Consider the following 434698-nt stretch of genomic DNA (forward strand, 5'->3'; position numbering starts at 1 on the left):
CGCTATCAGGGCAAATGGAGCCCATCAATGCTTGCAGACTATTGCTGGACAGTGACAAGAGATGCTCCATTTAATGAATACAAGAGACAAGCCAAGAAGCACCGAGTAGATACTGAATAGGACTAAACTATGTACATAATAGTTTTTTGCCTTTTGTTTCATAATAAATTTTATTTATATAACCCTTTTGCTGATTTTTAAAGTGTTACATAAACAGGACAGGTGAAATATTATCATGTAAAGCAACCATAAACACATGAAAAGACTTAGGTTTACAATTTATGATTAAAACTCTACTATCTACACAATATACATAGACATAAAATGTAAAAACTTAAATATCTTAGAAACAGTAGCCAGTCAGTTGTTTTAATTGTCATATTTGAATTCAGCACATCAAAATACATAATAAATATCACATTTTATCTCTGAAGCAGACAACTTCTCAAAAATTGTAGACCAGTGTAATAGAGGGCCCAAACCAGCTCCCCTTGAAGTTAATGAATGTTTTTCCATGAGGAAGTTGGATTAGATCATGAAGAATGATTTGAAACAAATGGGTTCCAAGGCTCCTATAAATTCTTTTCTTCCCATTCTTCTTCTGAATTAAGCAACAGATCAACAACATGGTAGGCATTACTTAGCTAGATGTACATAGCAATGTACATTATGTATTATTTACCTGCCTAAGAAGTCACTGTTTACATGATCCAATATGAGCATTAATATTAGTATAAAGAATTAGATCTAGTTAAAAAAAAGTCAAGGGAGTTACTCAGCAAATATTAACATTAGTCATCAAATGTTTTATTTGACTTGTAGTATTTGCTCATCTGGCTAAACACTGAGAAAACGAACCATCATCTAAATTATTTGATGGATAGTGAAAATATTTGTCTAACAGCACATTTAGTGAATAAAAATGGACCAGTTCTATAAAAAAAATGGGAAAAAATAAGCTACTGTTGCGTAAGACAGCAATGACATTTTGGGGTAGGGGACAGGTCTGATTTCTTTTTTGAGTTTTACTCAATCAAATCAATCTGTGACAGGCATTTAAAAGATTCAAACACCACTACTTCCATATGTTCTCATTAATATGGTGCATCTGTTTTGGCTGGCAACTATTACCAGGAATTCTGTGCTCACAATAAAAGAAACTCATTACCGCATTCCTTAATATATACAATGTGAGGCACATTACCAAAGCAAAATTAAAACACATACCCTGGGCCAGATTTCCAGTTAGGCACAGTAGGCATGTGCCTAGGGGCACCGGCGTTCTAGGGGTGCATTATCTCTCTAAAACTGTTTGCAACATGAAGGTCAGCAGTAGACAGGGGAGGTGCTGAAGATGCTGTGCCTAGGGGTATGTAAGGTGTAAATCCAGCCCTGCACATACCCAGAAGACTGTGGTCCTTATCTGGCAAAGCACTTTGTCATGTGCTTGACCTGAGAATTTCCACTGAATACTCACATGTTTAAAGCTAAAGCAGGGACTATCTGATGCAAAAGATATAATTTCTTCTGAACTTTTAAAAATTAGAAGTTCTTTTCCCCACTTTCATTTCTTAAAACAATGTGTACTGAAAAACATGGGTCAGCAATACATTACCAGTATTCTTCTGTTTGATTCATCTGTATAAGAACATAAACTATTCTTATACATTTCCTTCATGTCCCTCTTTACCAATGCTCTAGTTAGAAGCTCGTTGGCTGACCCACAAACTGAATTAGCTAGAGTTGAACAAAAATGGAGTGGAGTTTCTCTCTAACTGGATCGTTATTTTGCTACCTGCGGAACATGATGTGTAATAACTTCATTCACTCAACAAAGCATACGCAAAAAATTGTGCTAAGAACTGTATTTGCTGTCTCTTTTCCAAAGTAACTCGGTATATTAGAAATTGAAATGGCACAGGAAAATAATATTAATTCTTTTAGGTTCATCTCATGCTCTCAGTGACTATGACCATCATACCCTTAGTAACAATTCTGAAAATCACAAATCACTTTTATGTCACTCTGTGTCACATTATGTCTATTATTTTGTGGGCCGGTATGCTGTGACACAAAAATTAGGCAAATAGTCAAGGTAAGAGATGCATTTCCTGGGTATTAATGCAAAAAGTACAATAATCCCTTTAATCATAATCCAACTAATGTGCAGGGTTCATTATGAAACAGAAATCATACAGGAAAAATAGAAAGATTACTCACCTACAGAGAAGAATGCTTTTGTGGTGAAAGGAGGGGCGATCAGGACAACTCAAATCCATTCCTGGTGGTGACACAGACTTGTTTTGTGACCTTGGGCAAGTCACTTAAGACCCAATACTTAAACATGTCCTTAAGTGCTTTGCTGAATAGGAATCGATTTACGAATGTGCTTAAGTGCTTTGCTGAATTATGGCCCTAATCTCTCTTCTTATTGGCAAAAGTGTAAGAATTCCATATGCAGATGTAAGGACACACAGGATATGCAAATATCCTTATTAGATCCCTAAACCTTGAATAATGTATCCTTGTATGCATTATACATGAGCAATACTTGCACTTTTGCTGGCACTGGTCTGTACATCAGTCCCCCTACTTCCCTCCACCCCTTTCCCTCAGGGCTTTGCAAGTCTGTGGTTTGAGCATTGTCCTGCTAAACCCAGGGTAGTGAGTTCAATCCTTGAGGGGGCCATTTAAGGATCTGGGGCAAAAAAAAAATAGTTGGGGATTGGTCCAGCTTTGAGCAAGGGATTGGACTAGATGACCTCCTGAGGTCCCTCCCAACCCTAATATTCTATGATTCACTTAGTGTATGTAAAGCACTTGGACCTCTTGGATAGTAGGCACTATCACAGTGCAGACTCATAGTATTACTATTATTTCCTGGGTTTTAGCCATAGGGGCTAAGTGTGATACACAGTCATTGTTGGACAAAAATAACCATCATTTGAGGGATCTTATTCAAACTGAATTAAGATGAATTGAATCCTACCTAAAACAGAGATGAAAGTTACTCTCTGTATATGATCTGGGACACGAGTTTTTTCTACCTACCATATTCAAGTTCTATAAAACCAGGAAGTACTTATGCATACCTGGGGCATTAAGCAATGCTCCTACATTGGCTTTATGGATTTAAAAACCAATAAGCATAATACAGATATGGTTACTAGAGTTCAGCAATAAAAATAATTAAATATAACCCTTGTAGCAATAAAACCAGAAGAAAAATAATCATTCTATAAAAGATGATATCCCTTTGATTTCATAATAAAGGTAAATTACTCATGGAACTAAAACAGCTGAGGCATTAAACTCAATCATGAAACTTTTTTCTTTCATGCCCAGTCATCCTTATTCTAATTTTTACCCAAATAAAAGTATTTTTTGTAATAACTAAAATAATCTTCACTTTACCAAAAGGCATGTTCTAGTGCTCTGAACACTTGCTGGGGGACAGGAAATTTGACTTCTAATGCTAGCAAAGAATAACAACTGCTGTGGTTTTGAGTACTGGATAAGGCCCCAATTCAACACACCATCCCAATTCAGCATAGCACATGTTCAACTTTAAATATGTGCTTAAGTCCCATTAAATCAATAGGTTTTTAAATGCTTGGCTCTGGCATTTGCACTCTGACCACTAGGCCTGACTGCCTACGACCCGGTCTCCTGATGGTTTGAGCAGCCCAGGTAAACAGAGGGGAACTAAGCTGACAAGGGGTCCAGACCAGCAGCTTCTATGGATCCCTCCCTAGCCAGTATTCCCCTGCCAGAAACATGGGGTACTTTGCAGACCCTGCAGGCCAAGGTCACTATGGTGCATGCCAGGTTGCTGCCCTACAGGCATAGAACCCAGCACTGCACAGGCAGGCAGCACCACCCTCAACTCTACTCCCAACTCTGCATGAGCCAAAGATTCCCCTGCCTGATAAGTTTAATGGTGATCGGGGCAGATTTGGAGGGTTTCTTAATCAATGCCGGCACTTGCAGTCATTCCCCACTGACCAATACAGGGTGGAGCTATCAGCCTACTGACTAGGGAGGCTCTGGTCTGGGCATCCCCACTCCTAGAGAAAGCAAGCCTACTTCTGGGCATGAAAGAAGACGTCATTCAAACCATGGCTGTGATCTTCAACCACCCTAGTTGTGAGCGTACAGCAAAGGCCACCCTTCGGGTGTTGTGGCAGGGATGTCAGTCTGTTGCTAAATAAGCAGCAGAGTTCCACCGCTTGGTAGAAGATACTAAATGGAACACAGCCGCGCAGCATCGTTATTTTCACTTTGGCCTAAATGATGACCTCAAACACGAGCTGGCCCGAGTGAACTCCCCGCCCACTCTGGGCACCTTGATTGACCTCAGAATTAAGACTGACAACTACCTGATGGAACACCACCAAGAGCTTCCTGACTCCTGCCAGTAGTGGCATCTCCAGCCCACCAACCCTGGGCGCCTTCCCCATCACCCAAACTCACAGAGCTTGACCAAGTCCAGTCCCACCTCATCAATGCAGAGAGAAGGTGATGTCAGGCATCGGGGCTATGCCAATATTGTGGAAGACCAGAGCACTTTGTGTCGGGCTGCCCTGCTAAGCTACAATCTGCACCCTGGTCAGGGAAGGCCAAACCCCAGGCCCTGATAGGGGAGTCTGGGCTGGGTGGCATCCCTGCCTCTCATCAGTACCCAGCCTCAGTACCTCTCTGCAGACACCCTGGCCACGAACGAGTGGGTCCTGACACATCATAAGAACATAGGAGTGGGCCAGACCAAAGGTCCATCTAGCCCAGTATCCTGTCTTCCGACAGTGGCCAATGCCAGGTGCCCCAGAGGGAATGAACAGAACAGGTAATCATCAAGTGATCCATTCCCTGTCTCCCATTCCCAGCTTCTGGCAAGCAGAAGCTAGGAACACCATCCCTGCTCATCCTGTCTAATAGCCATTGACAGACTTATCCTTCATGAATGTATCTAGTTCTTTTTTGACCCCTGTTATAGTCTTGGCCTTCACAACATCCTCTGGCAAAGAATTTCACAGGCTGACTGTGAGTTGTATGAAGAAGTACTTCATTTTGTTTGTTTTAAACCTGCAGCCTATTAATTTCATTTGGTGACCCCTAGTTCTTGAGTTCAAACTCCCTCTGCAAATCCAACATCCCTCCATCTCAGAGGTCCACCTTGGGGCACTGGTGGATTCAGGTGCCTTAAGTAAATTCATAGATCAGGACTTTGCATGAGTACATCACATCCCCACTCAACGCAAGGACACTCCAGACTTGGTGGAGCTTATCAATGGTTTGCTTCTTTCTGGAGGCCTAGTACCCACCAGACTGAACCCCTGGAAACTGTGACTCTCCAGAGACACCAAGAGACTCTTCAGTTAGGGCTTATTATCCAAGCACTACACTTTCCAGTACTTCTCGGCATGACCTGGCTCACTATCCATGATCTGCATTCATTGGAGGGTAGCATGATACAGTTCTGATCCCCACATTACCAACAATTCTGTCTTCTGAAACCTGATTGTGGGGGCCATAGACTGGGAACCCTTCATGGTTCAACCTGTCTTCCTCAAGATTCTGAGTCTGAACCGGTTAACCCTCAGGAAGTCTTGTTACCCTCTGCAGTCCAGTCTATTCTCCCCATGCTACCACTTAAATATAAGGATTTTGCCAATATGTTTGACAAAAAGAACATGGACACTCTTCCATTCTACCACAGCTATGTCTGTCCCATCAACCTACAGCTGAGAGAAGAAGTCCCTTTTGGTCACATCTACTCCCTTTCGGATACAGAATTTCAGGCTCTCCATGACTACCTCCAGTAAAATCTACAAAAGGAGTTTATCCATCCTTCAACCTCTTCAGCTGGGGCTCCAATTTTCTCTGTAAAGAAAAAAAGATGGATTGCTAAAGCCCTGTATTGACTATCAGGCATTAAACAGTTACAATTTGAAATTGATACCCTCTCTTTCTCATTAATGAGCTTTTTGAAAGACTCTGCTTTGCAAAGGTTTTTACTAAGTTGGACCTTCATGGGACCTATACCTTGGTCCAGATTAGAGAGGGAGATGAGTGGAAGACAGCTTATACACAGTACAGAGACTTTGACCTGATCATACCATTTGGTCTGTGCAATGCTCCAGCAACATTCCAGCACTTCATGAATGATATCTTCAGAGATGTGTTATACTGCTACGTAGTCATTTATCTGGATGAGAGCCTCATCTTTTCTGATAGGCTTCTCACGATCAGTATGTCTGCAGCATCCTAGAAAGACTTTGCCAACATCATCTATTCGTAAAGCCCAAAAAATGTGAGTTTGACCAGGATACAATAGAATTCCTTGGTTACATTATCTCGTCCAAGGGATTAACTATGGACCCACACAATATGGTGGCCATATCTGACTGGGCTATCCCAAAGGATACCCACAGGATCCCATGGTTCCTAAATTTCACTAACTTCTACTGGCAATTCATTGAGGGCTTTTCCAGCCCAGCTGCTTCCCTGACCACACCTCTGTGAAAAGGAATCTGGTTCACTTGGTCCTTGGAAGACCTAACTGCCTTCAATCAGCTAAAAGAAAAATTCACCACAGCACCCATCTTAGTTCACCCAGACCCTGCTAAACCATTCACAATAGAAGCCAACACATCCAATTTCACCCTGGGTGCAGTACTGTCTCAAATGGTGGGTCCAGTCAGTTGACTTCATCCATGTGCCTATTACTCTCGCAAACTAGCCCCCGCAGAGAAGAATTATGATATATGAGATAAGGAATTCTTAGTTATCAAGACAGCATTTGAGGAATGGTGGCACCTACTGGGGAGGGGAAGGGGGGCAAGTACCCTGTCCAAGTGCTCACATTTCACAAGAACCCAGAATATCTTTGAACAGCCAGACACCTCAATCAATGACAGATCCGTTGGTCTCTTTTCTTCACCAGATTTGACCTCATAGTCACCTACTGCCCAGGAGCAAGAAATGGGAAGGCTGATGCCCTGTCCCGTAAGGTCAAGTATCTGGAACTGGACGAGAAAACTCCCTCTATGATTCTCAAGGCATCCAACTTCATCAATGGCAGAGTAGACAACAGCCTAATGGAGTCAATTTGTACCATGTTATCCAATGACTCCTTTCACTGCTTAGATCCACCAGACTCTGGAGAATACTGCTGCCCCACCAGCCCCAGGTTCATGTTCCAAGATGAGGACATCTACTGTAAGGATTGTATCTCTGTCCTGAAGGGGCAACCAAGGCTGTAGGTTCTTAAGTTATGTCACGATGCACTCCTTGCAGAGCACTTCAGCTGCCTGAAGCCTAATCACAGTTTCTGGTGGCCACGCTTGCACACCTCAATCAAGAGCTACATATGATCCTATGAACTGTGTGCCCGGACCAAGTGCCCCTGCTCAAAACCACTCTACCTTCTCCAGCCCATGCCCATTCCAACTCAACCATGGGCTACCATTTCTGTTGACTTTATTGTGGAGCTGCCACCTTCCCAGGGATATAGAATGATCCTAGCTGTGGTAGACCTCTTTACCAAAATGACACTTCACCCCCTGGCCAGGAAACTGCTTGCCTCTTCCTGGAAAAGATTTTTCAGCTCCATGGATTGCCATCAAGCCTCATGTCAGACCATGGTTCTCAGTTCATTTCCCAGTTCTGGCAGAAATTTCTAAAACTTCTGGAAATTAATCCCCTTCTCTCAACTGTCTACCATCCACACACTAGTGGACAAATAGAGCAGGTCAACCAGACTCTTGACCAATTCCTGTGCTGCTTCTTGAACTATCACCAGCTGGTTGTCTGTGCTCCTATGTGCGGAATTTGCTTACAATAATACACACACGTGTCTACCCAGCAAAGCCCATTTTCCCCCAACTACAGTTTTTACCCTGCTTTCTTCTAGACATCCCCACGAACTCTCCAGTACCAGGTGTCACAGAACTAGCTACCCATCTCCACCAGTTATACCAGGATCTCTAAGAGCACTTATAAGCATCCAAGGAAGCATATAAATGTCATTCTGACCAGGACCACCAGGCCACTCACAACCTTGCCATAGGAGACAAAGTTCAGCTGTCCACCTGCAATCTTAAAATCTACTCAACCCTCAGCCAAACTGGGCCACCAATATCTGGGCCCTTTCAAGATTGAAATACAGATCAACCCAGTAACATTCAGACTGTAATTACCCAAGTCCCTGAAGATCCATCCCATATTTCATGTCTTCCTTCTGAAGCTATACACGGAGGACCCCTTCCCACATCACTACAGCACTCCTCCACCTTCACCCCCATGTAACTGTCCAATGACATGATGTGTATATAGTTTGGTAAATCCTCAACCTCTGACAAGTCAGAATTCACTTCCAATACCCAGAGAAAGTAGGCCCAAGGGCACCTAGAGTGCACCCTCAAAGGTGAGGGAGGGGGAGTAAGGTGCTCAGATGTGCCTACTCAGTATTTCTGATGTTCTAACAAGCCAGAGAGTCTGCATGATGGACCGACCTGCCTGATTGGCTGAGGCAGCCAGCAGGCCAGTTCTTAAACCTAGCAGCAGCAGCTCCTCATTGGCTGCTCAATGCACACACCCATGGACTCACTGCCTCCCTGTGCTTGCCTCTCCAAGCCCTGCTCCTGCTCTGCTTCTCCATAGCTCCAGCTCAGATCCTGCCTTGCTCCCAGCCTTGTTCCCATACAGTTCCAGCCTTGCTCCTGCCTCAGAACAGCCCTGCTCCTGCCTTCCCTGACTCCTGGTAATCTGGTTCTGACCCTTGGCTCTGACTCATGAGTCCGATTGTCTCAACCGTTGGCGCTTGCATTCAGACTCCGGACACTAGGCATGACTGCCTATGACCTGGTCCGCTGACACCATGTTACTTTTATGTCTTTCTATTTTTTTAATCAAGATGTCATGCAGTATAAAATCAAATGTCTTACAGAAATCTAAGTATATTCCTTCAACAACCAAACTTGTAATCTCATAAAAAATATATCAAATTAGTTTGACAGGATCTATTTTCCATAAATCTATGTTGATTACCCTCCTTTAATTTTTTATTAATTGAGTCCTATATCGGCCACTGCATTATCTTGATGGAATTGATGTCAGACTGACAGGCCTATAGTTACTTGGTCATCCCATTTACCCTTTAAAAAATATTATGGTTAGCAAGGCCAGGGCAGTGCGCTGGATTAGTACAAAGGGACTTAACCTGGACCTAGGATTTGGCCCCATGTCTCTTGGCCTCATTTTTGTTGTACTGGCCCCCATGTAGGTTTTATAAGCACTGTTATTTGTTGGATACTTCCTACAACACATCGATTAAGGCATTTAATACAGTATATACAAATGCTGCATTTCAGTGGACTGAAATCCTGTACAAATTCTGCAAGAATGGTTTGGAAATGTTAAGAGCTTTGGAAAGTCATTAAATGAAATACCTTCTCTTGAACAAATAGAAGTTACAGCTGTCAAAAATGCTGTGGGATGAATGTTTGATCATCAATCATTAGGCTGTCTTATTTGTACTTTTTGGTCTACAAGTATTACAATACCTTTGGTGATAAAATATAAAAAAAAAATGCACATATTAAACTGCTTTTTCCAATCAGTGCTTTTTTCTAAGGCTCCTTGAAGCATTTGAAATCTCTGCCTAGCAGTCTGAAAAAGAAAATAAGTACTAAAATATATTCTTTTGTCTATTTAGTGACTGATGAGGCGAGTGTGTCAAAAGATCATATGTTTCTGTAGGTTCTTTTATGAGAGAACTGGACTTAACATAACCTGGACTTGACATAACCCCCTCAGCCATCTTGTGCACTTAGCCACCATAAACTGGAAGTGAGGACACCACGTAGTCAGAAGGAATGCAGCCTTGCTTAGGCAGACAAAAACAACTGCACAGCTGAAGTGTTACTAACAAGGACAGATAAAGTAAAGCGACAGATTCATGAGACTACAAATGGAGTGTGGATAGCTGACCTTGAGTGTAGGTATCTGCAATTGTAAGTTTCTTGTTAGAAGTTGTTTTACTGGTAAGTAGAAACTATGAGTTTCTTTGCTGTTGCTAGGGAAACGGTCAGCCCATTAGGGGTTACTTTGAGTTATGCTTTGTTTTGAGTTACTATAAAAGAGTATTAGTATTAAGAGTATTAGTGTGTGCACTTTGGAGAAGTTCTTTTGAGAAGATTTCTATGAGTTTGGAATCTGATAGCTACCTCCCCAGGAGTTAGGAGGAAGGCTGGACACCACAACCCAGCTGCTGAACACTTAACACCTTCTCAGACCTTGGGTAACTATATCTGGGGTGCTCCAGACTATTGCTATTTTTGATGTGTGCTTCATACTCAATAAAAACAAGGAGACCAACACAGCTACAACACTGCAAACATGGGTCTGCTTTAGGTTAGAGTAACTGGGCAAAATTCGGACTCTATTGAAATCAGTGGAAGTTTTGCCAGGATTTCACTCAGTGTGGTGTTACAGCACTTTTACCCCTACCTGGTGTAAATCCAGCTTTATCTAGCCTTTCAAGGCTGGCTGATCTGCCATTGCCACCCTTTCATTTTAGAGAAACTAACTTGGTGGAGATATGACTAATCTTCATTTTGATTCACAGCCTGTTAGGAAGAAGCATAGGGATCCGCAGACTAAATCTTTCCTACAATTTTCATTATGCTTATTGGGGCTTCTGGAAATTTGTTTACATCTGAAAGCACTGGTATACTCACAGGGGTGCTGAGAGCCATTGAACCAAACTGTAAACCCTATATAAAATGGAAACCACTTCAAGCCGGGGTGTAGCAGCACCCCTAGTTCCAGCACCTATGCTTGCCCATTTACAGGCTGATATGGACCAATATCAGCCTCAAAGCAGGCCTTCTAACCCACTTCAACTATGAAGAAACGTCACTGACTTCAGAGGAATTTTAGCTCAGGGCTGAATTTGGCCTTGTGAATGTTACAGTTTGTGATTTGGGACACAAGTTTTGAGGGCAACCAAGATCATCTTCTGTTTTAAACAATAACTAGTTGATGATGAACAGGCAATGGGTATGTTGGTTGAATATGGATTTCAGGATTGATCCCATTCTGTGTTGGAGCACTAAAGGAGATCACTGATACCTTTCTTGAGGCCATTTATTATCCTGAGCATTCTCTGAAAACGGTCTGACAAACTGTCTGAAATGTCTTCACACTGCAAGATCTCAGTCTCACTTTAATGGGTAATTCACATGGGACACCACAAACCAACAGACTTCCAGACTTGAAAATCCAGTGCAGACAGGGAAACAGGCACAGTTTGTTATTTTTAATGAATTGTGAAATAAAAGCTTATTGATACAGCCTCTCTGTCTCTAGCTCCAGTTCAAGCAAGGAGAGATTTTTGCCTAATAAACATGTCCTGTTATGGGCCTAGCATAAACAAATGGATAGTTTTATAACCTCCATAGAATCTTAGAATACCCTTAAGGTGTAGTAGCTATTTTGCTGTGACTTTCATTCATCCACAACCAAGTTTTGTGGTCCAAGGAAAGCCAGACCAAATTATTACTGTCTTTAATTACAACAATTACTTGTTCTTAAAACAATAGTTTAAAAGAAACCAAACAATACTTTTGTACTAAACACAAGTGCTCATTTCACTACCTGATTTTCCTCCAGTTACCATCCGTAAAATGCACAACAGTGGAAAGTCTGCCAGGCACAGTGATATAAGCTGGGGGTCCTGGAATCTGTGAGTGCAACCCCAAAACTCATCCTAGGATGAAGCAGTGGCAGGTGATGTGTTGAATTTTTGCCTTCCTAGGCAGCCTTTGATGCTCCCCTACAAAGGATGACCTCCCAGCAGACAGGCTGTGGGGGATCTTACTGGGGACAGCAGGGTTGCACTCCAGTTGGAAGGGCTAGGGTGGCAGTCCAGGGACAGAAGATTACGGACTGAGTCTAGTTGTAGTTGAAGGGTGCTGGGGTATGTTATGGAAGGACTCCCAGCAGAGACACGGGTGGGGTTGCTGACTGGGAAGAGGGGTTTTTTAAGGACTATATACACTTGTTGTGGGAAATGGACTATGTTTTAGACTATTTATGTATGCTTTTGATAATAAACTGGCCCAAGGGCATTATTGAAGTAAGAAAGCTTGAAGTGGATTTAGTGGGGATTCTAAAACGGGAAACTGAGGTGGGCATGCATGTCATGCTGCAGCCTGCTGCAGAGGGTACTCCAGTCAACGCTGCCATATGACAGTCTCCCAGTTACAAACATCTTCAACTGAAGGTGGCTCTCCTCATTAATAGATTGAGCTATCAGAAAAATCCAGACACTTCCTCAATAGGTCTATCCTATGTTGGTAGAGCTGCTACCAGTAACATTCCATGGGGGATGTGATAATCAGTGAACAGGACAGGGCTGAGATGGGATTGCTTAGGCTGGATGAGATGGTAATATAACATCTAGCTTTCAGAATACTGGTGATATTTCAAAACTATGCTGCTCCAAGTGGCTTCACACATATCGTATTTATCTATGCTGACATTCAGTACTTTATAGTCTACATAAACACAGTGGTTTCATGCATAAAGTGGTGACAAGATCAGTTCCTGCAGGGCTGAATACAAGAGAGCATTTGGGGTATCTGTACTCAAAATACATTAGTAGGACCACTCTAAAACAACTCCATACATTCAGTTAGTCCCTGAAATAATGTCAATAACATCCTGCAATTTATAGATTAAAAACCATTCAGAGACCTCCCTATTGCACAAACTAATGTCATCTTCACATTGTTCTAGGGCATGAAACAAGACTAGAAAGTATGAATCCCCATCCCTCCAGATGTCCTTGGGAATCATTCAGCCTCCACCTTCATTATTGATATCTCCCAAAAAGGCAGATGTTCTGGAAGTCGTTGATCATTTATTACTTTACTACTACTTTGAATTCTCTCCAGCTTTTCAATAACCATCTTCAGTTGAGCTGTTCAGAATTGTTATAGGTGTGCTCTCACCAGTGCTGCACGGAGAGGAACTTGCTTTGACATTTCCCTTTTCAATGTATCTTTTCCTCTCATTGAATATCTGTGTTCTGGGTTACTTTTCTCCAAGATAAGTATTAAATGCAATCAAATATACAGATGCTTATGCATACTAGCATGAGTCAATAAAAATGTAAAAAGTATAAGACAATAATATTCTCTGTAATAGATTTATTTATATCCAGTAGAGACCCCAGAGAGCACATAAATCAAGTTAACCTTGGTGCAGAAATGTATTATTGATAAAAATTGATCACATTTTATTGCTTTAATAACGAGTCCTTGAGTTACATTTTTTACCTTTGCTGATTCCTCTGACATAGCAGACAAAGTAATGTCATTGGCTCCTAGCAGATGCATGACAAACACTGGGTTCTGCATATTGGTGGCAATATCTGCAGAGCTAAAAAACTGTTACATTCCATAATTGATATCATTATATGTGGATCAAATTTACCCCTGTTGTCACTGTATTGGGTTCATGGGACTTGCGGCCATTCACACCAAGCAAGTTCATGGCTAAAGGGGGTTGGGGTTGTATGCATTATAATATATATTTATTTATGGCTTAGTTCAGTGATATTTAACCAGAGGCCCTACATGTTGTGCTTTTCCTGTTTGAGTGAGGAGTCATGCCACATCATGACTTCAATATGGCAGTTGCCCTAGGAAACATGGCTGGTTTCATCAGTGTGTGAATTGTTAGATTACAAACGTCTGTTTCAGGGTGAAGAATACTGTAATTGGGACCAGATGCCAGAGAATATTGTCCCATTTTCCTTTTCAAAATCAGGTATCCCTCAGCTTTTGGTGTCCTATTTAAGTCAGTGTCATATCAGTTTAAAGCTAGTATAACTCAGGAAGGAACAGGTATCCTGATTTTTTTCCCCCTCCTCTACTTGTCTACCCTATTTGTCTGCTTACCAGTGCAACTCAAGGAAGAATCAGGCACTCTGATCTTTCCAAACTATCTCGTTTCTCTAGCCATCTACCTATATGCATGTGTCCCATTACTGTAGTATCTTAGCTCCCAAACATTAAACTAGAAGTATCAGCGCTCATTGCCTCCCCTGCACACAGAAGTCAAAACTTAAATAGTGCAAAAAGTGGGGGGGGCATGGGATTTAAAGTAAAAACAAACAATCCCCCCCATACACATTTACATTTAGTAATGTAATGAGGTTAGGGGTCCCTTTCCAGAGACTACGGGCATGTCACTGACCACCAGGCATAGGCTCCTAGGAATCATGTATATTAACCTAATCAAACTCACTATATTTCAATCAATAATAAATACATTCCATGATTTTGTATTTCTGTCTTTGGATATGTTTACACTGCAGTCACTGGGGGTTGATTTCAGTTCATGTACATGTACCCAAGCTAGCTTTGATCCAGTGCAGAGCATGCTTCAGCACAGGCTAGCCCTGAGAGTAATTGTGTAGGGCTCCAGGTATGCTTACACAACCCACACTGTGAAGCCCTCGTTGCCATGGCTTCACCGCTCCAGTACCTGAGCTAGCTGGATTAAAGCGAGCTCATGGAGATGTGTTCAAGCTGCTATCACACCCTGAGATTTCAGTATAGAAATATCCTTTGTCTGATGACTAAGTGGCTCTTTGACAGTGAGAAGCAGTACTGCTGTGCTGGAGTTAAAGCAAGATTCTGAAGAAGAACATATCAAAGGCATTCTTCATAGTTTTTCTCATCACATTTTAGGACAAAGATACTGTACGGTGTTTAGCCCTGTTCCTGGAAACACAACATGATGCATACTCATTATACTAAATAAATACTACAGAACAGTAACAAATATCGTTCAGGTATTTCGTTTTTCACAAAAAAGAGGAAATTCACAGCTCATGACCAAGCATGTGGTTTTGCTTTTATAAATCCAGTGTCTTGCTATTGGAGCTAGTTGAATATTTCCTGAAGGAACACTTTTCTGTCAAAAAGTGGTGATTTGTCAAAATCTAAATGTTCCGTGGGAATGAATGAATTCCCTCAAGCATTCACGGGCTGCTGCAGAGCTGGGACCTAGGAAGCCCTGACTCAAGCCAAGTACTGAAGGTGCCTTGTCACAAAACCAGGAGCCTGGCAGCCCCAGGTCAAGCCAGGTCTGTCAGGGACTTCCAGGCTCTTGGTTTCCTGGCAGCTCATGAGGTGGGCAGCCACAGCGCCGGGCAGCTTAGGGACTAGGGTGACCAGGTGTCCCAATTTTATAGGGACAGTCCCAATAGTCAAGGCTTTGTCATATATAGGCTCCTATTAACCTACCTTCCCTGCCTGGATTTTTCACACTTGCTATCTGGTCATCCTGTTGGGGACCCTTATTCATTTTGTTTCAAAAGAGTTAAAACAAATGTCATTTCAATTTTTCTTACATGAAAATTTTGGACTTCCTTCATTCCATGGGAAATTCTGAAATAGAATTTTTTTTTAATTGAATTCTCAGCAGAACATGAATTCTGGGTTCTGACCATCCCTACTTGGAATTATTTTTTTAAAGAAGTAAATAGTACAATTCATTGCATACTTTTCTTATACAATTTTAGGCCTTATTTCAGTGCCAAATCTTGCTCCACTCTGATGCACAGCTATTGGGGAGCCCAACAATGTCCCAAGAAGACTCAGAAGAACCCAGACCAGGAAAGCACTTAAGCATATGCTTGGCTCTGAGCAGGTGAGTAGTCCCACTGAAAAGATGATTCAGTTTTGAAGGAACTGAAAGGCAGGATTCCAGGGCATGCAAAATCAAAATAAAAGATTAAAATAAGTTATGAACTAGAGGGGGGTTGGCATAAAAATACATTTTCTTCACTTCTAGTTACCTTAAAGTTAACAATGCATTGCCCAGATCTTGACAATTCTAGTATTACTCATCTCCTTACTAGAGCATCATGCTTAATGCTCCTATCTTGCAAGGTACTACTGAACACCCCCTATGAAATGCTGAGCCTACGCTACTGTTATGAAGTCAATAGGAAATGATGATACTCAGCAATTTTCAGATTCAGGGCAGCATTCATGATTCTGCTGATGAGCTCAGCCAAACAGAAAATGCAGCAGAGTCACCTTTTGGAACCGAACTGCACATAGGATACATGGATCTGGTAGAAGAAGCTTAATTAAGGCATAATAGACAGTTTTACAATAGAGAACTAAGACCCTGATCCCAACATCTGATTCACAAGAGTGGATCCCTGTATCTTTATAGAGCCACACTGACTTCAGTAGGACTCTGCGCGGTCATAAGAGTCTGTCCATGTGGATCAGATTGCAGGACTGGGCCAAATGTTACACCACCGCAACTGTTCACCCCTCATCCCCCTAAAAGGAAGAAACTACCATGGCATCACAAAAGCACTTGCTACTTTAAAATACAAACAGTTCTTAGAATATCCAGAATAATCATGGATCTAAGTTAATGTTCCTGGCCATTATATAAAAAATGTATGCACAGGTTGAAGGGAGAGAGGAGACTGCCCTGAAAAATAAAAGTAATTTCCTCAATTGGACTTTTTGGCTACAAAAATTTGGGTTCAGAGAATCTAATCTTGTCTGTGCTATCCTACTCCAAAGTTATGTGAAGATACTGGTATAACAAAAATGGATAAAACAGAATAAGCAACACTTATGATAAGCAAATGGTTGGCAACAAATGATTTACTTAATGTAATGAAGGAGGCAGGGGATTGCCAGAAGAGAAATAAGTCTTATGATTAATTTCAGAGTAGCAGCCGTGTTAGTCTGTATCCGCAAAAAAAAACCAGGAGTACTTGTGGCACCTTCTTTAAGGTGCCACAAGTACTCCTGTTTTTTTTTTTTCTTATGATTAAGGTGGTTGAATATTGCCCTGTAGAACGGTCTTCTATCCCTGTCTCTGCCATAAAGATCCTAGGCAATGCTGAGCAAATCACTTTTCACGGGTGGTCACTGTAGAGATATGTTTGTAGGTTATAATTTAGAGATTCTCTCACATAAGGAACAGTATTATGAAAATAGGAATTTGGAGATGTGCCCTGGAGGCAAGGGTTAGGAACACCACATGACAGCATGCAGCAGCTCACTACAGAAGCTCTCCAGTTTGTTTTATTAAAGTTGTAGACCTTTCTCATCCACTGGTTATTTAATGAACCCCAAGATCATTACATGGTGTGAGAAGTGCTGAATAAGAAGGAAACTGCAGAGAAGTTAACTCCTGTGTTTGCAAATGAAAGCAGAGACAAAGGGAGACACCAGAGAAGCATGTGGAGCACCAGGCACAGAGGCTTTTGCATGTATTTGGTGAGCACAATAGTAGCTTAACTAGCTTAAGAAAAGGGCGGCTGGGGGGGTGCGGTTGAACAAAAAATGGATGTGTTGCAACCTCCTTCCAGTCTGCAATTGTCAGGCAATGTTGCAGAGAACTGGGAAACAATTAGACAGATTTGAACTGTATTTAGCAGTCATGGGGCAGAGGGGGAAAATGATAAAGTGAAATCAATCTTTTTGCATGTTTTTGGGGAGGAAGCATTAGATATTTATAACAACTTTAAGTTTCAAGATGAAAGCATGAAGTTAAATAAAATACTAAATTTGAGGAACATTATCTGCCAAAAAGAAATGAGACCTTTGAGAGAGGCACATTTTTTTTTACATGCTTGCAAAAAACTGATGACACATAGAGCAAAATGTCTCAGAATTAAGGAAACTCAGTTAAACCTTGCATAATGACTGTTAGTCTGTATCCGCAAAAAAACAGGAGTACTTTGGCACTTAAGAGACTAAAATTTTTTTTTAGCATGAGAGCTTTCGTGAGCTAAAGCTCACTTCTTCCAAAAAGTGAGAGCTCATGGCTCACTCAAATTAAAAAAAATTTAATCTTCTCTCTGTTTTTTTTCTTTTTTTTTTTTTTTCTTTCGTTTGTTGACCGAGTCTCTGATCAGAGATAGAATCATTTGTGGCATTAAAGACCATGTGTTAAGAGAGAGACTGCTCTGTGAAGGAGACATAACTTTAGAAAAAGCTCTCCCAATATGCAGGGCAGCAGAAACTGTGAAAGCACAAGCCAAAGAGATGAATTCACCAGAAGGGGTTATCCATGTACTAACTACTGAAAAATATAGCCAGAATAGGTCAAATCAGAAAGTGGAACCACTCACTATGAAAACCACTGCTAGGGAGAAGACTGGGTAAGAGGATTATGTGAAAGTGGATCACTGCATGGCCACAAACAATGTGTTGCCTTTGGGAAACTGTCATAAATGTGGGGAAAATAATCATTTTGCAAAATGCTGCAGATCCCAAATGCAGAAAAGTCAGTTAAAGAAAATCTGATTGAGGTGTTTTTCATAGACATACTGGGATCTACCACGCCTGATGAAAGGGAGCGGATACTGCATCTGACAGTGAATGGAAGAATTATTCCACTGAAACTGGACACAAGAGCTCAGGTTTATATTCTGTCTGAACAAGATTATGAGAGACTAAAAATAAACCAAAACTGGGACCCACAAAATTAAAGTAACTGGTTATTCTGGAACAAATATACCAGCGAAGGGGAGGTGCATTGCTCGTATCAACCATAAATCACCATGAACAGGCTCCTCTTCATTGTAGTGCCAAAAGAGGTGATACCAATTTTAGGCCTGGCTGCATGTGAGAAACTCTATCGGGTAAAACGAGTGCTCTCTCTACAAGATCATATTGAACTTGGCTATGAGCCACTCTTCCGGAAATATCATAAATTGTTTCAAGGGTTGGGTTGCTTGCTGGGTGAACATAGAATCTGGATAAACAAGCAAGTCCCTCCAGTTATCCATCCATGTAGAACGGTGCATTTGTACTCCGTGATAAACTCAAGACTGAGCTTGCAAGGATGGAAGCAACACAAGTAATACAAAAAACTGATGAGCCAACAGAATGGGTGAGCTCCCTAGTCATGATGGAGAAAAGTAATGGCCAGCTACACATATGCTTAGATCCCCGGGACCTCAACAAGGCTGTAAAAAGAAAAAAATTCAAATTACCAACCAGAGAAAAGATTACGGCTCAATTTGCAAATGCTCAATATTTCAGTAAACTGGATGCATTCTCAGGCTTTTGGCAGCTAAAATTACCAGAAGAAAGCTCAACGCTATACACATTTAATACTGCAGATCAATCACGACATCACTAATGTGGTAGGAAACTGCTTTTCATGCCAGTTCCACAAAGGCCTTATGTGATGGTCGGCATTGACTTATTTACCTGGCAATCAAAGCATTATTTAATAGTTACAGATTATTATTCTCTGTATCAGAAATTTGCACACTGCCCAGTACTATTAGTAAGTCAGTGATAGCCAGCACGTAGGAAATCTTCTCCAGACATGAAATTCCACATGAAGTCTTTCATGATAAAGATCTGCAGTTTTCTAGTGAAGATTTTAGGCCATTTGCCAATCAAATGGACTTGTGGGAAGGTCTAAATGGACTGTAAAGAACAGTATGGAAGACTTTATACAGATCACCCTCACTGTCAAAAGCTTTATTGATTTACCAAAGTACACTCCTGGAGAATGGCTTTTCACCACCTCTGCTGTTAATGGGAAGAAGGATCAGATCTAATTTACCAGTTACTGAGAACTTGCTGAAATCTCATAACAATGAAACCATGCAGAAGATGAAAGAAAATCAGAAGTGGAAACAGAAATATTATTTTGACAAAAGGGCCTGCGATCTCCCATCTCTTAAACCAGGTGATCGTGTGCCTGAGGAATCACACCTCTAATACTTGAGGCCAAAGGGGTACCATTAAAGAACAGCTACATCAAAGGTTTTATGTAATCCAGACAGACCAAGGGACACATTTTGACGTAATGGAAGGGATTTATGTAATCAAAGGGATGTACGAGTAATCCCAGAAAGTTCCAACACATTGACAGCTGATGTGGACTCTGGCATTTCCCATCTGACTGATCCTTTATCATCAACTCACAAAGGAGAAACTGTTAAGGAACAAGAGAACAACTCGGATTCTAATGAAAGGATGATACTGAGAAGATCAGAGTGGGAGATTAAACGTCCTGAAAGACTCATCGAGACTTGCTAACCTGCCTGGAGAAGGGGTATTTGAGGAAAATAAGTGGTAAAGATTCACTTGAGAGTGATGTCCTGGTAACCTCTCCTCTCTAGGTAGTTGACACATTAGGTTTATGAAAATGCACTACATAGACTGAGAATGTAATGCATGTGTTATTAGATAGTTAACTCTTATATACATATATAAACAGCTAATTTGTTTTTATTTATGAGGAAAGAGGTAAAGATGTTTGTAGAAGATTATAATTTAAAGATGATCTCTCATAAGGGACAGTATTATGAACGTAGGAATTTGGAGATGTGTCCTGGAGGAGGGGGTTGGGACCACTGCATGGCTGGGTACAGCAGCTCACTACAGATGCTCTCCAGTTTGTTTTATTAAAATTTTAGTCCTTTCTCATCCACTGGTTTGTTGTTTAATGAACCCCAATATCGTTACAGTCACTAGTTGTGTGTTCCTCATTTTCCGTGTCCCTGACTTGAGAACCTTGGGGGCTGAACCTTGCAGAAGTGCTGAGCATTCTCAGCTGCAACTGAAGTCAATGAGAGCTGTGCTTTGAATATCTAGAGTGCTGTATAATGCTAAATACTCTGAAAAATCAGATCCTAGGTATCTCAAACTGGACACCCCAAATTAGTGGACACTAGGGTTGCCAACTTTCTAATCGCACAAAACTGAACACCCCTTCCCTAGCTGTTCTCTGATGCCCTCCCCCCTGCTTGCTCTATCTGCCTTCCGTCTGTTGCTTGTTCTTCCTGACCCTCACTCACTTTCACCAGGCTGAGGCAGGGGTTGGCGAGTGAGGTTTCTGGGGTGAGACCAGGGATGAGGAGTTTGGGGTGCAGGAGGGAGCTCTGGGCTGGGACAGGGGATTGGGGTGCAGGTGGGGTGAGGGCTCTGGCTGGGGATGTAGGGGCTGGGGATGAGGGGTTTGGGATGCAGGAGGGGGTTCAGGGCTGGGGCAGGGGGTTGGGGTGTGTGGGGTGTGGGTGCTGGGAGTTTGGGTGAAGGAGGGGACTCTGAGCTGGGGCAGAGGTTTGGGGTGCTGGAAGGGATTCAGGATCCCGGCATCACTCACCACAGGTCCCAGGAAGCAGCCACCAGGTCCCTATGGCCCCTAGTTGCATGGGCATCCAGGAAGGCTCCATGAGCTGCCTTCATGCCTGCAGGCATTGCCCATGCAGCTCCCATTGGTTGCGGTTCCTGGCCAATGGAAGCTGCGGAGCCAGCACTCGGGTGGGGGCAGCACACGGAGCCTCCCTGGCTGCCCATGCACCTAGGGGCCTCAGGAACCTGGTGGCTGCTTCCAGGAGCCATGTGGAGTCAGGGCAGGTTGCTTGCCTTAGCCCCAGGCCCCCACTGCACCACCGACTGGACTTTTAATGGCCCAGTCAGCAGTGTTAACCGGAGCTGCTAGGGTCCCTTTTTGACGGGTGTTCCAGTCAAAAACCAGACGCCTGACAACCCTAGTGGACACTTCTGACTTTAATCTCTGTGCCCATCTGTAAAATGAGGATAATATCATCCTGTCACTTCACAGGGGTATTGTGAAGATTAACTAATGTTTTGGAAGAATTTAGATACTATAGTGACAAGGACCATAGGAAAGCCTATGAGAAAATTAATAATTCTATCTTCAGCACAGGTTTTGAATAGTGTTTAGTGAATAAGGCCTGCAGTCGCACACTGAACAATATGGAAAAAACAAAATATTGAAAAGCTGCTCAGTAAATGAGCACCATCCATCCTTCACCCTGAAAGAGTTTCTGTGGAAAAAAGTATGCGATTGTGTAGTTAAAGACTGTATCATAATGCAAATGCACAAGGGGGCCAAATTATGATTGCACGGGCAACCTTCATACTGGCATTTCCTAACTTTTTGAGTGTTTGATTCCCAACCTTGCTAACGTTCTTTTAACATAGGTTTGTGTGTGTGTAATATATTACATATATATTTCACAATGGCAGACCTCATAATTCACCCTGGTCAGCAGCCAGATGAAGCTCTTCGTCTCACATTTCACTCTTGACAGCATCACTCTTCTCAGTTCTATTTTAGAGCAGATGCAAAGCTGCATGGGGATGTTTTGGGCTCAACATAATCTGCTACATTACTGTTTCTAGATATCTTTGCTAATTTTTTGAAAAACTTCACCCCCTGCCGTATCACAAGACAAAGAAGGAAAATACCTATTTCACATTCTAGTAGATCTCACTCTCAAGATGATTCCCCCCACCCCCGATGAAATCCTGACCCCACCAAAACTTCCATTAACTTCAGTAGTACTTCACCTCACCAGTTTTCCCTCTCTTAGCAACATGAACAAGGGGGTCAGAATCTAGCCCTTAGTATGCTGGTAATTTCCTGAATCTTAAGGTTTGATCATGCTAGGATGCACACTTGGAACTTGAGTTTCTTCACTTATAAAATCTCAGCATAAGTTATCATTTCATGTTATTATTTAGTACTTGCTACTCTATATTAAAAGCTAAGCTGTAGAATTTATTATGTGGGGAAAGGGAAGAACCATTGGATTTTCCAGTGTTTGCACTTAATTCCTCTCTTCATTTGCCTTATATGGAACCATAGAATATTTTCAAAAAATAGGTGCTACACATAGGGCCAGATTCCAGAAACATCTTGCTTGGCAAATAACCAGAAAAGGGTGTGAACAGCGATTCATTATGCCACTTTCCTGCTCCTCCACACCCAATCCTTGGCCAGCATGGTATAGGAATCTCTAGGTCGCTCTATGCCACCCATAGGTGCTGGAACTAAGGGTGCGAGGGTGCTGCCACACCCATGGCTTGAAGTGGTTTCCATCATATACAAGGTTTACAGTTTGGTTCAATGGCTCTCAGCACCCCCACTATACAAATTGTTCCAGCACCCCTGATAGCACCTGAAGATTCAGCTACTCAAGGGGGATTCACTTTATCCAGATAGTCCAGCTTTAGGGCTGCTTTACTCTAGAAGATTAGTGCCAAGCTGCCTTAAAGAACCAGTGGAGCTAACACCAATGCTCCTGGGTTGACTTGAGTATTCACTCAAAAAGTAATGCAAAGCACTCATGTCCCATTGTGTCTTCACTGTGTTGCCACAGCACTATGCACCAAGGTCAAGTGGTTAAAGAAGAGGAATGGTACTCAGGCATAGGATTTTATTCTGACTGTGACTGACTCTCAGTGTGGTCATAGGCACAAATGCAGAAAATATTATTTACCTACTTTTGTAAAGCCTTTTAACATTGTTGGATGAAAGATGCTATCGAAGTGCACAATGTTGTTAACATTATTCCCAGCCTCTGCTGGCACAGAAATGTGGAATGGAAGCCAATCCCAAATCCAGATCACCAGAGTACTCTGCTAATTATATTTAATGAGTACTTATATTCTTTATATAACATGCCCAGTTCTAGGTAACCATGATTTCACTGTTTGTTTGTGATAACACTATTTAAGCAGAGTACTTAATGGCATCAGGTCCTAAAAAGGATTTAGTCTCTGAGGCAACACGTTCGCACAATTTAAATGAGAGCTCTAAAGGTTATATTGTTGCATAAAAAGTCATACCATCTGTACTTATTACATAAGCTATATACATTTTACTTTTACAGACACTGTGATGGGGTTCACTCACCACGAGGGGTGCTTCCATGTGGACACATCTGGGGATTAGCTCCACTCAGGTTTGACACCCCCTTTCTCACACTGTGGCCCCTCTCTATCCAGGACTTGGGATGCTCTTTGTGACTCAGCCCCTCTGGGTACGTCACTACAGTCCTACCCTTCCAGGGTAACAAAGTCTCTTCAGATCACCTGTCTAGCTGGTGTCTCCAATGCTCCTGTGCCACTTCACAGTGGTTGGCAGGGGTGCAGGCCCACCCTCTACACTGGTTACAGCCCAGGGACCTTACAACAAGCAGCCAAGTTCTGTACAGTCCTGGCACTTGCTGTTGTTTCCTGAGCTTCTTCCTACCTACCCCCACCCCAGGCTTCATTTTCCCACAACTCCTCTGGTGTTGATCCTTCTTCTAGGGCAGGAGTGGGCAAACTTTTTGGCCCAAGGGCCACATCTGGGTATGCAAATTGTATGGCGGGCCATGAGTGCTCATGAAATTGAGGGTTGGGGTGCGGGAGGGGGTGAGGGCTCCAGCTGGGGGTGTGGGCTCATGGATGGGGCAGAAATGAGGAGTTCAGGGTGTGGGAGGGGGCTCCAGGCTTGGGTAGGGGGTTGGGGTGCAGGTGGGGGGCTGAGGGCTCCGGCTGGGGGTGCAGGCTCGGAGGGCAGAAATGAGGAGTTCAGGGTGTGGGAGGGGGCTCCAGGCTTGGGTAGGGGGTTGGGGTGCGGGTGGAGGGGTGAGGGCTCCAGCTGGGTGTGTGGGCTTGGGGGTGCAGGAGGGTGGGACCAAGGGGTTCGGAGGGCAGGAGGGGTTCAGAGGGCGGACAATGGGAGCTGCGGGGGTGGCGCTTGGGGCAGGGGCAGTGTGCGAATCCCCCTGAGTTTCCCTACACATAGGAGCCAGAGAGGGGATGTGCTGCTGCTTCCAGGAGCTGCGCAAAGCCACAGCATACGTGCAGCAGGGCAAGCCCTGGACCCCGCTCCCCGGCAGGAACTTGAGGGCCAGATTAAAGCATCTGAAGGGCCGGATGCAGCCTGTGGGCTGTAGTTTTCCCATTCCTGTTCTAGGGCTTATTTTTCCTCCTGGGTTTTCATCTCCCCTCATCTCTGCTCCCAGAGAATGACTGCAGACTCTCTCCCTGAAGCTTAATAGTGCTGGAACAATTTTTATAGTGGGATGCTGAAGGCAGAACCCGTGTATTTGGATTGTTACTACTTCAATTCAGGGGATGTGGCAGCATCCCCAGCACCCTAGTTCTAGCACCTATGCTGAAGCCTCCTTCTGCTACAAACTTCCTGGCTTTATAGTCTGGACAACTCTGGCCCAGCTGAGCCTCTTGTTCAGATAAGCCTGGGTCTGCCTCCAGGTGCAGCCAGGTTCCCTAATTGGCCCCTCAGGCCCACATTAACCCTTTCAGGGCCTGTGTGGGTTATGCACCCTATCACAGACACATTTTCCCTCCATTTACTAGTTTTTTGGACTCAAGTGTAAAAACAACATCTTAGATGAATTAAAAATGGAATCATTCTCTCTTCTCTCTGACTGGTCTGTAATAAAATTCTCAATTACTGGGCTAGAAATGGAATGTCATATACATAGTAACCAAGAAAAATGGAAGAGCACGAAAGGCATTTTGGAGACACTCCACAGCTACGGAGAGTCAAGAGTTCTGGACTCCTTTCCCAGCTCAGTCAGAGATTCCCTGCATGACTCGGGCAAGTCATTTAACATTTCTATCTATGACTCAGGTTTTCCAAATGTAAAACGTTGAATAATACTTAGCTATTATTTAAAATGAAAGCTGTGAGGCTTAATCCATTTGCATTTGTAAAGTATTTAGCAATCTTTGGAGCTATAGAAATGCAAAATATTTTTTCACAGTTTAAAAATCACTTTAAGCTATGCTTAACCATCTGCTGATGAACACAGACTCAAAAAAAACCTGGCTGTGGTCAAATCCAGCTTACATTTCATACAGCTAAGGCACGCTGACCCTTTTCTCTGTTTAGCATAAAAAATAGCATATTTAAAATGATGGAAAAAATGAGCATTATCCATTTACAAACTGGTAATTACATTATTATGAAGACCTTTAAGGGAGCATGATATCTTAAATTCAAAGTGAGTAGAAGTTATTTATTTTAATTTGGTGTCAAGCAGAAGCAGGGAAGATATTCCGATTGAAAACCTGGTTATCCCTTTTTAATGGGAAAAAATTCTGACTATGAATGTGAATAACCATATCTTGTCACTTGCCCTCAGAATCTTCATAGAAAGTAATCGCCAAACAAATAAGAAGGGCTTAGTGAGAAGATTCAGTCCCTGTTGTCTTACAAAAATACTGTTTTATTAACTGTTCTTCTCAGTTGCTCGGTCATGTACAATATATTTTATATTAACTGTCTCCTAGTGATCCACACAGCAAAAACAATCCTCTATTCCATTTCACCATTTCAGGTGAATAGGCCTGCCAGGTATAGAGAAAAGATTTTCATTATTGGCGTATAAAATCCCATAGATCATTTCTAATGAATAGAGCTCTTAGTCTGTATTTGTTTTGCATCATTTGTGTTATTTTGTCTACTGACTTGTAGTCAAAACAGACTTGCAGTTATAACTTAATAAATGCATAAAACCTGAATCATCTGGTGCAAAGAGGTAATGAAGATACAAGGGAATTTTGGCACAAAAGAGGAAGTTAGCCTGAGTTGCTCCCAACCCACAAATTTAGGTAACACTGAACTTTACTTGCATTGACAGGAATACACATGTTCTATGGCTGCAAGAGATAAACGTTACCCTAAATTGAACCTCCAAGCATTCTGTCATAGGTTGGCTCATTGCCCACTACAGCAAATGGATCATCATGATTGTGTTACCCACACACACACACTCCGGACAGCAGGATTCATACAGTCCAAGTGAAGTAAAATCTGTCTCTTGCATTCTTATAAAATGTAAAGGGCCTGATTCTCCTCTCTCATCAGTGTATGTCAGGGGTAATCCAGCTGGACTCTATTGGGTCACCCCTGCATACGAGAGAAGAATCTGGCCCATGGATTCCTATCTAATTTTATGTTGCTGTGTTTCTCTCTGGGGTGAAGACTGTCTTCCTCTCTTTGCAACATGCTTAGGACATTTTGGGCACTGCTGCAATATAAAATAATAAAAATTATCAATGCCAAAAATATGCCTACGAGCCCAATACATCAGTAAGGAGTTTGCAACTGTATGTTGAGCTTCTCTGATAAATTTGTTTGGCATTGAATATTATTGCAAGGCACTTCTACCTCTGCCACTTTGGGTATGTCTATACTGCAAAAAAGGTGTCCTTAATTCAGATTAGCTAACCTGCATTAGCTAGTTTGGGTTAAAATTTGCAGTGAAGTCACAGCAACTCTGCTTTTAATTCAGGTTAGCAGCTTGAATTCAACCCTAGATGCCCCTCGAGCTGCCAATTTCAGTTGCCACGTCTGCACTGCTATTTTAACCTGTATTAGCTAGTCAGGGAAAGGCAGTGGAGATGCATAGGCACAGATCTTGGGGGTCATAAAGAGGGACCATGCCCACCTCAATGCTTTCAAACCACATTTCCTGTCAATGTGGCTATAGGATTCAATGCATTTTCATCCCTGGTCCTTGCCCTTATCCTCTCTCTCCAAATTATTGTACGTGGCTGCACCCTTGGTGAGGGTGTGATTTTTCTCTGCCATAGGCCACTTCCTGACCTTTCCAAGGAGCATGAAGAATGGTAGAGGACTGTTGCTGTGCCCCCTCTATGTTTCTGAGGGGAAGCAGCAACATGCACGAACAGATGATTCTGGGCGGGGGGGAGAGGGCTTATGAGGAAGTTAGAAAGGCGATTTAGGCTACTCTCCTATTGAAAAATCTTATACAGTTTATTAGACATTAGGTAGTAGAGAAATTACTCAAAACAAGCAATGGGGTTTAATAAAGAGTGACATACCAATTGATATATTTGATAAAGAATTAAATTGTATAGCTACTATACTGGAGAACTGCACAGGTTTATAGCTAAGATACAATTCTTCATTAAATTCGGTAGGATTTTTCCATAAAAATGGGGATATATGAAGAACTCAGTCGTAAGATTCAGTCTCCCACTGTTTGGGGCTGTGTTTCATCATTTGTAAAAGAAGTGTGTTCCATAGCTTGCTCTTAATTAGCCAGCTAGATCAGTCTCCCCTTTGTGCTCAGGGGAATTCTCCTGAGCTGATCAGTATGAGGGAGGTAAATGCAAAAACTTGCCTGGGAGTGGAGCAGTGCACCAGGAATGCCATTATGCAATTGGTGTAGAGAGAATTATGTCTTCTGAATAAGAACTACACTGCACTGGTGTTGACATGTAGAAGATTGAAGACACTTGTTTTGTCACAATAGAGCTCTGAATTATATATTCCTATTACTTACAATTCATAAAATTAAGGTTATAGATACTTACTAAAGTCATCAATTTACAAAGAATTTTAAAAAGCCCCAAAACAATCTATCAGCTACCCAAGGCTATCAAGATGCTTGTGTAAACCACCCTAGAAGACTGTGGGTGTTTATTCCCTGAAGCAGTCCCGAACATGGGAGAGAAAGAGCCTACTACAGCTGCCACCTAAGGCAGCTGTAGCTCCTTTAGCTTAAGTTGACCTGTTGTAAAAGGGTCATGGGGGAAGCCCTAAAATGAACGTAATAAACACAGGTTACTTGACTCCTAGTTAAGATCTTAATGTCATCAACACAATATAGATTTGTTTCCCATTTCTACTCAGACTCCACCTCTGATTCAATTATTGCCAATCCCAAGCATTAAAAAAAATCATGAATCAGGATCCCGCAAAAATTGAGATTTGCTTAATAATCAATAAATAATAATAATAATAATAATAATATCTTTAAAAATAAATATAAATTTTGATTTCTTTTCATTTGCCTCTTATTTTTGAAACTTTAGGCTGCAATTGGATCACATTTTCAATATTTTTTAAGCAATCAGGAGGGCTAGACATTTACAAAAAAAAAAGAAAGAAATGAAAGGTGAGATTCTCACAAAATAACAAAACTCCAAGATCTGAGGCTTTAGAAAATATCATGATCCTCATAATAAAATCATGAAATGTGGCAACATTGTAGATTCTGTATTGCAACATTTGTATTTATAGGGCCTTTTGATTCGTGCTGTAAATTATGCCTTTTATTGATTTTACTGCAAAGATACAAACTATATACTAAGGAAGGGATTTTCAGAAGTACTAGGCACTGGTCTAACTCTACTTCTGTTGAAAGTCATAGGTAAAACTTCCATTGATTTCACTCAGAGAAGAGTTGGGCCAATCCTGAGTGCCTTTGAAAATCCCACCCTAGATAACCAAAAGCTATTCCACACAGACCAAAAATTCTTCCCCCAAACAAAATCCTAGACAGCTATATAACTCCCTTATCTCATTTCTCCCTAGCAATTTCATTCACATATTTATTTTTTGTTTGTTTTTTATGTCAAAATACTCTCAAATATTAATTCAATTCTCCAATGTTGTCACTAATCTTATAAACAAAATGCTCTTTTATAAATATATTCACTGTGTCATTAAGATTAAGAATGTTTGATCCTATCCTGGGGACATCAATCTAACAGAAGCTCATTATTTGGATCTTTGAGACCAACGACATTTCTCTATTAGAGAATGAGTTACTTCAATGTTTGAACCCCAATCCCAATATTTAATATTTGGATCCAAGATTTTTGTTCAGCCCATCTCCAAAATACTGGGTGGCTACTGAATTTACATCTGGAGCTGAACTTTTCCAGCATTTGGAAGTGTTCAGATGTTGGGTTAGCCCCATAACTGAGTTCTTAATTTTCTAAATGAGATAAAATTATGTTCAAGTTGCCTGGGTGAGGAAAAATACGAAGTTTTAAATCGGTAACTCTGAGTAGTATGGAAACATAAACTGAACATTAAGCTAGCAAATGTGCAATGAAATGACTGAATAAATGATGGAAGCCACAAAGTCTCAAAAAATAAAAATGAGCATAACATTCATAACCTCGTAAAACCCCCTTAGGAATATTACATTTTAATTGAAGCACAATAGTAATAAACTGCAAATTTTAAAGTACTTATTTCTTGACATTCTGGCTTTGCCAATAAGAATTAAGTGGCATGAACTCACCATGCTTACAGTAGATTTCCAGAGATGAAAAGACTATAGCAGTGCATAAAATTGCCCAAATTAATGCGATGACACTTCAAAAGCACAAGTTAAAAGATTCCCTGTTTCATCTTGATTTGTGAATAATTCATTTTAAAAACATATCCTTTAAACTTAAATGCCAACTTAGATACATGCTTATTAAATTTCCTTGGTCCATGTTGTTTGTTTAATCAAAATTACCCAACGTTAGGAAGTGTGTGTCATAATAATTGTAATCTAAACTAATGTACACAGTGGAAAAAGCCATGAATACAATGTTAATAGACTTTGAAACCATTAAATACTATTACAAGCTGAGTGAAAACTTGGTATGTTTGCATTGAAACCTCATTCAAATGGATGTGTGAATAATTGCCGAATTTAAGACTGTTGTAAGAGTCAGTTAAGGGGCCACACCTAAAACAAAGCCTAAGGCTATGTCTACAGTTATGTCAATACTACAGCTTATGTTGGCATAATTTATGTTACTCGGGGGTGTGAATAAACCACCCCACTGAGCGACATAACTGATGCAGACATAAGTGCGCATGTGCACAGTGCTATGTCAGTGGGAGAGCTTCTCCTGGTAACATAGCTACCGCCACTCCCAGAGGTGGTTTTATTATGCAGACGGGAGAGCTCTCTCCCGCCAGCATAGAGCATCTTCACCAGATGTGCTGCAGCAGCATGTAGATATTCAACTTCCCACTAGCACCAGGTGGGAGAAAACAGAGAGAAAACACGAAACCCAAACAATCAAAATTAAACCAAACTGTTACAGACCACAGAAGACTAGATATGTGCCACAAGCAGAGAATAGTAGGGACTAAGGTGCACCAGTGCCCAAGGCAACAAAATGATTAAGTGAGATATACCCAGATAACCCTGGAAAGTGAACACACATGCTGGAGAGGAAGGCAAACTACCCTCAAGGTCAGTGCCAATCTGACCTGGTGGAAATTTTCTTCCTGACCCCACATATAACCATAAAGTTTGACCCTTAGCATGCAAGCAGGAACCAGCCAGCCAAGCCCTTGAGAGAGAGAATTAAAATACTCTTTGAAGAAGGCAGCAGGAAAACTATTTGAGTGCACATGGCTGGAATACTAGTGGCAGTTGCAACACCTCTGTGGATAGTTTTATTAATAAAGAGCCTGTTTAGTTTTAGAAGCATGGAGTCCTTTCCTGTTATTACTCAGCATGTGGTACATGATGCAATGTGTAGTGCAGTCCTGCCTCCATCCCCTTGCTTGCTGTATAGGATCAAAGTTCTAGATGCAGGAAGAAAGGCAGGCATTGTGTGTCCAGTATTTCCCCTGTGCAAGAAAGTGGGTGGGGAGTAGGTGGGAATGGAGCCTGGTACCAAGCTCTTGGTAACTTTAGTCTTTGCGAGGCGGTGTCAGGAAATAAATCAATGGGGACACAGCATGTCCGTCTGATACACCGTTGGCACAAGCAGTAAAACACAAGAGTGCTTTCATTTAAAGCCTTTGCTTTATTAGTCATTATCTCCTCCCCCCCCCCAGGAGTGCTTTCACTTAAAGTTTCTACTTGATTTAGTTTTAAGCACACACAAACACAATAGGTTGCAGAGCACCCCCAAGGTCTGGCGTGGCCTCAAGTGGTCAACAATAGCCTTCCGGTGGCCAGTGTTCTGTCTCCTGCTGGGGACCTTAAGATGGGTTCACAGCAGAGTCCACTTGACCCAGAGCTCTTTCTCCTTTTTATGCTCAGTGTCACATAGCTTGTCACTCACTAATAACAGCTGAGCAAGCAATTTGTTAAGCAAGAAGTTTCAAGCCGTTGGTTATACAGAGGTGTTTTTGCAGAGTCTACAGTCTCATGGGCCTCAACAAAAGCACAGCAGAAGTCAAATATAGATAGACTTCCTGACTTTCAGCACTGTATGCTTCAGCAGTTCAAAGAAAGCCCAACGGGATGGCGCAGGGTCATGCTCAATTATCGTGGTTACTCCCACTCCCCACCTGGCTTGCCTAGTTATGCTAAGGCTGCTACAAAGGCCTTACAGCTTAGCTGCTTTTGGCAGTAAGTGTGGCAATCGATATTCCAGTTACTGTCAGTAACCTAGCCACTTTGCTCAGCTGCTAAAATCTCTCCTTACAGGATGGATCACAGCTCGAGCCATAACTGTGCCTCCTCTATGTACCAGGTTGTGGAACTGGCAAGGTGCACAAAGCAGACTCATGCTACACCCCACAAAAGGAGTGAAGCAAATGTTGCCCCCGCCCCAACCTTGCAGCAAGAGGAGAGCTCGAGGAGGAAATCTCTCTGCGGAGTTCCTCCTGGGATGGCATTGCTATGCCAACTTAGAAATAAATGGACACCTTCCCTCTGAGACAGTACTGAACCAGCATCCTATGTGCTGTTAGATGATGCTATGCTGCTGGAGGTGCTGTTTTTGAGGGACAGATTTAAGAGAGGGTCTGACCACTTTGAGCTATTAAAGATGCCATTGCACTTTATGTGAGCACAGAGGTATTCATCCTGGCACATATAAACTGGATGAGCCCTCACCAGAAGCTACTCACTTGTACAGTCAACATGTCTTCATGTCTGGCTCTGCTAATAAAAAATTAATTCCAAAACAACACCATAAGAATGCCAGTTCAAGCCTTCATGGGACTGGCTGCTCTTAGAGTTCCCTCCCCTTGCCCTCTGGCTATCCCAGACCCAAGCACCCTCTCCCACTTCTCTTCTGATAAGCCATACCTACTCCAGAGAGTCAGCAGCAATTAACCCTATAATGTCTGAAAGTTCCAATCACTCTCTAAAAGACTCTCTGGGGCAATCACTCTCTGGGGCAACCAGAGAACCAAGTTACAGTGGGCCACTACATTTTTCCAACCTAACGGACCACTGCAATTTCAGTGGATAATGTGTTCTGTACTTCCTTGCTAACTTGTTTAGGTGTCTCTGTGCACTGCTATACAGATGATATCCTTCATCCCAGAGGATGTCAGTGGTTCGTGATGTGATCCCTGAGTAAAGTTTAAGTTTGTAAAGCGTACTGGGATCGTACAAAATGAAAGGCTGTGTATGGGTGTATGATCCTTGACTAAAAATATAAAGAACAATTATAGCATTAGACCACTTATAGACACCTTCAGGGTGAGGGGTGAAGAGGACCAAGATACTTCTGTAAGATGACTAGGAGACTAAAGTAGATGCCATAGTTGAGAATGAAATTAAATCTGAAGATTTCTGGTCCAAAGTAAATCCCCAAATAAGACAAATTATGTCGGAAGAGGGGGATTGCATGAACTTAAAAGGTTGACTTCCATAAAAAAGAAATAATCTTATCTAGAGCTGGGTAAGAAAGTCAGACATATTGAGTGCCAAAGCATTAAATAAGGCTGTACAACATTTGAGAGATTCAGGAAGAATTTGAAAAGACTAGGATAGCATCAGAGTGGGGTCCAAATTTGGTAGTCAAGCCAAAACCAAAGATTGTCCATTAAGGGACCTTTACTCTGTAAAACAGGCCTATTTAAAATGTGTCAAGACAGACGTTCAAAATCATGCATGAAAATCTTGACCATTATGAAACAATGCTTTATCACATTTTATAAGAAGAAGATCAAGTTACAACAAAAGGACAGAGACTTTCTCACTGGCTTACAAGCAATTTGAAATAAACACCCAGAAATAAAACAAATAAACAAAACTCTTTTAGGTTATTTTGCTCTGTCCAGTTTTGAACACACTATACAATTTCTAAACTTTGTCTTTCCTATTGAATTGTGAGAAGCACATTCTCTTTTATTTCCTAGCATCTGTGCTAAAGTAATGACCACATATGATGCATCATGACTTGTAATTTAATATCAACAGATATACACAGCAGTTATATGAGAGACCTTCAGAACAAGACAAACATAAATTACAGTGTGAGGATAACACAAAATAATCTCAGTAACACAGCAACTGAAGTCAGATAAACAAGACCAGCCATCACAGTGTGATTTACAAGATGTTCATTGCTCATGGCTATAAACAATACCAGTATGTTTTGCATATTCATTAATTCTCATATTAGGATGCTGGCAATAAGTGCAAGTTTGTCATTACATGGCAGATATAAAGTAAGCAAGTGGAATAAATTGCCTCAATCTCAGTACCTGACTAGAAATTACATAGCTCCAATAAATAAATTAGCGCTTGAGGGATGTTATTGTATTTTCATGAACAATTGTCTTCTGTGTTTGTGCCACATTAATTCTTCATTTCAGGCAGGGGAGAGCTGGGACACTGAATGAAATGCATAAACAAAAATGTCACATGTACTAATGAGCAGATAAAATGTAAGTGAATGTGAATTTATTAAATAATGACAAAATATTTCTTTGGTATCAATGCTGGGATGATGTATGTGCATGGCTCTCCTATTTTTGAAGACATCTGATTTCACCCATCCAGACTTCCCCTCTAGCCCCATCTCACAGCGTGTTGCTACTGGTATTTTCATAATATTTAAGCATAGAGGCACACTAGGTGACAGCCAAACCGCAGCAGGATCAGCATTCAGGTTTGGTTCCAGTAAGCACCAAGAAGCTCGGATGTTTATTGGAAACTTTAGAGCCTTGACCTCAACAAAGTGACCTCCTCCACTTACATAAGCCCTTTCCTCTCTTCCACCCAAATGCTCCTATAATGCTGGAAGACCAGGTGCCAGTTCATGCCAAGGTTCCTAGGCCTCATGTGAACACTATCAGATGCATAGCTGGAAATCAGTCTGACTCACATGTGTATTAGTATTGCAAAAATAGGTATTAGACTTGTAACGATGTGTCTAGATTTTATGACATGCTTGTAAGCTGCTGTGTGCATTCATCTCACTTATAATATTTGTAACCCATGCTATAAGGTAACACTTAACTGTTTGTTCTGTAACTCTAAAAACATTTGCTATGGAACTGTAAATCCAGTCAGGAAAGAAACATCACCGAGTGTGAAATGCTGGTATGCGCCCATGAGGAGGGGTTATCTCCAGCCCATACGGAAGGCCTATTGAGTCCAAATGCGCCTTTGTAAACTATCAAAGAACACGGACTTATGAAGAGGGGGGAGTGCAGGAGCACTCATCTCATCAGCTTGCACTCTAGGGAGATGGGGATAAAAATCTCTGACCAAAAGGAATTAAGGTCTTTTTATGCTGTTTGGACTCTAAGGGGAAAACATTCCTAAACATAAGCAAAAGATCCAAGATTAACCTGGGTTAGCCCCAAAGGATTTATGAGCTGTCATATTTCAGAAGCTACATCACCATTTGAAACCTAAGTCTGCAACTCATTTGCATGTGTATGTTTACCTGTTTTAACCTTGTAAATAACTCATTTCTTTTTCTTAGTTAATAATGCCTCAGTTCATTTACTTGGCTACAAGTGTTGTCTTTGGCGTGAGAGCTAAGGTACACACTGGCGTAAGTGACTGGTCCTTTGGGACTAGGAGTAACCGGAATATTTTCTGATCTTTGGTGTAAAGCAGGGATCGGCAACCTTTGGCACACAGCCCACCAGGGTAAGCCCCGTGGCAGGCCGGGCCGGTTTGTTTACCTGCCGCGTCTGCAGGTTCACCCAATCACAGCTCCCACTGACCGCGGTTCGACGCTCCAAAACAATGGGGGCTACGGGAAGCAGCGGTCAGCACATCCCTCAGCCCGCGCTGCTTCCCGCAGCCCCCACTGGCCTGGAGCAGTGAACTGCAGCCTGTGGGAGCTGCGATCAGCCGAACCTGCGGACGCGGCAGGTAAACAAACCGTCCCGTCCCACCAGGGGGCTTACCCTGGCAGGCTGCGGGCCAAAGGTTGCTGATCCCTGGTGAAAAGTGACCATTTATCACAGAGTCAAGCTTGCCTGGGTGGCAAGATAGATCGCAGTGCCCAAGGGGACTGTCTATGATTCCATGTTAAGGCTGTTATAGTGCCTGAGGAGTTTACACTTGTTACTTGGTTGGTGAAATCTAAGTATAGATTAAACAACCAGATTAAGGTTTGTATCCTGCTTCTTAACAATCTGTGCTAAGGATGGTATTCTCGCTCGTGAGCCACTCCAGACAGTGTGACATTTGGCATAGTCAGCAGGATTCACATGCCACAGGTCAATTGGATGTATAGCTCATAACCCAGCACTGTTAAAAGTTTAAATGCGATATTGAGAGTTTTTAAGAGTTAAAGAATAGAATTTGGCCTACAATGAGTAGACTGCAGTCATATGATGGTCCTGAAACAAAAGACCTTGAACAGTTATGCAAGGAGAGAGAAATATCCTTTAAAAGGAAAGTCCCAGATCAGGAACTGAGAGCTTTGCTCAGAAGTTTTGACCAGGCATCCAAGGACCCTACTCAGCATGACACCTCCTTAACATCAAGAGACCTGCTCTCCCCACCACCTACCATGTACTCCTTCATGGTGGAGAAGGCCTGGTGCCCTTTTCTCCTCTTTCTACCATCTTCATCCAACAATCAGCTGCGCCCTGTTCCTCGCTCTTCATATGGTGACATAAGGGCCCATTCCCTCTTCCTGCTTCTCTGGGGCCAGACCAATAGACATCCTGCTTCCTAAGTCCTCAGATATAGCATTTTCTCACTGTTCCATTAATACTCTACAGCTAAGAAGCCATCACTGCTCCTGTGCAACCTGGTGGTTTAGAAGTCCACAGAATACAGCACACAATGAAGGAGGTGCACAAGCTTTTTTGAGGAGGAGTTCTCTGAAGAAGGTGGGAGAGTCATGTATCCTTGGGGAAAGAGAAAGATGAGGATTGTTAAATCTTTCCACCTTCTGCTAAGAGAAAGGAAGGTGGAGAGAGGGTCAAAGATAAAACAAACTTTCCCAAACCTTTGAAAACCATTTTATTTGAGTTTGGGTCCAAGAATGGGCAAGACTAATGGGTTGCTCATTTCGCCAGAGCCATGAATGTTGTGTGTATGCATGATTAATTAACAACCACATGGTCCCCTGCTCATGCATTCACATCCTACCTTATATCAGCTTCCAGTTACTGTAGGCTGGCACAGCATACTGAGCAGCCTGGCACAGCATGCAGCAACAAATGAAATTGCACATGGACATGTACATTGATAGTATATTATTTTTTTATTTTTGCTGTTTAAATTAGAAACAACATTTGATGAGTTTCGTGTCCATCCATTTTAGATATTTACTATTAACAGAACTCTTAATTTGCTCCATTCTAATATCAGTAATATAACAAAGAATAATTGGCAGCAAATTATTTATAAGGGATTTAACCCATGTTATGCAATGCCTAAACAGATTGCGATCCCAAATATATTTTTATTCCAACCCCTCTCTCCCTCCCTCCCCCAAAAATAGTGAGTTTTTGCTTTATCCTTTATGAATTAATCATGAACAGGTAAAACTCTAGATGGGAAAGTCAAAATGTGTTGGTTAGTGACTGGTCACTCAAGCCTGATGGTATTGTTTCTGCTCCTTGCTTAAATGAACATAAGCCACATGACCTTTCAGTCTCTAAGTATTAAGTAAGAAGGAATGGGACATTTTAAACTTTTTCATTTCTGGGGCACATGGATTTTCGCTGAGGCATCATTCCTAGAAAATTTAGGCAAATTTATTGGTTGAGTTCAGAGTTTTAAATTTACATTTTCTTTCAGCACAGGCACAGAAGTTAATTGTAAACACATGCAAAAGCCAGGTTGCAAAGCAGTCAGTAAGAGCTTGTCTGGTTCATTTAACTGCTTCAGCCGTCAGCAGGGCTTGTAACGTTTTCCCCTTGCTATGTTCCATCTCTTTTAAAATATGCCCCCTCCAGTGCAAAAACATGCCAAGGTGAGTTTAACATTTACTATCTGCTTAAAATTCACCATTCAGTTTCAAATTAACTCTCCGTGAGCAGTATAAGTAAAATTCAATCAAATATATTTTTATGTGCTGGCCAAATAAACACACCTTCAGGTTTGAGTGCATACCCATTGAATGAGCTTTTGTTGTATTTGCCCAGCTCTGATCAATATCTGTTAGGGACATACAGCGTCACATTGACTTGTTCACTCAACTTCTTTCCGTTATAATATGGTACTGTACTTCTAAGGAGTGAGCAATGCTAGAAATGATCTTAGAATTGGACCTTGTCTACATGGGTGATTTTTCCAGTTATGCTGGTGTAATTAAACCACTCTAGCTGTACTCACTTAGTTCCCTTGTATGGACACACTTATTCCAGAATAAAAAGTGGCTTTTTAGGTTTTGTTAAACTGTTTCCAAAGCAACATAAGCTTGTCATAGGGGTGTGGCTGCCCCATAGTACTACCTGTTGGCTGAGGTGTGGTGCTGCCAACGCTCCCTGCCTCCATTCCCTCCCGAAGGTGGTCTCCTTGGTTCTCCACACACTGGTCTGTCCTGAAGATTTGGCTTAGCATGCTGGACAAGTCGAAACAAACTTAAAAGTCGAAACCTGAACTTTTTCTCCAGAGCTACTGTCTTCTGGGGAAGGGCAGAAATCTGGTTCTCCAGATCCTTCCTTGCCTCCTGTTCTTGAGTCAGCACCTCCTTCAAGCGGCTCCTCTCTGCCTCCATCTACCTCAAGTAGGTTTCAAGGCTCCGCTTCTGCTCCTTATTCCTAGGCCCTCAGCGATCTCCTTGCTACAGTCCCCTTTCCCCAAAATTCAAGCTCTTAGTGGGACAGACCCTTTTAATATGGCCTGTCTTCACACATGAGAAGCATTCCATCCCAAGGGACTTGCCTCCTCTCCTCTTCAAGGGGAAGACCCTCTTCACGTGCCCCACCTTTCTGCACCTAAAGCAGACCAGGAGTTTCTCCCTGGCTGGAGCTGGGGTACTCCCTGACACTGATGGTTTTGTTGGTCCTGCAAGAGTTGCAGGAGGATTGCCTGTGTCTGCCTTTGGTGTGCCACCAGCAGGCAAAGAATGTCTTCCATTACTTTTGTTTTTTTCTAGAAGGGGTTCACCACATACATCCTTCCCCTTCATACACCAATCACGGAAAGTGGATGTTACCTAGCCAAAGAAAGCATCTGTACCCCTCTTCCCCATAAACCCATGGGGGTTTCATGATCCCACCCATTATACCAATTTATCATAGGGATATGGTTGCTCTGTAGTACCCCCTCTGACCGAGCATAGTTCTGCCAAAACTCCTTGCCTCAGTTTCCCTCCCTGAGGTGGGTCTCCATGGCTCTTTACACACCAGTCTGTGCTGGAGATGCAACTTAGCACTCCAGCCTTATCACAAACATACATAATCCCTTCCCATGTACCAAGAGTCCAAACTAAAAAGTCCTCAACAAACAAAAAGGTTCCCCTGTCTTTAGAGACTTCTATTCAACCCACCCTCTTGGTCCTGTTCCCAGCCTCTTTCTGGGCTCTGTGACACAGCTAAAACCAGAAAAAGACACAGGTATACTATGATAAAAGTGTATACATGGGGAGTTATACCAGCATAGCTACAGTACTTTAAATTCACGCCCTACCTTATACTGCTAAACCTTCCCCATGTAGACAAGTCCATAGAGGATGTTCATATCCAAAGTTTAGGTTAGGATTTTGGTTTCAGATTCATGACCAAATCAGATCCAGGGCCCATATTCCGATTAGATGATACTTACATCTTCAAGAGATTTTTGGCCCAGAATGGTGGAAATCTCACATGATTTCATAAACACAAGAGAGTTCCATCATTTTTGGCCAAGAATCTCACAGAAATGGCTCTTCTGAGATATCTAAAGTGGAGCAGGAGAACAGGACTCTTCCAGTTTTAGATTCAACCTGGACTCAAAATTGTAAGTATCAGAGAGGTAGCTGTATTAGTCTGGTTCTGTAAAAGCAGCAAAGAATCCTGTGGCACCTTATAGACTAACAGACGTTTTGCAGCATGAGCTTTCGTGTGTGAATGCCCACTTCGTCGGATGCAAGAGTGGAAATTTCCAGGGGCAGGTAAATATAAGCAAGCAAGAAGCAAGCTAGAGATAACGAGGTTAGATCAATCAGGGAGGATGAGGCCCTGTTCTAGCAGTTGAGGTGTGAAAACCAAGGGAGGAGAAACTGGTTCTGTAGTTGGCAAGCCATTCACAGTCTTTGTTTAATCCTAAACTGATGGTGTCAAATTTGCAAATGAACTGAAGCTCAGCAGTTTCTCTTAGAAGTCTGGTCCTAAAGTTTTTTTGCTGGAGGATGGCCACCTTAAGATCTGCTATTGTGTGGCCAGGGAGGTTGAAGTGTTCTCCTACAGGTTTATGTATATTATGTATATTTCAAAATTGTAAGGGCTTGTTCAGATCTGGGGAAATGAATCCATACCTTTCCCTCTTGATCTAAAAGCTGAAACAATATGGACTGGAGGTTCCAACCTTGTCCTATCTTTATCTGGATTATACTGAATTAAAAATTCAAAGCAGAGCTGAAATCAGAATAATGGAAAACTTTCCTTTAGGCTATTACCTCTTTTGTAAAGTCACTATTTAACTGGTAAAAACCCCAGAATGGATACTTATTACTTAAAGAAATCAGAAGATTTCTGCTTCTTACTTTTTTCTGCCAAAGGCAGAGAACAAATCATATTCTTGGTGCAATGTTACACTTCTGCATGTAGTTCTACAGGAGCTGGGCTACTTTTACACCAAGTTATCCTCAGCAGCCTGACGTATCGACTCTTAAATGCTTATAAATATATTCATATTTATATATGCCCCAGTGCATATGTTAATCATGCACCATACTGACCTTTTTCAGGAAAGTTTATAATCCCACTCCTTGGGCCACAGGTTTGAGAGTATATAAACAGAGAACCGGATGGCCAACCAATTAACATTCTGAATAGTGAAATCTAAAGGTCAAAGCAGAATATCAAACTACCATAGTTCCTTGAATATAAGACATTAAAATTAAAGGGGACATGTTCCTGCTGAAACTGTACAGTCACCCCAGGCCAAGCATATCCCTGGTGTAGCCCACTTTGAAATCAACTGGGCCCATTGTTTGGAATGGTTAAATTACCTGGGCTCCCCATGCAGAACTGTGTCTTGTTCAAATGAATCATTTACAAGAAGAAAATAAGTACAATGATGCAGGAAGAGAAAGGAGCAGCAATACTTACTGCAGTAAAGGTGAGGGTGAGTAGGGTAAAGGGGAGGCAGGTTTGTGAGCAGAGCACAGGACTGAAAGTCAGGAAGACATGGATTCTAAACAAAGATAGCTCTGACACAAATGCCCTCCGAGGCTTTGGAGAAATCACTTAATCTTCCTGCTTCCATTTTATTTCCCCATCTGTAAAATCAATATATTTACCTAGCTCACAGGAGTATAATAAAGATTAAATCAAATGTCTGTAAAGGGCTTTGAGGAGGAAATGTGCTGTGGAAATACTAACAGGCTTCCCGGCGACATTAGCTAAAGAGGACTATTTGGTTACAAACCACATCACATTTTGTAATCAGCCCTTTTTTCAACTTTCTTACCAGGTCCTGCATTTTTTAAAATGTATGTTGGTATGTGTCTGTGCTTAAGTTCTGTCTTCCTAAGGCAAGTGAGTTTTACCAAAACTATTGTTTCACAGAAAGGCAAAATAATACCCTATGGTAACCAAATTGTGGCCAAAGTGTCAGCCCTGCCCTCCGTAGTTCTAAAGTGAGACCCTTTCTATGTAACTGCCAGGCAAGGGTAAACCAGACCAACTAACAGCAGGTTTTTATTTCTGGCGAAGTCAAAACAACAAGAAATTTCTATTCTGTTGCTAAGGAAAATATAGTGAAGAGGCAAGGAAAATGCTGGGGTTGTGTGCAGTTACTCTGTTTTTAAAGAAATAAAATTATTCATATAAATATAGGAATTAGGTGCAATCCTCAAATTTCTGGAAAGTTACCAGTGTGGACCTCTGTGTTACAAATCATGCACTGTTCTGTGCTATTTATTATCCTTTTAAGCTCCCTACATTTAGATCCAGATTCTGAAACTCAACTGCATGGAAACCTGGAGCAATTTCACTGACTTCAGCCTGTCCCTTGATTTCTTAGCATTCAGCATAAATATTATCTAGATTAATATGAGACTGAAGGACGCGATCACTTGTAGACTTAGATTAACAACAACATAAACTCCTGCAAGGACCTTTACATTTGGGAACTGCTGCAGCTAGGGCCTCAGGCCATCAAGTCATATTTCACAATTGCTCTGAACCCAAGTGCAAATTTCTCAGCATATACATACTCATAACAAACACAGTATATGGAAAGAGAAAACCGAGAGACAAAAGCAACAGCTGCTACCAACACTCCAAACCTAGAAAAGCCATACGCTGTAAATCAATACTTGGCTACTTTTTTTTTTTTAATAAGAAGTCCATTACCACATTAAATTTTCTCCCAGACAGAATGCTCCTAACCCAGACATCTTCACCTTTCTAACTCGTTGTTGATTTAAGAACTCATATAGGCACAGCTGGCAGCGGGTGGCAGCAGGAGGCTGAATTAGCAATAAATGATCAGGCTGAGTGAGATTAAAAGCAATTAAAGACAGATTTCTGAAATTCGTGCTGAGTGTCCATTTCACAATTTCAGGGTGACTTCCCTTCCGTATTTGATGATTGAAAGGAATGCTGTAGTATAATAGTACTCAAATGAACTATTGATCACATCAGCCGTTCACCTTATCAACAGTAAAGGATAGCTTGGATCTGTTAAAATCAATTACACAAATAACCATGCTAGTAATATTACAAGAATTTCTTACCCTACAATAGTATTACAGGATGCAAAGCACTTAGTAAATTGTTGTCTGTGGATAGACTTCTCTGTATAGCCGTTTTAACTTCAGTGTTAGACCTTTTTCTATCGATTGATGTTTTCAACATACTGGCTTGGTGTTTTTATGATTAACAGTTACCGTAGGGTGTAAGTTAAACCTGTAATGGCGTCCAGCAGTAACTTACTATTTTAAATTTCTTATGTGACCATCTCATGGTTGCTACTTCAGGAGCTACTACTCTATACCTTAAATATCCACAGCTCAGCAGAGATTCAAACCTCTCTAATGAGTCAGCCCATTCTTAGTGAGAACTGGATATAGTCTTTTTTCTATTACCTGGTTTGCTCTTAAATAAAAATAGGACACCCGTGCACACATATGGCATTGCACTCTCCTGAAGTTATTTTTATGTAAATAGCATGAGAATGTAATTTTCACAAAATAGTTTAAACTGTATTTTCCAAATACATGTAATAGTTAGCTACACATAGACTATACTGTACTTATATAGAAGGATATATATTTTAACTGCATTGTATCTGTATATTTTTCTCTTATATTAATGTTATGCTGAACTAATGTACCTGCAGGAAAGTGATAGTTTAAACTAATTTAATTTCATATTATATAGCATATGCACAATGAATCTCATGTCAAAATAGTTTGCTTGGTTTTGGTTAAATTCCACAAATAGCAGTGAGAAAGGCACACACTTGGATACGTATTTCCATGCATTCACACACACAAAATATATAATGCCACTTTCAAATAAGCACTTCAATTGCTAGAGCTGTGTGCGCAAATGCAGGGTTCTCTTGGTAGCACCTGTTGTGCCCATGATAGAAAAACGTAGCTCACAGTTTCCATTAGCCCCACATATTATTAAGTAAGCATTACATTGATTTTCCAAAAAGCACTGGCACATTATAAGTGTGTGCACATGAAAGCTGATTAATATATTTAGTGTATTGTGGAGGGCACTTGAAAGGACCTACTATAATTATAATTTAAGAGGATGATAAAGAAGCACTGATTACACATAGTGCCTTGCTGATTCAAGTGAGGGAACGCATTCCTCACTATAGCAAGTTATATTGCCCACTGGGAGCTCTGCAGAGGACCTATGAGTCAGAACTAGATCTGATCAAAATGGATTTATGAACAAAAAGAGAATTTACATGGAAAATAATTATTTTGGTCAAACTTTTCTGAAAATTTAATGAAAAACTGGAAGCAGAATAAAAGTATTTTTGACTGACAATTTTCCATTTTTTTGAAAACTGAATATTTTGCCCCCCCATTCCCATATTTGCCTGTTACTTTGGGTATGCTCATTTATTAGGGTTACTCTTGGGGTGGGGGGGGAAGGCTCTTTAATTCTATCAATGTACTGCTTGTGTTTTCATATGGAGCTCTACTCCTCCCTTCTGCAAGTCCCCTCCCAATGGAGCTATCCTGCAGGACGTAGGTTCCCCAGGGCTGGCTTCCTCCAGCCACAGAACCGGATGAACACACACACACACACACACACACACACACATTAACAGAGCAAGTCCGAGTGGAACCAGGTCAATCAGCACTTTCAAGCTGACCCCCTATATGCCCTTGGACTCAATAGGCTGAGCCAAACAGCTCGTTCAAGCTGCCACCCTTATATGCCACAGGTTCAGCACATCCCTATCCTCACTCTCACATCACAATTGTACTGGTAGTAACCCACTTGATGAGCAAACCCCACAGTATTTAGGTAAAAGCAGGGGTGAAAGTAAGGTGGTATGGGCCGGTATGGCATACTGGTAAAAAGTAGCCGCCCGTACCACTGACTTTAAAGCGCTGCCCCTTTTGGCCGTCCCCCCAGGCTGCCGATGTGCGGGGCAAAAGGAGCAGCTATCCCAGGGCTAGTGATTTAAAAGGGCCCAGAGCTCCAGCCACGGTGGCTACTGCTGCCACGGCTGGAGCCCTGGGCCCTTTAAATCACTGCTGGAACCCCAGGCAGCACAGGCAGCCTGGCTGGGGAATGCTGACCCACAGCCTCACCCCTTCCACCAGAGGCCACGCCCCTTCAGGGGGCAAAGCTCCCCTCCTCCCCCCGTACCAGTAAGAGAGAAATTTTACTTTCACCCCTGGGTGAAAGAAGCGTTGCTGCAGAGTAAATGGGGGAAGCTAAAAACACAAAAGAGTAAAGTTCAGAGAGAGAGAGAAGCAACCAGATTAACCATAAAAGTTATTTATTGAATAACAGTGATAACTACACAAGGAGAGCCTAAACCAATATAACAGTTACATTATTAAAGGTTAATACCTGGGGTAGAAAAGAAAACAGAGAGAGAGAGAGAGAGAGAGAGAGAGAGAGAGATGGGGAAGGATCTCACCACTTCATGAAGCTTCAACTGGTCGGGGTTCCCAGGTGATAGTGGTAGCTCAGAGTCCTGAGCGCTGGAGACAGGCAGAGCCCCCAGCATGATCAGTCAGAAGAAGATGAAATCCCAGTGGAACTGATGCAGAGTTTGGATCCATGCATCAGAACACATACTGGAGCATGAGTAGGGTTTTTTTGTAGGGAAAATATAATGGTTCAAGGGAGAACACTAGATTTGTTTATGGGTAAACTGATGACTCAAGGGTTTTCTTTAGGCTAGACAATAGGAGCTGATCACTGCTAGCTATGGGTGATGTTCCTTCAGGGAGCTCACAATGCAGTTAGGCTGCTTCAGTATTTTGGGATATCAAGGATTTATTACTAGAATTGATCTGATAACTGCTGAGCTGGGTGTGTGCAGGGGTAGGTTCATTAACATCTGGAGCAGGGATCCCCCATGATGCAGTGTTTCCCTGGTTTTCTGGTCCCAGAGTTCAATGCGGTTCTTGCCTTGGAATCTCTGTTCTCTATTCTGTATGCTAATGGAGATGCCTCCCTGTCCCATCTTTGATGCAGATGAGGCTAGGGGAGTTGCCTTAATCTTGTCACCCTTGTCATGAGGGGTCTAGGTGTGTCTCCCACTGCCCTTCACTGCTCTCTGCAAGTCTTTTCTCTGATCAGTTTTGGTTCCAGGAGAGATGGGGCGAGTGTCCTTTCAGGAGTCAGACAGGCTGGATACTGCACTCTGATTCCACAAGAACACAGAGTTGACTGGTATCACCTCCCTCCCCCCTCCAATTTGCTTGTGAAAACTGATTTTTATTTTAGGATTGAGGTTTTTGACCAAAAAAAAAAATCATGAGAAATTTTGAAAAAAAAATATTTAAAAAGATTTCCCACCAAAAAAATTGGCATTTTTCAACCAGCTCCAGCAGGAGATCTGTCAGGCTATTTATTAGAAACACTTACTATTATTTATATTACAGCAGTGCCTAAAGGACTCAACCAAGAACAGGTGCAAGGTGCTGTACATATACATCAGAGGCAGCCCCTCATCCCAAAAACATGCAGTCAAAATAGACAAGATAGACAAAAGGTGGGAGGGGAAACAGAGGCTCAGAGAGGTGAAATGACTTGTCCATAGTCACCTATCAGGCCAGTGGCAGAGCCAAGAATAGATCCCAGGTATCCTGAGTCCCGGTCTACTACCCCTCTACACTGCATGAGATCCTTGTTGCTCCATCTCCCCTCCCCTCTACATACCCCATCAGGGCAGGCGGTAGGAAAAGAAGAGAAAAAAACAAACATACTTACTTCCCCTTACACACCCCTAGCCATCCCCTACAAAAGATACAACAGTATAGTGAAGTAGGGCAGTTCAGGGACCCCCGCATTGAGTCCATCTCCACACTGGGCACACTGACTGGGTTACTACTATCACAGGGCTTCAGTAACTTCTGTGGTGGATAAAATGAGTCTGGCTGAAGACTAATTGACGACCCTCTGAGCAGTTACCTGGTGCACAGCTTCAGTGCTGCTCTCTCTCGCTTCTTCACTGGACCGGCCTCAGAGGACTGCACAGATCCAGCTTATGCAACAAAGGCCTCATCCTGCACAACGGAAGTCAAAGGAAGCTTTGCTATGGACCCCAGAGCAGGGTGGAGCCTTAAATTGGTGGTAGAACTTGGAAATAGAACTGTGGTGTATGGAAAACTGTGTTACACTTAAAGTGATGGTTTGTAATTTTAAGGGGTTTCCTGGTCCTGCTTGCAGGCTAGGGACCTTCCTAGGGAAGCATGCAAATCTGAGTCAGTCTGCAATACCCTACTGATACGCCAGCCCTTACCTCCCATCCCAGTGTTTTTGGGTAAGGTGAGGGTGGAGAAAGAAGCATCCATTATAAATTATTTTAACCACACTATATTAGACAAGGAGAGAACAAAAACCATAAATGAATGAAACAGGAAACTCAATATGGACATATGGTTGTGTTGGCCTGTTCCTGGGTTAGAAAAGATATTAATTTATCATGTTATTGCTAGTTAACAGTATGCATGTTTTATAATCACAGTGCTCCATCTAACTTCTGGAACTCCATTGCACAATGGGACAAATGCATCCCAGGTTTGAAGTTGTGCCAAGGATGAATTTGGCCAAATATTACTACTGAACTTATTGCAAAAATCTGCAGAGAATTACTCTTCCAATACTATGGCTTTCCACACTAAAAGAAAAAAAAATCTTTATTTTTTCCATAGCTCCTGTTTCATTTGCATAAGGTGACAAAGTGTTTCCATAGAAACAACTGTGATATGTAATTTCTAAATAATGATTTCTCCACATAGTACTGAACAATCATTTTCATATAAGAACACAAAATCTCCAAAAACAGTTCACTGTCTTACATTACAGAGAAAAATTATATAATATCTTTTTGAAAACATTTCACTGTAAACTAAAATAAACTAAACAGATGTAAGGTAAGTGAAAGGTGGTGAACAGGTACTTGAATTTATTATAAACATCCATAAAAACATAGGGTAAAACATAGTCGCAACCAAGTTAAACAAGTTACAGTCAGGTAACTCCACTGAATTCAATGGACATACTTCTCACTTAGACTAGTGCTAGTAAGATCAGAATGCAGTTTTAGATCATAGACTTTTACCTGAAAAAATATTGCTACTATGGGTAACTGACACGGGTCATGTCCCAGAGTCCTTATTCAACCACTACTCAGGCAAAACTTCCACTGAAGCTAATGGTACTATTCACATGCTTAAGGGCTTTGCTGAATTGGGGCCTGAGCAAGGAGTACAGCTGAGCTCATTAGAGAACTTTTCTGAACTATTTTCCATTTAGCTGCAAAGTTCAGAAGCAGTGTCCAAATTCTTCTTCCAGCATTCCAGGTGCCCAGCCCTAGCATTTTGATTTGGCAGATTACAGAGAAGACGGCAACTGCAGTATTTGGATTTAGATCTAGTTCTGAACTTTCCCAAAGTTTGTGGGTGTATAATTGCAGGATTTGGGTTCAGGCCTGTTATACTGTGACCCTTTCTTAGAAAAGTTTGAAAAACCTGAACTACAACATGAGTGAAGGACATTTCTTTCATACGATGCATTATAGATTCAATTCAGACCACACACAGGGCTGGCACACAGTCAATGAACCACACAAATCCTCACAACAGGGCTTAAGAGGGACTTCCATGGTGCCTAGGGCTCACACAGGCCCTCTGCACAGGGGTGAATGTCACCTACAATGGACTCCAACCTCTCCTGCTGCTGCTATAAGTCTATCCACTTGGAACACTTGCTGCTATAAGTCTTGTGTTCCTGCATAGCTGAGAGCAGGACTGAGTTCTAAATACGTAATGCAAAACAATGACAAATTATCAGACAAAACTGAAACCATAGCATGCCAGCCAACAAGCTCTCTAGTTTATTTATTAATAATAAGGAATGCATTAATAAAAAGTGAAATAAAAAATATCAGAAACCACATTATTCAGCCTTTTAAAAAGCACGGAGGTTTGAACTATTACCGAAGAACTGGTTAGCAATAGCCATGAGGTCTTATTTTAACTCAGTCAGAATGTAGCAGGTCAGTAATGGTACAGCATGCTACTCCCACTCTAATGCACCAATTTCAATCAGATTGGACTGGCTAAATCTATATTAATCATCTCTGGTATTGTAAGGAATGAACTTGGGACCCAACCAAGCTACTATTAAAGTCAATGGAAAGCTTCCCTTGGTGAGTTAATGTCCTCTGTGTGTACCGCTACCTTCTACCAAATGCATTCACTGCTAAACTGTGGCAAAGATCTCAGACTGATGAAAGCTGATGGGAATTGGCTTTTAACTCAAGTAGCAGAGGGCATTTGCATTGAAAGCAGAACGATCTGATTTCCTATTTTGCTGATTTCCCATTTTCTTAGTGCTCATGGTGAAAAGCAGGATGACAAACATGGAGTTCTAAGGAGTCACAGTACTGTTATAGTATTATAGAAATAAAGTCTTTGTCATAGGACATTGACCTAGGAACAATATGTCCTGCTTAGGCATTTGTAGCAGCAGAAGACCCTTACTATGCTATTACTCCATCCTACAGTAGGATCTTCGAAATAGAAGAAATTATTCATTCATTTTATTCCTAGAATAGTAGTTCCAGTTTGTGTGACTGTAATTACTGTTGTGGCATATATCGTTTATCGTGTTGATGGTGGTGCCTTTTTCAGGCAACAGTCTTTAACTGGGCTCTGTCACCTCTGAATGTATTTTAAGTTATAAATGTACTTTTAAAAACTATTATTTCAATTAACAATATCAACACCTCACTGTTGATAAAATGACTAAAAGGAACAATGTGGAAATACTATTTGTCCCCACCTCCCTCAAATCCCCCTAAATCAATGCCAAGAGTTCTGGATGGAAGGACAGATTTATAAAGCCTCTCTCCCATTTTGCACAGCACTTGGCTGGCACAATAAATGGTGGTTCCCCTTTGGCTCATGCAAATGTTTTTGGCGTCATTCATGTCAGCTGAAGTTCTTACTACATGTTTGTGCCTGCAGATCAGCGAGTAAAATCTCCAATATGCCACAAGTTACACCCACCAAATTATATGCAGGAAAAAAAGGTGGACCTGGCCTGCAAATCAGGTCCAAACGTCAAAAAAAGTTTTCAAAATGCAGACATATCAAAGAAAAGCTCAGTGCATTGGAGAAGTGCCCTGTCTATAACTAACCAATTCCTGCTTTTTTATGACTACATTCTATGGGCCAGATTCTGCCCTCTGATGAGGTATATTTGCTATGCAAAGGGGCCTGAGAGCCCCTTTAATGAGCTAGTGGAGGATTCCCCTGCAGCTTCTAAGCCAGTGCCCTCTCCCCTAGCCCAAAGTTCCAGTGGTGTGACTAAAGCATTGTTATGATCCCTGGCTGCTGGAAATGTCCCTTTTGGCTACGGGCAGCTCATATAGATTAACTCCAGTTTACACTAGAGATCAGCCAAGGGGACTGAAAGTCCCTAGAGCAGGGAAACACAAAGGTGGTGTAAAGATACCTTTGCCATTCTGCTCTGAACTTGCACGGGACCCAGCCAGATCAGCTGGTTCCAGAGGAGATGAGCCTGTATTCCTTTGCAAGTGTAACACCGACAGACCTCTGTCGTCAGCGGGCACGATCAAACTGGGGACCTCTGGAACTTAGTGCATGAGCCTCTACTGCATGAGCTAAAAGCCAACTGGCTCTTAGCGAAGGCTGTAGAGCAGATTCATTTTATCTCTCTCTCTAAGTGGTCTTGGTGCCGCTAGATGGGACAGAACACAACCGCACCCAGATGGTGTGTGGGTTACACAAGCACAAGAGCATGGTTCACATACTGCCCACCCTTTCTCCATCTTTTCATAGTGAAAAAGGAATTCATTATCAGACAGCTTCATCATCACATGTCTGGACAGCTGGGATGTATGGTAACAGCCACCCAGCAAAATCTTATCAACGGTATCTAACTCAGACAAAAGAAACCCCAAATCACCATGTTTTTCCACGTAATATACAATAGCTTCTGTAATGTGATTAAATAAAATCACATTGTGGCACATGCTGAAAGAAAATTCAGTTAAGGCTGACGCTACTGGCTAATTCATGGTGGCATAAAAATAAATGGGCCAATGACATGAGTTTAATCAAGGAATGGCAGTCTACATTTGAATCTTCTTGGCATCTGTCAGTTTGCATCAGCATCCCATTCTCTTCACTATTCAAACATATGGGATTTTTATTCCATTTCCCAGATATGATTCTTGTAAAGGAGCAATCTTTCAGAAAAGATAAATTGAGAAAGCATATTTACCAGGCCCAGTGCATCACAGCATTGTTCCAGGCAGAGGTTCTGGAAGTAGGGATGCTGGGGGTGCTAAAAACAACCCAAATACATGGTTTCCACCTTCAGCACCCCCACTATAAAAATGGTTTCAGCACCACTTGTTCCACAATTCTTTTAAGATAATGAACACTGTGCCAACTTTCTGTAACACACCAGTGACTGCATGTTAGAGGTTCCCCTCTGTGCCGATCCGCAGAAAATATAAATTGTTACAGCTCCTGTTTACAGAGCATTGGCTCTTTAGCTTGAGCTGTAGCAACTCATGCTTTTAGCTCTCAGGTCCCCCACTCATTCCTCACTGCATCAGTCAAGAGGGCAACTGTTCCATTTGCACATTGCTTTTACTGATGGACCCCTCGGGGATGGATGCCCCTTCTGCCAACACAGGGCCCTGGTAAAGCCGTGTGCTGTTTAACTGATAGAGCAGACTTGCAAACAGAAACATGTAGTCAGACAGTGTTGTTCCTCTAGCTTTTTGCTACAAAAGCTCTGTGAAATGCATTAGACTATCACAGTGCAGTACAGCTAAGCACTGGCTCAAAAATAAAAATCAGTGAGGCATGCTTTACACAGCACATATATTCTGTCTAAAGATCAACCCTTGTGGAGAATATCCCTTCACGGTGTGTGGTTAGTAACCAGATGGAGGAGCCAAGAGTCTCTTCTTTATATGTGGCTCAAAAAGAGCCAATATTTCTACAGCTAAGAGAATGAAATAAGAACACTGAGTAATTTGAGAGTATTGTCCTTTTATGTGCATTTGCTATTCAAGTCCAAATTGATATTCCAGTCAGCTCATAAGCAGCTAAATCATTCTGCAATAGGGCATCAAGTGATTCCAAATATAAACCTCAAACTTAGCTACTGGAAACTGCCTTCCTTTGGACAACATTTCTCAGAAAGGGTTTATCTTAAAATGTGACTAAGAGCATAGGGGTGACAACGTTCCTGCCTCTCTTACTAAGATAGGCTACTGGCACTATATAAATATATTACACACAAAAAAACTATGTTAAAAACTTTACTAAGGTTGCAAAGCCAAGCATTCACAAATTTGGAAATGCCAGAATTAAGATTGCCCGTGTAACCTTAATTTTGCTCCTTGAGGGTACACATTATTGATACAGTCTTTAATTAAATGATCACATGGTATTTTTCCCTGTCCTCACCAGCTCCTTGTCCATCTCTCCCACTGCCACCCATAGACACAGCTCCCAGTTCCAGTTCTAGGGTGACCAGACAGCAAGTGTGAAAAACCAGGACAGGGGGTGGGGGTAATAGGAGCCCATATTAAAAAAAGCCCCAAATATCGGGACTGTCCCTATAAAATCGGGACATCTGGTCACCCTAGTTCCATCCTCCTTGCCCAACCAGTCCCAGTTTCCCTCTTCCAACTCCAAGTCACAGTTTCTCTTCCACCCCTGCAGCCCATCTCTGCAGACTCCCAAACTACTCCTTTTCCCGTCCCTCTGGTTTGGCTTTTGCCCCCTCTGCATTCAAATCAGATGGCTTCCTCTTCCATGCTGCCTGAGTGCCAACAGGGGGGTCACCGAAGGCACAGGAGAGACATGCTTCTAGTTCTTATTTCTGGTACCCGGCCCCACCTTCCCTGAGCACCGACAGGAAAAGTCCTTCTGATCCACTGTAGCCCTTGGTTAGAACATGTTATCATTCTATGGGGATAGTGCACGTGCAGTCTGGTTAGCACTAGGAGCAAGAGCACGCTCAGTGAGGATGGAATCTTTGGAGATATTAACTCCTAAGATCTAACAAGTCTTTACTGACCATGTGCAAACTGTGATTTTTCAACGGCTAATAACTTGGGCAAATTCAGGAAAATTTCATGGGGATGGAAAAAAGCACAACCCTGACACAAAGTCTCCCCTACTCCCAAATTTCAAGTTCCTGTTCCAAAGCATGGGGGCATTAAATCTTCCCAAAGGTCTTCAGATTTTTTTTTTTAACATGGGCAATACAATGTGTTTTTCCCTAAGCCTCATTTCTGGAAATGGCTGAACAGATTTAGCTGAAATTCCCCCCAGCCAAAAAAAAAAAAAAAAATCAGCCTGAGGCAGACACATTGAGGTAGACACATTTCAGCACAAATGGTTTAATTCTGGCAAAGTTATAAGCAACTGAAAACAGGGTTTCATAATGGGAAGTGTCTGGCTACCTTAATAATAGATGGAGCTACCAGCCCCACCTGTAATTGTAATGAAGTGAACTGAGTTAGGAGAGGGAGTCCATGTTTGACTGGCTGCTTGACACAATTTTCTGCAGGTTTGAGTTAATGGCGCAGCATACACTGGATTATATTTTGTTGGCAGCGGCCTGGTAACTAGAGATTGTTGGCATTTTTTGCATGAAAATTGTTTACTGTAAAAAAAAACGTGGTGTCATTTACATCAAAATACTACATGGGAAAATATTAATTTCAATTAAACTTTTCTCTTTTCTTATCAGAAAATTCAAAATGAACAGTTTTGCTTTAAATTGACATTTGGAAACAGGACAAAAAGTGTTGTCTCGACTTAAAATGTAATTTTGTTTCAGTTCTTGAAAACTGAAAACATTCAAGTGTCCCAGTTTTAATGGTTGGGCAATCCTCTCCCACCCCCATTCTTTAAAATGTTATTTATGGACATTTCCTTCCTCCCCCCCCCCCCACTGAAAAAGTTTAGAAAAGGTAAGGAAGTGGAGGGGGGAAAAGACCTTGCTTTTCATTCTTTTGCTGTTTTCCAAGTTTTCCTTCCAGTTAGAAGATAGTAAAAATGTGGACCTACACCAAAATGAGCACTGTTTAGAGATCAAGGTTTTAAATTTCAGAGTTCAGATGTGTTAAGGAGATCTGAATTAAAAATAAGTGTAGCAATATTTTAAAGATTAAGAAAAGTGTATTTCCTCCCCCCTCCCAGTTTCATACAACTCATACAACTGAATGATTTTGCTTTTAATTTTCTAAATAAAATTCACCTTCTGGTTGAGAGCAATCACGGAGTGAAGAGTAAAAGCAAACCTTTACTACAGCATATGCTACCATTGAATGATATTTGCTCCTGTGCAGAGAGCTCTAAGAAAGTCTATGGACTACTCTGGGCCCACTTAAAGATCTCAAAATAGAGCTGAGATGGAACTGAAGTAGTGTATAGAATGTGAACACAGGGGTTAATTTCACCCAAAGCTACTACCATAATGCAATCATATGCAATATGATAAATATTGAGGAACTGCTGCTCATCTTGCTCACACTAGTAGTACAACAGATATATGAATAAAGATTTCTGTAGCTCCTGTTTTGCTCTTCAAGATTCTCCTTATGATGCTTTTTTGTGTATGCTTCCACACTAGTAAAGGCTGGGACATACTACAGTAAATATACACTCTAGCAGATAATTATGAATGATAAATGCATAAACATTTGAGAGAAATTGGGCGTGGGAGACTAAAATTTGACGCTCTGCCAGCTGAGCTAAAGGAGCAGCTACCAAAATTACACAAAAGAATCTGGTAAGTATTATTCACATTTGCTGTAACAGTGGTTATGTGGCTAAATTAATCTGACTAATGCGCAAAGAATCTCTACTGGCCTGGTGAAATAAAATGACAATCATTGAATATCTGCTTTAACTCATAGCTCTTGTTAATAATCATAACATCAATTGTAGCAGACTGTAGTACAGCATGTTAATTTAAAAAAAAACAGCAAAAAAAGAAAGAGAGGAATAGAGGAAACCCATTTTTTAAAAATAATCAAATACATCAATAAATGCTGACATCACATTGAGTCAAATAGTTTTTGCAGCAGTGCACCACAGTACCCTGGCATTCTTAAGTTCTAAGGGCTCCCTTTGTGCATTCACAAATCCCGTTTCATCCTCTATGACATCTCTGTGGTGCAGCCCTGCCAAGGTGCCTTCTTATGCCATTAACTGGGGACCAATGAACGTGCCACTTGTTTTCTCTTCCTCCCTTAAACGTAGTATCTTTCTCAGACGCCGAATGATGAGCCAGCACATATTTGTTAGTATTAACAGCCTATCCTAAATTATGATTGTACTTAAATATAGGAAAGAAACGTAAAAATGCAGGAAAACATTATGGGCCTGATCCGAAGCCCGTTGAAGGTAATGTAAATCTTTCCAAGTGTTCAGTGAGCTTTGGATCAGGCCCTATCAAACACTTTTGTCTAGGTTGCCCAGGTTGCAAAAACCTTCACTAGCATGAGCTCTGAGACTCACTAACCAATGTTCAAGATCGGTAGCTACAGCTGTTACATGAGACGAAACTTGGATTTTTCTCAGCCTTCTTTTTAATATCCAGCTTCTCCTTTGAGGGAAACCACAATGATGGTAGCAAGTTTAGATTTCTATCAGCTGTTTCACCGAGAGTGTCGTTACACTGCAATTAAAAACTTGCAGCCAGCCCATGCCAGCTGATTCAGGCTTGCAGGACTCGGGCTAAGGAGCTGCTGAATTGTAGTATAGACATTCAAGCCCAGGCTGGAGCCCAGGGTCTAGGACCCTGAGACATGGTTGGGTCCCAGAGTTCAGGCTGCAGCCCGAGTCTGAACATCTACAATTACACAGCCCCTTAGCCCAAGCCCCTTAGCCCAAGTCAGCTGGAACAGACTGACCCAGGGTGTCTAATTGCAGTGTAGACATACCCTCAGATTGCAGTGTACACGTAACCCACTGTTACAAAGGTATCTTTATATTAGACCACCATTGGACAAGCTTTTAATTCACAAGTTGATCAGTTCCTTCAAGTATGTGCCAAGCATTTCAGAGTTATTTTGAACAGATGCTTTTATTACCTTTTGTTATTACGTCCAAAAGGTATATCTACCTCTGGATAGTGTTTAAGCCAAAATCCTTTGTTCTAGTGAGGTCTATTAGCATTTTAATTATTTCCCCACCCTAGGAATTTTCTCCATTTTTTTCCCCAGGATGGGATGTGTCATCCTGTTTCTAATAGATTCAAGCTTACATCAGACATAAATTGTATGCACAGATATGTTATATAAAGGGTGTGGCTGAAACTGTAAACTCCTTACTTAAAATGCTGCAGTGTAGACACTACCTACGCTGGTGGTAGGGGTTCTCCCATTGGCGAAGATAATCCACCTTCCTGAGAGGCGGTAACTAGGTCGCCAGAAGAATTCTTCCATTGAACTAGCACTGTCTACATGGGGATTTAGGTCATTTTAATGAAACTGCTCAGAGGTGTGTATTTTTCATACCCCTGGCCAAAGTCGTTAAATCAACCTAATTTTCTAATGTAGACCAGGTCTTACCCGAGTGATTCCAATGGGAGTACTTGGGTGGTAACTGCTCAGTTTTGTGAGAAAGAGACCGACAATGGTCCCAAGCCTAACAACATGGAGAAAATAATACAATGAAACTTAGCTGTCTTGTCATAGTCCTGCTGAAAATGTGCAAAACACCCTCAATGGAATATCAAGTCAGCGTGTAAAATTGTTTTTTAGATCACTGCAATTTAATCTTCAGTACAGCAAGATGCTACTGAAATCGATTGATTTAGCTAGAAATGGGCCTGTAAAGGTCAGATCTGGGTGCATGTACAGACAAATTTTGGGGACTTCTGATTTGGGGTTCTGGTTTGGCTTATTATGGACACGTTGGTCAAGTGTCCAGTCCAAATTATGTCCCTCTACCACGAGTTTTGGGCATGCTCAGGTGTGTGGTTTTGGTTCATACCCAAATTTAGATTTTGGTTATAATATATACACCTTGAAATAAAACCAATGGGACTGAATTTCCCCTCACTCTAGTTTTGCACTAGTGTAATTCCATGGCTATGACATGACTTAAACTGGTGTAAACGAAAGGATAATCAGTCATGAAAATTGCATATTGAACCTGTACAACTAGCAGCTTTTCAATTTGAAATGGGTGATGTTTCCATTTTTAGTTCATGAGAGGAAAAACAACAACAATCTTTAGTCCCCTTTAAGAAGTACTGGTAGGAAGTTTTTTCAGTCTGATGCAAGTGGAAATAATTAACAGCTTCAGCTATGTGATAGTAATGTGTAAGTGCTGACAGATCCTGGTGGAGGGTTTTCTAAAATGAGCAAATATATAATAAATTATGATTACCGACTACATACGATATAGACTGTATGCAATTTGGTCTGGCTCATGATTATGCAGTGCTTAAGGGGCTGCTGCATTTATATTCTGCATAGGCCTTTCAGGTTCATATGTTGCAATATAGATTATCATGTCGCAACTACATGATTAATTATATATAAAAAATTACAGGCCAGATACTCAGCAAAATCAATGTTGATGTAGCTTTGTTTTGACATGAACAAAGCTACATCAACTTACACTGATAAGGATCTGACTCTGTATTTCAGTGGTGTTAGGAGATTTTAAAATTGCAGAACTTACACAGATAAAATAGGCCTCTTAGAACATCAGTTATATAATTTATTTTTTATTTATTTTTGCTGCACTGGAGAACAAACGTGATCACATTTTGCTATGAAGCCAATATGGATCACCAGTATTGTAAATCTGCTCTTTCACCTGGAAAATGTTAAGTGTAGATTCAACAGAAGTGCCAGAAAGGTGGGATAAAATGTAACAAGTGTGAATGCAAGGGAAGAGTTTGTGCATTCCAAACTGTGATTTGATTGACTGCAGAAACTAATGACATGTACCATATTGTCTAGGACACCAATACTTTTTGAACATTTAGCTTATGGAGAATGAAATAACTGCTTGACCAGTGAAGTGACTATGTGAACAAAAAACTGTTTTTACTGACACAGTATTTGTGCAGAGAAAATCTTTGTCCTTTGATAAATTATTCAAGAGATATTGCTTATCAATTCAGGTTCCAAAATATATGTACCATAAAAAATGAACCTTTTCTTCTTAGTTGTTTTAGTACATCTATACTCCAAACTTTTAAGTTTGCATTCTTTCCAAAAGTGCTCTGTAACGTGCATGCAAAAACAAAATTGTAGTGAAACGAGATAACTATGCCAAAATAACTACACAAAATGATAAATCATTCACAATCTTGAGCTCTATCATAAATAGAAAGATATGGGTTTTCTTTCTTTGAAAAGACAGTATCCCTAGATCTATACTTGTGACTATTCAAAGAAAAATGCCCAAATTCTGTAAGTGCTGACACACTTGCTCAACTTTAAGCATGTGAAGGGCCCTACTGAACTCAGCGCTTAACAGTATTTATTGAATAATTTATCAGAGGACATGGATTTTCCCTGAAGAAGCTGTGACTGCAATGGGACTACTCATATGCTTAATAAGTGTTGCAGTACTGGAACCTAAATGAGCTACGGTGTAATTACATTTTTAATTATTTATAACACTTATTTTTTAAGTATTTTCCCAAGGTCTTTACAGTAGTTTTCTCCTTAGGAAAAATCAAACATTTCTATAACAATTGTGTAATTGGCAGGTACATATCATGTGTCTGTTTTATACTTTTCAATAATTTCCAAGATGGCTGAACCCAGAAGCAATTGCAAGTCTTTAGTACTTGAAACCAGAAACAATTAGATTTACTTTAGCATTAAGTGGAATAATATGTTTACTTGCAAAGATTATTTTATTTTACACCAAGAGGACAGCCTTATACCTTTATAATGTATTACGTAAATGGAACAGTATCTAAAATTCTCAGTTATACCTCTCCAGGATTTATTCTTTCTTTGGTTTTGGTTTTGACATATTCAGAGGATGTTAATTACCTCTTAAAGGCAGGTATAACCCAGTTCCATCATATTACAAAGATGAGAAATGTCATGTTTTATGAGCAAAATTGAAAACAGTACAAAACTTATGATTTACTATGTTAACAATATTTCAGTTAAATCCTGCAAACACTTAGACACCTGCTTAACTTTATGTACTATTAGTAATCCCATGCAAATCCATGGAATGACTCATGGTACATACAGTTAAAAAGTGTATACATTTTTCCAGGTTCAAGACCTTAACAATACGTTTTGGACAATTCAATATACTTGCTTACACCAGTAAGTGAGCTAATGCCAAGTATTATAAACGATAAAAATACAAAAGAGGGAATGTAAAAAATGTATATATTGCCCATTGAAGGCAATTTGTCAGTTCTGATTTCAATGGACTGTGCTTGGAGTCAAGTAATACTCAGTGTGAGTAAGAGGTATCACAGGGTGAGCCTAAATGGCTTCCTGGGAGAATATATCAGAAGTGAACTAAATCAAATAAAGTAAAAAATTCTCACCTGTTTATCAAAAGCAAGTGCACGTGACCTAAGTCACTGCATGGTCTTATTTATCTAACCCTGTCCAGCCTGTTCTCATTCCCCTCTTTGTTTGTTCGCACCCTCACTTCTTATGTCCTGGCCAAACTCTAGACTGTAAATTCTTCAGGCCATGCCTGACTGTTCAGTGCGGTGCCTATGTCACTTTCAGCAGGTTACAAATAAGAAAAGTCAAAATTCTATGGTAAGCTTGTGCTTACTTTAATAATAAACATTATGATTAGATAAACAGGAAAATACAGAGACAGATTGAGGTGCTCTTACTCATCCTGGTGAACATTTGCTCTTGTGAGTAGTGCTGTGGAAATCTGCCACTCAGTGGGACTACTATGAGGTTGAACTCCACAATCTGGCCCACAATAACTACATAATTCTGTGCATTTATGTAAACAGTTTTGATTCAGAGTTCTCTCAAGGGTGAGTTACAGACTATACAGATGGCTCACTTCACCCTACTGCTGAAATGGATTTGGTTCCAAAATAGTCTGCAGCAGCAGACTGCACAACATCTACAGCTTGTATGAGATGTATGCAGGAGTTAATTAATCCTAATGTTTTTCAAAGTTTAATCATCTAGGTCATCCGCTTCTAAATATTTGAATGTATGTGTTAGTGATTCCCAGGGAGCTGTGAATAGAAGCCAAATAGTAAAGTGAGTGTTCCTTTCCTTCCAAGTTGCATAAACTCTCTCCTCCAAAGAGTAGCACTGATAAGCTTCTTTAAGCCATTCCTCCATAGCTGGAGTGTTTGTCTCCAACCATTTTCTAATAATATATTTCTGAACTTTGGGCTTTAGCTGCTTCTCTTGAGGAGCATGAAATTATAACTTCTCTCCCTGGCCATGTATGGAAGGTAGCCCATGGAGACATCCGACTACTGCTGAATGGCGCCTATTCAAAGAACAGTCATGGTGAAATATAAGATGGGATCTTAGTCAGACAAACACCTACAAATTGTCAGTCTTACAGGGGGCCACATGTAGATCTGGATGGTGCATACCTGTGATCTACAGAGCAGCATTTCTTGGCTACGCCTCATGGTATTTTTATATAATTGTCAACCTACTGTCATTTTGCTCAAAGAAAGAATGTGGCTTGGGGCCAGATAGATATCTGCTTCTGTATTTACATCTCTGTGGTTATTTCTCATCTCAACTCTATTTTTCAGTTAACCCAGGGACCTTCAGCTGCCTCTTCTATATTGATGGCACCCAGTTACCTTTAAGTCTCTCATTACAGCCCCCCTCCTTTGACTCCTACTCCAGCTGTCTCATACACATCAACACCTGGCTCCATCTCCTCATCTGATTGTCATTGATACCTAGTTGGCAAAAGAAATACATCCAGTTAAGTCTCTAACTGTCTCAACTCTGATCTCCTCTGAGTTCCAATATCTTGGAGTCATCCTTGACTCTCTACGTCACATTAGCGCCTCACACTGCTATTCTGTACACATCAGCCTACTGTTACCTCCACAGGATAGCCCACTTCTGCTGCTACTTCAGCATATGTGCCGACTCACTTACCCATAGACTTGTCATTTATTTCCTTGATCACTGCAACTCCCTCCTCTGTACATCCCCAGAGCCAGCCATGTGCAAACACCAGTCTGCTTAGAACACAGACATGTCTTCTCACTCAGACATTCAAACACAAGCACATCACTCCTCCTTTCCTGAGCTTCCCCATCTATTTCCATATCCATTGTGAAACCACACCTTTCATATTCAAGGATCTCAGGGTTTGTCTACATTGCAACGTAAGCCTTGGCTCAGACTCAGGCTCAAGGCCAATCCCCCACCCCATCTCCATTTACACTCAAATCTCTCAGATTTGGGATTGGACCCAGAGTCCTAGGATCCTGCAGGGGTGGAGGGTTCAAGCCCAAGTCAAGTCGGGATCCAGGGTTAAAGCCCTATTGTTTTGCAATGTAGATGCAGCCCCCATCCCCAGCTGGGATCCTGGGAGTCTGCCAAACATGTTCCACAATCCCATGGGCCAACTGGGGTTCTGGGAGTCTGCTGAATGTATCCCACAATCCCATGAGCCAACTTCCTTTGTCCTCTGTATCACAAGAGTCGACAATCAACTTCAGGGAACTGGAAGAAACCCCTCTTAGAACATAAGAACGGCCATACTGGGTCAGACCAAAGGTCCAACTAGCCCAGTATCCTGTCTACCGACAGTGGCCAATGCCAGGTGCCCCAGGGGGAGTGAACCTAACAAGTAATGATCAAGTGATCTCTCTCCTGCCACCCATCTCCACCCTCTGACAAACAGAGGCTAGGGACACCATTCCTTACCCATCCTGGCTAATAGCCATTAATGGACTTAACCTCCATGAATTTACCCAGTTCTCTTTTAAATGCTGTTATAGTCCTAGCCTTCACAACCTCCTCAGGCAAGGAGTTCTCTTGTAGTAGTGCAGCAGCGTGGCAAGTCAGGGTTTAATCTTTCCATTGTTTTCTGACCTCAGAGCTGCAAACACATTTTTGGAAAACCTGTGCTTGCAATGGAGACTGGTGGGAAGAAGTCCTTTGCAAAGTGTGCTGCTTTATGGTCACAGGAGCACAGCCAGATTTTGGTTAATCTCTGGCATGAGGCCAGAAAGACAGTGGACTTTAGTAAGAGTACCAGGAATGACCACACAATGCCAGCAAATAGCAGAGAAGCTGGCAGCATTGGAAATTTACTGGACTGGTTACCAGGGTAGTGAACAGATTAAGCATCTCAAGACCACATACCAGAAAACCAGGAACCAGAACCGCACTGCATGTAAATCGCCAACATCATGCCCATTGTCTGAGGAGTTTGACCAGGTGCTGAGTAATGTGCCAAGCAGGGAGCCAGTGGTGGTGCACAATGACCAAGTGAGCTAGGATGGCTGCCTGCTGGCCCCACAATCCAGCATGGGGACTGCTGGGAACCAGCAGCAGGCTCCGAGTGATGCCAGTGAAGTGACTCCATTGCTGAAATTGGTCCCAGAGGAGGCTTTGCCACAGAAGCAGCAGCACATCCTGGGGCCATACTCAGAGGAGCTTTTTGATGCCCTGAGGAATGGCCTGCTGCAGAACTGGCAGCAGACATGCAAGGGACAGAAGCTGCCTGGAGCCTGCTAAGTTTCAGCTCCATTTCAAAGTTTATTAATATAGGAATGGGAACGATTTCTGTTCTATGAACCAATGTAAAAGTTATGAGAGGCCCCGACTAGCAGGGTGTATCCCCTAATAGCAGACTGTATGCCAGCGCCTTGGCATCCCCCTGCTCCCTTTCCCCACCATGTGGAGTTCAAAATAGGGACCAGGAAATGCAAACAGTAAAAATGCCTGAAAAGTGAATTTTTACTGGATTTATGCAGATTTTTGCTAGGGCCATCCCTGTTTCTTAAAAGTAACAAACTTACATTGCCAGACTTGTAAGTACACCAGCGTGTAACCACTCAAAAGTCTGATGAGTCACCTGGAAATGGTGAACTGTGTGGGAAAAGGAGGAAATGTGCTCCATTTACAAATCTAGTCCATTTCTGTTAAATGTAGTGCATGCAGCCAACGGGTGACAAAATCATTTGTCCCAAATATGACTGGGGTTTGAAATTTTGGCCAGAAATTTGCCAGTGGGCACGTTGAAAGGAGGAGAGCAATCAGGGATGCTGGAACAATGTTTATAGTGGGGGTGCTGTGATCCATTGAACCAAACTGTAAATCCTGTATATAATGGAAACCACTTCAAGTCAGGGGGTGCTGCAGCACCCCACCCCGCCCCCCGCACCTATAGTTCCAGCACCTATGATAGCAATGGAGTTATGGCTATATACAAAACAGGCTAACAAAGTAAATCTACACACAGACACAGACACACACACACGGTTATTGCTTTTTATTTGCAGATCTCTAGCAACCTGATCTACATTCTCATAGCTTGCTCACTGAACTATCTTCCAGCAGTTGGGGAGTTCTCAGGTTACAACAGAGTGGCCGGTAAATTCTGAGCACACAGTCAATTGCACATGCAAACTTGCGTGACATTTACAAAATCTGGCCAACAACAAACTGTATTTGAAAGGGTCTGATATACAACCAAGAACGAACTAGTGTCCTATATGATTTTATTTGCCAAAGTACCTCTTATAAAAGCTGTTTTCCTGAACACTTTACAGATTTAAACACCACAGTTGCAGTTATGAAGTTAAAAATAAAAACCGTGTCTGTGGGGGAAAATGTTAAGAGGTAAAAGACAGTAGTGGGGGAAAGAGAGATGTCTTTAGAGGAGGTTTGAAAATACATGAGAGTTAACAATCCACAGAAACTGAAACTCCTGTAATAGGAAAGGAAATGGAAACACTGCAGAAGGGGCTTGATCTATTGCTAACTGAAATGAGTGAACAGACTTGCCCTTGATTTAAATGGGTGTTAGATCAGGCCCAAAGGGAACACATCTTAACTGAGTTTAAAAACTTAGAAGATGTGCAAGAATCTAGAAAACAGGCCTGGCAAGAACTCTCCCAGAACTCTCCCAGTTCTGGGATAATTCTCTCCCAGAAGGATGTTAAAAAGAAGGAGGTACCTGTTATATTTTCAGAAAGAGGTTTCCTCCCAATACTCTGAAAACTGGAGGCCGAAAACACCAGGACAATGCAACTCACAGGAAGTAGCCATCTCAGGAGAATGTTAACAGGCTATTGGTATTTGTAACTCATTGTCATTGGTGCAAATCTAACTCTGATTGATGGTGACAAAAAGTTGTCACCTTCTGCTGGCTGTGATGTTGTCTGTGTTTTTTTTAATTAACTATTGGAATAGTCAATAATTGACATGCTCTCTAGCTGGAATAAGGCCTGTATACATATGGGTAACCCTTCCAAGTCAGGCCTGAGGCATGTTGGTGGGGAAGTTCGCTCTGATCCTGCTTATTCTGTACTTGTTTTGTAGATAAAAAGGAACTTTGTCTCCACAGCTATCAGTTCGGCACCATTCAAAAGCATTATAATTTATGTGATTTTTAAAGAGCATACCATATTGAATGAAGATTTTTTTTTGAGATCTGTAGAAGATCTAGCGTTATGTTTCAACTTCAAAAGGAAGCTAAAAATCAAGAGGCAACTATTATGGTTTCAGAAATGAGTTTCCCAATACTCTGAAAGAAATTATAGGTACCTCATCAAAAATCTGTCCATGGATGTAAATGTTGAGTAGATCCATTCACATCAGTGGAGTTACTCAAGATTTACACTAGAGGAACTGAGATCAGAATCTGGTTCATAGTCTCCTCCCCTAGTCAGACTTTGGTGCATTAAGTCCTGTTTAAGGAGTGGGACTAGATAAAGCTCCAGGTACTGGGTTAATGACGCCTCTTTCCTCTAGAGAATTGGTGTGAATAAAGCTTCACTATATACTGACTAGAGTTGATTTTAAAATGCCAGTTATGTTTCATGGGTTGCTTTCTTTCTGTCTGTCATTTTTTTTTACTTACTTGCAAACATTTTTCATTTTTAAATGAAAAACCTGAATCCTAAACATAATCTGTTTTCAAAAAACAGATCATTATTTATTTTTTTTAAAACAGAAAGCCAAAAAAAATTCTGTTTCTATTTTTTTTTAATTTCAACAAACGGTTCCATCCAGTGATAGGAGGAACCAAATATACTTAACACTTGATAGCTGTATTTTACCTATTTGAAGTGAACATGGGCTCATATAAAAACCATCATACTTTTGTTGACTGTCTCAAGGGCAGAAGGGACATGTAACATCTCTTGTCCATAGAGGTGGCTCCGCCAGACCCACCTGGAGGTACATTGATGTTATAGGGTGGGGTAGCTTTATTGCTGTTGTCTTGGCTACATCTGTTTTCTGGGTAAACAGAAGACATGAGTATCCATGTCTGTCAGTATGGCACCTGCAGACGTACATGCCCATTCACAATGTACACGTCCATTCACAAGCACTAATTTCACTTTGAAAATAGGGGGGGGGGAATTGGAGGGTAATTGATTAGCTTTCTTCTCAACTTCTAGTAGTCAAAGCAAGGTTTGCAAATTCCCAGAGAGAGCATTTCTATTCCCAAGAAAAGAGGGCCTGATGTTTTGAAGGGGGTACAATCACAATGTGAAATGCCTAAGGGACCATGTTGTTTCTTTTTCTTGATATTAATGGTTAACCATATGACTCTGCCCATGGAACACAGTGCTGGTATGCTATGCTCTGCAATGTCAGTTTTGTAAAAGCTAAGGTCTTTTGATCTGTGCAGCATAACTAAAAGTAGTTTCTGTATCTTTGTTGCTTATGACTAAGGGAAATATTTAAGTAAGAACATGTGCATTGTTGATCGTTTTTGCAATTTAACTTACAGGATTTTTTATAGTTTTACATATTCTTATCTCCTGTCTTTTACTTATTAAAGATGGTAAAATGAGGAGTGGAACAGACATGTTCCACAAGAAAAATTAATCAGCTTTTGAGTGGCCTTGACATTATGACAAGGGCAGGAGAACCTTTATTTTACTGGGAAGTTACTTTGGGCTTTGTAAAGTCATTGACACTAGACTAATGTTATTGTCATAGGACAAGATTTTTAAAGTTATTTATGTGCCTAGAGACACAGACAGGCACCTACTGGGATTTTCAAAACCACCTGTGAAGTTAACTCCCACTGATAATCATTCAGCAAATGAACAGGAATCTGTTCCTGTTCAGCTTCACAATGACTATAGCAGCTAAGATTCCCCCAAGACCAAGGAATCAAAAGAGGTTTCAGTATTTTAAACATACATTCTAGGTGGCAATCATCCATCTTGAAAGATTATGGTGTAAGTGACAAAGCAGTTCAGTTCCTCTGTGTCATGCTGCAGCATCACGAATGGCTACAAAGTCCAATTTTGGAGGAGCAGTACTTGCCACAGGTGATGCAGGCATACAGCACAGGACCGGTAGTTGAAACCAGCATACCATTGGCACCTGAGGCCTGTCAGATATATTACAAAGACACGTACAGTGCATTAGTACATTTTATGCATATTGTTATCGCCTGAGTTAAAACCATCGGTTTCAATGAGGTGGGATGTAAGTGCCACCCTTCATTTGGGAAACATGTAAGAAACAATTGATCGCCTTTCTGGAATCAGAGTGCTAAAACAATAGCAGCCTCCACCCAAAACACAGGCACATATCACACCATCCACAACAAAAGGCACATGCAAGGCCCATGTGGGTGGAGGATTTTTGATGGATATTGTTTTAGTAGAGGTATATGAGAGAGAGAAAGAGAAAGTGAGAAAACATCACAGAAAGACGTAGAGAAGGATCAGAAAGCCAAGGACAAAGCCTAAACAAGCACTGGGATTGTGGCCTTGAGAAAAGCTTAGACAGGGTGCTTTTGGGCTGAGTGCTGGCTGAAGGAGGCTTGGAACTATAAGCAATGGAGCTGTCTTCTGTCTGATTCCTACTGTGTTCAGGGAAACAGGACTTTGTCCATTCTTTGCAAATAAACAGGATTGCATCAGCCACACCTGGTTCCATCATCAATTTCTTCTGTTCATGGAAAAAACCTGAAGCACCCCAAATTTTGGCCAACTGTTCAGGTCAAAAAGGGATAACAATACCTATAATCCAAACATATATTTTCTATTTACCCCATGTGTAGTTTGAATAAAGATCCCCTTACAGTCATCTTCTTTCCTCAGGGATGGACTCAGCAAAGAATTTTGTCTAGGTGTGGAACCCCTAAAATAATCTTAATTTATATGGTTTTATGTATGATTTCTTGGTGACTAAGATAAAAGGAGTCGTAGTTATTCTGTTTTACTGTTGTGTACATTAAGATTTAGACAAACAATCCCACTATTAACCCCTTTGTAATCTTTCAAAATATTCTTCCTAGGAAAAAAAAATGAAGATTTTGCACTGAAGGGGAAGAAGACAATTTCACTATGCTGAAACCTGTGCATTACCTGTGCGTAACTAAAGATAAACTCATTTTTCTCTGATGGGTAGCAATAACTCAGGACTTTGTGGTAAGGCAAGAGATCCAGACTAAATGGAAATTGAATTTTATAGTACAATGTATTAAATAGGTGATTTGCTGGTGCCAAAGACTGATGCAGATTTGGCCTGAACCAATCATTGTTAGATTGAGAGGCCCCTCAATAATCTAATAATTAGGGTCAGGGAAAAGTGTCCTCAGAAATTATTTACATACTCTAGCTATTCATGATAGGTTATACGCTGTTCCAAAATACTGTGAAGCCACATTATCCAGGAGACTCCAATGCAACAAACCATCCCTATTCCACAAATCACTTAAGCACATGCTTAATTCCCAGTGGCTTTAATGTGATGTAAGCACATGACTAAAGTTAAGCACATGGCTGATTGTTTTGCTGAATAGGGATAAGATTAAGTTAATGCTTAAAATATTATGCTGAACTGTGGCCAGAATGACTGTGATCATTCTTTTCTTTCTGTGGATTGATTGCTCTATAAAAGGGGTGAGCAAACTTTTCAGCTCAAGGGCCACATCTCGGTGGGGAAATTGTCTGCAGCGCCATGAATGTAGGGCTGGGGCAGGGGATTGGGGTGTGGTGAGACTGTGGGGTGTGGGAGGGAGTGCAGTGTGCAGGAGGGGGCTCAGGGTGGGGGTTGGGGTGCATGAGGGGGTGTGGAGTGCAGGAGAGGGCTCAGGGCAGGGGGATTGGGGTGCAGGCGGAGTGTGGCAGGGGGCTCAAGGCAGGAGATTGGGGTTCGGGGTGTAGAAGGGGTTCAGGGTGCAGGCTCTGGCCCAGTGCCACTTACCTCAAGCAGCTCCAGGGTGGCAGCGGTGTGCAGCAGGGATAAGGCAGGCTCCCTGCCTGCCCCGGCCCCACACTGCTCTCAGAAGTGGCCAGCATGTCTGGCAGCTCCTGGGGATGGGGTGGGGCAAGTGGCTCCGCCACATGCGGCCCTCACCTGCGGGTACCACCCCCAAAGCTCCCATTGGCTGTGGTTCCCCATTCCTGGCCAATGGGAGCTGCGGGGGGGCAGAGCCTGCAGACAAGGGCAGTGCATGGAACCCTCTGCCCCTCCCTCCCCCAGGGGCCACAGGAATGTGGTGCCGGCCACTTCTGGGAACAGTGCAGGGCCAGGGCAGACAGGGAGCCTGCCTTAGCCCTGCTGCGCCACGTATTGAAAGCCCTGACGAGCCAGATCCAGCCCGCGGATCCAGCCCATAGTTTGCCCACCCATGCTCTATAACATTCCCAGGAGTGCAATTTATTTCAGCAATTCCAGTGTTCAAAGAAGAATGGGATTCCTTCAGTATTCCATTCTGCACAGCAGTATCAACAAGGTGATTCAAAAGTCATACTATGCTAAAGCAGAGGATCTCTCACATGATACTGAATCATTTCATACTGTGGTAGCATTAATTCACTGTATGTATTTGGGAAATTAAAGTGCCATCCAAATGAATGGTTCAAATCTTTGACATCATACAGTATTCAGGACTAGAGCTAATCAGAGGATGAAAGTGCCATTTTTTCAATGGATTTTGAGATTTCAAAATCTGGCTTTGTTCTGAATCAGAATGGAAACCAAAAATTTGAAAATTCCCTGAGATGTAAAATTCTGGGGGGAAAAAACTGATCTGGGGTCAATCATAACATTTTGTTTTGACAAAATCCAAATGTTTTGTTATAATATTGACCTTTTTAAAATGTTGTATTTTATCATAACTAGGGCTGGCCAGAAAAACAAGAACCCTTTTTCACCAAAAATGTTGAGGTTTTGATATTTGTTTTCATTTCACATTTGAATGAACCCAAGAATTTTCTTTCCCCCCTTCCCAAAAGAAAAGAAAGAGAGCCTAGATACTTGGCCCACAATAGCCAATTGTCCAAGTGATAGGGCCCTCACCTGGAATTTTAGGGACCCAGGTTCAATTCCCTGCTCTGCCTGGCCACCAGCCCATTGGCTATTCTAAAACAGGAACAGATAATTCCATATTCTGACAGAATATGGTTCCATCAAATTTTCTCCAACCAGCTCTACTCAGAGTCATGACTATTTATCAATAATTGTAAACACACATTGAAATGTGAAAAATAAAATGTAGATAGTAAATGCATTCAGATTAGTCACAATCAAACATTGTCTGGAGTGGGTTGGTTTTTTTTTAATTGAACCAAGTAAAATCAAACCCAGAGACTTTTTTTTTTAAAAAGTCTTAAACAGCAGAAGCTATTTTAAAGTGCTGATTTTAGCAACTACGCTCCTGTGCAATGGGTGACCCTGTGCTCTGAAACCATCATTCAAGTGTCATGTTTGACAGCAACACTTGTATTCAGTAGATCACTGGAATGGGAATTTTTCAAGTGTTGTTCTCACCAGGTGAGGGCAGTCATATTCCTTAATGAAAAGCAAGCAGCTGTCACCTTGGGAGAAAACCAGATTGGCCGCCCACACATATAGCAAGAGAGATTCTACTTGGACTGAGCTTTGTATGCGGGAGGGAGGCGGGGGGAAGGAAGTCAGAAAGGGAAGAAAGAGGAAGAGAATACTGCACAAGCATGATTCATCTGGGTTTTTGTCTCATATTGCATGCCTTATTTGAATATCAGTTGCTCTCATTTCAGGAGGGAGAGCAGGGGCACTAGGATAAGTAATATACATATTTATGTGTAAAACAAATAAACATGGAAATGCAGCCATTTTTCACTGCATCAGGATGAAAACTAACATCTGCATATCAATAGCCACAGATTTGATGCCATTCTCAGTGATGTCACTTCAGGAAATCTCAAGGAGGAATTTATACCTCTTCTTCCTGTGCTATTGGAGGAGCCTTTCCCTTCCTCTCCCATTTCAGCTGCGGGGGGATGAGGGGGGGCAAACTCAGCAAAACTGGTGCAGGAAGGTATAAAGTGAACACTGCTATGCCAACAAGTGACTGTGCTTTGAGGCTGAGGGAGAGGAAATTTACTTTTGGCTCTGCTAGAGACAGGTGACAGTTTTAACTTTCATGGTGGTTCCTTAGAACCCTAAGGAACCTCTAAAGGGAGGTGGCTGCAGCTGCTGATTTCCAGGCTATCCCCCTTCCCTGTTAGATTAGCCATTTTTCAGGCTGTACTGGACCCTGGAAGCTCCATCCTACCATATAACTGAAGTTGTGGTTGCTTTGCCTGCCTCAACCTGCCCAGAATGTCACTGGGGCTTTCTTCCACTGTTTTCATCAGCATGAGCTTGGGGTGAATTTGGCCCTGTGTCCAATAATTAAATTCTGAGGGAATGCTGGTCCCCAACATTTATGGAGCATGTGCAAGGTGAAGTGTCCTTTCAGAATTTTAAAGTGGAAAGCACATCAGGAGGACAGTATCAAGGGGATGAAAGGGATTATGAAGATGTGACATAGCATCCATGCCCAATCTCCAGTACCCCCAGTGCATGCTGTGAGTATCTAGGAAGAGTCCAGACACAACCATGCTGGGAGCATTAGATTAGAGTAGATAGGAAACAGACAGGGCCAAAGGATAAAGAGACACAACATTATTAAACAGAAGAAATCCGAGATGGAGACACTACACTGGCACAGTATAACCAACAATGCAGCTTCTAACAACAGTGATCCTAACGTGCCATTTATATTTATGTTTAGTAACTCGACAATATGTTGCACCAAGTATTGCTCCAGCTTTGCAATGCCTTGAATTGCCATATTGGATCACTCCAGCTGTTCTTCTAATCTGGTATTCTCTCTGAAACTGGCCAGGTTCAGATATTTCAAAGAAAGGTTTGAGAATTCCCCAAATAGACAAGTTTGAAATAGCCTGTTCATAAAGCAATTTTCTCTCTAAACACAGTGAACTGATGGTTGTTTTATGTCCTTAGGAAAAAGCAAGTTTATATCCTGTCTTATGTAACTATGGATGTTTTACTCTTACTTAATGAGTAGGGTTGGTTGTTTTTACATGCAGGAAGCTTTTTCCCCTCAATGATCATAGAATCATAGGACTGGAAGGGACCTTGACAGGCCATCTAGTCCAGTCCCCTGCACTCATGGCAGGACTAAGTATGGTAGAACTAAGTATTATCTAGACCAGGAATCAGCAACCTTTGGCCCGCGGCCCGCGCCGCTTTCTGCAGCCCCCATTGGCCTAGGACAGTGAACTGCGGCCAGTGGGAACTGCAATCGGCCAAACTTGCGGACACAGCAGGTAAACAAACCAGCCCAGCCTGCCAGCATGTTTACCCTGGCAAGCCGTGTGCCAGAGGTTGCCGATCCCCAATCTAGACCATCCCTGACAAGTGTCTAACTTACTCTTAAAAATCTCCAATGATGGAGATTCCATAACCTCTCTAGACAATTCATTCCAGTGCTTAGCTACCCTGACAGTTAGGAAGGTTTTCCTAATGTCCAACCTAAACCTATATATAAGTCCATTGCTTCTTGTCCTATCCTCAGAGGTTAAGGAGAACAATTTTTCTCCCTCCTCCTTGTAACAACCTTTTATGTACTTGAAAATTGTTATCATGTCCCCCCTCAGTCTTCTCTTCTCCAGACTAAACAAACCCATTTTTTTCATTCTTCCCTCATAGGTCATGTTTTCTAGACCTTTAATCATTTTTGTTGCTCTTCGCTGAACTTCCTCCAATTTGTCCACATCTTTCCTGAAATGTTGCACCCAGAACTGGACACAATACTCCAGCTGATGTCTAATCAGCATGGAGTAGAGCAGAAGAATTACTTCTCGTGTCTTCCTTACTACACTACTTCTAATGCATCCCAGAATGTTTGCTTTTTTTGCAGCAGTGTTACACTGTTCACTCATATTTAGCATTTGATCCATTGTGCCCTACAGATCTCTTTCTGCAGTACTCCTTCCTAGGCAGTCCGTTCCCCTTCCTAGGCAGTCCCGTATTCCTTCCTAAGTGGAGTACTTTGCATTTGTCCTTATTTGAATTTCATTCTATCTACTTCAGACTATTTCTCCAGTTTGTCCAGATCATTTTGAATTTTAAGCCTATCCTCCACAGCACTTGCAACCCCTCCCAGCTTGGTATCATCTGCAAACTTTATAAGTGTACTATCTTTCTAAATCATTGATGAAGATATTGAACAGAACCGGACCCAGAACAGATCCTTGTGGGATCCCACTTGCTATTCCCTTCCAGCTTGACTGTGAACCACTGATAACTACTCTCTGGGAACAGTTTTCCAACCAGTTATGCACCCATCTTATTGTAGCTCCATCTAGGTTGTATTTCCCTAGTTTGTTTATGAGGTCATGAGAGACAATATCAAAAGCCTTACTAAAGTCAAGATATACCACCTACCACCTCTCCCCCACCCCCATTCAGAAGGCTTGTTACCCTGTCACAGAAAGCTATTAGGTTGGGTTGACACAATTTGTTCATGACAAATCCATGCTGACTGTTATTTATTACCCTCTAGATGTCTGAAAATTGATTGCTTAATTATCTCCATTATCTTTCCAGGTACTGAAGTTAAGCGGACTGATCTGTAATTCTTTAGGTTGTCCTTATTTCCCTTTTTATAAATTGGCTCTATATTTGCCCTTTTCCAGTCCTCTGGAATCTCTCCCGTCTTCCATGACTTTTTAAAGATAATCACTAATGGCTCAGATATCTCCTCAGTCATCTCCTTGAGTATTCTAGGATGTATTTCATCCGGCCCAAGTGACTTGAAGACATCCAACATGTCTAAGTAATTTTTAACTTGTTCTTTCACTATTTTAGCCTATTTTCACCAGCATTCACTATATTAGACATCCAATTATTACTAACCCTTCTGGTGAAAACAAACAAAAAGTCATTTAGCATTTCTGCCATTTCCACATTTTCTGTGATTGTTCCTCTCCCCCCACCTCCATTAAGTAACAGGCCTACCCTGTCCTTGGTCTTCCTCTTGCTTCTAATGTATTTGTAGAATGTTTTGATACCATGTGGAAGTAAGTTTCACAGGTTAATTACAAATCATGGAAAGTAATATCTCCTCTTAGCACTTTTAAATCTATTGGTGTTCAGTTTCATGATCTGTCCCCTGCTCTTGCATTATACAAAAAGGTAAATTGGAGTGATTCTTTACTATTCTTTATTTTGTATACCTCTGTCATGTCAACTCTTACTTGTCTTCTCTACAAAATAAATTGTCCTAATCTTCTCTATATGGAAGTCATTCCATTCCTCTATCAAGCCAAAAATTGTGCTGGAACAAAATTTCAGGGACATTGCACAGTCATTTCACAGATTCCAAGGCTAGAAATGACCAAAGTGATCATCTAGTCTGACCTACTATATAACACAGATCCTAGAACTTCCCTAAACTAATCCCTAGAGTATAGCTTTTAGAAAAACATCCAATCTTGAGTTAAAAATGGTCAGTGATGGAGAATCCACCATGACCCTTGGTAAATTGTTCCAATGGTTAATTACAATCACTGCTAAAAAGGTATGCCTTATTTCCAGTCTGAATTTGTGTAGCTTCAACTTCCAGGCTTCCAACTTTTCTCTGCTAGATGGAAGAGTCCATTATTAAATATTTGCTCCCCATTTAGATACTTACAGACTAATCAAGTCACCCCTTAAGATTCTCTTTGTTAGGATTAAGGTTAAATTGACCTCTTTGGGTCTATCACTGTAAGGCATGGTTTCTAATTCCTTAATCATTCTTATGGCTCTTCTCTGAACCATCTCCAATTCATCAACATCCTTCTTGAACTGTGGGCACCAAAACTGGATACATTATTCCAGCAGTGGTCACACCAGTGACAAGTACAGAGATAAAATAACCTCTCTACTTCTACTCGAGAGTCCCCTGTTTATGTATCCCAGGATCACATTAGTTCTTTTGGCCATGGCATCACATTGGGAACTCATGTTCAGGTGAATATCGACCACAACCCCCACATCTTTTTCATAGTTACTGCTTTCCAGGATAGAGTCTCCCATTCTGTAAGAATGGCCTAAATTCTTTGGTCCTAGATATATACATTTACATTTAGCCATATTATTTTCCCCTAATACAGAACAGAAATATTTATAGGAAAAAACTCCGTGCACTTTCCAATGTATAATTACTGCTCATTTACACCTGAAACTTTTTATCTGAAGTCAATATTCTTTCACATTGCTAAAATATGCTAGAGCATGGTTGAAATGAAAAAAACACGGCTTCCACTATAATCATCAATATAACCACTTAGTTCTCAATCTAATGTACTGACCTCTATGGAAGCCTGTAAATTCCTCTAAATAACTACACCAAGCAAGTTGCATGATAGTGGCTTTTTAAATGAATACAAATGGGCCATTTAAGAACAGATGCCAAAAAAGAAAAAGGCGTCTTTTTCGATTAGATAAAGCATTGTGATGCAGTTTGCTTGCGCAGCTGTTTGTCAGTGTGATAAATGAAAAGCCCTACATTCTTCTTTACCATGAGCGCCTGTATTCCCTATGCTTATTTCACACAAAGTACTTGCTCCTGCAACTATCTGCATCTCTTGTTTTTAAAAGATAAATCTCATAATTATTGACTTTCTTATGGGTATAACTTCAACTGCCTTCCTACACCGCCGGCAACGTAGACATAAGGAGGGGGTAAATAAACAGTAGCTGTCTGTTAGCCTTAAAATTTCCATTTCGAACTCCTTTAGTGGGCTTGTATGTATTTATTTGAACTGTTCAGCTAAATCAAATGTAATGTCGCTCTCTTTTCTTTACTTTTCATTTGACAGGAAAACATAACAGGCTTATTATTTCTACTCTAAAGGTTAAATTTTCAAAGTGCTATATTATGTGATAGAAAGATACTAAACCTTATTAGCCACCAGTGTTTAAATTGCTGAATAGAAAACTTTTGGGGGAAATCATCATTTTAGAGATAAGTCCGCTTATGGATTATATGAGGTCTCTTTCCTTGTTTTTCTTTACTAGATAGTGGTGTTCTGGTATGACCTTTACTGCTTGGAAACATTTTTTTAAAATCTGATTTGTTATTTAACTGTTTTAGTTTCCTTTTCCATGTATCATAGTGTTTAATTATGAAAAATGTTCTGACTTTGCTTTCCATGTGCTGCATCTTGAAATCTCTTCTACTGTCTAGAAAGGCAGCCATTTTGTGTTCATATCAGAGTCACAGTAGAGATGCACACATCATGCTCTTTCCTAAAGACTTTACTTTTGTTCTATCTTGTAGGTCTCAAGGTAAAGTCATTCAGCTGAAATACCCATGTGCTCTCTACCTATGGATAAATATATATATTAATATGTTATATTTATAATTGGTAGAAGAAATATCTTTCTGGAGGGCAGGAGCATTGGAGAGAACGTCAGTGTTTGAGCATTAACTGAAAGAAGTGAGTCTTAAGGAGGAATCTGGAGGAGTCTTGATCTTCTACTACTTATTTTCTTTTGAAGACATAATGCTCTGTCTGCGACATCAATCATCTCTACAGCAACTAATCATCACTAAAGGTGGATTGACTTCAGCTGAGGAATATGCAATGAGAACAGATCAACTTTAAGTAAAAAATCTCCTGCTACCTTGCAACTGTCCCTAGTCATAAAGAACAGGAGAAGGAAAATAGAGAAAATGTGGTACATAAGCAGTATTATTTCTAACCAGGAAGATATTCATAAAATTTCCATGAGATGTTAGGGGGTGTTTAATGCGTGCTGCTTTCCTGTGCAATGCTTTGAACATCTCTTTGAAGTAATTTTAGCACATACACAATGACTCCCATTGAAGTTATTGGTAAGAATAGATCAGCTTCCATAAAAAGAGTTGAGAAGATTAGCAAATTAAAAACTCACCTACTACTATGAATTCTTTGTAGACTTCTAAATTTCAACTCTAATTTATTTTAGGTTAGATTGTGACTTTAGGTGTGTTAACTGTAGCACCCCAGGAAGCACTGTGACTCAGAAGGACCCCTGGATGCACAATTACACCCTGATTTCCCCTTGCTTCCAGGGAGATTTGTTTGCTGCTAGCCTGTATCAGCAGCAAATAATGTCACCTTAGGTGCTTGCTTCGGTATGCTGACCTGGTAGGAGGGGAGGGGAGAGAAGTATTCAAGTTTACTTCCACCATTACATAAGGTCTTAAATCTACCCACTCCCTGCCTATCTGTTCCAAAAAGAACAAACAGGCATGAAGCTCCCTCTTATTCCTGTGTGGCTGGACCCAAGTTGGAGATAGCCCATGGAGGCACCTAAAGGGAGAATTCTTACTCCTTTGCATGGGTGCACCTGTCCAAGATACAAGCCAGTCTTTTGTTTATATTGACATCACCTGTTGTTGAGATACCTCAGTAGCTGACATTAATGAAACAGTTAATGACTCTCTAACAGAGCCACCTCCTTGCAAAACTCAATGGAGCAAAAACTGTTATCCATGTTTTTGGTCTCTGAGTTTCAGGGGGATTCTGCAGTTTCCCTGCCTGGAGCTAGGCCCTAATTGAGCAGTTAAGAAGCTCTCTGTGCTTTCCTTTTTGAGTTTAGAGAAAGTTGTATTCTGGATTTGCTGATGGTTTCATGAAGTCATGATAGATAGTTCACTGGTGCTCTCCCCATCCTGCTCTTCCTGCATCTCTCAGGACCCATTAAGCCAGCTCCAGATAGAGTTCTTTAGGGCAGGCACTACCTATACTTACTGTGCCTAGTGAAATAAGATCTTAGTCATGACTGGAGCCCCTGGGCTTTACGGTAAGGCAAGTTATGAGCACCATCCATTGCTCTCTGCCTGAATTATCTGACCACCCCTATAGTATCCAAATTCCAATTTCCACGCACCTTCCCTCAGTTTCAGAGGGGCTAACCCTAGCTCTCCTTCTCTGACTGAACTTTCCTGGGACTGAAATTCTGGGGAATATAAATTCTGAAGGGAATATACCACTGGGAGTCTGCAGGGCAGAAGAGACAGCTGAACAGTTCCCAAGCAGAAGCTGAGGGAGGCTTGGCCGTCTCCATCACATGCCTAATTACAGTGATTGAGTTCTTGAAATACCAGTATGTTTAAGGCACATTAGCACAAAGAAGAGCTAAATCCATTAGATCCCATCACTACACATGAGTATGCTGCTTCTTATTGTGGAGTTAGCTGGGCATGCAGCACCGTCCATCACAGCATCAGAATAGAAGCTGGATTTTCCACCTGATGGTCTGAAAGGTACATTTTCCTTGAGCAGAACCACACTCATGTCTGGGAATGGGCTGGCTTCAGACCCTATCTTGGTTCTGATAGCTTTGTTGTCTACCCAGCCACGCACGGCTACAACATAAGTGTTGGCTTATGAAATATTCCACAGTTCACTGTCAGTTTCCATTTCTACTGCCACATGTTATGCCCTGCAGGCACCACAATCATCGCTAGAGCACCCTGTCGTAGAACAGAACCAGTAACATGTCAGCAAATCAAAACCTACATAGGCTAGCAGCTGACAGGACACAACACTTCTGCTGGGAAAATTCCCCTGGTCCCATGCCCTAGAATGGTTTTTCTGAGGGCACATGGTCTTTCAAAAGCAGCATCCTGCTTTCCAGAAGTATGTTCATTATGCATAAATTGTGTTCGCTTCTCTGGGTCCAGTTCTCACAGTGTGAACATAGCATGTTTGGGGGTATGAGAGTGCAAAGAGCCTTCTCCTGTCCCTGTGCTGAAGGAGCACGGGGATCGCGCCTCAAGGTCCAAGCCTGCCTCCACACCAGCCATTGAGCTGGACCAGCACATTAGAAGCATTAACTGAGTCTTTAGGATTTTAGCCATGAACGCACAACATGAGAAAGTGCAGGGTGCAGGCTGTGCATAAGCAGGATCCCTTTGAAGTTTGGCTCAGTCAGTCAGAACCCTGCTGAGGATCAACAAAAATCTAGGGGTGTGCAGCAGTCCTACAGAGTGTCCCTGAATTAAACCATCGGCTCAAGACAGTGCATTTTCTCTCTCTCCCCATCACACCCACACATTCAGAGAGAGGAAACCAATAAACATCACAGAGAAATTGTTCATGCAGATCTCTTTGCCACTGAACAAACTGTTCCAATTACACACAGCTCTTTTATACAGTATCATGGCAGTACAACACAATACCTCCTGCTAGTCTAGCTAGCATAGAAATGCTGGGGGTTAATAAAATATTGACAAGCTAATGTTTTATTTAATGAAATATTAAAGAGCTAGTGCTTTATTTAAAGAGCCACCACATATGAATGGCTGGATTTGGAATTTTATTACAAATTCCTAGAAGATTGGGAAAAATAAATGTTTCATGTCCTGCAGCACATGACACTGGAAAGGGGTTGAATGCCCATTACTCCTCAGTCAGAAAAGACACTTGAGAAACATCAGAATGCATTACATCAGAATACAACAACCTATGCATTACCTTATGCATTTCCTTGGCCAACTCAGCAGTTCCCAGTACTGCTATAAACTAACCTTATTGGGGCCTCTCCCCAATACCCTGCTTAGAATTTGATGCCAATATTTTGTCCAACAGATTTAATCAATTCTTCCTACATTATATTTTACATGGAGCAGTATTTGATCCTGTATTCATTGTGCAGAGAAGGATAACATTCCCACAGAACCTGGTGATCTTAGGTCAAGAGACAACCATGGATAGGGTCTGACTCCTGAACCTTTTCCCTGCTAAAAGGAAATTTGTATTTTACTCAAGCTTTCCCAGTGTTTTACGGCCCTTGAACTGCTCTTCAGCACGCTTTCTGTAACAGCCATCTGGTGGGTGGCACGCTTTAAACATAGATGGCAGTGGAGTTGTTCTCTTACCTTGCCAGATGCATTTATCTCAGTAGAACCACTCTTCTCTATTCCTTTCCCTGCGAACATGATTATTTGCCATGCTTAGAGAAACAATCATAAAAATACTTCACTTTCCATTTGGAGGGCAATGTTTTAGCTGCCACATAACAGACCACCAAACAGGTTAAATTATATACTACAAAGGCAGCATGAATGAGTCTCTGTGTTACATCCCAAACCAGCCTCCTATGCATGCTCCTCACAATCAATTCATACTGAGAGAAATAATCATCCTTTTGAGGGTTGATGGCTCAGTCCACACTCAGACCACGATCCATAAAGATGCTCCACAGTTCCTCTTGGCAGATGCCCATCAGAGCAACTTTTCCAACAGGACATAATTTAAGAGCCACTAAATGCCTGCCCCATGCAGCCTCCATTGACTTCCTGTGTTCTGAGCTGCACAATGTCCAGCTGGACAAGAATTCATAACCTTTCAGCAAATCATTTAAGACTTCATTTAAAAGAAAAAAAAAGTAAGAAACTTCATATATGAACTTCCACATATTCGCCCTGAAGTTCTGCAGCATTCAATACAGAGCTTTCAAGAGGGGCAGTGTTGATATATATTATTGATTGTGACAGAATCAATAATGCATAATATACATTGCAGAAATTATGTAAATACTATGTACACAGTCATGGTCATTCTCAACAGTGCTAACCCATATTCTCCACCTACCTTTGTAAATACTCCTGCCTAGCACCACAGTATCTTAAGATTCCCTTGCAGCTCAAATAAGAAGCTAACTGTGTTCTTAAAATTAAGGCATTGAATATGTTCTTGATATATATCCCATTGTATCAGGGATGATATTGGTAGACCATGAGTAAAACCTAATGTTAATCAATGGAGCCGAGGTTCTGTCACATAAAAATGTAAGTGCATTTTTTACTAATCAACTACTATAACAAAGGCTAGGCAAGGGCAACTGGAGCATGCTAATTATTACACCAAGACATGCTTGTTTTACCTTTACTCCATCCTCACTCTCTCTCCACCTACTTTTCTGTTTCATCCACCTTGTGTGTGTCTTGTCATAAACCTTGTAAACTCTCTGGGGTCAGGGCTGTGGGTGAAATCTTGACCCCATTGACTGAAGTGAGGCCATGATTTCACCCTTAAAAAAAATGTTTGCACAGAGCCCATTACAATGGGACTCTGACCCTTGATTGGGTGTCCCTAGGTGCCCCTCTATTATAAAGATCACTAATGCTCATGGTTCTATTTTTGCATTGCTTTATTGCTGTTACTCTGGGTTTAGTAATGTTTCAGAAAGCACTAAAATGTGGTCACATCTCAACATAGCACTTTGCCAATGGTGTTGGTTTACGCTTGCGGAAAGTGTTGTGTGAGTGGAGCTATAGACAATGCACCCCGCCTGCCCACAGCCTTAGAAGCTGGCTGGGGGCTTTGTCTGGGCCAGCAAGGGAAAGAAAACCCTTGGTCCCTTTTCAAGGAGTACATCCCACCCTCCATTGCATGGGGCATGCAGTCCCTTCATGGTCTTGACGAGGGAAATACTCTGGGCTAATTGGCAGGGCACAAGGGCACAACAAAAGCCGATTGGCTCCCATGCACTTAATGGGAGGAATTATAAAACATTCTCAGAGTAGGGTTTTGCCTTCCTCTCAGCAGTCCAGGGACCCAAAGGGTAGGTTAAGTTGCAAAATACAATTTTGTGGCAACTTGGCAGGTACCCAGCACAGATAATTGTTCAGGGCTTCTAGTTCCCTGATAAACCAGAGCTGGAAGCTGATTGGGAGAAGGCATCTCCTAAAGGAGGTAGGTAATGGCACTGGGGTTCCTAGCATCCGGTACAGCAAGGAGACAACCCCCTCAACCATGAGATGAAGGAGAGTGGAGGGGTCTCAGCAATGCTTCGCGGACCAGTTTAGCAGGCTGGGTGGCTGTTGGCAGCCCTCCAGCAGGTGGAATGGATTACAACGGAAGGGTGACCTGAACTATATGAGGTATTGACAGACAGTTCCCAGGTGTGCTACTTAATAAAGGTGCTGCCTAGTTAAACCACATTCCTGGTGCCTTGTCTTTCTTCCTGCAGCATCCAGGACAATATACAGTTGTTAGATACCACTGCAAATGAAGTCCTCATTCACTGAAGTGTTCCCCTCCCTCCCTCCCTCCCTCTCCCCCACCCTTTTTCAGTTCTAAGTGCCTATTCTGACATGGAGTTTTGCACAAAATACCAGCAGAATTAAGTAGACGCTCTGCATGTGGAACCATGGCAGGTGTATTTAGTCCAAAGGGTTAAACAGAGTGTATATGGTACACTAACCAGGAGAAAATATACTCCATGATAATCTATTCAGTACAAATCCTTATACCAGGCTCATCAACACAGCACCTGTACATCCAATACACACTTATAAATAAGGGTAATAGAGTCAAATATTGTTCTAGCTACGTCACACCTAGGTTGAATCATACATTTCTCTTCTTTTTCCACTTTAAATTTAAATGCTGGTGAAAGGTGCTGGACTGATGACCTTTGACTCTAAAGATCAGAGCTGACAACGGTCATGGTTTGGATGAGAGTTCCAGGCAGTGTCACCCTGTCCCAGGATACTGCTGGCCTGTGAGCAGCCCTGGAGGCCGCCCTGGAGGCCGCTGCAATGATGCTGGTCTCTAAGTCCATCGTCACCTCTCCCGCCTACCCTGATGGCAGCTTCTCTCAGCTTCAGGCAGTCAACTCCCATTGCCCTTGGCTCTGAAGCAATTCTGCCACTCAGTTGAAATTGTGAATATTACAATCAAGGCTAGATTCAAAATTCTCATTCAGTGAACATTCATTGCACTTTTTGTGAGGATTCCTGATAGAAAAGCTCACGATTTCAAACACCGGTGGAAAGCAATCACATAGATGTTGTCATGAATGCAGCTGAACCAATATTTATGTTTGAATTAAAATGACTATTCATAGCAATTATCCCTCCATGGTTTTTAAGGAGACACTGCAAAGCCTTCTTTTCCATAAAAACCTTTTCTACCATAACAAGGTTGACATTCACAACAATAGCTTCATCTGCTCAAACAGCTACCCCCAAAAATGAATGAAACCCTGTAAAACACAAAAACCAAAACCTCCAAAGCAGAGTTTTCACCCCAAAAAGAGAGAAGAGCAAGAGACTCCATGTACTACTATGGACTTTTCGTGTAAGGAGCTCAGATACTATGGTCATGGGCAGAAGCTAGCTCATTCTTTATTTAATGCCGCAAATATTTTTAAGAGTAACTTTATAGAATCCTGTCTGTTTTCCAGAAAACTATTTCTTACTAAAATTTGCTAACGGTAATACAAACATTGTAGTGATTCCAGTTCAAGAATATTCCACTCCTTACACAGCAGTATGGATATGTTATCCACCCAGTGAGATAACTCTGCCCAGAACAGATGACAAGACAGTTAAATTGCTGACAACCATCAGCAGCCTGTCTACATCAACACTCCCTCTATTGCTATCGGTGGTACTGGTGAGGCATGGTAATGCTTTGGTGGGAAATTTGAAGGAAAATACTAGCATAAATGAGGTCTAGGAGACCTGGGATCATATGGATTTGCTATGCTTTGATCTTTGTCCACTGTATGCCTTCACCCATCAAGTGTTTAATATGAAGAATCAAGCATTTGTTACCTCTTTGTTACCTCTTCCCTGTTTTAAAATGTTGTTGCCGCAGACAAGTTTATATGCCTGTGGCAGGTTGTTCATTTCTCAAGGGTGAGTTCTCAACTTAAGCTTTGAGTTCATCTTCCTGAATAAATCTGTGGATGAACTTATCCCCCTGTTTCTATTGTTTGCTTGAGGCTTCTCGTTTCATGCAATTTGTCTGTGTATAGTGCTCTCTTTGCTAAATGGATTTGCACAAACAAGGAACCAATAAGTGTGTGTGGAAGCATCAGGAAATGCAACCACCATCATCTATTCCCAGACTGTGCACTTAAGGGCAGAGCCATCCCTTAGATAGGGCAAATCGGGGTTGCCGACCCAGGCCCCACCCCGTGGGAGGCCCTGCACTTTGATAAAATTGGGACTGTCACGATATTTAGCCCTTTTTCCCGTGTCCCGACCGATGTACGATCAGGGCATCATTTGTCCTGATATTCAGGTGAAGCGGCGGACAGGGAGATGAGACAGGAGGTGGGCGGGCGAGTGGGGTGAGGAGGTGAACGGGCATGGGAGCAACAAGCAGAAGTGGGGTGAGGAGGCAGACGGGTGGCAAGGAGGAGAGTGAAAGTCAGGGGGGCACACTGGATGGACGGTGAGGAGACTAGTGGGGTTCCTGATTTGTCCCAGGTGCCGCACCCCTGTAGGGACGGCCCTGCTTATGGGGAAGGGTAAATGCACTCAGTCTCATTCTGCTTTGTATATACATGGGGCTGATTTTCCTCTTGCTGACTCTGGTGCATTTACCCTTCCCCATAAGCAGGGACGGCCCTGCTTATGGGGAAGGGTAAATGCACTCAGTCTCATTCTGCTTTGTATATACATGGGGCTGATTTTCCTCTTGCTGACTCTGGTGTAAACCAACAGAAACTCTTTTGAGGTCAGTGGAGTTACAACAACAGAAAACTTTCTAATGTGAAAGGAGAATCAGGTCCATTGCCTTCAAGGCAGGCACTCCTGATTTACCTCAGTGTCATGTAAAAATCAGGCCCTCAAAATGGAACAAAGCCCTCTCTCAAAATTAAAAACAACCTTTTTTTTTTAATACTAGAAAAATAAAACCAGCAGGCATTCAATCTGGCTAGGAGTATCGAATCATTATCAGATACTCACCAAGTCAGCTATGAAAGAACTGGTTGCTGGAGGAATTGAACAGAGAGCTACAGGGGACATACATCATGGTCACCTTTGCTAAGAAGGTAAGCAATCATCATCTGTGACTCCATATTAAGAAAAGTGGTCAGGGAATTCAGCAGGACACAAAGACAACAGAACAGTGTTCTGTCTCCTGGATCAAAAATACAAGATGTTACTACAAGATTGGCTGGGAATATGATGTTGCAGGCAAATCTCCAGTGGTGATGATATACATTGGAACCAATGACACAGCATCATGAGGAACTAAACAGATTATAGAAGACTTCAGGGATCTTGGAAGGGAAGCTAAAGAAGAGGAAAGTCCAAGTGATCATTTTGGAGATCCTTCTGGTCCTATGAGCAAAAGAAGGCAAAAGGCAGAAAATACTGGAGGTGAACCATTGGCTCTATGACTGTTAGGTTTGGGCTTTGTGGAACATTGGGTCACATTCCCGGGAGAGACATGGGTAGCACAAATGAGACAGCCGGATTCTTAAAATTAGTGGGGCTAATCTTCTCAGTAAGAGACTAATTGGAGTAGCCAGAGTGGGTTAAACTAAAAACACAAGGGAAGGATACTAGGAGATTGGGTAAGAAGTAGAAGGAATTGAAAATTCTCATTGATGCAAAAAACATCTGATAGAATTGGCATTACTGAAACCTGGTGAGATGATTTGCATCATTGGAACTACTGAATGAGTAAAACAGGCATGGGGGGCAGCCTTATTTTAGAGTTATTGCTAACCAGAGATTCTTAAATACATAGGGATTAATGTGCTAAATAAAAAACCCCAGAAGGCATCTGTTAAACCAGCAAATCAAACCAGATGACACAACAATGAGTTACTCCTTAAGCACCTATCTGTAATGTGTGGGAAGAAAGATTGTGTTATTGGGGGCTTCAATTTGGGAGACATATGCTGGTGGTCCCGTGCATCCAAGTAGTAAAATATCTTTATCCTCTAGAGTTTCTAAAAATTGTAATCTTCTATCACAAAAGGTATAACACCAAACATGAGGTAACTATTTTGGACCTCATTGTGTCAGATAAAGATTAATTAATCACTGAACTGGAAGTTGGTGGTTGTCCTGGGATCATGACCTGATTACAATCAATATGTGCAAACATAGGTCATTCCCAAACAGTGCTTCCAAAGGGCTAATTGCCAGAATGGAGGAGAACTATGAGCACAATTGATTAGGAGGAGCTCAATCTGTTTACGTTATCAAAAAGAAGATTGAGAGGTGGCTTCTTTACATAAGAGATGTCACAAGGAGAAAATTGAGTACTAAAGGGCTCTTTAATCCAGCAGAGAAAGACATAAGAACAAATGGCTGGAAGCTGAAACATGACAAATTAAAACTGGAAAGAAGGCACAATTTTTAACAGTGAGGGAGATTAACCATTGCAAGAACCTACCAGGGGAAGTGGATTTTCCATCTGTTGATGTCTTTGAATCAAGATGGAATGCCTTTGCCAAACACTGTCACGGACTCAATGCCAGTTTAACTGGGTAAATGTAATAGTCTGTTATACAAGAGATCAGATTACACAATCTAATTGTCCCTTCTGGCTTTAGCAATTTATAAATTTATGAAAAATTGCTTACTGTTTTTCCAGTGTTCCCAATTATTGAATAATCTAATCCACAGAGCCAGATTTACTCCCACCATTGCCTCTGAGGTAGAGAACACTTGGAATGAAAGAACATCTTTTTTTCAACCATCTTGGAGTGATTTCAAGGATTTAGTATGTTTCTTTCAGGTAGAATGTAGTTTCAAGTGAGAATGCCACCTGAAACTCAATGAAATAATAGGGAATGCAAGTTTAATTAAACTCCGTTTGGCCTTATTGATTATCAATCATGGTGGGTAACACAGGTTCATACGAACTACTGAAAAAAACTAAACAAAGAAGAATGAGGCTGAAAGTAGCACCACTGGTCACAGGGAAATATAATTAATCAGAATAGAACACAACTCTCTCTGTTTCACATCACCATGCTTTAACAACTTCATTTCCTTTGGATCCAAGGCAAGGAAACCCCTAAAGGTGCACCTCACATAATTATCTGCCAGGGGGTGGAGGGGCACAATGTTTTTTAAACTTGATTTGTTCCATATCTGAAGCCATTAGGTCACAGGTGGCATGTTTGGAACGCCTACTGCACAGGCATTAATGTAATAAAAGAATATACGAATGGCCATACTGGGTCAGACCAATGGTCCATTCAACCTAGCATCCTGTCCTCTGACAGTAGCCAGTGGCAGGTGCTTCAGAGGGAACAAAGAGGACCAGACAATTATTGAGTGATCCATCCTGTAGTCCAGTCCCAGCTTTCGGCAGTTGGAGATTTAGGGACACCCAATGTGTGGGGTTGTGTCCCTGCCCATCTTGGCTAATAGTCATTGATGGACCTATCCTCCATGAAGTTATCTAGTTCTTTCCTGAATCTAATTATACTGTTGGCCTTCATAACAAATGCTGACAAAGAGTTCCACACTTAGACTGTGCGCTGTGTGAAAAAATACTTCTTTATGTTGGTTTTAAGCCAAACGTCTGATTTTCAAAGATGGTAGCAATCAGCTGTGCACCCCTAATTTCAGTGTAAAAGCACCATGATTGTATGTATGAATCATGATTTTCAAATACAAAAGGCCAGTTAGACAACTGCATGCATATGTCAAAATATCATTTTTACTTCTTAGTTCATTTTACACCTGTGCGGATGCTTGCAAATATTCCTCTGTTGACAAGGCCTAACAAAATATCTTACTTCAGGCAATGAATTCAGGTATCAACTATCTTTCTAACTCCTGTCTGTCTTATTGCTTGTGTAGCCCCAGCACTGGAATGGTCTAAGAACCTCTATTTATGCAGAATATCAGTCTAAAACTTGTGAGTTGCCTGCTTGAAATAAGAGAGACTTAATGGGTCTGAGTGTGCCACAGGGTGCTGTAATCACAGACACCAGAAAATTGCCTTTTTATGTGATATGAGTAAATATGATTGGATAAAATAGGAGTCAACCCAACAAGTTGCATCCCCAGCCCAACAAATTCAGATAAGTTAAGAAAAGCTTCCAAAAAGCATCTAGATTTAATCTGGATGGTTTTACAAACCAGACCCAAATACTTCGGTGTTCACCTCTTACTACCATATGAGTCATGGTAATTATTTGCATCTGTATGAAATTTCATCCCAAAGGCTCCCAAAGTGTTTGTAAACCAGTGCAAAATGTTGCAAAACACCTTCTTTATCAATCCTTTGCCAAATGATGGAATGCTGCCACCATGAAGGTGAAACAGAGCAGCTGTTTAATAGTAACCTGCAACAAAAACATTACAAGAGTGCAATACAGAAAGTAAATCGTATCCTGAAGTTAATGCTTGAATAAGGAGTTCAGGACCAAGCCTCATGCAGGTGCCCAGCGATAAAAATAACTCCCAGGTGCAAGGTGTTGGGGCCAGATTTACAAAAGTATTTAGGAACCGAAAGATGCAGGTTGAAGCCTAATGGGATTTACAAAAATGCCCAAATTAGTTAAGCACCTAATTTGCTTAGTTGGTTTTGTAAATCCTATTAGGCACCAAGTTGCACCTTTAGGCACTTGCTACCTTTGTAAATAGGGCCCTTCATTCTCCAAAAGACCTTACATATACACAGCCTGGGGTTCAAGTTTTCGGAAGTAGCTAAGGGTGATCACTCTTGGGGGACCAGCACCTATGTCCTAGCAATGACAATGCAATTGGACCAGGAATTAGTTTGGCCCTCTTTCTCTAAACACCTCATCAACAGTTCTAGCTTTAATTAAGTCTTTTCCATTATCATTTTGCCTTATGGCTATTTCACCTCTTTAAAACATCACCTCCCTGTTTATTCTTTGTTATAGATGGAGACAGCTTGCCAGTCACCATTATGCTTCAACATACAAGTCACAACCTGGAAGAATTAGTGAGCTGAGTATTGGCCTTTTCAAAAGTTCCGACAACCACTGCTGTCAAACATGTAGAATTCTGTCTCACGTTCTGCTCTTCTGTCCTTGTCATCCACTAGTTCCAATCCACTGACCTTTCCTGCACAGTAAAAGTCTGACAACATATGGAAGACATTGTATAACTACACAGTGTCAAATATTATTAGATGTGTCCATGGGTCTGTTATTGCTGTCTCAGGTACATGACATTTTTAGATCCCAATACAAATAAAAACACTTCTAGGGATTATATTGACTTGTAGTCTAATTCAGCCAAGCCTTAGGAATATATTTAAAGAGGGTACAACTTCTTCTAAAGGAAGTACAATATATGTAAAGTGGATCGCTAACCTTTAGTCTCTGACTTGATCTTGGAAGGTCCATATGTGAATATAAATGTTAGAAATTAAACTGCTTAAGAAATGTTATAATATAAGCAGGGAAACAGAAATATAATAAGTAAATAAAATAGGTAATAAGCGTAATTAAGGTCTAGTAAGGTATAATGATTAGCATGAGGCCTAGCAAGGCCTGGCAAGTAGCATAATTATTTGATGTAGGGTTGCAAGGTTTATAGGAGCTTTGGCAATACGTATGTTGTGATAAACACATGACCATGAAAGAACAGTTTGAGTTTAAACTAATGGATTTCTAGGGGTTTTTTGGTACATGTAACCATGGAGAAACCACATTTACGCATAGAAACTACTGGAAAATGAAGTGACACAAATAGCTGTATGCTAGTAAGCTGGAAACCTAAACCCCAGAAAACCACACATGGGACCTAAATCAAATATGGTCCTGAAGGTGTGTGGGGATATAAGGGAAAAGAGTTATAAAAGACTGTCAGACCAACCCTTAGCTGGGACATGAATGATGACAGAAGGGAGGAAGCCTCATTAAGGTCAAATCCACTTATGTCGCTCTCAACTTATTCTTCTCTTCGTCTTTATTTTTAATGGTCTACGTAAGGTTGTAAATCAGCCCTGTATATGTATCTGTTTTTGTATTTTTACACTTATGCTTGGATTGGTGTGGATTTTAAGTAAAGTCTTCATGTTTCTATTTGTGTGATTCACCAATCTTACTGAATAATAATCTTACATAGCCACCTCAGTTAAAAAAAAAAGTTATTAGTGACCTGTGCAACCTAAACTTATCAAAGGCTACAGGGCACGTACATTACAGCTCATACGAGCATCGCATTCACTTCAGAATTTTAAGACAGATTTTCTAAAAGGAACTAAGGGAGTTAGCCATCCAACTTCCATTGACTTTTACTAGCAGTTGTGCACCTCTCTCTTTGGGAATCCCAGCCTTTAATGAGTCCTCAGAAGAAAGCACTGGGAGTTTTCAAATGTGAAGTTATGGTTTATTTTTTTTCTTATGACATGGCTGACATGAAAGACATCTAGAAAAAGAACAATGGTATCCTCTTGTGCATTCACATGCAATTTAGCAAAATTTCCTGAACCGTTTCCATTTCCAAAAAACTAAAAGATTAATCAATTTACAACTTCATTGTTTATGAAATCCTGCACTGGAAACTTGATCTCAATTGTATTACTGAGTAGTGTTGTGATAGGATTATTAACAAGAGTAGAGGCAGAATTAAACAAGCGATTAGTGTCCACTGTTGTAGTCATACACTGAATATTCTGACTGGAGCTGCATATTTTGCCATCGGTATGTTCTGAATTAATTAGGGTGACAGAATGTGTAAAAAATACTTGGACGCTTTCATTGCAAACCGTTAATGAAAAGTCTACAAATACTGCCAGGTTTTTTAAGTGTTCTCTTAGGCTACAGACTGTCAAAGGTTTGATGAGCACATTCCAGATTTTGAATGATGACAGGCCACCTACAGTTGATGCCATAAATCGAAAGTGAATTCTCTCTCTCTGAAAATAGCTAGCAAAGATATTGTGTGAAGCTAAGATTGTGACCAAAGAGCTTAATACAGAAATTCCAAATACTTGATCAAATCAATAGTTATTAGCAGTATCAAACACCAACACTGGGAATATAAAAAATATGTCTAAGATGTAAGGACCCAACAGAAACCGTGATGAAGAAATTCTGCTCTCAGTTACTCAGGTATAAATCTGGAGTAACTCAACTGACTTCTGTGACAATACTTTGGGTTCAATCAGTGTAACTAATAACAGAATTTGTCCTGATATATCCATAGTTACCAGGACAGAATTTGTCCTGATATATCCATAGTTACCAGGGGCGGCTCTAGACATTTCGCCGCCCCAAGCACGGTGGCATACCGCGGGAGGTTCTCTGCCGGTCGCCGGTCCCGCGGCTCCGGTGGACCTCCCGTAGGCGTGCCTGCGGAGGGTCCACTGGTCCCGCGGCTCCGGTGGAAGCTGCAGGACCAGCGGACCCTCCACAGGCATGCTGCCGAAGGCTGCCTGCCTGCCGCCCTCCTGGCGACTGGCAGAGCGCCCCCTGCGGCATGCCGCCCCAAGCACGCGCTTGGCGTGCTGGGGCCTGGAGCCGCCCCTGAGAGTTACCAGTCTAGACTAAAAACAAATGTACGTGTTGTCCTTGACAGAATTTCAGAGAACACCTACCTGCTGTCAGAATGACATTTACAACAAACATTTCCTTTTTTTTTTTTTATTAGGAAGCAGAGGCTGGAAGTCAGTAATCACATTAATTCCACAGAAGAACATTATTTGATGAGTATCTAACAAACATATAATGCATACTGAAACATGGACAGTTTACCACAGAGACATTAAGCAACATGAAAAATCTCACATGTGCTGTCTCCGATCTATGCTGAAGATCCACTTGCAAGACAGAGTCTCAAACGTTAACATCCTTGAAAGACCAAAACCAACTAGCATCAAGGTAATGATCATCAAAGCTCAGCTTTGCTGAACAGGTCATGTTATCAGAATGGGTGAGAATAGACTCCCTAAAAATGTTTTCTGTGATAAACTAGAACTTGGAAATCATAGGAGGTGCAGAAAACAAGATGTGTCTTGATTCCCTTAAGCAGAATTTCACCTCATGCTGCAGCAATATCAATAACTTTGAAGACACAGATAGATCTGAATAGAAAGCGGCTAACAATAAAGATTGAGGAAGACAGCCATGAAAACTTGATCGAAAAAAGGGCCAACCCTCATGCCAAGTCTTTAGTGGGGGCCTGCACGTCCCTGTGTGATATCTGTAGTGGAATGTTAAATTGTATTATACTGTTCAGGCACTAGGTGGCACTGTATGTAAAATACCTTATTTAAACTAACCTCAGCCATATCTGGCAGAGCATTAAACTTATTAAAAGATCTTATGATGAAAGCCTCTGGTGTGTATAAGCAAGCTCTGTGACCAGTCCATATCGGGTCCAGAAGAACATGACATGGTGGCATCAGTGGTATTAAGAACAGAGACAGAAGGAAAGTAGTGTAGCAACGAAGGTTGCAAACAGAAGGAACAAAGCAACAAAGATTGCATGATCTCATCAACATGCTACTCTTCAATGCCCCAGAAAACTTCAGCTTTGACAAACATTCAGACAGGACAGACTAGAAACAAGATTTTGCAAGATTTTGCATTGCTACCAAGCTCCACAAGGAAACTGATGATATACAGGTATATTCTTTAATTTATGCCATGGGAAAACAAGCAGGGCATATTTTTAAATCCTTTTACTTTTACTGAAGACAATCACAAAGATGATTCTGAAAGGCTTCCGACTATGTTGATGCATACTTTATACCTCAGATAAATGGGGTTTATAAAAGAGCATGTTTTCACAAGAGAATTCAAGTACCAGAGAAAATGTTAAATGTTTTATGAAAGCTCTGCACACTTTGGCTGAAAATTGTGATTCTGGGAATGCAAAATATAAAAATATCAGAGACAGGTTGTATATTGGGTTAACAGATAAAAACCTTTCACAGCAGCTACAACTGAAGAGAGATTTAACCCTAATTCATCTGTTCACAAGCTGTCGTTTGCAATCCCAAGTGGGGTCACACCATCAGCAGATGGGGTTTTAGTGATCCATATAGTGTGACCAGACAGCAAGTGTGAAAAATCAGGACAGGGGTTGGGGGGTAATAGGAGCCTATATAAGAAAAAGACCCAAAAATCGGGACTGTCCCTATAAAATTGGGACATCTGTTCACCTTAGATCCATAGTATGCAGAAGATGCCATTTTGTTCTGCAGAGTGACACGTTATGGCACTCTGTGCCTTATAGCAGAATCCTAGAACCCACATATTCACCACTGTCATATAATTATGATATGTTTTGTACAAAGTATGCCTTGTGAGGTAAAAATCTTGATCTGTTGAATATAAATATCCTGTTGGATTGTATGTGCTATCATTTATGGGAATTTACGAAACACAACGTATTACTGAAATACGTTGTGAGGCTGGGAACACTCACAACCAGCCTTTCAGGTACAACAATGGAGAAGCCAGACAGTGTGGATGGTCCATTAAGGGGAACCCACACTACCAAGGACTATCACAGAATCTGTACACAATGAAGACTTCTCAGAGGGAGCACGTAGACAATGGACACTGTTTGGCTCACGTCATAGCGAAAGCTCTTTCCAGCAAGCTGGAGGACCCTATAAAGGAGGGCAAGTGACATAATCATTTGGCTTCACTCCCCCAACAATTCAACACCTGGAGACATGTCTGGGGAACAAAGACTGAACTGGGGAGGTGGTCCCAGGCTGAAGGGGATTTCCAGCCTGTGTATGGAAGATCTGTGACCTGCTTGTCTTGTCTATCAGGGTAAGACACTGCTTGATTCAAATCCTGTCTAGTTTTTAGAACTCAGATTGCAATTTTACTTTTTATTTCTTGGGTAACCAACTTTGATCTGTCACTTACAATCTATCTTTCTGTAGTTAATAACTCCGTTTTCTATTTTACCTAAAACAGTGTGTTTTGCTCAGCGTGCAAAAGCTGGTGCACATCCACTTTCCTTTATAGAAGTGGCGGATTGGGTAATAAACTTACACTGGTCAATCTTCTGATCAGGGAAAGATGGTAGAGACCTGGGGTCCTAGGCTGGGGAGATGGGGGAATTGGCTGAAGCATCTCTATTGTTGGTTCATGAGTGGCTAGGAGAAACATTCATGTAACTCAGCTGGGTGTGTCCCTGCCTGTGGATGTCTGTGCAAGTGCAGAACCTGGAGGCACTTGTGGCAACTTGCCACAACATCACAGTGTGAGAGGGAGCCCAAGTTGGTAAGACAGAGGGCTCTGTGGTACCTCAGTTCCAGGTTGCGCTCCAGGGAACCCGTCACAGACATATGGTACATGCAAGGTCATGTTGTGTGGAGGACACCATTTTTCTCTTCAAAATGGCATCCTCCATCCTGTCTGGGTTCCCCAGGGGGAAATAACCTGACAAACTTGAAAAATCTGAAACTATCTTAGAAACTGAAAATAGACACTTCAGTGTTAAAAGTTATCATAAAACCACTGAGACAAGGAAATAGAACTCCCAGGCTAAGTGGGGCAAATTTCAGCCTACATGCACAAGGTGTGGAAAAAGTTGTACCCCAACAGATGGTGCATGTCCAGCCAGAGGCACACAGTGTGACAATTTCACAAAATATGGACATTTTGCAGATGTTTGCTGCATCAAAGTGATCAGGGAGTTGACTCATATTGCACACAATCAAGAGCCATTGTTTCTGGGATTTATCACTTGTGATGATATAGAGTCTGCCTGGAAAGTAAAACTGAATATTTATGGCAAGACACTTGCCTTTAAAATTGACTCAGGATCTGACATCACAGGGACTTGTAATCACCTTCAGCTCCTCCCAAACCTGACACAGCTCTGACCACCCTTGGAAGTCTTCTGAACTTCATGGGCCAAATCACCACAGAAACACCTCAAAGACAAAAACTCTGCTTTCAGAGAACCACAGACCAACAGCCTTTTCAGCCTCAGTTTAGCAGCCATGATGGGGCTAGAGAGAAAGATGGAAGAACTCGTAGGAATATTTGGTGACATTGGACTTTTGAAAGGAGATCCAGTACAAATCAGTTTAAGAGACAATGCTGAACCATATAGAGTATAAATACCTCTACCAGAGAGACCGTGGAAGAGACTAGCTGCAGATGTTTGCATATTCAGATGACATCATTTCTTGGTCATTGAGGAAAGACTCTACTCCAAAGTGGCCAGACATGATGAGAATAGCCAAATTGGGCACAAAGAGCTGTTGTAAAAGTGTTCATAAGATGACGCTCAGAGAACTGTCAGGACTAGAACCAGGTGACCATGTTCATCTCAAATTGTATGGAGTAAAAGAATGAATAACTCTAGCTGTCGTAAAGAAAAGAACTCAGCGATGTGATCAAGAACACTGACAGTGGGGAGTTCAACAGATATTGTCAACATCTACAGTTTCTTCTTCAGAAAGAACAATCAACACAGCAAACTCTACAGATGCCAGATGCAGAACAAGATGACAGACAAGGATTACAAACCAGCCATAGTCAGTCGCTGCAACTAATGAACAGCCAGATAACCAAACTGTTACATGTTTGGGTTGTGTAATTAGAAATCCAGTAGGTTTCAGAGACACTTAGACTGATACCTACTGAATTTCAAAGACAGTGTGATAGTGTAAATATTGTAAATGGTAGGAATGTATAACTTAAAGGGGGAGATTTAATAGAATGCTAACATGTATTGTACTGTATTTCAATTGTCCTTCTAGATTTATGTTGCGTTAAAGAGGGTGGCTACAACACTGCACAGGCAGCTCAGAGGCATCATATTTCCTTTCTGTAGTGACCCATCCAGCAGCGTTAATGGGCTCTGGAAGGTGAGGTAGTCAGCAGAGCTGGTTGGAAATTTTTTACCAAAATGTGGTTTTTTTGATCAAAAAAACTCCTTTTTCATTTAAATATAAACCTTTCAGAAGATGTGTGGATTTCAATAAAATTTTGGTTTTTTAAAAAAAGCATTTTGACTTGTATCAAAATTTTGACACATTTTCAGAACAAAATTTGATTTTTATTTCAAAATTAATTTTTGAAAGACATTCATTTTTTTTAAAAGTTTATGAAGGTTGAAATCAGAATAAAAAATGTTGATTGGCACCAAATGAATTTATTTATTTATTATTTTCATTTTGGTGGAAATTCCAAAATATTTTGGATTTGCTGCATTTCAGAATGGAACAAGTTTCAGAATAGTAGATTTTCCTGCCAAATGGAAAATCCAGTTCTTTCCCAGATGTAATAGCCAGCCCATTTCTGCGATAGGAAGAATTACTGTGAGGAAGTACTTTCAGGATAAGGGATAGAGCTGACTTATTAATATTCCAGAATAGTTTAATTTACAAAATATTTGTCATTTATGCAACTACGGATGCTTATGTGACCAGCTCCATAGGTGGTCAAATAATTGAAATCAAAGAAATAAGCTTCCAAGGAAGTTATTAGGAATTTTCTGTCAGCTGGTAAATGATTTGTCAACAGTACTTTTGTTATTTGACCAGCTCTACTGAGGAGAAATGAAGACAAATGGGATTCTGGATATCACACTATTAGCTCAGCAATCCTTGCTGTACTTGACTGAACCTGAAATGTTTCAGAGTTTGGCGTTCTATCCTCCTGAGGGGCTCTCACACCACTAAGCAAGCATAAAAACTGACTTTAGTGGGGCTGGAGGGAAATTTTTAGCTGTGGAATTCACAGGGTCCAGTATGCAACATACAAAACTGGCTCCCAAAAAGCGTTTAGCTACAGCACATCTTACCTTAAAGTTTGTTCTATATTAGTGCTTTCAATTTACTTGTTCAAAAACATTTATAGAAAAAAAAACAATCACATCAAATGAAACCCATCTTTAATGACTATTCAGGGACTGACAAAAACTAGGCCTTTTCGTAAAGGTTGAGCAGGATTGTATGCAGTACAATGGGGCTATATTGGGGAAGACTCAAGGCAGGTTACCACTTTATGTATGTGCTCTCTTCTAAGACAATGCATTTTCTTCATTCAAACTTTAGTTAAACTGTGTTCTCCATTTATTGTATCACTTTATGGGTCTCGCAAAGCTAACTGTGAGGTACAGGAAAGTCGTATCACATGGCTTTATGGTTGCTATCATTATTGTTTATTACATTTGTTGAATGCAGACAGTGGAGTTGCTGCTGTAAAAGGCAACCGATAACAGAGTTCCTCCTTTCCTGAGTGGGAGACATTGAATCCCCCTACACTAGGGCAATTCTCCTGGGACCAGCCAACCTGACTTTAGGGCAACCTCAACACAAAAATGTGCTTAAAATAGCACAATTGGGCACTCAACGCCAGATTTTTAATGGTATTTAGGTGTCTAGCAGGAGTTTAAAAAACACCTACATGTCTAACTTGATGATCACCAGAGGTGACATTTTGGCCCCACTGAAGTACGTGACAAAACTCCCATTGATTGCAATAGGGTCTGAATTGCATCCCTGAAGAGAAGTGAATTGTTGATCTGTAATAGTCAAAGCAGAATTACCCAAACGTTGAGTTCTATAATGACACTGCTGAGCATTTACAGCATCTAATTCAGAATCAGGATGCAGCCAAAATGACCCATTCAATTTCTCATTAATAAGAAGGGCTACATAGCAGCAAACCTTTACGTCTTAGTCTTTCTGCTGTTTCTAGTGATTTCTTCACCATCTTTTCAGGCTATGGCAAAAGAAGTTCTGAAGTTCTTGAGTCGTCCAGGGGTTCCCGAGGATAGTAAAGCACTGTACAAAATCTACAAATAAGCGTCCCAAGCAGTCTTCTTTCCTATTCATCAAATTTCACAATTCAATCTAAACAAAGAGTTATACGTTACGTTAGAGGGAATCATAATTGCATGACTTTCTTCTCACTGTAAAAATGCCATACTTTCATTCTGACTGCATATTTTAATGAAATGTTATTTTCTTATGTGTTGTACAATAATAAAAAGATAAGGAATACACCCAGTGGCTTATTCATGCAGTTAAATTTAATGACAGCATTTGTCCACAGTTGTTATAGTCACAATGTGTATCATGTTTATTAATTCAAAATTTTACAGTTTTAGCCTGTTTTTGGTTTAGATCTAATTTTAGATCTGAATCAACACATTGAGCTATGAGAGCTTATGTATCAAATAAGTTGATTTTAGCTGTAAATCTTAAGCATACTATTCACTGGAAGTACAGTAGGCAGTTTAAGTTAGAATGATACCAGTCTTCTGAAAAAGCCTTGGGGACAAAAACAGAAGAAAAAGAACTCTTCTATTATTTCATCCTTGTGAACACTGTGGGTTTTGTGTTATTAAAATTCTAATTTTTTTCCATTTTACAGGGAAAGATGCAAGTTTGTAACTATTTATGTTAGACATGTCTCTGCCAACTGGACCATATTCAATAATGCAAAGACAAGCCCTACCCCAGCAATGAACAGCTTGCACCCTCCCAGAACCCCATTGAAGTCATTGGAATCACCTTAATTATAGGTGCAGCTGGTAGCAAACCTGTTTCTACATTGCCTCATACTTTCCATAACAAGAGGATCCCTGAGAGCTTTTTTCTGACCTCCTTCACACCTCCATTGTTTGCAGCAGGCCTTTGATATTCAGCATAGGGAAATCCCCCTTTAACCCATGAAATGCCATTCAGCTTTAGCCAAGATATAAAGTATTTCCCATCTCTCACTTGAGTTCCTTGGGAAAATTTTAGCAGCCTGTTGAAAATTACTGCATATTCCAAGGCAATGCAATGCAAAGCAAACCCAAACCAGCAGCATCATTACTAAATACTGCACTGGGAACACCAGGTTGCTGCTGGAGTAGAGGGAGCTAGTGTCCACACTCCTGTAACATACAGATTCAGGATAAGTCTGTGCACACTTGGAGTAAGGGGTGTGACTCCCAGTTTGAGCAGACATACTTGCGTTAGCTCTCATTCAGCCAGTGGTGCTGGAATGGGGTGGGGGGCGTGGCACTCCCACCTTTTGAAAGTGGATGGGCCGGGCCTGGCCACTTTTCCCCATGGCGGATCCCCCTTTCCCCCCCAAGGCCTCACCCCTCAGCCAGTCCAGCAGCTGGTGGAACCTGGCCAGTGAGCCTGTGCATTTCTGGGAGCTGGGAGTGGCGGGGGGCCCGAAAGCAGCCCCCTTCTCGTATCCCCAAGCCCCGAGCTGCCTGCCCAGTCCAGGGCAAGCGGAGGTGCAGAGAATAACATGACAGGGAAAGGAGTCTAGGAAAGCTGGCTGTATTTTAAAGAATCCTTATTGAGGTTGCAGGAACAAACCATCCCGATGTGTAGGAAGAAAAGTAAATATGGCAGGCGACCAGCTTGGCTTAACAGTGAAATCCTTGCTCATCTTAAACACAAAAAAACAGCTTACAAGAAGTGGAAGATTGGACAAATAACCAGGGAGGAGTATAAAAGTATTGCTCAGGCATGCAGGAGTGAAATTAGGAAGGCCAAATCACACTTGGAGTTGCAGCTAGCCGGAGATGTTAGAAGTAACAAGAAGGGTTTCTTCAGGTATGTTAGCAACAAGAAGAAAGTCAAGGAAAGTGTGGGCCCCTTGCTGAATGAGGGAGGGAACCTAGTGACAGAGGATGTGGAGAAAGCTAGTGTACTCAATGCTTTTTTTGCCTCTGTCTTCACAGACAAGGTCAGCTCCCAGACAGCTGCACTCTGCAGCACGGTATGGGGAGGAGGTGACCAGCTCTCTGTGGAGAAAGAAGTAGTTCGGGACTATTTAGAAAAGCTGGACGAGCACAAGTCCATGGGGCCGGATGCACTGCATCCGAGGGTGCTAAAGGAGTTGGCCGATGAGATTGCAGAGCCATTGGCCATTATCGTTGAAAAATCATGGCAATCGGGGGAGGTCCCGGATGACTGGAAAAAAGCTAATGTAGTGCCCATCTTTAAAAAAGGGAAGAAGGAAGATCCAGGGAACTACAGGCCAGTCAGTCTCACCTCAGTCCCTGGAAAAATCATGGAACAGGTCCTCAAAGAATCAATTCTGAACCACTTAAAGGAGGGGAAAGTGATCAGGAACAGTCACCATGGATTCACCAAGGGCAAGTCATGCCTGACTAACCTAATTGCCTTCTATGAGGAGATAACTGGCTCTGTGGATGAGGGGAAAGCAGTGGATGTGCTATTTCTTGACTTTAGCAAAGCTTTTGATACAGTCTCCCACAGTATTCTTGCCAGCAAGTTAAAGAAGTATGGGCTGGATGAATGGACGGTAAGGTGGATAGAAAACTGGCTAGATGGTCGGGCTCAACGGGTAGTGATCAATGGCTCCATGTCTAGTTGGCAGCCGGTATCAAGTGGAGTGCCCCAAGGGTCAGTGCTGGGGCCGGTTTTGTTCAATATCTTCATTAACGATCTGGAGGATGGTGTGGACTGCACCCTTAGCAAGTTTGCAGATGACACTAAACTGGGAGGAGTGGTTGATATGCTGGAGGGTAGGGATAGGATACAGAGGGACCTAGACAAATTAGAGGATGGGGCCAAAAGAAATATGATGAGGTTCAACAAGGACAAGTGCAGAGTCCTGCACTTAGGACGGAAGAATCCCATGCACTGCTACAGACTAGGGACCGAATGGCTGGGCAGCAGTTCTGCAGAAAAGGACCTAGGGGTTATGGTGGACGAAAAGCTGAATATGAGTCAACAGTGTGCCCTTGTTGCCAAGAAGGCTAATGGCATTTTGGGTTGTATAAGTAGGGGCATTTCCAGCAGATCGAGGGACGTGATCATTCCCCTCTATTCAGCACTGGTGAGGCCAGTTTTGGGCCCCACACTACAAGAAGGATGTGGATAAATTGGAGAGAGTCCAGCGGAGGGCAACAAAAATGATTAGGGGGCTGGAGCACATGACTTATGAGGAGAGGCTGAGGGAACTGAAATTGTTTAGCCTGCAGAAGAGAAGAATGAGGAGGGATTTGATAGCTGCTTTCAACTACCTGAAAGGGGGTTCCAAAGAGGATGGATCTAGACTGTTCTCAGTGGTAGAAGATGACAGAACAAGGAGTAATGGTCTCAAGTTGCAGAGGGGGAGGTTTAGGTTGGACATTAGGAAAAACTTTTTCACTAGTAGGGTGGTGAAGAACTGGAATGGGTTACCTAGGGAGGTGGTGGAATCTCCTTGCTTAGAGGTTTTTAAGGTCAGGCTTGACAAAGCCCTGGCTGGGATGATTTAGTTGGGTTTGGTCCTGCTTTGAGCAGGGGGTTGGACTAGATGACCTCCTGAGGTCCCTTCCAACCCTGAGATTCTATGATTCTATGATTCAGAGTCCATGCCGCCTCCCCACAGCTGCCTGCGCAGCTCTTACCCCAATCCAACCTGGCTCTGGCCGAGGGGTAGAGTCTCAGAGCTGCAGCCCCAGGCATGGTTAGAGCCGCGCAGCCAGCTGTGGGGAACAGCAGCAGCCCCTCCACCTTCCTGTGGTTGGGGGGCCCCAAGGGCAGCCCCTAGGCCTGTGTCCTCATCCCCTGGGCCCCCAGGGCAGGTGGAGGGTCCACGCTGTGGCTCCCACCAGGGCCAGCTGTGGCTCTGAGGCCCTGCCTCTTGTCTGGAGCCATGTTGGGTGGGGGTAAGAGCCCCACAGGCAGCTGCGGGAGAGCCTGGTTCCCTCCACTTGTCCTGGGCAGGAGACCTGGGGGGCAGGGACACAAGCAGCGGGCTGCTTTTGGCCCCCCCACCATCCTGGGGCTCCCACAAATGTCCAGGCTGCCTCGGCTTCTGGCGTGGCCAGGGGTGAGGCCTCCTGGAGAAGAGGAGGGATGGGGACAGGGCCTCAGGGGAAGAGGCAGGGCCCTGGGGGGAAGGGCTTTGAGGGGAAGAAGAGGGGAACATGGCCTCGGGAAGGCAGGGGCCCATGGCCCCTCCAATTTTGGGAAGACTCTGCTGCCCCTGCACTGAGTTAGTGTACTCAAAATAGTAGTGTAGCCACAGTAGCATGGGCAGCTGCATGGGCTACTCCTGGGGAAATTGTGTGCCACTGCGCACAGGGCCATCCCTAGAGGGTGTGGGGCCCGGGGTATAGGCACCAAGTTTCTATCTGCCGGAGGGGTGCTCCTCTCTGCCTCTGCCCAGGCCCCGCCCCCACTGCACCTCTTCCCCCAATGCTCCACCCCACCTCTTCCTGCCCAGTTCCACCCCCTCCCCCAAGTGTGCTGCGCCCTCATTCCTCTCCCCTCCCCGCCCCCCCAGTGCCTCCAGATGCTATGAAACAGGCTATCGGCGGTAGGCACTGGGAGAGAGGGGGAGGCGCTGATCCATGGGGCCCATCAGTGGGCAGGAGGCGCTGGAGGGAGGGGGAGGTTGGTAGGGGGGCTCCTCCTTGCCCCTCCCCCACCTGCCCACCTCCCGTCTTACCTCCCCACCCGCCTCCTCATGAAGCACGGGGCCCCCAAAGCACGAGGCCCGGGATGGTTGCCCTGATTTGCTGTACCCTAGGGATGGCTCTGACTGCACATGCTCAGAATGTATGTCCCCTGCAAATTTCTTTGCTTCCCTGCAGAAAAATGACTTTCTGACAGGGAAGCCACAAAAGAGGTCATGCAACCATCCCCAGCAGTATGTTTTGGGTTCCCAGGGCAGCTGGCAAAGAGATAAATCACTGTGGGGCAGGGGGCCGGATGGGGAAGACCCAGCTGGTGGCTCCTACACAGAGCTGGGCTCAGCTGCTAGTCCTGGCTGGGCTGTGGAGGACGGGAATTCCTCTTCCCCTGCATGGCAGCTGGGACTGAGTCAGAGCCACCTCCAGATTTCTCCCCCGGCTTTAGGAAGGTTTGCAAACTCTCCCCCGCCTCTGCACTTCCTGTACACTCTTCAACTGCAGGGGAAGGGATCACTGTACAGAGAGCTGCTTCCTCATCCGCCCAATCCCCGTGCATCCAGACCCTCCCGCTGAGCCTCACCCTCCCATACTCAGAAACCCCTCCCTCGATGAGCCCCACTCCCTCTGCACCTGGACCACCCTGACAAGCCACCCGCACCCAGATCCCCACCCTACCAAGTCCCAACCAGCTGCACCTGGATCCCCACCCCACTGAACCCCACTCCCCCAGCATCTGCCCCCCCAGAGTCCCCAACACCCAGACCCCTGACAAGCTCTGTTCCCGCCAAACTCCTGCTGAGCCCCAACCACCTTCACCTGGATCCACGTGCAGAGTCCCCTTACCATTGCACCAAGAACCCCTCAACAAGCCCCTGTGCATCCAGATCCCCCCCGCACCCAGATCTGCCACTGTGCCACCCGCACCCAGATTGCCCCACACAGAACCCTCTCAACCCACACCTGAATCCCCCCACACTAAGCCCCTCCACCCTTGGATTCTGCCTTGCTGAGCCTGCCTGCCCGCACTGTGTCAGGGTTGGGTGCAGCCTCACTGTTGAGTCCATGTACTGGGAGGGGTGGGGGATCTCCCACCTCTGTGCAGCTGGTGGCCTGTGCTCCCCAATGCCTTGCTGGAGCCTCCACATGTATTTGACAAATAAAATTTGCAGAATTTTAAAAATATTGTGCACAAATATTCATTACACTCTTTAATTACAGTCTTTAATTGCATGATCACATACTATTTTTCCTTACAGGACCCCTGCCTCAGTGCACAGGATGGACGCAAAAGGGGGCTTAATTAAAGCTGCACTGGCAACCATATATAGCATTGTGTTTGGCTTTGCAACCTTAACGTTATTTAAGAGTAGGTTTTTGGGGGCATCACTTACTTTATTTTGATACTGCTGTATATGGTTATAAAATAGCTGAGGAGTCCTTATGGATCCTTTCTGGGACAATAAAGTTGTCTCTTTTCAGAAACTTGAGAAAATCTTGCTCTGGTGGTTTAAGCCCAGGAATGGGGACACTCTGCTGGGTGCTAGTCATATCATTGACATGGATTCCCTCTATGATCTCATTTAGGCTGAGGCTTTCAAAGAGGCCTAAGGGAATCAGCTCCCTTGGAATCAACACAAGTACCCAGCTCCCTTGAGTTCTTCTCCTCTTCTGTACAATGAGGCTGCTCGTTAGAGAGAGACCCCAGACAAAATCTTGGAGCTGTGGACCCTCACATTTGGGGAATTTGGGCTGCAGATCTTAACTCTGTGGTTTAGATCAATCCTCTGATTATTAAAGTTGGTCATAAACCAGAAAACTATTATTGTTTCCTGTCGAGTCTTTTTAATTTTTTGACCAACTTAGAAGCTAGATAAAAAAAAGAGGGGCATCATGAAACATTTTGCAGATTTCACGACCACCCCATTTTTTTAAATAGAGAATTTCAGAATATATGAAATTCGATGACTAGCTCAGCTTCTACAAATGAGCAAATACTGAAAAGGTACCACTAATATTCACATTTTAAAATGAGTTACCTTGGACTATGTTCACACTCCTTAGCGGGTCACTTTAGCAAATGAGTTTTCAGGCAGGAATGTTCACCAAAACAGTGAATGTTGTAGAATATTTCCAGAAAACTACCTTATCATTTGAAGATTTTTGCCAGACACTTGACTCAGAGTTACACTCATTCATCTATGGAACGGAAACATACTATGTGACCTCTTCATCCAGTCAAAACAGCTACAGTATTGATTACTCACAATAACAAAACATTAATATCTAGCACTTTCATCAATAAATTTCAAAGCTCTTTACAAAGAGAACCGCCCTCTCTCACACACACAACCCCAGAATAGCCCAGTGATTAGGGCACTTCTCTGGGATGTAAATCAGACAAAACAGGGACTTGACCGTGGATTGCCCATCTCAGTGCCCTAATCACTATGCTATTGGCTATTATTGGGTGTGTGGGGGGGGTCTAATTTTGGTGAACATTTTCAAAAGCTCTCTGTTTTGTCCTAAAGCAGAACTGTTGGGGGTTTTTTAAGTCTTGAAAAATTTGCCAGGATGGGAAAACCATTTCCCAACCAGCTCTCAAGGTAAGTACCATTATTCCCATTTTATAGCTGGGGAAATGGAAGCACAGAGAAGTGAAGTGACTTTTCCAGAGGGTCTGGCTGGAGAGTCTTGCCCGCATGCTCGGGGTTCAGCTGATCGCCATATTTGGGGTCGGGAAGGAATTTTCCTCCAGGGTAGAGGGGCAGGGGGCTTTCGCCTTTTCGCCTCTCTGAAGCATGGGGGGGGGGGGTCGTTGGTGGATTATCTGCTACTTTTTGAAGTCTTTAAAAATCATTTTTTGCACAGCAAAGCAGTGAATTAGTTCAGGTTTGGGAGTGGGTGTGGGGTGGCCTGCATCTGCAGGAGGGCAGACAGAGTCAGACTAGATATGAAGTGACTTGCCCAAAGAGAGAGAGCAGGCTAGCAGCAGAGGGGAGACTAGAACCCAGGCCTTGTATAGCCCAGCCCAGTGGATCACACACACTCTCCATTAACTGTTTGTTAACAAGATACAGACAAAGAACTATTTAATCATTTTGAACAATGAATACATTTGAAAAACGCTATCCATGGACATTGTGCAAAATTCATTGACTAAATGGTGTGGATAACTTGTAGCATCCAGCTATGCTTACGTACCTGACTTCAGTGAGAGCTTTGCCAAGTACAAGGTACAGGATGAGCCCGTTTTGGCATTCTGAACTGGGATTTTAATAGTGAACTAGCTATAGCTGTTTAGCACAGATGTTTCTTTAATTGTGATGCAGCACATTAACAAATTCCACAATCACCACTGGAACACAGTGAATTTTCCAAATGTATCACAATTATAGAAACACCTGTGCTATAGAATGGCTAAAATTCTAATCAGAGGACTAGAAAAGAAACTGCAAGCCCATATGTTTAGGTGACGTTTCCATGGATACTACTGTCTTCCATCTGCAGTTTGCACACTGAGTTTCAGCAAGTGGCAAAATAAATTCTATCTATCTAGGGTTTTGAATAGCAGGACAGAGACCTTAGATTGGACTTTGTGTTCATTCAAGATGGGGCCAAAGGCAGAAGGGGGAGCAGCAGGGTTATATGCCCTGTGTTGCTAAGCAGAGAGTTGCTGCATTTTGCGTCAGGTGGAGCTTTTTTCAGGGCGTGTGGCTTCATTCACAGAATAATAAGTTGCATCAATGAAGACTGGAGATCATGAATGCATGGATGACCTGGTTTGAGTACAAAATAACAGGACACAATCTTTTAGCCAGGCACCGATGGAAGTAGGAAAGCTTTGCCGCTATGGTTACCTGAGCATCCAATAAAATGGGGTCTGCTCATCATCCATCTATTGATTTTGGCAAAGGATTGAGAAAGCCGGGGGATGGTGCAGTTTACATTTTATGTAAAAGAGATTCAGAGATGCACATCCTCTGCACACTGCTTGCACTTCACCCCATGTTGTCTCCCCACTTCAGCCAACAACTTCATATAGATGTTGAATGATATGGAGGTGAAGACTGAGCCCGAGGAACTCTTTACGGAAGATTTGTAGAGGTGAAGGAACATCTACCACAATGATACTGTGTATTCAGCAAAAAGAGACCCGACCCATTCCTGAGTGTTTCCATTCAGGGCTCATGTTTCTTGGAGGTAGGAGAGGAGTATTTGGCAATCAGTGGCATCAACTACCACAGTGAGGCTCAGCAAGATGAATATGGTTATGTTTCCCTTGTCTATAGATAGGAAGAGGTTCTCCATCAGAGCAACAAGTATCTGCTATACCCAGGTCTGAAACCTGACCGAGGCAGTGACTATACTAGGGTGTGGGGAGGAAGGGTGTTCTTAGTTCAGATTAGATATCTTGAGTTAAAGATATCTTGAAGACAAGATAGTTTGCAGTTTTCACACAAGTTAGTAGGTTGTTAGTGAGTAGTTACTTTGATCTGCTGACTCACATGAAACCTGCAGACTTCCTTGTCCTCCCTGTGTTTGCAGTGAAGTTACCTAGTGTTAGTTAGCCCTGTGTTACCTAATGTTAGTTAGTAAAGAACAAACCTTTTTTCCTTTCCCCCTAGTGAAGACAAGGCCTGAAAGGAGCCCAGAATACAGACTTAGGTGGCATTGGAGACTAGTTTCTGCTAGTGTATGTATTAGGTTGGGGATTAGATTTCTCTCTAAAGAGGTGTTGAAAATCTTTTTATTGATAATCTCAGTGGTACTATCACTCTAACAGATGTTTAATTAAACAATGAAACAAACAGTGACATTTGGGCCCAAATATAAAGAACCCGGACTCACTCACACGGCCTACTCCTCATTCCATTTTTTTCCAGTACACTATAAATAGTTACTAGTATTTAAAACTGAATGAAATGTATTTTGAAGCCAATAGGAGTTTTGCCTGGATAAGGACAGTAGGATAGGGCTCTTAATATTATTGTTTATATAATATGGGTTATAGGAGCTGCCAATTAATCTGATCAGAAGATAATAAAGGTTCTTTTCCCAGAATCAGGCTACACAGAGTTTTGCAAGGACCCTTGGGATGTATGACAAGTACACTCACACTGAGAACAAAATACACCCTTAAAGACTTTTAGAGAATAAATGGAATAATAATCAAAAGGAAAAGTAACCAATAAGAATTACAAAGGAAATAAAATTGTTCTAGAGGTACATGGGTTATATACTATAAAACTTTCTAGATTAACATACTCACTCCCTTCCTTGATAACCTGGTGGAAGAGACAAAGGACCAGCCTGGCCTTTGGCATGCCAAAAGAGTCTGATGGTCCAGGTTCCTCCATTCTCGAGTGGGAGGTGCAGAACTTAGGAGAGCTAGAGAGCTAAAAGCTATAGAAAGATGATAGAGGCTAACTTAATGCCTGACTAAAACTAACTAACATGGTGGGTTGCCCCTCTTATAGACCCTGAGAATTATGTGCCCACCTTCCTTGTCCAAACAATTTCCTCACCCACAAAATATCAGGGCACACTTACTCTATAAGCTGGCATGTTTATATGTATTAATGACCATTGGCTCAGTCTCACATCTGTCATTTCTGGCCTAACCAGTTATTTCCGTGTTCTTTGTTGTGTACGTATTGAGTTTAAAGAAAGCATGAACTTAGGTAGCCATCTATCTATGCCAAAGGCCTAACTTGCTTTATCTCATCATCATTTCTCTAGGGTAAAAGTTGTGTGTGCTAACTTGCTTTAGCTCAACATACAGGATGTGGCCTGTAGGTTCCTTGCATTATGGCCAAAAATACTCTGATACCATTCTGTAAATCTATCATAATAAAACAATCAAACCAATAAAAAAAGGTATATTACCAAGCACGCAGGCTAGCCCATAGGGCTACACATTAGAGATCAGCCTTCTATTAAGAGTGAGAAACCAATGGGGAAAGGGTTCACGTAACACTTCGATAACTTGTCATAAAAGCACAAGGGAGGCAGATCCTCAACTAGGGTAAGTTGTCATTGCTCCAATGGAGCTATGATAGTTTGCACCAGATGAAGAGATGCACCTAGATGATGTCATATTTTCCTAGGCTCAAAGTGCCCAAAAATGCATGTGTGAGTGCACATGCAACCATCAAGTTAGAACAGTGACACAAATTCTGGTCAATATCATTCTTCAGTTGAAAGAAAGTCTCTTCGCTCAAATGATTTTTCTCCATACCCGTTTGTAAAAAGCCTATTTGAACTAGTTTACAGTCTGTAGGACTGACCTCCAATGCTGACAATGTCATAAATTAGGTTTACAAGCACCATAAGGATCAGAAATACTATGGGGACATAAAAAATTATTTTTTAAATATACTTTGCAGTTCATGCAGTTAGGTGCAACTTATTTTTTAAATTCCCTTTTCTATTCAGGATTCATTTTACTTGACATAAAAGTTCTTGTTTTATGCTTGTGGGAGTTGAGTCTTATAAATAATAGAATTTCACTTGTTTTGGCTTTCAGGAAAGGTGGAGATTGCAGTTTTATAAATTCCACTATGTATTCAGTTTTAAGCAAGATATACTTGGCCAAATTTAGCTCTGGTATAAACAGGTGTAGTGACACTGAGAATTCAGTAGGGTTTGCACCGCTTGACACCTGGGCTGAATTTGGCCTACTTTGCTTAAATTCATGTCAGTATCTCTGTATTAGCAGCCTAGGATTATGATTTCTCAAGAAAGTACAATGGAACACTATTGCATGCTTTGTTCCGAATTCTGTTTCTTCCCAGCTGCTGCTGGAACACTGGCACAATGATAACACTGGGCAGCCTTATCCTTTATTTTAAATTCCTTGCAGACATAATGATCCTTCAACAAGGAGAGAGGGATAGCTCAGTGGTTTGAGCATTGGCCTGCTAAACCCAGGGTTGTGAGTTCAATCCTTAAGGAGGCCACTTAGGGATCTGGGGCAAAAATTGGTCCTGCTAGTGAAGGCAGGGGGCCTTTCAAGGTCCCTTCCAGTTCTAGGAGATTGGTACATCTCCAATTATTACCTTTAAGTCTAGTCTGAAATCTGTGAACACAGAAAAAGTGAATGGAAAAGCAATTCAGAAGTTATTACATACAACTGCTGCAATGTTCATTTATGAACCTTGGGCCTGATCCCTGGCCAGTATAAATCAAGCCTAGCTCCAGTGAATCAATGGACAACAATATGAATGTATTATACAGACACTGTTTTGTGCCCATTGACAGATTGAGAACATTACGATGGTCTCACTTGCTCTTGTCTGTCCTTAGCAGCATCAGTATGGAAGCTGACTCTTTATTAGGACCCACTACTATGCCACCTCTAGTTGTTCTGGAATCAACGGAATGAGGCAAATTCAAGGGGTAAATAGACAAGAGGAACCAAGTTAGCTCTAAACCATACCCTAGATCTGAACACAGGGGTTTAGAGAAAGTTTGTATCTTAATCTGCATCTGAACTTTAATGTTGGCTCATTGTCTAATTGGAAAATCAAAGGGCTCTCTTTGGGTCTGGTCAGTAGACACACAAGGTCGCTGTTTTGTGCTGAATAAGTCTTCCGTTTGGGGATAAAATAGCCAAGAGAGGGCTAGAGAAAGGAAGCATTTGCCTGGAAGCATGAGAGGATTCTGGAGTTTTTCCAGTGAATGACATATAGAGTTCATTGACATGAGAAGTAAAATGCCATGAGTAAATGTTAGTCTTTTTTTTTTTTTTTTTTTTAAGTAGAATGCAAGCGGCAGAGAGTAGAAAACTCAATTATCTGTGGATTTGTTTTGGCCAGTTCTATGAATCTGCTAAGGCTCCCAGGCTGGAGGCCCAGGAGGGCAATCCAATATCTTTTGAAACACACGTTAAGATATTGTGCAGGACCAGCTAAAGGAAACATCTAAGTCTCTCCTAACAAAGTGATCTTAACCTAGGAGTAATCCAAAGCAGCAGACTTCCAAAGTATTAGCAGGGAGACAATTTACATATTAATGGTAGGGACCATCTAAAAGAAGACCATCTCCAAACAGAGGCCTACATTTTCATAAGTGACTGGTGATTTGGGGTTCCCTGACTGAGACAATTTAAAGTATCGATTTGATTTCCAAAAAGTGCATCCCCCCACCTAAAAATCAGGCCCCTTTTGAAACATCTCAAGTTGGATACAAAAAATTGGGCACTCCTGAAAATTTAGGCTCTAATGGGGTCAGGGTAGCATCTGAAAAATACATGTATAATGTTCTTGTTTAAAGTACATTTTAAAAGTCTTTCTATAATCCTCCAGGAATGTGTTTGATATTCTTGGAAATTCACTGTTCTTCTTAATTCCTCTGAGAAGCAAAAAGGGCAGATGACCGAAGGGTGAAAGTAACTCATTTTAGCAAGGCATATTTTCATTAAAAGAATACCACGCTGAGGAGAACATTAGAACAAAGAAAATAACATGTATTGTCATCACTACTTGACCTGTTCTGGCACCTCCTGTGCACACAGATGTACTCCTCTGTCAAGAGGTTTTTGGTGGCAATGTTGGAGCAGTGCTGGCACAAAGGGATGGCTTGACGTAGAAAATATGTCAGTTTCAAAGAAAAGTAGACCTCATTGGTTAGCATCAAAAACATCTAGTCATACCTCAGTAGGTACCATGCATTGTATACTGTGGGCCTGAGTGTAGGGAGGACAGAATGAACTGATCCTGAAATCACCTCAGGGAGATCTACTGTCCTTCGTATTGACATGACTCACAGCTGTCCTCTCATAGCTTCTGTAGCAGTTACTCTGTGCCAAGGGACCTTTAGAACCAAACAAACAAAAATGTTTTTATGGTCCCATAAGGATCATTCCCTGCCCTCAGGCCTACTGAGTCAGGTGGAGAACTGTACACCTATAGGGAAAGTCATAATGAAAACAAGGAACATCCTTAACTGTCTAATCTAGTAATTGAGCTAAATACTGGGGTTTACCTGGAAATATTCAAGCATGCATTTCAATTTTAAAGAACAACTGAAGGGAGCATTATAAAAAGAGAAAATGGCAGTGTACCTGGTCCTCTAACATATGCATCTCTGCTTAAAATTAATGGCATATTAACTTAATTAATCATTTAACCCAAAAGTTAGATACACTCCTGGGTATTTAACTCATGCAAATCCCATATTCTTGACCACACCAGGAGGGTCCAGATGTCAAGTCCCTTTTCAAAATTACTGGTTTGAAAAATATTGTTAACATTACTTTGATAGACTCAGGCTTTCAAGAGGATTGAAAACTGCTTTAGATTATATTGTTTTGCTTAGATTCTTCAACAGGTGCTACAGAAACAATTTATCTAACTAAATACATCACAAAGGGAGGGCCTGTCCATCTCTGTCCATGCACATGTATACTTTACTTCTTGGCCTGTACTATTAAGGTCTTGATGGTATGTGAGATTCCAGAATGCTAAGAATATTGTAGTAACCCAGGGCCTAATTGAGGGGCACAGTAATCTAAACTTCTTTTTTTTTTTTTTTGTGCTGGGATTTTCAAAGAAGCCTAAGGGAGTTAGTTGCCCAAGTCCCATTAAGATTAAATAGGAGCTGGGCGCCTGCTGGCTCCTTTGAATATTCCTGCTTTAAACATTTAATTAAATAAAGGCACTTTAACAGAGAGTAGGTGTGTCCCTGGAGCTCTGGCCCCAGAACTATAAGAATTTGGGAAAGTTATTTTTGGTGTACTGACTTTTCTGGGCTTTGGTTAGTCATTTGCTGGCTGTAAATTTGCCAGTCCAGAAGTGCTGTTGGATTGAGAAGTCTCAAAGAAATGAACTAAAGGCAATTAAATGCCGTGTGTGTGTGTTCTGGGCTTACAAATTTCCCTTTCATTCTCCCTCAGGGGGGAGATGTTAATCAGTCTCTGATAAATAAGACTAATAATACAGATTTCATTTTCCTTTCGCCCTACTTAATAAAAATAGAGCCTCCCCCAGTGCTTAACACCAAACACATAAATATCTGGCTATAAACATTGTGTAGCCCCAGGCAGGGGCGGCTCCAGGCCCCAGCACGCCAAGCGCGTGCTTGGGGCGGCATGCCGCGGGGGGTGCTCTGCCAGTCGCTGGGAGGGCGGCAGGCAGGCAGCCTTCGGCAGCATGCCTGCGGAGGGTCCACCGGAGCTGCGGGACCGGCGACCGGCAGAGCACCCCCCGCGGCATGCCGCCATGCTTGGGGCAGTGAAATGGCTAGAGCCGCCCCTGGCCCCAGGCAGAGTTTTCCACCCCAAGCCTGAAGGCCAGGCAGCATGTGTTGTCCCCCAGCAAGCCTCAAGAGCCTAAAACACTGGCGAGCAGGACCTTGTAACTCCCTTGATGCATCATTAAGTTGAGGACTGAATCTAGTCACACTGACAAATTCCACCTTCACCCTCAGGACAATAAACAACCTTTGTGATGATCCAAAATTCACACTCTGAGATCTAATCAGTCTGATTCTGATTCTCAAAACCATTCAAGCTTCATATCACCATCGTACCATGTCTGGGGAGGGGGCGAGGAATCTTTCTCCCTCTCACACACAGTTTTATTTTTGACCCATTTTGCTGGTTTGTGCCTACTAGCTATTCTGGTTTGTGTATCAAATACAGATTCTTCACAAACTGATTAATAAAAAGTACATTTTCTTCCTTACCCCCATCTAAGCCCACCCACACTTTCTTTTACAAAAAGCAGCCCGAGATCTTGTTTCTTCGCTCTGTGAGATTTTTTGCAGCCTATCTGCTGTCAGCACCCATCTGCCTCTTCCCCATGTTGATTCCAACATTTTTATAGCTATGAGCCAAAGAAATATTGCTTGGGAAACATCATCTGGCTTGGCAAAACTTAATTTATTTATTAAAGATCTAATCCAGATTCAATTTAGCTAATTTTTAACAAAAAAAAATGGAGGGAGAAACACCTGAAATAAAACAAAATCTGCCCCAATATAATTTGGGGGTGGGAGTCAAACAAAATATTGTGTTTAACCAGAAACAAAAATTGGCAATGGGGGAGGGGGGGAGGGGTGTCATTTTTTTTTTTTTAAGGAAAACCAAAAGAAAAAAATTCTTTTTCAGTTGATACCAAAACCCAGATTGTTGGGTTCGGCCCCCTGAACCGAAGTCACTTATTTGCTCAGCTCTGATTTCAAGTTCTTTCTGTGGCTGTAGTCTTACAGCCAGGGGCGGCTCTAGGATTTCCGCTGCCCCAAGCAGGGCGGCGCGCCGCGGGGGGCGCTCTAGCGGTCGCCGGTCCCACGGCTCCAGGGGACCTCCCGCAGACGTGCCTATGGAGGGTCCGCTGGCCCCGCGGCTCCGGTGGACCTCCCGCAGGCACGCCTGCGGATGCTCCACCAGAGCCGCGGGACCAGCGGCCCCTCCGCAGGCACGTCTGCGGGAGGTCTACCGGATCCGCGGTCCCAGCGGACCTTCCGTAGGCATGCCTGCGGGAGGTCCGCCGGAGCCGCCTGCCGCCCTCCCGCTGGGACGCCGCCCCAAGCGCGCGCTTGGCGCGCTGAGGTCTGGAGCCGGCCCTGCTTACAGCATGCATTTGCCTTCCACTTGGCTATTCACTGGCTTTTTCAGTTCTCCTGAGCTGAGATAAAGAACATTTGGTGGGTCATCATTTCTCCAATTTCCAGTGAAACCAGTAGATCCAAGCAGTATAGTTCATAGACATACTCAAGGTCATAGGGTTGGGAGCAGGGGTGCTGGAATAATTTATACAGTGGGGGTGCTGAGAGCCATTGAACCAAACTGTAAACAGGAACAGGCACCTAAGCCCATGAGTAGAGTCCCAGCTCCTAGGGTCACATGATGAGACCATAATCTTGGCTTTCATTTAAAAAAAAACCTTATGTTTCTAGTTCCCATAGTTGCAAAGAAAAAGTTGAAAGTGAGGCTTGAGTTGAACCAATGCAACAGGGTCTGACCAAATCTGCAGAGAACCTGCAAAAATCGCTCAGAGAGGTGAGCTGCCCCATGCATCTTACTGGGCTATCTATAAACCCCACCTCACCACCCAGCAAAGGGCTGCGGGTGTAGGTATAGGTATACTGCTGCCACTCCATCATAGATTTGCAGGGCACGCGCGCAAACACACACACACACACACTCACTCACTCCTGTGCTCAGCTGGGTGAAGGCTAAGTCCTCTCTTCCAGAACAGACAATATACCTCCTGAAGACAGAAAACGGAGGCCCTGGCCTGCCCGAGAGAGGCAACAGCAGGTTTTAAACCAGCCCATCAGACAGTTTGTGTAAGCAGTCCCTTCCGCTGCCACCCCAATGAAGGGCTGGCCATGGTGTGCAGGTGAGGATGCTAGGCTCCATGTGCAGCTCATATTACCTTAATCCAAATATTGGGCTCAAGAAGCCTTCTCCCATTCATACCCTGCACATGGCATCAAGCACTCATCACCCCATGCTTGCTTGAGAGAAAGCAGCTTCCCAAGAGCTGATGGAGCTAGCCAGGTGCTCAACAGAGCACCTGTGTTAGTGGAGTAGCAATGGATAGTGGTCGCCCTCTTTGCAGAGGAGCTCTGGAAGGGACTGTACTCACTGGAGGCACGACTTCTCTTTTACTTCCATTGGGTCAGTGCAGCTCAGCATTGTCCCTCATTCGGGGCTGCCCTTAGCAGGAACAACTGTGCTCTTAATTATTACATACCTACATTGCCTCTGGCTGCACTCGGAAGGATTTTACCATATATCATGTGTAAAATATATTCTGTTACTCAAATAGGTATATGCATATTCCCTGACACAATACTAGTTAGTTCTCTTTTTTACCATTGCAGTCAGCTTCTGCACTACACAGCCAGGGATCTGATACAGTCCATCTCCTGATTACCCGTGGTTCATGTCATTCATCGTTATTTTAAAATTACTTGCATAACTGTATAAGTTTTCATGGCACCCTCCAAATTGAAGTCAGTGAATCTGTACTGGCATTTCCTTCACATCTGCTGCACATGGTCACTAGACAGCACAATCTGGGCTGAATTCTGAGATTTCATTGACTTCACAGAGTGCGTTCCTGCATAAGTATAAGGAACAAATTACGTAAGGATCTCAGGATATGGCCCAAAGGTTTGGTTTATGAGTGTCATGTGTTAAAGATAGGATGTAGGAAAGAGATTGAAAGTGAACATCATTCTCCCTTCTAATTCTCCCTTTTCCAGCTGTATCCCCCAGTGCCCATCAGGGCTTTCTTCCTGCAGATCTATGAGTGGTGCACAAATGCAGTATTCCATGTGAAAGCTACGGTCTGTATCTTAATTTGATCTAACAAACCGCTGTCTCAGTGGGGTTTATGTGCTTGCTCTCTGTCTGAATGCCAGTTGGGACTAGAATCTATTTATGTCCTTAATTCACATGAAAATGTCATTATTAAAAAAAAACAAAACACACACACATACTTTTCTCCCAGGGCTTCTTCCAAGCTGATTTTGGCTTCTTTGTAATGATTTTAACTGACCGCTTTAGAACAGGACCAGAATAGAATGATCAGTGATAGTGGTCATTACACACTCACTGATTGCATGTAGGAACAGTCTTGTATTTGCTCATTTAATAAGTAAGCAATATATCGATACCAAAATTGGAAAAAAAACAAGTGTGATATGCAAAAATGGAAGTCACAATGAGCCACCTGGTAAAGGCTCTTTACCACTTCATAGTGCAGGTTTCTAGCATAGTGCAGGTTTCTCATTTTCCTGTGATTTAGAGCTCCAGAATTTGCTTTGCTATGTCAGTTTTGAAATCAATAACTCCTTTTACTGGGAAGAGATACAGGAAGATCTATTTTGGTAAAATATGGTATTGTTACTCGTTTTCACCTGAGCTGCTAGCCAAAAATTCATGGTCCAGTAGTTTCCCCCCGCCCCCATTAGAAGAAAGTGGTGAGTCTTTTGGGCGGGGAGAGGGAGTGTTAAATGCAGTTTTGTTTATTTACAAAGAATTTACAAAGTCCTGTGCCTCCAAACACAGAAGGAATCAAATAGCAGGAAACAGGTTATTTGTTCAGAGCCTCCAGAACACACTTTTCAGCCTGCACCCCGGACCCAAAAAAACCTCTCCTCAGGCTTCTTGCAGGGTCATACATCATGCTTTCATTTTGTTGCTCCTTCAAGCTATCTGTGTCTCTCTGGTTCTCTCTATTCTGCCTTCCCTCACCTGCACACTGGCCAGGTTTACACTACAGACCTATATTGGTATATCCATGTTGCTCAGGTGAATTCCACATCCCTAAGCAACATAATTATACCACCCTAGGCTCCCCTCCCCATGTAGGCAGTGCTATGTCAACTGGAGAGCTTCTACCACCTCTCAGTGAGGTGGAGTAACTATGCCAACAGGAGAAGCTCTCCTGGCGGTGTAGGGAGAGTCTTCCCTTAAGCGCTGCAACTGCATCCATGCAGCCTTTTAAGTGTAAAGCAGCCCACCCTTACCCGAACAATATACAACAAAGCCCATCCATGCACCCATTCCAAAACTCCTGGGTGAGGCTATCTTCACAGCTATTAAATTGATGGGTGTGTTCACACTTATCAATCTCAACAAAGTTTTAAACTCATCACATATGGTTTAACCAGCTGATAACAATATTGTTTAGAGTCAGATTTTCAAAAGAACTCAGCATGCTCTTTTGAAAATGTAGGCCATGAATGTCATAATGATTGCTATTGGGTACTTCACACTTTTGAAAAGAAAAAAAAAAAACCTAGCCCCAGCTGCGAATGAAAACAAAACAAAACAGATCTTGAGCTCTTTTGGAAATCTGGCTTTTCACATACTTTTGTCTCTAGAGCCTTGGTCTGAAATAGCCTCAAATCAGATGACCTTCAGGACATGCAAGGTTCCTTCCCTGTCCCCCTCTCCCCCCTGGCATTTGAAAATGGAGAATTATAACTTTAATTGTAAGGATGTAGAATTGTTTGAGAGGGTAGGTGGGGAATTTGTGGTAGGTCAGTTCGGAATGCTGTGTTTAGTATGCACTTTTAAGCTATGCACATTAAGGACACCTACAGCACATGAATAGGCACCCTTTTAAGCATGTTTATAATTTTAAATAAAATAAGTAGACTATATGGATGGGAACATTTTAAAAATACAGTTAAAATAAGTGGTTCACACTGAGTATTGAAGCTAAATGTTCTTATACAGCACTTCTGTCATGGAGTTTTAAACAGGGGGGGTTGAGAAAAAAATCAGCAAGAGAAATGGATGGCAGGTCATATTACTGATGCTTTTCACAAAGCTACAAGCTACACTCATATATAGATATAGACCTTTTTTGAATAACAAAAATGAGCAAATGCAAGAATGTATTTCCAGTTGGCTTCAGAAATAGTCTAATTTCAGAATTTCTCAAATTTTGCTATGCCACAGAACCCATCCAGAGTACTTTTTAAGATCATGATCTAAAGATTAAAAACACCCCTTAAGATTTAGTAAGGGTAATAGTAAATATAGGGAGGGTCAATTGACCTCCAGTTTTGCACACCCAGTTTTTCCCCTTACTAAACTGGACTTGCACCCATTTTGTAGACATATAATGCTATTTGTACACAGAAATGGACTAATCCTGCACAGGACTGAGCAAACACACCTCCCATTGAAGCCAACACACCCAATGTCTCTTTTACCAATTGAGGCCAATGGCCAAACTCCAGTTGTCTTGAACTGGGCCCTTTCCCAGTTTTCAGTGCTCAGCACCTTTCAGGATAAGGCGAAAAATGAGTAGCTGGGCTTGACGGATGGGCAGAAATGACTCTTTGCATCAGCAAAATGGGTATGTGCAGATGAATGCAAGAGCATAGAATTGGAGGTTGGGGCTGACCATTTGGCCTGGAAGATATTAATATTCTTTATTTCTGCAGAAGCAACACATGACTCTTGATAGTGGGGGGGGACCAATTAAAGGTTTGGGGGGGGCACGTGACTACCCCACGCATCACCTCTGGTCCCATTCCCCCCACACTTCCCAGACCTGCTCCAAGCTGGCACCACTTTGCCCCCACTCCTCTCACAGCTCCTTTCCCACTTCTCCCATCACTGTGGGAGTGGTGCAGGCCAGAGCAGGCTTCAGCCACCTACTGCCAAGCATCGGTAACTGCGACTGCAAGCAAGGAAGGGACAGGACTCAGCGGGCTTCCTTATTCCCACTCTGGTGAAGCTGCGCTGCCAGCCCAGTCTCTCTTCCCTGCTCCGGGCGCCTCCTAGTGGTGCTCAGCGGGAGCACTAGATGCTGGTGCCTTTCCCAGGCACATCCCCCTCAGCCACACTCAGCCTGACTCCCAACCTGGTAGAAATCAGGGTGGGGCACATGACCCCCATGTTCCCCCTCCCCCACATCACTTCTGATTGACTGTAAAAAAAAAATTGCCAAACTGTAGCTGAACAGACTGAGAAATGGTGACTCCAGTGCTAATTCTGGGATACCTGTTCCAAAAATACTTTAAAAGAAGTATTGTTTGGCATGTTCCTTGCCAATTCTGAGATGCATATTCTTCTAGCATCACTCAAAATAAAGTTCAGTTCATGTTACTAACCAGGGGAGAAAAACAAATGGGGACAGAATGACTACCGTGGCAAGATGCTCAGCTCATCCTGCTAATTTGATCTGTAAAAGAGCCTGGAGAGAGCTAGCGCAATTTCACTACTTTTATCTTATTTTTAGCAACAGTTCAAAGGACAAATGAGCCCCCTTGTCGGTGGCAGTGGAGTCAGTGTCTCAAGCGGCTCCCCACACTGCAGTGTGCAGCAGTCCCTGGGGGGATGGGGCAGAGGCAGAGCAACTGCCTCTTTGCAGATGCTTTGGTCTTCTTAATAAAAGTATGGGAGAGGAATAAACGAGAGCGCCATGGAGAAGAAGTGACCCCCTGATGCTTAACAAATCATCACCCCCATGTTTAGATTAAGTATTTCAATTGCAGCAGCATGCAACAATAGTGTGCGTTGATCAAGGAGTGTCGCTACGTGGATGGCAACACTACGGGCACTGAAAGCTTCAGTGGCATGATCTGATTTCCAATGATGGACATAGACTGACTGTCCAGCCCGACCATCTTAAGGACTGACCTGAAGATGGTTGCAGGGGGTGTGCTTGACCTGCAAAGAGGCTACATCCTTTTGGGATTTGCCATGATGATTATGAGCACCAGCTGAAGACGGTCTCTGCCCTGAACAGCACCCATCACATCAATGCTTGCACAGATTTATCCAGCTACTTACACTGCAATCTTCAGAGTTGGTTTAGCTCACAAGGATGCGTTTCAATGGTCCACTGCTATTACATCTTCACATTTCCCCTGTTCCCCCATTCACCTCCCAACACTGTTTCTTGCCCTATTGATGAGAAACTACGGCCTGCTTGTCCATCCTGGCTTACAGATGTGCTGCTAGAGTTGCCTAATTAGCATATTCAAATAACTGGTTTTGACCTCATTCCCATACAAGCAACCCGTTCACGATTTCTGTTTCTATAGATCCCTACTTACCTCTTTAAAAGAAACACACGCACACGTAGGTTTGGTTCCTTGCCAAATGGTTTCATGCAACATAAAAAGCATCTTTCAGCCTCCATCTCAGTGTTCTTCCATACCTCCTCCACCCCAAATATTACATCTGCTGCTATAAAAATCATTCTTTCTACATTTCTAAGCTAGTCCTCAGAATTGCTTCACCTCTTTGTGCCCACCCATCAATTATGTTTTACATCACAAATAAAGCATCCATTGGCTCCAAGCAATTATTTCAATGCCTCTTATTTCAATGCCTGACAGTCATGAGCCTTCTGCTGACGCAGGGGGCGGACACAGCTTCTAACATGCCCTGTGCCCCTAAGTATCTGATGCCCCACTCCCCACACACAAACCCTCACTCAATCCTCATTCAGGCAAAGTTCCAACTGACATCTGTCCATTCGTCTCTCTCAGCAGGAGTCAATGTAAAGACAAGCTCCCTAAGGCCTACTATGATGACAGTATTTGGTATACAGGGACCTCAATCTATTTAACACTATTTGGTATACGGGGACCTCAGTCTCAAAGCTGCTTAATCTGATTGCAAGTGTGGCAGCATGGCATGGGGAAGAGATCAACAGAAGCTCTTGAACTGTATCCCTCTCCTGATAAAACTGAAGGGGCTGCTGGCAGAGTGCTGTCTGTACAGACCCCTTCCCTTTGGAATGCTCTGCATCTCCAAGGGCTGAAATAACCCAAATTTGCAGACCTTCTGGGACATACTATAAAGCCAACTGGTTTGAATGGGCATTGGCAACATGGGGTAGCATGGCTGTACTCAGAGCCAGATGTTGATTTAGAACTTCTGGGCAAGATTTTTTCCTGTGCCTAAGCTCCACACTCTGCAGAAGGTGGAGGTGAGAGAGAAGCTGGTTATAGCTGTTTGAGTCTCAGTCCAGCTCCAACCTTGATTACACTTAGAGAAAGCTCCAGGCTGCTCTAAATTGCACCATTGGTATAGGCTTGGCACAGTGGAACTCTGGTCTGCCACATGACCCCCAACCCATTCACATAGCCTCTATGCTGGGCTGTGAGTGAAGATGCACGGGCACAGGGCGCAGCTGCAGCCCGCTTGCCTAGCAGAATTTGTTTTGGTCACAGGAGAGCTTCCTGCCGGTTTATTTACCAGCTAAGCAACACAAATAGGCTGTAAAGCAGAGATTCTGCCCTTATGATTCTTTCTTAGGGCTTGATTGTGCCTATTAAGCCAGACCCTGAGTAGGGGGCAGTGTCGAGTTACAATACCCCAGGAGCAACACTAGAAAGAGTGTACCTCAGCTAGCTTCAGTCTCTCCAGTGCTGCTCCTTGGTAATGGTGGTGGTGTGGGTCGTTGGGTGAGAATGGACACACTTGGGTCCAAGACACTCAGGTTATTAATTCAAACCTTTATTTTAACCAAAAGCATTCCTTTCCAATACAATTACTTTGAAAATAAGAACAATGGACATGCAGAAAACAGTAAGGAGCAGGAGCATCAGAGGGTCATGATGGATTTCTCCTATGAAACTCTGACTACCCCTTACATGCTACCACATTTTATTACACGTTCAAATTACATATTCGTCACTTCTCTTCCAATCACCATTCAGTATCATGAATATTAAGTATCTTTTAAAACTAGGAGTCCTAGTGGCACCTTAGAAACTAACAAATTTATTTATTAGAATGGAGCTAAATGCTTCCCACGGCCACCAGCATACTTCTCCTTTTCCACAGGCCAGTGCAAGAGGGCCTTCATTCTGTCTTGATTCCCCTTCCCACTGACCCCCCGTTTTTACCAGCTTGCTTCCTTCAGTGAGGGCAAGGACTCGTATAATAAAATGTCAATGTGCTGCTGAAAGTAAGGAAGAGGGGTAATGGGGCTTCTGACTCACAACTGTGTAGAGGAGCAAAGGCACCTCACGGTCTGTCCTGCACACCAACCTGCAAGCCCACAGCAGTCTGCAAAGATATCAACATGTGGATGTCATTTTGCACTAGGTATTGGAGTTAATTTTCCTATTCAATGACTCTGTCATTTTGTAAAATGTGCACAATATGCAACCTCATTTATTATAAAAAACAGAGTAGGCAGATTAAAAAGGCGGGGGGGAGCAGAGTCATATTAGCATTTAGTGGCAAAAGAAAACCTTCAAGTGTTTGTGAATCATTCCTTAGCTAATCATACTCTGCTAGATATCATAAAGAAAACAATTTAGATGTTTGTTCTTTGGAGCATCATGAATATTAATGGAAGAACAATATAATTTGCCCATTATTGGAACCGGACAGCTCTTTCCCATTGAAAAGCTTGTATAAAGCTAAAATATTGCTTTCAGAAGATTCAAGATACTATACTAATCTGGTCCAGATATGGACATAGGTGGTGCATTAACCTCCCGGCCCTGCCCCTTCCATCTGAGGCCCTGCCTCACCCCTTCTGCCACCCCGCATCATGGCCAGAGAAGCCCCAGTCAAAATGTCCCAACCCCCGGGCTACCAGCTGGCCCCGAGCACTGGCCCAACCCCTAAGCCACCCCTGGCTGCTCCTGGGCCGCTGGCCGGCCCAAGCCACCCCCCAGCCCAAGTCCCCCAATGGCCCAAGCCTCGAGCTCCAGGCTGCTGGCCCAAGCTGAGCCCCCACCGGCTTCTGGGGAGAGGGAGAGCAAGGGCGGGGCCTCAGACTGGAGTGTGTGCGAGGGCCACAGCTGGGTTAGGGGTGGGAATGATACTCACTGCCCATGGACATAGATACAGAGATAGACCATAACATTGGTTAATACTTTGGAGACCAAATTCAATTTTAAAAATAAAATGTCAGTGATCACTTCTGATGTCAGGAGACACTGACCAAGTCATGTAATAGGGGTAATTACATTTGGCACCCTGTCCCAGGCCATGAGAATGTGGCCAGGAAATAAAGTTTGGGTCCAAGATTTTCAAAAAATATGGCTAGTGATTTTGAGTGACCCAACCTGTGACACATTTAAAGGTGCCTGATTTCCAGATAGGTGAGAACAGAGAATATCGCAAAGTATGTGATAGCTGAGATGGGGAAAAGGAGAGTATCTTTCATCATATGTCACTTAGAAATGGAATTTAACCAGTCCTATGTCTTAACCACAAATAGACTGCATCTTCATGGAGGGATCAGAACAGCCCTGGGTGTTTTTTTTTTTTTTTTTTTTTTTTACCAGTCACATTTATCCCTTAGAATTGATTACTTGGGGTATACCTATCTCCACCACTGACTCATGTGTTACCTAGAGAAAGTCACTTAGTCTCTCAGTCCTGTGGTTTCCTAACATAAGCAGTGGGTATAATAATATACTTGTCTGCTTCACAGAGGTGTTATGAGACTAAGCTCATTAAACGTTGTCAAGCACTTGAGACACACAGATATGAAGGTGCTACTGTATACCATCTTTATCATTGCTGAAGATAACCAAACGTAAACCAAAGAAATGAAAAGAAAAGTGTCCAGACATCATGAATTATCTATATATAAACATCATATAACAGAAGTAGCAAAGAATCCTGTGGCACCTTATAGACTAACAGACGTTTTGCAGCATGAGCTTTCGTGGGTGAATACCCACTACTTCGGCTGCTTGCATCCGAAGAAGTGGGTATTCACCCACGAAAGCTCATGCTGCAAAACGTCTGTTAGTCTATAAGGTGCCACAGGATTCTTTGCTACTTCTACAGAACCAGACTAACATGGCTACCCCTCTGATACATCATATAACAGAAGATACTTTTCTGAAAGCCATGGGAAAGTGTAGAAACAAAATAGTTGGAGAATACTGACAGAAGTTACAGCAGCATATAGATCCAAGCAACTAGTAGGGCTTGAAGAGCTTCAAGATTAATACAAATGAAGAATAGACTGATTTCAGTCCTACAGGTAACAGAGGAACCATTTAGGTCTTAATTCTCTCAAAAGTTTCAAATAAGAACCTAGAGCAGATAAAAAAATAAACCAAGTCAGCCACGTTCCATGAAAAACAACACTGATGTATTGTGGTGATGGGAACCAGTGTTATCAGAGCAGCATCCCTGCATCCAAATAGGGACCATCATTTGAAGAACCCAATATTTACCTCTCCAGGTGCCTGTAGTAATTATGGTACCTTTCTATACTTAAAATAGGAGACACCATGGTAGTGCAGTTCCCATGGAGTGGTAAGTGCATGTGGCCAGATCCTCAACTGGTATAAATTAGCCAAGCCCCACTGGACTTCAGTGAAACTGTAGTAGTTTATCCCAGCTGAGGAACTGGTACTCACAGTGCTAGAATTAAAGTAGCCTATGCAACCCTAATTCATCCTCCATGTGTGTATGCAGTACAATACACTCTTTAATTGCATGATCACATACTATTATTTCCCCACAGAATCCTGCCTCATTCAGTGCACCTGCCTCTTTGGTCCCCCAGCATCAGGTAGATCCCCTGCAAAGGGAAAGTAGTGCACAGGAACCAGGGTTATGTAGTAAAAGAGGCTGTTGTTTGTAGGACCTCTGAAGCATTTGTTGCAGAAGTTGGACGGTGAATGAGGGCAGAGGATTGCAAGAAGGATGGCCTCAGATTTAAAGCAGACGAATGCTTCCCTGAACAACTGTCTTCTATTCCTGCCTCTGACAGAGAGTTGTAATGTGAGCCTGGATAATTCACTTAAACCAAACTTTTCACAGGTGTTCCTCATTTTCTGGGTGCCCAACATGATACCCTGGGGTCTGATTTGCAGAAGTGCTAAGTACTCTTAGCTGTAAATGAAGTCAACAGGGGCTGTGCTTGGACCACGTAGAGTGCTATATAACACTAAGTACTCTGAAAAAATCAAGTCTCAGGCTTCTCAAGTTGGGCACTCAAAACGAGTGAATACTTCTAGCCTTAGTCTCTCTGTGCCTCAGCTCCCATTTTACACATACTATAGTGATGAGCGCAATAGAAAAGCCTCTGAGGAAATTAATTCAGTCTTCAGAGCAGGGTTTGAATAAGGCCTGGGACCATGCATTCAACAATGGGGAAAAAAAAATATTGAATAGCTGTTCATTAAGTGAGCACCATCCATCTTGTGCACTGAATGAGGCAGGGTTCCTGTGGAAAAACATGATATGTGATCATATAATTAAAGACCATATCATTCTGCATACACACAAAGGGGCCAAATTAATTCTGCAATTTCCTAACTTTTGAGTCTTTGACTCAGCAACCTTAATAATGTTCTTTTAGACAGAGTATTAAACAAAACAAAAACCAGGAAGTTACACACAAACTGAAGACAAAAACAAAAGCAGAAATTCCATCATGTGGCACATATTGACAACCAAATGGTTCATCAGCAGTGTTGGAACCTTGAGATCCATCACACAGACCTCTGCCACTTAAGGAGATGAAGTAACTGATAGTAATAATAGGTTGTCAACCTCTTTGTGACCAGCACTAGAAGGTGATGGGACACTTTGCCAGTGAGTTTCACAGATCTTTGGGATTCCATTCCAGATTCTGGATGGAATGTGCTGACACAAAGGCCACTACCCTCCCAAATCTCTGCTACAAAGCATGGGAGTGCTCAAGCTGTTCAAAGAAAAAGGCCACCCGAAAGTTTTAATATAGGCAAAAATGGAACCTGTAACCGGAGGTTCTTCAAGATGTCTGACCCATATCCATTTTACACACATGGGCACACGTGCACATCATGTACCTGGGCTGGAGATTTTTAGCAAGCCGTGTCCATTGGTCCATACATATGTAGTAGATCTCCTCATGCTCTGAACTGAGGGGTAGTGCAGACCAGCACCTCTCCATTTCCTTCTCTTACTACAAACTGAGTTATAATCTGCAGCAGAGAGGAAGGAGGGAGGTTAGCGGAATACAGATAGGGACCACACATCTTGAAGAACCCCAGTTATGTAACCTCCATTTCTTCTTTCAGTGATGGTCCCTATGTGTATATCACACATGGGAGATTAGCAAGCAGCAGTCAAACTGGAGCAGGGTGCAAGGATGCAGAAGTGATGGCTGACTGCAATACTGCTGCTCCCACCGCTGTATGTGTAGAAGACTTGGCCAGACTCAAATGTCTTGTTAAGTTGTGTAAGTAGCTACAGGTAGCTGCTCTACATATCTGTAGTAGAGGTAAATCTCTCAGAGATGCAGCAGAGGTTGCCTGCGCTCTGGTGGAATGAGCCCTCTCCCCTTCCGGGGGAGGAATGCGGGCCAGTTGGTAGCAAAAGACAACGCAGCCAGACACCCATTTAGAAATTCTCTGCGCAGATATAGTTTGACCCATTGATCTCTCTTCAATGGAAACAAATAATTGAAGTGTCTAATTGCTTTTGTTCTTTGTAGATAAAAAGCCAGTGTTCTTCAGACATCTAGAGAACAAAGCTGTCTCTCCTCATCAGAGGCATGCAGTTTTGGAAAAAATATTGGTAAGTGGATGGTAAGTGGCATGAGAAATTCAAATTACTTTAGGGATGAATTTCAGGTGGGGGAAAGACATACCATTTCTCTATGGAAGGTAGTATATGACAGGTCTGATATGAGTGCTCCCACCTCACTGACTCTTCTTGCTGATGCTATAGTGACTAGGAAAGCATCTTTTATTGAGAGATGTGACAACAAATGAGACTAAAGATTCAAAGGGAGATTTGGTGAGAGACAAAATAAAACTGAGGTCCCATTGAGGTGTTGGCTTCACCAATGGTGGGAAGAATCTAATAAGTCCCATCAGGAATCTAGTCATCATGAGATGAATGAAGATAGTACTTTTTCATCCCCCTATCAATGACCAAGCTAAGTGCTGCTAAATGAACTCGTATGGAACTAATAGAAAGACCCAATGTCTTAAGGGTAAGCAGATATTCTAAAATGGCAGGGATCTCAGTGAACTCTGGAGATAACTGGTGTTGTGACCAAGAGGAGAAACGCTTCCACTTAGCTCAATAGCATCACCTGGTAGACTCCTTCCTGGTTTGGTTGCAGATGGATCAAATCATTCTGGAACATGAATGCTCTACATCTGATGCCCATCTAAATAACAGGCCTTGAGTTACAGTAGTCCCAGGTTGGGGTGCCTGAACATGCTATTGTGTTGCATTAGCAGGTCCAGAAATGTCAGATGATAATGGGTTGAAAATCTCAATAGGTCCATGAACCAGAACTCTCTCAGGCAGTTAGGCATGATGAGGATGACTCGAACCCTGTCATGACAGATTTTCCATGGGGCCTGTTGTATTAGTGGGATGGGAGGGAAGGCATACCTGAGGTGATCCCTCCATGGTAACAGAAAGGCATCTCCCTTTGAGCCCTGCCTAGATATCCTCTGAAGCAATACAGGAGACATTTTCACCTGCGAAGTGAAAAGGTACCAAATGAATGAAGACCTTGTTCTGGATGGAAGCTATGATTCTATGAATCTTGACTCTCCCATTCATGGTCCATGAAAAAAAAAAGTCTGCTGAGACAGTCTACTATGGAGTTCTGTACACCTGGTAAGTATGCTGTGGAAAGAGTTATGTGATAACTGATATAGCAGTTCAAGAGGTTGACTTGCTTGACACACAGAGAGAGGAATTTTGTTCCCCCTTGCTTGTTTATATAGAAGACAGACTGTCTGACATTATCTGGATATGTTGGGATCAGATAAGTGGGAGGAAGGCATTGCAGGCCCAACAGACAGCTCTTAATTTCCAGTAAATTGATATGCATCCTGGGCTCCCGAAGAGTCCAGATGCCTTGTGCAGTATGATCATCCATATGAACTCCCCAACCCAAGAGGGATGCCTCAGTAATGATAGTCACCTCAGGTGAAGGTGTGGGAAAAAGAGCTCCCACTCAAACTTTCTGTGCACCAGATGAAAGAGGCCATGGACAGAACTTCTATCTTGGCATTGATGTTGACTTTTTTCCTGGTGAGTAGATGGATGGAAGCCTGCCAAATGGCATCACATGTGTGCATGAGGCCATGTGGCTGAAGAAGGAAAGGCAAGTTCTGACTGAAGTCCGAGGTCTGAGGGTGACCTGTTTTATGAGATAGCCCATGTCATAGAATCCCTCAGTAGGTAGATAGGCTTTTGCTGTATTCAAGTCCAAGGTCACTTTTATGAAGTTTATGGACCTTGTGGGGGTAAAAGTGGCCTTTTTGTGGTTGATGCAAATTCCCAGACTAGGTAATAGATGTAGGAGAAATCAGGTTGCCAACTGGACTTTCTTGTATGACCTGCCGGTCAGAAGCAAGTTGTCGAGGTATGGGAAGACAATAAGCCTGCTCTTTCTCATTCAAGCTGCCGTCACTGAAAAAGACCGTTGTAAAGAGTGTGACAGTGCTCCTTACACTCATGAGAAGCCTTCCTGTTATACTTGGAAACTTAGCCTTGACTCCTGATCTCACACTCAGGAGGATCCTGCCTGTTGATTGAGGCTGACGAACAGGAGGTCTCCCCAACCCAGATTTGATCAAGGCCTCATGACTTTCTCCATTAGATGTTTTTTAAGTCTCAGCTCTTGACCCTCAAGTGCTCTGGGACGGAAGGAGGGGCAAATGCTTCACTTGGCCAAGATGTGAACCTCACCTAGGCAGTGAAGGCAGCACTGGGGTTTGTCACTCACTGAAAAGGAGTGGGGGCAGGAAAAGCCATTCTTGAACCCCAGGATTCTGGGCATAATCCTACCTTCCTGGGAAGATTTCATCAGGGCAGGGGTAAAAAACAAAAACTAACTGACTAACTACACTAGTATTTAAGACTAGGAGAGTAAAATACTAAAACTATGTACAATATATTTACAGATTGAATCAGTGGAAGAACAAAGTTGTGGATACAGAAGATTCCGATTCAGACCATGCAGTGGTAAAAAGGAACTGGAGAGGCTCTGGTCTATACCGCCCATTATACCCTCAGTTCAGAGCATGGGCGGAACAACCAAGCATACTGCTTACTAAAAATCTCCAGACTCAGGGGAATGCATACTCACATGGGGACCATGACTCAAAGAACAACATATCTCCCCCTAGTTTTGTTCTCAGAACCATTTTAGATTACATTTTCTAAAAAAGTTCAACATGACAGAGACACCTGAAGTGTGGCAGAGCTATAAGCAACTGAAACCAGAGTCTTATAATGGGAAGTGTCGATCAACCCTAATATTAATCGGTGGTGCTACCAGCTCTGCCTATATATTTGAGAACCAAGGAATTATTGCTGTTAAAGCAGGGATTACCTAGGCTACTGTATGTCAATTTAAATACAAAGCTTTAGGTGATAATTCTATTTTTGCTGCTGGTGGTTAGAGGTAAGACTGGGCATTGCAGTTTTTCTTTCTTAACTAATATTATCCATAAAGTAACATCAAAATGTTTCTTCAAACCAACTGCATGAAAACAAATATTTGCCTCCTGTTCTACATAATGCCTTCATCACCGCATAGCAATTACCGTCAAGTTAATTCAGCTCTAAGAATCCAAGTGTTAGGATCAAGGAATGTGTATAGTCCAATTTCTTTCTCCAATGATATTGTGAAAGGGCCAACATATCATTCTCTGCCAGTGTCAAAAAAAAAAAAGAAGTGATAAATGAATAACAAAACATAGGATCTTTAATTGGACACTAGAGTATTGAGCTTTTAATGACAGCCCATGTTACAGAGCCAACCAGGAATAACTGGAACCTTTAAGTAGCTGCTCAGGACAATGTTTGCATACCAATGATATTTAATGTAGTAGTTCAAGTGATACTATAATGACAGCATCAGAATTCAGGTTCCAGGGAATCCTCAATTTTGCTAGCATGTAAATAATACATCACACCTACATGTTCTATAATAGATTACAGAAAAAATTATAATTTCATATTTTCTGGATGTTTTCACCCACTGAGTTTTCTTGTGGTCATAGCACAAGCTTTCTCTGCCAACTCTGGGTTGAGGTGGAGCAGTCAGCCAGGCAAAACTAATGCCATTTGCGCCTGCCTGCATGGTGAATACCAGCAACAAATGGCAAAAACATCATAGAACCATGGGTTAGCAGGGAATGCAAGGGTCATCTAGTCTAACTAATCCTGCCAGGCTGCAGGATTTGTTGTGTCTAAACCATCCAAGACAGTTGGCTCTCCAGCCTCCTTTTGAAAACCTCCAATGAAGGAGCTTCCACAACTTCTCAGAGCAATCTGTTAGTCCTAATCCTATCACTTTTCAGTACCACCAGCATCTCCCAGCCAACCTAGAAGGGGAGCTAACAGCATTCTTCTTCAATCATCCCACAGTAAGAGTTTTACATGCAATAATCCTCTGCCATAACACCTAGCCCACTTTTCCTATATGTATTAAGGCAAACTGAGGCCTGAGGCACACTGCAGCACAGGCCCCTCATGCTACAGTTCCACCCTGAACTTTTGAGTGATGGTGGTTCAGGGGCCCTCTCACCCCAGAGAAGCAGGATAAGTGGCATGAGCTTTCTTTTCCCTCTTAAGAGTAGCAACAGGGCCCTCCTCCCCTCGAGGGAATCAGGACCAATAATGTTAGTCAGCAGCGGGGGCAAGGGGTCCCAGCACTCACCCAATCAGCCAGTACCTGCTTGGGTGGGTGGGTGGATGGATGGATAGATGGATGGACCAGCCTATTGCCCTCCTCTCCTCTCCTAAGCTGCCCTGAACAGTGGATCTAGAGTTAACATCAAATTGAGATGAATGAGAGTTTATATAAGAGCTGTCCACAGACTCAGATGGACATCACTGCATCCATTACATTAAAGTCATATCATTGAGCTTTTCAACCCCAAGAAAGTCCAGGTGTTGATAACTCCACTTTCATGAGAGCATGCACAGCCACTTTTGGTAAAGTTTTACAGCAAGAATACCAAACATAATCACCTCCTAAGTGTCCTAGGATAAAATCCCCCCCCACATCCTCCCGTTAGTTTTCAAACACTAGGGTTGCCAACTTTGTAATATATAAAAACTGGACACTCCAGCAGGAGTGCCAGAACCTTCCTTGCCCTGCCCCACCTTGTCCCCTCCCCCCCCGAGGGACTATCCCCCCGCTCAGTCCTCTTTCCCTCTCCACCCATCACTCGCTGCTCTTCCCCTCTCCCCGGAAAGAGCCGGAGCTGGAGCCGCCCAATGCAGGTAGGAGGTGGCCCCAGCTGAGTAGGGATTGGCACAGGTGATGACTCACTGCCTCCCCACCTCCCCCACCTCCAGTAAGCAGACTTTGAGTGTCCTATCAGTAGATATGATTGGACACCATCAAGTCCCCTTTTTGACTGGACTTTCCGGTCAAAAACTGGACACCTGGCCACCCTACCCAAGAAATCAAACATGCATTTTCAGTCTAGGTTACGTTGATCTTTAAATTACATAGAGCACAAATGTACAAAACCCTTCATCTTGAACTGAGTCATAGCACTGTGTCTGAACTGGCAAGAAGGGAAACAAAGTTTGTAAGTACAGCACACAGAAATTCAGTTATAATATCTTCCCCTACATTTGCAAAGCTCTGTCTAGCCACTTTCTTCTTTCTAGCCATAGTGGGAAGCATTTCCTCAAGCCAAAAAGAAAGTTTGAAAGTAATAGCTTAAAATAAAGCTAGATAACCATTTTCACTCTATAGCAGTATCATTGTTGCCTGGCCTTTTCTTCAAATCAAGGAAGGTGGAGTTTTAGGTGCTGCTCTTGTTCCAAGGAATTCATATTCTGAAGACTGAATTTCACCATATTGCAGCCTCTCATCATGAGCTGTCATTACCAAGCCATCATCATGATGTCAGATTTTCTGTCAGCATTTGTATCATCAACAGCACCGTCTGGATAAAAATTATCCATATTTGAAGCTATGTCTGTCAAATAATCTATTTTTTCAAATGTACAGCCAGCCTTGCTCATCAGTGAGTAACTGCTTTCCCAGCTGCACTGAAAATGCATCTTGAATAAACATTGGAAGGAAGACAGCTTGGATACCTGACAATGATTTTAATCATGGCAGGTCCCTTTTTCTCTTCCAAAGCCAGAGTATAAAGGAGATCTTCTCATATTGCTGGTATTTCATTGTCAGGTAAAAAGCCTGCTGAACCTTTGTTCTGTGCTGGAGGACATAACCAATCATGCTATAAAGGAGGATGCTAGAGTTTGTCCTCTTGCAGTTGCTTGCTTGGGGATCATACACTAAAAACAATGCACATGTATATGGCATATCTGATTCATAGATCTCAAAGCACTTTGCAGATTAAGAGCCCTCATCCCCATTTTACAGATGGGATAATTCATTAACCCTGGATCACACAGCTAGTCAGTGACAGAGTCAGGAAAAGGACCAGGGCTCTCTGCCAAGGTTTGTAATAGAATTTGTATGAATGAGAAGCCCAGCCCCAAACACTTCCAAACTTGGGGGAAGGGCACTATACAGGATGCAGATCCAGGCCTGAATTCTAGTCTGTGAAAGCAGTGTCAGACCAAGAGCAAACTACACATCTACTTGGGACCCTGTCTTGATCTCATTGAAATTAATGTAAGCAGAATTGGGCACTTGTCTAGGACCAAAGATTCAAGGATTCTGAACATCTCCAGCTCCCACTGACCTTAGTGGGAGTTAAGAATATTCAGCTCATTTTAGAATCAGAGCTTAAATTTGTTCCTGTGAGATGGATTCGGATACTCTAACTCACGTTTCACAGTACTGCCTTACACCACCGAATTAGCCCCAGTCATGTGTGAGTACATGTATTATAGTATTGGAATCTGACCCAGAATTAAATGAATGGCAATGAAATCGTTACTCTGACAACATTTTGGAAATGTAGTCTTGAGTGGAAATCACCAGTGCTGGATAGAGAGACTTTTGGGAGTGAGACCGGAGTGAGTTTTGACACTTTTGTGGTGGTTTTGTCCACTCCAAATGGGCTGTGAATACATTCACACTCTGGATCCAGGATGTTTTACTGGGTTGGATACAGCGCTGTAGAGATGCAGGATTGTGTGGGCAGCCAAGTGTTCAGAATATTTCCAGTCAGGGGTACATTTTCAAAATGTTGCGCAGTGTTTTTACCAACATGAATCCTATTAAAGTCAAAGAGTGCGTAGCAGCTAAAATCCCACACTGTGTTTAAAATTAATGATTTACACTGATTTTATCCCAGATCTTCCCTTTTATAATGTTAATATTATCTATATTTAGGCACATACTTACTACTGGTTGGCACACTAGAAATATATATGGGCAATATACAGACAGCATACATACATGCTCCTTAGGTTTCTTCCCTCTTACAATGAATAATAAATCAAGAGAACTTATAATAAAATAATAATAAATAATAATCCTCTGCTCCTTCCCACATCTCTAATCTCAGTCTGTCACACATTCTTCTACTCCGTGCTGAATACTCTACTATATTTATTGATCTTAGGTAGTTACATGATGCCCATCACCATGGTATTAGAGCCCCTCACAATCTTTAATGTATTTATCCTCTTCGCTCCTCTCTGAGGTAGAGAAGTGTGGTTACCCCCAGATGGGGAACTGAGGCATGGAGAGGCTAAGGCTCAGGTTTTTAAAAGGTATTTAGGTGTTGCTGTGCTCATCATTGCAATGCATAATAGATTTAAGAGCCTAAGTCACTCAACTGCCTAAATCCTTTTTGAAAATGAGATTTTGGCTCCTAAATCAGTTAGGCATTACAATGCTGAGTGCAGCAACACCAAGATACCTAAAATCTATGCCTAAGTGACTTGCCCTAGAGTCTCTGGCAGTCTCAGTCCTAGGCTAATGCCAGCTTAAGCAATAGACCACCCTTCATCTCCATTGCCAGCTGCTTCCTTAATTTTCTTCTCTTGATCTCAGCATCTCGTCCTCCTTCATGCTACCTTGAAGCCCGGAAGGCCTTATTACTTCCCATGTGTCACATTGTCTCCTTTTCCAAATCTCTCCAGTGTCGATCTCCTTGCCAGAGCTAAGAAATTGGGTTTGGTTACGTTACTGACCTTAGCTTTTCCCTATGAACCATTACAGACTTTTTGTAACTAATATAGTGGAATAAATTAAGTAACCACAAAGAGATACCGTATTTTGAGAAGCCTCTTTGGTACCGGCTATAAAACGAGAGCTCTTGATCAGTTATGATACTTTTATTCACAGATCGGTCTGTCTTCCTGACAGTAGTAATGGACGTCTTTTTATTCTGTACACTTCTAGTAAAAGCTTTATGGCATTGTATTATTTTTCATTTCCAGATGATGCTCACAATGATAAAAGTTATAAATCAAGGGAGGACAGGGAGATGGTTTGACAGAAGGGAAAAATATTTCCCTTGCAATAAGAGACCTTTCTGAAAAGTTCAGGAGCTACAGTGAGAAGCCATTCATTTTTGCATTTTATCAAATGACAAATAAGCACCTTTAACTTTGGCTGGTCAATAACAGCCCCATTCCTCCTTGGAGAAATAAGTAACTATGATGCACAAATCGCTGTACTAAACACTGTGAAACACATGCAATAACTACATTAATTAGCAAGAGGGGTCCAAATTAATTACTAGAGATGGACCCAAATCAAAACCTTGGATCCAGACACCCCCAAGCCTTCAGGATGTTCAGATCTGGATATGAACTTGATGGCCATCTCCTACTAAGCCAAACACTAAGTGATGGGAAGGTGGGCTAGGATAAAACTTCTCCTATGGACACATTATTCCATACTCATCCATTATCAAGCTTCCTGCACCTTTCCCTGAAACTCCGGGTGTATTGGTCACTGACAAATCAGGCTACTTGTCTCGGACCATTGTTCTGATTCATTATGGCAATTCCCATGTTCCTATTTCTATAGAAAGTGGATCCAAAACTTTGGATCCTAATGCCCTAAGTTGTGTAACTTTTCCTGCCTCATCTCCAAACGGAGACAATGTGCATTTCTGCCTTTCCCTGGCCCCTTCCCCAATATGGGTATCTAATTCCTTGGAAGGGATTCTAGAGGGTCAACAGGAGGGGGATGGGGGAGATGCCACTGATATATCTGAGTCACCGTCTCATGCAAGAAGGGGGTAGAGCCACATGCAAAGTAGGCATGAAACCTCTCCCTTCCCACACCCCTGCCTTCCCTCTTTTAAAAAAAGAGGGGGTAGGGAAGTTAAATTTCCCAGGACTATTCACGTTAGCATGCACTGAGCTGAAGTTTCCTCCTCACAAGAGGAAAATGGAATAGGGTAAGGGTGTGTTTACGCTTTTGCCATTGCTATTATATAGCTGGAGATATTTTTCTACAAGTCTGGGTTAACAGGACATTAGGCAAACACTATCTTGGCAACCAAAAAAGGAGAAGCATAATGATTAGTAAATGAAAGCATTGAATTTGCATAATACAGAATGCAGCTGAGGTTGTGGAGAGATCCTGCATTCCTGGGATCCATAGATTTTCTCCCCCACCTACAATGTTATCTTGTTCCTGATTTTTTGGAAGATTGGGCTGTGTGTAGCTCAGATCACAGACATGCTTTTTGTACCAATTTAACTATTTTGGTTGGGACATGATTTTTTACCAATTTAGTTCAAACAGCACAATCCCCAGTTACACCAATATACATAGCACTTTTATACTGGTAAAACTGTGTCCACACTAGGGGCATTGTATGTTTCAATGTCAGCAGTTTCAAACCCAGTTAAACTTGTACAAAAATGGCATGTAGACAAACTGCTTCAAATAGACATTTAAAATCTCTCTACATCAGAGCTGTGTGGAAACAGGATTTGCCAGTCCCCACACACACACACAAAGGGCTTTTAGAAAAAATTGTTCCAAATTGGAATGGAAAAAAAATGATTTCCAATTTTCAAAATCTATATTGTTATTAATTGGGGAGGGGAGGGGGAGGGCCAGGAAGGAAAGGCTAGAAACATTTCATTTGGCAAGAATCTAAATGGATTATTTTGGCTCCATGACAGCCCGCCTGACAAGCAAGAGGGCTGCCCGGTTGTGGCACCTCCTGGTTACCTGCCAGACAAGTAGCCCGTGGAGGCTGAGAGTCGAAGAAGATCTCCAGATGTGCCGCCGAAAATCCAGACTGCTGAAGAGTCAGGTCTCCTGGGGAGATGGGTGGCCAAACTGGCATGAAACCAAGCAGGCTACCAGCCAGCCAGCCAGCATCCAACAGGATCAACATGTTCCTGAAGAACATTTAGATTGTTCAATCAGCATTTTCTAACTGAAAACTGTTTTGTCAGAAAATTTTGAATCAGCTCTGCTAATAATCTTGGCTGGTACTCATCGGCCAGGTTGAAACACATTTTTAAATTGTTTTCATTATTAATCAGTGCTACCAACTTTCGCTGTTTTATGGAAAGCCTTGCAAAATCTGGTATTTTTCTTAAAGCTCTGTCCTCGGGAGTCTTGTGATTATGTGGAAAACTCAGCTTTCATTTGAAAATGAAAAGTAAGTGTTTAGCCCAAATGGTTGCAGAGGAAAGCTTGGAAATGTGAAGGCTAATGCCTCAAAAACCAGAAGGCAAATAAAAAGAGCCTGAAGTTGGAAAAGCTCCTGGTTTTTAAGCCAATCTCATGATTTTTCAATGTTTAGGGATGGTAATATTGTATTATCTACTAATATTTTGCAACCTTGCCCATGGATATAATCCAAAATGAGCACCATTTACAAACCAAGGCACCAGTCCTGGAAGTGGTTCCATGCAGCTGGACCCCTGTTCCCCCAGAGCACAACTGAAATCAATTAATCAGCTCCATAGCCAGCTGATGGATCAGGGACAGAATTTCAAAGTTCTGCCATTGTTGAGTTAGCTGTGTGAAATTACTGTAGGTGTGGCAATATTTTTTCCAGTAGAAAAGATATTACTTTCCATTTTATCTAACTTAAAACTAGGTTGATGGCTATTCATCAAATTTCAGCCCCAAGGGAGAATTTTTCATGAGTGACTGAAAATAGGATAATATTTGAAACTGTTTTTGTAACTTGAACTACAAAGCTCTCTACCATACACATGCTGTAACAGAAACAGATTTCCAGCTGAAACTGGTTCAGACGAGTATAATAGAGAGAGAAGTAAAACAGATGCCAACAACTTTCACTTTTCAGTGACCTCATGCACCCCTAGCAAATATAAGCAGAGCAGCTCCCATAGGCACCAATCCTGCAAACACCTCTGCAGTCACTTGGATCACCTGCATGCTTAAAATTAAGCGATGACACAAGTATTTGCAAGATAAGGGCAATGGACTACAGTTTATCCTACATGCATACATCTTAGAAATCATTCACCCTTAAATTGCAGTGTGAATATAACACACCGCATTTTTCTGGCTGAGAATGGAAGCAAGAAATCCTGAATATTTCATAAGGAGGCCAGTACTCTTGAGATGTCCAGCCTACTTTTTCAGTCCCATGAGGTTCATATAAACATCCAAACTGTAGAGTGATTTGTCAAGCCACTTATGAGGTTCCACTTATTACTGCTATAGAATACTATTCTGTATATCGAGGCATGATTTATACTACCTCGAGAGCCAAAATATTTAAGATATGCTTCCTAATCCATACTAAGGATCTTAAATAAAAGAGGTCTGATTTTAAATATAAGCCAAAATGAAAAACAAAATAGAACACAAAATGTGGGGGGGATTAAGTTATTCCTTCAAAAGCATTTAAGATACTTGAGGTAATGGTATTTACTGGGGGGGAGGGGAGGGATATTACATGTGAGGATAGGTCCATTCATGGAGGATAGGTCCATCAATGCTTAGGTTGGGCAGGGATGGTGTCCCTAACCTCTGCTTGCCAGAAGCTGGGAATGGGCGACAGGAGATGAACAGAACAGGTAATCATCAAGTGATCCATTTTCTGTAGGGCACCTGGCATTGGCCACTGTCGAAAGACAAGATACTGGGCTAGATGGACCTTTGGTCTGATGCAGTATGGGGATTCTTATATTCTTATGAGCTATTAAAGGCCACTCAGGGGAGAAATACTCAGAAAATCTTTTTCCTTCTTGGAGCTCAGGAAAACAACACTCACAGGGGCCTAATTTGTTGGAGCACTGGATTGTAGCTGAGCTAAATGAGGTCTGCAAAGAAGAGAAAAATGAAAACCAGCTTTTAATTTTGATTCTGTACAAAAGCCCACTGATTACTCAAGACTCAAGAATAATGAAAACAGGTTGCGATGGGATGTTTAATGAAAAAAAAAACATTTTATGATAACTACAAAGCTATTACTCCAGTCAGGTTTTGACAGCTGTACTGCCTCAAAGAGGAGACTGAAATGTGACAGAGTAGGATTCCTGTGACTTTTGGTATACATCAAGATGTAGTCATAACAAATGACCTTCTAAGAAGGTTTATCTGTCTTGTTTTGCTTATTACTTGAATGAAAGTAGGATCTGGACCTTTGTGTGTCTGAGACTTGGGGATGGCCTTGTAGAGGGTGATATAAAACAGATTTGTGAAGGAGCCATTTTTTGTGGTCAAGGGTTTACCTAGATGGGGTTGAGTAATGTGCCATAACTGCCTCATTAAAAGAAGCCTGAATCAGGATTTCAGTGAAGTAGGTTTTTGAGAGGGGTCCTGATTTCCTAGGAGTTTTAATAACTAAAGGTTGTGAGCTAGAAATATATAGAAGAGAGAGATTGGTTCCTCCATATGGTATAACATTTCAAGATGCAAACACCCCGAAAAGGGAAGGCCATGTTTTGTAATAAACTTACTTACAGTAGCTTAGTCAAGTGATAGCTAGTTAGTATAACAGCAATTCATCCTTTGCTTTGATCAAACCTGTCTTGATCTTATGCATACGCTGAGGGGAAAAGGGAATTTGTTTGGAGCACCATCGACAGGATTGCTGAAGTGTATCCAAGCAAGGCAGGAAGAAACTGTAAGCAGAGTCCACATACAGGAGCACCAAAAACCCAGAACTGGTGACAGCAGAGCCCATTTAACAAAACATGGTAAGTAAAGACATGCAGGAGAGTGTGATATAAATTATTGGCCAAAGATTATTCCCTGTAGGGAGCCGGGGTGTGCTGCCGAATGATAATGGAGGCCAGAGAGGGACTGGTGGAAGAACAGCGAAAGGTGTGGTTGGAGCCACTTATTAGCTCAAGACAGTAACAACAGCATGTTGGTTTTATATTAATGGCTTTCATTCCTTTGGAACAAAATGTATGTTTGTATTGTATTGAGCCAGTGATGGCACTCAAATAATTAATAAGGATCCCAAGCCAGTTTATGTAAAAAAAAGGTGTATTTTAGAGGGTAGAGATAATTTCATCCATCACTACAATACAGGCACCTCGGGGAAAGAAACAGCACTGCACTATCCAAGCAATTCCTTATTAAACTGAAATTAGAAAGGAAAAGTTTTACACGGGCAAAATGAACTGACCCTGGTTAGAATTTGATCATGACATCAGGATTAACCTAAATGATTCCTGGTCAGACTGAATGATGAACAAGCCTTCCTGCAATCATATTCTTCGTGTTCTGAATGTAGTATGTGGCTCCAATAATTAGTATTCTTGTTTTTCTGTCTGTCATGCTACTACTGAGGGCTTTTCTCCTGCTCGTAAGTGCATACACGAAATATTCTGCATTCGTGAAAAATTCAGGCTCTTCCCTCCTTCCCCATCTCCCTACCCCCTACGTTGTACTTACTTGGCACCCATTACATACAGAACCATTACCAGAATTCTTCTAGCATGACTACTACATAACATTCTGCTAACAGAATAATTCATATCTGGATTTATAAAAATTATAAGATTAGGTGCTGACCTGGTACAGCTTTATATAACCCCTCCCCATAAATTAAAAACAGGCTATGGTGTATGATAAGACAGACTGCATGGGCTCAGACAGACTAGAGAAACATATTGCATGAGGGACTATATCCTCTTCCTCACTCTGACGTATGGTCAGTAAGCACGGTGAGAGGGCTCACAGTTCCAAATCAAGAGGGTTGCAATCCTTCCTCTTCCTCCCAGCTTGTGGAATGGTGGTAGAGTGACTCCATGACCAGCATCATCCTCAGTGGTGCAGTAGTCTCCACGCTGTTATGCAGGGGTGAAACTAACTTGAAGGACTTACCGGTACTCCGAAGTCCTTAGGAGTGGGAAGGGCCTCAACCGGAAGAGGTGTGGCCTTTAAATCCCCAGACTCTTTAAATCACCCCGGGAGCTACCAGCTGCACAGGCGTCTGGGAGATTTAAAGGGCTTGGGGCTCCAGCTGCCCTACCGCAGCGCAGCCCCAGGCACTTTAAATCATCGGAGCCTGGGGGGCTCCCAGCTGCCACCCCAGGCTCTGGTGGAGCTTTAAAGGGCCCTGAGCTCCACTGCAGTAGCAGCAACTGGGAGCCCCATGCCCTTTAAATCACCACTGGAGCCCCGGTGCCACTACCCCAGGAGTCCAGCAGCCAGACTCCGGTGGTGATTTAAAGGGCCCTGGAGGTAGCAGCAGTAGGAGCCCTTTAAATCCTTCAAAAACCACCGACTGGGCAGGATTTTTGCAGTTCCTTCTCAATTGCATGAAACTAGTTCCTAGATTGTTTGGGGGGAGGACCCAAACACCTATGAAACATTTAAAGATTTTCACTCAAAAACCATCCCTATAGCTATTGAGAGCAAACACCTTCCACTTTCTGGATTGCTGAAATTTCCTATATTTCAAATTGCCCTGTGCTGCCCTGCCAACCGGTCCCCTTACCCCGCGCCTCCAGCAGCGCCCCACCAGCCGGTCCTCCGCCCCGCGCCCTCAACAGCGCCCCGCCAGTGGCCGGAGCCCCGGCCCTTTAAATCATCCCCAAGCCCTGCTGCCGGATCCCTGAGGAGGTGGCAGCAGGGCCTTGGCGGCTATTTAAAGGGCCGGGGCTCCGCCCGCTGGCGGGGCGCTGCTGGGGGCGCGGGGTAAGGGGACCGGTTGGCAGGGCAGCACAGGGCAATTTGAAATATAGGAAATTTCAGAACTCTAGAAAGTGGAAGGTGTTTGCTCTCAATAGCTATAGGGATGGTTTTTGAGTGAAAATCTTTAAATGTTTCATAGGTGTTTGGGTCCTCCCCTCCCCTCCACCCCTTCCCCCCCCCCCAGCAATCTAGGGACTAGTTTCATGCAGTTGAGAAGTGTTGGAATCACTGTGACATTGAACATTAAACCTGGCAGTAGAAGGAACTGCAAAAATCCTGCCCAGTCAGTGGTTTTTGAGCGATTTAAAGGGGCCCCAAGCCCTTTAAATGGCTGCCGGGGGAAGCCGATCTGCCCCGGTAGAGTGCACCGGCTCTTGCCGGTATGCCGTACCAGGGTGCACCGGTTTACTTTCATCTCTGCTGTTATGCCTCTCTCCTATGCATGCAGTGGTCTTTCACCAGTGGATGCAGAGAGTCATAGGGTGTGTCTGCACAGCAAAAGCAGTGCATGGGCTAGCCTACCCATGCAGTGCAGTGCACAGGTTAGATGACCTGAGCTAACTAGAATCTAGCCAGTGTGAGAACAGTAGCAGTGAAGACAGTGCAACACTGTCTGAGTGGGCTAGCAAGCCACGTACATATACAAGGCCCATGCCAGGCTTTACTGCCTGCTCTGAAAAGCCCATGCTACATGGTCTTCATGGTTGTGATTACCCACACTAGGATTCATGCTAGCTCATGTAAACTGACCCACGCCCAGCTTTTGCTGTTAACACGTATCCATATGGACCACACTCTCACACTCTCACACTCTCACCCGATTTTGGTAGTGCTGTCTATCTGACTTGTCTGGAGCCATAGGCTGTTTTCATTCAGGCTGGTATCCTGCCACTTTGCAATGAAGATGCTGATAGTCCTCCAATGGCATCCCACAATTCCCTCCCATGCGCCCAGAAGGACAGACTAGTCACTGGGAAAGGAGCAGAACAAAGAACTGTGGAATATGCTGCCAGCCGTCAAAGCGACACGCAGAAGGGAGTGCAGCACCAGTGAGGACACTGGTATGACTTTGCAGTGTGGCTGCTTATACTCAGGGTAGGCCAACCCAAACCTGTTCAGCCCTGAGTGCCAATTACTCAAGTTAACTCTGCAACTAAGATATACCATAGTATAGTTCCATTGTTTTGCCCCTCAGCCTTCTACTACTTCTGCTGGAATTCTGCACCACTGTGCAATGCAGAATTTGCACAGAATTAATGTTCCCCAACGATTTTTTCCATCTAGAATTCATGATTTCTGCATGAAAAAATAATGACAGCCCAGCCATGGGAGCTCCTGCTGCCATCCTCAGGCAGGACCCCCAGCCACCATGTGGCTGACATGATTATATTGTGTTATTTTGACAAATAAAATGTGCAGAATTTTAAAATATTGTGCACATTTTTTAATTTTTTGGCAGAGAAGTTTCCCAGGAATATTCTATGCATGAACAAATGACACACAGAGACAAACAGTATGCAGTCAGTACAGACCTCTTCTGGAGGATCTACATACCCTATCCACCCACATAATGGAGCAGAATTATACTGATTCCACTGCATTTTGAATCTTCCATGACCTTCAATTTGGCTATGAGAATTTGGCATAGTTGAACACAAAACTTAGAAAAAGAATATAAGCGTTGAAATGCAGAACCTTGCCAGTTTTAAAGGACTTGCCAATAGTTCACATGTCCAGTGGGGATCATTCTGGAATACTCTGTAGCATTTTCTGATTTTAGAAAAAGAAACAAATCAAAAATTCCTAAAAGTAGAGCTGGTCAAAATGTTTTTCAATGAAAAGCTTTGTCTGTGAATAGACAGTTTATTGAAACAGTACAGAAGTTTTCACATTTGATTTCCATATTATTCAGACATTTCAAAATTTTGGCAAAAATTTTCCATTTCAATTTGGATCAAAATGGAAATTATTGTTTGTTAATAATAATAATTCAAATATTGAAAAGTTTTCATTTCAATGTATGGAAAGATTTTAAATACACAATTTTCTCTTCATTTCCTTCAACAATTTAATGGAAAATACTCAGCATTTTCCAAACAGCCCTACACATAGGAAAATAAGGGAATGGTGCCAGTATCTAGAGAAAGCAGCCATTAGATAGACAAGGAAGGAAATGGAACAGACATTCCTACAATCCTTGCTGCCTGGAGCTCCAAATATCCCCTTGTCAAATCTAGCTGCAAACTCATATTTCCACCTGATCTCCAGAAAAATAACATACAAGGTGAGACTCTATGTTACACTTAGAGCTGCAGCACACAGTTTGCAGACTCGAGGTGGAGGGGAGGATTCCTAGGTTCAAACTTAGACAGCTCTGTCCCCAGTTTCTTGTAGGCAGCAATACGGCCTAGTATCTTTGCAACACTATGTGGTGTAGTGCCTGAGACTCTCTTATGCAAAGGCTTTTCAAGGGGTCCTTAGAAAAGAGCCTGTGTCTGTCTACCTCCATTCCTGCTCTGAGAGAATTCTCCCTGCTGTACAGTAGCCAGAGCTGTGCTCAGAACCTCATCCATAGTGTATCTGAGTACAGCAATGGGACATGGTATAATTGGTAACAAAGGCGTTATTAATATCAATTCTTTTACCCCTTCTGTGGCATGTTTTTTTTTAAAATAAATTCTGACCCAAACTTATTGGACACAGTTAACCCCGCATGGTCCCGCGGGAGTATGTTCTTATCTATATTATCTCTATGGCCCCTTCAATGTAGCATCCAAGCACCTCATAATCTTTAATACATTTATCTGCCTCAAAGGGGTGTTGTGAAGGAGAAGTTCTGTTATCCCCAATTTACAGATGAGGCACTGAGAGGCTAAGTGATTTGCCCAGAGTCAAACAGAGCAAGAATTGAAAAGGAGTTTCCCAAGGCCCCTAACCGCCGCCCCCCCCACACTGGATCATCCTTCCTCCAAAAGGAGTTTTTACTCTCTGTACAAAATGGGACAGCTGCCCCAATAGGGACATTTGCCCCTCCGTGAGGGCAAGTAGAACTCTCACCACTGACCTCCATATCTGTTTCTCCAGGGGAGGGGCAGGCTTTAATTTGTGAAGCCAGGGTGCCAGTGAAGTGCCAATCAGCACAATTTGGGTGTAAGTCTGGCATAGAGGGCTTGGGGGCGGGTGTCAGAGACTATGGTTTTTAGACTTGGAAGCATCAAATCAAACACTCCAGCTTATTTAAATTGCCACTGGTAGTCTGTAGGCTTATTATTATTAACTCCGCAAACAACCTTATGCTAGGTTAATCAAGACATCATGAGATTTCAGACCAGACAGTTAGAGTAGATGTGTTTGCAGAGCTCTATTTGCCTGAAGCATGAGGATTTGGTCTTTTTAACATTGACATTATTTCTGTACACAATGGTAACATATTGTGTAGTTTTTCCAGAAATATTACACTAAGATTTTTTAGCCTACCAGTCTGTAAATATGAAAGTGCAGGTTAATATTCTGATACACTGATTATACAGTGGTAGATAATTTGTGTACTGAGCATAAATAATACAGTTGTGCCAAGCTGAATTTAATAGCCTCACTTTCAGTAGAGTATCGAATTTAGTGAGCTCTTTCTACATTACCAACACATTCAAAATAACAGTGTAGTAGCATTTTTCTGGATTACATTTAAATACATTGCCCTCTAGTATGATGGATTCAAACCCCTTGATTTAGTGTAGGGCTGTCAAATTAAAAAATTAATCGTGATTAATCATGAGATTTAAAAAAAGTTGTCACTAATCACAGTTTTAATCACATTGTTCATAATAGAATACCATATATTTAAACATTTGTGGATGTTGGGTAGGAAGAGTGTGTGTGTGAGAGAGAGAGACAGAGTGAAAGTGAGTGTGTGTGTGCTGGGGGAGTGTGTGAGAGTGACCAGAGGCTCCAGGTCCTGAGCAGCATGGCCAGGGACCGCAGCATTGGTGGCGGGTATAATAGGACCTGGGCTGCGGTGGCCCCAGCCCTTCCCCAACACCCGTACTGTTTCCTCTACTCCACCCCCAGTTCCCCGCTGCTCCTCCTCAGGATGGGGGCGTGAGGAGGGACACAGAGGGCCAGCAGCCAGTGGACTGAGGAGTCTCGGCCGGGTGCTGGGGCTGAGCCTCCTCAACAGGGTGTTCAGGGGCAGGAGGAGCTGGAGCTGTGGGAGGCCGGCAGCTCGGTTCAGTGCTCGGGACCAGCCCAATGCTGGCGGTGGGGAGGTCGCGTTAGGGGCAGCGGGGGTGGCTACTCAGCCTAGCACTTGGGAGGAAGGCTGTCAGGGGTGGGGGGCCGGCGGCTTGGCCTGGCGCTTGGTGGGGTGCTGGGCCAGCGGCAGCGGGTCAGCTCAATGTGGCTGGGGCGGGCGGGCCAGGGCTCCTCCGGTCATGGGGGCCCTTCAGAGTCAGGGCTTCTCCCTTTACAGGGTGGGAGGGGGGGTTGGGGGCTCCAGCGTGTGGGGGGGCAGGGCCTGGCCTTGGGTGGAAGGGATGGGTTCACCTTCCTCAACCTTCCTTTTAACTATCAATTTCTTAAATTTATCTTGTAACAGATACCATTTTCTCTCTTTCTCCCTAGTAACTGCTAACTACATCCTTTATGGAGTAACTGAAATAATTGACTTTTGAATTAGTAGTTTACTTTATTAGCATTCTGAGTGTTCATTCCCCACTCTCCTAGAATCCATATACAGTATATGTCTCTTTAATAGAGCTGCAAGTTATGTAACCCAATACACAACAGTAATAATACCACCATCAACCAGTCTATATTGGTTGCACAGTACTGTGCAAAGGTTGTGTCTTGTCATAATTAAACATGTGTTTATAACAGTATATTACCGAGGGAAATAGAATGAAATCAAAACCAGAGACACTCTGCGAACATGACAATGCCTCTAGCTGGGTCATTTGTGAGGACTGTAATAGTGAACTCTGGATTTAAATACAGTACCTATGTCTCCACTGCTTGAACTAAATAGATAAATCAGCTTAAAGGCAGAAGCTGACTCAATCAGTACATGTCCTAGCCACTAGTCGGGGACAAAAAACCCACACTGACTAAAGGTAGGTTACAGTAAGTTCTCCTCTCCTCTCATTACATCATGGCTTTGGCTCATTGGGTTATTTAAAGCAAATGGAATTTTGAAGACAGTTAATCTGCAATATACAGACTTGTCAATATATTTCTTATTCTGTTCTCTAGGTTTCATACTGTGCCTGTCACCATAGCAGCTACATGATCTGGTAACTCTTGTCCTGTCATATGAAATGCTTAACTTTCCCTGCAAGAGTTGAAAGGACTACTTTTAAGATCATGGTCACACCATCATCCCTAAGCTTGCTCCCTCCCTCCCTCTGTCTCTTTTAAATAGATAAAGCATTGTGTACTGAAGAATCAAAGCTCCTACTGGGATTTCTTAACAAAATGTACTTAAAACATAGAAAGGAAATTCTACTGCAGGAGAGATCAAAATATCTCCTGTATCCTGTCTTCAATTCAATGCTAGGTAGATCTTTGTCTGCTCTCGCGGGGGAGTGGGGGGAAACAGATTAAACAGAGGTTCTAAACAGAATATTATTTGCAATGATATACTGCTTGGTCTGTGTTCTGGCACCTTTAGTCAATCATGATAGAAGTAGGTGTTTAATGATCACACTAGCAATGAATTCAGAGGTCATTAACCTTTTCTAGAGCAATACATTGAATTAAAGCACAGATCTAAATGTCTGCTATGAATATAATATTTCTTTTCTCTCTGAAGTTTTCTGATTGCCTCAGGATTTGGATGAGCAGGCGGTATAAATTGGGAGTCCTCACCAGGACTAAGTGGAGTGGGACAATTACCTCCCATACTTTACATACAACACTCCTGTTAATACACCCAGAATGACATTAGCCCATTTTGCAACTGCATCACATTGTTAATTCATATTCAATTTGTGATCCACTAGAACCCCAAGATCCTGTTCAGCAATACCACCACCTAGCCAGTTATTCACATTTTATAGTTGTGCATTTGACTTCTGCTTCCTGAGTGAAGTACTTTGCACTTGCCTTTACTGAATTTCTGTCCTTCAAAGTGCTTGCAACATCTCTCAGCTTGGTATCATCTGTAAATTTTATAAGCATACTCTCCACTCTGTTATCCATTAATAACACTATTGAATGGTACCAGATCCAGGACCAATCCCTGCAGGACCCCACTAGACACACACTTCCAGTTTGACAGCAAACCATTGATAACTAGTCTGAGTGCAGTCTTACAATCAGATGTGCACCCAATTTAATAGTAATTTATTCTACTAGACCACATTTCCCTAGTTTATGAGAATGTCATGCAGGACTATGTCAAAAGCCTTACCAAAAATCAAGATATATCACATCTACTGCATCCCCCATATCCACTAACTGAGTAACCCTGACAAAGAAGGAAATTAGGTTGGTTTAGCATAATTTGTTTTTGACAAATCCATGCTGGCTATTCCTTAAACCCTATTATGCTGTAGGTGCTTACAAACTGATTGTGAATTTGTTCCAGTATCATCCAGATATCAAAGTTAGGTTGACTGGTCTATAATTTCCCAGATCTTCTTTGTTATTGCACAGTAAAGCTTAATTTAAAAAAAAACCTAACAACTCACTACCTAGAATGTGATTTTTTAAAGCTGCTTAAAAAAAATAGCAAGACAAATAAAACCATTATTTGACCTGTCATCTACCACAAAATCATCATCGTTCACCTAGTTATATTTCCTGTTGGCTTTTCACATGCTACCAATTCCCTATCTTTGTATGACTCCTTATTTGCTATTGTTAAAATAAGCAGTAACAAAATGACCTCTCTGAAGGTGATTCATAGATTCTAGGACTGGAAGGGACCTCAAGAGGTCATCAAGTCCAGTCCCCTGCCCTCATGGCAGGACCAAATACTGTCTAGACCATCCCTGATAGACAGTTATCTAACCTACTCTTAAATATCTCCAGAGATGGAGATTCCACAACCTCTCTAGGTAATTTATTCCAGTATGGTATTATTCTAAACTGGAGAACTTCAGTAAAGCACTTCAACATGTAAAGCACCTCAGCAAACATACCATATTTGTGTAGTGTGAATAACTTTCATGGCATGGTCATGGTTGGACCAGTAGAGCAGTAACTACTCATCTACCCTTCCTACTTCATGACCATCAACATATTCCCCTACTTTTGCCACCCTGATTCTGAATTTCTGTTCTGTATCTTTTAGTGCAGTTAGCTGAATTATATCCCTTTGAGGATAGAGAATTAGATGGTTTTAATAGCCTCCAGAAAAAAAATATTTATTTTTTAAGAAAAATCCTCTCCAAATAATAGATTTCTAAAAGAAATTCAGCTAGGATGAGTAATACTCACTGTCCAGTAGCTGAGATCTGAAAAATATAGCTGTGAAAATATACTGTGAAGTGCAGCTTTATTAAGACCTGTATGGAAGTCTAAAATGGCAGCCTGTGTGGAGGAAGAGCCTATCCTGTAATATTCTAAAATGTCTTGAGAAAAATAGAATGTTAAAGTCATATTTGATGGGATATTTGTCAATAAATCCTAAGTACCTAAACATGGAATGCCCCAAATATGAACACCCTCCAACATTGGGGAAGGCTCAAATCCAAATCTGATAATCACAGCCTGCCTTTACTGCCAAGGTTCAGATCTGGATCCAAACTTTGGGTGGGATTTTCAGGACACCTAATTGCCTCAGGCCCCTTTGAAAATCCCAGTTTTTTTTGCTCAGGCCCATCTCCATTATGGATGACACAGAACTTGTGGAGGATGATTTGAATGATTTATTGCCAAAGACTCAATCTTTTTCCTTCAGTAGAACTAGTTAATAACTAGATCAATCATGACTAAGGTTGATTGGATGCAGCCCTGATTAGCTGCTTCCAAAGGACCAGATCTATATTTGGAGTCAGACCATATTGTCTCTTGCTAAATTGCAGCCAATTTCTTTATTTGATGTCCTGGAGAAGGTTAAGACTGTGACTTGGACATGGCTGCCCCTTACAGCTAGTGATAACCGTACTGTTATGAGTCAGACCCCAGAAAATCATGAGGTTTTAAAATACCTTTTGGATTTTTTTTATTTGCCATCTGCATTTTGAGCCTTTAGAGGGGGAGGGAGGAGGGCTTTAAGAAAAAAACATATATTATTAAACATTTATATTGTGGTAGCATTTATAGGCCACAGATTGGGCCCCATTATGCATACATCTGACAAAATTCCTAGCCCAAAGAGGAATTACCAGTTTCGAGGGACTTGATTTTATCATGAAAATTGGCAACAGCGTATCAAAGGATGAGGACTGTGTCCACTGCTGATTGAGATCATTTAACACTTCCTAAAGGAAAGCAGGATGCCAGTTTTCTTCAAATAAATAGCCCAGTGACTCAGCTTTTCTGCACACCAGAACCATCCTGCATCTCCCCTCTCATCTAGCCAGGATCTAGCAGACAACCCTTCCTACACAGTAATATGTTTGAGGCAGGATGACCCTCTGACAGAAGTTTGTGATCCCCTGAAGGGTGCAACTCTCAGGTTAAGAACCCTGAAACAGCATTTCAGCCTGTACTTTTGAAGCTGATGACTGTGCTTATGTTGCCCTGTTTCCAAGATAAAGTCACAGAGGAGATGGTAGCAAGGCAAGCACCAGGTTTCTTTAGATTCCCTTAATCTTTGTCAAGCACATTTGCATCCTGAAGGGTGTAGATACACATGCAGTGCTATTGCTGGATACGAAAGAGACTTTGTCCTATGGATGGACAAAGGAGATCATCCTGCCAATTCCTTTACAGAAGATCCATGTTAAATATTTTAGATCTGTCAGCAGATGGATACCACTGAGGTGGTGTGAAATGACTGTGGACCCTAGACATGATAAATGGTATTGCATATGATTACCCTCAACAAGAAGAGAATCGATGTTGGATGTCAGCAAATTCACCCTGGAGGACCCACTCATACTGGATTCTACTAAAAATGACTTAATTGCCTTTTCTAGACAAAAGATGAAAATATAGACCCTAATCCTAAATCTGTTAGCAGAGGAGCCTCAGAACCAGTGTCAGCATTTGGAAGCAGAGGTTCTCAATGCACCTAACCTCCTACCACAGCAAAAACCATAACATTCCCTCCCTTGCCCCCAATCACCACCAGAATAGCCTCAGGACCACAGAAGAAGAGATTGCAAGAGCATTCATCATTTATGTCTGAGGTTGTTTTGCTTTTGTCCTATTCTCTCTGTGGAATCTCAGTTGCAATAGCATCAAATTAAGAGGGGCACCTTGCATAGCATGCAGCACTTCACAGCCCAAATCCCACCTCAAGTCCCCTGTGTTTAAAAGAGGGTTTTTAATCACATATGGTGATAATCAGAAATAATTATCAAGCAAAGTATTTACTTGGACTGATACCAGCTTCCAAGATTGGTGAAATCTGGTTGGCAGCTCAAGAAAAAGATTCAGAAACATCCCAAAACTATTGATCCAATGCAGCACACAGGAGAGTTTGCAGAAGAGAACGACCCAGTTGGTACATCAGTCACTGTGCATATTGTCCTAGCGGATGACTTTAACAATGTAAAGTCACCTTCATGCATAGGTCCTCCAGTCTTAAGAGCACTCAGGAAAGCCTCTAATGAGCTTAATAAAGATTTTAAGCTAGTGGACACGCTGACATTTAAAAGAATTACCAATAACTAGAGCTGTCAAGCATGCAATTAATCTTTTTAAGCTTTTAATTGTGCTGTTAAACAATAATAGAATACAATTTATTTAAATATTTTTTGATGTTTTCTACATTTTCAAATATATTGATTTCAATTACAACACAGAATACATGTACAGTGCTCACTTTATATTATTTTTATTTCCAATATTTGCACTGTAAAAAACAAAATAAATAGTTTTTTCAATTCACCTAATACAAGTACTGTAGTGCAATCTCTATCATGAAAGTTGAACTTACAAATGTAGAATTATCTACAAGAAATAACTGCATTCAAAAATTAAACAGTGTAAAACTTTAGAGCCTACAAGTCAACTCAGCCCTACTTCAGCCAATCGCTTAGACAAACAAGTTTGGTTACAAGTTGTAAGAGATAATGCTGCCCACTTGTTGTTTACAAAGTCACCTGAAAGTGAGAACAGGTGTTTGCATGGCACTATTGTAGCCAGCGTCACAAGATATTTACGTGCCAGATGTGCTAAAGGTTCATATGTCCCTTCATGCTTCAATCACCATTCCACAGGACATGCGTCCATGCTGATGATGGGTTCTGCTGGATAATGATACAAAGCAGAGTGGACCGACGCATGTTCATTTTCATCATCTGAGTCAGATGCCACCAGCAGAAGGTTGATTTTCTTTTTTGGTGGCTTGGGTTCTGTAGTTTCCGCATCAGAGTGTTGCTCTTTTAAGACTTCTGAAAGCATGCTCCACGCCTCGTCCCTCTCAGATTTTGGATGGCACTTCAGATTCATAAACCTTGGGTCGACTGCTGTAGCTATTTTTAGAAATCTCACATTGGTACCTTCTTTGCGTTTTGTCAACTCTGCTGTGAAAGTGTTCTTAAAACGAACATGTGCTGCTATAACTGAGCCTGCTATAACATGAAATATATGACAGAATGCAGATAAAACAGAGCAGGGGACATACAATTCTCCCCCAAGAAGTTCAGTCACAAATTTAATTAATTCATTATTTTTTTAACAAGCATCATCTGAATGGAAGCATGTCCTCTGGAATTGTGGCTGAAGCATGAAGGGGCATACGAATGTTTAGCATATCTGGCATGTAAATACCTTGCAATGTCAGCTACAAAAGTGCCATGCGAACACCTGTTTTCATTTTCTCACATTATAAATAAGAAGCAAGCAACATTTCCCATAAATGTAAACAAACTTGTTTCTCTTAGCGATTGGCTGAATAAGTAGTAGGACTGAGTGGACTTGTAGTCTCTAAAGTTTTACATTGTTTTGTTTTTGAGTGCAGTTATGTAACAACAAGAAAAACAACAACAAAAATCTACATTTGTAAGTTACACTTTCACGATAAAGAGATTGTACTACAGTACTTGTATGAGGTGAATTGAAAACTACTATTCCTTTATCATTTTTACAGTGTAGATATTTGTAATAAAAAATAATAATATAAAGTAAGCACTGTACACATTGTACTCTGTGTTGTAATAAAAATCAATGTATTTGAAAATGTAGAAAAACATCCAAAAATATTTAATAAATTTCAATTGGCATTCTATTGTTTAACAGTGCGAATAATCACGATTAATTTTTTTGAGTTAATCGCTTGAGTTAACTGTGATTAATCAACAGCCCTACCAAAACCCTTTTGCCACCCTTCCACCGCCCATCACCTTGTCATTCTTTTTGGTTAATATATATATTTATTTATTTATGTCAATGGCTTTAGTTCACCAAGTGGCTGATTCGCATAATGGGCAGTTCAGACCAGGCTGCACTTTCAGTTACTTTATCTAAAATAAAAACTCAGGGGGAACAACCCACTCTGAAGGGAAAATGCTTCAGCTGAAGTTCCTCATTTCAAAGCTCATTTAGAAAAAGAAACACATGGTACAAAGTGCTTGCAGGGACAAACCCTGTTAGTGACAGCAACCTCCTGTATTTGGAAGACAAGACATTTCATAAAGGATCTATAATTTTGTATTCCTCTCCAAAACATGAACGAACCAAGAGTCTTTTAGGATTTGCAGATAAAAAGAACTTGTCTCAACTTACACATCAAAGACAATCTAGATGCCACTAGGCTGAGATTTAATGCTCTGATTGACAGAAGGAGCTCCAAATAGATTAGTTCCAGCTAGACATAGATTTTATTCCCACAAGGTAATACTCCAGGGAGATTGTTAGCAAAGCAGGCTCAGGGCTGTACTGCACCTACTTTAATCCCTACAGATAGCATAAAAGATCAGTGATCTAAAAATAATAATTAAAACCCAACAATGCTTCCTTTATAAAATCTTTATAAAAAATTATGTTCAGCGCAGATCATTCAAACTTCTATCCCAGTGAATGGATTTGTGAACTGTATCTGCATTCTGATTCTGGACCAGAGGGAAGAGATTAACAAGGTTGGGATTTTCAAAGGGATTTGGGGGCGTTAACACCCCTAGTAGAAGCAGTTTGCTCTTCATATTCCATTCTAGGCATTGAAAGACATGAGGTTGCTCAAAAGATGTCTTTAAAATGTTAGTGTGATGCTAGTTTTTATTTTAGAGTGGTAGCCATGTCAGTCTGTATCAGCAAAAAGAATGAGGAGTACTTGTGGCACCTTAGAGACTAACAAATTTATTTGGGTGTAAGCTTTCATGGGCTAAAACCCACTTCATCAGAGGCATGGAGTGGAAAATACAGTAGGAAGATATATATACACAGAGAACATGAAAAGATGGGGGTTGCCATACCAACTCTAACCCATTTCTGTGACCATCCTGATTATCACTACAAAAGTTTTTTCTCCTGCTGATAATAGCCGACTTTAATTGATTTGTCTCAGAGTTCGTATGGCAATCCCCATCTTTTCATGTTCTCTGTATATATACACATATCTTCCTAGTGTATTTTACACTCCATGCGTCTGATGAAGTGGGTTTTAGCCCATGAAAGCTTATGCCCAGATAAATGTGTTAGTCTCTAAGGTGCCACAAGTACTCCTTGTGCTTTTTGCTCGTTTTTATGCTTCTCCCGAAACTTCCATCTCAAATTTAATTTTCTCAAAAATCAACCAAATTGATCAACTTTCAGGTTTCAAAATTAGCTTGGATACCTAAGCATTAGCTGGCCAATCTCCAGGGAGCCCCTGACCCAGTGAGTCATTTTCTTCTTCTCATGATTCTAGGGAGTTGTTCTTCTATATTTGGGTCTACAGCCCAAGTAAACTTTCTGGTCTGCACTCTATTACAAATTTTACTGTTTAACAAAATCAAAGAGACGGCCTGTTGAGATGGTTCCTCCTCCTCTCTCTGAGTAGGATTAACATAATTAGAATGGCAATATTCCCTGAAATTCCGTATTTACTGCATATGCTTCCTCCCATTATAACCAAAATAGACAAGTATGGCTTTGACATCTTGTTCTCTCACTTCTTCTGACATGGTGTATACCCACACATGCACCTATCTAATCTCAAGATGTCTAGAAAAAGGGAGAGCTTGCTTTTCCTTGAGTCAAGCTTTTATAATATCATGTCAACTTGGCTTCCGAAGAGACTGACTGGGTAGAGGCAGGAAGGCATACCCCTTTGTGCAAACAGAGTTGGCATTGGTAGAGTCAATTATTCACTTGCTCACCTTACCAAATACCAGCTAACGTTCTGGGGAAGTAGTCTTAGACATGCCTAGCCTAGTCAGAATTTGATACACTTTATACAGGGGTGTAAAATTAAAGGAGATACGGTTACATTTCTGGAGAGAGAGCCAGAAAAGCTCACAACATATTGAGTAGAGAGTTCATTACAGATGGTGGAAGGAGTACAATCTGGTTGAATAGCCATAAAGTCTTAAAACAACAGATAAAAAAGACTGTATAAGATAAATAGTTCATAGATTATATACCGGTAATCATATCAGTTTCCTTAGCAGGTTTATTTCCAGCGTTAGCCTACTCTATTTAAAATGCAAGGTGGAGATAAGTAAGAGGGCACATGGCTGGCAGAACTGAACACAAGTCAAGTCCTTTTGGGTCCAAGTTATTTTCGAACCAATTGCTTTAGTGTAGTTTTTTCCATATCTCCCATTTTTCACAAGTTTCTGTAGATTTAGTTGGACACCAGTGAGCTCATTTTGTATTGCTTTTAATAAAATATGTATATCTTCAAAGCTGGAGGAGGAGGAGGAGGTGTGGTGGTGGCGGCAAATGCAAACCAACTTGGGGCCAAAACAACCCAGGACATTAACTAACATATACCAAAAGCCAGGCCCTAAACTTCTGGGGTAACGAATGATACTACCCCAACAAACCAAATGCCTCCTCACAACCACTTTCATTAATACCTTGTTTCTTGTGTACTCTGTAATGTTCACAGAGTTGTTTAGATGCTGGTACATATGTGAAATGAATGAAAGCTGTGGGAAGTTGTGTGTAGGTGTACAACAACCAAGCTGCTGAAAGTTAAGCGTGAGTGATGTGGAGATAGCAGGCTATGTGTGGAGAATGATAAATACAGGGAGGAAAGGATTAGTTCACATGTGAATGGTTGCTTGTTATACATTGTCTGCAGTATGCAGTAACTACCACACCCAGGAACTTGATTGGCATGCTGGGCTGTTCCCTGCATGGCTCCTTGGGAGGTGGTGGAGGATAGTTCTCAGCAGAAAGAAGGGCAGCCATTTTTGGACTCTCCTGGTAAAAGGACCTGAAACTGACCCAATCCCATTGGTCCTAGGATGGCAGGGAGGGTTCAGAGAGTCCCCGAGGAGGGAAGAACAAGGGACTCTGCCACCTTGGATGGGGTGAATCCTTAGCAATTAAGTTTGCAGGTTTGGAGAAAACCTACAGCTGAATGCTTGGTAAAAAGGTCAGTGAATTTCACACAGCTCTTGTTAAATGCAAGTGTCACACAGTGGAACCCATTCATTCTGATGATGCCAAAAAGGATTTATTTTTTTTTTTTACACAAAAAATGGATTTTTGTGATATAAAGGTAACATGAACTTAAGTGTAAAACAGCCAAGAACCAATGGAAAAAACGCTGCTTGCATTATAATTCTCCAAACACTGAGGGTTTTTTTCAAGTTTCTCCTCAGCAGGATCTACAATTTCTGAAGGTGCTCCAGTGCCTTCCACCCCCTACTTCTCTGCTGCCTTATTTGAGTCTTTCATAAACATGTTTAGCAATAGAAAACCCTTCCAGACCCACTGGCTGAGTCATCTTTCTCCTCCCAGCTTCTGCCATACCATAGGGAGAGAATAAGTGAAACCATGTGCAGAAGCCAAATCTTAGGTCTCCTGCATCAGTAATGGCTGAAACTCACCCAATCCACACATCTAGCATAAGGCTTTAAGCCTTGCATTAAGGGCATGAGCAGCGCCTCAGTGTGCAGACACCCTCATGCACTGAAGTGAGTTTCACTTTAAGATTTGGTGACTAGTCCTAAAGTTGGGAGTGTGGGGGGAATTAAATATAAATAACCTTTCATTTAAGACATGCTTACATGGCATAGGAAAAAAATGGCAAGAAAATTCAAGTGTACTAACCTGAGGTAACTGTTGCCTTGAGGACAAGCCTTAGGTCACAGTGGTCAGCAGTGACTGGAGATTGTCATGGTGACTTTGGTTTTAAAAAGGTGCCTAATCCCCTTGATGTCTAAACACTGAATCTTCTCCCTATTTTCATGAACAGGGCTTGGTAAGGAACATTACTGCACTCGAGTTAGCTTCTTGAGTGAGAGCAGCTACACAGCGAACCACCATTCAAGCTCCCAAGTGATTTGCTCAGAAGCACAGAGTGATTGGATTAGCAATTAATGAGATGCAACTCATGCTGCTGCATTGCAAGCTCCATCAGTGTCAGCAGCACGTGAGCTTCAACTCCCCATCCCAATGGGCCAGCTAGCTTGAGTTTAAAGCACCACTTAACTCAAGCTAATGATTTGTGCGTGTGGGCAGGAATCAGGTTGGGAGTAACAGTCATAGGTGCTGGAACTAAGGGTGCTGCTGCACCCCCCGGCTTGAAGTGGTTTCCATCATATGCAGGGTTTACAGGTTGGTTCAATGGCTCTCAGCACCTCCACTATACAAATTCTTCCAGCACCCCTGGCAACAATCAAGCAACACCTCAAGCTAACATTGTAGTGAAAACAAGCACCTAGTCTCAAAAAAGTAAGCATAGGTCAGAGGTAGGGGAGGAATTTTTCTCTTCAGTTACATCAATATAAAGTGAAGGCACTTCTGCAGACAAGCTAATAATTTTATACCAGTTGTCAGAAGCCATGATGGGGATGGTCAGAGCTAGTGGTTGGAGCCCTGGCAGACAGGCCTAGTGGTTGGAGCAAGGGGGTCAGAGCCAGAATCAGGAGTCTATAGCAAGGTTGGAGCAAGGCGGGAGCAAAAGCAGGGCTGGAGCAGGAGCAAGAGCAAGGCCTGAGGAGTTTGTAACCACTGTTAGGCAGGAGAGAGGTCCAAGCCCTGGAGTGTAATTGAGCAGACTGAGCAGCTGTTCCTCTCATGGGGCTTATATACCTGCCCTGAGAGTCACCAGACCAGTTCCTGGCTTGTGAATTGGCTGGAGCCTCACACAGCAGCTACTCATCACTTCACAACAGTGGTTCTTAAATCGAATTAATAGACTTCCAAGACCAGATGGCACCATTTTGATCATATAGTCTGATGTTCAGCACAACACAACCCAGTACTTCTTGCACAAGACCCAGTAATCTTGTGGCTGAACTAGATGAAATTTTTTGGAAAAATATCCAGTCTTAACTTGAAGACTCCAGGTGATGGAGAATTTACCACATCCTTTAGTCAATTCTCCCATGGTTAATCCATTCACTGTTAAAAAGTTGCAGCTCACGTTGAGTTGAATGTTTTCCTAACCTCAGCTTCTAGCCATTGGATCTTTATATGTCTACGTTTGGGTTTGAAGCCAACATTACTATAGTACAGACTTGAAATACCAAACACTAAAGAAAACTCTAATAATAAACATTAAAGATTCCCAAACTTCTATTATTTTTCTAAACAATATGACTGGAAGATTTAACAGGAGCATCACAAGACCAGACCAGTCACCACTAATGAGTGAGGTGCTCACTTCTTCACAAGGAATTGCACTAAGGTCTCTAACTAATTTCCTGCTCACAGTCTTTAAATGATAACTTTTGTTTATTAGCAGCAGCATGCTGAACTTGAACAATGATCCAACATTAGATCCTTCTCCCATTGGGATCAGTAAACATCACATTGCAATACTCTTATTCACATTTCGTAGTAAATTACTCCACCAGTAGTCCCAATAACTTCAATGGAACTTCACAACTACTCAGTGTGAATAAGAGATGGGCTTAAGGTTTGCCATTGACCTCAGTGAGAGCAGGATGGGGCCATTACAGATGAAATGCTCCATGAGATCAGTCCCCTGAATCATCCAGTCCCACCCACCTCCCTTTAAATGGGACATTTTAACTCATGCTAATACTAATTTTTTTGAGTGGACAAGAATAATGATTCTAGTTGCATTATTAGTGGGGAAAAAAGAGTGGGGCTCACCTATATTTTCACTTCCTACTGCTACTTGGGACTAGTGTTAGTGATTATTTGATTGAGAGAAGAGGAACATGTGGAGAGGGAAATGAGAAGCAATGAACGGTTAGATGGCTCTGTTCTGCAAGATATATTTAGAATCAATCATATTGCAGTTTGCTCAGCCAGGCTAGTGATCATAAATTGTACAGCTTTCCCCAGCTCACTGGCTGTGCAAACTATTCCCTTTTCACCCTTTGAATTGCTTCATGTTTCCTGCACAGGCATTTACAATGGAATGAATGTGTGCAGGGAGCGGCACAAAGTGAATGAATCCTTGTCTGGGTCCCAGCTGAACAGCCTTGGCTCCCTGCAAATGGGAAAACAGGGCAAGAAGAGAATGCGGAAGTATAAAGGCGGCAGAAGGAGGGAGTTAATTGCCATGCTTTTGATTCATTAGTCCCAGAGAAGTTTTGTTTGTTTTGCTTCACTTCGTTACATGTTAACGTTGCCCACAGAATTGTTCACTAAGAACAGAGTCTGGCTGCCCCCGGCATGGGAGCACAAGAAAGGAAGAGTATGCGTCCAGGGGACTGGCAACAGTTTCAGTCCATATTCCCACCGAGTTTGAGTATGGCTCCTGGCTAGAGCAAGCGCTCCAAAATGGCCCATGCTCACACTTCTTCCCCATCAGCTGACTGGAGAGGGGAGCCTGCACTCAAGACCCTTAAGAAGTGCAGCTGTGTCACCTCACACATGCCTCAGAAGCCACTGAAGCACAATGCCTGTCCACTTGTGATGGACCCACATCTCCCCCAGTCTGGCCAAGTGACTCTAAGGCACACTTGAGCCCTACATAAGAAATTGGCTTGTCAAAATCTTATGGAAATATTATTTCCATACATATCAGAAGTATGTTGGGGTCCACTTGGACTGAAGCCGCTAAGTCCAGAAAGAAATCTCAAGACAGATAAATGGTAACACTTTCTACACACAAGCTACAAAATTCTAATGATGTTGTCCGTGCATGCATGTGCGCACACACAGATGTATATGTGTATATATTTATGTGTATTCAAATACAGAGGTGAGGTAAATATTAGCGGTAAATGGGGGTTACTCACCTGTAACTGGAGGCTCTTTGAGCTGTGTGGTTCCTATCCATATTCCACATGGGTATGCATGCTCACCATGCTCCGGAGATTGGAGATTTCTACCAAGCAACATCCATTGGTCCACACCTGCACAGTTGTCCTCCAAACCGAAGGTATAAGGGGCAGTGCAGAATGATGACTCCCCACTTCCTTTTTACAATTAATCAAACAAGACCTGGGTGATTGGTAAGCAGTAGTCCAACAGGAGAGGGGTGTGAGGATGCAGTTGGTGTAGAGATCTGTAATATTGCTATCCCCACAGTTCCGTCTGCAGAAAAAGGTCTGGACTAATGCGTAATATATCATGAGTGCATGGATGGAGCTCCAGGTAGCCACATTATATATGTCCAGTATAGGTCTCTCTTGAAGAGATGCTGTTGAAGTTGCTTGTGATCTACTGCAGTAGGCTCTTACCCCATCTGGGGGAATAATACAAACCAACAGATAAAGAATGACACAACCAGAAATCCAGTTAGAGTCTGGGCAGATAATGTTTGTCCTTTTGATTGCTCTACTAAAGTGACAAATACTCTAGGCATTTTTCTAATTGGTTTCATTCTATGCAGATAAAGTGCCACAGCCTGCTGGACATCAAGAGAGGGAAGTCTCCTCCCCTCATTGGAAAATGTGAGGTTTTGGAAAAAATATTGGTAAGTGACTAGGTTGATTCATATGAAACTCTGAAATTAGGGTCACTCCTATATGGTCTCTGGGGAGTCAACGTGGATTTTTCTTTGTTGACAAAGATTCACAAGGAAGGTAGCAGACAGAGCAGGAACAGGGTCACTGACTGGATCTCCTTGCTGGTTCTGCCTATCAGGAGCCGGTCCTCCAGCTACAGAGAGACAGTATAGCCATCCTCCTGCAGAAAGTGGATTTATTGAGGCCAGTTTTTGAATAAAGAGATTCAGTGGGCACTGACTGAAAACTGGTCTCCATCCCCCATTTTTCCTAGGACTAAGAAACATGGGGAGTAAAACCCTTTCCACTTTGTTGCTGAGGTGGCACTTGCTCTATAGCCCCTTGCTCAAGTCTACCTCCTGACCGAGGATGCCCTCAGGAGAGTAGTCTCTGAAGAGGGACCAGAAAGGAGGTTTGTGATGGGGAGGTGAGAAAAACTTGACTGTGCAAAGTGAATGATCTCTAGCACCCTCTTGGCCATTGTTACTGCCCTCCAGTTGTGAGTGAAGTGGGTAAAGGTGGCCACCAAAATGTGGGGGAAGGGTAAGATGGCATCAGGATAGGAACATGGTTCTCAAACATCCCCATCAATAGTAACCCCCAGATGGTGGGTGGAGTTGAGCAGTGACAGCAGACGTGGAGGAGGACATGTACTTGGGTCTTTTTACCCTCTGCAATTTGCACGGCAGTTCATAACAGCACTTGTGAAACAATGATTGAGGGGACGGTCTTGGCCGCTACACCTGTTTGTGGTGTTTCCTCTATGGAGCCAGGGTAAAAATAACCAGGGAACGGGGGGTTGTTCTGGCATCTTTGAGTGAGTGAAGGGATGCAGCAGTTTTCCAATGAATAATTGAGCTCCTCAAAAGGTGTGGTACCTCCCTGGGGAACCCTGAGGACCAGAACGAGCACCTCCTTACAATTGCTATAGCTGTTCCTCTCGAGGCAGTGTCAGCAATATCCACTACAGCTTGAAGAGATGTTTTAGCTACCAGTGTGCACTCATCAATAAGGGCTTGGAATTGGGCCCAGTCCTCTCAAGGGACTTTGTCCTTAAAGTCTAAGAATTTGGTGTAGTTGGTGAAACTGTATTTTGTTAACAGGGCCTGGTAGTTAGCACTTCAAAACTGAAAGCTGGTGGAAGAAAACACTTTTCTCCCTAAGAGGTCAAGGCTTTTAGCACTGTCATCCATGGGTGTTACCTTGGCATGTTGTAGCTAGACCTCTCAGTGACTGCTTGCACCACCAGCGATTTGGGTGATGGGTATATAAACAGGAACTCCATTCCCTTGGTTGGTACAAAATAACTAAGACTTTTCTGGGGGCGGGGATGCAGGAAGCAGGAGTATGCTGAACTATCCTGGCTAGTTGCATAATGACCTTGTTCACTGGAAGGGCCATTCTGCTAGCACCAGAAGGCTGCAAAATGTCCAGTAGCCTATGCTGGGTATCCTGAATATCCTTAAGTTGGATCTGGAAGTGGGGTAGCCGTGTTAGTCTGGATCTGTAAAAGCAACAAAGAATCCTGTGGCACCTTATAGACTAACAAACGTTCTGCAGCATGAGCTTTCGTGGGTGAATACCCACTTCTTCAGATGCAAGTGGCATCTGAACTCAGATCTGGAACTCAGTCATCAGCCTCTGCAGGAGTTTGTGATACTGCCTGTGGTCATCAGGTGGGGATAGCAAAGATAGGCAATTGTCTCATCTAGCAAGGAGGAGGATACCCCTTTTGGAACTGTCGGTCTCAGTCAATGAATGAATGATCTGGCAGGATGGGACAGGGGAACATTCCCATCTCCTTAGGTTAGTTTCTTCTTCTGGTGTCACTCCAAGCAGGGTTGGACCCAAAAGAAAAGGAGATTGTGGGTAAGGTAGGGCAAAGAGTTTCCAGAGGTGTAGGTTTCATTGTGTCCAGGTAGTCAGGACCAACAGATCTGGTGCATCCCTGGTTATTGTGGATGGTGAATCCTTGTGGGGGCAGACTGGTCCAGATTATAGTCTAGCCTGGAACTCCTAAATGGTATCAACGGGTACCGATCCTTGGGTTTATGAGTTGGAACTGACTCATCAGTCAGATCCTTATTTATTTGCACCATACCTTCATGTTCAGGAAGTTTGAGAAGACCTAAGCCCTTAGGGACAACACATGAAGACTCATCTGACTTTGGTGGAATCAGAGTGGAATCTTTTAATCTCTGAGCAGTTTGGAAGATATGTCCTTGAGTTTGAGAAAGTGCCCTTTACTCTCGTGAAATACCCTCAGTAACAATTCTTTAGGCTTAGTAGTTCTGGCCTCAGCTCCTGAGTTTGTCCATGGAGAGGCACAGCCCACCGAGAGGCCATTTTACAGTTGGGTCTCCCCAGCCCAGGTCCAACTGAGGTCTACATGAGATGCTTCTTTAATCAGATATACTGTGGAGTTAAATGGAAATTAACAGGAACAGGCACACAAGTGAAATGCCTGCAAGCTGCATTGAAACTATTTTAAAACACTATAATAGAGGCTCAAACTAAATGTGTACTCCAAATGTGAAAAAAAAGGTGCTACCAGGGCTAAACAGAGTAAAAGAGGTGGTAAGAGACAAAAAGGGCACTCTTTAAATATTGCAAGTCAAATCCTAGTGAGGAAAATAGAAAGAAGAATAAAGTCTAGCAAGTCAAATATAATTAGGCAGGCCAAAAAAGAATGTGAAGAGCAGATAGCAAAAACCACAAAAGCTAATAGCAATTTTTAAAGTACATCAGAAGCAGGAAGCCTGGCAAACAAATCAGTGGGGTCAAGATGCTAAAAGAGCACTCAAGGAAGACAAGACCATTGCAGAGAAGTTAAATGAATTCTTTGCATCAGTCTTCACTGCAGAGGATACAGGGGAGATCCCCACACCTGATCAGTTTTTAAGGTGACAGATTTGAGGAACTGTCCCTGATTGAGGTGTCAGTAGAGGTGGTTTTGGAACAAATTGATAAATTAAACAGTAATAAGTCACCAGGCACAGATGGTATTCACCCAAGTTCTGAAGGAACTCAATTAGGAAATTGCAGAGCTACTAACTGTGGTATGTAGCCTATCACTTAAATCAGTTTCTGGACCAGATGACTGGAGGGTAGCTAATGTACACACTGATTTTTTTTTTAAAGGCTCCAGAGGCAATCCTGGCAATTACAAGCTGGTAAGCCTAACTTCAGTACCAGGTAAATTGGTTGAAACTATAGTCAAGAACAGAATGACCAGACACATAGAAGAACACAATATATTGGGGAAGAATCAACATAGCATTTGTAAAGGGAAATTATGCCTCAGTGATCTATTAGAATTCTTTGAGGGGGTCAAACAAACATGTGGACCAGGGTGATCCAGTGGATATAGTGTACTTAGACTTTCAGGAAGCCTTTCATAAGGTCCCACACCAAAGGCTCTTAAGCAGGGCCGGCTCCAGGGTTTTTGCCGCCCCAAGCAGCCAAAAAAAAAAAAAAGTCGTGATCACGATCTGCAGCAATTCAGCGGGAGGTCCTTCGCTCCGAGCGGGAGTGAGGGACCCTCCGCCAAATTGCCGCCGAATACCTGAAAGTGCCGCCCGCTCCAGAGTTGCCGCCCCAAGCACCTGCTTGATAAGCTGGTGCCTGGAGCCGGCCCTGCTCTTAAGCAAAGTAAACAGTCCTGGAAAAGAGTGAAGGTCCTCTTATGGATCACTTACTATTAAAAGATAGAAAACAAAGGGAAGGAATAAAGGGTCAGTTCTCACAATAGAGAGGAGTAAATAGCAGAGTCACCCAAGGATCTGTATTGGGACCTGTGCTGTTCAACATATTTTAAACGATGTAGAAAAAGGGATAAACAGTGAGTTAGAAAAGTTTGCAGATGATACAAAATTACTCAAGCTAGTTAAGTCCAAAGCTGACTGCGAAGAGTTTCAAAGGGGTCTCACTAAACTGGCTGACTGGGCAAGAAAATGGCAGAAGAAATTCAGTTGTTGATCAGTTCAAAGTAATGCACATTGGAAAATATACAAAATGATGGGGCCTAAATTAGCTGTTTCCACTCAAGGAAGGGATCTTGGAGACATTGCGGATAGTTCTCTGAAAACACCTGCTCAATGTGCAGCAGCAATAAGAAAAAAAGCTAACAAACTGTTAGGAATTGTTAGAAAAGGGGTAGCTAATCAGACAGAAAATATTATAATGCCACTATATAAATGTACCGTATGCCCGCACCTTGAGTGCTGCGTGCAGTTCTGGTCACCTTGTTTCAGAAAAGATAAACTAGAATTGAAAAAGCAGCAAAGAGTCTGTGGCACCTTATAGACTAACAGACGTTTTGGAGCATGAGCTTTCATGGGTGAATACCCATTTCGTCAGATGCATGTCATTGGAAAAGGTTCAGAGAAAGGCAACAAAATGATTAGAGGCATGGAACTACTTCTATACAAGTAGAGATTTAAAAAACACAGGACTATTCAGATTAGAAAAGAGACGACTGAGTGAGGAGATGATAGAAATCTATAAAATCATGAATGGTGTAGAGAAGTTTCATTTAGCCATTCACGTAACGCAAGAACCAGTGGTCACCCAGTGAAATTAATAGGCAACGGGTTTAAAAACAAACATAAGGAAGTACTCCTTCACACATCGCAGAGCCAACCCGTGGAACTCATTTTTCAAAGGATGATGTGAAGGCCAAAAATTATAACTGGGTTCAAACAAACAAAAGAATTAGATAAGTTTAGAGAGGATAACTCCATCGATGGCTATTAGCTAAGATGGTCAGGGACCCAACCCCATGCTGTAGGTGTCCCAAAACCTCTGACTGCTAGAAGCTGGAACTGGATGACAGGGGATGAATCACTCAATAAATCATGCTGTTCTTTCACTCCCTCTGAAGTCACTGGAGTGTGTTGTCCATTTTTGTGCACTTATGTGTCGGTAACAAATTACACAGGCAAATGTTATGTTGTGGGCACAATTGAAGCACAGCTGGGTTTGCATATGAACTGTTGTGTGTACCAGTGATTTATGCATGTACAAACAGAGGCTGGATTGAGGCCATTGAAAAATTTCACCACTGAAGATCAAAGATGCAGCAGGATGCTGTGTTTCTTAATTGTGCTCCATATGCTGTATACAGCAATATAATCTTGAGGGCAGTTCCTGTATTGTTTGCTCAAGGCCTGATCTGGATAAGTATCAAAGTGCCCAGCCAGAACCAGTTCCACTAAGAAACAGGATCTCAAAACTTATTCAATGGGCATTTTGACTATGTAAGGACTGAAAGATTAAACTTTATCCAATTAAAATCATATATAGCATTGACTCAGTGTCAGCCTCACTTGTATGTGATGAGCTAGTGATTTCCTTCATTGATGGTATGCTGTGACCCTGCTTGATGCCATTAAAGTTTGTGACAACATAGGAAAACCCCAACCAGTAAATTGTGAATGACTTAAGTTCTTCGGAGATTGCTGATTTGGCTCTGCAGCACTCACAGCAGCATGGACAGGAATTCATTCTCAGCTGGTTTCCTTAAAAGAAAGCGATCCTGTCTTTCAGTTTAAATAAATAAATAAAATAAAAAAGAGCTGCAACTGTTGAAGCAGCATGCACTTAATAAGCTACTTCTAAATCTAGCTTCATCATTTCAGTCTGTGGACTAGCAGAACAGAAGCTGCAGAATCCTTCTCAAGTAAGTATTTTCCTTTAATGTACAGCATGCATATTTCTTCATTTAAAATGTATAACAGGCAGCCAAACTCTTCAGCAGAAGACCCATCGTGCTGCAATCTGATACATGACTTGCCTATTTTAATGTGATTTAACGTGCTCTGTTGTTTAATTTGGCAGACATTACTGCCTTTAAAAAAGGAAACATTTAATATATTATGGTACTGTACAAGATGGCAAATTACATGGGTGCAGCTGCCCAGAGCTGCAATGCTAGAAAGCTAATTGAATGATTTATACTTGACTGTCATAATAGGTTTTTTGGGGAAAAAAAAGAATTCTTCACCTTTCATTTGCATAATGCATGTCATGGAACAAGCCTATTTGCTCTCATTATAAATGGAATGTGCATCAAGAATATGCTACTGGCCATTAAGTATGAAATTAGGGAAGTGATTTTTATCTGCAAAAGGGAAAAAAGTCATTCTGGCATTCTACCCAAATAATAATAAAGCTGATGCATACCTATTAAGCAATACTTAGTGATTTGTACTAAATATTGGAGGAGGATGTTTATAGTGGATGACTGTTGAATTATACAAGATATTAGTCAATTGTAGCTAAACCCTAACATTAGCTTTCATGTATTGATGAAATTATTTGTATGCGAGACAGCATAAATCCAGTTCCACTTGCCAGAACAAATGGCATGTATGGTAACCTGCCTTCCTCAAGAGTATTTTTACAGCTCACCAGACATGTTCATCAGGACCTGATGAAGTGAGGTGGGGTCAGGAAAGAAAGGGAAAAGGAACAGTTTTTACTGCATTTTTTTAATGTTTAAGTCACAACAGTTGTAGTGGGAAGTTAAGAAAGGAGGTCATTGCAGCACATAACGCAAGGGTCTCTACATACGATTGCTGTAACACACATCTTCATTTAGTAGCTGCTTTACTAGCTGCTTAGGTTCCGTTAACATATCACGTGATCCACCAACAGTGAATGAGCAATATGTGTAGTGTAGAAATTCATTGTAACTGCAGAAGCATACAACATGCTGCGTCTCTGCTACTAATGTCCAATTAAACTTTTAACACAACATTTTCTTCCACCATTCTTCAGCAACACAACATTTTATGTATGGAAAAATATATTACCTATATAAGTCACCTATTCAAATAACTCATTTGTCATAGGGAAAATATCCAGAACACTTTCCTCTGATTCCAGCCAGCCCCCTAGCCTACTGCAAGACCAATAGGAAAGAGGTACATTTACTTCTCTGGGTTATTTTCAGATTATTCATAACAATATCTGTTTAAGAGACACACATAACATCAGGCCAACTCATTTATATGCAGACATACTTTTGAGCACCTCTTTTCAGAATATGCTGAAGAATGGAACTAGAGCAGCCCTTTCCTTATTCATGGTTTAACAGAGATGGAAAATCTTTGGAGGATTATGCACACAGAGAGATAATGAATAAATGTGAAGAGGAGGAACAAAACCACCGTCAAAGGACTATGGTGAACAATACCTATTTCCTCTGGAAACAAGAACAAACATCCGGGGATCAGAAAATTGGGGTTTGTAGTGAATTCTTGGGATAAGAGAAATTTTGGCAGCGTTTGAGTTAACCCTAGGATAGCACAAATGGGCTGAACTCTGACAGCTGTGCCACAGGGGTTCTCTCAACTGGTGATAGTTCAACATAAGTTAGAAACAGGACATGCAATTTCAGTGTGATATGACAGCCAAGAGAAGGTATTACAATTTCAGGTGGCATATAGGCATTGCATTTCTGTTATTCATATTGCCATTCCTTTTCAATCAGAAGAAACAGCCTTTCTACACCTGGGAGGCTTGTAGGGAAACAACATGTTATCACCAACCCAAGTTGGTCAAAAATTATCACTCATTCTTCCAAAACATCTTGAGACTTTTAAAAATAAGAAAAACACTAGAATTTTTATTTTCCTTGTGATTTGTGTCTTTCAGGTGCAGTGGGGGTGGGGGACACATTTCCATGCTTTTCTCTGCAACGAGAGAGCTAGAAACTTTCTTTTAAAAAAGTAGTAAGTAGAGATTCTCACATAGGCAGCATGACTCCAGGAGCTGGAGCTTAAAGGAAAGCATGAATTATCATGAGGTTTTAGATGGCAACACAGAGTTTTGCTTCAGAACACCCAGCGTTCTAACCTCAGATGGGCTTGAGAATTGTGTCAATGTTAATTAGGGCATCAAGATTTTGAAAAAACCTTTGGTAGAGCCTTGAGATGGGTTTCAGCCTTTCTAGCTATTTATTGTTTTATGAGAGATGTTAACTGTGTGGTTTCACTGTAAGGCAGCTGCATAGGATGATGCCAGAAGACCCATTCTAGTTGTATTCATTATTAAAATTTATCCACGGAGCCAATTATAATGTATTTTAATCACCTAGCTATAGGAGACGAGCTCAAGTGTGTTGCAGTTTCTACCCCCAGCTTGGAACTGTTGTTATTCCTTTTGTTGGCATACAATTAATTCTGGGGTATTAGCAGTTATTGTACACACAGCCTCCTGTCCTACCCTCCATTTTCTTCAGGACAGGTAAATTAGAAGTGACATACCAGCTCGCTCTCTCTCTCACACACACACACACACACAGTTCTGAACATGCTCAACCGCTGCTTGGGTCATCACTGAACCTCAACAGATGCTCCCTGGAGTCAAGGACTTGTGAAAATTCTGGGTGGGAACAGTGGGTCCAGGAAGCAATGGACACTTGTGGCGTGTTCCCCACTACACTCAAATAGATATACAAACAGGAATTAAACACATTTAAAGCAGCATGTGCCCCCCACCCACCCACAGTCTTCTCCATGGCCTTTGCCAGTTAGCCACAGGGGAAAGCACCACATGGTAGCTTGGCTTCTGAAGTAACTGCTAAATGGTTGCGGGGTTGGCGTGGGGGAGGTATTTGAGAACAAGGTTGCTGGGGTGGAAGGACTCCCTCCACCCTAATGCACATGGAGGCTCCGGGATCAAGGGGTGGGGAGAAGAGTTCCCTATATTTTAAGGCCCAAGCCTTCTGCTTCCTTTGCAGCCCCCAAAAGCCAGCTCCTCTGATGGAAACAAGTAAATTAAACTCTGCAAGCTGTGTCTTACAGAATTTTCTGTCCCCATCCTATAGGCTAAATCACAGTGAGGCCCCACAGGTCAATTGTATTTTTTAGAGTTAATAGTTAAAATCCCATTTGAAGTAGAGCTCAAACAATGGACAACAGTTACAAAGCTTTAACACCTCATGGGCATTAGAGAAAATGATTGATGCAAAAAATTACACAAAAATCATCAAGAAGTTTTGGTTTCAAATTTTCATTTTTGAATATTTGTTTCCTTTTAAGTGTTTTTTGTCCCTCTCACCCACACCCATCCTCTTCCTTTTTTCCCTCCCAGCCCTCCAGCCAGCCACTTCCCTCCTCTTTTTTCCCCCCATTTCATTAATGAAAATAAGTGTTGGGCAGTAGGGGGAATAGAAGAGAAGATGGAGACAAAGGTATTGGAAAAATAAGGAAAAAAATGAATGCTGTACCAGATTTAAACAAAATATATTTTATATATATGTGTGCAATTTAAACAAAAAAGGACATTTTTCAATTAAACATTTTTTCATTCAACTTTTTTGACCAACTCTAAAGCCAAGCCCTGCAACATACAAGTGGCTTTCAATAGGTTTCCAGTGTAATTCAGAGTAGCTCTGCTGCAGCTCTAATATTTGCCAGAAAGCAGCCACCACACCATCCCAGCCTGGCTTCTGGGAATGAGCATACTGCCTGTGTCTAAGTGCTGTGTAAAGATATAGATAATAAATGAAATGAGGGAGATGGTTTTGGATGCACACGCAAGATGGCACTGAATTTGGTCTCCATGGAGTTGTGGTGAGGCACACAAATATTTGCCCAAGTGTCTTCTGGACCCATGTGAATGGAGTGAAGCTAGGAGGGGCCAGCAGTGGCTACAGAAAGTAGTACTTGATTGATTGAGATGTCTGGTCCAAGGAGTGGTGCCTGCAGCAGATGGTGCATCTGGGGAGTAGATAGGCCTGCCCCCTGCAGAGAGAAACTGGCTTCTTTACACCAGTATAATCTGCACACTGCAGAATCCCTGTAGCACAGGGAAAATCTTCAGACTACCTTTAAGGAGCCACTGCCCCATTGCTGGCGCTACCAAAGTCAGTATAATGTACAGTGAGCCTGATTCTATGCAGAGCATGAAGGTTGGGTTTTAGCGCAGAGCAGAGATAATATTGATTGTGCAGGTTACTAACTCTAAAGCAAACATTTCTAAAATTACTCTGCTCAGCTAGGCAGTACTGCAACTTTTTTAGGCCCCTACTTCATTCCACTGTAACATTTTCATTATTGTGGTTGGGCAGTGGGCTATACCTTTACCAAAGGCATTTAAGTTCAGAAGATACTGAAGCTAGTTTTAGTGTTCAGTACTAAAAATACTCAAAGTACATTCAGGAGGCAGACAAAAGAGTAACTCACCCCAGAAATTTTCTTTCCCAGCAAAATTATAATATAGTTCAAACAACATAACTGACTATCAGTTTATACAGATACTGACTGGGGTAGTCATATGAAACAGACCATGACTTGCACATCAGTGACTGCTTGAGACTGAGTGAACAGGCAAGTCAGCCGGGCCCCCTGCTTCTTCAAGACCTGCAATTTGTTCCATCATTACTATAATTAAAGCAGTGTGGAAAAGTCAGACTTAGATTGCTTTGCCCTGCTAGGATTTGTTTGTTTGAGCGGCGTGCTATTCGTGCACCAGTGAACAAATTGAAAAGTTAGGTCTGCGCAAAGCTTTTTCATAATTGAATTCCAAGTTTGTCGTTTACCTAGGATTATATAAAATTCTGTATAATGTTAGGCTCACAACATTTAGGGTATTCTGTGCTTCCAGAGACCATTGAGGCCAGTTTAACCTCTGTCAAATTCAGAATGACTAATATGAATGGAGAAAAATAGCTAAATGGATCAATTATTGACCAAACACTTAAGATGCTATGTTCTTATGCTGGATGGCTGTTGAGAGCCCCTACTCCCAGTCCCTTTTCATCTGCTAGGATGTAAGCAGGCTTGGCAGAATTTGGTTTTCATTTTTTTTCTAATTTTGACAATTGATACAGATTTTTATTTAAGAATTTTTTATTTTTAAGTGTTAGGATTTTTACAGTTGCTGGAAATTAAGAAGGAGGGGGTAGGATTGGAGTTTGGGCAGCATGGACAGCGGAGCTGTAGAGGGCTCCCAGCAGTGACAGCGGGGCCCTAAGACGCTAGGGCAGAAGGAGCAAGGGAGGCTGTGGTCCTGGCCCCATGGAGCAGAGATCCCCTACCAGGACTGCAAGGAGGAGGATGAGCCCCTGACTACAGGGTGCTGCTGAACAGTTCTTGCCCAGGCACGGTCCCACCTCCCTGGCTGGTGAGGGAGGGAGTAGGGCTGTGACAGCACAGCTGCAGAGGGCTCCCTGCATGGCTGTAGAGCTGAGGACACCTGAGCCTTGCAGATGCAAGGTGCAGGGAAGACTGCACTCCTGGTGGGGCACTGCAGAGACCCCAGCCAGGACTAAGACATGCCCTGCTGCAGATGCCAGTAACACCCAATCCCCACATGGGCAAGACAGGGGCGGGGAGGGAGAAAAGCTGTACTCCTGCCTGCTATTACCAAGTAATGTTTTTTCATTGATTTCAGCCTCACAACTGAAACTGACGTTTAGCAACGTGTATCAATCTAAATCTAATCCTGCCAAGCCTTGATGCAAGTGTGGAAAAGGTATATTACAACCCCTGGTTGAATGTCTTCTGTATATGGGGTCATTTAATTTGCATATCAGTAATTTTCAGAATCCAGGGTGGTGTCATTCACTCTCAATGACAATTTGCTATTTTTCATTTTAGCAAATACTATCAACAATTGATGTCTCTAAAGGAAATTCCATTTTAACATGTTAACTGGTTCTATCTGGCAGCCCAGTTTTGGAAGAGAGCAACAAGTCTACCATTATATTGGTTCTGAGTGCTACAGGACCCTGTAAAATAAGGAGAAAGTGACCAAGGTGTATTGGAGTTTTCACTTGAGATATATAAAAATAAATTAAAATGAAATTAATGAAAGATGAAAGACATTCAGTGAATTATGATGCCTTATGGTAGATGACCACAGGTGAAGTTCATTGCATATCCTGTCCATTATGAACACCTGCTCTATAAAAGAGAGTGATGTTAGATTTTAGTGGTGTGGCATTTATGCCATGTAATACCTAGCCTGCCTAGAAACAGGAGTTGTGTCTCATTAACAAGCAAATGGGAATACTTTCCAAAAAGATGCTAAAAGGAAACCAGGCTGATGAGTTTTTATGCCAACACTGAAAAGTTTAAGAAATTAGACAAAAAAAAAAACTTTGAATTAAATGCACATCAGTATTTTGGAAACAATTAGAGCAAGAAACCATCCTCAAACCTAGGGCAATAGAAGAGGAACATCTGTATTATTTGGTGATGGGAAGAACTGCATAGTTCTACTGACAGTTGCCTCGAAGAATGGTGCATTTAGGGTCTGATCCAGAGCCCAGAAGTCTATTTATGAAATTTCAGAGGATCCAGCCTTCAAACAGCCTTAGTGGGGAGTAGTGTGCAGTAGAGTAAATATTAAGAGAATTTGTTCAATGTAACCTTCATTTCATTGAATGCTAGCAGGGTGAAAGAGTAGACCTGGAAAAGCATGGGTGAGCAGGAGATAAGGACAAGGATGCAGAAGGATGGGAACAGAAAGAGATGTACAGATCATAAGAGCAGAGATGGGGAGAAAAGGAAAACTGAGACACCTGAAGGAGGGTAAAGGGTAGTTGGTGGCACTGGAGAAAGAGCAGAGAGTTTGGTGAGAGGCAAGAAGTATTGTGCTAATGCCACAGATGAAATAAAAAAGGAGAAAAGTGATGCTGATGGCACTGGACATACTAAAATTCTGAAGGCTACAGGCTCAGGTTGCAGTAACTGGAAGGAACCCCTAATAGTTTTATTTAAGTCCATGTCCTTTTGCCCTGGACCCTATTAGCAGGGATGAGTACTCTACAGAGATGAGATCATCAACATATGGTATAGTGCACTGAGTTATTTTATTTGGGGGAAAAAATCAGTTATAGTTTATAATCAGTTTAAAAAAAAAACGTAGTCACATGAATCAATGCAGTATTTATTAGCACCTTGTTACCAGAGAAACTTTTAGATTTGCTTAAACAAAAAAAAAAATTTTGTTGTTTGATAGAGAATATTTTTAAATCAGGCACTGAAAATGTATAATTTCAACCATGCAAAACCTTTGTGGTGCTTAAGAAGATAAAATAATAACCTAACAAGAGTTAATGGAAACAACATTTAACAGCCAAGACCCAAAAATGAAAACACATTTTCCCGAGCGCTACTCTAAGAAACTTCCAGTTGTCATAACAACCTGCTGCAGTTCTTTTAGTATTGCTACAAAGAACTTCCATTTGCTTTTGATACCATTAGCAGGAAAATAAAGCCTCCCAAAGGTTAAAAAACATTTGTGTTATTTAAAAAAAAAAACACAGAGAAAAAAAATCTCAAAGAAAAATGAGATTTCCATTTTCAGCTCTTTGAACTGTGGTCTGTAGAGATATTACTTTGAATCAATTAATCTTTGGAGATAGCTATTCCATCCTGCTCCACCTTCATCCAAACCTGCAGGTGTGCAAAGTGTCCGGGTAAAATGGCATTCGCCACATAAATAAGCATAAATTAACCTTTACCAAAAAATAAAATAAATAAATAAATAAATCTTAATATGCCCTGCTAAGCCCTTCTGATCGTAACAGGTTCACTAAATGTGCTCCAGAAGTCATTATTCTGGAGCATCTGAGATATCAGTCTAGTCCAATGGAATATCTATTTTTGAGAGGCTCATTTAAAATGTGAACTCAGATACTACAGTGAATGGTGCATTGGAAACCGGTATGAAAGAAAGATAGCTAAGTGTTGCCTTTTTTTTTTTTACCCCTTTTTGTTAATATAAAAGGGAAGAGGGGAAAGTTTAAACATCTCCATAGGTATGATACAAATTGAAATACTGAACTGTGCTCAGGTGTGTCCAGTTATCGGTACTATTTGCATTACAATAGTGCCTAGAGGCCACCACTGAGATTGGAGCCCTGTGCACAGAAGAGTGTCTGCCCCAGATACACTACGATCTAAATAGTCAAGACAAACAAAGGGTGGCAGGAGAAAGAGGTAAAGTGACATGCCCAGGGTCACACAGCAGATCAGTAGCAGAGCTGGGAGTAGAAAACGTGTGTTTTTATTCCTAGTGCATTCCTGTTCCACTTAGCCCACATGGCTTCCAACTGACTCAGTGATTCAACTGATGTCAACAGGGCTACACTGGCTTACAGCAACTGAGAATTTGGCTCCAGCATTTTAAAGTGTTTTAAAGAGTGATAACTTCAGTTCTCCCTTAAAATAATGTCTAAACTTATTAAGATCTCTATACAAGCTATTCTAAAGCTATTAGAATCCAGGCAATCATCCATCTAGCAAAGGAATATTAGAACAAGAAATAGTACATTTAAACTGTTAATATAGCTCTCTAATGTTATTTCTTTTGAAAATATTGCCTGGATTGCTACAATAACACATTACTATTCACAGATGTATCCACTTGCACAGGAGAAAAATCTTTACGAGCAAAGTCTTCAAAGATATTCAAATGCTTATGAAGATTTAACTGTATATGGCATTAAGAGCAGAACACTTTATAGAGTAGATCAGGTACCATATGGAAATTAAGTAACAAGTTATTCCATTATGATAGTGTTAAACAGTATAAGGGTTCAATCCTGCAGACACTTATTAAATTAGCATGTGCATATTGGGCTTCTCTATGTGGAGTGTCACTGGTTGCAATTTTTTTGTGACAAAATACTTGATTAGGAGGGACTTGACTGAGAAACTGATTTCACATGGAAAGTCATTGTATGGTATCACCCCTTTGGGTAAAAGCTGACTTAGCCAGAATTTTAGGAGGGTGGATGTGAAAAACAGGGCCGGCTCCAGCTTTTTTGCCACCCCAAGCACCGCTCCCCCACCCCAAAAAAAGAAGCCGCCACGATTGGCGGCAACTCTACCGCTGCCGCTTCATTCTTTGGCAGCAATTTGGCAGCAGGTCCTTCCCTCCAAGAGGGACTGAGGGACCTGCCGCTGAAGAGCCAGAAGTGCCGCCCCTTTCCATTGGCTGCCCCAAGCACCTGCTTCCTGCGCTGGTGCCTGGAGCCGGCCCTGGTGAAAAGATGTGTTATGAATTCCCAAGCCATTCCAGTGCCACTCAAGTAAAAAGTTGTCTGTCATTTCAAAGGAACTCTGTCATAGGTGCCAATTCCGGGGGTGCTCTGGGGCTAGAGCACCCACAGGGAAAGAATGGTGGGTGTGAAGCACCCACCGGCAGCCCCTCTATCAGCTCCTGCCCATTCCTCCAGCACCTCCTGCTGGCCAGGAGTCCCACAGATCAGTGCCTCCTGCCCCTCGCAAACAGCTGTTTTAGAGTGTGCAGGGAAGGAGGAGTGGGGATGCGGCATGCTCAGGAGAAAGCGCAGAACTGGGTGGGAAGAGGTGGGGCGGGGTGAGATTTGGGCCCGAGCAGCCCCCAGCAGTTTGAGAAGTCGGCACCTGTGAACTCTGTCCTGGTATGAAATGCTGAAGACCCATTCAACCCAATGCAGGTCAGGTCAAATTGTCAGAAGCAAAGTAGCAAACATTTTATTCTTTGTATTTGTCCCTTTTCCCTGTCTAGGGCTGTCCATCAATCAAGCATGAATATGTTATTTGTAACTGTTAAATACTACTAACAACATATTTGAATCTGTTGGATTTTAATGAACAGCTTGTAGTCTACAGAATATTTAAAACTGAGCATTTGTTTTGTGCAGTTGGCCACCAGGTCACATGATGTGGACCCCATTTCTTGATTGGGCAAGGTAACTTTTATAAAAGAAGCAGTGCCTGAAGAAGTCATTGGGATGTTCAATTTCTCAGGGACAAGATGAGGAGCAGTTTAGGGAAAGAATTCAGGCATTAAGCAGCACTACACACCTTTAGGAACCCCGACAACATCTTTTCCTGTTCTCTTTTGCACACCCAAAGAACATTATATCTAACTTCATACATGGACCACAGATTGCAAAGCAAATGGGCTCCTTTGTGACTGAGGAAGGGAGAAAGATCACTTAAGTTTGTTGGTTGTAACAGCCTTTTCCACATTCACACTATGAAATCACTTATATGTATTGGATAGCTGGATTAGTGCTTCTCATGCAGATACCCTTGCTCATCCATGACAGTGCTCAATCCCACAAATAACAGCTCCTCTCCAAACACATGTGAGCTTCTGTTAAAGAGTCCATCTTGAGTGAGAGTTTTGCTCCATTTCTGGAACTAATAGGCAAATAAATGTTTTAAATTGCAGCAGGCCAGAACTTCCATTTTGTCGGACACTAATGGAACCTGAGACTCAGAAGTGCTGGGATGCAGTAGGCCAGACCTTTGCATCTTTGGACACTCCCACTTGCTCTAGTGGACCACAATAAATATGTAGATATCTGTGTTAGTAGATAAATGAACTCTGGCCTAAATTCAGGTTGCACAGTGAGTTCTCTCATCTTTAATGGGAAATGCTGCTGAAAGTGTCATGAAAATGATTGTATTACTGTCAACAGTAAGAAATTCTTTAGCCTTTCCACCAAACCAGCACATTTCATCTTGAAATGTTAGGGGTCAGAAGGGCTTCTGAACTGACATCAAGATGAAGAATAGATCTGATCCATTTTCAGCCACTCTCTCTGTGTCTGGAGGGTTCTGAGTCACAGAAGGACCTTTCACCAAGTGTAACAAAGTGGCACGGTCCAAATGAAATAGTGGAAAGTATTTTATATAAAAGCAACAGATTTCTGGTGAGCGAATAGCAACAGTGCATCTCTGATTTGAAACCAATGCAAATCTTATCTGACACATCCAAGCCTCCATGTCTGCAAAACTTGGCTGTAAGTAGGAGAGTGTAAAGTTATGTAACAGCAACTTACTTACTTCCCTGACGCAGAGCCAGGAGGAAGAATTGTGGCTCAGTCACAGGTCATTCTCTGCACTGTGCAGCTACATGCTACCCCATACTTAGGGCAGATTATAAGGTTAGAACATAGCCCTTAACCTCAGTTTGCGCGTATGTAAAAATCAGCATCATGCTTCCCTTCTTCACAGGGCTATTCAGACTTGCATAAATCATGAACATCTATAAAAGAACTTGGAGAGTCTCAAATGAAAGGTGCTTTAAAAGTGCCAGTTCTTCTATTACCTCCTCTCCTGTTCACAACATGGAACCTTGCCTTTAATGTTTTTATTTTAAAATAAAGGGCCACTAAATTTTAATCTAGAGAGAAAGCAGGCAGAAAATTAAGAATACTTTTCTCTCTTTGCTGTTAGGGACCCTTATAGATCTGCGACTGGCTTTCTAATAGAAGAGACCACATTAATAGTATTAGGACAGGGGGAACTGTACCATGACCTTTTGTTATCTGATTTTAAAAAGCCCTCCAACAGAATCACCCCAGCTCTTACTTGGTAAGAATTGATTTACATCGTTGTAGATTGGTTCACAGTTCAACAAACAGGAATATATCATGTGCTACTCGGGATCAATGAGAGCCCATGCACTCAATACCCTGGAAAATTTACATGTGCTATAGATTTAGTTGATCAGTAGGACTAATTAAAACAATGCAAATGTGCTATTGATCACATTTTATCATACATCCTTCAAAACTGGGAGGCTGGATGCTTGTGTGGGTCACAGAGAGACGTCTGTTTTGTGCGGCTAGGCAAGGACTGTCACTTTACTGGTCACAGCTTACACGCCAATGCATAAAGAGAAATGGAGGCATCGCCAAAGTGTTCAGAAAGCGTTGTGCATGGCAGACCCACTAAGCAGGAGGGGCCTGAAGTGATGGCCGAAGAAAGAGCACGCTGTGCCTCTGCCTTTGCACATGCACCTGGAGCAGGAAGCGACCTTGAAGGGAGACTCTCGGGAGTTTTAACAGACAGTTACACTAAACCCCGCAGCTCCAGCGAGGAAAGCTTTGAGTTACAGAGCAGCACCAGGTCAGAAACCGAAAACTTTGTTAACAGCAAAAATAAGGATGAAGGCTATCGATCCCATCGATTAAAGCACCGTCAGAAGGGGGGTGAAAAAAACCCTGGTCGGGAGCACTCTTCTCTATATCCAGTGGGAAACACCAGCCAAAAGCACTACAGGCAAACCAAAAGCAGCTCGTCTGCATCTGACTTGAGTGTTGTGAGTCAAGGATCATCTAGCTCTGTCTCTATCGTGGAAGAAAAAATTGAAGCAAAGCTCAAGTTCTCTCAGTTTCTCAATGAAGTTACTCTCAGAGTGCTTGATCCCAGGAGCATGAGGGCATTTAGAGCTGCTAAGCTGAAAAACACCTGTGCGGCCGGTGGGAGAAGCCTGGAAGACTTACGTATTAAGAAGTCTCCTGAAAGCTGGAAAGAGAACACTCCGGTCAGGAAAGGCCTTCAGAAGACAGACCTAGAAAGATTAAGAAGCGATGACACTGTGGTTGGGCCACAAATACACAAGTTAGAGAAGTCTTTATCTCTGGATACAGGACCTTTTGGCAATGGTGTCTCATTTAGAGCAAGCCCTGTCCTGCCTGCAGAAACCATGATTTCTCAAATCAGTGAAATGCCAGCTGGAAAGTCTGCTTCTCTACCTCGAAGTACAAGCATGGTGAGCCACTCTCAAACCACTTCTTTTGGCTATGTAGATTTAGCAGTACTGAATGTATTGATAGGACTAAGGGAATTGCTGTTAAAGTCTCCCTTGAGTGGGCCCTAATTGTATGCAGAACCTTATCCCCCAAGTAGAGCAAGACACAGTATGTCTACACTGCAGCAGGGAGCAAACCTCAGCTTGAACTAGCACTCTCAAAACAGGAGTGTGGATGTTGCAACTCGGGCTAGCCGCTCCAGCTCTGACCCAGGGCTGCTTGCACAAGTCTGTCTACCCAGGACGGGAGGGTCACTCCCTGCTGTATTGGAAACATACCAGTAGAAGTTTCCTTTTCAGAAGCTGAAGGCACTACCTGTAGGAAATACGGGGTGTGGGGGGGAAAAAAGACAGTGAAGGCAATATGCATCCTACCACCCCTTTCCTCAGCCACTCTCTGAAAGCAGGACTGGGTGAAACAAAATTCAGTATGTTTATACATTTGTGGCAGATCCTATTGTCTGAAAAACTCCCTAGGGTTAAGTGTCTGGCATTAACAGGTCTAGCAGAAGAGATTCCTGTCTGGCTATTTTTAAAAGCTAGATTAAGAGCAGGGAAGGGGAACAGGGAGGGAAATTGCTCCAGGCTGAGGCTCTTGACACTGACTGGCAACAAATTAAATTGATATAATGTCTTATTTTTAAATCTTGGTTGCAGTAGCTTTTTAATTATTATTGTTATTATTGCATAGAGTTGTCAGGCATTCTATGTTGCAGAACTCTGAACTGATCCATAAAGTAGTTATGCTCCAGGATCATTAATTGTGGGCCTGCTAAAAACATTAGCCCAGAGACTGTACTTTTTAAACACATAGATCTCCAAGCTGTGACCTTACGTGAAGACAGCTATTAAAGCAATGTGCTCTCAAAAGATCACGTTCAGATCAAGTGTTGCTCACAAGAGGCTTGCATTTGACAAATACAGTAGGTCTGCCGATTCCATGCAGCGGACAACACCCCCGTGCTTCCCTGTGAGCTCATTCTAACTTTAGTAATTCAATGTAAGCATCAGAAACCCAGGCTAAAGATTTTATAGGGTGCCCTTGGATGTTATCTATCTACTGTCTATCAAAGAGGGCCTGAGGGGTGGGAGATAATGAAACAAAGAGAAGCTGCATGTTCTGTCGCAGGTCACAACCCCTGCACAGAAAATGCAAGAGCCTTCTCATAAAAAGAGGTAACCTCACCGGGCCTCAGATCCAGTTCTATGGCAGGAATCGTGTTTTCTCTGAAGGTTCAATTACCCACTTGTCACATCAGCTTTTCCACTGCACAAAACCACACTCTGTACAGACCTGAGAGGCTAGGAACGTTCAGCCAACCGAGCAGTATGACTGACTAAATGTTCGTTGAGTGCTTTATAATTCCAATCAGTTAATGTAAGCATCAGCCTACTTTAAAGTTTAATTATTCAATTTAAGCATCAGCCTGTTCTAAATCTAGTCATTGAAAGTTTAACGTGCATCTTATAGCAGCAAGCCATGCTCCAGCCTGAAGAGAGAAATATGTGAAAAGGAAGGAGTGGTGGGGGAGGAAAAAACCTTACCTACAGCCTCAGTCACGGGACTGGGACTCTTTCATGTGAGATAAAGTTACTGTATAACTATGGTGGGTTATTAGAATTTCTTAACTGAATATATTGCTCTAATTTAATATGGGGCTATTAGAAGAACGTGCAGGAAAGCTACACAATAAGTAAACCTTGCAAGACAATAGTATACTTCCAAGGCTGAAGTGACATCGCTGTTTTGCCAGGCTGGGAAATAACAGATCAGAGGGCTACAAACAATTAAAAAGCACTTCTCTGGACAGACGCGGGGGTGGAGAAGGAGATGCACAACTATCAGGGGCATAGGTTGCATGCAGTGTTGTGGCCACATTTGTCCCAGGAGACAAGGTGGGTGAGGTAGCATCTTCTATTGGACCAACTTTTGTTGGAGAGAGAGAGAGAGAGAGAGAGACAAGCTTTCGAGCTTACATAGAGCCCTTCTTCAGATCTGGGAAACTAACTCAGAATGGAAGAGGGGCATAGGTTAACACAGAGAGAGGGTCTGAGGAGGAGTCTGGAAGAGTTGGATCTTTTCCCAGATTCAGGAAATGGTAAGACTTAAGGAGAGGCAGGCAGGCATACGGACTCATTTGTTGTTTTTGTGATCTGTGTTCTCTGGGGTGCTTTTGTTTTAAATAAATACTTTGCTTTAAGAAGGCTATTTGGTTACTGATAACCACTATCACTGCTCTCGAGTGGATCAGAACTGCAGGAACTGTCTACCTCAGCAGTTTGAAATCACAAAAAACTGAAGCCCAAGACCTGGTCTGGGAGTTGGAGAATCACATGACACCAAGCTGAGAGGGGGTGGTAAGCGCGTTGGAGGATTAGAATTCAAAATGACCTTGACAAATTGGAGAATTGGTCTGTGTCCGACAAGATGAAATTCAATAAATACAAGTTCAAAGTACTACACTTAGGAAGGAAAACTCAAATGCACAGCTATACAATGGGGAATAACTGGTTAGGTGGTAGTATTGCTGAAAAGGATCTGGGGGTTATAGTGGATCACATATTGAATGTGAGGCAACAATGTGATGCAGTTGTTAAAAAGGCTAATATTCAGGAGTGTACTAACAGGAGTGTTGTATGTTAGATACGGGAAGTGAATGTCCTGCTCTACTCAGAACTGGGGCCTCGTCTGGAGCACTATGTCCAATTCTGGGTGCCATACTTTAAGAAAGCTTTGGACAAGTTGGGAAGAGTCCAGGGGAGAGCAACAAGAATGATAAGTGGTTTAGAAACACCTGACCTATGAGGTAAAAGGTTAAAAAACTGGGCATGTTTTGTCTTGTGAATAAAAAGACTGAGGGGGGACTTCATAACAGTCTTCACATCTATTAAAGGCTGTTATGAAGAGGGTGGTGATCAATTGTTCTCTATGTCCGTGGAAGGTAGGACAAGTAGTAATGGCATTAATATGCATCTAGTGTGATTTAAGTTAGATATCAGGAAAAACTTTCTAACTATAAGGGTAGTTAAGCACTGGAATAGGCTTTTTTATTAATGAAGATATATTAATCTCCTAGAACTGGAAGGGACCCCAAAGGGTCATTGAGTCCAGCCCCCTGCCTTCACTAGCAGGACCAAGTACTGATTTTGCCCAGATCCCTAAGTGGTCCCCTCAAGGATTGAACTCACAACCCTGGGTTTAGCAGGCCAATGCTCAAACCACTGAGCTATCCCTCCCCCCAAGGGAGGCTTCCAAGAGAGGTTATGAAATCCCCATCATTGAAGGTTTTTAAGAACAAGCTGGACAAACACTTGTCAGGGAGGGTGTAGGTTTACTTGGTCCTGCCTCAGCACAGGGGGCTACACTTCATGACTTCTCAAGGTCCCTTCCAGCCCTACATTTCTATCACTGCTCATACATAGATCAGAACTGCAGCTACTCAGGCCTGCTGAGGTAATCATGGTTGATCACAGGGGACTGCAGCCCAAAACCTGGTCTGAGAGTTGGAAGATAGAATGATTCCACCCAAGACAGGTGACAGCTAGAGGGCTGAGAGGGGATGCACATGAAGAAACCAGAAAGGCTAAGGGATTCAGTTCACCCAGTGACTGTGATATCCAGAGTTAACATCCTGACTCTTGCATAAAGTGTCATGGGATGTTTAATTTCTCCCCGCCAACTTGTATATCTTATTTTAAAACACATTTGTGGTACCACTGCATCCTAAACACCAAGGTGGGGCAATGGTTTTCCTTAGAGGTCCTCCCATCCAAGCACTAGGCCAGCATAACCTTGTTTACTTTGTAAGATGTGATAATGTCACAGCTGCAGGGAATATGGCAGAATGCCACAGGATGTAACTGCAAGCAATAATATAGATGATGAACCCAATAATAAAGGAAAGTGATATTGAAACCAACTATATTGGAATTGGAAAAGGTTCAGAAAAGGGCAACAAAAATGATTAGGGGTATGGAATGGCTACCATATGAGGAGAGATTAATAAGACTGGGACTTTTCAGCTTGGAAAAGAGATGACTAAGGGGAGGATATGATAGAAGTCTATAAAATCATGACTGGTGTGGAGAAAGTAAATAAGGAAGTGTTATTTACCCCTTCTCATAACACAAGAACTAGGGGTCACCAAATGAAATTAATAGGCAGAAGGTTTAAAACAAACATAAGGAAGTATTTTTTCCACACAACACACAGTCAACCTGTGGAACTCCTTGCAAGAGGATGTTGTGAAGGCCAAGACTATAAAAAGATTTTAAAAAGAACTAGATAAGTTCATGGAGGATAGGTCCATCAATGGCTTTTAGCCAGGATGGGCAGGAATGGTGTCCCTAGCCTCTGTTAGCCAGAAGCTGGGAATGGGCAACAGGGGATGGATAATTTGATCATTACCTGTTCTGTTCATTCCCTCTGGGGCACCTGGCATTGGCCACTGTTGGAAGACAGGATGCTGGGCAAGATGACCCTTGGTCTGACCCAGTATGGCCGTTCTGATGTTCTTAACACCATCCCAGAAATCACAGCCCTTGGCAGCATGTTTCTATTGCAGGGAAAGGAACAGTTCTCAGAAGGAAGAAGCCGGCGTGCTGCTCTCCACAAATGGGAAAGAGCGCGCCACAACATTATGTGGTGGATTTCCAAAATACACTTTGTGCATGCCACAGTGGGAGCATGCCTACTTTTGTACACAGAAATAGTTGTGGTTACAAGTGTGAATGCATGGAAGTGGGGTCTGAGATAAAAAGTCTATCCCTATAAAACTGAAATATTACATGGGTATAGACAAGGTTGGTTCAAAACACATTTTGGGCCTTTACCAATCAATTCTGTTGAGGGCCCTCTCCTATGTAGAGCGCTAAAATGCCCTCAACCCGCATTTATAGTAAGATTTTGAAAGGGGGTGCAGCCACACAAACAAAAAAGGACTGGGAGTTGGGGAAAGAAGAAAGGACCCAAAAATAGGGGCACAACCAACCAAACTGAAATTCAGCAAGTGGTGGGGCTTAGGGATGTGTGTGACATAGTGACACAGAATCTGGAGAGAGAGAAAAAAAAAAGAGCCTAGTGCCAGCTTTGTAGAGTGACAGCTCGAAAAAATGTCTCGTCTTCCTCCTCAGTCTGTACTGTACAGTGATCACCTCCTCAGTCATGGAAGAGAAGGGAATTCGACTTGGTGAGAAAACCAGTTAGTTAGAAAGCACACTTTGTAGGAAGAGCAGTGCGTGTTTAAATACAGTCTTGACCAAGACTTCAATTAGCGTGTACAATAGAACATTCATTTTCTGTTGTGATAGGTGAAGAAGCAATATCTGCAACTGTAAAAAAAAATGTACGCCTTAGTGAAGTATGAATTAGACTATCATGCCCATTCCACTCCCCCTAAAAAATGAAAGATTAACATGTTTTAAAAGCTGAAAGAATTATAACCAATAAGACATTTACATGGACAACATTTAAATTCTATAGCTGGGTATAGAGATTCATATGATTCTAATACCAGAAGGAACCATTGTAATCATCTAGTCTTACCTCCGGTAGAACACAGGCCACAGAACTTCTTCAAAACAAATTCCTAAAGCAGAATCTTTTAGAAAAAAAATCCAATCTTGATTTTAAAATTGTCAGTGACAGAGAATCCACCATGCGCCTTGGTGAATTGTACCAATGGTTAATTACCCTCATTGTTAAAAATGTGAGCCTTCTTTCCAGTCTGAATTGATCTAGCTTGAATTTCAAGCCATTGGATCACGTTATACCTTTCTCTGCTAGACTGAAGAGCCCATTATCAAATATTGGTTCCCCAACTAGATACCTATAGACTGTAATCAAGTCCGGCGTGCCATTACCCAGACAAAAAATAAATAAATCACAGAGCACCAGGCCTAGACGGCATCCCAGCCGAGGTTTTTAAAGCTGGTGGAACAATGCTCCAGCACAAACTTTACGAACTCTTCGACAAAATCTGGATCTGCCTGACTTTCTTCCACCTGACTTTAAGAATGCCAACACTTTTACAACATTCAAGAAAGGAGATAAATCTTTGTGTGGGAACTACAGCAGTTTTGCCATCCTCTCCATCGCAGGGAAGATCCTTGCCCGATCCTACTAAACCACCTCCTCCCCTTTGCTGAGGAACTCCTCCTCAAATCAATGTGGCTTCAGGCCATCCTGAGGCACAACTGACATGATCTTCATGGCACAACAGATTCAGAAGAAGTGCAGAGAGCAACACCAGGAACTGTTCATGGCATTCATCAATCTAACCAAGGCCTTTGACTCTATCAATCATGACGTCCTATGGAAGGTGCTGTACAAGTTTGGCTGTCCACAGAATTCATTTCCATAATCAGACTAGTCCATGATGGGATGACTGCCACCATTCTGTGCAATGGCTCAGAGATGGAACCATTCATTATTTGCACTGGTGTCAAACAGGGCTGTGTCACTGCTCCAACATTCTTCTCCCTTTACCTTGCTGTGATCCTGATTCTCATCCATGACCGCTTTCCTGACGGAATCAGGATTGATTATCTGAGGAGTTTACCATCCTTACATCTCCGACATCTCCAAACAAAATCTAAGATCATGAGAATTGGCATCACTGACCTTCAGTATGCAGATGACTGCGTCATTCTTGCACACACAGAGGCTGACCTGCAAAGCACCCTAAATCTTTTTGCAGATGCTGATCATAGCCTGGGTCTCTCTCTCAACATCAGGAAAACCAAGGTACTCTACCAGCCCTCACCTGCACAAACTACTCTTCGTACTCCACAAATGACCATCAGCGGAGAACCCCTGGAAAATGAGTCTGTATTTGAAGACTTGGACACAAATCTGACATCAAGAATTATAACATTCAAAAACCAGTAGGAGAACACTTCAATCTCCCTGGACATTCAATAACAGACTTAAAAGTGACAATTCTTCAACAACAAAAACAGACTCCAATGAGGAACTGCAGAACTGGAATTAATTTGCAAACTGGACACCATCAAATTAGGCTTGAATAAAGACTGGGAGTGGATGGATCACCAAAAAAACCTAACTTCCCCTTGCTGATATTCAAACCTTCTTGTTAAACTGTTTGAAATGGGCCACCTTGATTACATTGGCCTCATTAGCACTACAAAAGTGATTTCCTCCCCTTTTTGTCAACTGTTGAGAATAGCCCACTTCCATCTTAATTGAATTGGCTCATTAGCACTGACCCCCCCGCTTGGTAAGGCAACTCCCATCTTTTCATATGCTGTGTATTTATGCCTTTCTACTGGGTTTTAGCCCATGAAAGCTTATGCCCAAATAAATTTGTTAGTCTCTAAGGTGCCACAAGGACTCCTTGTTGTTTTTTCTTAAAAAGGGAGGCATCAACCCAACAAACTGAGAGGACTCAGCACGGAACAGAACACGGTGGCACCACACCATACACCAAGCCACAGCTCACTTTGAGGAGAACAGACGTGCTCATGAGTCAGAGAAGTGACAAAGGAGGAAAGAAAGGGCACAACAGTCCAGTGAACTACTATGTCTCCTCCAAGATTACACCTGTAACTTCTGTGGGAAAATCTGCAGGGCACGAAATGGGCTCCTCAGCCACTTAAAACCCACCAATGAGCCCCCTTGGCAGACATCATCCTCGCATCGAGGAATAGCCAAAGAATCAAGTCATCCCTTAACCGTCACTTTGTTAAGCTAAATAGATTGAGCTCCTCGAGTCTATGACTAAGATTTCTAATCCTTAATCATGTAAGTGGTGATAGGTAGTTACATCACATTATCCTTTCTCTCTAACATCCCGGCCTCTTTCCTATCATGTTATTTTGGTGGTAAATTGCTGAGAGTTTTGCTACCCTCTGCTTCATCTCTCAGAGGTGACCATAGGGCTCTTGGTAATTTCTAGCTTTATTGTCAAAACACAGATGATCAGTGTATGCAGGATTGTGGCTTCCTCCTTCTGTCAAATACTACAGTGTAAAAAAGAAATGACTGATTCCCTTCACGATATAGGAAGTGACACCACCTTTCCAATTTTGTTAAAATTGCTATCTTTGTTTTCTTCTTAAGACAATGAATTTGATGCACAATGCCTCAGCTTTTCATATGGTATTATGGTCTCTTTATCTGCCTATCCATGCATACTGTACAATATTATCTTGCATGGTCCTGTAATACCACACAAGAGCTATATGTCAAAATCATCAAATTTGGGTGCTTAAAGTATGCCCCTGAACTTAGGTCAGTGGGATCAGGCCATACTTAATGCTTCTGAAGATTGTTCAATGCAGAATCAGAAATTTTTGGCTTTGTATGTTAAGTTAACGCCAACTATTTTCTCTAATCTAGTGCTTTCCTCACACTACTCCCTGTGAAACTGCCAATATGGTATGGCTAATTCCCAATGAAGTACTAATGAATAGTTTTCCACATATCTTATGCATTCAGAATATATTCTCTTGTGACCTCAGGTATATACAGTTAACTTTATACCCAAGGGCTTATGGCAGGAGGGCCTAGAGCACAGTACCATAAGTTATAGGCACTTATGACCAAAAGTAGTGGTAAAAGTAATGACTCCTGCTCTGTAACCTCTCAGTGACTCACTTGCGAGCTATGAAATCAAACCTGTGACTGATTGTTTTAACTTTTATGTTACTATTTAACCGGACAGGTAGTTATTAAACACCCCCCGCCACCCTTGCACTTCTAAGCATGACTCAAATATGGAACACTAGATCTTCTACTGCTTCGTCTGGGACAATGGTGACATAAGTACTGGTGCTGCCATGCAGCTTATGTGCAATTCCATCTTTTGAGGAATAGAGTTAAATCAATTCCCAGAATCAGCTCCTTTGTCCATTGTCAAGAAGTGTGCAATCATCATGCACTGCAGGAGAGACCAATATAAAGTTTTTAGAGCAGCAGATGTGGCCCAGTTTTACAAAGAAACAAGATAAACAGATTGTGTTTTGGGAGTTTTCCTTGGCTGCTCTAACACCTCTCTGTTGTTTACTAAGGGAACCTGTGTCTACCTGACTACAATGCGAAAAGCTGAAGGATTCACAATAAGATGTATATGGTCAATTATAGTTTCGCTGGCTGTCAGATAAAGACTAGATCAGCAGCTATTCTAAAATGCATGGATAGCTACAAGCCAGAACGCAGCACAATGGGCAATTTCTTGATGCTGGCCAGGAAGTTTTCTGTCTAAGCTGCTTGGCAATCGAAAATTGGGGTTTTGACTTAACTAAATTTTTCCACAAAAAGAGGTCTGCTTTTTGGCTTTGAGATGAAAATTTTCCCATTTTTGGTTCCTCACTGAAAAGTCAAATTTGTCCCACAGGGGGAAAAAAAACATTTTCCTACTAAGTCTACTGTTTAGCTCCAGAGGGGCACTTAGTAAAGGGAAAATCTTGCACTAGATTGAGTGATGCCAAGCCCTTACAATTCACATTGACTTCAGTATCTCCCAATATCTGGTTCACCGGAAAGCAATGTAATGACAACCTACATTTGGTGGGATTCTACTGCTATTTTGTTAGTGATATTTCGCCCACCTCTTGCTAACAAGCATTTCCCAATGGTGCCGTTTGCCTTTGGCTGAGATGGTGCATATACAAAGAAATGGTACTTTTACAGCAAAATAAGCGCTACTGGCCCATGTAGCTGACTGTTGTCGGACATGACTGCAAACTGATGATATGCAGTGTTGTTGTAACCACGTACCCACCTGGTCTCTCTGCAAACTGAAGAGACAGCTAACCAAAGGAAGATAGGAAGAAGGGATGGGATAGCAAATACAATGAATCATTTGTTTTTGAGACTGATCAGTATTGTCCGGCTCAGATTTTCCTTTTCTGTGTAAAAACCTTCTGGTGTAATTTATGAGAGAGAAAAGTTTTTAAAGATGTCACTACCCACTTTCAGTGCATATTCAGTGACTGTGAGTTGACATCTTGTTCTACTATGGTATACACAAGCAGATGGATTGCAGTGTGCAATGAATCTCTTAGGATCAGATGGAATCATTACAACAATAACTTACCCTTGCCTGCATAGTGAAAACCTCTGAGTGGTGCCAGAGGTGGCACGTATCTTGTTCAGAGTGCAAGGGAAATCCCCAGAGGCAGAGCTCGCTCTGTTGTGCCGTTCGTATGGAGTATTGACTTTTTTTGTCCAACTCATTCTCTGGCAATTAGAATTTTAACAATTCCAATCAGTGTCTTACTGAATGCAATTAACAGAAGTAATGCCTTACCATTCGTCCGTGAGCAAAATAAAGGTTTACTTCCAAAACTGAATCCATCACAACAGGTATTTGTTGAGAATCAGGGAGAGAGCGATTGATACTCCTGTACTTTCAGCAACAGTTGGATTTTAAGTACTCCATCTTCTCTGTAGTCTGACACATCAAGGCCTCAGTGCTGGGTAGATTTCAGAATTGTATAGAAAATCTTAGTCTGAAAACGCTAGTGCTCAATGAAGCATTGACAGTTCAAGAGCAGAAGCCTTGAGGAGTTAGACTAGAGACTGGAGTGATTATATAAAGTGTGGATAATTCTGACACCAACCACGCTCCCTACCTTCCCTCCCCAACTCCCCAAAACCTTGTTGCATTATTATTACAGCATAGGAATCATGGGGATGTAGTCTTTGGATGGCTTGGTATGCGGGGCAGAACAGGATAGAGACCATTTTGTATTTTAAAAGAATGCTTTTTATATTAAGTTCTATCAGAAGGGGATGGAATAGCCACAGCCAAGCTCAGGTATTTGTTTCAGCCAGCATCCCTTTGCTTAGGAGCTCTGAATTGACACAGTCTTGATTCTAAAGGACCTTGCTTGAGGCTTAGAGTTCACAGATAAAAACCTGACAATACTGAGGTCAATGGGAGTTTTGCAGGGCTAGGATTACATCCCAGGTTTATGGGCCCCTAGCTGTGCTTGCATATGTTTTCAGCCAATTAGCCCCTTTTGTTTTTCCATGCTTATTTTCTTGGGTTTAATCGGTCAAGCAAAAAACTCCATAACCTGTCTCGTTGGTGTCTCTGTGGACAGCTGGTAATGGTGTCTCTACAAGAACAGAAAGCAGAAGGAAAGGAGGAAAGATGCACAAGCTGAAATTTACCATTTCCTCTTTGGCTTGATGGGTAACTACAATACTATATTTCTGTCACTTTGCAATGCTATGAACAGCTACATTCCCTCCCCCCACCTCATGCAATTCCCAAATAGTATCTCCCGGCAGTAAGCAGGCACTGTTGGCCTCTCCTGTGTTTCTAGATCCAGAGGGGAGTTTGCCTCCAATGTCAGAGGTCTTTCTAGTGTAGCAAGCAGAAAAGTGGAAGAGACCAGCTCTTCTGCAACGGCTGCCCTCCCTGGGGCCCAAAATTACATATTAAAGAAACAAAACCCATCCGTTATTTTGATTGGAAGGAAATTGTTTAACCTTCTCAAAGCAAGGAAAGGAAACCTCCTAGAGCTTGTGGGGAGGGAGTGGATGCACACGGTGAAGATGGACACACATCAGCGTAAAGTTTAGGGCTAGAGTCATAAGGAGGACTTAGGGTAATAGTGAACATTGCAACATCTAACCCTGACACCCAGTGGAAGTCCCAGCCCCGAGTTAGGAATCCAGGCTCCCTATACAAGGCCTAGGGAGAGTCAGATGCCTAAAAGAGGGATTCACTGAAGCCAGCACACTGAGTGGGGAGCTGTCTATGGTAACCAATAGGCAATGCCAAGGAGAGGGACGTGGCCTAAGCCCCACCACTCAAATGGACTTAGCATTCATCTCCAGTGGTGCTGGAACTAGGGGTACCCTGGCTGGAAGTAGTAATAAACACCACATACATGGTTTCCAAGGTTTCCATCATTAGCACCCCTGCTATAAAAATTATTCCAGCACCCCTGTTTATCTCCATTTGGAGAAATGTCTGCACATCTTCTTGTGGATTTAGGGGTTAAAGCCAGGTCAGTCATTTTTCATGAAAAATGAATGATAAGATGGTGAAGTATCCCCTTTACTCAATAGGTCAGGGCATTCACCTGGGAGATGGGAAACCTAGGGTCATGTCATTGCTGTGAATCGGGTAAGATGGGTATTTGAACTGAGGTCTCCCACATCCTGGGTGACTGCTCTAACCACTGGGATATTCATGGTGGGGGGGCACACCCACTCCCACCCACTCCTCCTGGTGGTCTTTCAAGTGAGTTGGGTGTGCTCTGAGTATACCTATGGGATCAGGTCCCACAGGTGAAATAGGCAGGGGAACTTTTAGCTGTGAGCTGGGTGCCTAGCAACTTGGCAGTGCCAGGACTTAGGTGGCTTTGCGCTTGCCCACTGGCAGAAATTTAGGTGCCTAAGTAGCAGATGCATGGGAGCTTTGTGAATAGCAGTGGCACCTAGATGTTGGACTTATGCACCTAACTCCTCCTTGTGCATCCAGTCCTCAGTCTAAATAATATAAAGGAGGTGTGATTTAGGAAGCCATAAGGAAGAACTTTCTATGGTAATAAGCTGTGCTTAAGAGCCATTAAGTACGGGGTACTACCTGCAGCCTGAATAAAAATAGTAAAAGAAAAAAAAAGTTATTGTATTATTATAAGCAAGTCTTTTCTGTTCTCTACCACAAAGAGCATTCCAGAACTTGTTGGAATTTAAAGTGACAAAGCCTCAGATAAATAGTGTCTAACAGAGTTTAATTAGTCTTCACAAATGAGCTAGCTGACAAATTTCTGTTTGCAAGTCTTTTGCAAATGGTTCCTGATTTCTGAGACTGCAGTAGTTATTTACAAGAGTTTGCTATTCAGTTTATGTAAACAAATGTCAGCCTATGCAGTGTTCATGAACTGTGTGGTTTTTGATGTTCAACATTGGGGGTGTGAGATTAGTCTCTTAAGTCTCATGGTAGGCTCTCCCTGACTGGCTGGCTGCAGCTTTTTAAATCAGAATACTGAACAAATACATATGAGTCTTGTTCAAACATACATACTCTTTCATTCCCCCTGAGAATAAAGATGCTCACCCAAAAAATAGCTATTCCTATATTTGTACTCACAAAAACTCATAGTGTGAACACGATCCAACTGAACAGCCTTTCAGAATTCACACTAGTGCCTACAAACCTTTACTTTTGCAGAAGTCAACCAACTTTTTTGCAGCAGAAACTCACACTGCGTACTAGACACAGCCTATTTCTGGAGATCCAAAGCTGAATCATAGTGGCAACAAAAAGCTGGTGGGATGACTGAGCAGAAACAAAACATAGCAACAAGCAGCAAGACATGCTCAGCATTAGAGAGTCTTTATGAACACAAATCAAAAACAAGGGACCATAAGCAAGCGGTCTGGATAAAGGCCCTTTCTTCCCCAGGTAACCTCTCTTTCTACCACGCTAGCAGCACAATTCTTATAGCCTTCTCTCTGGACAACTAGGCCAGGAAAGAAGTTAACCCATTGTGTATTTGGAACTGTTTGGGTTTTTTTAAGATAAATTTGAGAATCATTATGCTACAAAAAAATAAAAAGCCTCAAAAAGTCCCTGCTCATTAGGGTTTTAAATGAAATGGTGAGTAGATAACAGAGACTGTACTGAAACTTCCCCCAAGTGTCTGTATTTAGCTGTGGAACTCTAATGGAGATTAGACTCTTTAGTTGTATTGCATACACGACTCTTATTCGCATTTTGTTATGCTGAGGTCTGGTCTCTTTCACTGTCTTTTTGTGGCAAATGTAAAATGGACAGTAAGCCATGCTAATTATACCAATGAGGTACTTGGCCCAGTATAGTTGTGTGGTTAATTAAAATACAATTAAAAGAGAAGAAGCAATGAGAATTAGAGCCAAACTAAAATTACTTTAAACCTCGCATTAAGTCAAATCGTGCCAGCAAAACCCATGCAGTTCCCATTCATTTCATTTCCCATTGTCATTGTTGACTTCATAGAGAGCTGTTGGGAGCAGAATTTAGCCTGCTGTTTTTCCTCTGAGTAACCCTGTAGCATATTTGGTACAAATCCCCATTTTTCCCCAACAAATTCCCCATTCAGCTCACCATTCTATGTTGGCAGGGTCAATGTTCAAGGTGAAGGGCTGCATCCCTGGAACTCCCAGGAGTCTATATTGGCAACCAAAGAGAACAAGCTGTTAGTCATTGTAACAGGAAATGAGAACCACCTGTGTAGCTGGGTTGGGGGTTGCTTATTTTATTTGAAAAATGAGGGGTGGATTTATTCCCTCTACCAGTCATTGGTGGCCTAAGTGCAGGCACTGAGGAGAAGGGGTTACCCTTGCAGAAAGTGACATAGAGGAAGGAGCCTTTGGCTTGCACATACAGGGCTTTCTTACTCTTTCAGATAGAGCACAACTAAAAACAGTATTTGGCCTATAAAGTTTTTATTTGAGTAGAAGTTTTTTACCCTCTGAGCTGAGGAAATGTATGTTTGTTTAATTAATTTCTGGTATTGATAAACTAAAATATTTAGGCACTGCAATAACCCTGGAGTATTTAATTCCCAAACTGTATGTGCTATTACCAGTGATAGAGGTACTACTGGCTCTCACTGGTATTTTAGCAGCAATTTTGCCCTATCAATTGTCTAGTGACAACTTGGGTCTTCCCCCCCCCCCTTTTTTTTTTTAAATTCCCCTTTTTCAGTATTTTTTACTTCTCTGAAACGAAGTCAATCTCTGCAACTTTTGGGAAATGTTACAGGGGACATGAGGCTGGCTGGCATAGCTGGGCTGGGCTGGTGGGAGATGGAGGATTTTCTGACCCCAGATGAAATCACTCCAGGAACTGAAGAAGAGTCTATTAAAGAGAGAACAGACATACAAAGTGGCGGGGGGGAGAAAAGAGTAGAAGCAGATGATGCTGATATCAGCAAAAAAAAAGCAAAGCTGAGGAAGGAAATAAAGCAAAATGTTATAATTGTAAGATCTCTAGCCAAAGAAATAAGATTAAGTGATGTTAACCCTGTGAAAGTAGCTGCCTGGATTTAAAAAAAAGCACAGTGGTTATTGTAAGAGCTGGGAGGCTGCAAGATGGTGATCTTTTAGTTCAGTGGTTCTAAAACTGTGGGTGGGGACTCCAAAGTGGGCCAGGACCCCAATTTAATGGGGTCATCAGGGCTGGCTTTGATTTGCTGGTGCCTGGGGCTGAAGCCTGAGCCCCATCACACGGCATAGGCGCCAGCTCCGTGGGTGCTCTGGGGCTGGAGCACCCACAGTGAAAAATTAGTGGTGCTCTGCACCCACCAGCAGCCAAGCTCCCCGCCTCACCTCACCTCCTGCCTCTCCCCCCTGAGCGCACCGCATCCCTGCTCCTCCGCCTACCTCCCAGCGTTTCCCACCTTGCTGCCGCCAAACAGCTGTTTGGCGGCATTAGCATGTTCCAGAAGGGGCAAGGAGGAGCGGGAATGTGGCATGCTCGGGGAGGAGGCAGGGCCGAGGCGGGGATTTGGGGAAGGAGTTGGAATAGGGGCAGGAATGGGGCGGAGTTGGGGTGAGGACTTTGGGGAAGGGGTTGGAATGGGGGGAAGGGATGGGGCCTCATGGAAGGGGTGGAGTGGGGGTGGGGCCAAGGGTAGAGTGGGGGTAGAGCATCCACGGAGAAGTTGGCGCCTTTGTCACATGGGGCTGAAACCAAAGCCCAAGGGCTTCAGGGCTCAGGTTACAGGTCCCCTGCCTGAGGCTGAAGCCCTTGGGCTTTGCCCTCCCTGCCCCCCACCTCCCAGCCCAGGGTAGTGGGGCTTGGGATTTGGCTTTGGTCCCCACACTCAGGGCAATGGGGGTTGGGCAAGCTCAGGCTTTGGTCCCCCTTCCTGGGGTCATGTAGTAATTTTTGTTGTCAGAAGGGGGTTGAGGTGCAATGAAGTTTGAGAGCCCCTGATTTAGTTGAATGTAAAAACAAAGAGCAAGCGGATAAACTGCTGAAAAGCAAAATGCTATGGAAAGTTAAAATAAGTTCCCAGCTACCAAACTACTTGACTGAACTATAGGGGGTAATATATAGGGTGCCATTAGAGCTGACCAATGATGAGAGAACTAAAAAGCACAAAAGAAGATAAAGTCTTGTAGTAAGAGACTAATTAGTAAATGAGGAAGAGAAAGCAAGCCATCAACAGCTGTACTGAGGACACTTAAGGGAGGGACTGTACCTGAGAAAGTACCATTAGAGTTTCACATACACAGAACCAAGCCATATAACACCTTAAGGGAGAGGGGGATATAAGTGCCAACAGTATGGGCATGTAGCAGCTGTTTGTAAAGGGAAAACAAGATGTGGTAAATATGGGGGAGAACATTCCTATGAAAATTGTATAGAAGGGACAGAAGTCAAACGTAGAACTGCAGTGGTAACCACAGTCGGGTATGTAGAGGGTGCATTGTGGCAAAGCAAGCTAAAGAGATACAAAAGAAAAAAATTGTTAACAACATGTCTTATGCTGAAGCTGTAAGGAGACTCTCAAAGCATCAGTTGGAGAAGGAGATACAATCAGCAAAGGACAAGGGGAACTGCAGGCCTAGCTTCATTCTATAAAGAATATGATAAACACTGCAGAAAGAATAGGTGATCTGCTAGTCACAAAAAAAGAAAGGTTTAATGCATTTTTATAGCAGTGTTATATTGTACATTATAAACTGGGAAACAAAGCAAAAAAAGTGGAAATTATAACAAATGTAGCAGAAAATTACTTGTATATTAGCAGTTTTTCAATGGACCATATTCAAGGAATTTTGAATGAAGTTAATGGTGAAATATGACTGGTATGGGGATCTCAGTCTGGAGCTAGAATGCACACAGTCTGATAGCACATGGTCAAAAACTAAAAGAAAATATCCTGGCAATGAAAACTAAGCCAAATGCACATACATCCTGGAAATAAGGTTGGTTGAAAAGCTCACTTTTAAAATTCCAGGGTATATTGCCTTTAGGCAAGACTAAACTAGGATGAGGAGGCAGAATTTGTACTTTCATAAGGGAAAAATTAAACTACATAGTTGTAGAGAATGAAGAAGTAAGCCTAGAATATAATGCTGTTAGGGATTTATAATATCTATAACCCACATGGGAATTTAGAAAGTTCGGAGCTACAAGAAATAGTGAAAAATACTAAAAGACCATATATTATATGCAGCAACCTAAACAGTCATCATAAATTGTGCGGAAGACAGACAACTGATTAAAATGGTGCATGCTTAGAGAAGTTCATTGATGAAAACAATCTACTCATTTTAAATGATGGAACCACAACTAGATTTAATGCAGCAGATGGTAGCTTTTTGTGCTTAGTCCTGGGAATTATAACAAGTAAATGCAACTGGGAAATATATAAGGAATATACATCACTTTTCAAGGGAAAGGTAAGATTGAAAGGAAGGGTAAATTCCCTGGAATTTTAAGAAAGCTAACTGGGAGCTATTTACAAGTAAATGTACTGAATTGGTGAACAATCACTGTGTGAGTGATGACATAGAGAATTCCAGTGACAATGTAACAAAGGGATTAATAGCAGCAGCTCCTGTAGCTAAATACTGAAGAATCCAAAACTAAAAATTCACTTCCATGTGGAATGAGGAGTGAAAAATGGCAATTAAAGAAAGGAACAAAGTCTATAAAAAAGCAAAAAGTACATGAATTGTAAAGACCTAATGAAGTATAACCAAAGTAAGGGACTAGCACAAAGAAATATTAAAAAAAAGGCAAAGAGAGTACAGTAACTCCTCACTTAATGTTGTAGTTATGTTCCTGAAAAATGCGACTTTAAGCAAAACTATGTTAAGCGAAGGATTAGGTTCCAGGGAAATGTTTTTCACCAGACAAAAGACATATATATATATATATATATATATATATATATATATATACACATACACACACACACACACACACACACATATACATACATACACACATACATACATACACACACACACAGTATAAGTTTTAAACAATTTAATGCTGGTACACAGTGATGATGATTGTGAAGCTTAGTTGAGGTGGAGGAGTCAGAGGGTGGGATATTTCCCTTACTGCTAAATGATGAGATAGCAATTGGCTGAGCCCTCAAGGGTTAACTCTCTCACTTTACAAGGCAGCAGGAATGGAGGGAGGGGGTATGTATGAGAGAGAGAGAGAGAGGTGCATTTTCCTTTTAAGAACACTGCTTTGTTAATTAGATCAGCTTGCTGAGACCGAAGCTGCTGCAAGCTCCCTCCATCCTGAGCCCTGGTGTGTTCCCCCCTGCTCTATGGAAGATGGGGTAAGCGGGGTGTAGGAGCAGGGGGGAGGGGGACACCCTGACATTAGTCTCCCTCTTCCTTCCCTCCCTTGCACTGCAAGCAGGAGTCTTGGGGAGCAGCACCAAGGCATAGGGCAGGAGCAGCATATGGCAGTGGGGTGAGGTACAGCTGAACTGCAGGCAGCTGCTGCACAGGGAACTTAGGGGAGCGGAGAGCTGATGGGGGAGCTGATAGGGAGGCTGCTGGTCCACCCTGGTTCCAAGCCCCCACCAGCTAGCTGCAACGGGCTGCTCTTCCTGCAAGCAGTAGACAAAGCAGGCGGCTGCCAAACGGTGTTAGAAGGGAGCATTGCACAACTTTAAATGAGCATGTTCCCTAATTGATCAGCAACGTAAGAACGAAATAACGTTAACCGGGATGACTTTAAGTGAGGAGTTACTGTAGGAGGAAGTGCTGTGAGTGCATAAACAGAGACATCAAGACGTCCAAAATATACAGGTAAATAGGAAGAATGAATGGAATTCAGACTAAGAATAACCACATCCCAGGTCCTACTGGGATTGACAACATAGTTGGAAGTTCTGATAATGTGAAAGCAGAAGTTTGGCAAAAACTTTCTGAGGAACGTGTAATGATGAAAACCAAAGTGAAGCTTTCCACTAAATTAAAAGACAACTCATTGACGAGAATCATGATCTATTGCGTAGCTTGAGTAAACATGAAGATATTATACCGAATTAATGGTTTTGTATGCGAGAACTTGAGAAAGCTATTGATAGCAAGAATACATCCCCCTGTAAAGATAATATATGTAACAGAATGTTTAAATCTCTCTCTGACAGCAGTTTGAGGGTTATCTTGGAATTATTTAACACTATGTGGGGTAAAGGAATGATACCAGTAGGGTGGAAACATGCAGTAGTAATTCCATTACAAAAACCAGGCAAAATATCCACAAAAATGGATGCCTATAGACCAATTACCCTTATGTCCTGCTTGGGTAAAATTATGGAGAGAATGGTGAATGAAAGAGGTCTGCCCATTTGGAAAACAATGCTGTTATAGATAAGGTGCAGGGTCATTTTAGGAGAGGAAGATGCATCATTGATCGCATTGCTAAATTAGAAACTGAAATACAAAGAAGTATGAGGCACAAGGGTTTCATGACAGCTGTCTTTCTAGATCTTGAACAGGCATATGATATGCTATGGAGGGAAGGCTTATTGTATAATGTAGGTGCACAAGGGCTAAGGGGAAGAATGTCTGGAAGGAATACCGAATTTTTGAGTGAAAGGACCACATATTTATATATTTAAAATGGTACACCACAGGGAAGTATTATCAGCTCCACCTTATTTAAAATTATAATAAATGATCTCCTAAATCAAGTAAGTGCTGGGATAGGTGTCACACTGTTCGCAGATGATTGTGCTCTGTGCTTTAGGAGTAGGAATATTGAGGTGGCAGAAAAGAGAATCAACAGAGCGTTACAAAAGACCCCTGGCTGGGGAAATGCATGGGGAAATCCATTACTAAAACCAAAGAACTGATCTTTACAAAAAAGAAAGCTACAAAGGAATGTAAACTGTATCTTTATGGAGAATAATAGATATAGTTAAAATGGGTTATATTTTATGTTAAATTACTTTGGAAAATCATATAAACTATGTTAAAGATAAATGTACAGGAAAGATTAACCTGCTTAAAAGTCTTGGTGAGACTTGGGGAGAAATAAGAAAACCCTGATGATGGTATACACAGCTTTAATCAGACCAGTTATTAACTATGGCTGCCACGCTTTTGAGTCAGCATCAAAATCAGAAATAAAAAAAGTATGTTTAATACAAGCCCAGGCACTACACATTGTATGTGGTGCATTTATGACAACACCTATATGTGCACTACTGATAGCTTCTAGTGAAATTCCAGTTACACTATGAACGAAACTACTGGACCTAACTTTTTTAGGCAAAAGTTAATGGGAATTACAATGCTGAAAGCACCAAACAAATTCATGAGGATTGTTGGGAATTTTATGGGTGAACTATAGCACACAATGTTAGAACTCCACATGCCGTTCAAGTTAAAGTGGATGCAGGAGTTGAAAGACAAGGCAAAGCTGAATGAAGTCAAAACACTTCTAATCATGTGGAAAATAGTTATGGATGGAAAGTTGCATGTCTAAATGTGGATTTAGATTTATTTTATAAACTTTGGGGTAAAAAAGAGACGGTGGGTATTAAAAATGAAGTGTACCAGTTTATAGCTAAAAAGTTGAGCCACGTTTTGTCAAATATATACAGACCGGTCTAAAAAAGAAAAAGAAAAAACAGGAAGAGCAGGGAAGCGTATTGTATACCAAAATTGGGAATTAGTATATCTAAAAGAATATCTGGTTATGTAGCTGACATGACAGTTGAATTAGTAGCAATAATGCTAGCATTAAATTGGATCTGGGATGTACACCCAGCAGCAGCAGTCATTTTTTCTGATTCAATTTCAGGGCTTATGGTGATAAAAAAGGGTGTCTCAGTATGTAGAAGTGATTTAATCAAATAAGTTATATTTCTAACAACAGACAGTGCAGATGGGGATACGTGTAGCATTAGCTTGAATCCCAGTGCATATTGGGATAACAGGGAACAAAATGGCACACAAAGCAGCTAAAAATGGTGTAAGAAATGCAAGGATTGACATAGACGTGCCCTTGAGTAAACAGGAATTCAAAAGCCTAGTACAGAACAATTTAAAAGAGGAATGACCAAAAAAATGGATTTATGCAAAAAGATTTTTTTGAATTGTGCCCTAGAGTTGAGGTTTACGACATACTTCAGGGCCTGGATAACATTAATCAGGTGCTTTTGTTTGGTGTACTAACTGGCCACTGTGGCTTAAACAAAAATATTTTGCCAATAAAAAGACACAAAGACAGACTATATGCACTCTGTAAGGTGGAAGAAATAATTGATCGTTTTTTATGGGTATGCAAGAGCTCTGATAAAGAAAGGGAAAAGGGTTTTGAGAAATTCAAATGTCAAGGTAAAAAAATTACATGATGTGATTTAGTAAAAACATTGGGGAAATGGAGTATTATTAAAAAGATGCTGTTACTTTACCTGAAAGCCACAGGGCAGAAGGAGAGGACCTAAACTGCTAAGTATTGAGGAATTATAGTTGGTGGAGGCTATAGACTATTCAGTCAAGTCTGCTTTGCCATAAAAAAAGAAAAGGAAACGTTACAGACAACTGGTGTGATGCTGGGAAGAAAGTTTTAGTTCTCACTTTGCAAAACAGCTAATGTTCCTCTCCCATGAAAGGGAATCAAACAAAAAAAACACCTCTAGCTGAGTCATTATTTAATAACATAATAATTAATTAGACATGACAAACTAGGCAATAAGTATTTTCCACTCTCTGCTACTAGAAGTCCAATTAAAGAAAGCTATTGGTCAACTCTACTGGTGACATGGCTATTTCAGTACAATAGATCAGTGCTTTCCTCTATGCATTTCTCAAAACTATGAATCCATTATAGTGGTAATAAATGTTACTATGTGTCCTTTTAGCTGTAATGGAATTTTACAAAGGTATACGTGTGTTGCTTTAATGTGACAAGAAGACAGAGCTAGCAAGCAGTCAGCTTTTAAATCCTTTCTTTCTGTCGAGAAGCAATTGTTAGTTGCTTCATTGCTGATTATTCTTTTAATCTTGCTTTATGGGAAAGCTTTGTTGTGAAATGTAGCTCAGACTGGTTGTAGAAATATACAGTTTTCCATTTCATATCAGACATCCGTCCATGAATTCTGGTATCCTACAGTGGAAAGCATGACACCTCAGAGGAAGGCAATTCCTTCCCATAATCAGATGGCCTGCATTAGGGAACAGGACATCAGACTGGGTTTTATTCTGTGCTTCCTCCACTGACTTGCCATGTGACTTTGATTTCAGCTGGAATTAGAGTCAGCTGGATTAGATTTAAAAATCTGGGCCCTAGCCTCTCTGCCTCAGTTTCTCCATTTATAAAATAGGGATAAAAATTGTGTAAAGTGCTTTGAGATCTTCACATAAAAGTGCAATGTGAGTGCCTATTGTATTAGATACCCAATAAATCTGAAATTCCTGACCTATGTGGGGATCAGCCTATTCCCTAAATCACAGTTTGATTACGCTTATTTTATCACACAAAGTAATTTGTTATTGAATCCATTGTGGATACCTTACTGAAAAGCAAACCAAAATATCTGGCTCTATGGTTTTTTAGTAGTATTCTGATTCTGACTTTCATACTAAATGGCTTTGTCTTGTTTGGGGTCTGTTTAAAACACTTGTGATATAGCCTGTAATCGTCAATACTGTACCTCTGTTTTTAAACTGTATAGTAGAAAAGGCAGTTGTGATGGATGTGGAGATGCAATGTAATTATTTAAGAACACTGAGTTGTAATAATTTTAGGAACGTTGTACGTGAACATTGGTCGGTGAGATGAAGTTATTGTATATTGGGTTATAAGACTTTTCTATGTGACCGTATTGTTCTAGCTTAATAAGGGGCTGCAGGAATAACAGCCAGAGAAGCAATGCAATAATGATTGATAAGCAAACTCCCAGCAAATATTGGGAAGGCCATTACAGGGCAATGGCATGCTTCCAGGCCCCAGGCTGAAATGACTTAGCTGTTCTGCTAATGCTGGGAATGAAGGGATCAACAGAACACTGAACAGTTAAAAAAACATTTTCGAAGGAGGTGGTGGTCACCTGTCAGAAACTGCCTAGTATTTCATTTGCAGTCTCCTAAAAAATTTCCAGTGGAGATATAGACACCTTTGAAAATCTAAGGCAGCGGTTCTCAAACTTAAGCCACCCGAGGACCCCCATTTTGATTTAAAATTTTTCACAGACCCCCAAGCGCCCTGCTCTGTCCCAGGCCCTGGCCCTACTCCACCCCCATCCTACCTCTTCCGACCTCTGCTCCACCCCTGCCCCCCTCTTCCCCTCCTCTTTCTGCCCTGTCCCTGCTGCTCCCCCTCCCTTCCAGCATCCTGCACACCGGGGGAGGGAGAGGGAAGAGTCAAGGGAGGGAGGGGGAGGAGTTGATCAGCGGACCCCCAGTTGAGAAATGCTGATGTAAGACATAGTCTGTTGACCCCTGGTGGTCTGTGGACTACAGGCTGAAAACCACTGGTGTAGGAAGACAGGCTGACATGGAGGGAGTCTAAAGAAGTTGGGCCTTCCTAAATCCAGGGAGTGGTAAGCCTTAGGGAACGGCTGGCTTACAGGGCCGGTGCAACCCATTAGGCGACCTAGGCGGTTGCCTAGGATGCTAGCATTTGGGGGTTGGCATTTCAGGTCCTTCGGCAGCGATCGCGGCGGCTGGATCTTCAACCACCCCAGTCGTCGTCGGCATTTAGGCAGAGGGAGCTGGGGCAGAGGGGCATAGGGACATCCGCCTGCAGCAAGTAGGGGGGAGGCGGCACGCAAGGGAACTCCCCACCCCAGCTCACCTCTGCTCCGCCTCCTTCCCTGAGCATGCCGCCCCGCTCTGCTTCTCTCCCTCCCAGGCTTGCGGCGCCAATCAGGTGTTTGGCGCCGCAAGCCTGGGAGGCGGGAGAAGTGAAGCGGCGATGGCATGCTCGGGGAGGAGGCGGAGCAGAGGTGAGCTGTGGCGGGGAGCTGCTGCATGGCTCCCTGGGCTGGGGGGAGCTGCCATGGGGGGGGCGCCACAGGACGGGGGGGAGCTGCTGCGGGGGGGGGCATCTCAGGGCAGGAGGGGTGGGAGCTTCGCGGGGCGCCTTAGGGCCGGGGTGGCCCGAGAGCTGCTACAGGGCTCGGGGCGCAAGGTGGAAGTTTTTCCTAGAGCGCGAAACATCCTTTCACCCGCCCTGCTGGCTTATGTATAGACTGGCTTATTGTTTTTAAGATGTTTTCTCTTACATGATTTTGTTCTAAATAAATAATACTTGGCTTTAAGAAATCTCTCTGGTTTCTGGATACCACTGTCATTGCTCCCAGAGGGAACAGAACTGCAGTTTCTGCGCCTAAGACAAACCTGCTAAGAAAATTACAGTTAGTACCAGAGTACTGCAGCCCCAGGCACTGTCTGAGAGTGAGAACTGGAGTGACAGGGTGTGGGGGGGGGCGGGGGGTCAGAGCAGAGGTGTAGTTATCCTGGTAACGGTGACAGAAGTACGCAGAAATATTGCATAGGGAAGTTTAGAACGTTTAAAAAAAATTCAGCAGTATTCATTGGGGAAACTGGTTATTTGGGTGTGACGGGGCTAACAATGCCCCAGTAGACAGTGACAGTGAGGTGCTATGCATTATCTCTAAAAGGCTTATGTACTGCAGGGCACAGAACCCCTTCTGCCACCAAGGGACTCCTAGAAGAGCAGAGGCTGAAGGTGTTCTCCAGATAGACAGTCAGTACAGAGCAGAGACAGTCGGCCTCATGGCAGCTAATTCTGATTAGCACTAAACAGGATGTGGGGATCCCTGCACATACTGCGTGCGGCTGCTACTGCCAGTCCTGGACTCCCAGCAATACATGCATAATTAATTAAGGAGGCTGTAACTCAGACTTCATTGATTCTGTTGTGGAAGAGGATTTTAAGTGGCAATGAAGAGGGGCTCCAATCAAGTGAGTGTTTAAAGAACTGTTAAGCAGCTGGCCAACTTCATTCTTAATGTAACTCATCATTGTCGTCTTCTTGCTACGCTAATTTATTTCCTCTCTTAATGCTCTGTGCTAACTACAAACAGAGTTACCAACACTTGCAATATTTAGATGTTTTTCTTAAAGCCTCAGCTGCTGGAATCAAGAGAGTACGTGAGAATCTTAGCTTTCATTAAAAGGAAATATATTTCTATCCATCATTATTGTGGAGAAAAGCTTGAAGACATTAAGTGAATGCTCCCTACAGGCTCAGAAAGCAGAAGGCAAACATAATCTGAAATGTATTATTTTTTTAAAATCTCATGATTATTAAGACAATCTCATTATTTTGCGAGGGCTAACTCCTGATTTTTGAATGCATGCGGTTAGCAAAAATGTACAACTGAGGTAACCACTGGGTTTTAAGTATAATGGGTCTGAATAAACAGCTACTTCCTCACTTTTGGAAGAAACACACATTGAAGATGATGATGGTTTCCATGAACAGGAATTAGACTGAAGATTCTTTTGTTGTTGTTGTCACTAAGGTAAAATACATTATTATGTGCGCTTTGGAGCTGCTCTTTCCTGAGAACCTGAAGTCAAGGTCAAAGCAGTGAGTCTTAGAATATAATCTTAGAAACACTTACTCAGGTGCACATTGCTTATTATTATGAGTAGCCAGATTGAAACTAACAAACATATAGGAACAATGTGCACTAGCAAATATTTGCATATGCCATATTGGCATATACCTGTTCTGGATTCTTTTTGCACACATGTGGAATGTACACAGGAAACATAGGATTTATCCGTGCACATTTTGTGGTACCAACTTTTGATGATTTAGCCCTTTATTTTATTAACAGGAAATTATTTAGCTTCCCTATTTTGAAGCTTTGGGAAAAATCATAGCTTGATGACAACTTACGTGGACAAAATAGAGTGCATTATTCTACCAAGAACTATGCTTCTAAATTTCTGACTATGAAGAATGCCAACAATTGTCTTTAGTTATAAATAACTTGTTTCGGTTGATGTCTGGTTTATTAATAGTTTGCCCAGGCCTAATTTGAAATATAGTTTGATACATTTTCAAAACTTCAAAGCCTCACACGATAATTTAGTTAAATAAATTATTTAGTATACAGGTAGCAATTTCTTCAAAGCAACAGCTTGTTTAAAATTCCATCTGCATAAGCTATTAATTTGACCTGATTTGTAATATCTTGCTATAAAAGGATTTTTTTTAACATTTCAAACAATCATGCTTAATCACTTTGTTTTTTAATGAGCTGTCATGTTACCATTTTCTTCTCTATAGGCACATGGAAATGCATCTTTCCTTTATGCACTTTGCTTTTATGGGATCTCTATTTGCTATCATTTCAAGCAAATTGTTTCCTCAAGAATTCTGAATGGAAGCTGTGCAGCAGTTTCTCCTTTATAGGATTTTATCTTCAGGCTGTTAATCAAATAGAGCAACATTTTTTGCCCTCTTTTCCTTCTGAATTGGCTACGTGTTTAATTGGGTAGTTTTTAAATTATTTATTTATTGTTGCATTGTGCATTGATGTACATTGCCTACAGGTTGCACTTACTAATTCCCAATGGGAATCCCTTTTAATCGCTGTAAGGGGTGGGAGGTGGGGACAAATTATTGAAAAGCAAATGTCTGTTTTCACTACTTCATAAAAGCTCAGCAACTTTTATGTGAAATGTTCTGCTTTTCCCCTTTTCCACTCAGGCCAAATTTTTCATAAGGGATGAGTGAATTTAGATATCCCAATATTTGAGCACTCCTCTTCAGACACACTCAAGGGACCTGATTTTCAGAGGATAGATGTGTGTTTTGCAATTTGTGAAAATAAGACCTCTTTAATGTGTTTCAAGCTGAGCACCCAAAAATTGAAGCAACCACAATCACTGGTTACTTTTTAAAAATCTTGGCCTTATTATTTTATGGGGGTTTGCCTATTTGGCACAAGTAGTGTTCCTGGAAAACATATTGGAGTGTTTATAACTGCAACAAACTTCAACTTTTCAACAATCCAATCAATAGCTGTTTTAGCTGTTGCTTGTTCTTAATGTGTTTTTAGCAGGATTTATCCTAGTTGGCCAAAAAATAAGACGAGAAGTTGATAATAGAGTATTGATTTAACATTAGGTGTAATGGCCTATTGATTTAACCTTATTCTGCCCCACTGGAAATGCCATGGCTGTCTACTCTAAGATTGCTCTCTATTGTCACAAATAATATTTAGTAGTGTAATCTTTCTCAAGGGCTTTGAAATAGCCATCCCTTACCCTTTCCGCCTTACCTATCTCTATTAGATTAAAACAACCTGCCATGCTTAGAATAACTTCCACTCTGAACTGAAATCTTTTGTTTCTTATTTAATTGAAGATGCCTCTTGGCCTGTTCAAATGTGTACTGTTATTACAGTTATCCCACAATATAAAAGGCACATGGTTACAAAACGTGGGGGAAGTAGATGCTATAACTGATACTGATACTTGTTTTAAAAAGCAAACATGCTGTAGCCTATCAGTAGTTCTGACTAAATAAGTTTTCTTGTATTGCATGCTGGCTGAGGGAGTTCAGTGCAGACAAGAGCAATGAACTCTAAACAACTCGTACATATTGATGGCGTCTGAATAAGTGCCTTAAGGAAGCTGAAGGCTCCTCCTGTTCTGAGATGACGACTCTCCAGGAGATGGGGCTACAGTTGTTAGATGTAGACAAGCTGTGGTGACAGGGGATACGATCATTAGAAATTCTGATAGCTGGGCATATAACATTCATGAGAACTTATTCAGTAACTTGTCTATGATGTGTAAACTGGTAGAGCTCACAAGACTTCTAGAGTGTGCTATGGATGAAGCAGTGGCCATGATGAATATATAGAAAAGAGGTCCTGGAAGCAGAGTTTAGATTACTAGAGCAAAGATATCGTTTTTGGGCACCTGTGGCAGCTTTCTTCGAAGTATCTCCAGTACTACGCATAGGGCCACCAAGACAAGGGAAACTCCATGGTATCAATGTGTAGGTGAGAAGACTGGGCATACAGAAGGGCTTTAAATGGTGATGTGGAAAAAGAAAGAAAGAAAGAAAGTGGCAATATTTGAAGAAGGCACAGAGCTGTTTGGGTTAGTGAAGACTAGAGAAGACAATGAAAAGCTTCAAAGGGAACTCACAAAGCTAGGTGAAAGGGTAGCAAAACCGCAGATGAAACTCACTGTTTACAAATGCAAAGTAACATATTGGAAAGTATAATTTCAGCTATGCTCTAAATTAATTGAAAAAAATGCAGGGAATAGACCAGAATATCTTTGTGGACAGCTCAATGGAAACCACTCCACTCCACATGGTGGGGTGGTCAGAAAAGTAGAGAACATGTTACTTAGTACATAAAAAGATTAGGATGGAAAAATATACTGACAATATTCTATAAATCAGTGGTTCACCCTCACCTAGAATATCTGGTGTTAGGGCACATGGGGTTCCCAGGCAGCCCTCACACCCAGGCCACCACTGAGCAGCTCACCCAGAACTACTGTAAGTGATGAGCTAGCAGAAATCTGACCCCCTTCCCGAGGTATTGCCCATGACGATTCTGATTGGGACGATGACTGGCTCCACTGATTGGCCTAACCATATTATTTAAGCCAGAAGGAGGCACAGGAAGTTGTCTGAATGACTGAGAGACTTCCTGACTGTCTGCCACACAGGACCAGAGTCTTGCTTGATCCTTGGTTCCTGCCTGGCTCGGACCCCTGGCTTGGACTCTGCCTCTGACCATTATATCAAATTGCCCACATCCCAGTCTTGACACTGGGTATGTTTTGGTCACCTTATTTCAAAAATGGCAGTACAGAAATAGGATTCAGATATTGGCAATGAAACCTGGTAAAAGTTTGGAAAGACTTCTGTTTGGGGAGAGACTGACAAGATTGAAACAGTTTAGGTTAGAGGAAAAAATCAGAGTGGTATAGAAAACCATGAATGGTTTAGAACTGGTAAATAAGGTGCTCCACTTTAGCCTCTTATAATACAAGGATAATGAAATCTTCAATAAAACTGAAAGGCAATAAATTTAAAACTGATAAAAGGAAACATTTTACTCATTGTGTAATTTCCCCGTGGAACTCTCTGCCACAAGATAGCACGGAGACCAATGAGATTAATAGGATTCAGAACACAACTGGGCATTTATTTGGAGGATGAAAATATCCACAGTTATGGTAGATAGACTTAAATGTTTGTTTAGAAGGAATGTAAACCCTCAAGCCATACGCCAACTGCAGACTGACAAGTTAAGAAGAAACTTTCCTCATGGAAAAGTTCTTCCATACATTCACTACAGCATTTCCTGTATTTTCCTCTGACACATCTAGTATAGGCCATTCTGGGAGACTTGTTTAGATGGTGTGATTCAGCGTGGCATGGATCTTTTAAACAAAAGATAAACAATGGATCTTTTAAAACTCTTGGATGCAAGTGATCTGGACCTGCTGTATTTAAAATGTCTCACTTTAGTAGCTTCTGTTTAACATGATCAAGCCATACTAATGGAACAGAAAGAGTGTTATCACTGTATGATATAGAGAACAAATATTTATTGAACATATTTGCCTTTTCTATATTGTTATTGATCAATACCATTGTCAGGATTCTTTTTGTTCCCAATATATTTTTTTAAACTTTTTTCTTCTAGTCTTTAAATCTACTGTGCCTAGATTTCTCCTCATGTCCCTTTACTTCCTTTACCAGTTTTCTACAGTTCCTAACTTCTGATTTGTATTCATTACTATCAACTTTCCCTTTCTTCTATTTGTTACATTTAAAAAAAAATTACAGCTGCCTTCACTTCCCCTACAAACCAGGTTGTTTTTTAACCAGTACAGTCTTCTTCTATTGTGGGACTGTGGCTTCTGGGGCATCTAATAAAGTGTTCTTAAATGATTCCCAATCATCATTGACATTTTTCTGGTTAAATTCTCCCTCCCAGCTGATTTGGCTCAATTATTTTCAACTTTGTGAAACTGGCCCTATTAAAGTACCAAGTATGTATATTATTATTACATATTACTTTATACTAATAGCAAGTGAGATGTTGGGAGCCAGCAGTACTCCTCCCTAGGAGTATGTTTCTTTGAATGTGTGACTGCATAGGGATGGCTAAATCATGTCCATCCCTCTGCCTGGAAGGAAGGAAGAAGTTCCTATGTACTGGTGGTGAAATCCAGAGTCTACAACAGTCAATGGTAAAGCTCTTTTTGACACCTGGCCCCACAGAGGTCAAAGGATCAGGATATGTTCCAGCCATATATATATTTGTATTTATAACAGCTGCAATCAGCATTGACTGCCATAAGCCTTTTTTCTGGCTTACTCATGGAAAATCGGAAAGTCTTTTTTCCTTTTACTATTTTAGTTCTGTTTCCATTTGTTTCTCTCCCTTACCTTTAACCTTCACCTGAAACGTTTTGTTTTGCTGGATTCGTTATCTTTTCATGCTGGTGACAACTCTGATCTCCCCGGTGCTGCGGCTTAGTGCCTCACGCACCTATTGTTAAAATGAACGAACAATGGATTGCACAGCTGAACTATATGACTAAATTCCATCTTGGGCTTCAGCTCTATTTCCCTGGATTTGGACACCAGCAAAAGAATGTAATGTAAATATAGTCATGTATTACAAGGTTGCATATCTATTTTACTTATTGTCTGCAGCCTGCATTTCCTGCTTTAGAAGGCTGATTCATTTGTCAGTGAGTTTTTCGGCATTGAACTTCAGTTTGATCCTTTGTAGCTTTGATACAAATTGTTCAGCAAATTAATGGGCCTTGTTTGTTTTTGTGCAGAAGCAAACCAATTATATTTCACTGTTTGGGGCACCGTTGTGCAAGATGCTTTATAAACCTATAGTAAGAGACTGCAAACCATTTAGGGCAGGTAAACATAACAGAAAGAGGGCAGGAGAGAGGAAGTATCCCATCTTACAGATGGGGAACTGTGCTACAGCGGAAGACCTCGACCAGCAAACACCTAAATTCAATGAGACCTCCCATGTGAGTAAAGTTAAGCATATGCATAAGCGTTGGCAGGACCGATCACGCAGGAGATCTGGGGAAGATCCAAGAACCTAACCCAGATTCTTGAGTCTCCATGCACTGCCTTAGCCACAGGATCATCTTCTGATTCTTCCTCCAATTTGGGTTCTCCAAAAGAGAAAGGAGGTTTCTAATTTAACATTCCTTGATTTCACCTTTAACTGAAAGTGAGTGAGTGGTAACAAATGATAAACAATGTTACTTAATATTTATTAGTTTACTAGCTTCCCTGTCAAACATGGCCTATTCCCCAAATCTGTGCATTGTGCTGAGATCTTGGGAACAAATTACCCCTGTTTTTCTGTACGCACCTATTGTCTTGATGCCCAGAGTTAGTCTCCTGGTGATGCTGAATCCAGTTCTAAAGACACTCATCACCCCTCCAAATAAAAGCAGCTGTGTTGTCCAAGTTAAGTGTCTGACTCTGCACCACTGAAGTCAGTGGCAGTAGGTCAGGGCCTGTTCTGAAAATATCCAGGTATTTTCACATTAATGCCCTTAAATTTCTAGAGGTGCAATATCATTGTGGAGAGGCCCTATGGAATTTAATAGGAATTTAATAACTATTCTATAGGTCCTTTTAGAAGTATCCTACAGACTGCAGGAGAGATTGCCGCCTTGTCAAATTGTATAAGATGGTCCAAAAAGCCAAGAGCCCATCCTCTACTAAAGTCAATAGGAATTGAGGGTAGTTTCTATGAAGACATTGAATGGCTGTCCAACAATATTTAAGAGAGATAAAACCATTTTCTAGGATCTAACCTAAATTTAACGTCTCTCCTCGGTCAAATCTGCCTTTTGGGAAACCTGGGTTCAATTCGCCACAGACTTCCTGTGTGACCTTGGGCCAGTCAGCCTTTCTGTGCCTCAGTTCCCCATCTGTAAAATAGGCACTGCAACTGTGAATGTCTGCACAGCTCCTGAGCAGGTGCTCAGAAGTGTGCAGACACCCCTCCTCATCCCCTCTGAGACTCCATCCTACCAGCTGCTATATTGCACGTAGGGCCCCAGCACATGCTGACGGAAAAGGAAGTGACTCTACAATGTATTGGCAGAGGGGACAGGTTCCTTCCTATCTGAGTAGCAACGGAGGAGATCATATGGGCCACACAGAAACCATCACCCAGAGAGCAACCCCTGCTGACAACTTCAATAACAGAGCTCACAGGATTGAGCCAAAGCAGAGCCCATCCTCAGTAGGCAGTGAGGAGCAGGTGGCTGTGGGGGGGGAGGGAATCAATTCCAGTGACACCACACCCTCCCCCCCCCCTTACAAATAAACATCTTCAGGGAGTGCACTCCCGTCTCCATTAGTCACCACAAAAGGAGTGATAAGGAGGCCATTTAGGGAACTGTGGTAAAATTCTGTCTGGGGATTGGTCCTGCTTTGAGCAGAGGGTTGGACTAGATGACCTCCTGAGGTCCCTTCCAACCCTGACATTCTATAATTCTATGATAATGGGATTATGGCAGAACCTTCTGCAATTTCAGGAGGAGGGAAAGAGGGTTAGGATACAAAGGCCTGCTTGGGGGTGAGGGGTCATGGACTCCCAGAATCCTTCCCTTCCAATGGTTTTGCAGCTCCTCTACCTGCAGCAAGTGCAGATCCTCTCACCCCACATTCCATGCCAAAGCTGGCACACATCCAAATCCATTAGCCAAACAAAGTGCTGGGAGATGCGTCACTAAGGGGCTAATGTAATGCTAACACACACAGTTCAGAAGCACAACGGAACATTATTTTCTGGTATAGGATGTCATCGTATGAAATTTCCCATTCTTTTCTCCATAGCCTCCTTACGGCCTCTACTTAAGTTTCAGCCTTCTGTTCCGGTTCTCTCTATTGCAGCCATATGAGATGTGAATGGAAGAATGATCTCTTGCACCTGCATCGATTCATATATGGTCTGTGGCTCAGATGTCACTCAAAGTCTAGGTAAGGCAGAGACCCGAAGGAGAGTGTGTGCATAGTGTCTGGCATGTGACTAACGATAGTTCTAAAGAAATCACACTGCTTCCACGATGCAGAAACAAATCTTACTTTTGTATCAAATAATGGTATGGGCATTAAAGGAGGGAAGAATCTCTGAATTGGGGAAGAAAAGCACTTACTCAAAGTCATGGAATTCCATCATTTTAGCTATTTTAGCAGTAGGATAGAGAGTCAGGAAAATTTTAGGCCTGTTTATGGTCTTGTTTTTATACTTACAAATCCAATTTGTAAGTAGCTTTCCTCTTACACCAGAGCTGTAATCGGTTGGCAGGCTGAGTCTATTGATAGCACACTCAAAAGAGCTGACGAAAGGAAAATTTACTTTCCCTTACAATTTATTGTAACAGGATATTGAATGGCAAAACGCCCTGCCAGCACATAATCAGACATGAGTACTGTATTTCTTTACAGTTGCAAGGATCTGGCACATCTACACTGTGAGAAAGAGAAAAAACCACAGCAGTGGGTTTCAAAGCCTGTGTCCATTGACTCAGGCTCACGCTATGGGACTAAGCACTGGAAACATTCCTGCTTGGGTTGGAGCTTAGGCTCTGAAACCTGATGGGCTATTTTTTCCCCCTTAGTGCCTGCCCGAATCAATTGACCTGGTCTCTGAGACTCACTGCTGTGGTTTGTTTAGGGTTGGTGTGGGGGAGAGGGGGTTGGCAGTGTAGATGTGTTTGTGATCTTTCTAGAACCTACCTATAGCTGAACAATAATGACATCTCTAATTTGACATTTTATTGGACTTTGTTTGCCTGGATAATACCAGTCCATTTTACTTTAACCATACTTACTAACTGTGCACATTGCAGTGTGTATAACTCAGTTCTGACTCTTTTCTATGTACTGCACCTTTAAATACCTGCTGCTGAGGCGGCTGTCATTCTATGGTTAGATGCAGCCCACTCAGGGGCAGACAAACACATCGTGCTCTCTCATGGAGACTTTACATTTGCTTTTTGTCTCTTCTGACAAAAAAAGTATGGTTATTCTTTCTGTGTAAGAAAAATAACAGATACATCTTCTTTGCAGGACAGTTGTCACAGAAAAAAATGTCCTACAGAATTTAATAAGGATGAACCTAATTGGGACTCTGCAGACATTTAATGGGGTTCTGTAGAAATTTCTCTAAAACCTATAGAATCTATCTTAGATATTTAGATGCAGCAGCAGTCAAAAAAGCTAACAGACTATTAGGGACCATTAGGAAAGGAATAGATAAGACAGAAAATATCATAATGCTGCTGTATAAATCCATGGTATGCCCACACCTTGAATACTTCATGCAGTTCTGGTCGACCCGTATCAAAGAAGATAATTAGAATTGGAAAAAGTACAGACAAGGGCAACAAAAATGACTAGGGGTAAGGAACAGCTTCCACATAGGGGAAATTAAAAAGATTGGGACTTAGAAAAGAGATGACCAAGGGGAAATATGATAGAGGGCTATAAAATCATGAGTGGTGTGGAGAAAGTGAATAAGGAAGTGCTATTTACTCCTTCATATAACGCACCAAACCGGGGTCACCCTAGGAAATTAATAGGGAGCAGGTTTAAAATAAACAAAGTACTTTTTTACACAACACACAGTCAACCTGTGGAGCTCATTGCCATGGGGATGTTGTGAAAGCCAAAAGTATAACTGGGTTCAAAAAAGAATTAGGGAAGTTCCTGGAGGATAGGTCTATCAATAGCTATTAGCCAAGATGGTCAGGGATGCAACTCCATGCTCTGGGTGTCCCTAAACCTCTGACTGCTAGCAGGTGAGACTGGATGATAGGTGATGGATCACCTGATAATTGCCCAGTTCTGTTCATTCTCTCTCAAGCATCTGGTACCAGCCACTGTCAGAAGACAGGGCTAGATGGACCATTGGTCTATCTTTGTATGGCCATACTTATGTTCTTAATTATCCTTTCAACACCCCTCTGAGGTAGAGACATCCTATTATCCCCCATTTTACAGATAGGAAACTGAGGCATGGATAGATTAAGTGACTTACCCGAGGTTACATAGAAAGTCTGTGAGGGAGCATGGGCTTGAACATGAATCTCCTAGGTCCTAGGGTATTGCTCTAGACCTGGTACCTTTTGAATAATTTTTGGAAACTTCCTCTACAATTCTATAGCAGAGATCATTTTGTTTTAAGTTGTGTAGCTCTTTTCCATAGGAATAATCATTTTTTCTAAAATCTACACTTATGAAAACCAATTTTCTTTTGTTTCTTCCTTTCAGCACTTCCTTGTCTGTGCTCCTCAGTTAGAAATAGATGGTCAAAATACAGGAGAAAAATCTTTGCTGAAGTTCTCATGAAAAAAACGTCCCCTCTGTGTCCTCCTTCCCCCCACTCCACATACCCGTTTTTTTTTGGGGGGGGGGGTCCATCTTTGGTTTCAAAACATTTTGACCAGTACTTTCCAGAGTCTTGGCCCTTCCTGCTTCACCCTGTTAAAGACAGTAATGCATCATCCTCTTTTGATCCTACCCTAAATGCCAAGTCCTGCATTCTGTACTGGCTTCCATCTGTGCACCCCTTTTGAAGTCTTCTGGCAAGCTACCATAGCTTCCCCTTGTATAGACTGACTTAGTTTGCAGATTTTTTTTCAGTTAACATGTCTGTTCCTTCTTTTCTGCATTCCTGATCTCAGAGCTGCATTTTGAGTGATATACTGCACTTCATAGGGGTGAGGCACTCCTGTGAATTCCAGGGGAGAGCATTATATCAGTCAAAATTTCCCATGAGGATCTGAGCGCAGAATTTTGCCGTTAGGATTTAAATTCTTTGACTCTGTTCTCAGGTTGTCAAAAAATGATTTCCTAATGAGAGACAGACAGAGGCACAAAGGGGAAAAAAATAAGGCTTAGAATGCATACAAGTCAACACGCAGACATTAAGATCCTAATTCTCCAAACACTTAAGCACATGAGTAGTCTTGCCAAGTTCAATGGGGCTCCATATGTGTGTACTTAGGTGCCTAGGTGTTTGCAGGATTGGGACCCAGTAATGAGTAACTAAACAAATTGCTGGCAATATAAACTACATGGAGGTATCCTAGTAACCATGTTGCAGTTCCAGCCCAATGCATTGTTATTCTGAAATGAAGATGTAAATCAAAATTCCTCATTTCATTAGTTATGGAACTCAACATTTCATTTTGTAATATCTGGTGCCATTAACATATATTTTAATGGTTATCAAAGAGGAGAGTCAGAGAATATGTTGTTGCTAGGAGACTGTTACTTCAATCCTGTAAATCTTCCAGGTTGCATATAATACCCTGGCAAAAAAAATTAGACTCAAGTCTGGCACAACTAGCAAGAGTAACTTTAACAGACGGGCTCCTGTTCTACAAATGCCAGATTAGATTAATTTCACCAAGTGTGTATTTGTTTACATTCTTTAAATGGCCCATGCTTGACTATCTATTATTTGTTTGTTCACTGATACTAGATTTAGGGAGGCAGACCAAGCTTTGTTTGAGCATATTGAGCTGGATTCTGCAGTACTCATGGAGGCAGAGTCCCATTAAAGTCAGCTGAGAGCAACTGACTTCAATGAGAGTTTCACCTGCATCAGAATTGCAATATGAAATCTCATCTTACATACCACGGCCCTGATCCTGCATGGGGTTCACCCACACAGAGCTCATTGCAGGATTCAATGCGCCTCGCTAGTTATTACCACCAAGGCAGTAAATGCATTTCTTTCCCCGCAGATACAGGTCCTACCATATGCAAACTAATGCCATTGACATTTTTTCAGTTGCCATTATGGAGCTCTGGCTCCTATTTTTTAGGTTCATTGAAGTAGTGGAGTCAAATGCCTTCTAAATCAGAGCTTTCTATTACCTGGTTCCCTTAATCGCTAAGTTTTTTTTCTCAGAATTCACGGTTTAAGATTTGATGCTGGGTTTCTGATGATTATGTGCTCTTTGTGACTGACAAATTGTGCTAAACATGAGAACCCATTAACTTCAGTGGAACAACTCATGTGCTCAACGTTATGCATGTGCCTATGTGCTGTACTGGATCAGTAACTTTGGGACTACTTTGGAGACCTATATGTTAATGGAGTAGCTAACGCTTTCTTCACCTAATAAGGGACATATAGCTTTTATTTCTCTAGGAGTCTGGAAAGATCCAGATAATGTTCCAAAGGAAGTTCTTAAGGCAAACTTGAACATAGTAGACATTTGATGGGTCTCTTACAAAAGATATGGGAAGAAGGAAAAGAGTCATAGTGAAGCCGCCAAAGAAAGACAATCTTGGTCAGTGTAAAAACTGGTGGGGCATTCAGTTGCTGTCTATCCCAAGCAAAGTATTTATACATACTGTAAAAGCAGTAAAGAATCCTGTGGCACCTTATAGACTAACAGACGTTTTGGAGCATGAGCTTTCGTGGGTGAATGCCCACCTCGTCGGCACCCACGAAAGCTCATGCTCCAAAACGTCTGTTAGTCTATAAGGTGCCACAGGATTCTTTACTGCTTTTACAGATCCAGACTAACCCACTAACCCTCTGATACTATACATACTGTATTATTCTAGACAAAAAGAAAGTGATAGATTCAAAGTTATGACAAGAACAGGCAGGGTTCAGACATGATAAATCATCCATAAATCAAATACTACCCCTATGTATCATCACAGGACTGTCAAACCAATAGCTTTATATGAATTTTATATATTTCCAAAAACCTCTGATACAGGGGAAAGAACAATTTTATGGAAGTTGCTACACTGCATGACATCGCTCCGAAATTTGTGAACATCATTCAGTGCTTCTATGAAAATATAAGCATGCCAAGTAATACATAACAGTGAACTGACTGAGCCATTTGATGTTACTACAGTGTCAGACAACATCTTATGTCACCCATGACCTGTTTACTGGTAATAGATTGGATAATGAGGGAGAGTACAGAACAACCAAGGGGCATACAGTGGCCTTCCACCAAGAAATCTGGGGATCCTGACTTTGCAGATGACATCATCTTGCTACCCCATACCCAGAGAGACATCCAAGGTAAAACAAATGATCTCCAGGGTAGAAAAATCAACACCAAGAAAACTAAAATGATGAGAATCAACACACCAACAAGAACCACCAATAACACTATCTGGGATTGGTATGAAAGAGGTCTGATAGTTCACTTATCTTGGCAGCATTGTAAGTACAACAGATGGAATGGATGAAGATATTAAAGCTAGAACAGTGGAAGTCAGACATGCTTTCGCAGTTCTAAAGCCAATGTAGAGAAACCGAAATCTTGCCCCCCAAACAAGGTTTTGAATATTTAACTCCATTGTAAAGTTGGTCTTACTATATGGCACTGAAACTTGGACACTTATTAAGATCTTACTATCTAAACTCCATGTTCTCATAAAACAACTGCCTTAGACAAATCCTCAATATCAGATATCCAGAAAAAAAATCACAAATGAAGAACTTTGGAGGAGGACAAAACAGAAACTGATAGGACAGAGAATTACAGGACAAAAACAGGGATGTCTGGGACATGTGTGGAGGAAAGATCTGAACAACATAACAAGACAGGGATTAGACTGGAACCCTGAGGGCAAGAGGCAATAAGACCATGAATGACATGGAGATGCATAATAAAAGCGTATTTGAAGACTATCAAAACATTCCAGGAAGAGGCTAAGACGGTAGCAGGAGACCACCAAAGATGGAAGGCAGTGGTGAAGGTTCTATGTTCCACATGGACTAGAAAGGCATAAAAGAGCTTTTAATACTCTAGGAGTTAGACTTTTTGATTTCTGAACATAATCTCGCACCATCCAAAACCCAGTGAGGTCAGTCTTTCCATTGACTTCCTATAGGCTTTGGACTGAACCCTGGATACTGTGCTTAATCTTTGTATTTCTCATCCAGTGCCCCGATAGAATAACATTGATTTCAGAGCTAAAATGGCTGAGGAACAGAAAGTTGACTTCATTCCACCTTTATGCTTGTTAGATGCAAAAATTCTAAAGCTGTATGAAAGAATTGTGATATGGGATAAAATCCTGACCTCATTAAAGTCAATGGGAGTTTTCCCATTGAATGCAAAGGAGGCAAGATTTCACTCACTATTCAGAGCAGCTCACTTGACAATGCCTCTCAAACAGTTAATGATCCTGGCTGGTTTATAATTATATTTGATATATATTTAGTTCTCAAATCCCATAGTACAATACGACTATTATACTACAGCTGTGTCCCCCGTTCTGAATGTGGCATCTGTCCCCCACTGTGGGGACTGTGAATAGCATTTGTGACAACAAGCATGGCTGAATCATTGACAAATTCAACCTTAACCATCTTTTTCTTGCCTTGACAACTAGACTATTTAAATCTAACTGGATCAAAACTATCCAAAAATAGCATTGCATAAGGAAAGACAGGCAAGTGAAACCGCTAGATAATACTGGCTAAATGTTCCTGAGAAACGTGACATGTGAGAGAAACCAGATGTAATTTTAACAATACAGCTTCCTTTTGGACAAAGGAATCTCCAGAGTCTGGTTTAATGTATCCACAATAAAACTTAACAACTCTAGTGTAAGAGTAAGAACAGACTCCTTTAAACTTACAGGAAAAAAAGCACTACCAAAGAACACTGATGCAGACCACACTGAATATGAAGAGAAAAGACCTCTTATGACCTTGCAGCAATTAAGACACCATCTAAGTCCAGCACAGAGCTCACCTTACTCAAACATTTCACAAAGACACTACAGGACTCAATGACTAGCCTTGCAGCTTTGCAAAAGGCCAAAAATCTTTGCTAATTAAGGTGTGCGGGTTTCAGACTTTTGTGCATTCTAAACAGGTAGCACGTTATTTACCTGAACATTAGGGCTAGATTGTGTCTGACCCTTGTGAAAATGCATGGGGATGAGGGCAGGAAGAGCCTCTCTCACTTGCACAGCCTACCTAAAGTGAGATGAAGTAAAAGGATGGTCCAGTGATCAAGACACTAGTTTAATATTTGGAAGACCTAGCGTCACATCCCTTCTCTGCTACAGGCTTCCTGTTTGACCTTGGGCAAGTCACTTAGCCTCACTGGGCCACAGCTTCCCATCTGTAAAATGGAAATAAGAGCACTTCCCTACCTCTCAAGGGTGTTGTGAGGAAAAATACTGTAAAGACTGAGGTGCTCAGACATCACAGCAATGGAGTCATATAAGTAGCTTCGGTTTCTCAGTCTGTATGTTCCCTATGTATCCAGACACCTCCAAGTGGGTAGGAAAGACTTTACAAACTTTAGTTAATCGGTCTTGTAAGCATCAACTACCCACTGAGGTGGGTATTATTAAAGTCTATCTTACAACTGAGTATACCAAGGCACAGAAGCCCACATGCTTGCAGAACTAAGCACATGCTTCAGTCCCATTGATTTTAATAGGTTTAAAGTTTTTCTAAATAGGGGTGGCATGCTGAATTGGGGCCAGTGTGGTTGCACTCATTCAAATTGTTAGTCAGTGGCAGAGTCCAAAATAGAACCAGGCAGACCTGGTCTTGCTATGTTCACTCCAAATGAACTTTGAAGTTTCAAGTTTTAACACTGGATGTTACTCACATAGTTTTAAGACTACAAATATCACATTAACCATCTTAATGAACAACCAGCCTGTTCTCTCTTTTTTGCACACATCTACTCTGTTTAACATCAGTGGGGATTATATGTACAAAACAGAGGGACACAGGACTGGAAGGGACGTTCTGGGTTACTGAGTCCAGTCCCTGGCTATCGCAGGCAACCATATACATAAAAGGATTGACTTCTAAAAGTGAAAATAGTGCTGGCATCAATTGACAGCACTTCTAGGAATTTGATCCTCGGTTTTCTACCTCCTGTTACTGATACATTCTCCAGAGAGGTAATTTGAACCATTTCCCTTAATTAAGGTAACCTAGCACTTCTGCCTCCCAGTTAATTGCAGAATTGGAGTGGTTTTTTGGTTTTAAATCTCTTCCATAGTGTCTGGACAATAATGCTGTTCCCTTTGTAGATTCCAGGGCCAGAGAAGCCCATTGTGATTGTCTAGTCTAATTTCCCATATAAACACAGGCTATAGAACTTTTCCAAAATGATTCCTTTTGAACTAGAACATATCTTTAAAAAAAAAAAAACAGCAAAGACTGATTGGAAGAGGAACATCAAAGATCTCCTTAATATTAAATCTCTGATCTCATTCTTTCATCTGTTAAGTAAGATTTTCTTCTTAAAACAATTGCAGGCACAAACCCAAATGGTGTATCACAGGCCAATGACTTTTTACTTAAAATAGAGCACCCACTGCTCCAGAAATAAGCATAGCATCATTGGCTTGGCTTTGAAGTATGATAAATGTTGGTTGGGACTGGGATAAAGAGAATGTGAATCGAATGCATATTGTTACCCCTCTGCCATGTCACAGTAGGTGCTGAGTCCTTGCAAGTCAGATTCCTTTTAGAGGGGACATCAGTGACATAGCATCTGGATATATTATTCGTGCAATTTGTTTAGATTGCACTATAAACACTAGCCCTTGAACAGGTGTGTCACAAATAGCCCACAGACAATCCCCCTCTTCCGGGAATCTTAGCTAAAACACCGCTGCACAGTTCCCTGGAAGCTACTTTGCCTTCAGAATGGACTCTGATTAGGAATTTAAGTCAAAAAGCAAATTTTCTTGCTGCTTGCCACAGCTCCCCCCAAAATGAAGATTACAAAATAATACAAATATTTCTTCAAAGACTGAACAGTGTTCATGTGCTAAGAAAAATAACTTTTAAGACTATGTTCAACAGTACCACATGGTGACTCATGCCATAACAATACTATGATGCGAGTACATTTAGGGTAGGTCCATACTTACGGCCGGGTTGACGGGTAGCGTTCGACTTCTCGGAGTTCGAACTATCGCGTCTAATCTAGACGCGATAGTTCGAACTCCGAACGCGCTCCCGTCGACTCCGGAACTCCACCACCGCGAACGGCGGTGGCGGAGTCGACGGGGGAGCCGCGGACTTCGATCCCGCGGCGTCTGGACAGGTAAGAAGTTCAAACTAAGGTCGTTCGACTTCAGCTACGCTATTCGCGTAGCTGAAGTCACGTACCTTAGTTCGACCCCCCCACCCTAGTGTAGACCAGGCCTTGGTTATAGTTAGATAAGAAAATGTATACTTTGTATTAGCCAAGAATTTAAGAATATAGGGTGCAGAATTTTTGTGGAGCTAGCTACAAATAGGGAAACTAAGTTATTCCACTATATTCATCTCCAGTATGTAATCATATATACGTACATGTACATGAGTTTATTTCAACTATCTTAGGACCCATATGTTGTTATGCTTCACACAGGCTTTGCTCCCAAAGGATATTATAATGACCACCCATAAAATCAATATCAGCCAAGAGTTACTGCAATGCCATAGTTACTTCCTAGTCTATCTCAGACACCTCTTTCTACACCTTCTGACAAATGCAAACTTTTAAAATGTTTTAAACCGCTGTGCTGAAATACCTTGATGTAATTATAGACTTCACTTCTGAGTTAACAATGCATACATTATATACACCCACACAAGTATATTAGCAATGTAGGTAAATAATGCCAAGTGCTAGCTTAAGAGGTATGTACGTCAAGTGGTCTATTTGATTTCCTTCTTGCTCCTTGGCATCTACTCACAATATTTTCAGATGCACTGTACTTTGTGGGGTCATCTGAAGCAGGGGCGGCTCTAGGAATTGCGCCGCCCCAAGCAGAGCGGCACGCCGCGCAGTGCGCTTTGGCGGTCGCCGGTCCCATGGCTCCGGTGGACCTCCTGCAGACGTGCCTGCGGAGGGTCCGCTGGTCCCGCGGCTCCGGTGGACCTCCTGCAGGCGTGCCTGCAGAGGGTCCGCTGGTCCCGCGGCTCCGGTGGACCTCCTGCAGGCGTGCCTGCGGATGCTCCACCGAAGCCGCGGGACCAGTGGACCTTCCGCAGGCACGCCTGCAGGAGGTCCACTGGAGCCGCCTGCCGCCCTCCCGCGGGACGCCGCCCCAAGCACGCACTTGGCACGCTGGGGTCTGGAGCCGGCCCTAATCTGAAGCCAAGCTTGCTGCAAGTGCACTGAAGAATGGTGACTGGGATATGTAATGCTGTTACACCTTTTTTATTTTAACCTTTTGTGGTCCTGGAGCATAGTGTGACACTGAATGACAGTAAAACCAAATGCAAGCCCTGTTGTTGTATCCCAGCATGGTAGAGAAAGTGAAAACAGTGTAAGTGTACATCTGTTTGTGGTGACATAGTAGATTACAAGCTCTTCAGGGCAGGAAATACCTCTTACTAGATATTTGTACACCTCCTAGCCCAGTGGGGCACCAGTCTCAACTGGGCCCTCTTGGTGCTAGTGTAATCCAAATAATAAATGATTAATTTATTCATTAATTAATGATTAACAAGCCAGATGAGGCAAATACTGCACAGATGAAATCCGAGTTTGGGAGAGAGTGTACGGCAGGTATAAAAGCTGATTAACTGAGATGGTCTGCTTATAAGGTGAAGGATAATTGTATTCAGTACCTTTGGGGCCCCTAAAGTGGCCTCTTAAGAGGACACTATTTGCTGATTGTCTAATATGGGTGGCCTCTTGTGCAGGTTTCCCTGGATTGTTTGCTAAGTAAAACCAGAAACATAAGGACAGATCCTCAGCTGGCATAAATTGGCCTATAGTTTAACTGAAGTCAATGGAGCACAATTTATACCAGCTGAGGATCTGCTCCACAATAATCCAGATAAAAAATATGAGGAAAAGTGAGAGGAAAAGTAAGAAGGGAATGAGTTGAACTCACTGAGTGAGTCACCAATGAGCAGACCCTCAGCTGATGTAGATCAGCAAATCTCAACTTCCCAGGAGCTATATTGATATATTCTTGCTGATGATCTGGCCCTGAGACTTAAAGTATTCATGTTCCATTAAGAAAGCAAGAAAAAAATCCTGAGAATGTTGTGCAGTAAAACAACCTGAAAATGTTACATTTTTCTTAATTATTCAGGGGAGAACCATAGGTTACATTTGAAAAATATTTATGATCTCCCTTCTGATTTCTTTGACGCTCATATAGATTTGAGGTACTGGGTTTGGAACACAGAAAGGTTTATAAAGTGAGAATTATACTGGAAATTTCTTTTTACCTTATGATGCTGTGGGAATTCCTAGACCTCCCCAAGTTTCAAGAGGAAAGCTTCAGATAGCCTCAGTTTTCTCTTAGGAGAGGAATTAGATCCTTAAATTATTCAGTCATAACAGAAATAAACTTTTGTTGGCAAAGAATTCTTATACTATGTGACATCTCCTAGCTCACAAAGAGATAAAGAAATCAATTCTTGTTGGATGTGCCCATAATATCACAGATTCATCCATTGCATTCAGTATGGTGAAGCCAATCAAAAGCAACTGTATACTTATGCCTTATGTTATCCCTCTCTCCACCCAAAAGTGAATATCTCCTCCTCCCCACAAAAACAGCAGAGCACAACTCCTAGACCAGGCATTCTCCTCCTCTCCCAGTCCTGCAGTGAGACGCCACATTCAGATGAAAAGGTAGCCCAAAATGGCCCTCTGCCTGAGGAGAGAATTGAATTTAGGTCTCATGAAGTAATAAGGTGGGCACTTCCTCCTCCTCCTCCTCCATTCCAAATCTGGCAGAGACCCTGCTAGGCAGCTTCTGAGCAGCATGGGTGAGATAGGCATTTACCCACCTAGCTTGCTTTGGGGCTTAGGCAGGAGATGCCTAGAACAGGGGTTGGCAACCTCTGGCACGCAGCTCACCAGGGTAAGCACCCTGGCAGGCTGGGCCAGTTTTGTTTACCTGCCGCATCGGCAGCTTTGGCCAATCGCAGCTCCCACAGGCCGCAGTTTGCCGTCCCAGGCCAATGGGGGCTGCGGGAAGCGGTGTGGGCGAGGGATGTGCTGGCCGCGGCTTCCTGCCACCCCCATTGGCCTGGGACGGTGAACTGTGGCCAATGGGAGCTGTGATTGGCCGAACCTGCCGACGCGGCAGGTAAACAAACTGGCCCGTCCCACCAGGGTGCTTACCCTGGTGAGCTGCGTGCCAGAGGTTGCCGACCCCTGGCCTAGAATGAGGCTGCAGCGCGCATGCGCAGAGGCAGAAATGTAGGCACCTAGGGAACTTTTACAGTGAAAATGTAGGTGCTAAGTGAATTTAGGTACCTACAGGGTTAGGCAGCAGCCCAACAGGATTTTTGTAGATTGCAGTGGCACCTAATGTGGAATTTACACACCTACATACACCCTAAGCTGCCCGACTACAATAGAGGGGTTCCCAGCTCTGGATTGCAAGCAGAAACAGGCACCCAGCCATGTGGTCCACATCGCCCATTGGCTAGTTGGGCAGTTTCCACACCAAGTATTCTGCCTTTTGTGGATCCCATTCTTAGTCGCCATTCATTGTAGGAGCATAGGCACCTAAGTCAGGCTTTTTGGATCACAGACTTATTCCTGTAATTTCCTACGTGCCTAGAAGTTAGGCATTGCAATTCTGAGGATCCAGGCCTTATAACTGAAAATCAACATCTTAAAACCTGCCTCACAGGAGCTCCTAGGTAACCAGTGCAGGTCCCCAAACATAGGTGCTGTGTGTTCTCTATCAGGCTCCCTAGGGGGCAGCCATATTCTGCAGCAAATCCAATTTGCCAATCAATTTAATTTTTAGCTCCAGGCAGAGGACATTGCAATAGTCTAACCTAAACATCATCTTTGTTATTGACCTTCTAATACAAACCTCCTTGCTAACATGGAAGGTTTGCAGCCAAAAACCCCCACTCATTTCCTTGACAATTTGGATTTAAATGATGATTACTATTCCTACCAGTCGTAATGTGGTAACAACCAGAGCTTCAGAAATCAGTATCAGGGCCCAGTTGTGCTCGACATTATACAAAACACATGAGATGACAAAAATTCAAAAAGTTTACTATGCAAGTTGAAATGCATCTTAATAATAAATAAATACTTGGTGCTTTTCTGTTCCCTTCCATCTGAGCATCTCAAAAGTGGCTCACAAAAGTATCAGATTAAGCCTTATGATACTTCTGATGAGGGATAGTAGGTAAACTGTCATGGGAGAAGAGGGAAAGTCCTCTCATGGATTGGTGACTGGTTAAAAGATAGGAAACAAAGGGTAGGAATCAATGGTCAGTTTTCATAATGGTGAGAGGTAAACAGTGGTGGTCCCCAGGGGGCATACTGCACCCAGTCCTATTCAACATATTCATAAATGATCTGGATAAAGAGGTAAACAGTGAAATTTGCAGATGACACAAAACTTCTCAAGATAGTTAAGTCCCAGGCAGACTGCGAAGAGCTACAAAGGGATCTCTCAAAACTGGGTGACAGGGCAACAAAATGGCAGATGAAATTCAATGTTGATAAATGCAAAGTAATGCACATAGGAAAACATAATCCCAACTAAATGTATAAAATGATGGGGGCTAAATTAGCGGTTACCACTCATGAAAGATCTTGGAGTCATTCTGGATAGTTTTCTGAAAACATCCACTCAATGTGCAGCAGCAGTCAAAAAAGCTAACAGAATGTTGGGCATCATTAGGAAAGGGATAGATAATAAGACAGAAAATATCATATTGCCTCTATATAAATCCATGATATGCCCACATCTTGAATACTGCATGCAGATGTGATCGCTTCATCTCAAAAAAGATATATTGGAATTGGAAAAGGTTCAGAAAAGGGCAACAACAACTATTAGGGGTATGGAACGACTTCCATATGAGGAGAGATTAATAAGACTGGGACTTTTCAGCTTGGAAAAGAGACAACTAAGAGGGGGGATATGAAGGAAGTCTATAAAGTCATGACTAGTGTGGAGAAAGTAAATAAGGAAGTGTTATTTACTCCTCATAACACAAGAACTTGGGGGTCACTAAATGAAATTAATAGGCAGAAGATTTAAAAAAACAAAAACAAAAGAAAATATTTTTTCACACAACGCAGTCAGTATGTGGAACTCTTTGCCAGAGGATGTTGTGAAGGCCAAGACTATAATAGGGTTCCAAAAAAGAACTAAAGTTCATGGAAGATAGCCACTGATGGATGGGCAGGGATGGTGTCCCTGGCCTCTGTTAGCCAGAAGCTGGGAATGGGCGACAGGGGATGAATCACTTGATCATTACCAGTTGTGTTCATTCCCTCTGGGGCATTTGGCATTGGCCAGTCGGAAGACAGGATACTGGGCTGGATGGACCTTTGGTCTGACCCAGTATGGCTGCTCTTATGTTCTAAATGTAATTATTCCCACTTTACAGATGAGGGAAACTGGGACACAACAAAGTAAGTCTCTCACCTAAATTCACACATTAGGTCAGTAGCACAGCCAGAAAAAGAGCCCGGAACTCTTTATTCTCAGTCCTTCATTTTAACTACACAAACCATCCCCACTGCTCCTTGAATAAAACTAGAAAACAAAGTACCAGACAAGTGTCTGAAGGTCAGCCACTTTCCCCTGATGCCAGCAAAAACTAGCAGCATCATGGAAGCAATGAACTCACCCCCTCATGGCATGCAGTGACCCCTCCAGCTCACGCTCACAGCAGTGCAGAATAACCCTGAAAGGAGCTGTGTCCAGTCTCCCTTGACTGCAGAGTCTTTTTTGAGGGTAGTGGTGTGGGAAATCAAGTGATATTCCATAAGACATCACCCCATACACCAGCATTCCACACCCAGAGAAAAACCCCAGAGGCTAATCTTTAAACCAGTGCCACTTAAACTACCCAGTTCATGCAAACTGCAAAAACACAGGGCTATTAATAAGATATGATTAGAAAAAAGCAATTCTGGAACCCAGGGTAAGTTTTTAATCTCGCAATCTGGGATTTACCACTGACTGTCCCAGGCTTCCAGGAAACATGCTGTGACTGCATTATGTGCATTACATCCACGAGAATGTAGATAGAAAGGGCTTTTCCTGCAGCTGGCATCTTGCACACCAGGATATAGTCAAGAATGAATCACTGGATTCGCTATGATTCTTCATACAAACGCTCCCCGGGTTACACAAGACCTGATTTATGCAAACTCGCACTTATGGAAAAAGTTCCATAAATCAGAAATAGGATTTTCGAGTTGTGGAAATTTTTGCGTAACGTGTGGGTATATGTTTCCGACTTATGCAAAATCTGAGTTACGCAAGGCTTTCCGGAACGGAACAATTGCGTAAGTCAGGGGGCATCTGTACATTTCATCAGAGATTATTATGTATCCATGTACATGACTGATGGTTTCATGTAATGGGCAAATCAAAAGTATATGAGCGGAAGGAGGGGAAAAGTAACACAGAGTAACCAACAGTTTGTCACTTTGAATGTTTTCCTGGCTATTTGACAAGTAAACCCCGCTGTCTAACAGTTACATTTGCATTTACCTATTTTTAATTTGTATCTATTTTATATTTAATACAATGGTTAATCAATCAATGATGTTTAAAGAACTCATGATTAATAGGTAATGCTTTCAGTGTGAGACTTCAGAATGCTGAAATGTAAGTAAAATTGATCTTAAAACCTTGGGATTGCAGAATTGCTCTGAGTTTTATTCCCTGGTTTCAATAAACAGGAGCCCAAAGGGTTAAGGAGGTTCAGTGCTATTGGTATGGCAAGTAGGATTCAAAGGGTCTATGCTAGATAATGACGACTAGGAAACCAAAGGGCTAATAATATTCTATGCTATTGATATAAAAGAAATCAGGAAGGTTAATGAGATTCTATGCGATGAATAAGCAGGAGTCAAAGGGTTAACAATGTCCTAGAGCATCTATATTGTAAATAGAAATCAAAAGGGATAATTAAATTATAGGCTACTGATGTAGTAAGCATGAATCACATCTTTATATGGTTCAAGGCTACCGATATGGTAAGCAGGAATCAAAGAGTTAATAAACAGGTTCTATGCTACCGCTATGGTAAAGAGAAATCAAAGGGTTAATAGAATTCTATGTTAGAAATATGGTAAATGGGAATCACAGATCTAAAGGTGTTCTAAGCAGTGAACTTGCTAAGCACATATGAAAGGGTTAATGTACAGGCTACATGTACTGAGCTGCTAATTGTAAAGACAGAATATTACTTGGAAAAACTAATTTGATTACCCAAAACTCCTGCTAAGGATGCTATGCTTGTGGCCATTCCATCTGGCAAGATATCTGGGAAACAGATGAATTGAACTCAAATTAGCGTAAGATTAAATCACTTGATTTCAACAGCCGGCAGAATCCTTCCATAGTGCTTACCATGCACAGGCTAGCTCTGCATTTCAACTTTTTCCTATGAAATCCAATAGGCACAGTAACCTGTTACTTGCTTTTTCATTTTCTGCCTCAGTGCTACAACTGAGTCATTCTGTTGCCCATAGCTCCTGGGTATACAGTGTTTCTGCAGCGTGCTGCATTATTTCTGAGTTCATCTGTCCATGTTATTTTCTGCTAATGCAGATGTGGGATTCGTTTTCTGATGCTTTGTAGACACTTGTCGAAAGCCATTTGGAAAGCCTAAACTATGCATAAATCTGCCGAGTGAATGTTTTCTTTCATTCACTTGCTCCTATTATTTGATTTCTTGTAGGCCTCTGCGACAGAAATGGAGAAAATAAGGTAAGTCAGACAGTTTATTTACCTCACATTATAGTCAAGAAATATTCTAATGCACAGTAGGTGATATAAGGTCTTGAAAAATATTTTGCTTAATATGATGGGTGTGAAATATTGGATTGCATGATAATGTGGCAGAGGAGAGCCGTGGTTTAGAGACAATAGAAAGTGAATGTGGTTCGGCTAGTAAATCTGTTTTGCAGACATGTTAATTCAGAAGGGGTATTCTACACACAAACATGTTTTCATTACCAGATGCAGAGTATATTTGATTATATAAATGTTGTAGTCACTTGTCCATTTACTGCAAGAGTATGCCATTCTGCTTTAATGAGAAAGGTGGATCAATAATTTATGAAAAATCTAAAGAAAATATAGGCTTGAATTCAAAGCATCTAATTACTGTGATTTGTTTCAATGTAATGCTGTAATATTGGTGTTCATTTCTGTTTTATATTTCTTGACTACCCAGATAAATCTTGTCTCTTCTGTGTTTCAAATGTTGTTATACCGTACCAGCTTATGAGCACAGCTCCCTACTTTAAGCAAAGGGAGATGGCTTTTATAAATATACAAGTTTCCCATCTCATGTCCGAGTGTAAGCCTGCTTTGGGGGATATTGCTTTTGTATGTGTTGCAAAGAAAAAAAAATAGAGAGCATGAATTGTAGCCATTTTTAATCAAATACAGTCTGCTAAATACAATCCACAAACATCATCAACCGATATATGGAAATGCTTAACTATTGATTATCCTTAAAATATTTTTACAAGGCTTATTTTCATGTCCAGTTATATCTACTAGACTTTCAATTTGTTTTCAGTTAGCAAGCCCAAATTCCTTCTCAGGACCTACTGAGGCAGTTTGAACAGCAGGGCTAACTGATAAAGCACAAATCTTAGATTTATTAACTTTAAAAAGGCTACTACGTTTGTTAAGGCAATGAAGGGAAGTTGCAGTACTCTGGGAACAGCTAGGGAAAAGCAGTAGTGCACAGTTGTAAGAGAACCCAGAGGTTTGAAGTTAGCATTTGGAGAATTCTGGGCAGGAAGCACAGCACAGTCCCTTGTTGAAGTTTTAGTTGGAAAAGAGTGGGAAGGATTAACTCTTACAGTACACTTGATCAAGGTGCATGTTTTGGAAGTTCCTGGTATAAATTTATTAATTAAGTTGGTGCCGATTTTACATTTCTATGCAGTGTTGTCTCATGGGAATCAAAGTGGTATAATTTATCAGCTTGATAAGTCACTTGTGTGATATAGTGTGGTAATTTATATAGAAAACAACATAAATAAACGGCACAAATCCTCAAGTCAATGCGAGTTTGGACTGAGTAAAGACTGAGTAAGAACCTTGGGATTCGGCCCAGTAGTAAAACAAAACTTTTACTGTATTGAAACAAGGATCTGACACATATGCACACCCATATTTTCAAGCACAAATTGGTTAACAGTGCAAGCAAATAATTGTTTCTGTACTTGTGTGCACGGATATGGGGACCTCTATAAATACTTCTTCCCCCCCCCTCCCCCCACACTCCAAGCCTGTCTTGGTGTCTGCTTTTAATAAACACAGCTCTGGCTGTATTTGCAATAATAGGCTGTGGAGCCTATGAGAAGAATGAGTTCAGAAATATATGCAACAAGGGCAAAATTTTGCTCTGAGAAGAGATACTTAGCAGCTGACTAGAAAATATTAACCTAAGGATAAAACAACATTTGGGGAATGGATGTTGCAGCTGCTATCCACACAGAACTCCATTGAAGTTAGTTACTCTGTGCATGGATCTGCTACAAAGTCAAACCCTAGCAGCCCAATGTCACCCCACTGAAGTAGATGGGTGTTTTGCTATTGACTTCATTGGGAGCAGGGTCAGTCTGTACACTAGCATCTTGATATTTATAGCTTGTTGTTTATACTTGCTGTATATAGTATTTTACAAAGCAGACATTTGTTCTCATTGCATAACTCATCATAAGCACCCTCTGCCCAAGAGGGGCTCAGGAGTAGGACAGTCGGCCAAGATAGGTGGTCATTGGCAGAGCTACTTGGGGTAAGTTGCACTGCTGCAACCTGAACTTTGCTTGGCTTATGCCAATTATAGTTGTCTCACACCTGAACACAAACTAAATCCACCTTCAGCATTTTAAAAAATGAAACACGTTAAAATACTACAGTACCGTCACTTTAAAGGTTTGGTGAACTCACAAGCCGTGTAAGATCTTGCCTTCAGGAGTTGAAAAAGTCTCTCACACACACAGGTGGAGTGTGCTCAGCACCTTAAGGCCAGTGCCCTTGGCCTACAAGGCAGTACTGCTTGTAGCTGAGAGGGTTTCTGGCGGCCGGCATGTGGGGACAAGTACAGTATCATGGTGGGACCCATTCCTATCTTGCCTTGCCTGTGCACACATTGAACTCTCAATGTGCTGTCTCTTCTGCTACCAGTTCCAGTCACATCCACTGGGTGGTAAGGTACAGAGGGAGGTGTCATACATCAGCAGCTGAGATAAGGCAAGTGAGGAGAATAAGAGCCTCAGGCCACTTTTTTGGAACTAGGGTAACTGAGGCAGAGCTAAGACTTAAGAAAGTGGGAGGAAGGAGGTGAGGCTTACACCAGGACACAGAGGGAGAAGTGGGGGGAGAGAGAAAGAATCACATTTATCTGGATCTCATCTGACTGAGCTTCCTCAGGGTGAGCACTAAAGGTTAAAAGGGTTCTAGCATTCTATTCCCCATTTCAAAAATGAGCCTTTTAAGTATCAAAAATAAGTACAGGGACTCCACGCTTCATATGGCCCATTCAAACGGCAGCCCTTGGGAGGCCAAAGGCCAAATATCTGAAGATTTTAAAACCTGTTCTTATAGAAGGCCTGCTGTATTTGAGCAAACCCGATCATCTGAAGTGGCCTTGAGGAATGATGCAGTAGGTTCCATAAGACAGACAACTGCTGACCCAGGGATCTACCACACTTTGGAATTATTGTGGTGTTCTATTGGCCCAGAGCACTCGACTAGCAGTGGTGCACCATAGTCCTTTTGGACATGGGAAGGAGGAGAAGGAGAGTGGGAGATTTTCAGAATTTAGTCTGGCATGTGGAGAACTTCCTACAGAAGTAGAAGCATGCTATTTTTCTGTACAATTTCAGCTAGAAAAATAATTGCTAAATGAAATCTTCACACTGTGACTAATTCTTAGCAGTATAGAGTAGCGTTTACAATAGCTAGAGGTACCAATATATTAGGCAGGAAATAAGGCTAACTACTAATCACAAACCTCTTGGGGATCAGCATTTATGTTGGTTGGGTGTGCATGTTTATCCAGACACTTTAAACATTAATTACTGCTGAGTACAACCTTTTAAGCACAGTTTTTAGATTCATTGCTTAAATATGTCTACCAAGAAGGGCTGAAAGTTTCAGAGGTATGGTATGTAACAAAGTAGAGTTTTGAAATGTACATTATGTTCTGTTCTATTTAGGTTACTACTGTGGGAGCTGAGTGCCAGATTTTCTGGGTGATCTATAAAATTTAGCATAAATTAAATACAATTGTATTTAGCATTACTTAGTTGTTTTTTTCATGCTTCCAGCCTTGCACATCCATGTTTTTCGGTGCACCAGAATGTGGCCACTTAAAAGATTGTGCACGCAGATCCAGAGGTCAAAACTGATCAACAGTGTGACCAGGACAGGGAGCCAGGACTCAGGGGTTCTACTGCCTAGTAAGCCACAGATCATCCCCCTTCAAATTATAGGGTAATATTTTCCTATTTTGCAAGGAAATTATTGTGAAGTTGAGTCTAAAAAGTCATTTCAGATCCTTGGCTAGAAGATGACCAACTCGGAATACAAAGTTATTTTATCTGTTTTCAACCCTAACTCAGTTTTTGATACTATCCCGTGTGGGAAAAACTATTTTTCTCTCCAGGTAATCCTAGTGAGGTCAATAGGACTATTTGTTCAGTCGGGTAATGTTCAACGTGAATAAAGATATCAAAGTATATCCCTAAATTTAAAGTGGCAATCCAGACCGACCAGGAATCAATTCTAGACCCGCACAATGCAGAAACAGGATTTATTGTATGTCCCTATAAGGAAGGTTTAAATAGAGGACTCCCTCTGCTAATTCATTTTTTGCACCTCCTATTCACATTGGTGGTACAGCAAGATCATGACAAGTAATTAGTTTAATCATAGTGCATGGAGCAGTGGTTGGTTCCCTATTGAGGTTTTTACATTCTTTTTAGTATTAGTCGTAATCATTATAAAAGTAATAGGACTTCTATGACAATTCAAAGGAACTCAAGTCAGTCATTTCTGTAAACCACCTTGTAAGGGTCCGGTGTGGGGGCTCGGCCCTCTCAGGTGCGGCCGGGAGCCAGGCCACCTCACTACACGGCCTAAATTAGTAGTTCAGTCTCCGAAGGTCCAAGCCCTAGGTCAGGGCGGGCAACAAACAATAGTCCAAGGGCTCAGACCCTCAGACAGGGGCTGAGCAAAATAAACAGTAGTTTAAGCCCAAGCCCTCAGTCAGGGCGGGGCAACAAACAGCAGTTCTAGGCTCAGACCCTCAGGCAGGAGCTGAGCCACCACACAGTAGTTCAGGGGCTCAGGTCCTTGGGCAGGAGCTGAGCAAACACAATAGTTCACGGGCTCAGGTCCTTGGGCAGGTGCTGAGCAAAACCAACAGTTAGTGAAGCCCAGCTCTTGGTCAGGGCGGGGCAACAAACAGCAGTTCGAGGGGCTCAGACCCTCAGGCAGGGGCTGAGCAAAATGAACAGTTCAGGGGCTCAGGTCCTCAGTCAGGAGTTGAGCAAACAGCAGGTAAGTCCAGACTTCTATGTCTGAGCGCTGGTGTGAGGGGGAGACTGCCACCCGTGAGTGGGGTAGCAGGGGGGACACAGGCCCACCCACTCCACTGTGTCCCAGCCCGGGGCCCTAACAGCGGCAGTTAGTCTGCTGCTGTGCTGGTGGGGTCCTGACCGCAACACACCGACATCGGCTCACAGTCTGCTGTAGCCAGACTGGGGTCAGCTACCCCCGGGCTACTTTCCATCTCCCCCTTCATGGGTACCTGCTCATCGCTGGTGTCCGGCGCTGGGTCCCACATCATGGGCTCCTCGACGTGCTGAGGGCTGGCTAGCTCGGGCTGCTCCTCAGGACTCGGGTCGGGGGGACGCTCGAGCAGCTCCTCGGGGTACCGGGCTCGGGGAAGGCTCGGCCAGTCCTCCTCAGGGTACCGGGCTCGGGGAAGGCTCGGTCCAGCAGGAGCTCGGTCAGGAGCGTCTGTCCTCTCCGGCCGCTGGGCAGCAACTGAGCGCTGGGGCCGGGCCTTTATACTTCTTGTCCCGCCTCTTGACTTCTGGGGGGCAGGGACAGGTGGCGGTGGCTCCGCCCACTGTGGTGGCTGCTCTGGCTCATCCCTCTCAGGAGCGGCCGGGAGCCAGGCCACTACACACCTAAAGTCTCAACAACCCTGTGAGGGGAGCAGGTTCTGATCCTCAGATTTAAGATGACAAAAATGAGATGAACTGATTTGCCCAAAGTTCACACTTACAGAGCCAATGATAGAACCACTCTCTCTTGAATTCTCATACTGTGCTTTGTAGCAGGATATTTGAACTGATGTGTGATAACTGATGAGTCTGCTTATTGACTGGTGCATTTTTAAAGGATAGCCAAAGACACCCAAAGCACTGGAGGAATGTTCTTATTGTAGTTGAGTAAAAAAACCGAACACACACACACATGTCCACTAGACGATGCTGCATTCCCAGCACTTGTCACAGCTCTCTTCACATGCTAAGGCATATGCTTGCCTGCCACTAAATTCCTTCCATTCTGCCTTGCCCTCCTCTGTAGTTTGCTCTTTCTCCCACCACCCCTCTCATTTTTATTTTTTCTAATACGAATTTCCCCATCGAGCAGCACCAGCAACAGTGAGAGCCCTAGTGTAGACAAGCTTCTGCAGCCACTGGCGTTCCTAATGCTGTGTCATTTAATCCTGCTCACAGGAGTTCTAAACTGCTCAGTTCTCTCAGTCTCATTCCTGACACAACTATCCCTTATAAATCCTCAAAGAGACAGGCTGAGAGCTCAGGGAAAGCCTCACAGGGATAAAGGAACAGAATGTATTAAGCTGTTACACGTTCACTGCTGCAGACAGGTTTTTTTCATAGACTCCAAGGCCAAAAGGGACAATTTTGATCATCTAGTCCAGCCTCCTGTAGAACACAGGTCATAGAGCTTCCCCAAAATGATTCCTAGAGCAGAGCTTTTAGGAAAAAAAATCCAATCTTGATTTTAAAATTGTCAGTCATGGAGAATCCACGATCCTTGGTAAAATTGTTCAAATGGTGAATTACCCTCTCTGTTGAAGTAGCAGTTGCAGTTTGTTGCTCTATGGCTGGGAAAAATCCTATTGCCTGGAAACATGGAACAAGCAGAAGTGATGAAAGGCAATTAAAAGTGTCCAGCGAGCAGAAAAGTTGGCAGAGAGAACAGGACAGGATGAGGCCAGGTTGAATGATGCCAGGTAGAACAGGGGAGGGTGGCCACATGAGATGACTGGGAGTAGAACAAAGACCTGAACTGATTCAGGGGTGAGCACTGTACTGCTAATCTCCTATCAAGTGGAGCACTACAGTGAGTCACCGAGGAAAGGGGTGCCTCCTTGATACAGCCTTACAGGTAATGCCTGGGGATAGAGGGGTGGGAAGAGACAAGGTACACGACTGAACATTATTGTTAGTAGATCTGGTCCAAAACAATGGGAACGTTTTTCACAAAGTTTGAGACGCCTGTATCCCTTTTTGTGGTTGAAGTTTTTAAAAAAACCAGTTCAGGAAAGTTATGGCTAGAAAAATCGATCTTTCTTCAATAAATATAAAAAATTGGGAACATTTTAAACCAGCTATAATTATTTAGAACTTAGACTGGCAGTAGTGCCTGAGCCTCATCTGTCAGTGCAATGATCAAAGGTGTCTGGGGAAATGAAGGTTAGCAGTTAAGCCAGATGTATGGAGTTTTACCAATTTGACATAAGCACCTGCAACAAGAAATTTGTCTATGATTTTCAGGAAAAGATTGGAAACTCTGGCCCACAATCAGTTCAAAGACAGTAACAGTCCAGTTTGCTAATCAAGACAGAGTAGGCTCTGTTATACTATTAACTATGATGTAATTACTTGTTGCTGCTACAAAACAATTTGATTAGAAGAGGGAAAGGCTCTATTACTTTGTTACAGCCATTTACATTTGCAAATTTAAAAGGCACCTCTACGCTACCCCACAGTTCACTCTTTTGGCATGTGAATAGCAGAACTCACCAGAGAACTGTGCTGTAATTCCCATGAGCTGCCGGCACAAACTAAAACGGTTCCTAGTTCTCATTAACGGAGTCCTCTTCAAACCAATCTCCATTAATGTGAACTAGGAAACTTTTCATTTGCACTCACAGCATCCACACGAGGGAGTTACAGCGCAGCACTTTGGTGCATATTGCTAGTCACACTCCCAAAGTCTGAACTTTGGAGAAGCAGTGTAGACATGCTTCTAGTTGTCACTGGCAAGATTTAGGCAATTCAATTTGCAAATTGATCTATGATTTACAGACCAACTGTTAAAATATAGTTGAATATGTCCAGATGGACTTTTTTTTTTTTTTTTTATAAAAAGGCCAGAATACAGCAACCCACCACACACCCACATTTTTTTTTTGCGGTGGGGGGGGAGGGTTAAAATAAAATCTAACAGGACTGAAATTATTTAAGGTTATAATGAAGGCCGAAGGCCAAATAAGGGTTTAGTATACAGCACAGGAGAGTATTCTAAAGGAATCAGAAACAGGTATAGAAACACTTTCCAGAATTCATGTCTGAAAGATGAAATAGTGTGTGTAACTGAACAAAGCACGAAATGTTTTTTCCAATAAGGACAGCACTCTTGTAAATGGCTATAGGACCTTTAAAGTTGATTCTCTGCATGTATGTGACCATTCTGCTGTTCAGATGAAGTGTGTCACTTTGGCCCGACAAAGCTCTTGTTACTAGATTACTCTAAAAATAACAATACCAAAAAGTTTTCCCATCTTGTTTAACACCACTCATGATTTTAGGTCTACAGAGTCTTACTGCTAGCCAGCTAAAAATGGGCTTCATCTCAGATCAATGTATACTTACTCATGGTGTGAAATTCTTTATAGAAGCATTTGCAAAGGTTCTTAGGTTTCTTACTGCACTTGCTGATGGATCCACTGACAGCTCTATCGCTGAGCAAGAATCAGCATATGCCAGATTTGTGCAAAATGGGACTTGTACTCTGTTGACATATGCTTGGAGTCTGGGGTGGCTAGTATATAACAGACAGGAAACCACTTAGGAATGCTGATGATCAAGGGAGAAGAGCTCAAATGAAAACTGATTGATCTGAATTCAGATGAAGAGCCCTTCTTAAGTGCCACGCCAAGTGGCATAAAGGTCAAGTTTGAACAAGACACTCCACGAGTTGAATTTGTAGAGTTCATCAGCTACTAGTTGGGCTTGCTATTCTGATCTCAAAAGACTGTATCTTTAAAAGTTGGAGTTTATTTTGAAACATTTAAATTTTACCATTTAAGTCCCAAAATGCTATGCTATCTTCAAGCTTTTGCTGATAGCTCTAAAAATAGGTCACACATGCCTCAAAGATATCTACCATGTATCAAAAATCATCATTTGGCCGTCCCCTATTTGGACTAACCATATTGCAGTAACTGAGTCAGGAAGTAGCTTAATTTAGGTTTCAGGGCATTCTTAGGAGATCCAAGCAGGCAAATTGGTGAATGTGTTTTACTTCATGATGGAGTTTATCACCGTTTTGACAGATGTCTATCTCAAGGAGACAATCTCTTCTTAGAGATGTTGTAAAAGCTAGAAGGTGCCATGCAGTACTGAATGGCAATCCTGGTCTTTTCTTCCTTCTCAAAAATTAGCTTTAGGTATGGGAAATTTGAAGGGCTAAACATTATTTATGGGTTTTTAGAGACCCATCTGAAGGAAAAAACCCCAGATCTTTATGCTTAATGTAGCATTTAACATATAGATGTTAGATTTACTAGGCTATAGCGAACACTAACATGGCTTCCAAACTTAGATTCCAGAGTGGCCTACAGATAGAGAACATTGAGCAGTTATAGTAACGTACACTGACAATTTGCTAGACCACTTAAAAAAAAAAAAAAAAAGCATGAACCCAGGCACAGTGAGTACCCAATAGCAAGCAACAGTAGTAGAGGACTTAGCCAAGGACTGTTTTGCTTGATCAGAGCTAGATTTCAAAGAGGATGGATATAAAACATAAATGGAATGCAAAAACTGGTTGAAAGACTATACTCAGAGTAGTTATCAACAGTTGGCTGTCAAACTGGGAGGATGTATCTAATGGGGTCCTGCAGGAGTCTGTCCTGGGTATAGTACTATTTTATATTTTCATTGATGACTTGGATAATGGAGGGAATAGTATGCTAATAAAATCTGTGGGTGACACTATGCATGGTGAGGTTGATAGAATGCTGAAGGACAAGATTAGAATTCAGAGTGAGCTTGACAAATTGGAGAATTGGTCTGAAATCAAGATGAAATTAAATAAGGTTCAAAGTTAGCGGAAAAAATAAAATGCACAACTACAAAATGGGGAACAACTTGCTAGGTGGTAATGTGGCTGAAAAAGATCTGGGGATTATAGTGGATCACAAATTGAGTACGAGTCAATGTGATGCAGTTGTTAAAAAGGCTAATATTCTCGGGTATATTAACAGAAGTGTTGTATGTGAGACACAGTTGGTAACTGTCTTTCTGTATGTGAGGCCTCAGCTGAAATACTGTGTCCAGTTCTAGCCACCACACTTAGGAAATATTTGGACAAACTGGAGAAAGTCCAGAAGAGAGCAACAAAAATAATGAAAGGTTTAGAAAACCTGACCTAGGAGGAAAGGTTAAAAAACTGGGTATGTTTAGTCTTGAGAAAAGATTGAGTGAGGAACCTGATTGTCACAGTTTCAGGGCAACTGCAACTGTACTCCCCGCCGAGGTCCACTAAGGGCATCCAAGTTAGGTTTCCAGCTCCCAGCGGTCACGTCTCTTGGGCAGAGATCTGTCTGTCTCTCCTGCCTTACCAGAAATCTTCTGGCTACACAGATCCCTGCCTTACATTGTGATATCCTCAGCAAGCCAGGCTGCCTAAAAAGGCCACTTTTCTTTCTCTGAGGGCTATGTACTATCCATAGTTATAAGTTACCACACAGTTTCTTCTAAGCAAGCACATTTTCTGTTAAGGTAGAAGCATTACAGAGAAAACATTTAAATAATAAGAGAACCTACTCTCTTCATGCCTGGTCACTTTGGAGATTAGTACTACTATTCCAACATTAGAAAAGAATCGGTGGTGTCTTCCCTTCAGGAGTTTTGCTGGACTCTGAATGCAAAGATTTGTCTTTAAGTTGTTGCTGTGATGGACTGGCCCATGCAGTTCAGAATACCTCAGGGGCTAGTCAGGGCTGTCAGGTGACTTCAGCTCAGAGGGGTTGAAGATGATTGTAAGTCCCTTATGAGAGGATTGTCACTGTTCCTGAGTAAAGTTTGAAGTTACTAGTCTGTGAATATTCAGTTTCACTGTCCAGGCAGGCTCCGTCATCACATGTGATAGATCCCAGAAACAATGCCTTTTGATTGCTTGTAATGAGTCAACACCCTGACTGCTTTTGTGCAGCAAACAGCTGCAAAATATCCATATTTTGTGCATTTATTACCATCTTGTACCTTTGGCTGGACATGCATCACTTGGGCTGTGAATCTTCCTATATCTTGTGCATTTAGTCTGAAAGCCTTTGTAGTTAGCCTGGAATTTGTCCCTCTTAGCCTCAAGGATCTTATGATAATTACTTTTAGCACTTACTCTGTTTGTTTACAGCATATAAGTTTCTGATTTTTCAAGTTTGGCAAGTTGCTCTTAAATTTTCCCATTTCACCAACTCAGACTGCTTTTTGCTATTTGAATAGCTATGTGCAGGGTTAAGTCTGTTTTAAAATGTAGTTGCTGTGAAAGATCATCATCTGCAAGTCATATGGCTAATGTATTTCTAGTATTTTCATGTTTTGCAGGCCCCAAAATCAGTTTTCAGACAACACATATAAAGCTTTGATAAAAGATTCATATTCCCCTGCTTGTTGAATTCTCTGGTGGAAACATGCCCTTTCATAAACCACATTTCTCTGAGGTATAAAGTATGCATCAAACCTAGCCAGAACCCTTTGACAGTCATCTTTGGGGGTCTTCAGTAAAAAAAAAAAAAAAAAAAAAAGATTTAAAGATATGTTCTGCCTGCTTCCCCATAGCATAAATTAAAGAGCATACCTGGGTGTCTCCAGTTTCCTTATGGCAGAGTTTCTCAAACTGGGGTCGCCACTTGTGTAGGGAAAGCCCCTGGCGGGCTGGGCTGGTTTATTTACCTGCCCACAGGTCCAGCTGATCGCGGCTCCCACTAGCCACAGTTCGCTGCTCCAGGCCAATGGGAGCTGCTGGAAGTGGCACAGGCTGAGGGACTTACTGGCTGCCACTTCCAGCAGCCCCCATTGGCCTGCAGCAGCGAACCGCAGCCAGTGGGAGCCGCGATTGGCCAGACCTGCGGACGGGGCAGGTAAACAAACTGGCCTGGCCCGCCAGGGGCTCAGGAGCACCGCCAGCTTTTTTGGCGCCCTAGGCGGCAGAAGGTCCCGCCCCCGACATGGCACCCCCCGACAGAGACGGCAGAAGGTCCCACCTCCAAAATACTGCCGACAACCGCGGCAGCCGAAGATCCGGCTGCCGCGGTCGCCGCCCCCCAAATGTTAGCGCCCTAGGTGACCGCCTAGGTCGCCTAATGGGTTGCACCAGCTCTGCAGGGGCTTTCCCTACACAAACAGCGAGCCCAGTTTGAGAAACACTGCCTTATGGAGAATGGCATGTTGATGAGAGCTATCCTGCAACCTTTGTTGTCTTTTTTCCCTTCCTCTTGCAACCTGTGTTGTAGCTTTCCTTCTCTTTCTGTACTCCTCTGGCAGTTAAGTTACCTTTATTTCTGACATGTCATGTACCAGATATAAACTGGTTACAAAGCTTCCATCTTAGAGACATATGAATGTATATTCTCTTTAAGATACCTCAATGTACTGGTTACTCTAGCTATTACCAGCTTAGGTAAAGTATGTTGCACATGGTGCCACCTAGTGGATGTACAGTATAATATTGTTTAGCATCACAGCCCCCAAGTGATGGGGAGGGAACAGCCAAACTCAAATGTCATGGCTAGATTGTGAGGGAGGAGATAAATTAATTTGATGTTTTGGACCAGATTCTCATTTTTGATCACACTCCTTTGCACAACTCAGGTGGTGCAGAGGAGCCAGATCTGGAACTTCCCAGAAAGCACAGCTCTCATTTGGTGTAGAGATGGTGGAGCTGGCTCCTACACCACACTTAGGGGAGTGTGTTGGGGAAGATAGCAGATAGGGCAGGGCTCCTTTATTCTCAGTTGGTGTATGGTCGTTTAGGGACTATATGCAAATGGAGTAACTTAGAAAACCCCCGAACTCCAGGCTGGGGCCAGTACAGACTGGCCTAGAGTATCAGAGCTACAGCTGGCTCCCAAACCCCTACTCCCTCCATGCTCTCCTGCACTGAGCCCACAAGAGAAACTGTAACTCAATATCCTTCCAGGGAAAGCAAATACATACAAGGCTACAGCACTTAAGAGGGATACTGCTAATAAGTGCCATTTATCTAGATCAGCCCTACCTAAGTAGCGTGTCTTGCATACTCTATATATTGCAAGCAATTCTGGGTAATAGGTACATCCTGTTAATAGGAATGTATCCTTTTACAGTTTGATATTCCTGTTTCTTTAACCGTAGACTCATTTGCTAGCCTTTTACCATAGCCTACTTGTAAACTTGGCAAAGTCTCAAGCCATTTAGTGAGGAAAACAGATTGTTTTTGCATGCCAGGAGTTTCTAAAGGTTTTCCTTCTAGACTATAAAGCGGCATGTTATCTGTCTAAATATAAAAATGAAAGCATTCCTCAGGACAGGTGTCTCCTTAACTCTGGCATATCTTCTGTGTTGGTGTTTGAGCTTTAATCAGAAAAAATGGTGCCTATCAATTTTTAGTGGAACTGTGTGTATATTGCTGTGGATTTCCATTCTGGAAGCATTTTACTTCAGAAATTAAAATCTGTTATACAGGTGTTTGAAAACAATTAAGAAAAAGGTTAGCTAAACAAATTATAATCCAGAAACATGTGGCAGACAACAATTAATTGTCACTGTTTGGTGGGACTAGAAGGAAACCCTCAAGTAACATTGTAGATACTGTGACCGTAAATAGACTTTGGCAATAGTTTTGTAGTTAAAATTTCATTGAATGCACTTCTGGTAATGCTGTATGGACCTGACCTACCCTATTGAATCTTTGCATTCCCATCTCCATCCCATGAAAGAATCCCTAAATCTTGCTAAAATATGAAAATGAGATTTGCCAATATTTTTCTGTTTGTAGTTCCTACAACTGTGAGCTAATGATGATGATGACAGGCAGAGCTGGCATTCTGACTCAGATGGCAGTGTGGATTGACAGTGTCCCTGCTCCTTATTTATCTTGTATTATATATTGGTATCCTGAACGTGATATATTCAAAATAGCAGAATCATGATTCATCATTCCCACATCCTCAGATGCCTTCTGCATTATTTCCTAGAATGACAGTGGGATATCTAGCTCATTATGTACAGATTTGCTAAAAAAAACAATAACTTATTGGCTTGTGCAGACCACACAAAGTTAATTTGAGATCAGCAAACTACAGTTGTGCAGAACATGAGCTGAAAAGGACTCCAGAAACCAAGTTATTTCCTAATCTAAAAGAGGAGTTAGTACAAATCTGAGGATTCAGTGTGATATCACTGCCTAAAAATGCATAAATAAAAGTATTAGTTTCTATACAGTAATTCTGTCATCTGATCTGTAACGGTTTGAAGTCTTGCCTGTTAACTGTATGTATGAATTGGAACTCACACTAAAGTATGCCCAAACCAACCTGAGTTTTGTATGGCAAGTCTTTGCTAAATAATTTATGCGCTCTCAAGACCATAGTTAACTAATTTCTTTGTTATTGGTCACCAGATTTATCTAGGAGGTTAGCTAAGGGCTTGGCTACACTTGAGAGTTGCAGCGCTGGTGGAGGCTTTCCAGCGCTGCAACTTAGTAACTGTCCACACTTGCAAGGCACATCCAGTGCTGCAACTCCCTGGCTGCAGTGCTGGCCTGGTCTGCTTGAGGTGTAATGAGTACAGCGCTGCTCGTCAGGTGTGGCCACACACCAGCACTGTTATTGGCCTCCAGGGTATTAGGAGATATCCCAGAATGCTTTTAACTAAATTACTCTCTTTGTTTTGTTATGCAGCCTCTCTTTGTTTTGTTGTGAACTCGGGGCTCCGGGAGCTGCTTATCTAAAAAACAAACACAGCTCCTGTTTGCTGTGATCAATCTGTAACTGACTGTGAACAATCAAATGAGATAACCCCTGTGAATGAGGCAGGCAGGAGGAGAGTGTTTGCTTGACGAGAGAAACAGCGGGGGCGGAGCGGAGAAAGGGAGTCCGTTGGAGCAGCTGCTTATCTGGTCTGCAGGCTATTTGCAGTTAAGAGTAAGGGGTCGGGAAAATTTTCTGATTTTGAAAGGCAGGGAGCTGATACACAGTGTCTGCTCCAAAAATCCACTCTCTCTCTCCTCCGCTCCCTGTCACACTACACCCCACCCCCCTCTTTTGAAAAGCACGTTGCTGCCACTTGAACACTGGGATAGCTGCCCATAATGCATCACTCCCAACAGCGCTGCAAATATGGCCACACTGCAGCGCTGGTAGCTGAGAGTGTAGCCACACACCAGCACTTTCCCTACACAGCTGTATGACCAGCACTGTAACTCCCAGTGCTGCAACTCTCAAGTGTAGCCAAGCCCTAAGTTAAAGCAAACTAAGACAGAAGACCTTATAGCCATCAGGCAGAATCAGCAAACAGAGGAGATGCCATCCATTTACTTGGGGAAGCTCTTTCACATAAAGCAATTGGTTGCACTTTCCACTCTTACTCTGCCAGTTTTCTTCAGCACTGGCCCATTAGGGCATTGGCTTGCAATCACGCTTTAATTATTGAAATTAAGACCAATCATGTAATGCAAAAAAGTGTAATGGATGCTGGTGTAAGCAAATGTCCACCAAGTTTGCCCAACTTTAATGACTTAGGGCCTGATTTTCAAAAGTGCTGAGGATCCACAGGACCCATTGACTTCAGCTGGACACTGGAAAATTTGATCCAATGTTTTATATTGTAAAGACTACAATGTATTTTGCTTTAACCACAAGACCTAGGAGTCAGGTGATTGGGATTTACTCTCAAGTTCTGGCAAATATTTTTTTTCTGTACAACCTCAGGCTAGTCACAAAAATTCTGTACATTTCTCCAGGTGACATTTACCAGCCTTACTGGGGCACTGAAGACCCTTAAATCCATCAATGCTTGTAAAGCACTTGCAGATCTTTGAATGGAAAGCTCTGTCAAAGCGCAAATATTATCTATAATGGTGTTTGTTCTGAATTGTTAATTCTGCATCTGACATTTTAACATATTGCCATATTAACCAGCAAAAGTCCTGTCCATGAACATGTCTTCAAAACTCATCTTTATAAACTGGAAATACAATGGGATTTGGGTCATCTGCTAACTAGAAGTAGCAAAGCTCCTGCTTGTAGTTTAAAATCATGTAAATGGACATAAAACTTGTTTGCAGTCAAAAAGAAGAAGAAAGAGCCTTGACTAGTGGAACTATAAGCATACAGGAATTGTTTGAAAGAAAAATTGGAGCCATTATGCTCAGCCTCTAGCATTCAAAGCTCAAAACTGCCAGATATTTCTAACTGTGAATAAAAGTGGGAATTATGTTTTTGAACAATAGGCCTGGATTTGCTGCTTTATTACTTCTGTTCTGTGCCACTGTAATGCCATTGAAACAAACTAGAGTCAAAATTTGCAAGCCTGGCACTGGGTAGTTCATGGAACTCTAACTAGGGTTAATTGTAATCAAACTTGAAAGGTGAACGTTCACTACCCTCATAACCTCCCACTACTCCTCAGCACTATTCCTAATCTTCTTAGCTTATACACCTTTACGAGCATCCTGAGGCTTGTTGGAGAGGGAGGAAGGAGTCCAGTTCTGAGGAAGTGGTTCATTTGCTTCCTATTTGTACAACTCAGACCATGTCACCTCTCACCCTACCTGATTTTGTATGGCTACCCAGAAAGATATTAGGAAGCAACAGGAACTATTATTGCTGAGGGGATTCCAGCCACCTTTTACCAAGGGATATAAGAGTTGAGACAATCTCCTTGCTTTCCCTCCCCATCACCACCATATCCCATTCAGGGTTTTCTGGGGGGCAAAACTAACAGGAAAAAAAAATCTGTTTCTGGGAAGTGTTGGACAAACCTTATGAAGATTCATTCCATGACCATTCGAAGAGTGTATAACATTGTCTTTGGACTATTAAACAAAAATATAAACTAGTGAGATAATTATATTAATTCTGGAGCATAACATAGCTCAAGTATGGGAGCTGTTGAGGACATTTACCTTAGTGAATTACTGAATTGCTTCTTGTAGTTTATTCTATTGAAATGGGGCACTAACAGAACTGTGCCACATTTTTTCCTTATTGATTTTTCAACATATCAGATTCAGGGGTATGAACAAAAGACAGCAAGGTCAAGTTATTAAGGATTTTAAAGCACAGTCAGCTGTTGTGTTCAGTTTATCCACCTCTACCAAGTAAATACTTACATACAATACAAGGGCAATGGGTAGCTTACCTAATCAGTGCTGGTAAAGTGCTTTGACAGTCATCAGATGAAAGATGCTAGATCAGCATGCAGAGTACAGTATTAGCAGAATAAGTCATTAGTAAGATGATATTTAAGGGTAGATGTTACATGAAGTATTGCAGTTGCAATTTTAAATAAATATGCAGCATGCCTTTTAGAGTATCCTTCATGGTGCATTGGGTGGGAGTGTGAGGAAGAGACAAAGATAGATCGATGATTATTCTCTGTAAAAGTACCTTTCACTTTCCTCTCTGACTCAGCACGTTGTTGGATTGTTTGGTAAAAACAATAATGTTTAGCACTTATGTAGAAACTTTCACCTTCACAGCACTTTAAAAACATCAGCCATGTCTCATGACTCCTCTGGCTCATTTTCCTCCATTTTAAAGATAGGGAAACTGAGGCAGAGAAGCTTTAAGTGACTTGCCCAAGATCATATGGGGTGTTTGGATCAGACCCAAGATTAGAATTCAGGAGTTTCTGGTTCTAATTTCTCTACCACTGTATATGAAGGACAGAAATAAAAATCCAACCTTACTAATGAGTAATCCTTACTGAAATGAGCAATACCACATTACTCTGGTAAATGGAGTTCAGACTCACACCAACCAAAGCATCCCCTAAAAGTAAATAATGCTCTAGGCATTTCTGGCTCCTTTCCCCAGGGCTGCCTCCCTGATCCCCCATCCTCAGGACAGACTCCAACACTCTCTTATGGCAACAGGCTCCCCCCACATTGGTCTTTGTTTCCAAATGTTGTGGCTTACTGGCACCCCCTCAGCCACGGCCCAGGTGCACACACCCTTCCTTAATCCATCCCTGAAGGTAAGTAGTTCTTGTGAAGCCAATGAGAACCCTTGTAAGGGTTTAGTTGGGGATTGGTCCTTCTTTGAGCAGGGGGTTGGACTAGATGACCTCCTGAGGTCCCTTCCAACCGTGATATTCTACGATGGGCTACTCACAGCTCTAAGGAATACAGGACTAGGCTCAAACTGTTTAATGGGAAAGCTCATAACTATTCAGTAATTTTTCAAAGGGCCAAATTGCTGATATAAATGGGCACTACTCCACTAATGCCAATAAGGTGACTCGTATTTATCCCGATGGTGAATTTGGCACCCTCTCTCTAAAGCAGCTGAAGCCCTAATGATTTATTCCCGTCCTCTTCCTGTATGCTAAATTTATAGTCAATCAATCAGGGAATAGAAGAAATATCATGATGAAGGTGATTAATGTAACTACATGCATAACATTACACTTTCCTTTAACATCTATCACTTTGAAAATTAGAATTGCCCTGCTCAAGCTATCCCTTTTCCACCCTCCTCTCTCCCTTATGTATTTATACCACCCTAATCGCTGTTGTGTCTGTCTAGAGAGGCTTCTCTCTAACATGATCCTGACCCCACATTCAGGCAGCAGCAACAACTGTGTGAACTGTCTACTCTAGATTTGTGTGTGTTTAGGGCTTAAGATATTTCAACACATTAGAGCCGCACACCATCCAAAGGTTTATTTGCAAGTGCATATTAAACAAAACCTTAACTTTTCAGCCACTAGGGTGCTGAAAGGCCAGGGTTATTGGTTAAAAATCTGGACAAAAAGACAAGTTATGAAGCTTATCTAGTCTATTGATCGGTTCCTAGAAAAGTGGATAATTGTTAGTGACAGGAGCGACACGAAATGGGCTGCTCCAAGAGGAGCCAATGATAAAGGACTGTTGGGCAGACTAAGATATTAATACAATGCAACTTTCATCATGCCTTCTTCAGTAGAGGGTGACAGGTAGGTTGTAGATTTAGATTGTGTAACAAAGTAGGGCAGGGCTCTCCTACAGTGACAGGGGACTGCAGCAGCACTGGGGTTGCACAGTTGGAGCATGCTATCCTTTAAGAAGGCATTGAAATACTTCAGGAAATGCTGACTGAGTCCTGCTGACTCACTGTGACATATATAGCTCATTACCTGTATTATGCAGCACTCTAGATACATACCCTCTTCTTCTCCACCATTGCAGGGCATCTGCTCTGCTTCCCGCATCACAGGCAGAAAGTCCTCTTGGGGCCTGCGAGCTTCCCCTTCCCATACCTAATGTCAATAGGGGAAGATCCTCTTCAGGGATACAAAGGCAAGAAGGTGCTAAAAAGGACAAAAATGTTTGCTGCAACCAAGCCTTTTCTCCAGGACGTTTCCTCTTAAATCGAAATACAGCTTTCAATCTTATCTCCATGTTATTCTGAATAGAGATGTGAAATGCAGTCGCATGAGAATTAAGCAGTGTCATTTCTCCCAAAATGGATACTGGGAGCCTCTTTGACTTCACTGGACTTTGGATCAAACCCAGGATGATCAGCTGTTTGGACGTCGGATGGAGGAGTAAAAGGAGTTGAGAGCTTCTAGAAGCCACTGGTTAAAGTTCTTAGACAAAAATGCAGAAGGCTGGTGTGATTTCCCAGCTCAGATGGAGTCATCCCCTCTCTGGATACTGTAAGTTATTCCTGCCAGAGATGACTTAGTGTTGAATCATAAAAATGTTCCTGAAGAGCAAATAGATTCCCAACTCCCACCTCTCCTCTGCACCTGCATAAGCACCGTATCATAAGCTATGGTTAACATTTTTGTGGGAGTCTCTTGTATTAAAAAAAAAGTGGCAGCACATCATGGTGTGCCCTTGAATTCATTGTATTCTACTAAATATTGTCTAAATTATATGGAATCACCTTTACTGAATACAATTACTCAACAGGAACCCCGTCCCCAGTGCATCAGTTAATAACTTTGTTATTCCAGCACTTTGTGCTACTCTTCTATGAATTCATTTTTACCCTCTTTTGTTTATAGTTGTTGAGCTTTCGTATTTTAAATTCAAATTAGCTAAACAAACAGACCTCTCTCAGTTAGTACCAGTTTGAAAATCGGAAGTGTTTAAATTGCAGGAAACATAATATGACCTAGTCATTCTGTTATGCAGTATTAGTGTTTAAACACTACAGCAATAGTTGCATTACAACTGGCATATGTTAGATAAATAGGTTAGGCAGAACTGAGAATGAGAGAGCAATTGAATTGCTATGACATGCAGTTGCATGGAATAGTTTATTCTTTGGAACTCAGTGACATTATCCTCCCTTGTGCTCGTATGTATGTGATGTTCCTCCTTTTCTTCTGTCACTTCTGCTAATGCTAACATTCCGCCACCATTACCAAGGGAAGGGCTAGTCATCACCATACCATTATAGAACAGGGATGATCTTCAAGGAGTATACTGTAAAATAGATCTCCCAGTGTATAAAGTCTATGTAAAATCATCAACAGCAGCACACAATGTTACTTCAAGTTCAAGTATCTCTCTAATATTGTTACCCAGATGTACAGGCAAGAACCTGTCAAGTCAGGGTTACAAGACAGCCTGCACAAAGTGCAAAATGATTTAACAACACTGGACTAAATGCATTATTTAGGCAATAAGTCTCGCCACACAAATGACGACTTCCACAGCTGTGTCTTCTTACAAGAGACAAAATAGGAGGAGGGTATTTTTTAAGATGCACTTCCATTTATGAAGACTGCCCAACCTGGAAGTCTAGGCATCTAATATTCTCTATAAAATACACACAAATGTGACACTGAGTCAATGTATGAGAGGATCTCAGGAAAAAAAAATCTCCCAAATAAGAACTATTTGTTTCAACTCCCTCCATGACACCAATCAATGCTCCCCTTCAAGGAAAGCCTAGGATGGTAGAATCTTTTCCTTTGATCAAGTCTTAATTTGGATTTAGTTTACTGAAGCTCCAATCTGCTCTATGCCTTAATACAAAAATGCCTTTTTCCAAGAATGAGAAAAGTTTTGTTTCCATGATCCAGAAAAACCTGATTCTAAATTCACCCGACAATAGGTGAAGTGGAAACCTAAGTGCTTTACACTGCAATAGCATTACTACAGGCTTCTGTGCACATGCATTACGAAACGTACTGTCAAAAACAAGCCAACTGAGATTCAAAGATCAGTCTAAAAATAACAGGCATTGACTGGAGAGAATGTCTTGTCAATAAATTTAGCAATCAATAAAACTGCTGGGAGCAAATAACTATACTCAGTGACTGCCAGAGTGTCACACCCCCTTCTCCTCCCCCCCTCACCCCCAGGCATTCCCATTGACCAAGGAAACTGTGGCCATGCCACTGTTGTGCTAGAGAGGTTCCATGAAATCTCCTTTGTTAGAATTCCAACAGCAAATGTAAAGAAGGATCGGGATGATTTCCCTCTTTGTGGTTGAATCCGCCTGTCTGGATTCTGCTACAGCAACATTATCAGAGATTATTAATCTGTGGGGCTCATAAAAATACTTCATTAGGTCAGAGTTTTACCTTGGATTGGACTGGTTTATAATGAAGTGGGAATTACTTTCAAAAGCTTTTTTGCAGGGGTCATGTCCGAGGCCCCTCTTCTAAGGTCTTCACCCAACCCATCTACCTACAAGTTACACAAGTTGAACCCTGTGCTGTAAATATATTGTGTATTTATCAAGAACAAAGCATAAAACCTTGTATGAGATGCAATATGAATTTGTCCTGTGCTGCTACCTCCTTCATTAAACGAAAACTTTCAAATAACCATAACTAAACATACACACAAAACCTCAAAAGTCAATACATTTCACCATCTCTCCTTTTTGCGAACACTTGGCTTGTGGTACAGAGGATGTGTTCCAAGAGAAGTAGCGTCCCAGGGCTGAATACAGGACTGGGAGGCAGGCAGCTTTTAGGTCCAGATCCTCAAAGGTACTAAGCACCCAATGCCATTTGAAATTAATGGGAGTTAGGCACCTAAATACCTCTGAGGATCTGGGCTTCAGTTCTTATCCTGAGCCCAGTGATGGCCTTGCTAAGTCAAGGAATATATCTGCCTCGGTTCCTTCATCTGTATATGGAGAAGATTTTTTTTTTTAAACTTACATCATATTGGTATTGGGAGAATTAATGAGTTAATATCTCTAGTGTGTTCTGAAGATGAAAAACAGTACAAAAAACTTGAGAAAAAACTACCGAAACTGCTGATTTTCCAGCAAAGAGCTATATGTAGATTCTACCTCTACTTCCAGTGAGCAGCTAATTCCTGGATCTCAAATAGAAAAGGTCAGTATTCTCGGTAGAGAACCCCTTCACTCTGACTATGCCTCACACATGCCCTTCTAGAATCCTTCTGTTGTCTTCTTGCCTCTCCTCTCTTCACATCCAAGCTCTCACCCTCACCAGCAAAGCCCTGCATGATCTGACCCCCACCAAATCACTGTTCTTGCTCCCTTCACTCCTTCAATCGCTCCTGTTTTCCCTTTGGATTCCTGGCTTTATGCTGTCCCCTATGCTTGAGGCAGGCTTTCACTCCATGGGCCTGAATTCTCTCATCTACTGCTGTAACCCCAATTACAAAGGAGTTATTCCTGATTTACACCCTCAGCCGTGTGGCTCACCTTACAGGCCCCCTACATGGGCCTGAAGCCCTTAGGCTTCAACTTTGCCCCCCACCCCCACCCCTCCACCTGAGGCAGTGGGGGTTAGGCAGGCTCAGGCTTCTGTCCCCCCTCCTGGGGTTGTGTACTACTAATTTTTGTTTTCAGAAGTGGGTTGCGGTGCAATGAAGTTTGAGAACCCCTGCACTTGTGGCTGTAGTATTATGGCTGCCTTCTGTGCAGGGACGAAGAGGCTCCCCCTGCAGTAGATCCATACTGCAGCAGCCACTGTAAAAATCAGTAAGCCATCCATGGTGCTGTAAAAGTTATTTTTCATAATAACAATGCACCCCTTCATTAGATGATATGGTGCCAGTGCTTGCTTGGCCAGAAGATTGCTTTCACAGCCTATTCTCTAAAGTGAATATTGGAGTTTAGTTCATTCAGCATTTCCATACACCTAATTTACTTCATGAGCACCATAGAGGAACACAGCTACTGTAGGTGTCTTTTTAGACAGGGAAGTTGACACATGCATAGCTCCCATTAGCAGTAATGAAAGTGACATGCCCATGAAGTGGAGAAGAGGGTCTTTTATCCAAGGGTACGTCTATACTACCTGCTGGATCGGCGGGTAGTATTCGATGCATCGGGAATTGATTTATCACGTCTTGAATAGACACCTGTACTCCACCTCAGCAGAAGGAGTAAGCTGAGTCAACAGGGGAGCCGTGGCGGTCGACTCGCTGCAGTGAGGATGGCCAGGTAAGTCGAACTAAGATACTTCAACTTCAGCTATGCAAATAGCGTAGCTGAAATTACATATCTTAGTTTGACACACACACACACACACACCCCCAGTGTAGCCCAGACCTAAGATTAGTGGTAACAATAGGTTTCATCATAACCTAGTAGAACATATTATTTCATAAAGCCTTTAAGCTGGTAATACAGAGCAACAGAAATGCTTTGTACCTTTACCTCAGGCACAGCATTGCTGAAAGTCAGGCCTCTAATAGGGAAGTACTTAAATATGGACTTCAGTAGATAGCTTTAGGCAGCTAACTATGAAAAAGTTTTACCTAACAGGATAAATTATTCTCCTAGATGACACTCAGCTCTAGAATTATTATTTCTAGTTGGCAGATGGGGAAACTGAGGCACAGCTTTTAAGTGACGTGCTCTTCTGCACAAAATCAATGGCAGAGGTGGGGCTAAAATCCAGGACCGTGCACTTGCTTCTACCTGGCCCCTTCTTATTTCTAAATGGCACACAATACCATGGGCTCCAGTGGAGCCATTTACACCAGCTGAGGACGTGACTCATAGCACCTCATGCTAAGAGAAATTGAACAATGCTAGTTCTGACACCCTGCAGTTACAGGGGCCTTCCTTTGGTAAGATCCCTTGCAGGGAGGTAGAGAGAATGAGAGCTCTGTGCACCTGCAGCTCACTCTCCACATCACACCTGGAATGATCTGGAGGTCGCTGGCTGTCTAGAGTGCCCTGTGCTGCAAACACATCACCCTAGCATAGGAGGAGCAGAAGTACTTCGTGAAATGTTGAAGGGTGGGGTTTCTGTGTCCTTTTTTCCTTTTCAGGTCATGGCTTCCCTCCCTTAACGTTAATGTGTCCCATAGCGATCTTCTCACTGGGGTTCCCCTTCTACCCTCTCTCACCAGCTGCCCACACACAAGGGACTCATCAAGGATGCTGAGGCTACTCTCACCCCTTTCAGCTGCCTTCTCTGAGCCCTCCCTTCTTCCCAGCAGCAGCTCAGCTCTCCAATCCCTTCCTATTTCCCATTGGCTTTAATGGCCTTTGCCAGGGGCTTCTTCCAGGCTACTTCTCCCCTCCAGCAAAGCTGCTGATACTGTATCCATTATAGGCTTCCTCCAACTCCCTCCTCCTATATATTCTCTCTTTGAGCACTGTCTCCCCGACCCCCACAGTCCATGTATCCAGCTTTGAGCCTTCCCAAACAGAACAGTTATAATAAGCCCCACTCCCATCACCAGAGGATGACAACTGTAGGCGTGCACATGCACAACAGAGTCCCCAGGAGGTGCCCACACATAATTAAGCAGAGGCCACGGACTGCAGAACATTTGTGGTGACCTGTCTTCCCATTCCTAAAAGTGGTCACCCCTCCAGGCACGGATAGGGCTTTGAAAAGCTTTACACGGCTGTTCTCTGAACTAAGAGGACTGTCAGGTTCAGCTGATATCTGGCACCTTTCCCTAGCATCTAAATTCACTTTAGAGAGCGTGCGCTCTTCTATTTACATGATCATCTGCTTTGCAACAGGCAAACTAGTTTTAGGATACACTGTTCCTGTACACAGTGAAGAAAGGCCTTGCTCTTTTATTCATTTATATGGACCTTGGGAAATGCATCATGGCACACCTGAACAGGATGCACATGAAAAAAAAAATCATTTTAGCCTTATCAACTGTGCTCAATAAGGCTGAGTGGTTACAGATTTTCTTGAATATTTCCTGCTTGATTTTTTAATCCTTGTTTACCTTGTCAGTTCAAAATGACCAGAAAAGCGGTGGAACACTTGGTAAAATTGCCACCTAGCTTCACAGAATGAACTTTGTATTTACAGGCTTAGTGAGACCTCAGCTTGTTTTAAACCTATGTATTCACTTGTGCTCTCTCCATTCAACCCCCAGGGAAAGACATATGGTTAATTGTAACCTGGCTGACATCAGCTCGGTAAGAGCTCCGCAGCAAATTACCGTCTTCTTCTAAAAAGAATCGAAAAGAACCTGAAATTGAACATTGGAGGCAGGGCCGCCAGAGGATTCAGGGGGCCTGGGGCAAAGTTGGGGAGCTGCGGCGCTTGTACTCACCCGGCGGCAGTCCGGGTCTTCGGCAGCACTGAAGGGCCCCCCGCTGCCGAAATGCCGCTGAAGACCCAGAGTGACTGAAGGCCCGCCCCCGCCGCCGAAGACCCGGACTGCCACTGGGCCAGGGCTCACGGGGCCCCTGTAGGGCCCAGAGCCTGGGGCAAATTGCCCCACTTGCCCTCCCCCTTGCCCGGGCGGCCCTGATTGGAGGCAAAAAGAAAGAATTATATCAATGCTTTCACCCTAGCCATAGAAATTGACAAGAAAGACCCTGCCGAAATAAAAAGCCTTCTAGTATAAAGGAGGATAAACTTCCTCAACATTTCATTTGTATTTGCCATAAAATTTAATGAAATATTTAGTGATGCTTGAAATGACAGCAAAGCATTTTAGAAGATTTATAGAATACAGGCTTGTGTATCATGAGCTATTCCTGCTCCCTACTACAACACAAGGCATTGATCTTCAGCTTTGAAACTCACACTTTAAACCAGAACTGTGTGTAGCTAATGATCAGCTGAACACTTCATTAAATGTTATTTAGTTTTCCTCTCCATCAGTTAGTCCTCCCTCCCGCACATCTCCTTGACTTCTCAGCCTGATTCTGAGACAAGAGCTTGGGCTGAAAACCTTTCCATTTTGTTTTCCCTGTCTAAAAATATCAATATTCTGCATGACATCAACCTCGTGACAATTCAGATGTTTCTTTTAGCAATCTGGGGCCTGATTGATGTTGTGTTCTTAGCATACAAACAGAAGTTAGATACAAATGTAGAATATTCCATCTGAAAGGCTGGGATGTAACTATTTTATTTCTTAGAATTCAGACCACCACATAAGAACCTCAAAGCAGAAAGAGACAAAGCAGGCTACTCTTTAAAACAGAAAGATACAACTCACCTCCACTTTACTCTATGCTGGCTCTGTGTAGACTGACTTCGATTACACATTTCCCTACAGAGCCCTTGAACCCCCTTACTCTTAAAGTGATAGCTGTACTTTTAAACAGTTTTCAATATATCACAAAGGAAGGCAGTGAGAGTGCTGGGAACCTCCAGGATTGGCCTCACGGATGCTGTCTGGGTTGGTGGAGCAAGAAATGGGGGGAGAAGAAAAAGCAGTTTCTAGTTGGGAATGAGACTTGAAAGAAGTGATCCTTTTAGCGTTGAGAGGACAGTTTGCCCAATTAATCAAAAATATAAGCCAGGAAACCTTGTGAGAGGGGTTATAGCTCTGTTTCAAAGTCACACAGGGATGGAAAGAAATAAAAGTCAAGGGTGAAATCCTGACCAATTGAGTCAATGGGAGTTTTGTCACTGACTTCACTGGGGCCAGGATTTCACCCTATCGCTTCAATTATGCCTTTAAGGCACAGGCCAATGTAAGGCCAGTTATAGATCCTAAATGCAGAATTCTTCCCAGAGTTCCCCAGAATGGTGGCCAGAGTTGTATAGTAGAGGGGGGGCTGTCACCCTGTATTCTCCTTGACTGCACTGAGCCTCTTGCACACCAGGGTGTATATGGAGGGAGCAGCTTCGATGTTCAAGGGATTTCAGGAATTAGTTGTAGCCGGCTGCTGCATGGGGGCTTAATGGGAAAAGGAAGGTAGAGAACAGAAAGGGTTTCTTGCACCCTCCCCCAAATTGCTCACCCAAGAAGCAGAAGGGCACAATTAGACAAAGACCAAGACGTGTATGCACTGGATTCAGAGTTAGACGCTGCCTTGCTGCCAATTTGATTGACAGTTACAATGGATAGCATAGGAACAGGACAAGTGGACACTGAGCACTATACCACACATGGATGTCACTTTAGCAAGATTGTAGTTATCAGCAAGAGACTCAGAAATGCTGGTTTTAATTCACCTTCATTTCAAAACACATTTTGCAGTGGTTTGCCTTCTGCCAAAGGAACCTTCCCAGCCTGAGCTATCAAGACCCTAATGTGAGGTGAGTAAATCAAAAGGATATTTCACTTAGGGTTTGATCCCACAAGGTGCTTAGCACCTTCATCTCCCACTGAAGTCAGTGGGAAGAGAGGGTGCTTGGCTTCTCACAGAGAAGTTCCCTTGACAGCATCATCTGTCATAACAGTAAGGTTCCTAAAATGGCTATTGTAACATTTTACTTAGTGCCAGAATTCATTGTTGTAGGTGTGTTGCTGTTCAGGCAGAGTGGAAAACTCTGATCCTTCCTATATAGTTTAGGCATAATGTGAGATGGCAGATGAAAGTTTGGTCACTCCATTTTATAGGAGCACTTTTAAACAAACATAAGAGGTCACAGGGTATTGTAAGCCAAAAAGATGAATTATTTGTATCCATCATATACAGCACACCAAAGTCTGAGAAACTGGGGAAGAGGGTAACCCACTGCCTCCAGATACTCTTTCCATAACAGAAATGCAATTTATGGGATTATTGGAAAACTAATGTTTAATGCATGGCAAAAACTACTCTATAACTACATAGTTGAGGACTTACTCTTTCTACATTTGCACCCTTGAGTCAGCATTCTCAGAGGGCCCTAAACTCTCGAACTCACTTCCTCCTTTGGTCTGACACACCCCAGAGTTGATTACCTTTGGAAAGCCTAGCAAAGGTGCCGTTTCTTCCTAAGGAGGCTGGATAGTAGGGAAGGGTCTTTTCATGACTAACACCACTACTATCTTCACTGCGACTCAGGACTGTAACATGGGAGTCATCACTGATTGCTCCTTCTCCCTTGTCCCATGCAGTCTGGCTGGGACTAAGAACGCACATAGGGAGAGTGGGGGTGAGAGGGTGCAGAGTCTGGACAGTTAAAAAAAAAGTCAAAATTAAAATTTCCCACAGGGGTAAAATGATAGTTTTCAAGTTGTGTTTCAAATTTGAGATTTATTGTGGTTTTTGAAAAGCTTGTTTGTTGCTACTGAATGCGCTAGATTGCATGTCTAATGCCATCCCCACCCCCATACACTGTTTTCTCTGATTTTTCCTCTTTTCACTTTGTATGTTTTTAAAAACTTCTCCATCTTTGAAAAAAGTGACAGACTGGGAGGAATGAAACACCAACTTTGCCGCTCTACCTTTTCCAAACGTGGAGATGATTGGAAACAGAGTTGCAGAATGGAAGGGGTCAGAGAGGTGTAAAAATACATACAGGCAGGAACCCGCTTATCTTCTTGCACTTAATGGCAAAACAGGAAGAAATGATGACACTTCAAAATTTTAAAATTGTCTCAACTATTTCATGTAAAGTTCCCCAAGAATAAGTTGAAAAGGGTTTCATTTTAAAAATCTATGAAATGGAAATTGTTTTTGCCATTTGTTAACTCTCTAACACTAATGTTAAAAACTACACAATATAGCAGACTATATTTTTAAGATATGAGCTCAAACATACAGTAATAAACCTGCTGGTGTGTTAGTGCATACCTTCTCAACCACAGCTGAGCTGAAAATAAAGGATCTAGGCCCAGATCCTCAAAAATATTCAACCTCCTAGCTTCCATGATTTCAATGGGAGTTAAGCACCTAGATACCATTAAAAATCTGACCGTTAGTGCTTGTGCAGCCTCTCCCCATGATGTGGCTCAAGTCTCCTTCCTGGTGCATGTTATTTGGAGTTACTTCTCCCCTTTAATGGGTCCTGGGTTCTTGTGCGACATCAGGTGCCTCCACCCAAGGTGACTCCTCTGTGTCCACAAGGGATGCTGTCCCTTGGGAAGTGAGTAATACTACCACTCCTGACAAGAAGTATAATATCCAGTACATACAAAACAGGGTACATCAACACAAGGCCCAGCAAAGAAATGACACTCAAAAAAACTCCAAAATGGGACTTTACCCAAATTCTATCTTCCTGCTCCCAGTAAGGACAGAGTTAGTGTTAACTAATAAGTACTAAAACCTGAACAAATTTCCCACCTCTCACCACTCACAACTCTTCCCAGCTGCCAGCTCCTTGTCTGGCATCTTCCCCGGGCTAAGGATGAGTCCAGAGATGAGTGCTGCAGCACTGTGAACATCAGCCAGCTTTAACAAACAAACAAACAAACAACAGGGGGGCTGTCCTCTTACAGAATCTTTGGCCCTGGCTGGAGCAGCATCCTCTCCTGTATCCCTGGTTTGGAGATCTCAGCTGGCTCTCGGTAGCCCATCCTGCATCAGATCTCTGCCACTCTGGATGCTGGTCACTGTAGGGCTGGAACTGCCTGGCCCAAGCACTAGATCTCACAGCAGTTCCAAGACTCACTTTGTGGGGAGGGGGAAAATCAGACAGACTCCCTGAGCTGTTCAGCTTCCTCTCTACTCCAAACTCAAACACAGACTAGAGGTTTAGTTTGAGTCAGGCTGTCCCCTGCCACTGAGGAGCTGAGCAGCCCTGGCTCATCATTGACCCAGTAAACTACTTGTCACATCATCCCATGCAGACGCCTCCCTAATGGACTCTGCAGGCATTTCTAGTCCATTCTGCCCTCACTCCTGACTCTAAGCATGCTGGGAAATGGTGTCTGATGGTTCTGTTAGTTGGTACTGTCATAGTCTATAGGACCCCCCTGGAGGCTCAATCCAGAGTTTTAGAAGCTGGCAAACTCCCAGTGAAGGTTACACTTGAAATATCTACAGCACTTGCCTCCAAGCATGCTACCAGACATCTAGTGGGGACTGATGTACCACAACCCCCACTTCGGGCATCACTGAGATGTCAGTTATAACCCTGATCTCAGAGATTCATACCTTTTTGAAACACTAAAACTTTTTTCTGACCTTAAACTTTTTCTGGAAGAGGGTAAAAGAGCAAGCCCATTTTGATGTTTTTAACTACAGCCATTCTTTTGAGTTATCTAACTGCAAAAATGTCATTTGCAGCAGTGTATCATCTTCATGTGTGAATACGTTAGCAGCTCAACCCAGTTTTTTTTCCCCCTCAAAATCTTCATACTGAGACAAAACCTGGAGAATTTCAGAGCAAACTGAGTGTATTGGAGAAGCCAAAAGAACTACAAAGCAGGAAGGGGCGCAGTATGGAATTTAAGGATGGGATCTTCAGTAATGTTCAACGTTGGTCTAAATTTGCTCCCAGTGAAGGCAATAGTAAGAAGTGCCATTGGCTTCAATGGAAGCAAGAGTTAGACCAATGCTGAGCATCCTGAAAAGCCCACCTGAAACTCAGTCTGAATTTAGGGCCTGAGCACGTAAACGGCTGAGCTTCTCCTGAGTGGTGCTCAGCACTTTGCAGGATCCAAACTCCTATGGCATATGCTACCCTGAAGTGTAGTTAGTAGCGTGCTCCAGAAATCCTTCACATTTAAAGGTTCTCTCTAAAATGTAAGATTTGTTAATAATAGCATATTGTACCTAAAATAGCACCTAGCATTTAATCTTTAGCAGCTGCTATTGGAAAGGTGTGTTTAAATATTTTAACAGTTTACATCTTCTTAATGTAGTTTTAGTTAGATATTGTCAAAACAGAATAAACTAGCTGCCATCCATGACTTCCACAATTTATATGAAGATAAAGTTTGAAACTCTTTTCTACTGCAAATATAGTTCTGTTGTTCAAGATAACTCCTGTTGTGCTGATTTGTAAGCTAACCAAGCAGTAGTACTAAGTCCCACTTGACCACAGATTTTTTTTTAATTGCTAAATAAGAGGTGTTCCACAACAGCTGGCTTTTAAAAAAAGGCGATAATTCAGGCAGTTCATAATAGATTTAATTGTGCATTGATTGCTCACACCTGGTGGTTTTTTGTGAAAGTTTTTGCTGAAGTGCTTTCGGAGAGTATGGGCCTTTATCCAAATACAGTAAGTAATTCAGTCTTGCCCAAGGCTACATGGCAGGTCAAATGTATTAAGACTTGATTGCAGATGGTTATTTATAGCTGGTATTAATAAAAACAAACTTACTGTTACAACCCAGAAAACAGATATCAACCAATCATTCTATAGTCTATGCAATCAAGGGACAATAAACTGTTTTTCGAATTAAAAACCTTCCACAGGAAACAGACTCTGCTAACTTAAAGTTATCTCCATTTGTTTGGGTGGCATATGATTCTAGCCTCAAATATTAGCTACATTTTAAAACTAGTGTTTTTTAAAAAAAAGATCTTTAGCAGTTATTTGTTTTATGCATTGCAGGAGCACCCAATCTTGGGCGAGGGTCCAATTGTGCTAGGTGTTGTACAAACAAACCAAAAAGAGGCCCTGTCCAAAAGAGTTTACAAACTACTCACATATCCACTTACATATAGACAAGCTCTGTGAAAGGTTTTGTGGAGGTATCAAACAATTAAGTGCAATTCCAGTGGGAATTATCCACAGATCACACACACCTATGTACAGTATTTTAACTACTTTAGCTACAGCACCAACAATATGCTACTCACAAGAAATTACTGAGAAAATTAAAACAGCACAAATAATATGTGAACAGGCTCTAACCAGCAAATAGATTAAATCCTGAGATGCTTATTCAGTTTGAGACTTTGCTGAAGTAAAATCAGAGTAATAAAAAATAGCTCAATATTATATAATTAACATTGTTATTTCTTTGTCACAATAGTGTATTTCTTGAGTGGTATTGTAGGGGTCTAGAGAAGGGGTTTGGGTATAGGAAGGTGCTCTGGGCTGGGACTGAAGGGCTCAGAGGGCACAGTTCCCAGCCAACGGGGGCTGCGGAGGTGGTGCTTGGGGCAGGGGCAGCATGCAGAGCTCCTTGGTTACCCCTATGCATAGGAGCCGGACGGGGGACATGCCAGCTGCTTCCCAGGAGCTGCACTGCACAGAGGCTAGCAGGAAGCCTGCAGTCCAGTCAGCAGTGCTAACCGGAGCTGCCACGATCCATTTTCGACCAGGCGTTCCTGTTGAAAACTAGACACCTGGTCACCCTAATGATAACATCTAGCAAGATTCAAAGCAGGGCTACTATGGTATTCAAATTTTTTATCAGTGACCTGGGAGAAAAATTCATTACTGAGAAAGTTCGTGGATAACACAAAGATGGGGAGAGTAATAAATGAAGGTGACAGAGGTCACTGATACAGAGCAATCTGGATCATTTGGTATGCTGGGTACAAGCAAACAATATGCATTTTGCTAGAGCTAAATATAAGGTCAAACATCCCAGAATAAGGAGTGTAGGCCTGTGACAAAGTTCCTCCTCTACCTTGGTGGGTCCTGCGCTTATTGGCAGATTTGCTCACCTCAGAGATCTTCCCCTCTGGTGGAACCCACAGTCCAGGTCAACTCCTCCTGTGTCTGATCAGGAGTTGGGAGGTTTGGAGGGAACCCAGGCCCACCCTCTACTCCAGGTTCCAGCCCAGGGCCCTGTGGATTGCAGCTGTCTATAGTGCCTCCTGTAACAGCTGCATGACAGCTACACCTCCCTGAGCTACTTCCCCATGGCCTCTTCCAAACACCTTCTTTATCCTCACCACAGGTCCTTCCTCCTGGTGTCTGATAATGCTTGTACTCCTCTGTCCTCCAGCAGCACACCCTCTCCCTCCTTGCACACACACCCCTTACTAACTGGTGGGAGGCCCTTTTTAAATCAGGTGTCCTGACTAGCCTGCCTGCCATAATTGAGTCTAGAAAGTTGTTAATTGGCTCCAGGTGTCTTGATTAGCTCGCCTGTCTTAATTGGTTCTAGCAGGTTCCGGATTGCTCTAGCACAGCCCCTGCTCTGGTCACTCAGGGAACAGAAAACTGTTCACCCAGTGGCCAGTATATTTGCCTTCTACCAGACTCCTGTACCCCACTGGTCTGGGTCTGTCACAAGGCCATACTTACAGGATAGGACACTATCCTGGAAGCAGTGACTCTCAAGAAGATTTGGGGCCCATGTTGGTTAATCAACTGAACATGAGTTTTCACTGTGACACTGTGCCCAGAAGAGTTAATGTAATTCTCAGATGTGTGAGCAGAGAAATCTTGAGTAGGAGGGAGGTTACATTATCTCTGTATTTGGCACTAGTGCAGACACTACAGGAATACTGTATCTAATTCCTGTGTTCACAAGTCAAAGATATTGAAAAATTGGAGAGGATTCAGAGAAGAGCCAAAAGAAGTATTAAAAGGATTGGAAAACATGCTATAGAATGGTGGACTCACTACTGATGCGCTCCTCATGACCAGGCATAGCACAGCAGCTCTTTCCTGTCCAGCACCTCATGTCAAGGTCACTCTGGTCCGTGGTGGTCTGCCTCTTCTCATGATTCAGCCCTCCAGTCAGGTCACTTTAAAATCTCCCCCCTGGCAGGAGGACAGAATAATTTGTTGGACTTTCTCAGGCCTTGTATCAGGTCTCTGCCCCCTGAGTCTAGGTCCTGAAATACTGACACCCCTCTCTCTGGGCTCTGAATTTCCCTTTTCGTCTTTCATCAGGAGACTTCACACCACCTTCCCATTGGCGGGTAGGGGAACCCAGGCCCACCTTGCACAATGGGTTCCCCTCCAGTGACTCTAGAAGCAGCAGGTAAAGTCTGCTTGTCACACCTTGCCGTTAGCCCACCTGGATTCTTGCCTACCATTAGTCTTTCTTCAGGCCTTTTCCCCTAGTCCCTTCCTGGGCTCTTTGTAACAAGTAGCACCTCCCAGGGCTTCTGCTCAGAGATCTGTTTCCTATCCTTATGTCAGGAGCTTGCTCCAATCCTGCACCTCCCAGGTATCTCCACTTTCTAGGGCCAAGAGAGGGACAGCAGAGTTCTTCCCTCTCTTATGAGTTGGGTGAAACCTTGTTATAGGACTAAGATTGATGGTGTGAACTCACTCTTCAGTTAACATAACTGTAAGCATAAACACCCCCCCTACGACAAAAGCACTGTGTGAACCCCCACCAGGAGTTTTTGTGGAGTATTGTTTTGGGTAGGTGTGTTATGCCTGCAGACACACGAAGAAACTGAGAAGAGACAGGAGAGCGCACACACGTGTGCCAAAAAGAGTAGCTAGAAGCACAGCAGCTGACCCTGGAAGAAAGTGAGGGGGAGGTTTTTGTGTCAGGAATGCAGGCTGAAGAGTGTGCTCTTGATGCTGAGAGCAAAATAAGTTGTTTCCTGCTATTTGATTCCTTCGGCAGTCAGAGAAAAGATCTGGTACATTTTTTGTAAATAAACAAAGCTATGTTAAAAAATGCTTAATTACCACCAATTTCTACTTCCGGCTGGAACACACACAGGGCCCCAGACATTGACTAGTGACACATCTCTCCCTGCAGTCCCTAAAACTCTAGCCCAAACACCCCTTAGACTTTACTGTCACTCTCTGTTGGGCATCACCACTTCCTAGTACCTCACACCAACCTTCCTCCAGCCCCAGGCTTCACTGCTCCGAGGTGGCCTCCTGGCTCAAGACCCTCCAGTTCCAATAACAGGCATCTCTCTACTTTTACAAAAAACCCCATTTACTGCCTTCCAGGATCACCTCCCTGTTCTTCTTTCCCCCCCTACCCTCTGCTCCTTCCTTTAAGAAGTCCCAACTCCTCCCCAGCTGCGTTTCATCACTAATTATGCCTACCACCCCTTCCATGTGCCTCCCAGTGGCCTAACTAGACTCAGGCTCCTGTTAGACCCTGATTAACAAGTGTGGGGTTTACACACCCTACAACACATGCCTTATCATGAAAGACTCAAGGAGCTCAGCGTGGGATATACAAAGGTCACAGGAACACCTCTTGACTTGGACTTGAGGACTTGAGTTAGGCTGTTAGGATCCCTATACAATGAATGGGGAGAGATAGATGCCTTAGACTGTAATCTACAAGGCCAGCATCCTAGGTGGGGACCTGCCTAAACTAGCCAATGGGAGATGCTAACCAAAGGGGTTTCCTAAGCCTGCCCCTCTTTTGGAGATAGGTGCCTCCCTGCAGCCTGGACTTAGGTGCCTAGCTGTGCTAGCGATCCACGAACTGCAGGGAGACAGGTGCTCAGCCACCTACGTTTCATGTGAGGCCCAAAACAAAAGGGGCAGGAAGGAGTAACTCCCTTATGACCTTTAGCCTAGTGGCTGTGGTACTCAGGATGTGGTAGGCCCCAGGTTAAATCCCCCTGCCTCAGGGAGAGAATGGGTTTGAACAGTCCACATATAACCTCTTAGGTAAGTACCCTAACCACTAGGCTATTAAGTCCTTCTAACACTTTCACTGGCCTAATTAATACTTAATTGTCTAATTAAAGTGAAAGAATTTCAATGGGGAGACTGACAGACTATTCCATCATCTACTGGTTAGGGCACTTACCTATAAGGTGACTGATACCTGTTCAACTCCCTTCTCCCTCTCAGGAGAAGACTTGAAGCTGGGGTCTCCCACATCCTGGGTGAATACCCTAACCACTAAGTGAAAGGTATGGTGTGGGGGGGTCCTCCTTCTCTTTTCTGTCTCCCCTTAAGTAAGCTCACCTGAGGTGCCTGATCCCATATGCATTCTCAGAGACCACATTGTGGATCAGGCCCCTGCATACAACTGAGGCGGACAAATGCCTGTCTTTCCTGGTTTCTGAATTGCTGTGGGCCTTAGATGGCAGATAGCTATCTGGATGCCTATCATGAGGCAGCAGTGCACATACTCAAGCAGGAGATAGGTGGCCGGGTGCCTAGAGAAAGGCTGGAGTGCAAATGCCCAGAGGGAAAAAAATCAGGGTGCTTAATGAATTTAGGCACCTACAGGGTGAGGGGGCAGCTGACCAGGAGTTTTGTGGATCACAGTGGTGCCTAAAAACATGACTTAGGTGCCTAAGTACCTTTGTGGATCACACCATCAATCTACCAAAGAGAAAGGGGTGACTTTATTACAGCCTTTAAATACCTATGTAGGGAACAGAAATTTGATAATTTGCTCTTCAGTCTAGCAGACAAATGTATAACATATCCAATGGCTAGAATTTGAAGCAAGACAATTCAGACTGAAAATGTTGTGCAAATTGTAAAAAGTGAAGGTAATTAACTATTGGAACAACTATCCAAGAGTTGTGGTGGATTCTCCATTAGTTAACACTTTAAAATCAAGGTTGGATGTTTTGGTCAGAAGGTCCAATGACCAACTGGCCCAGTGGTCAGGTCGTGGACTTACAGTTTCTGCCAGGCTAGACATCTCAGAAAGGGCCCCTGAATCAACGCAGTGCACTCTGATTGCTCCCCCAGAGGTTCGGTCACTATCAGGTGGAGGCGGGACAGCGTGACCCAGGCCCACGCATTCCACCCATCCAACCCAGTTATTGAACTACCCCAAATTATATTTTCCCCTGGGACACTGCCTAGCAGTCTGGAATGCCTCAATTTAGGGTGTGGTCACTGGTTTAGTAAATTCTCCTGGGTCTCTTACAGTAAGCCCAAGCCTGAACATCAAAACAGCAACTTTTTAGCCCCACAAACCCAAGTCATCTGACCCAAACCAGCTGCGGCCATGACACAGGTCTTTTATCCCAGTGTAGACATATGTGTTTGCTGGGGAAGGGAAAGGAAACATACTTTTAGTGTCCTGTTGAATCCATCTCATTTCAGGTTTTCAGCTACCAAAGCTATCATGTCTCTGCTGCCAGAGCAGCCTTTACAAAGATGTTGCCACTCCTGGCACAGCTCTCAGCATCAACCTTGCTTCCCAGTGCCATATGCAGCTCATTCTCCCCCTCCCCCTTTTCCTGGACTCCCCATGTTCTTTTAAACTGTTCCTCCACTAGGAGCATGCCCTACACCTGTTGAAAGGTGGGGCTTCCTTAGCCCAGTATTGCTCTATTCCCAGTCCTGGTTCAGCGTGGGGCCTCTAGACCCCATCTCACACCCTCCCACTCAGTTTCCGAGTCGCCGGGTCTATCTGGGTTGACTGTCCCCCCACACCGGTCTCATGAAAAAAAGTCCACATTTTTATGGTCTTTATTGGCTTGATGCAGTACTTCAAAGTGGTATGGCTGCAGGGACCAATTCCACCAGATGACTCAGGGGTTATGGTCCTTCATGGATTGTAGCCATTGGAGGGGCATGTGATCTGTCACTAGCTGGAATGGTTGGCCCCACCGGGAACAATGTAAGCCCACTTTACCACAGGAGCCCTATTCTCTGTCACTGAATAGGCATCTTCTTAGGACAACAGCTTCTTGCCGAGATATAGGATGGGACGTTCCTCTCCCCCTATTTCTTGCAATAGTACAGCTCCAAGGCTGACATCCAGTGTGTCCATTGTAAAGTGAAAGGTCCTGAAAAGTCGGGGTGAAATAAAACAGGTTCCTTCTTCACCAGCTTTTTTTTTTTTTAATCCCTGGAAGGTCTTGGCACAGGCCTTGATCAACCAGATCTGCCTGAGTGAAACATCTTTTACTAAGTCTGTTCAGGGTGTGGCTCTGGTGCCAAAATTGGGTATGAACCACCTATCGTGCCCCACTTGTCCCAGAAGCATCATATTTGTTTCTTCATAGAGAGGTTCAGGTATTTTAACAAGGCCTTTTGCCTTCCCTAATAATACACGTAGCCATGCTCCACCCACTGTGTATCCCAGGTAGTTCACTTCCCAGTTGGCTAATTGACATTTATCTGGGTTAGCCATCAGTCCAGCCTTGCAGAATGCTTGTAGAACTGCTGTGAGGTGTTTTATGTGGTTGACCCATGTCCCGCTGTAAATGATGGTATCATCAACATAAGCAGCCGCATACTATGTTGGCACAGTATTTTATCCATTAACCTCTTGAATGTAGCCACGACCCATGCAGACTGCAGGGCGTGATTCTAAACTTGAATAAGCCCAGGGGCTAGAGAAGGTCATCATCTTTTCCCTGGATTCAGGAGCAAGGGGGATCTGCCAGTTCCCCTCAGGTTAGGTCAAGAGTGGATATGTGCCTGGGCAGCCTCCAGACTCTCCAGCAATTCATCGACCTGTAGGGTTGAATTTGGCTATTGTATTCATTTTTCAAAAGTCAATGCAGAACCATGTTGAGCCATCCTGTTTGGGCACGAGCACTATCAGAGTTTGCCACCTACTGTGTGACTCCTCGATGACCTCTGTGACCAACATGTTCTGTAGCTCTTGTCAGTCTCCCACATTTTTTCTGGTTAATGGTTGCATGCTCTCTCTCGCTTTCCGGCTGCGTTCAGTCTCTATACAGTGGAACACTGGGTACATGCAGCCCGGTTGTTGCCAAAAATGCAGAGATGAATGTGCTGATGAGTTTGCATATCTGCTCTTCCTGCTCAGGTCATAAGCCTTCCCCAACTGATATGGTCCCCCAACTGAGGAACCATCATGGCACGGGGGCCACATTCAGGCTCAGGAGGGAATGGAATGATGATGAGTCCCTCCCATTCTTTCCATACCTTCAGTAAGTTGACATGATATATTTGGGTTGCTTTCCTCTTCCTAGGCTGGTAAAGTTCATAACTTCACTATTTCAAAAGGCCCCTGCCATTGGGCCAACAGCTTGGATTCGGAGATAGGTAGCAGAAATAGAACTTGGTCCCCCAGTTGGAACGCTCAGATACAGGTGCCCTTGTTATAATTCTTCTCCTTGTTGTGTTGCTCCTTCAACAAGTTCTCCTTTGCAAACTCGCCCAGGGATTTTTGCTTCTCTCTTAATCATAATAAATACTGTATTGAGTTGGTGGACTTTGACTCCTGCCCCTCCCACATTTCATGACTCAGATCTAGTATTTCCCAGGGTTGTCTCCCATACAAAAACTCAAATGGGGAAAATCCTGTAGGAGCATGGGGATCTTCCTGAATAGGGAAGAGAAGGGAGGTTAAGAGCTGATCCCAGTAACAAGAATGAGAGGTCATAAACTTATTTAGCATTGCTTTCAAAGTTTTATTAAAAATGCTCCACCAGCTGGCAGTCTGTGGGTGATAAATGGATGTTCTTAGAGGTTTCACCTTCAGCAAGTTGCATAGCTTCTTCAGTAACTGTGACATAAAACTGGTATGTGAGTATCGTTAGGAATCCCTATCCAAGCAAATACTTTCATCAACTCGGTGGTGATGACTGCTGCCTTCAGGTATCAAGGGTAGTGTGTAGTATAGGGCATTATCACTAAGATATATTGGTATCCTACTATGCTTTCCCCCCCCCAAAGGGCCTATTAAATCCATTCCTACTCTTTTGAATGGGGACCTACCATAGGCTTCTCTAGTACTTCTTCCCTAAGAGACCTTCCTCCAGCTTTCCCACTGACATTTGGGGCCTGCAGCACACTAGTTCCACACTTCCTGGTGGACATCATACCAATAGAATCTTCGGGTCACCCTTTCCAGTGATTTTCCCCACCCAAGATGTCCTCAACAGGGTATCACGTGGGCCAGCTTTAACACCTCCCTTCAAAACTTTTGAGGAATAAGGGGTTGCATCCAGACTTGCCCCATCTGTGGGTCTTTCACCACCTGGTATATTTTTCCTTTGTAATTTAAAGTGTAGCCATTGTTTCAATAATCATGGGTCTTGTACTTCATCACTGACCTGGGTGAGCTGTTAATAGGCCTGACTCAATGTCAAATCACTCTGTTGCTTGGCGATGCAGTCAGCTTGGCTCAAAAGCAGGTCTGAGTCAGGGGGTGGGGTGTGCTGGTCCTTAGCTCAAGCCCCTGCAGGATGTGAGCAGGGTCATTGATTGGTGATGTGGAACTATTACCCAAAGACGTTGATGTTCCTTCCCCTGGGTCATTGTCTCCAGCTAACCTGATCAGCTCTGGGGGTCTCCTCTCATTGTGTCTTCTGCTTCTCCCTCTTTCCCCTCTGGGACCTCTCCCCTCATCCTAATCCCATCAGTTCCCAGATGAACTACCAGTCTCACCCAGTTATCACAGGGTAGACTAAGTTCGGGGCCACCCCTAGGTGAGTGGTAGCTGTATGGTTCTGTATCATTATCTGGACTTACCTTGTGGGTATGGATGTACATCCCCATGGAGGTATTGAAGGAGTATAGTGCCCAAAGGTTCTCTCACCCCCAGCTCTCTCTGACCATTGTCTGACTACAGCCCATGTCTATTAATGACCCCATTAACCTATACCAGAACCACCAGTTTCTCCATCCCTCTTGCAGGCTCTGGATTTGACTACCAAAACCTGTCCATACTTACAATCTTTATACAAACAATCTTGTTGGCAGTGGACTGGTTGACTTCACATGAAACAGTTGTCTGACTGGGGCTTGGAGATGCACTCCAATTGAGCTCCAGGCAGAAGGGAACTTGCTGCCCAGGATTCTTGCTGATCGGCCATAGACACAGTGACACTTGGAAGGTCTGTAATGAATAAGGCAAGACACCGCAGGAAAAGAAAGGATAGTTAAGGCAGTTGACTGCCATGCTGGCGAATTGGATTCTATCCCAGCCTCTGCCACAGAGTTCCTATAGGATGCTGAGCATAACTGCTTAAGCGGAGCCTGTAAACCAAAATCTTCCACACGAGGTCACTAAACTGAATGTTCTTTGTTTTCTGGGTGCACAATGTGAGACACCTGGGACCAGATCTGCAGAAGTGCTGAGCGCTCACAACTGCAACTAAAGTTAGTTGGAGCTGTGCTATGAACAATATAGAGTACTAGAAAAATGCTAAGTACCACTTCTTGCAACTTCCCAGGAATCCTTTGTACCTCACAACTCAGAACCCTCCTCACAGGAGGAAACAGAATCAGCATTAGCAAATTTACCACATTGCCTGCTGGTGACTTATTACTGCTCAGCAGATTCATCACAGTAGCTTTACCTGTAACACCTCAGAAGACCTTTGATCTTAACCTAAAGTATTCTACTTTCATAGCTTTTAGAAAGCTCCAGAAAACAGAACAAACATTAACACTTGAAACTAGGGCCCAGCTCCAGAAAGGTATTTGGTCTCCTAACTTCCATTGAAACCTTTGTGGATCTGGGCCTAGGTGTCCGCAACTTGGCATATCTACTATTTAAGTCATTTTAATACAAACTTGAATCTTAAAATTTGGAACCAGATCTAACAAGCTTTATCAGATTGAATACATGCACTTAAAGTAGCAGATCAGTGTTAGTTAAAGCAAAAATTACAGAAATTATGCTTTAACTTGTCTTACGGGACATAAATAGTGCTGTATAAAAAATATATAAATAATGTCAGAGCTTGGATTAATCCTGGTAGCAGATGTCTCCCTATAATATATGTGTCCATTCACGGCCCCTTCATTTCAAGGCACCCATCAAAAAAGTAGTCAGTTTAACCCTGCCCTAATATACAGCCTGATTTTGACCTCTTTAACTCCTTGTAAGTAGTACCTTACTGCCCTATTCTTTTTGAGAGCAAGAGCAAGGGTGGCAAAATCAGGCCAATTATTACTCACTTTGGGTATGTCTGCTCAAACAGTTATTCACCTAAGCCTTGGAAAGACTGAAAAAGGAGCAGCTGTGAAATATTCAACCCTCAGGAGGCAGGAGAAACACTATTATCCTCACTGTGGCTTGTAAAAATCTTCATCTCTCTTCTTGGATACCAGGAATAGTGTTTTTGGAAGAAGAGTGTATGAGCCAAAAATCTTTTATGCTTATCAGAAGCCTCCGCTTTTGCTTCAGCTTTTAGAAATCCCCAGTTTTTGCAGATGGATTTCTCTTTTCCATTATGTTTTTCTTTCCCATAACATTATTACTTAAATATGCTAGTTGCAAAGCAGCTCTTCTGAGTCTGTCCCAGTCATAAAAGGATCTGTCATCTGCTACCTCAATAAACAGAAGAGCAGCTATTTGTTCTTGCAGGACAGTGAATTAATGTATTGTGCATAGTTAACGAGCAAATATCTTGGACTTGTTTGCAAAGTGACTATTGGTCTCAAAGTATCTCATGTGGTTCCTGGCAGCTGGGTTGGAGACTGTATTCAAAGTAACATATTGAATGTACTAGGCCAATAGTTTGCCTTGTAGAATAAGTGAAAACAGGTTATTACAGTAGTATGCATGGAGTAAGACCTCACTTGATATCAGGATTTGTCTCAGTGCCTTCACCCACAGAGCAGGATGTTAAGGAAACTGCTGTGTGGAAGAGCCTGGAGACAAAGAATCAATAAAGATATGAAAAAAAAAAAGAAGGCTCAGAAAGATGAATGATATTGTCAGGCTACAATATAATAATACAGTATTTCAAAATAGCAATCAGGAGGTTTTATCTGCATTTAATCAGGCTATTTATAGAGGAGGACTTTTCATGCAGGAAATAACATTGGCTGTATACTATAACTATAAAACTATTACTTTTAAGTAGACCATGCTGGTTATATTGTTTTAGCATCTAGTCCTTTATGGAGAAAAAATGATCACTGAACTGATAACATTTTCCATATTTCCCCCCACCCCAAAATTTACAATTTCTTATGCATGACAGATAACGTATGTATGTGTTATCACTGGCAGACTAGAAAAGCACACAATTTCCCATGTAAGTTAGGAATGCTGCTAATTCATTTTCATATTTATATGCCAGGCAAATAAATAAATTGTATAATCACTCATTATCTCTCAACCTTGCACTTGCGAATTGGATTAGAGTGACTACAACTGACATTGATTATCTGAGACAGGATGTTATTAAATCCCTTTGGGGGAGTTTTATAAGCCAAGATCTGTCACATTTGGAGCAGAGAGCATTTCTCTGTATTAACTTGTGTATGAGCAATTATGCAGGACTTACTAGCAAAGCACTGAAAAGCAACAGAGAGTAAAATTAATATTTCTCCATTGTGTACCAGAACATTAATTTGCTTATTTCCTTAATATGCTTTGGAAAGCACATCTGCACGAAAACTGCTAGCTGTGTGCAATACAGAATGCATGCACCTAGCATTCGTAGGGTAGGTTCTCTTCCCACATGGACACTAATGCTATATCACTTTCATTTTGCACCAGGTTTGGCAAAACTTACTGGTGCATTTTAGCTATATAGATAGATCTGTGGCAGTCAACTTTTCTTCTGAGTTTTGGGTTCATATGAACTGCAAAACTCAAAGACCTCATGTAAAGAGAGTCTCTCTGGGGCACCTTCCTAGCTGGGCAGGGGCCCTCACCACACTCAATTTCCACCACAGGGTTGGCCTAGTACAGGTCACAGCCAACTAATCCTGGTAGTGGCCTCGCTTTTGTGGGTCTGCTTACTTTGCTTCTGGGTGCGGGAAAAGCAAAAGCGTATGTCAACACAAACTAAGGCCCTCCTGGGGTCAACAACTGCAAGGCACCACCTTACTTCAGGAATGTCTGGGTAGCAACTTTGCTGGGGTCCTTATGGCTGGGTATAGCAACACAGAATCCTAGAATATCAGGGTTGGAAGGGACCTCAGGAGATCCTCTAGTTCCACCCCCTGCTCAAAGCAGGACCAATTCCCAATTAAATCATCCCAGCCAGGGCTTTGTCAAGCCTGCCCTTAAAAACCTCTAAGGAAGGAGATTCCACCACTTCCCTAGGTAACCCATTCCAGTGCTTCCCCAACTGCAACCGACACCCCAGCACACTCCCAGCATGACTATTCCATACACTTGCATAGCAACTTTCATGCAGACATATGGATGAAGTTTAAACTGCTGGCTGCAACTTTTATTAAATATAAATACAGGGGAGGGGCACTACCTGCCCATGACCTGTAATCTCCTATACCAAGCATTTAGGTGGTTCTAGTACAAAGGTTACAGAGCTCCTAGCATATAACCCGTAACTAGTTTGAGGGTTACAGGGTTCCTATCATATAACCTGTAACTCACACTAGGGAGACAGGGCACCTACCATATAACCCATAACTCAAGGTAGGCTCTCCTCAGCCTACCCCAAGGACCCACCTTGTTCTGAGTCCTACCACCCTCCCCCAGCCAGAAAGATGGTGACCTCAGCCCATGAGGGCTGCAAAGTCTCACCCAAGCACACAAGGGCCAGGAGGTCTCACCCAATCTCATGAGCCCAAGGCACCTCAGCAAAATCCCAGTTTTTATTTCTGGGAAACCATTTATTTTATCCTTTTACATACACTGTGAACCAGCCAAAAGGGAGTGCCAGCAACTAGCTTGGGCACTCCCCTAACCAGCCCCCTGGTATCACAACTCCTGCCCAATCCTTTCCCACACATTCCTTCGCCATATGTCAGCACCTCCATTTGGCAAATGCACACCAGGCATATCAGACTCGGAGGGCCTACTACCAGGGGATACCAAGCCCACAGTTAGCCCTTCAGCTGTCACAAGCCAGTGTTATAGACTTGTTGGGGCCATCACCAGTGGATCCCTATTGACAACTGGGTGAGCTTCCAGAATCTGTCAAATCAGCAGACACCATTGTCCACTCCTGGGACTTGCACTTGCACGAAAAAGGATGTTAAAACACATGCAGTATAAAATGAAGGCCCTTGCCAGTCTCCTTACCCAAGTTAGCAGAATGTCTATTTATAATATGGTCCATGGATCTGTGCATGGTTGAGAGCTGTTCCACAGGGAGGCAGCTGTGACATATTTCTTCCTTTGGGCCAAAGAATGGCTGCTTGTAGTATCTTAGGGTGGAACAGGGCTCAATTCATCACTGAGGCAGATAACCCCTGGGCCACGGGGATACCACAAACACACTCCCTAGAAACAGGGAGGGAGATGGGTATGGGAGAACTAAGTTTCAAGTTTACACCCAAATGTTTTGGGATAACAAGGTAGAAAGGGGGGCATGTAAAAGCTCAGTTCCATAGGTTAAAATGACGATATGGATTTTTGAAGGCTGTATGCTGGATTGCTAGCAGAATGTTTACCATGTGTATAGTTGACATGAATTTATGTAAGGTAATGGCAGAAAGGGTATCCAGGCAATAAACCCATCCAGGTAGTAAGTCAGTGGGTTTCCCTAGGATGCCAATCAGCACCCTAGCTACACCCACTTCTGTAGAGGAGGTGATGTGCCAGTGTGACAATGATCCTGCTGTATCCAAGCCAGCCTTATGGACTTGCCTAATATTAGGTGTGAGGAATCCCAAATGACTCTTTGGAACAATATGTGTGAAGTGGATTTCCCACAAAGTGGATTTCCCCTTACCTGGGGAAAAGGTTTGCTTCAAGCAAGTCTGTTTCAGCAGCCTGCCTCGGCCAGAAGTAACAGTGAGAGCAGGGAACTGATCAGTCAGACTATATCCCCATCCAAATGGAGTGAGACACTGGTCTCCACCCAAGAGAGGCAATGACTGGACAGGGGTGGCTCTAGGATTTGCGCCACCCCAAGCAGGGCGGCACGCTGCGGGGGGCGCTGTGGCGGTCGCCGGTCCCGCGGCTCCGGTGGACCTCCTGCAGACGTGCCTGCGGAGGATCTGCTGGTCCCGTGTCTCCGGTGGACCTCCTGCAGGCACGGCTGCAGATGCTCCACCGGAGCCGTGGGACCAGCAGACCCTCCGCAGGCATGCCTGCGGGAGGTCCACCAGAGCTGCCTGCCGCCCTCCCACGGGACGCCGCCCCAAGCACGCGCTTGGCACGCTGGGGTCTGGAGCCAGCCCTGACTGTGGAGCTGGAATCCTAAGTGTGGGTACCCTTGCCAAACTCCTATAGGGAAATACAGGTGCAGTTGCCCTAAAATTGTGACATATAACCAGGAGCCATTATCCAAAACACAAAGTTCAGGTGGCCTCATACCTGAAGTTCCATCAGTGTAATTTCTTGAGCCTCTTTAAGAGGCTCTGTCAGTGCCCTGATCAATTCCAGCTTCTCTGCAGGTAACCTAGAAACACAACAAACTGTGTCCAGTTCAATGCCTAGGTATGTTACAACTTTGAGTGGGACCGTCTGTTTTTTCAGTGGTGAGGGGGGAACCCCAAGGCACTCAGCTAGATTCAGAAGCATGTACTCACCATTGTCAGTCCCAAGTTTTCCTGCAAATAATAAGTCATTGAGATAGTGCACTAAGTGATTCAGGCCAATTGTGTATGCAATCGTCCACTCTTTTGTAAGCAGCACATGACGCTGTGCACCCCATGGGCATGGCTTTATCAAACTAGTAGTCACCTTCAAACTGAAACCCAAGCAAATTACAGTCTCTGAGATGCACTGGAAGCAGCCTGAATGCAGTATTGATGTCGCATTTAGCTAACATCACCCCAGGGCCACATACCTTGACTGTGGCTTCTACTGTATAAGATGAGAAGTCTCTCATCCAGCGTAGTGGGGGGGTCTATATAGTAATTTACTGATTAGTCCCAAGGGTAGGACAAGTAGTGAATAAACCTGTATTCCCCCTTCACCTTCTTCAGTACCACACCTCAGGGAGATATGCACAATTCCTGCATGGGAAGGGGCCTGCCACTCTTCCTGTAGTACTCTTTGCCCTTATGATACACTCAAAGGCTTTAATGGACTTAGAGTTCTCTGCCCTGCAGTGGCACCTCACTCCCACATGGGATTTGAAAACCAGACAAGAAATCCATTTTTTTGTTGGGGTAGTTCAGTAACAAATTCCATAAACCCCATCTCTTAATTGAAGAAGGAGCCTTTCCTGTGGTTAATGCTGGCCAAAAGAAGTTCCATGTGGCCCCTGGGAGCTAGGTAATGCTAGTCATTCCACACTCCTCCCCCAAACCTGCCCAATGGGTGCCAGAGACTCAGGGGCAGCTCTAGGAATCCGGCCGCCCCAAGCAGGGCAGCATGCCGCAGGGGGCGCGTTGCCGGTCCCGCGACTCCAGTGGAGCTTCCACAGTCATGCCTGCGGGAGGTCCACCGGAGCCGCGGGACTAGCGGACCCTCCGCAGTCATGCCTGTGGGAGGTCCGCGGCTCCGGTGGACCTCCCGCAGGCATGACTGTGGAAGGTCCGCCGGAGCCGCCTGCCGCCCTGCCGGCAAAATGCCGCCCCAAGCGTGCGCTTGGCGTGCTGGGGTCTGGAGCCGGCCCTGCAGAGACTTCAACGGGGGTGTAGAGGAGCCATCTCATGTCCCACACCAAGTATCTCCTTCCCTCACTACTGAGACTGCCCCCCTTTCACCGCCAGCCCCATCAACTTCTGCTACCCATGGAGGCAGGCGAGTGGCATTTAGGTTGCCACCAATTCCCTATTCGGGGGGAATTCTCCAGGCTGAATCTCTGGCTAGTTTAAGTTCACTTTGTGAATTGGAGAATCCAGTCCAGTGGTTTTGTGTGATCCCTTGTGAAGCTTGCAAGCCTTGCTCTTTCATTAGGAAAATGTTTGCGAGGTTTTTGCTTGGGTTTGTTGGGGTTTTATAAATTATTTTTTATTAAACTCATTGGTTTTGACAAGTTTCACTAGTTTTGGGGAAAAAAAAATCTTTGACTGAATTATCTTTGTTGCCTTTGGAAGACATTAAGAAGCTAGTTATTTAAATGCAGTCTCCAGTTATGTACCTATTGATCTTCAGATACAAAATGGAGGCTGCACTGAGACCTCTTTCAATTTTGGGAACTTAATTTGTCTTTCCCCCCCAATCACCACTTGATAAGAATGTCAGCACAGAAAGAAGTAATTAATTACTCATATGTTAATTAATTAAGAGGCACAGAGTGGGCTGGATAATCACAGCAGGAAGGCAAAGCCAGAATCAAACATAAGATTGACAGCTTGCTAAAAAAGCACTCAGCACAAATGTACAATAGAAATTAGACATTTCTCCTTGCCTCCTTTATTTATTTTCAGGTTTATCTAACCTGTAAGATAGTGTGATGGAGAAAAATCCACTGAATCTCAGGCTGTCCCTTATTTTTACATCCTCACAGCTGTCTGCCCACACATGATCCATGTCAGACTCCAAACTAAGAGAAAACAAGCTTCTCAGAGGCTGTGAGCTTTGCTCTTTTTATAAACCCTGTTACTGTCAAGTAAGTGGTAGACAGTGCCCGTCTCCTGTTCAGCTGAGGAGGGAAAACAAGGTGTACAAGCCCCCTCTCCAGCATATATACAATCCTGCTCAGCCAAGACAGACATTCCCTGATCTTGGGTCTGGTGCAGAACCAGCCCAGATGTCTTGAATACTTTCTTCTTTGCGCAAAGGGGTGGAAAGGGGGCATTCCTGTGGCTCCACCCTCTTGCTGGCCAGAGTAGGTGTTCAGGCATGTGCAGAGAGGAGAGGGAAGGAATGTAAACTACACCCTTTCAAAGGCTGCTGTAATTTACCCCATTGCCCCTCTTGCGCCTCAGATGCCTTCCCCTTTCAGAACAAGAGGGGAGCAGGGTTTGATTGTGCTGAGGGATGTCTCTGAGATGCCCCCAGTGCTAGTCAGTCCTGGGGTAGAGCAGTTTATGTATCAGCACCTGCTCAGGGCTGTGCCTAAAGCATCATCTATCCCTAACTAATCACAACAAGATTTCAGAGAAATAGGAATGTTTGCCTGAAATGAGTTACTGGTGGCTAAGCCATAGCACCTCACTTATTCTCAAACAAGAAACCTCAGCTGATCTTCTAAAATGACAAACTTCTCAATGTTTAATCAACAGCTGAAGCATGACAATATCTAGAAACTAATAAGCTCTTCTCTTATTTACACTAGAGTATTTAATTTTCAACACACCAGCATGGTTAGGTGTCGTTTCACTTATTATTCATTAAGATGCTAGAGTATTGGAAGCATACCAGACCACATCGCAAGATAGCAAAACTACAGCAGTTTCTTCAATCAATTGTTAATTGTGAGATGCATATAAAACTGTCCTGTGCATGGGTTACAACATAACATCAGCAAGATTATTCCCTCATCTATAGATCATATCGATTTTTCAGGGTTCTTTTAAAGCACTCTGATCAGATTCTTGTTAGTGGTGATACATAGCTAGCATTTCGATATGAGGTTAACATATGCTTTGCACAATTCTTCAATTTCAAAAGGAGAACTTTCATTTGATTCTAAGTTAAATGGCAGGCTGTGGCCCTTATTTTCTCAAGTAAAGGCATCATTCTGCTACCCACACACTCAAACAATGAGTATTATTGTTATCATAGGGTATTAGTCAATGTGCGCAAATCTTATAGTTGTATCTTTAATGGGTACTATAATCCAGAGGGATTATTTTCTTTAATTATATTATTTGCTTTGGCAAAGTCTCATTGAGCCAAATTCTGTTCTCAGATTTATCTACATTAATCTGGAATGATTTCACATACTTGACTGAGCAAAATTTTATTATGGTCCTCCTTGGGAATTATCTGAGGAAGGCTTTAGGTCCTCAGGATTTGGCACAAAGCTACTACTATAGTAATAAAGTATACTTACACAGTGCTGTTCATCATGGTATTCAAAGTGCATCATCTAGGCATCCCTTGCTTTTGAGATGTAGCTGTTGCCAGCTTCACTCTACTGTAACAGTAGCAATCAGCAAGGTTGTCTTTTACATCGTTGTTCCAGTTCTGTTCAGACATTCTCAATGCAGGTGCAGCAATTACACCCTGTTCTATATATGCATCCCACTACGTATAGAGAAGCCTATAAAAACACATGCTGATGGGTCATTCCTTATAATACTAAGTACTCTAATTATGAGCACTGGGAAGTAGGATATCCTGTACACGTTGTCATTAGCCATCAGATACACTACAAGCTATATAAACATTCTTGCTTGTTAAATATGAATAGTAATTAAGTGAACAAAATCACGGTCTTTGTTTCCATGCCAAGTAGTATTAGGCTGCATTTTTAGGCATGCAGGAGAACAATCTGGATTCAGCTTGTAGGGCCAAAGCCTATAGTTCTTACTCAGATATTACTCAGGAAAACCTCCCATTGACTTTAGTAGGAATTTGCCTAAATAAGGACTGAATAGAATACTGGGAAATATCCAGTCTTCCCAGTACTGCTTGATGTTAATGTTGGGCAGTGATAAATATTGCCCAGGAGTTCCTGTTGATGGTATGCCTACCTGTTGTCCTTTTGTTGGCTCTGAATCCACTTCTGCTGAGTGTTAATCATGGTTTATGTTGCTTGTTCAGGTTTATTCGCTTTTGTGTTTTCCATTTTCAGCAAACATTTTACAGCTATTTTTCTGCTGCTGTTGGATGTGCACAGTACATGGAATGCAGAACTTGAATCTCAGCCCAGATTTAATTAAACATACTACTGCCACAGTGCACAAAAGTTACTTTGTTGGCCCAATTGATACGAAATATAAATCTGTTTAACATCATGTGGTACAGTGGAATTATAAAGACCTAATTACTGAGTGGGTGCTGCTCTAATGAAGTCAATGAGGATGCACCCATTCAGACCCAGGGTGAGTTTGGTCCTACAAATTTTGTGTAAACTACAAAAAGGTCTCATGCAAGATAACCAACGAAGATGTGGGTTGAAGCATCTTGTGTGTAGATTTAGTATTGCTTTACAGTAATATAGTGTGAATTTCAATACATTACTTAAATATCTAAATTATGTCATAACCTGCTTGTAAACAGGTTGTCTAGCTAGGTTTCCACTCAGATGTCTTATGAGCCATACCTAGCCATGGTTTATCCTCTATTCATGCTGCAGGGTACGAAATTCCTGGGTGCCAACTTGCCTATGGCAACCTAGAATTCTCCAGGGCAGGCTCGCAAAATCTTCACCTACCCTCTGGGACAGGTAATTAAAAAGTGATGTTTTGTTAAGTTATGCTTTCTTTCTAACTTTCTCATGTCAGTAACTTGTTTCTTTTCTTCACGTCAGTCTTTAGTAGCTCACATCCCAACTATACAATATTTCTGAATCAGGGAAGTAGCAGCAAATATATTTGATAGTATTCTAGGTGATTGTCTCATGGCAGCTTGTAGTAATTATTGCCAATATGTATAAAAGCTGCCGCATTTTCAGATTCCTACTATTAGTCAATAACTTTTCTGTCAGTGTGGTTATGAAAATACATTCACATTTCATCCATTATTGATGCAACAGTAATTTGACCAGGTTACATTTCTTAATTGCCAATGTTTATATATTTCTAGATCTCTTTTGTTCTTTTTTTTCCCCTTGGGCTCCATGAGTCAGGTTCTCTCAAAGCAATAGGTGCATAGATGATGTAAGCCCATCATATCCTTTCATGGAGCAGTCATGATTAATTTTAGCTTGATGTTCCTATATAGCACACAGTATAAAGTAAACTAATGACTTTTTCCATTTTTTCCACATACTTGTCTTTCATTTTCTCCTACTATCTCCATGGATTTCTCCTTTGTTCCTTTTGCTGGTATCCACCCAACATCATTAAAAGTTGCAGGTACCTAGAAGTGAAACTGTTCACTCATCCTATAAAATTTTCACTGGGACAAATATTCATAAGACAAGAAAATGATGATAGGTTTACCCTTAGGGTTTACCTTGCATATTGTTGCAATATGCAGATTTTCCTCAAAGAAGTGTTGTGGTTTCCCAACCTTACAGAGATCTTAGTGCAAGAAAGAATGTATATAGGATTCTTCCTATAATATACAGTGTGCCAAGTAGTATCTGGGGTACTGAAGAGTAGGAATAGCCATTCGACATTTGGAGAGAAGTAGACTTCCCTGAGCGGCAAACATGTCATATATTGGGGAAGCGGTTTAAATTACAGTAGATATTTTCTAATCCTTAAATTCACTGCAAATGACTTCTATTTTTACCATGGTCCAGATATGAGAATAACTTTGCTTCATTGGCATCTCTGCTTCTTGTCATGGCTGAAACCAGGAAGTGACCAATGAAACAAATTAAGCAACATATTTCCACCCTTATAAAAAGAATTTGAGTTTCAATTTGATTTGATGTTTGGGAATTCATTTTAATCGGAACTAGTTTGCCCACCCATAGTGTAACCATTCAGCATGATCTTACATGTGTTACTTTTTAAATGGATTACTGTCATAGAGTTTGGAGGACTTGACTGTGGTATAAGGTACAGTATATAGTAGTCTTGGTTTATGACCAGCTAAACAGTTTTATTCTTATAATGCCTGCTAAGCACACCTGAAATTCACTCACTGCCCATTTGTAGTTCTTAGTTACTAATAAAAATGAGCTTGCACTTAGGGGAAAAAATATCACAGCTGGATTTCAAACACTCAAGTTTTAGGGTATTCAGATCCTGGATTTTGGATCAGGCCATTTCTAGTTCCTCCAAAAATGTTTAGCAACTTTTAAATGGAGCAGAGTAAGCCTAAAAGATGACGCTAATATTATTGCATGAGCATCTGAAAGAACTGCAAAATGAACCAACCATGCAAAAATACTTTTGTGATGATAAAACCTAAAAATAATTATGAGTTTCAAGGTAAATACTCCCAAATCACATGCAAACTGTTCAAAACTCTTAGTTCTTCAAAGAGTGTCTGGAAATCTCACCAGAATCGGCTTTCTGGTTGTATTTTAGGAGTTCTGCTTCTGGTTGGGACTAGGAAGTGCATAGGTGTGTGAAAATGAAAGATACTAGCTATAAAAGTTGTCAGAACATGTAAAATGTGGGCAGATTGAATTTTATCAAACCTGGTTCACCCATGATTTAAAAAAAAAAAAACACACACTCCAGTCACTTCATAAAGAAAAGTCTCACTTCAGAGAGCACAAAAGTGGCCCCTGTACTAACTACAGTACTGTAGGCTGCATTTAAGTAGTAAGTATCTCTTGGCAAAAGGCAAATTCAGGCCATTTCAGTCAGTCTCTAATAAAAACATGTTAAAAAATTAAGCCACTTTAATTAGTAAATGAGTTCTGCAGCCACTGCCTGAGCAGGGCTGATGGAGACAGAATGCCTGTGCAGGAGCTTGCTGTGCAGTGCTTTTCACACCTGCTGATGAACAGTGCCGCATGTGCTCACCTGAGCATCTGCTGCCAGATGTTAGCCTTTCTGATGCTGTACAACAATCCCCTGCTTGCTAATCTGGCTCTCTCCACTGTTAAGGGAGAGCTATTGACTAGTACTTGTCCCCAGTGTATCCACATAGGAGAAGACAGAATTTAGCCCTATGCTGAAAAGCCAGCTGAGCTGAGTGTGTAGAATAAAACTACCCACTGCTCAAATAATAAGTCATGACACTTGGAACTCGGAGAACAGTTGTTTGAACTGATTTCACAACATGCTGAGCAACTTGCTAGAGGTGTACTCATTTAGATTCTTGCAGAATAGGAAACTTGTCAGTTTGCAAGTCCTAAAATAGTGCAGCGTAGCATCTAAAACAAAGAGGTGAGGATCAAAATAATGAACCAACGATGACAGCACATATCTGATTTGCCATAATAGCAAGTTGATCACCCAGCTGAAAATCATTTGCAAATGTCAGCAAACTGAAGATATTTTTAAATATTCAGCTACACAGATTTCATTCAGGTAACATTAGAGGCCATTTCTGCCCCCAGGTAAGCTCTCAATACTCCCATTCAACTCAGGAATTATTGTACACGTGTAACTGAGAGCAGCATTAGTTCCCAAGGTATCTGAATTACTTTTTACAGGACATAGATTGTTCAGGCTAAATGATGTTCTTTAGCTCACCTCATCAAGCGTTGGTGTTCCTGGTGTCTATGCACTGGAGATATATTGTGTTGCCAAAAACCTTGCACAAAAATCCCTATTATTCATCCTCTTTCTGACAGCATGCTGCTCTGACTATAGAACACAGCCATTGTGCGTTGGAGAGCATAGAATAACAAAGAACAGTCCTATAGCAGCTGCCAGTAGAATTTCAGCAGTTACCAACAGTTACCACCCAAGATATCTGAAATGCCACTGTTTACTTTCTAAAGATTGATCCCAGTATATTCACATTTTAGGTACAACACAAATTGCTTGTGTGACTTTTGCCATGAAAGGTGACCAGAGTGCAAGTGTGACTAATAAAATGGACAACCAGTTAATGAAATTGATTAATATATAGATACACTCTTCATACAGAGTATGGGAGGGGAAAACATTGCTCTTTCTAACTCCTCCTTCCAGAACCAACCTAAGATGTCTTCTCCTAGAGCCAGAAGCATATATACATAGCTACAAACCCTCTGTAAGTGCCTGGCATGAAACAAAATTTGATATTTTCCATTGTTGTATGCAGTGTTGTTGTAGCTGTGTTGTCCCAGGCTACTAGAGAGACAAGGTGGGTCAGGTAATATCTTATTGGACCAACTTCTGTTGGTGAGAGAGACAAGCTTTTGCGCTTACATCGAGCTCTTCTTGGAGTGTGGGTACTGAGGATGTTTCCCAGACCTGAAGAAGAGCTCTGTGTAAGCGCCACAGCTTGTCTCTTACCAAGAGAAGCTGGTCCAATAAAAGATATGACCTCACCCATTTTTTCATGAAACCAACAGCCCCCAGAGAAGCAACCAGATGCAGGTAAGCTTTAAACCAAAGTAAAGAAAGCAGGAACAAGAAGGAGAAAAAAAAACAGAGGGGAAAGAAGTTGCCAAATGAGGGAGATTGTACCCGTCCACCTAGCAAGTTCTTTGAATCTGGCTGCTTTATCTGAAGTAGGACAGGAGTTGATTCTCTTTCCTTATGCCACATCATCTTTCCATAGATCTTCCCTGTCCTTTTAAAGGAAGTGATAAAAGAAGAGATTCAACGTGCCGCTGTACATGGCGCTTCACTGATCCTTACGACGTGCTGTATTCTGACAGGCACGCAACTTTCTGCTACCGAAAAGGAACATTTGAGACAGACACACAACAAAATGAGGCAGTGTGTGGGTGATCAAATGAGCTTCTCCTTAGCAAAGCCATAATAGTGTTTCAATGTAGCTGCCAAGCTATTCTAGACGGATCAAGAACAAACAAAGAAGAAAAGTAGAAAAAGAAGGAAGAACCATTAACATTATTAGAATATAGAGTTATATGTATGAGAGCTGATGTGGCAGGTCTTCCTTAGTAATACCCAAAGGGAGTGGAGGAAATACTTATTCTTAACTGCAAGCCAAAGCAATCATTAACACCCCCTGTCTCCCCATCCCAGAAGTTGTGTTAAGGTGATTTGGTGTGATTTAGGGATGCTTTATGAACTGCCTAGAGAGCTTCCACTTTGCTTACAAACTGTAGTGGCAAAATAGAGGTCTACCTCTAATTTTGCTATCCCCATTTCTTATTCCCTTGATATTTTCTTATTATTATTATTCAGGACTTACTAGCCTGGATTCCCTAGAAAAATAAAGGACAGATCACTGGGTGTCTCTCTCTGACATTGGAGGATATAAAATGTAGTCAATGTTCATACAACTTAAACTGACTTGCTACAGTGACAGGCAACTTCCCAAGAGTCTTTGTTAGGCAAGTTGAGCTATTTGTTACAAATAAATGATCTGACAGACTCAGCCCTTTTTTTTCCTTTCTGAATCATCCTTATGACTACAAAAGTATTTTTGTTTTTCCGCACATTTTTACCAAATAGTTTATGCAAACATATCAGCCTTTGGGATATTAGCAAATAACTGAAGTGAACAGTTTGTGATGCTCGATAAGCGATTGCTCATCTAAGTCACCTGGATTTTTTTCTCCCTGATTGGATGACTGGAACTTTTAAGAGAGGAGAATAGAGAAAAGTAAACAACAAGAAGAGAATACCTTTGTACAAAACCCAGTATCACACAAGTGTAGTCGTTCTCCAGTTACACAAATAGTTGCAAATGGGCAAAACAACCACTCACAATCTGAATGCATGTTCACCAAGTGTGTGCACTGCAGCATTCACTGTAGTTAGTAAGATGGGAAGCAGGCTCACCTCTTTTCTCTACATTTCGTTCTTCTCCTGCATCTTTTCTAGCTGTTCACCCTTTTATTTTCCCCAAACACACAGGCAAATTCAAACGTGATGTAAATTAGACACCTTTACTCAAGCTCCATTAGACCTATGTGTAACTAGGGTTTGGCAGGAAACAATTCCCTTTCATGAATAATTTCTAGGTGTCGCAGAATGGTTTTGTTCCAATGTGGAACAAAAACAAGAGCTTTTAACATTTTTCATGAAAAAGCAAGAGAGAGCTCTCAGAATAGCGAATAGCCTGGTGGTTAAGGCTCTCACCTGCAATGTGGGAAATCAGGTTAAAGGCCCCACTCCTAATCAAGGAGCACAGGGACTTGAACATGGATCTTCCAGTTCTCAGCCAAGCACACTAGGCTATTGGCTATTCTGGAGTAGAACACAGTCTCTTCACACCTTCCCTAAAGAAATTCCATCCTGGAGCTGAGCATTGTGTCCACTGAACTCTAAATGTTTCCACAAAACATTTCAGTTTTGACAAAATAGCATTTTTGATGGAAAAAAGTTTCCATCAAGTTCCACATTTGATAGAAAATTTGACCCACTCTACTTACAACCCTTTGCTAATGTCTATTTAAATATATCAGTTGCTCTAAAAATTGCTGAGTCTAGATAAGTAAATCAGTTTAGACTCTAAAGAGAATCTAATTAGGATAGTTTGCAGGGTGGGGGCAAAAGAAAGTATAGATTATGATAGTTTAGACTTCCTCTATACTGACTAAGACTTCCTTATTGTTTGCAGTGTTGTTGTAGCTGTGTTGGTCCCAAGATATTAGAGACAAATTGGGTGAGGTAATATATTATTGAATCAACTTCTGTTGGGATGCAATGGCTGGCACTTGGCAGGAAAGGCCGCTAGTGGTATGGAAACTTAGGCTCTCCCGTGCCATCAGGATCTAGCCCAGAGCCCTGTGGGGGTAGCCAAGGTTAGGCACCCACCACAAGCACCTTAAGACAGTCCTCCCTGGGCCACTTCTTACCCCTCCATGCTATAATTTAAGCTTTTTCAGTCTGTAACCAAGATAATGTAGAACAAACATAGTACCTTTAGTCAGTCTGGCTTCTAGCAGATCAGGTCCTCTCTCCTTAGAGGAGCAGCTTCCATGTCCTTCCTTAGATGCTCCCAGGGCAGGTCCTTCTCCCTGCCTAGTCAGCCCCCTTCTGAGCTGTCTGGGTGCCTTTTAAGCCCCACCTCGACCTGGCACATGCTCTGCAGGTGCAGCAGGGTGGGGTTGATTTGGGCCCAGAGTTTTTCCTTAACCTTTTCACTCCTACTGTGGGGTTTATACACCCTGTCACATGGGGAAAAGAGAGAAGCTTTGCTACACAGAGCTCTTTCAGAAGAAAGCTTGAAATCTTGTCTCTTTCCCCACCAGAAGCTGGTCCAATAAAAATATTACCTCACCCACGTTGTCTCTCTAATTAGATGTCTTTAGTCACTTTTGACTTAAGCCACTAGCCTTCTGATTTTTGTGTGTGACACATTCATCTTTCTCTCTCATACATACAGCCTCATCTCACTCAGATATTTAACCCTCAAAAGTGTCTCTTCAGCAAAACTGGCTATCTTGTTAATAAGAACTGAAAATGCATTTTGAAGACTCTGGATACAAATCAAGTTAACAGAAATATTAAATCACTCTTCAGAGATCTGACTCAGATTTTCTATGCAGGAGAATTATATAAACTGCAGAGGTTGGCATAACTAGCAGTGCTGCCTATGATACAATATGAGTATCATGATTTATAGCAATAAGTTATTTCCTCCCGATCAGCTATGCTGCATCCTGGATTCCTCAGCGTTCGGCAGAATAGAATATTCCCCAAAATAGAGGTTTGGATTCCCCACTGTTCACTGTTATTTGGGTAAGTCTTGTCCTCTGCAGTTTTCAGCACCTCGGGGAAACCTGACTGCCTAGTGAAGAGACTTCATTTAATAATTTATGAGTTTTAATCTATTCCTGAAAGCTGTAAATGAATAAAAATTCATTATGTTTCAATTTGACCCAAAAAGAGCCTTTGGTTACTGATAGTACATATAGAATAGAGCAGTGATTCCCAGCCAGTTTGCCTCAACACATTGGTGTGCCATCAGACCTAAACAGATGTGCCATGGAATTTTTTGAAAAGTACATGTGAGAAGAAGGGGAGAAAAGCCACCTTCTGACTGGCCATCTGCCACACTGCCCTGCCTCCTCCAGAGGTGGAGCAACCAATCAGAGCTCAATCTCCTTCTCTTCTCCCCTGCCCCTCCTATGTGAGCCAGGGGTTAGCTCTTCTGCCCCTCCCCTTCCCTTCCGCAGCTGCCAGCTGGGGGCAGGGGGAAGAGCCTTTGGAGCGTGAGGTGTGCCGCGGCAGAGAAAAGGTTGGCTATCATTGGAGTAGAGGAGACTTTGTATAGCCACATTATGAACATATGCCAAGAAACACACCATTTTCTACTGAGAATAATGGCATTCACTGCACACAACAGCTGGCAGCTGATCCTCTAAGGATTTTTTGCACATCTAAGTTTAGCTATTCATCTTTTCATATGATATTTATATTGAATTCAATGTGTTGGGAAGTTCTAGGCTTTCAGAATTTATGTTCTCTCCACTAACCTTGTGGTCCTCACATACTTGCCACAGCAGAGATGACCAATATCTGTTGGTGCGGGGGGGGCACAATTTAAAGGTTCAGCCACCCCAGAACAGGTTCAGTCATGCCCCCCACTTACACTTACCCTCAGTCTCCCCTCCTGGAAAGCACGGCCCCTCCCTGCAGCTCCCAGCTGTTGCTCCTGTCTCTCCCCGTTGGGCGCAGGTCGCAGCTTGCTGGCTCCAGCAGCTACCGTGCAGGGAGGGGGCCTGGCCACACCACGTGTTTGAATAGGGCCAGCAAACCCTGGCAGAAATCTGGGGGGGAAGGGGCATGTGACCCCACAAGCCACCTCCACCCTTCCACACCTCCCCCCTCTGCCTCCCTTTCCCCTCCACTCCCCATGCATTGCCTCTGTGCCCTGGGATAGGAATCATTCCCATTTAATCCAGAGTGTGTTAGGCTGATGCAGTCAAAACGTGATTCCAAGGTATTTTAAGTTAAGGGATGCAACAGTTCTGCCCTTGTAGGAGCTAGTCCATGATTTCAGCAGGGCTCAGGCAGGTATATTTAGCAGAATTTCTCTTTCTGGGTTACAGTTGTGTTAATTCTGCATTAGTTGTCTGTACCCTGGGGGACAAAGAACAAAAGTAAAGTAATCACCCCAAATACTGCAGTAGTACTATTGTAAGATATTGGTCCAGATCTTCAACTCATGTAAGTGGGTCCCTTTACATCTGGCTCGTAGTGTTTAGGGCCATAAATGCTATAGTACTTCTAGATATAAATAAATAAAAGGCTCTCTTGCTCTCATCTCTGTCTCCCCTTTCACGTGACCCCCTTAGTGTTTGATGGTTGTTGGTACGCCAGCTTGAGCTCTTTCGGTATAGTTGGAACTACAATCAGGGGCCCCTTCCATTTGTGTGTGTATATGGATGGGGACCAGGAGCTATAAAAGCAACTTGACATCCAAATCTAGCTCACTCAAGCATTTATTCTAAAGCACATACATTTCCTCCCACCCACACAAACACTCACTTGTCAGCAGCTTTCCATACATGAATGGAAAAATCAAGACGTAATTCAGTAAATGCACAATACATTCTCTGATGCTCAAACCCTTTGAAAAACATAGGCCCATTAGACCGGACAAAGAAGGGCCTGTGACAATTAGGGTCCAGGCACTCTAGGGAAAGAACAGGGAGTCTGAACCCCAAAGAATAAGCAACTGAATCAACTGGATGTATATAGTGTTACTGTGTGTAAAATATGTCAAATAAGGTCAGTTTCAAGTCTCTTTCTTACAGGCTTTTTTCCCTTTTATTTTATTTTCTCCTGGCATGGCGACTCATGGTTATTTAGAGTGGGGAAATTCAAAACAGTTGGTCTTAATGTTTTCCCATTACCACCAATGGCCCGTGGTTTGTCTTTTCCTGGGTGTGTACAATGCTAGGGGCTTGGAGCTGGTTGCGGAGGCAACTCCTCCTTGTCTCTCTGACCACCTCCCTGTTGTGAGGTGGAGCTGACTGTTGCAGCACAAATTATGAGCACAGTTTTATATCTACATAAATATATAAACACTGTCTGTCTACATCTCATAATGACCATCAAGTTCAGAGCATGACAAGCTTTCATAAAAGAGCTTACTTGACCTATTTTTATATACACTAACATTGAATCAATTGGTTGTATAAAATTGCTTATTCTTTGGAGTTCAGACCCCTCTGTTCTCCACTTGGGGTGTCTGGTCTCTGATTGTCACAGGGCCATATGTAGGAAAAGACCCTCCATCATCAAGGACTGAATTTGTAAGATCAGTACTGGTCTGTGCACACCCACATTCAAGTCAGTGGGTGTGGAGGGGCATACTGGATATTTACCTGTGCAAATCCAATTTGAGGATGCAGTTAATTATACTTGGGCCCAAACAACCTAGTCTGAACACCTCAAATCTTTGGGGATGTATGGATTGGGTTCCAGATCTACGTTTCAGAGTGAGTCTCTGTTTCTAGAATGGGCTGAAACGAAATCTGGCAAAGTTCAGATGTGGATCTAAACTTTGCAGTTTGGGCCTCTCTCTCCACTTAACATGTGCATATATCAGTTTGTTCACAAAAGTACAGACATATCAGCTTGGGTTTTGCACTGCCCCTTTTGTAAGTGTTCCCCTTAGTATCATTTGATACTGATCATTTGATACTTGGTGAGATAGGATATTCTATTCCCAGAAGACCTGCCCAACACAAATGCTGTTTCATTTGGGACCTTTTAAATAACCTGGAGAACATTTGGAAAAATCTTAAGCGTTTTCTTTCAGAGTAAAGTTCTCAACAATATTGTGTAGCTGACACAACCAGAATACACTGGCACAATTCTGTTCCCAATACAACCAGAATGCACTGGCATATCTCTGTTCCCAGTCAGAGGTCTTCTGCCTTCTCCTCCCCAACTCGGACTTGGATGGCTATACTGTCCCCATTTGGTCTGTTTAATATTTGTATTAGGATAGGCACTGTAGGCATTTGCTTTTCCCTATCATTAGTCAGGATTTCCAGTACCTCAGTTTCCCCTTGCTGGTCTGCAGTCTTCCTGTGCTGGTTGGTAGTTTGCATCTCACTATCCAGTTCCTCTGTGATTGGTTGGTATTTTAGCTCATGGATGCATGAAACAATAGTGGACCAGAAGCAGGCCCTACAGTCACACAGCACTCCTCCCTACCCTACTGAGCCTTCTCCTCCTCAACTGATAGATAATCATCTCAGCCAGCGCTAGCAGGAAGTTGACAAGGGGGTGCGTAAACACAGAGATGTGGGGAAAAGTACAGCCAGAATATGAGATTCTGGCAGCACTGGAAAAGGGGCTTCGACTCTAGGCAGAAGTGTGCCATGGTTTTCCCTCACCACAGAAGAGGCAAAGGTTGGGACTCTATGAACCACGCCAACAACACGCCTGTGTTCATATCTCTATGAAGGAGCTACCAGTTTATGTCCCTGGGTGGTCTTAACCCAGATGAGCATTAGCTTTGCAAAAATGTCATCCTTCCCTGCAGCTCTGCAAGCAGAACATTTAAAAATGTAACCACCAGACAAGTAGAGACCATACACAACTCCTGCAGTCCCTCAGAGCTTTCTGCCATGGTCTGTACAACCCTTGTCTTTCTCCTCTAGAGTAAGACACCCTTCCACAGTCAGCTCCCCGTCAGTAATGCATCTGTGAGTTGCCTCAGAATCTTGACTAGGAATTAACCCCTGAAACCCCAGGCAATAGTATGACTCGGCAGATACTGGAGAGGAGTATGGCAGACCTTCATTGTCCCCTCTAGGGTACCCGACAGGCCTGGGCACTTCTTCAGAAGGATCTATTCTAGAACCCTGGTGGTCCAGAACTGGCAAGTATGGGTAGTCACACTGTTCATGGACACACATGATGGTGCTAAAGTAGTTTTTCATGTCTGCTTTATATTCATATAAGCAAACCAATAAAATATGTATTAAATTTTGGAACAGAGCAGTTTGCTGAGAACAACATGATGAAAGGTCTGCAAACACATTTTTAATGAAGGAAAGTGAAAACATCCTACAGTGAGAGGTTGCCAGTAGATAGAATAAATATGTAGAATCTTATTGACTATCCATATTTTTATAGAGAGATTTTAGCTAATCAAAATGGATAATAGCTTAAAAACTATTAGTTATCACAGCAGAAGTGCTTTAGAGATCATTAGAAGAAATGAAGAACCACTGATGCAAAAGTTATTTCTTTGCTGGATGTTGGGTTCTATCCTGCCATTCCTTGCTCATTCAAAACTTATTATTGAAGAGGATGTGAGTTTTGGGAAGTGAGAAAATGCAGGATTAGACCCTTTCTGAGCTGTACTGCACAAGGGGCTACATATTTCCACTCAGGCCTGGTCTACACTACATGGTTAGGTCAATGCAAGGCAGCTCATGTCAACCTAGCTGTGGAAGTGTCTTCACATAAATTTGGCTCCCGCCAACGTAAGTGCCGTGCTATCCCAACTTAATAACACCATCTCCCCGAGTGGCATAGAGTCAGGGTCGATGTAATTAGATTGACACGGTGTCAGTGTAGACACTGCATTACTTACATTGACTGTTACTGGCCTCCAGGAATTGTCCCACAATGTCTCACACTGACCACTCTGGTCACCATTATGAACTTCACTGGCCAGGAGTCAGGAAGCCTCCCTCCCCTTTAAAGCCCTGCAGATTTTTAAAATTCCTTTTCCTGGTTGCCTGGCTTGGCAAGCACACCCAGCAGCTCTCCACTGTTGAGTGGAACTGCCCACCTGACCGTGCCTGCTACATGCTCCAGAGGTGTTGGATCTCCTGGACCGTTAGGGAGAAGAGGCTTGCAGACACAGCTCGAACCAGCCACAGAAACATTGACATCTATGAGCAGATTGCTCATAAAGGGCTAAAACAGGGACCAGCATCAGTGCTGAGTGAAAGCTGAGGAACTGTGGCTGGCATACCAGAAGGCCAGGGAGGCCAACAATTGATCTGGTGCAGAGCCGCAGACCTGCCACGTTTACAAAACCTATGTGCCATCCTTGGCAGAGACACTACCACCACCACCTCCAAGAGCACCATGTATTCTTCTGAGGAGCCTGAGTCCCAGGCCCCTGCCATGACCAGTGAGGAGGAAGGGGTGGAGAAGGAATAGGAGGAGTATGGAGGACAGGTTACTGGGGTATCCAGCTGTGCAGCAAACCAAGACCTGTTTTCAACACCACCACAGTCCAGCCTGTCCTGACAGTCGAGCACTGGCGAGTCTGATGCAGGGGAAAGAACCTCTGATAAGTATGCTGTTTAGTTTGAAATTACAGGGATGGCACCTCCAAAGAAGCAGGACACATCTTTTGATTTGCCCATTTGAACTTTAGCTAGAAGAGGTAGTGAAACAACCGAGAGGTAGAGTTGCTATTTGCTTTTCATTCCCCTCTAGAATTAGGCAGTGGGAGCTACATGGAGCAGTTTGTTTATATGCAGTGGGATGGCCCGTGAATCCTCCATAGAGATCTTGATGAAACTTCCATGGACGTACTCTGCAATCCTCTGCCGAAGGTTTCTGGGGAGGGCTGCCTTATATCTTCCTCCGTGGTAGGACACTTTCCCAAGCCACTCAGCGATAGCTTCAGCAGGCACCATTGCAGTACACAGGCTAGCAGCATATGAACCCACATGGCATCGGGATGCCAGCTGCAGCTGTGCTCTCTCTCTCTGCCTCTCTTACCCTCAGGAGTGAGATATCAGCTAAAATCACCACCACCGGTGGAAAATGGTGCCAGTATTCAGTTCCATTGCCCTGTACAACTATAATCATACTAGTGAGCTATTCTTCTCTCATGTCCCCCACCCCCTTAGGGCCATATTCACTATGGCTGGTGCTGGGACTGACACCGTGCTCTATCCGTCCCAAGCAGAAGTGAGAATGTAGTGCTTACATTCTGAGGAGGAAGGAGAGTGAGATGAGCATCTTAAGTTTTGATTTCCAGTATGAATACACTGACAATGGTACATCTGTGCGTTGTATCTGCAGCTGCTGCCATTGCGGCAGTCAGGATCTCCCTCTCCCCACCTGCAGAATGCCTGAGCCAGATAAGGAAGAGAAAGAAAAGGACTCAGGATAACATGTTCCAGGAGATCCTGCAAACCAGTGCTGCATCAGCAAATGAGCACAGGGCCTGGAGGATCATCCTTGCAGACAGCCTGGACAAAGCTAGCGTGGAGAGGAGAAAGGTGCTTGCACTTCTCAGACAGCAAACAGAGATGCTTCAGACTCAGACTTGCAGGTTCAAAAATCCCATGCTCACCTCCCTCTGCAGCCCATATAAAACTCTGCATTGGGACCTCCCTATACACCCCCTCAACATGCCATGTGGCATAAGGGATTTGTGCAATTTATGTGAAGACACTTCCACAGCTAGGCTGATGTAAGCTGCTTTGCCTCCACCCAGGGGGACACTAAAGAAAATAACAGCTTCACGGACATTACTGTGAAAGACACAGTTTGTGTCTATGTACCTGAAATGAAAAAGACTGTTCTTTCCCCTTCATAAGTTCTGTTCCCTTAATTTATTAAGTATCTTTTTTATTTGCCCGGTTCATGTTACAGAATAAAAGTCTATCTTTTGGAACATAATTCATCTTTATTAGTTCACAACATATGCTGGCTGATGAGGAGCAGGTCTGACAGCGCTCAATTTCCTGTTACTGCACCGTGTCACAGAACCCATAACATCATTCACAAACAATATTAATAGGTGTATTGACAATGTTAGATTCCTACATACACAGCAATCCCTACATGATGTGTTCTGGGCCACAAAAGAGCAAGACCAGGTAGAGCACACTACAGCAACACACAATACTCTGGATCACTATTAAAATGTTTTTTTTCAAAGCTTCCGAGCCATATAGTTCTATGTTGAGCTCTTCTTATAGCTCTTGTATCTGGCTGTGCAAATTCAGCAGACAGCCGCTCCACCTCTGCGCAGAAACTTTTCCCCTTTTGCTCAGGGCCGCCCAGAGGGGGGGGCAAGAGGGGCAATTTGCCCCAGGCCCCGAGCCCCACAGGGGCCCCCACGAGAGTTTTTTGGGGCCCCTGGAGCGGGGTCCCTCACTCGCTCCGGGGGGCCCGGAAAACTCTTGCGGGGCCGGGCACAGGAGTTTCTTCGCTCCCGGTCTTCGCCGGCGGGGGGGTCCTTCCGCTCCGGGGCGGAAGGACCCCCCGCTGGCGAATTACCGCCGAAGACGGAGCGGGACCCGCCGCCGAAGTTCAGCTCGGTCTTCAGCGGTAATTCGGCGGCGGGGGGCCCTTCCCTTCCGGGACCCGCCGCTGAAGTGCCCCGAAGACCCGCGGCGGGGTCCCGCCACCGCAGAATTACCGCCGAAGACTGGGCTGCACTTCGGCGGCGGGTCCCGCTTCGGCGGTAATTCGGCGGCGGGGGGGCCCCGCCGCGGGTCTTCGGGGCACTTCGGCGGCGGGTCCCGGAACGGACGGGCCCCCCGCCGCCGAAGACCCCGGGCCCCCGGAATCCTTTGGGCGGCCCTGCTTTTGCTTCACATATATTATGCAGGACACAGCAGGTAACTATAACCATTGGGATATTTTTCTCACTAAGATCCAATCTTTTAAGTAAGCAATGCCAATTACACTTCAAATGATCAAAGGCATATTCAACTGTCATTCTGTACCTGCTCAGCCTGCAGCTGAAGCGCACCTTGGTGCTGTCAAGATGGCTGGTGTATGGCTTCATGAGCCAGGGGAGCAAGAGGTAGGCTGGGTCCCCCAAGATCACTACTGGCATTTCAATATTCCCAATGGTAATCTGTCAGTCAGGAAAGAAAGTCCCTGTTTGCAGCTTTCTGAACAGTCCTGTGTTCTTAAAGACATGTGTCATGCACATTTCCTGGCCAGCCCACAATGATGTTGGTAAAGCATCCCCAGTGATCCACAAGTACATGCATAACCATAGAAAAGCAGCCTTTCTGTTGATGTACTCTGTGGCAAAGTGGTCTGGTGCTAAAATAGGGATGTGTGTGCCATCTATCACTCCTCCCCACCCTAGTTCAGGAACCTCATTGCTGCAAAACCATCCACTATGTCCTGTACATAGCCCAGAGTCACAGTCCTGTGTAGCAGGAGGTGATTAATGGCCCTGCACACATGAATGACATCAGCCCCTGCGGTGCATTTCCAACTCCAAATTGATTCCCGACTCTGGCATTGCAAGTTTCTACAGTACAATCAACACTTGCTTCTCAGCCGTCAGTGCAGATCTCATTTTGGTGTCCCTGCATTGGAGGGCTGGGGCAAGTTTGACATACAGATCCAAGAATATGGCCTGTGCATTCAAAAGTTCTGCAGCCACTGCTTGTCATCCCAAACCTGCATGACAATGCAATCCCACCAGTCAGTGCTTGTTTCTCGAGCCCAGAACCAGTGCTCCACCATCTCCAGCTGCTTCATGAATGCCACCAACAACTTTGAATTGTTTCTTCCTACGCCCCACAGCAATCTAGCCTCCAAGGCATCATTATGTTTCCCAAAGTTCCTCTTATGGCTCTGCAAATACTGAAGGATCAGGTGCCCTGCGCTTACAACACTCATGACAATAGTACTTCTGTCAGAGATGGTGGACAGCGAAAAGGGACGTGCGGGTTTGTGGGACTTTGAAAAGAAAGTGTGAAATATTATGGGCTGCAGATGAAATTATGGGATGGAGAACACTGTATTATGGGAAATTGACCCCATGCACCCAGGTACCCCTGTGCAACTCGTTTTGGTCCCATCAGGCATTGCAAGGATTTCCCAAAAGACCCTGCACTGGAACGTGGCAAGTTGCACAGTGGGATACCTACCCATGCTGCACTGCATTCTGCATTAATACAAGTGTTCCTAGTGAGGAAGCACACTGCCAACTCAAGGAGCCAATAATAAGTGCAGCAGCTGTATGCTGAGGTAACTTAGGTCAACATAATTTTGTAGTGTAAACATGGTCTTGTCTTTGAAGTTGTTAGCAAATGTGTCTTTCCTTTTTTTAAATCGTTGTCTTGATGCTTTAATGGCAGAAGTGGATGGGGGGGAAGAGAATAGGTCCACTCTATTTTCCCCACTAAATCATTTTCCTGTTTTTTTTAATTATATTAAAGAATATATACCATGCAATGAAGAACTGTGAATGCCTGTTGGCAACAGTAGGTAAATCCTGAATTAAAATGCAGTGATTCTCTAGTGTTAAGAGGGTATAGTCATCCTGCCTCTGCAGAACTGGTTTATGACAACTGGGAAAAAAAGGCACTTTTGCATTAAATGGAACTAGGTTTTGGAAGGTCATTGTTTAGGAGGAAAGAAAAAATGCAATGTAATTGACACGACTGCATGAAAATCCACCTTTGATCAATCTCTCTCTCATACCTTTTGGACAGTGCTATATCAAAACAGCATGAACCCTTTCCAACATTGTATGGGTTACCAATCAAAAAAATCAGAGTGATACACAATGAAAACTATCATAAAAGATACATTTATTTTTATAGACACCAGATTTGTAGAGCAAGAAAATTATATCACCAAGCAGACGGAAAAAGAATTATAGCACTAAACTGTGTGGGATTACCAGGGCTCAGTAGAGAGGGGAAATGGTTTCAGAGCTGCACCCCATATGTAGAATGCAGGAAAACATGTCAAATATTCTTAAAATTGTGAAAAAGAAAATTTGTGCCAAATTCATCCCTGAACTCCACTGACTCTGTTGGAGTTATGCGAGCTCTGAACTTGACCCATTACATTTTCTTTCTGAAAGAAAATATTCTTCCCTTGTCTAGTGTTGTTTCTGTCTCACGTTGTCTTACCTTTGCTTCCTGTGTTTTTCCATGGACAACTGGAAGCAAAGTAAAGCCTGTGTCTAATGGTAAGGTGTGTGTATGGTGATTCATTCATGCACAAATATACAGCCATAGATAATCCTTCTCCATGCTACCATACGTTAGGATCGGTCACTGCTTTCATTCTTAACCCCAATACTGGAGATTTATTAGGCCCTGATTCAGGCAAAAATCCCTATTCAAGAGAATTAAGTATGTGTTTAAATCCCATTGAAGTCAATAGGACTTAAGCACACACTTAAAGTTATGTACATTGTGTTGTCCTGAATTAGAATAGACTTGATCACATGCTCAAGTGCTTTCCTGAATTGGGGCTTTATTGGTGTATTTGTTTGTGAACATTTGGCTGAGTTTCCTGGTTTTCAGCATTCCCTCTCTTTCTCTCTCTTCCCTTACTCTTCTTCCTGCCCACCCACCCCTGAATCTCATTTCTATATTTCTCAGCTTTCAACTTTTTGTAAGTTTTCATTTATATATTTTAAATTATATAGATTTTACACACACACCTTTGACCCTGTCATCAATTGTTTAACATGCAATGTAACATATTATATACTGCATTTTACTAAAGCAAACTCTCTCGTATACTTATTAACTCTTAAAAAAAATCTTAAAAAATAAACAACCAGTTTATCCATCAGAATGAGTTAAAACAGATGTTAAATAGGAGTTGCTAATTTTTAATTCATTTTTAAATGTTGATACTAGAAGGTAAATGTTGGACAATTTGGTCTTTCTAGTTAAAAAAGTAGTCGCTGGGTTATGTTTCTAGGAATGATCCCCTCCTTTTCTCAGTGTATGGACATCCCCACGTTTCAGAATCACTGCTTACTGAAACAGCAGAAACCCTGGTCTTGAAAGTAGCCTAAATATGTTCTATCAACACTTTCTCTTATGGTCCTGAGTCAACCAAGCATTCAAGCATGTACTGAACTTTAAGTAAGTGAATAACCCATCCCTATTTGGCAAAGTACATAAGTACTTATACCCTTCAAAGCTGACTTCATGGGGACTAAAGCATCTGCCTAAAAATTAAGCACATGTTTGAATGCTTTGCTTAACTTGGGCCATAAGCAACAAATGGGTCTCATCCCTCTCTGGGGCACTGGGGAACCACCCCGCCTCCCTATAATTAAAAAAATCTATAACCCAGTAACAACCCTCGAGTCCTCCCCCAGCTGCCTTTCCAACCCTTCCTTTCCTTCCCCCCTGACTGGAAGGGTGTTAATGGCCCACTTCATTTTGAATGGTCCCATGAAATATGAGTTAACTACTTATGCTAAACAATCTGACTTGAAAAAGAGCTCTGTGTAAGCTCAAGAGCTTGTCTCTCTCACCAACAGAAGTTGGTCCAGTAAAACTACCTCACTCATCTTGTCTCTCTATTGAGACATTATCACTTATGAGTGATTGGTATAAATTAAAAAGTTCTTTCATCTGTGTATCTGTAACTCATCAACCCTACACATTAACAAATTCTATGTGTGAGAGTGACTCATGTTGCCTTAATTAGGTCAGTTTGAATCAAGCCAGCCCACTTTTTTTCCCAAAGAAAATAAGCTGGGAGGGGGATTGTTAGCAGATGGCAGTTCCCCTATCTTAGGTGTCTTAGAGGTGAGGAGGGCGTGAATGGAGTCTCCATCTGAGCAGCCAGGGAGACACATTTTTGTGTGCCTTTAAGGTTGACTTTTCAATCTAAAAATCATCTCAGACCCATTAGCAGAAGACTAGAGGGGAGTTAAAAAAAAAGAAGCCAAAAGACAGCCTAAAAAAAATGATTTGATAGATTTTTAAATCAAAATTTTAGGCCCCAGTCTTGTGATTTTGGGTGATTCTGTTCTCTTGACACTAGTAATGCTATATGTGGCCTTTAGTCAATGGTATGTAGCCCCTTGACATTCTTTCAGGCCCCAGCACACTAAGTTTAGGTACAGGCATAAGCTGTGTATACATTCAAAACCTTGCTCCTTTGACATCACTGGTAGTTTTGCCATTGACATCAAAGGAATCAGGATTTGGCCCTTCTTTTATGAAATGTTATATTTAGCGTATATCAAAAGTAAGCAAGGTGACTGTACAGGGCTCACTCTCCTAAAGCCCCCCCTTATGGTGAGACCCAGCATCACACCGCTTGGACCTCAGTTTCCCCACACTGATATTTGGCCTACTCCTGCTGAGGAGGTGGCTTGCTGCAGTGACTTGACCCTCCAGCTAAGTCATTAACAAAACTCAACCCCTCCCAGAGTATCCATGTCCAAAGCAAGACAAAGGGTCTGTCTTCTCTCTTCTACTACAAGCACTGTTCTGCCCACCCTCTGTGCTCAGCTTTTGTCCTGCCTAGGCGGGTTACCATCTCTCCCCTCAGCCCCCCGGTCTCCTTTAGATTACTCCCTGCTCTTTTTTGAGGACCTCTTGTCCTCCACAGGCCTCTACCTGCCTTCTGCTCTCTTCTCCAGTTGGTTCCCCACTGCTGGGCTTCCTTCCTCTTAAACGCAACTCCTAGTGCAGGTGTAGCAGGGCAGGGCTCATTGAACAGGGCTGACTAGCCCAAGGGCTCTGGGCTCTTAAAGGGGCAAGTTGCCGTGTTACGGTGACAATGTGATTCAAGTTCCAGATCAGGACCTAAGCTCATACTCAAAGCCAACATAGCAATGAAGTACTAGCAGAGTCTGTATTATTATTACATTACAGTTGCAGCTAGGGTTTCCAACTTTTTATCGGGACCTCATTTTGCTGTACACTGTACAGACAAAGTAAGAGACAATCCCTGACTTGAAGAGTTTATAATCTAAAGAGACCAAGACAGATTATTATTCATGGAATCATAGAATATCAGGGTTGGAAGGGACCTCAAGAGGTCATCTATTCCAACCCCCTGCTCAAAGCAGGACCAATTCCCAACTAAATCATCCCAGCCAGGGCTTTGTCAAGCCTGACCTTAAAAACCTCTAAGGAAGGAGATTCCACCACCTCCCTAGGTAACCCATTCCAGTGCTTCACCACCCTCCTAGTGAAAATTTTTTTCCTAATATCCAACCTAAACCTCCCCCACTGCAACTTGAGACCATTACTCCTTGTTCTGTCGATTGCTACCACTGAGAACAGTCTAGCTCCATCCTCTTTGGAACCCCCTTTCAGGTAGTTAAAAGCAGCTATCAAATCCCCCCTCATTCTTCTCTTCTGCAGACTAGACAATCCCAGTTCCTTCAGCATCTCCTCATAAGTCATGTGCTCCAGCCCCCTCATCATTTTTGTTGCCCTCCACCAGACTCTTTCCAATTTTTCCACATCCTTCTTGTAGTGTGGACACAGTACTCCAGATGAGGCCTCACCAATGTCGAATAGAGGGGAATGATCACGTCCCTTGATCTGCTGGCAATGCCCATACTTATACAGCCCAAAATACCATTAGCCTTCTTGGCAACAAGGGCACACTGTCGACTCATATCCAGCTTCTTGCCCACTGTAACCCCTAGTCCTTTTCTGCAGAATGGCTGCCTAGCCATTTGGTCCCTAGTCTTTAGCTGTGCATGGGATTCTTCCGTCCTAAGTGCAGGACGCCAGCCCATACTTCTTTAAAATTGCTGGCAAGAATACTGTGGGAGACCATATCAAAAGCTTTGCTAAAGTCAAGGAATACATCCACTGCTTTCTCCTCATTCACAGACCCAGTTATCTTATCATAGAAGGCAATTAGGTTAGGCAGGCATGACTTGCCCTTGGTGAATCCATGCTGACTGTTCCTGATCACTTTCCTCTCCTCTAAGTGCTTCAGAATTGATTCCCTGAGGATCTGCTCCATGATTTTTCCAGGGACAGAGGTGAGGCTGACTGACTTGTAGTTCCCCGGATCTTCCTTCTTCCCTTTTTTAAAGATGGGCACTAAATTAGCCTTTTTCCAGTCATCCGGGACCTCCCCAGAGTGCCTTGAGTTTTCAAAGATAATGGCCAATGGCTCTGCAATCACATCCGCCAACTCCTTTAGCACCCTCGGATGCAGCGCATCCGGACCCATGGACTTGTGCTCATCCAGCTTTTATAAATAGTCCTGAACCACTTCTTTCTCCACAGAGGGCTGGTCACCTCCTCCCCATGCTGTGCCCCCCAGTGCAGTAGTCTGGGAGCTGACTTTGTTCGTGAAGACAGAGGCAAAAAAAGCATTGAGTACATTAGCTTTTTCCACATCCTCTGTCACTAGGTTGCCTCCCTCATTCAGTAAGGGGCCCACACTTTCCTTGATTTTCTTCTTGTTGCCTACATACCTGAAGAAATCCTTCTTGTTACTCTTAACATCTCTTGCTAGCTGCAACTCTGAGTGTGATTTGGCCTTCCTGATTTCACTCCTGCATGCCTGAGCAATATTTTTATTCTCCTCCCTGGTCATTTGTCCAATCTTCCACTTCTTGTAAGCGTCTTTTTTGTGTTTAAGATCAGCAAGGATTTCACTGTTAAGCCAAGCTGGTCGCCTGCCATATTTACTATTCTTTCTACACATCGGGATGGTTTGTTCCTGCAACCTCAATAAGGATACTTTAAAATACAGCCAGCTCTCCTGGACTCCTTTCCCTCTCATGTTATTCTCCCAGGGGATCCTGCCCATCAGTTCCCTGAGGGAGTCAAAGTCTGCTTTTCTGAAGTCCAGGGTCTGTATTCTGCTGCTCTCCTTTCTTCCTTGTGTCAGGATCCTGAACTCGACCATCTCATGGTCACTGCCTCCCAGGTTCCCATCCACTTTTGCTTCCCCTACTAATTCTTCCTGGTTTGTAAGCAGCAGGTCAAGAAGAGCTCTTCCCCTCATTGGTTCCTCCAGCACTTGCGCCAAGAAATTGTCCCCTACACTTTCCAAAACTTCCTGGAGAACCAGGGCCTGTGATCTAGTAACTTCTGTTAGTTACCGGAAGAAAGCCTCATCTACCTCATCACCCTGGTCTGGTGGTCTATAGCAGACTCCCACCACGACATCACCCTTGTTGCTCACACTTCTAAACTTAATCCAGAGACTCTCAGGTTTTTCTGCAGTTTCATACCGGAGCTCTGAGCAGTCATACTGCTCTTTTACATACAATGCATGATTATTATTTTAAAGATGGGGAATTGAGGCTGTTTGTACATAGCATTACATAAAGCAGTTTTGGATCATTTCAAAATGAAAGACATCACTTAAAACCAAAATTTGGTTTTCAATGTATTATATTTTTATTGAGGGTACTTCCACAAAATGTCCTATGATGGCATTTGGATACCAGTGATGGGTGTCCTAGAAAGAATGGATGGAGAGAGATTGTTAACATGATTATTTTAAATAAAGTTTTAACAAAAATTAGTAAACAGATGAATAAGTACTGTTCTCTTTCTCGCTACAAAGCCATATTTTTGGGGAAATATGGAGAATGAGGCCACTTGAAAATAGTGGATCATTAAAGAGTCTTCCAGAACTTCTAAATGCTATAACTGCAGTGTTTGTTGTTCCAGTACTTTGCAAGAACAGAAGGGGGAATTACGGAAGCGCCTATCCTACACTACCCACAAACTGGAAATGCTTGAAACAGAATTTGATTCTACACGCCAATATCTTGAAATTGAACTGAGACGTGCTCAGGAAGAACTTGAAAAAGTAACCGAAAAATTGAGAAGGTGAGTATTTTTTTTTAAATAGATAAACTGCATTGAGAATATACAAACTACTGTACTTAACAATGTAGAGATATGCAATCCATTCATTATATAAACATGTTTATAGTACACTTTACACCCACATACATATATTTGTTACATACCACACACATATATATTGATATATGTCTATGTGTGATACACATACATATATATGCATATTTGTGTGTGCATACAGTGTATATTGTATACACGGTATGTAATCTTTATATCATTAATGGCATATACATTATGTGTGTGTGTGATTACACACACACACTCCTATTATAAACACAAAGGATATTGATATTCCCTTTAGTAAGTACAGTGTAACTGCATTGATATTAGTTGAGTTATTCTGCATTTACGCTGGTGTAAGAGCAGAATTAGGCCCTGTTTTTCAAAGATGAGCAAAGTTTATGTTCAGTGTATGAAGTGTTATGAAGTTTCATATCATGGTGTGGTAAAACATGTTACATTTACTTCCAAAAAGTATGATGTGAAACAAAAAGCCTTCTATTTAAAAATAATACAAACTGCAGAAAAAAAGGCACAGAGCTGTTCTAAATTTAGGGCCCAATCAGAATAAATAATAGTAATAATTGAGTCCTCATTGACTTAAAAGGGAGCAGGCTCTAGCCTTAAGTGCGTACATGTCATTTTTTAAAATCTCTGAACCAAAAGATCCATTTATTTATGAAAAAAATTCAGTTGAACTTTTCCTGAACGCATCATCATCATCATGTAGGAAAATGGACAGTGCATCACATCTAATGCAGGTAACAAAGTACCTTTCCAAGTAGAAACAGAAATCTTGCATAACATTTCTTAGCTGGACTGTAGCATTAATATAAGTGATAATAAGGTAATTGCTATAAATAAAGATTTTTTAACAGGTTGAATTTTAAGACACCAGTACAGGAAATCATGTTAGCACATGCTTAAAATTAAGATACATGCTTTCCTGAATCAAGGCCTAAATCAGAGATACAGCATATACTACTTTACATGATTTTGTTATCTACAGGCTTCTATGTAGAGCAGGCAGTCAGCTGTCCACACTACTACAACACATTTTTCCCCTCTCTCCTATCGCTTCATTTACATCAGAGCTGTCAAAGTAACATTCTAGTGCAATTTTCTTCAAACCCTTTCACAGTGTTTTCCAATAAATGGCAATGTTAACCATCCTTCTTACTGTATATTAAATTACTTTTCCTGAAGAACTACATTTTGCAGGGCAAGTGGAAGGCTCAGAAATAGAACAGGGAATATTTGGGACTTTCTGGATTTGAAATAATGTTTTACTTCAGGCACATCCTGTTTAAAGTGTAAGTCAGATATTTCACAAAAACAACGCGGAGTCCAGTGGCACCTTAAAGACTAACATTTATTTGGGCATAAGCTTTTGTGGGTAAAAAACCCCACTATTTCAGCCGTGTTACAAAAAACACACAAAATGTGTATCCACACTGGAAATTAATCTGAGATACTACCTTTTGATGCAACTTTTAAAAGAGCATACAGGTAACTCGTTCACTTATAGGAACATGCCTCTGTATTTAAGTATAGTAACCATCTTCTGCCATAAAACCTGCTTCAACTTTTCCTTTTAGAAAATGTGCAGTAAACCTTGCATCAGGTCTATATAATTTCTTCCCTACCATCTCTGCTTATATAATATACATTTGGATCTCAGAAGGAGCCATGGACATTATAAAAAGGCTAATCATGCAGTCAGTGGGAGTTTTGCCAGAGTAAAAACAACGTCAGGCCTGTAGACAGGTTGTCTATATAGGTAGGGCCTGATTTTCAGAAGTTCTGAGTGTGATGGGTTGGATCCCCCCGTTCCGGGCCACCAGCTGATGTGCTGGGGTCTCACTGAGCCCACCTGTCCCACCAGCCTGGATTCCCCTTACTCTGTGCTGCTGTGACAGGCTCTCAAGCCCCTTCCAGCACACACACACAGGTAAGGACACACCCAGCTATAGAATCACACAGTCTGGAGTCAGCTCTGTATGGGAGGACTCAGCTTGGGGAATTTCCCAGCACTCCTGTGCCCATTCCCCACCACTGGTCCAGAGGGTACCTGTGCCCTGTCAGGGTAATTCGCTGGCGGGTCACCAGACAGTTTGTTTCCATTTACACGGCCGCCCGCCATTCCCAGTGGCCGTGGGTCACCATTCCTGGCCAATGGGAGCTGCAGGAAGCAGCAGCCAGCCCATCCCTGTGGCCCGCACCACTTTTCGCAGCTCCCACTGGCCGGGAATGACGTACAAGGGTCACTGGGAGCTGCAGACGGCCGTGCAAATGTAAACAAACCATCAGGCGGCCTGCCAGTGGATTACCCTGATAGGTTGCAAGTGGCCCGCAGCCCGCAGGTTGCCCACCACTGCTCTGGAGTGTAAAACCAAAAATATGTTGCATTGCACCGTATAGAGATCTATACATTGTAAGCTCATGAAATTCACCCTCTCCCTCAATGTGGAGAAAGATATACACAGTTTTTGCCCTCCCCCACGCCCAGTTATGAATTGCACAAACTGAGTTTTAGAATAAACAAAAAACAAGTTTAACTACAAAAAGTAAATTTTAGGTGATAAGGGATAGCAAACGGTACAAAGCAGATTACTGAGCAAATAAAACAAAACACGCAAACTAGATGGAATACGTTAAAGAAATTGGCTACAAACAGTAATTTCTCACCCTAAAAGTTGTTTTATGCAGGTTGCAGAGTTTCTTGAAGGTAAACTGCACTGCTTGCAGTTTAAATCTCCAGGTATACCCTTCACAGGCTGACCTTTCTTGCCTGGGCTCAGCCCCTGCGTCCCCCAGCTTAATTCCTTTGTTTCTTCAGCTGTTTTCGGCAGTCTTCCTTCTTGGTGGGGAGGCAGTAATTTCTCACCCTAAAAGTTGTTTTATGCAGGTTGCAGAGTTTCTTGAAGGTAAACTGCACTGCTTGCAGTTTAAATCTCCAGGTATACCCTTCACAGGCTGACCTTTCTTGCCTGGGCTCAGCCCCTGCGTCCCCCAGCTTAATTCCTTTGTTTCTTCAGCTGTTTTCGGCAGTCTTCCTTCTTGGTGGGGAGGCAGTGGAGAAGAGTCTAGATTAACTCACTCCCCAGCCTTAAATAGGATTTGTATATGCAGGAATCCTTTGTTTCCCAGTTTGACTCCCACCCCCTTCCTGTGAAAAAGTACCAGTATGTCAAGATGGTATCCTGTACCAGGTGACATGATCACATGACCCTGCAGTATTAAAGCAGCATCCCAGGAAACATCTCAGGAAGGAGGGAGATTAGTATCTTCAAAGTCCTATTGTCCTTCCTAGTGGCCCATTCAAGTTATTTGCATACATCTGGTGGGCGTTCCCCAGGTAAAAACACAGTTGTAATTATTACAGAGTCCATATTTCTAACTTCAGATACAGAAATGATACATGCATACAAATTAGATAATCACATTCAGTAAATCATAACCTTTCCAATGATACCTCGCATGATCCATCTTGCAGAAATCATATCTTAGTTATGTCATATTCATATCGTAACAATATTTCTATGAAGAATATGGGGCGTAACGTCACCCTGAGCGCCTAGTACTTCAGTTCAGGTCAATAAGCCAGATCCAGTGCCTGTTGAAATCAGTGGAAAGACTGCTGTTGACATCAGTGCACAATGGATAAGGTTCAGTAGATGCTGTGGATGTTCAGAACCTCTGAAAGTCAGGCCCATAAAATGTTTCATTTATTGCAAAGAACATTATCAGTGGAAAGTATTAAAATCAAATGAATATAAGTGCTTTTTCTAAAACTCTACTTGGTAGCTGTTTTTTTTATTACGAAGAAAATTTATGCAAAAAATTATGTTCCAGGCAGGTGATTTCTCCTCCGAAGACTTATCATGTGGGAAGCCCAAAATACGTTACAAGGTGAGCTTTAAAAATTGTTTCTATTGAGAATAGCAAAAACATAAAAAAATAAGGCAAGATAAACACCTAGAAATCCCCAAACTGGAAACAGATAAACATTTTAAACAAAAGTATGATCCAAAAGAGTGTCGGCAACATGTAAAAATAACTATATGAAGATCAGTGTGTAAAGAACAGTAAGAGCAATATTAGAACATCAAGAATTTATCTCCCATGTTGTTCATTTCTAAAGAAAGAGAAAGGTAAATGTGAACAACTGTACTAGATAAGCACAGAGTAACATGGTCCCACTTGTACGCTAAAAAACATTTCAGTCATTAAACTTGTACTGCTGCTCTGAGCAGCGTTCTCCCTAACGGCTGGAAGCTCCATTAGCCATTGCTTCTAAAGCCTCCCACACCCTTAATTTAATCCACAGTAATGCCAAAACAACCTGCCTTTTTTGTTTGTTTTAAACACAACTATCTCCTGTTTAGGGAGGGCACATTTAGATGACTTGATGGCCTATCATTCTCTAAAGGAGTAGGATTTTCTAAGCACACCATGTTGACCTATACTGCTCCCACTGAATTCAATGGTAAAACTTTCATTGACATCAGAAGGAGCTGAGTTTTGCCAATGCTGAGCAATTTTGAAATTCCCACCCTTAAACCATAGTTCTGCTTTGAAAAGTGGCTGAAATGGCATTGTGGGGTTCCGTGTGCCTCGCAATGATTTGCATATCATATCACCAGCTCCTTGTGCCATAGCAAGACCAACGAAACCTTGACCATCCCTGAGAGGTGTTTGTCCAACTTGTTTCTAAAAGTGTCCAATGATGGGAACTCTGTGACCTCTCTTGAAAGCCTATTCCAGAGCTTAACTATCCTTATAGTTAGAAAGTTTTTCCCAATATCTAACCTGTGTTGTGTTTAAGAGTGTGCTCAGTTTAAAAGTAAAAACAAACCCATGCATTTCGACTACCAGTCCTGAAAACTCAAACTGAGCTCAAAGAGCCCAGCTGGACTCATTCCTTGTTTTGCACCCCACCAGTAATAAAGGTTCTGCTGGTCAAATTAGGCCCACGCCCACACCTGTACAACTCTCAGATTATGCGTTCAGTAATAACTGTGCAAAGCCCATCATCTCCGCTTGGAATTTAGAGTAGAATTCTGTTGATGCACAAGGAGTAAAATCCACTTAAACATATGTGTTTAAGTGCTTCACTATAGAGGGATGGACTTCAGCATGTATTTAAGTGGGTTCCTGAACAAGACCCTCACAGCTGTGTTGGCTCCTTTGCAGTGCTAGTAGGAGAAAAAAGCATCTTATATTTGTAAGAAAGAAGATAAAACTTGAGAGTACAGACAAGGAACAAACCTGTTGAAGAAGAAGGTGCCATTTGTACAGTCACTCTTCAAAGCAGAACTGCTATCTAGGTGGAATTTTCTCCTGTGCAGAGGGCCAGCCGCACAAGGCCTATGCTTCATTTAACCCACATTTTTGAGGTCTCAGTGCATAGGCTTTGTATGAGCTATCTGCATAGGACTGCATTTTACCTTGCAAGGGGAAGGTATTTTCTGCTACATTAGACCACATAGATATTTAATGGTAGTGATGATCAGAACTCTTTTTATTAGACCCTGAGAAACATATGAGCAGTTGCACTGCACGGGTGCACACACCCACACATACAGAGCACAAGGGTGCCGTACAATTTGAATTTACTGCAGGACACAGAGAAGGCACCAAAAACATAATAAATGAACAGTGTCACATCAAATAATTCATTCTTTGTAAAAGGCAATTCATAGCTCAGTCAACCCAATTACCACTGAAATTTACAAAGCTGACAGATTTTACAGTTTTAAAGTCTTAGACACTGCAAAATTCAAACAATCGGGGTGAATGCTTTTTCTACAAGTGGGGCTATGTTACCATTTGTTCATTTGGTCATTGCAGGTCAGATTAATTTTCCCCACTCCTGCTTTATTTTTAAATGTATTGCCAAAAGATTTTATTTAATTTTATTATATTCTTTTCCTTTCATACCTTTAATGCTTTTTTCCATATATTTCTGAGTCCATTTCCCCCCTCCCCATTCACAGTACTGACACTTGTTTTGGCCCCGTGGGTCTTTTATTTTTCCAGTTTGGGTTTTGTGTGTGCGTGTGTTTATCTACTTTATTTTGATTACCTTTGCATACAGTTCTCAATAGAAACACTTTCTGAAGCTCAGCTCCTTCTATATTGTGGGGGGTTTTCATAGAAATGTAGGGCTGGAAGAGACTTTGAGAGGTCATCTAGTCCAGCCCTCTTCACTGAGGTGGGACCACATATACCTACACTACCCTGACAGATATTTGTCTAACCTCTTCTTAAAAATCTCCAGTGATGGGGATTCCACACCCTCCCTTAGAAGCTTATTCCAGTATTTAACTATCCTTATAGATAGAAAGTTTTAGCTTAGATATTGGGAAAATCTCCTTTGATTAAGATAAAGCCAATTATTTCTTGTCCTACCTTCTGTGGACATAGGGAACATATGCAAAGACTGTTATTAGGTTCCACCCCCCTTGCCCCATCTTCTTTTCTCAAGACTAAACATGTCCACTGTTTTTATCATTTCCTTATCAGTCAGGCTTTCTAAACCTTTTATCATTTTTGTATCTCTTCCTCTGGACTCTCTCCAATTTGTCTACATCTTTTCTAAAGCATGGTGCCCAGAACAGGACACAGTATTCCAGCTGAGACCTCACCAGTATCAAATAGAGCAAGATAATTACCTCCCTGGTCTTACATACAACACTCTGTTAATATACCCCAGAATTATATTAGCTTTTTTTCACAATTGCATCACAATATTCACTCATAAGCAATTTGTGATCCACTGTAATCCCAGATACTTTTTAGCAGCACTACTGCCTAGCCAATCATTCCCCCTTTTTGTAGGTGCACATTTGATTTGTCCTTCCTAAGTGCAGTATTCTGCACCTTATTCAATTTCATCTTGTTGATTTCAGACTAGTTCTCTAAGTTCTCATTGGTTCTTTTGAATTCTAATCCTGTCCTACAAAGTGCTTGAAACCCCTTCCCGCTTGGTGTCTTCCACAGATTTTATAAGCATAATCTCCACTCCATTATCCAAGTCATGAGTAAAAATATTGACTAGTACCAGACCAAGGACAGACCTCTGCAAGCCCTCTTCCTGTCCCCCACAGTTTGCTAGCAAACTATTGATAATTACTCTGGTCTTTCAACCAGTTATGCAGCTACCTTATAGTAATTTTATCTAAACCACATTTCCCTTATTTGCTTATGAGAAATTCATGTGGGACTGTCAAAAGTCTTACTAAAATCAAAATGTATCATCTCTTGCTTTCTCCCATCCATTCTCCAGTAATCCTGCAAAAGAAGGAAATTAAACTGGTTTTGTATGATTTGTTCTTGTCAAACCCATGTTGGCTTTTATTTATAACCCTATGATCCTCTAGGTGTTGACAAAATGATTGTTTAATAATTCGTTCCAGTATCTTGTCAGGTATCGAAGTTAGGCTGACTGGTCTATACTTCTCCAGATGCTCTTGGTTCCCCTTTTTAAGTACCTTTCTCCAGTCCTCAGGGACTTCACCCATCCTCCATGAGTTTTCAAAGATAGTCACTAATGGTTCTGAAATTGTTTCAGCTAGTTCCTTTAAGTACTCTTGGGTGAATTTCATCAGGTCCGGTTGACTTGAATACATCTCCCTTATCTAAGTATTCTTTAACCTGTTCTTTCCCTGTTTTGGCTTGTGTGCCTTCCACCTTGTTATTAACACTAATTGTGTTAAATATCTAGTCACAGTTTACCTTTTTAGTGAAGACTAAAGCAAAATAGGCATTAAACACCTCAGCTGTCACCGTTGTGTTGAGATTTGGCTCTTGCTTAGTGAGTTTTGTTAATTTTCTAAAAATTTGATTTGAAAAGGAGTACTTCAGAGAACGAGGGTTTACATGCTACAATCCACTAACTCTTGTGGATAGAGCAAACCTGGATGGAAATGGAGTAGGGAGTTAGAGTAGGAGGAGCAGGGAGCAATGGCCCATGACACATTCCTACTGCACCCATAGAGTGGGGGCACTGTCAGAGTGAAGAGTTTAATATTAGAAGGGACCACAGATCATCTAGGGCTTGTCTACACAGAAACCGCTACTGCAGCACAGTGGTGCCACCACAGCTGTGCCACTGTAGCGCTCCAGTGAAGATTCTACACCAACGGGAGAAACCCTCCCGTCAGTGTAAGTAATCCACCTCCCCACCTCTCCCTCAGTCAATGGGAGAATTCTTCCATCGACCTAACACTGCCTACCCCAGGGGGTTAGGTTGGTTTAAGTGCATCGCTCAGAAGTGTCAATTCCTAGTGTAGACCAGGCCCTATGCTGACCTCCTGTATATCACAGGCCACCAATGCTACCCAACATCCACACTAAGCCCAACAACTAAAATTAGACCAAAATATTACAGCCCACAGGAGACTATTATGTGTCACAGGAAGAGTTGTGTTAATGGGGATTGATCCTGTGCTCTTTGAAGTCAATAGCAAAAGAGTGCAGAATCAGGCCTGTGCTGGATTAGGAGCAAAGCCAGGGGGACCAGCTACTCTCCATGGCATGCCCTCATCTGAATAGCATAGATAATTAACGAGTTAGAGAAGCATTAGGTCATGTTCTATGCCTGCAGCTTTCTTAAGGGTGTAGACAGGGAGCCTCATATGGGTATGTCTACACAGTAAAGTAAAACCCATCTTTGGCCCATGTCAGCTGACTCAGGCTTGGACTGCTGAGCTGTTTCATTGCTGTGTAGATTTCTGCGCTTAGGATGGAGCCAGGGCTATAGGACCCCGCAGAGGGGGAGGGTCCCAGAGCTTGGGCTCCAGCCTGAACCCAGAAGTCTACACAGCAATGCAACAGCCCCACAGTCCAAGTCCAAGTCGGCTGGCACTTTTCTTTGCTATACAGATATACCTATAGTGTTTGCTCTCTCTCTCCTATTGCTTTTTCTGGAGGAAGGTGGATAGGGTGTAATACAGCTTCAGACTTTTCTTTGTCATGTTGAATCTGGCTAACAGTGAAAGCCTGTTTAGTGGTTGCAGAAGCAGACATCTATATAGAGGCTTAATATGAATTGGTGCATGTGATAGGAACAGAGAAGATAAAGAGATCGGTGAACTCCAACCAAGCCATTTAATCACCTAGAAATTTGTAACAATGACATCAGGAGATGTAATCAGTTCAGCTGGTGATTTCATGAACTGACCTCTAGTCCTGTACAAGGGCTCGTTGTACACGCTTTCTCACCAGTTTGATCGTCCACTTGGCAGACAGCATTACCACAGAGCCCTCCTCTAGGGTGAAGTTCACCTCTGTGTAGTGGGCCAACAGAAGGTCTGTACAGCACTTTAGTCCTCTTTAGGCTCTCAAAATAAGGCTTAAGGGCCTTAATCTGGCCCCACCCCTACCCCCTTTCACAGTGGGAATTTCCCCACATAGAGAAGTCCTCCTTTTTCCACAGCTTTACTAGGGGCAAAAATTTTCCTCACAGATCTGCCTGACAGATCTTAACACCTAGATTCCATTCTCCCTACCCTGCAACCCCAAAAGAATTCTGGGTACATAGGGAAAGCACAGTCCCACAATTAGGATCCGCTAGTGCAGTCTCTAAATGGGGAATTTTGCCATATAATTGGAAGGAAAATCTTTACAGCACAAAGCAGTGGAAATAGGTCTGAAATGCCACTCTATTTCATTGTAAATCAGCCTGACCATCCCCTCACCCAATTCTGGGGCAGTTTGAATCCATAGTTCAGTCCTCATTTCAAGGCTTTTCCCTATCTCTATAATTGGTCAAACCAAAACCATGGTTCTAGGCTGAATTCAGATTCAAACTTCTCAGCCTAGGCCCAGTTGTTCATTATATCCAAGTTCACTATTAGCAGAGTCCATTGCCTAGGACATCAGAGTGAAGAAGGCCTTAGGTCTGTTCCCATGAGATGTCCAATGCAGAGATTTGAGAGGCATTTAGATAAACTTTTCAAACCTGAACATTAAGTTGCCAATGGCCCGTACCTGCATACAGAAGTGCATACTGATGGGCTGTTATGCACATGTGTAATAGGGCACCACCATCCTTTAGGATATGGAAAAATTAGGCACAGTTACTGTTGTTATACTAATGGCTGATGTTTCTGCCAGAGCCGATTCTAGGCAACTTTTCTCCTAGAATACTACGGTTACTAGCAGGACAGCCTGGAGAAGCTGACAAACTTTCTTGAGCGTGTTACTCCTGAACAAATAGGAAGCTTCTGTTTCCTATGTCCCACCCAAGTCCCATTATCTTAAAAATAAATGTCTATCCATCCTTTTGAGGGCAAAATTTTGTTCCCTGCACCAAGCCCAAGTCAATGTGTTGGGTGTGCTAGGGCATGGATTCCTGTGGTCTAGCAGGAGAAGGAATTCTCCTAAGACATTCAGTGATGACTTTATGTGGCTGTACTTGCAATCTCAGAACGCCAGTAGCCTCACCCCTTAACTTGAGGGCTTGGTTAGTGAATCCATGCACTTGATGATCTGCAGATCATGCCTCTCCCCACAGCTCTACCACCACAATTCCTGAACATGGTGCACAGGATACAGGTCCTGAACATGGTGCACAGGATACCCTCTGTGCAGGTTCCCACATCCTGGTGCTCCATGCATACCAATGTCCAGGAATGGCACTGGCTCTTGTGCATTCAGGGCTTCTGGCACAATTTGCCTCTAACTATAGTAAGCAAATATGACAGTGGTTTTCTCAGGAAGTGGATGGTAAATATATTGCTAAAGCCTTGGGCTTTAAACTCCTAACCATTGATAGGCAGCAGAAGTGAAAAGTAAATATACTTTAATATTAATGGAAGCCCAAGTTTATGATGAGGTGCAAAAATACAAGTAAAAAGAAATATGTAAACACTTCTAATTATATTATATCATCTTTGTTTTAGGATACAAAATAATTACCTAGCCTTACAAAGAATTAATCAGGACTTGGAAGATAAACTTTACAGGATGGTAAGTTTTTTTTTTAATTTAAATATATTTTTATGGTTCTTAAGCTACCGGACAAATGGCTGCATAGCTGGTATGATTAAGCTTGTGCTGTACACAGGGGGATACTAAACCAGGGACCATGACTTTATCAATGTAATGAGCCAGCCCCGTAGCTGGCATATATCTGCATAGTTCTATTGACTTCAACAAAGATATGTCAATTTATATCAGTTGATGATCTGGCTGGACAATCTTGGCTTTAAAAGAATTCTGGTTAATTTGGCTAATAACTTCTTTTTCCTTGGATTTGTAATATTTAGGTTTTAATTAAGAAAAGATTCAAATGAGGCAATCCAAAATTACCAAACTGAAAAATGTTTCATGGCTCTTTGGTACATTCATTCAGCTTTATTAAGTGACTTAATTGAGCTTGGAGAGTCTTTTCATATCCTGTCATAACTATCAGTCAATCTCAGTACATTCATTTCTGTGTCAACGTTGATCCTACTGCCATAGGCCAGTTAGTAACTAAGAGGGGGAGAAATTATTGCACCAGGTATGGGCCCCTGGGTTTATGAACATTATGAATGAACCACATGAACATACAATCACACTCTGCCTGGAGCTGTAAAAATACCCTGTAATTTTATTAGTGGTGATGCTTATTTGTCAATGCACTTTTAACATAATATTCATTTTTAGGAAGTTTTTAAAGAGAAATTTGGGTGCGATGTTGAGGAGGGATATGCATGGAACAACAATTGTAAACATTGTGTTGTGAGGAATTCTGTTGCAATGCCTGAATCTCAAAAGGTCTTCAGGTCTTTACCCTTCCTGGACCCTTCACATCCTCACTTTCAGGGCTGGCTCCAGGTACCAGCTCAGCAAGCAGGTGCTTGGGGCGGCCAAGGGGAAGGGGCGGCATGGCGGGCTCTTCAGCGGCAATTCAGCTGCGGGTCCCTCGGTCCATCTTGGAGGGAAGGACCGGCCGCCGAATTGCCGCCGAAGAAGAAAGTGGTGCGGTGGAGCAGGTGCCGATCGCTATCGCAGCTTTTTTTTTTTTTTTTGCTGTTTGGGGCAGCAAAAACCCTGGAGCCGGCCCTGCTCATTTTAACCCTGTAATCATCCATTCCCAACTCACCTTCCTTTCTGGTCCTTTAACATCCCTCATGCATGCACTGACATACTTATCGCTGACACAGCCCCTTAAGGATGCTAGTGCAGAGCCTGGGGCATATTGCACAGAATAGCATATAACATTTGAATGGAAAGGCAGACTGGAGCTATGCAAGACAAACTAGGCTTGGCAATGTGCCTGATGAAGATGGGGGAATTTCAGATTTAGAAAAAGAGGAGGACAGGAAATGGGTTGTTAGACATTGGAGGGTGGAATAGGGAGGGAATCCAGGAACGCATAATTTAAAGCCCCCAGGCCCTAAACAGGAAATTGGAAACTGAACCTTAAATCTGAAGATTTCTCTTCCAGGCTCCAAATATCCATGGATCCATTCGTAACCCAGGAATTTTGTGCAAATAAAGGATGCGAGATGTGGTCCATAGTTAATAAACCATCAGTACATTAGTAACTGGCAAACAATTGATAAAGTGAGGGGCAATGATGGAGACAGTGAGCAGATTTGTTTAAGTTATATCTATCTGATTATATCCCTGATTATATCCCCACCCTTCATATGCTCATTTCTTCTTTTATTGTAAGATCCTTGGGACAGGGATTGTGTCTCCATCTATGTTCGGACAGCACCTAGCACGTTGTCGTTGCAACCACAATGCAACTAAATAATAACGCTTCGAAATTCCAATTGGCAAACAAAAAGAAAGAGGTAACGCCAGGCACTATAGAAAGCAACAGTTTTCTAGGTCATACCAAATACTTTGGAATAAACAAGAGCTCTCAGACCCACAACAGAGTCTGTGCTTTAAAGCATGAGAAGAGAACCTCGCATGAGTGGAACAGGACACGGTCCCAGTGGAGAACCTCACCTTTCTTTATTCCTACCAGCACAAGAGGAAATGAAGACTGATTCACAGGAACTGAAGAGGATCTCCAAGGCTTTATGGAACACTTAATCTCAGAGTTGCTTTGTCTTCTGGAACATTGAGACGGGGAACCTGTTGGCAAAAACAAAAAATCAAATGGAAACTAATAAAAACAAGGAGGAGGAGTGTAGCAGATAGTGTGCCATTCTTGATTCAAATGGCCCAAAGTTTTGGGAAGAGTGGGGTGAATTAAAAGCTGAGCTGGCTATTATTGTGGGCTAGGATCACAGAGGCCGATGAAGTGGGCTGTAGCCCACGAAAGCTTATGCTGAAATAAATTTATTAGTCTCAAAGGTGCCACAAGTACTGCTGTTCTTTTTGCGGATACAGACTAATACGGCTGCTACTCTGAAAAGAAGTCTCTTTCTCTCCCCACTTTCTGCGTTGGAGAAGCAGCAGGATTAATTTTTGTTGTCTAGGTCAGTTTGTGTTTCACTGTATTTCAAAAGCATTTAAAGCCTCTGGATGGTGCTGTTTTATATTTTATAGAAATCCCAATAAACTTAAAAAACTGGCAAAAAAAACCCCGAACTCATGCAAGCTCTGCTTTCCCTTTGCCTATATATTTTGGCTCATATCTGGATTCTGAACAGCTAACACATCCAAACGGAATGAACAGGGAGGGGGTTGGGGAGCAGCAGCAATACTTTTACAGTCCTAGTCCTACAAGAGCATGTGCGCAGGTGGAGTCCCATTGAATTTAAGGAGCTCTGCTCAGACAAAGGGCTCTGAATGCTTCTGGGCTGGTGCAGGATTGGGGCCTAAGTTTGCTGTTTTTGCCTCTACCCTCCCCCCCCAAAAAAAATTGAAAAGAAAAATATTAGGTGGACAAGGCAAAAAAAACCAAATCTAGTAACTGCCCTATTCTGGAGAAATCTGGCATTTTAAATCCTCTTGGGCCTACTGTTGAAAGTGACGTAAAAATTAGTTCCAGTAATAGAAAAAAACTGAGATTTTTCTTTGTATATCAATTGTTTTTCCCCTAACCTGTGCCTGCTTTTAAATACCGACCTATAAAACATTTTAAAAAACTTTTTAAAATAACCTTGTGACTCTAGCCAAGTATTGTTGCCCAACTGAAAGTCCAAAACCAAAATGTAATCCACAGTATCCCTGCTGAATGTGCAGGGGCGGCTCCAGGCAGGGGCGGCAGGCGGCTCCGGTGGACCTCCCGCAGGCATGCCTGCAGCGGGTCCGCTGGTCCCGCATGCGGCTGGGGGTGGAGCATCCTGCTTGGGGCGGTGAAATCGCTAGAGCTGCCCCTGTGAATGTGGCTAAAGGTTGAAACATGCGGTCCTTAGTCAGATAAAAATCAATGTTAGGTAGTGTAAATAAGTACTGCCATACTAAATTCATGTTACACCAGAGGCTAACAGACCGAGAACTACGGATTCTGCTGCTACAAACGCCTGTTCTTAGCATAGTCAAGATCTGGATTTGGTGATTTGCATGCTACTGTCAGAATCAACCTGTAGAGAAGTAAAATACAAACAATCTTTGTAAAGAATTAAGCATCATAATTCTGGACTCTTTTTCATTAAGAGGAAGGCAAGAAACATGTGGAACCCTGCAGTGTTGTGTTGTGATTGTCACATGCTATTTAATTAAAGACTATATCTCCTCTAGTTCCAATATTACCAACATTCACTAATTTCCCCTGAAGTTAGTCCGAGTAAAATATTGGCTTGGCATGACCTTGCCATACATGAATGGCAGTGATTGTAGATTATACAGATCATCCCAAAATAATGCTGATAAAACCTTTATACCATCCCAAGCCCCATATGTTAGAGAAAAACTACTTTACAATACAATGTTCAAGAGATTTCAGAATTGGAGGCGGGGGGTGTATCACTATATATAAAGCCTGGTGCCTTATTTACCATGGCCCAGATTTTCAAAAGATTTTTAGGCACCTAAAGATGGAGATAGGGGCCTGTGAAAATTCCGCTACATGCCAAAGAAAATCTGGCTCCATGAGTCCAGGTGCACAGAGGAAGCCATAATCTCAAAAAATAACCTAAACTAGCTTTTCTGTAAATAAAAATGTCACAATTTTAAGGTGATGCCTTAACTAGAAGTTATAGCTGGTTCTTACTGGAAAGTTGGGACTGCCCAGTGGTGTAAGGCTGTTTCTAGCTCTACAGGGTTACAAGATGTCAGAATTTGAACCCATCACTGGTCTAAGATGTACTTATGTACACACGCAGTATGTGGATTGTGGAGGTGATAGCCACGTCATTGCAGAGTTATGTAGTGAACTGGGGATGTATGGGATAAATTAACTGACAGTTTGAAAAATTTATCATGCACCTTTGACCACTTCACAATAGGCGCCGACTTTTATTTTTCCTCAGGGGTGCTCCACCCCTAATCTGCCCCAAGGCACCCACTTCGCCCCTTCCCCAGCCCCACCCTTGCTCCGCATCTTCCCACCCCCAATCCGCCCCCTCCCCCGAGGCCTTGTCTTCCCACCCCCACTCTGCCCCTCCCACAAGACCTGCCTACCTGCCACTTGCTGCTCTCCACCCTCTCCCAAGCTCCTCCCCAAGCCGGCAAGCAACTGATCAGGGATGCCGGCAATCAGCTAATCGGGGTGCCGCCAAACAGCTGTAGCTGGTGGGTGCTGAGCACCCACTTTTTTTTCTGTGGGTGACCCATGGAGCTGTCACCGATGACCTCACATCATCCCTTTGCCCAATAGTCCATCTCTCCCAGGACTACTTCCAACATTCTAAACCTCCAGCTGCTCCGAACAGCCACCAGTGTTTTTTTTCAACAACCTGTCAAAGAAATGTTTCACTCTTTCTTCCCAAATACCCAGCTGCCAGCCAGCTAAATAAAGGCTATATTTTGTGGCCATGATAGTATTAGACCTTTGCTTCACTGAGACACTGTGCGACGTTGAGCTGTTGCCGTTGTCATTTGCAAAGCAGGGAGGCAGAGTTGCCATTCAATTTAAAAATCCTGCTTTCCCCTAGATCTGGTCTGGATACTTGTGTCTATTTCATGGCCACAAAGTCATATGAGCTGCAAGCTTTTTCAATAAAGCGATTGCACCACTTTCCAAGGATCTGACTGATAAAAAATACAATGTAAAAAACCACAGGGTGTTTTTTTATTAATAACATTGGAGTGCATAATACAGTTTGACCTTAGGTAATTATTTTCTGCCTACTTAACTCCCTCCTCTAATTTTAACTGTTTACAATATTCTCCTTTACATTTTTTCCCAAACTGTTGTGTAGAGATGCTGGGGATTGTTAAATTGTTGCCATGTTCCACTCCCAGAGCTGGCTCTATTTCTGTGTGAAGTCCATAAAGTTAGTTAAATTCTTTATGTGTTCAGGATGAAATTCACTATCTATATAAAAAGATTCCAGGAAGGTCACTCTGAAGCCTAGAATGTCTGTTGAGTCAGGGTGAAGCAATGGAAGCAGCTACACGTATGGTTGAGAGCTCTTTTTGTTCAGAATATCACGCGGTTCAAATAATTGGGATTTGCAGTCTTTATTGTCCACTTTTTAAGTTCTTCACCATTTTGACTTCACAAATTACACCTGTGTGGAATACAGCTATAGCAAGGCATGTATCTATCTATGCCATACATCGGGATATCAGAGGAAACTCAGCCAACCACCACCCTTAATTTACAGCAAATTTGCATGCAACAATTTCATTGGTTGTATGAAGGAAATTGCACAGGTGGATTACGTGGTCTACCTGCCAGCTGCACAAATCAACACAAATCTCCCAGCACACACACACACCCTCCACACCTCAACACAACTATCCACACAGAACATGAAATAATCCTAAACATCACCCTGAGGCCTACAATATCTGTTGAATCAGTGTGAAGCACTGATGACAGCTACAAGCATGCCTGAGAGCTTTTCGTTTAGAATATCACCAGATTCAAACATCACTGGGAGCTGCAGTCTGCTACTGTCCAATTTTTAAGTTCTCAGCCATTTTGGGGGAGGGGTTGTATCCACATGACTTTACAAATTACTCCCAGGCAACAGCACAGGTACTCGTATGCCATGAGGACTTGATTCTCATTTATATTATGGCCACTCTTGCAATGTAAAATAGAGAGAAGTTACATTTATACCCACTGTAAAGACAGATCAGTATAAATGAGTGTCAGGCCACAAAATGTGTTGAGACTTGAGCACTCCACTGATTGTTATTCTGCTTCCTGTCTATGAGTGAGGAGCAGAGCACATCTTGCAGGCTCTGGGCTTCCAGACACTGCTTTATTCAAATCTTGCATGTTCTGGGGCTTATCTAGTGTCATGCCCATAATGCATTCTCCAACATCTCCAACAGGGGAAACCTTCAGATGAATGAAATATGACTACAGTTTAGCAATGTCCAAAGCTCAAGGATAGGTGACACTGTCATGGAGATATCACTGAAAAGAAACGGGGCTTGTTAGGCAAAAATGGTTGGAAGAAGTTTTGTGTCAAAAAAGCAGATTCAGTGATTCTGAAACATTTTGTGAATTAGTGTCAGTTTCACACAGGGCCGTAACTAGGGCAAGGTGAGCGGGGCAGCTGACCAGAGCACAGAGCCGCTGGGGGAGCAAAATGGGGCAGCCCGCAGGATCGGGCCCAGCAGCATCAGGGCCCCCCATAGGATTGGGCCTAGCAGCGTCTGGCTGGAACCCAGGATGCTCAGCGCCTCCTCTGCCTGCAGGATTGCAGGCCCAGTGATCCCGGCTGCATCAGGCCCCGAGGCACTAGGATCCTGGGTGGGGTGGGAGGCGGGCAGGGCACTGAGTGCTGCTTGGCTCCTACTGAGCATGCTCATTGCGCAGTAACATCTGGGGGGAAGGTCAAACCACTGGAGGTAGAGGCAGGGGAGGGGCCGAGGAATAAAATTGCAGGGGTTAGGAGCCAGGGTTCATCCAGAAGTGAGGTGCCGCCAGATGGTGGCAGAGGACAAAGCTCCAGCACAGGATGGGGCAGAGAGGGTAACAGTTACCCTGATGAGATGAGCCACCTGCCCGCTTGGCAAAAGCGGGGAGGGAGGATAGAGGGACTTCCTTGCTTAGGAGAAAATGTTCAGTCAAGAAAAATGAAGACGTCCTGGGCCGCATATGATTTGCAGTTAGGGGGAAGCAACAGTAGAAACAAAGAAAGTAAACACTGCACAAGTAAAACAGGCCTTTTTAGTCAACCCTCAGAAGGGTTAAAACATGCCTGCTCCCTCCTGGAGCCTTGTTTTCCTGTTACTGTGACCTACCCTTACCTGTTGCTGCCCCAGCCTGATTCAATCGTTATTACAGAGAACAGAATAAGGAGCCTCCCTCTGACCCATTGTTATGATGCTCCATTCCCTGGCCAGCAAGGTGCACTCACACATCAGGGACTTGACACCTTCAGGGCAGCCTGGCCCAGGATGCTGAACACACCTTGGCTTTTCTTTTAGAAAGTCTCTACTTTTGGGCTACGGACAATTTTCAGTTGTGCCCAGACAGATAAAAATACAGGCTATTGACTGTACAGAGGAAGAAACCAATAGGGAAATCTGCACTGGTTGCAAATCTGGATTGGGGCTGCTGGTGAGATATGCACTAGTGAAGAAACATGTCCACTGTGACCGATGCTTGTAGCATTCTGGGCTGTGACCCAGCCAGTCTGTTCCTGACACTATTCTCTGTGAGGCCGGGGCCGTCACCTTGGTGATATGTCCATCTACTCATTATAACCATAGCATTGGCATTGTCTCACACTGAGGCCCAGCATAATCTGATTTCACAGTCATCACAGCTATATACTATCTTCTGTCCCCACAGTTTGGTGTGAGGGGCCTCGCCTGGCCAGAAGTCAAATGTCATAGAGCCATAGGGTTAGAAGGTATCGCAAGGGTCATCTAATCTAACCCCCTGCCAAGATGCAGGATGTGTGATGCCTCTTATCAGCTGTCACAACATAGCTTTCCCAACTGAATGATACTTCCCGCACTGGCCTTATACAACAAGCCATGCTGTTATAATTAAAAGGGGCATCATCACAATTTGCTTGGCAGGATTCAGCAGGAGAAATGATCAGGTATAAACCAACCATAATGTGGTACTAGGAAGAAAATAATCAATACTCGTCTTAGAAAAATAAAATCACAATGCAAAAGGCAAAAAACAAATCTTATAACCTCCCCCGGCCCTAAAATGGCTGTCTCCATCATATAAAGGCCAGAGAAAGGATGGCTTCTGCTTATACAGAGTCAGATGCTATGGTGATAATTCAATTGCTAGATAATCCACCTCCATGGTAAATGCATTCTTTGTTTACTCGTGGGCTCCTTTTATTCTCCACTGTGTCATTGAGAGAGGTGGCTGTTTATTATAGCCATAGTCTCAGTGCGGGGGTGATGGAAAACCACCAGTATCCCTTCTTTAATAAACAGAAATGCAACTTTTTGTCTTTCTGAATAGGTTTTATGCTATTAAGTCATTGCAGTATCCATATTTTTGTTATGATTATTTTCAGTCCATGTTGTTTTTAGTACCTCAATGAGTTTACTTATGGGTTATATAGCAGGGGTCAGCAACCTTTCAGAAGTGGTGTGCCGAGTCTTCATTTATTCACTCTAATTTAAGGTTTCGCGTGCCAGTCATACATTTTAATGTTTTTAGAAGGTCTCTTTCTATAAGTCTATAATATATAACTAAACTATTGTTGTATGTAAAGTAAATAAGGTTTTTAAAATGTTTAAGAAGCTTCATTTAAAATTAAATTAAAATGCAGAGCCCCCCTGGACCAGTGGCCAGGATCCAGGCAGTGTGAGTGCCACTGAAAATCAGCTCATGTGCCGCCTTTGGCACACGTGTCATAGGTTGCCTACCCTTGTTATATAGGATGCTATAGGCATGTTATAGGATTGTATGAAAATTAATGTGGCATCTAAAAGAATCTTAAAGTTGCTTTATTGTCTACCTACTGTACCAATACGCAAAAATAACTGCATTATCATTACTCTATAATATCCTAACTCAAAAAACCAGTAGGGGACCAAATATACTACTCAAAATGCCTAGTTACAGCTCTGGTTTCACAGAATTGTTTCAGTGGGGGAAAAACCTGAAGTTAGAAAAAATAAAAAAGTTGACATTTTTAAAATAAAGCATTTCAATTTTCAGTTCAAATCTATTTGTTTCAAAATATCCTTTTAGTTTTTAAAAACTAAATCAAAATGGTCGAAAATAAAGCATTCAACATATCATTTGACCTGAAATGACCCTCCACCCTCCACCCCAGTTTTTGAGAATTGCCAGAGAATCTCCAAAACAGCTCAACTTGTTAGAGGTCGGGGCAATGGACCTGAAGAGTCAGGGGAAGGGTTGGTGAACCTGGTTGGAAACCTCAGTTTTTGCATAAACGTCTAACAAACTGCTTGAACTAATACAATAAACCAATAAAAGGATATTACCTCACCCACCTTGTCTCTCTGGGTGAACCAAAGCATTGACTTTAGAATAAAAATCTGTGCCTGATTTTCTCCCATGACAGCTCTCAATCAGCCATTAGTATTTAAATAAAAAATGTGGAAGATGGATACAAGGAGGAAATGTCAGGCTATTTCTGACTTATACCTAAGGACTCTGAAAACCCAGCATGTGACCTTGTTCCTGCATAAAGAATGATGACTTTGAAGGTGACTTTGAGCAGTTGGAGTGATTTAGAGCACCTCATTTTTTTCTTCACTAAGAAGCACTTGAGTTTTTTCTTTTTGCTGAATGCCCCATGAAAGTGAAATGGAGGTGACCTAAATATATTTTAAGGGATTTGCATCCCAAAGACAAGGAAATTTAGAGTCAGCTCTACCTGACAGGCTCATTTTCTTATATTCAGTGAGGACAGCTGTGAATTTTCAGAGACATTTAGAGGGATAGTCAGTCAAGGCAGAATCCAGAGAAAGTGTGGTTTCCTGAAGCCAAGAAAACTTCCTAAAAATCTTCTTTTGGGGAAGAAATTACTCTAAATGCCAAGTAATTTATAAAAATAACTATTGAAAAATCTAATTTCTTAGATGTTTTTAAGACCTTTCCTTTTTATCTTAGAACCACTTTTCTTTACTCCCCAAACCCATATCTATCTATCGCTCACACACACATTCTTCCCCCCATAAATTCACCCTGCATTCAATTTTTCTCTATCCGAATCCATTTCAGTAACCTCACCAGCATGACAAAGTGTTCAACTGTTGCCAAAGATGAATACACTCAAGACCAAACTTTTAAAAGCCCAGGCCCATAATTGCAAGTGCACTTTTGCTTACACGAATTACCCAGGCCCAAGCTGCATGCACTTGTGGAGATGTAGATGCATATCCACACACAAATCTGCGACTTGCGTACACATCAGCTGTTCTGTGCGCATGACTTGAGCAGGCACAGACTCATATTTTCCATTCTGTGTGTGCGTGTACAGGAGTTAGTTTTTCACTTGTAATGGCACAGATGGATTGACCCCGTATGTCCATTTCATATTGCAGCACTTGCTGGTTCTGACTCAGTGGCTGAAAATAATACAATGGGAGGCTGTTTCTAAAATCTCCTTTCTTTCTCCCAAAGTCAGAACTTTTCTTCCTCTCCCCATCCCCAGTAGGAAATCTTTCCCTACTTCTGACAGCCTGGGGACGTACAGAACCTCTCTCATCACTCTGTTTTGTATGGTGACAGAAGACATCTCACTTTCAATTTCCTTTTTGTAACATTGATTACAGAGCAGGCCCTCCTTGCTTTCCAGCATGCTGCATGTCTCCTGGTTTCTATTTCCAGTTTGTGATTGCTTTATATTTACTAAGCATTTGCCTGGGTTTTGGACTCTCTCTGCTTTCAGGTAAAATGACAAGGCGGTTCTAAATTTCAGGGAATATTCTAGTAACAGTTGTTTTTAAGTATCCTGGGATATGTCCCTGTTTACTAAGTTTTTCAAGTCATCCGTTTCATCCTGGTACCTGAATTTCCATGGCCATGTCTGTCTATGTCAGAATACAGAATCTGTCTCCTGGCCAGCAGGTGGAAAGTAATTTCAGCTGGAATTTCCAAAAAAACCATAAGAGTATATAAGAAGCATGTGTCCAAATCCCATGAAATAGGGGGGTAGGCTTCTAACACGCTTACGCGCCTTTTAAAACACAGACCTTGGTCCATTATCACTATTTGTGAATCCATTATTAGTGAGGAGTCCAGGAAGACCTCTAGGTTGCATAACATTTTGATAAAGGAAAGGGGGCAAATACTCTTTAGTGAAAGTGATACTATGTTTCCTCTTCCTGCTAGGATCACCTGTGTCTTACCTACCTTTATCTTCAGCCAGCTACTCATCATCCAGGTGCCATTTTCATTCATTACACTTAAAGTGATGGCTGCCACATGAATATAGCTGATATTAAAGACTTTGGTGTCACCATGTCCAGCAGTTTGACGTACACATTGAATTCTATGGGGGAGCGAATGGAGTCTTGTGGGATTTCAGGAGTGAGAGTTCTGGAGGCAAAGGTGTTTTTGCCCCTTGTGACCATCCAGGGTCAGCCTCTGCTGAAGGATCATAACCAACTGAATGGGCAGCTGCTGACCCCTCCTAGAGCTCAGAGAAATCCCTGAGTATGGATGTTTGCCCATTGTTCTTGACTAGGAGGAGATTGGCTCCCAGCAAGTGTTTGTACACCTCATCCCAGAATAAAACCTAAGAATAATACCTAGTTCTAATGTAGCACTTGTCATCTCAAATGTTTCACAAAGGAAGACAAGAATCAGCAACCCAGTTTTTTACAAATGTGAAAACTAAGACTCAGGAAGGTGAAGTAACTTGACCAAGGTCACCCAGCAATCCAGTGGCAGAACTGGGAATATAAGCCATGTCTTCTGAGTCCCAGTCCAGTGCCCTATCTACTGGCCCACATAGCCTCCAGGATATTGATAGAGGACAGGCATAGTTGGAGATGAGACAGCTTTCCACTAGTTTTATCCCTATTTTTTAATAGAGATGAAAAATTGAAAGGTAGTGTTTGTCATAGCCTAACAAAGACCATACCCGAATGGACTGAATGGGATCCATTTACTCTGGTTCCCCGTCTCTAGAAGTGATTTCTACCAATTGTTTCCAAAAATCTATTTTTCAGTGAAGGAAGAAACACCTCACAGAAACAGACAGCCCAGCAGCTACAGAGTTCAAAACAATGTAATTTTGACTGCACAGGAGGGAGTATGAAATTAGTCGAGATAGGAAGATGATAATGATTCGGAGGGGCGCACAGAATAAAAGAGAGGGAGAAAGGTTAGCTTGAATATTGGATCTCTAATAATTGAATCCTGTACACTCAGAATCGTATATAGAATCATTATTGTTATGACATTTGTCAGTTTTATTATTACAGTGACTGTCTCCAGCAGCATCCTCTCTATTCCCTATAGACTTAGTTACTTGCTTCTTTTACAGGAAACAAATATTTCTTCTTTCAAGCCAGTGTCTTGTAACATTCTCGGAAGATGTTATTAAATTGACACAAGGGGATTATCACGAATCAGCACCATCTCTCGTCCCTCCAGCTAAAATGCATTTAGTACATTACTACCCAGCACTGCTGTACCCTAGGAATCCAAGCTGTTCGTTTAAATTCACTGATATGCAGGGAGATTAAAATGAAATTAACAAAATTTGCTTGTAATTAGCAGCAGTGGCCGCATAGAACAGGAGGTAGACCAGCTGGTTCAAGAAAAGACTCTTACTAATAAGATGAAAATTAGGGTGTGTCTTTCTTCAAGCAGAGTAACAATGGTGGGAAGGTGATGTCAGAGGAAGACTATATGTATGGTTTTATCTGGATGGTGTGGCTAAAGGCAAGGTTAGGCAATTTGACCTTTCTTTCTGTACTATAAGCACATGGCAATAGGTATATTTTGCATGCAAAAAAAGAAAAATCAAAATAAGACACATTCTTCTCCTTCTGGAAAGAGGAGGAGACAAGAAAGGTATTTGCAATACTTTTGTCACTGGGTGAGTCTCAGGACATGAGTCAAGATGGGTGAGGTAATATTGGACCAGCTTCTGTTGGTGAGAGAGGCAACCTTGTCTTTCACCAAACAGAAGTTGGCCAATAAAGATAGGAGAGAGACATGACAGATGTGTAGTCAGGTTGCTTAATGCACTATTGGAAGGCGCCCAGATCCAACAGGGATACGTGTGGTATAAAAATTATGTAGGATACAAAATAGAACTAATGACATCCAGTTATAAACATGACTAAAGCTGGAAACAGCTAGTTCTGCAGAGAAATAGCCCTGTGAGAACAGGCCAAATCAGTTATAAACAGGAAAGGAACTTTTAACAGAATGCTACAGACTTAATCTAGGACTGGGAAAAAACAGAAGAGTGTAGCAAAAACACAATAAATAAACCTCCAGTGAACTTTCAGTGGGTGCACACATTTGTTTCCTTATTTTGCACCATTTAGTTGCGGCTTGTTCCACATCATCTTTCCACATATCTTTACTTAGGGCTAGATTGTGCCTTTAGCAACAGTCCTGAGCAAGTGGTGGCATGTAAGCTGCTTCACCACAAGAATAGTTTTGGGAGGCTTTGTGCTTCAGAGATACCACTCAGAGGCTCAGATACTTCTCTCACGTTCCTTTATTGCAGAGGGGAGGGTTAAGTAATTTGTTGCTGACCTATAGCAGTAGCAAATTAGGACCCCCTGTTACTTGCTCAGTTGTGTTGGCTAGCATATTGGGTCTGTCCTCTCTTATCCATCCCTGGCTGCCTGCTCCAGGAGTTGGAGATAACTGGAAGTAGAGAAAACAGGGTACAGGGCTTACTTTGTCTTGCACACCCAAACTCTGGATGGCTTGAGGTGACAAAACAAAGTATTTCAATTCAAGCAGACCTGACCTAACATGAAATGTTTCATTTCTATTTCCCTGATTAAGTTAGGATTATTTCTCTGTAACTGAACTAAACTACATGGACCAGATCCTACTTCCAAATGGCAAAGCTATTGACTTCAATACAAGCAGGCTTGCACCCTACGGGAAAAATACTGAACACTAACACCACTACTTCTCTACAGAGCAAAGACAAACAAACAGTGACCCAAAATTATTCAAGCTCCTTGCTTAGCAAGCTGCATCTTAGCACTTCTCTAACAACATTTCTTTCTATGCTATGTTATTAATTATACACAATTTTTTTAACCATGCAAATTAACTTTTGAGTCTGTGACATTTGGTAGTCAAGGAAACAAACCTTTACGAGACCTTTTCTAGTATGTAGTTAAATATGAAGTAAAGAGCAAGTGATTCTTCCACTAAAGTGTCAGAGCATGAAATCCAAAGCCTTAGATAAATCACTAAGACCCTCCCAAGTTACCTTTAAATAATGCTGTATTGTTTAGATATAGAGAACATAAATCAGATTGTACCCAAGGTCATTTTTAAACAAATGACATACTGGTTATTATTAATAAGATTAAATTCTATAATTTAACTCTGATGGACACAATTAGATTGTTGTATGCAGTGTTGTTGTAGCTGTTTCGGTCCCAGGATATTAGAGACAAGGTGGGTGAGGTAATCACTTTTATTGAACAAGTGACTGTTGGTGAGAGAGACAAGATTTTGAGCTCACAGCTTGTCTCTCTCATGAACAGATGCTGGTCCAATAAGAGATTATCTCACTCACCCTGTCCCACAATGAGATTGGGTCAATAATTCAGATTTAAGGCATTACTTCCTTCTTTGTTTCCACATCCCTATGTTGCAAAATAGTTTTAACGTATGTGTTAGGGATATAGAAAGTGAACTGGCAACAAATCTACTCCATCCATGTCCTCTTACTATTAATAAAGATTTTCAAGTATGGTACACCTGAACATCCTCATACTCCATGGGGTTTTGAATCTAGATCAGAATTCCAACTTTGTAGCTTGAAACTATCTCTAATGAACACTCGGGGCGGCTCCAGGCACCAGCACGCCAAGCGCGTGCTTGGGGCGGCAAGCCACTGGGGGCACTCTGCCGGTGGCCGCGAGGGCGGCAGGCAGGCTGCCTTTGGTGGCTTGCCTGCAGAGGGTCCGCTGGTCCCACGGCTTTGGCGGACCTCCCGCAGGCACACCGCTGAAGGCAGCCTGCCTGCCGTGCTTGGGGTGGCAAAATGCCTAGAGCCGCCCCTGTGAACACAGACTTGGACAATTAGTTCGATAACTCCGTGCTGCTGTATAATATTAAGGAAAACAGATTTTAAAGCTACATGTATCAGATGAGCTGTGCAAATTATATGGAGAAGTACCTATTTGCACTTGCATTTACCTCATTTGCATGCTTAAATACAGATTTATTCCTATGCAATGGGGAGTGCACTGACCCCTCGTGAAAGGGTTTAAAAAAGTGGCCTCCAGAGAGCAATTCTGTTGAAATCACTAGCATTCTCTTTTGAATAAAAAGTTACCAATGTTTACACGTGAGATCATCCTAGTAACATTTTCAAGCTACAGTATGGTTCCCTAATACAATGGTTATTGAAAGCCCATGTACACAGCCATTTGTTTCTCTTTCTTAAGGACAGAGACCAGGGGTGGTCAAACTACATCCCGCAGGCCTCAGCCAGCCCATCAGATCTTTTAATCTGGCCCTCAAGCTTCAGCTAGGGAACAGGGTCTGGGGCTTGCCCCACTCCGCACATGCCGTGGCCCCGCATGACTCCTGGAAGCAGCAGCATGTCCTCTCTCCAGCTCCTATGCATGGGGCAGCCAGGAAGTTCCGCACACTGCCCCGCCGCAAGTGCCACCCCCGCAGATCCCATTGACCTGGAACCACAGCCAATGGGAGCTGCAGGGGCGGCACCTACACTCGAGGCAGCCACCTGGCCGTACCTTCACATAGGAGCCGGAGGGGGGGGGATATGCTGCTGCTTCCGGGAGCTGCTTGAGATATGCGCCACCCGGAGCCTGCACACCTGGCTGCCTCCTGTGCCCCAACCCCCTGCCCCAGCCCTGATCCCCCTCCCACCCTCCTGTGGAGGCCAAGAATTAATTAATAAAGGTTTGAAGGGATCTTAATGTATGTTAGCTAATTAAGCAGGAGTTAGGCTGTGGTATGCTGTAAGAGAATGTGGTACAGAGTGAATTGTGTGAAAAGTCATTACGACCTTGGAAAATGCAGTCTTGTTTTCTGTTCTAGTATTGAAGACAAATAAGATAGTGAATAGGCTTATGTATAAACAAATGCAAATGTTTTCTTTTTACTGTCTCCAGGTTTGCTAGCCATTGTCTGTAACAAAGGTATAAATGATTGCTATGATTGTTTACTAATTGAGAGAGATCCGTCCGGGACAAGGGGCAACCCAGCTTCCTATGACACTCTCTCCCTCTTGTGATCACTAGAGAAAGTAATAAAGTATTTGATTTTGCTGCACCCAAACAAAAAGCGAGAACTTAGTTTTTCTTCGACAATTTGGGGGCTCGTCCGGGATGCACGCCACGGACACACACAGAGCTACTACTACGGATCGTCCCCTTCCCCCCCATGGCGCCACAATAGAGGTAAGAGACCTTTTGAAATCTCTATTGGGGTGTCGGAGGAGGACTGTCTGTGGGGGACGTCTGTCTCTGCTGGGCTCACGCCATCTGAACTTATTGACTGTGCAGCAGGATCAAATGCAGAGTGGTATTGGGGAGAGGCCCCAATAAGGTTAGTTTATAGCAGTACTGGGAACTGCTGAGTTGACCAACAGGTAAATGCATAAGGTAATGCATTAGAATGCACCGGTGCTGAGGGGTTTTTACCGCCTCAAGAGGGGTTGTCATACCGCCTCATGGTATTGGTCCGGACCAGGTAAAGATGCATCGTGGTTAAAAAAAAAAAAAATTTAAAAAGAGAAAAAAAGGTTAAAAAAGGGTTAAAAAAGAGGAAAGAGGCCTTGGTGTGTGTGTGTGTGTACACCAGTGTGAGTGATCGTTATCGGAAGACGCCCAGAGTACCCTGTGAAGCGACACTTTTTCTTCGACATTCCAAACTCCTTGGTTCTAGCCTGAAGCCCCCTCCCTCACACCCCAACACCCTGCCCCAGCCTGGAGCCCCCTCCTGCACCCTGAACTCCTAATTTCTGGCCCCACCCCAGAGCCCGCACCCCCAGCCGGAGCCCTCACCCCCTCCACACCCCAACCCCCAATTTCATAAGCATTCTTGGCCCACTATACAATTTCCATACCTAGATGTGGCCCTCAGGCCAAAAAGTTTGCCCGCCCCTGAACTAGATACTCTGCAACTCAAAACTACAATGGTTAAATACCCCTAACATATCCCCATACTATCCCCACTCATCTCAACAAATTCCTAGAATTACATCCCTTTCTGAATCACCTCTCAAGGAACTTGCCTAATTATTTTGTGGTCATGAAGTATATTGATTTCACAAGCAGCTGTATAATGGCAGTCTCAAAATCTTTGCCTTCCTATTCGCAGCAATGCTGCATTTCCTAAAGTTCCTAATCATTGCAGGCCATACTCAAGTGAAAATATTCTCTTTATTTTGATAAATAAGTGAGTATATCCCAAAAGTTCAGTTGTTTTCAGACTGAAAACCCAAGTTCAAGCAAATGTGCAGTACTGATTCCAAATTCATCCTAAAAGAACTCACAATATAACGGGGAACTTAAAAATTAACTAACTTAAACCAGTTTACTGTGGGGGTTATATTTTTGACTCTGCCTTTGTAAACATACCACAGCACCATCTGGCATGATGGGGATCAGAAAAGACATGATTTAATTATATGTTCTGTCTGACTAAATAAAATTCAATTAAGGACAATGTGATTATTAAATCAAAAATACATTAGTGGGTATCAATCACTTGTGTAAGCTTCAAATTAATACATAACTTCTTTATAGGTTTCAGAGTAGCAGCCATGTTAGTCTGTATACTCAAGAAGAACAGGAGTACTTGTGGCACCTTAGAGACTAACAAATTTATTTGAGCATAAGCCCAGTATGTAGCCCACAAAAGCTTATGCTCAAATAAATTTGTTAGTCTCTAAGGTGCCACAAGCTTCTTTATAGTTATCCAAGTACTGGCCAAAAAAAAATCAATGAAAATCCTTAACAAATTTAGCTCAGATCTCTCAATACAAGATGTAAACTGAAATCTATTTACGGAATGAATCTTATGCACTAGCAGGTTGTATAACTCTTATTCTAGTATTGTATTAGGTCAGTGTTTCCCAAACTTGGGACACCACTTGTTTAGGGAAAGCCCCTGGTGGGCTGGGCCAGTTTGTTTACCTGCGGCGTCTGCAGGTCCGGCCGATCGCAGCTCCCAGTGGCCACGGTTTGCTGCTCCAGGCCAATGGGAGCTGCTGGAAGCGGCGGTCAGTACATCCCTCGGCCCGCGCCACTTCCAGCAGCTCCCATTGGCCTGGAGCAGCGAACCACAGCGAGTGGGAGCCGCAATAGGATGGACCTGCAGACACGGCAGGTAAACAAACCGGCCCGGCCCGCCAGGGGCTTTCCCTAAACAAGCGGCATCCCAAGTTTGGGAAACACTGTATTAGGTGATCTAACTTGCAGTTATTGGTTGTTTTGCCACATTAGTTAATGTTACATTTTGCAAAACTAACTGAACTTAATATAGCACAATGCAACTGATGCTTGTTCTGTCCTGATATTTAAACACTACTTTTAAAAAAAATTGCATAATTTTCTATTTAATTATTCTAATGATTTTCTTTCAATTTCATAGAGCAAATATACAGAAACATTAGTGCATGCAAAAATAAGAGACATCAAATGAAGTAAAAATATCATTCCTATACAAGATGTAAGGAAAGCCGATCAGATGCTATCAAAGATGTCCAAGTTATCAAATGAACTTACATCAAATTCCTTTAAATAAGGTGCAATCCCCTAATCTAATCACTAATGAGCATACAGAAGGATGGTTTCAGTTTTATTAGATCTCCAAAAATAAAGAGATGGGGCTAAATGAACTCTGCTCTGGCAGTGCAAAGTAGTCTAAAAACCAGTTTAGATAGTTACATTGAAATTCGCATGGCACAGGAGTTCTCTGGGGGATGTAAGAGCCACAGCCTACCTTTCCCCATAGCCCTTGGCTTGTGGCATAAGCATTCTGTGGTCTGGCTGAAGCTGCTGGGAATCCCCAGAGCCTGCAGCCTCCTGTGAGACTCAGGCTCCTCTGAATTATGCTGGGAGCTCTCTGCTCCTGACAACCCAGTGATTGAAAGAGGAAGATAGTGTAAAATCAACTGTGTGTTCCTTCCTGCCTCCCATCAACACACCAGGATTCTATGCCAACCCCACTTCAGATAGACTCAATGATCAGGGCCAGGAATTCTTGAGACATAAAAAAAAAAAAGACAGTCCTCAAGGTTTGCTGGGTGACACATTGGGCCTATCTATTTTTAAAGGTAATTAGAGGCAGAGATGATTTCATATTTTGTGGGAGTGAGGGGGAAGCAAAGTTCTAAGCCTTCAAAAGTTGCCACTGATTTTGGTTGCTCCAGATTTGGGATGCTTCAGCTAGCTCAGGCCTGAAGAACTCCAGCTGGAATTATGCTGATTAATATTGTTGAGGACTGGATATATCAAGCTGGGCATCCAAAAAAAAATCAATCAATCAAGGCAGTCAGGATTAAGCAGTTTTGAAAATGCAGGCCTAAATTTCTAGACACCAATAACCCCAATTACCCGCTTTGGGGTTTTGTCCTCAAACCCTCATCCTGGTCCCAACATGCCCCAAACACTTTTGCAGGAAATACACTCGTGGGATTGGGTAAACTAAGGTTTTCTTCTAGTTTGAGTCTCTCCCACTGCAGGAGGCAACACACTGCAGCAATCCATCATGGGGACACTGAAGTCTCACATCAACTAACATTTAGAGGATCTTCAGCTCTACCAAGCTGCTGACTAGCACCACCCTGGCTCAATTCATCTCAGAAACGTTACAGGGGAAACAGGCCCTTGAGCCAGCTCCCCTAAACAAGTCCCATTAAGTATCCCCATCAGGAGCACTGCCAGCTTTTTTGCTGCCCTAGGTGGCGGAAGGTCCCGCCCTCAAAATGCAGCCCCCGACAGAGGTGGCGGAAGGTCCCGCCCCCGAAATACCAACAACGACTGGGGCAGCCGAAGATCCGGCCACTGTGGTCGCCGCTCCCCAAATGTTAGCACCCTAGGCGACCGCCTAGGCCGCCTAATGGGTTGCACCGGCCCTGATCCCAGTCAGACTGTGATGTCACAGTGCTCAGTCCCCATCCTCTGATACCCCAGAAACTGCTCAGACCCACTTTCTTTTAGGGTTCAATCTGTATTTTATTCCAAACCCTTCCACCAGTGCATCACAGTTTTAAATCCCTCTCATTCAGTCTCTCCTTACTAGGACCCTAGCCTAAAGATCTCTCCTATCCTGGGCTCTTTCAATAGACTCAGCTAGCCTTGTTCTCCCCCCTTATAATGCTTCCTTCCTGGCTTTTATCAGGTTAGCCAGTTGAGGGCTAATTAGTTCCTTACCTCCCCAGCCTCTCCTACTGATTTACTCAGTTGGCAGTCACCGGGGAAACTAATTGAGGCTTCAGTGATCAGCATGCCAACCCACCTGTCAGGTCTCAGCACTCTATCACTTTGCTAGACACTAAAAATCATGGACTGAACAGAGAAACTGGATTTATGGCTCATTACAACAATCTGTAACCACTTACTAACCCCCCAGTTTTGTTGACTGGAGGGGTGCTAGCAGGCCACTTTACCTAGAATGGTCCCTTGAATTGTGTTAACGACTTATGCTAAACAAGGTGTTCTACCTTGTATTTAGCTGTGTCACTCTTAGCTCTGTGTAAGCTTGAAAGCTTGTCTCTCTCACCAACAGAAGCTGGTCTAGTAAAAGAAATTACCTCACCCACCTTGTCTCTCTAATATCCTGGGAACACCACTGCATACGCAGACCAACTGGCAGTACTGACACTGAAATGCACCATTTGCATGCTTAGCAGATAATAGCTGGTGTAAAATGCCCTTGCTTGTCCTTTGATGAGGTGATCACCACAATATTTTCTGCTTTGGAATAATGGAATTTTCCCCCCAGCAAATTAAGTGAGAAGGAAAGAACTGAATTTCAGAAACGCTGATAGGGCAGCCTGGACATCTGAGTTTCTTGAACAGTAAGAAGCTGATGGGACATTACTGCACATATACTACCAGCGGCGTAGCCAGGTGGAGGGAAGAGGAGGAGTGGGGGAAAAAAAAAGGCGCCACCCGCTGCGGCGCTTTTACTGACAGGGCAGCGCTCTGGGTCTTCGGTGGCACCTCAGCGGTGGGACCTTCACTCGCTCTGCAGGTCTTTGGCAGCGTTTCGGCGATGAAGCTTCAGCACTGCCGAAGACACCCAAAGCGAGTGAAGGTCCCGTTGCCGAAGTGCCACCGAAGACCCGGAGCGCCGCCCTGTCAGTAAAAGCACCGCAGCAGGTGGCGCCTTTTTTTTCCCCACTCCCGAGAGAGTAAAATTAAAAAGGAACCACTTGCGCTCGGTGGGGGAGCGGCCGCTCCCCTGCCCCCTCCAGCTATGCTACTGTATACTACTCTTCTGGGACCGGAGAGCCACACATTGTCATGAGAAGAGGGGATTTCTGCTTTATCCAGAATACAGGCAACAGTCTCTGTTGAACGATGACATAGAAAAGGACTGCCATGGTGAATGCTTTATGGTAAAATTTGTTTCCTCCACATAAAGCTCAAGTAATCTAGCTTTATGCAGGTGAAGTGCAAGGGAGGTAAAAAACATCTACTCCAACTAGGACCAGATGAGGCACTACTCCAGTCTATGGCTAAAATATTGGCTGCAGCCTCCTTCTGGCACCACTGGTGCAGGACGTGAGGGCCACATCAATGCAGCTCCCATGGCTCCACAGTGAGAGTAGAGCAGGGGAGGAGCTTTTGATCCTTAGCTATGAATAAAAGCACATCCCCTGCTCCACTCTTAGCCCAAGTGTCTCAGCTCATCCACTCCTCTCCTACTGCCTGCATGTGTCCTCGTTGGGGTGTGAGAGGAGTGGGCACGGGGAATATCCTGCTGCTGGTGCCTGCAATGGCCAGAGTCAAATGAAAGGCACCAACAGGCCTAGCTCAAAGGCGCTTAGGCCAAGGATAAAGGCTGCCCCGTTGCCCATTTACAATATGATTGGAGAAGTGTCCCCCTGTCAGAGGCCTCCCCACTGCCTGGTTTGCTCTACCACCAGTTCTCACCGTCATTTTAGCAGTGGAAAGTACCATTTTTTAAAGAGAACATTATGAGACAGGATATTCCTCTGAATGAGGCTCATTTTACCTGCTGGTGAAAAAAGCAATTGGCTTTCTCTCTTCAAATAAGGTTTTGATGAAACCCTCACTACAGAGCCTTGCCCCTGCTTCCTCTTTCTCAGCTTCTAGGAATTCATTCCTCTGAATAAATAGCCAAAGATGAAAAATAAGAGCTAGAAAATGCTCCATGTGGAAAAGAAAAGAGGAGCCAGGAGCCCTCAAGAAAAGACTTGTTGGTAAATTCTATAGTCAGATGCTTGACCACACTTCAGTAAAAGACCAATAATTAATAGCAGTCAGGTCAGTAATAGTGTAGTACAGGAAAAACCAATTTCCAGGAAGCAGTCTCATGCCCCATTGTTAAATTCACCTTATGCAGGAGTTGTGCTTCCAGATTTACACCCCTAATCTAGCCTTTTTACACCCAACCTGTTTATAAGTAACAAAGTATTGTATGCATCATCTGGGGCGAGATTTAACCAATTATCTTTCTGCCTTCATTTCATTGGACCACAGTGTAGGCCTTATCTTTGTTTTGAACACATGCATTCCAGCTGCTGGTCTGTGAAGGTACCTCCCCATCTTGTACCGGGGCAGAACATTAAATGTATTTTGCCTTTGACAAGTTTCTTATTTTCTAATACCAAAGTTGACTTCAGCTTTGCAATGTGTTATAGGATACTTAGCATAAATGAACAGGATTATGGAAAGACATAGGCCAATTCAGGCCACGTAGAAATATATATATATTCGCCACATTTATATTGATATTATGTGCTTAATGCATATTATTATATGAGGTGCGAATAATATATATTGATAATGTGACAGATGGATATTAGCTCAGCATATATTGGTCAGACTGCAAGAGGGATGTAGATTTGCTAGCTATTTCCACTAGTGACAGTTCATCTCCATATTGAGTTTCTATATTTACTCTCCTTTGAGCTGATTTAGTGCAATTATAAGGATGAAGAGAATAGAAATAAGGAGGATTTGATACATTACCTACCTCTTCATTGGATTGTCTGAAATCAGATTAGTATCCTGCTTTGTTGCAGGACTCCAACTGCTCTAGAACCAGTGCTCCTCTGCTGCACAAGGTTGAGGGACAGGATTAGATTTTTCCATTAAGAGGGTCTGTTTTAGGGCTAGTCTACACTAGAAGTGCAGCCAGACTGGTGAAGATGCTCTACCAACAGGAGAGAGCTCTCTGGTTGGCATAATAAAACCATCTCCACGAGAGGTGATAGCCACATCAGCGGGAGAAACTCTCCCACAGACATAGTGCTGTCCATACCGGTGCTTAGGTTGGTGTAACTTACATCACTCGGGGGGTGGCCTATTCACACCCCTGAGCAACATAAGTTATACGGACACGAGTGGTAGTGTGTACAAGGTGTCACGTGTGCACCAAGGAGCTCAGCTCCAGTAAGTCTTCCTGTTCATAGCCACGGAGGGGAGTTTGAGGAGTGCCTGACCTCAGAGATTTGCTGGCCATTCTCCACCATGTCAGGGGCACTAGTGCTGCAAGTATCACTGCAGCCTAGAAATTTAGTTAGAATCCCAAAATGGTTATGTCCAGACCTGGGAGGAGAGTGGTTATGTCCAGGGCTGGTGCAAGGAAATTTCGCGCCCTAGGCGAAACTTCCACCTTGCGCCCCCTCCTCCCCCCAGCCCTGTGGCAGCTCTCCGCCCCCCCACCCCCACCCTCAGGTGCCCTCCCCGCGGCAGCTCCCCGCCCTGAGGCGCCCGCCCCGCAGCAGCTTCCCCCCCCCGGGGAGCCATGGGGCACCTCCCCACCCCAGTTACCTCTGCTCCGCGTCCTCCCCGAGCATGACGCCCCTGTTCTAATTCTCGTCCCAGGCTTGCGGTGCCAAACAGCTGATTGGCGCCACAAGCCTGGGAGGCGGGAGAAGTGGAGCAGCGACTGCGCGCTCGGGGAGGAACCGCTGTAAAAAAAATTGGGGGCACCGCTTTTTGGCGCCCCCAAATCTTGGTGCCCTAGGCAACCGCCTAGTTCGCCTTAATGGTAGCACCGGCCCTGGGTTTATCTCTCAAATCTCATTAGGGTTGCCAATCCTCTGGGATTGACCTGGAGTGTCCAGGAATTAAAGATTAGTCTTTAATTAAAGATTATGTCATGTGATGAAATCTCCAGGAATACATCTAACCAAAATTGGCAACCCTAAGCTTCACTGGCCTTCCTCGTCTTAAATGACGCTTGGTGCCAGGGAGGGATTTGCCCCATTGTAATGAACACCCAACGATACACAAGTTACAAAATGCCACAGCATTATGAAAATCCTCTTTAAAAAAAAATACTAATATTTTGAAGCACTGAAGTATGTTGCAGGAAGCAAAATCTTAATGTGCTAAGGAAGTGAAGAATGAGCTTTTGGAGGAGGAAAGCTTGGCAGCTTTGACCCTAACGAATGAATTGGATCTGTTTCCTTGCACACTGCCAGCTCAAAAGAGTGAAAACCCAAAGGCTTGCAGCATTTGAAAAATTCTAAACACAAGAGCTAATTGGACCAAAAGACAGGAGAGGACAAAGAGCAGTCCATAAAGAGTGGCTTTAAATGTGTGCAGATGTATTTTTAACTCCATAGCCAAAGGGTTGAATAGAAGAGTAAGGCTTTTTTTTTTTTTTGCATGATCTAGCTGATGAATTTTTAATATATATTCTCTTCCTAACAGAAAGCAGTGTGTTCTGTCAAGCTGGAGTCTAACATGATGTGCAAAGCAAGAGAAATGCGGTTCAAGCATCAGATAGTTAATGTGTGCTCTTTGCAGCAGACGCTGCACAGGGAATAGACTCTCAGCTGCTGTGAACTAGCATAGCTCCACTGACTTCCTTATTTACACTAGCTGAGATTCCAGCCCAGTTGTAACTTATGTAAATCCTTGATGAGATGGCTACCACAAGGAACAAGACACCCAGAGCTTTTTCTTAAAAGGAGGTCTGAAATACACACTTTGTTTTAGGCACACAATCGTGTGCCTCTATGTTTTTAAGAAAACGGTCTCTGATTATGTGAGGCAGTGTGGCCTAGTGGAAAGCACATTGGAGTAAGATTTAGGAGAACTGCATTCTATTCCTGGCTCTGCCCCTGGCCTTCTGGGTGACCAGGGGCAAGTCATAGCACTGCCCTGTGCCTCAGTTTCCCCATCTGTAATATGGGGATAATGATACTAACCTACTTTGATAAGCACTTTGAGAGTTACTGATAAAAAGTCCTATATAAGATCCAAGTACTATTATGAAGAGCTGGATTGGGATTATCGAAAGTGCTTAATGTTGACCTCATATCACTGGGAGTTTTACCATTGACTGAGGTCTTTAGAAATATCCGCCCCCACACATACATACGTCTCCTTTGAAGTTTCTGGATATTGAGATGATTCAAACAAACTACTCAGTTAAATATCTAGTGGGATCCAAGACGTGTTCAAAATATAGTTATTGGTTGATAGTTTAAGAAAAGACAGACAAAGCAGTGTAAGAGATACATACAAAATTACTGAATGTAATTTTACTCCTAAACAATGTAATTAAATTGGGAAATATTTTAGAGTAATTATTCAAAACAATCTAAGAATCATTATAAAAATGTGTAGGCAGAGGACACCAACTTTCATCAAAGGACAGAACTGTCTCTCCTTTTCCTAAAGGTTTCTGTATTTACTGGACAGTCAAGCACTATTAAATCAGAAGCTGTATGAAGATAATGAGCTGTTCTTTCAGTGAGACAATGCTGCTCATGGTGAGACAGGAGTAGTTTTTTCTTTATATGGTTTGTCTAAATATTTGTGCTTGTACAATTGGCAATTCTACATCTCTGGAGATATGAGTAGTTCCTACTGACCTCAGTAAGAGTTGCTACAGGGTAGTAGTACCCTGTCATAAGAGTATAGGGCCCCAGAACTGTGAGTACACGAGTAACATTACTAAAAGTCACTTTAAACTTAGCAGGGTGCAAAATCCCATACTTTGCCTCCTGTATGTAATTCCAGCAGGGCTTTTAAAGTAAAAAAAAAAGCTTCTGTAGCTAGATCTGGGAGTATAAAAATCTTTGTTCCATTATTAAAGGAGAGATCAGACTTAACTCTAATTGTACAAAGGCTCTGCAGAACTTGGAAGGTGACTCAGTGGCATGAAACTCAAAATAGTCAGGCCCTGGGGTTTGTAAAGCAAAATCTGATGAGCTTTGATTTGCAAGAGGTCTAGGGCCTAGATCATCCCCTCTCATGGGTAAACCTTCAGGAGGTAGCTCAGAGGGAGACAATCCCTGCAAAGATCTCCTTAGAGAGTTTCTGTGCCTCTGAACTACGCAAAAACTTGTCTCACCAACAGAAGTTGGTCCAATAAAAGATACCACCTCAACCACCTTGTCTCTCTAATATCTTGGGACTGACATGGATAGAACAACACTGCATACAACAATATTCAAGTTGCTCCCAGCCCTAAAGGACCAGTCATTTACCCCAGGTCAATTGCACCTAGACAGCTCAAAGATAAGGATAGTAGCCAATCCTGTAACAAGCTACCTAATGCTTTATTAACTAGGAAATAAGGAGTTATTTACAAGATTAAAGCAGGTAACACTAACACACACACACACAAATATGAGTTGCAGTCTTACATTCCAAATAGAAACTTTTATAATAAGCAAACTCTAGATCAGGGATCAGCAACCTTTGACATGTGGCCCATCTGGGAAATCTGCTGGCGGGCCAGGACAGTTTGTTTACCTGCAGCGTCTGCAGGTTCGGCAGATCGCAACTCCCACTGGCCGGGGTTCGCCATTCCAGGCCAATGGGGGCTGCGGGAAGTGGCGGCCAGCACATCCCTCGGCTCATGCCACTTCCCACGGTCCCCATTGGCCTGGAACGGCAACCGCAGCCAGTGGGAGCTGTGATCAGCCGAACCTGTGGACTCTGCAGGTAAACAAACCATCCTGTCCTGCCAGCGGCTTTCCCTGATGGGCCACTTCCCAAAGGCTGCCGATCCCTGCTCTAGATGTTTTTAGGGCTAACCCAAGCTAAACAGTTAGGGGGACTCCCTGCTTATGCATAGGAATGATACATTCTCCTTAACAGATGTTTTTATTCTCTTCCCCCAGCATTCAAGTTGTGATGAGAAGAGGGTGTGGGTACATAACCTCTGCAGGGCTCTGGTTGAAGCAATCAACAAAGTCTTGGTTCCACAATGGCCCATTTGGATTCAATAATCCTTCCTGATGGGCAAGAGATCACACTTTCTGTAGGAATCCAGTATTTTGCATTAGGTGAAGTTTTTTGGGTTTTTTTCCCCCTGTTTGATGAGTTACTTAGTTTCAGAACAAACGTTTTACAGTTATAGAACAAACACTTAAGTATTACCTTATAGCATGGGATAGAGAGGTTTTAAGTGACATTCACGCATGCAGCAACTTACAAGCCTTTCATAAAGTCTAAACACATTGATATAAATCCAATACCTATCTTAACAATAGGCACACAAGGCAGACAGGCTGGTTTCCAGCTATGCATTTGTCAGTGTTCAGTTGAGACCTAAAGGCCTTGGCATGAGCTGGCACCTGGTTTGCCAGCATCATACATATTATTCTCCAAATGGAGAGTTCGTCACGGGGGAATGATGGCCACAGAGGAAATAGGCAATAGTCTCGTCTCAAGTGGGGGAAGAGCACAACAGATTAGGAATTTGAAGGAAAGTTGGAAATGCAGGGAATTGCCAGTAGGAATGAGGCAGGAACAGAATGATGTTATAAACTGCTGTATATGCCCTACAGGTCTATGATTGTGGACTTGAAGAATGTGGTCAGGGTCTGTTGGCCTAGGTTTGCTAAAATTCCTGACATGAGTGTCAGCCATAATCTGAATCCCATCCTATCCCAAAGAAGGGTGCCAAGGGGAAGAGAACATGCTAAATTTTGTTATCTTGTAGTTCTAATGTGTTTAATTACTGTCAATTTTTGACATGATTTTGTTGAAGAAACCAGGACTATTTAATATGATCATAACAGGTTCTCTTAGAATTTTATATAAAACATTTGTGTATGGCAATTTTATAGAAGCCAATTAATCATTCGGATTACTGCTCTACAATGTCTTTCAGGCAAGGTACTGTACAAAGAATTAAAATTCAACAGCACAAATATTTACATAAGAGCCAAATTAAACAGAGGATTTAAATCATACGCTTCTCAGGAGGACTGTGCTACAGAAGAAGGAATTTTGGGTCTTGGGATAAAAGCTCTTGACCGAAAAGACGTAATCACTAGTGTTAAGGATCACCAAAGGCCTATATAATTAGACATTAAAGCAGGATTCATTAGCGTACATAAGAAATTCTGAATGATAGTGAATTTGGGGATGCTGAGATTTTTAAATACATACACAGTTTATTATGGGGATTGGTAGCGTCAATGCAAGAACTGCAGGACTAGAGAAATATCTTGGAAATGCTAGTAATCAGTAGGAAACCTTCAAAGCAACATTGTATACAGGATGCAGTCTGAACTGACCGCTTTTAGGAAGCCTGTAAAATTAGTAATGATGATAATGAAGCCCGGAAGTAATCAAAGCATGAATCATCACTGTAGTGCCCAACTTAGGCAGGAGAAGGAAGAACGTCTAGGAACATCTCTACAGAGACAAGGTTGATGAGGCAATATCTTTTATAGGACCAACTTCTGCTGGCGAGAGAGACACGCTTTTGAGCTACACAGAGCTCTTCTCTGGTATCTGAACCCTCTTGAATTCAATGGTGTCAATAAACGTATACTTTACTCTGCTACTGTATTCCCCTGTGCAGAAAGCCTATAGCAATACATTCAGCCTTGACTGTATCTCTCCCATAAATAGCAGAACTAGTGCATTGACAGAACAATGTCAGGAATCAGGGCCTGCAGCAAAACCAGTCTCTAGGCAACCTAAGGAGCACAGCTAACCTGTAGGCTGCCTGATTTCCTACCAATCAGGTTGTGTAGCCAGAGTCAGCAAACCAGCTCTTAAGCCCAGATGTAGAGTGTTAGAGAGATCAGTCATAGATTATGGGTGTCAAGCCTTTAGTTCTGAATCCAGATCGGTACTTAATCAATTCATGCTCAAATGCTACAGATGGCATGTGGTGCATTTCTTATGACACCACTGAGTGTAACGCAGGTAGCTTACAGAGAAATTTAAGAGCATAAATGTTAGATTTGACACTCTGGGCTAAAGTCAAAGGAAATAGTGGAGATAAGACTACTGGGCTGGTATATGAGGGATGTTGGGAACTAATCAGGTAAAACATAGCCAAGCACAATAAACTCCCTCATACTCTTAGGGTTAAAAGGTGAGTGGGTTTAAAAAAAGTGTTAAGTGAAGAGGAAGAACCAGAAGAGATTAAAATAAATAGTTACGGGGCAGTAAATTTTACCTGGAAAATAGTCTCTCTGGACATGGATTTAGAATTGTATAATAAAATGAAGGGAAAGAAAGTAATCCTATATGACAGATAAGGTTTATATATGGTAAATAGAGTCACCATTGCCAAATATATACTGACAGATCTAAAGATGAAAGAACAAGTAGAGTGGGAGCAGGTTTTTGCATCCCTGAGATGGGAGTTAGAAGAATATCTAATTGTGTAGCCGTTATGACAGCTGAATTGGTGGAATAATGTTAGAATTGAACTAGACGAGGGATGCACAGCCCACCACAGCGAATAGCTTTTTGGATTCATTATCAGGTCTACTAGCAATTAAAAGGGGTGCCGCAGAAAGCAGCAGTGCTCTAATCAATGAAATACTGTTTTTGACAACAGACTTAGTATGGTCGATCATAGTACTAGCCTGGATTCCAGCACATACTGGGATACCTGGCAATGAAATGATGGATAAGGAAGCAAAGAATGAAGCTGATATAAAGCTCCTTGGAGTACACAGGAACTTAGAAGTTTAGTTTTTAAAGGATTTAAAGAGGAATGGCAAGAATTGTGGACTAAGGAGAAAAGAGGAAGAAGATTCTACAAAGCATGCCCCAAAATAGAGGAAAATACACTACTCCAAAGCTATAAAAGGATCAGAGAAGTGCTCATATTTAGACTTAACTGGTCATTGTGGTTTGCATAATAATTTATATTGATTGAATAGACACAAAGATGGGATATGAATAGGGCTACGATTTTGTCACAGAGGTCATGGAATCCATGACTTCCAGAGACCTCTGGGACTTCAGCCCGCAGCAGCTGGAAGCTGCAGGGTCCTCCCATTGCTCATAGTGGCTGGGAATTGCGGGGCCCCAAGCTCATAGCTGCCGAGGTCGGGGAGAGAGTGCCCTACGAGTGCTCTGCAGTTCCCAGCTGGTGCCCCCAAGCTCCCTGGCTGCAGCAGGCAGCGGGGATGTCCCGCAGCTCGGAGTCACAGGTGGTGGGGATACCCCTCAACTCGGAGCCGGGCCACCAGGGATAGTATGGGGACCGTGGAGCTCCCCATTTTGTCATGCATATTTTTAGTAAAAGTCATGGATAGGTCACGGGGCTTCTGTGAATTTTTCTTTATTGCCCGTGACCTGTCCGTGATTTTTACTAAAAATATGCATGACAAAATCTTAGCCTTAGTTATGAGACATATGTAAGGTTAAAAAAAAAATGTTGATCACCTGATATGAGAATGCAGGGAGTATTCCCAGGAAAGAAATCCTTTTTATGCAATTTAGATGCTTTAAGGTGACAGAATATACTATAATGGGTTTACTGAGAGTATCCGGAAAGTGTGGTAACATTAAAAAAAGGTCTATTGTATTTTTTAAGAGTCTAGAGCAGGGTGAGATTGTAGTGACATGAATGTTCAAGGAATATACACCTCTACCTGGATATAACGCGGTCCTTGGGAGACAAAAAATCTCATCGCGTTATATCAAACTTGCTTTGGCCCCCCCATTCCTTGTTCCCTGACCGCCCCCTCCAGAGACCCCCATCCCTAATCAGCCCCAGGACCCCACCCGACCCCCCGTCCCCTGACTGCTCCGACCCCTCTCCGGCAGTAGCGGGATGCGGAGCAGCCCGGCCCCAGCCCGCTCCACTCCGCCAGCTCCCAGCCGCAGCGCTCCGCTTCCCGCTGCGGTGAGTGCAGGGAGGTTGGGGAAAGGATGCCCCCCCATACTCACCTGCGGCGGGAAGCAGAGCGACGTGGCCCCAGCCCACTCCACTTTCTTTGCCCCGGCCCCAGCCATGTCGCTGGGGGGGCGGCTGGGGAAAGGTCCTGCACTCTCCGGCGGCAGGAAGTGGAGTGCCACGGCTGGGAGCTGGCAGAGTGGAGCGGGCTGGAGCCGGGCTGCTCCGCTTCTGCTGCTGCTGGTGAGTGCAGGGGGGATCCTTTCCCCCAAACCCCCTCCCCCGAGCGACACGGCTGGGGCCGGGGCGAGAGAAGCAGAGCGGGCTGTTCCCGGACCCCCGCTAATCCCCCACGCCACTCTGGGACTGCAGGGCCCCCAAAAGTGCCCTCCCACAGCTCCTGCCCCCCAGACCCTGGGAGGGAGCTCCTGACTGCCCGAACTCCTCGGCCCCGGCCTGGCCCAGCACCCTTAACATGCTGCTCAGAGTAGCATGTCAGAGCTTTACCGCCTTGTATGCGAACCCACCTTATATCAGGTCGCGTTATATCGGGGTAGAGGTGTAGTAGGTGGCAGTTATAGATGCAGTAGATGAGTCTGCTTTGCCATAAAATATAAAAAGCAGCAGGAGTTGTTGACCAGCAGCAATATCTCCTGTGTCTGCTTGTTTCAGCCCTTCTCCTGCCTTGCCTCACTCCAGTAATCTGGCTCTGACCCTCAGTTCCAATTCCTGACCCCTGCCACTAACCTCCCATGTATCGGTCTCAGTGAGAGAACATTAGTTCACTATATGAAAAGTGGCACTATGTAAAGGAATTTAAAAATATATCTAACTGGAATTCTCACAGTTTAGAAATGCATAATTTATCTTTTCCTCCATGAGAAGATATTGAGGGGTGGGTGAAAGAGAGAGGACAGACATAATTGGAAAAGCAACTTCAGGAAATGCAAGTGAATACAAGCTTTAAGTCTTGCTAAAACTGAAGCTGCCAAATAGACTATATATGGTCAAGGGAAATAGGTGACCGTTCAATTGCAAACAAAATTGGGTATGGAGGAGGTAAGTGATTGAACCTAAATCAGCAAAATTGTTATTCTCATAGGGCCCAATCCTGCTCTGTTGAAGTAAATAGGAATGTCACCATTGACTTCAATGGGAACAAGCTCAAGGACATATTGCCTGGGACATACTTCGGGACACGAAGAGCCACTCTGACATCTTGACAGAGGCATAACACATTTTGCCTATATTTTCGATATGCTTGAGTCAGACACAAGTTATTGGGCTCAATACAGGGTTGAAATTTTATAGCATATGTTTTACAGGAAATCAGACTATAGACTTTAAGGCCAGAAGACCTTATTAGATTTAATTTTACGTATTATAAAATAAATGCACACAACCCAAATATTTGCTTATATTTCAGTTTTCCTTTATAGATGACAAATTGCTCTGTTGCTGGAGTTCTCCAGAAATTACAACCTTCAGTTAAACAACCTTGTGCTTATTCTTGTTCATAAAGAAAGAGGTTGGTTGCACAGAATATTATAGGACTCGTTGTCTGAAATCCCTTCAGGCCACCTAAACAGAGAAATGCTTAGTTTGTGCCCTGACTTTTTAGCGCACATACAGTGAGAAAGACAAACAAGTGAGTATGGTGAATTTTAGTAACACATGCAAATTTTTCTGTGGATCTTTACAAGACCCTCAAGTGACTATGAGTGTGAACTGGCTTTTTTAGTAGAAGTGTGGGCTAATGGAAGAAGCTTCTATTAGTTAAGATATTAAAATACTAAGAGGAAAGTCCTAGTAGTAAATTGATTCCCATGGGGGTTTTCACTATGTTTGATGTGCAGCTAATTTTCAAAAGCCTTTGATTCTCCATCATCTCTCAACTACCGTGCTTACCCAATGTTTAAGAAAAAAATTAAAGGAGAAAGGTTTTTTTTAAACCGAATTATTGCACCATCTTATAAACCTCTGAACTTCAAGGCTCCACTGCTAATCCATTCCTTGTTGCTGAAAAGTTTCATATCATCAGGGACTGAGATGATGCTTTCAGCTATTCTGATACAGGAAATGTCTGTTGTATGATTCAAGAGCTCTATAGTGCAATGCAAGCACTCACACGCTTAATGGGGAGAATTCACCGCTATATATAGAGAGTCCATACAAAGCTCTGTGCACCACTTAATACCCCTGTAAGTCATTAATGCAAGGCTTAAGTGCTAAGTAGAACCTTGTGTGTGCTCTTTGCCCTGGGGTGAATATCATCCTAATTGCATAGGCTTCATAATTTTTTCCTTTCACAGCAAGATTTCTAACCTAAAAAGAAGCTTCCACTGCAAATCAGCTTGGCTAGATGAGCCTGCAATATCAGCCATGGGAAGTGAGCCTATGAATTTATGCACTGGTCCCTAAAGGACAAGGTGTGTTAAAAGTTTCATAATATTGGGCAAATAAACAAATGGCAATAAGTGAAAATGGAAATTAAAACCATCAAAAAGGAATGGAAGTTGGTGTACACATCTCTTCTTTCTACTCTTCAATGGAGCACATGACCCTGGGACCCACCTCCCCTCGCCCCGATGACCTGCACTGGCAGCCAGTTGGCTTCCAGGTGGAGTTTAAACAAGTTGGTCTTGACCTATGAAGCCAGAGGTAGCCTCACACCTTCCCTACAAAATGAAATTTGCAATTTTTCATCTAAGGAGAAAACATTTTAAAATAACATCCTGGGGCTTAATCTTCACTACCTTTAAGTGGTTTCTAGACTAATTTGCTCAGTCTAAGATGTATTTTTCCAACTGCCAGCCCTGCAAACCCAACCTGTGATCTGAAAGTCAAGATGTGTCCTTTCTGGCTCCCCCATCACCCATAATAGAGATTCTGCAGTTAAGTATTATTGTACATTTGCTGAACTCTAATAATTTGTTCAATGCTATAGGGAACTTAAAGTTGTGGGGTTAAATCTATAGCATGGTATAAATGCTGGTACATGTTGTATCAGTAAATTGGTGCCACTGAGCCAAATCTTGTTCCCATTTAAGCCAATGCCAAAACTCCCCAACTTCAATGGGACAAAAGTTTAGCCCAGTAAGCGCAAGATGGATAACTTGCCTGCCAAAGGGAATTAATCAGGAAAACTAAGCAACAGGAGCTGTAGAACAGACTACTTCCTCCCTTCTCATTAGTTGCTTTTCCTCACACAACTTTACTGTCCTGACCATTTAGCAAATCAGTTACCCCAGGTTATGCTCATATTTAATTACACCATCCTACCAACATATAATTTACTTCACCATAGAGTGACTATGTTTTTCCATACAGATAACCATATGTTTTTAGTCTGAATGACTTATTTTAGGTTATGGCATAAGAGGGAAGGTCCTGTTATAGATCAATAACTGGTAAAAACTAGGAAACAAAGGGTAGGAATAAAGGGACAGTTTTCACAATGGAGAAAGGTAAATAGAAGGGTCCCCTAAGGATCTATATGGGATTTGTGCTTTTCAACACAATCATAAATAACCTTGAAAATAGGGGTGAACAGTGAGATGGCAGAATTTGTAGATGATACAAAATTATTCAAGATAGTTAAGTCCAAATCAGACTGTGAAGAGTTACAAAGGGGTCTTCCTAAACTGGGTGACTGGGCACCAAAATGACAGATGAAATTGAATGTTGATAAATACAAAGTAATGCATACCAGAAAAAACAATCCCAGCTATACATACAAAACAATGGGGTCTAAGTTAGCTGTTACCACTCAAGAAAGATCTTGGAGTCATCATGGATAGTTCTCTAAAAACATCCACTCAGTAGCAGTCAAAAAAGCTAACAGAATATTAGCAACCATTAGGAAAAGGATACATAAAGAAATATCATCATGCCACTAAGTAAATCCATGGTATGCCCACACCTTGAATACTGCATGCAGTTCTCATTGCCCCATTTCAAAAAGGTATTAGACCTGGAAAAGATACCGACAAAGGCAATGAAAGTGATTATGGGTATGGAGCAACTTCCATACAAGGAGAGACTAAGACAACTAGGATTGTTCTACTTCGAAAAGAGATGACTAAGGAGCGAGGTGATAGAGGTCTATAAAAATCTGATGTGGAAAAAAGGAACAGAGGAGTGTTACTTACCCTTTCACATAACACAAGAACTGGGGTTCACCAGATAAAATTAATAGGCAGAAGGTTTAAAATTAACATAAGGTAGTACTTCTTCACACAACACACAATCAATCTGTGCAACTTGATGCCAAGGGATGTTGTGAAGGCAAAAAGTATAACTGAGTTCAAAAAAGAATTAGGGCACGCTACTAGAGAGTTGGCGCTGTAAGCTCGCTAATGTAGCTGCTCTAAGCTGACAGGAAATAGCTTTCCCACTGACATAGCTCTGTCCACACCAGCACTTTTGTCAGTGTAACTCACATTGCTCAGGGGGGCAGTTGATTCACACCCCTGAGCGACATAAGTTATGCTGATTGAAGCTGTAGTGTCACCAATGCCTTAGATAAATTCATGGAGGATAGGTCAATCAGTGGCTATTAGGCAACAGGGTCAGGGATGCAACCCCATGCTCTGGGTGTCCCTAAACCTCCAACTGCCTGAAGGGGGGACTGGATGACCTGGGATAGATCACTTGAAATTGCCCTATTCTGTTCATTCCCTCTGAAGCATCTGGCACTGGCCCCTGTTGGAAAATGGGATACTGGGCTAGATGAGCTATTGGTCTGACCCAGTGTGGCCGTTCTTATGGGAAAATAAGAACAGGAAATTTAAACCTGCATGAGAGAGCACCATGCATGTCTCTCCTTTAATGTGCTCCACCAACTCTGCCTTACATCATGGTACATTTCCATGCAGACACCCCTTAGAAATGCAAGGAAGCAGTACAGAGAAAATGAAGTCATACCTATAGCTACATCCACCACAGTCACACCTTCATTTAGCTTAGGTTCCTTGCCCCCAAAGCACCTTACATTAATAAATAAATAAATAAATAAATAAATAATGTGCTAGAGGAAAATATACCAGGGGAATTTCACAAATTCTGTTGATGCACAAGCCTGAAAAAGATCCACAAGCTAAGTGATCTCTCTCCTGCCATCCATCTCCATCCTCTGACTAACAGAGGCTAGGGACACCATTCTTTACCCATCCTGGCTAATAGCCATTTATGGACTTAACCACCATGAATTTATCCAGTTTTCTTTTAAACACTGTTATAGTCCTAGCCTTCACAACCTCCTCCGGCAAGGCGTTCCACAAGTTGACTGTGCGCTGAGGGCTGAGATGGGAGTTTCCACCCCTACATGGGGAGGAATGGGGATGGTGAGGAAGAGAGGCTGGAACTGCTAGCAAGGATAGCAGAGGCTATGCTAGTTCCTCCTATGGACCATGATAGCCCTCACAATGGAATTTGGAACCACTCTAGCTTCTTCAGGGATAGAGAAGAGGTGCATGTGCCAGTAAGATGTGTAGTGTGTCAGGAGAGGCTATGCCAGGAAGCAGTCCAGGGAACTCCCTTTCCCCATCCCCAGCCACTCCCTAGCAACTGCAGCTGTGCTTCCCCCTACTAAACACTGCAGAAGTGCAGGAAAGGCCATGAGATCTTTAGAAGGGCTGGTCAAAAAAATTCTGTCTAAAGTGTTTTTCAGATAGAAAATTTGTGACAAAAGGAACATTTTTGCAAAAGGTATCTGCTTTCCAGGAAAGTTTCAACTTTTCAAGAAAAAAAAAACCAAACACCCCAAAACCAAGAAGATTTTTATTTTCAGCTGAAAACCAAAAAAACTTTTGAATCAAAAAATCCCACCACTTTGCCTCAGTGGAATTTTTTGGATGCCTCCTGCCCACCTTCTCCTCTATCAGCTGGGTTCCCAGCTGAGCTACATCTCCCATGATTCAACAGACCAAGGTGTCCCATGATGCACTACAGTGGCTCAACAACGGATATCATAGTGCACCATGGGAGATGTACTCCAGCCCTGGAGCCCGATTCATGGAAGAGAATAGCAGCTTGTCGCATTTGAACTGCAGTTCCCAGCAGGTACCACATTGGCATGTATGAAGTGAAAGTTTTAAATTTAAAGTTTTCAGCCCAAAGTTCTTGGTTTTCATTTTTTTCTTTCCACCCCCACAACATTGACCCTGAATCTATTTGTGGGCGGAGGGCAACTTAAAAACCAGGGCAGCTTTTTTGCTGAGGCACATGGGCAGAGTGATGGGGGGCGAGGAATGTAACTAACAAGGTATTTCACTGATATTTTGTGTATATGTTGTTCACTATTGTTTGTCTGCATTAACCATTTAGTCGATAAGCTTTTCACAGTAGTGCTCCTGTCTCAGTTTGTACAAAACCAGGTACAATGAAACTCTTATCCTAACTGGAACCTTTGGCTCAAAAGACATACAGGAGCCAAATTTGCTGAGCAAGAAGGTGCCATTTATGCACAGTCCCTTTTCTAGCACCACATTTTAAATATTAAAATTCCTGTTTCCAAACACTGCCCTTCCCCTTTGCTGTCGCAGTTAGTATTTAGATGGTACAAGGAAGGTAGTAAATAGAATACAGTACATTGAAGTTTTCCATTCAATCCACAGTAGATAGAGGAAGTCGCTGAAGCATCCATCTTTAACAATGGCATAAGTTCTCTGCTGAGCCATAAAAGCTGCAGTTTTCTTTATGAGGCAAGTGCTATTAAACTGATGAACGAACTAGTTCCATTTTATTTGTTCAGTCTTTCCCACCACTATTCCCACAACCCTACTTAAACTACCAGATTGTACTGTACATAAATTCCTATGAGCTGGAAGCCCCCAGAGGCTGTAAAAGAACTGTAAAGGCCTCCCAATGAGGGAAGTGCCTAATTTTAAAGTGTATTATGTGGCCCCTTAGTTGAACCGAAAGTTATTTTCTAGTCTGGTGAGCATAGGGTTAAATAATTCAAGTGGACTTGAAATATGCAGTCCAAATTAATCCTCGGATTGTGAAGTGTCTCTTAAGGGAATTTTCCAGGTAGTTTAAGACATCATCCTTCTTTACAAGCCTCAAAGCTAGTGCTGCTAGTTATCCATAGAAGGTTTAATCTCATCTTGATGAATCCCTATAGACTCTACTATGGAACAGAATGCTTTTGATCTAAACCTTAGGAAGCCTAATTAAGAAATGCAGGGAATCAGTTAGTAATTGAATCTCCCTCCTCCCCCCACAATCAGGATAAAAGAAAATTTTGTCAAAGAAACAAAGTTAAGGATAAATATTTGCTTTCAGTGGCATGTTTATGAAACACTTCCTGTTAATTAGTTGCTATAAAGCTAGTTGGAGTCCCAGTACTGTTTTAATATGGTATAACCAGCTAAAAATTACCTTCAGCAAACCAGCTCAGAATATGGTGAGAGGGAAAAACAGGTCTCATTCAGGTTTAGCTAATCCTCCACTATGAAGGAGAAGTCTCCAAGGTGCTGCTTTACCATCTGTGGCAAGAAAGAAGGAATGGTGAGCTTGTCAGTAGTTAAAATTTCTTAACTGTAATAACAGTGGGACAATAGAACAGAGTGCCTAGGGAGGTTGTGGAAGCTCCGGCACTGGAGGTTTTCGAAAGGAGGCTGAATAGCCATCTGTCTTGGATTTGTTGTGGCTAAACCATCCTGCATCTTGGCAGGGGATTAGACCAGATGACCCTTGCAGTCTCTTCTAACCCTATGATTCTACATTCAACAACATACTCCGGCACATGCCTCATTTTAAGCATCTAAATAATCCCAACTCACCATGTGTAACAAAATGGTCAGTGTGTATCCTTGGAGGAGGTATAACCCTAACTCCAGGACCTGCTTCTCCATCTCAAGCTCTCAGCTCTGGAGATCCCCAGTTTATTGTCTGGTGCATTAGCAAGACATGCATGCTTAAATTGTGGGTGCTGAAAATCAGGCCCAGAGCTTCATCTTTCTGCTAGGTACTTTATACAGTCCCTGCCCCAAAGAGCTTACAATCCAAAGAGCATGCTGCAGAAACATGGAGGTAGAGATGCAATGAAAAGCAAAGCAATTGAGCAGTCAGATTTAGCACACATCTCATAAAAAGTTACATGGCTTTTGTTTGTATGTTGTTTTAATTTGAGTTCTGTCTGACGTTTTGAAAATACTTTATTATGGAAAGGACCAGAGCTTACCGATTTTTTTTTTGGAAGAAATGCACTTTAAGGAGGAATTTGAAGGGGAAGAGAGTAGAGCTGTGTCAGAAAGGCTGTTCCAGGTATAAGGAGTGCCACATAGATTTAGTAAACAAAAACAGCAAAAGAGGGTTTGAAAGGTTTTTTATTGTAGTGAAAGAGTAACTTACATGTAGCCCTCCCTCCAACATACATATGACGAGTGATTTGGAGCCTGGTCCAAAACCAATGGCAAGCTCTTTTGGGCAGAGGACATCTCTTTTGCTCTGTGTTTTTACAGCTCCTAGGACAATGAGGTCTTAGACCATGACTGAAGCTCCTAGGTAGTACTGACATACAAATAATCAATAAAATAACAAGTCAGTGGAAGTTTTCCTATTAAGTGCAGTGAGCTTTGGATCGAACCTATACTACACATGTGGGGCTGCAACACTCCATTGTATCTGTATGTTTTCTGAGTTTTTCTGTATTTTTGCTCATTATTGGCATTGTTTTAAGCTTTCCAAAAGGCAGAGTGAGTGTTTTAATTATTTTGATTTCATAAAAGCACCAGTTTTCAGAAGAGAGGGTTAAGAAGCACCAACTTTTTCCTTCACAGCAATCCAAGGCTATGTCACTCAAGTTCCCATACGTTCAACCAGGTAAAGCAGAAGCCTGTATAACACTCTAAAGGAAATACCTATTCAATGTTTCTTTTGAAAAATGTGGGGGAGGAGGTCTTATTTGGAGATGTCATAAAAAGTGACCTTATTCAAAAAACAAAACAAAAAAACACTTTAGAAAAAAATTCCTGACATCATAAAAGGGTTCAGCTTCTAGGGAATTTTTCTGCTTTATTTTTTATCAAAAATTTTACCCATATTTTAATTGAATTTTTTTAATTTTCTCACTGGAAGGTAGTTTGGGAAACAAGGTTTGTTTAAGTGATTTCAATAAAAATATGGGTTAACTTTTCAGTTAAAAGGTCATGGAAACTGGGAAAATGGGAAAGGGATCTAGTTTAAACCTTGTGAAATGGAAACAATGTGTAAACCTTTGGCAAAATTGCTTATTAACCTCCTCTAGATATAAGCAGTTATCTGGAAAATTACCTGAGAAATGTCACCCATCCATGAGCGGGATTGATGGAAATTTAGTTCAAATCGGGGTGCCATGTACAATAGAATCTTGAATTTGGTAGAGTAGAATCCTATTTTTATCCTTGCTGTTGCCTTCCTGCTCATTCATATACATTGTGTTTTTCTATTTGAGGTCTCAGTGCAAGAGCATCTCATAAAAGCCTTTTTATTTAGAACAGTGTTTCATCTCCACAGGTTATTATATTTTACTGCCTGTGCCATACCACTGCAGACTGTCTCCCACTGTTCGGGACAGTGGTATCTTTGTTGATGAGGAAACGGGTTCCCGTGATGGTGTGACCACGCTCTTCAGGGTCCAGACAAACTAAGGGGAGACTTGAGTAGGGTACAGGAGTCCACAGAGTTTACTGAGTTCCCCACACCTACCCGAGGCAGGGGTTCCTTATAACAGGCTGATTAGGCCCCTCAGGCCACTCCCAGTAAGCCCGATAGTCTTTTTATAATAAAATACAGAAAAAGTCCCATGAAGAAAACAAACTAAATAGTCCAGTACCAAGCCTGTCTTTCTCCAGAGGGGCTCAGGCAGCGAGCAGTCTCTGCAGATCTTCTAGGCTGATCCTTTCCCCCAGGAAAGGAAGAATAAAAGGTTTGTTCTCCTCCCTACTCAGCCAGCTACCAACCAGAGAGCTGCCCTCTCCCCGTTTTTAATGGCCCCTTCATTACCTGACAGCAAGTGCCAGTGTAGCAGGGCACAGCTGAGTAGGCCCACAGCAGCTTGTTAACTCTTGCTGGCTCAGTTTGGGGTTGGTATACCCCATCACCGCTCTCACACGCTCCTTGGTTTTCAAAGGACATGGCTGGTTTTTGTAATCTCACCAAAGTCTTTGGTCCTAAAGTTTTTTTTTTGCAGGCAACTGTTCGTATGTAAAAACTCAAATATTGTCCCTGATACACAGCTATAGTTGGAACCTTCCTTGCATCAGTGAAGTCAAAAGAACAGAAGCTAAAGGGAGAAAGCAAGATCCCATACTGAGCTACATCATTTCATATTACAGGTCCTATTGGGTTGCAGGGAGGTGGGCGGGCGCAAGCTAAAGGACTCCTCCCCCAGCCTATGGGGAGGATCCACAGAGCCTAGAAATTCAAGTAATTATGGGGGACAATGGAAAAAAATAAAGGACAGGTATTTAAGGGCAAAGAGTCAAAAATAGGGAACCTGAAGGGGAGACCGAGCAAAGAACCCTGGACAGCGCCCACTGCTCCTCAAAAGTGTCAAGGGAGCCAATGTACACCGCCCAGAGGAACTCTGCCCAGAGGGAGGATCGGAATAGGCCCCACAGTCATAGAGAACCCCCTCAGCCAACATTCTCTCCCTGGTGTTGTAGACGGCCGCCTGGGCCATCGCTAGGAGGAAATTGACAAGGAGGTCCCACGACTTCGTGGGGCCACGGATAGGGTGTGCGTATATAAGGAGGTGGGGGGAGAAGTGCAGCCAAAAACATAAAAGGAGGTTGAGGAGGAGCTGGAAAAGGGTCTGCAACCTGGCGCACTCAAGGTAAATGTGTGCCAGGATCTCCCTCATGCCACATTAAGGGGCAGGCTTCAGGGACACGAGTGAACCGCACCAAATACATGCCCATGTTCACAGGTCCATGGAGGAGCCACCAGCTGATAGCCCTGGCGGACAGTGGGACTACGGTGGCCCACTGGGGTTCCTCACCCTCGGCAGATGACATTAGTTCCCACCATTTAGTATCGGTTCATATTACAGGTCTTAAGCAGGTATCTGAGCACTGGTATCTTGATGAGCAGTCTTGTTTGCCTACCATGTCCACTGTGACATTGCCCTGATACTATGGCTTGCTCTAGAATCATGGGGTTCCTGGCCCTCAATGAGAGCTATATTGAGAGAGGATTCATATATATCAATGTGGTACAGAGGCGAACTAGCCCAGTTTGGATTTCCATCTCTGCTGTGAGCAGGCTTACCTGCTTTTTGGTTAAGAGTTGACTATATTTTTCCATTTGGAATCTGAATAGATAAATGATGCAAAGGGCCAAAGTAAAATTTTAAAATGTCAGTCAAGAGTCTCTCTTCTTCCATGACCACATGCCTCTCCTCCCATTACTGTGCCCCTGCACCACCGCCATTCATACTTTTCTGCCTCTCTGCTCTCATTACTTCCAATGATAAAAAATGTCTGTAGGACTAATACTAGCAACATAGGGCACGCTACCCCCAATTTAGCAGTCCCTTGCTATCCAGCAACGCATTTAAGCACATGCTTAAATTTAGGCATATGCTTAAGTCTGACTGGGTCTCAATCCTGTGCCTAAGTGCTTTGCTCAATAAAGATAGACTTAAGCACATATTTGAGTGCTTTCCTGAATCAGGGCCACTGGGAGTGTGAATGCAGCATATCAGTGTGTGGGGATTAAACAGTGTCATATACATATATTCCATATATATGTATGTGTGTGGTTTTTATATATATATTGTCTTCTAGTATAATTTTTATTTCTACTGTATGTTTATTTGAAAAATCCTGTTCATTTTCAAAAGAACAGGCTTGATACATTGGTTTACTCACTGTCTGTGCAGTGACATTTTAACACTTACAATGGAGATTTTTTTTAAAGTAATTCTCTTTCAAAAAAGTGCTGGGTGCAACTAGTTTGTATAGAAGGCATTTACTAGTCCCCTCTAAAGTTAAGTTTGCAAAATTGATCCTACTTTTATCCCCTGTTTTACCTGCTCATAACTTTTTGAAACATTCACCATTGGACCTCTACCTGAAAGGAAGCTTTTAGAAGTTTGAGCAAAATCTGTTCAGTTGTTTTTGCATTATGGACAAGTGGAGTGCGGAGAAAGTAAGAGCCTTCTCACTGTTAAATGTTCTGACCACATTAAAACCAGGCCAGCTACAGGAAAAAGAAGTACGAAACTTCCATAGCTTGAAAAAAAGCTTTAAGTGTTGCAGAAGGCACAGCTGTTATTTGGTGGTGGTGTGAAAACAGTCTGCTGCGTGGCCACAACTCAACCACATTTCTTGTAACTGGGTTACATGGGTGCCACAAGCTGGTTACAAAAACACAGTTCTATTTAAAGTGTTGGCAGGGATGAAGCCTGGTCTCTTTTAGCAGCTGATCAAGGTCTTACTATTGTGCTGGTCTGATCTATCCTTTCCTACTCACAGGACACTTGAACAGCTTCTTAACCTGCAGCTCTGACTCTGCTCCAGCTCTTCGAGACAATTCCATAACGTAGAGTTGGATGCTCTTGAAATGTCATTACTTAAATTAGTAATGCAAATACGATTCTAATGTTCATTATCCAAAATTAAAAATCAGCTGTCATCTTTACTGATGTACATTTAATGGGCTGCTGGCAAGGGCCACGAGCTTAGATGTAGAGGAGTGTTGCTGCTAAAGTGCCTTAGGAATGGCTGTTCCCAGGGGTTACCATTCTAATTAGGGATTTGAAAAACTCAAATTAAATAGGTCAGTATAGATTATGATTGTATACTAGTAGGCTGATATCATAGGTCCCTTTGCTATTCATTACATAAAAGAGTCAACTGTGGAAGGAACAGTTTAGACTGCGGCATTATTCAACTGCTTTTGTTCCTACAAAGAATGCTTTCAGGCTCTCAATTCTGAATCTGTAGCAAGTTGGTGACCATTCAGTGATGATAAATAGTGAAAATTAACATGTATTTAGACATCTTTCTACATAACTATCATGTTTCAGCTCCATTTCCACTCTTCTCCCTCCCCTCCACTCCCATTCCCCACTCCACTGTTGACCTCATTTAGTGCCCTGCTTCATGAGAACCTGTCTGACATCTGGCTGAGTATGCTGCCTTCTGGAGCCTCTGAAAGCTTTTCCTAGGGATGATCAGAGGGGAGTCCCTCAAGCAACCAAAGGGTTCTATCCTACAGAGAGGTTATGTGCACAGCTTTCACAGCATACCCAGCCCAAGGAGCACAAGGTGTTCAGATGACCATCTTCGGGTACTCACACAGTGAAACACAGCTTATTGCATCTGCACCCTGAATGTGCAGATATAGGATCAGCCTTCCGGGTGGTAACAGCCACCTGATGAAATGTCAGATCAGTTCCTAAATTACAAGGATCCTCAGCATTGTCAGGGAAGAATGAGTCCCTCCACTACAGGAGTAACTGGGTAACATTCAACGGCCTATGTTATGCAGAAGCTCAGGCTAGACGATTAAAACAGTCTCTTCTGCCCTTAAAATAAATCTGTGAAAAACAAGCCCAATGTCTTGTTCTTACTAGATTTCTAAAAAGCGAGAGGTTTCATTCCAAAATATCCATGAAAGGTGGATTTCTGTGCCAGAGGCATCAGGAGATCCTAAATCTAACCCGGATTGCCGTGACTTGATCACAAGTTGCATTCCTATTGTGTTTCTTATGACAATTAGGCCATTATTTCAAAATCATCCTGGTGTTTTCAACCAGCTGGAAAGTATGGGTTTTGAAATCCATGCCCACATTGAAAGAAAACAGACAAAAGAAGAAATTTTTTCTGGAAGAAAATGACCAAGGCATCTCACAGCATTGCCTAGCTTCACTGCAGCAAGCAGCTCAAACTGGAACCCTCAAGACATATGGATACCATAGGCTATGGATTACCTAGGGTGACACTCCCTCCCACCCCACAACAACAACAACAACAAAAACTATATTAGCTTATTTTTACCTAAAGCAATAGCAGGTGAGGGAAGAAGGAAAGAGGAACATGTTGTTATTGATTGCCCCGAACTACTGTATGTGGCATAATGCTGCAGAATTTTCATCATGTAACTCAGGGCAGCCAGACACTGCAGGACTTCAAGTGTATGAGTGACATTTAAACTTGTTTTGATCCAGACCACACTTGACAACCCCAGTAGCCCTGACAGTGAGAGCTGTGGCTGCTCCTGAACCTTGGCTCCTGGGCAGCAACATGCATTGTTGCTCCTACACCGTTAGGTCATCTGGAGGTTAGCCTCTTATTCACCTTATAAATATATCCACACAGGTAGAATGTATTCACTCTCTTATTTAGAGTGACAGACTAGAATAGAACATAAGGTAGGATTCTGAGATGTAGATGGCAAAAGAATAAAATAATAGATTTCACACTCAATGACTGTCTAAACCCTTGTCACAAAATTACATATGACTAGTCACAATCATTACAGAGCTTAAACACCTCTCCGCACTAGCACATTTACTTCAATACAGAGATTTGAAAGGCTGAAAAGCAAATGGTGTCTCAGCACTTTAGACAGGAAATTAAATTACAATAAGCCAGAAAAAGGACCAGCAAACTGGGTACAACCTCTGGGTACAAAAACAGAATGCAGCATTCCAGGCTGCACAAGCTGGCACATCCCACCCCAAGACTAACCATTTTGAAAGTACAAAGAGGCAGAGGAAAAGAAGCCATAGCAGGCAGACAGATGCCAAGGTGATGGGAGAAGCCAGATTGATTAGATTAGATAATAAGGTTTCCCTGAGCTCAATGTCTCTGTGTTTCCAAAGAGATGCATATAGCCAGCCCACCACACAGAGGGGAGAAAGGAAGGGTAATGGATGTAGCAGTCTACCTATGACATACTGCTAATGGGTGAGGTATATGAAGTCAGACAGGTTGAATTAGATACCAGGGTATGGCTGAGGTCAAGACTAAGGCTCTAGGTTTCTCAAGAGGTGCACATAGCCAACCCATACCATGGAAGGGAATCAGGAGATACTGCTAACAAAGGACACATATAGAAACTCCAGAGCTCTGCTATGACCCTCCTCCTTCAGCTCTTGGCACCCCTAGGTGGGATCTCAAAAAGGGATAAGAAGTTAGCCTGTAGCTGGCACCTAACATGGACACACATGCACAGCACTTCACTTATTAATAACTTGACACTAGAATAATGTCTTTTGTCCAGAGATCCCAAACCATTCACGAATTTGATTACAAGCAACATACAGGGATCACTCCACACCTCAGTGAAGTGCGGACACTTATAGGGTGAAAGGTGGACTTCAAACAGTAAGCAAGAGCACTACCCCTAAGGCTTCCTTTCCTGTGACAAACTGTGCAGGATTTGCTATATGGTCAATAGCTGGGTAGCCCCTTTTGTGAGAAATGTAGTGTTTTCATTTGCAGGGCCAAACCCCAGCTGTTATATATCAGGGTAGCTCATTGACTCCAACGAAGCTGTGGCAATTTACACCAACTGACTGAATATCAAAAAGGCAAGTTTTTGAGCCAATCATTTTTCCCAAATCATCATCATTAGAATAGCTCACACTAAGCAGAGTTTATGTGCACTCCTGTATTGAGAGTAAAACCATAAACAGCTACCAAAGCATTTCTTAACTGCAAGATTTTCTGTCAAGCCAATTCTTCACAGCTTTCCTACCTTTTCCATGATTGATTCAGAGGGCCTCTTACAGTACTTACATATTTCAGTAACCAATCTTCTAAAAAGGTTTTATTTTCAACAGCCTGGACTTGCCTCTGGGGTGATTATTGTATCTAAATTGCATTTTCCGGAAGCCAGAGGATATACTACAGCCTACACACAGCCTCGCCTTACCTCTGTAGGAAGGGAGAATCTGTTAAATGATTTTAGCACTTGTAATTGAAGTGCAAGTACTGTGCAGAAAGGAAACAATAGAATACACTGAGAACAAATGAACAACAATTCAATTTAACACAGTGTGTATGCCTGGCAAGTTACATTTCCCCCCACCCCCAAGAGCTGTCTGGAAATAAATGAATCAGCTGAAAGCAGTAATTAACCCTCAGGGTGATGTCACTAAACACACACTGTGGTTAAAAAAGAATTCATGAATATAAAAATGAGAGTGCAAAGCTTATTATAGATATGGTTTCCACGATCTCTCCTATGCTTCACAGAGACGTATATTGAAAGTACATTATACACTTCACAGTGGTGACTTACAAGATCCTTGTAGTATTAGGGTCCCTGACTGGCTGTGGGCATCAACAACTGCCTAGTGTAGTGGATTTGCTAATCAGGGGACTAGAGGTCCCAATAGCACCACTCTACTGCACTTCCCCTTTCTCTGGCCAGGCAAGGGAAAGGCCCTGAACCAGAAAGAGGCTGAGCTCTGTTGGGAAGGAGCAACCAGATAGTGAAGCAGAAACTACACAGAGGATCTCCCAGGAACTGTATGGAGAGCTGCCTGTGGAACAGGTTGTGGCTGCTGGACATAACAGCTGGGTGTAGGTCTGCCTGGGGCTTTGGGGGCGCAGCAGTGGAGAGACCATGCAGAAAGCCCCAGTGAGAGACACTAACTGAGCCTGACTCAGAAACCTTGAAGCTCCTTTTTGCCAGAATAGGGACTGGATTGAAGAGGGCACCTGAGACACTGGTCCTGAAGACCCCTGACTTTTGAGTACACTGCCCAGGGGTCCAAACAAAAACTGATTCATAGATTCCAAGGCCAGAAGAGACCCTTGTGATCATCTCTGACCTCCTGCATGACACAAGCCATAGAACTTCCCCAAAAGAATTCCTAGAGCAGATCTTTTAGAAAAACATCCAGCCTTGTTTTAAAAAATCGTCAGCGATGGAGAATTCACCATGACCCCTGGTAAATTGTTCCAGTGGTTAATTACTCTCACCATTAAAAGTTTAGGCCTTATTTTCAGTCTGAATTTGTCTATCTTCAACTTCCAGTCGTTGGATCATGTTATACCTTTCTCTGCTAGATTGAGGAGGCCATTATTAAATATTTGTTCCCCATGTAGATCCTTATGGACTGTAATCTCTAAATAGACTGAGCAATTTGAGTCTATCACCATAAGGCTTGTTTTCTTATCATAGAATGTCAGGGTTAGAAGGGACCTCAGGAGGTCATCTAGTCCAACCCCCTGCTCAAAGCAGGACCAATCCGCAGACAGATTTTTACCCCAGATCCCTAAATGGCACCCTCAAGGATTGAGCTCACAATCCTGGGTTTAGCAGGCCAATGCTCAAACCACTCATTTTCATGGCTCTTCTCGGAATCCTCTCCAATTTATGAACATCCTTCTTGAATTGTGGGCACAGGAACTAGACTAGTAGTCCAGTAGTGGTCGTATCAGTGCCAAATATAAAGGTAAATTAACCTCTCAATTCCTGTTTGAGATCCCCCTGTTTATGCATCCCAGGATCACATTAGCCATTTTGGCCACAGTGTCACACTGGGAGCTCATGTCCAGATGATTATACACACAACCTCCAAATCTTTTTCAGAGTAACTGCTTCCCAAGATCGTGTCTCCCTGCCATCCTATTAGTAGGCCTTTGTTGTATGTTTACATTTAGCCGTACTAAAACACATATTGTTAGCTTGTGCCCAGTTTACCAAGCAATCCAGATCACTCTGAATCAGTGACCAGGCCTCTTCATTATTTACCCCTCCCCCAATTTTTGTATAATCTTCAAACTTTCAGTGATGATTTTGTGTGTTCTTGCAGGTTATTGATAAAAAGGTTAAATAGCATAGGACCAAGAACTGAGCCCTGCAGGACTCCACTGGAAATACACCCGCCCAGTGACGATTCCCTGATTTCAACTAATTTTGAGACCTATCCGCTGGGTTTTAATCCATTTAATGGGTGCCGTGTTCATTTTATATCATTCTAGTTTTTTTAATCAAGGTGTTGTGAGGTACAAAAATCAAATGCCTTACAGAAGTCTAACAGCTACAGCTCACTTTGAACTATAACTGTTTAAGCCTTTGTATCCAAGCGTATTTGCAAGCTATGCTTTTCCTGCCAACCTTAGTAAAGTATCCTTTCTCTTAGCCATGCATTTGAGTGGTTACTGGGACCCACCAGGGCTAGTGCATGCAAGGCCTAGCTGCTGAAGCACCTATAGCGTTTGCCTCCATGTCACAGTACACCTAGCACACTACTGCTACATTCAGGGGCGGCTCCAGGCCCCAGCACGCCAAGCACGTGCTTGGGGTGGCATGCCGCGGGGGGTGCTCTGCCGGCCACAGGGAGGGCGGCAGGCGGTTCCGGTGGACCTCCCGCAGGCGTGCCTGCGGAAGGTCCACCAAAGCCACGGGTCCAGGACCGCGGGACCAGCAGACCCTCCACAGGCATGCCTGCGGGATGTCCTCCGGAGCCACCTGCCGCCCTCCCAGCAGCCAGCATAGCGCCCCCCGCGGCATGCCACCGTGCTTGGGGCGGCGAAATGTCTAGAGCCGCCCCTGGCTACATTAGGGACTGGATGTACTCCAGCTCTGAGAAGCCCCAATAATTTCACCTGAAATCTCTGCATCTCCATGTGCTGTGGCCCTGCCAACTCCCACCCAGATCTACACCCTACCTGACTGACTTGTATCATAATCCCATGCCAGCATTTGCGAGGTCTTCAGAGACTGCTTGTGGCTAACTTGCTCAGTTCCTGTGCTAGTGATATTCTCTGTCAGACAGATCTGGGGCTTTTTGATCTCCTCTATAACACTCCATCTCTTTTATCTGGTGTACATGGACTGGAGCGTGGGTGAGAATCTCACTCTCCATGTAAGTCAGGCAGATATAGTCTACTCATTGCAATGAAAGGGCAGAGATCTTGTAACACTCCCTTCTGGAGACTGATTTCTCTTTTGCTGTCAGTTGTGGTCCAACAGAGGAAGGTTTGTGGATCCATCAGGCTCCCAGTGTTCAATAAAAGGGCAGGCAAGAGAGAGATTTATCAGACCAGGTTGTCTCAGAATAACCCTTGTGAGAGGTAAAAGATTCTCAGCCTCAAGAGTCATCAGGGCTATTGCCAATCAATCCATTTAAGGTTCATTACATTGTCTCAGATATACCTTGGTTAATCTATTCCAAGGTCCACTCACATAGCTCATCCTTGGGTCTCTGGTGTGGCCTATAGGGCATCATTGGACTGATTCCATAGAGCACCTCAAATCTTCTGACTGCAGACCTCATAGCTAAGACTTGACATTTTGCAATGTTGCCTTTGTGTGCTCCAAAACATGAGCACACTCCCAAAGGGATGGCTCAAACTGCCACTTCTTACCATAGCACTGATCAGTCTTAAAAAGTTCATTCTGTTGGCTCAAAGGTCTGGAAGCCATCTAGAAATTAGAGGGTTATTCCTACACATTATGGAAAATGCAGTTAATTGCCAGCAGCTCTTCACTAGGACCATTACTGTCTCTTTGTTCCCCTTTTAGTTTCTTTCAACTCGTTTTTTTAACTGTTTAGAAGAAACTGCTATCCATCATCACAGCTGGTTAACAAGCACAAAGAAATAATGATGTGACCGATGCAAGATGCATAAATCAATTAGCAAGGCAGGGACGTGACTAACACACTTAGTGAACCATGAAATGAAGATAAAAATCAAAAAGGCCTACATCAGATGTCACAAACAGAATGCTTTTATTCTAACCCAAACCACTATGAATACCGGTGCTGCAATTGTTTTGTGCTGGTTAAATATATTTCCACCCAGAATGAGAGGGGCCAGGTTAAAAGTGTAGATAAGGCAAACATTGTTTTATATCCTGGAGTGTTCTAAAACCCTTGGCCCAAGATCTGAAGTAATTTCAGGACATTTTGGGAAACGTGTGTGAGAGGGGATGGGATATCCTCCCACTGCAGGCACACTTCCATTGATGTCAGTAGGAGTCATCGGACATGGGGAAAATTGGGAAAAATTGGAACATGGAAATCTGGATGAAAATGTTAAGGCTTTCCCCTCATGTTTGAATGGGAGCTGAGATGGACAGAGAGGAACCTGAGGCCTATGAACTTTCCTCAACCAATAAAACATGTCACTAAAGCATTTATACTGACCGAGCCAGAACACATCAAGACCTGAAGCCGGCTAGGCTGTGGGATTGATATATGGGTATTTTTGGCAGCTTGTGACAGATACTAATACACATACTTTGTTGAGCATCAAATAGGGAAGATGGACCAGGATCCCCGTTCTCTCCTTGACCTCTCCAGTTACATGCATCCTCATAAGCTTGTTTTGGGTAAAGCATGTCTGCTGCTTAGAGGAGGAAGCCCACATCTCTACTGACCAAGTCCTGAACCTTTTCTAGAGCAACCTTTTTCTCTCTGAGGCCCCCCTCGGCATGATATAAAAACTCCAGGGCCCAGCAGGGGGAGGGCTCGGGGCAGGGGCATAGGTATAGTTTGACTTCTGTTTGGTGGGGAGGCAGGGGCCAGCGGGGCTTGAGCCACCTCTGCATGGCGGGGTCCAGGGAAGGAGTGCCAGCTCCACCCCCTGACTCACCTCAACAGGCCACCCACCTGTCTGTTGAGAACCGCTATTCTAGAGAATACACCGCTGAATTGCTTACTCTGCCTTGCTTCCCCTGCTGATAGCCACTCAACAATGGTTCCACGGTGAACACACCCATACCAGTACATTGGACCCAGTAGTTTTCTGTAAAAAGGATGTTTTTCAAATCCCATTCAATAATACTGGCGAGGGCACATGCTCAGTTCATGCAATGAGAAGAATAGAATGGTAGTGACCAGCTCTAGATCTAAAACAGACACATGGCTTTGTTACTAAGAGAAAATGGCAGGGTGAAGCATCCAGGGAAAGGTTAAAGGCTACCTTCCCCGCACATGCCTCAGCGGAAGAATTAAAGATGGGGCAGGCCCTCGTTCCATGGCGGAGAGAGGCAAGGGTAATAGCCTCTGTGCAAGGGAATCACTTTGTTTTTGTGCAACTTATAAGTTTCTGTGCTTAAACAACAAATGGAGCCCTGAGATAAGGCCCTGAACTGGATGCAGGAGTAGCACTGGTACTTTCCTGGGTTTGTGATATAGCCAACCAGCTTACAAAGACACTGTCAGATCTGCCAATGAAATAATAGATCCAGGAGATTTTATTCCCTTCATGCTGGATTTAAACCGTCAATAATACTTTTGTTTGATTCTAAAACAGCTCCCTTTCAAGTACAGCTATTAATCAAATCAAACTCACATGGTAGACAGCTAGAAAGGGACAATTTTTTAAAGTGCTTATATACATGTAACCCTTCTGCCCATTTGAATTGGCAGCAACAAGGACCGGTTTCAATATCTAGGGTTTCCTCTTCAACAATACAACACAAAACCAGCTCGAACCCCCACCCAGTAACCTGGGACAATTAAACCCCCCTCCCCACAGAAAAACAACGAGAAGTCCAGTGGCACCTTAAAAACTAACAGATTTATTTGGGCATTTTTTTTGAGTAAAAAACCCACTTCTTCAGATGCATGGAGTGAAAATGACAGAAACAGGCAGAAATATATATTGGCACATGAAGAGAAGGGAGTTACCTTACAAGTGGAGAACCAGTCTTGACCAGGCCAATTCAGTTAAGGTGGATGTGGTCCACTCCCAATAATTGATGAGGAGGTGTCAATACCAAGAGAGGGAAAATTGCTTTTGTAGTGAGCCAGCCATTCCCAGTCCTTATTCAAGCCCAAATTAATGGTGTTAAATTTGCAAATGAATTGTAGATCTGCAGTTTCCCTTTAAAGTCTGTTTTTGAAGTTTTTTTGTTGAAGGATGGCTACTTTTAAATCTGTTATTGAATGTCCTGGGAGATTGAAGTGTTCTCCTACTGGCGTTTGTATGTTACCATTCCTGATGTCTGATTTCTGTCCATTTATTCTTTTACATATAGACTGTCCGGTTTGGCCAAAGTACATGGCAGAAGAGCATTGGAGAGGAGGGATAGTTCAGTGGTTTGAGCATTAGCCTGCTAAACCCAGGGTTATGAGTTCAATCCTTGAGGGGGGCATCTAGGGCAAAATCAGTACTTGGTCCTGCTAGTGAAGGCAGGGGGCTAGACTTGATAACCCTTCAGGGTCCCTTCCAGCTCTAAGAGATGGGTATATCTCCATTATTTATATAATAAAAAATTAAGAGGCAGTGATAGCTCAATGATTTGAGCATTGGCCTGCTAAACCCAGGGTTGTGAGTTCAATTTGGGGAACTGGGGCAAAAAAAACCTGGGGATTGGTCCTGCTTTGAGCAGGGGGTTGGACTAGATGACCTCCTGAGGTCCCTTCCAACCCTAATATTCTATGATTGCTGGCACATGATGGCATATATGCCATTAGTAGATGTGCAAATGAATGAGCCCCTGATGGTGTGGTTCATGGGGCTGGGTCCTCTGATGGTGTCCCTAGAGTAGATATGAGGACAGAGTAGGCAGCAGGGTTTGCTACAGGAATTGGTTCCTGGGGGTCTCTAAGAGGCAATACTTCCCCTTTCACAAGCAGAGTCTGAGTGTAGAAAAGAAACTTTTAATAAAAAGGAAGGAAGTAACCCAGCATTAATTTGGGAAAACACTACAAATAGGGTTAAAAAACCATGAGCAAAAGACCCACCCCCAAGTAAGTTGGGCAGTGTCCTTTCGCTCAGGTTCTTTGAGCAGAGGGTTGGACTAGATGACCTTCCAAGGTTCCTTCCAACCCTGATATTCTATAATTCTTAAATCCAGTAACCAAAAGTCCCTTTAACATGCCCGTTCCTTCTCTGAACCCCACTCACAGTTGTTGTCTTTGGTCAGTGCAGACCCAGAGGTGCATCTGCAGTGTTCACCTCCCCTGTGGGTGGAGGGGGGAAGTAAGAAGGCACCTTACTTGCTCCACTGCCCAGATACTCACTCACCACTCTTTTTCACCAGCTGCCCTGCCGACCAGTAGTGCTAGAACCCTTTTAATAGCGTGAGTACTGAAAGCCAGCTCCCGGACCCCGTCTGCACCCCCGACCCCGCTGGGGCCATTAGCAGTGCCGTGTCTCCGGGAGGGGGGACAGGAGTAAGGGGGGAAAGGCTAGGGGCAGGCACAGGGCCAGTGACCAGGGAGCAGGCCAGCGGCCAGGACTCATGCCCTGGTCTGGGGAGTGGAGGCCTGGGGGTGCTGCAGAGCCCCCGCACACCTAGTTCCCACACCCATGCTGCCAGCTGATCAGCATTCTGGTCCTCTCCACTGGCCACCCTGCCAGCCGATCACCTGGGATGTCTTCAGGTCCCACCACCTAACACAGCTCTCAGTGATTTCAGCTGTTAATGAGGGACCCTCACTGCTGGTACACACTGCACAGTGTCTTGTATCAGAGACACTATCCTAAAGTAGGTCTAAGACTTAGACCAAGGCATCAGTGATTTCAGCTCTGTGATGCGTAACAAGTCTCTCATTTGAAAGTAAATTAGCTCTGTTATTACACAATGATGAGAGGACAGGTCAAATTGTGTCTAGAACCCTTAGACAAAACCAATCCTCTCTCAGCTCAGTGGGCTCTGGAACCCATGCCCACTACCTAGCGAGTGCCATTTAGTTGAGGATGAGTCCCTCAATCAGGGTATGCCAAGTACAGTCCTGCAGCCCTTGATCCACACAACAAGGATACTGCCTTAATAACAAGGAGACTGGGAATCCAACACCATCCAAAAGTGATCATTTGGACAAGCAATCCCATCATGCTGAGCACCTAGACAGTGTGGGTGTGCCCATACAAATGAGATCAGCTCCTGAAGTCTTCTTCCACAACTCAATCACTAGATGTCAGGGGAGAGCTCATTCAGACTCTGCTTACATACAAATGTTAGAAGCCTTAAAAAATAAGATGGGTGAACTTGAGTGCCTCATATTAAATAAGGATATGGATATATTAGGCATCACAGAAACTTGGTGGAATGAGGATAATCACTGGGACACAGTAAAATCCAGGGTACAAAATATATTGGAAGGACAGAACCAGTTGTGTTGATGGGGGAGTGGCACTGTATGTGAAAGAAAGCACAGAGTCAAATGAAGTAAAAAAACTTAAATGAACCAAACTGTATTATAGAATCTCCATGGATAGTAATGCTGTGCTTTAATAATAAAAATAACAGTAAGGATATACTACTGACCATCTTACCAGGATGGTGATACGGGAGGGATAGCTCAGTGGTTTGAGCCTTGGCCTCCTAAACCTAGGGTTTTGAGTTCAGTTCTTGAGGGGGCCATTTAGGGATCTGGGACCAAAAAAAACTGTCAGGGACAGTACTTGGTCCTCCTAGTAAAGGCAGGGGACTGGACTTGATGACCTTGCAAGGTCCCTTCCAGTTCTATGAAATAGGTATATCTCCATATATATATATATATATATATATACATACACACTTTAAGTGTGAAATGCTCAGGTAGACTAGAGAGGCTATTAAAATAAAAAAACTCAATAATAATGGGGGATTTCCACTAACCCCATATTGACTATGTACGTCACCTTAGGACAGGGTTCACTCACCACTGTGGTGCCTCCTGCAGGCTGTCTTGGGAATTAGCTCTGCATGTTAGTGTGCCCTCTTCAAGTGGTGCCTCACCACCATCACTCTTCCACTAGGACCCATGCCTCTCCAAGGACCACAGTGTCCTCTTCAGCAACACAGTGCTCCCCTTTCCTGGGGACCTGCAATCCATTTTTCGGCTACTTCCCTTTGGGGCTACTGCAGCAAGTTGTCTGGCCACTTCCTCATGGCCCCAGCATCCTCTTTGCCCTGGTCTAAGGGCCTCAGCCTGCAAACCCAACAGCCAGCCAGGAGCTAGCTCTCTCACTCCCCCAGTTCCTGCTAGCAGCATTGCTCTGTCCAGGGTGCTGGCAGTTCTCTCAGCCCTCCAGAGACACAGTCCTCCCTCCCTGGGCTCCCAGCAGAGAACTGAACTCCTCAGTCCTGCAGCTCTCTTTTTATATGGGCCTGCTTGGTCCTGATTGGCTGCTCCCTTCAGGTCTTCTCTAATTGGCTGCCCCGTGCAGCCTCCCTAGGGCTGCTTTTAACCCCTTTTTTTGCCAGTGAGGGGCAGCCACCCCATCACAACAGGATACAGAAATAAAGTTTCTTGACACCTCAAATGACTGGTTCTTGGTTCTTCTCATCCCTAGAACCCACAAGATGAGAGAATTCTACACTTAGTCCTAAGTGGAGCACAGGATTTGGTCCAAGAGGTGAATATAGCTGAACCACTTGGTAATAGTGATCATAACATAATTAAATTTAACATCCTGGGGAGGGGGGGGAATAAATGGTCAGTTTTCGGAATGGAGAGAGTTTAATAGTGGTGTCCCCTAGGAGTGTCTACTGGGACTAGTACTGTTCAACATATTCATAAATGATCTAGGAAAAGGAGTAAACAGTGAAGTAGGAAAATTTGCAGATGATACAAAATTACTCAAGATAGTTACGTCCAAAGCAGACTGCGAAGAGTTACAAAGGGATCTTACAAAACTGGATAGCTGGGCAACAAAATGGCAGATGAAATTCAGTGTTGATAAATGCAAAGTAATGCACATTGGAAAACATAATCCCAACTATACATATAAAATGATGGGGTCTAAATTAGCGGTTACCACTCAAGAAAGAGATCTTGGAGTCACTGGGGACAGTTCTCTGAAAACATCAACTCAATGTGTAGCAGCAGTCAAAAAAGTTAACAGAATGTTGGGAATCATTAGGAAACGTATAGATGATAAGACAGAAAATATCATATTGCCTCTATATAAATCCATGGTACGCCCACATCTTGAATACTGCATGTAGATGTGGTCACCCCATCTCAAAAAAGATATATTGGAATTGGAAAAGATACAAAAAAGGGCAACAAGAATGATTAGGGGTATGGAACAGCTTCCATATGAGGAGAGATTAATAAGACTTTTCACCTTGGAAAAGAGACAACTAAGGGGGGATATAATAGACGTCTATAAAATCATGACTGGTGTGGAGAAAGTAAATAAGGAAGTGTTATTTACTCCTTCTCAAAAAACAAGAACTCGGGGTCTCCGAATGAAATTAATAGGCAGCAGGTTTAAAACAAACAAAAGGAAGTATTTCTTCACACAACATACAGTCAACCTGTGGAACTCTTTGCCAGATGATGTTGTAAAGGCCAAGAGTACAACAGGGTTCAAAAAAGAACTAGATAAATTCATAGAGGATAGGTCCATCAATGGCTATTAGCCAGGATGGGCAGGGATGGTGTCCCTGTTTGCCAGGGATGGTGTCCCTGTTTGCCAGAAGCTAGGAATGAGCGACTGGGAATGGATCACTTGATGATTACCTGTTCTGTACATTCTCTCTGAAGCACCTGGCATTGGCCACTGTCAGAAGACAGGATACAGGGCTAGATGGATCTTTGGTTTTACCCAGTATGGCCGTTCTTATGTTCTTCTGGTCAGATGCACAAATAAATGCAGGTAAATCTTCATTCCACCCCATTTCAACACAGTTACAAGTCATTGTGGCAAAAGAAAGGGGGAAAAACACAGAGAGGAAGGTATTCCTAGGACATAGCTCTGTCAAAGTAAAAAGCCTTTATAAGAAATTCAGACAACTGCCCAAAGAGTAGACAGAACTAGGAGTTGGTCTGTATAACTTTAGGAACAGATACAAAAATTGGCTTCCACATGCAATGCAAACCTGTGCATAAATGGGTCCCGCATTTTGTTTTCTCTGGACTTGAGTCCCAGTATTCAGGCCAGAAAACATGCTCTATTTTCTTTGTAGTAAGACTTAACCTACTAAGTGTCTAATTCTGCAACTTTCCTTTAGGGTAAGAAGAACACATTTATACAAGTATAGCATTCAGCAAAAGTAGTGACCCTGAACTGTGGCTGCAGTGTTACTGTATTGCTGTATCCAGCAAAGCCCATGTGACTGATAACCTAATCTATATCATCAGTCTTCTGGGAGATTGGGCTAATCAGTCCATCCACCCAGCAGCAGCAAAGTGCCTGCATTAAAGTCATGGAAAAATTATACAAACAGCTAAATCTGAAACAGCTCTGGGGAAAGCTGAATTAGGAGGAAAATGAGACATGGGTAATGTATTAACAGACTTCAGAGCAAAATTCACTCTACACTCAAGCAATTTACATAATGATGCTTTTCCTTTTTTTTACACTTTTATATTTCACATTAGTTATTTAACATTAGTACACTTGGCAATGGGAGGTTTGAGTGGGAGCACTGCTAAAAACGCTGCTATGTTTAGCAGGGTCTGGTGGAAGGGCGGAGACTGGAGGTTTGAATGGAACAGTTTACCTTAATGAACTTTCCTTGCTCTCCACTGAAAAAGAACTGGTTCTGGGGATTTCTTCTCTGTATTCTAAGGCGCTTAAGTTGATTGGGGAAAAAAATATCTTAAACAGCACTGTCTGAAGTGAGGCTGTTCAAAATAGATAATGGAGATTTGGGGGGAAAAACAAAAGCTTGAGGGGCTAATTCACACAGAAAAGACTCATAAATGCATCTAGCACATTCCCTGTACTAAGCAGCATGGAGATTCTACATCAATTCACACTGCTAATATGTAAACTAGATTTGAAATCTTTCCATTGGATATTCAAATTTATATTAAATACATGTGCGATATTGGCACATGCAAAGGTTTATACATATGCATTGTCATATGCTTATGAGCCTGTTTCAAGAAAGGATGGTTTCTGAAGGTGTATTTATGTGTCGTCTAAAGGCAGAAATATACAACTTAATAATAATATTGCAACAGCACCTACCAGTTTCATGCTAGCATGCTGTACACATATACTTAGTAACGGCTAGTCCCTGCCTTGAAGAGGTTACAATCTAAATGGTGGAAATAGGAAGCACTATTATTCTCATCCCAAATGTGAGGAGCTGAGGCAGAGAGTAATTAACTTGCCCAAGATCACACAGGAAGTCTGTGACAGAATCAGGAATATGAACTTAGATCCCCCAGGTACCATGCAATGCCTTACCCACAAGACCATCCTTCTTCTAACAGTGGCCCTTTGAGTTTGGATGTAGAGAGAGTCCCTAGATGGGGAGGAAATTTCAGCCTTGGATCTACTGCAGACTGACATCAGCCATAGCGCAAGAGAAAAGTGCTTGCTGAACAGTAAATCTCTCTGCTCATCAAAGAGTGCATTCAGCTAAACAGTCTATTTTGAGACAGCAGTTAGAGGAAAAATCAGGAGAGTTTCATTTGCCTGCTGCCCACCTTCTTAGCAAAAAAAAATCTCAAAAGGGGGCTTGGAAAGGAGAATCCAAACAGCCACACAGCAGAACAAAGTGTAGTAAATGTTCTGGTTTGGGTTTTGTTTAGTCAGAATGGGAGGTTGACCCTTGCTGTTGTAGCTGAATCTAATTAAAATGTATTTGCATATTAATGTGACCTGTGATAAATCTTAATGAATCACAAGTTCCAAAGTTCAGTATTTCACCATTCCTTCCTAATTCATTCACTTCTTTATTCAGAGAAACTGCCAAATCTCTCTCCTCATCCCCACATAAGCAAAGTCGGAAGCCAAAACCCCAGCTGCAAGGACTCCCAAACTTGTCAGATGGAATTCTGCATCTGAACCCCACATTTCTGGTAATTCAGCCATTATAAAGATAGCTAAAGCTGCAACTGTGAATGTGCAGACCCTGCAGTAGCCCGGTGTAGTACTGACTCTCTTCTTCTTTTTCTGTTCATTGCCATGACAACATATTTTATAATAAGGAAGAGGACATGTACTACACAAGGAACTGTGAGTTGCAGGGCTCGGTTAAATGGGCTCTATTCACACAGGACTCTAGTTAGCTGGCTGGTAGATGGAATGAAAATTGGGCATGAAACCACCTTTCACCTTTCAACCCCCAGCCCCAGCAGACAACAATTAGTGGCTGCCAGGCCACCAGACTTTCCCCCTGAAGATAATACTAAGGGCAGATGCCCAAGATGCCTGGCAGGGGGTCAGAGTAGAAATGGTTGGGAATTTTCTAATAAAATGAGGGAGGAGAGAGGCCACACCCAAGAATAGCTGATAGTTCAATCGTGAGAGTATTCACCTAGGATGTGGGAGAACAGGTTCAAGTACTTGATTCAGCATGATATCAATGTTTTTAAAGGTCTGATGTGGAATGGGAAAATCTTTGAAATCTCAAAAACTTTTGCAGAAAGGGAAAATGATTTCCTGCCATCTATAATGGACCCGGAGACCTATTTTCTTGGAGTTTTGGAAGAACCAACTTCAGCCCTAGCTCCCTGAATCTCCCAGCTATGCCATCCATCAAAGTGAAGCTAAACTGTGCACAGCTTTTTGACTTTATTAAATATAAAGTAGGAAAAAAGCATAATAGTTATAACGTACCAGTAGTTCTGTTCAAAGATTCACACACAGAGAACTGTATTAATTTGACTATAGCCATGTAAGTATATTTAGCTATTGAGCATTGGATGGGTACACTGTTAAAAATGCAAAGAAAACAAACAGCAAGTATATCTCATCTCAGCCCATCCTGTTTAGATATAGCTGCCATCTCTCCCTTCACCCATTTGCCCTGGCATCTCCCCATCACGACAAAGATTGTTTCCATCTTGAAACACAGTTCTTGCCACTGTCATCTTTAACTGGGAAATCTCCATTTCTGCAATAGGTAAGGCCCTCAGGCGCAAGACAAATCAACAACTTATTTTCTCTGACCCTCCCAGAAAGTGAATATTTTAACATCTTTAATTCTGTAAATTTGTCTCCACAGACTACAGTCTTGCCTGTGGCTTTGGCAGTCTGAAACTAGTAAACCACTTCAAACAAATATCTGATATGCCATAGAACAAATATAATGAATCACTAATTACTCTTTGCCGTAATTGTAATGGTATTTCTGAAAGCCAGGCTTTATTAGCATTATGAAGAGGTGTTGAAATAAGGATCAATGTCCTGGGAATTAATGCAGAGGGAAGCCAAGCTGACACAGTGATACATCAAAAAGCGCAATCAGGAGGCTGACATGTTCTGTGCACCAGTCTCTACAAGTTCTCGCTTTGCTGTTTGTAACTTGACAAATACCGGTAAATGAATAGACCAATTTGACTATGTTTTTTCAATTGCCAGTGAAGATGTGTATTCTTTAAATAGACCCCTCCTGGTTGAATGCGCTTGTAAATACACAGATTTTCTGGGTGCCAATTTTGCTGCAAACACACATAAAAATATTAGACAAAAGTAAAAAAATGCTTTTTTAATGTCAGTGTATAAATGACCAATACGGAATCTCACATTCCAAGAGCCAGATCGCCAGCTGGTATAAATTGACATAACTCCCATGTTCATTAAAAATACTTTTGTCATTATTTGTTGGATTTCAGTCTCTCAGTTCACAACAATTTGTGTGTGGGGGAGGGAGGGAGGGATATTCAGGGCTAGATCCTCAACTGGTATAAACTGACTTACTGCAGCAAATACCCAGTAAAACTGAATTACTGCAGTGAATACTCAGTAAAATATACAAATCTAAACAATATTTTGCTTGATTATGGGCAGAATGGTAACACATACACTGCGTGTGTGGCCTTTAGGGAAGCATTGTGAATAGAATCGCTGTTAACTTAAAGAGTTACAATAAAAAGAGGTTTTATTTCTATGGCTAGATTTTGTTCTTGTTCTGTTTAGATTGCAAGATATGCCCCCAGCCTCCCTGTTTCTTTTCTTTTCTTTTTTTTTCTCTCCTTCTCTGTTTGTTTTTGCCAGTTAGCTAGGCTGTCCCGTGATTAAAACAGAGCATTTCAAAGTTGTGCTGTGCTCAGACTGAGATCACGGTGCACCTGGATGGGAATTAGAGTGTGCACAAGTTTGAACGGAACTACTTTATTGCCCCTACACTTTTGGAAGGTATACAGATCCGGTGGGTGGAGCTTGTGAGAGAGCATACATATACTCTAGCAACAGACAATTCACTGAGTGATGACTGTTTTCCCTTAGATTTCACCTTGATAAGAGGGAGCTGTATTGACAGAGTCTATAAAAAAAGAAAATTAAATCTCCACAGAACACTGAAAATGTCACTGAATAGTCAACACAGAACAGATGAAGATGCACATTGTCTAGGAGACCCATCCTTTCTTTCCTTCTAGGTATTGCACTTCTCTCTCACTTTTGTGATTACAGTGAACACTGTATTGTAGTCTTGGGGACAAATTCATAGTTAACAGTAATTAGGTGCAATTCGGTTGACCCAGAGGAGCTACACTCCCTTGCATTCATTAGCTCTTTGAAGTCCAGGGCATTACATCAGGGATAAATTCATCTCATGTTTATTCCATATATCCCACACATTTATTCTCTGTGCAAAAATAAATCCACCTCATTTGGACTGTAAGGTTTATTTCTTACACATTGAGTATTTATTTTGCATAATTATAGCTGCACCTAATTCTCCTAGAGTTAAATCGTTCAGTCTTCTATCTTCATGTCAAAAGTCCCTATTGTGTTAGAGGGCTATCTGCCCCTCTGATTCCTCTGGAGTCTCTCTCAGCACACCCCCTTAGGCCTATGTCTGTATCTCTCTCAGGTTGGAATCCCACAATTCTCCCACTCTTGGACCCAGTCTTGGGCTACTGTACCCTTTGGATCAACTGTGCTTGCACCTGCAGTTCTTCCCTTCGGAAGCTTCTAAGCAGCAGCCCCTTAGCCCAAAGTATTGTTTAATCTTAGTAGTAGGAACAAAGCATAGCATAAGAGAACAAAGATTTTAACAATAAACAGTCAATATGCACGTCTTACTTGCCTAAGGCTTACCATCCCCTGGTGCTGGACGCTTAGGAAAGTCTGCCTGCTCCAGATTCTCTAGCATGGTCTTTGTGTCTCATGTTTCCCATGAATATCTCCCAAACAACTACTTGACCTCTGGTCAGAGGGAGTCTTTAACTCTTTATTGTCCTTATCTTTTGGTTCCCAGTCTCAGCAAAACAAGCTGTGTAAGGTGGCTGGAGCCAAAGAAGTAGATTCTTCACAGTTAATAGCTCAGGCATGGTCTCTTAACCCTTGAAGTGGTTACTGGGAGGTATTTTATCTGTAGCCATTAGCTGCCAACTGCCTGCGTTAAACTAAACAAAAAAATGCATACAGTAAACATCCCAATGACCCCATATAGCCATACAGTAACTATCCCGATAGTAAAGTCATATATCGTGTTCATAAAATATTACAGAGCAGCTCTCCCTAAGTCCTTCACATTCTTCGTGATTTTAATGGGAAACATGCTAAAAATGTACACGCGGTTTTGAAAATATAGCCATTAGGGAACAGCTCTTCTGTCAGAGCTTTGTTCCTTCTTAACATACACAATAGCCAATAATGAAGGCCAAAAAAAGAATCCCACTTCCATTCCCCATCAAGTAAGTGATACTAGTCCTGCCAGCATGTGTAGGTTGCAGGGTACATATTACATGAAGGAAACATGGACTATATTTTTGGTCAGAGCTTGCGTATCTCTCTCCCCTGGAAAGAGCGATATCTGCTTAGTGCAGGGGTCGGCAACCTTTCAGAAGTGGTGTGCCGAGTCTTCACCTATTCACTCTAATTTAAGGTTTCACGTGCCAGTCATACATTTTAACGTTTTTAGAAGGTCTCTTTCTGTAGGTCTATAATATATAACTAAACTATTGTTCTGTGTAAAGTAAATAAGGTTTTTAAAATGTTTAAGAAGCTTCATTTAAAATTAAATTAAAATGCAGAGCCCCCCCAGACCGGTGGCCAGGACCCGGGCAGTGTGAGTGCCACTGAAAATCAGCTCTTTTTCCAAAGGCGGCACGCGTGCCATAGGTTTCCTACCCCTGGCTTAATGCTTTTTGTGGCTATTAGCAGGAATGCTGTTGATTTGCCTCAGTGATCATTATGTGTATTATGTAGCATGCAGAGGCCTCAACTACCACAAGCAAAATGAGTAAAGACTTACTTGTATTGCTACAAATTATATTGAGTTTAAGCAAGGGAGGGCTAACCTTAAAATCATTATGAGTAACTCTCTCATTGTCCTAATGAATTAAGTTAGCTAGTCAGTACAGTGATATTTAGTTAGTATGTCGGTAGCTACTGAAAATTGTACTTATTCAGGATATGTAAACTGAACAAAGAAACTTCAAAACAGTGTTTAAAACTCCCTGAAAATGTTTCAAAAGCTCTATTAATATGAGTTGGGCAGCTGTGTAATCCCCCTGGCTGCCATTTTTATGATAATAGCAACAGAAAGTACACTTTGATGGTGTATATCAGAGCAGGAAGATCAGAGCTACAATCAGACACATGGAGATTAGCAGGAGTTTTCTACAGCTCTTTTGGTTACCCTTGGACATCTGGTTTTCACAAGATGAACATACAGACTAAAACGAGATCTTTTTAAACCACAGAAAAAATACAGAGCTTATCTAAAAAGAGCTGCAGAAAACTCCCGCTGTTCCCTTTGTCTCCCGTGTTTGATGTCCAGACTTGATAGAAGTCATCAAGCTGTTTCCGGCTTTATTTCATATTCATACTTTAAGTATGGGGGCCTGATTCTCAGCTGCTGTAAACTGGTGTATTTCCATTATCTTTAATTGAGCTATGTCAAATTATACGAGCTGAGGATCTTGCCAAGAATTTTTTTTAATCTATATTAGTAGGAATTATATTAGGTCCAGTTTTACATTAGATCAGGTGATCAGAAACTTTTTCATCCCACTGCTCTTTAACAATTGTTACCACCTGACAGAGTCTTTTCTGCACCTATAGTCTCAAAGAAAGAAGCCCAATAAGATACCAGGCCCAGAGAATTTAGCATTTGATTAGGGGAATTCTGGGTTGATTTATGTTTCCAAGTAGAAATTATATGAAACTCAATGGTTTTGTCTGGTTTCCACACCAGGTAAAACACTGGCTATTTGTTTTCCTTTGAAAGTCTGAATGAAACAGGATTTTATATGAATCTAGGGACTTGTCTACACTGGAAAATTTGCATCATGTTAGAACAAAACCTGAGAATTGTGGTATGTAGCACAATATTAAACATGATTCAGTCCCTGTCTACACCGAGTGTTCTCATGCTTAACATTGTCCTCTTAAGAATTCAGGTGAGTCATGGCCATCTGAGTCCCTTTTTACATTGAGTATTTGACATGGTGTTAGCTACCATGATGCTTAAGGCTGTGGTCTAACACAATGTGATTTCCCAGTGTAGTCAATCCCTTAAAGTCTAAGCATAACTCAATGATTGCAAAACCATGGAAACAAAAAAGGAAAAAAGAGTTCACACAAATTCCTGTGACCTGACTTTGCACAGACCCATAGTGAAATCTCTGCCCATTAAAATCAGTGGTAAAACATCCATTGAATGCTGTCAGGCCAGGATTTCACCTAGTGCATCTACAATATATTTTGTCTGATGTAACGTTGCTTTTATAATCTTCCTGTGATTAATATATGTACTCCCAACTCTCTACTAATCCATCCCCTAATTCATTGAGATGTTGGCAAATGCTTCCAGGATGTTGGCATATTTATTACAATAAATTCACAGATTTCCATGCTCAGTCTGTATTTCAGGAAATGAAGCTATTGCTCTGTCACCTTATATCCTGCTAAAAGGATTCCTTATACAGAATTAAAATACAAAAATAGCAACTATTCAAAGAGGAGGCTATTTTAGTTGCTACAAATCACTGCACTAAAATAATACATAGCAGAGTGAGAAGGAAAGCCCATATTTTTCCATAAAAAACAGATGGCTGGACTGAGGATTATTTCAACAAAAGGGCTTATGAGTGAACTGTGGAAATACTATAAAGATCCTTTGAATATCACGTATAAAGTCCCAGTGATCTCCCAAATTGATATCCCAGATTCCTCCTTCCACAGAAATTATATTGTGACATGCCCTGTGGAAGTGGCAAAAAGTATGAATGCCCCAGGTAGTGACTAGCTATGGGTGACCCTGTGCAATCCAATCCTCAATGAATGGCTGGTTCAGATGACACCAGATTAGGACTCCTTGAAAAATTGATCATAATTTCCACAAAAATATGGACATTTTGTTGTTGCTGTTGACTGGTCCACTGGGAAGGGTAAGGGAATGGGAGGTAGGTGTCCCAGTTCTGCCACCGACTCGCTGTGTGGTCTGAGGGAATTCACTGAATCGCTCTGCATCGCGTTTCTGCTTCAGTAAAATGGGGATAATGGGACTTCCTCACTTTTGTCTGAGGTCCTAGGATGAAAGCACTAAGTTCTAAGTAACATTGTTATATTTATGGCTTAGTCCTACTTCCATGAAGTCAATAAGAGTTTTGCAAACAACTTCAATGAGAGCAGGGCCAGACCCATAGTGCACATAAAAGGGAGAGGTTATTAATGCCGTCTGGCAAACCATTTCCCTTCGTTAACCAACTGCTTGATTCTACAAACATTTGCCACCAGGCATAGTCCTTATTACTATAAATAGCCCCATTGACTGGTGGTAAATATATTCAAGATCGGGACTTAAGGTCAAATCCAGGTCTGTAGAGGTGAAAGAACAGTAGGTTAATTTAATGCACTTCATATCCTTCTGTGGACTATTTAACATCTGAAACTAGGGAGTCACTGCCGAAGTTTGAAAATATCTAGGAGTGGAGGGTGGGAATGTGGCACTCAGTTATCGCCTACAAATGTACAACTACACTAAAAATATTAGTGATTCATAGCCACAGAGGCAAAGTAAAACAATTCCATTGTTGTTTAACTGTGCTGCCTAAAAATTACTTAACATTAAAAAACATGATTGGAAATTTGTTAATCCGTTTTAATTATTTAATTAAAGTAATGCTGCCATTTGTAAGTGAGTGCATCTAAATATCATGCAGTAAATAAAAGCATTGCTCAGAAAGGGCCCAATAATGTCACGCTGTCTGATATGGCTTACCCGAGAGTGCCAATCTCAGGTCAGAATGTCAGAAAACAGGGCAGACACTCCAAACTGCTGATATATTCTATACTTAGATTTCACCAAGCCAGTAACAAATGTGTGCTCCTGGATTACTATATTAGTCTTACCATGGAGACACAGACAATCACCTTAAGCTGTCCAGCCCCTCTTGACTACCTAGACAAACTGGGCTTTGTGATGAAAGGTAATTAAAACCAAAAATCACCTCACATTAGGTTACTTCCAACCCCAAAGGGTCAGTCACTTGCCCCAGGTCAATAGATTCTCTGGATCTGACACCAAAGACAACGCTGATGGCCAATTTCTCTAGTAAACTAACTAAAGGTTTATTAACTAAGAAAAAGAAATGAAAGTTACTGAGGGGCTAATGCATATAAAATACATTAACAGGTGAGTCAAAGTTTATAAATCCAATATGATAGCAGAGATGTAGTGATTTGTTAGTTTTCCATAAGTCTCTCAGGGCTACCCAAAATAACCTTGGGAATCTCTGTCCACTTGCTCAGTATTCCACCCTGTCAGAATCCATCAGTCCAGAGATGCAGGATAATTCCCTTAAACCAGTATTTATAAATCCTGCTCACAGAAGACAATCTGAACAGTGTCTTTACCGACATGGGTTTTGATAAATAGCAATTGCAGATTGAGTCTGTGAATTTCCATTGTTGAACACAATGACCCTTGCTTTGAAGTTAGCTTCTATTTCCTGGCATTCATGAGTAATTTATTTACAGTGATATACATAATGCAATTGCCTGCCAATACATTATAAGAGGGATAGATAAGTGAAGCAATACGAGTATCATTCATTAGTATTCATAAAGTTCTAACACCTGAATATGCGCACACTTTGATCTAGGATTATTTAATTACAGGGGCATACATAATGCAATCCGAAGAAGTGAGCTGTAGCTCACGAAAGCTCATGCTGAAATAAATTTGTTAGTTTCTAAGGTGCCACAAGTACTCCTGTTCTTTTTGCGGATACAGACTAACACGGCTGCTACTCTGAAACCTGACATAATGCGATATGATAGCAATCAACAGGTTTATAGATCAGTGAAGGCAATGCCATTAACATTCCCTTTGAACTGATCTAACACAGGCAACCTGCTAGACATCATCACAACTTAGGGTTAGTCTACACTTACCAGCCAGGTCGACACGGTGAGTTCGACTTCTCGGAGTTCGAACTATCGCGTCTAATCTGGACGCGATAGTTCGAACTCCGGAAGCGCCGCGGTCGACTCCGGTACTCCACCACTGCAAAAGGCGGTAGCGGAGTCGACCTTGGAGCCGCGGACTTCGATTCCGCGGCGTCTGGACGGGTGAGTAGTTCGAACACGTAGCTGAATTTGCATACCCTAGTTCGACCCCGCTTCTTAGTGTGGACCAGCCCTTAGACTCTCACTCATGTTCAGCCACAAGCTTATTCCATGTATTCATCAGCCAAATTTTTCAAAACAGAAGCCTTGTAGTTAGGCTCTGAAGTCCATGTGTAGGCACCAAAGTGTGGGATTTTCAAAAGTGCCTAAGTGTCTTAAGAGTGAAAGACCCATTAACTTCAAAGTATAAGTAAATGTATTAGAAACTGGCCCTAAGCAAATTGATTGGTACTTACTTGCGAGAGACTGTTTTCACTTTCTAAACATTACTACAAATTATTTGCATGAACAAAGTGTTTTACCCCTATTAATAATTATGCTGGAGACTTTCAAGACAAAAGGCAGTTAGGTGCTTAATTCCCCTTGAAAGTCAATTAAAGTTGAGATGCTTATCTGTCATCTATGCCTCTGCAAATTTCCTCCTACAAAGACTCATTCTGTGTAAGTAAATCAGTGGTTACCCAATAGCATCTCTATGTGCAATATAAAAGTAATTGAATATTAATAACACACAACAAGATTTATCAGAGTTCAACCTGTCACTCTGTGGAAAAGCCAATCATAAATTGTTATGTAGTGGTGGCCAGCTCATTCTAATGTCTTACCGCCCAGACCCCAAGCTGTTTTTAAAAAAATGTACAAATGCTTCAAAGAAATCCACAACGATTGACCTAAGCACTAAGCTAAAGAGCAGGCTGTTGACCAGCTGCCTTTCTTCATCTCATTTTATGCAGTTAAAGTTTTAGCAAGCTTTGGACAGGATCAATCACTGCTCAGGTTTGAGAGATGATAGAATGCCAGCACAAATCAGGTTTGCAACATGATTCCCTTACGGGAACATCAAGAACAGGATTTTCATACCTGCCAAACTGAATGTGACATTTCCACAGGCCAGCCCTTTCATTTGCATCAATGAGACTGATTTCAAAGGGTCTGTGCATGCCTCAGAGCTCTCCATGGATGGCAGAGAAGTCAGCAAGTGATCTTGATTCTGAGGATGGCAGAACTTTATTGGAGGAATTCCTCCAACTGCTGAAATCGTTGTCCTTCAAAACACTGAAGTGGGTCTAAAAGTTAGTATCAAAGAGACAACCTTTTGGCTGACTTCACTTACTTTGAAGGACAATAGCATGAGCCTTCACAGATCCACTTACAAACAATTAGAGTATTAAGTAGGTCATTTTGTTCATCTTGATACTCATTATATTCTTAATCCATTGTGTTCTTTATGCCCACTCACAGTTATGCACATAAAAAACAGAAGCAGATAGTCTAATATGGTGGTCCTTATTCTAACCCACCAAATGTAAATGGTTCATTAATCTGAAGACAAACCCAAACACTGTTTTGGGTTTTTTTATTTGCCACAATCATTTATGCACTGCATAGTGATGCTAGAAGCCAGATTTAATGCTCAATGTTAGTTATGAGGTTGCCTTGAACATACTGTGAGCTGAGCTTTGACCTGAAGGCTCCTGCTTATTTATAACCTGAAGTGATTCCAGTTCCTTTGTATTCTAAGGTGTCTGCTGTACAATGACTGACAGTTCTATGTCTATTAAGGTTTGCTTTCCATTTACATAATGAACTGGCCACTTCATATCCTAGGAATAATATGGATGGGATTTTCAAAAACCCTCAGAACTGATCTATCTCTGCTCGCACTGCATAATTAGGCTAATGGTGAGTGCTTTTGAAATTCCCACCACATACTGTAACAATCTATCAAACTATAACAAGGATGTGGTATGTTGTACTTCTGCCTCCCAAAATGTATTTTCATACCTATTAAGACTCAAGGTCCAGAAATCTGGAGATTATATGCAAATGACTCAATGCCTTCATTTGCAAATTTGCATGTTTAATTATTATGCACTGCTCATTTATGTAAGTGACAGCAAATGTCCTAGATACCAGAATTTAAGTCTGACATGGCTGCACCATGAAATAAGCTTTAGAGACACAGGAAATGCGATGTTCCTGGCTGACTCTGCAATCCCTTTGGGTTGGTGCCCTGATAACTCAGGCTGCTCTTTGAGGCTCTGCCCCTGATTGTTCCTTGTCCTGCACTGGGCGGAGGACTGCGGTAAGATTGCTAGCCCTTGTACTGCCTGCTGCTTGCTCTGGATTGGAAAGGGGATCTGGCTGCATCTTGTCATCTGATGGGGATGCTCTGGCTGGGCTGCCAGCTTCTAAGAGGCTCAAGTTCTGGCTGCTTCTTGCCCCTTGATTTCTGGTGATGAGGGCTCTGGCTCCCCTGCCTGCTATCCCTTGGCTGGGGTGTCTCTGGCTGCTGACCCATCGTTACTGGTCATAGGTTCCCATGGCCAGAACCCTGTCCTATGCTGCTCCAGGCATAGTTCTGAGTCTATGGCCATGGGTGGTTTAGGAGACTATCAGTTAGAACCCTCCCAGTTGGGATCTCAGGCAGTAACCATAGAAATCCTGCCTAGAACACCCCTTACCTAGGGTATCTCCAAATCAAGAGATTGATGCTCCTGGTCAGGAGCAGAGAAATTAAGAGCTGAGAATGGGAACCTCCAGGCCATGACAGGAGATTGACCAGTTCCATACTTTGATGAATGATTTTTATTTATTTGGATTTTAAACTATTTTTATTTTTAAAAAAGTGCCTATCCACGACTCTAGACACTTTAGCACCTTTGCTAATTATACAATGTGATGAACTCAGCCAGTCAGAAATCTACAGAAACTCATTTCCACCCTTTTATTGTTATGGAAAGCCCTCTCAAAAACCCAATGGAATGGGTGTATTTTGCAGCATGCCAACAGGGGTACCAAATTCTGTCTATTTTGCAAGCTCCAGAGTCTCAAACCCTCACCAAGTATGACCTGCCAGCTACCCCTTCCCTTTTATAATAAAAGGAATGCAACTCGAACACCACTGCTGACTGCAGCAGTGGCATTATGGCAAAGGGAGGCCATCCCTAGGCCATTTTAGGACTTTATAGGTCATAACCAACATCATAACTTCTACCCAGACACCAATAGGCAGCCAGTGCAGGTCCCAGAGTCATGTTCTCAGCGAAGTGTCCTACTCAATAAACAACCCACTGAGTTCTGCATCAGCCTGAGCCTCCAAATGGTTTCAAGGAATGGACCCATGAGAGTGCAGTTCAATAGGATATTCTTGATATAACTATGATGTGATTGGAAAAACAGAGACTTGGTGGAGTAACTCACATGACTGGAGCACTGTCATGGCATGTTCAGGAAGGAGAAGCAGAGGAGAAAAGGTGGAGGAGTTGCACTGTATGTAAGAGAGCAGTATGATTGCTCAGAGCTCCAGTATGAAACTGGAGAAAAGCCTGTTGAGAGTCTTTGGGTTAGAGTAAATAACCCAAAGTTTAGCGACAAGAGCAACAAGGGTGGCGTCATGGTGGGCATTTGCTATAGACCACCGGCCCAGGAAGATGAGGTAGACGATGCTTTCTTTGGACAACTAACAAGATTCCAGATCACAGACCCTGGTTCTTATGGGGGACTTCAATCATCCTGACATCTGCTGACAGAGCAATACCGCAGTGCACAGACAATCCAGGAAGTTTTTGGAGAGTGTTGAGGACAACTTCCTGGTGCAAGTGCTGGAGGAACCAACTAGGGGCCGTGCTCCTCTTGACCTGCTGCTCACAAACAGGGAAGAATTGGTAGGAGAAATAGAAGTGGGTGGCAACCTGGGTAGCAGTGACCATGAGATGGTCAGGTTCAGGATCCTGACAAAAGGAAGAAAGGAGAGCAGCAGAATATGGACCCTGGACTTCAGAAAAGCAGACTTTGACTTCCTCAAGTAACTAATGGGCAGAGCCCTTGGGAGGCTAATATGAGGGGGAAAGGAGTCCAGGATAGCTGGCTGTATTTTAAAGAAGCATTATTGAGGGCGCAGGAACAAACCATCCCAATGTGCAGAAAGAATAGCAAATATGGCAGGAGAGCAGCTTGGCTTAACAGAGAAATCTTCAGTGAGCTTAAACACAAAAAGGAAGCTTACAAGAACTTGGACAGATGACTAGGGCGTAATATAAAAATATTGTTTGAACATGCAGGGGTGTAATCAGGAAGGCCAAAGCACAATTGGAGTTGCAGCTAGCCATAGGATCTGAAGGGTAACAAGAAGGGTTTCTACAGGTATGTTAGCAACAAGAAGAAGGTCGGGGAAAGTGTGGGACCATTACTAAAGGGGGGAGGCAACCTAGTGACAGATGATGTGGGAAAAGCTGAAGTACTCAATGCTTTTTTTGCCTCGGTCTTCACAGACAAGATCAGCTCCCAGACTGCTGCACTGGGCAGCACAGTATGGGGAGGAGGTGAGCAGCCCTCAGTGGTGTAAGAACAGGTTAAGGACTATTTAGAAAAGCTGGACATGCACAAGTCCATGGGGCCAGATGCACTGCATCCAAGGGTGCTGAGGAAGTTGGCTGATGTGATTGCAGAGCCACTGGTCATTATCTTTGAAAACTTGTGGCAGTCGGGGGAGGTCCCAGATCATTGGGAAAAGGCAAATACAGTGCCCATCTTTTAAAAAGGGAAGGAGGAGAATCCAGGGAACTACAGACCAGTTAGCCTCACCTCTGTCCTCGGAAAAATCATGGAGCAGATCCTCAAGGAATTCATTTTGAAGCACTGGAAGGTGATAAGGAACAGTCAACATGGATTCATCCAGGGTAAGTCATGCCTGACCAACCTGATTGCCTTCTATGATGAGATAACTGGTTCTGTGGATGTGGGGAAAGTGGTGGATATGCTATATCTTGACTTTAGCAAAGATTTTGATACGGTCTCCCACAATATTCTTGCTAGAAAGTTAAAGAAGTATGGATTGAATGAATGGACTGTAAGATGAATAGAAAGCTGACTAGATCGTCGGGCTGAATGGGTAGTGAGTTGGCAGCTGGTATCAAGCGGAGTGCTCCAAGGGTCAATCTTGGGGCTAGTTTTGATCAACATCTTCTTTAATGATCTGGATGATGGGATGGATTGCACCCTCAGCAAGTTGGCAAACGATACTAAGCTGGGGGAAGAGGTAGATATGCTGGAGCAGGGGTCGGCAACCTTTCAGAAGTGCTGTGCCGAGTCTTCATTTATTCACTCTAATTTATGATTTCACATGCCAGTAATACATTTTAATGTTTTTAGAAGGTCTCTTCCTATAAGTCTATAATATATAACTAAACTATTGTTGTATGTAAAGTAAATAAGGTTTTTAAAATGTTTAAGAAGCTTCATTTAAAATTAAATTAAAATGCAGAGCCCCCTGGACTGGTGGCCGGGCAGTGTGAGTGCCACTGAAAATCAGATCGCGTGCCACCTTCAGCACACGTGTCATAGGTTGCCTACCCCTGTGCTGGAGGGTAGGGATAAGGTCCAGAGTGACCTAGACAAAGTGGAGGATTGGGCCAAAAGAAATCTGATGAGGTTCAACAAGGACAAGTGCAGAGTCCTGCACTTAGGATGGAAGAATCGCATGCACTAATACAGGCTGGGGATCAACTGGCTAAGTAGCAGTTCTTCAGAAAAGGACCTCGGGATTACAGTGGACGAGAAGCTGGATATGAGTCGACAGTGTGCCCTTGTTGCCAAGAATGCTAACGGCATATTGGGCTGCATTATTATAAGCATTGCCAGCAGATCGAGGGAAGTGATTATTCCCCTCTATTCAGCACTGGTGAGGCCACATCTGGAGTATTGCATCCAGTTTTGGGCTCCCACTACAGAAAGGATGTGGACAAATTGGAGAGAGTCTGGTGGAGGGCAAAGAAAATAATTAGGGATCTGGGGCACATGACTTACGAGGAGAGGCTGAGGGAACTGGATTTATTTAGTCTGCAGAAGAGAAGAGTGAGGGGGGATTTGATAGCAGCAACTACCTGAAGGGGGATTCCAAAGAGGATGGAGCTAGGCTGTTCTCAGTGGTGGCAGATGACAGAACAAGGAGCAATGATCTCAAGTTGCAGTGGGGGAGTTCTAGGTTGGATATTAGGAAAAACTATTTCACTAGGAAGGTGGTGCAGCACTGGAATGGGTTACCTAGAGAGGCAGTTGAATCCTTACAGATTTTTAACACCCGGCTTGATAACACCCTGGCTGGGATGAGTTAGTTGGGGTGGGTCCTTCTTTGAACAGGGGGTTGGACTAGATGATCTCCTGAGGTCTCTTCCAACCCTAATCCTCTATGATTCTATGAAGGGCCTGGATACCAGTGGCAAGGTCCACATCTGAAAGGAAAAGTCACAATCTCTTAACTAGATTCAGTGGTAAAAAGCTGATTGCATTACTGCTGCACTATGATCATCGAACAGCAGCTGGGGGTCTGAAATCACCACTAAGTTGCAACCTGCTGTAACAGATAGTGGATGTACTCCCTCAGGGATTGACAATACCTCTGCCATATCTTCCAGTGGCATCACTTGTCTTGTCGGGATTGAACTTCAACCAGCTTGTTTTTATTCATGCCCCAAGCACAGCTGGATGCTGGCTGAGGCACTGAACTGCATTGTCCAAGTCAGACATGCAGGATTTGGTGTCATCTGCATACTGAAAACACAGCACCCCACACCTCTTCGTTAACCCTGATACTGTGTTGTGTTGATATTATGGACCAAATTCCCTTTTAGTGTAAACACTATTGAATTCAACAGAACTGTGCCAATTGACATCAGCAGAGAATTTGTCTCTATCTCTCTGCCTCAGGACTGCTGACATTAATAATGTCATTTCTAATTATGAGAAACCTATGCAACTTTTTTAATAAATCAGTCACATTTGGGGAGACACCAAGGCTGGAAAATGTCGAAGTGACAAGCTATCAGTAACTAAATTAAAATGGAAACATTATTCAACCGTATTCAGTATTATTCAATGTAGTGGAAGGTATCGCTGCCGAACCACTTTAATCTGCCAGTCCTTTTCATATGCAACCGTTGATATAGGATATAAGTCTAGTTTGTCCAAAACCTTCCAACACTGGAAAATAGAGTGGGGCCCAATTCAGTTCTATTGCACAGAAGTAACAACTACTGAATTGAGAGAGACTGAGAGCAAATGGAAACCCAACTAGTTGAGAATTCATCAGCTGCAAGCGGTATTTAGTGCATTATGTCTATCGTATACTGAGATATCTTAAAAATTAAATCTGCATACAATAGACCTTGGGTAAAATTTTCAAAAGCACCTAAGTGACTGAGAAGCCTAAGGCCAGATTTTCAAAGGTATTAGATGCCTAAAAATGGACATCGGCACCCATTATGATTTTCAAAAATGCCAAAGCAGGTTAGGCACTTTACTCCCATTGATTTTCTGGTCAGATTTTCAAGTTCCACCAGATGCCTAATGCATCTTTAGAAACCTAAATGCCTTTGAAAATCTAGCCCTAAAGTGACTAAGGGCCAGATCTGTAATGGTACCTAGTGGGATTCACAAAAGCACCTCGGCACCAAGCTTCCATTGAGCTAGGCACCTAAATATCTTTAAAAATCTATCCCTTAGGAGCCTGCATCTAACAGAAAGACAGTGGGACTCAGACTTCTACATGCCTTAGTCTCTTTTGAAAAATAAGATGTAGGAGCTTTTTAGCCTTTGGCTTTTCCACTGCACACGTACAAGCCATCACCAACACTGGCACTAGTTGCCAGTCTGACTGGCTGTCTGCTCTGCGATGCCAAGGCCAGAATGGTCATGGAGACTGAACTACCCTTTTACCCATAAATGGTCATTCCAGGTTAGGGTGATGGGACAGTCTGAAGAAGCCAACACAGTCTGGAGAATCTTGGACTCTCGTTGCCTGTCCTGTCCCGTTTTGTCGATAAGAAGGGAGCTTCAGTCAGCCTGACACTTTTTAAAACAAGCCCCAAGTTCCCTTCCGTGATTTTGGAATGTGCTTTTCTTTGAAGAGCTGCTTAGTATGTGAAGTTCACCACTTTCTGCTTTCATAATCTCTTTTTATTGTAGCTGCCTGCTCCACAACCAGATAATTAACCTTGATATTTGTTCGGTGCCCTCAGGACACCTAACTCCCACTGCTGTCAATTATCAGAGAACGCTGAGCCTGTAGTGATGGAAGACTTTTCCTTGACTCTGTCACACTGACACACATGGCACTTGGGAAATTTAACTATCTAATACAGTTTGCTTGTTGGAGAAAATCCTTCACAACTTTTTAAAAGAAATCTAGAGTGAAAAATCAGGTCCTGGACCCATTGCTAGAGTGAGGAGTCAAAGAAGAAAAGAAGTAGGCCAGTGGTTATCTTGCCTAGTATTCTGATTTGCTGTGTGGCTTTTTAAAAAAGATCTTACTAGATAATTGCTGTGAGCGCATTTGGTGAAGGAGAAGTGTCCCCAACCCAACATCTCCAGTTTGTCTTGCATGTTTCTCTCAGGCAGCTATGCTGAAGGGATCACAATGAAAGAGCTAACTTACTGTGATTGGGATCTCTCACCCCACCGCTTCGAGAGCCTAACCCAGCAGTCCTTACACAGGCAAAGCTCACTTTGAAGTCAATTTTGTCTGAGTTAGAGCCTGATTCATAGTCTATTGAAGTCAATGGAAAGCCTCTCCGCCCAGCTCCACAGACTTGTGCTAACAGGGCTCACTCTAGTGAGCTAGAAATAGCTGTGTAGATGTTGTGGCTCGGGCTGGAATTTGGGCTCTGAAGTCTGGAGGTGGGGTGATGGGCTTCAGAGCCCAAGCTGCAATGTCAAAGTATCATCTATACGGCTATTTTTGCACATTAGTGCAAGCCCCATTAGCACAAGTCTGTGGGCCCAGGCTGGCAGGCTCACTCCCAATGCAGTGAAGACATACCCATGTTGCCTTGAGTGGACTTTGACTCAGAGCCTTAGTGAGGAAGGATGATAGGCCTGCTGGACTGGGACTCAGAAATCTGGGTTCACGGTTACCATCTCTGCCACAGAATCTATGTGACCTTGAACAAGTCACTTAATCTGTGTGCCCCATCTATAGAATTAAGATAGTATTTTTATTCTACATAATAGAAGAAACGCTGAAGTATTAAGAGGTGACACAATAGGTTACAGGCCAGTTACACCTTATCTTTTGTGCTGATTTGTTTTCAGTCATAAAATATTACTATAAACATCCTGGGTATCCTTGCAATGTAATCAGACCAGTGGGCAGAAAAGAAAGAGGGGAGGAAAAAGTTCAAATCATTTCAATTTTTTTTCCTCTTACTCTTATCCCAATCACAGTAAGTTAGCTCTTTCATTGTGATCCATTCTCCACTCATCAGGCAAATGAACTTTAGAAACAAACAACCTGATGTGTCTATCTCTGGGACCTCCCAGAAAAGTAAATGGTCCTGTTATTTTCTGTGAATATTTGCTCCTCCTGCTTGGTGAAGATGGAAGCAAAGGGTGTGATTGGAACATTTTTTTGGAGAATTTGTTAGAGTGAAAGCCAGGGTTAATCCACCTCTCCAGGCTGGAAGCCCCAGTGCAGTCTATGGCTAGTAGAGAATGATCAGTCCAGATAGTCTTTCATTTGCCATTTCATTTCCATTGTCTAATTTTTTTTCTGAATACATTTGGCCTTCACATTTACACAGCAGATCACCTAGTGTGCTGAGTGAAGGTAGCAGCTTATCTGGAAGCGGATAGGGAACATACTTGGTTTAGGTTGTGCATCCCTCTGGCTTTGAAAATGGCATCATGCTATGAGTATTTTTCAGGAATTATATCATAGTGGGAAAAAATACTGACCAATCCATTTTTTTATACACAGGGTCAACATTACGAAGAGGAAAAAAGGGCTTTAAGCCACGAAATAATAGCGCTCAATAATCATTTAATAGAAGCCAAGGTGACAATAGATAAGTTATCAGAAGATAATGTAAGTATTTAATTATGGATACTTCTCAAGATTGTGTGTGAAAGTGAATTAGGCAATACATTTTATATGTAATTATAGAATCATTACCTATTATTTACAGTAAATGTGACTTGTCAATCCTAGGATCAGAAACGTTACTGTTTAGAATTTCTTTCACTGTATAATTTTAGCTTTTCTTACAATTCAATTACTGTGTTGCTGTGACTGTTCCTTAGGGTTTTTCCTCTATTGAAAAAATTACAAGGATTTAGGGACACTAAATTTGAACATAGCTATAATGCAGCTTTCTAAATACTTTTAAAAGGTGTTATTCTGCTATTGGGTTTTATTGTAAGATTCTGTGGAGGTCACTGAGCAGACTGATGGAAGCATATGTCCCTAGGTACTGTATGGTGAACGTCCTGCATTGCACATAAGCGTCAAAAAGAATTCTACAGATGATTATGGTCCCGATATATGCCCCTAAAATGTTACTACCTTTCATTTGATCTTTTCATCTCACAAAAGGGATCAGATCAGCCAATCCTTACTCGTTGGAATGGGACTCCTAGCATTAGTAAACACTATTTGCATGAGGAATGGTTGAAGGACTGACCCACTTAGCCCCAGAATTTAGATTTTCTCCTGCTAGCTCATGATATGGTGTTGTATCTATCTCTGTATGAAATGAAACATGGAATATCCTTTGCAACTGTCATGCATCTCATTAAATATTGCTGAAAATTATCATGCATTTTGAAACTGGCAAACAAGCTCATGAAATCGTTCTCCTGTACAAACTTCAAAGGATGTGGCAGAGAGGACAGATTGCATGTGTTTAGTTCATTATAATCCCACTCCCCAGATGGAGATATTAAAAAAAATGCTTATGCTAGAGAAGACATTATAGTCTTGTTAGGACATTCTTGCATGGTCCCATATGTACATTTATAAACCTTAATCATATTTGAGAGTATCTTATTCCACAAATAGCCCCATTGAGTTTAATAGGACCACTCAGACAAGTAACATCTTACTAATGAGAGCAAGGAGTTCAAAATCTGGCCCTTAATTTGTACCGCAATAAGGGTGTCAGAAAAATGGAATACATTTGTTATTCCCACTATTCTAATACCTGTAATGAAAAGGACCCTATAAGTACAATAGGCTTAATTCGGGTTACAAGTATACTGATGATGTAAATATGGTGTAATTCCACTGAAGTCAATGGAATTTTTCCAGATTTACACTGGTATAAATTAAATTGGGTAAACATCTGCCCACAGTTACACCCCTGCAACTCCACTGACATCAATGGGATTGCATGAGAGCAGGATTTGATCCCACATGTGAACCAATCGCAGTTTTCAATTGTAGTGGTTTAAAATAGTCATATTGGATTGAACTAGAATATGGAGCATCCTCCAAGAAGCTGTTGTTGTTGTTATCACCATTATTATTCAGTATTTGTATTATATCAGAGCCTAGAAGCCCCAACCAAGACTGAGGCCTATACTCATCTCCTCATACCCCAGAGTCAGTCATGCTGGGCAAAATCCTGCCCTCTGGTAATGGAGCTGCATTGGCGAACCTGAGGGGTGAATTTGGTCCAGTGTACTTTGCTCAAGAACTACCACATAGATCTTCCATATTATACATAATTGTTAACTAGAGAAACTGTTGAGCAACAGACCCTTATGAGACAAAGAGCGTATCCTTGTCCTGCTGATATTTCTTAAACGGATGGTATTTCCCCCCCCCCACACACACACACACACTATGGGGGATCACAATATCTTAAATTCAGAAAATATGGGATGGAATATGAGACACCCTATGATGCCACTTATTGATTATTGCTCTACCTGCTGCACTCTTGGCTGGTTTCCATCCAGAATTATATTGTATTCAAAGAGATGATTGAGCCCAGTCAGGTAGTGTATCCCGTCACGTTGGGGATAAGGTACATCCACTACATTCAACTAATGTGATTTTTTTACATACATTTTTTGAAGATGTTTAATATTTTAAAAAAAGGGCTCAAAAATGTGTTCTACACTTTCCATGGCCATGTCTTCACAGACAGTGGAGCAGCCAGTCTTGAAATAAGGGATGAGACATAGGAACGATTTCATTCTTGAGTGCCAGCTTGTGCCATTAGGAATCTAAAGTAGCTGTCTTTGGTTTTATATTGTGCAGCAACATGCTGGACATACGATATGTATGTAAAATATGCCAGAACCACATGCACATGCAACAGAGATTTTGTTTTTAAATTAAATGTTTAGATTCCTACTGTTTGCATCTGTTTTCCAGAGTCATGGTCTGAGTCACTAACATCAAATTAAAAACAGAATTATCTGGTGACCGTTGTTTACTTTATATATATAGTCTTTATATTTGAGGCAGAGAGTGAGAGGTATATAGAAAGCCAAATAAAAAATAAAATAAAATAAAATAAAATAAAGCATCATTGTTTGCAAACATTGTTTAATGGCATTTGAATCTGCAGATGTAGATCCAGCCAGACCAAAGAAAATCTACTTCTGTTTTTCCCACATTCATAGCAAGGTGATCCCAGGAGCTTCTTGTGGGACTGATTCTGCATATTAGCTATATTTTCTCAAAAGTGGTATTCAGAAAAAAGACTTTTCCCCCTTGTTTTTTAAGAGAATAAATAGAATGGAGAAGTCGGCGTGCAATGAAATTACAGAATTAGCACCCAGGGAAAAAAATGAAGCTATTTTAATCACAAACACATTTTCTCTATAAACATTATAAAATGTTTACAAGTTTTGCATGGCCTGGTCTCTGTAGCACCGTTCTGTGACACATCTGTGCACAACTATAGGGCTTACTTCTGAAAATAAGCTTCATCAGTAATGGCACCTTAACAGTGGAACATTGTGTAAGTTGTATATCAGTGGCCCGATAGATGCTGCATCAGAGGACAGTCATGTGTGCTAAAATAGTACAAAGCAAGACTGAATATGGAGTTAAGCACAGATTTCTGTTCTGGATTCTCCCACTAAACAGGCTGCAGGAGCCAATCAGCACAGAAAGAACATAACTAACTCATTTATTTATCTTTCCTCAGTGTGAAATCCTCTTGCTACTTCCTGGTTCATTAAATGTAGTGCAGAATGCAACTATATTGCAAATATCTTAAGTCTCATTGCAAGTCATAGTATTTGATGTCACCAAATCAGGAATTTGGGGATATCTTTAGTGAACCAGGAATTACCAAGGGGAATTCACACAGGGAAGAAAGAGACAAAAAAATTTTTAAAAATAATGTTCAAACAATTTCTATGAAGAATCCCCCCCACCCCACCTACAACCTGATGAGACTATTTCAGGTATCTCTAAAATGAGATCTAAGTGATTTGGGGGATATTCAGTACAGAATATTTATGCTTTAGTCAAATTTCCTTTTTATTATAGAGTTCACTTTTATTATAGTACTCAGTTTCTCAGGCATGCTTACTATGTAATGCTGCATTCCCCATGGTAAGTATTCACCCAATACTCTAAGTTGCAGACTGATGTTTTTTAAGTAATACTGTTTAAAACTTCTCTTTCTTGTCCCTTCTTCCCTCCCTCCCTCTGTCCCTTTCCTTTGATAACCAGTAGAGCAACATTTCAGGAGCATGTATGAAAAATAGAAACCTAATGAATTAGAAAAATCAAATGTGCTCTGCATTTTCCCAGCGTAAAACATACAAAGTTTGCCCAGAAATGGGAGGAAGAATCAAAGCCTTAGGTTAGTTGCAAGCCATAAAAATCAGGCTTTTTTTGTTTTTTAGGAGCTCTATAGAAAGGACTGCAATTTAGCTGCTCAGCTGCTCCAGTGCAGCAAGAATTACGACAGGGCACATAAGCTTTCTGAGGTAATGTGATCAAACTTAATGAATATACAAAGAAATAATGTTTCTTGGAAAACAGACTATTCATGCGTGATCAGTCCCAAAACCTGTTTGCCTTTCAAGCTCTTTTTCTCCTTTAAGAAACAGAAAGGGATGTATATATCTGTTGGTTTTCTGTACAGCTGAGCATGGGTGCTGGAACCAGGGATGCTGGAGGCACAGCAGCACCCACTGGCTTGAAGTGGTTTCCATCATATCCAGGGTTTACACTTTTGTTCAATGGCTCTCAGCACCCCCACTATACAGCTTGTTCCAACACCACTGCAGCTGAGGGAATTGTTAACAAAATCCAAGCTTAAGATGAAACTTGATATTTTCTTTTTCGAAAGCTCTGGTATAGTTTGGAATGGGACTGTATCAATCTTGTGCAAAAGGAAAAATTTTAGCATAATCAAAGCACTAAGAATGTTCAGGCCAGTAAAATGATAAAGAAAAAATGAGATCCTGCAGGCATCCAGGTGTCTTTCCAGGATCAATTTTCCCCATCAAGCTATTTCCCAGCACATACAAGTACATTCCAAAGATCAATTTTAAAACAAGCTAATGGGAAAGGACATCTTTTTCTAAGGCAACTAGAAAAGCCTCTTTGATTTCCAGAGTGTAAACTTTGGTTAAATTAGACTTATCCCTAAACCTTCCAAGGAGCAGAAGTTTGAGAAGCTGACCCTTTCAAGTTGAGGCAAATGGTTTAAAAAAATCATGATTAGGGCTGTATTTGTGTCATGGCATGGTACAAATCATAGCAAAACATAAGGAAAAAACCATGAACATTTAGTCACATGTCCATAACCTAAGGTGAAATCCTGGCCCCACTCACTAAAGTCAATGACACTGTCATTGGCTTCAATGGTGACAGGATTTCACTCGAGGCTTTTAAATCATCTCATGACCTCTGAGACACTTTCGGCCTGATCCTACTCTCACTGAGATCAATGGGATTTAACAGGAGCTGGGTCAGGCACTTACCTGTCTATTCATCATTCTTATGGATGGGTATCTCAATGCAAGAGATTGGTCTTTTCCTAAACCAACTTTTGGAACTGGCTTACACTGGGCAGCACCTCCAAGATGTATGTATGTATGGCAGAGGTTATTGCTACTAACACACCAATTTCTTCCAGCAGTTTCATTAGCACAGTGCTCTCAAATTGCCTCATTTTTTGCAGTTCTTTGATAGACTGGTGCAAAACTAAATATTAAATGTATTGACTATTTCAATATCAGTATAATGCTGAGAGATACTAAATACATCTGGTAACTGAGGCTGTCTGGTCAATAAGGATGATGATTTACTGGAACAGAGGCAGAGCTTCCAAATGTCCTGATCCTGCAAATGATTGCAGCTGAGAGGAATGTGGTAAGCACTGTACACAATCCCAAGCATTTCCAGGATTGGGCTCTAGATAGACTCAACACTGACTGAAAAGTGTCCAGGGTGGTTTGTTGTGGTGGAGGCTTTGTTGGTTGGTTAGTTGGATTTTTTTTTTTTTGTTTTTTCCCCCTAATTTCCAAATGCTCTGTCATCTGTTCAGCTGAAGAGGCAAATATTCCATTTATTACTGCAAGCATTACTCAGCAACTTGGTATGTTGTGAGGAACAATTATTTCTTTAAAGAGATTAAATAAGTGGATGCATTGCAAAACATCGAATATCTTGACAAATCCATGAACAAGCCATTTTAGATGACACCAGAATGGGAGCTGTGGTATAGCATATCACTAACATGAGATCAATACCATTTTAGTAATTCCAGCCCCAGCGAGTGATAGCCAAAAAGGGGTCGATAGTTCTTTTCCTTAAAATACTTCAGGATATAAATATATATATATATATATATATAATGCATAAAACAGATCAAACAGTAGTATAATTATTGCAGTATGTTCTCACAAAAATGGTACCTATCCAGGATAGTAGTTTCACACTAAATAATCTGTTTCTTTTGCAATAGTAACCACATCTTTATGGTGATTTACATGATCTTATTTTACAACTTGTTCTTTCAATCTTTGTTGCATCTGTAGTTACTATTACTAATATTTCTATCTGCCAGAGTATCAGCAATATTACATACCTTATTTCAAATGGAGGACACATGGATTAAATTAACAACATATGAATTAACTTAACATGGAAGGTGTATAGATTAAAAAGGACTGTCATTTTACACCAAACTAACAGGCTTGCCATTTCACATCATGTCATATTTTGAATGCCTGAAGGTCTCTGGGTTAAACCAAGTATAAAAGCTCACAAGTGAAGCTGGAAAATGAGGAACCATATGTTATACAATGTGGAATCATTATCCACAGTGCTCACCCTTAAAAACTTTTGCCATAGAGTACTAGGGATGCTTACTTCAATATTTGCAGTACCCCTTATGCTACTGTAGGAAATACAGCTATTTATTTAGTAATAACCTTATTTAGTGATATAATGCAACTGGTAAGCTTTTAGGAGTGACCACTGTATAATTGATATAAAGGAGCAGAAGAATTTGATTTCTGGTATTTAGTCATGGTTGTAAAAAAGCATAGTAAAAGTGATGGGTGAATCTCAAAAGGTTCAGTGTTTGGGGGTCATGTAAGAATCCAAGGGCTAGATTCTCAGTTGGTATAAATTGGCACAGCTCATTGACCTCAATGGAGCTGGAATGATTTACACCTTGAACACGCTGAAATAAATAATACTGTCTGGTTCACTTATTCATCTGTGTACCATAAGTGTAGCTAGACACCATTAATGACTTTCTTCCTATTTTCCTTTCCCCTACCACTTCTTTATGTTACAGCTGCCATCTGACTTTCAGGAGAGAGTCAGCCTCCATCTGGAAAAGCACGGATGCAGCCTTTCTGTACCCTTGTGTCACACATCATTTGCTGATAACATACCAACGTGCGTCATAGCTAAGGTACTGGAGAAACCAGACCCAAACAGCTTGTCTTCACATTTGTCAAGTACATCTGCGAGGGATCACTCTTTTCAAGACTCTGGTGGGAAACTTAGCCAAAGGCCCCAATACAAGTCTGACATCTACTGCAGTGACACCGCCCTTTATTGCCCTGAGGAGAGGAGGAGGGAGAGGAGACAAAGTGTTGATATGCAAGTGAAAGATGTGGGGGTTTTGAGGTCTCAGAACTCTACTGACAGCACTGTAGAAGAAGATGGCTTCCATTCTAGCTTCTCTCATGAAGCCTTCCCGGAATATGTTGCCTCTTTACCAACCTCGAGCTCCTACTCCAGTTTCAGTGTTACCTCTGAGGAAAAAGAGAATGCCCAGGCCAGCACTCTGACAGCCTCCCAGCAAGCAATCTACCTGGGAAGCAGAGATGAAATGTTTGAAAGAAAGTCATGTTCTAGTTATGAACATCAGGGAAGTCCTAGGTTTGCCAAGTCAAAGTCTGTACAGCAAATGGAACTTGCTGATAACAATGAGAACACTCCCACTTTTACTCGGACTCTGCCACCTTATGCTAATGAGCCTTTTCATTTCTCAGCCATAACGACGCAACAGGCATTGGCAACTCAGAAAATGCGTAACGACTGCATGAGCACCCATCTTTCAGAAGAAGACTTACCCGGGAGGTGGAGGCAGCTGAGCGTAGAGGACATTGGTGCATATTCTTACAGGAACGCTGGCAGACTATCACCCTGTAGCTTTTCGGAGCAGTACTACAGCAGCCCTATAAAAAAAGCAGAAAGCCGAACAAGCCCCATCTATGCTGGTTACAAAGGAGATAGCTTCTCAGAGGGAGAAGATATCTGTCAAAATAGACTTGTGGATTCTTGCTTCCTCAGAACAGACAGTGGCCTAAACATTGACATCAGCACTAGTTGTAAACAGGATAAGTTGCCCTCTTACAAAACAAAAGAACCAAGAGACCAAAAAAATGACAGGATCACAATGCAGTTGTGCAGTAGCAAAAATATCGAGAGTAGTCCAGTGTTGAAAAGAGAATACGTTGATGTAAGCCCAAACAGCTCAGCAGAATCCCTCAATCAGAGTTCAATGGAGGCTTCAGAGATCCATCAGTCTTCCATGGAGCAAGGAAGTCATTCAAGCCTTCACAGCAAACAGCAGCAGTTTCAACGGACTGGGAGCACTGGTTTGAGTCGGAAGGACAGTCTTACAAAAGCACAATTATATGGAACCCTTCTAAATTAAATAGCTTCCAAAACTGCAATAAGAAAAAACAAACAACATTTGATATTTCTTTTGAACGACAGGGTTCTAAGAAACAGGATTATTATAAATTATATATTCATAATGGTACTGTATGTTTAAAACAACAATCTGTACAAAAGCATTACACAGCACTTTTCACACAACATCCTTTCCATCTGGAAGACCACCCTTTCTCCCCTTTTATAAACCTGAAATATTTTTATAAACAAAATGGTATTTATTAGATTATCCTTAATCTAAGCTATTTGAGCAGCAACCTTTTTCCTTCAATTAGGTTTCTTATTTATTTTTGTGCATGAGGCCATCAGTGCCTGTACTCTTGGAGGAAGAGGGTAAAATCATCATTGTGATGACAAAAATCAAATCCATTCGATAAGATACCATCAACTCTGTGTTATGTGAAGCTGAAATGTATGAGAATGGTGAATTTAAAGAAGTATATTTTTAAATGAGAACAGAAATGAACCCTAAGTTCTTTCATACAAATGTATTTGAGTGAAAAATGTACACACAAAGTAATACAAATATTTTGTTCTTTTATTCCATTGTGTTTCTGCTTTCCTACTTTCCCTTGTATACTACCTCAAAGTAATTGAGGGTTTCTTGGTCACATATTTTCTGTAGGCTTGCATTTATATTGTCTAAAATGCATGAAGTGTCATAATTAGTACTGTATTTTGCATTACTTAATAAAAGACACCAGTGGAAATATTTTGATTTTGTCCTCTTTAAAATACAGTATATCCTGGGGGATGCAATTATTCACAATTGTTCTCTGTGGGATCAATCCTGAAAGGGGTTCCCATTAAATTGAGTGGAAGTTAAGGGCACACAGCACCCTGCTGGGGTTACTCAACACCTTCCAGTATCAGAGAATCAGGCCCTATTTAACCCTCACAAAGGAAAATCTCCAGATAATATAGAATCCAATAAATGTATGGCTCACCAATTGCTTTTGTGGTGCTTTCTCTGTGTTTGCCTTTTTTAATTATCAGACTGAAAATCTCAGGCACAGATGAGTTATTCCACAAAATAGGGATGACTGTAGCAAGGGTGATTTCATTATGAGCAGCGGAAAACGGCCTGAAAGAGGACAAGACAAAACAGCTGTATTATCTAAAACCCAATGACATATGTTCCCAAAAACAGTTAGTTCATCATCACTGCAGGCTGCTAAGCTCACTAAGATGCTAGCGAGGGCCAATGGGGAAAGAATTCACAGAAACCAAAACAGCATTAAAAGATAGGTCTTAAATTGGTAAAATACAGTTTCACGATTAAGATACAGCCTGTTACACAGAGCTCTTCCAAACTGACCACTCCCAAATACAATTTGGAAGAGGAAGTTTAACCTGGGGATTTCAGACATGTAATTTAATCTTGTTCAAATATACACTTGTGTCGCCCTCAGTTGGCTTCAGTGGGAGAGGAATGTACACGCTGAGGAGGAGAATTTGGTCCTTAATATCTAATTGAATTGTACAAATAGGATTTGATGGACAGTGTAGTGTGCACTGGTAATGAGAACTGTAGTTAGTGGTGAAGAACACCCCCCTCTTCAAACACCTACTTCAGTCACTTACGACTTTCTCAAACCAATTCCTTTGGGCATGGCATGTTCCATGACTGGACGCAACCCAAGGGTAATATTTTTTTCTTGTGTGGTTCAGTATTTTTCAAAGAGAGAAACATTTAAAGACATACAATAAAATCCTGGCTCATTGAAGTCAATGGGAGTTTTGCCATTGACTTCAGTGGAGCCAGGATTTCACTTGTAATTTTTGCATTTGCCCCTAATAATTTTCTCTTTGTTGCAATCCCTCCACTTAACAGTGTACTGTTCACAGAGTCGCAGAAGGCAGATAGAAAAAGCAAGAAGAGGAAAAGGATTCATGAAAGTGAGTCCCATGGACTTCACCTTCATCTTTAATGGGAGTACTCGTGGAATAAGATATTACTCGATGCTATAGTAAAGGTGGTAGACTATGGCTCTAAGTTCTTAAATCACCCAGTCATATCCACGGACTTCATCACATATGGTTTATAACCCTGAGCACTTTTATGATGTCCCTGAATAGAGGCCACTTGCATAGTGCAATATAGACCCAATACCCAATGAGCTCAGAGTGGAAAGCTAAACTACTTCTCAGATAACGTAACTAACCATGTAATTCATATGACATACTAGAAGAAAATATCGTCTCGTCTGGCTGAAAACGGATAAGTCTGATGAGTCGCACAAGGCCAGGTTTTCAAGCACGCAGCACCAACAGTCCCCATTGTTCTCTGTGTTCTCAGCTCTTTAAAACTGGCCCTTATTTATGTGCCTAAGTATTTGCTGAGCTCTTTAGACAATCTGGCACTAAGTTCCCTTTGTTCTTTGAAGGTCTATAACGTTGTTGGGGGCTGTCACGTCTTGCCACCTTTACTCATATTGAGTAGCACCTTATTCTGAGAACAGACCTATTGAAGTCCATCAAATTGCTCATGGCATAACGTACCCTGTGACCAGTATGAAGAAGTGTGACAGACTCAGGCCCAAGGTGAATAATAGCTTTTCTAACCCTCTAACCTTAAAAGGCAAATGGAAACTGAAAAATAATTCTTACTACGAGCTAATTCAGGGATATAGGCTTGCAGCCAGTCTTTTAAAACAGTCATAACATATTTGAATGAGACATATATTGATTTCTTGGTTCAGTGAATATGAAGATTTATTGGCCTGAGAATTAAATATTGACTTACACAATGTAGAGGTCAATTTTTACCTCTTGCACTAAATCTTCATATTTCACTGAATCAGAAGCCAGGAGTCAGTTTATTAATTCCTCATTAATATAATTCATCATTTGATACTTGTGTAACTACTACCCTTAGCAATTTATGGACAATTAGGTTTATACTACGGAAGCTTTTTTGTGCCTGCTTGTTTAAAAGATTTTACTATTCTTTCACTCTAATGTAGTGTCAATACTTGCTTGCATACCTCATTCAAATGTGTTATAGGAGCATCCAACATATTTGGTCACAGTTTATACATGCTAGTATGCAAGACTGTAGACTAGACTTGGGCAACATTTTTTGAACAAAATATTTTTTCACTGTAAAATAACCTTTTTTCTTAAAACAAATGTTCTTATGCAAAAGTGTCAATACTATCAACATTTTTTTTATTTTTGCAAAAACAAAATTCTGGTATTTTCAGTTGAATTTATTGAATGTATATAAAAAATGTTGCCAAAAAGTTTCCTGCCATTTTTCATTTCTTGAAAAACAGATTTTTAGTAAATAGAAAATGTTGATAACCATTTTGATCACATTTTAAATAAAAAAATTAGAACAAAAATAAAAATTCAGTAATTTGTAATATAAAATGGATCCATTTCAAACTTGTCAAAATTTGTATTTTTTTTCATGAAACTATTTTTTAATTTTTCTACCAACTCTAGTTTTGACTAAGAAGTTTCCTTCTCTAGCAATTGGTCCATGAGAGGTCTGAGATGCAAGAAGGTTGGGATGCCAGTACCTGGTGGTTTTTCTTTATGTTCATTGTTAGGTTTGTTTTTTGCATATTTTCACTTCTTATTTATTTTAGCTTGGAATCAAATCTCCTGAGAACCCCTTATCACTGAACATATCCTTGGTGTATGCAGTTACAGGTCACTAAAGGTAACTGAACAACTTTCTTTATGCTGTTTTCAAAACTCTCACTTCTTAGGTTTTGCTACTGATTAATTACCCAGTTCATCAGATGCACTATGATATTAGCAATGCTGTGCTTTATCATCACACAAAGAACATGACTTAAGTATAGACCTAAGAGCTGCTGAGGGTTTAGAAGGCTGAGTATTTTTAACACTAGCTAAAATAGAGTAGGCTATGAGAGGTACATGCTTAGCACTTTGTTAGGTGATGGTGCATCTCCTCATATTGAACTTAAATGGGTATTCAACAAGTTGGCTATAAACATGGTCCACAATACATGCAGTGCTTTCTCAAGAACACTTACAAGTCAGGATGGTATCTAAAAAAAAAGAATAAACTCCTGGCACATCTTGTTTTCATCCTTTTATTATTGCAAATCTGATTTTGACTGGTATTTTTGTTGGGCATGGTATTGCTGCTACATCTGCAAGATCATGTGAATCCAGAGACACAAAGGGGCAGCTCCTCAGCTGGTGTACGTTGTTATAGCTCTGTTGAAGTCCAATAGCAGAGGATTTGCTCCAAAGTGGCTCCTTCCAAGCTAGCAGTGAACCTAATTTTCTTCCACAGGGAAAAGAACTGCTAATATGGGAAGCCATCAAACAGCACAGACTTTTTTACGGCAAAGGTTCAGGGAATTCAAGCTTGCATGAAAGACTTGTATGTACGTAGATCAGGCTTTTCACTTTGATTAATTCTTTCAGATCACCACAGGCAATACTGGTGCAGAAACATAGACAAATTGGAGCATTCTCAACAGTTTAGTGGAGCAGGACATGCAGAAAGCCATCATGGCAAATAGAAATTGAAGCCAGGGAAGTTAATGGGGCAGGACACTAGTAAGTACAAGACACAAACAGGACTGGAATGAACCAAAAGTGAGTTACAAGAAAGCGTGTGCTCAAAGTAGTTAAGAAAACAGAAATCCACCTGAGAAATAAGAAACACTCCAGTAAGATAAATAGATTTATACTGCAAGCATCCGACGAAGTGGGTATTCACCCACGAAAGCTCATGCTCCAAAACGTCTGTTAGTCTATAAGGTGCCACAGGACTCTTTGCTGCTTTTACAGATCCAGACTAACATGGCTACCCCTCTAATACTAGATTTATACTGGCACCCAAAAGGTTAGCTACAAATATGAAGGCATAGATGTCAAATGAATTATAGGGAAAATAAAAATCCATGCAGCTAAATGAGATTGTCAAAAAGAATAAATGCTCTTAAAGGATTTAAGCACAGTATGTTAAATGTGTCAAATGATAGTGAGAAGATTTCAGTTAACTAACGTATGGTAGATGGAAATTCAGACATGGTACTATGGCTGCCTAGCTCATCAATTCACCTGTTAAAATTAATGAGTGGTTGGGAGGAGCAGGGTGTGGGTAGACCATCATGCCAATCTTTACTATATACAAACCTTATTGAGATATCACCTGTTCTAAATTTAGAGGGAAACTGTGATAATTTCAGATTACATTGTGTGGTAAGTAACTCTTGGGAAATGTTGACTTTTTAATGGCAACCACTGCATCGTGTATTTTAATGACTTAAAAAATGTGTATCCTGAAAATCTTCCATCAATATAGTTGCAGAGAGGTCTCCCTCTTTTTCTTTATATTTTTACAACTATCATTGGGTTGGATAGTGGTCCGTCCTGTCCACTGGCAAAAGGAAATAGAAAGGTGCCTCCTTACTGTCTAGCACCAGTGCACCACACCACCTCTTCCCAGGCACAGAGGAAGCAGGTTCTACAGAGTTGGTGGGAAGGGAAAAAAGGAGGCAGGAAGTGGGTGGAGTCTTGACTGCACTCTCCATATTGCACCCTGCAGCACTGCTACACCAAGGCATCAGGTAGCATATACTACAATAGACCCATCACAGTTGACTTCCTCCCTGAAGCAGCAGGAAGCCCAGAAGGGAGCCTGTGATTCCCCAAGTGACAGTCTTCCTCCCAGGCTGCTCCCAGGGCAGTGTAACAATGCACTGCCCCTTACTATGGGCTAAATTGCAAACTAATAATCTAACCCATTGTTGGAGTGCCTCAGGCACTGAGCCACACCAGTCCTGTTGTCATTCAGCCAGCAGGGCAGAACTAGTCTGGTTGTGAGCCGCCTTATCCAGTTCCATTGTTTCAGGCCATTCAAGTCCTCTGCAGTAGCTTCCAAAGCCCAATCCCAAAGCCCACTGAAGTCAAATGAAAAGATTCATATTGATTTCATTGGGCTTTGCATCAGGCCCCAAGAGGCTAAATTCCTGTTTCACCCTCTGTAAGTATATATGCTGGGGCACATAGCTGAGACTGCTGTGCGTTATTTGATGTCATTAAAATTTATATAGGCTGAGAAAATCATGAGAGATAGCTCAATGGTTTGAGCATTGGCCTGCTAAACCCAGGGTTGTGAGTTCAATCCTTGAGGAGGCCACATAGGGATCTGGGGCAAAATCAGTACTTGATCCTGCTAGTGAAGGCAGGGGGCTGGACTCGATGACCTTTCAGGGTCCCTTCCAATTCTATGAGATAAATAAATAAATGGAGATATACCTATTTCCCACCAAGCTCTAATAGTCTCCCCGCAGGGTCTCAAATTGTCACTTATTTACTCATCCGGTCCATCTCCTGAGGATCATTGCTGGATTGTTCCCTACAATATATTGCCATGTGCAGATTTAAATTACTCAAATTTCTTTGCACCAACTATCTCATTATTGTAATTAACAAACATCTATATTATAGCAGGACCTGAAGGCCACAAACGGGATCCGGGCCTCGGTGTGCTGGATGGGGTACAAGCATAGCTACAGAGACAGTCTCTGCCCTTTACGCTGGGAGACTATAAGAGCTTGGTGGCAAATGATTTTCTCATCCTGCATAAATGTTCATGACATCAAAAAAACCTTTCCATCCCTGTGACATTCCCCCCTGCTGTTATCTGGACTGGTGATCTGCTAGGTCACTCCAATCCTTGACTCTGGGAGCCAGCCTTATCCTGCTCCAGTGTGAGAACCCCCACTCCTGGGCTGTTCACACACAGCCTCTGGCATGTCAGCTGCTCCTTGGATTGTGCAACCGAATGACACTAGCCAATATCTCCAGTCCCAGACACAACCCTAGGAACCTCTGTTTTACAGTGCCCAGTTATGCCTGCTGGATGCTGCAAGCTTATATGAGTTCGTCAATTTGACAAAGAAATTGATATGTACCAGGCTTGTTATCCCAAGGGGCGTCTCTGACATGCTCCAAACCAAACACACTGCTTCAGGTAGAATAAACAAACAGATTTATTAACTACAAAGATAGATTTTAAGTGATTATAAGTCAAAGCACAACAAGTTGGGTTTGGTCAAATGAAATAAAAAGCAAAATGCATTCTAAGCTCATCTTAACACTTTTAGTGCCCTTACAAACTTAGATGCGTCTCACCACAGGTTGGCTGGTTGCCCTTCAGCCAGGCTCTCCCCTTTGATCAGCGCTTCAGTCGCTTGGTGGTGATGTCTGTAGATGGAGATGGAAGAGAGAGGAAGACAAACCCGGCTCTAGGAAGCATAAAGAAATGTGTCCCAGAGGAGAGCAGGGCAAACATCTCTCCCTCTTATCATGTTCCTTCCTCCCTCTTGGCTTTGCCTCCCACCCACCCCCCACCGCTTAAGGGACAGGTAAGCAATACCTCATTGTAGTCCCTATTGACCAAAGGAAGGGGGGTGACTCATTTGAGAGTCCAACAGATCCTTTGTTGCTACCCAGGCCAGTGTCCTTTGTTCCTGTGAGGCTAGGCTGGGTTTGTGAATGTGAAGGTGTGAATTGCCCCTCTGCTCTGGACCTGTTTTAAGCCATGAGGACACATTTTCAGCCTCATAACTATACACATGAAATTACAACCTATAACATTACTGTAACACAATTACTATAACAATGCTCAGTGCATCACAAGCCTTCCGAAGACACCCGACATGACAAACTTTGCATTGGATACCACACAATCATTTTATAAGGATGAACATGGGGGTGTAGGGTGTTCTCACGAGGTACAGAATGTCACGCCTCCCCTCTTAGTTTATTGCAGGAGGGTTAATCACTGACTAGCTCGAAGGCAGTTTGTGTTTTAGCTCTCTTGGCATCCAGCCATTAAGGCCATGAGACAGTGTGCCTCAGTTTCTCCTTTCACACACAGCAAACCAGGTTTGTTATGTTTTCTCTGCTGTGATAAGCTTTGAATCTGTTTACATGTATTAACTGAGAACTAGTATTACCATAGGGTTTAACATCTGTGTCAAAATTCTTATCCCCAAAACTTAACATTAATACCAAAAACATTTATCACAGATGGGCGTTTACAAGTATCTTTATGATACCATGCCCTCTGTTCAGATAGTCTGGTTTGAGGTTAGTTTGTTCATTACCCATGGTGTACTTTGACTCTTTCCCATGTAATCAGTCCCTGGCTTTTCTTTCCCTCCAGTGTTCCCCTCTCTGTGGGCTCTTACATTAATCATGTTTCTGGAATTTTGGTGCCTCAAGGTCTTGCAAGATAGGTGTTCAAGGGGATCCTGCACATTGCCTGCTCCTTTGGGGAGCAGTCTCCCAACCCCAGGACTGTACATACGCAAAAAATTCAGCTCCCCTTTTGGGGTTACCTTGTGTTTCCCCCTCTCAGCACTGAGTCCTTCCCTTCCCCCTAGAGGGCTGTGATCTGTGCTCTCTGGGATAGGTGTGTTTACCCTTTGATCAGATTCACCTTTTCCCAGCAGCCTTCCCATAACTGATCCCTGTGTCTCACCAGCCTGGGGGCAAACACCCCCTTCTCTGTCAGTTGGGTCATTTGTTTTCTCACAAACTACCGCCTGGCAATTTCCTGGTCTCAACTCCTCTGCTGTCCCAGGCGTTGGAGCTGCATCTTGATGTAAAGAGACACAGTTAATTTCCCAAAACTTTTCAGAAATAGCATCCTGAAAAACTGGGACCTGGACTGGGGGACCCTCCATCACCCCTTTATCTGTCCCCAAGAAGTCAGCTATGTGACCGCTCCCCTCCAGGTCAGTTACACAGTTCCTTCTCAAAACCTGGGGCACAGGCTGAATGCCTGGGTGCACAGATGCTAACCCAGCCAGCCTCCTAGTGTCCTGGGCATTCATCCCCAAGTGACTAGCGAGGAGACATTCCTGTACCCCCACTATTCCTTCCCCAGTTTCCTCCTCTTGGCCTCCTCCTAAGACACATTTCTCTGCGCGCCCTTGGAAGGGTTCTGTCTCTCGTTCATCTGCTCTGCCAGCTAACAACTGGGACAGTTTCCTTAATCACTGACAACACCTCTCCTGCCCTGCGCCTGAGGGCAGTTTGCCTTCTGCTGGAAAGGAGCTAGTCTCAGCCCCTCCCATACACCTGCTTCCCTGTGTTGCAGAGTTACAGAGTGGTTTCTGAGATTCCCTGCCCCTTCCCTGGGCTCTCCTCTGGGACACATTTCTCTATGCTTCCTAGAGCTGGGTTTGTCTCTGGTTCAACTGCAACCTGTTGGCACCTAACAACCTGGACAATTCTCTCCCTGGCAGACATCACACCCCCATCCCTTCCTGATGTGGTGTTGCCTCCAGCTGCAGTGTAGGAGTTGGTCTCAACAACCCTCCCACCTGGAAGCATGTGGCTTCCCCTGGCTGTAGAAGAATCAAGAAGACTCTCTCCCATTCTCTCAGCAGTTCTTGAGACCTTACCTTTTCCCTCGGGGGTCCCAGCATAAAACTACCAGAAAGCCAGAAGTATTGAGAGGACAGAGAAGTCATAGAGAGGATCTGCATTGCTTGTAAACTGGGCCTCCCTGCAGCTTTACATGCAGGAAATGCAGAAATAGAAAACCAAAAAGTATAACCCATACTCCTATGTTTCCCCAGCACTCTCTGCCCTCTCTTATGGTCAGCACAACCCTTGGCCTCCCTCCACTGAGAGGACCACATTCTTCTTTTAAGGTCTTGAGCCAAAACAGCTGCATCTAATAATCTCCCATCTGGTAATGCCTGTCTAAGCTACTGGCTATAAATTAATCCCTGCAACCTAAGACAGTTGTCTGGCTGAGCCAGGCCTTCTCCACAACTGGGGCCAGGTTGCAGCAGGGCCACGGAGCCCATGCCACAGTATGCAAGGGTAGCAGACAGTGGCCCACCATCTACGGTCAAACAAATAATGTCCCCTATTCCGTTCCTATATTCACCAAACTATCTTTGCACCTTCCTAACTGTATAATTGAAAGGGTCTGCCTGGTCCCCAGCATGAGTTAGTGCACCCTTGGGGATATTCTATTTTATGTTGTTGCTATAACCGCCCACTGAGAGTCATTTGCCAGCTAAGAATAGACAGAGTGCAAAGACTCACCCCTTCTTTCATCACATCACTGCCACTTATGCTGGATCTGGCAGTGCAACCAGTGTAGAGCCATTCTGGTAGCATTATTGTGGCTGGAGAACTACCTTACACAGAGGAGTGTTTTCCTGAGGCAATATCCACTCCTTCTTTTGCTCTCTATGTGGTATAGAGGGTCCAGGGTGGAGAAGAGAATCAGGCCCACTGGGAGTCAATACTCCAACTTGTGTAGTAGAGGGTTGTCACTATTGATGCCAGCTGTTGATATGAGCGAATGGGTACAGCATTTTCAGTAAACTCTATTCCAGGAGAATCAGGGATTAAACTACTTAGTTTCAGCCTCAACACCTGCAAAATTATCTTTACCACTGACTGGAATGGTAGAAGTTGCATTATTTTTAAGCTGCAGCAGATAAACTGCGTCCAAAGAGGTTTAATAAAAGGCTGACTTCTAATGATTTCCACTTGCATTTCACTGTCCTAAGGGACCTGGGGTGAAAGCTGAGCATTACAGCTCTCCTATTTCAGCTTGCCCCCTCATTTGGTTTAGAATGCCTTTAGGGTTCTTCCGTTTCCTTTTATCTGCTACTCGAAATGCATTTCAGCAGATAACAGCTTCAGATTTGCTAGCAACACTGATTGACAAAAAGAAACTGTTCCTCTCTATAAAATGAAGACAGTATTAAAAATGTAATCATCAGTACAGAACTGGGGATGCCTTCTTGCCTCTAACACTGATTACAAAGATCACCCTTGCAGAGTTTTAAATTCTTGATAACAAAGGCATTGGACAGAGACCATTTTCCAATTTCTTCAAAGGGATCTTTTACTGTTGTCTTTCTTCCTGTCCTCTGCTTGAGGAGACATTACATACCTAACAATAACTTGACTTCAAGACGTTTTGTCCCTGTGGGCGCTGCATGGTAGGATGTGCGCATATGTGTGCGCACTCTCAACCACAGCATGCAAAGCAGTGTCCATGGGCCTGGGCCTGCACATGCCTCCAATCAAGGGCCTAGAGGGAGGCCCACGCCCGCTGCCACTACGTTTCTTCTCGGTCACAAAACAGAGCCACCACAGCCACAAGGAAGGAGGGTGAAAGGTGAAGCACCCAAAGAGGGACAAAACAGCTTGAAGAATGCAAGTTACTGTAAGTAAAGAACTTCTCAAGTATATGCCCCTATGGGTGCTCCACTGTAAGAGACTCCCTAGCAGTAACTCCATGAGGAGGTGGGTGCTGAGGAGGCAAGACCAGGGCAGTTCGGAGGACTGCGTCACCAAAAGTAGAATGATCTCTGTGAGCAGGTCAGATGGTGTAATGCTTGGCAAAGGTACACATGGGAGACCAAGGTCAGTCCTACAAATTTCTGTTATGGGACTGTCCTTCAGTAGAGCCACAGGTGTGGACTGAGCTCTAGGGGAATGTTGTGTAAATCTGTGAGGGGGTTGCATCCCAGTCGGTGCATAGCTGGCTACGATGCAACCTGGAACCCACTTTGACAGTCTGAGTGGAAATAGGCTGACCCTTTGTTCTCTCTGCAAATTACATAAATAGCTTAGGAGAGGCCTGCAAGAGTTAGTCCTCTCAAGGTGGAAGGTGAGGGCCTTTCTGACAACTAACGTATGGAGACTGGTTTCCTCTCTGGAGGTTTTGGGTAGAACACGGGCAGGTGAATCACTTGATTAATGTGATATTCCAAAGAGACCTACGGGAGGAAGCAAGGATGAGGATGCAAAGTAACCTTGTCTTTACAAAAGATGGTGTCAGCCATAATAGCACCGAGCTCTCCCATTCATCTAACAGAAGTGATGGCTACAAGGAATTAAGTCCTGACAGAGAGGTGCAGGAGAGAGCAGGTAGCCATCAGTTCCTCGGGGCACTGAGAATCAAACTGAGGTCCCAGTGCAGGACCGGGTTCTGTACAGGTGGAAACTAACTACGTACACTCTTGAGGAATCTAGCTGTCGTAGAGAGGGCAAAGACTGAGAAGCTTTCAATAGGTGAGTGGAACACTGTAAAAGTGGCCAAATGTACTCTGCTTGAGCTTATAGACAGACCTTGCATTTTTAAATCCAACAGATAGTCCAGGAGTTTTGAAAGATAAACCTGCAAGGCATGGGAAGAGTGAAGAGAAAACCAGGAGTGGAAGCATTTCCACTTCTGAAGGTAAGTTTTGCAAGTACTATGTTTCTTGCTAGATAGAAGAACTGATTGGACCCCATCCAAACAGGCTAGCTCCATGCTTAAGAACAATCTAGGAACCATGCTCTGAGGTTCAAGGAGGAGAGGTTGGGATGGATCAAAGTCCCCGAGTTCTGTGACAGGAGATGCCTCTTGAGAGGAAGTTGGAGAGGTGCAGAATGTTCAAGTACCACACTTGTCTGGGCAGCACTATGAGGATAACCCTTGCTCTTTCCAGATGTAGTCTGAGTAAGATCTTGAGGATCAGAGGTAGAGGTGGGTAAGCATACAGCAGGGTATGGCACCACAGCATCATCATCTCTCAATGAGTTACGGTCATGTCCTCCCTTGGAGCAGAAAGGACGGCATTTCACATTGTTTAGGATGGCAAAGAGATCTGTTCCTGGGAAACCTCAGGTCAAGCAGATGCTTTGGAAGACAGAATAACTGAGCTCCCTTTTATGGTCCTGAAGGAAGTGTCTGCTCAAGGAATCTGCAATTGTATTCTGGAGGCCTAGAAGATACACAGCTGAGATGTCCATCTGATGGGAAATGCACCAGTTCCGCAGCTTTAGCCACTCTGCTCATAAGGACTGGGATCTTGCTCCATCCTATCAATTGATGTAATACATTGCAGCCCTACTGTCCTGCATCACCCTGATGGAGTGGCTCTGTATGGTGTGACGGAAGTGTTGGCAAGCATAACAAACAGCTCTCAGATCTAGAATACTGATGTGGCGCATGACCTCTTGTACAGACCACTTGCCTTGGGCTGTTTGTCCCTTGGAGGTGAGCTGCCTCACATCCCAGAAAAGAAGCATCTGTTGTGAGGGTCTGAGAGGGTGGGGTATGTGAGAACGGGGTTCCCACACAGACCTTCAGAAAGTCCTTTCACCACTTCAGAGAGTCCAGAACCTTCTGAGGTACTGTGACTCATTTGGAGAGACTATGTCTATTTGCCTTAGCCATGTCTGTAGCCACCTGAGGTGCAGTCCCATGTGAAGCGTGACAATTAGGAGGCCAATACATGGCCCATGAGCTGTAGGCAGGTCCTTGCAGTTGTTTGCAGGCAGTGTTGTATTGTCATGATTAGACTAGACAGAGGGGAGAATCTCTCCTTGGGGAGATGGGGTCTGGTGATTAGGGAGTGTAGAGTGGCTCTGATGAAGCCTATCTTTGGAATGGGGTCAATGTAGATTTGGTTGGTGCATAGATCCAGAGACTGAAATAGGACGAGAGCTCTAGAGACTGCTGACTGAATCTCCGGAGTTGATCAACCCTGAGGAGTCAATCATCCAGAGCAGGTAATACTAGTCTCCTTTGACATAAATGGGATGCCAATGCTGAGAAAAGCTTTGTGAAGACCTTTGGGGCTCTGGAGAGCTCGAAGGGAAGGACTGGTAGTGTTCAGTGCCTAGTTGTGTAAGAAACGTTTACAGGGTGGGTGAATAACTACATGAAAGTAGGCATCCTGAAGGTTGAGAGCAAAGAACCAGTCTCCCAGTTCTAGGGATTGGATTATAGTGCTAGGAAAAGATGTAGGTGTTCAGGTTTCTTAGATTGAGAACTGGTCTCCATCCTCCGCCCCTCTTGGGAACTAGAAAATGGTTGAAATGGGACCCTTCTATGGAGGATTCTGGGGGAACTGCCTTGATTGTCCCCAAGAGTAGGTGATCTTGTACCTCATGTTTCAAGAGATCTTTGTGAGATGGGTCCCTGAAGAGGGATGGCGAAAGAGAGCGGGCAGCGATCACCTCCAAAATCCATCTGTCTGTGGTAATCTGTTCCCAGGCAGGGAGAAAGTGGGATAGACCATCTTCAAAGGGGAATTGGATGGAATCATTTAGCACAGGATCTAGGAAAGTAGGTTGCTCAAGGTCCTCAATCAAGACGTCAAACTGTTTCTTAGAGGGAGATGCAGGTGGTGTTGCTGTAAAAGGAAGAGGCCCCCTTTTCTGAGATCATCTCCTCGGGAAATCTAGGAAACTCTTGGAACAAATTAGACCACTGTGACTTGAGATCTACTTAACTCTCTCTCTTTTGCAGAAATGTAAATTTGCAACAACTGTAAGGTACTTCTCAAGTCCTCCAGAATGTGGCGGAAAGAGTTCATGTCAGTGCCAAGGAGCTTGGGTGCTTCAAAGGGAAAGTCTTCAGTTGTACTCTGTACCTCTCTTGGGAGGCTGGAAGACTGGAGCCAGGATGCTCTCCGCATAATTGTGGCCATGTCTAGGGATCTAGAAGCCATGTCTGTGGCACCTAGGGCAGTGTGGAGGGAGGTTTTGGCTATCAATTGATCCTCCAAAATGAGGGCCAGAAATTGCTCCCTCTGGTCCTGTGACAGATGTTCAATAAAATGAGTGAATTTGGCACATGTGTTACAGTCATATTTCACCAACAGGGCTTGTTAGTTTGTCACACGAAATTGGAGAACCATCAAGGAGTAGAATTTCCTACCCAGGATGTCTAAACAGACTCCTTGTCATAAGGAAAGGATCTGGAATGAGCCTGCCTATTCCCTTCATTAGCTGCATCCACCACCAAGGAATTGAGAGGGAGGTGGGAAAAGAAATGTTCCATTCCTTGGCCAGAATATAGTATTTTTTATCTGCCCACTTCAGGTGGGCTGGATAGTGGCAGGTGTTTACCAGACAGTGCGAGCAGGCGATAACAGAGCCCCATTTATTGGGAGGACAATCTTTCCCTGAGGGCTGATATTCAAAATGCTTGCCAAGGACTCCAGGACCTGCTATAGTGGGATCTGGAGAGATTCCACCAGGCATTTCATGAGGTTTAGAAAGGCTGAAAGTTGTCAGAGTAAGAAGATGGTGGAGGCATTACTACCGTATCAGGGAAGAAGGACTTAGCTGATGGGTGGAAGTTTCCCTTATCTATGGGTCCTGCTGCTCCTGGGTGTCTTCCAGTGGTGAGGAAGCATAAAGTACTAAAGGGAGATCATCTGGTACCGGATGACAGTCCTGGGGTACCAATGGTTAGTCAGTTGGTGCTTGTGAATGACGCAGTACTGTCGGGTATTGGGATCTATTTCTGGATGGAACCCAATAAAATTGTTCACCAAGATGACATAGGGATTCCAGTAAGCCCACTGAGGGGGTGGTAGGGAAAGAGTCCCCAAGGATAGTGATAGATTGTAATTGTAGACGGTGGGGTCTGAAAGAGCTTATTCAGAGTACTGGCTCAGTGGCGTGTGGTGGTGAGGTGCTAAAAAATAGCCCTGTACAAAGACCTCAGTCTGAAGAAGAATCTTCCCCTGGGCAGAAGAGGGGAAACTTCAGAGATAGGTGCTGGTACTGAAGACTGCAGGTCCGAATGGGGCTCAATCCATTTAGGGAATAGGCCCTCATAGAAGGCAGTTGAAGGCGAGGCTCTGGTATCTCCCGTATAAAGAGGTCTTCCAGGAAAAGAAATCTGGAGGGCTATGGTATCCAGAAGACTGATTCAGGACTGAGGCTTGGCAGTACCAAGATAGTGAATGTGGAACCAGTGAGGCTTGTAGAGCTTCTCTAACCTCAAAGCCCTGGTGAATGGGAGATGATGGGTACCAGGGCTTGCAAAGGAGATCTGTGCATCTCTCGGTGCCTGGGAGTGTCAGTTGGTGCAGAGGCAGGCTCCTCCCTGTGCTGTCAGCTAGAAGACTTGTCTATACGTTGCTTCTTGTGCAGTAGTGCTGGCTCAGTACCATGCACAGATGGAGCATCAAATGTTCCCCTTGTTGGACATTAGGTCTCCTTAAATCGGGATTTATGGGGTGACCACCCCCTCTTCTGAGGCTCTCCAAAAGGAGAAAAAGGCTGCTTCTTTTTAGAAGTCCTAGCCTCCAAAAGTGCTGCTGCCATGGGGGCAGCCTGAGAGAGGGAAGCGGACACCACTGGGGCTAATGAACACTCCATTAGAAGGAGCTTCAGTCTAGCCTCTGTCTTTCTGAGACCTGCCTTTAAACCCTGTACTCACCTTACAGTTAGACAAGACCTGGGTGTCTCTGAGGCAGTGAAGGCAGCTCTAGTGCCTGTCACTACAGGGAAAAGACCTGTAGCAGGTCTGGCAGGGCTTAAATCCTGGGGTCTTCAGCATAATGCAGAGTGGTAATGCGCCCAAAATAGGGGTTCTATGGGGGGGAGGGTAACACCCCTTCCAAACACAACTGAAACTAAAGAACAAATAAAATAGCTAAACAACAAAAGGAAAGAAAAACTAAGAAAAAAATTGCTGTGTAAGAGGCAGAAAGCTGAGAATCCTTGGACATGCCATTGGTCCATTTCAAACTGCAGGTGGTTGGGTAGAAGCCGGTGGGAGGGTTAATATGATAATGGATACCTCCTTAAAAATTACTTCCCAGAACTGTGATTTGGAATGTATCCCATCAGCCTGGATACTCTCTGCCTCATGGAAAGCTTGGTTCTCTACAGCAGTGCTTGTAGCCAAACGACTCAGATTGCAGATGGAAGAGCAGACTGCTTTCCGGGATGCAAGCTTGGCACAGCAATGTGGCTGACCTGGCAGCCAAAGAGCGAGTAATGTTTTAGAGAAGCGGGACTTCAGACAAATTTGAACAGATTTGGACTGACTTTTTAGAAATCTTTGATTAATTCTTAGCAATGGTACCTGAGATATCACCCTCCTTTTGCCACCCTTCTCCCTTTCTTTTCTCTCCCTTCACTTTTCTGTTCTTTCTCTTTGTCTTTGGGGGGTTTTGTTCTCCCCTTGTTTTTTTTGGAAAACCCCAATTATATCTATAAGAATTAAGGTTGCCTGTGCAACCTTAACTTGGCTCCTTTGTAGCCTTATGATACAGTCTATAATTACATGATCACATACTATTTTCCACAGGACCCCTGCCTCCTTCAGCACACAGGATGGACAGTGCTCAATAAATGAGCAGCTAGTCAATATTTTGTTTTATCCTCATTGTGCAGCGTGTGGCTTTAGGCCTAATTAGTTATAGTTAATACCATACTATACTCATCATCATACTTATGGTTCTTCTGGCTTAAAAAACCCCCTAACATTAATGAATTCATATCTAATCTCATCCATTCAAGTAGCTTTTTTCCCTTGTAATTTACACATCTGAGCAGATGCATCCAAACTACTGAGCTGCAATGATATTTCTCCCAACTACTTTACCCAGCTTAACAATGACAGTTCTAGGATTTAAAAATAGAAACAGCAGCAGGTCCTAGACTAATTACTCTCCTCGGTTTCTAACACCAATGGCTGTCATCAGCCCCATCCCCACCCCCACCCCCACCCCCACCCCCAGCTACCGGTTATGCCACACCAACATACCTTTGTGGCATGTTTTGTATGTCTACAATACAGTGCAAGGCCAGGGTTGAAATTCAGGTTCAAGCCTTACCCCCTTCGAACTATGTACAAATTGCACTAATCCAGGGCTCAGACCCAGGGTCCCAGAACCCCGTGGGGATGGAGGGTCTGAGCCTGAGTCAAACCAGGACCCAGGGTTCAAGCCCTATTACTTTGTAGTGTGGACACAGCCCCGGTGGACTTGTGCTCTGAGAATCTTCTGAAAGTATCCCACAATACCACAGGGTCAACTTTTCTTTGTCCTCTGGATAGTCAAATTTTCCCACACTGCACCATGAACAAAGAACTAGAGTGGCCACATTTTGGGAAGGCACTAGGAAGTCTGGGATATGGGTGATTGGACTCGGGCCCACATAATGCAGTTTAGATGCTGGAGCCCTAGGTTGGGATTAGAGTGACCAGATGACAAGAATAAAATATCGGGACACATGGGGGGCAGCCACAGGCTCAGCCCACTGGAGCCATGGGGGAAGGGGGATACAAAGCCCTGAGAAAGCCACAGGTTGGGGGCGCAGGGCCCCATCTCCCACCGCAGCCCTACTGGGGGCGCAGGGCCCCGGCTCCAGGCACAGCCCCACCGCAGGTCAAGGACGCAGGGCCCTGACTCCAGCCACAGCCCTGCCACGGGTCGGGGGTGCAGGGCCCCGGCTCCAGGCACAACCCCTCTGCAAGTCAGCGACACAGGGCCCTGGCTCTGGCTGCAGCCCCACTGTGGGTCAGGGGCTCATGGCCCCCACTCCAGCCCTGCTGCAAGCCAAGGGTTGGAGGCGCATGGCCCCTGCCCCCACCACAAGCACACAGCCGCGGCCCCGCCGCTTACCTGAGAGATGGTTCCCACCCACTGGGAAGCCCTTGGCAGATTCCTCTGGCTCCTAAGGTCAGCGGTGGCCATTGGGTCTCCACTCCACATGCTGTGCCTGCCACAAGCACTGGCTCCAGCTGCCATTGGCTGGAAGCTGTGGGGGCGGGACTTACTTGGGGGCATGAGTAACACGCAGCACCCCAGGATCAGGGGCAGCCGGGGGTGGGGTGTCTGCGCCCTGTCCGCACCCATAGCTCCTATTGGCCGTGATGGAGCCAGCGCTTGTGGTAAGTGCAGCACACAGAGACACACACACCCCCGGCTGCCCCTGTGCTTCTGCCTGTCGTTTCCTGGGAGCCACCCCAAATAAGCACTGCTGGGATCCCAAGTGAGAGCTCACCAGTGTACTCCTCCAGCCCTGAGCCAAAATATCGGGACAAATGGCATCCCGACCGTACATCAGATGGGACACAGGACAAACAACTAAATATTGGGACAGTCCCAATTTTACTGGGACATCTGGTCACCCTAGTTGGGACCCAGGGTTCAACAATTCTTAGCCTGGGTTACCAATGAATGTAGACTCTCAAGCCCTAGGTTAACAAACCCAGAGTCTGCTAACTTGAGTTCTACTAATCCTAGGCTTACACTGCAGTGTAGACATACTCAACGAGCCAAAAACCAGAGCAGTTGTTTTCACCACACACGGTGAAAGCCCATGGGAGCCTTTCCATGGATTTCAAAGGGCTCTGGATCCAGCACAGAGCTAAATTCAGAGGCAATGTGTAAGAGAGCCTCATAGAATGCACACCAACTGGCTGGAAGGTTGTGAAAGAAGATTTAAGTTGCTCCAGGCTGGTGGCTGTGGCAGGGAGGCTTGTATGGTGCTACTTTAGCATTATGGTGTCCCCATCTCAACATTTAGCTTTCTGCCATAGGTTGAGATGGGGACACCATCTGGAAAGGTTCCAGCCACCACCTAGATCTCATATCTGAAGAAGACTTCCTGACCTGATGGTGAATGAGATAGGGGCATTCTTGACAGAGGACGTGTGATATACCCACTAATGCAGAAGCAATCTTTAATGGATGGGAGCCAAAATTCAGGGTACATGACTCACTGGACTGTGCCTTGGTTGTTCTACCTAAATATAGCCCCTCACCATCACAGTATCTGAGCACCTCACAATCTTTAATGTATTGATCCTCTCAACACCCCGGTGAAATAGGGCAGTGCTGCTATGCCTATTTTACAGATGGGGAGCAGAGGCACAGACAGACCCAGTGACTTGCCCAAGGTCACACAGAAAGCATTTGGAGAAGCAGGGAATCAAACCCAGGTCCTCCAGGCTAGCACCATAATTACTGGACCATCCTTCCTCCCATACAGAAGTCCCTCTTTCTCAGGGAGCCCTTATGATAATATAGTATATTTATTACTAACCATCATGGGCGGGGGGAGTTCTGGAACAGCCTTCTGACAGGTTGTTTGCCCCCCATACACCTAACTCGTTTTAAGTGGACTTGATAAGTTCATGAATGGGATAATACAATGAGGCTCCTTCATTAGCAGAGAACTGGACCCGATGACCCAGGAGGCTCTTTCCAGTCCTACATCCCCATGGACATCTGAGATTAGGGAGGACTAGACTGGGAACTAGAAGAACAAGAATTCACAAAAATGCACCAACACATAAAAGCATCTAAATCACTAACATTTCTACAAAGTTTGTACTCATAACATAAAACAGTTGGTTTTATTTCAAAGTTTGCTTTGAGAACAAAAATAATTGCTCCCCAGCTGAGACCTTGTGGATTATTATTTTGAGCCAGCCTGATTTTTTTCTGACAAGTTATAGTAGTTGATAATGGCACAGAAGCGGACCAGCACAAAATCACTATAATAAGACATTCTAGTCACAATATTTAAACCACATTAAAGAAATGTCTCCGGAAAAGAGCTTTTAGCAACACAAATACCTGTGTTCGTTTGTTTGCCTTTTCTTTAAAATACAATTCCGTATTAGGAGGAAAAAAGTATGTAACAAAAGCAACAACCTGTGGCTTTTGCTAAGGTTAGAGTCTGTCAGTCTCTCCTGCAATAACCTGACATTTGTCACCGGAGGGGAAAAAAATCCGAAAGACTGAATCCTTATAGCAAGAGAGAAGAGCCATTGTTACTCCCGGAGAAACAGTCTAATTGAAAGAATCTATCTGTAGACAGCTCATTACTATGATCTCAGTGTCCATAAAGCCATTGCTTATGGTGCAGAAACACAATAACTTACATGAAATTACACTTCAGAAAGACCCTGAACTACTTTGGCTCCCTAACTCAGTGGGTGCTGCAGATGAAATGCATTTGTTAGCATTGCAGATAGTGCTAAATAAACTTGATTTCTTGTTTAGGCTCTTGGTAAGCTCATCTATCTGCTTTACTGCTGTTTGCTTATTAAAGGTGACCTCAAAAAAACACTCACCTGCCAAGACCTTGAGTTTTGGGGTCTGTATTATTGCTGTGCCAGTTGAGAGCTTTGTTAATACTCCCTGGGCCAGTAAACAGACAGCAGGAAGCTGCATTGCTTCTTTTACTATAGCTATTACTAACACAGGCAGCTATTGCCAGGGACACCAGAACCTTGAACCTGACAAATACGTGTTTCAGAATATAATGTCTAAGAGTACTCTCCACTGAGGTTTGAATTTCTCCTATTCTATAAAGAGGAAAGGTGGTCTTGTGGTTAAGAAATGAGATTTGAAACCCAAAAGATGTGGGTTTAATTCCCACTGTCTGCTATAGACTTCCTCTGTGACCCTGGACAAGTCACATATCTCAGTTCCCTCTTGGCAAAAGGGAGATGATTCTTGCATCTTTATTTACTGCTGTAAGCTCAAGGGATTGTCCAATACAGTGGTTCCCAAACTGGGGTTCGTGAAACCCGGGGGGTTCATGAAATGTTACAGGGGTTTCTCAGGGAAAAATTCCCTAATGGCAGACAGAGCTGGCCCTAGGGACCCCAGGCAGCATGGGGCCAGCAGCCCAGAGCACCTGGACTTCCAAGAGCTAAGCAGATCAAAGCAAGCATATCTATCACACTGAGGAGATTTAAACTTCAAAACTCCTTATAAGTAATGAAAAGGGAGGTGGATATTTTTTTGCTGTTTTTAAAATTAAATAGGCAGCTAGTATTGTTTTTAAAATTATTATGAAGAACAAGTTTAAGCTTTGTTGTAACGTGCGTTGTTTGCCTGGACTGCTCAAGACCTGAATTCTTGTGTAGGAGGAACTCTTTAAGTTGGCTTCTTAAATACTTTCATGCTGTTTCACATCTGATACTCCTTGATGAAACATAGGAGCCTTGTCTTATAACAGGCTTATTCAAAGTGATACAAGCTGCAAAAGTGAGATCTTGGAAGAGTGGTGCCATTTTCATAATGTAATAAAAATATTGTAGCGATAAATAATAATTAATAATAAATAGTGTGTAATAAGCATGTCATAAAAACAAATTTAATATTTCCAAGATCACTGCTTTTATAACTTATACTCAGGTAAAGGAGAAAATCCCTTGAAATATTTTTAGGAGGGGGTTCGCGAGACTTGACATTTTAGTGAAAGGGGTTCACACATTGTTAAAGTTTGGGAACCACTGGTCCAATACAATGCAATTATACAGTGCTTGGCACAATAGGGTCCTGATCTTGAATGGGTTTGTCACTGTTCTCCTCCTCCTGATCAATCTGATCTCTCAGGTGGAATTCCATGAGTCTCCCACTCTTAGACCAGTGTTTTTTCAAACCATGAGTCGCAAGCCATTACTGGGTCGCGGCATGTAAGGCGCTGGGTCACCTTGCTCTGGTCAGCACTGCCCACTGGGATGTTAAAAGTCCTGTTGGCAGTGCTACCCAGTTAAGGCAGGCTAGTGCCTACCTTTTCCAACACCTCACTGCACCCTGGAAGCGGCCAGCAGCGGGTCCAGCTCTGAGGCGGGGGGGCCACGGGGCTCTGCATGCTGCCCCTGCCCCGAGCACCAGCTCCACACTCCCATTGGCCGGGAACTGGACAATGGAAACTGGGGGTGGGGGGCGGTGCCTGTGGACAAGAGTTGTGCAGAGCCGCTTACGCACCTTTGCCTAGGAGCCAGACCTGCTGATGGCTGCTTCTGGGGCGCAGCGCGGTCCATGGAGCCAGGACAGGTGGGAAGCCTGCCTCTACACCCCAGCTGCGCCACTGACCGGGAGCTGCCTGAGGTAAGTCCATGCCCCAACCTCATGCCCCAAACCCCCCAAGCCTGGAATCCCTTCCTGGACCCCACACCCCTCATCCCTGGCCCCACCCCAAAGCCTGCACCCCCAGCTCAGAGCCCTGACCCCCCTCCCATCCCCCAACCCCCTGCCCCAGCCCTGAGCCACCCCAAACCTGGAACCCCTTCCTGTACCCCAAACCCCTCATCCCTGGCCCCACCCCAGAACCTGCACCCCAGCCTAGACCCCTGACCCCCTCCTGCATCCCAACCCCCTGCGCCAGCCTAGAGCCCCCTCATTCCTGGCCCCACCCCACAGCCCTCACCCTCACATCCCAACCCTCTGTCCCAGCCCTGAGCCCCTCCCATACCCCAGTCCCCTCAGCCCCAGCTCCGTTGGGTCGTGGGCATCAACAATTTTCTTCAACTGGGTCCCCCAGAAAAAAAGTTTGAAAACCATTGTTTTAGACCAGGCCCTGGGCTACAGCACCCTGTGTATTAGCCATGCTTTCCACCTGGCAGGTCTTACTGAGTTGGAGACCTGGGCTTCTCGCCTTTGGGAGTCTGCGACCAGTGGTGACTAATGACCAGACAGCCTTCTGAAACCAAAAGTACTGTTTATGTTAACACAAAGAACAATGCATTTAGAGAAAAAGGATTTTAAAACACACAGTCTACAAGCATGTACACCTTACCTCACCATGCCCTGAGGCAGCCCTCCCTTCTTCAGACACCCCAGCAGACACCTGTGTCTCAGCCCCTGAACAGCTACCCACTTTCTTGAGGAGACAGATTTTTTTAAATGGCCACAGCTTTTTGTTCTTCTGGGCTCATGGCCTTTGGCCCTCTGGTTCAAGCCAGTCCTGTAGGCTCAGAAAGCCATTGAGCCCAAAGTGGGTCTGGCACTGACCCTTACGAACCCTCAAGTGCAGGGGTTCTCAAACCGGGGGTCAGAACCCCTCAGGGGGTCACGAGGTTATTACATGAGGGGTCAGGAGCTGTCAGCTTCCAACCCAAATCCCACTTGCCTCCAGCATTTATAATGGTGTTAAATATATTTAAAAGCGTGTTTAATTTATTCGGGGGGTCGCACTCAGAGGCTTGCTGTGTGAAAGGGGTCACCAGTAAAAAAAAAGTTTGAGACCCACTGCTCAAGTGTTTGCTGAGCTGTATGTTATCTTGAGCCTTTATTTTCTTCCGCCTTGTTTTTCCTTACAGCTCCCTATTAAACAAAATTAATATATAATAGATATAGATTTATCTAGATATAGCTGTATGATATTATATATTAATTTTGTTTAATAGAAAGCTATAAGGAAAAACAAGCAGAGAGAAAATAAAGGCTCAAGATATATATATATGGTGCCAATCTATAAAAAAGGGAAATATGGACAGTCGAGGGAATTACAGACCAGTCAGCTTAACTTCTGAACCCGGAAAGATAATAGAGCAAATAATTAAGCAATCAATTTGCAAACATCTAGAAGATAATAAGATGATAAGTAACAGTCGGCATGGATTTGTCAAAAACAAATCATATCAAATGAACCTGATAGCTTTCTTTGGCAGGGTAACAAGCCTTATGGATGAGGGGGAAGCGGTAGACATGGTATATCTTTACTTTAGTAAAGTTTTTGATACTGTACCGTATGACCGTCTCATGAATAAATTAGAGAAACGCAATGTAGATGGAGCTACTATAAGGTGTGCGCAAAACTGGTTGGAAAACCATTCCCAGGGAGTAGTTATCAGTGGTTCACAATCATGCTGGAAGGGCATAATGAGTGGGGTCCCACAGGGATCAGTTCTGGGTCCGTTTCTGTTCAATATCTTCATCATTGATTTAGATAATGGCATACAGCTTACAAAGTTTGCAGACGATACCAAGCTGGGAAGGATTGCAAGATTTTGGAGGATAGGATTAAAATTCAAAATGATCTGGACAAACTGGAGAAATTGTCTGAAGTAAATAGGATGAAATTCAATAAGAACAAATGCAAATTACTCCATTTAGGAAGGAACAATCAGTTGCACACATACAAAATGGGAAATGACAGCCTAGGAAGGAGTACTGTGGAAAGGGATCTGGGGGTCATAGTGGACCACAAGCTAAATATGAGTCAACAGTGTAACACTGTTGCAAAAAAAGCAAACATCATTCTGGGATGTATTAGCAGGAGTGTTGTAAGCAAGACACAAGAAGTAATTCTTCTGCTCTACTCTATGGTGATTAGGCCTCAACTGGAGTATTGTGCAACATTTCAGGAAGAATGTGGACAAATTGGAGAAAGTCCTGAGAAGAGCGACAAAAACGATTAAAGGTCTAGAAAACATGACCCATAAGGGAAGATTGAAAAAATTGAGTTTGTTTAGTCTGGAGAAGAGAAGACTGAGTGGTGACCTGACAACAGATTTCAAGTATGTAATAGGTTGTTACAAGGAGGAGGGAGATCCTATTCATAAATTACACCAAGCAGCTCCACTCCCTACACAGGGTTCTCTTGGCATTACTATAAGAATGTTTAATCTTTTAATCATCATGTGGTGCTGGCAGAGCAGGTGCCAGCTCTTGCCAGGGCTTTAGGCCTCAGTCAAGCACCAACAAATTCATTGCTAGAAACCAGTCTGTTTCACCTGTGTGTTAATATGGTTAAGATGGGTATTGAACTTGTAACAATGTGTTTAGCATTTAGACTTTATGAAATGCCTTTAAGTTGCTGCATGCATTAATCTCACTTATAATAGCTATATCACGTGCAGTATTACACACACCTCAAGAGGGTGGGGGGATGCGACAAAGCAAGAAAAGGTGCATGATGTAACTCCACTGACTTCAGCACACTTACTCCTAATTTATAGTAGTGAGACAGCAAACCCATTCAATATCTTCGAAAAACAAACTGAGCTCTCTCCTTCTGTTGCCTCAGTTTACTGATTTCATTCTGCACCTCCCTCTCTGCTGGTTGGACTGAGACTATCTGCCTCCCTTTGAATTGGTCTTTTAGCAGATTGAAAACTGCCTCAAGCAATGGTGCAGATATAGAGGGCCGCTAGTGCAGCCTGTAATGGGGATTTTATTGTGTTGGACTGGAATTTGAGGTGTATGCTCTGGGAATTTGACCTCTAAAAATTGTCCCCCCGCCCTGCCCATTCATTCCACATAAAGTTGAGAGACCCTTTGCAAATTTGGTTGTCTCTATGTACACGAAAGTATTCAAAACTGCTCTTAAAAACCCTGCTACACTATAGAGGACCCCACTGGATTTTCGCCATGCACATGCTGACTTTCTTTAGTTCACTCATGCTATACCTAAGGAGAGGGATGGAAATCCTTTGTGAAATAAGGGCCTGATGCAAAGGATCAAGCTCCTAGTGAGCACAGCTCTGAAAATCTTTCAGGTGTGCAAGGGGTTTGCCTTGGCACACCTTGGCTGTGCACATTGCTTATATATACTTAACTGATAAAGCCACCACGACTGTGTGTTTCACCACATGCACCAATGAACCAAATACATTTGACTGAAATCAAATGGAGTCCTTCCATATATTATTGTTTGTTTGTGGAAGTGTCCATTAGGTGCTAGATGCTTTCCAAACATTCAAGAAGTCACAGTCCCTGCCCTGAGCAGCTCTAAAGACAGACAAATAAGCAGAGATTAGGGGAAGAGAAACAAACAACAACAAAATTAAAAGGGATTTTTAAACACAGTCACAAGATTCACAGCAGAACTGCATGACAGACAAGACAATGAAAACAAAGTGGAGATGGTAGGGGCTTATGGGCTGGGCTCAAGGAGGTCACTCCATGCATACAAAGACTGCTTGGAAGGTGGACTCCACTGCAGTTCAGATTGGGCCATATATATCTTCCATTAACTTTTTTGGGAGTTCAGTCAAGCCCTGTCTGATTATAAGAACACTCATCAATAAGATTAAGTGTATTTTAAAGCTTTATTACTTTATCTTCACAAATTTCTGTTTCTGACATTTAAAAGAGCAGTTGCTCAAAACGGGATGACTACTGAAACTTGAAATATAAGCAGTTAGGGAGAAATTAATGTCTAATTATGAATGTTGGAAATGATAATAGGGCTTTTAGTTTCAGAAACAAATAATAAGTTCTGATATTATTAAGAAAAAATAACATCTCCCTAGGAGAAAGTTTAAACATACTTGAAGAGCCCATTGATATTTTTATCCTTCCTTTATTGAAATTAGTGTCACAATTTTCCTCTTACAAGTTCTTATGTAATGTGAATATTTTCAACCTGGTCACATAGCTGGGACTTTCCATGAAGCATATCTCTGGCTTAGGAACTGCCCAGAGGTATTTAGTGGAGAGCTGGGATACCGCAGAGCTCTGGAATAGGGATGGATCCACAGTCAACCTGGGGAAGTCATTCTTAGGGGCTGTTGTAAAGGTCAAAAGTATAACTAGGTTCAAAAAAGAATGAGATATGTACATGGAGGATAGGACCACCAATGGCTCACGGTCCGTCATGGAGGATGGTCAGGGAAGCAACCACATGTTCTGGGTATCCCTAAGCCTCTGACTGCAGAGGCTGGGATTGGATGACAGGGGATAGATCACTCGATAAATTGCTCTGTTCTGTTAATTCTCTCTGAAGCATCTGGCACCGGCCACTGTCGGAAGACAGGATACTGGGCTAGATGGCCCATTGGTCTGACCAGTGTGGCCATTCTTATGTTCTTATGGTTGAAATTTGGAGTTTTGATTAAACAAAACTTTTTGTGAGAAGTGTCTGCTTACCTTGAAAATGTTTGATTTTTTCATTGGAAAACCAAAATCTGCCAAACCAAACATTTTTCAGTTTATGGTTGAAATTTTTCAATATTTGTTTTTTGACAAAATATTTTGCAGGGAAGAAAATTCCAACCAGTTCCAGTTTTGATATTGGTCCCCATTAAGAGAGTCCTCTAATGGGCAAATTGATAGAACTTGTTGACAGTTGCCCTGAAGGAAGCAGGTTGTCCCACCCTCCCATTACAAAGAGAAAGTACAATTGAATTTCATATTAGGGAAGGGGGTTGTCACGGGGCGCATCACTCACTGCCAGATAGGCACCTCTTCTTGGTCACTCTGGGGATTAGCTCGAGGCTGATGCCCTCTGTCCACAGCTTGCACACTGTCACTCTGTCTCTGCATCTGCCTGCAGCCCCTCTTGCAGCCTCAGGAACCACAGCACCCTTTTTGCAACTCAGCCCTCCAGCTGTGTCACCGTCTGTGTTCCCCCCTTCCAGGGGTTAGTGTCTCAGTCCAGTAATCATGGCACTTCCCAGTCTCGAGTGGGGAGGACCCAAGCCCACCTGCAACTCTAGGTCCCAGCCCAGGGAGTCTATGGATAGCAGCCTCTTGCTGTGCCTCTACTTCCTCTCACTGCTGCTATGATCCCCTGGGCCACTTCCCCATGGCCCCAGCACCTTCTTCGCCCTTGCCCCAATGCACTCAGCTGACTACTGCTGAATTTTAACTACAAAAAAATTCTCAACATTGATACAAATCCTGAAATTTGTTCAAAATACAGTGGTTGAGTTTTATCCAGTATTTTGTCACATTTTGCCCATTTATCCCAGAAGAAAATTATAATCCAATATACATGATTCTAAAAGGCAAACTCGGTTTTATACCTATTGCTGTTGCGTCACTCATTAGAGAAGACATTTGTGCTCCAGCCTTCCCACTCTGAGGTATCTAGACTTCTCTCACAGTGAAATCCAGAAGTCCAATGCGAGGGCCTGGACAACAGCTGCATCTCTGCAGCTCAGAATGTGGGGTTTAAGTAGTTCAGAGGACCACTTACAATACACAGTATGGTACACACCCAGCAGTGTGTCATGTGTAGATTAATTAGTTCCTTCAATGGGGAGTACAATATTCTACAGATTTAATAAGAGGAATATTAAAGTGTTCACAGCTAAAATCAAGACCAAAGTTCAAAATGTGAACTGCATAAAGAACTTAAGATGGGGTGGGCAAACTTTTTGGACCAAGGGCCACATCTGGGTGGGGAATTTGCATGCAGGGCCATGAATGTAGGTCGGGGGCAGGGGGTTGTGGTGTGGTAGAGAATGCAGGGTGTGGGAGAGGGTGAGGTGTGTAGGAAAGGGGCAAGGAGTTGGGATGTAGGAGGGGGTGCGGAGTGTGGCAGGGGGCTCACAGCAGGGGGTTGGGGTGCAGGGGTGTGTGGGGTGCAGCAGGGGGCTCAGGGCAGGGGGTTAGGGTGCAGCAGGGGGCTCAGGGCAGGGGGTTGGGGTATGGGCTCCAGCCCGGCACCGCTTACCTTGAGCAGCTCTGGGGTGGCAGCAGTGTGCAGCAGGTCTAAGGCAGGCTCCCTGCCTGCCCTGGCCCTGCACTGCTCCTGAAAGCAGCCAGCAGCACATCCCTGCAGCCCCAGGGAGTGGGGGGCAGAGGGCCCTCGCCTGTGGGTACTTCTCCCGAAGCTCCTATTGGCTGTGGTTTCCCGTTCCCAGCCACTGGGAGCTGCGAGGGGCGGTGCCTGCAGGCGAGGGCAGCACGTGGAGCCCTTTGCCCCCCCCAACCCCCACCTGCATGGGCCACAGGAACGTGGTGCCAGCTGTTTCCGGGAGTGGCACGGGGCCCATGGCATCACAGGGGTGTTAATCCCGTGGGCCAGATCCAAAGCCCTGATGGGCCATATCGGGCCCATGGGCCGTAGTTTGCGCACCCCTGGCTTAAGAACATAAAAATGGCCACCCTGGATTAGACCGATGGTCCATCTAGTCCAGTATCCTGTCTTCTGACAGTGGCTGGTGCCTGATGCTTTGAAGGGAAACTCTTTGAGTAAAGACTGAGCAAAAATACAGAAAAAAGGCTGAAGTAGACTTCAGTATTGGTCCCATAAAACATGATGATGTACTGTACATAATTTAGGTGACATATTTAGTAGACATCTAGGGACAAAAGATCTCATACATCTATGGTGATGAGTATTCATTGATGCCAATTAATATAAAGGTTACAGAGGAGCTGATGCCACAGGAGATGTCTGTGTGGTACGTAAATGAAACACACCTGAGGTCACATGCGGAGGATAAAACAAAAGTGATAGTGGGAGGTAATTTTTTCTGTGTTCATTTAAAGTAGATGGATGCAAGAAAACTGCTGTGTCAAGGTAAATAGATCTGCACCAGGGACAGTGCTCTGAGGCTCTTTCAAGCAATTTTCTATTTATATAAATTGCTGCTCTGAGAATATGCTTCAGACAATTTGCTGGTGCTTCATTCAGTTCAGAAGTAGGAACATTACCTGGGCTTCATGGCTGATTGAAGAAAATAGGAGAGAAATGGGTGATCCAAACTGAGGTAGTGCTTGAAATTTTCCTGACAGAAATTGCCAGATTTGAGCAACTTGGAGCACTCTCACAGGGTGAAATTCAGATGTGTGCAAAGGGCTCCTGCAAGGCCTTTCACACTGAGCCCCCAAGTACCCCAAACAAGGCATAAAGGCAGGATGACAATGCAGTGGGCTCCATCACCCTGCATGCTATGTGGACAGACTCCGAATAGGAGGAGGATGCAGGTATTGGGACATTGAGGTGGATAGGGCATGGATCCAGTGTCTCTAAGCCTTCACATTGGAGAAGTGGAGGGGCTGTGGCCACTATTCCAATCCATAGGTTGCTACCCTGTGCAACAGGTCCCCACACAAAACAGAGCTACTCAGACTTTGCACAAGGAACAGGTGAATTTCACAGAGAGAACAGAGTAAGGATGAAATACCAGTGGAGGTCCTTCTACAGTGACAAATTTCCCTTGATATCAATTTAGTTTCTAATTCCCCATTCCAGCTTTTGAGGTGGTGCAAGACATCTAGGGGAGATGTCAGAGAGACAGAAGAGGATTTATCAGCAAGGACAGAGGGAGATGGGGAGAAGGCAAGAGACCCATTGGGGACACCAGAAAGCAGGAGGGGACACTGACAGAGAGCAGAAGAGATGATCAAAAAAAGAACCACCAAAGGAAATGCCAAAGAATCAATTTGAAGTAGAAGGAAAACCAGGCAGTACTGAGTTATAGAAAACAAAAGAGAAGAATTTGCAGAAGAAGGTAGGATCAACCATATTAGAGGTGGCAGATAGAGAAAGATGCTTTGAGAGTTGACCAAGAACTGGTCTCTATCTTGGTAATGACAGTTTCAATAGAATGAAAGTGGCAAAAGCCAGACTGAAGGGAATTAAGGTGAGAGAATGAATACAGTGTGCGTAGTCATGTCATTTGAGTACAAAGCTACGGAGAAAGAGGGATGCGAGGCAAGTATAATCTAGTGAAGATGATGTAGAAGACTGTGATGTGTTTTAATGCAGAGGAAGCTGATGAAAGAGGAGAATGGAGAAGAGACTGAGAATGAAACAAGAGTGATGGGGCAGGAGGGATTAGCCAGGGAAACCAGGACAGATACTTCAAACTGAAGGCCCAGCTGAATGAAATTGTAAACCTCTCATTAAAACATTCCAAAATTCTCATAAAACAAATGCTGTCTTATCATCAGGATAAGAGAAAGCTACAGACTCCATGATTTTGGCATGTGTTGGTTTTGCTCTGTTCTGCAATAGTCATAGAATCACAGACTTTAAGGTCAGAAGGGACCATTGTGATCATCTAGTCTGACCTCCCGCACAACACAGGCCACAGGATCTCACCCACCCACTCCTGTAACAAACCCCTAGCCTATGTCTGAGCTACTGAAGTCCTCAAATTATGGTTTGAAGACTTCAAGGTGCAGAGAATCCTCCAGCAAGTGACCCGTGCCCCACACTGCAGAGGAAAGCAAAAAAACCCCAGGGTCTCTGCCAATCTGCCCTGGAGAAAAATTCCTTCCCAACCCCAAATATTGCAATCAGCTAAACCCTGTGGGAAAAACTCATCTGCCAGACACCCAGGAAAGAATTCTCTGTAGTAACACAGATCCCATCCCATCCCAGGCCATTGGGCATATTTACCGCTAATAGTCAAAGATCAATTAATTGCCAAAATTAGGCTATCCCATCATACCATCCCCTCCATAAACTTATCAAGCTTAGTCTTGAAGCCAGATATGTCTTTTGCTCCCACTGCTTCCCTTGGAAGGCTGTTCCAGAACTTCACTCCTCTCATGGTTAGAAACCTTTGTCTAATTTCAAGTCTAAACTTCCTGATGGCCAGTTTATATTCATTTGTCATTGTGTCCACATTGGTATTGAGCTTAAATAATTCCTCTCCCTGACTGGTATTTATCCCTCTGATATATTTATAGAGAGCAATCATATCTCCCCTAAGCCTTCTTTTGGTTAGGCTAAATAAGCCAAGCTCTTTGAGACTCCTTTCATAAGACAGGTTTTCCATTCCTCGGATCATCCTACTAGCCCTTCTCTGTATCTGTTCCAGTTTGAATTCATCCTTCTTAAACATGGGAGGCCAGAACTGCACACAATATTCCAGATGAGGTCTCACCAGTGCCTTGTATAACGGTACTAACACCTCCTTATCTTTGCTGGAAATACCTCACCTGATGCATCCCAAGACCGCATTAGCTTTTTTCATGGCCATATCACATTGGCGGCTCATAGTCATCCTGTGATCAACCAATACTCTGAGGTCCTTCTCCTCCTGTGTTACTTTCAAGTGATGCATCCCCAGCTTGTAACAAAAATTCTTGTTATTCATCCCTAAATGCATGACCTTGCACTTTTCACTATTAAATTTCATCCTATTATTATTACTCCAGCTTACAAGGTCATCCAGATCTTCCTGTATGATCCTTCTCTGTATTGGCAATACCTCCCAGCTTTGTGTCATCCACAAACTTTATTAGCACATTCCCACTTTTTGTGCCAAGGTCAGTAATAAAAAGATTAAGTAAGATTGGTCCCAAAACCGATCCCTGAGGAACTCCACTAGTAACCTCCTTCCAGCCTGACAGTTCACCTTTCAGTATGACCTGTTGTAGTCTCCTCTTTAGCCAGTTCCTTATCCATCTTTCAATTTTATATTGATCCCCATTTTTTCCAATTTAACTAATAATTCCCCATGTGGAACCGTATAAAATGCCTTACTGAAATTGAGATAAATTAGATCAACTGCATTAACTTTGTCTAAAAAATCTGTTACCTTCTCAAAGAAGGAGATCAGGTTGGTTTGGCACGATCTACCTTTTGTAAAACCATGTTGTATTTTGTTCCAATTACCATTGAACTCATTGGCATTAACTACTTTCGCCTTCAAAAATTTTTCCAAGACCTTGCATACTACAGATGTCAAACTAACAAGCCTATAGTTACCTGGTATATGCTGTATAAAACTGGATCACTTTCCCCCCCTTTCTTAAAAATAGGAACTATGTTAGCAATTCTCCAGTCATACGGTACAACACCTGAGTTTACAGATTAATTAAAAATTCTTGCTAATGGGCTTGCAATTTCATGTGCCAGTTCCTTTAATATTCTTGGATGAAGATTATCTGGGGCTCCCGATTTAGTCTCATTAAGCTGTTCAAGTTTGGCTTCTACCTTGGATGTGGTAATCTCTCTCTCTATATCCTCATTCCCATTTGTCATCCTACCATTATCTCTAAGCTCCTCATTAGCCTCAACCTCCACTCCATCCTCAGTGTTTAGCGATCCCACTTCTTCTTTCTTTGTTTTCTTCTTATTTATATGGCTATAGAACCTTTTACTATTGGTTTTAATTATCTTTGCAAGGTCCAACTCTACATGGCTTTTGGCCTTTCTCACTTTATCCCTACGTGTTCTGACCTCAATAAGGTAGCTTTCCTTGCTGATCCCTCCCATCTTCCACTCCTTGTAGGCTTTCTGCTTCTTCTTAATCACGCTTGCTCATCCAGCTTGGTCTACAACTCCTGCCTATGAATTTTTTCCCCTTTCTTGGGATGCAGGCTTCTGATAGTTTATGCAACTTTGACTTGAAGTAATTCCAGGCCTCCTCCACCTTTAGATTCACAAGTTCTTCAGTCCAATCCACTTACCTAATTTCCTTAATTCTTTAAAGTTAGCCCTTTTGAAATCACATTTTAAACAATCTTTGTTTTCTGCTATGAAACACAGTCATTGCAATGTGAATATGTGCATTATTATTCCAATCCAGGCTGCAGAGTTGAGGCAGAACACCTCCATAGCCAATATTGCAGCTGAAGGGCTGGAATGCGTTCCAAAATCCTAGTGACCATCTCCCAATCCTCAGGGACAGAGGGAGAAGAACAAGAGGATCTGAATGGTGTAGCTCCTTTCTTACCCTTGTGTTAAATGATGCCTTCATTAACAGACAATACAATCATCATCTGTTCCTTTAAAAAAACATGGAAATAAAGCAATAAAAATAAAAAGAGGTGGGCTTGTTCTAGCCACATACTGTTAATTTAATCACAGTGTACAGCTACGTTCCTTTTAGACACTGCCAAACCAGACGATCTATTGTAATAAATAATACTCTGCAGATCTTCCTAGTAAACTGGCATCTCTCCAACAGCTAACTTTAAGATTGTAGTGATTACCGTATTACGAATAAAATAAATTCACTAACAATTCACTGCATTTCAAAAGATTCAGCTGATCACATCGATCCTTGTTTGCAGCCCAAATAGTAGTTTTTACCCGAGAGATGGATTGATCAGAAAGTTGTTGATTAGAGAACTTGTCTTTGGTTCATATTGACATCTTAATTGACATCACAGTGCTAAGATATATTCAATCATAAAATTTCAGTTCCAAACTAGTAAAGATGTTCACAAGGTAATGTTGTGAACATAACCAGTCAAAAGATCAGATAACGTAATGCAGTTCTTACAAGTAATCAAAACCTCGAGCCATTCTTAGATACCTGATGCCAATGTAATCTACATTTTGATATTTCATTTCTTAAAAGAACATAGATTAGGCTACAGTAGATAAATCGGATGCTGCTTTTGAAGAGATTTAAGCCATTTTCCATACACTGTCAAAATGGGGTGTACACTTACTAGCTCCCCAGCCCAGGAAAGCAGAAACTTAGATAAAATAAATTAGTTCCTCTGCCCAACATGGCCTACCATTCCCAGGGTCTTTTCCACATCTTCTCTCTGCCTCTCCAGTCCTTATTCTGGCCCAAGGTCAACCCACTGGAGTCTCCCTGCAGTTCTCACTCTCCACTGTACCTTGTAGCAGGGTTCTTTCCCCTGCTCCACAGCCTGCTACAGGAGCCTATCTGCTCCCTGCAGCTCTTCAGCTCAACTAAACTCTTGCTGGCTATCACCTGACACCCTAATCCCACATCTCAGATGGGAGGCAGTGAATTAGTCAGAGCTGGGGCTGGACCAATCTTCCCTGTGATATGGTGGCACACTGATAAAATTTCTAAAGAAATTAAAAATCCAGAAATTAAAAAACTGTGAAATGGCTTGCACTAAAAAGCAGCACGAATTTTGAGAAAACTCTGAACAATTTCTTGTTACTATATGTTGCCTGGTCTGCTTAAATTCAAGTCCCTTGGTTCAATTTGCAACCCATTTGTTGGTACTGCTGGCAAGCAAATTAAAACTAGAGAAGATCTTAGTCCACTAAATTTGGATCCAGATTTTAAATAGTCTAAAAATTCTGGGGTGTTTGGACCCCAAGTATGGTTCTGAACTGCAAACAAAAATAATTGATTTTGCTTGCTAAAATACCATGTTCCAGTTTTTGTGATTTTCTTGATTCAAATCGGCCATTCACTGGAATGTTACAACGGACAGATGCTTCTCATAAAGCCTTTTAAGATGTCTTAAAATGAACACATGAAGAATGGTAATGAACTGTTATATTTGTGTCAAGGAGGATTAAATCAGCAGAATAAAACACTGCTGCATGTGAAAAACAATTACTGTTATACATGCACTATGGATTTGGCATCAGTACTTTTGAGAGAGACAATTTACTGTGCAGAATGATCACGCATTATTTAAAATACTTTCCTAAACTAATCTGGCAGATGCAAACCAAATACACAATCCTTATTCAAAGGCAAAAAACTATGCTAACGTGGAGCTAGGGTACCAAAACCAAGCAACACAAACACAGGAAATTCAACATTAAGATTGCACTTCAAAGAAATGGTATGGAAATGCACATTGCAGACACCGAAGCAATCTTAGCTGCACCGTGTAAAAACTAAGGCATTTTAGTGTTTCTGGTCCAAATTATAGTAAACTGATTTTAATGACAATTATTTCCCCATATTTTTCTCTTCATAGTGTACCTACAAGACAGAGTTAAAGTTGCCTGGGTACTGTACTTGTGTATTCCATACCTCAAATATTTGAATATTTTTTAAGTGTCACTTTAACTTTGAACTTCCTGAGTTTATAATGCCTGGGTTTGGTATAATTATAACATATCTGTAATTATTTTTATTCTTAAATTACTAATATGTAGTCTCAACCTTAATTTGATATTAATGCAGTTTTTTGTCTGAAAATGTCCTTGGTTTTCAAAATTTATTAAACAAGAAACCCCAAACGAATGTTATCATGCAGTGTTTCTACTGATTTTGTGTATTTTGTATTTAGAGGGCAGATTCACCAATACACCAGAGCAACACAAAACAACTTTGGTGTGCTGATGAATTGGGTCCTTAATTTGCCATTAATGTATTGGTTTAGAGGGCTGTGTTACCGAGAGCATTACTATGTGAATAGGTGAGCGGAACCCATTCCTTGGGTCCCAATGACTCTGGCCATCCATGCACTCTTTTCAGTTTCCCAGCAGGATTGCCTTAGTCCACAGAGGAGC

At 42.6% G+C, this 434698-nt stretch overlaps 1 protein-coding gene and 1 long non-coding RNA gene across 6 annotated transcripts; one reads left to right on the top strand and one right to left on the bottom strand.

The window, feature by feature from the left end:
* The first annotated feature begins 155057 nt into the window (after positions 1-155057).
* BEGAIN (brain enriched guanylate kinase associated) lies at positions 155058-398892 on the top strand. Of its 3 annotated transcripts, XM_039533111.1 has the most exons (11): positions 155058-155099; positions 158655-158738; positions 164409-164449; positions 210198-210284; positions 226981-227009; positions 277639-277728; positions 300322-300483; positions 311430-311496; positions 390092-390199; positions 393985-394068; positions 396897-398892. In XM_039533111.1, the coding sequence occupies exons 5-11, from the start codon at positions 226996-226998 to the stop codon at positions 398268-398270; spliced, it is 1899 nt and encodes a 632-aa protein (XP_039389045.1). In that variant the 5' UTR covers positions 155058-155099; positions 158655-158738; positions 164409-164449; positions 210198-210284; positions 226981-226995; the 3' UTR covers positions 398271-398892. The 3 variants fall into 3 exon arrangements, with proteins under 3 accessions (XP_039389045.1, XP_039389046.1, XP_039389048.1); XM_039533112.1 differs by lacking the exons at positions 155058-155099; positions 158655-158738; positions 164409-164449; positions 210198-210284 and having other exon boundaries at positions 226914-227009; XM_039533114.1 differs by lacking the exons at positions 155058-155099; positions 158655-158738; positions 164409-164449; positions 210198-210284; positions 277639-277728 and having other exon boundaries at positions 226914-227009.
* Positions 263997-284008, bottom strand: LOC120402769. 3 transcript variants are annotated; one of them, XR_005597282.1, is made up of 4 exons: positions 283902-284008; positions 267294-267458; positions 266674-266798; positions 263997-265794 (listed from the first exon to the last, which is right to left on the bottom strand). It is a non-coding gene; the product is annotated as an uncharacterized LOC120402769 (long non-coding RNA). The 3 variants fall into 3 exon arrangements; XR_005597281.1 differs by having other exon boundaries at positions 263997-265940; XR_005597283.1 differs by lacking the exon at positions 263997-265794 and adding an exon at positions 265949-266123.
* Positions 398893-434698: the final 35806 nt, after the last annotated feature.

This window comes from Mauremys reevesii, linkage group 4, assembly GCF_016161935.1.
Source record: "Mauremys reevesii isolate NIE-2019 linkage group 4, ASM1616193v1, whole genome shotgun sequence".
In the NCBI taxonomy this organism is placed as follows: Eukaryota; Metazoa; Chordata; order Testudines; family Geoemydidae; genus Mauremys; species Mauremys reevesii.

What these genes read in the sequence shown, in the direction of transcription:
- BEGAIN (XM_039533111.1), top strand. An exon ending in TCACCTACCCTCTGGGACAG is followed by an intron (nt 277,729 to 300,321) that starts GTAATTAAAAAG and finishes TTGTTGTTCCAG; the next exon opens with TACTTTGCAAGAACAGAAGG. An exon ending in GGGCACATAAGCTTTCTGAG is followed by an intron (nt 394,069 to 396,896) that starts GTAATGTGATCA and finishes TTTATGTTACAG; the next exon opens with CTGCCATCTGACTTTCAGGA.